The sequence below is a fragment of the Diorhabda sublineata genome, chromosome 6, assembly GCF_026230105.1.
Source record: "Diorhabda sublineata isolate icDioSubl1.1 chromosome 6, icDioSubl1.1, whole genome shotgun sequence".
Classification (NCBI taxonomy): Eukaryota; Metazoa; Arthropoda; class Insecta; order Coleoptera; family Chrysomelidae; genus Diorhabda; species Diorhabda sublineata.
In genome coordinates, this window is record NC_079479.1 from 32696725 (window position 1) to 33210061 (window position 513337).

Below are 513337 nucleotides of genomic sequence, written 5' to 3' on the forward strand. Positions count from 1 at the left end.
AATTGCTTCATTTCAGATTTCCACACGCAGTTTTACTAATTGTGGCTTGTCGCACGGTGTGAGCTACTTCTTCATGGAATACCACACACCTAAAGCACCTGTAAAGTGTTGTAAAGTTTTATCGTTTACCATAAATTAATTGTGGATATTCCGTGTGATTTTCTCTTATTGATTTTGCCGATTTACATTTATTAAAAAATAGCTCTAAGCTTATTCATAGTAGATTATGATATTAGATTTCGGTTAGGATCTGAATTATTAAAAATATTACACATTTTTTGTTACTTCTACGTATATCACCTTATTTTGAAATGACTCAAAAATAAAAATTCATAGAAACATACAAGCCTTTTCGACAAAATCGCGATGTTCCGTTAATTAAACTCATTCAATATATTATTATTACCAAGTGACTAAATCTTCTTCCAATGCTACAAAATGATTTTCCAAAGAAAAGTTAGGTTAGGAAGGGTATCGATAGAAAAAAAAACGATGCATTTCCATACCGTAGTCGTAGTCGGTAATCTGCACTTTTAGACTATTTCCGGTGTGAACACCCTTTGTCCCAAAATAACTCCCTTTAAAAGGGGAGAACCACCGCAGATACGTAAACAAGACACTTTCGAGTTCATTGTCGCCTAAGGTGGGTGCGTCGACTCTCAGCATTTCTGAAGTAGTTAATTAATTCGACAGGAAAACTCATAGATTTTTTTTTCCAAACATAATTCACTTCCTAGATTATCTTTAGAGATAACATAATATCTATATGATATATGTATATAATACAGGATTATACAAAAACATATAAATTGAATCACAAAGCGAAAATTTGACACTACAGATAATAGCAGTGATAATTATAGAATTATGTTAAGTTTTAATTGAAAACTGATGGCGGAATGTTATTTTCTTGGTAAAGACAGGGAGTTGTTGATTCTTAAAGCTTCTTAAATTCTTTTAGTAGAAATATTGGTATTCGATAGTTTTCAAATTCATCGATACTTTTTAACGTATACAAATATTTCGTGGAATTGGAAACACGATCGACATAATTTAAAAGAAGGAAATAATTAAAGTAAATCAATTTATTTACAAAAGAGTAACAGATGTTTTCTGGTGTTTTCAGTTTACAAAAAGTATTGTAAACAGTTAGACTGAAAAGAGCAATGAGAAGTTGCAGAGATGAGACGATTTAGATACAGGTACATTAACACTAGTTGCTATTGGTTTAACTCATTGATGACAAATCAATAAACTTTGCAATTAATATTTTCTTTCCTCTTCCTTTAGTAATATAATAATCAATATAGCGTATTTAAGAGAACTCTCGAGGTTATTTTCGATACTAATACCTCCATATCGAGAAAACAAGAAAAGAATTACTTGGAAATGGAATGTCTAGTTGAGACATGATCCAAATATGTCAAAATATTTGCATATTTTGGCTCAAACTTCATATAAAGTCTAAGCCAAGTTATGCCAGGGGCCGGAAGCGGCCCGCGGGCCGTATCAATAAGGCCCGCGATCGCAATGTGTCACAGAAAGAAGAATCATGTTTTTTAGAGTTTTTAGACTTGATTCGATTCCTCTACGGATGTTTTAAATACTCGTACTCTCAAGTCTACGGATGTTTATAAGTAATTCAAGGGCAGCGCATGCATAGACAAGCGAGAGAGCAGCTCTTAGCAGCGAGAAAGTTTTAATAATTCAGTTCTTTTTTTTATTTTCAATCTGGCCCACGTACGAATTCAAAATTCAATATATTGCCCTCTGCAAAATTGAGTTTGGCACCTCTGGTTTAAGTGTTTTAGCAAGCAGACTTTTGAATGAATAGAAAAACAGGCGATGACGTAATAGCAAGGAAAATCCTGGAAGTACACGCGTTTTATACACATAGAAATGGTTAGGGCAAATGGAACCAGCAACATAAGTAAAACTAAAACATATAAAGGATGATTCTAATTATAAATCAATAACAAAAAGGATCTGAGCTTCTTTTTATGGATGCCATTTTTGAGTATACTTTGATTATGGCTAAAATGATATTACAAAATATCAACGAATTCAGTATTTAACTCATTTTCTAAATTCATCGCCAAATCCAAGAAAAAATATAAGTGTTGGTAAGCTCGTCACCAAGATTACCTACTCCACCTTCATTTAATCATTATAGTTAAATCGTACATTTTACTTTGAATAGTTTATTATTCAAGAGGTACATTCATATCATCTTCTTTTGGTACCAAGCCTGAATTCGAGCGTGAGCTAACTCCATGGCCATTTGGTTGAATTGGTCTTCATCTGTGGCTACTAAGAATAGTTGTTCTAGTTCCAGTCTGGTCGAATTTCTAGTATTTCGTAGCTACGATAGCTTTTTGCAACCTATTCATCTTCTCCCTTCAACCTTTTCGTGAATGATCAGGGGGAAGGATGTAATATTTGATATCCCGCATTACATGTCCGAAATAACTGACTTTTCTGATAACTCCTTGCACTTTATCTATGTCTTTACGAATCGGCAATGGTTATAAATATTTCTTTGAATGCAGACAACATTAGTAGTTGTAAGGGACAGTGGCAAATTTGTTGCTAAAGCTCTACATATGTTTGAATACCTTTCACTGATATTTGGAAATTTTCCCACGTTCACTTTCTATAACTGACAACGGCAATTTTCATTATGATTCACTTCGCTAGAAGGTAAAAACAGCAATAAATGAAAGCAAATTGACAAGAGACTGTTCATTTTAGATTGAGGTATATATGCTCAAAAATTGCTCTATTTAGTTGGAAAATATTATAACATGCATTTTTAGCATATCCTGTATTTCTTTCAACGTTTTCATTACTTCTTTTTGTGGATCGATTCAAACAAATAGCATCATGCTTAACGGTACTTTTTTCATGGTAAATAAATTTAACAAATATTTCTACAAGATTTATGTCATACAAATTATTGATTACTTTCTTATTTTTGAACGTCATTACGTTTCACTTCTTACCGTTAACATTTGGAAAAATATAAAAAAGAAGTGGCTTGTTTATATCGCCCATTTTCTTCTTTTCTACTAAAAAATTTGCAACATAACCTCTTTTTTATGCATATAGCAGAGATTTCCTATATTCGCAGCGCAGGAGTCGCAGTACAGTTTTAATAATAAATATATAAAATAAAAATATTGTAATTCAATGTTTTATACCTATAAGAGCAGACATAACGCGTTCTGAGGCGAATAAACAAAGAGTTTGGTTAGATTTACAGCGTCTTTAAAAAAAAAAAAGCAAAAACTAATTTCTTGACAGCAAGAACTGTCAAATTTGAACCTCTGTCCCTCTGAATATCAAAGTGCAGTGGAATTGTAAATCTACCATAACATTTACAAGACAATTCTACGTACGAGGGATGATCGAAAACAACTGCAACTCGTCTTAGTAGAAATAGCTTAATGCAACCAAATTTCGAAGAATGCTTTCATATTCTTGTCATAATTATGAAAACAATGAATACTCACTAGGTGCCATATCTGGAGAGTATGGGAGTTGACTTGATTGAACCTTCGCATTTATTTTTGGCGTTGTCGTGTGGGAAGACACTCAACTTGCCCGGGTTGTTTGCGTCCAATAGCCTCCAGTAACCTTGGTAGAGATAAGCACACAGTTTTGACTTGAAATTAAATATTTTTTGCACTAATACAGTCTTTTAAGTCTCGATACTAATATATATCATTTGTTTAGTTTAAACGTTACTTAGATACCCATATTTTCACCAAATTTAATTGTACCGCATGTAAAACCAACATCAGTCTGATCCGTTAAAGCACTAGATGCTTTAATAGACAAATAATTAAGTAAACTAATGGTTTTTATATAGAATTTCCATTCAGTAATTGCATCCTTTGAAACCTGATTATTTGGAGTAGACATTTATTCCAATTGTACTTATTTAATGGGAGAGAATCATTAATAAATAAATTGGAAAAAAAATATATGAAAAATTACTTTTCATATGTTGTTATTTCAATTGTAACCTTGCATATGTAAACTTGCCAGATAATTCGAGCAAACCTTAAAGTTAAAATAGTCGATTCTTTAATATAATAAATATATTAACTGATAATATACTTTCACCAAATTCCCATTTTGATCGTGTACATAGCAATAACCTCGTAAAAAACATTTTAATGTTGCTGTGGCGTCTTGAAGTTGTCGGTATATTTATTACTTACAATAGAGCACACTTCACCTGCTTTTGCAAATGTATCGAAAAGCATGGAAAATCGTCCCAAAGGTTTGTTGTCCGCCATAAAAAAACGTAATTCAATCATTTTTCTGCGAACGCGCATGTTGGTAAAGTATTGTTTATAAATCTAATTAAAAAAATAATCAACCACTCGGTCCATACGCATGAAAATATTCATAAATTTCTCATAAGAATATGTGACTGTTTCAACAAAGTTTTTGAATTTCAAATCACGAAATTATTAGCAAAACTAAAAATTGTAGTGAAATGAGATATGAAATTTTAAAACTCTTGCCCAGTGTTTCGAAACAAGACTCAATATCGTTTCAGAAAACCGAGACGTTTAGAAAAAAGTCGAGTTTTTGTCAAAATTTTTTAAATTCAATGTCTAGGTCAAAATGGAAGATCTCAAAAATCGTCCACTTTTGCAAATATTGGATTTCCTACGGTTTTAATTCCATTAACATCTATCAAAGTGTAGAGAATAAAATTTGGGTATAATTCTGATTCAATTAGAGTACGTTAGTTTACCGTTTTCGTGATAGATTAATCCATTTATCTAGATTCCAGAAATCGGAAATTACTAACAAATAATTGGATTGGTTGACTTCTAGTTTGAATTATACGAAACTGCTGTTACTTTTGACAAAAACATATCATATTTCATAGAAAAATATCTTTTTTTGTCGTGTTATCGGAAAATTATTATAACCAAACCTAAACCAAAAAAGAAACCTAACCTAATCGAAGCAGAAGTAAACTTAACCTAACCAAAAAATGGATTCGTTTCTCGGTCTTCATAACAACATCAGGAGACAGTTTTTAACTCGAATCTAAATGAAAATTGAATGAATAAAGACGTGAACCACCATGATTTATCACTTTTACTGTTTTCGCTTAGTTCAAAGTGAACTAATCCAATGATTGATATAATTGAAGTACTAACTTCCGTCTGGGATCTCATAAAATGGATTCTACAATCTCGAAACCGCTGGAATAACATTTATGATCCTAAATTCAAGTCTAAAATTTACTTTTGTTGTAAAGATTTTTCAAAACAAGTATATGAACACATTTATATTTGGTTAGAGAATTATTTAGAACCCCAAAAAAGGATTGGATGAATAGAATCGAATTTGAGCGGGGAATTTAGTTTTTTTCTTCTAAACATTACCTCTTTCTATAAATATGAAACAGTATACCTAATAATTATCAAAACACAGACAAATGCAGTTCGAAAGCGAATGCAAAAAAATATTAAAACATATAATTCATCACCATGGTATTTAAACTTGGTTGTAAAGACTTTTAACTATGTAACTTTAAATGTCTTCATATTTTGTTTTAAAACAAACAAATTTGTTGGCAATTTTATTTGCAGTTAACGTTTGGTTTTATGTTTGTTATGGAAATTTATTATGTACTTCAAAATGATCTAAATAAACGTGAAGTGTTGTACGCGGATCAGTTAAAACATCGATCACATCATCATATAATATCAGTTCCACAACATAATAGACAATCGTTCCCATGTTTTGCTACAAAACTTTGTTTTTGGTAAGAGAAGGAGCAAAAAGTTTGATTTGTTTTCTGTCTTCTAGTGTATCAACCCACGACATAAGCCTGAAATTAAATGTATAGCTTTTCAATCAAAATCCTGTGAGGGTGATTATAAAAATCAAATGCTGCGCAAGTATACATTCAAAAATCGTCGGCTGGTCAAATGGATCGTACTGGAAAGGCAGATTTCTAGTACTACTTCACTTTTTCCAAGCTTTTAGATTAAATGAAGACAATTTTTAATGTATCTAAAAAATTTTGCGTGGATAAATAAGGCAGCACTGTTCTTATATAATCTACGTCTAGGTTATTGCTATTTGTGTAAAACTTGGTCTAATCAAATATGGTACGTGAACAAATTTATGCTACATTAAGACTAAGACCGAGTTTCTTCACTTCCTAATAAAGTAGACCTCCGAGTAAATCGAGTTATTAGGCAGTCACAAGTGTCGAATAAAGAGTTTAGTAGAAACTTAACATCTAATATACATCAAAAATATTTGCAGTTTCACTACCCCATTTGGTTTTAATCCGAATTAACTGATAAGTATTTGTCACTTTATTATGTATTCAACAAATAATCTATTGTTGGCAACACTATGAAAGATGCTTATATAACAATCTCCGTGTATTGAATGAGGAAAGAAATAAGCAAAAAAACGTTTTTCTATAGACTTTTGTGATAACGATCTGTGCGTAATTATATTTGCACGTGTTTTGTGTTTAAGTAGTCGCTAGTTGGAGAAAGATGTGTTGGTCTGAAAATTATAGTTTATATTTAAAATAATTGATAGGAAACAAAAAAGAAAACGGTCAAAAAATTTTAATGATCAATTTTATGAGCTCGTTCTAAAATTTTCTGTTTTTCCTCGATCAATTTTTCATCAAACAAATCTTCTAAATCTTGGAAAGCATCCGTATTAAATATTTAATTATTTGTATGACGAATATTTCTAAAAATGAACTAACCACTTTTCATATATATTAAATCTTAAGTTTCTACTAAACTCTTTAATCGACACTTGTGACTGCCGAATAACTCGATTTACTCGGAGGTTTACTTTATTAGAAGATGAAGACACCGAATTTTTCGTTATTCGGTAAATAATAGTTAGTAGGAAGTGAAGAAACCCGGCCTTAGAAGATTTGTTTTATGAAGAATTTATTGAGGAACTACAGAAAATTTCAGAACAAGCTTATTAGGTTCCTCATAAACCTTAACAAAACACGTGCAATTATTCATTACATGGACGATTGCTATATAGGCATCTTTCATAACGTTATAACAGTAGACTATTTGTTAAATACATAATAAACTTGACAAATATTTATTAGTTAGTTCGGATTTAAACCATCTAGGGTGAAGAAACGATAAACATTTATTCCACAATTAAAAGTACCTACTAAAGTTATGTTGCTAATAATTATTTGGCACTTTATTAGAACATGCAGAAACCGGCCCTAAAACTATGGAATGTCAACTGTGAAAATGACAAAATTCCATGTAAAGTTTAGTACATGATCAAATAGGTTATCAGTATCAAATAATTTTCAAGATTTTCTTAATGAGAAGCTGCTAAAGAATGGGTTGTGAAGGGTTACAAATTACTTCTATGAAATAATCCACACTTCATCGAAAAGATTCTAAAAGACTATGAAGTTTTGTTATAAAAATCAGATTGCTTGCGAAATTAATACTATTTAGTGTAAAAGCAGTTAAAAGTTAATCATAGAGTTCTAACAAAGGTGTATATTTAAGATTCGTGATTTATTATAGGTTCTTTCTTCAAATCAAATGAAAACTAAATTGCACAGAACAAAGACAATTTATACACTGTTAATGTCACTTTTAAAATATGAAAAACAAAATTTTGGCATAATTGTTATTTCAAATTGATAATTATTTGGTATTTTGATAATAATTCTTAACATTATTACTTTTAAAAATATTTGCTTTTGATATCTATAAGCCTCAGCTCTGCATGTTCAAAGCACCTTGTTCAGTGAAAATATTTTTGATTTTTGATCCCTAATTTCTTTTTTACTATCCGCGTGTAGCACCAAAAATTCATTGGTGCCAAGTCGGATCTTGTGGGCTCGAAATTCTGCCTTTGGGAAGTGTGTTTCTAGATTCTTTAGTTTGTTATTCACTTTTGGAAGTTACCAAACATATTTTGTCTTGAAATTTAACTTTTCGAGTGCCTTTTTCTGATCGATAACAATCATTGCTATGATTCAGTACTTTTACCGATGAAAACATTTGTTGTTTTAACTTTCCACATATTTCTTTTACGCTTTTACGCTCCTTGCACTTTTGAATAGTTTCTGGCGAAACATCAATTTCATATTATACATTCACCAATCGAAAACTTCATTTTCTAGTAGTATATTTTCAGTAACAACATTTTATGCTTTCAAAATATTTAACGGTCTGTCGCTCTAACTTTTATTAAAATAGTTATTGTATATATCGGAAAAGACATAAAGCTTACGCGGTTCGTGGGTTTCTTTGAATTCCTTTATTTTTCTCGTACTTCAAAAGAAGATTCGATACTTTGAAATATCATAAACATTATGGTAAATTTTGTTACACCGTTACTATTTAGAAACGCATATAAAATTGTGAAATGTATGTAATCATGTCGTTAATACTTTCAAATAACATAAAGTAGTGAATTTTAGATTTGTTTTTAGAAACATAGCATTCAATAGAGAAAAAATTATACAATAATATCAATGAAATCATTACATTAAAATATCTTTAAAAATCTGTCATGATATCAAATTAATATCATTGTTATTGAAACGAAAAGAAAATCAGAATCCTGATGAGTCAGTGGCTGCATCGGGAAAAGTTGGTAGGAAGGCGGCGATCGCAGAGCAAGAGGTGGTCGTGGCCGTCGGCCAAAACGTCTCCGACGCCGTCGATAGCGTCTCGACGCATTCCTAGGATAAAATTAGACCGACTTAGTAACTGTTCTGGGCATTCCGAACCTTCGTGAAAATATTATGCTTGCACCTGCGGAGGTTTGGATTCATTTTATCACCATTTTGAAAACTCCTAGTAGCAATAAAATAATAACGTGACTATAAAATTGAAAATCGGTTGAGGCTAATGAACATCTAGAAGCTTTGATACAAATAAAAATTCAGTTAGTAATGTATTTTTTTTTAAATGCACTAAAAATACGAAACAAAATTACAATTTTACTTTGAAGAAGTTCATTCGTCACCAATGGAAAATAAATTATGGTGGATTAAGACGCAAATAATTTTTCTTATAATATTTCAATTCATTACGTATGCTAAAGTAAAATTTTAATAATACTTTTACTTTTGCAAATTTTTGAAAATGAAAGTTCAGAAACTTTTCTGATTTTCGTTTAGAGAAAAGTTAAAAATTGGCACTTTTTTTGATTCATACTATTTATTAGATGAGATTAAAGAGCATGAGGTTGAAGAACTTAAACTTTTTCAAGCACGTTTCATTCTTATGCGACGTTGTCGAATTTCACGTTTCATATTAAAAAAAGATTCTAATGAATAAATTATAGTATAATTTTACAGCATTGTTTTCCCTCAAACAAATTCGAGACCCTAGGCCAATAAATGTTTAAAAGAAGATATCAATAATTCAAATTATTCGCAGATGTTATTATACATGAAATTTTAAAAACAAATTTATACATTTTGCTCAAATATTTCAGTTAAGACATTAAATGTTTTGACTGCGAAATTATGAGACGAAACAAAAATGTCAAATATTTTAAAAGGAACGTGTAGGCCAGAAGTCGTCCTAAGGGCACGAGCTTTGCCCTTTTCCGGTTCCATACACGCGAGCAATGTGTCAAACATGCCACTAAATATATATTAATGATCGTTTAGCGCATCTGGTACAATATTATGGGTAAAAGTGGACGTAATATTCTACAATTTCCATTTTTGCATAATAGACTATGAGATTATAAAATCAGGTGTCAAGGCTTGTATATTGATCGTATTTTGTAAAAGTTTACTTACCTTGAATTGATAAAACATTGATGATTCAAGTTTGGACTAACATACTCTGAATTACTATTTCAAAAATCAGTTTCAAAATTATCCGACTAGGTAAATAAAATAGAAAAGCAAATAAAGAATATCAGATCGGCCTTGGCATTTATGAAAGCTTTGTCATAGTCAAAAATAAATAAATTATTGCTGTTAGCTTCTTGGTTATTAATCTAATCGATAACAACGTACCTCATTTCGGTAGAGAATTTAATATTTTTGTTAGCGATACAAACTTCTTCCAAATATTATAGCTTCCTAATTATTGTAAAGACGTCAGAAATACTTATTATGTCATCAAAACTTATCAATAACATTTAATATTTTTCTATTCCAAATTTTAAATATCGAATTGTTCTATCGAGTTTGACCCATTTGGGTTTTCTCAGTTTTGTTCTATTTATACTCCATAACATGCACTATAATCTGATTTTTCACCAATATACTAGCTCGAAAGGGCTTGAATCCTTTTAATTATATTCCACGTTAATATAGCAGCTGTATTGGTTCCATATTATACTGGTTCCGAAGAAGTTCTTCATGCTTCTTTACAAATCATCGTTTGCTACCATTTCCATTCTTCTATCCCTGTAGAGGCCGCTATTTCCCACATACCAAGAGACATGATGATAAAAAATGTCAATACATATAATCCTCTTTCTATATTCTTCAATCATCTCATTAATCGGTAACGTTATTTTCAGTTTTTATACAATAATTATTATTAAGGACTAACGATAATTGAAATGATTAAAATAAATAGAAACAAATATGAAAAACGAATTTACGAATATTCTTTAACATATTTCAGTTCGAATAATCAAATCTCGGATTGGATATTTGTTTTTAATTCTTCTCGAGTAGACTAAGCTGTTGATATTCTTATTTGAGTAGATGTCTAATGATATGTCTGAACGTATCTTCCCTTACTATTTTGAACTCTCGCCCCATGCCTTGCGAAATTCCATAATTGGGGAATCCCGTATTTATATTCCACTAATGGCTACCGGCTTATGTGGGTGTCTGGAAGGGATATGAAGCAAGTTTCACCTGGTTGAGCTCGCTATTACGGGGTGGATTAAAAGTGGTACATCTGTAACATTTAAAATAGGGATGCTTCGTAAATATAAATAGAAATAATTATTTTTTAAACGTCTATTCAAGAAGATAACATTTGCATTATAATTGTACCAAATTTTGACTCCCTATTCCGTGCATTTTGTAATACAAAAATACGAGATGCAAGACTTCCTGTTAATAAGTTACAGGGCGTTGATTTGTTTCACTATAAATAAAATATCTTTCTAACCTTATGTACTCGCTGTTTGTTGTTTGCACATATCTCGAAAGTTTATTAGAGACGTCATCGCTGTAAAAGTCGATATATAATTTGATAAACATTAATACAAGTTAAAATCATAGAAAATCTGTAACGTATCATATTATTCAATGGTATGGAAGCTTTAAAGGAACGTGAATAACTCCTAGAGAGCCTTCTTCATACAGCTCCAAGTTTGCTCTTAGTGATTTTTTTCTATTTAAGTATCTAGACCATCATCTGCGATAGAAAATCTGGATTACCTCATGGTCTAATGCCGAGGCAATAAAATTCTGTATAAAGTCATGCCGCCTGCGCCTGCCAATTCCGTGAAAACTCGTTTTTGAAGCAAACGCTGTATTCTAATATCCTTTGGCAACTGTTTTATCCACCATGGCGCTTCAACATAGTCATACTGAATCCAGCTCCAGATATTTCTCCCATATATCCATAGAATTTTCCCAAATGTGTACAGGTGGCATAGTACAGCGGCCTTGTCTGTAGGTTAAAAATCCTCTTTTCTGAGCGTCCCTGTAACTGTAAAGAAACATAATCTCTTATAAATTACGAACTTTTTGAGGACGTCATTTTCGTTATTGTTTTTCTGACATCCACTTCAAATATTGGTCATATTCTTTGTTTATGTATAACATGATTTGCGTTGCCATTTATTTTTCAATTTCATCGGTAATTTCAAAATCTTATTCCATTTTTAATTTGGTCCTTTAATAAGAAGAAACATTTTAATACTCAGTTTTTACAAAAAATAATAATGTCAAGGTTATGTCACAAGTTAGAACTTGAAATTGGTGAATCAAATAGTATAAAAAAATAAAACAAAAATTGTGTGTGTGTGTGTCAGCTCCGACGCACGATTGGAGTTTACTCCTTAAGTTCGATAGTATAACCAGACGCAAAAAGAGTTTATTTAACTTAAAAAAGATTGGTTGAATGCCAGAATATTTTGGGCTTCCTTCATTAAAGGTTTAGATTTTTTCCTAGTATAAAAAAAATTAGAAAATTTATAAATGCATAATTATAAAAATTAACCAACTTTAAGAAAATGTTTTTATAAACATTTTTTTAAATTATTATAATTAATTTTTTATTTAAAATATAATATTATCTTAATAATTAACAAAATTGTTATAAAAAGATAATTATGTCACTAAATCTTTTACATACAATAATACATGAAAATTATTTAAATAAGCTAAAAAATAACTTTTCGAAAGAAAATTATATAAAAACATTATAATTAAAAAATATTGTCGATTTTTCTGATAATATTATCGAATTATTGACTACAGTTGTTAATATTTAAAAATTATTTATAAAATAACGTGGAAGAATTTATCGACATCGACAAAAAAATTAATTTTTGGTTAGGTTAGAAATTTTCTATTTTATGTGGATGCGCTCGATAATTCATATTGGGTGGATTATCTAATTTTATGTGTTGTTTTCAAATATATATTTATATGAACTACATCGATAACTATTAAAATATTTAATAAATACAAATTGCACATGCTCATACACATAATACATGAATTATAACGTACCTTGCAACCACGTGTTTGTTAGATGTTCCGGCAATATCATCTACACCTCTTTCTGCCATAGTTATTTGAAAATACTTTCAGGTCACTTTAGCGGAACACAATGATAATAAAACTTCACAATGACAGCATTCATCGATAGATTTTACTCCTCACATTTTTCTAATACCGGGCCCCTTACATATGCAAATCGATTCTTAATGAGTAAACTTCAAAAACGAAAAACTGGTATGATATAAAAGTTTGTATGCACCACGGACACTAATAGATTTATATACCTATTATCAGATTGATTTCTTTTTATATGGAATGGCGAATGCCTTAGAAGCTAATCGCTTCCAATTCTACCTGTACTGATTGTTATTCGTAACAATTCAGGCGTTTTCGAACGCTTACAGTCAAATTTCGTTTATAAGAAATATTTAAACTCCCTGTAACTCATCAAGGACAATACTTATGACACCAAGAACGTGCCGTTTTATAATTGAAAACCGAATCTATCGGACGCCTTTGGAAACGCCCTTAATATTTTTTTAGGTGAAATTATTTCGAAAAAGTTAAGTTCGTGCAACTTGAGTTGAGGGTATTTTAAATTATTTATTTCGAAAAACGAAATAAATAGCATTGAATTTATATATTCACATAACTACAATTCGATTTCTTACATTTGCGTTTGCAGTAAAAGAAAAACTTAATTTCTATTTCGGTAACCACCTCCACATCCGTTGCAGCAAACATTTTCGATCTATTTTTGTACCAGTCTAGCATTGAACGTGAAAGCCATTTCCAGCTTTTCTTTGTTAAGATTTGATACCGTTATGGCTTTTGTGCATGTACACTATTTTGTATACGGGGGTAAAGATTTATTTAAATAAACCTTGAAAAATCACGAAACTTAATACTTGAAATTAACTTGTAATTCACAATCTCAAAACATTAGTTAATGAATCAATGAAGAAGAGAGAATAGAAAGACTAGATTTAGTAGTACTGTATCTGCAGGTGTTTAGAAACATTCAACTGACTCAACCAGGGGGTGTATTGGTGTATTGGCCTAGCTTTGGATAAGTTTACGATTGATTAGCAGTACAAGAAGACTTCGGATTAGTTTTAGCGTTTAATGAAACGAAAATTTAATAAGCAGTGATTAAATCTTCAATAAAATTGATTATAGTTGCTTTCCAAATTATCTAGTTGAGTGGGTTAAGTTTATAAAATTTATTCGCGGTTACTCAACTTTCATATACGAAAAATCGACTGCTGGAAATTGACTTCAATGAATGGCGGAAGCTTAAAAAAACAAAACGCAAGCACGTGTTGTGGTCCTGTTGAAGCAAGAACGTAGGACAGGATGTATATGTATATATTAAATAAAATACACTTTTTTTGCTCAGCACATGTTCATTCATAATACCTAGAGTTCATTCATATGTTTCTTAAAAATTATAACCGAGTATTAGGTCATAAAAAGTGCGGTTTACACATGATTTTCGACTGCTTACTTTTTTGTTATGATTCATAGAACGGTGTGTACATATATACGAGGGTTGTTTGTTGAAAAAACAAATGCTCATGATCAAAGCTAAATTCGTAGTCTTTTAAATTAGTTCTTCCTAAATATGTGTTTCTTTATCTGATGTTGGTAACCATTAACACGATCTTCTGATCGATCTGAACAGAAATACTTAACAGATACAGAAATAACCTGTATGTGATTAGGATTGTGTGACTCGCAGGTACAAGAGAAGTCTTCATTGACTATTATAAAGCATTCGATAAAGTCAAACGCGATAAGCTAATATCAATAATACAATCTATTCGCCTAGATGACAAAGATTCCCGAATGGTGTACACTATCTTTACTAGCTCTACAAATTAGAAAGTGGAATGGAATGACGATAGAAATAACAATATCACGTCGAGTAAAACAATTTTTTCTGTTTTTCATTTCCATTATCTTGTTCTACAGTGATTTTAATACTCGTTAAATTATTTTCCATAGCCCGGTCTTTATTTTTATTCTCCAATTTATTTTCTATATAAGTTTTTTGAATAATATTGCAGCGTTTGTTTTGCAAAGTTTGGTTTGCTCTCGTCCTATTTCTTTGTTGTGTTTCGTGGCCTCTTTCTTTTATTTCAATTTTTTCAGCTGTATTTGCCTTTCTGATTCTTTGTCTGTGAGATATATATTCTTTCGGTAATCGCAGTTTGCTTTTTGATCTCAGTATTTTAACATTTTCTTTTTAATTTCAAATTTTAAGCATATATGTCTTATTGCTCAATTATTTGGCTTGTCTGATTTTCCATTCTATTCTCAGTACCTCTCTCTTGAATTTCTCGTATTTATTTCTGACTTGTGGCTCATATCCTACAATTATTATATCATTTATCTTTTTTTTTCTTCCTAGATTTTCAACTTTTGTATCAAGTTTGTCTATTTGTTTTTTCATATGTTTCAATTCTTTCTATAGTTCCTCATTTTCCATTTTCTCGTTTGTTCCCTTTGGTTCTTTTTTGTTTGCTTTATGTATCCCATTAATTCTACAAACATATCTTGAATTTGTCTCTTTGTTTCTTTGGAAATGTTTTCTAGACTATCATCTTCTCTTTTTCATTTATTATCTTCAATCGTATCGGTTCCTGATTTCAGAAAATACTTAGTTATGTTCAAATATTGAAGAAATATTATATTTTCGTTATGTCGTAGGAAAAACAGGAAGGATGACACGTTTGAGACCACTTTGATATATGGTTTGAGTCTGTCTACAACATCCGATTTCTTAATCTGCGCATGACAGTTAATAACTGAAATATAGAAAAGACGTTTTATGAGTTTTTTTTTGCAAAAATACCACCACCAACGAATAAGAAAAACATTCCAACGTTTTGTTGTTGGCAAATATTTTTCGTGAGTCATTAAAGTTTTCCAAAATAAATATTCTAACCTAGCACAATCTACACTTCATGGAAACGTTTTCCTTGAATCATTTCGGAGACGGTGGTCAACAATAATTCACAATTCTTGTATTTTTGCCAAAATTTCCAACAGGTTTTCCTTGACGTTATTCTCTGTTGGGATCTTTGAACGATACTTAAAGCGATCATTGCCAGAGGCGTCATTGATTCTGGCAGGAAACGAGTTCAAATATGTATATTTTTAGATGGTATATAAACTCACTTGAAAAATATTTTTCGGGAAATCTTCATTTGATTTATACGCCGTTGGTTATTAGAAATATGTTGAAAATAGAATTCGATATTGAAATTTATACTATTGAACAATTAATTTATTAAAACAAAATAATAAAACTGATTCTACATGACGGAAAGTGACGTACAGGGAAGATATGTTTGAATTTTTTGTTAAAATCAGTTGCTATTATTGCATTACAAATACATCATGATTTGCTTATAGTGTACATTTATATAAAAACTTTAATAAGGTACGAAATTTACATACAAAATCTTTCACTACAACCTCTATATGCCACATCGAACTTTTATTTTCAATTTGAAACCAACGAAGATTCAAAATGATGGAAAATCTAATAAATCTTGCTATTTAATGTTCAAGGCTTTGGTATTTGTATTTGTGAGTGAAAAAATAATGTTTAAAAATATATGTTGATAGGTTATCTTAAAATGTACTTCTTTCGCGGGTACTTTTTTCTGGATAATCGTTTTTATAATTAAAATAAATCAATTAACCTCAAACTCCCGCAACGCTGTAATAAAATTACGCCAGCTCGTGCCAAAGTCGCATCGGGTCGGTTGGGAAACGCTCCTGCAGCCGGGAGAGCTTTTCAGACTCTCAGCGTATCCCTCCCCTACTACCTGAAACTTGGCACGCGTCAACATAAGTAAATATAGAACAGCTACTTAGTTCACTGAAAACCAGTAAGTCCTTAACCACCATCGCAAACACCCAAAAGCGTCGTCACGTCAAGTGTGCGCGTGTCAAATGACAAACAACAATTGTCAAAATTGAGGACTACCTGTTGTCCTAGCGTGAGGTACTTTTTGTAAGTTTGGTGTGTAAATTTGAACTTTTGGAAAATTCGAATCCAGGTGTGATTATCTTCTAAAGATGCCGCGAGCTTTTCTGATGAGTCATCGGAGGTATAATTATGAAGAAGATGTACAAAAAGGTAGGAATATGAATTTTCCATTAAAAATCTGATAAATGTGATTATTTTCCGAAAACTTTAATTTTTAGTTCAATTATGAATGGCAAACTATATTCTTATCGAAAATTGGCGGTCATATATATTGTATATCATTCTAAAAATAGATATTTTTTCAAATAAACAATTCTTATATTCAAAAACAAAAAAACTTTTATGGGACTCATATTTTGGCCCGTTACTTTTTTAGTAATTGTTTAAACAACGAGAAAATGACGTCCCCTAATGATTGTCTCAAGTAAATGAACCAAATCGGATGTGAATCTGCGCCAAAAAGAAAAAATTAAGCAGTGGATCAGCATAAGTTTCCATAAAATTCATTGTTTCACTAACTTTTACTTTGTAAAGTATTCTCTATATTGGGATTGAAATTACTTCAACGTATTTTGACTTGGATCAATCTTTTACAAATGAAAAATCAAAAATATTTCAAATATTTTCTATGAAACCTTCAATTTCATCAACCTCAATCAACAGTATTATCAGGTTATTTAATATTAACTTGTGAACATTGCCACTACACCAACGCTCACGATTACACTGTCTGACGCGCGTTTCGATAACCAAGTTATCGTCTTCAGAGACTGAATGTAAACAATTTAACTTCAGTCTCTGAGGACGTGAATTTGGTACTCGAAACATGCGCCATATAGTGTGAGAAATACGGAATTATTATATATTGGATAATAGTTACAGCATTAGTCTCGTTACTTAATTATGAGACCTCGTGGATTGACAATGACTTTTAATAATTCAAAAATAATCAAAAGAACGTTTTTGGGCGATCAATAAAACGAATAAATGATTAGTTTTTGTTTCCTTATGTTGAACATATTACACAGAAATAAAATGTTTAAAATAATAAATTAAATTCCTCAAAAACTTGTGGTACAAAAATTTTTGTTCAAATTAACATCGTATTTTTAACAATAACAAATGTCCCAATAGTTTCTATTAAAATATTTAACCATATATTTTTATAATATTGAATTTTTTCTTATTTGAAATAGTTCACGGCGTAGTAACTAACAACTTGAACTAAATGTAGTGGCCCGGGCTCCTCAGCTAGGTATAGTTTTCTGCAAATATCTATAATCTATTCTAAGCTATAATTGTTTTAGTTTACCACCCTCTATCATACAAATATCTAAGTTCGGCCTCCAACGTCATTTTGACGTACCAAATTAACCAATTTAGTGAGGAAATTGTTTTAGAATCTACAACTTTTTTCCTACTAAACCCACATAAGATCTAGAAATCGCACTCTGCATTGTTCATATAAAAACCACCTTTGATTTTCGATTTAAAATTAAAACAAAATTGAAAATACTTTTTCTTATTTCCAACTCATAAGTTAATGCAACTGACATAAAAAAGAACTTGTCTGTCATGAAAAGAAACAAACACTCTAACATTCACCATTTTATATAAGTGTAAGAGCATCCACCAAAGTATTATTCGAATTTTGGCGAATGCGTTACAGTATGTTGACATTTCGATCGTAAAACGTCAAAAGTAGTCACGGAAAATCCTATAAAAAAATTGTATCATTGAAAATTTTATTGTGCAATCTCGAGGTAGCATCCCTTACAATTATTTACAATATATGATGTACTAATTGTAATATCCAATAGATTAGCGATACAAATAATTCATATGAGCTTGAATCTTTTCATTTCTTGTCATCAATTTTAGTTTCCACCTACAGGTTTATCATTGTACCTCTATCAGTACCAGAACTTGCCTTTCAAATAGTATACAGGGCACTGATGTACTTTTTATTTAGTACCAACCATTTTCTACCACTGTATTTTCAAAATCATGGGATTTTAATTTTTATGTGTTAAAATATTCGAGAAAAAACTTTCTCATTTTCAAAACACAAATTTGCTAAATTCTTTTTGCACACTCTGTAATCTACTTTTGTAACAATATTGATTTTTTTCATTAAGAGCGACCGAGCTTATTTTTATCACTTGTAATTAATTTTTTTCACTGCATTTTGTTAAAATCTTGTCTACATGTTTCATGCTGAGCTCTAAATTATTTAGTACATTGCTCGTTTTTCATTCAAAATTTTAGCGCAGAAGTTGAAATTTCCTGGTGTCGCATTTTCTCTATTCCAGCACTAGATCCCTAATTAAATCCCTACACATTGAAAAATCCAATTGCTTTGCTTATTCCTTTACTTGTAGCTATTCCGAAGAGATTAATGGCGATTATAACATGTTTTTGAATAACTTCAAATGTTGGGATTGAACTACGTCTCAAGTGGGAATTGAATTGAAATAAAATTTTGTAAAATTAATTCCAAAAATATTCAACCGCGATCAATGAACAATTTATTGCCCGAACTATTCTGGTCAGTAAAAGTGTTTAATTTCGTACTAATGATTATTCTTCGTAGAATGACCAATTTCTTAGACATCTTGTGGAAAATTGTTTATTCACGCTAGAAATTTGGCACATTTATCGACCACATGTAGATTATAAGGAAGCACGAACAATGTCTGCCAAGTTTTGAGATTTAGAGCACAACTACTTGTCGGAAATTTCGGCAATTCGAATACATTCGGTTCATAAAATCGTCGGTACGCGAAAATAACTACTTGTTGCGATTTTGGCAATTTGCCGATACCACTATATGCAATCCTCCATATTCGTTACCGACGCAATGTATTAGGAAGCCATTGACGTCCTGAATTTTCTTACTATGAAATATAGAGAGTTTTCCATTCTCCATGACCTTATAATTTTCAAATAGAATTTATTATTATCTACAATAAACATATAACTATAATCATCGCTAATTCCACGAATCTGCTCTGCGTTCCTCAAACAAAATAACATGTAGCCCTATTTATTACAAATTGGGCCTCAATAGTTTTGGAAATCACTTTAGCACATGTAAAATCTTTAATCTTCCATATCATAACAAAACAAATCAAACAGGAGCACTGGCTGATACTGTGTTTCAAGAAAGAGGGTATTAGAAAGCTCTGAAGAGATCCAAAAAGATCTAAACCGGTCAGCGGATCACTATTTCCTCTCTCTTTGAAATACTGTATTCCAGATCAAAGGAGCAATGTGTATAAGTAAAAATAGATGATAAACTGGTCCCATACAGTATAATATCTAACACTAGTTCCGCTGGAAACCTCACATAAAAAAGAAATGATAAAAACTAGGTATTAGATACAAGAAAATGTATTGGTTAGTGGAAAGTCAATCCACTCTATCAATTTTTAGTAAAATACTTGTATATGAAGAAATCCTGAAACCGGGATTCAACTATGGGGATACGCCAGCGAAAGAAATACCCAAATAATCCAAAGATTTCAAAATAAAGTGCTAAGGAGCATAGTTGAAATAACGATCTTCATCGGGACCTAGATATAGACACATTAAGGCAATTATCCACCGAATTTGCAAAGAATCACGAACAGCGGCTCTTGAAACATATGAATATCGAGGCAATCCAACTCCTCGACTACACCAACTTAGGAAAAAGATTGAAGACAACGAAACCTTTAAAGTTAATTATCTAAGTACTTCGTATGAAAGCAGAGCAAAGGGCGGAATTTCACTTATTCTTGTTTGATAAATAATAATAATTGTAGATATAATAATTGAAGAAACTTCTACTGAGTGAGACCCTTAGATTACATATATTCTGTAATTTGTGTGTATTTTTATTTGTCTATTTGTTATTAGGACAAAGTCCAGAGCACAATGTCAGTACTGCCGAACCGATGACCGATATACATTCAACAGAAAACAGTTCAGAATGTCCAGATGAATTGTACAATTTAACGAAATTGGCCGAGGTGGCGGTGGCTACTGGTCAGATACTCGAACAAAGAAGACTCAATCCCCCTTCTGGTGCCGAAGATGAATCACCATCCTATGTATACACACATAAATTATTTGATAAATCTTCAAGAATACCAAGACCACATTTACCTAAGGTAATTTTGTACTTTTTGTACCAATTTCCAGCGTAATCTCCTTTTAGCTCCATACATTTTTCCCAGCGACGTTCAATAAGTTCGATACATTTTTTCAATAATAATGGTCAAGCTCAAAATAGCAATTAACTGCCGACATAACCTTTTCATTGATGGAAAATCTTTAAGCAACGAGACATTTTTTCAAGTCTGGGAACAGAAAATAATCCGAGGGGGCTAGATCTGGCGGATAGGGTGCATTAGGTATCAATAACCATCTCGTTTCCTTTTCTCATGTTTTAATTATGTTATTATCAAATCATGCCGTTGTATCATCTCAAGATAAAACCTATTTACTCACTAATTTTTCCTTATGGAACTCTATATATATATATATCAGGATACATTGTTTGCATTGTTTTCCTTCCAACAATCTAAAAAAAGAATTTGTAGATGTTTTACTCCCCTATTTAAACGCTATTTAATTTAATCTTTTCTGCTAGTCCTCAGACATTACTCTTACTATTGTTTTTTCCGTCATCATATTTTAAAAATCTGTTTCAAAGTTATGTGATTAGCATTATGTGATCCCCTTGAAATGATTTTTTCATAATTTTCTTTTAGAAAATTACGAATAACTTCACTGTATACTTATTTCATTTTCAGAATCAAGAAGAATCCGCCCCAACAATATTCGATCTTTCTTCCAAACCTCAACAGTACGACAGTCCTGTTTCTACTGAAACTCCACCACCTTCAGTATCATATTCTTCAACTTCCTCTACTTCTTCGACAGACCACCACGAACACGAGTGTGCAGAATGCGGTAAAAAATATAGCACCTCGAGTAATTTAGCGAGGCATCGACAGACCCATAGGAGTCCGGCCGATAAAAAAGCACGCAGGTGTCCACATTGTGATAAAATTTATGTCAGTATGCCCGCTTTTTCCATGCACGTCAGAACTCATAACCAAGGATGTAAGTGCCAGTACTGTGGAAAATGTTTCTCGAGACCTTGGTTACTACAAGGACATATTCGAACCCATACAGGTATTACCTAGATCCAATAAATTCCATCGTGAATATAGATACCGTTTGATTTGGTTTAAAATCGTAATCAATTTTATGGAGATGATAATAACAACGGCGATGATGATATCATAAAAAAAATAATAGTAGATATTCGTATAATAAATTTTACGTTTTTTGTTTTCAGGTGAGAAGCCGTTTAAATGTACTATTTGCAACAAGGCGTTCGCAGACAAATCTAATCTAAGGGCTCACATCCAAACTCATTCCAATACCAAACCTCACATTTGCGGACGATGCGGTAAAGCCTTCGCTCTAAAATCCTACCTTTACAAACACGAAGAATCATCTTGTATGAGGGTTAATGGAGTTCGACACAATTCGAGAGAAGCTACACCAGATAAAAATGTTGCTGCTTCCCCAACGCCCGTAATAGTTTCTCTAACGCAAAGAATTTCCGATTCCGTTATCAAAGGGACTGATAATATTATACGTTCACCGATGTTATACAGGTAAAGTTTTATTACAAATAAATACGAGTAGATTTTGATTGCTACGTCTTTGATAACCTTTCAAAACTCAGTTTATAATGTCACTTTGATGGAAAGATATCAGAAAGATTTAATTAATTATCAGTCGGATTATATTTTGTATTAGTACCGGAGGGATCGGACCATTGATTATCCGCGATTTTCTGATCCCAGCCTTTTGGAGTACTGATAGAAAGTACTCATGGTTTTTGGAAAAATCCTTGGAATTCCATCGATATTTTCCTGGGAAAATGAATTAACTTTGCGAGAAAATTGGTCCTACCAAACTTTGATAGCATGGAGATTTATAGTTATGTCGAAAACTAAGCAATGATATTTTTCTTTTTCTTGTTGATAATGAATTAAATTCTGAATTATAATTGTAGGTCAACGGTAATATCTCCGAATCCGGAACGGATCCTATACTCTACAATCAAGCACCCTTCGGTTATTTTGAATACAACAAGGTTTGGGGCAAATTTAGGTCTTCAAGATCAACCAATGGACTTTTCGGCGTCATCCAACAAAGATAAATCTTTCGGATCGAGCGGTGACAGAGCAAGTTACGCGTTAGGTCTAGCGATTGCTGTTTAAATTAATTTTTCGTTCAATTCCTTTTTGTTTTTGAGGGACCATAGATATTCCAGTGAAATATATATCTACACTAGCTATAATCGACCAAAAATGTTTGTATTTTTGGATAATTTTAATATGTTTGCAATAAAATTGTAATTTTGTGTGAGTCAGATTTGTAAATGGTGACTGTTTACCGGGTTACCGAATACGAGACGTGAGTGGCTTAAATTAAGACATTTATTTAGGTAGTTTCGACATGACAGTGACCAATATAAAAATTTCTTTAAACAAAGTTTAAAGTTCAAGGTTCTACGTTAAGGAGTTCACCAAAAAAAGCATATTTTGGAAATCAAATAAGAAGTTATTGAATCAAATATTGATTAAGAAAAGTTTCTTTTACATTTTAACATCTCAAGTATTATTTTCACTATCTTTTCTTGTCAATTTTCACATCATATTTTGTACAGAATAGAGATACAGATAAACAAACTCTTTTATTGCTTATTTGGCCGTTCGATACCAATTCATTTGTGATGAATATAGAAACAGATAATCAACAATTCATATAAAGTGCTACTAGTTCATTGAAAAAATACATTTCACCCCTTTCGTTTCTCAGAGCAGGCAATTTTATTGTTGAGATGCACGAGAGGGTGAACTAAGAGCTTAACTCTAAGTTTAAGGGGTTGAAATTCTCCTCTCGTGGTTGCAATCTTTCCTTAACTATCGAACCCCCTGAAAAATTTCTCAACAATATCTTTATATAAATTTTTATTTTATCATTCTACAAAAGAATGACTTCTGAAAAATTTTGTATATTGTGGTTCAACGAATATTTTTACTACGATTTTTCTCGTTTTTATGCATTCATGATGGTTTTAGAGCTCTCCAAAGTAGACCGTATTTATCAATATTCATAACAATCCAGTGTGATGGTTAGTTATAGAGATATAGCTTAAAATGTGTTTACACCCATTTTTCCAAGATAACGACCGCGAGACAAGGGTTGCAGTCCCACAAACTTGCTCATAGGCACTCCCCCAACACATCCCAATAATAAAATTACGTCCTACTAAAAACGCAAGGTAATGCCTAAATAATATTTCAATCGACTACAGAGAGAACTCAGTGGAACTATAGTGGAAAAGAAACGTAAGTTTAGTAGTAGATTTATTTATTTAGTAGTTCAATATTTTATTTTATACATGAGCTGAATGTAAATCGTTTCCCACACATTAATTAGGCATGTACCAATTCTGTTACTTAGTTTCTTTACTTTTTGAAATGCTCTTTCGAGCTGTGAAGGCGAGGCAGTGTAAAGATACCTTTTTGACCAATTTCTGCAACCTAATCCACTTCGGAGCAAAATTTATGGTTTCGAATCACTCAAATATCGTTTGCAGTTGAATAACTAGGCACAAAATTATTTTATCAGCTTTAAAATGTGCTCATGAGAAAACTCATTTCGTACAGATCTTCCTGTAACCAAAATATCACTCATAGTGCCTAGTCATATGCCTAGAGCTTCTTATAGCTATAGTTTTGTTATGTTGCCGAGTATTGATGTATTTTTGGAATTTTCTCATTGTGGATTGCCTCTAATGCAGCAGATACATTCATTAAATATCCTTTGGTTGAAGACTCCCAAGAATATCTTTGTCTGACTCAACTTCTGTATATTAGGCCAGGAACTTATTTGTTTCTTATCGATCCTCAGAACTCTAATGGCTGCTGGACGAGATGATATCCTCCTCTTTACGATAATTCCTTTCAAAATCAATCAAATTACAAAAACGATATATGGGAACGAGTTAACATGTACTCATAAAGAGGAAATTGAAACGATTAATCTAATAGCACTAGCCCTCATTGAACGAAAGAATTTAGAAAAACCGGTAACCTAATGTTAGATACTCACTAATGTTTTTTTATGATTATAATTTTGAAAATTCTACCGTGAATTTTATGTGCCAATATTTAAAATATGTACATAGTTAGAGCTGTTTTAAGTGGTGCTACTTTTGTTATTTTGCCCTTTTTGGCAGCTGTACTTAATTTTTTACTTTAACATTATTTCAATAGTTTTAATGTGAAATATTGAGATAGTTTCTTAGTTTGGAAAACCTGAGCAATATAATCCAAAAAAAATTTATAAAAAAATGCGCAAACTATTCTGCGAATTTCTGAAATAGATCAGTTTTTATATAAAATCATTCATGTCTTTCTTCAACAAATAATTAGTAATAAAAATGTCAAATAAAAAGAGAGAATAAACTTCAATTTCTAGAAAATAGGATATTGAAACTTCAGACGAATGATTTTATTAAAAAAATGTATTCCAAGTTTGATCTGTTCCAGGACGTTTTCTTTTGAATAACCTCGAGGAAAATGAATTCATTTACTATTTTAAACCCTTATTGCGTGGCAATTTTTTGAAATTGACATTTATTTATAATTATTTATATTCATTATAACATTATTTATTTGTGTATTTTTTTTTAAATTTGTAGACAATTCATCATTAGAAGTTCTCGAAATCTTTTAAATAACTTGTATTTAAAGCAATTAATTAACTCACCTTCCAATAAATACCTGCACGTCATCACAAAAAAAATCTAGAGAAAAATTATTGATGGATTCAAATCTGGTGATAAAAGAGGCGTGGGTTGAAGAGGCTGGATATTGTAGTTTAAAATCAATTTGTCAATAAGCGTATCAGCTTGATAAATTTTCAATTTAACTAGCGCTCTGTAACGAGTCTTGAGCTCTAGCAAACAATTTTACTTATAATTTCTTAAAAAAAAATACAATTACACTATAATATGATGAATTCTCTACAAAAATATTATATTTTGATCAAGTTATTTATATTTTTCGTAATACTATTAGCCGATAATCGTTTTTTACCGAAATATACGCGAAAAAATGTCTGGAATCATGTTGAAAATATGTACCGGGCATATTCAGCGGTAGACGAGAGTGAAACTAGTCTTTTGAGCGTTTTCACTAAAAAACTTTTAGGGTTCAGTGGAAGCGCGTTAAGTCACTAAAAGTTAAGTTTATTATTAATTTATTTTTTTTTTCATCTAACCGAACAGAAATAACTGAAACAATAATTTTAGAGTTTAGTTGTCGAAAGTCGTTCAAATTTTTCAATTATTTCAAGGTTTTCAATACAAATGATGAAGATATGATTATAATAAGTTAACGAAGGTGTATCTTGTTTAATAATTTAATGTTTGAAGATGATTTCATGCAATTGTTGGCCGCGGCTCCGCTTTAGATAGCTCATGCGCAAGGTAAACTCTCTTCAACATATCGGCCAGTATTTCTCGAATAAATGCTTTAATATTGGCTTCCAGTGCGTCACTCGTTTCCGGTTTATCCCTGTAGACATTAGCCCCAACATGTCCCCACAAGAAACAGTCTAATGGCGTTAAATCACACGATCTAGGCAGCCGATTGACCGGCCCCAAACGTGAGATGAACTGTTCACCGACGACGAATGTTACGCGTGCCGTTTGGCATGTGGCACCGTCTTGTTGAAACCACATGTCAGGCATGTCCAATTCTTCCATTTTGGGCAAAAAAAATCGTCAATCATCACACGGTAGCGCTCGCTATTCACAGTAACGCTCCGGCCATCGTCGGTTTTGAAGAAGTACGGCCCGATGATGCCACCGTCCCATAATCCACACGAAACAGTGACTTTTTCGGAATGTAGGTTTTTACGCATCTAGCAAAGTTTGTGAACACTCTAGCCGCTTAATTATCTTTCAACTTTTCCATGCGTCTACCTCTTCGTGCTGTGTTTGTTTTTCATCATTATTGTAAACGATCTAATGTTTTGTTGTCAACAGATCCACTCCAATTTTTGCTGATTTGATTCTACTTGTTGTATGTTCTACGTAAATTGTAACTTTAATGTTTCCGTACAGGTTTTCACACTTCATAATGCGAATTTCATCTCCCTACTTCACTATTTGTAATCCGGGCTGGTGGTCAAAATTATTTTCCGGCAATTTATGGTTTTTATTGCCATAAAGAAATAGAAAAAAATTTGAACGATCTTTTATTTGTATCGGCTAATGATATAAAATGCCTAGTCATTATTTTTTAGTTGAAATCACCAAGTGATGATTATTTTAATTTTGCTAATTTATTTCTAGTTTGAGGCCGAATGTTGCAATATTAATTTTAAGAAGTTTATATGTGTGAAAAATGTATTATTAGATTAGATTTTTGGGCGTTATCATGTCTGATTATATTTGTATTCATTCCTATTTTTGATCTTATGGTGTTTCATGTTGTAGATTTAATCTCAGAAACGTATTTTGTAGATTTGTGTACTTTTATACAATATATCTTTTTGACAAATTTTGTTTTAATACAACCTAAATATGTAATTTCAAAAATCTCTTGCTGAACACACTATTTTATGCTACCACTGCACTTAACCAAAATTAAATAATTTTATAAAAAGAATTGGACAAAATTAGAAAATTTTCATATTTTCAATGGACCCTAACAACCCTGCGGTATTTTAGATTTATTCCATTGTTTAAAATGGATGAAAATAGTGTTCAAAAACTCACTTGATGAACCGTGGAATGATATTAATAAGAATTTATGAAATTAGTTTATTGTCATCAGTGAAAGTGAGAAAAATTTTCGATAATCGAATCCAAAGATTTCATTATCCTAATGATCCAGGCAGAGATAATGATAACAAGTTATGAAATTATACTTAGGAACGTTGTATTCTTGAAAGTCTATACACTGCGTCCAGGTATGATCTAACCTTTGAACTAATGAATGAACTGTTTCGATAATTTCGCTGGTTGTTTCAATTTTTGGCCGTCCTGAAGGCTCGTCGACGGCCAAGCGGCCACGTTTGATTTCAGCTGCCGAAAATTTTACGATCCCAAATTAAGGAGCAGAGTCTCCGTATACAGTGTCTAATTCCTCGTTCATTTGCACAAGAGTATCGCTTTCAAAAACAAATATTTAATGGCCATTCATTCAATGGCAGATATTTGAGCGAAAATTCCCAAAACTTTGCGAAAAATTCGTGAACAACGGAAGACAGCGTCCAATCACTGCACTGCATACAGTTCATTTTAATTTGTATATCCTACTATATAGGAAAACTTTCGAAAAAAGAGTTGGGCAGGAAGGACGGGAGTACGACTCTCAAAATCAATTTTAAAAGGTACCGAATCGCAAATTTCCATTTCCCTTTTCAATTACATTGGAAAAACGTTCTTTTAGAATATTGAACTTTGTAAATCTAAAATGAAATGGCTGAAAACTTCGAATTTGATTACTTGATAAAAAGTTCGCCTATAGAAAGACTAGAAAAGTCCAATTTTATCATTTTTTTAATAAATGGTTATGTGAAAATATGGATATTTCATTATATTTTTTGCCTTTTCTCGTCTTGATTTGAATATCAGTTAAGGGGCGCCGTAGAAATTGTTCATTGTCAAACAAAAACTAAGCTGCTGAAATATTCAGGTTGAAGTCGAAAACGTTTCTGATGAACCTCGTAATTACATACTAAACAATTTCAATGGGACCTTACTGTAGAAAAAAATTTAAAGCAATGAAAAGTTGAAGAAAAATTGAAATATCATCATATCGACATACTTGCAAGGCATTTCGAAATAAATTCGTTTTTATATAATAAAATCCAACATAAACAAAATAAAATAATCCAAGTATGTTAACACTTTGATATCTTCTACAGGGGACACCATGTCAAGGGTCATTCGTAAACAGGAATAGATTCAACACATTTGTTGATAGACCGCTAACGCGGTCGCTACACTATAATGATTATGAAGTATTTTTGTGCGATTTTAGTGACTTTTTTCAATATTCCTCTCTATCATCAACTAATTCTTGAGGTAAATATGTTTAATTTATTTTCATTTAACGATAAACTCCGATTATATTTTTATTTAATTTTATAAATTTATTCTAATCTAGCAAATTTTGTAATTTATAAATGAATATATATAAGATACCTCGTGTTTATTCGTAAGTGTATATATACATAAATATTGTCAATATAGGTTATGATTATTATTATTTTCAAAAAAAATTCTCTCGATTAGATGGAGACGGTTTTTTCTTTCGTCGTAATATTGCTGGTACTTGGATAGTTTTCAAATGGTCAATAACAACCGATTGATTTCTTTAATGTCCTCAAATAACATCCGTTCAGATGGATTTTCAATTTAGGGAATAGGAAATGTCAGAATGACCACGTCAGATGAGTAAAGAGGCTATTAGACAAAGACTCGGTTAATGATATCGTGCACATCTCCAGTTCATCGGAGAAAATCTGATATAACCTCAAAATCAACTGTTCCCCTACAATTCTAATTTTTTAATCAGAGCAGTTCGGCAAAATAGCAGATAAACGGTCAGGTGCAATGTTTTTTTTCAAATTTCGACATCATAACTTGTCAGTAAATCATAAGTGTGTCTCTTCGTCTTTATAGTCGGAGAGCCGGCTGTATAGAAGACCTACGGATCAGATACGTTAGAGTAGAGAATAAATGGAGCTTGTAGATCCTTGATATTTCTATTCTACTCATCAGAAACTTTCGTTCGACATAAATAAAATAAATAAATAAAAACCGGAAGTGACTTCATAATTTTGTATGCGGGCAAAATCAAGCAGCTTCTGGACCTATGGCTTTATAGTTCATACCCTAAAAATGATTCATGTATCTGATCTAAAGGATTTTTATACAGCCGGCTCTCGGACTATTAGTTATTTTACGGATTTTTCTACTGCATTTAGGCAAAATAGAAAAACTCAGGATGACTCAGATGAGTAAGTAGATTGAGGAGTTGCTGGAAAGTTTTTATTTACCAAAGACCCGGTTATTGACGTAGTACAGATCTTTTTTACTTTCAATTTATTAGAGAAAATCTGATAAACTCTAATTCAACTATTCCAATATAGTTCTGGTCTTCAACCAACGCAGTTCGGCAAAGTAGTAGCGGATGAACGATCAAGTCCGTTGTCGTGAAGGAATATTTTATCCAACAAATGTTCTCGTTTTTTCTCAACACAACAATCAATCTATCGGTAAATCTCTGTATTTTTGTTTTTTTGTTTATGGTTATTTGTCTAAGTATGAGCTTTGCATCTGTTGTTCTCCTGTTTTCTCTAAATCCTTGTAAATTTTCTCTAGTTCGCTTCTTTTCTATTATTCTCGTATTTATATTATTGACTGTACTCAAGAGTATCATTCCTTTATAATTGTTGCAGGTTCTTCTCATATATTGGTATAATTATACAAATTTTCAAATCTTCCGACGCTTCTCCTGTGTCATTAATGCCTTCGTTATTTACGCCGCTGCTTTTACCATGTCTGTCGTCATTTGGTCAATCACCGGTGCTTTTCTTAACCTTAGTTACTTATTGTATTTATTTTGTACACATATCATCTAGGTTTTTGCTATTCCTACTCGTCCTTCAGTTGTCTCGTTTATATCCTTCACTTGTAAAAGATCCCCACTTTTTTATATCATCTTCGTTCGTTATAATATGTTTATCAGCGATTTCTTATTATTATTATTACTTATTTTTCTAACGTCCTAAAGGATAATTTAGGTTTCTTAAGTTTCTTAGCTTAACTTTCGTCTTCTATTCTTTCTTTTTTATATTTTTCGTAGTTTGATTATGCTTCAATTACTCTCCGATCACCAATTTTTTCTTTCGTGTTGTGTGCGGATTATTTTTCATATTTTTTGTATTGCGTTTAACCTAGCCTCACAATGGGGTTTTTCTTTTCTATTTATCTAGTTAACAACACCGCTTTGATATATCTGTTGGACCGTAAATTACCAAAGTGACTTCTAAGGCCCAGTCCACACTGCGATTTTTCACCGAGCGAATTTTAATCTCGCAATTTACATTCCGTCATCGGAGGGACTTCTAAGGCCCAGTCAGCACAGCGATTTTATTCGTAGTGCCTATTAGAAGTCACTCCGATGCCGGAATATTAATTGCGAGATTAAAATTCGCTCGGTGAAAAATCGCAGTGCGGACTGGGCCTTAGGAGTCACTCCGATGACGGAATTAAAATCGCGAGATTAAAATTCGCTCGGTGAAAAATCGCTGTGCGGACTGGGCCTTAGAAGTCACTCCGATGACGGAATATAAATCGCGAGATTAAAATTCGCGCGGTGAAAAATCGGAGTGCTGATTGGGTCTAAAACGATAGATTTTTGCATCAAAGAATAATATCGATACAAGAAACGCATATATTTATTATTATTATTATTGTAACCGCTTTTTCGAATTCAGTACAAAAAATGTCTTATCGGATATCTACATGATGTTTTTACGACTAGTTGACGGTTCAATGATACAGTCGCGTTCTATTTTACAATCATCAAACTATGTACACAATTGTATACCATGAATGAAAAAGTCGTTCAAATTAGATAAAAATATAATTAGCTATAAAACGTATATCGAATTATTTTGTTGAGTAATTCAATATCCCATAGAAAATAAATGGTAAAACATAAAAGGAGTCTCGTCGACAAATGTTTTTAAATGATACAGTGGTAGATGAAAGTGATACGACAAATGTAGAATCTTGTGTCATAACGTTTTTGACAAATATCTTTTCCATGTTTTCGGTTTGGAAAAATAAGAGCAGTACCGACCTAAAGATGGCGGTAGTTCCTTGAAAACACTGTATTAGAAAGCATATATTCGATTTTTTTCATTATTCCACTAGAATTTACCAAGATGTATGAAAATAATAAAAAAAATTGATTTTTCATACAATTTTTTCCTCGTATCTATTTATACTGATATAAAATCGTCAATAATGTAGATTGTTCGGTCTTTCTAACCAAAAGTCCGGCCAAATTGACTGGTCTGTCCGGCTATTAGGTTTGACGACCTGACAACCCTACACACACCCTAATAATTTGTATTCCTCGGCTGCTTGTGCTGGAATTCGATTATAATTATGTAACAAACTGATTAATTTCTTGTTTAGTTTGTTATAAATTCCTTTTGTTGCAGAATACAATCGTGAAACAAAATGGATCAACAGCCGAAACGTCAAACAAATCTAGATTATTGTACGACTATCAAACGGTAAGTGTGAATGAAATTTGAAGGAATACCATTAAAATCGCCAAATATGGAAACAAATAACCATTACAACAAAATGTTGACAACTGGTGAAGTTTTGTATAAGATAAATTTCGATTTCTTGTTAATTTTTTCACATCAAACACCATCATTTGACAGTTTTTTTGCGCGCGTTTCGATAATTAATTTATCATCTTCAGTGTTGTACTATAACGTTGTGTTTTTAGCATGCAGTCGCATACAAAGATCTTATAGAGTCGAAATGCATTTTGGAAATATTAACGGGAAGCGAAAGTGTTATCAGCAAATGGAATTCCAGCGGAAGAAGAGGGAGCATATCAAAAGATTTCCTGGACAACGAACTATTGTCGAAACGTCAGGTGAATTTTACATATTTCAAACACCTATTATTATTTAAAAAACATCAAATTAGAAGAAACTCAATTAGAGATGTTTTTTTTTTAGATATGGCGTTTGGCTGGTGACAGAATCACCGAATTTTGTAGAGGATTCCCAACGTATCTTATAAAAAACAGAGCAGACGGAAATCAAGATATTCTAAATGATATACCAAATTATATAGAAAAATCTAGAGCGAAAAGAGCTACAAGTCATTATTTCCAAGGACGTGTTAGAGGTCAAACGCAATCACAGTATCTTAATTTTGGAAAATCGGATCAACCTGGAAAAGCGGAAGCTGAAACATCATTGGAAGGGTCTAAAGCTGTTGTTAGTAAGTATATTTTTCCTATAAACATTTAATTAAAATTGATAAAAACTTTTTATCCCCAGGTGGAAATAACGGAATGGGACAAGCTCAAAGTCAAAGTCTTCCTTTTGATTGTGGTGACTGCTATGGTAAAGATCAAGAACAGGCGCTTAAAATATCAGGTTATCCATCTAGGCAGTACCCTGAACCAATTAATCAGAAACCAGATAATTCTGGTGTCAATTTTCCTGGTCAAATACCAATATCTGGACAAATTCCTAGTTCAGGTCATGTTGAAACAACTGGACAAGTTTCTAGTCCAGATCGAACTCAAGGATCTACTCAAACGGGACAATGGTCTACACCCGGATCAGAACAAATTTCCACGCCCCAAATTAGTAGTACTGGACCAACGGCAGGATTATCTAAGTTCGATCAAAGCCTAGGTGGTAGACCAGGTCAGACAGAAGGATGGTCAAAACAACCAAGCCAAGCTTCAAATCAAGTAACAAGTTGGCCCGGGCAAACAGGAGGAATCACTCCTACAGACCACAGAGGAGGTTGGACGGGGCAACAGCAACCAAATTCCAACGTTCAAGAACCATTGGGCGATGTTATTCAAACTGGGGGATGGCCTGAGCAAAATCAAAGACCAATTACTCAGTGGCCTGGACAAATTCAATCAGCGGGACAAGTAGGAGGTTGGCCTGGACAAATTCAACCACCTGGACAAGTAGGAAATTGGCCTGGACAAATTCAAAGACCAGGTCAAACAGGTAACTTACCTACTCAAATGCGTAGCCCCGGTCAATCAGAAAACTGGCCTGGACAAAGTCAAATACCACAGGGTCCTGTACAAAATACAGGACAAGGTACTTATCCTGTACTAACAGGTTCATGGCAGGAACAACAACCTATTAGTGTACAAACAAGTAGATTACCACAACAAGTTGGATGGCCAAGTCAAACTAGTTTACCAGGACAAATTACAGGTCAAATCCCAACGAACAGAGGTTCTTTTGGTGGAAAATTAGCCGGTGACTACCAAAGTAATCAACGGAATTATGGAAGATTTTCAGGTCAATTCTCTGGACAATACGAATCATACGGACCACGTGGACCTCCAGTTGGGCAAACTAATGTGTGGTCTGGACGCACCGAAACACCTTCACAAGGTTGGTCTGGTACGGGGCAGTTTGGTGCACCTAGCGAAAATACAAGGCAAGTTGGAGGTACCAGCCAGTATCCAGGAGCTAATGGACAGTACCCAGGTTGGCCAAGCACGGGACACGTTGTCGAACCTAGTCAGAACGTGAATTGGCCTGGAGTTAATGGACAAATTATCCCTGGTCAAGTTGGAAGTTGGACTGATCGGGTCGGAGGCTGGCCCGAACAAATGAATAGTCGTCCAGATCAGGATACAGGACTTGGTCAAATTACAAGTCCTCAACAAACCGGAGGTACAAGCCAAACCGGATATTGGCCGAGTGAAATTGGAGGTACTGCGCAAATTCCAATTCAGGGTCAAGTAGGACAAGCTGGAGAAACTGGACAAGTTGGTGATTGGCCTGGTAGAGTAGGAGGACCTGGTGTAGGGGGAACTGGCCAAGCGGGAAGCTGGCCCGGTCAGATTGTAGATACAAGTCAAAGTATTGGACCAACTCCAACAGGACAACGTGGAGGGCCTAGTCCAGTTGGTGGTTGGCCCAATTATATGCAGCCAGGAGCTGGTTCTGTTGGAGTTTGGCCGGGTTCGACCGGAGGTACAGGTCAAGTTAGAGGACCTGATCAAACTGGGGCTACTGGACGGGGTGGAACATCTGATCAAATTGGGAGTGGGCCAGGACAAATGGGGAGGCCAGGACAATATGAAGTTACTCGAGGTGGGGGCTGGCCTGGTCAGATGGAAGGTAGAACGCAAGCTGGAGGACCTGGACAATCCAGTATTCCTGTACAAGGACAGGGATCTACTCAAGGTGGAGGTTGGCCTGGACAAGTAGGATATGATCAATCTCGCAACAGACCTTATCAAGAGCAAGTGCCCATACAAAATGGAAGAACCAATCAAGGGGTTTGGCCAAGTCAGAGTGGAAGTATAGGACAGGTTGGAGAGGCAGGAGGAATTGGTCAAAATATTCCGGGTTTACTGGGTACCTCAAATGGAGCTGTTGGAGGACAAATATCTAATCCGATAGATGATTCGGACTCGCAGGTTCAAACTTCTGTTCAACAAACTGATAATGGAACTACCGCACAAGCCCAAGCACAAGGTACATTCGGAGGGGGAACTGCACAATCTCAGGTGTCAGGAACTTATTCGGGATCTGGATCATTTAGCGCATCGGCAGGATCTGATGATGGTAAGAGAGGAGCTCAAACACAAGTTTCTGGAAGTAAAGAGGGCGCTCAAAGTACTGCGCAGGGAAAAGGTGGTTTAGGACAATCTCAGTCACAAGTAAGTCTATCACTTGAAACAGGACAAACTAGTTCAAGTGCTCAGAGTGGTGGAATGAACCACGGAACGCAATCTCAAGTATTAGCTTCTGAAAAAGGAGGTCTAGCTGACGCCCAATCGAATGGACCGGGAAGCACATCTTCTCAAGCTCAAATTGGTTTTATACCATACGAAGAACAGGAGTCGGACGACACTGAACCTTTTAGAGGCGGCGGAGTGGCTGGTGCCCGGAGTGGAACATTTTCAGGAATGTCTCAATCTCAAGTTCAAGGGAAATTTAGATATGGAGTCAAATACAGTGGCGCTGCGCAAGCCGCTACTGGTGGGACTGGTTTCGGGAAAAATTACACAAGATCGGGACCTTTCAATCCTATAGAAATAGATTTTAATATAGCTAAAGAAAAACTCTCTCAGAAACAGACCGAACAAGTCGTTACATCGAAAAAACATGAAAATAACAAAACAGCTGTGACACCGATCGAAATAGAAACTACAACAATGAAACCAATATCCACGAAAAAATCGTCGCATAAACAAACAAATAACAAGGATTACAAAGATGAGGATGATGATTATTATGAAGATTACGACGACGAAACCGAGAAACCGAAGACTAGAAGTATAATAACGCAATCAGATCTCAACCAAAGACAGCACATTGTATTGGATCCCTTAGAAGACCTAGATCTTACCGTACACCAAAGCAAGGGAGTCATTCCAAGCGCAGATACAATCATCCAACCAGGAGAAACCGTTCCGGGTTATCCTGGATACAAAATACCTTTGGGATTCAGAGGCACATTGAAATCAATTGCAAACGGTCCAAATACATACGCCATAGGTAAACATTCGCAAGCTCAAAGTGCCACTCTCTCTCCGGGAACTGGGAAAATCATTTATAAAAAGCCTTTCTACGCAGTCACATCAAATACTCATTCAACGAACGGTCAGTACAGTTACGGTAGCGGTTACACATATCAACCCGCATATTCCCCAGTCAGCTACCAACTGAAAAGTGGAAAAATTTTACCAAATTTCATATCAGTTTCCAAATCAGAAACGGGTTCTAAGAATTTGGATACTGGAAAGAAAACTCCAAGCGTTTATTATAGTCAATCTTCCAGTTGTGGAATTTTCACAAATCAATGTATATTTAACGCCGGTCGAAAATTATGTTTTCCTAAAGCTAAGACAAATCCCGACGGCACAATTATGGGCTGCTAGAATCTATTTATATCTAGATTAAGTTACTGTAACAATCAAATGTACATACACGAATAATATTAATAACGTTTTTTTTTTCAAATTTCCTTATTTATCCTTTGCATCAAACCTCATTTCATATTTATTTCCTTATTTTGTTGCGCAACAATCGAGTGCTTCTTCTTCTTCTCTATTGGCCTTTTGTCTAACGACATACAGCCAGGATCTGCTTCATGTCCTTCAAAATAGGAATAGGTGACTACAAAGGGTAGCAGATATAGACCCTTCATGTCCTGTGGTGTATTCAAGACATTATACGGAGGATTACACCAGGAGAGTAGGATAAAGAAAGGATTTTTTTTGGAAATAGCAAAAAGTCAACTTTGAAAAGTTGCATAAACGCCTACTGTCCACTTAGAGTGTTATGCCGTTTCGTATCAAGTATTTAACAAAAAGCTCCACTGATTATGCTTAAATAGTTCTTAAAGTAATTCGTCGTTTGGAGATGATTTAATCGTGCAATCAAGAAACATGTGGTTCAAGTCTCCACAGTCACAGAAGGATCATTGGAGTGAGGTTAGGTCCAATTCTTCGAGCAATCTTCCTTATGGATCTCTTTGTCTAGTAAACAATCATTGAAATTTATAGAGTAATCATTGTATTCTTTCATTATTTCTAAAAATTTTTCATTGCAGCCTATTGACCCCTTAGAAATGTTGGATTTTAACCACTCCAGTTTTCCTATTTGTAGCATGGATACCCCTCTGTAGTTTCCAGTTTGTCTATATGTAGCTAAGCCTAGTCTTTTCAGTAAGTTTGGGGGATGCCTTATCCTCCAAAACGTTAGTTCCTCATTATATATTTGATAAAACGTGATCAACGATCTTGTTACAAGTCAGTTGTTTTTGCCGAGCCTTCCTTGCAAGCAAACCGTTGAAGGACGTGATACAAACACTTTTGGCCAAACTATGAATGGGATATGGCCCAGCGAGTCTTCTTCGTCTCGATTATCGGAGTCACCGGGTACCCAAATAAAGGACCATCAGCCACGTGTTACTGTAGGACTTTCTTACATTCTAGCACAAGCCTATGATATACCGTTTCGGTTTGAATGGCAGCTCTGCTGTTTGAGCAGATTGAGATTACTCTGTTTTTATGACGTCTGTTGAGTCTCGCGCGTCCACTTTCCCATAAAGAGAAAATTTGGTTTATTTTGGGAGTTCAAATGTTGATTTAGGAGAAACTAACTATGGGATATGCACTGTCAGCTTCTTCTTATGGGAAAATATGATGAGTGACGACATAATTAATGTTTTCGGGTAGTATCAGATCTCAAGTTTGTAAAATGGGATGAGAATAACATTTTATAGAAAATAAAATATATATTTTCAAATTTACATAATTATTTTCCATATTTATATAGGATAAAAAAAATAATAAATAACTTAAATGAACATTGTACAAATCTTGTTGCTCAATAGTTTAATATAATAGTTTGAATTCGGAATATCCTACAAAAACTCATGAATGTCATCGTCGCTACCTTCTAAATTCGTACTTCGATGAGTCAACAAACTGGATGAACTGCAGTTACGTAACCTAAAAGGAATAAAACCAAATTACAAATTATGAATATCCAACAGGTAATTAAATAAAACAGTAACCAATCAGCGGGATTGATATTAAATATCAATTCTTTGATGATGATAACAAATTTAGTTTCCGTTTTATAAAATGTTATTCCTGAGTTACCGAATACTTTCCTCTATACATTACATGTTAATATTCATTATTTAATAGACATATCTAAAAATATTATGTATATTTTATATATAAATACATATAATTCTCATCTACTCAGCGAAAAAAATCTATAGAAATTATTTTTTGAGTTTGCATGTCAATGTCCAATAAATAGATACAAATATTCACAAAAGTTCATTTGTCCAACATACAAATATAGTTTTATAAAATAGAAGGCAACTCTATAATACTGTTATGAAGTCATTTCCGCCCTGGAGCCAGTCCTGTTTGGATATAGTAGAATTCTAAAATTCGGCAAAGGCACCGCCTTCGATGAAATACCCAAATTTGTTTGATCTCCGTTTTTACAGCAAGCAGTTTATGTACATTGCTTCTTTCGAACTAATTTCTAGAAAGGTCTATTTATTTATTGGTGGGAACTTCTTACTGTAAAAATATTATCCAAACATCATAAAAGCCATAAAAATAATTTTTGGAATTACTAATTCTGTTTGTTATTTAATAAATTTGTTAAAAAAAATTATTCATAATAAATTCCTTATTAGATATTTCTGCAAACTACTTACTCACCTTCATGTATAATATTTTCATGCAACTTAATTAAGCATGATAAGATTAGAAAGCTTGATGGTTTCCATCCTTTACTTGACATAAGAAAAACTACAGCCATGCAACTAGATATTAAAAATAAAATTAAACTTTCACAAGACATAAAAATAGTTTTCAAGTTATAGAATAATTTGTTGATAAATCTTATCAATTTAAGGTTGCAATCAATCACAATTAATTTCTATTCAAAAAAGCCATTGTAATTAAAAGTTATATGAAAAAAATCTAAGAAATGAGAAATTTGAAAAAATATATAAAATGTTTGATGTTAATTATTAAATTATAAAAGAATGTTTTTACCTCTAAATGTTCTTGGGTTTAGATTTCTTCTGATTTAAAATTTTTTAAATTTCTTTGTACTTCAATTTCATACAAAGTGATTCAATTTAACAACATGATTACGATAATATAACAACATGATTATGAGGTGCTTATATCCAAATCTGCTTGAGCTTGAACCGGACCTTCTGGATAACCTTGGTATGGACAATTTTCGCAAGAGCGTTTGCCATGGATGACAGGAGAACCGAATAAATTGGTTTGTTGCATATTGTTAAATTGAATCATTATGTTGGAAATTAAAATACAAAATTTTTTTCATCTGTTTTTAAAAAATTATAAAAGAATCAGAAGAGACCTACAACCAAGATCATTTAGAAGCATAAACATATCAAAAGATCTAAGAAATAATTTTTCAAATTCTGTTTAATTCAATGCGGTTTTAAAATATTAACATTTTATTATATGGAAATAACTTTCACTATCAAAAACTAGAATTTATCTTTTTAATGAGCCGAACAAATATAGTTTGGAATATTGAAATCAACTTGAATGAAGTTAAAGTCAAAATTAAAACACAAAATTTATTTTTTTTTTTATAAAATTTGATAAAACCCTAATACTTACACAATCATTTTCATCGTATTGAGCCATTTCCTCACCACCATCTTCCTTTTCCATACTACAAAATCAGTACAGGAAAGTATTAGTATTCTACCAAGCATTAATAAAATAAATCCCATATATATAGCTACATACATTTTAAAAATCTACCATAAGGTATTTTTAATAAATATCCTAATCCCAAATGTTAATTATTTACTGATATTATTTTTGTTAGCTTGGTCAGAAATGTCTCATGAAAATAATGTTCAATTCCTGAACTCACATTTCCCAGTAGTGCTTACTTATCAACTTTATTTCACACTGGTTTCAATGTACATGATTTTATCAAAAAAAATTTAAGGGTACATTTGACTTGTACTATTAACATTAACAAAATATTGAAAAAAGCAGATTATCTGTTTCTGAAATAAATTTTATTTCAAACAAACTAGTACAAAAACATGTGAAGTGACCCATAAGTTTTTAATTAGTACCTATAACCAGTAATAACATCACAGAGTGAATCCCCAATTAGGGACACTTTCCCTATACCTAAACCATTGTTAACAAATGAAATAAATAAGTTTGTTGATTGATAAAAGCTTATGAATTGTACTAATAATTGACAAAGTGAGTTTTTTCACAAATTAATTTCAAAATATTGAAAGTTGTGACATTTTTTGAGAACCAATTTACATTAAGTTAATAAACTTCAAAGGATAGGTCAGGAACCTGTGGAGTGATCGATATGGTTTAACTAGTACCTCCCGTACAATTCATTGCAAAAGTGAGTTTTTCCTAAACCATCACCAAAATTTCTAGAAGCAACTGTAGATGACTAAATTTATATCATTCTATACTTAATAAGTGGTTAAAACATCTTAATACTTAAAATTAATACTAACCTTGAATGAAGATGTTGAAGCTGTAATTGAAAATTATCCACTTGTTCTTGTAATTCATCATTAGTTCTTTGGATTTTCCTAATATTATTCGTGGCACTGTCTAATTCATCTTCGGCTACTGCTAAATCTCTTTTCAGTTCTTCTACTCTAGTTCGAAGTTTTTTAACTTCATTCTCGTATTGTTCAGCTCTTCGAACAGCATGAGCTAGCTCAGTCATCTTATCTTGAACCATCTTTTTCAATTTGATTTGGGAATGTTTCAATTCGGTTATTTCCTAAATAAAAAAAAGATGTTTAGGTGAATAAGTAAATAATTTGATTTAGCCTGACATACTTTGTTTTTATCTAGTAATTCTTGTTGTAAGTGTCTAATTTCAACATCAGAATTAGTGATAGGCCGTCCTTTTCGTTCTAATCTTTCTTGCATGTCCCTTAATTCACTCCGAAGTTTCTTATTATCTCTTTCTATTGCTAGTTTTTCTGTTTCTAATCTTTCTCTTTTACCCCATTCTGCAGCATTTTCTGCTTGCAACCGTTCCAACTATAAAATAAAAATCAATTAACAATGTGTCTTTAAAATTAATCATAATATCTTTATTCACCTCTGCTCTCAAATCATTCAGTCTTTTATCCATTCCCTCCCTGGAGCTTGCCTCATCTTGTAAATCAGCTTTAATTAATTGCAATTCTTTTTGATGCTGATCTTGGAGTAATAAAATTTCTCGCATTGTATCTTGTTTGGCTTCTCTAATTTCATCACATTTGTCTTTTGCTTCCTGTAGTTCGCAATGAAGCCGCTCAATACTTTTATGTAGATGAGATTTTTCTCTACAAAAACACATGAAAAAACTAATCAAAGAATAGAAAATAAAGTACATGTACAGTGGTGGATTTACTAGTAGGCTAAGTGGGCTGTAACTTAGTGGCAGCAGATTTCATGGGGCAGCAAATTTTATTCAAAAATTGAATGAGTTGAAATCATTGGTTCTAACGGAAAAAGATAGTTTGGTGAAAAAATTTTTCAACTAAATCTTCTAGTCTTTGTATACAAGGGTTATATTATAATTATATCGAGTATCTCCTATTGTCAATTCTTCTAGTTTAATAAAATTAATTTAGAATGAAATTTCAAATAATCAAACGATCCATAGTATTGTTATTTACCTGTTCATTTTGTTACTATTTGTTTCATTATTTATTCAAATTCATTCAAAATTATTCAAAAATCAATTAATTATAAAAAAATATGATATAACATGATTTTACTCACTCTCTTTCTATCTGTAAAGTTTTTGTAGCTTCTTCCAACCTCAATTGCAGCATGGATAATTTTTGTAAAATATAATCTTCTTCATAATCATTGGAAAGTTTTTCTATTCCGTTAGGAGCTTCTGGTTCGACGGAATTTAATTTCTTATTAAGTTCTTTATATCTAGGTACAGCTCCTTGTAAAATATATTCTTCAAAAACTGAACTATCTAAATTTTGTTCAACTGTACTATCACATTCCGGATTTGATTGTGATGAAGTGACGCCGTTTTCTCTCTCTTTCATGGGTGAATTGTTACTAAACACAAAATCTTTAAGTGGATCATCACTCAAAGCTTCAAGGATCTGAGAATCGAATTGACCTGCATGTTTCAATAATAAAATATGGACTTTTTCAATTTCTTTTTTGAGCTGATCATTTTGTTTTTCCAATTCTTCTTTATCTCTTTTGCAGCTATTTGTTTCTTTTAATACTGCTTCTAGTTTTGCACGCATTTGTTTACATTCTTCTCTTGCTTTATTTCGTTCATTGCGAACTTTACTCCATTTTTCTCTCCAATTTGCGGTGCAATCAGACCACCATCTCATGGTTTTTTCCATTTGTGCGGCTCTACCTTTAGCTTCTTCAAGCTCTCTTTGTCGTAGTGCCTATTAGACAATAAATAATTTCATATAATTTATACCAACCCACAGTAAAAATTTACATACACCTTGTAGATCAATTAAGGTAACAGAACAAATTAATTTATAGATTTGTAGTTTTATTAAATCATATAGAATTAAATAGTTTGAAATAAAATGTACCTCATTAGCTTCCCATTCGGAAATATCGGCAATTCTGGAAGAAGTAATGGAGGCGGCATCATGATCTCTTGGGTGCTGACGCCTAGATGATGTCCCAGTTGTGTTAGTTTGAGCCATTTCAATAAATTTTCATTATTCTATTAACGCTTAATTAGACTTTGACGTGATTTTAATAATTTATTTGTTTACTTTTAACACAGCGTCTTGCAGTTGACACTAAATAATAGTGAAAAGTATTCTATTGACAGCTGTCAACTTGTAAAACATTCTAGGGACTATTTTCTCTGCATATCTAGTATGAATTTTTTATGTAATCATTTTAGAAATCTGAATTATTTAAGGACAAAAATAACAGATTCATTTGTACTAATTTAATATAAAATACTGTAGTGACCGAAAATGGTAAAGATATGTATAAATATCTACCAAGAAATAGTTTATGCTTCATTAACATTAGACATTATTTAAAAAGTATTATGGACTTTTTTTGATTTATAGAATTATTGAAACTTTTAGTTTTTGCTATTTTATGGATAGTACATAAGTTTTAATCTCTTTTTTAAACACAATACATCATAAAATATTTTATTGTTATTCATTTTCAACAAATATAAATTCTACGTTACAGTTTCGTTAAAAAAAAATAAACAGATTGTTGTAGTGTTTGTGAAATATATTCAAATTTATAAAATTTAAATACATTCCATAAACTAATGTTAATTATGAATGCACTACTCATTTTTAGCGCATTTTTACGAAAAATTTGCTATCTATGCGATATCTTTTCACATGAAGCATGGCGAGCTCGGACATTTTGTATTTAATTCCTCTACAGCTGTAGATGTAGATACCGAAATGAAAAAAACTTTGGGCATTATTAGGTAAAAAGAATTAAATTAACCAAAATTTGATCCCATTGGCCAAATGACATGAATTGACGTGCATCGACATTAATCGATGTCAATACACATCATAAGACATCGATAAACATCAAATGACAATAGACGTCAATTGGCTTTAATGGACGTCATTTCATGTCATTTGAAGTCATTTTTCATTTCATGAACCAATTATTATGAGAATTGTCAAGAAATAATGAGGACAAAATTATTGAATAAATGAAATTAAGTATTGATATTTCTTGTTTTATTTTTCATGGAAATTTCCTATTTTCCTAATTATGAATAGATCCAATTATTATTTTGTTTAACTTCGACCTACTTTTCTCAAGCTTTCTTCTTTTGTCTTCGTTGTCTTATATATACTGAAAAGTGTTGTTGCTTTATATTTATTCTTTTTCTATTTCTACGTTACTTCCTCTTGTATACATTAACGAATTACTAATTATTCTTGCAATTAATTTGATATTATGATTTCCGTCGATACTTCTATTATAATTTCTTGTCATATTCATTCTATTAACTGCCCTACTTTAGATATAATAATGGGTATTATGAACATATTATTATACTTTTAACCATTTCGTTTCCCAGAAATAAAAAACAAATATTGAATTATAAAAAACAAATTATATTTATAAGTTCACCTCCTCAATATAAAAGTACTATCTTATATCTCTGTTCTTATTTCTTCCTTTAAACTGTTACCACAGATAATTATGAGTATTATATAAATAAAACTACTCCATATTCGCGACCCAACTATCAGGAGATAATAAAACAAGGAACTTCGCAGTAACGGTAGTTTATAAATTGACTGTCACAGTTTTATTAATATTTTAGATGAACGTGTATTTGGCCTTCACCTTACCATGTTGTCACTACGCCTATGTTGTCTTCAACAGGTATCTTCTCCGTTTTAAAGTTCCTTAACGTTCGTTACGTGGAAACCTCCAATTTCTTGACTCAGTCGGTTTGGTTTCACGTTCAATGAACTTACTAAATTACGTTAAGTAAAAATAATGTTGCAGAACGGTAGTAAAAACTAAATAAACTAAATATAAAAAAAATAATAAAAAGGAAGATTTTGTTGTAATTCGTCTGTAATTAAAAAGTGTAGTTAAATATGCGATATACCGATAACGACTGTGGCATTGTTTCTTATCAAACATTACGTGGATTTGCAAATAAACTTAGTTCGTATTTGAATATGAGAAACAATGAGGTAAATAGGGCGAAGAAAAGTGTGGCGTGGGCTTACGTGTGTTGGTTTTTTGGTGGAATTCTAGGACTCCATCTGTTTTATTTGGAAAGGGATGCCCATGCCTTTCTTACGTGGAGTACTTTTGGAGGATACGGACTGGGGTGGTTAGCAGACATCACGAAAATACCAAGATATGTCAGAGATTGCAATGATGACCCGAAATTCTTGGGCGAACTCGGGGAAAGGATGAGAAAGAATCGAAAGGTAAAAAATATGCACTTCGTCCTTTTTTAAAATTGATATAAGTATATGTTAAGATTTACAATTTTCTTAGAAATAAATATAATAGTTAATTATACAGTAAACACCAACCAGTTTAGCTAGAAATATTTGTTGTGATAATTACTTCGATGAGTTTAAAAAACATTTATACATTTAGTAGTTTCAAAACTTGAAATATTCTTTATTCTGATAATGATTTGTCTCCAGTGGAATCAAAGTTAATACTAATTAGAAAATATCAAACCTTTTACGAAAAATCGACTAAAGCATTAGTGATATAATAATAAATGTAAATTTGGCGTGAGAAAATTGCTAAACTTTTAATTTTTTCATAGAAATATTTTTTTTATTACAAAAAAATAGAAACCTGAAGAACTGCATTGATAAAAATAATTTCAAATATATTACACAAAATATGGTGATACAGGAGTTTTGCAGGTGTCAATTAAGATAAGGCCTTAGACATAACAGTGGCGATTTTTTTAATCTCACGACAAACTTTCTTCCACTTGAATATATGCAACGTTGCCGCGTATAAAATTATTATTGTACTTTCAGATTTATTAAAAAGAATATTGATGACAATGAAGCCGTAGCATTAGAACACAATTTTGAGACTTTTTTGTCTATAATTTTTGGATCATATTATTCTTAGTGTTTGGAGCTTTGATTTATAGGGGGCTAAAAGAAATAAAAATTATGAAAACTTTTGTTTTCATATTTATATTACATAAATCCACCTTTACATAATTTATCTACAGGACATTATCCATGAATAAAAATTTCAATATTGAAGATATTCAAGGCTAAATTTGGAGAATATGATTTATATTATCTTAATTGACATTTAGAGCTCCAAATTATATCCATACAAGTTTGATATAGAAATAGTATTATAGTCTTTATAGCTCTAAATTAAATATTCTTTAAACTTGTTTGTTTTTGAGATACAAATTGATCAAGGATGAAGAAGAAACACTGTATTATTCTGTATGGGTCACTATATACTTAACTTTTGTAAAAGTGTGTAATTTTGATATAGTTTTGAACAGTAGTTGTAAATTAATGAATAGAAGAAGACTGCTGGTTTATTTTCAATGCACATTAGCGGAAATATAAGATGCAGTTGTAACTAGATGACTTTAATAGATTTTTTTCTTCTTCTTTTTTATTTTTTATCAAACTATATTCCTATTTCACATGAAGTTGATCCATTTCCAATTTTCCTTTCTTAAATTTATCATTAGTATAAATTTATAAATTGCATTACATGCTTCTGACGGTCTTCCTTCCAATATTAATGCAAATTATTCTGTAATGAATGTGATTATATTTCTTATATTTTTTCTTAATTCAATATATTTAATTGAAACTAAATATAGAATATGGAAAACGAAAAGCAGATAAATTCATAAATAAACTTACCTATTATCTAATCTACTTTGTATGTAGTAGTTAAATAAATCAACAAACGTTGTTATTTCATTAATTGTTCAAAATGATGTCCTTCAGCTTCGATACATTATAAAAAACGTTTTTTAATTTGGTTGTTAATCTCTACCAACAATTTTTTTTGTATAATCAAATGATGTTGTAATTAAATGGACTTTTTTTCAAATCCACATTACCTAATTACTTAACAAGTAATCAACATTTTTCAAAATATTTATGATTTAGAATAACGGGAGTTTTTTATTCCAGCCACCATTCTCGACAAGTAGATTCATATCTGCTGTTATGGTTGGTTATCTTTGGGGACAATTAGTTCTATTAGCCATTCCTGAAGATGAAGCTGGAGGGATTAACTGGAAACCACTCTTCCATTGGTTTATTCCATTAGGAGTTGCATTAGGTATAACTAACTAATATAAAAGAAAATTTTTATGTTTCTTTCTTTATTCACCCTGTATATTTGCTTATTTTAATCGGGTTATTAATTTTTTAACAAATTTGACTAATAATAACACTGGTAAACACTGTTTTTGTCACACGAACTTGGTGACGATTTTTATTTGTTTTGATGTACTCACATTCAAGAAAATTCACATCAAGTTATTTTTGTTACAGCTATATATTCTTTTTGGACCTCATTTATGTGTTTTTGTTTGAATAACTTGATTTAGATCACTGTATAACGATTGCGTTTAACTAAGTTACGTGTGTCACATTGTAAATATGCCGCGAAAGTGTTCTAATAACCTGGACAGTTTTTGTTATGCGCTGTTTAGACTATTTAATGAACTTCAAAAAACTTTCAATTTGTTTAGAAAACAAGCTGAGCTTTTGAGATCTAGATTAAACGACTAGAATTTACTTTCCCCTAGTACGAAAATTTCGTATTTCCGACAACGTGATGATGAAATATAACCTCACTTTTCTAAAGCAGATGATTTAGCGTATTATAATGAAATTTCTATAATGGTGAATTTATTGAATTTTGAGTATGATCCAAGTAACTGGCGATTGTTCATTGACTCATAAAAAATTAGCTTGAGAGCAGTGTTGCTATACAACGGAAACAAATGTCCTTCAGTGCTCGTTGCCCATGATTCTGATATGAAAGAGATTTACAAGATCCTTCTCACGACATACTTTTACCACTATTGCGTATAGCTATGCCCAAAGATGGCAGTTATTGAACAATTGAGAGAGAGCTGCACAATCGATCGGCTTTATGAGTCAATTCGTTGTTCTACGGCGTAGTACTAGGGGTTCTTGGCCTCTTAACAGAATTTACCTGGACCTCCGGGTTGGAAGCCATGGATAGAGGAGGGTTGGAGGTCGAAGCAACCTTAGTTTCTGTAGCCGTTAAGGCTTGAACGTCTCGGCAGTCTTGGTCTTTCTTGTAATTTTTTTCTCAGCCCCAATGACGAAAAAACGTTCAAGACTGACATTATTAAAAGTACCGTTCCGAGCTTCGATATCGGTAGAAAACGTTGCTTTGGGGGTGGCGGGTTCCAAGGTCCTTGTTTGCTCAGATGCCAAGGGGGAGAAAAGAATGAATTATCATGGCCAGTACTCTTGCAGAGCCTTTGAAAATACGCAGTTTCCCGCAGGCATTGTTCGCGATACGTGATTAGGGCTCAGGTACCATTCATCCTTTGACACGCTTCCACGTTGGAGTAAGCCCATAAAAATGAGCCATCCTTTGAACCGGTCTCCAATCTCATGCCCAGGTTCGAGGGAGACAGACAGACAGGGAGAAAGGCAGACGCTGGGCTCCCATACCAAAGTCAAAGTCGAATGGCTTCTAGAGTAGGATCGTAAATCTTTAAATTGATGCAAAGTCTTTGAAAAAAATTAGTATTGAGATGATGTATTATACATTAGACCTTCTCTGTATTTAAAATGTTTCAGGTGTCTGGGTGGTTGGAAACATAGGCAGGGAACAAGGTAAACCTTGGATTACTATAGGGGTATCTTACGCGACTTACATAAGCAGGTGGTATTTTATGGATGAAAGCACATGGCTTAGCATAATGGTATTTTGTTCTGGTTTGGCTTTCGACCAATTCTCGAAAGAATGGAGAAGGACGCCAAAAAAGAAAAGATCATTTGCTAGAAGAGTTACTGTTTTGTTTCTATGTGCAGTTGTATATTGTGCACTTTGGAGCTCATATTTTTATTTTAATGGAAAGATAACTGATTCCAATGGAGACGAGATTCCAGTTCATGAAGCGTTACATCATTTTTTCACTTCGCCTTGGTGGACAGATTTAAAACAATCCTTACATGATATATATGTTTACGCGCAACATCATGGATGGTAAGTTTAATGATTTGTGTTTTGTGTGTGATTTCAAAAACTAATTTATAGGATATTGTAAGAAAATTATTTTTTTAGGTACGAAATATGGAGACAAATAATTGATCTTTCCGATCCGCAGGGAGAACAAAACGCCTACAAAGTGTTAGGTGTAGGTCCAACTTCTAGTCAATCAGAAATAACTTTGAGATGGAGAGCCTTAAGCAGGGAGTTTCATCCAGATAAAGTAAAAGATCCCCAAAAACAAAAAGAAGCACAAGAAAAATTCATGGATATACAACAAGCATATGAAATTTTATCTAACATCAAAAATAAAAGGAAAAGAAGAAATAAAAAATCAGTTGATGATACATAGAATATATTTTTGGTATGGCTTTTTAGGTTTATTTTTTTTATGATATGTTTGTATTTTCTTCAAATATTTTAACAAATTAATAAAATCTGCACAAGTTAATTAGTGAATGAGTGATATAGGATTAGATCTTCCCCATGGCTAGTCCAAAAACCAGCTATTCGAGGGGGATATTTTCTTTTTCTGTCTTTATTAACAGATTTTTCAGCTCAAATTTTTTTCGTTTTGTGGTATATATAATTCGAGTACTACTACAATTTTAATCACTTAAACGCAACAGGTAGAAGTAGTGTAATTTCAAATTCGATTATAGGTGATTTCCTTAAAAGTATCATGACATTTTTCAAATTCCAAGAAATAGAATTCTGAGCAGAAAGATCGATTCAAGTCGCACTTCGCGGTCACAAATCATAAGCAAGTACCTAGTAAAGAAAATACCAGCTTAAATCCTTCAAAAAAATAAATTATTTGAAATTAACCTATCAATATGTAGTATTACCTCCCCTGGTCCTAATAACAGCTTCTAACCGGTTTTTCATGGATCTAATAAGTTCTTTACTCGATCTTGTTCAATGCTATTCCATTCTCTTTAGTGAACGCCGTTTTGGAGTCAAGATTTGGTGGCTGTTTACCCCGAACTTTTCTCTTAAGTTCTCTTCAAACTATACTGCATTAGAAGTGTTCGCCAATGAAAATGGCGTAGAAAACGACGTTATCCCCCAAAATTTGTTCTATGTACTCGTTAATCCACTGCTCCTCCGCCTATTACAATAAAAAAAACTGTGTTTTTGCTTCCATTGAAATACCCGCCCAAACCATCCAGAAACCTCTTCCAAAAGCCATGTTTTCTTTCATCACTACGCGAATCTTTCTCCAGGTCTTCTGTAGACGCATCCTCTTCTATAGCTACCAGCAGGTACACTTTGCTGAGAAGATAACAGGCTCCATTGTTTGTTAGTCCAAAGTAATCTCTAGCAAATCGTAGGAGTTAATTTGGAGTTTTTGGTTTCTCTGAACAATAGTGAGTGCCAGATTTCTCAACTATGTTCTAACTATGAATTGGTCTTCCTTCTCTCGTATGTGCACCTTTTTCTTCCTTTTATAAGGTTCAATTACCCCTAACTAGCACTATTGTAAACATTAAACAAACATAAAAATGGTGGTTATCGATCATAATATATTGTTGGACTGTGAAAGCAAAAAACATATTTTATCATCATTTTGAAGCTAATGCCATAAGTTTTCAAGATTTCACTAACAAAAATATAATTTCGTGTTCAGTTTTTTTATTTTTTGTTCAAGTGTATATTTTTGAAAATTACTGAAGTACTATATACAATCAGATATTATTTTATATTGGTGATTTACTAAAACACGTACTTGAACGATTTAATTTCATAGAAAAGACACTTGAGTCTATATAAATTCATTTTAATTGGAGGATACTAACTTTGCTCAAATTTATATTCATTTATTGATTTTCATGTATTGTTTTATTTCAATTATTGTTTGACCAATACTTATTTATATATTTTATTAAAATAATGGATTTACTATTATTATTTTTTTTATTTTATGAATACCTTATCAGTATAATTCCAATCCTACAGGTTAACTAACACATTCTCGATGCACAGCTGTGAAGAACTTCAAGTTGGATATTGATTAGAGCTTTGTTTCTAACACTCACTGTATATTTCGATGTTTAAAAGTTTCAAAAAATTACAACTAAACTGTCTGCATAATTGAAAAAGAAAAAGAAGAAAAGTACAAATAGTGATTTAGTAGAAGTATTTGTTTTACATAACCGGCTTGTATAAACTTAACCTTACAAATATGACGTCTCGGTATTTTCGCGAAATTTCAGGAGTTACAGTGACCCTTTGTATGGGAATGTAACTACATTATTTAGAGTCTTGCTGCCTTTGTTGGAGCATTTAGACGTGATTAGGTTAGGTTTTTGCGAAAATACCGAGAGATATAAATATGTGTAGGCACAGAACATACCAAGGGAAGAAACAAAGTAACTGTCAAAAATGTCAACTAGCTAATACCGAGATTCCATGTCATTGACTGAACATTGACAAAAGCCGAAGAAACATTTATAAAATAATTAAGAATACAGTTTCTTTAGAAAATGATATAAAAACTATCAGAATTAACAAAGTGAATAGTTTTTTTTAATGGAGAAAATATTATTTTTTATTCGAAGCCCTCCTATGAATAATGGATTTTTTGTCATTATTCGCACTAGATTTCGATGATGTGGAAATGTTAGATATCGATGAAGATGAAGACATATAAGATCTCGATGAGTTATCAGATGTAGAGGGAATACCATTTCTCACGTTGTAGTCAATTATTTCAGTACTCGTATTCCCATCATTTCTGACGAAAGTAATTTTTATTAAAGGAACGTTCAATGGACGTAAAATTGATTTTACTAACGGTGGTAAATATTCTCTAGATGGAAGAGCCGGTGATGTAGCGCAAAAAGCTGCCGCTGTTAATTGTTTCATCAATTTGGCACGTAAATTTTTGTCATGGGGTAGAGTCGAAGTTCTTCGAAAAATTTGTCTAAATTTCATTCCAAAACCTGAAAATATATACGAAACATAAACTTATGATATATTATTACAGAAATGTACCAACCTTCTTCTCTCGACGAATCACACGATATTTTCCTCGCGTTTCCTCTACAAAAAACCACTTCCATATTAATTTGACTATCCCAGTTACGAGAAGAATCGGGAAATTTAAGTAACTCTCTTATTTGACGAAGTATTACTTCGGCACACACTAATCTACTACAGTGCAATGCCCATTGATCAGCTCTCAAATTGCGACCAAAATCGCGCAAAGTCGGATCAGCACCTTAGACAATAAATCATTTCTACTTTATTATCACAATAAAAACTGCATAAAACATGATGAAATCTTATAATTTCGATTAATTTTGAGGAATAAAATAAACATTTTTCATTCACAACTCAGTTTTCTTTGTTTAATACAATTTTGTGGGTTTCTCATCAGGAAGCAACGAATAATGAAAAGAAAGACTCTATACCTCTAGGAACATCACTCATCATTTTTTACGTAGATTTGCTAGGAATGAACAAATACGCTCACGAGTATTTGGATAGAAACATTTCCTCATATAGCCGGCCTTGAATGTTCTGAAAGCTATCAACTACACATCCAAATTAGTGTGGAAATGTAAAAAAAAAACTCTAAAAATTCACAGATTCACACAGATTTCACAAAATAGTCGGCGACTAACGTCATTTTTCTTTTCGAAGGTGGTCCTGCATTATTTCGGCTCGTTGAGGAAGATGCCTTAACAGAATCTAAGTTCTAAAGTAGCTAAAAGTATCTAAACAACGCTTGGGTACATTGTACTAAGCTACCCGTTTTGTCGACTAAAAAATCACTCCACACTGACGTAACTTCTTCATCTTTTTTATGTTTGACATAAAAACTTTCCTTGGAGAATGACATTGTTTACTTCTTAAACGTAAACAAAATAGAAAAGAACATTTAAATCTATGTACAACATAAACATAACCTCTTAGATCAACAGAAAAAACATTCGCAGTTTTTCATCTATATTTAGTCATAGACATTAATGCATTGTTGTTTTTTCAATAAATTAATTGTTTATCACAAATTAACAATATAAATATCATTACTTATACGATCTGAAGCGTAATTTTTACACTATTTTACAAACATACTTAATCCGACACCGGTCGTTAGCAGAAACAAACGCAATCAGCTGTGTAAACAAGATGGCCGGCAAATTTTGACGTTTGACGTCAAATAAAAGTAAGTGCGTTTCGTTTCACGCACATTTTTATTGACTTTTATAAAAAATATATTAGTCCCGAAAATCGCCGGATTCAGGATTCATTGAATTTAATCTAAAATATGATTGGGATCCCGGGACCGAATCCTCTAATTGATAATAAAGGAAAGTAGGAGACAGCGTTGTATGAAAAATCAATCGTCGATACATATATGTCTCTTTATTATAGTTCTTTTGTTATTTTACCTGATAATAATAATAGTTGGGCAGATCTGCTTCTTCCATCTATAGCTGCACACATCAACGGTGTGAAACCCAATACATTTCTTCGATCAATAGTGAGTCTACCTCTAAAATAAACCAAGAACAAGTTCAGGAACTCCGTTCTCTCTGTAATGAGAATAGAAATGAAACGAGAAAACAAATACTAAACCCTAAACAACAAAAGAACTCACCATAACGAACAGCAAAATGTAAGGGTGTGTTTCCTTCGTTATCACCCAAATTAGGATTGATATTTTTTATTCGACTCAATTGATTCAAAACATCAGCTATACCACGCGAGGCCAGCCAAGTAAGTAAAGTCTGAAATAAAACGAACAAACCAATTGGACTTCAATACTGAGAATACGGTTGAATTATTCTGTTTTAAACCTAATTCATCAATTATCATCGTCATTTTCCTTTTTTCATTGGAGACAATGATTCGGAATTTTGAAGTATTGCTGAAACTTTTGAAACACCGACTGATGCAGTTAAATCTCTAAAGCATCCACTACACTATGTCATCAAATTGCTTCGGTTTTTTTTGCCTCGCAGTTCGTCACATGATTGCACGAGTGCGCGGACGAACACTTCGAACTTAAGTTAACTTCGACGAGCGATTATTATGTGTTAATTTTAGCACGCTTGTTAAGATAAATATCCATCTTAGTAGAAGCCAAAATAACGCAGAAAAAGTAAATCAAACAATAGTAGACTCGGTAAATTAAAGTAGTTAATGTTTAATTAAACAAATCGTGGCTTTATAATGAACTAGAATTAATTACCTACGAAATAAAATCAATAAGAAACTACAAGAAACATTTATTAGTTAACGTCATTTATTTCCACCGATTGGATTTAAAATAAAAGTTGTGTATACCGTTATACAAATAGTCAACCATGATTGACCCAGAAACGTGATAGAATACTACAATAAGGCCAATGACGGAGCTTAATCAAATTATAATAATAAATATAAGACAACAAAGAAAAGATATCTTCGCTCGACTTGTGGCCAATGAGGGCTGCCAAAACGAAGAGAGAGTATTTGACCGAGTCCGAAAAGTAGAAGAGGACGTCGGTTAAGAATAGTACAATGAAAATATAGAGATTTATTTCGAGTTCCCTGGAACTTTAATATTGATATTCATTTGAAAGCGCCAAGCCCCGATATGTTATTTATTTACATCAGTACTGATCTAAAGAAACAAACCATAAATTCAGATTTAATTGATCATTTATTTCAAATACGACATAATACAGAAGTAGGTCAGTGTAAGTATGTAAAACAAAGAAGTGTACGTCGGTTTTAGCAGGTGAAATATGTTTGTTGAATATTAATGTTGCTCGTACTTGATTGTAATAAATTTGTATCGAGATGATGTAATGGTTATTATTACTTTATTTAGTACATTTCGTACTCTCTATAAACAGATTAGTGAAATCGAACTACATACGATTTTTAATATATTTCTATGTCAAAAAATTACTGATTAAATCGGTCAATGAAACACAAAATCACCGTCAACAAAAATCAACTACTTTCAAACTAATTTATGATTTCTAAATACAAATGTACGTCTTGAAGTAAAATTTCTTCTTTATCGTCGTCATCTAATTCCTCATCATTATTTTCGTCGTCAAGATTAGTTATTTGCAAACCTAAAGGTTAAAGTTGAAGCATTGAGGTTAGGTCAGAAGCTGAAGAAGAATTTTCTATATTTGCAATGTTAATTCATCCTCTCTTTTCATTGTAAAATATAGTACTGAGTAATATAATATAGGTAAGTAAAACTTTGATCATAGAAACTATGGGAAACGATATATTTGCAAAAAACAAACGATTTTTATAACTTATGACCTTGAAGACGCGGAGTTTAAAAACAACTTTAGGTCTGTACGAGTTTGCAGTTTATTATGTCTTAAATCGAGTTGACCACTATTTTTGACTCATGATATCATAGGATTATGAGGCAGAACAATGAAATGAAAGTGGAATAAGCTCATTTCATATATATTCAAATGTATATCTACTACTAAGAACGTGCTAATATGCCCCTACTTAACCGACGAAGGTATAATCAAAACTGGCCGACTTGCACTAATAAAAAACTCGTTTCAGTCGATGCCCTTGTATATAATCTTGAGCTTATAGTAGTGCAGAACCAAGAAATCGTAAGATTAATGACAAAGGGGGTCTCATAAGTAATGAATTTTTGGTTATGAGAGGGAGACAAATAATGAAAGCAATCGGAATCTCTGAAACGAACAAAGTATATCAACGTCCGAAAAAAATAAAGACAATATTTTCTATAACCGATTTATCGAAGCCAGATCGGACAATCTACCTAAGGTAGATGCATTCATGGTTGCTACCTTCTTTGCTAATAATCAATTATTTACTTAAGCTGAAATACGTGCAGTAAAAACAGATTCGTAGGTGCAACTAATTAAAATTTCTTATAGTAACATCATTCTCACTTTTGTTTGCTTGAACTTTATTAAAACGTAGTCATAAAAATGATAGTTTTGAAGGTTATGTTTTGATTAAAACTTTCGATTTTAAAACATTTGTATCATCTTTCATCGCTGTTTACTTACTTTCTACGTCACACTCAGCCATGTGTCAACGTTTTGGCGCGTCATTTAAGTATTTGAATTCATTTTTTTATGAACTAATATACCGTTTAAAAAAAATTAGAAAATAATGTGTGATTAAGAACGATATACTAAACGTAGTTGGGTAATAAAAAAAATATTCAAGGACCCTATTGGTGAATAGTTGTCTCAACTTTATCGGTGCAATCCAGGTGTAGATCCTTGCGACTTTTGAATAGTTTCCAGGCTCTAAGGACATCAGTTAGATGATGAGTAATTTAAAGATGTCTACAGGAAGTAGAAACGCTGGTGATAGCATGTTATTCATTCAAACACAAACTATTTTGAATAATTTCACTCATCAATCCGAAGTAATCTCGATCTTTTTAATCCTTCTTTTCTTGTTTTTGCTGATAATACTGATAATACTTTTGTCGATGATATTTTCCATAAATTATTGTTTTTTTAGGTCTTAGAAACACCGTGAATGTCAAATAGATTTTAATGTACTAGATTGTAAGTATCTAATATAAAAATATTTACAACGTAAAAGTTTTACAAATATTTAAAACCATCCACACATTCTCCGCTTTTCACAAAGTTTTTTTAAAAATAGAATATATTACATATGAAATTTCACTAAGAGGCACTGTATAAGATGCATGCTTTTCGTCTGATAAGACAAATAAATAAAAAACCTAAAAATAAAATCACATTCGTTGATTGTATATATCCAAGTCTAATAATTATACATGTAGATATAAAGTAGTTCATTTTGAAAAATAGAAATTGTAACTGTTCATTTGAATACTAAAAGTCACTTATTGCAAAAACTTATCGTATCGAATGATTATATTATTGAAAAAGCACATGATAATGAAGGATATTTAAATTTGAAGCGTACAATATTTTCAAAAGAAATTTTGAGATCAATTTTATGCTATCTAGGGCCACTATTAGAATCTATCAATGCTAAATTTATTATTAAATCTTTCCATTACTGATAAAATCAGTTTTGATTAGCAATAAAAAGTTATTGCTATACATTTTGTGAATAACAAGACTTCTAATGTCACGTCCAGGCAAGCGCGAGTAATTAATATTGAACAGTTTGTTCTTTATTATTATATACAAGCATTATCTTGCTAATTTGATGGGATAATTAAAAAAAAAAATGCTATTAATGCCATCCACCGACGCCACCGGTATATGTCATTGAAAATTACGATAACACATACTCAGCATTTTTTATTGATAACAGAAAAATATGATTTTGTTAAAATTCTGCAAAAGTTTGTTCTCGATTAGAGAAAATAATCCCTAAAAGCTTTGTTTGCCCTCACGTCTCCCTAAAAGTTAAAACAAAATAAAACTCATATAAAGCTCTCGATTTTTACGAAAAAATCGGGTTATAACAGCCAAAAAAATAGATTTGGGTAAAAAATGTATATAATAGTTTTTGTAGAGCTTTTTACGAGCTTCATTTTTTGTTTAAACCTTTTTACTCTAAGATCGATGTTTTTGAATATATTTAGTAAAATTGTTATAACTTTGAGCGAGCTTTTTTATCTTTTATCTTTTCTAATCAAGGTTAAGTTTAATAATTAAACAAACGGAACTACAGCCCAAAAAAGTAGGAATTTCGTCTAAAAATTCATGACGCCATTCGAGAAACCAATTGTTCTGTGTCTTGTTCATAAAATGCTGCTCGAAGAAGTGAAAAAAAAAGAGAAGAAGAGAACGAGTTGCGGAGTAGCGCATTACGCAGGCCCAACCGCTACGTTCTGTGAATCACCACGCCTTGTCTCTTCCTTCAAGCTCGAGCCATTCAACTTGTAAAAGTTACGTTACGTCCGGGTTGACCATTTTCTTATCTACAAGCTAAAGTTAGGTTAGGATAGGTTGTATGGTGGTTATACAAACATTAGAGGCTATTTTATAATTAATAAATTGGTAATATGTATTTTAATTAATTTATAGATAAGAAAATGGTAAACCAGAATTCAATATTCAGATACTGATATTCCTCGGAAGTATAAAAAGTTTACGGAAGTATTTAGTACAACATTTCTGGGAACTTGTATGTAACTCATATTTCTATGTAGAAATTGATGATCGACAATTTTTTTTGAAATTTCGCTAGATAAATCACGCCTGACCATCCCGAAATTCCAGTTCCTGTGTCCAAAAAATATGTAAACAGACAGGAAAGATTTTTCGATTTCATATCCAGGTTAATTGACTTATGAATGAAATCTAGTGGAATGTAAGACATACTAATGATCTCCCTGACGACGTTGAATAAAACTTAGTATAAATTAGACGTAGGTCCAGAAATTTTTTTATTTTTTATAAACCAGGAGTATGCCAAAGTATTCGTTTGAATTGAATGCAAAGGACATTGTACGTTGTTGTCTATTCGTTGTACGTCAACGGAATGTAAGATTAGTCGCTGTCCGAGGCACTACAGTCTTCAGTAGAATCCGTAAACCACAATTTGGAGAGTTCTTCGTCGGAATTTGCTTCCACGCTCCACGCTTCCACACTTATTTTTATCGAAATCCATCTTCAACGTCAGAGCCAATGGTAACAGTGACTTTTTTCAAATGCAGTAGTTTTTATGTGAATTGGTATTGTCTCAAAACTAAAAACGTATGATGTAGATTCGGGCTCTATTATTTTGAGAACGATGTTGGACAGACCATCTCAGTTACTGACGAGATCTTAGCCAATAAGCGACAAATATCTTAACAGCCTTGAAAGCAAACAATAACCGTGCCATTGATCAAATTCACCTTCTCTTAGGTACTAAAGTCACTGAATTTCGAATGCGCACTTTTCAAAAAAGCCACACATTTGAATGATATAATATACAATGTTTTATATGTGCACAAACAGTTTATTTCCCGATTAAATATCAACACACACAAATGATAATCTAGACCATAGATTCTCAGACTTTCTTCTTCCTGGACCATTTTCAAATTAATACCGACTTCAATGAACCAAACCCGTCGAGCAATGTGAAGATCTAACAATGGACATTCACTTAAACCCCTGGATCTCAGCTTTTGAAACCAATGGTCTAGACTAGATACATTTTTGTACAAAACGCATCGGTTATTTTAAATAAAAACTTATTCCGCGAAGAAATATTTTATTTCACGTTGGAGAATGCCCTTTATATCATTTGAAACATATTTTCTTATAATCGAAATCAGAATATTTTGATAATAAAAATGTACAACTCACCCTGCCATTCCGATCCACGGCATTCACATCACGGAAACCAAATTTCAAATTGTAATCTATGAGTTCTCTTAACCAAGAAATATTCCCGACACGAGCCGCGTTTAATAAAACTGAAGTTTTTATAGGGCGACACGTCTGAGGTGAACTATCCGAAATATGACAACAAATCTCAGGATAATCATCTTTTATAATGGTTTCGTTGGTGTGTTTATTTATACGTCGTTCTTTCACAATACCATCATCGTTCTTTTGTCGTTCTGTCTCGTGAAGATTAGAATGATCTGTTAGAAGAAGACGATCTGCTTCGTGGGTTCTTCGCATTGATGATGAATTCAGCGTTCCACTGAAATAACTATATAAAATATGTATCAAATTTTGAACTACGTTTTTTTTAATATAACTCCACTATAAACAATTATTTTGTATTCATTATAAGTTTAAAGAGTGAATGAATACGAGGTATGATCAAAATATACGGCGAATTCATTTTTAAAGCTACAAATTTTATATCTGGTTTAAAAAAACTGATATAAAATGTCTATAGTACCAATGTAATAGTTTTAAATACTATTTCCAAATAGTATGGGAGGTTTAAAAATAAAAATGTATAATTTAAGAAGAAGGAATGATATTTATTCACACAGGGGATTAAAAATTGCTGTTGCAGTTGAATTATTGACTTAAATACTTCTCACAGTTGACAAAATATGATACTTATAATTCTTTTCATATACAAAGTGAATTTTATTTAGGTATAGGACGAGTTTATTAGAAATCGGAACCAAGAAGCAACAGTTAGATGTGGACAAACGACATCAGAACCGGTGTGTATAGAAAAGGGGGTACAACAAGGTTTTTTGTCGCCAATACTGTTTAATATGTACTCTGCACACATATTTAACCAAGCAATTATCATTGCAGACAATCCAGAAGCCCTTCAACGCCTAATCAACAAAGCTGTAGCATGGCCATAACAAGACTTTCAAACCCACAACTCAACACTAACAAATCTTGGTAGCTGGATAACCACAAATGTAGACCCTGACGTCGAAGTAAAATCACGTATAGAACAAGCTTGATCCATATTCCTAAAGGTGAAAAACCTTGAACTTAAACTTAAGATACCGTTTTTTAAAAGCGTACCTGTACTCAGTGGACATTAACATTAAAAGTGGATACCTTGAACAGACTCGAGGATTTCGAAAGTGGATCTTCCGTAGACTTGTAAAAATATCGTAGACTCAGCATATACCAAACGATGAAGGGCTTAGACGTATGGGAAAAGGAAGAGACTTACTTACAACAATAAAGAGAAGAAAGGCCGCTTATTTGGGCTACATAAACCGTGTGATATACTGAAATTAATAATAGAAGGAAAAATCGAAGGAAAACGTGGACCTGGTCACAAAAAACATTCACGGATTGGACCGGTATGAACACATCATCTTTAATTCGCACCACTCGGGGATAAGTATGCCGAAATTGTCGCCAGCCATCATTAAATGGAGATGGAGTCTGAAGGAGAAGATAAGACGTCACGATTATTATATTCGAAACAGCTTGTGAGGATTTCGTATTGTGATCGAATGATTCAATCATTTAGCATTAGAAAAATAAAGTTCAGCCTAGTAGAAATACCTCAAATTTCAAGAATTCATACGCAAAACTCAGAGTGTTTGTTTACCAAGATACAATAAAGGAAAAACAATAGGTTGCAGAAGGTTTTACTGAAAAATATAAAACCAAATCACCAACGATTATAGAAACAATTGAAATAACTAAAGTAACTTCCGAAAAAATTGTTATTGGAGGAGAACCTGATAATATTTCTGATCTAAACACTATTAAAAACCATTATTTTTCGATGTATAACAAAGTTTATTTGCTATGAATGTAATCTAGATAATCAGAGAATAACAAATCCTAAAGAAAACAACATTGATATTGTTCAATTATTATAAATTGTATTAAAGTATCTATTAGTCTTATTTTTCAATACTAACCTTCATTCAAATTTTAATTTCAAAGATAGGTACAAAATCCACAATACATTTTTTGCCCGTTACTTGAAATATGTGTGTTGTTTTGACAAAATATTTTAGGATCAAGTAGAAACACTTTTCCGACTCAAAAATTGGGTCACCGGTGCACCTCCGTAAGTTTGCTTAAGAAACCGAGAACTTTTTGAAAATTGACGGTTGAATTTGTTCCACATAACGTCTCGACCTTTCCCTCTATAGACCGTTCGTATACTGAAATGAGGATTAGTGAAGCGACTTAATGTTTTGTTTTCTGTGCTTTAGAGAAATGGAGTTCTGCATCTCTGGACAGTATTCAATTATAGAAAAGAATATATAATTAAATATACGCTGATTAAATACGATGTATAATCAAAAAGTACTTTAAATAATTATTTTCCTGCCTGTCATTCTGCAGCAGCAACATTTAATTAGGAAATGAGGAGCAAAATTTTCTCCGATAAAAAGAAAATTATGTTTGAAATTGTATACAATTGAGAGATCATCTTTAAATCAAATTTCATTGCCGATAATCAGCGCCCCCGTAAGGGCTACTGGCGACTGTGTGCAAAAAAGTTTTGGCGCTCCTTGAGGCATTTTGCATCATGTTTTTTCAATTTTTTTTAAAGTAGGTAGGTGCTATGGTAGTAGAAATATTTTCTGAGACTTTGATGTAGCAAATTTCTTGTTCATTTACTGATATTGCTAGCCCAGACAATCTTCCTTGAAGCATTGTCGATCTTCAACAATTTTTAGCTTTGAAAAATATCGCAAGAAGCTACAGGCGATGTCACGTTTAATAAGTCAAATAGAGAGTTTTTTTGATCAATAATTTTTAAGAAAAAACTAATTTTAAAGGCGGGTTTTTGGATAATTAGGGATTTCAACTCGGTGTTCATAGTCTAACAGTTTTGGTTTTACTTTTCTCCTCACCGTTGGTAACCGTGGAAAGTCTTTCGCTTATACAAAAATTTCTTGAAATGATTGCTGGAAGTTATCAACAAATTTTTTTAGGTAGTTGTTCGATGACAATATTTATATGAAATAAAAAGTCATACCAAATAAATTGAAAACGTTCAGACGTTAAGAAGGAACTCGCTTTATGTTTTGCATCAATGTGAAAGGAATTAATTATCTTCAGCTACTTTTATAAACCTTAATTAAATACAGTTTATGAGGCTTTATTGCATCAATTTTCCTGTCTCAGTTAGAGGCTTTAATCTTAACCCAGGGCCTTTTTTCTTACATCCCACCTTTTTGTGGATGACGGAAAAAATTATATAACTCTCGCATCAGAATAAAAAAGTTTATTTTAGAATATGACAAGAATTTGCATCAACAATACGTTTTTGAATCCCAACACACTCTCCCATTATATTTCATTTTCTCAAAATTTCTGCCATAAATGTAAGTATTTCTGTTTTTTTTTGCAATTTTTGTATAGATTGTACAATTGGAACATTTACGAAAAAACGGCAGATGAAAAATGGGCCACATCCTGGCAATTCCTGATAAAAAAAATATTCGAAAATAAGCACGTTTTGGAGACAATTCCGAAAGAAACGTTCCAAAAAAGACTACTGTAAAGAATTCAACTTTAAGAGGAGTAATTATCCTTTTTTATTGAAAAAAATTGAAATTTTTCAACGGTTATTTATGTTTTAGACATATATCCCTTGATTGGATTGGTCTCATAGCTAATTGAAATTTTAAAAATCTAGCGGCAGTTATAGCTTATGTTAAATGTTTATTTCGAAATTTTGTTTTATACTTTTTCATTATAAATGTTCATAATTCATCTAAGTTGTGGTTTTTTAAAAAATAAATACCTTCCAGTAGGATGGATCCTTTTTCTGACACCCGGAGAACCGGTCACAAGAACGGAAGTACAATTTTTCAAACAAGTTTCGTATCTAGCATAAAATTCTTGTTTGTTTTTTTCACCGACCACATTATGAATTGCCTTACAAGAAGATGTTACTATTCCATCAGTGTTTTCATAAGATAGAACGTCATGATCCTTTCTGCGAAGAGATTCCGTAGCGCTTTGTGTCCTGGAAAAGGTTGGTTTAACCATTGATGCCGCGCCAAATGTGACTCGTCGGGTCTGTAAATCATTTGGAATCATAAAAATCTAGTTAAAAAATAGAAATAACTTCATGTTTAGATTTTACGTGGTATCGAAATTCCAAGTAATCCAAGATACTGTTAAGTGCTATATCAATTTTAAAGAACTTTTTCAGTCGGTGTCTTAAATGGTTTGAAATTTGAATTATAAATGAGATTGACAGTCTTTGTGTAAACCTAACCTAACCTAACCTAACCTAACTTAACCTAACTTAACCTAACCTAACCTAACACAATAATAATCACATGAGAAACCACTAAATTTGAAAAAATGAACTAAAACTAAAGAAAACTATACAATTGGAACGATAGAATAATAACCTCGAAATGCGAGATTATTAAACATTCCGGATTGGTTGATTTTAAGTGAAAATACTCTATTTTTCAAAATAACAGGGATGAATAGATAAACTAACTATTATTGAGGGGGCAATAATTGCTTAATATTTACTTAACGCTTCAATTCAATGCAATTTATAATAATTGTCATAATTCCTTGATATACAAGGTGGTTACACAAATAATCACGAATCTATATCACTTGATATCAACAGAAAATAAACCGAATTTTTATTTTAATTTTGAAGTATTAAAACACGTCAAATACTTTTCAAATTTAAAACTCACTTTAAATGGATGTGTATTTTTAAGATCTCAAGTAACAATAAAACTTTTAAATGTTTGAAAATCATTTTTTTACTACCAATTCAAATTGGCAGTGACAGAATTGAATCGCTAGAAAATGATATGACAATTTAGTAATTCAAAAGAATTTTGTTTAAAGGAGTAAAATCGACCAAACTTACCGATTTGTGATTTGAATTAGTACTGCCATTATCGTTTTTGCTTTTCTTTAATGAAGTTGTTTTCGTTATCTTGGAAGTATCAACTTTACGATTATGAGTGACGTTACCTTCAATCTTCACATCAGTCGACTTAAATTGAAGTTCCGAAACTTTTTTGTGCGCTCCTTTTGACTCTATATCTGTCTATAAAATTATCATTTATAAATGTGATGAATTTTTTATAATGGTTACTGAGAAAAAACTCTTTGCGTAAATTGTTTCACGAAAATTTTCAGAAGACCAAAGAGAAAATGATTCTACACCCTTGATTGCAATGTTATGGGTGATGAAAGTATTTTCTAATCCGAAACCGAAACGAGATCCAGAGTTAATAGTGACTATTACCAAATTCTAGACCAAAAAATTTTGCATCAGTAAGTAGCAAATGATAAAAATCACAGCGAATTGTATTAGATAATGACATGGACCATTCAACTGTTCTTAGAAAGCTGAAGAAGGAAAATTGGCGTCCCTACAAAGTAAATTTAGTACAGGAACTTATGGAAGATGATTTTGATAGACGAATTTAATTTTTTATGAAGCTATATATCATGTTAATCGTCAAACTCTTCGTTACTGGGCTACGGAAAATCCACATTGGATGCAAGAGTACTGTGATCAATTCCCAGACGAAGTTATTGTTTGGGAGGGAATAATAGATAACTTTTTCGAAGAGAAAGGTTCTCGATATTTAGAATTTCTTTCTTCAAAACTTCTTGCTCCCCGAAATGAACCGGTTGGTTCCACACTATGCGGTCTTGGTGCGCAAGTACTTGAACAACGTCTTTCCAAATCGGTGGATAGGTCACCTGATTTGACTCCTCTTGATTTCTTTTTATGGAGATACTGTGTCATATTTATCGCCTACTTTTGTGGTTGCTTTTAATTGTTATAATTTCTCAATAATATTTCTATTTAAATATCTCAAGTGTGTTTCACAATTCATATGATTTTCAACCCTAAAAAACTCAAGTGGTAAGTAATTTAATGTTGTATTTTGTTTAATTTCAATAATTTTGTCCATTCAAATAATCTAAAAATCAAACTTTTTATATTAACCTCTCAAATTAATGCGAAATGTATCAATGTTTGACCTTTATATTATAGCGTCTCGCAAACACTATAATTAATAATAGGAGGCACTTTTGGCTGTGTATATAACGAAGGAAATGACAATGGAACACGTAAAACGAAATAATAGTATGAAAAAGTGAAAATGGCTCTTGAAGCGCGTTAAAAGCAGCGCCTGGTACAAGAATCTTGTTGTTAGAAATTCACCTGCATTTTCTTTTTTTTCCAGCATACTCAGAGCTGGCTTTAAAGTAGAAACGATTTTTGTATAAATGTAAAGGTTAAAAATACAAAATAAACGATAACGAGAAATATAAACTTATAAAGAAACGACGGTCCTGTAATCTATATTCATGATATTGTCGAAAGATTACTGTTCAATTTTTTCATGACAAAAAATCATTAAATCGTTTTACAAGCACCTATATATAATTGAATATTCAATTTGATACGATGAACGAATTAGAATCATTTCAATATCCACTTTCACTTATCTAAACAATAACAAAAATTTCTTTTTAATCAATTGTGGAATATCATTTCGAAAATTGATGTTTTATAAATTTCTTGTTTGTTATTTTTGCGTCAATACAGCCAAATCTGAAGACAGGAAATGATGTAGTTTTGGCTGTAGACGCACTTGATCTTGTTTAACCTCAAGAAGATACCACACCCTAGTAGTTGACTTTTTCTTTTGTATCAAATAGACTTTCTTCCAGTTTCTCTAACTCCAAAAGTCCAAAAATGTGGAGTTCCACAGCCACTCAGCAAAACTTTTATCACTGGATGTCATTGTGGCGTCTTGAACTTAACTTACTGTTAGTATATCCCACCACGTCATTGTGAGTCCAATGTGGCATCTCATTGAACTTAACCTACTGTTAGTATATCCCACCACTTTGTTTGTGTTTGTTAGCCGAGCGGACTAAGTAGTCAACCTACAGATTCGCTAGCCGAGGGCTCAAATCCCGTTCACGCTGTTTTTTTTTGCATTTTTTTTAGAAGTTATCACTGCAAACTTTACTATACTACATGCATCAGTATTAAAGTCGATTTATTACCTTGACTTTCCGTTTGTCGTTGCCGTTCGCAGGTGACGTTTACTGTTAGACGTTTGTAGCAAATTTTAGAGCCTATTCATAAACTTGACGTTGGTGCCGTTAACCTAAAAAAATTATCTTTCTTTTTGACATGTGTACTGCTTTTTCTTTTCGTGATACGTTTGTGTTTTTGTTTGTAATACGGTAGTTATGAACGATGTTATGGAAAATAACGAAGAGTTTTTTTATTGGGAGTATTAGAAGGCCTTATAGTGTGTACAATGGAGATAACCAAATTGAAAAAGAAAAAGAATACGAGAAAGTTCAATGTGAGACAAATAGAGGTCGAAAATCTAGCGCTCCAACGTGTCATACGTCAAAATCACGTGACAAACGCAAACGGATGTAATTGGTTCTTTTCTATTGCTACGAAATTCGTGACAGACAGGCAGACAGATCAGCAAACGGCAACTATGAATGGTCTTATACGTTTCAATTTTTTTTTATTTTGTAACAGCAAACGGCAACGGAAAGTCAAGTTTATGAATCGGTCTTTACTTTAGAATTTAACACCTTAAATTTTATTGTGTTGTTCGAGAAGAATTTTAGATACGTGCATCATCTGTTGTAGATTTACAAAACTAATGACTAGAACTCGAAAAAAAATTTTATTTTTGACAATAAATTAAAGTAAAAAATGGAAAATAAATATAAATTGACGGACTTTAAAAGCGTGTTTTTTAGTTTTCTTTAAATTATTATCTAATTTTAGTAGAAAAATGCATAATTATAATCTTAAAGGCATGCAGTTTATTACATGCAACTTTTATCAATATAATTGTTCTGCAAAAGTATTATATAATATCCAAAATAACATATGACTCTTATATAGAAATATTTATGGAGTTACATTTATTACTGTCATGTAAATAAAATATAATTTTCGAAATAATAAATTTCAGAGTCACGTCAAGTTTTCCGAAAGTTGAGTTGTAATCATATAATTTTCAGCACGTCGTTAACACGATTAAATTTTATTTAAAGTAAGTGATAAATGTATTAATTGAATATTAAAATAATTTTATAAAATATTTAGAAACAGATTATATTTAGAAATAGAAATATGAATTTCAAATTTTACAATTTCAAACATTCGTGCTTTTGGTTCGAATTCTTTTATAGCCTCTTTACAAAACCAACAGAAATACAAATACATTTAAATCAACAAAAATTTTCTAAATTTGATTTTTTTTCAATTAGAGTAGAAATTGCTTTTACCACTATGGAGAAGTACTACTTTCAAACTAATCTAATCGTTGCAGTTCTTCGTACAGTCCAACTATCTTTCTAAATCATTGGTTTCCAAAACTTTTTTGATTCATGTACCCTCATATGAAATATAAGAAATAGGCAGGTAGGTATTTACTTTTCTGGCACTGGCAATTACTAATATCAACTCACTTTTCTTTATGAAATTCCGGAATCAAATTAATTTGGACGTCTGTACAAGCGTTGCGGACGGGACGGCGGCCGGCGCGGCAATTCGCGACGCCTTGAATTGAATTTGGAATAAGCTAGTTTTCACAAGTTACAGTCGCTGAGCTTATTCAAATATTATCTGCCTATATTGATAGGAGAAGTCAAGCCAACATTTTAGTTCTTCACTATCAAAATTGTCGACCTGTCGATCGAGATTCGACCCCCGTCGAATTTCACGTGGACCCCCGGTGGTCCACTTGAACGATTTGGGAATCGCGGAATCGTTTATTTCTTTGGTATTCACTTCATGATCTATCGGAATAGACAAGTAATTACCACCATTTAGTGATTTTAAACTTCAAGTCTGATTGCCGCAGTTCTTCGAACTATAGAAAATCGTTTTCTTTATCGAAATATGTTGAAGATTGTTTACTTCGAGTATATAACAACGAACTCTATCTAGTGTTTATTGTTGACAAATTATAAATGCTTCAGAAACGATCAGAATATTCGTGTTGTTTGACATTTTATTACAAACCTCAACATTTTGGAATTAATTAAGAAATAAATCTTCGTTTAGACTGGGTTAGATAATTTTTAAAATCAGAAAAGAATAGTAGTAGGATAAAACCCATTGGAAAAAGAAGATAATATAACAAAAATTATTTACGAGCGATTAGATTTCGAGAAGTGGAAAAGGGTGGGTTTTTCAGAGTAAAAAACGGTTTATACCGATTTGGAGTAAAGCTATAAACAGTTTAATAACAAATTTATAGATTATAACTTTTGTATATACACTTTTTTCACATAACTTTTACGAAATTCGGTGAAAACTTAACTTTTTATGTCCCGCACACTGTTTTTTTATTCAAAATATTTAGGTTCCACCTTATTTTGAAGTAATATCGAAAAAGTACTCTAACTTTCAATTGAAAATTTTCACATCAAAGTATTGACTTTTTAAAAAAAGTCGGTGGATTTTTTATTTGTCGTAATCTCTACTTTCTGATGGTATGAAAAATATACATAACTATGGTAAGTTTTCTCAGAACATTGCAAATAAAAAGAAAAAAAGCTCGAATTCGAAAAAACTAGTGCGTGAAGAAACATACTTTAAACAGTAGTACGTAAAAAATGTATTATTAAGGTCTCCGTAGTGTAGCGGCTAGGCAACGAGACTCACAGGCGGCAGGTCCCAGGTTCAAGTCTCGCTGATGCCGAAGGGTTCACACATTTAATAACACAAATTTGTCAGTTCTAATCTTCATTAGAATATTCTAAATATTAATAAAAATATAAAATATTTTATAAGGAAAATTACCATTGAACTTATGTATTTCGTGTGTTAAAGTCTTTTTTCGATTCATGTGATTGTCGCATTCGTCAAAAAAAAGCACACTTGTTACGTAATCGACTATTTAAGTAATCAAAAAATAAAATATGAATGGGGAGAAATCACTAGAAAGATATGGAATCATTGTTCTGCTTTCTAAAATTATCAATAAATTCGATAACTCACCCTAATATTCATTTTGGAAGAAAACGGTTAAAATAAAACTAATGTATCTTCAATATCATCTGTCAGTTCAATTCGAAAATGATCTGTTTCGAGAGTTATAAAGTACTGACTATATTTTTAGTCTAATTAAGTGCGTGGCGACAACGCCTATTTTGTAATATTCATCATATCCCCTGGTAATTTGCGTAGACCATTTAATTAATTCATCGAAAACTTATCTAGATAATGAATAACCACGTAAAATATGATTTTTATGTACATAATGTATTTCTATATTAATTCCAAGTTAACTAATAGTAAATTACATAAATACATTAATTAAATGATGAAACAAGTCAATTTTATCATATCTGACATTTCTTAATCCACTTTCTTAAGTTTCTCTGGCTTCTTATTCAAAATACCATACGTGCTGCATAATAATAAAAGGCATTTGGATGATAAACAATCGTTTCGAAAATAAATCCGGAAGGTTTAAATCGTCGAATCTTGGAGGTCATTAAATAAAACCTCTTCTTCCAATACGTTGCCTATAGTCTATTCGTTTGGAGTAAATAGAAACAAAAATAACGTTAATCTTCATAAACCATAATCATTTTCCGTATTTAAATGTATAAATACGATCCATGATTCGATTTATCTACTTTCAATACATTTGTATTCGATTCATATAGAATCGATTATGTTTTCGTAACTATTGTGTCATATGTCAATCATATAATGCCGGCAATAAATTTGGTAAAATATACATCACAAAGAGTAGAAAAAGAAAGCAGAAAACTTGAAAAAATGTCCAGCTGTATCAAAGAAATAATTTTAAAGATAGAGAAAGCGACATCTAAGTGGAAGCTTGTTAATCTCCTCTTTTGACTCTCGAAACTTCAACGTCAAGGCGATCCAATCAGAATAGAATAGAGAGAGATGGAAAGCGGTATAACGATGTTCTTTTTCTCTCTGCCACTTAAATGGCGCTGGTGTAGGCAAATAGTATGGTATGAACGTAAGCAATTAATTGAAGTATGAAATAAACAATTTAATATCATTTTTGACTCGAGCAGTTCATTATTAAAAATTTTAACGACTTTCGTTGTACAGAATAATGTAATAAATATAACTTGATGATACTGTGGCGCCACTCTTTGTTTTATTTTAACGGACCCTTTTCATATATACAGATTGTCCTTCTTCTCGGTATCCTCCATACATGTAAGTATTTAAAAATAACAGCGATTATATTATTAATTAAACTGTTTAATTTTATTTTAAGACCTCATAGTATTTGATACGGTTGTTGAAGATTATCCACTAGACAAGTTATATTAAAAGTAATAATTATAATAATAAAACTGACCTTGACTCTAAAATCTAACACATTCATAGGTTCTGTAACAACTCGCGAATGGTGGTAAACTGTTAGGCTCAAACCATTAAAAGTAGGCAAATGGGCGGGCGGCTAAACTCCAGAAATTACGTGCGCATTTCAAATTTGTTTATTAGCGAAACTTCGCAACTTCGTGCTTGTTCTCGCGCTGTTATCATTTTTAAGAGATATTAAATTGGATACGTGGATTTAACTTACGAGAAAGAGTGGTGTGGTTCAAGATAATAACAGTTACGGATTTTATTGTGTGATGAAACTGTTATCAATCTCGAAATATTCTAATATAAACTAGCACTAATTCGGGTTATTATATTAATTTTTTCACATAATTTGAAGCGATTTGACAAGAATTATTAGTCAAGAAAAAATAACTTATTAATTAATTGCGGAGAAGTTGAAGTTATTTGGCTGAACTTCCGAAAAACGCCAATGAAATTTTACAGGTGACGTCGATACTTTTGAAATTCTCGCGACCTACACCCAAAATATTGAATCCAGCTGGAGGCATATGAGAAGAAGAATATCGAGGGGCGGAATCAGAAATAACTTGGATCTGCATCTTTGTGAACTTCTCTGGAGACGGCGAGTCCGACAAAAAGATATGGATCCATTCGATGCAATCATTGTAGATATAAAATTTTTGTATCCTGGAAAGAATGATCGACATCCAATGAAAGAGGATGAGGAAAGTGACTAAATTTTTGTGGAATAAAAGTTAGGTTAGGTTGGAATAAGTTAGGTTAGATTAGGTTAGGTTAGGTAGGTTAGGTTAGATTAGGTTAGGTTAAATTAGGTTCGGTTAGGTTAGGTCCGGTGCGTTTTCTATCGTATTTCTATTTTTCTTTCCTTTTTCGTGGCACGAATAGGCCTTTTCTTAGTCCTTATTCAATTGTGACCGTTTCCTATCATTTTTACCTTCCAATTCCTCTTGGCGTTTTTTGGAAGTTTATCTAAAAAATTATATTTACTCATACAAATAAAACGATTTGCATTGTTTTCTCGGCTAAGGAAATTATAAGAAACCTTGTTTCAAACCATTATAAGTTCGATAATATCTTTGAACTATATTTGATGAAGTGATGCATTTATTGAATTGTATTTAATTGTGGAATAGCAGCAGTTATTTTGGTAATTATCTAGATTAGGTTACATCCCTCCGATTTACTTAAAAATTTAGTATGTTATAGAGAAAATTCTACTGAAAAATTTGATGTTTACATGTAGGGCGCGGAAATCATCCCTTTACATAGTTTTTAATCTTTGAAGTTCCAGAAAAAGATAAATAATTTATACATCATAGTTTTGCTGCGCATGTCTAACCTAACTTAACCTAACAAAACCACTAATTTTAACTAAGAATATTTATAGAATATCAATCAATAAACAGCAATACACAAAAATTCATAAAATTTTATCTTTTTCATGGTCAAACACGAATAAAAAAACAAATGTTGATAGATTTACTAACGATAGTATTATCTAAACCAGGGATGGGGAAACTACGGCCCGCGGGCCATCTCCGGCCCGCAAAGCGTTGAAATCCGGCCCGCGACCAGCAAACAAAAATCGGGCATTACACGTCGGGCATAAAACCCGTATGTCCGACTATCGTCGAACGCATTACCCATTTGTGGCAACACCAGCAAATTGGAATTTTATCTAGGACACAATACCCAAATATAGTTTCCCGCGCCCAGAAAATAATGGCTATGTTTGGTACAAGCTATTTGTGCGAACAAACGTTTTCAATAATGAAAAAATTTTCTTCGTAATAGGCTTTCAGATGAGCTGCTGATGAGCCGGATTATGATGAAGTCAGGCAGAAACAAAAACAGTTCCACATATCACAGGTTCCCACAAAGACCAGCGCTCCTCAACCTTCTACTTCGCAGCTTATTAAATGTTATTATTTAATATTGCACAATAAATTAGTATTTGAGAAAAATTATAGCCTTATCTTGATTTTACTAAATAATGTAATGCCTCAACTTTGCCCGCCATATATTTCGTTAGCAAAAATTGGCACGCGAAGAAAAAAGTTTCCCCATCTCTGATCTAAACAAACTAGACTAAATTCTCTGCAAATTTTATGATACATTTTGTGATACATCATCATTAGGTAATAAAGACATGCGAAGCTAAACTATGATGTATAAATTATTATTCTTTTTCAAGAACTTCAAAGTTGAAAAACTATGTGAAGGAATGATTTCCACGCCCTACATATATATCAAATTTTTTAGCATAATTTTCTCTATAACATACTAAAATACTAACGAAATCGGAGGGGTGTGACCTAATCTAGATAATTACCGTTATTTTTAACAACCATCGGTAATCAACATCCAAAACTAATAAACAAAATTATATGAATCTTGTTATTTCATATAAGAAGAACCCTCCCAAAAAGATTTGAGGTTAGGTATAGGAAGTTTAGCTCTGAGTTCAGAGAATTAAGTTATAACTAGAAAATAGGCAACACTGCACTTCGTGCGCATTTGTTTAACGAAAGATTCTCTCTTCAGTTGTATATCAGGCCTGAAGTCGATTACAATTTATTTAATTACCACACTTATTTAATTACCACTATAGTAACAAAAATGTTTATTGTAGAGTTTTGAATACAACTTATTCACATCCACAATTTGCGATCAAAGTTCTCGTTGGTCTCAAAAAATACCGCAAAATCGTAATTGTATGCTAAAATATTTCTTCGAATTCTGAGAAAAAAACGGCGCATCCTACAATGTTCTATCTATCTCGAGTACCAGAGAATTATTATTAAAGCTTCATATTGCAATTTAATTTTTTTCTAAATTAGGATGACTCCTAATAAACTTTCTTTTTGACATTCGATAATCTAACTTCTGATCAAATTGTAAACCTAAATGTTTAGTTTCGCGAACTATTTATTGTACTGTTAGTTGGTGATTGTAATCTGTCTTGGCTTTGGTTGTTCAACGTCTAGTATAGTTTCACTCTTTGAATGGTAAATAAAACTCTTCATAAAAACACTTTATCATTTTTTATTGGTTTTATACACAATGAAACTATTTAACACTATCAATAGACAAACAAATTAGGTATATCTACATAAAAAAACAGGTATTCAAGATTTTCCACCATAATAAAATAAATGAATTTTGCTTAATAATATACGAGGACTGGGTATTAAATAACGAAACTGCGCGTTTAGATGGCGCCCTAAAAAACTAGTATCTAGATATCTTGTCTATCTACGTCACAAAACACGTTTCCGTCACTATTATAATATTTGTGTTTGAAACAAAATTTTTTTCTCGTAGCGACTAAAAACAGAAGTGACGTATCAATCTCAAATAACTCCTTAAATTGAAAAAAACTCCGACTGAGTGCTATAAATTGCTGCAAGAGGCCTATGGGGACAATCCCTATCTCGTGCGCGTGTTTTTGAATGATGTAAGCACTTTAGTGATGCTCGAAACAGCACTGAAGATGACCAGCGCCCAGGTCGCCCTTTAACTATTTCAACTCCCGAAACAGTGAACAGAATCAACCAAATTTTGCGTGCAGATAGTCGAATGATCATCCGGATGATTTCCAAGGCTGTAAACGCCGATAAAGAATCGGTTAGAAAAACTGTACACGAGGAATTACACATGAAAAAAGTCTGTGCGAAGCTGGCGCCCAAAAATCTGACTCCTGGCCAAAACCTCTTGCGTCAACGGGTCTGCTCAGATTTCCTTGAAAGGTTAGAGATGTTATAAAAAGATGCGCTATGACAGGAGCTCGATTTGGGTCGATGGGAAGCGATAAAGCAAAAAACGACAGGACCTCGCCAAAGAAGACTTCCAGCACTGCTTCGATCAATGGAAAAAACGTATGGAAAGGTGTGTGGCGAGGGGAGGGAGTATATTGTAGGGAAGCATTCGAATGTAGAATAATTTTTCGTAACCACTCTCGTTATTTAATAGCCAGACCTCGTATTTTATCGATATCTTTGGACGGTAATTTTGAATTGTGGTAAACACTAAGTCATGTAAATTCTTCCAATTCGTAAAGCAATCAAACCTGTTTTCAGATCTCCTTTTTCTTTATAATGGTATTCACACTATAAGAAAAATTTCATAAAACCGAAATTACCATATAATATTGAAAAATTTTATGGAAAATACTGGAATACCTGTACATACAAAAGCAGAAAATCCATTACGTGTCTTATTACAATACACGATAAAATCCAGTATCTTATTTGAATATAACTGATTTATATTATATTTAATTATATAAAACAGTAAACGTTCAATAACAGTTTTTATAACAAATGTAAACCCCAATATTAACCGCTATAACTATCACATAATTTCCAAAAACTACCCACATCTAAAAATCTCGTTATTTACTGTGATTTATATTAGTTATTTCAGAACATAACCTCAAAAGTAAAAATCCAATGAAATCAATTGATTTTAAGTCATATGATTGAAGACAACATATCCCACGGGATGTTTATCTCGTTGCCATGGATACATATTTGATTAATTTTCATTTTGACGTTTGAAATATTTGATATTTCAAAATGTCACGATTTGATTGTAACGCTGACGATAATATTAATGAAATTATCGAATCAAACAGTAAAAAATGTGTATGGAAAATGTTTATTGGCAATGATAGAAAATATCAATTAGATGAAAATAGAAGGGCCGAAGAATTGACGTTTACGATAAAGGATTGGGTTGAGAAAAAAGATGGTACAGAGTTTGAAGAAAATGTTAAAAAGATTATGAAGAAATGGAAGTTATTATAAACCCATTCAAAAATGTTGTATTTCAGCAAGCGCGAGCTGCCCGCGTTTCTATCCGACGAAAATTGCAATCAGATTCCTGTAAAAGGAAACAAAGTTCGACATTATGGAATGAAAATACCCCTGAAGGGCTGCAACGGAAATTCTATCACATATCTTGACGAGGAGGGGAAGCTGCTGCTTGCTTGACTGACTTTTTTGTGTCAAATCAAACAACGATGGATATATAACAAATCGAGATGAATATATTTAAATCGATATGTTGTACTAAATCGATTCAGTAAATCGATTGAAAATCAACTTTTGATTTTTTCACTTTTGATAAAAACCACCAAATTATTAACAATTAGCTGAAGGTACTCGTAACGCAATATTATGTGTTGCCAGTTGAAGGGCTAATTATTCACAAATTCGCGAGATGGTTGTGTTTAGTTTTCGTGATATATATGAGTATCGTTGTATCATCTGTTCCTCGTTTCCATTGCCAGCAACATCGCAAGTGATGAACAGAACTCGAATCCCAGTAGAAAACTATAAAATCCCTGATTTTACTAAGAAGAGATCGCAGAGATTGTTTATCATGGTATTTTTCTTGTTTCTCATAAAATGAATTCATATATGTGACATCGATTTTCTTATGAATCGATTCATCAAATTGCGATTCGAATGAATTTAAAAGTCGATCTTTCTTGGAAAGAATCGCCATCCCTAACCTGTATTCAGCAAGACTTGCCAAAGTTGTTTAAAGTGGATTGAAAGAAAATTTTCAATACAAAACAACAACAGCAACGTTTGTCCTGTCAGATTATTAAAAAAACTGATGTCAAAAGGGACTTAAATATTAAAATCAACAGATTATACTTAAGAATAAATCGTTATTGTTAATCCAAAAATGATCACTGGAATACGATTCAGAATTGGACAAAATAGTTTACCGAAACGATTGACTTGAATACCAAGGAAAAAAAACACTAATCACTCCAATCTGTAGTTAGTCGATTGGCCAAAAGTGGTGTACAAGGGGTCACAACAACGACAACTCAATAAAACCCTACTTAATATTGACGAAGAACATATTAATCAAATTATTAACAGCACTAGCTTTTCCCCGCGGCTTCGCTCGCATCGAATCTATAAAATAAGTATCAGAAATCATTATAATAGAAAAGAACGAACTCTGTAGCTATATTAGAACCTGAGATACAGATCTTTGAATGTAGAAAAATTGCCAAAAACTTACAAAAATCCATAACTCCACATTGAATGTCCGCGCCTAGCTCCTCTCAAACTCAATCGATTTAAGTGTAACTCAAAAGAAAGAGGGTGTTTCAGCGAGTGTTCTTAAATCAAAACGAAGTCTCTATCTTGAATAGAACTTGAGATATTGAGGATAGAACGTGTGTATGTGAAAAACTCCCATAAGTAATGTACTGGGGGAAATCGCATTTGAGTATAACTTGAGAATGGTGAAAATTAGATGAAATCCGATGGTTGATGGCTGATCTGTGCATCAATACCTTTCATTGAAAAAAAAAATCAAGCAAATCGGTTGGGTAGAACGCCTGAACGGACTCGGAATGGAAATCATCAATTTTTTTAATATATAAGATGGTATTGGAAATACAGCTTCATCAGTTATAGAAACTAACACGTCTGGATCTTCAGTTAACTTTTTTAATTGTTCTTTGCACCTTTAAATAAATTGTCTTTGTTCTGTATTTTTTTATAATTAGCAAAGAACGAGTTGATGAATTTTCTGCTTATATTAAATATCGACATGGCAGTGTTTGATTAAAATCGTTCAGTGACAAGTTTAGAGTTGAAAAAAATTGAAATAGTTTGTTATTAACTTAGGTATAATCAAAATAAAATAAAAATCCGTGACCCCAAACATATCACCGAAACTCCACGTTATTTTGTATAACAATTTATTCAGTACATATAGTAAAAGTCTTAATCGTTAAGCGTGGTAAATAAATTTATACAGCGAGAAAAGATAATTGGGGATACACAAATTTGATCATTTGATCTCGAATGGAAGCGATGAAACTAACCTAACCATTAAATATGTTTTATAAGCCAGTAAGAAACTTGAAATATAAATTAGTTCAGCGAAAGACAGAATATAGATATAATAACATGATTTACTTTTAGTCATATTTTGGATTGGCTATACTGGAGGCAGTGTTGCCACAATTTAAAAACTGAATGTAAAAATTGAACTAGAAAATGTACTAGATTGTACCAACTTCAAACAAATTTAATAAAATTATAGAAAGATGTATAAACATAAGTTTAAATTAAATTTTTTTTTCCAAAAATGTTATAGACTGTGTCAATTATTATTTTAAGGATGAAAAATTTATATAAAGTTTACCGATAAAATTAGCAATGCAGTACAAAAATCTCCCGATCTAAATACAAAATCAACTTCGCTCTGTTTTCTAATTATTGTTACAATCTAGTACAATTTCTAGTTTATTTTATTAAACGAAAATATAAAATAACTTTATATTTGCGAACGCAGGGAAAATGTATTAGAAAAAAGGAAAAATGTACTAGCGTATAAAATACACTAAAATGTACTAAAATTGTACTAGCTCTGGCAATACTGAGTGGAGGTTATACAGTTCCTCTCTTTTCTTAAACTGTTCATTAAAAAATAGTAAATCAAGGTACCATTGGAAAGAGAATTACAAGACACAGAAAAAAGATACAAACAACAGAAATGATTTTCTTCCGAAGCTAAAATGGTTCGGATATGTGATGAATGAGGCAAAGATTACAAAAAAAAATTAATAAATGTTATGAGTTTCAATTTGTTTACTAAGTGTAATGATTCTCTTATTAACTATAATTCTGTGGTCAACAGAAAAAGAAGAATTTGACTTATGTTTTTGACTTTAGTAGATCCTAGAATTAAATAACGTGTGTATTAGTTTGTAGAAATAAATCCATGACAATCTTGGTCATCACTTGTAAAAATGTTTTAGTAGGAATATAAATAGAAATCCGTTACACAATTTAATCAAGTCTTATAAATAAAATTCAGAACAGTAAGGGTGAGAAACAGAGGAAACCCAAGGAAGATATGGATGGACGAAATCAACAAATCGATTGAGAAAGTCTCGATGAAAAAAGAAATCAACCCCAGGTCTTACACTCGTAAGGGTAAATAAATTAATAATTAAGGGAGTAATTAAGTGAATAAATTAATTAGCTGCTTTAATCTCTTATTCAGTAATGGTAATATATCCTCCGTAGAATTATTATTAACTGCAAATAATTTTTGATTATTCTTTTCTTGCTGTAAACTACGAGGTTATTGTTATTATAAAATTTCGGTCACATTTTTCATTACTAAAACAATTTCATTTGAATTAACTGGGTTTTCTTTCACATATCCAAAAAAATTTATTGTGAAGAGATTTTCTTTTATAAATTTCTGTATTTATTTAATTACGTGTTGAAGATGAATTCAAAACATTATACACTACATTTTTATTGGAAAAAATACTTTCAATTTTCGAATGAATCTGTTCCAAATGAGATCCATTGGTTCAAATACGAACCAATCTGCTTATTCCACAAAATAAATGACCAAAATTTTAATATATCTTCTATACCAATATATCTATTTTTTAAATAAATTTTTAGAATCAATTTCGGCTATAATATTATCCTAATAAGTATATATACATACGTATTTTAATTACTCAAAGGATTGGTAACAATTATCAAAGGCAGCAAAGTCCCATCAATTCCTGTTCACAATGTTAATGTTAAAATATTTTTACAGTATATTCAATGGTTTCCACGGTGATTGTCTAATAGAAATTCATTCGAGATTTAATCTATTTCCATTGGAAAATTCACAAACAACTTCTTTGTATCTCCAAATTCTTTCAATAACTAGAAAAGGAGCTGATGGTTTTGCAAAATGTTTAATCTGTAGCATATCTTACACTGGAAGTGCTAATATTAAGGCATAAACTATATTCACTTAAATTAACGATCTTGTTTTAATTACCAACTTAAATTAGAATTTCAAATTGTTATTGCATTTAATGACACATAAAAGCAAAAAAAGCCCAGCAACATCTTTACTTGGATATTATTGGCCTATTTCGGTGTCAAAAAGTAGTACATTTTAGTAAAAAAAGTGCATGAATTTGGTGAAAACGTTTATTTCCTTCCCAGAATGAACAACCACATTTGTTTTAAAATTTGAGGGACCCAAATCTATATAAAATATAAAATTTCGTTTTAATATCTTAAGTTCCAGTTTCATGTTTATGCGCGATGCTGAATTAAAGCGTCAAAATGTAGTCACGTGATATAATTTCGACTAGAGCACCATCTTGAATTAATGCAATGTCAAATTTAAAAACGTCAACCTCTAAACACCCTGTTAATAGTTGGTTAAACTATAAACATAATGTGTGCAAATATAAATTATCATTTAAAAAACTTCTATGAACATTCTACATTTTTAAGTTAAATACACGATTTAAAAACCTAAAGATGCTTAGTTTTGACGTTGATTTAATGAGGGAGAGATGACGCTCAAGTCAAAATTGTACTATGTGACATCATTTGATGCCATAAACCAACACTAAACTACATTATGCGCAAAAGTGAGGTTAAGCTCATTACCTATTTACTTGAAATATAACGTCAATCACTTAATTGACAGTTGTACGTGTAAACAGAATTAATATTAAAGTAGTAATTGGAATTGTACTATTGAAAGAAAGTCAAAAGTTAGAAAGATATACATATCTTGACTTTTTTACTAAAATGTACATGTATGATATATACCATATGCCGATAATATTCTAGTTTAAATTGGTAAAATATGTTTAATCTCATATATAAAAAACGAAAAACTATTCGTAATAAGCTCGTTATATTAAAACAGACTGAATTTTTTTATAAACTCTATTAAATTGTTTGCAGGATATTACGATTAAAAATTGTTTAAATGTCTATAAAATAATGAACCTACCAAATATGTTTTCAGATTTATTGTCATATGAGTTTCGCATAATCTTAACCTAACAAAATAAGTTTTTGTAATTAGATGATGAAACATGGATTAAAATTTTCCTAGATACATATATAGCACTTAGAACACGATTTGACCCGGAATTTTGGTCATCGATATTCTGGATATCCTGGAAACGTCGCAATTTTAATTCTGCATAATATATTAGGTGGTATTAAAACAGACATGTAATGTTCTGATAATTTGAACGAGTCAAGGACTAATAGATTTATAATAGTAAATTCTTAAAAATATGTGAAATCTCACTGAAAATAAATTGTTGTAGATGTTGTAAAAATATTGGGATTGAAGAATATCTTCAATTTTTCCGTTTTTCAAAACTGGGCAAATTGGAAACTTGTCAAGGGATAAAAAAAGGGTCTGACAAGGTCTGCAACCAAAGCTATTATAGAAAATTAAAAAGCATCTTCCTTTATATTATTTCAAGTTGCTGAGATCCTAACAAAGGGATTCGCTTATTACAGCAGAAACATCGCTATTTGCAGTTGACACAGACATCCTAGCAACTCATGAAAATCCTGTGGAGACATTTAACACACAACAGAATCACCTAGATCAATTGAAAGTTTGGCGGCTGCACAAATGGAAAATCAAGATCAATGAGTCCAAATCTGCACCGTAGTATATATCAAACCAAACTATACGTGAATATCTAAATGTACTAAAATTAAGGATGTAATTAAAGAAAAAAGCCACAGAAATAGCCGTCAGACCTAATCATGTCAACACATTAACCTAAAGAGATTGTTTTTTTTTTCACAATATATTTTTACTTTTAGTAGTTTGTAACACGAAAATTGTGATATCCTGCATATACCGTATACTTATGTGCTAATTTCCAAAGCGAAGCTGTAGAAGAAATCAAAAAGTAGTACATGATTTTCAAGAAATATTTGGTATTCAAATAAAATATAATTCTCAATAGTCATTTTCCAGAAATTTTAATTGTACCAATAGAAAAAATTTGGCAATTAATGATGAAAATGAAAAAATGATCTTCACCATGCAACAATTTCTTTTTGAATATTTAACTGGGAGGGATTGGACTAGTGTTTGTCCGATTATCTGTTTCCTGCCTTTTGGAGTACTGAAAGAATGAAATTAAGATTCCTGGGAATATCTCCTTGAATTTCTATTAATATTTTTTTTGCAATAAGTTCTGCCGCAATTTTCTGATTTCTGTCATGGAATGATAGTTTATAATCGATATTATTATAAACATTTTTTTTGTAAAACGCTAATGTTAAGTTAGGGAGATCCATTTGGATATCTTCTTTGTTCTAGAGTTTCATTCTTTCATTTATATTCAGTTCGAAGGGCCAGAAAGTATCATTGTTAGTTTGCTATAATTCCAAGCACATATTCACCATTCAATTTGTTTATTTAAAATAATTCATACCAAATTGGAGAAACTTTAAATTATTATTGCTTTTATTTGACCCATGTTTAGCTCAACACCCTATTGACAAAAGTTCTTCTGCATATATTGAAATATAATTTTTTTAAAACATAATTTCTACTAAAAATTTGATTGGGATTAAAACAAAATAAAAAAAATACTTCGATTGTTTATTATCGTTTACATAGAAAAAAAATAACATATTCTCTAAAATCTAATATTTTATCTATACAGGATGTATAAAAATGTATTAGCTTAACAAAAATTTTAGTTGTAGGATTCAGAGATTTAATTGCATGTCATTATTTGAAACTTCGATTTTTGTACATCCTGTATGGTAAAAAATATTGTCTTTAAATAAAAAAATCAAAATAAATGGGATGATAATAATAAAGGTAACTCTAAATCACAACAATAGGAACTAAAAATCCTAACAAAAGCTTTTAAAGATAATTTAAATATTTATAATGTAATTTTTTTCGAGTTTATGAAAATTGAATCAAAAATTTTGACAAAAATTCTACAACTATTTATTAATAATTTTGTATAGGGTAAATCACAATTAGCTGTAACTATAGGTAATATTTTTTCAAAAATTTGTATAAGGGAGTTTTCCAAAGACCTCGTTACAGTTAAAATATTTCCAATTCTTTTCCAGTGGAAATGAATCTGTTTCTTTGAAAACCCTGTAAAACATTTTTCCAATATCATAACTTTATTTGAAGTATCATATGTCTAGAATTCAAATGACGATTCTATTTTTTGGCTTCTTGCTTACAATTTTTGCTTGTCTAAATCAAGTTTTTGTAAAATTTTGAAAAAACTAAAACTCGTTCCTAATCAGTTTTTTTTTTAAATATTTCCAAATATTTACGTGTTTTCAGTCAAGATATTTTGAGTTTATTAAAATTTTTAAAACAATTAAAGTAACAGTATAACAACAACTCAGAGAACTATATTTTTTTTTCGTGGTTAAACTTGACTTTGGGTCTCTTTTTATAAAAAATCTTTCATTCACAAATACTTTTGCAGCTGTCTCATCACTGTAATTATGTTGAAGGGGGGTTGAAAGAATTTCTCAATCTTTCGAATAGCATGTCGCAATCTGCCTTATGATTTTAGGACTCCCTTTTAAATAAAATCATCATTTCAACATTTAAAAAGATAAGTGAAAAATAGATTTATATTAAATTAATTTTTCTGAAAACTTCAGTATACAAATTTTCATAAAAATACTTTCTAAAAAACATGTCGGCCTACTTCATCGTGATATATCTTGTTTTTAATTATTTATTTACTTATTTATCAAATTAAAACTCTGGAATATGATCAATGAGGCACAATTTTTTCAAAAATGTTTTGGATGAAGAAACGCAGTTTGTCATATAGAAAATGGCACTTTTATTATCATAGGTCTTAATATATCTGTCAAATTCGACAGTGGAGAAGTCTCTAACGAATACTCTGAGAAGCAATATTAATAAGACACTCTAGACGTGTTAAAAAATCGACAACAACAGCGTTTGTATATTCTAGCTTATCACGCTAAAATATTCAAACCTATACTATTTTTATACTACATTGGTCCGCAAATTAAATGGATTCTTCTACAACTTCCAAAATAACTAGTCAATCGTACTATAAAATCATTTAGAATATTTTAAATGTTAACAATTATTTATTAAAAAATTATTTCAAACCCGTCTACATCAAAATCTGGAAGTTATAAATTATTTTTTCTTTGTAGAATCAAAAAAGAAGCTAATAACTGCCTATATAGTCAAATTAAATGGATTTTCGTGATGATTTATCTTGATTTTAGGTCTCTTTTTAAAAAAATCATTTTAAAGTAACAAGTAAAAATTGACTCACTTCGTCTTGTCAAGTCATATTTTTATAAAGACCATAGAAGGTCGAAACGTCAATTTTTACTTGTTACTTTAAAATAATTTTTTTAAATAAAGACCTAAAATCCAGATAAATCATCACGAAAATTATAAAAAAGTTCTTAGGAGTAGAAAATTAAAGAAAATAAAACAAATTTCGAAATATAACAAAATTATTAACAATGTTTCCGTTGTATAGGCAACTTGGAAACAAATTTCGTCGATAACTTTAGATCCTACTTATAGGCAACCTTTTATACAACTTAAGGGATCACAGGTCAACCAAAATATCTCCCCGATTCTTTTTTTTTAATGTCATAATGGTAATCGTTAGAGAGAGTGAGAGAGAAAAGAAATATTTTTAAAGAGCAATTATATTTGAATTTATTGATTCAAAGGTGCAATCTTTTATTGTATGAAGTTGGCCTTCTGATGCTATAAAAATGAACTTAGACGTGAGGTTTGTTCTTGGGATCTGCACTAGTAGAACTAGTTCAGTAAGTGTACACTAAAGCATTCTTTGTAGCAGAACCAGCGCTAGTGCCGCTGTTCTTAGTAGCAGTACAAGAAAACTAGTTCACCCAGTTTACTGTATGGCTTGCACTGGGTCTAAGAGTCAGTTCAGCCAGTGCAGTGCAATAAGTGAAATCTGAAAGTCCTAAATCATTTTCCATTATTGTTAATACTACACGTAAAAAACCTCAAATACAACAATCAACCAATGTTCTCTGCACTATATCGTATCAGGAACAAACCTGTTTAATTTTTTAATCGTTTAAGGAACTGGCATCAGGGGTCAACTTCACACAACAAATGGATCCAACTTTGCACAATAAATTTAAATCGTTTTTATATAAAACTAATTTTTCTTTCCCTTTCTTATCCTCACTAACAATTATCATTGGCGAACGTAATGGAGAAACCACGTGGACAGAATATCAGATGTCCGAATACATCCCGACCACCTACAAGATGGTATGAGAGCTGATCTTCATCATCCCAACTGCAGTCCTAACGTACGATTAGAAGAAGAAGGTCTTTCTTTTCCCCTATTTTCTGATCTGCATGGATAAGTAAATATAAAGTTAGGCTTTAGACTGTCTTCACTGTAAGCTAACCGGAGTCTAAGGTTGCTATCAGACAGCCGAAGAAAATAAAATCTTCAAATATTTTGATGTAGAAACCGTTTGAAACAATTTTCATAATTTATATACTAATGGAAAGTAAAAACATGGGGATTTATACCCACATACAGAAGAAAATCTGTATCCATTGCAATCTATTATCGAAGCTTAAGTGGTAAAACGAAAAATTGAAATCTTTGAATTCCATTAGATCAAAATCAGTGAGAGTGTGGTAGAGGGTATAGGTGAGTTGTAGTGGGTGGCTGGAGAAGAGTGGGGGTATGCGAAAAAATGTCAGGGAACTCTCATTTGTATCTTACTGTAACAAAATGTATGTAATGAAGTGTACTGCAACTGTTGAGCGTATAAATCCCTTTAAAAATCTCATAACATTCTTATTAAATCTACAATCTAGAAATAAAAAATCGTTTTAAATGAGTTAACAGTAACATAACAATATAATTATAACAAATCATTGAACCCACGAAGCCGGTACCCATAATGGTTCGGATTCTAACCGATTTGCTGCACTTACTAGTTGACTAAACGCAACGGCTAAATCGGCGTTAACGATGGTTTCATCGAAAAAATGATCGTATAAAAATTCTATTCTTGCGGCTGATTTTATTATATCATTAAATTCATCATCCTGAAACGCATTAAAATTTTCATAGTACTACATATTTTAACACACACATTTATATATATATATATATATATATATATATATATATATATATATATATATATATATATATATATATATATATAATCTCAAGCCCGAACGAGGGTTGTTGAACCACTCTGTTGAGACGTAATAACGTCGAAACTAGTCAGTGGTTACAAACCCCTCTTTACAACTGCGAGCATTTGGGGAGGGACAAAAAGATCGATTGACATCACGCTCTTCAGAGGAGATGTAATTGAATATTCGTTGAGGTATTAGCCAGGTAAGTTGTTGTTTTCTCCTTTGAAGAATATATTTTCGAAATTATTTCAGAGATGAATAATAGGAATCATTTATTTTGATATATTTATACATCATCAGTATTGTATTTTGAAGAGGATCGAATGAAAAAATTGAGGTGAAATAGTTTTCGGTACTCATGCGCCGATTACTTCTGAAGAAGTCATTGTGTTGACCCTGTATATTTCTCACAAATAAGCAAAATAAACTCACCGTAAAACCTCTCGAATTATTAATATCAAATGTTGATCTAGCACGAAAAGCACTCCTCGTTTCTTTCAGAGTTTCCAAGTTCGGTGGTTTTATATAAATTATGTACGGTTTCAATTGAGGTGTTCTCAACATTTTCAGTGCTTGGTAATGAGGATTTAATATACACACTTTTCCAGCGTTAATAATTGCTTTGACGCTTTCCGTCGAAGTGCCGTAAAGGTTACCTTTATATTCACCGAATTCGATGAATTTACCTTCTTCGATATCTTTTTCCATTATTTCTCTGGATACGAAGAAATACTCCTTACCGTCTTCCTCGCCGGGTCTCATCGTTCTTGTGGTAACTGGTAAAAAAATTAGTTAAAAATTCGAATTTTGATACGAGGCTTAAATAATATCAACAATAATATAGATTTTTTCAATCACTCCACTCTATTGAACTATTTTTACTTATTTTTGTCGGTGTTCGTGACAGGTTTTTAAATTTTGCGCTACCTTTTTTTATTTCGCGGTATCTTTTCGTTTCGAAAAAATTTAGATTTTAATCAGTAAGGAATCTACAGATCCAAATTATAAGTATAAACCCTTTATTGATGAATATAAATAGACCCTTTGTTCAATTTTATGAGGAAATACTCGTTGGGATGATTAAAATGGATGTGTTGTAGTATTATTTTCCGATGTGTAATTTGGGTTGGATAATTTTAGAAGATTAAATCTATTGTACTGTTTTTTCTTATTTTTGTAGGTGTTTAGGTCCGGTACTTAAATTTTGCGTTACCTTTCTTTATTTTTGGCGGTACCTTTTTGTCAACTTATTGCCCTTTTAAGAGACAGATATAAGACAGACAAAACGGTAGTATTATATTTTTCTTCACCAACACTTTAGTTTATTCTACATTATTAACTAATTTATTGACAATAATCGAAGTAACTTACAAGGCGTCGGCGTTCTGTATTTGTTAACATTTGTATCAATGAGTCGTCTTTTCAATTCATTTCTTCCTATACCCGGAGCTCCGATAAGTACTATAGGTCTGTACATCCCAGGTCTGGGATACAATTTAGCTACTTCTTCGTATGTAGCAATCTCTTCTCGATCGAAATCGTCGTTTTCAGCTATATCATATATAATCTTTTTAGTTTTAGGTTTAGATGTACAACGAGGGGATTTCGGAAACTGACTGCAGGTTAGTACAGGCAAAGCTGAAACAGAGCAAAGCCCTACGGCTACCAAAAATGAGAATGGTTAGTAATGTTTATGAATGATGTAGCATGCATGGAAGGCTCTAGCACCACCGATTACCGTTTAGAAATGGATAATTGAAAATATTTGCACTAAACAGTTTTTAATATACAATTTTATTTATTAAACTGAACTGAACTCACAGTAATCGAAGAAATTTAAGATTATCAATAAGTATAGGTACATATTGTTGTTTCTGGGATTAGTTTTGAGTATTATCAAAATTGTGATAGTATTCAAAATCTATATAGAATTGTATATATGTAAACTATACCACTCTAATATAATTTTGTCTTGTATGTAATTAGAAGGGTGCACAAAATTCCTAACGGTAAACGACAAGTTCATGCAAGTTTGAATGTAACTGGAAATATGAATGAAACGTGCTATGAGATAAAAGCAATTTGAAATTTGCATGCAATACTTCGGAAGCTTTGTCATTTTTGTGTGTATTTCATTTTATTTATAATAAATTCATTTAAAAGATCAAAAACCTCGTAGGACTCTATTTTCTACAAATGTCATGTCGAACAACTTATCATTGGATTCCTTGGTCTTAAAATTACATGTAGTCCACACTGCAGATGCTCTAAGGTAATAATTTTCATAGAAATATGCTCATTGGCGAGAGAATTGTAAAGTTTGTCTATTTTAAGCAGCTGAATTTCTAATTTTTCAAAGTAATCTACATAAATGTATGGAATAACCCCTTTTTGTTTAGGTTAGGTCATTGAGAAACATTTTCCGCACTTCGGAGGATTGTTTGCATTCTAACGTTTCATTTAATTTATCCATTGATTTTGGAAGAAATATGAACGAATCCACATATTTTAAACGAATGATGCTTTACTGTAATCTAATTTAAAATCATAGTTACACCCCCTTTAGTTGATCCCTAAGACAGATTCGTTAACAGGAACCTAATTATAAAAAAACTCCATTTAAACAAAAATAATTCCCTTGGATAGAGTAAATTCGCTTTAAGGTTAGTAATTTTAGATACCAGTACCATTCACCAGGAAACGTTTTTGTTTGGATAGAGGTGTTAATGGTATTTGTTCGTTAATTGAAAGAACCATTCAAGCCATTTTTGTTGATTGTTCATTTTCGCACATCATTGAAGGTTACTATTGGTTGTTCCATATTGATGTCTCTTTATCAAGTCATTAATATCCCAAATGATTGAAATAATTTTTTTACAAGCATTAATAAGCGAAGAGAACAGTAAAAGCAACAAACACAAGTTTTCAAGGTTCTCGTTACTAACCATCTTCGCCATTTTTAACAGCTTGAGTACGGTCGTGGATTATTCGACGTTCCTGAAGAGCTCTACTGGGTATAAGACCGGCTCTCATATTTCTGTCGCCTTCTTTTCTAGCTTGCCACCTAAAATTGGGAACAAAAATTCTTTAAGGATTTTCAAAACTATTTCAAGATACATTACAAATAATTTTTGTTTGAGAAACTATTAATAATTAATTTGATAAAATTTTGTGGTAATAGATGTATCAGAGTTACCTAAAAGATAATTATGTAATTTTTAATAGATGTTTTTAAAATTACCAAGATTTTTTATGAAAAATTTGAATGTTGTTTATTACTTACCAGTAGGCATCGTCTTGAGAGACAATATGCAAAACATCACCTTTAACAAAATCCAAACCTGCTTCTTTACAAGGAATATATGGATCGGTTGATGAGTCGTAGTTAAAATGAGCTCGAACTCGAACTTTACTTTCCCTAATTCCAGATTTTGAATCTGCAGGTATTAATTTGAAAGTAATTGTACCTTCTGAGTTTTGCTGGAAATTGAAAAATGTTTTCAAATTGTATAATTGAAAATAGGAAATATTTTGATAAATAACAATAAAATTGATTCTCAAAATTATAAATAAAATGAGAAATACAAAGAGCATAATGCATTTTTACACATACATAAATCAAGTTGCTATACTTTTCACTTTTAAAACTTTGTTTTTGACTATTGGTAGGATGTGATAGGCCAATTTAAAACTCATACGAATTATAGTAGCCTTGGTATTAAATTTAAACAAATGTATTGGATTATTGGCCGTAAAGCTGAATTGACTTTGGAAACCAAACTGCTGTTGTACAAGGTTATACTTAGACCAAGCAATTCCAACTTAGAAATACTGCAGCGGTTTTAAAATAAAGTGTTACGAGCTACAGTAAATGCCCCGTGGTATGTTACATCAGCATCTATAGAGAAGGACCTTCAAGTACCTTCAGTAAAGAAACTAAAGACTAAAACGCTTTAAATCTGATGATTTGGTAAATTAATTGTAATTTCTGTTGTATTAGAAAGTTAGAGTCCTTAGATATAGTACATTAATATATATCTTAAAGGGGTATCTTCACTGCAAGATACTCCTGCATGTCTATTGAAATCAATTGAATTATTTAATATCCTACTTTGGTTAGATTGCAATTATAACTGGAGTTTATAAAAAACATATTAGTCTACAAGTTTAAAAAACTAAAAGCACTTAAACCATGGAACTAATAGGAACACAAAATATATAAGGGAATTAATGAAATATATATTTATATGATAACTTTGAGGTTATTGGGAACTTCTAATTGAAATATTATAACCTTCAAATTAATTGAGATACTTGAATTTGTTAGAACCATACTAATCCTTTCTAATAAGGAATTATATATAAATAATCAGTTGAATTATTCTGAAATTGTATTTATTTATGTAGTGTCCTGTATATATCCAAGAAAGCAAAACTAACAACTGGTTTTAGAAAAAAATCTAAACAGTATAAGCCAAGCGCCAGAGCAAAAAAGTTCTAAAAAACGGATTTTTTTTTGGAATGTTTAGGGGTGTCTCCTGAATGTAAATCCAAGTAGGAGTCATGGGCGGCGCCCGCGTCAGCTGCCATCTTGAAAAACACGTTTTATCGAATACCTCGCAAACCGCGCCTCCTAAGACAAAAATAGCGGAGACCATTTTTATAGATAATAATTTTTTGCCATCTTTTTCATTTGAAACTTTTTTTGTATAACGCATAGGTTTTTAATTATAGCGCTCAAAACTTTTTACAATATGGCTTTGGCTAAATATTTATATGGTGGTAACAGAAATTTGAGGATTTAAGTTATGCTAAACTATCAACCTTCAAAATTGGACATAGATTTTGTCTAAGCCTTAAAAATTTACAATTTAATATCTTAATTGAATATAAGGCTTGGATAAAGAATAATATTATTCGTAAAGAAGTTTACAGTTTATCTGAAGACCAGGAACTTTAATTGGAAATGACCAAATTTATGTAATTGTAACCGGCCATGCATTTATCATACATTTGCTTACCAAAATTTGCAAAACATCATTTGGAGTTTTCCCTTCAACACTAATATTATTAACTTCAACAACTTCATCTCCCGGATGAATTAATCCTGATCTATCGGCTGCTCCACCATGCATAACTCTTGCTATCACAATTTTTCCCGTAGACTCGTCAGTTTTAATAGTAGCTCCCTAAATTAAAAACTTGTATGTAATCAAAACGAAAAAAAGGAGGCCCAACAGTTTTAAAGAAAAGTGACAGAAAAGCAGAACATTCAATTAGATTTACATTTTTTTACAATTATATACATACACGCAGATGGCATAAGAAGTAGAGTTGAAATATAGATCAGATTATCACTGAACGATTTCTTTTGTAATATTTTTTTGTTTATATGCGATTCAAAATATATTAAATCAAACAGTATAACCAGTACTGATTTGGAAAATGTTTCGTTTCTAAACATCCATCTTTTTATAAAAAAATAGAATTAGAAACTAGGGCTCCATCACAACTTCATTTTATATGAAAATTCTAAGCTCCTGTGACAAACTAGTTGCCACCAAAAATTATAGAAAAAGAAAATGAAAGTAATATTTAAAAGTTGTTCAAGTTATCTAATGATTATTACTAACAGTTATTTGTATAAAACAAGTTAAAATAAATCTGAATTTTTATGACATTGGTCGGTTGATGTCGATTGTCAATTAATGTCTTTTGATATCTATTAACATCGATTGATACCAGTTGGCGTCAATTTATATCAATAGAAGTCTATTGTGTCGTCTATTGAAATCGATTATCAATTGATGTTGATTGATGACAATTTATTTCAAATTATGTATATTTTAGTCAATTAATATCGATTAATGTCCATTGAAATCGATTGTCATCTGAAGCTGATAGATGTCAATTCATATCTATGTTTGTCAATTGATGTCGATCGATGTCCATTGTTGTTGACTGTCAATTGATTTTGATTGATGTCGATCGATGTCCATTGTTGTTGACTGTCAATTGATTTCCTATTGGCGTAAATTCATGTCAATTGAGGTCAAATTGTGTCTATCTTTGAGGTCGATTGACAACTGATGCTGATTGATGTCAATTCATTTGTCGATTGTTGTTGCAAAATAATATGAGGAGTAAAGTTTCATTTCCCGTGTTTTTTTGCACACATCATATTTTATGGAAAGATCAATATATAAGAACTTTAGTTCAATATCAGTGTATTAGGATTAAATTGTGCTTGAGATAAAGTGCATTAAGAGGAAGGGGGAGAAATAGCTACTCAGTGATACTTACAACAACAGGTTCAGCACTTTGTGCCCCGGCCTTTGCAAGAAAGAAAGAAAATTTTCATATCCATTTAATCGCATAATTTCAACTAAATTTTAACAACTTTTAGTTGAGAATGATTCATTGCATATAATGTGAAAAAACTATCATAAACATTATTTAAAAAATAGTAGTAATTTGTGAAATTTATCAATTGTAACTAGAAAGTACTCCACTTTTTTTCAGATGATATGTAATAAATTACGAGTCCAACTTAAAGTTGTTGTATAATTGTTGAAAATTATTTATAATTATTCAATATTTTCGAGCTTTGTTTTTGATAATAATGAAGTAGTTTCCAAATGGACAGTTTGCCTAAACACATGAAGAAAATTAATAATTTTATATTAGATTTATTTTTTGGCTTGTTTGTTAATACATAAAACATTTAACCATGTCTTTTTGCCCATGAAAATAAAATTTTCTAACTGGAAAAAAGTATATAAAAGGAATTTTTAATAAATTATTTCTATTTAGAAACTAATTCAACTTTCATAAATATAATTTCAGTTTTTAATATTTAACGAAAAGCAAAAAAGCATCTTATCTGTTTAAAACAATTCTATTGCTTACCAAAGGTTCACTACTTTTAACCAACTGTACAATTTTGATAGTTTCTTCATCATCTTCAACTTCTCGAGGTATTTCTGGTAAATGAGGATAATAGTCTTTTTGAGCTACAGAATCATGAGAATATAGAACTCCCTATAAATTGAAATGTTTTGTACTCAGTGAATATTTTGATTTAAATCATTTAGTCTATAATATATACCTGAATATGTGGTTTTTGTAACAGATAAAATAGTTCCTTGCAATCAGGGGACATGTATGGTCTCTGGGCTATTTCCTCTAATATCTCAGTAAGAATATCCAAAGATGTTGACAACAAAGGAAAAAATCTATCACTAGAACCATTGCTGATTATTGTATTATGTACATTCACCAAAGCATGTAGTTCCTTTGACTGTAACAAATTACTCAGGAATCCCAGTTCTTCTTCTGTTGAAGGTAAATTTGTCGCTTGTTGGAGGGATGTTAATAAACGAGTGAGTGCTGCAAATTAGTAATAATAAAAAAAAACTTTATTGTAGTTTATATTCTTAATACAGGTAGATAACACACCTCTATATAATAAATTATGGTTATAAAGTTATTTGAATAAGTTAGAAACAAAACAAATATTCTACATAACTGGTACAATTATGATTTAATTCTTAATTCAAAATGATTTAGAGGTTTAACAATATAATGTTAAAATTCAATTAATATAAAAATATTTAAAAATAGTTATACAATACCTGGATCCCATTTTTCTTTTGTACCATTTGCCATTACACCAGCAATTACTCTATAAATAAATTTAGAAATTTGAATTTGCAGAAAATTGATATAGATCTAATTATAGCTCTCTTTAAGGTGAATGCACTCACTAATCAATCAAATGACTGATTGAAGAATTATTTCTATTATTTTTTATACGGTATAAATTTTATGATACAAATTTGTTAATTCAGCAAATACTGTGATGATATTTTAACAATATTCATGACTCGTAAATTAAAACTCTATTTAGTAGATTATTTAGGTCTCACCTACACACACTGTTGACTTTATTTGAAGCATAACTAAACAAACTTATAATATTAATCAATAATTATTATAGTTTAATTCAAAACTATACTTATATTAATAAACCATTGTAAAACTATTTACAACAATTTACGGTATTAACAAATATTGACAACTTCAACTTCATGAATGACATTTGACATTAAGGTCGATTTACACGCATGTAGTAACTGGCGCAAGTCTCATTGGTATATTGACATTCTGTAACACACTAAAGCTGAAGCAACGTATGAACACGTTGATGCCAATAGCACATTTGAGCACTAAAAATCTAGTATTTCGGTTTTTTAATAAAACTAGAGGAGCATTCATCGAAAGGGAAGCTTCTAAGCTCATATATAGAGCAAAAAACTCTCGAATCTTAGGTGTGACCCATTTAAAAACAATTAAATGCGCAGTTCAGCTCTACAAAAAGTTCAGATAAAGAAGAATGTTGAATTTAAAGACTCATGCGAGTAGCATCATTCCAGCCGTTTGCTTACAAATGATTAGTATTGTATGTGAGTGAAACTGACACCAGTTACAGGATACGTATAAATCGGCCTTAAGAAAATTAGATGTATGAAAATACTAGTCAAGTGGATTAACAAAAAATTATAGTTATAGTAGCAGTTTAAGTTGCTTTTAAAAAATTAAGGGAAACTAAATCCACTACAGGCTTAAGGTGGTGCTAATAAAGCATGTCAGGATTTAAAATCCTGTGTTCGTGGATCACAGATTTCTAATTCCGAAAGTGTTCTAATTATATACAATATATCCTCGGACATGGGTGAGGATTTTTAATCTGGCGCATGTGCATTCATCCTTTTTGTGATATTTACCACAAAATAAGCTCTAACCTCTTTAGTTTTCTACGTAATTGTATTTAAACAACGTGGTAGTTGACTTTAAACTTACAATTATCAAGAATGAACCTTCGGCCAGTTAATTATATACATTTTATTCTTCTAACTAGTTTTGAATTCAAATTATAATTTTAGAAGTTCATAAATCATTCGTGGAGGAATTTATCCTCAGAACATATTCTGAATAAAGTATGCGCATTTGACATGCCCAGAAGAAATTCAGAATACATTGGAATGTGTCCAAATTACTCACCACGAACGGAGATTTAATTCTTTGTTTTGCCCAATTTTGCAAATATCTTTTATGCAGAATCTTTTCCATTATTTCGTGAAATATAATGTTAAAAGTAAGCATTATTTGATTAATGGAAAATATTTTGAAAATGGTTGAGGGAGGAAATCATTTTATTTAAATAAAAAACTACATTCATTTAAAATTTATTTTAATTCACCATACAGACATGAAATAATGATGTGCAATGATGTAAATAATTAAAAATTAGACAATCAATAAATAAAATTGTAATACAAAGTAAACTGTAAGTTGAATCACCAACATAACAACTTAACAGTGTATAAACTGAACCATTGCATGTAATCTCAGACTGTTCTACAAGTAGCACAACGTCATTGAATAAGTATTGCGTACTAATTAAAAGAGACTATTCTCCATATCTTTATTTGTTATGCTATGTTATATCTGACCTAACATCGAACTATATTATAGTATACATTAAAATAAAGCTGAATTTTGGGTGAATACATGTCTAAATATGCCAATCTCACGTTTTATTTTCCGGCTTATAATATTCATATAAATGTAATTTTTACAGAGATATGAAAAAAGAACATGCCATTTAGGGTTATACCATACCAAAAATATCAAAATGCATAATTTTGTTATCAATTTAGTATCTCGGATGACATAAGTGGTCAAGATTTGGAAGGCACTTACTACATTTTTTTTAGAACACATTAAGCCTAGTTTTAAACAAATATCTCACTACCAAAATATTACAAACCATTAATAATGTTACTATGCAGAATATAAACATTTATATAGCCGATTTTTATCTATATATCAGTAGGGCTCCACATTACTAGATGGATATATGAATGTGAATGTTATTAGCGATGAAAAACCAATTTATAGTTCAGTTTGAGGCCACCTCAGAGACTATACCAGGCATTCTATATATAAGTAGTGTTAATCAAGGTTACTAGAATAATAGAAGGTTTGCGACATGCGCATGTTTTTGTAAACAAACGATCAGCTGCTAGAGCACCAGCTACGTCATTATGTTCGAGTTATGAGGTGTGTTATCTCTTGCTGATCTGGCTATACAAACAAATATATTTCTAACTAACGAATTCACAGCTGTGAACAATCGGTGACGTCACTTGTCTACTGCGCATCTTGTTATTGTCATAAACCTTCTATTATTCCAGTAACCTTTGTGTTAATCATCTGGTCTGACCAAACTCTGCCAGAAACTTCTTTAACCTGATGTTGAAATTATTCTATCACTTTTAGTCCTTGGAATAAATAATCAGAATTATTAAATGAAATGTATCTTTTACTAGATATTAATATTTAGTTCCTTAATTTATTTGAGTTAGAACAAAGTACTTCTATTGTATACTGTATATACTAGTTTTCTGATATTTTGTCTGTCCTTTACTTTTTTTTTTGAATATTTTCAATCATAATATGTTCATTTCATTTATGATTAAAAATTTGAATGTATTAAATGAGATATTTTGCATAGATAACATTATCAAAGTTTGGATTACACTTAAAAGTTAAAATAAATATTCAATAGATCCAAAAGACTCCGCAATATCCAAAAGGAATAAATATGTCAAAGGCCACTTTTTGAAAATATTATCACGTCTCAAGATGCATAAAGTCAAATAAGTGTGGTAGACCCTCAAATGGCAGGAAGGCATTATAATTTTTCATTTAAATCGTAATATTTTTTTACATATATAGATTTATATAAATTTTGTACATTATTTAATCTATGTCCTATCTCTAAACAAATCACAAAAATATTTTTGTTGGCTTGTGAACTTTCTAAGAACTAATATGAAGGAATAAAAGTTTGTGATTTTCTTTCTAAACCAGCATTTCTACATCTTTCTGCTTCACAATTTGCATCAGCCTAAATGAAAAAGTTAAAAGACAAAATCCGTTTAAAAATTTCTTACAAAAAAGGAATTTCACTGAAACATTTTTACATTGAAGAAGAAACAAGAATCTCAATCTATTGGACCATAATCTATACTAGGAGGGACAAAAAACAAAAGTGAAAGTCTACAAGGCATCTGATGAAGCAATTCTGCAAACATTGAGATGAAGGAAGAAGAAAGGATTACAATAAGAAGCAGCAAACAATTGATGAATACATTCACAATGAAAGATAAGAAGAAGAAATGCTAAGAATGAACAGAAACAAAGGGATGTAATAGAAAAGAATGATTAACTTAGGTGATTATCAAAAGAAAACTTTTGAATAGAGATTGAAGAAACCTTTTGATTCAAATAAACAGAATATAATAAACCTGTCAATGGAAATATATTTTTTGAAGATAAAATAAAATGTTATAGAAAAAAGTATATGAGGTACGAACGGTAACATTGTGGTAAAATTGTTTTAAAAAACTACATTTGGAAGGTAAGAAATATTTTTTTATTAAATATCAATACTAAACGTTTCATATTTCTATACATTTCCATTGAATTAAAACCTTGAGTGAATAAAAAAATGAGGTTAATGTAGAAACACTGGTATACCATAATGTATGTGCTACTTAAAGTGAACTTTTTGTGGCGCAGCACTTTTCAAATTCAGTTTTGCACTACATTTTGTACATACACAACACCTAGTTTTTCTACTTTTTGTTACTACATCGTAACATATATAATACATTTGGCATTGCTACAGTTCAAATAATAGCTTCTTACCATTTCCAAACTATATTCAGTAAACATAAGGAATATCTTTGTTAATTATTAGTTAACTAACTAATGATTAATTTGAGTTGATTGAGTTTTAAAGTTGTGATCTATCTAAAGTGTGAAATGGAAACATGAAAAACTTAGAATATCCTAATAACGTAGGTGTCTACTTTTGATATACAAAAGAAAATAAAAGCCATGGTAAACGCTAATAACTATGAAAAAATATGATATTATATAAATTGATCAAAGTACAACAAATAAGTTTACATGTTCGAAAAATTTAAACTATAAATTAAATTGGAAAGCAACTCACTGCTAAATTTCATCAACAATGGTTTTAGGAAGCATCTATTTAATCCTGTCGCTGTTGTATAAAAAGTGTATAAAAAACACTTCTGCTGCTATAGATACTTCTAGAAATTTCTCTAATTATAATGTAAATTTTTTTTCTCAAAATTTGTATATGCCAAATACAAAAAACGATGCAAGTAGTCAGTTTATCAATATTTAACCTACTGAAATGGTTAGTTTTTGAGTTTGACTTTATTTTTTTCTAATATGCAGAACAGCGTTACATGGCCGAGCACTGGCGCAATTACCTATTGTTGAAATCAACATTGGTAAATGTTTTCAAATCTCATATAACATTTCTCTAAAAAGTAATGGATTTTGTTTTTAAAAAATAAATTACACAAATATAAAAGATAATTTTTGTAGAATTTGCAAAACATTTTCTGAATATTTCCTTATATTTACAGAATAATCGAATGACTCAATATTTAGATCTTTTTATAGTATCTGTATTGTAGTTTATAATATAAAATTTTGATTTTGTCGCTGTATTAGCTATACTATACAAATAGCTAAAAATATTACTACTAACTTTCATTTTAGCAGATTTTGTGATAGCAAATTTGTGAAAACAGTAAGTAAGAGATGTAAATAGCAGATCTTTAGTAAATAGTATAGTACATATAAACATTTTTTAAGTAATTTAATCAGTTCAGAGCAAAATTGAATTAAAGAAAGTTGACAAACTGTTACGTCTGTAAAAACTTTGCTTGGAAACCTAATATGGTGATAATTAAAAGGCTTTGAAACCCGATAGCAGCTTCGCCCTCGACGTTTTTGAAAGGAGTGAATGCTATTTTGTTTTCTGGGGCGTAATTCCCAATCAAAACTTTTATAGAACAAAACTAAATAGCTTAGTATCTACCTAACCTCCAACAGTACTTGAAATCGGGGTAATACTTAAATTATTTGATTCATTTTCCAATTCTTCACACACTACCACTACACTTATTAAGATATTATAGTTCTGTGCCAGATTGTGTAAATAGAGCTTAGTTTGTGCAGCCAAAATTAAAATTAAACTTTCAACTTCTTAGTTTAATTCCTTAATTTTGTGAGGTTATGAGCACGTAAGGTCAATCTGTATTGGTGGTATTGTTTTGTTTACAATATCTTTGTGTTTTGGTTAAGAAAATATTATCCACGTTTATGAGCCGATTTTCGCCGTAGTTTTTTATTTTTAAAACTGATATCCAAAAAGTAGGAAAAAGCCAGCAATGTCCTTTAGATAATGGAACATTAATAGTATTAGGAGCTTTCAAAAAGCTGACAAAAAGGACACATGTCTGTAATTTCCATCAGTTTACCAGTTATTTATAATTATCCTTAATTTACTGGATAAACCAAAAAATTAACAAGAAAATTTAGTTTTAAATTTTGACTGCTTAAACCAAGCTTAAGAAGAGTTCAGCTCAGTATACTTAACCTAACTTTCAGTTGCCAAGTGGTGAATAATAAATAAGAAAGCAAGTTTAATTAGTTTTCTATTTGCTAGTTCTAATAAAGTTGAAATAAATCATGTTATTTATTGCTCCCACTCCCAAACCCCAACAAACATAATCGTAGCTAACACTCCCAATTACTGAGTTTACCTTCTGTCTCTGAAGACGATAGCTCGGTTATCGAAACGTGAGTCAGACAATAATTGTTGTGTTTTAATATGACTTTCACCAACGGTTCCAGAAATTTAAATTTAGTTGAGGTAGATTTGATAGTTTGATCGACAGATGATGAGATTTTTGAAAACAGCTGCAGAAAATTTGTATCTGTTGAAAATGTGAAGTTAGTAGTAAAAAATAATTCTGGTCATTCGGTTGATTAGAAGCTAAAATGGCGATAAATTAACAAAGCGGTAGGTACATTCCTTATTATTATATGGCTTAAATATCTATACAGTTGTAGTAATTACAATATTTACTAAATAAATAAAAATAATTTAAGGAGACCAGTTGAATTATGAAATACTGATAATCACTGACCTTTTATTTTTTTTTAAATGAATGTATTGTAAAAAATTAATATTTAAATAACTCTAAGCATCCAAAAAATTAGGATTTATTATTGCACTGAGAAAATACAGTGACTGTTCTATGGGATTAGTTATGTTTTGAAGGGAAATATAACTTAGTATACTCTCCATATATGGATTTATGTAATTAATACACAGATATTTTATATTTACTATTCATTATTTACTTAGTTTTGTACATACTTTATTTAAATGACTACGAATCGGCTTTGATGTACATTATTTGTAAAAGGTAATTATATGTAAGTCATGGCATAAACTCTAACATTGTAAAAACGATAATCACTTGGTGTTTCATGACATTTAATTCATTGTAGAACTTGATGTCACAACATAAACAAATCAAATTAGGGATTAAAATCTTTATAATAAATTCAGGATCTATGTAGTCATTGAATCTAAACAACAGGAACTAATTGAAAAAGAATTTTTACGTTAAAAAATATTGGAGAATACCGCTGCTTTCAATTTATAAATATAATTTATGAAAATGTTATGAGATGGATTGTTTTGACTGGTTATCATTAACCTCTTTTGATTTTGATAATTATAGATGTATTCCCTTATGTATCTTACACCAATCCTTTAGTTTCTTTTTTTTTTCCGTCCAAAATTTGATATTGAAAGAAAATAATTGACATCTAAATACAAATAATGATAATTAGACAAATATCTTTTATTTCAGTGTATCTTTTCTCATATTACTTTATCAAAATTGATATTAATACTTTTTTTCTACTTTTTCTTATGTGTGGCGACTAGAAATTAGTAATTGGCACTGGAACTGTACTGAAATGGACCAGGGCAGGCCAGTTCTTGAGTGTATAGAATTAGTTCGATCGGATACAAAGAACGACATAGTGCAGAGAACAGTGGAGCATTTGTTGTTTGTTGTATTTGAGGTTATTATGCTACTAAGAACAGCGACACTAGCGCTGGTTCTGCTACAAAGAACGCTTTAGTGTACACTTCCTGAACTAGTTCTGCCAGTGCAGCTATCAAGAGCAAATTTAATGATTGAGCCTAGTGAAATAAATTTTAATGTAACGTGTGGTAGTATTATGTGTTGCCTAACTGGTGGGTGATATAATTTTTCATACCTCATATGGCGCAAAGTGTCTATGATACCTTAAAACCATTACCGATACTTGTTATTTGGCTAGTTTTCTAAAAATATCTAGTACTGATAATTTGATTTAGTTTTCGTTACACACCCAAATATAATCAAATGTCAAAAATCTGTCTTTGAGAATAAATATACATATTATTTTTAACAGTGTAAACAGATGAAATGGATCATATCTTGTGAATTAACATTAAAGTACATCAAGGTCGATTTGGTAGTTATCTTGAAGCACACGTAATGGTTATTAATCTTTTTGTTAGGATATGAACAATAAACATCGTGCATGAATCCCAAAAAACAGATTGTCGTGAAGCGAATGAGGGAATGTCTTGATAAAATTACTTTCCCAATTAATGTAATTTAGAGAAATTCCACTTTATTTTGTTGATTCTATTTTTCTTGCTATTCGAATTTTATATTAGAAAGAATTCTAAAAAGGTTGAGCTTCTGTTTAATAAAACAAATAATTAAATACGAATTTGATATTTTACGTATAAATGAAATCGAAACGACTTTTGAACCCTTATTTTATTAAGTGTACTCAATTGAATTGGAGATACCTAACCTAACCAAAACATTGATTAATCTTGAATGTAAAAAATTGGTAAACAATGATTAAATTGAAAACAATATAAGTGAAAATAGTAACTTGTAATTAGATTGAACATTAAATTCGTGCAAGCCCAACTTTTCAAAAATTAATTTCATAAGATTACTAAGGATTTTACTATGAAAAGGCACGTTGGTATTGATAGATGCCACAAAAATGGTATTTACGAATGTTATAAAATCTTTGAGTATTGCTAGTATACACCTTTCAATATTCTTTAATATAGTTAAAAAAATAAGAAAAAACTAATAGGTTATTTTTGACAGAGAAAAAATAATTTAAGAATAGGACAAATAAAAGTATTGGTAGATGGATATGGTCTTAAAAAATAAATTTATTTATTCATAATATTATAAATTTATAAAACAAAATGTATTTGGATTGAATGAAAGTTATTCAATAAAATTATTAATGTGGGATCATAAAAAATATTAGAAATTTAATGAGTAATAGGAATTGAAAAATTGGTAGATGTATGAACAAATCTATATCAAAGAAATATGTAAAAACAATAAAATGTAGAAACTGAAAATATTGAAGGATCCTGATCAAGTAGCAGTAATATAAGTTGGAGGGTTTGAAAATTATTTATAAAAGGGACGTTTTTCGATACAGATATATTTAGAGAAGGAGATTTCATATTGTCTCAATAGTATACAGTACTGTTTAAAAGTATGTCTGTCTATTGTATTGCAAGTTATTATTTTGTATAAACCACAGCTATATCATATAATAGTTGGAAAGCTAGTGAAACAGACCACAGATTTAACACAACTAGCTACATAATTCATATAGTAGTAGTATAGTTTATAGTATTTTTACAGGAAAAAATGAGGATAGATGATGAGAGATAATGAAAAGTGTAAAGTATTGGCATTGAAAAATAAAACCAGTGTATTTGTACTTAACAAATATCAAAACAATGAGTACCTCTGGTCAACTCATGTGAACGCTATAAGCCAATGAGAGCGTAGCAAAAACTAGCTCTATTAAGGGCTTTATCTCTAATTCATTGTTTCCCGACTCCAGCCTTGTTCTTACTTATATTTTTTTGAGAGAATTATATTTAGACTTTATTATTTAAAAAAAGTAGTGATATCAATTTTTCAGTACCCGTCAAAAATTCTTCTGAGTTGGTCTGTTACCATACCACTCCCACTTGAATGATCCGCTAAATTACGTTTATTATTAACAATAAACTATTTGTTGTTATTTAATGCTATGTACTATTTTTTAATACAGTTACTACCGCACGCAATAACTGGTCAGACATAATGGGTGGCGCTAAAAGAACGAATGAATTTGAGTTGAGTTGTGGGTGTGGGATGAGGGAACTTTCTCTTGTTCAATCATGGGAAAAAGTATGGTAGCAAAACCAAAATTTTGAATGAGAAAAGAAGTTTCAGAACCTCCAGCTTAAGAAATCATGCAGTTTTGATGTAGAAAATATTTGTTTCTGAAATTTTATGAGTTATGATATACCAAAACTAGTTATAAGATGAAAAAGAATTACTTCTCAAACTAATTAATTCTTGCTAACGATAAACCTAAACCTTAGAAGAAATTTAATGCTGACGCTCGACGCGATCACGTGGTATGATTATAGTATAACGCCATCTTGAATAGATGTAGGGTAACATGAAAACGTCCTTAAGTGTCAAAGAAAAAATTATATAAAGTGATCAGTTTAGTTTGTTGATGTATATGATATATTTCTCATTCATTTTCTGTACATAATCAATAATAATAAGTAACATAAATTGTTAATACCTTTTAATTCAGAATGACTGGAACTGATAAATATCAAAAGTGGATTAATTAGTATCAATAATTGATTCACCAAACCTTAAATTAGTAAATCAAGCGAATTAACTTTACAGCCTACAAAAAAAGTTTCTAGATCATTCATATTACAACATAAGCATAACATATGTTGAGTATGTCGAAATATATTGTGGGAAACGTTGTAAAATGGAATGAATAGAAAACATCTTCTGCTTTAAGGTAGAGCTACCGTTGTTCCACTGTGCTGTGATTGGTGGAATAATTTAAGAGAAAAGAGGAATAGAACAGTGGAAGGAATACGCTACAAGAAATTAGAGGGAACATCTTCAACATTGTGAATATATTGTTGATAATTCAACTATACAGTACTTTTTCAAATATTGCAATACTAATTATAACGATTGTGCAGTTTATTATTACTTTGTCTATGAGTGAAGCTAAAAAATATTTAGGTTTGATATTTGACGTTTAGATTGCAGATGGCGTTCTAGTGTAATTTCGTGACATGTGTATTAAAGCAAACTATTATACCACAGCAGATGTCATTTGTATTTAACGCAACGTGTGTTATTTGATATAGCTAGGAATATACATCGAATTCATAAACAAAATAAATATCGAGAGGGTTCAAAAAATCATTAATTTTGAAAAATGTGTATCATATCGCCGATTTCGAATAAAAAATTTATCAAAAAACAACATAACAAAGTGGGTACTATGATTATTCCAACGTATTAAAATAAATTTATTCTAATTTTGAATTTAGAACAATAGTATACATATACACAACAGTCTTTTTGTATAGAAACTGGCCGAAACTTTGGCTTCTAGATAAATTATATAAAATTGTCCAAAATATACTACATACTAAAATTTTCATTTTTTTAACAATATAAATAAATCGATGGGTTCTTTAAGTCCCTTCAGAACTAATAATAATTTATCACATTACAATTGTAATATTGTGTTGATTCATTCGCCCCGACATTCTGCTAAGGGTTCCATTTTGATCGTCGTCATAGTATCTTTAGGATGTGATGTGGAAGAATGCATTGGCTTGACCAAATCGTCAATATCTTCTTGGAAGAGATTTTCCGGTCTAGGTGAAGTAAATGATCTAGTTGGTTTATATGTCATACCGGAGACACCTGCAAAAGAAAATAACTACTTAGATCATACAGAGTAATACTTTGGTCAGTATTATCGACCAATACTACTTTCAATAATGTGGCGTCTGTGCTAGGAAATATTTAGATATACTAACCTATACCAACGTCCATATTACTTCCTATATTCATATTAATTGATGGTTCCATCGAACTGGATACCGTTAAACCCAATGGTGATGAAATAGGACTTTCCATTGCCGATTCTGCAGGACTTATCCGCAAATCTTGAATGCTACCTGCTGGACTACTCATATTTCTCATCGACGCTAAATGACTTAGACTCTGAAATGTAAACCACAAATAAATTAACTTGTTATAATTAAGATTAGGCAGGAGTATTTAGTAAAATTGAAGAAAAAACTAATAACAAGTATCTGTTATCACTTACCATCGGTGGAGCACCGTTACTAGGAGGCATTGACATGCTACCACAATGACCGGCCAATGCAAGTGAATTAACCAGACTAGCTACGGGATTTGTGTCATGTGCCGTACTCTGACTATGTGCTGCTGCTACCATGCTACACATTTGTTGTCTCAAGCCTTGAGCTACGGCCGCAACAGCTGCTGCAGCTGCTGCTCCAGGCGAAACGTTAGGATCAGAACCATTACTACAAGAATTCTGATTTGGGTAGCTGGAAATGGTCACACCATCCTGAAAAGACAATTTCATACATTAGGCTACTACTTTTATAGTCGAATATATCCTGATATAAAAATTAGAAAAAAATGATTAGCGAACTTACATGTAACCTAGGATATGTTGTCATATGTGGTTCTTCTTTGATTTGATGTGAATCTCTAAAAACTACAGCTCTGATAACTCCGCGTATGTGTTCATCGGGCCAAACTCCTAACAATATTCGTTGGGGTCGTCCTCTACCTTTCGGTCTTAAATCTAGAAAACCAACAATTTTTTGAAATGAATACAAAATAAAAACATACGTTTGGGGGGTAAATATATGATTATGTTTTTGGCGGACTAAATCTGAAGAAGTAAATAGATAAATTATATTCAGATATTAATGAGCAAATACAAGACCAAGACCAAGCCAGTCTTGGTCTTGGTCTAGGTCCAAGACCAAGTCTTAGACCAAGCCGGTCTTTGTCTTGGTCTAGGTCTTGCTTCAAGAGGCTTGCAGGTGTTGCATTTTATAATTGATCCTCAAGAGTATATTTAAATAAATCCATCTCATAAAAGCAGTTTGAAATCTACACCAATGGCGCCCGTGCATGTGGAATGTGTATTTTTGGAATGGTAGGTTACGATCTTTCCTTCGAATAAATACGGAGCTCTCCATAAAAATTGTAACAAAAAAGAAGAAGTTCTTATAAAAACAAAACGTAAGGGAATCTTACCCAACCGTAGAGGTAAATGAATGTAAATGACACGAATAAATAAAGTTTTATATACCCATAAATGTCTTGTTTTATTTAAATTAGTAAAACTGATGTTGCCAAGTCAGGCAATAGAAATGTGGAGCATCTCTGCAACTTTACCCTACACGTTGTCTCTCCATCAACAGAGGAAGATATCAATAGTGATTATTGATCGGTTTAATAAGTAAATTTCAAATAATAGTTTTAAATTGAACATTACCAAAAAGGATAACTTTACTTACCTGATCCACCATCAGCGGAAGGTCCTAACATATTATGTACTCGATTAGCATACAGAACAAATGTGGGATATGGGATGTCGTACTTTCTAGCTGCTTGCGATAGAGATAATCCTTCTTTAAGCACGGAAAATATGGCTTCTGCCATCGTTTCAGGTCTCCACGATTTCAATGGTCCTCGTTCGCGGAAGCGCAAATTATGTACAAGACTTTGATTGGTATTCCAGCATTTTTGCCACATGGATTGTAACTGGTATTGGTAACTATCTGCTGAAAGATAAAAGAAAATCGGAATATTAGATTTTGAATACTGCCACGAATATTTTTACATAATATAATGTAGTAATACATAGTTTTCCGTGAAAATATTTCCTTCAAATGATTTTCGGTATTTTAAATATGAAAATATCAACAGTTGTTCATTTCAATATTAATTATTATGTCGGTTAAATATTTATTCAAAAAAGTATTTTGATGTAAAAATTAATTATAAGTAAATAAATAATTAACAGTGAATTTGATTCAGTTTGCGTGACTACATTTTTTTATTTCTATTTATCATAATTGTTTAATAGTATGGTACAAATTCACCAGCTGCATATACTACTAAAATACCAAGAAACCTAACCTAAAAGAAACACTCAACTCAGGAATGTCAACTGCCCTACACGGATCAAGAGTTTTCTCATGAAATTTATTATGTAATGTTTTGTTCTTATGTCAACCTCTGTCGAGGTACAAAACTGAAATAAAAAAAATCGTAATAAAGTAAAATATTTGTTGAAACATTTTTCGCGTAAGCTTCGCACGACTTTATGTCAAATTTGACTGTTGAACGAATCTATAGTTCATGTTTTATTCGATTTTCATAATTCACACATAAATCTATGAAAAATTATTTATATTTTTGTTAAAATCAGTCACATGTTATAGTTAAATCATTATTTACTCCGATTATCGTTGAACTTACTATGATTTGATTGTTTTCATATTTAAAATGTAAAAGCAAAGTCCGTTCGAATACTAGAAAAACGTATTTTGAAACTTGAAGTTGTGAGAAAAACGTTTATTTTACGACTACAAGGTGTGATACAACGTTAAATCCGTCATTTCTATAAGCCTTTTTCAGATATGGCTACCACCTGATCTATCGATGCCAAAATGTTTCCCTTCAACCACGGTTTTAATTTTCGGAACGAGCCAGAAGTTGCACAGCGCTAAATCTGGTAAGGACCATTTTTAATACCAGGATAACTTTTAGAGTGGACAACTCACAAATCAAAAAACTTTCCATAGAATGAATTTAATTGGTAGATTTCGTAGTAATTCGAAGTAATTCTAAACTCACAAGATAAAATAAGTTCTTGCCTCAACACATGAATGTATGAGATGTAATAGTACTTTATGTTCACACCTCGTACACCCGAACTTATATTTGAACCTTTTTATTATATTCTGTGATTAAGTTCACTCTGGGGATGCAAAACTTTACTAAATAGCGGATTTTGATTATTAGAAAGTAAAACAAGATATCAATTTAAATTATTATGTTCGCCATAAAGACACATTCTGAAGAAAATTATCATAAATTGTAATTATCTATTGAGCATTGCCCTAAAAGCAGGGCCGGATTAAGCTAGGGGCTTGGGGGGGCTATAGGCCCGGGCCCCAGGTCTAACAGGGCCCCATCATTTGGAAATAATTCTGTATTTTTTGATGTGTTGATACCACAAATCTAACGTATTGATATTATTTTGTGAATTTTTCCGGGTTTTCGAATTCCTTAAGGGGGCCCCGTCATTATTTTAGCCCCGGGCCTTATAAATCTTAATCTGGCCTTGCCTAAAAGAAGTTACCGTTGGAATGGAGATTGATGTACCTTTTTCATTTCACAATAATATAATTTCAACAAATTCGTTTCAAATTGGTGTATAGAAATAGTCAACACAATCCCTCGATATATCGTTATTAGATTTCTTCTCGTGGATTGAAAATATTATAAATATAAAACTAAATCTCTAGACTTACAATTTGTTATTAGATCCACGTGATTTATAAATATTCACACGGCATTGTTTCATTTGTAAATAATACCTTAAGTATTGACATAAACAATCAAATAGAGGTCAATGACGCGAAGATAAATCTATTTCAATATTTGCTGAAAGTGTTAATGAAACAGTATACAAAAGGATGTATTTAGAAAGTTTTGTTACTGATTCAACATACATATCTCTTCTAGCTACACTGAAAACTCAAATTTAGCGAGCCGCAAATTTATTTTTGGAATTTCGATGTTATTCAAGTCATAGTTGGATTGCGAGCACTTGACATTTCTCGCTTTTTGGCTATTATACAATTTGCATGTTTTTCCATATTATGCAATTCTTGCTATTACATCTTTGCAGCTACTATTCAAAACTAACCCATTCACAATATTTTATGATCATTATTTCAAAATTAAAACTATATATATACCTAACAGTAGTAAAAATTGCTGTTTGATTTGTCATAGTTAATCTGACCAACATGGTTATTGATAATAGATTTCTACATGGAGCTGCAGTTTCTATGCTATAAAGTGCAAGGATCATTAAGCTGAGCTCATTTGTTCAGATTTTTGGATACATTGTTCTAAGTCAAGCGGACTTCAGAGCCATTTTTTCTTACTTGTTGATCATTTTTATCTCTTATTAGCTGCTGGTTTTGCTTATATGCCAAGGATCGATTTGCTATATTTAGCTTGTGCTTTGTTTATTGAAAGTATAGTTGTTATGACTAAAAAAAAAGAACGGTACATATTGAAGCCTTTAAAAATCTAGAATCTTCCAGAATAAACTATCCCTTGCCAACAAGAAGTCTTCCATTTAGATCGATATGTTATTGATGTTAGCTTGAAAAATGAGAGGCTTAAGTGGTGTTGGCTCAAGTATTAATGCAAACGGCGTAGCTACCGCCATCTATTAACAATGTTTGGGAAATCCAACCCCCCTTGTTCTATACAAGAATTTTATACAGCTAATTTATTTTCTAAATTTGTTAATCTTAGGATAGAGACAGTTTAAAATTTGATCTACATATAAGTAATACAGTTGAACATCGTAAATACGGACTTCTAAAACGCGGAATATCTAAAATCCGTTCGTATCGTATCTCTGACGTAGTTTGTAAATAGTTGACGCATGCGCAGTGCTCGGAGATCCGAGAGTGTGATTATTCTATGGTTCGTTGCTTGTTGTGCACGTGAGGTTACAGTTAGTTTAAAATTTGCTTTTTTTGTGACTAGATAATCGTCATTTCGTTAAGAAAAATACTAATTCGAGATGTAAGAAAACAAAACAAATCAGTCTTACAATTGCATAAATCTCTATTTGTATTATGACGTAATGCGATATGATTTCTCGTTAGCACGATAGATGGCGCCACCATAAATTCATTCGATTGTTCGTATGAACTAAAATACGGAACAATCTATAATCCGGAACCAATCCTTTCCCAGCGATTCCGGATTTACAATGTTGTACTCTATCTAAAATATTTTTATAAGAAATAATATCGAAATACTATGAGATACAAGATATTATTTATAGGTAAGTTTTGAGTTCATGTTTGAATGCCTTCATTTTCAACAGGTAGAAATCTTAATGAAAGGAATCTTGCAAATAATTGTAGTAATTATTTCTTCGCATATATTTATAATCTGATATATTATGAAAAACTTGAAACACCAGTTTACTAACTCTAATATATTTCGAGCGAGAGATTTTTTTCAATATTTCAATAAATTAAAATTTCTATCAAACGTTAATTTAAATATTTCGAATTTTGAATTAGATGAAATTGATGTTTTTTGAAAGATATTACAAAATTTATCACACTGAAATTGTTAACTAATTGATTCCCAATCGATGAATACGTAAGTATTCGAAGGATAGGAATATATTAGAATTAGTACACTTTGGTTGCTTAATTTTGCTCATTCGCACTAACTCACTGTTAGTTTCAAACTATAGATACTATCAGTAAACAGGTATGTTTAGAATAAGGATTTTACAAAGTTAGGTATCGTTCAATCTCAAGCTGATCTGAACCGAAGGAATTATTACACTCATAGAACAGTCTGATACAGTCTAAGTCATGCTTTTAAACTTTTATAGCGCAGATATAACCGTTGAAAATTTTCAATCGGAAAATACGTATAATCAAGAAAATTTAGAAAGTAAAAAAATTTTTGGGTTGTCATTGAAAAATTCTGTGGGCAAATAGTTGACTTCCAAATCACTATTTTCCAAATACACACAGTATAAGATCGTTCAATTGGTGTTTCAATTTCTTGAATTTTATCACTCGCTCAATCGCTTTACCCTGTATAGATATTTAGTACTTTATGATATAATACTCCAGATCTCCGTTCATTTCTCTTTCCCGCTATCGCTTTCATTACTTTAATCTCAGTTTTGATCTAGACATCTACTTTTATATTTTTATTTAAAATAATTGTATTAATTTAAGGCCGATTCATAAGCTTGACTTTCCGTTTGCCGTTGCCGTTCGCTGGTGACGTTTGCCAGTTGACGTTCTTAACAAATTCTACACCCTATTCATAAACTTGACGTTGCTCCCGTTAACCTAAAAATTTTGTTATTTTTTGACGTGTATATTGCTTTCTGTTTTTCTTTGTAATCCGGTATTTATGGACGATATTATGGAAAACCAAATGACATCCACAGATAAACAAACAGACAGAGAAATAACCTCCAACATCACGCTCTAACGTCATAAACGTCATATGTCAAAAGCACGTGACAAAAGCAAACAGATGTGATTGGCTCTTTTCTACTGCTACGACAGTTGCTACGAAGGACCGACGGGAAAAGATAAAATTCCTTTATGTTGAAAATCTCCAACGACAGACCGATCTATGAATGATCTTAAACATTTCAATGTTTTTAATTATGTAACAGCAAATGTTAATGGCAACGGCAATCGGAAAGTCCAATTCATGAATCGGCCTTGATTATTTCTTCTATTGGTCTAATGCAATGTTTTCCAACCTTTTTTGTACCAAGCCACTCCCAAGTCCTTCTAAAACTGTCCCCCTATTAAGAAACTTGAAGTAAAAGTTTTAGGAAGAAATTGTTAACGAAACACAGTAAGTAAATTATCAAAACATATAATGAAAAACTAAAATTCAAATTCGAAATTATTTTACTGACGATTTTTTCTATAAACATTTAATATTTTAAATTTAGTGAGATCTTTGCGATTGATGCTGCGCAGGGATTTTATGCTGGATTCCAATTTGGTTTACTTCAGTCTCAAGTCTCCTCGTTCTGTTATATCCAGACGATTTGTTTTTTTACCATTAAATTCTTGATACTGCATATTGATATATAATATTGGCTGCAACGGACCTCAGATTCTTCACGAGTCGCCTCTACTTTCCTTCTTCTTCAATTGAAGCTCTTTAATCCGCTCGCGTTGTTTAGCGAGATTTTTGAGCATCCGGGGATCCACTCAGAGTCCACCGTCAACCACAGGGTTGAAAAAACCCATTTGATCCCGTCAAACTAATTTAGAATATTTATTGACCGCAATTATTTCAAAATTTGCTTTTTTTATTCCAATTTTGATATCTAGCATTGCATCTAAGAGATTCAAATTGGTGTCGAGTCCATTTTCGAATTGCCCCCCTGTGTGGCGTGAGACCAACGTTGGGAAACACGGGTCTTTTCTTTTTTTTCATTTCTTGTCTAGCTTGTTCATCTCTTTTATGTTATTATTGACTTCTATTCCTTTTAAAACTTATTTAGTATCGATTTTTTTTATTTATAGTGTTTGTTTATCTTTGATGTTGTATGTAGATAATTCTTCTGATATCTTGTTGAGGGATACATAAATAGTAGTACCGACCTTGTTTAAAACTACTTTTTTTTATTTATAAGTCCTATTGTTATAATAATCTAACCATTGTTAACAAATAATACGCATGAAATTAGAAAAAAAAACTTTACGATCAATTGTGATTTGAAAATGGTATGTTTATTAAATATATTTATAGTTTCATTAAATGATATAATAACGTTTTCGAAAATTATTATAATCTATGACGCACATCAAACGTTATACATTTTGTTAATTAATCAATTAAAAATGATTAATTAATTCCAATTGGGTGGGATTAAATAATATGAGACAATTAAAGTTAATAGTTCTTTATTAAGTAACTTTTATAAACAACGCAAAAGTTCTTATAAACAAAACATGGAAAATATCTTAAAAATAAACTTAACTATATCAGTTCCTTAAATGAAAATGATCATTCGTTATTGAAAATATCGTGTTTTATGGCAATATTATTGCTATTAGATTATTGATAATATTCCAATATAAATATTTAGCTCAGTTAAAGCGTTGAAATGTATTGCTTGGAGAGCATGGACATAACCTCAATTACTAAGTTCTGAACGAATTTTTGCCGAAAAGAAAATTCTAATGTAAAATATTGTTTGAGATTTCTCCTATGCTTCATAATTGTGCAAAAACGCAATTTCTTGGGTAATTATTTCTCTTAATCCCCACAGCTCCGATGACACATAGATTCAAAGGTTAGAAAATTGAAATTTTGATATCTTGCAAACAAACAATGTGAAAATATTGTTGAGGTCGGGGCGGAGAAAATTTTAGGTTAGGTTAGGTTAGGTTTTACGTATTCAGAAAGAATAAATGCATTTTCTAACGAAAAGTTGACAATAATTAAGAAAAAGTAATAATTAAATATGCTTTTTTATTATGTCTAAACCTTACTATTCTATAATTAATTCATATTCGTGAAAATATTGTTAGGGGCAGTGGCGGGGAAGGGTGTGTTAAAAATTTGAAACCAGCGTTCAAATTTGGTGTAATTTTTTAACACTGGTGACATTAAGTATCGTTTCTTCGCCCAAATTTTCAAGGTAATCTGAGCTGTGAGGGTTAAACGATACAATTACCATTTTTTGTTATAATCGAAGTTATATTATACAGCAAGTAATTTTTCTTGTTGTAATGCCATTTCAACCTAATATCTATTTTCTTTTAAAACTCTTGGTTTATACAGAAATCCTTTTTTAACAACTATTCCACCTTTTGAACTTAAATTATTTTATTGAGCTTATTGTTTCAAGGTATTGAGTAGGTTTGGATTCAATTTAAAAAAACGACATTACTTTCTGGTTCCACTTTGTACAATCTGTAAAAAATATTCTATACATAACGTATTTTTTGAGTACATAACCTCAAATCTGGAAAAATCAAATCATTCTTTTCACAGTTTTAGTCTATTAAGAACATATACTTCTATATGGACAGTTTCTATAAGTGGAAGATGTTCCGACTAATGAAGACAGAATGATAACGCTTTCTCTATCCTCCGAGGTTTCAGCTCCGGTTCTGCGCATTCTCAAGCATGCGCAGCATGAACGAGATATCAGGAAGTGTGACAAGGGGATAGGAGTGGGACTAAATTTCGTGTCGTTACATTTCAATATCTAGTATAATATAAATTTTGAAACACGAACTTTCAACTATTACATTACATTACATCTTTAATTGTTTCATTTAATGTTTTCATTGAATAATTTCCTCATGTAATTTGCAAAATAGGTGACACGTCAAACTAGTGAGGGATGGAGTCTCGCCAATGTGACGGGCTGTGATAAATACGAGGGAGGTGCAAAAAATCATGAAATTCGTGGGACATACCTTCACGTTTAAACTGTCCATATGGAAGTATCACATATATGATCGATATGGAGCGAAGTTAATTACGCTTGATGATAGGTTATTATTATATTATTAAAACATAACCTTATCCTGAATGCGAATAAACGAATAACGGAAATGTATTTACCAACTAAACCATTCAAAATTTTCAATCTGTATCGAGAAATAACATTTACTTTCTTTTAATATATTTATTTGTCTATTATGATTCGGTTGAAAAAAATGAAAAGGAAGAAAAAGTTTTTGGACGCATGATATACCTGGGTCCTTCACAAAATACGATGATTTTAACAGCCGTTTTAATACAAATATTCACAATATATCACGTGTTGGTCATATTGTCATTATTCATAAAAATTACTACGAAGATAATGACAGTCGATGATATTAAAATCTAACAATAAAAATAAAATGTCGCATGACGAAAAGTAAAATAACATAACATGCATGCAATAACAACAGTAGTAATATAATAATTATTATAAATACAGTTTCAGATATGCACAACTATTGTATTATTGAAAATATTCACGATATATACCGTGTGAAACAAAATACTTTCATAGGTATTTTATAGTGTGGATCAAACATTAGAAAAAGGCCAAATCAACTCTAGTAAAATCAAATGTAAACAGATTGTACTACGAGCAAATTTCATTTAGTAAACTTTTATTTTTCTAACTGAATACAAATATCGTCTGGGACTGAAATTATGGTCAAGTACAATATAAAAATAACACACATCGCTTGACTACAATTTTAGTCCCAGACGATGAATACATAAGTATTCGGAAGCTCGGAAATATATTAGAGTTAGTACACTTTGATGTTAAATTTTGCCACAATCCCACTACGAAAACTTAAGAAACAAATATTCAATAAGGAGAAGTGTTTAATCAAGCTGCTGCGTATAGTAATTGAGGAATCTTATCCAATTTTCAAAATGAGCTGATGTCCATTTAAATCGTAGTCACATTGGGGTAACAAAATGCTTTTAGCGGTATTTATGTCCAGATTTATTAACTATGTGGTTTTTCGACCTGATTATTTTCAGTTTTATTGTGGATTGTTAAAGAGTGAGAAATTTCTTTCCGAAAACGTGGCTTTATATGCTGCGCCACAGTAATATATTGTGGTAATCGTCCATATTTGTGAGATGTTTTGGCTTGTGGCTAATTATTACTCAAAAATATTATCAACAATTACGTTTTTTGAATGAGTATAGTCCACAATTTTTCCTAAGATGTAACTATATCACGTTTTATTAATATAATGACATGCTGAGAAAAATATTTTTAGTATTCTTTAGGTTTGTTCCAGAAGACTGTATATATATCAAAGGGGTCCACGAAGTTTTAAATTTATGGACCAATTTATCTCAATATTTATGCCAAGGGAGATTAGGAAAAATTTGTTAGTTAACAATTGAATAACTTTTTGAAAGATGGTGATAAAACTTTTTTTCAACGGGGCTCGATTGTTTCAAGTGTTAAGAAGATACTAGAATTTTTCAAATTTTTAAAATGATATGAAAAAATTATTTTATCTGATGAATCTTTTCAGCATCAATTTAAAATAAGTAATGGAAATAGAGATCCGGGATTAGGGACTTTTTATCGGAAATTTCCTTCTCTACAACGAGATTTTTTCAAAAAAGTTAATAACATAAAACATTTTTTTTCATCTTATTTTGTTAATAACAATTGCAATGTTTACCTGTACCAAAATATATTTCTAGAGGTGTTTCCGAATCCAAGGAGATATCACTCATACTTTTGGAACCTTATCACTAGATAGACATGTACCGGATTTCGAAATATCCCAGCGTACTGCTGGAACAAACTTTTCATTAATTAGGTACAACTATTTCTACTATGGAAGATCAATTTGGTATATTGAGATGAGGAAGAATTGTGTTTATATTAGTCATGTGATGAAAGCAAGGATTATTCTGCAAAAAAAAACAAATTTCAGCTCGTTGCTCGATGAATAAAATGTGAAATAAACTGAATGTACGTTACTAAAATATTAATATTTTGAATAAAATATACAATATAAACCATTTTTTTCATTTGCTACCAGTTTTTGATGACTTTAATAGTCACAATTCAAATTACTAGTTCGTCAAAAAAAATCAAGAGATTATGAGAGTTTCTTTTTGATTTATGACAAATGTACAAAATTCTTCGAATTTGTACATTATTTGTAAAAAGATTTCCTGATAATCATGAAATCGTAAAAAGAACAATAGAAAATGTTGTTTGAAAGCTTAAATTCTGAACCGTTGATCCCATTGTTTATAAAAACTATTTAGATACCTTTGTCGGGCGGTTAATTTTTATGGCAAATAGACAAACTTGAGACAATTTCTTACATTAACGTGAGTAGTTAGATCAAAATTACATTCAAAAATGACATATAGAACTGAATTTTCTTAGAAATATTAAGGGTAATGCAACATTACCACGCGTTATTTATGTAACGCATCCTTGATAGATAATACCAGACGTATTAATGCAGCTACATTTATCAAATAGACTATCATTTATTCAATCTGTTTCATCAAATCACGATGTATCGATATACTTTTAAACAACACGTGTAAATAATAAAATTATTAGATTAAAATCTGATTGGGAAAAGATTTTTTTTGGGTAATTATACACTTTCACGGTCACCTGGTTTTTTGGCTCTAGAAAATCGATGGATTTTAATGATCTTGGTCTCAAAATGTTCCATTTTACGGCGGATTTATAAAAAAAATTAGTAGAAATAGCTGGAATGAAAATTTCTCATAGTTTTACTGTTTTAAATCGTAAAAAAAACGGTTTTGCAAAATAATCCTTTACAAAAAATTATGGTAATTATACACTTTCGCGGTCACCTGGTTTTTTGGTTAGGTTAGGTTAGGTTAGTTTAGGTTAGGTTAGGTTAGGTTAGGTTAGGTTAGGTTAGGTTAGGTTGGCTGTAGAAAATCGAAAAATGGATGGATTTTAATGATCTTGGTCTCAAAATGTTCCATTTTACGGCGGATTTATAAAAAAAATACGAAAATAAAAAAAAATAAATATTTTTTACAGTTTCATGACTTTAAATGACTTTCTACATATAATCCTTCGTAACTATTTCTGACATCGTGGAATCAAGTTCGTATATTTTTTTCGCAATTTACATAAAAAAATGAATATTTTGAAATAAAAGTTTTTCTACTATTTAAGGTTTAAAACTATTAAAAACCGCAAATTCAGCCACTACCCCCGTGTTTTTCATAAATTCGTCGTAAAATGGAACATTTTGAGACCAAAATTATAAAATTTATCTATTTTTCGATTTTTAATGGTTCAAAAACTATAAACATTGAAGAATATAGTACGAAACTATTCACGAAAATTGATTGTTTTTCATCGATTTCATTTTAAGCTATAAAAACTGAAAAAATCATTCTTTTTGGATTTTTTTAAATTGTTAATTAATTTATGTAGAATACAAAAAAATATAAGAACTTTATCTGATAATGAGATAATTTTTTGTAAAGGATTATTTTGCAAAACCGTATTTTTACGATTTAAAACAGTAAAACTATGAGAAATTTTCATTCCAGCTATTTCTACTAATTTTTTTTATAAATCCGCCGTAAAATGGAACATTTTGAGACCAAGATCATTAAAATCCATCCATTTTTCGATTTTCTAGAACCTAAAAACCAGGTGACCGTGAAAGTGTATAATTATCTTTTTACGTAATCGTCCTACCAAAAGACTTCAGTTGTTGAATTTGAGTCCATTGGTTCAGTAATCAATCATCAATACCTGGACGAAAGGGAAGATCTGTCCTAAACATCATGGCAGTCGGTAATAATGACTTTTACCTGGATCCTTGGAAAATTCAACTGACTAAACAGCAGAATGCAAGACATAGTCTAATACGTATGATATAGCGTATAACTCTAATCCATTTCGCCACTCGGTACATAATATTCATTTATTCCTATTTATAACCCTCAATCATGATTTTTGAGTTGGCGGAAGAATCCCCCAAAAAAGTAACAATTATAATATTAGCGAATGAAAACGTAACAAAATAGAAATGGAATTTTATTTACATAATAACGTATTTTTCATTTTTATTGTGCTTTGACGTTTGTACAGATATTTTCATTTTAATTTGAATTAACATTCAAATCAAATTGAAGCGCGATAGTTAAGTCCTTGTTACATAAAAGGAACATAACCTTACAATCTACATTCGTCGTTTATTAGTTACTAGAAAACAACTAATTGAATTCAATATGGTGGTCAGAGGACAAATCAAGCGTTGTCTGTATCGTAAGAATGGGTGATAAATTCACATTTGTAAATTAGCTAACTGGCGCAGTCAGTAGGATCAATTCGCAGACACTATGAGTTGCATTTTTTCTACAATTATCACCACCTATTCAATTTAGTCTCGTTCTCTTAATACTACATTTAATTTTTTTGTACTTTGTTTTTTTGCATCGATACTGTAGGCGTTTCACATACTTTTAAATAAAAAGAGATTTCTATTCATTTTCGTTATCATAATCTTTGTTTGTCTTCTGATCACCATTTAACATGGTCATGGTATAGAGTTCGCTGCTTGAAAATATTTTGGAACTATAAATTTAAAAATAATATCATGAATAATAAGTATGATTGTCATAAAATTAATTGTACTTGTAATTATTGTAATCTAATTCGAAAAGCAAATTACCAGACTATAGGCAATTGCTATCCAAGGAATGTACATATCAAAGTAGCAACACTATAATATACAGAGTGATTACTTTTGAATTTATTGTTATTATGTTCAGGCATTAAAAAAATTATATGGCGAGAACTGACATTTGATAAAACGCTAGAAAAGTAGTGTGCGGATGTCAGTTATTCGAAATTCGACCAACATTAAAAGTTAAATCAAAAATATAGGTTTCCAACATTGTATTTGAATAACGCTACATACAGAGAAGTTAACGGAAAAATGGAAACGTTTGGAAACTATAATTTTTATCAAAGAATGTACTGAATCTAAAAGCTAATAGCTAATACTAATCATCTGGATAGATAGGATGAAAAATCATATTATAAAAGAACCAGGATTTCATGTGGTAGAACGTAAGAGAGATTTGGAGAGAATATATCAAAAGAATCCCAGAAAACAGATGGGCAAAATTGACTAAAAAACAGAAACTATACATAGAGAAATCATTGAGTAGATTATCAAAAAGATCGTATGAGAACTGGAGCTCAGCGTGTAAAGAAGAGCTCAGGAGAAGGTTAAATCTACGAAAGCGCATAATTCCATCTTCCAATACAGATCTTATCTTGTGAGTAGACAACTTCTTGGAAATGCCAATACAACTCCAGCAATACCGATTATGTTGATGTAGAAAGAAATACCAGCGTCTAAACAACTGAAAACCTGATATGTATTTCGTACTATTGAACACCTTTCCAAAAATAGCATTTTAGTCTAACGTCCTTTTTCTGGAAACCCAAAAGGAAACTGCACTATCCCGGTCAGTGCTACTAATAGTCTAACAAAATCTTCTTTACCTCCTACGCTATATGGAAAACTCACATCGTTATTAGTTTCCCCAGGTCCTGGTGAGATCGTTTAGCAGTCGAAAGGCCGGCGATAGAGAAGAATACTGCTGCAGCTGTATTCGCCATTCTAAATAATCTAATAATATAGAAATTATACGTATCCGTGGGAAATAATCTTATTTAAAAGAAATCCTACATTGAAATTTTATAACCTAATAAAAAAACCAAACTACAAGGAACACTTTTTTCTCTATCGTTCATTATTCCTTTTTTTTCCGTAAATTATTTTGATAATTTCATTGAAAATCAGTTCTAACCACAAAACTTCTTTTATGAAAGTTTGCCTTTAGTTAAAAAATTTTCAACACACAGCTAATTGTGAGTTTGACTGTTAATAAATGATATCCCATGTTTAAATATATAATAACACAACAAAACATTCGGAAAACTCGCTAAAATAAGAGCAAAAAGCATTGAGAATATCACTTATTCATCGGAACAAATTATTCCGAATAAACGTTTCTAAAAAATATTGATAATCAAATCCAAATTCATTGATATCTTAAAAAATAGGAATGTATATGTATTGGTCGACGAAACTTTGAACCCACCAAAATCAAACTTAGATTAATCAGATTCATCACAGTCAAATCAGTATAAAAGTTCTTGTATTCCATAAGGCACTATCGGAATGGAAATAATTGGATGTCTATCTAATAATGGTAATGTTGCTTCTGGTAAACGAAATAAGAGAAAAAAACACATGTGAGTAAAATTTAGTTGGTAAACCTCATTCTAAAAACAGTGATTTTCAACTACTGCAAGTCAAAACTTTTAGCAAAACCACGAATTTAAACTTTTTTATCGAAACTTATTGAAGTTGATATCTGATAAAGCAGCAAAGCTTCAATTGCAGTAGATCCTCCACCGGGCTCTTTCTTAATGATCATATGATATAAATACTCATTAGATTTTCTCTTATTTCGTTTGTAATAGGTGTAAAAACATTCCATAGCATTCATGATATCGAAACTGGATTGTGAAAAACAAACAATGCAGAATGTTGTAAAATGTCAATATGTTTTGGATAACGATAATTCAATCAAATTTGCTGTTTTTGTTTTTGTGGTTTGGACATATAAATCCAAATTAAGTGCCCAGTTTTGGTATTATTATCAGAAACTATTATCTATAGTATGATTCATAGGATTAAGAAGGTTTCTTTTTTGCAGAATTATTCCATCCACAGTACAAATACAGATACACCAGATTTTAGTATAGACATGGGTATTAACTATTATTAATTAAATATTCTGTGATTTGATATTTAGCTGCTCAAACTGATACAAGTTTGATTCTGGTAAATTTTTGAGAAACGTTTAATACGAAATCATTAACAATTATTATATGGATTGATGGTTAATATCTACATTGAGCTATTTATTCCCGGCATTCCATTATTTTCGTAGTATAGCGAAACTATACTGTGCTTTTTACAAAAAGCCCACCACCACCTAAATCCAGAAAGACCTGTGAATATAAATTCTGGATCTCTAATGCGCCGCAAACGTTGTACAAAATCTAAAACATTCTTCAAGGACTTCTTAGTTCTTCTGTTGTAAGGCGAAACTGAAACATCGCAACAAAATTCTAGTACCGCCATTTCTTCGTGATGAGTAAGACCTGCTTCTTCGAGGACTGCCATTCTCTTGGACTTACCTAAAATGTTGTCGTAAAGTGTACCTTTAGGGATACCGTACCTTGACGAAGCTTGAGTAAAACGCATTTTTTGAGTAACCACAGCGTCTATGGCTTCTTTTAGTTGATCTTGAGTCCATGTTGGTGTTTTTAACTTTAGCAAAGTCGGATAATCTGATTAACAAAAATAAAACGTGCTACATTAAAAACTAAATTTGTGTTTTCGTCTGATGTTACAGTAACTACTATTACATCATTATGACATACTTTTGAAGTTAAATAATAACAAAAATAGTTGTTTCAATAATTACGATAACATCAGGTTTCGAAAATCAAAAACAGTTAGGAAGAAACTATAACACGAAAAATTAATAAAAAAAAATTAAAAATGCGTGTAAATTAAATCAAAAAATTATAAAAACTATATGAATAATTCACAAATATCACAAACATTAATTAAAATGTAGTAAAAGCTTGAGTTTTGTAAAGAATCTACTAGAGACGCTGTTAAACTTAATAGTTTGAAGATAAATTGATATTAGCTTTAATTATATTCAAAAAGAACCAAATTTCGAAGCAAACCGTCTTATTGCATATATTAAACAATTTACAAAGCCTTTCCTGAACCATTAATGGACCCATACCATTCTGGACTACTCCAACTGAAATTACAAGCCTTGAATACTACGAAGACTACGATATTAAATGACCAGAATATAATATTTTGAAGAATAATAGCAACGGAAGAAGTAAAGAAAAAGTTACCCATGTCGGAATCAGAATAGCCACATCGGGCTTCGTGAAGATGCAGTCCATCAACTCACGAATGCTCATGAAAAAGTTTCACAGTTTCTATTTGCTTTTTAAGTTTTACGCTCTTTTTGTGTTTCCCTCTGTTTGTTTAAATATTCCATTTTTTTCTATAATCTAGTTCAATGTCTTCTAAACTATCTTATATATTGATAGGCGTTGGCTAGTGCCATATTAAACCATAAAATTTTGTTTAGAAACAAAAAGAGAATCAGCTTTAGAAATAGAGAGAAAATACGGAAAAATTCCTACTAATTTTAATATTGTTTTGTGCAAATTGTATGAATAAAGTCCCTATCCCACATTTTGTTTCGAAAACTATTAAAAAAACAAAATGTAAACGAAACACTTCGGACTCAGTGACGACACGAACATAACCTATAATCACGAAACACTTCGGACTTAGTGACGACACGAACATAACCTATAATCACGAAACACTTCTTAGTTGATGTGACTTAATTTCTGTTCTGTGTTAAAAATGTAGTTCGTGTGTTTTTGCTCATTCTTGTGAGTTTTTCAGAAGAATTTCTGGGCCATTCCTCGTCTTTAACTGACTTATTTCCACTTTTTAATTGCTTATATCACTTGTAAACAATCTTATATATTTCAGATTTGACAGATTCCATAATTTCGTAACATTGACACTTTCTTTGAACTTGAAACAAAGCTAGTGACAAACCAGAGAGAATTATTCTTAACACAGGATGTGAAACTGCACGTCCCGTACTTGTATTTTCTTCTCCATTTGAAACATTCTTCATAATTGTTCAGTATTGTTAGATCTTTCGACGATTATTAGCGTCATTGTGTACTTTACAATCGCTTCATTAGATGGTAGATGAAATATTTACAGTGTTTGTTAACTAACAAAAATGTTAACAATTATTTTATAGACATTGGGTGATTAGTAAATGTTGGGCAAACCGTTCTTTTCATTTCGAAATTTACTATTTAACTATATTGTGTATTGTTTTGTTTATATTTTAATATCGAAAAATTAGTTTCATGCAACTAAGAAAAATATTTTTTTGCCAATTTGTAATGGATTGTAGACTTACCTATTTTATATTCAGTACGAAACTCAAGCTTTCACCAACGTAAACATGTCTTATATATTTTTAAAACGTAAGCTTTTCTCATGCTTCAACAATTGGGCAATAAACCACTTACTGATGTGTAATAATTTGAAGAAGATGCGATTTTTCAGCCATTTCGACACCGTAGACTTCGTACTACGAACGACAATGCATATAAACATATTTGGAAATGTATCAGTATAATAGTTTCCAAAAAGAATTTTCAACAATAAGTTGGAGATAATATTTATAATATAAAAGTAAGTAATTAAGAAACAATATTAATTTCAAATTTACTTGTTAACATTCTTGTCTGTTCTTACGAAATGCACTCAATCAAACTAAGTTTTAATCGAGATAAAACATAATGGCGAAAAAAACTATTTCATTCAAATTAAACATACCATTAAACGAAATATTTTATTAAAAATAATACTGTATAGTTCCGAACCCTTCCGGAATGGATTTTATCTGTTCAATATTCTAAATATCAGTAATTCAAACAAGAGATTCAAATAAAGAGCCTGTGATCGCATGGTGTTAAATCTGGTGATGAGTGAGGCACATTTTTGAGGTCTCTTTTCGTACCAGGACTGTGACAATCACGAAGATATATTTGGTAGTTTTTTCAAGTTGAAACAAAACTTTTAGGAACTGTTTCACTGTTAAGACTATATCACTAAAGCGATTATAGTAGCAAACTGACAACGTGGAATGCATCAAACTTGTCTTAACACATAAAACTATGTTTACATGCTTGGCAAGCCTCGATAAATATTCACAAAACATGTAAGCGGCGTGTTTAGCTTGGCTTACATAAACTTGTGGACAATCCAGGCTACTTTTGTCTTACATTTCAAAGGAAGCTTGTGGTAAGAGCTTACGACGTATTTTCATGTCGTGTCGCTTACGAGTTATGGTCTATTCTCGAGTCATATCAAAGTGAACCACAAAGATAAAAAGAAAGTAGCCGACGCTTGGTCTCGACTTGGTCAAGCTTATAAAACGTCAGTTAAAGAGCTACAGCTAACAAAGAAATATTAATGACAACGTTTAGTAAACATTTTCGCTTTGTTTTTGTATCAAAAAATGTCAAGCCAGATGCGTTTATGAAGTTTTGGAGATTTTGTTTGTTAGCCAAGCTTGGGCACACGTGTAAACGTATCTAAGGCAATCATTAACCGTATCTCTGGTAGACCTTGTTGCTGATTAACGATTATCCGTCTTCGGTTGGATGTTGAATTGAGTTATTAAAAACTCTGATGTAAATTACGATAATTTTCTACATCTTATACTTTAAAATTGATGTTTTGTTTTTCTATTTTAGTTCACTCTGCGTACATTTTAAACCTTCACTCATACTATGCAGTATTTTATGTTTTCAACAATCAAGAGTTACGTCATATACCTAAAATATAGTAGTATAGTTTGTTGAAAATATCACAGAGTTATTTATTGCAGAAACTCTGGCATCTCGAGGAAAACAGCAGAATAAAAACTATTAACAACGAGGCAACATCCATAAAGCGAACGAGAAAAGTTATCTAATAACTAATTTCTCAATTTCTTTTCGCAATAACTATACAGATTCGAGGAAAAATTAATTCTTATTTCAAAAATACTAACAAACTATAAAGTGTTGATCGATGTATAACTATTAGATGTGATTTTTGGTGACGAGAAACTATTTTAAGGGAGGAAAATATATGTTCTCAGTGATTCCCCGTTTATTTTTAAATAAAATAACAATCTACGAATTGTATAATATAATAAAACAGTTTTCCTTAAACCTGGAAATTGGTAATACAAGACATAAGTCTCAATTTCAAGTTTAATAAAGAAATTGTAGCGTTGCACTAATTTAAATTTGGCGCGTCTAACTTGAGTGTTTATCTATGAATTGGGGATACCCCGATATTGGTTTGAGTTTCATTTAGACTATATTATAAAACAATACAAATCATTTTCTTTTACTACTTAGACTGAGTATTCGAATCGAATATTTGATTGTAATATATGTGTTGACGCCAGGTCTAGTAGACTAAGTTTAGAGATACAGCCTTTATTACAACTGTATTTTATCTTGGCTTAAAAACAATGCTTAAAACATTCAGAATACATTTTTAATTACTATGAGTAATTTTAATCAACAATCTATTGGAAGGAATGTACTTAAAAGTTAACAGCTATTGTTCGACGGATGGTACTTTTAGGAAAGGTTATGGAAAACGTGATTTGTGGAGACCTCTATCTTCTAGACCGGGGACTTATCGAATGACGGTATACGTGAGCACAAAGAATAAAACTCAATTAAATAAATAACAATACAAAAGGTATATAAATTATTTAACAGGAAAATGCGCCGGGCTTCATTTCGAATGCATGACTAAATGTTGGAATATTTATAAATCATTGGGAAACAAAATCAACCTTAACTTATCAATTATTCAAAGTAATATAAATTATTTACAAGTGTATCTGTTTTAAGGTGAAAAATCGTATTTAGTAGCGAGCAATATAATGTGGTTGTATAATTCAATTATACCAGGAAAAAGATATTTTTATATTTGAAAATCAAGGGCGAATTTAGAGAATTTGATCAATATCATATGCACCACCGGTCATAAATTTTTATCCACCCTATAATTTGCGCGGTACACATCAAACAAAAACAATACATACAAGAACATTTATAGATTTCGAAAAATAATCGGCGTCTATTCGGTTCTCAAGATATTCTCAAGATATGAAGCTGAAGTAGGGCACTGCTTTCTGACTTCCCTGTCCAATTTGTCCCACAACAACTCAAACGGGTTGAGGTTGAGCGACAGTGACGGCAAAATCATTATTTTCGGTACATTCTTCCTTTCCAATACTCTTTGCATAGCTTCGAGGAACGCTTAGGATCGCTGTCTTACTAGATGATAAATTTTCTGGCAATCAGACCCTATATAGTCTTCTTTATTCAAAATCCCTCAATTATTACCAAGTCTCCAATCGCTTTTCCCCAAAACATCTCTAAACCTTCACCGAGCCTTTGCGTATTTTAGAGTCGGGATTACCATGGATCTAATATCTCTCATCTTAGACCCTATGACATAAACATCTCTCCCACTCTTCATGCGTCAACTTTTCGTGTTCTGTACGCTAATGCAACCTTTTAATTTTATTTTGACGTGTTAAAAGAGGTCTCTTCCGAAAAGATCAGCTTCTTTCAATATCTTTTTCACTGTAGAAGTACTCAAAGGCAGATTGTTAGATTCATTGATCTGAGCTGCTACCTCTGGGCCCGTGAGTCCTCGGTCACGTTTACTGATCGATAAAATGCGTTTATCTTTAGCAGTTGTACTTTTTCGAAGCCTAGCTGAACGTTTTCTATCTTCAAAGCTCCTGGTATTTTTTATGTTGTAGTCTACAGTACGTCGAAGTTACTTTGGCCTAGACAATGAAGATTAATGCAAGAGTTTCAACCGATAATTTCTTGGTTTTACCCCTTATAACTAACTCGATAATTTTTGTCATAATTGACATATAAAAGACACTTTTCTATAGAGAAAAATAGTTTTTAAAAAAAATTTCAAATACTTAATTTTTCAAACCAAAATTATTTAAGAAAATCTCTGGAAAATTCGGCCGAAAAGTGTCACTGATTAGGTTAGATTGAGTTAGGTTTCATTTTGTGACTTCGGTGTTATTTAAACTTGTTGAATTTGTATATTTTTGAAAATATAAGTTTATATATACCTAGCTACCGGTGGTATACTTTTTTATACAATCTTTCTCACTCAATTGGAATATATTCATAATATCTAATACAGTTTTTTTGTTTTTAAATATCAACTTGAAAATCTGGCCGAATTCTTACTAACAAATATTGGATCCCAAATTTTTCTGGCCGAATTTACTACACGAAAAGGTTCTTTCTTGAAATGTTTTGAAATGTATTTACCTATATTGTCATTTTACTGAATGAAGGATTTTTATTTTTGATCATTTTTTATAAAAAATACATTTAAACTTTCGACATTACTAAATGATGTATTTTTCTAAAAATTTGATTAAAACTGTAGTAACCACCTACATAGATTTCTAAATTGACCTCCCGCCGATCAATTAATACTAGAAAATAACGTGTTTATAACAATAGAGATCGATGAGGTCTAGAATGGAGATAATCGAATAAAAATGGGTGCCTGATGCGATGCTGGTACTTTATATTAATTATATTTATTATAATAACACTAATTCAATTAACTATTGAAAAAATATCATTAGTACCCACTCCCTATCGGTATATAATAATTTTTTTTGATCATCTCAAGAATGATTAATGTTTTTCATTCCAATGATAACAATACAATTGAATGCAATTTGATGAATTCTTATTAGTACTTTTGTACTATTTTTCGACTTTTTCGTCCCTTCATACTCTTTTAAATGTTGCTTGAGATAATTTTCCTAATTTCCCATTTCATAATCTCGTTTTTTTGGTTGATCCTTACCTTCCAACTTTTAGTCATCCTCTGTTACATCTCAACACTATTATATTGGTTTCTATTGGCTACGAGGGTTGTTTGAAACATTTATTTATCTATATAGTTTTCTCAAAAAAATCGAACAAATCTCCCTTTTAAATTAGGAAATTACGAAAAATTTTCTCCAAAAGGAGAGAGAGAGGAAGAAAGTTGATTGTTGTTTAAATGATGACATTATTTATGCGAGGAAAGGGATATTGGTCCTTATAGAAAAGATTCCTCTGCAGAGCTGGACTTGAGGTGGATTATGTTAAGAAGAAATAAATAGATAGAAACGCACGATAAACAAACGGATCTTCGGAAAATGCAGCTAGTTTGGCAGCGGGTACAGCTACAGCTGTATTTTCACCATTTGACTGGTGAACCGATTTGGTGGGATTTGTCTACTTAATGGAGAATTGTCGACGAATGCGAGGTAGATTTTGGGAAGGTCTTCATAATAGGCTTATAGCTCATTTAGACGGCTCGGAATGGGAGTGATGTCAATATTAATATTAACAGTATTACTGGAGCTGATCTGGCACTTGGTTGATCTGAGGTTTTTCCACTCTGCCCAGAGTACCGTTCAGATCGGTATTCTAATTGAGAATATGAATGAATGTCACGTCCAAATAAACGGCTTTCTTGTGCATCTCAACACGCTCTGGGTATTGGGATGCTTGAGGACGATAGCATGGGTTTTTTGAGAATTCACCCTCCATTTCTTGCACCAATACGACAAATGACTCAAAGATTTTGGGATCGGATTATTGAGGTAATTTTCTCCTGAAAATTGTCAGAGACACGGGAAAAACTTTGGTGTTATCTCTGGGATCACAAATTAACTTGAAAAGAGAGTTTTTAACAACTAGACTAGTTTGTTTTTGGAAAAAACTGTCTCGACCGACAAAGGACGATTAGTTCTCGTCAAAAAAAGTCTCTAACTACAAATGACGGATTGGGTTTTGATAAAAGGCAATCCCTAATGACAAATTACAGTGATTTGTAGTAGAAATCAGTCTCCTAAGACATATATTAGTTTGTTTTTGTATATCAAAGGTTTTTTACAGAATAAAATGGTTAATAAATTGTATTAAATGTATATGAAGTATTAATATATTTATAAAAATTAAGAAGAATACTAATTAATACTTATTTTTTTATCTATGACGTATAATTTAAGCTCTTTGTACTCATCGTAAATATAATTATATATTATTATTTATAATAATGTCGTTGTAATCAGGCTTCATGAAAGGAAATATTATAAGTTGCCGTTATTTATTTAGTTAACTCGTTTATTAATTATATCAGTATAGCAGCTAAAGAAACAATTTCAAAACACAGTTACAGTTTTTAACTATAAGAAGAAGATATTCATAGTGAAGAACAAAGAATTGAAAATTTTTACAGCTAAATTTCTAAACAATATGAACAAGCGCCTAGTATATAAAGTTGATCTGTACACTTAAGGGTTCAAATATGTCATATTTTAAATTAAAATTCAATTCCTCAACTTTATATTTAATCAATCACTTTGGCAACGAAAAATTGTACTTGATTATAAATAGTTCTAGATGATGTAACATAAAAGTTCCAATAAATCCTCATCATTATTGTATACTTGGGGTTTCGAATGTGTCATATTGTAAATAAAAATTGTACAACTAAGATGGCAATAAATAGATAAATTTTAAAAAATTGCTCAGTTTTGCAAACCTTTGGATAATGTAAACAGATAATAAGGCGAACGAAACAAAGACTAAACTCTTGTGAATTAAAGAATATGGAGCTTTGAATGATTCAGATGCATCTAAATATTTTTAATCATAATTGAAGCGATAAACAGAATTATTTTCGCAAATAGAGCAAAATGAAATTGTTCTATCCACACAAATAATGATTCCGAAAACAAAAACATGTCTAAAATCAATCTCAGAAGACTGCTAGGAACGGAAAACTTTCGAACGCATTATTTGAAGTAAAGGAAATTGTTTTTCTTGTAGTACGATTCCGAAACGAACCTCCAGAGTCAACAATGGCTATTAGGTAGATACTAAAGCTCGCTTAGGCAAATCGATAGTGAAAAAGATACTTATCTGCCTATCTGGCAGCCGCAGAGTGGTTTATAAGGAGTTCGTTCTAGATAGACTAGATTAATTTAAAAAAGGGTTAACAGATTGCGCTCAGACACCCCTTACAATTGGTTGCTGCATCACGGCAATGCGACCCGTCATTGCGCGTGGTTTGTAACGCAGATTTCAACTTTCAGAAATATTCCGATGCCCACTCGTTTACCCTATACGCCAGATCTATCGTACCCAAGATAAAAAACGTGGCAATAAAAATGATTGAGCGCTGAGACATCGGAGATTCCATTCAAAGATTGTCGTTGTCGTTGTCGTTTTTGTTTTTTCTCGGCTATCTTATCAATACTTCAAGCATGTTTAAATCGTGAGAATAAGGTTGTTAGTTTTGGATTGAATAATATGAATTATAAAGTTATTATCATCGATTAAAACACTCGTCCTTATTTCGAATCTTGATTGTAATAATAATTGATAAAATCAATTTGTTCTAAAATGAATTTTGTAATTAAGCTCCCGCACTACGTTTCAAACTATTGCCATATGATAAAAATTTAATATTTACTTATTAAATATGAAAACAAAACGAGTCTCATCCTATATTTACTCTAACAAATTACGTGGTTCATATAGGCATGCAATATTTTGTATTCAAATAATTTTTATTTGCTCAGTTTGCTTAATCCATGTTATTAAATTAATTAATATCATCGCGTTCTTTGTTGTATGGAAAGAACTGAAGCTATTTCTTTCAAAACTGAGTTATTTCTATATAACATTCAGAAATTATTATAATTGTAATGTGAAATAGAAAATTTTAACAATTACGTATCCTCTTCCACATATTTTTTCTATGCTTTTTTTCTCCATGGCAAGTTCTTCCATACTTACGAAATCTAAATATATTTTTGGTCATTTTGACTGAATTCTGCGTCTATTTTCCTATTTCATGCATTTAATTTGATTTATTTACATTTTTTGATTCTTCGTCCTATAACGTTTTGCGCACAATTTATGTATTTAGTATCCTGCCGTTTCCATCCTTTCTTCATCAGAATTAATTTTATTCTCTTCTTCTTTTATCTGCATTTCATTATTTGGATTGTGCTTATACCTTTTACTAATACTTTTCCTTGGAAAATTCCTTCTCGGATCTATGTCTGTTATAAACCATTGTTTTTCTTCGTGGATGTTCTTACTGAGTAGATGTACGAAGAATTGAATCAATATTACAGTACTGAAGACACTGTTTACACCACCACTACACCAACACTCACAATTACACTGTCTGACGCGCGTTTCGATAACCAAGTTATCGTCTTCAGTGTTATTGCGAGTGTTGGTGTAGTGGTTGTGTAAACAGTGGGTTCAGTATGAATATCACCAACGTTTTCAGAAATTTCAATTAAATTCCAATGAGGGCGGGATCAGTCAATAATAAGACGCGAAACGACCAAATTTATGCGGCCAAAGACGATAACTACCTACCTACCAAGGTCATGTTTCCTTTTCAATTATTGTAAGCACTTGTGAACTGATTTTCTTTGTTAAAATTTTATTCCAATGAAGTGTTATTCCTTTATCCAGCTTTTTACAAAAACGAAAACTCTACACAACTAATAAATCCACTACATGAAAGTTGTCTATTCGGATCAAAAGTTCTCTGGATATTCAAACATTCCGTGTATGGATGAAATTACATTATTCCTACTATTCCCCATCTTTTTTTCCTTACATACCTATCAATTTTATCATTTCCGTTGTTGTTTCATCCTCCCTCAACCTTCTATTTTTTTCTATTACATTTCAACTTTCTTTTTGGTTGTTTCTTCTGTTTCTTTATATGCTAATTCAATTCATTAAAGTATTTCCTATCAATGTTTTCATCTGTTGTGTTTATTTTCTCATATTCTTTTATGTTGTTTCAGACGGTTTTATCAGTCAGTTTATTCTCTTTATTCTTTCAACTAAAAGGAGATTCATCTGCCATATTTTACAATTTTTTTGAATTCTATTTAAATGTGGCACAAACTGTAGGATTAAACAAAGCCTTTCGTACTTTTTTGGTAACATCTTAATAAACTTTAATTAATTTTTATATACCTAAATTCCACAACAAGTATAATATATTATTCAAGTGTTTCGGTTTAAATCCTGAAAATTTAGGATTAGTATATTCTTTGCAACATCTTGACACTTATTAATAAATGTATCACCTTGTAGGTATATTATATTGATATAGTTTCACGGAAAACTTTATTTAAACATCATAGTATTGGTGAATTATCGAACCAAACTTAACGAGTACCTGACAAATCACAACTGTATTATCAGTTGCAATGAAACTTACCGGCGATAGACGATGTGGAAGCACCAAGCCAAGCATGCGAGGATTCCAATAACTTTGCCTGAAATAGAAAATTCAATATTAAAAAATTTATAAAAAATAACTAAATAGTGACATAATTATTTCTTCAGAAGTATTTGTATCCATCAATAACATTATTTCTTTACATGGCCTCCCAAATCAAATTATTTGTAAACAATTTTGTGGTTATTTAAAACGAATTAAAGGAAGAAAATGACCCAACTTAATTTCCTTTCAGCTCCATACACTTTCTCCAGCGAAGAATCGTCAAGCTCCTCAAAATAGTCATTAACTTCCGACATCACCACTTCATTGCTAGAAAATCTTCGACTACCGAACCATTTTTTTCAAGTCTGGGAACAGAAAATAATCCGAGGGGGATAAATCTGGCAAATAGAATGCATGAGGTAGCAATTCAAACTTTAAATATTTAATTTTGGCCATCGCAATAAAGGGATGGGTGAGCTGGTGCTTTATCTTTATGAAACAACACTTTCTTCTTTTATCCATGGTTATGTAACGGCAAAAATTCGATATTATTTCTGTGAAACATTGCCAAACACTCGATGGAAACGTCTTCATCCAGCTTGAACGCAGCACCCATCTTACCCACAACTTTCTCATGTCTTCGCAGGTCGTACAGTCTCGTTTGAAATCTGCTACTCAATATTTTACTGCGCACTGATACCAGCATAATAAGTAGACCTTTCACTATCAAAAGAAAAAAAATGGAGCTAATTAAGTCTAGAGAAATCTTTTTCTCTTAATGCAAGCAGAAGAAGTTATTGCTACTCAGCAGAAACCAATAATTCTGTATCTGTTACTGATTCTCCAAGTAAGTATGTTACGATATTAAAAGTATTAGTTTTCTATTGTATAAATGTGAATTGAAAATACACAACACGATACTAAATTCTGGCATGAATCAGTAAATTAATCTGTTGATCACAACAAAATAAAATTACTGCTGCAGTGCTAGCTAAAGTATATTAAATGTTGTCAATCGGACCAAATAGGGTGTTTACTATTTAGTGTCGTCACTCGCAGCTGATTGGCGCATCATCTGTTTTTGATCACGTGTTGAATTTAATGAATTTCTATTATTAAAATAGTCATGTTTCTAAGAAATAATGAAAAAAAGCCGTGAGCAGCAGAGCTCCATAACGAAAGTCGAATTTTTCGTCGAATGACGAATTTAACTAATACACAAACAAATCTTTCCATAAAATGAATTTCTTGGAAATGATATCAATTCTCAATCTTATTTCTTTATATGGAAAATTTGCTATTCCTCAATAACTTTTCATTTCACAAGTTAACTCTCTCTCTCTCGAATGAAAATTCATAATTTCAATAGACCCGGTGGTCTCGAACCCTCTTGTTCAATTCCAATTGACAACAAAGAAAAAATTGTCATAGTGACAAGAAATTTCGAAAATGGGAAGTAAAAAAAATCACCCTAGCAACGATCATACTCGAACTATTTATTAAATAGGAGGCGGTCCAATTCAACAATTACAACGATCAAAATGATTTCGAGTGTTTTGTACTGGAAGAACTGAAGAAGAAAACTTTAAACTTGAGAAAGACAATTCTCTAGTTAAACTTTTTTTGGCCAAAAAATAAGAAAATATAACAAAAATGATCATAAAATGGAGAGGGGTGGAGATGGAAAGTTTAGACCTTAGACAGAAAATCATCTCGCAACTAATTGAACCTACATGTGAAATTTCATTTTTCAATCGCTTTTCGTTTGACCTGCAGAGGTGAGCAAAGGTCAAAAACCACTTTTTTTGCACTGCGACCCCTCGAAATATTCATTTGTTTTCAACCAAACTCTAATAACATCAATCCGCCGCCAAAAAAGCCATGTATGCTAATTTTGAACCAAATCGGACCCATAGCAATTGCTCGAGAGACGAAAATAAGAATTGTAACTTAAACAGATATATAAATATGTATATAAACTACAGACATTCGAAAAACCATCATAATCGTGTTCAGGAGGTCTCAAAACATGGGAAAAATGTGTGCCCCCCATTTTTCTTCTAGTCATGCCTTTCCTTGAAAAATTCGACTAAAAATGTTTGTATTGGGAATTTTTGTGACTGAGATTATAAATTTATTTTTGAACAATGTCAAATACGTTATCGTGGAACATTATAAGTAATTGTTACTTTAAAAATGAAGCTGAGGGACGCGAAAAATAAACGACTTGTATATCAGTTAAAAGAGAAAATGATATGCGAAAAAAATAGTGGAAAGAATGATTGTGTACCAAAGTTATCCTTGTTTAGAAGCTTACGATATCTTCGACATCTTAAACATCAATGCTACTTATGTTTAACCTACTATTAACAGACCAGTCTAGTTCACAAGCTCAAAATATGGCAAATGTTGTGTAGAGAAAATCAATTTTTTTTAAGGCTTGATAACAAGGAACCATGAGAGAAAGCCGGACTCAAATGGAATACCGATCAATATGAAATGCTGTTTAAAAACACAATTACCGTTAAATTTTTGGAAGAATCGATTTGCATATATAAGGGGCCCGGTATGAGAAAAATGTGAGGAGTAAAATCTATCGATGAATGACCTCGTTACGTTTTTGGTGCGCACCCTATGATGCGCAACTTTCTAATTTGTCAGTGTCAACATATTTATATTGCTGTCATTGTGAAGTTTTATTATCATTGTGTTCCGCTAAAGTGAACTGAAAGTATTTTCAAATAACTATGGCAGAAAGAGGTGTAGATGATATTGCCGGAACATCTAACAAACACGTGGTTGCAAGGTACGTTATAATTCATTTATTATATGTATGAGCATAGTGCAATTTGTATTTATTAAATATTCTAATAATTATCGATGTAGTTCATATAAATATATATTTGAAAACAACACATAAAATTAGATAATCAACCCAATATGAATTATCGAGATTATTGTAAAAAGTTTAATGTAAAATATTTCGTCGATTAGTTATAATAAATGTATATGAAATGAATAAATTGAATAAATATATATTTATATATGTATATTATTTTTATTAATTAACGAATTTACCCTTTTATACAGTATCAATCTTTTTTAAGTTAAATAAACTCTTTTTGCGTCTGGTTAGACTATCGAACTTAAGGAGTAAACTCCAGTCGTGCGTCGGAGCTGACACACACAATTTTTTTTTCTTTGTGTTATTATATTCGCATATAAAATTTATTTAAATTTATTTTGTTTTCCTGCAATTAGATTATCAGATATGCAAATGTTTCACCTTTCTTGACATCACAAGTTGCGTAAAGAAATAAAAAGTATAATATATATCATTATAAAACTATAAATAGGTATTGTTTTCAAATCTGAATAATACTTGACACTTTACCTCTCGAATGAATATTCAAATATACGCGTTTACATTATATTACAGTACAATTTATAACATAAAAAAATTATTGAACGTTTTTAAAACTGCATAGATATACTAGGAGTAATTGTCAATAACCGTAATTATCTGATAGATAAATTTAATACATCTTCAATGGATATTTTGCAATTATAAAAAAGGGACACGAGAAACAACTTTTTTTTGTGTATCGTTAGTTTCTCATTATTATTTATTCAGGAGGTGTTTGAGATGCGATTGCGAAATTATTTATTATATACTGTTTTTTTAGTATAATCAAATTCATCTCTATTCACTTCTTTTTTCTATCTTGACATCATCTACCTCGTTTACTAGCTTCCATGGTCTTTTACCATATGTCTCATTTATGGTAAATATTTCTTTAACTGTATGTCGCGAATAATTCTATTTTTCTTTTGGAGATTTTGAAACTCTTTTTTCTCATATTCCAATGTCTCCTTTTTTTCTTCCTTACGGTCTATACTTCAGTTTTTATTATTACTTAATATCACAAAGTATCGAGACACTTAATATTTACTTCTACTTCAAATTACTAATCTAGTTTCAGTTTGCTTGATAATGCTTCATGATCCTTTGATTCTTAGGATTGAGTTTAGAGTTGCAATAAATTTTCTTATTTGTAATTATTATCTTTATTACCTTTTTCATAATCGATTGTCATTTAGAAACTGCCCTGAGTTACTTAAAGCTACTAAACTGCCTTCTAATGACTGCATTAATTCTGTACATTCATTCTAAGAGTATTTTCTTTGTTAATCAATCCGATTTCTTCTCTAATTTTGGAGCAACTTATTACAAATTATAGTATTCACTATATACGAGTGCCGTTTTTTTTTCAACCTCCGATAGGCTATAAATAAAAGATAAGTTCATATAAAACAATAATTTTATTACTAAAAGATTGGTACACTACTACAGACCTTGAAACTTCTGGAATTTCCGTAGATAAAGAAGAAATGGTAAATCTGCAGTTTCCTCAACCATTCTGTCAATTCGTTGAACCAGGTCTTCTGAAACGACAGATTTACGTCCTTGGCCCCTTTCACCATGCACATCATTACGGCCATCTTCAAACTTTCGCAACCATCACTCATGAAGTTTTCCCCATACACACGACTAATTCTCCAATGGATTTCTGCAGCATTATGGCCTTCAGCAATTCACACTGCGGGAGCATCAATAATGGCGAGCGTGTTTACGTGGCGGTAGCACAACGCCGACTGACGCCTGAATGTCAACTTTCATCTGATGACGTACGGTTATGGTTTCCTCTAAATTAAATTATGGACGCCGCCGTTAAAAATATTTCTTTATAACTTACTCATTTTGGTCTTCCCTTATTGTTCATTTGGCACTTCCTTCGGGGTTCTGTTGCTTGCTTTCGCGGTCTCCATTAGACATTTAGTTGTCGACAGTAATTTTTGATGATAATTAACCGCCATTATATGCTGTTATTGTCATTAAACGACATATGACTTCTTCTTTAACGATTTTGTCAATTTATCAAACCCTTTACTACGATATTTTTGTATAAAAATCCCCACAATAAGTGGAGGGTAGCGAATTTATAAATTCCCTAGAGGTAAGATGGTTAATAGGAAGTACCTAGTTATGGAGAAATGAATTTGGTATATCCTCTTTTGTCGAGACATATGGTGACACATGACACATAATTTTTGGTTTCATTGAGTCAACAAGGCGAATAAAAGTGAACTGTGGGGCGTAGTTTAATGAAATATGCGAAGCGAGACTGAATACCCTTCATTTTCGCCGAACTGATAATTTATTTTAATAATATTTGAATTCGTACTATCCGTAGCCTTAAGGATTTCCGGTAAGTGCCGTTGGGTTTAACTCGATATACTAAATATTGTAATTATTTTTCCTGCTTGACGAAGATTTAATCAAACTGATCGTTATTTTTTGAACTACATTATGTCGAAAAAAGGATCGTGAGATTTTTAAGATGATATATTATTACAATAAAAAGAAAAATTATATAAATCCATTCTGTTATCGTTATTATTGGAAACTCTAAAATAAATGCATCGCCTCAATGCTTCGGGACACCAGTTTTATAAATATATTCAACACATTTCGAAATCATCATTTTTATAACGACGTCCCGTATAATAAACCGCATACCTTTTAAAAAGTTTATTAAATATTTTTATCGTTACATTAACATAATGCATTCAGCAAACAAAATCAGATAATGTTGACATAAAGATTCTCATAAAAAAAACTCCTCAAACGAAGATATAAATATCAGTTTGCGAACCGCCTTCCATCTTCATATTAACATTTATTGTTGTTTGTTGTAAACGATGAAATTGTAACCGACATTCCGAGTGTTGTTTACGATCGTTCGGTCTGATATTGATGAAGACAATCCCTTAAATTTGACATCTATGTAACACAGCCTTTCAATAAATAAATACATCACAGATGATAATAAAGTATTTTTAACAAGCTAGACAGGCCACCGTTTGTGAATGGCCTTTATGTGGGAGCCTTCATAAACTATGTTATTTTGTTGAAAATGCCGATACGAGGAACAAACGATAAGATGTGACAAAACAAAAATATATTACCATGTATTTGATAGGGTTTATAACAAAAAAATTTGTAATAAATTAACATTTTCCGGTTTAGTATTAATATTAATGTAGTTTAGCAACATACTGAAGGATCAACTTAAAATTAGTAGTATTCAGATACCATTAAATGCATTCATCAAAATTTTTTCCTTACAATGTTAATTTGAGTGAAAAAAATCAAGAAATATTGTCCGGCTAACCCTCGACTAGGTAAACCTGACTGGAAACCTCGAGAGAAATAAATGTTTTAATGTTGTGTAAGTGAAAAAACAAAGTACAAAGTTAGTGTATAGTTGAGAAATTGTCTGCCTATAGTAAAGATATTTAATACATAAAATAATATATAAAAGAAACATATCTAAAATAACAAAGTGAGTAATTTAGTGTTGAAATCACATTTAATTTTAGTTATCCTGATTCGGAATTTATGTTTTATTGCGCTAATGAAACTAAGCATCCTTCTTATCTGCATGACATTTCATTTCGCTAACATAGGACAGATATCACAATACTTGAAAAATAGATTGGGGAATCATCAATTCATTTACGAGGTCGCTGAAGACGAATTTTAAATTCTGTTTTTCTAGAAGATTAAATGGAAATTGAACGAAAAATTCTTAAAAATGTATTTTATAATTTTTGATATTAAGCTTAAGTAATTATGATTTATTTTTTTTTTAAAGTAATTCAACTGATTATAGAACTTAATAGCAGCGCAGTCGGTCTTGGGGCTCAATTATGAAATCTTAGTTTTCTTATTGGAAATTAAAATCTGAAACTTCCTCACATACTAAATTTTGATACTAAATTTTTACGATTGGAAATACTCAGAATTCGATGTGGTACATATCTAAACATTCACTACTCATTTAATAATTATTTTATTATCATTTTTATAAATTTTATACTTGATTATCATTTTACTCGTTTTTCTTAATTGTTTTGGAAAACAAAAAATTTCAAATTTGTATTCATCGCCATCAGAAAGTTGTTTTAGAGACTAGTATCTACTCCGTGATTATTTCCATCTATTTCCGGTTGGGGTTGTTTCACACTTCGAGATAATGTGGATAGAGGTTTCTAGAGTCTTCAGGTGTTTATTAAGGCGACAGTGCCCTGATAGAGTATTTGTCTTCCTCAGCCCTCGTAGGTTGTCCCAATAATTGGATTTTCTCCTATCCAACTTCTTTTCCAATGATTCTTGTATTGTTCTGTAGCTGATACCACTAAAGGGTTCGGGTCCTATGAAAGGCTTGTCAGCTATTTCATTTCCGTTCGCTCCGGTGTGTCCCGGAATCCATTTATTTTTCTTGTCTAGTTCGTTTAAGGCAATCCCAGTTTGAATTTTATTATATTGGAACTTAGAGCTCTAATGGCTGCTTGACCATCGAACTGAATGATGATCTCCTGTTTGCGATAGTTCCTCTCTATATTGAACCGAACACATTTAACAATTGCACAAATTTTTGCTTGAAAAATACTTGGTGTATTGCCCAGACTTTTAAAGTGTTTGGTTCTAGGCCCGTACACTTCTATTCCAGTTCCATCTGCTGTTTTTGATCCATCCGTATACCATTTCTGTACGTTTCTTGTATGGTATGTTGATCCCACTTGCTTTTAGAGTTTATTATTGGGGTGAAGTTTTTCTTAAAGCTAAACTTTTTCGATGCAAAGTCCTGAGGCATGTCCCAGAGTTGGTCATTATTTAAAAACGGGTTTTTTGGGACATTCTAAGTGATGTTTTCACTGCCACGCTTTCCAGAACTATATGGAGAGGTGGGAGATTTAGAATACCTTCTAGTGCAGCTGTTGAGCAAGTTTTCATGGCACCAGTTGCACATAAGCAAACCAGTCTTTGTACCTTTGACAGATTGTTCCTTGTGGTATTCAGACTACTTCCAGTACCCCAAACAACTGTACATCTTTGGGTTACAACCCCGATTCCTCCCAGCGAAGTATCTGCACACCATCAGGGCTTTCGTGGTTTTGGTGATTATCTCTTTTTCATATTCAAGTGTAACATTTGAAAAAAACCAAACAAAAAACGAAGAATTTTGTTTGTAGATCGTAGAAAAGTCGTTTGCGTTTACCTTCCCCCGTATCGTAGTTTTCTTTACGTGCAAAAAGGAAAATGAATGTGGAAAATACTAGGAAATCACGAGCCTTTCTGAATTTATCAAAATCATACATTAAACTTCTTTATTTCAAATAAAGCGATATATTTTCTTCTTATCTATCTGGCCTGTGGAAGAACTATTCATTTCTAAAGTGCTTTTACTTCCGAAGTAGCAGAAAATCATTATATATTATATAATATATATATATATATATATATATATATATATATATATATATATATATATATATATATATATATATATATATATATATATATATATATACACCTTTTGTGGCAGCGACTTGATTTATAGAAGTTATAATCTCGATAAAAGTAAATTATAATAGTGAATTTCTGTGCATGTGGACTAACATATATTATGACAAAATGTATCATTACGAAAATAGATTCACGACTACTGGTTGTAGCTGACAGTAATACAGAGATGCCTGACGGCTACAAAGATTATTATACCTTAAACACAAAGTTGGAATATCTTAATTACATTTAAAAGGCAGATTCAATACTTGCTAATATGTGATATTTCTCTTCAGGAAAACTCTTTCTTCCTGTCGAGTTAAATGAACAAGAATTAATTTTTCAAATAGTAGCAATTATTTTGATATGAATATGTTCGATGTATTTAAGAAAATAGCCAATTAGTTTATTTGTTCCATTTCTTTAATGTGTGTAAAAAGGAACTTTCTCAACAGTTCAGAAATTCTTAGTAAAATATAAAATAAGAATGTTGATGAAACGTGTTGATTTTCAAATGGTAGATGATCTATTGCTTCACATATATGTCAACAAAAAAAACACAAAAATTATTTTTCAGCGTAATCTTTTGGTTTCAAAGACTTTTCCCAGCGATGTTCAATCAGCCAGATACCTTTTTTATAATAAGAATCGTCAAGTTCCTCAAAATAGCCATTATCTTGACTACCCAGTCATTTTTTCAAGTCGGGGAACAAAATTTTGGCCATTGCAATAACTGATATGTGAGCTGGTGCGTTGTCTTGATGAAACAACACTTTCTTCTTTGTCAAACGCGGTTGTTTTCACTCGATTTCTTCGCTCAAACGTTGCAATAAGTTCGCCGTTAATAGATTTTCATTTTTCAAAAGAATTATCTTACGCACATCCCAAGAAATCGACGCCATAACCTCGCCTGGAGATGGAACGGTCTTTGCCTTCTTTGGAGCCGGTTCTTCCTTTTCAGTCCATTGTTTTGATTGATCTTTGTTTCGGGTTCGAGTGATAAACTCACGATTCATCCATGTTTATAAAACGCCGCAGAAATTTGTCAAACACTCGTTTTTGTTCCATTCTGAGCAAACACAGCTTTCTAATGTCCAAATTTCCAGTTAATATGCGATGTACCACACTTTTTGACATGCCTTATCCATACGGCTGGTCTTCGATGACCAACTTTTTCCATGTTTACAAATTCACTGAAAACGTTCACTATTGATGGCTACGAAACAAATACTAAACAACGTGGCATCTTCAGACTTGAAACATACGCTGTATAGACTGTGAACTTCTTAAACCATCCACGTATGTTGTTAATATCTGATGACTTAACACACCTGTTGCATATTATCATGATCAGGTGTGTTATAAACAAAAAAAAGTGAGTTTAACTTCGAGTATCTCGAAGGCTAATGACAAACTTGCTACAAAGAAATTAAATATTTACATAGGAAGTGTTTAAAGTTGAGAATCTTTTCTCACGAAGTAAATTATCATCAACTTCTATATCTTTTTATGTTTACTAAAAGATATATCAAAATGACAATTTTTTAAAATTGCAATGGTAAAAATCGATACGAATATTAAGAATTTACTATACTCGACAACGCACTGATCCAAAAAATATCTGTGCATAATTTGGATCCATCTTGTGAACTAATTAGAATGTTATATAACTCTAGATACTTTCACTATTTAGTTTATTATTCTTATTACTAGGAAATGTCTAAAACGATACAATAAATTTTACCAAATAACTTTCTTTTATCAAAAAAAGTCAAAGTAACCTCAATACCTCGAAGTTTGTATTTCCTGTATAAGAGGAGTTGACAAATACGTGCGGTTTAAATATTTTTCGGACAACTCTTGTACATTCTAATGTTATCCGCTTTCCTGCATTTTTTAACGATTACATTCTTGCTTTGCAAATACTTTCCAGGCTGAAAGACACACATATAGGAAACCCACCACCACTCTTTTATAATAACTTCTGTTCTCTTTCCGCGGAGCGCATCCATTTAAAAAAATACATTTCAACTGACACAAGATATACTTGATGGTTACTAATTCCCACCGTTTTAAAACACACAATGCACCACACGTTTCGTTTCAATTTTCATTGTTTCGTATAGAAAAACATTTGTTTAAATAAAAGAATGGAATAATATAATGATAGTAGTTGTATGGAAACCATGATCAAGATCTGATTGTTCGGAAAGTAATCCTGATCCCGTTCACGGATATTGAATAAGGTAAACAAGCATTTGGTTTTTATTTCAATTCTACTTCGATCATCAACTCTCTAAATGGTGATTTCGCCTTTCTATCTCAGTATATTAGTGGGTAAATAAGATCAGATTCCCGGTTGCTATCACTATAATCACTTTAACAATTAATATCTGCGATAAATATGTAAAAATGAGCCTCCATTAATCCTGGATCGGAAAGATCTAACAAGTATGCACAGATGATGACGTTTCACTAAAATTTACAAACATTTCATTCGGTTTTTACACTGATTGACTTAATGATGGGTTTAAAGGGAGCTTGCCCAACGATTATTCAATGCATCATACAAAAAATTCGCGTAAATAAGTTAGTTACTTTGTATGTTTTTAAAACTGAAAAATCCTGAACAATTCGTGTTAGTGGTGATGGTGAAAATCAACGTCAGCGATGATTACATCGACAAAAACATGAATAACAAGTTAGAATGGACGTAATTAACAAAAATACCAAAGGAATTACTAATCATATATCGACGGGCACAGAAAATTCATTTATCACTGTAGAACGCTACGTTCATAGTGCAAGAATCATCCTCCTGGATGGCTAATTCCTTAAATTGCACTTTCAGCTTCTGAAACTTTCTTTTCCATACTTGCATGAAAAGCTACCTCTTCCTGTTTACTTTCTTTTATTTTCTTTTGCTTTTGTAATTTGTTTTTTATCAAACCACACGTTTTAATTTATTTCTTATTTAATCCCGAGCCAGATTATGATGTGTATGGCTGTTTGATGGGAGTTCTTCATGACTTCATATCTTTGATTTGCTTGGACTTCATATATTTTATCTCTAACTGGTTTTATCTTTAGTATTTATCTATATGTTTTATTTCTTTTTTTTTTATTTTCTATTATCCCGAGGAATCTCCAATATTTTCAAATATCAGATTCCGATGTTTACATTGAAAGAAAATTGTTGTTTCACAAATATTATCATATTAATAACAATAAAGAGTGCCAAAAAACCCTTTTTATACGAATAATTTCTATAATTTTTCAACGACAATAAAGTAAATCGAGTTTAATATGACATACGTCCATTTGAAACTACACAATAATCGTTCGTGAGGTATTGAGTCATGGCTTTTGCAATGTACACGGTACGGCTGTCTTATTAAAAATAATATAAAAGCGTAATTACCCGAGAAGGATATTGGCCGACCGCTTCGACCAATCGAATGTAGATATGTCGCAAAAAAAGTTCGTAGTAATGCACTTGTTGAATGTTGCATGACTTCTGGGTGGCTCTGTATAATTTACGACCTTTATGACGGTTTCCTCCATGATTGCGCTTGTATTGCATCCGATGAACAGAAAACCGTGATCTCGTTATTCTTACAAATGTACAGGGGCATCGTTATCTCGGATTCGAAACCGATTTTGCGTTTCTTTATTGTAAAATATGAGAGAAATGAAAGAAAAAAATAGTTTCTACATTAGTAATTTCGGTTTTCCCAATTTAAACATGTTAAAACTAAAAGTACATAGTCTCTAATTCTATGAAGATTCACCTTTTGTTATTGAGATATTATTGCCGTGCCTACTTGGTACGTTAGACAAAGGACAATTGTCGGAGCCCGTCGCATAATGTGACTTTTTTTATAATCTATCAATTAAAAAACTAAAATAATTTATAATGTAATGTAATCTCTGTGTATATATAAATTTTATTACAAGACAATCCTAAAGGCGCGTCCACACTGAAGCAACATTTTCTAAGATACAACAAAAAGTTGTTGCAACATAAAATGTTTATATTTGTTGGAATATGTTGTGTTGCATAAAATTGGTGTTGCGATTCAACATTAGTTATAGTATGTTGCATAAATCCGTTTTCAGCGGTAAAGATCGAAGGATAATATGAAACAAAGTGAAACATTGTACTTTTTAAATTGAATTGACAATTATAGACAACATCCATGTTTTTGGAATACTGAAAATGTTAAATATAAATGCAGAGAATCAAAAAATGATGCATGGAATGTAGTTTGTTCAGCTGTAGGGTGCTTATCTCAGGAATAGGCAAAAAGAAAAATCCGTAACTCAGTTTTATAATGAGCGAAAAAAATATCGCAGCCTTTTTACAGTTTGCATCTGCTTTTCTAATCATTGGTGCAATTTTTTGCAGCAAGAGTTCTAATAAAACGCGAGTGTGTAGACAGAATATTGTACTCAACTGAATTTGAGATTTGTCACTAGTGAGGACAGTTTGTTTTATGTCAATGTTTAATGAATTTAAACATTTAGGAACTTGTTGTAATGTAAAATTGCTACAAGTTGCCACATGTTGCTCCAGTGTGGAGGAACTTGGTGGTATTGAACTCCTATCAAATTCTGCATTTAGTCCAGACTTTACACCGTCAGATGGTAGAATTTAAATACAAACATGTTAAAAATGTAACGTTGACTGGAAAAAATAGAATACGATGGATTGTACTTCCAATATTAAGGCTTTTGATGTATGATTATTAAATAACCGCCATTATTTATGAGACCCTCTATATATTTTCAGTATAGCAGTTCAAATAAAATGAAAAATACGAAAAGAAGAAGAGAAAAATATAAGGATCAAATCAAAACCGAACTTTACGGAAAATGGTCGGTGAATTTCACGAGTTACACGAAATCAGCTCTAATTTATAAAGAATTCATCAACAATCAAGTTAATTTTCCAGTATCGTTATTTATTTAACAAAACCATTAGCATTTTCTTAGTATCTTCTCATTTTCAAAAAAAAGCTCCATAAATAATGTCCGAAGGTCTGCAAGAATATACCATAGTTGCAACACTTATCCGGGGACAAGTTTAAAAATTCAACGTTCTACATAGAATATCTTCAAAGGATCTGCCACCCCTTATTTATTTTTCGCCCCCGTACCGCGCGGCGCAGCCGGTGACGTCACATACACCCTTCTTACTCCATCAAATATTAATTTCTATTAATATTTGATTATATTTGTTCCCATGCATTATAGAAACGTCCACTAACAATGTTTTTATTATGTATACCACGTACGTGTATCTGCTTACTAATTCATCGTTTCCATGTAATTTGAATGTTTCTCGTTTTCAGGGCATTAATTACATATGCAGGCCTGGTGTAACGTACTTTTCAGATATTTATAAGGATCTTCTTAAACTATTGTTTGGTTAATTGTTTGAACATATTTTTTCGGGGCGCTTTCTACGAGGGCTGACTCCCTAGCTCCGTTCCTGATCCAATTATAATAACAAAAAGGCCCATCTGAGCGACTGTGTGCATCTACACGATTAGCATGGTCTTTCATGCTGTAAGTAGGAAGTTTTTCTACGTTGATCAACCTTGATATTTCCATTTCTCGCTATGCATGAAATGACAGTTCATATCTAAAAGAGTTTGGTGAAAAAAACAAATCCTGATTAACGTTACAGAAAGAAAAGTATTATAAAGATGAAAATATTGACGCATTCAACTATGAAAAAGAACCAATCAATAAATAACCAATCATTGATTGATTGCACATCTGTATTTTTAGAAATACGACAAAAAAACCAAAATCTACTATGCAGCAAATAGTAAAACCAACAACTGGACCTCAATTTTCACCATCAAAATTGCAGCTTCAGTGATTCTGTAGATAAATTCAAGTCACATAAACCAATCAGATATCTAGTATACATATCGTAGAGCTGTAAACTACCCTACAGGGTATTTCCTGGTGAGGTCAAATAAAGAAGATAGGGGTGTGATTTAATTGACTCCAGATCAGCATTGTGTGCTATAAAAGAGATTCATCTCGTAAAAATGAAATGTTCTATTTTATGTCACATCAAAACTACAAGTTAATTCAATAAAAGATAAAATATACGTATCCTGGCAGGAACGCTTAACAATCTTCAAGTTCATCCTACCTTATCCTCACCTCCAAACTATATTTTTAATTGCACAACTCCGAAATTTTATTCAGCAAGTATATTTAGAATGAAGACTAGTCCATATTGCCAAGTTGGGTATCTTACAATCATCAGTCTGTCCCTGTGATGATTATTCTTATGGTGATCTTAATCACGTTTTCTTTGGATGCAGCAATTACAGTCACTTGTTAAACAGAACTGCTCATTACCTTTAAACTCAGCTTTTAAGCAAAAATAACCGTCATACTTTAGATCTATTGGTGAATTTAATCAAGGATGTTAAAATTGGTAATCATTAAAAACTTCTGTGTCCGATGGACTTGCTTCCAAGCCACATTTCTTTCACAAATACAAACACAGACACACTCACACACACAGTGATAGAAGACTAAAAGAAATTGGCCAACAGTTTTTCTCAAAATAAACAAAGAGAACAAAAACAGGTCGTTGTAGAAATCGCAATCACAATACTCCATAAATTTAATGCATTAGCTTCATGAATTTATATTGTATGGAAATTATTATAGATAGAAAAAGGAAATATCGGAATGACCCGTTCTAAATAAGGAAAGAACAAGCAATGGGTGTTGAAATCAGGGAACGCGGTACTACCTAAACGAGTACATCCAATCAGTATCTTAGTGATTGGATGTAAGGAAATAATCAACAAAGCACTAGACTTTCATGTTTTTTGACATGGGAATTGCGAAGAAAAGTTTCGTAAGAAGGGAAAAACTGAAAGAATCACTACAAGTAAAAAGTATCTGATGAGATTAGGTCTAGCAGAACTTGACGAGAAGCTTCTATGGGAATGAAATTCACCAAGTCATCATCAAGTTCTAGTACGCCTCGTCGTGGTAGGCATAGGTGGGGGAAAAGTTATAGAAGCATGTAGCTTTCTTGAGTATAACACAGACACTGGAGTTTATAAAATCCTGGAACTGATTAATGAGGTGTAGATATTGGAATCAGTTTTAATAGGGTTACAATAGGGTTTAAATTGCAGCGCAATGAATTAGGCATTAGGTTTACTGGGTTTAATAATAATGTATTGGGTCCGGAAGCATTGTGGAAGTTCCGGAATTATGAAATTGAACAATTTTTCTAACAGCGATAAAACTTACTACCGAAAACATTAATTTTAGTACAAATATTGATTGTATTTGTTATGCTGAATTTTTTTCCACATTTACAAGCTATTTGTACTACTTAATTAGTTTGTTTATTTGTATTTTTTTTATTCCTAACTTTGTATTAGGTATCAAGAGAAAACCTACCGGATTATTTTCCGAAAAAACATTTCTTGAATTTGATTCGTGCTTAACATTAGTTGGGAACTGTTTACAGCCATTAAAATCTTCTCTTACCTGTAACAATAAAAAAATATAATTTGTATGTATGTTTTTCATTAATATTCAAAACAACAGTTGCAAAAGTTACCAAAAATGCTACCGAAATCAAAATGTTTTAAAAGCGTAAGCATAAAGCTTTTAGGAAAGGAAGTTGCACTGCTATCCACTTAGAAACGCGGAACACGACCTTTACTTACCTATTCCACGTTCAGTTAAGGGCTCAATATTTCACAATGCAAAAAAATGCCCAATCACTTGCCAATTGAAATCAAATCGATATCATATTTTCCCGCATTTCGCTATAATTTGAGGTCATATTTACTGGAAAGAACGATTTCTATTCTAATAATAATATTTAATTTTGAGAATGCTGCATACTGGTTTAATTTTGCTATTGCCTATTACTGTATATTGAAATTTTATTTTATTTGTATTTTTTTTTAGTTATTTTTATGTTTGTTTTTTAGTTTTTACAAGCTTTTATTTACAAATTGTAACAATTTTTTGACAAAAAAGCATTTCGCCCCCTCAATTTGACTCAAAACTCTGGTACCTATTTCGAATCAGAAAAATTTTCTTTCCAGCGAAGTTTCTTATGCATCGAAAATAGTGACTAAGGCTTATCAAGCATAGTTGAAATTCCACATTTCTCATTATAATGAGACAAGCAGAAATTCATCTTTCAAAAACAGAATAAATTAAATTATATTTATAACTCAACATCCGAGTAAGTTATTCTTAATGGTTAATTGAATTTAATAAAGATTTTGCAGTTACAGATGCCTAAAATAAATCATAAAAAAATGTTGCATAACCACCAAATAATAAATCATACGTGAATTAAAACGTTCACAAATCACACGACTTGGTCGCGTTTCACCCACACGATTTTCACACCTTTTTGTAATAACTTCGACTCGCTATTCACGTGTCTAAACACATTTCGACGTTTCGGCGCTCTATTTTTCACCTTAACAATTTAATTAAGAGCAGACGAAACAAAATTTATATGACAAACAGATTATTTGTATGAGACGACATGTCAGTTTCGTTTGAGCAAACAACTGTTTTCCAAATTCCTATCTTTGATTTCGTTTGAGGAGTAGAAGCAGCAAACTCAAAATCAGCTATTGTCTATTTTAAAATGTCGACCGTGAAGTAATCAAATGCTTTTGTCGTAAGTTTCTACGTGATTTGTTTGATTTTGAATTTTGAATTGTTACTTAGAACGAACGTACCTACTATAATTATGATTTTTTTTCGAGTATACAGTGTAGGTAAGCGATGAATGCAGCAAGATTTTGACTAAAGCTCTTTTAAAAGCTTAAAAAGTACTACTTATGTTTGTCAAACTTAAACGTGTTTCAAATTTATTTTAGAAATTGCTTGAAAGCATAAACGTAGGGTACCGCGAATACAAGCGCTGATTCAGCTCCAACAACATCGTTTATGCCAATTGCGAGCCATCTAAATGATCTATAAACCACATAGGTGATCTGTAACATCGAATCAAGCAACGTCTTTCGCATCCCGTGGACTATTAGATGACTCCTTCCTTCAAAAACCAAGTAATAATATAGCCGTAGCTTCGCGTCTGGTTAATATACCATTAAAACTCTTTGGCTAGTCAAAACAGTAAGTTTTATTGTATCAGTGAGACCAGTGTTTATATTTGTCAGTTGCATAGATTTTCTTAAACATATCTGACACGAAGACAGAATATTATTTCTCGAACGGCAAATTTTTAGGGAGTATCTTCTTCAAGTGTTTACCAAAATAAAACATTGACCCCGTATAATATAATCAACTGTATCTGTATCAATCGATGATTGTTTCAATATCTACTATACTATTCTGAATCACAATTTTCGACTGGGCACGAATATTAGATGTATTTATTTTTTCGATTTCTACTGGTTTTTAAACGGTTGAGCGAGATAAAATTCTGGATTTGGCATTATTACCATTTTTTGTTAAAGGGAAGACTGAAGATGATAAAGGTTTGGTTCATGCTCAAATTACTCTTCTACTAAATGTAACACACACGCTATATAGGTTTTTAGAAAGTAATTTTTAAATAGTATAATAAAACTGAACAATAAAACAAAATAGATGAATAGACATACGGATTTTTTTAAATGTAATTAATGCGGATAACTTGGAAAAACAAGCTTACCGATTAATGTACACATGTAACAAATTAAATTAAACAATAGCAAGCTTTATGATTTTTCTTTAACAACGATCCAACTGTAACCGCAACTGCATCCAAATTCCAAAAATAACTTTTATTTCTTTAATAAATAGAACATTTGAATATCGTTAATCAGACCGTATAAATATTTACGTGTAATACATTATATGAAACATAATAAAATTTATTATGTTTTCCTTTGATTATTTTAAAGAATTTTTATTGTAACATCAAAATTTTCTCTTCAGATATTTATTAAATAAATCACGTACGTTTAATAATACCTGAACTAACTGCTGGTTTCTCTAAACATTAATAAATTTATTAACTTTAAAACAAGGTTTGACATTCTATTTTAGTTGGTTTAATAGACTTTTACACGTCGTATTTAAACACTCAAACTGTACAGATATATTTTTTTTATTATTTTACAAATTGTTTCTCACTTAAGAGAATGTATGTTTACAAAAATTAGCCAATGTCTTCACAATTTCTTAATATCGTGTCTTTTACTGAAGATGAAGACTTCTCTTTACCCCTTCTTTGATTTTACAAAAATTTAGCGCTTGTATATGCTCCACCGCACCGTTTAGAACATTGCTCCATATATGTCTTGAGACACTCTGGTGATAGATCTGGAATTAGCAACTATTCGCAAATCTTAATTCGTACGTTTTGTATCCTTGAGATATCCTTGAAGAAATAATGTCGAAAGTTGAAATATATTCTAGAGATAAAAAATGAAACTGGTTTAAAGAAAACCGAAAAGGTCCACAACTGTGGTCTAAGTTGCCGGGATGTTGCCATTGATTGTGGTGTATGTATGTAGGGATTTGGGGTCTCGTATACACTGCGACCCAAAGTATCTATTGTGTCCCACTTTCTTGCAGCGGTACTGGAGAAGAACCCAGTGTTTACAGCTGATCCATCAATCCCACTCCTTTTAACAAGTCTAGAATGTGGGATGACTTTATTAATTGCCAGAGATTTTCGTCTTCCATTTCATGCGCTCCCAAGAAAGTCGATAGAGATGCAACAAAACCTACACGCCGCATTATCTGCTAGAACCAGGGTCTTCAGGTGTTTGTTGAGGCGACAGTGCCCCGATAGAACTTCTGTTAGTATTCGTAGATTACGTTGATACATTCTGCAGATCTTTTCTGATTATAGTTTCCAAGAAGAATCTTTGCCTGTCTCAGCCTTTGAAGGTGGTTCCAATAATCCTATCTACCTTCTTCTCCAGTCCTTTTTCCATTGTTCTGTAGATAATACCTGTAGCTTTCCCTTCGCTTCGATGTGTCTTGAAATCCATTGAATTCAATGAAATATTTTTCTTTTAAAGTGTAGATATAAACGTTGACCATTAAGATCTCGGGACTGATATTTTATAAATCTCTTCGAGTTATATAGGAAGTGGATAACAAATAAATTTCTTTGAAAGTACTTTCAGAAGTGAAAATTATCATTTTGAACAGACCAGTACGTAGTCTAGAATAAAAAATTGTAGAATATGTTTGAGACTCTTTATAAATGATATCTTAATCTTAAAATGAACCACTACTTAACCTGCAACCCCTGTAACTATGGAATGATATACTTTAGATCAAGAAAGTAAAAGCTCTTGTAGATTCTGTGTATTATTTTTTATTAATAATTATTATACCGTTGATAAGATGCGAAGTAACTGAAATTTGAATTATAATCATAAAATTCACGATAAAATTAGTTAAAAATTACGAATTGGTCATAGTCATGGCGATTATACACCTGAAAACGTGGTTGAATCATTTCGTTTGTTCGGTTTGTTGCGATAATAACCATTGGATTTTAGTAAACGTCTAAATAATTTCGGATTGAAAATTTCAAAAACATAAATAAGCAAAGGAATTGATTCTTTAACGCCTCTGGACACGTTGAGAACGCCTTTGAAGTAATTTTCATCATCGTGTTTACTGATACCACTCGATTCATCTAAAATAATCGATTATTTTCAAAGAGTTTGCGATATTATTCGCATTTCTAATATCAATGCGATATTCTTTTGATAGTATGTGAAGTATCTGTATATTTTTTGAAAATCGTTGAAAATTTACGTCCAGAAAAACCAAAATTAAATGAACATACGTTGAACATTTATTACATATTTTACTTTCTGGTTGCACGTGAATCAAGTAACTTCGTGAAATATTTATCACGATTGCAAAAGACTGGAAATAGTACAAAATGAAATAGATTTATAAATGTTTTATTGTAATTGAATGCACGTGTGTTCTATTTAAACTTTTAATAAAATTATTACCAGCATTAAAGCTTCAGTCTTTGTAATATAATAAGTTAATTATAATGGGAAGTTTAGTAATTGTAATTTAAATAATATAGAGCATTTGTAATTGAAGTTCTAAGTGCACGTAGATAGAAAATGGAGCGGATTTAGCGGAATGGAATGGAAATGTAGACGGGTGTGGCAATGTACGTTGTACTTTACGACAAGATGTGAATATTTGATCAAATCGAACTAATGGAAATATCAAACCTTCTAAGAGAATAAGAAACATATTTAACACTTTTATTCATTCATAATTACGTTTAACAAAACATGGAATAAAAGTTAGTTTTGTTCATTAAAAAAAATGTATACCACCCAAATGAAAATGGATCGGTTGCTTTACGTGTCAAGAAATTTCACGAAAGGACTGTTGAATTGATATAAAATTTCCTAAATGTTATTTTGTATTAAGAAAAAACGAATGAAAATATTTATTCATACTATGATTCTGATAGTCCAGTCATTTAAGATAGTTCACCTAGGAAAATCGAGATACCCAGCTATAAAGTCGTTTAAATTTATTCATTTGACATCCTAAAACTCCTCTCAAAACTCACATATAATTCGATGTGAGCAACTTTAAAAATCGAGGGTCAAAAGTAAAAAAAATCGATTTTTTGCACATTTTTTGCAAATAACTCGTTTCCTATGGGTTCTACGCTATTTGGATTTATTATCAATATTATAGAGCATTAAATTCTCTACAACTTTTGTTCCAAAAATTTTTTCAAACGGTGAATCGTTTCTGAGCTAGAGGGCAGAATCTCATTTGAAATCAACAGGTAGTCCCGATCAAAATATCTTATAAAGTTTATAAATTATTGCTAAACATACAAATATAAATAATTTTCATTATTTATCAACAATTACATTATATTTAAATATTTTTTTCAGTAATCAACTTATCTATGAATTCAAAAATACTTGTAATTCATATCTGTCATTGAATAATCACAAAGAGACATACTTTAATTACATTTTAATTTCTTGCCTATCATTTCCTATACTATAAATAAGATTTGAATTACAATTTCATTAAAATTTTTCTATTTACGATTTTGAAACTACACGGGCAGGTAAGTGCTATTAAATGAATTTATACTTGATTTGAAATAAATAATTAAGCAAAAAATATTTAAATATAATGTAATTTAGATAAAAAATGGAAAGAAATATTTCAAACGGGATTCTAACCGCGCCTTCTATCTCAGAAACTATTCACCGCAAGTAAAAGTTTTTGAAACAAAAGTTTTAGAGGATTTAATATTGATAATAAATAAAAACATCATCAAACCCAGTTATTTGCAAAAAACGTACAAAATATCGATTTTTTTGACCGATTTTTAAAATTGCTCACATCGAATTATATGTGAGTTTTGAGAGGAGTTTTAGGATGTCAAATGAACTAGTTTTAACGACTTTATAGCTGGGTATCTCGATTCATCCGAAATTCTTGCCTAAACTTACCTAAAATGACTGAACTATGAAATTGTTGGCGTTAATGAATTCAGACCGTGAAGATGAACATCTCTAGAAATAATGAACTAACTTATTTTATCACAAAACAATTATAGAATATGTATAGACAAAATTCAAGATAAATTTATAATATCAAAAATTCAGTACCTCCACAAACTTTCACTGGTAAGTGAAATATAATGATAATTTGGGGGCTAAATTGATCGGCATGTGATTTAATTTTTATCTTTTTCTTCTTTAGGACTGATCAAAAATGATACAAGTATTTAAAAGGAAACTGAGTGCTAGAAACAGGGCCGGATTAAGATTTATGAGGCCCGGGGCTAAAATAATGACGGGGCCCACTTAAGGAATTCGGAAACTCGGAAAAATTCACAAAATAATATAAATACGTTAGATTTGTGGTATCAACACATCAAAAAATACAGAATTATTTCCAAATAATGGGCCCCTCTTGGACTTGGAGCCCGGGGCTATAGCCCCCCCCAAGCCCCTAGCCTAATCCGGCCCTGGCTAAAAAATACAAAAACTAATTAATATGTTTTACAATCAACGAAGAAACGGTATTTATTTCTGCAGCAGTTCTATGTGGAAACTAAATACAATGGATTTGAGATTGTATTTGGGGATCCAACGTTGTTATATTTCAAAATAATTTACCAGGAATCACTTTGTTTGTAGCAGCAATCAAATTCGCTCCAAATCAAGTTTGAATTTGATCAGCTCGATTTTAGTATTTACTGGAGGTAATTTAAAGATCAAAAGTCTCAGAACATCTATAAATCGATCATATAAAGCCATATGCATTCTTTTCATAGAAAATCTGTATTATGGATTCTAGTTCAAAGTAAGCCAATGAACACTTTTAGTTCGAGTAGAAAAATGGATTCTTTTATTATTTTCTCGTGTGATAGATGGAATTATTCACAAGGATTCAAACCTACCATCTTTCTGTATTCTGACTAATTCCTAATAATAACAAATAAAGACCGAATTAGGTCAAAACGTTAGATAAATTTTGATTCATATTTAAGTAGGATTCATATTTTTTTACCATCCTTGTATACGACTGAAAAATTTGATCTCTGTTGGTTGTATTGTAAATTTTGAAGCAGACAAAACTTTTTTTCTAAAATTAATACCAAAAAAATTCAGTCCATTCACTATTGACGTAATTCGACGTTCGTAACGTGTGCTTTATTCCGAAGTCATGTCGTTCATTACATATTTACGTTGTCGTTTATAATTACAGTTTATTACGGTAATTACCGGTCGGTACAGCTATTGGGTGTCAAAGTCACGTGATATGTGAGTTGAAATAAACGTTCAGACGATGTTCCCCACCTCGCCGTACGTATCCCTACCCTTCTTAAGGTGCGTACCGCACCTACTGCGATTAAGTACCCGCCTAAGATTATGTAAATTATCGCAAGTTGAGATAATTGTTTGGTATAATAATGACAGCCTTACATTAATTTATGGCGGTGGTAAAATGTTCGAGTTTATCGAATTCATTCGATATAAATGTCGATGTGAATGACATATTACTAATTCGATCGCTCTATGTGTGTGTGTAAATATGAATTATTTATAAAATGAACGTACGGTTTTTTTTTTAGTTAAACAGTAAACCAACAAATACTTCTTATTTTTTCTCATTAGATTATCAAGATACTAAATAAATTATACAATTAATACAAGCAACATGTAAACACGAGAAGTAAATAGATCAGTACAGTTGACTACTCGATATATAAAAAATGCGACAGAACTATCTTTGGAAATTACAAAAAAATCTTCCCCAAGTAGATGTACCACAAGTATGTGTGGTTTTAAAAGCAGAATCTGCAATTCTACATTTGGTTTAACGTAATAATACTAATTATCAACAGAAATACCAATGTGGTGCTTATGCAGACGATATTAACTAGACAAGAAATAAAAATACAAGTGTCTTAGTAAGTGTAGAAGAAGAAATGTATGGTAATAGAAAGGAACTCGCAAATACCATCAAGCAATAAAACTGGACAATATAAAAGAATAGTTAAACCAATTTGAATGTTTGTGGAAACTAATAACAAGTAAAAAACAGAAAACCAAGAGGTATAAAAAAGACTTGTAAAGGGAATCAACGCAGCAAAAACCATAGAAGTAGAGTTAAATTAAGATAAGCAAAAACTGCAGTTTATAAAACAGGTATTCGTCCATCACTCCTCATACTAACCTGAGCTATGAATATTATCGGAAGAAGTTGCAAATAAAGTGGAATATAGGAAAGGATAACATTTTTGGAGAGATTTCATCTGATGAAAGAGGAACTATTAATTGAACACGTATTGGACTGACATAGAGTTAGACGGAGTACGTCTTCCAAATGAACAATTACAGAATACAGAAAAAAGTTGTTAAGAGCAAGATTATAATGGAAAACAAAGGAGGAAAACTAAAGAAGAAATGGATAGAATAGATTGAGGAAGATATAAAAAAATTGGTATGGAAAGATGAGAGAAGAATCACAAGACAAGATAAAATGGAGGAGTTTGATAAAGAAAATTGAGCTAAAAATCTAAAAAAGGTGCTCGGTTTGCACTGTATTTATAAATTTTAATTAGGTGGTGGCTCTTAAACGAAACTTTACCAATCTTTCGCTAAATTTCGTCAAATCGGTATAACGGCCAGAAAACAGTCGCTCGCATTTCATAATTTGCTTTTTCTGCGCGAATTTCATGTTTTTCGATGTTTGCCAGCAATTATATCTCTTTTAACGTTTTTTGGTGCAATTTTCGATTCCTGCGAGGAAATTACCAATGTAATTTCACAAAAATTTTCACTATTACGCAAAATTTGATATATATTTCGAGTTACGTCGAATGAAAAACTTAATATAACATAGTTAGTACATAATATTCACAAAATTACATTTAGAAGCGAACTGAAATTTTTGTAGAAGTTTCTGATATAAAAACTTCAATTTCTTCATCTATTTCTTCATTAGACCATAATCAAAACGAAATATATTGATAAACTAATTTTGACTACAATTTTTTTGGGATTTATTTGTTTTCTGCGTCATATGTAGTTTTGGAGGATATGGTATCCAAAATTAATCATAAATGTAGACTGTTCATATTATAACAACACCAAGTTATCATCTTCAGGGGCTGATTACAACTTGTCTTTTTTTTGATTGAAATCTTGAAAATACTACAGAATCGTTCGCTTCCTATTATTAGTTCAAATTCTCCTCAAGAAATTCATAGCTCGAAATGCTGAAAACTGTTTCTATTTTTTCAGGGTGTTAAATATCTAATTGCTTCGATTATTTTATTAATTAACCCGAAGGTCATCAAATTCATTTGTTATATGACTCATATTTCGGTCATCTTTTATGCTGACATTAGTTATCTCAATCAATTCCTCCTAGAAAAAATCTACGTATGTAACCAGTCCTAGTTTTAGAAGTTTTGAATATGGAAATCAATTAAAATCATCATTCTCTTAATAATGCTATCAATTTAGAAATTTTTATTATATTATTGTTGATGATGTTTCAATTGCTTCTCGAACATCAATTTAAAAAAATAATAAAGTCTGTCATTCTATTAATATCCTGTTCAAATTTGTGCGCCAATTGAAGATTTCATTTAAATTTGTATTATTTGACAAAAAACGTTCTATACACGACAGAAAAATCATTTCGTATAGATAACCATAGGACAGAATTAAAAAAAAAAGTAACTCGAGCGCATTTTACCAGACAGAAATAAAAACTAAATTGGCACATTTGTTATATGCAAAAATTTCAATTCCAGACTGAATATTGATCAGAACTGGTACTTTTTTTCATTATTTCATTTATAAAACTTCACTCTACTAATCTGATAGCAAACGATAAATAAAAAATTATTCGTTCTATCATTCTTCGTTCGACAACAAATCAGTTAATCTTTTGATATTGACAGTCGATGGAAATGCCCTTTTTTTAACTGTATGCCTGACTGGCTAAATATTAATACAGATATATTTTTTTCTCTTGTTTAGATAAACTTATATATACTGTGTTCCCGGATAGGTCAAAGGTCTTTACTTGCTCAAAATTCAATAGAAGTAAATCTGTAAATACTTAAAACATTCTTGTTGTATTGAAAATATGATATTTTGGTATCTTTATTCCCAACTAGTTCTGGAAAGAGTATAAAAACTGCTTGTGTTTTTACTTTCAACAATTATAAAGCAATATTTTTATAATTTGATCTGCTGTGATGGAATATTCATTGTCCTAACCAAAAAAAATGTACAAATAGCAGGATAATATTCTATATTGTATAATAAACTTAATCCAGAATGGATTTCTCAAGAAACCGGTACTGCTACGTCTTCATCGTACACGATGGACTTGCTAGTTATCATTCCGGGTGTCCGGCTTCTTCTTTTCTTTATGTAGCCCAGTGCCATGCAATTTTTCTGTTTAGTCGTTTATGTTGATGTGTTTCTAGCAGTTCCTAGGAGTAAATTTGAAACAGACTTACTACTACTAACAACGATATTAAAGATAAAGATAAAAATCATTATAATGTCTTCTAGGAAAGGTAATCACACACGTCTTCATTGATTTCTCGACGTATGTGTGGTAAACAGAGTTGAATTGTTACCATCCAACTTCATCGTTTCAGTTATTGATAAGTAATAACAATAATTTTGTTATAATAAAATAGATGTGACACAAAATTACTACATAAAGTATTATACATATATACATTATAATAAAATAAGTTGTGCTACAAGTTTCTCTAACTGAAGATCCTTATTACGTTTGTAGTTCGTCTTCTTTTTTATTAATCTTCTCTTGTCCAATGATGCTTGAACTTTGTATTATTTGTCTATTACATTTCAATGTTTAAGCTTCAACATCAACTTTTTTATTAATATTTGATTGTACCAACTGCACTTACTCTCTCTAATATAATTTTTCGTATAAAAATTCTTACAAGAACGTTGAAATGATGTACGTTTTAAGACGCAATACATAACAAGTCGAATTATCACACAAATGAGTTTTGTGAAAGACAACTTGAAGTTGTGACGCCATTCAGTTGAATTTCGAATTAAAATCCATTTATAATGAGAATTTCTAATAGTATTTTATTTTGTTCAACATGCCTTATATGTAATAAAATAAAATGGAACGGTATTATTAAGCTGTCGACTTTGTAAACCGTACAAATTAACATTGTATGTAATGATATTCTCTAGAGAAATGGATTTTTTACAATAAGATAAACGACATAGTTTACGAAAGACAATTTATGACGCTTGACGTTTTAAATATAAGGTTTTATATATTAAAAAATATATAAAAATAAAACTTTTTATATGTTTGCCGTGACAAATCATCCTGATTTTGATAGAAAATCAATATTTGAAACTGATTTTATATCAAAAGAGACCTAAAATTGAGACGATTATATAGGTAGTGTACTAACTTTAATATATTTCCAAGCTATCGAATACTGATGAATTCATCGTTTCAGTATTAATTAGTTAAGAATAACGGCGTTTTGATTTTCGTTTTTCCTCTTAAAAGGCATTATATTTTAATATTGATTTTTGAAACCGGTTAATTTGATGTATTTTAAAAGATAAAACGAAATTTAAAACGCCGTTATTCTTAACTAATTAATACTGAAACGATGAATACATATTCGAAAGCTCAGAAATATATTTAGGTTAGTACACTTTGATGTTTAATTTTGCTACAATTCCACTACGAAAACTCTTATAGTCTAGTTGGTAAAGACTTTGTTCTAAGGAGGCGATCAAAGTCCTTATCTACTTGAATGTACTGTACCATTGAATTATTTTATAGAAATGACAAAAAAATAATATGAAATTTAGACAGCAAATAGTAATAAAACATAAGAAAGTATAGGAAATATCTCGAGACTGCAGATCCGAAATAACTTATAACTATCAAATTAACACAGAACAAGGAAGGGAAAAAATGGCCAAAAAAGAATTGGATGGTAAAGGGTCTTTCTAAGTTCATGCTAAAAAATTCAGAACATACTAAAATTTATACAGGGTGATTCATTAAGAATGTCCAATCTCTGAAATGTAGATTCTAGACCTCAAAATATGATGATTCTGCTCAACATGCCTTAAGCAAATATTGCTAGTTTCCGAGATACGAGGTGTTCAGAGTTTAAATTTTTAATTTTGATTTTCGCAATAATTTTTTTTTGGCATGAGGATCATAATTTGCACTCTAATTTAACATCGCTAATAGAGGGCGCTAGTTACACCTGTTTGTGTTAATTAAATCAAAGAAAACTTTTTTTGGGCTAAACTTACAACTAAAATAATAAAAAAATATTAAAAAGCGTTAAATTCTACAAAAAAAGTTACTCATCTTTGATTCGTGTAACTCAATCGGTTATCGAGTTATTTGCTTCTAAAAAGTTCAATAAATTTTAATTTTTTCATAAAAAAATTTTTTTTTAAATATGTAACGATAATAAATTTGTAAACAAAAATAAAAAACTTCAGAGCAAATGCTCAAAATGCCTACCATTTACTTCAATACACTTTATGATCCGCTTTCAGTAAATGGTGGACATTTCGAGCATTAGCAATGTTAAATTAGAGTGCAAATTATGATTCCTCATGCCAAAAGACGTAAAATTGCCAATTTTCAAAAAGAAATTGTGAAAACATAAAAAATTATTGAGCAAATCACAATTTAAATTTAAGCTTTGAACATATCTCGGCAACTAGCAATATTTGCATAAGGCATGTTGAGAGCAGTTCAGAGATTGGACATTCTCAATGATTCACCCTGTATAAAATATATGGATACGAATAGATTTTTGGAATTTGAAAGAATATCGAAGGTGGTGTTGAAGAAAAAACCGATGGGGAAAAAAGAAAAAAAAAGAGATGGTAAAACGATTCAACCACCATAAATATTACTAACGGAAAAAACACGAAGAAGATATTTGAAGTTTAATGAAGAATATAATAAATCATAATTTTTTGATGTATTTTTCTTTTCATTACTTATTCTAACTTCATACTCAATGAAATAAATTAAGTTTCTCTGCTACATATGATAAAGGTAGGTGTATAACATACTGAAATCAGTTTTCTTGTTTATCGATTGATTATTGGTTTAAATTATCGTTTTTCAAATGACATAGACCATACTTTAATCGAGAAAATAGTAGAAACAACAAATGTTTCGCCTAGATTGGGTCCTGATAAACTGATTGATCTACGTCAATTTAATGACAAAGCATTGCTAAAATCTATGAAGGATGCTGTAAATTGAACGATCTAGCTAAAAATCATAACGTATTTGAATGGATTGACATTTGACTTCACTACATCTAGATCTTAACATTCGGTGGTAAGGGGCAGTAACTAGTATGAACTATGGTAAACAAGACTTTTTTTTCTCACGCCCATCGTTACTGAAATATAGTATATCAAGAACTATTCGTACTATTGGAAAGTTTTCTTATCAGTAGACCAGCCTATTACTAGGTATTTAGCTTTATTAAAAATTAATTTTGGAAAGAAATTTAATAATTTGAAAATTCGTATGATGCCGTGAATTCTTAAATCCCTAATTATACTAATAACTATACAATCTATACAGCTATCACAAAATTTAAAAGGATTACAATTTATCACACGTCATTATTTAATTATTGGAGTTTACTCCTTAAGAATCGATTTGCATATATAAGGGGACCGGTATGAGAAAAATGTGAGGAGTAAAATCTATCGATGAATGACCTCGTTACGTTTTTGGTGCGCACCTTATGATGCGCAACTTTCTAATTTGTCAGTGTCGACATACTTATATTGCTGTTTTTATTATAAATATCAATAATTAATATTGTTATTGTGAAGTTTTAATTTTTATCATTGTGTTCCGCTAAAGTGAACTGAAAATATTTTCAAATAACTATGGCAGAAAGAGGTGTAGATGACATTGCCGGAATATCAAACAAACACGTGGTTGCAAGGTACGTTATAATTCATGTATTATATGTACGAGCATGTGCAATTTGTATTTATTAAATATTTCAATAATTATCGATGTAGTTCATATAAATATATATTTGAAAACAACACATAAAATTCGATATTCAACCCAATATGAATTATCGAGATTATTGACTATTGTAAAAAGTTTAATGTACAATATTTCGTCGATTAGTTATAATAAATGTATATGAAATGAATAAATTGAATAAATATATATTTATATATGTATATTATTTTCATTAATTAACAAATTTACCCTTTTATACAGTATCAATCTTTTTTAAGTTAAATAAACTCTTTTTGCGTCTGGTTAGACTATCGAACTTAAGGAGTAAACTCCAGTCGTGCGTCGGAGCTGACACACACAATTTTTTATATATAGAAGGTGAGTTAAATTTGATAATTATTCGATTTAAAAGAAATATTGTAATATGCCATTGGGCGTTTTTTTTAAATATGTGAAATATTCCAATGTTCACGTATTGTAGCTCAGTAGTCACTTCTATTTTCACTCTAACATTCCAGTTTTTCAAAAAATTCATTTGTTATCGACCTACCTCCGAAATCATCTACAATTAAAGTCAATTTTAGTTAATTTGTGGTGGTATTATTGTTTATATTCGCTGGAATATCTCTTTAACTTTCCTTTTATATTATTGTGGTCACAAAAATTCCAGTTTTTATTAATTTAATTTTGTTTTAAACAAACTTTGTATAATAGTTCTATTCTCCAAATAAATATTCATTTATGTGAAAACTATTATACAAAATTTGCTTAAAACAAAAGTAAATTAATAATGAGAGCTAAAATTTTTGTGAGCGCAATAATCAAAAAGCTAAAAAGATATTTGAAAAACGAACCAACCGGATATAAATAATAATACCACCATAAATTAACTAAAATTTACTTTGATTTAAGCACTTGAGTTTAGATAGGTAGAGGATGATTTCGAATACATTCGGAGATTAAATTGAATTTCTCGAATTGAGTGAGAGGTCGATAACAAATTAATTTCTTCAAAAACTGGATTGTTAGAATTAAAATAGAAGTGACTACTGGGCTACAAGACGTGAACAAAGAAATATTCAAAATATTTGAAGAAAAATGTAAAAAGTCGAATGGTATGTTACATTATAAGAATCAATAAGATACAAGATTGTAAGTGGCGTCTCAAATTGTACGCCCTCTATTTTCAAAACGGTTTGATATATAAAAAAAAAGAACATGAATGAAATTGTAGAGAATTTGATGCTGTACAACTTTCATAATAAATGAAAACACTATGAGATCCAGAGATATGTTTCAAAAACTTATTTTTGCGATCATGTTTTTGAATATCTATTGAGGTTGACTTATGAGACAATTTTTGTGTAACTAAGATAAGGGTTGCTATAAAAATTTTAACACGGTGAGCATAGAAGTGCAGCATATGTTATTGTATAGTTTTTCGGTTACGAATCGTGACGTTTCCAATTTACAAACTACATATTACAGGAGCGCATTATTCAGAAACTCAACATAAAAATCCCATTTGAACTGCAACAATAACCAAGAGTATGTATACGTAAAATAATCGGTCCAGAGCCTGACTCTATATCGCTCCCGATCTGCTTTATTTACCATTATTAAAACAATAAATTCGCAGCAACGTCACATTCCGTATTTTTATTATTTTTGTTGCCGACAAGTGATCTGCATTATGAACCACGTTCCCATTATAAATATCTAAAATAAACTGTTTTAATCTAGAATAAACGCAGTAAAATACGTCGACTTTACGCCCGGCGAGCCAAAAATTGCCGTCATAAATATGGCTATATTAATTTTATATTATGTTGCGAGAATTTCATTTAGCGTTTTTCCATTCTGAATAATCGCTATTCGGCTTTCTACCAGCAATGCAACAAATTTTAAGCCTTATTTATTGCATAACGTACGAGAATTCACGGGGTAAGGGCAACGTCATACGTTATTGGCACTCGACTCGCTTACGTGCATGATTTTACATCTTTTTATACTCCTCTATACTCTTCTGTATACATACACTCTACATTCCCACACAGTAAAATTCATGGGAAAACATAAAATCTTCAAGTAGACATTTTATTTTGAAATGTGAATATACTCAAACCTGAAAGTTTCATTGTTTCAACATTTCTATACACTTTTTCAAACGATAACGTCCTTGTCTGATGAAAATATCTCCCCTGCAAGTAAAACTTGCGGTTATGAAACAAGAAAAAGTCTCTGGGTGCCAGATCTGGTGAATACGATAGGTGGTTAACGAATTCGTGAGTTTTAGTCATGTTGATTACCGAAGTGTGAGAAGGTGCGCTGACCTGATGGAAATGCACTTTCTAATTCTTCAAATAGTGCGCTTTTTTGCAGTTTTGAGGTTATGAGACAAGAAAAAGTCTCTGGGCGCCATATCTGGTGAATACGATAGGTGGTTAACGAATTCGTGAGTTTTAGTCATGTTGATTACCGAAGTGTGAGAAGGTGCGCTGACCTGATGGAAATGCACTTTCTAATTCTTCAAATAGTGCGCTTTTTTGCAGTTTTGAGGTTATGAGACAAGAAAAAGTCTCTGGGCGCCAGATCTGGTGAATACGATAGGTGGTTAACGAATTCGTGAGTTTTAGTCATGTTGATTACCGAAGTGTGAGAAGGTGCGCTGACCTGATGGAAATGCACTTTCTAATTCTTCAAATAGTGCGCTTTTTTGCAGTTTTGAGGTTATGAGACAAGAAAAAGTCTCTGGGCGCCAGATCTGGTGAATACGATAGGTGGTTAACGAATTCGTGAGTTTTAGTCATGTTGATTACCGAAGTGTGAGAAGGTGCGCTGACCTGATGGAAATGCACTTTCTAATTCTTCAAATAGTGCGCTTTTTTGCAGTTTTGAGGTTATGAGACAAGAAAAAGTCTCTGGGCGCCATATCTGGTGAATACGATAGGTGGTTAACGAATTCGTGAGTTTTAGTCATGTTGATTACCGAAGTGTGAGAAGGTGCGCTGACCTGATGGAAATGCACTTTCTAATTCTTCAAATAGTGCGCTTTTTTGCAGTTTTGAGGTTATGAGACAAGAAAAAGTCTCTGGGCGCCAGATCTGGTGAATACGATAGGTGGTTAACGAATTCGTGAGTTTTAGTCATGTTGATTACCGAAGTGTGAGAAGGTGCGTTGACCTGATGGAAATGCACTTTCTAATTCTTCAAATAGTGCGCTTTTTTGCAGTTTTGAGGTTATGAGACAAGAAAAAGTCTCTGGGCGCCAGATCTGGTGAATACGATAGGTGGTTAACGAATTCGTGAGTTTTAGTCATGTTGATTACCGAAGTGTGAGAAGGTGCGTTGACCTGATGGAAATGCACTTTCTAATTCTTCAAATAGTGCGCTTTTTTGCAGTTTTGAGGTTATGAGACAAGAAAAAGTCTCTGGGCGCCAGATCTGGTGAATACGATAGGTGGTTAACGAATTCGTGAGTTTTAGTCATGTTGATTACCGAAGTGTGAGAAGGTGCGTTGACCTGATGGAAATGCACTTTTTTATTCTTCAAATAGTGCGCTTTTTTGCAGTTTCACACTTTACCTTATCATACTGGTATTGTTTTACTTTTTTGAGGATGCACGTAATCCCAACACTGTCTTCATTATAGTGGTTACATCCAGGTTACATTTATAGTTATGAATTCGATTCATTTTGCTTGAACCGTATCAATAAGGCCTGTAAAATATTAATCGAATATTCTTAAGGTCCAAAGTGAACAATATGGAAGTATAGTGTGGCCGATACGTCATATTTAGCTCGAAAAGATCAAACGGGTCGAGGTAACTCGATGATTTGCCAAGCACCTCGATTTAGATTTCTCACAAGAGCTTTTACATTTCCAGACACTTCCAAGTGCTTTATAAAGATGTGCCTATTGCTATGAGTGAATTTGAATGCTGTTGCATATCTTTAAAGCCTTGAAAGATAGCGAAAAATTAACCAGTATAGATACAGCATAAAGAGGATATGTTATGGAATTCCAGCTTGAATCTTGAGGAATAAAAAGCTTAAAAGTCGATCACATAAAATGGAATATAATGGAAAGAATTATCAAGCTTATGTGACGAATGATTTTTTACAGTGTACATGAGTTTTTTTATCTCTCATTTAAATTTACTACAAGTTTTTGTAACTCTTTTACGACCTCATTACATTGAATTTCAACTTCGCTTTAACTTGTAACAACTTTTTATTAATTTCATCCTAAAAAGTTTTTTGTTCAAATTTGTTATGTTTGTAATTCGGATCAAATTTTTTTCAATTCACATTAAGGAAATATTAAAATCGTATTAATAATTTCAAATGTATATTTGATGTAGATTTGAGATTTACAAGGCGTACAACAAATTTTTCTTCGGAATTTAACACGTTGAAACTCAACCAAAATTGATAAACTTTCTCCAGGGTGTGGATCCGAGGAAATAAATAATAAAAAGTGCAAATATGAAAGGAAATTACTAGCAAAGAGGGCGAAAAGGAATAAAAATATTAAAATGAAAGGATAAGCCTGTTGATGTTTTCTGATTAGACAATAACCATTGACAGACGATCAGGAATGGTTGCAAAGCCTTAAGCCGAAGTCCACTATAACAAAGGCAAATCTTCTATAGACCTGTCTTGAACAAATGATCAAATTACAACACTTCTTTGAGAAGGACGTTGAAGTGGTATAGGAAAGTTTTTATTGAACTGTTATTTGGTACAGAAATACTGAGTGTAGCAAAGAAGTTACTGACGAAAGTAAATACGGATGATGCCAGTCGAGAGACGCCAAAACAAAACAAAAAACCCATTGCTTAGTGAAAAAAGAAGGTCCAAGTCACAAGGTGCGAAGAGATTGTGAAGGGTCCAGTAAAAAATCATAAATTTTAAAAACTGAATAAATAATGTGGTCCTTTGGTATATACTGAGAATCTAGTCATTCTCTAATATGTTATCGAAGCCTCAGTTCGACGGAGGAACCGACTATTTCCATTTTTGTGATCTATTTAGATTATGTCTTTATAGAAAGAATATCTAATAAGCTTTTTTGTTTATATACGGAAAGCTATAAACTTCCAGAAGTCGAAAAATCTAGAAAGTACTTTTTTATATATAAAGCGAGTGTCCAGCATCCATAGTCAGTCAATAATTAATTCATCACAACAGTAACAAGTTAATTAAATGGTGTATTTGATTAAGTTAGATGGGGTCATTATCACAGGATGTGGAGGGTAAAAATGGTGGTTAAAGTTGAGACGACAATATGTAAAATCAAAAGAATTTCATTTATGGTAGATTTTTTGTTATTTTTGATGTTTTTACTTCGAAATTTTGTTTTCCAGAAAAAAATCTGATAAAAAAAGATTCGGTTAACGTTTGGTATTCCATTTAAACATTTGGGGTAGGTAGTTTACGTATTCTTATTCAATAATCACTTGTATTAAATTCAAGAGGGTGCTATTTGGCAAAAGGTGTACTTTACAATTAAGAATCTCGGTCTTTTGAACATTGTAAAGAGCGTCAATTTGCTAACCGTAAAGAGTTTTTGGAAAATCAAAAATTTAGACAGAATAATGAAGTGCATTCCTATTTATTAGAAAATATATGTTTCGTTTACGAAAATTTTAAGCAGAAAAACTATTAGGTATATCAATAAAGTAAGTTCCGTTCGGTTCTATAAAAGAACGTGTATAGATACAGAAAAAATGTTTTTAGTATAAAAATCTACAACAGTCGAACAAATTTTTTAAAAAGTTTTTGTATGGCTTCTTCGTAGAAGTTTGTCCGTATGTTCTTTGAGCTAGTCATCATCGGTGTTAACCACCAAGGACGGATTTTAGGTGTAAGCGATGCAATGGTCTCGAAGTAGGCATATGCACCAGTTGTTTGAATCAGAGGTGAAAAATTATTGAGCAAACTTACATTGTGGATATACCTCGTAATTTAATCAATGGATTTTTGATTCCGTTCTTTATAACCTTGACCCGTATCAATTTCTTTAATTTATATGGTGTACTCTACAGCGTCTAGACTACAACATTTTAGACAGCGCATATTATAAAAGAAAAAATTAAAAAAATTGTTTTCGCGTTAAACGTTTGAGCTTTTCATTTCCAGTGAAATGTACATTTTTTCCAAACTATCCTTGTAGTAATCTGTACAAAAAAAAAGAGTTAATGTTACTCCTTCTAAATTTCCTCAACGTATTCCTGTTGATATCCTCAAATAGCTTCGCATAATCAATCGATCGATGCATACCTCCAATTATTGACCCCTCATTCTCCGCTACATCAGAAATTTTGGTATTGTTTGTTTACATGCGACAGAATCTGGTCAATCAGCAGTTGAAGGAGTGAGAATAGGGGGTAAAACAGCCAACGTCTGTTGCCTCGGGGGACCCGCAGGTCGATATCACATTGTTAATTATGTAGGATATCGACCAGCCGACGGAGATGTAGCCACTGCAGTCAACTCCAATGTAATAGAATTAAGTTCTCTAGTACAGCCAGATTATTAACCTTGCCGTTCTCTCTCTATTCTACCCCCGTGTCTATTACAGATGCTTTTGTTTGTTCAGCCTAGTTGAGGTGTATCGGTTCCTGCTTATATTTGATTAAAATTTATGGAATCTGGGACGGAATTTTATTTTATATGAAATATATTGCTAATCGAAACAAGTGTCTCAATAATGCCACTATGAAGATTCTGTATATTATTTTCCTACAAGCAGTGGCGGCTCGTCGTAAAAAAATTGTAGGTGTCTTGTCTAACGGCTTCTTCGATGATTGTTGGAACAGTTTCCACGTAAGATGAATATGAATCACAAAACACCACCACCGTCTTTTGTCTGAAGAAAATTTACAGTGTGTCAATGTTTAAAAATATTGTGAATACCTTAAACTTAAATTTAATACTGACAGTAACATAACCATGTTGAGAGATTGTTTTCTAAACTAAGGAATGCTTCAGGACTCGCTAATTTATAAATACAACTATGCCACAATTATGAAAAAGTATCGTTATCATCATATTTGCGGAATGTTAGTTCAAATGCGCCACACTTTTCAATACAACTAATTATTATTGACAATATATCTATTATTCGATAAATATTCATAATGTCTCTTTATATTCAATCAATAAGAAGAATCTCGCAATTATAGAAATGGTTTTTGGAGGTTTCGAACCTTTATAAATGTTAAACTTGAGTGATCTAAACCTCTAATTCTGTCCAAGCTCTATTATTACCAAAAAGTAAGCACTAAAAACAATATAAATATTTTGATTAAATCTTCTTGTATATGGTGTACAAAATTACACAATCTTTTATAGCATATTATTATCAGGTCTAATCGTTTTAAAGAGTTAAACAGTTCAAACTGTCGTCAAAAAATTTGATTACATCGTACAGATGAAAAATAATACGGAAACGACGATTCTACTATTCGATTTTACTCAGGTAGTACGAATATAAGAAATTTTCTTTATTGATTATATTTATTCATGATTATCGTAACATTTCGAAATATTTTTATATAATATACATCCAATAACTTATCTTTTGTTCAACAAAATTTATTACGTTAAAAGTTGTAGTATTTAATTCGAATTTCAAATCAGACTTCAATCCATTTGGCATCACTGCCTTGTGAATATATCCTGGAAAGTGTTGTTAAAATTGTTGAAAAAGATAATTTTCTAAACATCGACTCTGTGTTATTCAATACAAATTTTAAAAACATCCTCTACATCTCTATTATACAGTTATAGTCCAGTAAAATAAGAAAGGAAAATATGTGAAAAACTCGGATGAACTTCAATGTATGGAAGAGGCTCATAATTTTTGTTTTCTTGTCTTAAAAATTGTTTATTATGGTTAATAATCAAAACTTACTACAAATTCCAATAATTATTTTCACGACAAATAAACTTATGTATTTGACATTTGCGCTAGCTAAATTATCTATGGCAGAAATCTATTTTACAACTAAAAACAGTTTTTCTTTAAAATTACACACACTACAGAAATGGAAAGTCATGTTAACACGGGGTAGAGCTTTTTTTACAAAACTATACTTCAATTGCTTCACAAGAATTGTATTGCTTTTATTAGTTTTGAAGCTATGCAAAATGGCTTATAGAAAAGTTACGCAAATCGCTCGATCGTGCGCTTACTGAAATCTGAAATTAGTAACTTCAAAATGACATAGGATGAAAACTCTTTTTTCGATTTAGGGAAGCCATTATGAAGACCTAGCAAAATCGTTTCTAACTAAAATTGTTTACTGGAGTTTAATCCTTAAGAATCGATTTGCATATATAAGGGGCCCGGTATGAGAAAAATGTGAGGAGTAAAATCTATCGATGAATGACCTCGTTACGTTTTTGGTGCGTACCCTATGATGCGCAACTTTCTAATTTATCAGTGTCGACATACTTATATTGCTGTCATTGTGAAGTTTTATTATCATTGTGTTCCGCTAAAGTGAACTGAAAGTATTTTCAAATAACTATGGCAGAAAGAGGTGTAGATGATATTGCCGGAACATCTAACAAACACGAGGTTGCAAGGTACGTTATAATTCATGTATTATATGTATGAGCATGTGCAATTTGTATTTATTAAATATTTCAATAATTATCGATGTAGTTCATATAAATATATATTTGAAAACAACACATAAAATTAGATAATCAACCCAATATGAATTATCGAGATTATTGATTATTGTAAAAAGTTCAATGTAAAATATTTCGTATATTAGTTATAATAAATGTATATGAAATGAATAAATTGAATAAATATATATTTATATATGTATATTATTTTTATTAATTAACAAATTTACCCTTTTTTAAGTTAAATAAACTCTTTTTGCGTCTGGTTAGACTATCGAACTTAAGGAGTAAACTCCAGTCGTGCGTCGGAGCTGACACACACAATTTTTTTTATCTAATTGTTTAATCAATTATTTATCTTGACAAAAAATGATATTTGTTTATATATCTTCATAATAATAATAGAAGTTAATTATTAACAATAAGTTGAAAATTGTTTCGATGGTACCACCAGCGACAGCAGTGGCTTGGGAATTATAAAAATGCAACGAAATGGGAGTGAAAATGGCAAAAAAGTAGATAATGACAACTAATAAAAACGACATACTTCTTATGAAGCTATTGAAGACAAATATCCCATGTCGATAAGGCCTCCCAATAATTAATTTCTAACAAATTACTATATACTACAAGGGACGAAAGTTGCTTTAATATTCGGAATCGCAGGAACTCTGCGAAGGGTGGAATTATATAAAATGAAGTGTAACGATTTTAATAATACCTGAAATGTTTTAATTATCACAGTACCTGATACAAAAACTCTTGTTGAACGTCGATTTACTTTTATTGGTAAAATATCTGACAATAGATGATTAACATTTATAAAAAATATAAAAACCAACGACTAACCCGAAAAACTACACTGGAAATACATTTCGACGCTCCTCGGCTTTTCTATGAGTGGATTCCGGTGGTGATATAATTCAACTAAAGAAGTACGATGGGTGGAAATCCAACACAGTTGCGGAGGGTTACGTAGACGACTCAATAAAAAACAAAATGGATTTCGCAGTGAAAATTTTAACGGGAACGACTTCAAGCAACATTGTAGATGTTCACGATCCTACCAACAATCCAATAAGTGCTAATACGACTGTAGAAGATGTTATTTCTTTGAAATCGTTAAATGTTGCCAATTCAAGTATCAATAGTAATGTAATTTGTTCTTCATTTTAAATTAATAATGCTCACAGTTGTACTTTTAATAATATTATTACAAAATCAAAAATTGATAAAAATTTTGTCGAATTGTCGGACGTAGAAACATTTTTGAATCAAAGTCGTGAGCAAAGTAACTTTTTTTCACTTTACTATTATTGTTTGTCCTCTTTCAGATTGAGGTTAGAAATTCCGTTATAATTTTCAACAATTTGTTAAGATGGAATGGTATCGATGTAGAGATGAAGGAGTCAGCATATTATTTCAAATTTGCAACATTAAAATAGAAGTGTTGGCATATTTAGAGCTTTTCATATAAATTATGTTATGTTAATGAGACGCGACAAAGAAAATAACGTACCTAAACAATTGAAACCAACAGTTCTGGGAATTATTAAAGGAAGCCAAGCGAAGAAAGTTAAATCCTTGTTAAAACAGAAACCAAATGTTTTTATGTATTTTTTCATTTAGATATCTGATATATGTGACAAAAAGAATTTCGTCGGCTAAAGAACAAGCGAAGAATCGAATGAAGCAGTCTGGCAACAACACGGCGGATGTGAATACACCACATTATATATACATAATACCCTAAATATTTGTTTCTCATATATATTACACATTTGATCTCAAAGTGTTAAAAATAAACCTAATAAACAGTGTTTATTTATTCTAGAAATAAGTCTAAAACATTAACAAATGCCATTCCGTATAATTTGTTTTATATTTAGTACGTTAATTATAGTTTTTACAATTTTGATGAAAAATAAACAATCCTACTTATATAAAATTGGATAAATTTAATTACATACCGCCGAAAATGAAACTTGGCACAAACATAATTTTCGAATGATGTTTGTTTACATTGTCTAATTTCAAAATTGGTTTTCTTAAAATTTTATAATCAAAATATATTAATATATATTTACTTTATTTTTAATTTATCGGTCGTAAATAATAAACGACGTTCAATAATTTTTAGAACAAATATTATTTGATAGTAAAGCCCGAGAGATTATCCAGAGAAACCGTTTCATTATAAATGAAACAGATTTCTGAAGTGCTTCAACTTTATCGATAAATTTCATTCATTATTATTATTATTATTCGATAAGTTTTTACTAAATTTTTTCACAAAACATGTTCATGTAATAGATAAAGTACAAGAGTGGATCCGAAAATAACTGGAAAAATATTTTCAAAATACAAAGTTACCTTCATAATCCCGTCGCTAATATTACATTTGTCCAACCAGTAATATGTTCAAATTTTGCGTATCTTTTCGGAAAAAAGTTTCAAAACTTCAAGCACAGTTGTCAAACAACTGACTGGACCGTTCTTGTGATGTGGACTTTGATTTTTTTAGATTCATAAAACCACTAACTAGTCTGGCATCTTTTTCCTTCAGGCGTATTAAAAATAAGAAAAATAAACCCAAAATACAAGCGATAGCAACAATAAAAAGCTGACAAAAATATTTATTATAATAGGAAACTGGCTAATTCCCGTAATGTTTCTGAAGAAACAATGTCTACTTTAATTGATAACCTCAATAATTACTTTGTAAATGTAGCCAAAAATTTATCAAGTTCTATAACTCCTACTCATGATCCGCTTTCATATCTTCCTGATGCTAATTTGAACTTACACAGTTTCTTCTTTATCCCCGTAGTTTTAGCAGAGCTTCGCAGTACAATTTATGATATCAAAAATAAATACTCATCTTTAGAGCTTGTGGTGGACAATTCCTTGAAATGAGTGTTACATCTTGCTGCCTTATCTAAAAAATTGAGTTCCTCGTGTTTTGCGCTGAGATCAGTTTCCAAAGAACTGAACTTATCCACCATATTAACAGTCTAATATGGCCTGATTGAGTCGCATCTCCGATATGCCATTCCCACGTTTAGAATTAGTTAAGGGCTCAATATTTTACAATGCAAAAAAATGCACAATCACTTGCCAATTGAAATCAAATCGATATCATCTTTTCCCGCATTCCGCAATAATTTGAGGGCATATTTACTGGAAAGTGCTTTCTACTCCGTAATAATAATATTAATAATAATAATAGTAAATTAATTTTTTATATTAATATTTAGAAACTGTCGTCGTTATTTTCTTAAAACATCTTCAATATTATGGAATTGATATTATCTTTTGCTTCTAGATCATGAAATAAAATAAAAATGAGTATGGAGCAACGTAACCATGCTATTCATAGCCAAAAACTGTTCAACGGAGATGGTTGTATGCCAGTCTTGTGTCTACCACCAATCGGGTGTTTTTTTGACAAAAGTTTCTTAGCATTCCCAAATGAAAGGTTTTATTAACAATCTAACCTCCATGAACTTTGCTTTTAACATCATCAAAGTAAATCAGCATTGTTGTATAATGTGCTTGATGACATCTAACGTCTTCTGGGTCAACAGCAGTATTAACCTTTGACATGAAATATCAATCACTTGAAAGCTGTTGTTTAAGAGCAAGACACGATTCAACCTGATTTAGTTTTCATTGTTAGTCAAAGCACGATAAACAAACTAAAGAGAAATCCTCTTCATTTCAAGAAAACTCATTACTCACTGATAATTGTACCTCTAAAGTCTTTGAGTACGTGATTTTTTTAACGGTTTTGTCAATTCGAACAGTCGACGAGCTTCCAACACCAACAAGGTTTGTTATCCATATTTGACAATTTTTGAAAGCACGCATTTGAGTTCTTTCCAAACGTGAAATATGTAAGCTCTTTTCAAGATTCAGGAGCATTTTTATTGAGTAGAAAACAAAATTTTACTGCTGCACGTCGTTCGTTTGAACTTGGCAACATAAAAAATGAAACAGCAAACTAGTCAATACAGACTTCTCCCTGTATGTTTGATAAGCCTTTTTAGATTGTAGATTTTTCACATATGAATCTATTTTCTCATTACAACTTTATATTTTCAATAGAGCTTTCGTAGCTTGGTTTAAAAACGATTATTTTTTCAAAGTGAGAAGGTGACGCAAAATTTGAATTAATAATTTCTGGACTACTTTTTAAGAAATGGCTCTAAAATCTGGCATTATCTGTATATGGCCCAGCTTTTCGTATTTCGTTATTTGTTCTTCTCAACTATATTTCTCCCTTCTTTTTACCCCCCAGTATCCTCCTGAGTATTTTCTATATATCTAGCTTCCCTTCCTCTACTTTTTTAAGAATCAATGTTTCGCATCCGTCTTCATCTTCGTCATCGTTGGTTCTAGATCATATACATAACTTTGATACTATTATTGATGATATTATTATTACAAAATCTCTAAACGTAAATTTCCTATTCCTATTCTTTTTCTAAACAAGTGTAGAACTATTATTTTCGTCATCTAAATCAAAAATTCGGTACAAACACTTATAAACGACAATAACATAATAACAGTGACAGCAACGGACAAAACTTATGCCATAGTCTCGAAATACACCGAACTCCAACCCAGTTGTTTTATGTCTAGACAGTTTCTCCAAAGTTTCCAAAAGCTCTCGCTTCTTCTCGTACAACGAGCGACATTTGACATGTAAATTACTGAATTGACAATAAAAATAATCTCATCGTGTGATAAAATGTCGCGAAATCAGTGATATTGAAAACTGAGAATAATTAAGACATATTTGGATGCATCAGAAAATGTTCAATGAAAAGTATTTATTAATAAAATATAAATCGTATACCAGATATACAACAGCATAGAAAATGTAAGGTATTAATAGAATTGAAATATTGAAATAAACTAAACAATACCGGAAAGTTTTCATAACAAAAGTTTGAATGGTATTTTTAGTGTAGTGGTCTTAGGTAGTAAAGGCTTTCGTAATGACAAGCAATACACATAATATATCGTCTGAATGAATAGCCGAAGTAGCTACCGTTTAACGTAAATGTCACTGTAAATTTATTGTAAGCTCGTAACTATTCTGAATTCATGATGGTAATTTAAATAATAAGTTGATATTTCGTGCTTTTTATATAAATAAACTAGTAGAAAGAGAAAAGGAAACTGAGAAGAAAAATTAGCGTCAATGAAAAAGGTTATTTGTTTAAATTTTCAGCGTTTTTAATCTGCTAATTTCAAAATTCAACATACTGTGGAGGTATTCATTATGCAATGTAATTTGTGCAGTAGCCGAAAACCATGTGCGACGAGAAATAAGAACAAATTTCTCGTTAAATTTAAAAAAATTCCGACTGAGTGCTATAAATTGTTGCGAGAGGCCTATGGGGACAATTCTCTATCTCGTGCGCGTGTTTTTGAGTGGTGTAAGCGCTTTAGTGAGGCTAAAAAGAGCACTGAAGATGACCAGCGCTCAGGTCACCCTGTGACTGTTTCAACTTTCGAAACATTGACCAAAATCAACCAAATCGTGCGCGCAGATCGTCGAATCAGCATCCGGATGATTGCCGAGGCTGTTAACGCCGATACAGAAATGGTTAGAAAAAATTGTACACGAGACAAAAGTCTGTGCGATGCTGGTGCCTAAAAATCTGACCCCTGACCAAAAGCTCTTACTTTAACGGGTCTGCTCAGATTTCCTTGAAAGGTTAGAGATGTTATAAAAAGATCCGCTATGACAGGAGCTCGATTTGGGTCAATGGGAAGCGATAAAACAAAAAACGGCAGAGCTGCTAAAGGCACTAACCAAAGAAGACTTCCAGTACTGCTTCGATAAATGGAAAAAACCGTATGAAAATGTATGTGGCGAGGGGAAGGAATTATATTGAAGGGGAGCATTAGAAAGTAGAATAATTTTTATAATAAAACCCTTTTCCGTAACCAGTCTCGTTATTTAATAGCCAGACATCGTATTTCTCAAAACTTCGCACTGGTAAAATTATCGATTTGGTCCCATTTTTATTGCGTGCAAGCTGCAATTCTGTCCATCGGGCTCCAAAAGCAAGGTAGCACCAGATATCATTATTTCCAAGTATTCACTAACCACTTTTTTCTTGTTTATATCACTCAACCATGCATTACTCGCGATAATCACATCTGGTGTTACTTAGATTTTTCAGTCTCATGGAGAGAAAAGAGCACCAAGGTGATGGTGGGACAAACCCTGTAATGGATGAAGAAACATTTGAAAAAATATAAGATAACTAAGAAATCGTTACCGGGAGACGTAATATCAGAAACGGATTTGTTGCAAGTGCGAGATCAGGCAGGAAATAATAACAAACTAATCTGCGCATGCTTTTGATGAAGAAATATTCTTCTTGCATTATATTGCATCGTATCAAGCGGCTTTTAGACTCAGGGACGGCCATAATACAGTGGTAAGAGCTTAATGTCAAACGACGTGCATTATTAAACTATGAAGTATTTTTACTTTGAAAAAAATGCCTGCAATTTCTTGCACGTTGTCATGGAATTGGTGTCAATAATAAGGCTTTATTCCATTTTGCTCTTATCCCCAAGGTCTAGTTCCACTGATTTCGTCTTTCTGTTTGTTTGAATCTTTTCATCTCAAATTATTATGTTAATATAAAAAAATAAAGTTGACAAAATTATGACAAACTGTTGAGTTTGTGTCTTAAGAAGTATAATATCGTTAGAGTAACTTATTTTTTGTTTCTGTTCTATTTTTTACATAGAAATGGTAATAATTTACGAGATAGTGGACTAATTGCGTATATTTTGTTGATTGTTTGTGTGAATTTGAAGGTGTTTTCATTTCAAATAAACATCAACGTTTTACATAAATTCATCACCGCTTAATAATAAGTGTTTAGCAATACAATTTGATTTTTCATTTGAAATGTTGAGCGATTTTTATCAAGTTTTTTGTTTGTGTTTAGTTACATTTCATTAAATATTTATAAAAATGTAAATTCGTCACAATTTCAAACGGAATAAATACTATTTCAATCCAGAATAAACACTATTAACATTATTGTAATTAAATTCTCAAAGCATTAACATATCAATAAATTATAATAAATGAAAGAAACAATGGCCGGTTTTATATTTCGTTATTATTAACATACAATGACGTTAGTGATTTTAATTAATATTAATAATGGTAATTCATACCCTTCTTGTATACTGTTGTTGTTAAAGAATAATCCTCTATTGAATATTAAAGAAAAAAATTAAAGGTATATTATACTTTTTATCTGACCTCTGCCTTTTCCATCTATCAATCATTCCTCTCACTTTGATCCCCTTGAATAATCAAAAATACAATTCAAAAAATAAAAGTATTTGGTTGTAAATCGAAGTAATTGAAAACAGTATAGAAGAAATCGTCCCAAACAATTTCAATTTTAGTATGACAAAGAAGAGGGTGTAACGCCCGAAGAGATAATTTCTGTTTTCAGTGGTTATATCTCCGGAAAAATTTGATTTGTCCTGATGTTTTTGAGAAGTATGTGAAATCTGATTTTAAGCCGTTAATTTTGATACTATAGACTACTTGTTTTTACAGTAAAAACTACTTGATGTATTTGCAAGCTTTATTAACTATAAAAAAGCTTTTGATAGCGTGTCACACCAACAAAATGGTCAACATCCTAAAATCAACCGGGATCTCTGCACAAGATGTAAAGATCATAACCGGACTTTACTGACACCAAACAGCAACAATCAAAATCGAAGGGTCTACATCAGAAAAGATAGAAATAAGAAAAGGCGTGCGATAAGGATGTGTATTCATTCTCCCCTACTGTTTAACCTCTCTAACTATAACTGCAGGCACAAAGATCAATGGAAACATTATAAACAATCTTCGTTACGCAGATGATACCGTGGTAATGGCCAATAGCCTACCAGAACTTCAATATCTTATGGACGTTATTGTAGAATACAGTCAGCAATTCGGTCTTTATATGAATACGTCCAAGACCAAACTATTGGTATTCTCAAAAATACAAAGAAACGTAACCCTAAGATAGACAGATCATTGAACAAGGTGTAATCTCGAAAATACCTGGGCACGCTCGTTAACCAGCAATACGATCCAAAACTCGAAATGAGATCAAGAATTGAGAAAGCGCGGAAAACTCTGAACAGCATGCGGACACTGCAAACCGCAACCTCAACGATATCCAGAAGAATTTACAAACCTAGTGCTTGATGGAGAATAGAAACCTGAGCAAGTATTAAGTGCAGTCTAAACTGCCTGTTTTGGAAGAGAATCCCAAACAAAACATTCATTTCTAAAAGCGAAAAGTCTGCTCCTGAATTCACCGCTGCTATGTTTTAATGTATCTGGAAATTGTGTCATTAAGTCACTGATACTTTACAGATCGTTTAATCATCGATTTAAAAAGTCAAAGCAAAGACAACCTGCCAATGTTTTGGCGCGCTAATAAAAAAGCGGATTTTTTGTGACTGGTTCCGGTATTGTTTTGTTAAATTATCTTTATCTGATGAAACCCTTTTCGGTGATTGCAATTGCTTAAGTTTACGAAATGCACTTTTCTGACTATTTTCTGTTTCCAAACTTTCCACTTTAATTGTAAGAATAGAGATTTCTATCAGACGAGGAAGTTTTCACAAACGTTAACGCAAATTTTGAGAAAAAAAATGGTACCTTTAATTTGAAAGGGATTAAAAAATTAGAGGATCTTTGGACTAAGTAGGAAAATTTTCACACAAATAAACGGCTGATTTATCTCGTCATTGAAAGTGTATAAAAATTAGTCCAAAGACTAAGTTGTATGTTATCTAAGCAAGGATATCCGTTTCAATTTTATATTGACGAGTGCGCCAAATTTTTTTGAAAAAAATCGAGTTCAAAGAGTCCATTATATCTCTGAAGGATAAATAAAATTACTGTTTTGTAATTGCTCATTAATCTATGTGCAAAATTTCGAATCACACCGAAGATTTGAAGTAGGTAAAAACCATATGAAAAGTATAGTTGCAAATGGTAAAGTGTAATTTTTTTATATGAATTAATATCCCTTTTCAAGCGATTATGATATTGTACATTGTAGCTTTCCAACGATAATGACAATAGAAAATATCCGCAGAGCGGAATTACTCAAAGCCTTCTTTAATCCGTTAATTACACCGACAACTAACCGCCAATGATGCCATTCAATTCGGAAATTACGAATTAATTTTAATTATACTGCTTTTAAACATATTTGCCGTGTTTATGGCTTGTGTATACTCAATTCAGCCGATCGATAAACTAATTCAACTTAAAACAACAAACTTCTTTTTCCGATGCAGTCAATTTTCGATTTCTTTCAAAATCATTGGCGTCCTCCAAGGTAGACAGAAAATCTAAATATTTTAGTACATTTTTTTATTGAAATATATCTTTTCCGTTATCGATTCAGAGATTTAATTTACTTGTAGTGCACGTTTCCAAACACGCATACGGTCTTTGTTAATTAAATTAACTAACTTTTTTCATTGCTGCAATATAATACTTTTTTTTGTTTCGAAACTCCTGCTCGTTTATTGGAGGAATGGTTTATTGGGTGTTCATTAACAGGGTAATGAAAAACATTAAACAATATAACACCCAGCTAGCGAGTTTATGAAAGAAAAGCAGTTTTGAAATGTTCTTTATAAATTGTGAAACAAAATTAAAAATTGTTTTTATAAGAGACCAGACTTGAATTTATATTATTATGTTTTTTATAGAAAAAAATTAATATTCAAAATAGAATAAATGATGAAGGAACAAACATTAAATTGGAAAATCTAATAAAATAAACAGCTACTATAATCAAGAACATCTAGAAACCTAAACAATAATCAAAATATAGTGGAAAATATGAAAATTCTTGGGGGAATAAGACATTATATGCCAATTTCATATATTTTGAACGTTTAATTTTTATTTTATAATCATATAAATGTGTTGAATTCAATTGTACCCGTTTCAGCTTGATTCACGAGTATATTCAAATGAACATTTTCCATGCCTTTTTTTCGCAAAATGAGTCGGATCTTGACCGTTGGATTAACGATGTTTAAACATCCCTCACGTGGAAAGGGAGAAGCAAAGACGGTTTCATCGACGGGAAAAGTATTAGCGACCGTTTTTTAGGACTGTCTTGGGATTGTAATCATCGAAAGGTAGAAAAATGACTAAATGCATCCTTACTTGATAAGGTAAAGGAAAAAATTGCAAAACAACAACAGCATTTGAAGAAACAAAAGTACTTTTCCTTCAGAACAACGCAAATTCTCCCACATCAGTGATCGTCAAAACTGAGATCAAGAATTGTATCTCGAAGTGATTGAACACCTAGCGTATTCACCAGATTTAGCTCCCAGTGATCTATAAATTTTAAGCTACTGTAGAATCTAGTTCCAGCACTTTCTCATGTCTCATCGAAAAAAGTTTAGAAAAAGAAGAGGTCAATGGTGATGACATCATTTCTACGTATTCTTCATGGACATAGGAGAAGAAGCTTCAGAAATTATTTTGAGCTATCAAATATAATATATATCTATCTATGATAGAAAATCAATGATCTCTTGAGTTTTTAATTAATCAGGAATGAGAATGAACAGGCCGAAATAATATGTTTCAACATGATCTTTAAAAACATCAATCAATTGAAACAAACAATGAAAAAATTATATTAAAGCCTTTTTAGACATTCGAGAATATGTTATAAACTATATAATTTAAGTAACCATAGAAAACAAAATCTAAAGTTAACGTGGTGGTTATAGTCCCATTTCCCGGGAAAACTATTATACAAATTTACAATAACTTTCCAAATACCTCATTGTTTGGTTTCAAAAGAATATCTGTGATTCTGGTAAAGTATTTGGGCGAAAATCTTTGTCTTTGTCTTGTTATTGTTCCTAGGAATCACTCAACTTGTTATATAAACTGGCATCAACCTCAAATCAACTATGATAATAATATTTTTTCTGGCAAACAAAATTCATCATCACTTTATACTGAGATTTGAGCGACAAAATTCAACGACCTTCCAATGTTGTGATTGACAATTCAACACAAATAACTCCTTCCAGAGCTTCCTTTTTCATGTCTTTTTGGAACTGAGTTGATTGAAAAGCCTTCAGTAGAAAAATTTCTTCAATTTCTACGACGGTTAGTCTTTACCGGATTATGGCTTTAACTCAAATATGTACAGGTGGAAAAAGGACATCTTCTGGATTCACCATTATAATGTAAATTCCTTTCTCTATCACAGTATTTAGTGTACTCTAATACCCTTCAAATCATTTATAACACCTCAAATGATACATTCATTTTCTGCATTTTTGATAAAGTTGATGGGAGCCAATCAAAACCAAAACGGATATTGCAGAAGATTCTGTTGCAACAAATGAAGATGTCGATCAGGTTCCTGGTCAATATAATATAAAAGATTCATTTAAAATAATTAACAGCCCTTGTAAATTCAAAAGAATGACAACAGAAAATGAAAAAATAAATGACAAAGTGTGAAAGACGATGTTTCGAATTTTAAATCGGGAGCCCGTGTTTATTGAGGGATTTTTAGATATGTGCAGCTATTTACACTTTGAAGAGATCAAAGGAAGAATGGCTAAAGCAAAGCCAAAGGATCGGTCGGGTACGTGCCAACGTCTGGCGGACCGATTGTCGTGTATAAACGGAATCGCTGGAGAGCATTTACGGTTACGACCGGTAGCTGAGTGCTAATGTTTAGTAAATTATTCAGAGAGAGAGAGAGAGAGAATACCGTACACGCTACAAACAGAAATGCATTAGAGTGCACTCCTGATCCCTGACTGATTGATAGATTAATTAACTTATAGAGCTATCGACTCCTAGGGCTTCTCTTTATCAAAGATTCAGCCGGTTACGATGGAATTTACTCACTTTTAGATGCAAAAATCGCGTACAGCTTTAATATTGGATTTTTACCACCGAGATACTACTTGAAAAGGCTACAGAGAAAAAAAACCGTGTTGTAGAGTGACGTCGCGAAAGAACACTGTTCTCGAACGGTTTAATTAAAGTTTATTCCGATATGTTTTTCGATGATGTGATGGAGATGACTCACGGTTCATTGACTTGCACTTCAAATTCATTTATAAAACCAATAATAAGCGAGGTTTTCTGATGGCAATACTTACGTTTTCAATCATATCTTTATAAATGCAAATTATGTATAAATATCATTGAATGAATAAATTTTTAAAATTTCATGTCAAGTTAAATAAATTGAATCTGTTTTTTGCATTGCTAGAAAATTTATTGATGATTTTTTATTATTGAAATTGTACATTAATTCTCAATAATATGTATCTCCATTCGTTGATTGAATTATAAACTGATTTTTTTTGTATACGATTGCTACGTTTGCTAATCTACCTGACTTTGCGATTTTGCATGTAATAAATCGAAAGATTGTGAGGTTTCGATTGTTGTTCACTAAAAAATAGATTCATATCTAATATCAACATTTTTGTTAGTCAGTATTATTATTTATTGTGAACCATTCTTTTCGCAGTTGAACAAAAATTGATTGAGTGTCAAAGAAAGATATTTAAGGAACGTTAAACCTAAAAATATGATTTATATATACAGTGCTTTTCAGATAAAAGTATCCACCTTTAATAACTTTTGTAATACTGGTATTTAGAAAAAATCCAAAAACACGTCAATTTATGTTGGAAGGGGCAAGCATTATGGCTTATTTAAACTTACTGGAAAAGCCACCCCCTCACCCCTAGCAGCATCCCCTTTATTTTTTTAAATTACTTTTCATATTTTTTATGTAAAATTTGGATACTCCTCTTTGAGCTGATTTCAAAAATGTATAATACTTGTAGGTTAAAGTGGTTAGTTCATGAGATAAAAAATTTTTCTTTTAAGAGCACAAATTTTACTTATTATTTACTTTCACCTTATTTGCCTGTACTAAAATGGGTTGTACAACAGTTCAAACTCTTTAATCTTTTTAACTGTGCTATTTATTCTACTTAAAAAATCCAAACAACAATAAACTCTACTTTTTATTAAAGTTTGACATTGTCAACTAGAATTTGTAATCACTATTGATAGTGCAATTTGATACATTATTTATTTTGTTTCTCTGAAATGGTTTACTCTTTGCAAGAAAGAATTGAAATTGTAGGTTTATACTACCAAAATAATAATTGTGCAAGAGCTGCTGCTAGAATATTTAACGAATTACATGACGGAAGACATGCAACTCATAAGTATGTAATTCAACTGATGGAGAAATTTACCACAACAACAACAATACCGAACAACAATAACGAAGCAATCCAAGTGGCAATTTTAGGGCAAGTCAGCTTAGAGGCTCAACAACCCCAATCGTTGTCAACAATAAGTAGAGCGATCGGTATTTCATCTTCTACAGTTTTCTGAGTTCTACATAAATTCAAGTACCACCCATACAAAGTTAAGTTGGTGCACGAGTTGAATGAAGATGATTTTGATCGTCGTCTAGAGTTTTGCGAATCAATGACGCAAATTATCAATAACAATCCACAATTGTTAAACAATATTTGCTTTTCTGATGAATGCTCATGGTCATTAAATGGCTTAGTAAGTAGGCATAATTGTAGATATTGGGCTGAAAGTGATCCACATATTATGCGTGAATTCCATACACAACATCCCCAAAAGTTAAACGTTTGGTGTGGTATCCTAGGTGACCAAATTGTCGGACCTTTCTTCATCAACGGAAATTTAAATGGTGAATCATATCTTGAGTTACTCAGGGAAGGGGTTGACCCACGTATTACAACAATAATAGAAAATGATGATAACCTTTCCGAAGATTTACTGGTATTTCAACAAGACGGAGCTCCCCCAGACTATGCTGTGCCTGTCCGACAATTTTTAAACGAAACATTCCCCGCTCGTTGGATAGGTAGAAGGGGGCAGATGATGGAGTGGCCACCTAGGTCACCGAATTTAACACCCCTAGATTTCTTTTTATGGGGGTATTTAAAAACAAAAGTTTATGCTACCCAACCAGAATCTCTGGATGATTTACGAGAGAGGATAGAAAATGAATGTCGACAATTAAATCCAGCCATATTAAGCAATGTCAGAGAGGCATTTCAAAATAGATTATACCATTGTATGGAAGTGAATAGTACTCATTCTGAACAGTTATTGTAACTTCATAATAAATAGCACAGTTAAAAAGATTAAAGAGTTTAAACTGTTGTACAACCCATTTTAGTACAGTAATCAATTAAATTATTTGTAGTTTTATTATAATTTACGTTTTACTTAAATTATTTAGATCTTTTTTATCATTTTTTTGATATTTCAATTATGTCTTTTATGACTTATTAAAATATCATATTTATTGAAATAATTCGATAATTGTTGGGAAAGTCCTTGTAGATATTATAAGGAAAAATGTTTTATGTTTTGATGTTTCGTTTCAGTTTTGTTTTTAAATTGATTGCAGTATCTGTTTATCCTTTTCTTGAATATGTTGTTTATCATCTTTTCCGGATAATTATTTTCTTTCAATGCAATTTTTGCTTTTTGAATAACTAAGCATCTAAATTCAGGATCTGATAGTTGGATAGATCTATCAGCCAAACTTATTATCACTGATCTTTTTTGTGACACGAATTAAAGTTTAAATATCTTGAGGACCAAGTTGGTTTATATAATGTGACATCAAGAAAATTGATTCTATTATTTTGCTCAACCTCGATTTTGAATTGAAGTTTTTCATGATAAGAATTGATTTTTTATTTATGTTTTCAATTTGATTCTTTGATACATCAGTAATGCAATCATCTACATATCGGAAAAAGAATGGAATATTCATATCAAGTGTGCTTAGAACCGTTTCCTCAAGATCTTCCATTACCAATTGTGCCATAACCCTTGAAATGGAAGCTCCCATAGCACAACCATAAATTTGTTTGTATATTTCATTTTCATATTTGAAATATGTTGTTGTGAGTGTGAGTTTTGTAGCTTTTATAAATTCGTCCTGAGGTATTTCTATATATTCTTCAATTTTATCCCATTTTTTCATTAAAATACATTTTTTACAATGATAATAGGAATATTTGTATATAAAGAAACCACATCTAACGAATTACATACATATTCATTAGGAATTTTGATACTTTTAATTTTTTTTATTGAAATCCCATGTGTTTTAGATATAGTATTTGTTTTGATATAAATCTTTTTCAAAATAATTAGATAATGGGGTGAGAGGATTTTGAATACTTGAAACAATCGATCGAAGGGGAATGTCAGGTTTGTGGTGTTTTAGTAAACCATATATTTTAGGGGGTAAGGTATTGTGAATTTTCAATTTTTTTGCGTCTGACGGCGAATTAAAAAATTATTCTTCCCAAGATCGGATTAGATCATTATTTTGTTTTTGATAAGAATGCGTAGGATCTTGTTTAATTTATTTGTAAGTTGTCTTATCGTTTAATAATTTCATCATTTTATTATTATAATCTTTTATTTATGAATCCTTTGGTTTTAGTTATATTTTGAGGTTTGATATTGTTTTGTTGTCTTTTGTTTTTCAATTTATTTTTGAAATTAGTGATAATATTACAAGTATCAGATCTTATTTTATTTTGAATTTCGTTATTTAGATGATTGGTGTTGCATTCAATATTACATAAGATATTTGTCACAGGCAATTCTTTGTCACTAGAAATATTTTGTGCAAAATTGGGACCTGAAGATAAAACTTCTTTTACTTCATCTGGTAAACATCTCAGTATTTAGAAAATAGACTAAGAGGTCATCAATACGATAAAAAAATAGAAATGCAATAACGAACCATGAAATATCAAAAAAAACGAATCTAATACAAGAAAAAGAGAATTTTTAGAAATGGTTCACATTCATAAGAACTAAAATGCTATAAATCTAAATAATTTAAGTAAAATTATAACTCTATTTTGTATATTCTAATAAATTTAATATATTTGAGATGTAGAAACGAAGGAAAAATTAATTTTTCTTATTGGAACAAAGTTCTAAGTTGATTTTATCCTTTTTTTGATATTCATGATGAAGTTGATCTATAGATCAATGTAAATGCGTAACTTGACAGTGTCAATATCATATTTTGATAAAGACTCAAAAGTCAAAAGTCAAAACGTCCAATTTTATCATTCTTTTAAAAATTATCGAAAAAACTAGTTTTGAATCAGAAGCTACCTAAAGTCAAGAACATTTAGATGCATTAATATATCAAAAGGTCTAAAAAATAAGAAATTGAAGAATGAGAGCGGAAATCATCCCTTTAGGTACTTTTTTGCGTTTAAAGAATCAAATAATTGTAATGGTTTTTCAGTGATTGTAATATTTAACTACTAAACCTAACCTAACCTAACAAAAAATTGATGAGTTTTTTCATTAAATGTCTCAGATGTATCCTATCGAAATTGATGATTATTTGAAATAATGAATCGAGATCAACGTTTTCACAAACTATTAAATTGCATATATACATATTATTATTCTCATGTGAGAAGTTGGTCTAAAGTTTTAACACCTACACCCCCGACTCCTACCACCTATTTAAACTATCGATTTTTAAATTTTAACTGATCCTTATAGGACAAAATGGGCTACTTTATACAATTGTTAGATACATATCTAACTATTTTATGTCAGAGTTTTATTTTCACGTCTTCTACGCACTGCTCAAGTCTCGGAACGCCCAGTAGAATGTTTTTCGGCTTTTTAAGGGTATTTTTTTTTCCTAATAATAACTCTCTTGTAATATTCTTATGAAACATGAGGTAATTTCCGATTTTTTCAACTAAAATAATTTATACAAATGATCATTTAGTGATATAACAGATGTTTATATATGTTCGTAAATTGTTGTCACCATAATTTGACATAACTAAACCAACCATGTTATACGAATTTTACCCAAATATTTTGATATCTATACGAGAAGTAATTAATTGACTTCATTGGATAAACAAGACGATCGAACAAAAAAATTCTTGTCATTGGTTAATATAATTTAATGATGTCAATGTTTGATCAAGTAATTATATAAACAAATTACAATCTAATGAATTATTTCCATGCCCAAGAGAAGCATTATATTACAGAAATCGATGAAACAAATTATCTAAATTAATAATGACATTTCTATTTCCTATTTCTCCATGCGGAAATTGGTTTATTTTTCAGGGTCATATCTGAAAAGATATTACCGCAAATAAACTGAATCTGTTACTTTATACACTCTTTTTCATCTATAAACTATTTTTATTGATCATATGTGTTAGATACAGAACTAATAGACAGAATAAATATCATATAACATCATTCAATAAGTCGTGTGACTGACACACAGATAGCGTTGCTATCGTCAAATCCATATGACGTTTATGAAGTACAAGATGTCAAAAGACTACGTATCAAATTTCATGACATTTCGATAAGGCAGAAAAAAGTTATAGCCATTTAAGAGATGCTACTTTTGTTATTTTCAAAACAATGAATTCAAAACAATTTCGTTTGTTAATTTTTCATTGCTTCTTGATGAAAAAAGTACTATACAAGCTGTGCAATGGCTTTAAAAGAGTTATCCGGACTCTCCTCCATCGAAAAGAACAATTTTTTATTGGTTTGCTGAATTTAAACGTGGTCGTACAGACACCGATTATGGTGAACGTTCTAGTAGTCCAATTGAGGTGGTTACTCCAGAAAACATCAAAAAAGTCCACTAAGTGGTTGACTCTAATCGTAAATTGGAATTGCGTGAGATAGTTGAGGCCGTGAAGATATCAGAATGCAGTGTTTTTACAATTATACATGACCATGCATCATTAGAAAGCTTTTTTAAAGTAGGTGCTACGTTTACTCTCGGGCAATCAAAAACAACAACGTCTTGATGATCCTAAGCAGTATTCTGCCATGTTTCACGTATTAAATCATGACACAAGGCACAACAGTCAGCTGGGAAGGTTATGGCTTCAGTATTTTGGAATGCGCATGGTATATTGTTCATTGACTCTCTCCAAAAGGGAAAGATAATCAATAGCGAATTCTACGTAGAGTTGTTGGATCGTTTGAATGCGAAAATCAAGGAAAAACGACCTCGTATCGAAGAAGAAAACACTATTTCACCAAGACAATGCACCGATTCACAAGTCGATGGTTAAACTGAACGAATTATACTTCGAACAGCTTCCTCATCCACTATATAGCCCCCACTGACTACCTAGGTATCTAGAAGTTAGAGAAAGAAATCGATTTTTCTTAGTCACTCAACTTATTCAGTGATTGTTAGATAGGTCTGGTATTTCAACTCTCGTTTTTGATAAAACTAATCATCGAAATTTGTAGTAAATTCATTCAATCATTCATAATCATATTCATGAAATACAAATACGTATGGTTCTCTCATCAATCTCTTATATAATCAAAGTAAATTTTATAAACTATAAAGCTTCTTAGTTAGCACAAAAAGCACGTCTCTTCTACACTCTCGACCTAATTACAAGACGAAGATAGAGCATGTGATATAGCACTTAATCCAATTATAAGTATGTTTTAATGCAGCATCACCAAAAAAAAAAATATATTTTCATTCTCCTCTTTAATATTTTATATAGTGCCGAAAAGTTGCAAGTTTCGTAACTAAAGCATAAATAAAAGGTTAAACGTATTGAATAGCAAGCAAAAGACTTCAAAACTAAATTTTATGAAAGTCTTTTTGTTTTCTAGAATTTTTGAGAAATTCGTTTTGGGTATATAATCGAGTTTGTTTCGCTGAGTTAGTTTATAATAAATAGTGAACGGAACGAAATAGAAAAGTATTCGTTGAAAAACAGTTTAAATAAATTAGAAAATAAGAAAAACTTTTATTAGTCGTGAAACGTTATGAGTGGCACTCTATATCTTTTTGTTTATGCGTAATAAAACAGTTTATTTCATAGATATACGTGTTGTCTTTATTTGATCCGACTAGTTTAATACTGAATTATGATTATTAATTCACGAACTTACGAAATTGTGACTATAACAAAACAAAATTGAACAAACTTGTCCTAAAAAAGATTATTCCGTTGTTTACACCGTTATTCCAGGAAGGTATTCAGTTATAATTTATAATAAATTTTAATCAAATCGAATTGAATTAACCTGAACATAAAAATAGCAACATTAGTTCGATTAAATGCATCCAATAACTAGGTTTGTAGTGAACAAAGTTAGTTCTTTATTTAGCAGAGGCTGTAATACATGACGAAAGGGTGTAGATTTACGTGGGTGGAAAATAAAACCACGTGTTGATTTAATTGTCTATGCGTTCATTCAAACTGAACGTGCTTTGATATTTATTCAATATCGAATTCGTACACTACATTTAATTGATGATTGTGCAAAGCGGTAATATTATTGAAAATATATCAGATTTCAACTTTGCTTTTCTATAAAATATGGATGAAAAATACCCTCTATAATAATTTCGACAACTAATATTCGTCTGATCGGTTCCATTCGTTTTTCAGGATATTCCCTTACTTCCCTGTCCAATTTTCCTTACAAAAATTCAACTGGTTTGAGTTTGGGTCGTTGTGACGACCAAAGCTCTGGCAAGAAGGTACTATATTTTCCGTTCTTCAAAATTCTTTAAATTATGACTAGGTCTCCAATCACCATTCCTCCAAAATATCCCCAAACCATCACCGAACTTTCGCCGTGTCTTACAGTTAGGATTATACATAACTTCCGTTCTTCGTTTGACCTGCGGTCAAACATTCTTTTTCCTTTTAGATTCTGCTGTGTTTTTTCTTAGACTCAAAAACTCCAAACTTTCACATATCACTCCCATTCTGCACGCGTCCAATTTTTATATTTTCAACCCTATGCAACTATGATGTCTTAAATGAGGTTTTTTTACTGATACCCTTCCAAAAATCCACCTTGTCCCAATTTCTTTTTCACTGGAGAAGTACTCGAAGGCAGACAAACTTTTTTTAATAATAATCAATTGATGTAAGGCATTTTTGTTTTATCTACCTCATTGTGTACAAAGAAAACACTCAAGTTTGAAATGAGGTGGTATTTGCTGGGAAAAGTGGATGTCATTATTATTTATTACCAATTTCATTTATGTTAGTACATATGGATCCGAATGGATTGTTCAAGTAGATAAATTCATTATAAATAACATTGTACAATCGTCAACATAAGAATAATTAGCGATTTACTAGTACAGAACGTGATTTTCAGTATTTAATGATAAATTGCCCGCATTATTAAATTTCCTACATCATCGTCAGCAACAGCAGCAGCTCTAATAATCCATCAATTAATTTTGATACAACCCGATTATATTATATGTATATAATTTTAATCAGCGAAGGGAGTAAATCACTTTAAATAATGTGGTATATTAATAACGCGTAATATAAGCTACAATTTAATGGGTTTTCTGCTTATATTATTCCCCAAAAATAATATTTCATTCTAATTACACTAGGCATTATATTTATGAGCAAAATAAACTTGTTTATGAAATCTGACTGGCGCCTCGTAACGTAGGGTCAAAATACCGATACATTTTCCTATTAAACTCAGAGAATTCTTGTAAATATATAAATACGAATTTTCGTTTCGGGATTTTACATCTTTATTAAGTGATGTTTATTTTGTGTGCTCGTATGATATTCGAGAGCGCACATTCGCGCACAAACTAACGATTCTAATTTTTCAACTGTCTTACACTACTTTGTTTCAAATCATTTTTAGACGACGCCATCTGAAAGTTGTTCGTTCTGTATTCATTTACATACCGAAAGTCGCGTTTTGAGTGTTCCATGTAGTGAAAGTGACAGTTCCGTTCTGCAAAACACTTTCGGGACGCTCTGGAGTAGACAACTTCAATGTTGACAGTTGACAGTTTCACTTCGATGATTTTGCTTAACTTTCTTTCACCACAAATACGAATCAATGAACACATTCTATCGAAATGTCGAAGAAATCTAGTTTATGGATCGATGTGCGTTAGTGAGAACACTCAACTTTAGTTAGTCAGAGTACTGTTTGAAAAATTTCTGCAATTTCTTATTTCCTAGACCTTTTGATATATGATTGTTTCTAAATGATCTTGATTTTCGAGCTCTCTGTTTTAAAATTAGTTTTTTTTAATATTTTGACTCACTTCAGTCTTCATCAAAATATAAATAACAAACTATCAGATCCTCTAGGATCCTCAACATCGATGCAATAAATATTATTTAAACCTTGATGTTAAAAATATTTTAGATTGTAAAATTCAATCTGTAGATTAATTCTTTTTTCCATTATCCTTGCACTACTGGATATATACGGAAAAGGCAGTTAATATTACAGTGCATAACGGAACTAAAGCGTCATGGTGAGGACAACAACGAAACGAAAATGGATTCAACAACCCAACGAATTATTCTGTCATTACCTAGTGGATTTTGACTTTCGTTACCTCGGCTTCTAATATTAATATTGGAAAATTTTCAAGTGATACTGTTTATGCCAAAATAGTGCTTTTAGTTGAAAGAAATTTACAGATGTGTTCCGTATTTGGAATCATTATCTTCTAAATAACATTTGCTGATCTATATCTGAGAAAGAACCGCCGTTAAACCTGAAGAATTTTTCGAAAATTCAAATCAACCTTAAGAATTTTGGAAATTCCTACTTTTTCCAGAGGAATACGAAGAAAGTCTCAACATTATACAATCAGAAATATAATTCACCCTTCAGCGAACCTATGGTGTGAATTATCTTTTATTTGTAGTATTTAATTACTTCCTTGAGATAATTGTTTATTTATACGTAAAGGATTTTTTGTAATTGAAATTACTGACGTTGATCCGGATAAAAGCACGGCTATACTGATTTGTTTATAGTAGTAGAAGCACTGCAATCTTAACATAACATAACGTAGTAACAGTACCATTAACTTCGTTAATTATCAGTCATGATATGAAGGAATTAATCAGCTGCACTTGATTATTCCTATGCATAAGAAGGATCCTAATGAAATTTTTTTCTGCGCCTGATTGAGTGACATTTTTCAATTCAATGTAACAGAGAAATATCAATAGATTTTGTCAGGTATTTTTTTAAAATATAATACCAACTCCACTACTAAACTGTGACTAAATTATCTCTCTAAATTGAAAAAATGCTCGGTGAATCTCCCTGCTTGTTATGCTAAATATCTAGGTGTTAAAAACCATGAGGATTAGTCGTCAGATTAACTGATATAACCATAATAATCGTTTTTTTTTTCGTGTTGAAACAAAAATTTGTTTTCCTCTGTAGATATATGTATCGTTTTCATTCATCAGCATTTAAAACTTCGCAATGGTACGTCTCGAGTATTATTATATTCTATAATAATAACAATAGTCGTAAACGCCGCGACGAATAACAATAATCATAACAATAACCATTCGTAAGACATGTATATACGACTCTGGAGAATTTCATTAGTTTAATCACGTGCCGGGAGTTGCGCTTCCATCGCGACCACTTACCAGAGAGATTTTATATTTAAACTAATGCCGGATAATGGAGAATAATAAACTATCAAGAAGTATAATTACTGTGAAAAGTGTTAAATTCAAAATCCGATACAAAATTACTTCTGCAATAAATTCATTATTCCCTGCACTTTTTTTTTCAATTTTTAGTGTACTTTTAACTTAATTCGTTAAAAAGCTGCTAGTATTCAATTTGATATTAATTGTTCACCCCATCTAAATACCAGATTCCTTAAGTGATATCAGTTAGGGAACAATGGCAAAACCAATTATTATTGGGACCAACTACAGAGACAGGAAAAGACTTTCCTGGAAAACTATAACCAAAGAAGATCTGCTGATTGCATCAATCTAAGTAAGAACAATCTAGGAATACTAACAGGAGTACTATCGGGACTCTGTCACCTCAACAAACACCTGAAGACGCTAGATTTAGCAGATAATGCGGCGCGCAGGTTTTGTTGCATCTCTATCCACATTCTCTCGAAGGAACTCCAGAGCACTACACCTCGAAGCGTATGAAATAGAAGACGATGTAAACACTCCAGTATACATACACATAGTTAAATATAAACTTTATCTGAGGCGGACTACCAAGTACTATCCAGTGAAAATAAGTTTACAATGTATAACCATGAAAAAATTGTGTTATTCATGATCTAAAGCGAATTGAGTTAGCTAACAAAGTCAGAGTAAACTTCTAGTAAAGAATGGCTGTTAGAATGTCGGGTGAAGTTTTTTCTTCCCATTTTCAATAGTAGAATACAGTTGGCAACGTCTTATCTACCAATCATTGGATAATTTCTGGAATCCACTGGAAAATAACCAACACAACATCGTCGCTACCACTACAACAACATTTTCAATAACATTGTCAGAAATGAATTTCGATCAGCATCTTCTCCAAATTCCCAAAGTCCAGATATATGTATACTTTTGTATATGCAGATACATAAACCAGCTGTTGAGGCGAATTGCCTATTTGCATTTCTTTGTATTGCAGCCTTGGTTGCAGCCACATTTCGTATACCTTCGATTTTATGTCACCTCAAACCTCTTGATTAGGGATTAGGTGTCCTAACGGACATGGTCACGCCATAAAAATCGTTAAATTCGACTACCGACTTCACAAATTTATCCAGTGGTGTTTGATGAATAATAGTATGGTCAACTTTATCTAACTCTTTCGGACACAATTAAATTTTACCGGCATATCTAGCTAATAATAGGCTTCACCTTAACACTTATTTCAATGGTGCAGAATTATTTGCTAGTTGAAGATGCAAGCGTAGGTCTAAGACAGATGTAATGTTCATGTTTTACAGATCAAGGTAAAACCCAGCGAAAAATGTATTCACATTACCATTGTCCATAATTAAATACAAATATTTTTTGTGAGGAGGTTCTATAGGAAGAGGAATGAGGAATAGAAATTAGGCTTTGAACTACAAATAACTTTCCTTTTATTGTGAATTATCTAATATACAAAAATTTCTAAAGATTCAAGAGACATACTATTTACTACCTTCATTTTAAAAATTTCATTTTGGCCTGTGCTTAAAAGTATTTAAACACCGCTTCCTTGGGGTTCTTAAATTTAATTTTGAGGACAGTGTCATCTGAATGCTAGCTTATCTCTATTATCTATCTATCATATATATATCTCAATTAATTCGTTATTGTAATTTGAAAAAATGTAGCATCAAAATAGTCGTATAAAAGGTTCACACAAATATATCTGTTATATTGTTTGTTATTATTTTAATGCCGATATTCACATCGCTTAAAACGTATTTGAAAATCATGAGGTAACCTAAATAACACTGGAACGATCGTTGAAAATAATTGGAAATATTACAAAGAGGAGTAATTTCGTCGATAAACAAAAGCAATTAATCAAACCATTAATGTTATTTGCTATTCCGCAATCGGAGGCCAAAATAACAGGGAAAATTGAAAATAACAGGTGTCGATAGGATCATCCACATGAATGTACAAATATGTCTACTTTTAAACAGACATTTAGCGATTGGTTAATTATTAGTTGTATTTAATATTATTTATTCATTCATTTGATATCGACTCGTCTTTGGACACATCATGTTTATAAAAAAAAATTGAGAAAAGAAATGTCCAACGTTATCAATTTCATTCTTTTAATAGAAAAACGAATGGATGATATTTGAGAGATACCAATTAGCAACATATAAGTACTTAATCATGTAGAGTTCTGAATTTGTCAATCATTGAAAATACCTACACAAATCAATTGCAAGCCTAATTGATAAGCCCCGTTAATCACAACAGGTGAAAATTAGACGACATACTCGCACACGCATATCGAGTACACGCTGTATAATTAAAAGGTTAATTAAAGCCTTTGGAATTTGTAACCCTTCCGTTGTTTTTTTAACAACCCCAGTAGCGTTACAACCACGACTTTCATAACAATCTAATAAAATAATGAATAATAAAATTTTTCGTTACGTTTAGACAACAATTTAATCTAGTAAATTGCAAAAAATTTGTTTATGGTGATAATATCGTTCTTTGAGACCGTTTAGAAACGAGTTCAAGGAAAGAATGATTCAGTTGAGGAAGAGAAACGTCGAGAAGTCCTTCAACCTCGAAAACTTGTACGAGTCTATCGCTTTCTATCTGTTCACTAACCCACCAAATTTTCAACCATGAAATTGGTTTTGAAAGATGTACGTAAAAGAAAACATCATTCTAGATATTGGAAAAGCCATGAAATCTAGTGGTGAATTCAAGATCTATGCATTTTTTGAATTTGTATTCAGTATGCGATAGAAATTGAGCACTAGAAAATGGTGAAGAGCTGTGATGAAAAATAGCAGTTTTGGAAAACTATAGCAAAAATTTCACTCAATCCTTTACAAAGAGAAAACTGTAGACTGATCAAAATATAGGGGATGTCTCTCAATATTCGAAATATAGCCCATCGTATTCTATGCTTGTAATCCAAGGTTCGGCAAGCTCTTTGAGACCTGGTAACACAATTCTTTGAGCTTAGAAAAATTCCACTATATATCTCGGCATTGATATCCCGATCATATTTACTGAAAACTTGTATTGGACCAATCAGCTGCAGTTATAATTGATAACAAACTTTCAAAGGCCCAGATAACCCTTAGAGATGTTAGGCAGGAATGTGTCATCTCCTCATTCCTATTCAACAATAGACGATATGCTGATAATAGCAGATAACATAAATGATCTCCAAAGACTCCTGGACATAGTTGGACTATAGAGTCGGCTAATGGGAATCAATATCAACATAAAAAAGGTAAAATTCCTAGTAATCAACCGCAAATTAGATAAGTTCCAAAATATAAATCTTTCATACAATAGCGAAGAGGTTGAACAAAGTTCAACTATCTGGAAACTTGGCCGGACAGAAAAGACATGGAGCTAAACCTCAAAATAAGATTAACGAATGATGATCCGTGCTACTGTACGGTATGGAAGACTGGACACTGAAGGTTAACACCATGAACAGATTGGAGGCATTTGAGATGTGGATCTATTGGAGAATTTTCAGAGTTCCATGGTCGGTAAGAGAAACCAACGAAGAAATTCTGAGGAGAGGAGGTGGAGCGTGGTGCTTCAACACTTGATGGAAGAAAAGATAGAGGGAAGGAGATTGGGCAAAACGAGAATTTCGAGGCTCCACAATATTGAAAATAGGACGGGGATAAGAATCACAGGAGAATTAATTCATACAGCAAGAGACAGGATTAAATGGGCAGAAGTGATTGCAAACATCCATTAATGGATAGGAGAAGGAAAAGAAGAAGAAGTCTTGATAAAAACGGACCACTTGTCTAAATTGAGGCGTAGGAATTTTCAAATATGAACATTGACATTACGTAGCTTCAGCGACCTTTTTTAAATTAGACTGTAACAACTACATTAAATTTGGAGACAATTTTTCTAATATTGAATTAAATCCTTGATGATTATAAGTATCAACTTTTGCTTGAATATAAATTGCTTGTAGAACTGATTCACAGTTTGAACTGATTTTGTCTAATATTTTTTTTTATTTAATATATGGTCCAAGATTCTTTCTGGGCGAAATTTTCCGAAAATGTTTTTCATCATATTTATTTTAACTTTGTTTTCTCTTACCCTGAAGTTTTTTCTGCATAATTATAGGAGAAATAAATTGAAACTGGAATTTGTGCAAACATTTTTATTGCTCAAAACCTAATTTTTTGTCAAAATTTAACCAATCTGCACTCAAAACTTGTATTATGTTATTTTTTACAAAGTTAAAAACTCATAAAAATCTACGATAATCAGTGAACAGAATTAAATATAAAGTTAGTAAATATATGTTTAAATAAAATGCATATCAGATAAAAATGATACATCACTGATCGATGTAAAGATTTGTTATTAGATCGAAAGAGAAACAATTAATCTTCTCGACATAAATTTGACAATGGTTCGGTCATTCCGGAAGACGAGACAACCAATTTCAGGAAACATAGATCAGCCATTGCAGGAAGCTATGACATTGTTCCGTTATCGACATGCAGCTACACCAAACTCCTGATTCCTGTCGGTTTTCATGAAGCTTGCGTGTGTGTTCAGGGCAGTATTTAAGGGACACGGAACCTACGTGTAAGTAAGAATACAATGAAATACGTAAACCTTTATAATCCTAAAGACAGAACTTATTCATGATGTTGTAATAACTATTATTATTCTAGGACTATTTAACAATTGTTTATTGATCAAATATCAACGATACATATAGTCTAAATATCTCCCCATTTTTCGAATTTCGTTTTCTCCTTTATTAATAGTATTTATAATATTTGATGAGTTTTTTCCGTTTGTTCGTCTGTCTGAAATGACGATATCTCTGGGTTTTTTTGCATTTGATTCCTGTAACTGTAGGTAACTGTAGGAAAAAATTAGACCAGGACAAATTTGACGTTTCCACCTATTGCGATCTTCATAAAAACATTATTTGACATTGACAAAAATGCCTAAGAAAGAAGAAATCTAAGAAAAAAGAATTTAGTTCCTGTGAAAGCTGATTAAATTGTAATATTTGTTTATTTAAAAACCTAATTCAACGGTATATTACCTCGCGCCGAGAATTCGACGAATTTTTGCCTTATTTGACATCTTTTGAGGATCTTCTTTCCCAACTACTTCTTCTTTTTCCTCGGCGTTCCACTTGTACTTTGGCATTCGATTGCAATGAATTTTTTTCAAAATCTTTGTTTTTACGAATGATTTATAAGAAAAAAAATATGTGAAATATCACTCTTGAAGATTTTATACGGTTTTATGATGTTATACCCCATATCGGAGCCCTTGCTGCACTTTTCCAATAGTTAATTCTTGTATCCCGTTTTTACTATTACGAACTCGTCCACTGATATAAACCATGAAGTCTGTCCTATTCTGATATGTTAATCTAAGATAAAATGTAGTGAGTACGCCGGTTATTCGTTTTTTTGTGGCGTTTATGTTTTTTGATCTGTTTTTTTTTTGTTTGTTTACAAAATATAGATTTCCAGGATTTCAAGGAGACTAACATTCTAGAATGTGATGATACTATATTAAACGAGGCTCCAGTAGCCGTGAGAGTCAACAATTTGACGTCATTGTGACAAGTTATCTAAACAGTGTATTTAAATAAATGTCCCTTCGGGTACGTTATTGAAAATTTTTGGATAATTTTCCATTTATTTCGTTGTCCTTCCTCATATATTTGAATTTTTGCTAAAACGGCAAGCAGTTCTTTACTAATAAAAGTGATTTAATTTGTGAAAACAGTCATTAATTATGCGAAAATTAGATATCCATACTAAGAAATAAGCAAATATGTGTATTTTGACAGAAACTGCTAGAAACATCAACATTTTTTTGTTCTGTAGAAATTGGAAATTTCGTTAAAATCAATTCCTATTTTTTCCATTATCAAAGCTTATTTGAAACATTGAAGATATAAAAAACAACCGGATATCCCAATTTCTAATAAATATTGTAAATAAAAACTGATAATTTCATGTCGAATCATTGATGTGTATTGACGATTTCAGAATTCAGTATTATATTTATAATTGAACCGCAAATTTGGAGCTAAATCTGGCCCTGGCGCTGGAAATACAACGGGCATGTAATAATCATATTATTTCGGAAGACAGGCTACGATGAAGCATATCTCTGTTCCATAATGTCAGTATCAATGCCTACAGTTAGAATGATAATACTATGGTCAAATTGTTGTATTTGTTTGATTTGCGGTAAACCGTTGAAAGGGATGAAATATAACTACGTATTCACGAAAATTTGTTGCAATAGGATATTACAAAGACACAATAGATACGTCTCGATATAGTATACTAACATACGAATATATATAAACTATAGTTACTAGTGATTTAGCTGAAACTATGCGATTCACGTGATGGTTATTTTCGAAACGGAAATGGGAAGAAACTAACCTTTTGAAGTGAACCCGATTTAGAAAAATCACAGGATAGGGAACCAAGAAACATCTCTTTGGCATAAAAAGTAAGTTAGTTGATAAATAATGAAGGAGTTATCATTTCCGAAAGAACTATCCTATCAACAAACCGCGTTTTATCGAAACCATGGGGAAAAAGTGACTTCAACGAGCTAAACTACACTAAAAAATGACTGGAGACAAAAATAAAGTACGATTATGCAAAATTGAGTAAATCAATATTACTATAGTGATTCAAGGTTTAAATTATGGTCGATAAAAGCTGGTTCTACGGTGCCCTATTGAACAATTCCATCTAGAAAGAAACTTAAATATCATATCAGTATCATGATTGTTGTGAAGTTCATATTAAGTTATAGTTTTATTTTATTTTAGAAAGTTTTACTTACGAATCGAGTTTATAATACCCGCGCATAACTAAAGTATTTTAAATAAACATTTTTTCGTATTTTTTCCTATGCAATTCAAATTCTGCAATTCTGCTCAGGCCTTTTTAATCTCTTTCTGGGAACTCTTCGTTTGTAACCATTATTTAATAACCTCGAGTCAGTCTTCGAAAGACAGTCAGCCTTCGTCAACTATAAAGTTCTTCAAGTTTATATTATAATTATTGAACTATTAACTCAATATTAATTTATATATGAAGGCATGAAGCACCTATATATTGTGGAAGGTACCATGAGACAGAGCAAGCTCGTTCGTTGCCAGAGATCAAAGAATTATTCTCTGATAAAGTAAAATACATCTTAATTCATCATTCGACAGCAGAAAATATATTTCTCTGATACAAAGTAGCTTACTAAACGGGATATCGCCATGGAATTGATCACCATCAAGCGACAGTTGGAAGGAACTTATCTAAATGTGATAACTGATGATTCAACAGGTTACTGAATCAGATGAGTAAGATCATAGCTGAAATTATTCTGAAAAGAAGCACAAAAACCTAGCTGGATTGTGAGGATCAGTACATACATATAAGTACTTCAGAATAATATAACTTTTTTTTACAATGGAACATCCAGGGTACGGCACAAAAGACAATTATGCCAGCAAATCAAAATCGAAGGAAAACGAAGTATAAAGTGTCCAGAATCAATTAAAACCTATTTAAAAAACTGGACAACGTTGAAATAAATATAAATTACATGCAACAGACAATTATCTGGCTTCATAATGAATCAACATCAGTTAGACTAAACACAAATAGCAAAAATATTACGACACAGAAACAAACATAACCAGTCAAGCATCTATTAATAATGCAGTAGGAAAAAGAAAAAGAGAAAGACCTGTACGAACATGAAGAAGAACTATCAAGAAACAACTTTTACAGATAGACTTAGAAGATAGTGACTTTATCGAACCAGCACAGCTGCTGCTCCACTTGGAGCTGAAAGACGATGATGACGATAGAGCGATAATTGATTGAAAGTCCCTTCAAATAATGGAGGTCCAACAACTTGCAAGGTTTCGAAAAACTGTGATTTTATTAGACTTTTGTTGCTCTATATTTTACTTTCGTACACTTTTGTTGCGCAAAATGTAATTAATATTATGAACAACCACCAGCTCTCAATGAATTATTTATATTTGGCAATACACTGTATAATGAGTAGGAAATTTCTATTCTCAGCTAGTATCAAGTGCCGAAAGCATCTCGTGGCATTTTTGAAATCACTACTTTCGAAATCAATTGTGGGAATCCGGCAACAAATTTGTTTTTATTTTGTTGGCATGCGTTGTTTTTATAACAAAAACAAATATCTAAATTTTTGACTGGAGAGTAAGTACAAACATTCTTGTATAAATAAAATACTATTCAAATAGCTACTACAATAAATAAAACTATTAACAATGAAATATGATTGTTCTGTCAATAAACAACATACTGCTACATTTCAGTAGGTACTTTTTCAATTCTCGAATAGTTGGTAGGTTGGAAATCGTGAGCGATACCACCCACCACGAATGCAACAATCCAAATGTCTACGTAGCATCGGTCTGCCGTTAAGTCCGACAGTGGCACGTATTTAGCTTGGATACGCATTTATCAAGGATAATCTGACGAGACGCTCGGTCATTTATGTCTAAATTGACAATAACGACATGTTGAAAGAATATATTTCGATGGTGTAATCATCGACTACCATTCGATCGTAAATATAGTGCCCCTTGTATAGTAAATATTGAGACGTGCGCTATCCGTATATGATTCTTCTCGGCGCTGCGGTCTAAGCGAACCGCAAAAGGAGATGTTAACGATAGATTATGAGTAATACGGTAGAACGAACTAACAGGTTCATAACACATAAAAATCAAAATTTATTTTTTTACTTTTTACTATTTAACTTTTTACACTTAAAGTGCATCACGAGAAGGTTAGGTTAGGTTGATATATACAAATATCAAATAAAAATAAATTTTTCCAACCTCAATATCGATATCTCGAAAACGAAGCGAGATATCTAAAAAATTTTCATTTTCGACTTATTTACAAAATGAATAGTCAAATCCAGGCGCCACGGAAATCGTACTCGTGCCAGAAATAAGTTCTAAAAAAATTGTCTAACCTCAAACCTTATTTTGAAATCAAAAATACCCTACCTAACCTAACCCAAAAGTGTTAAGATCAACTAAAAAGCGTCAAGTTAAGTTAAACATAAATTTTACATCTTTACTGTCACTTTGTATTATCTCTAAAGGCAGAATCATTTGGGACGTTATGTTCGGAAAATAATAAATTCGGTCGAATGTTTGATGTGTACTGCATCATGAATATATTCAAGAAATCAATTGATCCAATTATAATTTATGGTCAATTTCACAAATCGCCCTGTAAATTAATAAAGAAGAGGAGTTAACCCTTTTAACTAGTCACCCTTAGAGGCTCTACCTATGGTAGAAATATGTAAAGTATTTGGATCAACGATTTAACCTGCTTCTCAACTGAGGAGAAAATTCTTTCGAGTGTCAAACTTCGTACTGTTTCTACAACAACTATCATGAACCATTATTCATCCAATTTCAACGTTTTTATACAGAGTGTTCCAGGACTCGATGCAAAAAATTCGTTTCTGAGTTATAGGCGAAATCAGAACTATCTACATATCACATAAACAATAAATTTCATCGAATTAAACAAAGAGTATCTTTTTGTTGAAAAATCGATTGAAAAATTTATCGTATATTGTACAGGTTGTCCATGTAAAAGTTACGGATTTTTTACACACTATAAGTATTCATCCATTAATAGCTCACATATTATGGAAAATAAGCATTTTCAAAAAATCATATCTACCAAAATAATGGGTGCATTGAGTTGAAATTCTAGAGAAGGCTTAATTTAGATAAGGTTCAACTAGAAAAAAATCAGCAACTCGCTAACTCAACCATTATCGAAAATACGTATCAACAAATATTGATATGAAGCATACCCATTTTCAAAAAATCATATCTACTAAAATAATGGATGCATTGAGTTCAAATTCTAGATAAGTCTTAATTCAGGTAAGATTCAACTGGAAAAAAATCAGCAACTCGCTAGCTCAACCATTATCGCTAATACGTATTAACAAATATCGATATGAAACATATCCATTTTCAAAAAATCTTATCTACCAAAATAATGGGTGCATTGAGTTCAAATTCTAGATAAGTCTTAATTCAGGTAAGCTTCAACTGGAAAAAAATCAGCAACTCGCTAGTTCAACCATTATCGAAAATACGTATCAACAAATATCGATATGAAACATACCCATTTTCAAAAAATCATATCTACCAAAATAATGGGTGCATTGAGTTCAAATTCTAGATAAGTCTTAATTCAGGTAAGATTCAACTGAAAAAAAATCAGCAACTCGCTAGCTCAACCATTATCGAAAATACGTATCAACAAATATTGATATGAAGCATACCCATTTTCAAAAAATCATATCTACTAAAATAATGGATGCATTGAGTTCAAATTCTAGATAAGTCTTAATTCAGGTAAGATTCAACTGGAAAAAAATCAGCAACTCGCTAGCTCAACCATTATCGAAAATACGTATCAACAAATATTGATATGAAGCATACCCATTTTCAAAAAATCATATCTACTAAAATAATGGATGCATTGAGTTCAAATTCTAGATAAGTCTTAATTCAGGTAAGATTCAACTGGAAAAAAATCAGCAACTCGCTAGCTCAACCATTATCGCTAATACGTATTAACAAATATCGATATGAAACATATCCATTTTCAAAAAATCTTATCTACCAAAATAATGGGTGCATTGAGTTCAAATTCTAGATAAGTCTTAACTCAGGTAAGCTTCAACTGGAAAAAAATCAGCAACTCGCTAGTTCGACCATTATCGAAAATACGTATCAACAAATATCGATATGAAACATACCCATTTTCAAAAAATCATATCTACCAAAATAATGGGTGCATTGAGTTCAAATTCTAGATAAGTCTTAATTCAGGTAAGATTCAACTGAAAAAAAATCAGCAACTCGCTAGCTCAACCATTATCGAAAATACGTATCAACAAATATTGATATGAAGCATACCCATTTTCAAAAAATCATATCTACTAAAATAATGGATGCATTGAGTTCAAATTCTAGATAAGTCTTAATTCAGGTAAGATTCAACTGGAAAAAAATCAGCAACTCGCTAGCTCAACCATTATCGCTAATACGTATTAACAAATATCGATATGAAACATATCCATTTTCAAAAAATCTTATCTACCAAAATAATGGGTGCATTGAGTTCAAATTCTAGATAAGTCTTAATTCAGGTAAGCTTCAACTGGAAAAAAATCAGCAACTCGCTAGTTCAACCATTATCGAAAATACGTATCAACAAATATCGATATGAAACATACCCATTTTCAAAAAATCATATCTACCAAAATAATGGGTGCATTGAGTTCAAATTCTAGATAAGTCTTAATTCAGGTAAGATTCAACTGGAAAAAAATCAGCAACTCGCTAGCTCAACCATTATCGAAAATACGTATCAACAAATATTGATATGAAGCATACCCATTTTCAAAAAATCATATCTACTAAAATAATGGATGCATTGAGTTCAAATTCTAGATAAGTCTTAATTCAGGTAAGATTCAACTGGAAAAAAATCAGCAACTCGCTAGCTCAACCATTATCGCTAATACGTATTAACAAATATCGATATGAAACATATCCATTTTCAAAAAATCTTATCTACCAAAATAATGGGTGCATTGAGTTCAAATTCTAGATAAGTCTTAATTCAGGTAAGCTTCAACTGGAAAAAAATCAGCAACTCGCTAGCTCAACCATTATCGATAATACGTATCAACAAATATCGATATGAAACTTACGCATTTTCACAAAATCATATCTACCAAAATAATGGGTGCATTGAGTTGAAATTCTAGAGAAGTCTTAATTTAGGTAAGATTCAACTGGAAAAAAATCAGCAACTCGCTAGTTCAACCATTATCGAAAATACGTATCAACATATATCGATATGAAACATACGCATTTTCAAAAAATCATATATACCAAAATAATGGGTGCATTGAGTTGAAATTCTAGAGAAGGCTTAATTTAGATGAGATTCAACTGGAAAAAAATCAGCAACTCGCTAGTTCAACCATTATCGAAAATACGTATCAACAAATATCGATATGAAACATACCCATTTTCAAAAAATCATATCTACCAAAATAATGGGTGCATTGAGTTCAAATTCTAGAGAAGGCTTAATTCAGGTAAGATTCAACTGGAAAAAAATTAGCGACTCGCTTAGCTCAACCATTATCGATAATACGTATCAACAAATATCGATATGAAACATTCCCATTTTCAAAAAATCATATCTACCAAAATAATGGGTGTATTGAGTTGTAGTTATAGATAATTCTTAATTTAGATAAGATTCAACTGGAAAAAAATCAGCAACTCGCTAGCTCAACCATTATCGATAATACGTATCAACAAATATCGATATGAAACTTACGCATTTTCACAAAATCATATCTACCAAAATAATGGGTGCATTGAGTTCAAATTCTAGATAAGTCTTAATTCAGGTAAGATTCAACTGGAAAAAAATCAGCAACTCCCTAGTTCAACCATTATCGAAAATACGTATCAACAAATATCGATATGAAACATACCCATTTTCAAAAAATCATATCTACCAAAATAATGGGTGCATTGAGTTGAAATTCTAGAGAAGGCTTAATTTAGATGAGATTCAACTGGAAAAAAATCAGCAACTCGCTAGTTCAACCATTATCGAAAATACGTATCAACAAATATCGATATGAAACATACCCATTTTCAAAAAATCATATCTACCAAAATAATGGGTGTATTGAGTTGTAGTTATAGATAATTCTTAATTTAGATAAGATTCAACTGGAAAAAAATCAGCAACTCGCTAGCTCAACCATTATCGATAATACGTATCAACAAATATCGATATGAAACTTACGCATTTTCACAAAATCATATCTACCGAAATAATGGGTGCATTGGGTTGAAATTCTAGATAAGTCTTAATTCAGGTAAGATTCAACTGGAAAAAAATCAGCAACTCGCTAGCTCAACCATTATCGATAATACGTATCAACAAATATCGATATGAAACATACCCATTTTCAAAAAATCATATCTACCAAAATAATGGGTGCATTGAGTTCAAATTCTAGAGAAGGCTTAATTCAGGTAAGATTCAACTGGAAAAAAATTAGCGACTCGCTTAGCTCAACCATTATCGATAATACGTATCAACAAATATCGATATGAAACATTCCCATTTTCAAAAAATCATATCTACCAAAATAATGGGTGTATTGAGTTGTAGTTATAGATAATTCTTAATTTAGATAAGATTCAACTGGAAAAAAATCAGCAACTCGCTAGCTCAACCATTATCGATAATACGTATCAACAAATATCGATATGAAACTTACGCATTTTCACAAAATCATATCTACCAAAATAATGGGTGCATTGAGTTCAAATTCTAGATAAGTCTTAATTCAGGTAAGATTCAACTGGAAAAAAATCAGCAACTCCCTAGTTCAACCATTATCGAAAATACGTATCAACAAATATCGATATGAAACATACCCATTTTCAAAAAATCATATCTACCAAAATAATGGGTGCATTGAGTTGAAATTCTAGAGAAGGCTTAATTTAGATGAGATTCAACTGGAAAAAAATCAGCAACTCGCTAGTTCAACCATTATCGAAAATACGTATCAACAAATATCGATATGAAACATACCCATTTTCAAAAAATCATATCTACCAAAATAATGGGTGTATTGAGTTGTAGTTATAGATAATTCTTAATTTAGATAAGATTCAACTGGAAAAAAATCAGCAACTCGCTAGCTCAACCATTATCGATAATACGTATCAACAAATATCGATATGAAACTTACGCATTTTCACAAAATCATATCTACCGAAATAATGGGTGCATTGGGTTGAAATTCTAGAGAAGTCTTAATTTAGGTAAGATTCAACTGGAAAAAAATCAGCAACTCGCTAGTTCAACCATTATCGAAAATACGTATCAACATATATCGATATGAAACATACGCATTTTCAAAAAATCATATATACCAAAATAATGGGTGCATTGAGTTCAAATTCTAGATAAGTCTTAATTCAGGTAAGATTCAACTGGAAAAAAATCAGCAACTCGCTAGTTCAACCATTATCGAAAATACGTATCAACAAATATCGATATGAAACATACCCATTTTCAAAAAATCATATCTACCAAAATAATGGGTGCATTGAGTTGAAATTCTAGAGAAGGCTTAATTTAGATGAGATTCAACTGGAAAAAAATCAGCAACTCGCTAGTTCAACCATTATCGAAAATACGTATCAACAAATATTGATATGAAGCATACCCATTTTCAAAAAATCATATCTACTAAAATAATGGATGCATTGAGTTCAAATTCTAGATAAGTCTTAATTCAGGTAAGATTCAACTGGAAAAAAATCAGCAACTCGCTAGCTCAACCATTATCGCTAATACGTATCAACAAATATCGATATGAAACATACCCATTTTCAAAAAATCATATCTACCAAAATAATGGGTGCATTGAGTTCAAATTCTAGATAAGTCTTAATTCAGGTAAGATTCAACTGGAAAAAAATCAGCAACTCGCTAGTTCAACCATTATCGAAAATACGTATCAACAAATATCGATATGAAACATACCCATTTTCAAAAAATCATATCTACCAAAATAATGGGTGCATTGAGTTCAAATTCTAGATAAGTCTTAATTCAGGTAAGATTCAACTGGAAAAAAATTAGCGACTCGCTTAGCTCAACCATTATCGATAATACGTATCAACAAATATCGATATGAAACATTCCCATTTTCAAAAAATCATATCTACCAAAATAATGGGTGTATTGAGTTGTAGTTATAGATAATTCTTAATTTAGATAAGATTCAACTGGAAAAAAATCAGCAACTCGCTAGCTCAACCATTATCGATAATACGTATCAACAAATATCGATATGAAACTTACGCATTTTCACAAAATCATATCTACCAAAATAATGGGTGCATTGAGTTCAAATTCTAGATAAGTCTTAATTCAGGTAAGATTCAACTGGAAAAAAATCAGCAACTCCCTAGTTCAACCATTATCGAAAATACGTATCAACAAATATCGATATGAAACATACCCATTTTCAAAAAATCATATCTACCAAAATAATGGGTGCATTGAGTTGAAATTCTAGAGAAGGCTTAATTTAGATGAGATTCAACTGGAAAAAAATCAGCAACTCGCTAGTTCAACCATTATCGAAAATACGTATCAACAAATATCGATATGAAACATACCCATTTTCAAAAAATCATATCTACCAAAATAATGGGTGCATTGAGTTCAAATTCTAGATAAGTCTTAATTCAGGTAAGATTCAACTGGAAAAAAATTAGCGACTCGCTTAGCTCAACCATTATCGATAATACGTATCAACAAATATCGATATGAAACATTCCCATTTTCAAAAAATCATATCTACCAAAATAATGGGTGTATTGAGTTGTAGTTATAGATAATTCTTAATTTAGATAAGATTCAACTGGAAAAAAATCAGCAACTCGCTAGCTCAACCATTATCGATAATACGTATCAACAAATATCGATATGAAACTTACGCATTTTCACAAAATCATATCTACCAAAATAATGGGTGCATTGAGTTCAAATTCTAGATAAGTCTTAATTCAGGTAAGATTCAACTGGAAAAAAATCAGCAACTCCCTAGTTCAACCATTATCGAAAATACGTATCAACAAATATCGATATGAAACATACCCATTTTCAAAAAATCATATCTACCAAAATAATGGGTGCATTGAGTTGAAATTCTAGAGAAGGCTTAATTTAGATGAGATTCAACTGGAAAAAAATCAGCAACTCGCTAGTTCAACCATTATCGAAAATACGTATCAACAAATATTGATATGAAGCATACCCATTTTCAAAAAATCATATCTACTAAAATAATGGATGCATTGAGTTCAAATTCTAGATAAGTCTTAATTCAGGTAAGATTCAACTGAAAAAAAATCAGCAACTCGCTAGCTCAACCATTATCGATAATACGTATCAACAAATATCGATATGAAACTTACGCATTTTCACAAAATCATATCTACCAAAATAATGGGTGCATTGAGTTGAAATTCTAGAGAAGTCTTAATTTAGATGAGATTCAACTGGAAAAAAATCAGCAACTCGCTAGTTCAACCATTATCGAAAATACGTATCAACATATATCGATATGAAACATACGCATTTTCAAAAAATCATATATACCAAAATAATGGGTGCATTGAGTTCAAATTCTAGATAAGTCTTAATTCAGGTAAGATTCAACTGAAAAAAAATCAGCAACTCGCTAGCTCAACCATTATCGATAATACGTATCAACAAATATCGATATGAAACTTACGCATTTTCACAAAATCATATCTACCAAAATAATGGGTGCATTGAGTTGAAATTCTAGAGAAGTCTTAATTTAGGTAAGATTCAACTGGAAAAAAATCAGCAACTCGCTAGTTCAACCATTATCGAAAATACGTATCAACAAATATCGATATGAAACTTACGCATTTTCAAAAAATCATATCTACCAAAATAATGGGTGCATTGAGTTGAAATTCTAGAGAAGGCTTAATTTAGATGAGATTCAACTGGAAAAAAATCAGCAACTCGCTAGTTCAACCATTATCGAAAATACGTATCAACAAATATCGATATGAAACATACCCATTTTCAAAAAATCATATCTACCAAAATAATGGGTGCATTGAGTTCAAATTCTAGATAAGTCTTAATTCAGGTAAGATTCAACTGGAAAAAAATTATCGACTCGCTTAGCTCAACCATTATCGATAATACGTATCAACAAATATCGATATGAAACATACCCATTTTCAAAAAATCATATCTACCAAAATAATGGGTGTATTGAGTTGTAGTTATAGATAATTCTTAATTTAGATAAGATTCAACTGGAAAAAAATCAGCAACTCGCTAGCTCAACCACTATCGATAATACGTATCAACAAATATCGATATACTCCGTCACTATTTATTAATACATATCATTTGAATATATAACGAATTTTAAATGAAATAATTTGAATATTTTTCGATGAAACTGAAGATAAAGGATCTTCAAAAAATAAAATCGAATCGAATAGAGCGCGATATCAACCGAGAAATAAACAAAAAATTATCTTGTAAATCTGTTTTTATCTAGATGCGAAATTGGCGTAACAATGACCGATCGAACCGAAACCGGAAGAAGCATCTTCAAAAGATCAGAAAATAGAGATAAGCGATACCGTTTATATATTTAAACTGTTCTCAAATACGAATCGTTGCATAAATTAACTTCAAAACAGAAAGGTACAAGAAGTACGATACAGGAAACTATAAAACAATTTAATAACATATTTAAGTGCTGTTGCTGAAATATAAAACAATGGGAAGTATTATTTGTTCTGAGTCAGGTGGTCGCGCCATTTTATATATACGGAAAAAAATAATAAACGTTGTGTGTATATCACTGGTATTTATTAGGTATTGTTCGTGGGAGTATAACGAATCGTTTTTTTTTTCCCGATAAAGGATGTTGATATAATTATTAATAACACTCTCTAATTCACTATAATAACCAGCTACTATCGGTTGAAAATACATTGTTCTTTGTTTCTACTGGGAATATTTATCTCTTCTTCATCTACTACTGGCTTTATTTTAGTGACAGTACGTTGAAATATCATTTCCTATATTAATTATAGGGCACCAGTATATGTTACTGTTTTAAATAAATAATTAGGTTAATTAATACGGATGAAATTTGAAAATGGTCCGACACTTAGGTTGATAATTCAGCAGACCTTCTCTGGTTATAGTTTCCTTGAAAAATCTCAGCTCCTCTAGCTTGTTTCAATAATTCTATTGTTCTGTAGCTGATACCACAGAAGGGTTCAGGCCCCATGAAGGGCTTTTCTGCTCCCGGTGTGCCTCGGAATCCATAGCAGGGTTTATTTTTCTTGTCTAGCTCGTTTAATCCCAAGCCAGTTTGAATTGTATGCTCAAATCTTCTAGATTGAACTGGACTAAATTTCTGCTTGAAAATTGCTTGTGTTACTCAGGCTTTCAGATATTTTTGGGCCCGTTCACTCCAATTCCAGTTTGGTATGCTTCTTTAGATCCATCCGTATACCATTTAATGGCATTTCTGTGCTTTTCTTGATGATATTTTGATCCCATTTACTTCTAAAGCTTAGTATTGAGGTAAATTTTTTCTCAAAGCTAAACTTTTTCGATACATCATCCCGAGACTTGTCTCAGGTTAAGTACTTAGCATGCAATATTTTTATATTAATTCGATATACTTGTCTGAACATTTTTTCGACTTATGAAACAAGAAAAAGTCTCACGGGGCCAAATCTGGAGAATACAATGACAGAAAATCCAGAGCTGGAATTTTAGACATAGAATCGATTGAAACAATCGAAATAACTCTACACGATTATGTAAAACAGATGATAAACCTCTCATTAACACTTCTGTCTTCTGTTTTATTAATTTTTACTTTTGTCAAGGATAATAGATATTTGTGCTGTGACTTATTTTAATTTCAAACATCAACATCGATGATGAATATATGCAAAAACATAATGGAGCAAGAATGCAGATGGTAGTTTGCAATTAAATCATTAAAATACTGTCTTATAGTAGCTGCACAATAAAATTTAAAGAAATCTTCGGTAAAACGAGATCCGGAGAGGGAACGCCTCCTTCCAAAGATAAAATATAAAAGGCGTACAAAGCAAGTGATCAAATCCCAACATTTATTCCGGTTAATTGGAACGCAAATTATATGGAACACAATAAATTAGATACCTAAGTATTATTTAATTACATATGTTGAGTTGTTACTTTGTATAAACTAGATTTTCTGGCATCCTATTACTAATTATAATTAAATTTAATTGCAGCGTGTGTTTTTGATAAGATCAGGTGGCGGAGTACGAGAGTTTGTCTATCAGTAAAAGCGAAACGTGTATTTAATAGATGTAGATTGAAGATTACGGATAGGTAAATAAAAACTAACCAGGTGACCTGCGGAAACATAATTTATTATAGTAGATTTAGAGATAAGTTGTGTAAAATATTAGATTAGAAAATTAATAACTCAAAATTATTTTTGAAATTTTGAAAATGACTTTCAAATAACTATAGACGTATAAACTACCTTTAACCTCAAAATCTTGAAATATTTCGAGTCTATCATCGACCATGGCCTATGTCACCAACGATGGACTGAAGCTACAGAAAAATATGGGGAATCCAGAGCAATCGCACTGCACCATATCGCTTTTAATGAGTTTAGCATGCCAACCAACTCTTTCTTCTGATCTTGAAAACATTCTGGAGTGGAATAAAAGCAATCTGATTGAGTTTAATGCAGCAAAGACCCAGCTCACATTCGTTCATTTTTGGGGAATTGCTCATAGATTTGGTGCTCGTCTCCAAAGTATACCCTAAGGATGCTCGACCCAATACAGTAAAGATCAATTCGACGTATAGACGATCCAGAGTTGACCAGAAACTCGGACAGCTTAGAGCATAGAAAAGAAGTGAGATTGGGATCACTCTGATTTTCTGAGCTGTCCAATATAATCACATCTAGAACAGTATGTGCAAGATCTACTCGATGAGTAGATATAGCGTGTTTATCAAACACTACAATCTACAGAAGTTGAAGATCAATATCCACAGGCTACCCACACAGCAAGCACTACTCGAGTGATTCGTTTTTACATAAAAAAAAAATGTTTCACAACTTTATCGATTTGGTGTCATTTTTACTGCATGTCACTTGCACTCCTAGGAAGAAATTTAATTACTTAAGTATTAATAACCAAATAAACGTTAGATAAATTATCAGATTGATTAGAGTGTGGAAAATTAATCTTTTCGTCTTTTGTGGTGAATTACGTACAAGTCTTACATCCGATTATGAGGAAAGCGATAAAATATAATAACAAGCAGGCTATTAAGAAAAAAAAAGCGAATATTTGAATCAATTACAAGATATACCTTATTTCGATAAAAGGATTGAGGATATAGGATGTAGTGAATTTGAACAGATCAGTTGATGAAAATTCCTAAGGTCCTTCTCACACATACATAATTTTTGTGTAAAGAGAGAAAGAAATGCTTCATTGTCAAATAATTGTGGATAAAGCTTGTAAAAAACTAACACAAATAACTAAATAAAATCACAAATAAAATATTACATTACATTCAAACCTTGTTGAACAGATAATCTACTATTTATTAGTGAACCGTCACAGAGCCGTTTATGTGTGAAAAGGGCCTAATATTAGTTCTCCATCAAACACACAAAACACATCGAGAAACCTTTTCAGAATTGATGAAGATTGATACGTTTTAGTACCAAAATAATACACAATAGACGTGTATTAAAATCTTAACAAAGTTCGATTAATGAATATTTATATCACACAAGTGAACCGTTTCCGTTCGTATTTCTCAATAATCTCCATATAATCCGCATTCTTAACGTAGCAAATAATATTGTTTTATCACAAATGAACCATAGTTTGATTTATAACAATGAACAATCTAAAAATATCTTTCATTATTATACTGTTGTGGGTACAAGCAGTTGACGATGTTCTCGTCCAACTAGTCATGTTTGAATAGATCGTACAAATCATGATTTAGCAGTAATCGTGATTCAATACTTCGAATCGGTAAACTTTCTATCGAATTATATGGAAATGATATTGTCATAAAATCGAGACAACAAAAACATGAACGGTAGATAACGAAATTGATCATAAAAATACTATGGGGGAATATTGTTTAATGCATGTAATCGAATATACGTCGAGTTTGAAACGGCGTGTCATTAAAAGTTAAATTTAATAATCTATTTTAATACGTTATTTTTATGTAGGATACGGTACTACTAGAAATTTTATTTTGTCGTAATTAAAAAATTCAACCGTGATGCAATTATGTCCTATAATGAACAATTTCAAATATTTTGCACAATTTCGCACTCTTCCATCACAGTAATCTACGGGCCATGTGCGCTGATGCCAGCTTGAAGATTTTTGTCGTAAATTAAGGGAAACATTGAGAAAATATTCACAATCAAACTTTTTCGTTATACACTTTAAAAGTTATTTTAATTTATATTTGAAATAAGGGAAAAATTCATAATATCGGTATCACTAACTGTATTTTTTTAAGTATTTGGTGTTGAAGATTCTGAATTTAAGTAATTAAATTTCATGCGTTAATAACATGGTCGAAAATATTTCTTTTTTCGTAATAACTACTCAAACACTAGAAATATTAAAAAAGGTATCTGTTGAATTATGAATCTATGATGGAACCGCCCCAACATTTTTCAAAATGATTGGCCCAAATATGACGTAGATATTCACCAAATATTCGTGGATTTTAGACAGTTCATACGTTTAGTGAAAGCCACAATAAGTAAGACACTAATATATCTGGTATTAACCGGATTCCATACGAACAGAATGATCCAGAACATTACAAGAGTATCAGATTTCATATACCTGGGTGTACCTAACCACTGATGTGTGTAGTTCATACCATAAAGATGAAAATTCACACTGCAAAGCCACTGATATAACAATTTGATATGGTTTATTTCAATCCCGTTTGCTATTGATAATTTCAATAGAATCTAACATTGATTGGCTCCTTAGAAGGAAATTCTGATCAAAAAAAGCGAATTTTCACTAAAATTCGGGCAGGAACGTCTGCTAGTGCCTAATGTTTAAAAAAGTCTTGCTTCATTATGCATACATTCCAAAATTTCAAACCAAAAGTTACAAAAAACTTTTACAATATCATTTAGTACAAAATTACTAATTTTTATTATATCAACTAGTTGTATCTACTGCAAAAACTTGGTAAGAGTCCTATCAATGAATTGATTTCATTTTGAAAAACATTTTCAGACCATTATGTATACAGGGTGTTACAGAAACGAGGGGTAGTCGTATGAGAGATTCAAGATGTGATCTTACAAAAGTAAACAATAAAGTCATACAAATACTCGAAATGAAAGTTAGAATATTCGCTATTTGTATATTAATGCTATTGAAATAGTTTATTTAAAGAATAAAATAATAGAAATAAGAGATTTTTGGTATAGACCAAGCTAAAAATGGAGTTTATACGCTTCAAATATTTACATGAAACTTCTGACCAAACACTAGACGTTGACAATTTGTATAGAGTGTAGTAAATCTAGATAATATGAAAACGGTAGCTCGTTCAACCTCTCTTCGGTCTGAGTAAACCCGGTCAACGCGCATTAATTATATACCATTGACGTTAATTAGTTATGGCGACACTATGTGTGTATTTATATAATTATTATATTGTACTCGGCTTGGTACTCGACCATACACGACCATCATAATTTAATTAAGGCAATATATATTCGATTTCATGCAAATACGGTAATGGCAGTGTTTTCTGTTATGGAAGAATTATGGGGAGGAGGTGTGGCGAATCGACCATTACAACCATAATTGTTTAGCCGAAAAACTTCAATCAAAAGTCATCCAAAGAGTTGAATATACAATATAAAATAAATTGCATTTAATATATTTTGTGCACTTATTTTTGAATAACTGGATATTCCTTTATTTTGCAATCGATTAGAATAGAAAATTACGATGAATTATCTTATTAAAAACAATGTACAAATATGAGATAAGAATGAATCTTCTTCAAAGTAATGCAATGAGAGTATTCCTTGCAATGCCTTCACGATAATTTCTGACTTTTTTGTATGGTTTGGCTTCACTATAACTTAAAGTTTATTTCATTCTGTGAGAGTTAATGGATTTCTTTCTGTTCAATCTCTGTCTATATCAATTTCAAACTGAATGTTATCAGCCACATCGTCCTAATTTCAGTTATTGATTGGTAACAACAATTCGGTGATGAAAACTATTGCACAACATAACATTGATTGTACGACAGGAATCATTTCTTAAAGAATTTATTACTAACGTCTGAAATTTTCTTCAAGAGCAATACAATCATTCTAACGATTCTCTAACTTCTCGATGTCGTGTTTGTACAAGTATTTGTCTTTTGCCTCATAATCAATTTTAGTTTCAGCGATTTCTTCTTCATTTGAGTAGAATTTCTTATCGACAACCATTTTTTTTTGAGATAAGCGAATAGCCAGTAGTCACTGGGGCAGATCTGGACTATAAGGTGGATGAAGAAGATATTCGAGGTGTAATTCGTTCAAGTTAACCATCGTTGTCATCAATTTGTGAATCTAAGCGTTGTCTTAGTGAAACAGTGGTTGTTTCTTCGACATATGAGGCCCTTTTTACTTAATTTTTGCATTCAAACTATCCAACAACTCTATTTAGTATTCGCTATTAATTGTCTCTTCCTTTTGGATGAACAATATTCCGAACGCATCCAAAAATACTAAAGCCATAACCTTCCGCTGACTGTTATGCCTCTGGACGTGGTATACGAGCTGCAATACATTCAGATGATGATCAAAACGTTTGTTTTGTATTCGCTAAAGATTTTATATAGTCACATAGCCAAAAAGATAGTGTTTGATTGGAAAATAAGAAACGAGCAACATTGAGAAGGGAGAAAACAGTTGATACAGACCATCGCAAGGTAATTTTGTTACAGAATAAAAACTTTTGGTTGGTCCAATAAATCAACTCCATTATTGTGTGGCCGAAGAAATCGATGATTGGAGTGAACTTCAAATGGATTACACAGATTCATAGCCAGAGATTTTTTGGACCAAGAAGAACGTGAAAACAATTTCTTTATCGTTAAGATAGCCTCACATGACTGGGCTCTGGGTCTAGATTTCCGTTCGGCAATTAACGGGAAGATTATTACAAAGTAAATAATGAATATATAATGCAATTAGGAGCCATTTAACCATCTTAAGCACAACCCAAAAATAAAATGAAATTAGCTGTTGATAAAGCAGTTGTCACAACAATCGTTTTATTCAAAATTTTTCACATAAATATTGAAAATTGGCGAGAATTTGATTAGAAAATTCTACCGAAACAAGAAAAACAAAAACAGTTGAATGGAGAGCGAGAGATAAAGAAGTAGTCACTAAATATAAGTCTGAGAATAAGTGACAAGAATATTGGTTTTTCTTTAGAGCATGGATAAATAAGAATCTTCAATTGTTTGGAATACTCTTTTTCCAAATGTTAATAGGGGTTCCAATAGAAAAAAAACTACTATTTTCATTGTTGATTCACAAATGTCAAGTTTTATTTTGGAACTGTTGAAAATAAAAATAAAATTTCAAAGATATACAATTATTAGATTACTAATTATTTGGATAATGAGATCATCTTGAAATTAAGATTGTAATGTTTACACTGGTTAAATATTGCATTAGAAATATTTAATTATTTTTTCATAATTCAAGTATTGCGTTAGCAAACGTTTCACAATTGTAAATATTAAATTTAAGTTCGACTAAAAATATTTTCCGAAAAACTTTTTATTAACTACTACAAAATGAACATTCCAAAATTTCATTTTGAATTATATTTGTGAGTAATATAATCTACTTGTTTCCTGAGTTAAAAAAGTTCTATCGAAAATCAGTCCTGTGGATAAATAAAATGTACTTACTAATTTTGTAAAAAGTGAAGTACTGAACTTACCTAGAAAAGAAAAAAAAATAAGAATAAGTATACGTATAATTGTTATAAATTGTGACAAATGAATATTTTTATCAACAGAAAAAAAAAACATGTCGAGCGATTTTACCAAATTTTATGTTTCCAGCCAAATTAATGATAGAAATATTTGTCCCTCAAGGAAGTGGAATATTTTTTTTGCAGTATAAATTTAAGACTTGACAAAATTGTTTCCGTATTGACATTAAGGCATTTTTTCGGATTCCGAAATTGATTTTTCTATTTTTTTTTATCATTTTTTTTTAATCTCAGCTTACAGGATAAATAACAAAATGGCGTAACATACGTACTATACTTGATATATTTATAAGGAACAAGCGTATTCATCGTCGAGAAGAATGCTATTAATATGACAAAGCATCAGAATTTGACAAACAGAAATCGTAGAAAATAAATTTAAATATTCACATAATTTATTTTTTCTATTTTGCACCTATACCATAGTCAGTATGATACAACAACAAGTGTCATACTGAGTTCCAATACGATATGCAAAATTTGAAATTTTAATGTTGGCAATAGTGACCTGTCAATGTTAAATGTCAAGTAAAAGAACCAAGTTATTCATGGCGTCTGTCACGTTACGTAATTCTGGAGGTGTGCCATTGAATTCTTCACCAATTTTCTTGTAAACTTTCGATTATTTTAAATATAACGTGCCGGTTCGACGCCTGTCTATTTTGATCATAATTTTTCAACTGATGGTATACGTCGAAGTCGTATCAAAATTTTTAAATTTGGTTTTTGTTGTGGTGATGCAAGTTCATTCTATTTTCTATTTCTGACTTCTTCATTTTAGATGTGTACAATATAGAACTAATATATGAATGGAATTTTAACATAATATAAAGAATTATGCCTTTAGTATGAACAATTTGTGACGTGTTCGGAACATTTATAATTATAAGGTGAAATAAAAGATCAAGATAACATTTTACACGTGAATTACGGTCTATATTTGTTTTAACATTCATATTTAAAATGTTGAATTCAAATGTTCTTGGAAACGTAATGGAAAATACACAGCTATTATTATAACTATCTGACATTAATTATTTATATGAAAGCTATTAACGAATAGGCATATTTGCAGATGTTTGACCTCCTTATAATGTAATTAGAATGTGTATTTACCGAATATGTATATTATTAGAAACAATGACGCTATATAAAGAAATAGGTCAATGGATAAAAATATTTATTCTAATTTCTGTATTCAATTAACTACAAATGGGTAATGTGAAGTGGTAGTTTGAGTTTTGAGAAGAGGAACTAGTCAACAGACACATTTATATCATCTATCGGCTAAAAACCTTTGCTTAGATGTGCTAATTTTGAGTTTCATTAAAAAATATCAGTTCTCTCAATTGAAAGTAATTAATTAGAGAATTTTGAGAAGAAAAACAGTTGATATGCTCAATTATGTCATCCATTTACTAAAAACCTGTGCTTAGAGGTGCAAAATTTTGAGAAATAGATATCAGTCGTCTTTTTAAAGCTTTTCATACATTAAAAATGACAACTACGAAGCGCTAATTTTAGTTTTAAGAACAAGACAAAGTCGACAGGCTCATTTATATCGTCTGTACACTGAAAATAGGTGCTCAGAGATACTCATTCTTAGATTTGTAAATAATCTGCTTCTTCATTCATTAGAAATGAGTATAAGGTTGTGAGTTTTGAAAAGAAAAACCAGTCGATAACCAGTCAACTTGAAATAGTTGTTTTTAATAATAAAATAGTTTGATTTTTGGAAAAAGAAAAGAAAAAATAATTGTGCTCTTTTTTTTCATCTAGTCAACTAAAAACGCGTACACGTCGATTGTTTTTTGTCTGCTGAGAAGACTAGTACGAGATTTTGTGTTTTGGAGAGACGTGATCGTTTATATAATCTTTTCAATGAAATCGAATGCTTAGAGGTAATAATTTTGACTTTTGTCGAAATCAAACAACTTTATATACTTTATAAACTGAAAATATGTCCTACGAGGGTGTAATCTGAATTTCGAGAAGAGAAAACACTCATTTATCTCATCTTTTCAATGGAACCGAGAAAATAATTTTGTGTTTTGTGGAAAAATCAAATTCATTTTGCTATTCTTAGATTCAAAAACAAATAACGTGCTTATTGAAATTGCACCTCCAGATACAAAACTTGAATGTTATTGAATATTATAATATATTGAGAATTTTCCATATTTCAATCCACGATAAAGAAACTTATTCGCCCTTCATTTTATGTAATGAATGTCGTAATTTGAAATTTCACAGCTAGGGAAAACATAATTTCAACTTGTATCAACTAACATGCAAATATATTGATTAATGTTTTTGTTCATAATGGTAAATGAGTGTTAACCCTTTATTTCAGTACCAATACGTACCAACTTATATAAAGATTATATCTCAAAACATTCGACTGTAATAACACATGCTGTTTGATATATCATGCGGCGTTTAATGAGTTTTCACTAATTGAACTTATTTCAGTGGTTTGAATATGATAGAAGTGATTGCTCGGTTACTGCCGTCACATTCATACATTTAGTCTTATTACTACACTAATAATTGGAGAGTCAAAATATCCAAAATACTCTCATCAACGAAATATAGAAATTGATTAGATTAATCCATAGACTATCAACAAAAATGAAGAATCTAAAGAAGAACTGAAACATCTTCGAAAATACCCTTCGGTAAAAAGTTACAGAAACCTTCAAAGATTGGGGTGGTTTTGGTATACTAAAAATATGCCGGAGAATAGATTAGCAAAAAGGATAATTGATGAAGAAGAAGTAGATACAATGAATTGCAGTGCAAAAGTAGTGGATCACAACCTGTAGAAAAGAATGTGAAAGCAGTTGAAGACGCAAAAGAATGTACCTTAAACACCTGTAGCTTTATAAATATTGAAATTAGTTTTTTGACGGGTACAAAATTTGACGTTTCGACCAATTTCGGCGAAGCTGGTACAAATTATACTAAAGTCAAAACTCTCAGAAGCAAACGCACCCAGAAAAGCCTTAGTCTGCTTAATTTACTAATATCAATAATGAATCCTCAACTTCTTTAGTTTCAGATCCAATCAGATAGATCAGACGATAAGGCCGGGCACAAGTTGAGACGCAGTGAACACGTTCAGGGCAGTACTGCGCAAAGAAAGGCAACTGTGTGGCGCAGTTGCATATTGAGACACAGTTTTCGTTACTAGTTCACTGCTGGACGTGTTTTCTCCTCTTCAATTTTTTCCTAACATGTGAGTCGAATTCTGATGAGGAGTTCTTAACAATACTTCTACTGCACCAGAAGTCAAGTTCGAAGCGGTCCAGAAGTGAATTTATGAAGACAAACTCACGGGGAATTTGCGCTGACGAGGGAGCTCTCGAATGAACATTTTAATGATTGTTTCCGTCTTAGCCGAGCTGAGTTCGATGAAGTTCACAATATGATTAAACATATAATTTACTCCGAGGGATGCAATGCTCAACCAGCAATTGGAATTACAGAAAAACTGACTATTTTCTTCGCGATATTCCATTTTCCACGAGTTACAGGAGTTTGCTGTCCTGCACGTGTTTTAACTTGCGCCCGGTCTAATATTTGACTCAAACTAGTACAGAGGACAATGGAAACTGTAGTATCGGAAAAATTGATAGTATGAATCACTAAAAAACTTAGTACATAGTAGTAAAATTGAAAAAAGAACTTTGAATTAGAAAAAATTGGCGGGAACTGCTCAAAACGATTAGACTTGACTAACAAGCAACGACGTATGATGTTTTTGTTTCATCAGAGATATATAATATAATAAAGAGGCGAAATAAGCATTTTAAACAAAATTTTTACCTACAAATCTATATATTATTTATTGATTTGATGCTGTTGAGATCCGGTTAGCGCGACTAATTGTTTCAAAGTGATACTCTGAACGAATAATATGCGATGTTCGACCAGAAGCACCGATATTCATTACTTTTCCAATCGATATTCTCATTACACGTACCATTGAAGGTACTTCATTTGCAATAAGACGCAATAATATTTCGAAGGCAGATAATACAATTTGATAAAAGCTGAATATAAATGAATCGTTATAACCATTAACGACAAAATAAATTGTAAATGGTTACCAGGCTAGTTCGTTCAGTACAACAGAGAATATCAAATTAATAATCCAATTTCCATTACGGTCCAAATAAATAATAAATAAACTATTAAAGTTTAAGACTCCGTCTATTAGAGATTAAATCAGTCATAAATGTATGAATTGTGATAACTACGATTGCAGATTCGATCTGTGGAATTTATTTATCGGTAGCCGGGAAATAAAATCAATTTTATGACGAAGTTTGCAGGTTCTGTTGTTGTATTCTACAAACACCTGTGCTTTTGGTTTTAATTACTGATTTCAAAAGTTACGAGGCTCGACAGAACAGAAACGAGAATATGCGTGAAGCGTTAAATAGAAAATTACAGTGCAGTACGGACTCGTTTAGGTAAAATGTCTCCTACACGAGATTAAAATCCGTTTAGTAATTTGAAATTATCTTTTTACGTGGGTACAAATATTTAACTAAATCCACCCTTTCTTTTAAAAATTATTTCAAGTATTTTCTCCTACACAATGTAAATTCCGTTCTGATTCATCAGATCTGCTGCTGCTGCCAATATATTCTGCAATGTTTACAGACAAAAGGCCATGAGTGATTCAATGATTAGAATATGGGTCAGTCTGTTCAATTTTTGACGTGACAAGTACACGATGTGGACACCTGTCTTTGGTTAATGATGAACTGGTTCACGCAATTGAAGAGAAGTTTTAGCAAAATTTTAAATTTACAATTCATGAAATTGTTGAAAACTTCTGAACAACATGGAATACAAAAAACAAATGGATGGATAATGTATTTCAGGTTTTTATACACTGCAATGAAGACGGTGACGAGTTTCTTTGTTGGAGGAAAAACTAAATGGTATTCAATGGAATGGTTTTACACTTCTCATCACCAAGAAAATCTTGACGTCGTGAAAACTTTAGTGCACCGTTTTTGGAGACATTTTGCTTATCTATTTCTGATTAAGACCATTAAGAAATTGCGCCACGCTATACAGAATAAGCATCAATTTTTCATAATGCCCTCACTGTAAATGTGAGAAAAGAACTCCTACAGGACTTTGGGACGTATTGGATCATCCTCCAGATAGCCCGGGCCTCGCTCTTAGCGACCTTCATCTCTTCTTACATATAAAATCTTTCCTTTGTGGTCAACACAACATCAACATGGTTCAAAACTCAAGCGACAACCTTCTACGAAGATGGCATACAAAAACTTGTGCCACGCTATGACAAGTGCCTACAAAATTCTGGAAGTAGAAAATTAGTTCAACAATTGTAGATCTTCGTACAATAAATGTTCTGTATCTTCAACAATTTTTTTATATTGATAACATCTTTTTGGTGATATGCCAGGAGGCAATTGTGTGTTCTGGGGTATTCACAATAACGATTGCTGCTTTCATATCTTTTTAATAGTTTTCCTAGTGGTACCTGGTACCCTTTTTGCTCATCTGCTTTCTAATATTCTACCTGAGTTACTAGTTCTTCTTTGATATCCAGATTTCTCATTCTATCTCTTAATATTAATTGTTCTTAGCGTTTTCATTTACGTTGTTGTCTTTATTTTTTTTTTTGGCTTTTAATTCCGTTGCATACGTGAAAATATGTCGTATGATGTTTTGTAGATTATTATCTTGGTATATGCTGCTATAATGACAATTTATTCGCTGTATTTTTTATATAAGTTAAAAACTTTACTCGAGTTTTTCCCAAATTCACATATTTTTTTGCTGCTTAATCAATTCGACGCATTTTCATCTATGTTTATCACTATTTATGCTAGTAACTTTGAATATATTTTTTTCCTTTTAATAGAATTCTGTCATGGTGTTGTATTTCGAATATTTAACATCTTCTTGAATCTCTGAGCTCCAGCTCACATACCATCTGTTTGGTGGTTTGTTTGTTTTTTTGTCCTTGATGCTTTTATCGTGTTTGTTCCATCTTCTATTTAGTAGGCGCTATAGATATCTTCATCCTCTGGCACTAGTCCAGCAACCACATAACACTTTTAATGATTATACAACCTGTGTTGAATTTGTTGACGTTTTTGTTTCTTTTCATGATACTATTGAATAGTGTAGTGTCTCCCTGTTTTATCATATTCATCATCTGTACTTCCTTGGACAGTTTCGAACTGATTTTAATCCTTGTTATATAATTTCGGTGTTCAGTGCTTCAATAATATTTCAATATTTATGTTTTATCAATGGTCAAGAAAACATATCAGCATGGGCTTGTTGATATGAATATTGATGTCTTCTGTCTGAATCCGTGTTGTTTTCCCGACGTTGGATTCTCATAACTACGATTTTAGCGAGAAGTTTCAACACTTTGTTTATTATGTTCCCCAATTATTTTGTTTATAATTGATATTTTAGGAAAAGACACATATTTGATAGAGATATTGTCCGCCAATGGAAAATATTAAACAAAATTTAATGAGAAAGTCCAAATGAAAACTTATTGTTAATTAAATTAGACTTTATAGCCACTATATTCGGTTCGAACCAATATATTATGTTTTGTAATTGGTTTCGAATTCATACAATTGGATTATTTCTGTTTCGTTTATAAAAATGATATTTGCTTTTACGACTGAATTAATTGTATCAAGTGAAACCAACTTTAGGGTAAACATTCATGTATAGAAATCCTTTAATAATTCGAAATTAATTTACATTCATAATTATTAATCTTCCTTATGCCCCATGTGTTTCATTAATAATTAATGGAAAAATAAGGAAACTACGAAAATTTCCATTAATATCAACATTAACAAAAACATCATTTACTATAACTGATTATAAGAAATGATAAATTTACTCACTGGGACACAATCAATATCAAAGAATCTTCACAGAGAAAGTTTTTGTTTTACTTATTCTTAATTGTAAATTTTGATAGCAAAAAGTTACAAAGTTTGTTGGTCCTTCCCAGATCAAATCATCGAAGATCAAAGTTACCAAAACCCTATTTTTATATTGTTATATATATTCTTTTACATGTATCTTTTCACTCAGCGCAATGCGCTTATTAATATTAATTGTTCTATGCCACTAAAACCAAAATATGATGCAAGATCTCGATCGTACTATGCACAACCGTTCTTGGAAATGATTGACCATACATCAAAAAATTGTTCGAGGACAAACGAACCTAACTTACCAAAATACACAAAAAGAAACATTTTTTAGAATATTCCACTAATCTACAATCCAGAATAAAAAAAATTGCAATAGTTTATATTGGGCAAACATCACAATATTTATGAGATAGATTAAATCACGTATTCAACAAATGTCTAATGATGGTCACTGACAATATAAAATGAAATTTCACAAAGAGTAGTCATTCGATATTCGAAAGACAATAAAAACTTTCAAGATGACTTGTGAGTTTCTCGAGAATTGGAAACAATATGTACGTGTTATTATCATGATTATGGTCCGCCCAATTTTATTGACAAAGGATCTCCATTCCCTTCTGTTTTTTGTTATTTCTGTCGCCTTTGTCCATGTTAATTTTATCTGTTTCAGTTCTTTCATAACTCGTAGGCATTTGTTGATGAATGTTTGAGTTTTCTAGAACATCTTTCTATTATATTTCGTCCCCATATAACGGAACAGATGTACTTATTGGGAAACGTCAAAAGCTCCCAATATTTCCTATCTTGAGCAATAGATTAACATCTCGAAATTATGCTTTTTTTTTCAAATAAATGTTAGAATTTCATACTATATCATCCCATTTATTGTGAGCGTTCGTGTTTGTATACAACAGCTACTTTGTCATTCCGTTTAACAACTAAAAACTTTAATGCAGGAAGTGATAAAAAGAGTTGAAAGTTTTGATCCCTCTTACTTCAAAGCTCTCTCTTATATAGTCGAAAACAATCCTTTAATAACTTAGCTTCAATCTTAAAGCCGTTACTACAATATGACAGTGCCGTAGGACACGTTCAAAAAATTCATGAACTATTATTATATCATTATGAAAGTTCTCATTTTCTCGCACTCAATGAAAAAGTCTTTTCTTGTTACAAGGACCAGATAGTTTTTTGGCTGCCATCAATAATATTGTCAAGAATTTCTTGTCTTTGTGTGAACCTTTTGGTAAATCATATGATACATTCAATCTTATAATTTACTAATGTAAATATATTAATTAAAGCATAATAATGAAATATTTTGTATAGAAGAAATAAATTAGTCACTTTTAATATTGATTCATTTTGAATTATTCATTGTCTGGACGTGATGAATGTCCAGGTGTAAGAAAAGTCGTATGGTGTTTAGTCACCAACGAATACCAATCGTACGAGTTAAATCGACGAATGACGACAATATCTGATAGATATACAAAGCTTTAAGTAATCGACTCGATTTTTCAAACGTAGAAACCAATAGGAAACGTATAATATCTTTAATAATTTATATCCTAACCGAAATTCGGCATCAACAATTACTGTAATTTTGTAAAAAGTTTAATCTAAGAATCGATATATAAAACTCATATTTCTATAAACATTATCAAAATGATGTCCAGCAAAAAATTGGTAGATTATAGAGTAAAAGAATAGAGAATCTGATAGTTCATCAACAAGGACTAAATGATTACTGAATCGGATTATCAGGATAAAACAATCCTACGAGAGAATAGAATTGGAAATCTGTCACAAAGCCCAAGGTAATCTCAATCTAGGAGGATGGTTCCAGCAGTAACTGGCCCTACAAAGAAAACAAAAAATTTTGGAAAAAAATATATTTATTTTTCAACTTTATCTCCTTATAGTTTTCTAAGCGATGTTAGATACTCTTTTTATAATAAAAATAGTCAAGCTCCTCAAAATAGCAATTAACTGTTGATATAACCTTTTCATTGTAAGAAAATCTTTGATCAACAAGCAATTTTTTAAAGTCTGGGAACAGAAAATAACCCGAGGTGCTAAATCTGGCGAATAGGGTATATGAGGTAGCAATTCAAACTTTAATTTATTAACTTTGGCTATTGCAATAACGGATGTGTGAGCTAGTGAATTGTCTAAATGAAACAACACTTTCTTCATAGCCAAATTCGGCCGTTTTTGCTTGATTTCATTGCAATAAGTTCGCCGTTGGTATTTTTTCGTTTTTCAACATAGTCAATGCAATTTATCCCACGCGTATCCCAAAAAATCTACGCCATGACCTTGCCTGCAGATGGAACGGTCTTTGCCTTCTTTAGATCCGGTTCATTCTATTGTTTTGATTGTTTTTTTTACGGGTCTGAAATGATAGACCCACGTTTCATCCATGGTTATGAAGCGGCACAAAAATTCGGCTTTATTTCTGTGAAACACTCTATGGAAACATCTATTAAATGCCTACTACGTCTGCTAGCTCACGCACTTTCAATCGACGATTACCCAGTTTCGCTTTGGGGATTTCTAACTTATCAAAATTCCACAGAAAGAACTACTAATCTACAATCCAGAACAACAAAATTAGCAATATGTTATATTGGACAAACATCACAATATTTGAGAGATAGATTAAACTACGCCACCAGCACTATCAAATGACAGAATGGAAAGAACCCTGCGAATTATATATTTTTTCTCATTTTAGCTTAACTTGCCTCAACCACTCAGAATTTTATAAAAAAATACAGATGTGATGATGTATTTAAATAAAGAAACTGTCTATAAAAGCATAAATGTTGCTGGTGATGAAGAGGTTTTGGTTTTATCTATGAAGTTAAAAGTTTGTCGTTGAATAAGTTAGTATAAAATTTCCGTCATAATAATCCTACAGTCCCAGTGAATCGAGAGTTTTCACGTAGAAAAAAAAACAAAAGAAAAATATTTATTTCAACTACGAGAGATAAACCGAAACCATATTTCAGATACACTGCATTTTTACCTCGAATTGTGTATTTATATTTTTTTCACTTTATTTTCATCTATTGTATATGGAAACAGCTTTTCAATTTAGAGGAAACAACGGACAATATATATCTGCAGGTGTGAAAACAAGCATTTCCATTTGCTTGAAAATGAAGCAAACCAACGTTGAAATATTTATTTATCCACTTAGCTTCGTTCACCGCTGCTGTAAGCTTTTCACTTTACTTTAATCCGGAGTTTTTTCAATCATAAGGTTGCGCAAAATTATGAAAATCTAAATCTACGGTAAATTTTCTATAATCTAGATTCACTGGTTTGATTGTTGGATAAAAAACAAAAAAACGCTATAGCAATATGTAAAATGTCTTGAATACTTTTATCAACAGCCTTTTAAAACTTTAATCTTCTACAGAAATTACAAAATTACATTGGACTAACGCTAAGTCTAGTTTAGGTAAGGTTGGTACAGACAATTTAATCACCCTTCCATCTCTTTCATTTTATAGTTTATTTTAAAAGCATTTTTCCTTGGTCAAATCTTTCTGGATATCAAGCTATCACTTCTGCCTATCTATTTGTTCAAATTGTTGTTTTTCTGCACATGCAGTCTTATTTATTTCGTTTTTTTTTCTACGTGGAGGATATTGCATCCAGATTTCAGTTAGTACTACTTCTAGATGTTCATTAGCTTTGGACAAAGGTATATTTTGAAAAACACATAAAACCATTATTAATCAAGCAAAAACATTTCCATAATAGTGTAAGTTTCCTTAGAACGATAATTCGAAGATTGCATCGATTAAATAATTAATAATTTTTATTTTGCATACATTTTCTTTGATGTAAAGTCCCTTTTTTTGTCTGTATGCACTTTATTGCAAATTATTTGTATTCGTTACTGATATTTTTGTTCCTAATTACCCCTATATATATTAACTTTGTAAATATTATTATATCAAAAACTCCTGAAACTGAAAAATTGCGCTACCCTAAAGAATGTAATATTACAACCCGGGAAAGTGCGCCCTTCAGCCCTTGAGTTACATCCTACACGCCGTGTAAGTCTGCACTTTCACGTTCACTCTTTGGACAAAAAAAAACTAAAACTGACGTTTATAAGGGATTAGTTGCGAAACGTCCTCGGACACTGTCAAGCTTATTAGAATGAAGTATTGAGTTAAATAACTTAGACTGTCATTTTATGACGGTAACGTAAATCTATTTAATGTTAGTTTTATGAGGTGCTTAAAATTTTTTCTTATTGATGTTTTTAGTTAATGTCTCTCGATATTAATTTTTTTTACTACTGGAAACAGCAACTTTAAACAGTGGTACTATTTAACCAGTCAAGATATTATGTGGTTTAGATATAGAGCTTTATCGCCCTCAACAGATTGAACTTTTTTTCAATATTTAGTTGAAGGTTTCTGCACAAACTAGGTTTGACTTAAAACCAAACGTTCATTTGTTTAATACTCAACGATTTAGATCCTTGTTAGTAGAACTGATCATTCTTATAAACTGAAGTAGCACAGATTATTATTGGATGAAACGTCGAATATCAAATACGACAAATCTAGGATTGCTGAGCTCTAGCTAACATTTTAGTGACCAACTGCAACTAAAGTTGAAAATTTTTCAGTTTTCAGAGAAATTTTAATGTTGAAAGGTTGAAAGCAAACAATGGACAGGTGGTTTAGTAACTGATGGTGACAGTTTTGAGTAACCTCGCTTTTTTTGTCATCTACCTTCTTGATTCCATTATGGGAAAAAAGTTATTTTCTTTCTAACAACTATTATTTTCATATTCATGAATCCTTTTTTTCACTATGGTTAAAAAATAGAGTTATGTTGAAATATGAAAAACTGGAAAACTTTTTAGTATTTTACCATTTCTTTATTATTCACAGTCGAATTCAATTTTACAATATAACTTGAAAAAACAAAAACATTACGTGGAAATAAAGTAAATTATAAAAAACTACCTCTACAAGATATAAACATTTTTTTTAGAAGTATGGGGTGTTTGTCAAATTATTTCCAATAAGAAAGTGAATATGAACTGAAGAAATGACAATAAAGTCGTTTCAGTTTCGACAAATTGTGTTCTAGTGTCCTAAAATCTGCGAATCGATATTACAAAAAAGAATCTCGATTCAATTGACTTATTATACGGAAGGAATCGATTTGATCGATTCATACCCGCATATAGAATTGGAACGAAGTCCAAAAAAAAGGTGGTCTCGTTATTTCTGAAGGATAAATCTTTCCAAGAATGAGCATTGCATAAGCGGTTAGGTTCTAGCCTTTCCTTTCACAATTCCAGAGATAATATATTCTGTACATTCTTCAAAATGATGGTCATGAACCACAGGGAAAGATGAGTTTATTTGTGAGAAGTAAATTGTGTGTATCACGTGAAAATCTACTAATTTACTTATTTGAAAAATGTAATGTTTCACTTCACCCAATTTTTTTTGTGTACCATCAACTATAAAATATAAATGTTTGACGTTTGGAAAAAATTGAGGTCACTTAAGAAATTGCGAATAATTTTAACGTTAATATTGATAAGAATGAAAATTCAAATTTCCCTTGCCTGTTTTCCAGTTTACTGTTGATTCCTTGTGTAAACCTAACGATTGCAAAGTGTAGTGATTTAACAGGCCCATAATACCTTTAGATCCGATTGTTGTGGCAAGAATTGTTGCGCTGTTACAAGATGGTCGGGGCCAACGTGAAACTGCAAGAATTGTTGGTGCTAGCCTTTGTGGTGTGCAAAGGGTGTATCAGCTCTTTCTGGAGACTAGCCTGATCACTATAAGACCAGGGTCTGGGCGTAAAAGAGTTACCACTCAACGAGATGACCATTTTTTGGTGTCCACAAGTTTGCAGAATAGGCAGCTACTGCAGTTTCACTGCGAAATCAGTTGGAAGAAGTGAGAAAAGTCAACGTTAGTGAATGGACCGTTAGAAGAAGACTTCATGCTGCTGGACTGTCATGCAGAAGAATGGCTACAGATCCCCCGATACAACTCCAGCATCGGACTGCAAGATTGACATTTGCCAGAGATCACGTTCGTTGGAATGATGATGACTGGAGCTGGGTATTGTTCTCAGATGAATCGCGTTTTTGCCTTACTGGGTCAGATGGACGTCGACGAGTGTGAAGAAGACCTGGAAAGATATGCTGAAGTTTGCATTGACGAGCGTCTTCCATTTGGCGGTGGGTCAGTTATGATTTGGGCGGGAAACACTGCACAAGCTCGTGCAGAGTTGGTCTTCATAGAAAAGGGCTCCCTAACCTCTCACAGGTACATTACGGAGGTGCTAGAAGACCATGTTATACCTTTCATGATGACTATGGGGTAACTTAGTATTTTATGCAAGATAATGCGAGACCACATACAGCCAGAATTGTCAGGGAGTATCTGGATGAGGTAGAAATTAGGCGGTTTGAGTGGCAAGATCGCAGCCCAGACTTGAACCCCATAGAACATGTCTGGGACGAGTTGGGACGACTGATCCGCAGACACACGCCAGCATCAAGAACTGCCCAGGAGCTGAGAAGATTGATGCTGCAGGAAAGGGATAACATCAACCAGAATGTGATCCAAAGTATGCCGCGCCGACTTCAAGCAGTCATCAATGCAAGAGGAGGGAATACACGTTATTAGTGTCAAGTTTTTTATTTTGTTCCTTACATATCTTCCATAACAACAAAATGTTGACTTTCGCCCAAAATGTTGATTTTTTGCTTTTTCAGAATAAATCACTAAATCTCTTCTTTAGTATAGAGTATCATATCAGTTTACAAAAGCACATGCAATGATGTACAGTTTGCGAATTCTATCTGAAAACGTAAAATTTCAAAGAACATGGAAATTTTGAGGTGACCTTAAGTTTTTGCTCGCCAGTGTATATTGATGTCATTATCCTAATTTAAATCCTGAATTATTTGATAGAAATTACTCCTTAACTGACCAAAAGCAACTTTAGTTGCTTGGGCGTAACTTTAAGAGATTATGATTTGTTTGTTCAAGACTATGTTAAAACTATATCAATTAAAAAAAGTTTTGGGCATTAATAGGTGAATGTTCTTCCTAGTGGTATTTGGTTTCTTGCACTTTTTGCTCATCGGTTTTCAGGCATTCCATCGAGATGATCTCTCCAACCTTGTTGATGTTCTGTAACACATCTCACCACATTCAAAATAGTTAATTCTAATATTTCTAATTTTCTCAATTGTTTTAAACCTTTCCATTCCCGTTTTTCTTATTACTCTTTATGTTATTGAGGTTTCAGCTCTTATTTGTACTATATTCTACTTGATATTGCTACTTCCAGATCATTGAATTTCATTTTTAGTTGTATTATATTATTGTCTACAGCTAGTTCTTTGGCTATGATCAGTATTTGAGCCTTGTTGAGTAGTTTAAACTACATTTTTCTACCGTTGTCTTCAACCTATAAATTCATACATCTTCATTATCTTCCATTTTAATCAATCCCTCATTCTATAACTTGCTGTGATCTTATGGAACATTTCAATTATTCTGTCCATGATATTATGAGGCTAATTTATTTAATTCGCATATGAAAAGAAAAGCATAATACAAACATTTACCCATTTATATGGAAGTGGTCTATTACTACCGATATATTTTGATAGCAGATTTCAGTCAACCAATAAAATCTCTATAAAAACAAACTCGGTCGATTTCCTTCAATGTTATAAATGTTATATATAGATATCGTACCTGCTGTTTGTATAAAATACTTTGTATATTTGAAACTCTCACATTTACTACTGGTAATTTAGTTTAAATCCGTCAGTAAAATTTAATGTCATATTATACTTTATTGATAGTTAAATACGGAAGATATAAACGTTCCCCTTGTACAATGTTTATAGAAAAATATGTAATGTCGAACTTTAAAAATACGATCCGCTATACACACATTGTTTTAAATTTTGCGCCAATGGAAATAACACATTTCTCAAATATATATTGATCGCCTATAATCATAAAATTTGTTGTTAAAGAAGATTCTTGAATCTCACACAGTTCCAGCATCTTTCTCTCTTTTTATACCAAATAATATATTGTGAGACTACACAAAGTTAATAGTTTCTTAATCTAAAAATCTGCAGAATTTTGGTATTGTCGTTGCAAAGTCTTATTTCAAAAATTTGTTGGTTTCGATAAAAATGATCGTACTTCTTCTAAAAAATCGTGTTTCTGTTCGTTGCAAATACCAAAAAGTATTCAGCTATTAGTTTGATTCACTTGTTTTATTCCACCTTCCTAATCCATGGACGAAGAAGTTCGAATAACACTAAGCAGCACCGTCTAGTCTAAGACGCTGTCGAGAATTTCGCGCAAGGTATCCAGGCTTTCTGACCGTCTTCCAAATGTGTGAATTAATCGAAATCGATTCGGAGAGTGTCTCGAGATCCGATTCAGGAAAATAATTCATTCACACTAATTGAGAAACTGAAGTGGTTAACAATATGAACAGAGTTGATCTCTCGATATACATTTGGATATTCTCACCTCTGTGTATCAGTACTTCACCTTCGGTTCTATTATCAAATACTCTAAATTCAGATTCCCTCGCGTCATTTACACTTAACCTCCATTGAAATTTGTATAAATTATCCTCAAAATCTAAGAAGAAATTGTTTATTAAACTCTTCCCATTAATCACCTCTCAACTCAATTCCAGCCGTCATTGTACTAGCAACTCTTCCTTTTTGATCCGACAAGGAGGACAAATTTCAGTGCAGAACGAGCTTTTCTCAATTCAACAACATATGTACGTTGCAGTATATACACATACATACAAATCTGTCCAAACAAAAAACCAAAAAAAAGATCTTAAATATCATTAAAATCTTTCGATCTCTTTTCTACTATCATCAAACGTGAATAGTTGTGGTGTGAATCGATATCGAAAATAAAACCTTGAGATCAGGATATTTAGAACAAAAAAATACAGACAAACTCCTATGAATTTCGTATTTTTTAGTCTTGGAACAGATAGAAATGAAAATTCTCAATGTTTGTTTAAAAGTGAAGATGCAACGAATTTTTTGAGAAAACAGTTCACCAGCTGATTCCTGGACTAAGTAGATATCATTTTCATGAACAATAAAATAAAATCCAGAATGTTCTGCAGTTTTATGTGCAAATTAGGAAGCTTATCTAGATGGTTGTCACGATGTAAAGTAAAAAACTAACTGACGTTACCTAATTTTGATTAAGTATTATATTTTATTGTTAATTGAGTTATTAAAAGTTTTTTAACGTTTATATGCCAACAAAGCCTTTGGAATGAAATTGAAAATAGCAATCTTATTAAGCATTCAAAATATTGCGATAACATTTTTATAAAGCCATTTTATAAAGATTTTTTTCGATCTATACTGCATCTCCTCTCAATCATGAAGAGAGAGAGATTCATTGAATTATTTGTGAATGGAATAAAGAAAATTGTTCATGTGAAGTGAGGAATTTTTCAGGTTTCACCCTTATACAGGAAAAGTTTCTCTCTGCAGGGCTAGAGTCATGATAGAATTAGGAGGATGAAGTGATATGGACTAAAATAGCATGAAAAGATCAAAAACAGACTTGGAAAAACAAACAGCTGAGGCTGACTGCCATTTGGATGCAGATGACCAGCAAAACAGGTGATCGACAAAGAAGGATTTCGAAAAAACAAAAATAATGAAAAAGAAAGTAAGGTAGTCTTCAGAGAAATTTTCTCTTGGATTATAAGAAAAGGGGCCGTCTAATTGTGATCCATTATCGACATAAATGTTGTTACTAGTATTGGCAGTACCTGAGAATGGATTCCTTTTAAAGAAATGGTTGGGTAAAGTACGGTAGGTGATTGTCCTACTTTATAAGAGAGAGATGGTTCATTGGTAGATTCGGCATTAATCTTTATATACGGGTAGACTATAAAAACGTGATTCAAGATTACATATTTTGAAAATTGCAAAAATTTATCTATCTATACACGGAAAATTTCTACATAAAATATAAGGTAACGGCCCTGGGAAGAGCAGGGAGCACTTCTGCCTCTCCAATTTAAATAATTGAATACATGAATTCGTGATAAGCCACCATGCATAGTGCATGAAGCAAATTTGATAATAAATAAAACTAAATAACGCCGATATATACGAAACGGATGCCATAAATATTTATGATATTTAAAATAATAAACAAGTCTTGAGATGGACTACATAAGGAAAATAAGTGTATCTTGAATTGTTTACGGTTTGGTTTGTTTCGCTCTTGCGAGATCGCTTTTGTCTGTAACTACCGTTATAAATTTAACAGTTTAAATGCGACATGTATGTCCCTTATCTTGCGATACAAGTTGGAAAATGGGGATGTTGACATATACGTTATGATTCACAACATAAAAACAATTTTACGACACTTAAACATTCTAAGAACCTAATTTTTCTTAAATTAGAAGAAATTAATTCAAATTGGATACACCACTTATAATTACATCTTGTTCCAATCAATTAGAAAGTACAATGGAGGCCAAAACAAAATTTACTTAATCCCACATCGCACATTGAATAAATATTCAAAGTGCTCATAAGTTTGGTCTGGTTTGATGGCGGTCCATTTTAGTTCATCCAAAATTCGACTGTAGCCTTTTTCCTTTTCCAATTGGACTTACCTGAATGGAATGTTCTACTAAACACAATAACTGCAAAAAAGCAAGATAAAACCCACGTGTAGTTTCGTTATTGTTTTCAACTTATTGATTAACGCAGCAAACGCTTTAAACAGAGCACCAATAGATTTGCGAGATATAAGACTACATGGATAGATATATATGAGTATGCATAGGGATTTATGTTGTTAAAAGGACGAAAAGATTAAAGCTCTAACTCTCTAAATTATTTTACACTCATCAGACAAATCACGCAATCTAAGGGTCACTTTAGTTTTCTTATATTATCATTTATTTTATTAAATGATTCACCAGCTTGTATAAGCGAACTACTTTAGTCTGCTCAATGATAATAATTTCTTTTAGCACTAGTGACGGCCTACGATGACTAGCGATAACTTTCAGCTCACAAAATTCTACTAGACGCTCTGGGAATTAAGGTTAGAGAGATAGAAGCTGCTATGGGCATACGAAAAGGGCACATTTCCCATATACTGATTGGAGAATTATCCATCCGTAAGCTAATCTCGTTTTGGGTGCCGCGTTTTCTCACTTTGGACGAAAAGCGCATTCGAATGAACATTTCCCACTTCACTATATTCCTGAATGAATGATGAGTACCGTTGTTTGGAGTAGTCAAGTGAAAACTGCATCATTGCTTGATCATCAAGGGAGAAATTGTAAAAAGATTCCATCAGGACAATGCACCTACTCGCATTTCAGTGATCGTCATGGCTACAATTCACGATTTGCACTTCGAATTAGTTAACCACCAACTGTATTCACCGAAACTACGCCAAACGACTTTTCCTATTTCCAAATCTAGAAGATTCACTTGCAGAAGAGAGATTTTCATCAAACGAGGACGTTGTCGCGAAAATAAACGCGCATTTTGAAGAGAAATACGGCAACTAATATTTGGAAGACTTGTAAAACTAAAACTATTTGTGTAAAGAGATTATGTGGAACAATAAATATGATTATAGAGTAGGACACTTTTCACACAAGCCTCGTATTATAAGAAAGTCGCCATTTTCCTTTGGGGGACAAATATTGCGTTATTTACATTAAAATTATTATTAGTAGTTGTTTCTTTGGCTACGGATATTGATTTCAACAAAAAAAAAGCGCTCAAAAAAGCAATTCTTTATACACAAAGAAAATGAAATGTTTGTCCACCACGACAATATGGCCGACATGTCAAATGACGTATGAGGTATAACGAGATAGATCGTGCTACAAAAAATATGAGCATGCGTCAAACGCCAGCAATCGACAGCTGTAACCTTAATTCACCAAAACGAAAATGTTTCATCACCAGTTCGTTATTTAATGAAAAAACCTCGTATATTTAGTGTATATGTCGATCAATAATATACTATATTTCGATAAACACTATTAAAAATTCGATTGATGAAATTTATGGAATAGGTTTATTGGGAAGAAATTATTATTGCAAGACACTTTTTATTCCGATCGAGTTCAGATTGTGAATAGAATACAGAAAATATATGTATAATAAAAAACACTCAAGATTCCGTTCAATTTATTATTAATAACCGATAACTTCGTAAACAATACTTATAGTATACAATGTTGCATTTAATTGCAAATTTCATCTAAACGGTTTCATCGAAATTAAACACGATTATGCCTTTCCATTCGGCGCTTGCCAAGGCAAACATTTCTTTTAAAAGGAGGAGGTGAATATCACGATCGTTATTCATCTATGTCAGTTATATACGGTCGTAAAGTGATTAGATCACTGGAACGGAATCAGTAGTTGCTTAATGGGATTATAGGTAGTAAATAGTATTGATTATTATTGTCACTATTATAGTGATTTAAAATTCTTGATTATTATTGGCTGGTCAACTGAATCTATATTTGGTTATTTTAAATAAATAAAATAATCAAATCGAAAGTAATTGGATGAAATTACCATTTGTATGTGAAAATTGATATAACAAGTTTTTTGGGTAAACAACTTTTTCCAAAAACTCAAAATACCATTTCGAGACCAAAACACATGTACACAGACCTGATTATGATGTAAATTCTTAAATTTTGTTTTCGAAATCATAGAACCACTGTTGTTGACAGCTGTCATATTATATGATAACTGTTATTGAAGTCCAAGGTTAGTAGAGGATAGGTTGCCTAGTAACTTGTTCGATCTACGCGTGACGTCATCTGTTGACATCCAATTAACAATATTCTTGCTTCATTTTATGGTTATTCAAAATGCCTCTCTTGAAAAAATATATTTAAGTGACTAATTTAACACGTCACACTATTGATATCTTTCTTAAAACAAAAGTACTTTTTTCTGTTTATTAAACTAATATAATGAATAAAAACAGTTTTTACTAGTCTATTTCAACTAGGTTGATAATTTTTTTTCTACCTTAATCATCATCATCCCAACTACATTTAAATAAAAATAATAAATTAGAATTAAAACTAAGACATAACTACAACGAACACAGAATATGGCAGTTGCCAAAGTCAGAATAGTTGATAGCTGCAGAAGACAGTTGTTGTTCCATGTCACAGCACTAAGGGCTATATTTTTAAATTTGGAAAACATAAAGTGAAGAGCTGAAGGCAAAGAAAACATTTTTTGTAATATATAAAGTCAAATAGTGAATTGAACAAATCTGCTTAAAGATAATGGAAAAAACGCCCTCTTGACTAATGCAAAGTTTCGATAAAAGTTGTCATTTATATTATAATCTAAAAATGTATCTCTTTCTACTCAATATACCATTTAGATATCAGACACATGTAGAGTTATCTAATACTAATGTAAATTCTTTTATTTTGACTACAAAAACATAGAAACACTGTTGATGACAGCTATCATGTTCTGTGATAACTTTAATTAGGTCAGAGAACACAGAACGTGACAGTTGTCAAAGACAAAACATCATAGCTGTCGAGGACACTTATTGTTCCATGTTGAAGCGCCAAAGTCGATGATTTCAAATTTAAAATACAAGACTTAAAGAGAGAAACAATTTTTTCGTTTTTAATTAATAAAAATATGATATTAATTGAAAAAAATAGCTGTCTGCTCACATTCTCTACATAATACATAACCTAAAGAAACCTTCACAACCGAGTAAGTTCTTTTACTATTAATCAAATATGACGTTTTGATAGTAATAACCGAAAATTTCGTTAGAAAAAAAAATTCTATATTGAGAAATTCTAATAAACTTCTGAAATGCTAGGCGTATTTTCCAACTAAAGTGATATAGTCTGGAAAATTGATGTCCGTCGATTCGATTTTCGGTCGATTTCACTTTAGCGCCATAACACGTCGCAATATGTCGACGGGAAGATAATTCCGGTTAAAATAATCGAGTAAAATTCAAATCAAGTCGTTCGAAGAGTCATTTTAGAGGCTATTTCAAATCATTTTGAACGCTGTATAGCAAAAATAAGTCCGGTACCGTGTATTTCTAATGTTTAATTTCCGAATAAGAAAGAATCAAATCGTATTTGGTAAAAATGAACAACAAATATTATTTTCCTTATCATGTGAAAGCTATAGAAAAGGTTATTATATATAAATTTAATCAAAAGACAGCAGGTGGATCCAAATTGGAAAAGTGATTTATTTTACAAATGTTTGTTGTGCTTTTTCTACGAATATTCATTTAAACAAAAAGTCAAGTCAAGTTTTCACTTTTAAACTAGCGATTAGGCAACACAAAATACACTTTATTGCACACAGAACTGTAATTTCACCCAGAAACGTCAAAAACACCTGATCCATGTCGAAATGGTCGCCGTGGGGCAATAATCGATTTTCTCGTATGTTCCCGTATTAGCTTTCCATTGCTTTTTTTATGGGTAGTGAGATGTTTTCTTCTTTTTTAGTTTTCTAAAAGGGAATGTTTGTATCTGTTTCTGTTGAACTAATACAACTGAAACTGAATATATTTTTCAGCTTTTAAGCAATTTACAAAATTTAGAACACTTTTATTTATTTTTTGTTTAAATTACGGGAGTTTTTTACACTTTAACTTCCACCATTGAATCAGTGACAGCTGAAAGTTACAAAGACAAAAGTCTTTAGGCGAATTTAAGCCGTTTCCATCATTTTCCATCATATTCACAATACGGCACAATCGTTTCAGGGAGAAAATTTTGTACTTCATCAAGTAGCAAATATTTAAGAAGTCATAACTTACGGCAAAAGCATTTGTTTATCCCACGGCGGCCATTTGTAAATGTATATCACTCGATTCTGCCAATATGTTAGTTTGTTCGATTCTAGTTTCGCCTTAGTCACGGAGAAATTAATTTTCTTAGCAACGATTATCTATGTAATATGACTTTAAGATATCCTGGGAAAGAGTTTAAAAGAAAAATATACTCAACTGAGTATTGGAAAATAGCATAAGTTACATGAGTCAGAAGTAAAAATTGATACTATGAGATTGCAGGTACAATTAAATAAATTCGTCAGCAAGCAAGGGACGACAAAGGATTTTTGTGAAAAGTGGAGTCAGTATTAGACAAATAAAAACTGCCAATACCGAGGAGAACAATCAGAAACTTCAGAATTACTAGAAACTAATCAAAGTAGAGCTAATATTGGAAGATATGTCTATCCACCAGATGGAACGAGTTCTTATCAAAGAAAAATTTGGATGAATAACAGCCCGTTGGTTATCCAAACGTTCAATCTATGACTGGAAACATTCAATTGTATCCTTTGTAAATCATTTGTTAAAATAATTTGCACTGACCTGTACGGTCTTTTCCAAGCTCTCGTCTACTGAAGCGCCTGTTAGAACGAACAAGTTTAAACTGACTAATTTTACTTTTAAAAACCTCATACCATTCATGAATACTTTTCAAAAGTATTCCCATAAACTGATTATAAGATTGGCTTCTTTAGTACTGAACTTAAAACAATTACTGTTAATACGTTGTTCAAAATCTATGTCCCATGAAAGTTTTAACAAATCTCACTAAAAAAGCTTCAGTAGCAAACTTACAAACTTAGAGGGATTCAAGTTCAGTTGACATAGATGGTACTATGAACATTTTTGTTTATTTAAACCTGGTGAGTTATTAATGTAGGGGGATTATATAATAACATAAAACTGACAAAGGAAAAATTTAGTTATGAAAATAAAGAAGGTGATTGACGTAATGAAATCAAAATATGAACATTTTTGTCGTTTTTATTTAAAAATCAATAAGAATGTTTATAAAAAATGAGCTCAATTTTTAAAACTTTACAATTAAAAAAAGTTTCCTCATCTAATATCCCCATTTTAATGTACACCATAATTTTACGCCAAGAACTGGAGATTTTTGCAAGAATAAATTATGTTTACTGCTTTACTAAAAATATTCATTTCGTTACGCTTAAAAATAAAAAATATTTTTCTCATTTCAAACGTTCTTTACGTCTCGTACTAAATGAAATCTAATTAAAAAAGTAATCTTACAAAATAATAAATAATATAGTTTGTTTCTCGCCTCTTTGTTTTGTTCTTATATTTTTTCTTATTTGCGTAACAATCCATTTTCACTCACAATCCCTACTAATTAACTCAAATATATAGAAGTTCATTACAAAATGGATCCAAAACGACGAATTAAAAAGAGCACTAGTCGGAATATATTTTTATTGTATTGTAATATTATTAATACCTTACAATAGGAAAATTTTCAAATGCTCTTAATTAATTTGAAAAGCGCTGCAGCTATATATCCATCTTTCATTCGGGCTTACATTGATTTCCTTTGTTTTTTAGTTAATTTAATTAGAAAATGCTATCGTAACGTTTTTTCTAATTACTCCGATTATTATTACACACCTTTTTGTTACATCAGCAGAAATCTACATAATATTTTTAAACTTCTAACAGTACCCCAAGCACAACCTAACCTAAGCACTTTAGCACGACGATAGCCCGTCGTATTTCTCCAGAGAATTTGTACTGTTCTCATAAAATTTCATTTTCTATTTATATTACTTATTCTAGGGACGAAATAAATGCCTTATTTTTGTTACTGCTTAAGACAAAATAAATGAGAGCCACGGCATATACACAAAAAATTTTCATTAAGGTTTATGTTTAATATGCTTTCGTTCTTAAGTTCAAAACAAAGAAAAACGAAGAAAGGACTGCAATAAATAAGAGCATAGCGAAATGAAGTAAAAACGTGAGATCATTTATTCAGTTAATAAGATCTAGAGCATCCAAAAACAATAATACCATCGATAGTAATATAGAAAAACAAAAGTGGAAGTGATTATGTGGTGAGAAAAATCTGATATGCAAAAAAGATCATAGATGAAGGGAAAGGAAATTAAAGGAGAAGGGAGGAGCGGATATTTGGATATTAAAGAGGTAGAACCCAATTTGGAGTGCAACCAATGTAGAAGAATTGTGAAAACAGTTTAGCATATAAGAAGATGATCCCAGAAGTATCTGGCCAGATCTAGAGAAGACAGTGGTTGCTTGAAAAATACCGCAATCTATACAACGTTGTTTAGTATTTGTTTGGCAGCCATGAATAGTGAACGACGTTTTCAGTAAATTTGTGAACATGAAAAAAATTGGTAATAGTTATATAATACTTCTTCATTTTCACGGAGGATTAACAACAGATAATTCCATCGAGTGTGTGGCAATGTGTTGTAGAAATAAAACCGAAGCTAATTCCTTTATCTTTGCTGTATTCAAGGAGGTTAGATTTTCGAACTTACAGATTCCTTATCCGAGGCTAAACCGTTGGATCTCTGAGCACTTTGTTTTTTTTTTACCCAAGTAGGTACCCTCTTCTTTTACCCGGGCTTGGGACCGGCTATGAAATAACTGAGCTACTCAGTCCACCCAGCGATATCATAGGCAGAGGCAAGGAGCCGCAGAAGAGAATGGAGAGACCATGTTGACAGAATGCCAAATGAACGGTTAGCAAAAATTGCAAAGGAAAAGAAACCAGACACAACTCGACCTCCTGGACCTATAAGGTGGTATGAAAGCTGGTCGTCAGCATCCCAACTACTCCTGGCAAACCCTTGATAAAAATACAGGACCTAGTCCTAACGTAAGAAGAAGAAGAAGAAGAAGATTCCTTATCCACAGGATTTATAGTTGTATCCAAAAAATACATTACATTGTTGTCTTTGCTTACTTGTTGGTGGCTATAAGGCTGGGAGAATGATGAAGATTCGATAGAAAAAAACACGCAAAATTCTTGAGCAGCATTTCTTGAATTCATGAATAGGGTACATACCTTAGTAAACTTTATGTAACGACGGTCAAGTGTTAAATCTGTTTAAGGTGTAAAAACCATTTTTGCAAATCGAAACATTGCGAAGAAGTAAATTAAAGTGAAGTCATAATATTCATATTTTTTCTTGTGTGGTAACCGTTCCAACATTTTCAGTCACCACTACCAGATATTTTGAAATAAAGAGATAAAAATATTGGAACAAAAAACGTTAAAATGATAAATTTTGGGATACTATCAATATAATCATTTTTTCATATACTTTTATTAATTCCTATAACAAATATGTCATTTGTAGTTGAACTAATAGGTAATTATCTTGTATTTAATTGAATTTGGGTATGAAAAATACCGTTTATTATTTAATAAATTGTCGATAATTGTTTCAATTACGTTCAATCATCCGCGAATATCAAATATTTGTAATATAGATTCTGTCGTTAATATTCTCTGAACGTGTGAATGCATATACAAAGAACTTGAAATGTATGGATCTTTTGATTCATTTTTCATAGCATATTAATAATGAACAGTGCAATATATGTCCTGTTTATGACAAGAGAAGTGCATATTTTTGCATTGAAGTTGTCGTTTTCAAACATGAATCATGCACGTTCAATACGGTTCGACACTTTGATAATGAAGCGACGTTTTTTTCCTGCGATTCGACATGTGCTCCATTTTTATCATCGTCGACTATAGTAATACGTTTACATATGTATGTACATGTATTTTTGTATATTTATTCTAGATGTATAACGATTTATGCTCACGTATATGATACAGTCCAATGCATGGACAAACATTTTCAGACACCATCTTTGCAATACTAAAAAAAAAAAGCTGAAAGCATAGTAATTCATTCGTTATCACGCGTTCCATTAATTTTCACTTATGAATGTATGAATAAAAAAAAGCACGTGTGTTGAACATCTACTTTGCTATTTTTCACAATTTTCAGGAAAGAATATTTCTCTCGGTTTTATAATTCTAGGAAACGTGATAATGTGGGAAAAATCAGTTCGAAAACTAACGAAACGTATTTCTAGGGATTAGAGATCTTTTTGGAGGTTTTACAATTTTTTTGAACTGATTCTTCTAGATTGGACACACAATAACATGATTCCACTACGCTCCAAATATCTGTCAAAATTTTACAAAAATACTTTCAACTCAACGACTACCTAAGTAACATCCTTGGACGAATAAATAAAAAAAATGGATGTTTGATGCATGTTTGAATATAATTGAAGCCAACTTACAGTTAACTTCAGTATTGTCAAAATTTCACAGTTTATTATTTATTATCTGAATGCATTGTACGTGTCACAAATAATGTTCTTAAAAATCAATAAGAATCTGGCCTTAGACCTCACTAAGTTTGGTGAATAATGAATATTACTAAAGAATTTTGAATAGATTTGTCGAAGTGAAATATATTTGAGTGTTTAAATATTGTTTAAGTGATTAGTGCTAAGACAATGGGTAAATCGAGTTATGTTTATAAAAAAGTGGATTATTTAAATCCAAACCGTTCATTCCATAGGTGAGTATCAGTGGCGTAACTCAACCTTATTTGTTAATAAATCGATTAACTTCTTACAATATAAAATTGTAGATTTTGTACGAATGTAGAGCAAAGACAAAAGTGGCTAGATGTATTGAAAATATAGGAAAAAGATTTACCCAAAGAAGCTTATATTTGTTGCTCTCATTTCAAAGCAGAGAATTTTTAATGGAAAGGAAATCGTGAGAACTTTTTTTTGAAAAAGAATGTAATACCTTTACCATACTTTCAATCAGGTAGCAGTACAGATGATGAGGTATCTTCCAGTAAGAGGTATTAATTTAAGTAATTGATAAGAAAATTATCTTATTTGTTTTCAGGCAAAAAGTTATGTTAAATTTGGATATTAAACCGGAACTTCTTGGCAAAATTAGTATTTATTGTCTGACCACTGACCACTTGGAATTGTTTTTTGGTGCTATTAGAAGTAGAGGTGGATTCAACAAAAATCCTACTTGAAAATACCTTTAAGAGACTTCTAATTCACCAAGAAGTAACAGCAGAAGATTCAGGGAATATTATTAGATTGGATTCTACTAGCATTGTAATAGCCAAGGACCTAGTAAGACTGATAATATTCAAACAGATGTAGAATTTGAAAACCAATTGAAGCAAAATATTGAAAAATTTCAGTATTCAAACTCGGAATCATGAAATTTGACCGATTACGTTTTAGATGTAGTTAGTTATATATTGCAGGATTTGTTGTAAAATCTTAAAGACAAATTATTAATTGCAAACACTGCTTATCTTTGCTAGAATCAGGGAAACCTTCATCTACATTGCAAGTGCAAAAAGAAGGTATGTAAGAAGAAGGTAGGTAATATTTTCGATTTTTCAATAAAAATATAAAGAATTTGGAATTGATTTTAATTTCGAAAACAGTAGCTAACTTGCCTAGTACCATTTCAAATGAATTTAATGATCATCTATATGATGAAAATCCCATAGAAAATCACGAAATTAAATTGATTATCTTTAAAAAGTACTTTATGGTGGGAATTCATCACGAAACGAATAAAAAAATAGGAAAAATGCCACGAATTCGTCAACACTAGTAACGTGTTTGTTTAATTTTGTATTTCAATTTTGTTTATAGTTATTCCATATTACAATCGCCTACAAATATTTGTTACTTTTAATTTTAAATTAAACTATTGTCAGACATCCAATATTATCCATTTGCCTTGAGAAAATAGATTATTATTAGATATTATTTTTAAAACTACCTTAATACATATATTTTGAAATATTTTCTTTGAAACTAACTATATTGTATTCATGTGTTTGAATTATTTTTTTTAATTTTAATTTTTTACATTTCGTACGCTACGCCTATGTTCGAATAATGTCATATGTGCGGGATAACATAAACAAACTGTCCCAAGTTGTCTTATGATTCTAGGTCCATCTTTTATTATTCGACCATGGTAACATTATAAATAGCCACAGAAATTATGTTTTATAATAAATCGAAATCGGGATTTTGTAGTTTTGATTCGCAGTTTATCCATTTTTAACTTGGAATCAACAATAGATTCTGGAATTACATAAGTATGTAAAGACTCATCTCTGATTCTGATGAAATATCACACAGAGGAAATATTGACCAATTTACGTGCGGCGGAAACGTCTACATTAGAAAGATAAGTTCGAATTTGTAGTCTTTCATTGAGGGAAGAGGATGATGGGCCTAAATTGCGGGAAGGTCCAATATAGAAATGGGATTTTCTTTGCTAAAGACGCTGCGAGAAACTGATATGGTACTTTACGGAGTGGTAGAAGGGGTATATGCATTCAATCTAACCTGTCCTAACCTAACATAAATCAAACTAACCTAAGCAGCCCAACCTAACCTATCCTAACATAACCTAGAGAGAGGGAAAGGTTTGTTGGGTTCTTTTGTTTTGGATGAGGACATGATTTATGAAAGTATAGTAATGTACACTCGAATAGAATAAACAAACCGCGGGTACAGCTGTAGTTGCATTTATACTGAACCTAATGTAAGAATTGAAGTTTCTTGAAGATCTAACAGATATGTTTCTTCGTAGTTAACACAAATTGAGCAAGACGAAGAAAGAGAAGAAGAAGGACGGGTCTATTCGTCTGGACTAACTTTAGTACGATTATTTCGAATATTAATGTCATTGAAAATGGATATGGTAATATTCTAGTTCTCTGAAGTTATGAATGCACTAATGCACCATTATGTACAGAATACTCTCGAAGTTCCAACGTGAATCCTAAATTGGTCCACCATTAGTGGACGGTTCTAACGTAGCAAACTATAAGATACGAGGTTGATTAAATGAAATGCATTATCCTAAAATGTTTGTTCGAACAATTTGTGCTAAATAGATTTCAGCGAACTACAGTTTACAAAATGGTGAAATTCGGGTGAAAATAGTTAAGCGGCTTCTACCGCGTTATTATTTAGAAAATGATATACAAGGTATGCAATAAAATAACAAAGATATGGCAATTATACAATGGCGAAATCGCTCCTATTTTTGGTAGTAAACGAAAAAATCACAAGATCTCAAATTAGAATTCTTGGTCGTTGGTAATCCTTTCAACAAACTCAAAATTTCTCAATTGTCCATTTGTTCAGGTTTGAAATGTTAACGCACAAATCTTCGGTAAAAATTTGATGTATATTGTTTTAGTGTGATGTTGCATGTTCCACATTTTCGGCGGTTTTGGAATTTCGGCGTTTTTTCTAATGAAAATGATGTGTGCCATCAAAAAATGTTTGATTTTAATAACCACTGTTTAGGTCATTAGGCTTATTTTACTTTAGAAAAATGTTATAGCTGTACGGATTTGGCATTAAGATAAAGAAAGTAAGAGACAAACCGATCTTACAACGTCCCAACATTCTTAGATCGTCCACAGTGTTGCCAGTGTTAAAACGTTTCGCACACATTTCGAAAATTTGAGTCTTATTTTGGGTAAATAGATTTTTGTTGTTGCTGATAAGAATATTTGGAAAATCATAGATATAATCGCCCATACTATTATTAGGAGATGGAAAATTTAATATAATGCAATATTTAATATATAATATAAGAGAAATACTGGAGGCCTCTCTATTGCCGTCTCCGTCTTTCTCTATATCTCCAGAGAAATTAATTTCTCCGTAATCCAAGACGGGCAGTAATTAAGTGGGGTGGGGTTTTCCGGCGCCTCCTTTTGGAATCCCAACGATCTATCATTGAGTTTACACCATATTCCTTAGATCCTCTAGTAATTAGAAGCAATGGCATTCTTTCTTCTTGGAAATAATCTCGATAAGAATTTTAATGACGTGTTAGACCACCTAGTGCCGCTCAAGATATGAAATATCTTCAATACGATTTTAGGATATGAAAGTCAGATGAGTTCGATTGTTAATTGAATTCAGACTAATTTCTCGATTTGATAAATGTACGAGGTATGTTTAAAAAATATGAAAGCAATGACAAGCCCGAACCTTTTCCGGCTACTATAATCGCTTCAAAGATATGAAATTGGCACGTGGATCTTGAAGAAAACATGTAGATTAAGTTTTATTTCTAGTTCAACAAAAAAACACATTGTTAAATCTTTCTTTACAGTAATTTTAAAAATTGTTAGTTAGTTGAGGACGAGGAACCATAGGGGCGTCCTCCGACCTCAAAAACATGAGAAACTGGACAAATTTCTTCGTTCAAACTACGATTGATGTTGCGAAAGATAAAAATTTAAAAATGAGCCAACGGCTTTGTTTTTAAACATGTTATTATCATTATTCGTATTAATCACTGGATTTGGCACCAATTTATGACTTTGAGAAACCAAACCAGGAGCTGAAGCCATTATTAAAGTACAGCTGGTGCAAATGGGTCTGGCGGTAGAACACATCAGATAACCATAGGCGGGTCTTATCCGTATCCTTCTTACAAGGTTGTTTGGAGAGGCCTGCGAAGTTATTTGGTCGAAGGTGATGTATAAAGTGTAAGGTAGTGCTCAAACTCTGCTGCCTTGTTATTCTGGTTTTGGTGTGAGTTAAAGCACCAGATGATAGTAACTGTTATTTTTTGGAACGTGAGAGATTGGTATGGGTCATGTATAGATTGGATAGTAGGGTTATCGGTACATATATGATGAAATTGAAGCGGTTGAGTCTTTACCAATTGCAATCTGCTTATAAGTTCACCTGTATGAACGCTGCAAGTTGGTGGAATTAGAGATGATTTGATTGGAAATTGTGACGTTATAACTGCGCAACCTACTCCTGTTTCATTCTTGGAAGCATCCGTATATAAAATTGAATCATATTTGCTACTAGTTGTTATTTCTTTGAAAGCATTTTCGATTTATTGTTTGGTTGTTGAGTGTTTGTTTGTTTGTTTGAGGCAGCATAAGAAAGAAGTAATTGCTATCGTCGGATCCAAAGTGGAGGCTCATTATCTTCTTAGTTAAGGTTTACTATAGGGCTAGATCGAAAAGTACCTAGACAAAGACGTAAAGCTGTATTTTGTACCGAGTTTAAAAGATCAAGGTCAGATTTGGTGGCAGGAGACAACCATAATATAGATTATTGCATTACTGAGTTAATAGTTCAATTTAAAATTTAAATTAAATAAAATCACTCTGATTAAAATAAATAAAAAGTCGAAAACCAAGTGATATACTGAACAGATTCAAAATTCATATTATAAATGTCATCCCTTAATCAAGGGATCTCTGTACGATGGTAATATGGCGGTGTCGTCCAAGAATGTGACTGCAGTCGTCAAGAGGAGGTGAAATAGTCATATAAAAAAACTATTTATTTGTTTATAACAACGATAATAGTTTGTCATTTATTTTACCACAATAAATCGTAAATTTTGTGAACGTCCCTGGTATAGACTTAAGGGAGCGCGACAAACTATTTCATTATTAAAAGCGATCTTTGCATTAACATCAACTTCAATTTTGATAATCAATTAAGTGTAGAATATTTACCCCAAAACTTTCGCGACTAGAACGGGTGGGTGTTAATAATACATTACAAAGTAATAATAAATTACGTCGACGGAGGCAAACATTAAGTGTTAAAGTTTCGCCCAAGATCTATATAATATCAGACAAAATGACACTTTACTTATCTGTAGAACATGGGACACGTTTAAACGAGTCATTAAACTCTCGGTTAGGAGCTCGTTAACGTTTTAATTGTTTCGTTGAGCGATCCGAAGTCGTTGCAGATGCCGCTTGCACTCGTAGATACTAAGTAGATTTATAATACTCAGAGTACTAGTTTGGGTAATTTTCTTACTGCACTTTATTAAAACTAATGCAATACACATTATATATTGCCGTTCGAAAGTTTTTTCCAGTGTAAAAGTTATACGAGGGCAAGCTAGCAGACGTACTCGTTGTAAGCATTTCAAAAAGTGCAGTGCATCGCATTTTAACTGAAAATTTGGACATGAGCATCTGCAAGCAAGGTTTTTCGGTTTTTTGGGATGCGTCTGGGATAATTTTCATTGACTATCTCAAAAAAAAAACTATCCACGGAGATAATTGAGATAATATAGTAACTTCGGAAACTGTTTACGAGGGGTACGAGACATTTAAAATTGAAAAATAAGTCAGTTAACAAACAACTTGTATAGATATATCCGATGATTTAATTCTCTATATATATGCGGATATTTCATCAAAATGTTATAAAATTTTTAATAATATACAAAGAGAAAAGGTTGTTCGATTCGGGAAAGCCATTTTCCTGAAAAATCCCTCTAATCCCGGGTCAAAACGTGCGAATGGAGCGTCAATTTTAATATTTTAATAACCTAAAGTGTAACCGCAGATTACCGGGGCAAATAACACTGAATTATTAAAAAGTAAATAATTCTTTTAGCGAATATTAAAAGTATTAGATCGGATGAGCGAAGTTATTCTACCAAAGAGGTGAATTCCGTTTAATATTTATTTCACATTTATCAAATTGAAGGTTTCCACAGGGAATTGAACTTCGTTCGGTGCGCTCCGTATAAATTTGTATTCTATATTTTAAATTAGAATATATACGCAGACGAGGGCACATATTTCATGTAAAAACGTATCTTGGAAAGTTAGAAAGATGTACTGGTATTTGAGAAATTTGCATATTATGGTGAAACTTCGGAATATATCTTTAAATATTAGTAGAAAGTTTTGAACGGCAATACGTAATGTGTTTTGCGTTAGTTTAGGAAAAGTGCACTTTTAAAATTATACGAAACTTTACATATACATCACTTAATTTAACTAACCAACATTTTTCCTTTAGGAAAATTGCGAATGATACTACACGGACTATTTCTTGATTTTTTACCATTCCCACACTAGAGGACTCCTAATATTGTTTTCCGTCATACGCTTTCGATGCGAATGGAAGCGGCAGGAGTGCTAACTATCCACACTCTCCATTTATCTAGTTGCTCGCTATAAAATAGACATGATTTAAGCTACTTTATGTACCTAAGTAGTTACGATGATTTGCGTTTAGATCAACTAGTCAAAAAGGGGATACTTGTAGTCGCCTTTAGTGTTCAGCTTAATATTTTGGATTCCAAATGTTGGAAGTTGGAATTTTTGTAAGTATTACACTCACAATTACATTGTCTAACGCTTCAGTTTCTACTGAATGTGAACAGTTCCTGAAGACGATAACTTGGTTATCGAAACGCGCGTTAGACAGTATTTGTTTTGGAAACCTAGTCTTTTATGGTGATTATTACAAAAGCGCTGTCATATCTACTCGAAATAAAGAGTTCGAATGTGAAATTCAATTTTAAGTTTGATAAGGTAGAAAAATTTTTATTCGAAAATATTGTACCGTAATCCACTTATACAGAAAGGATTAATAAATTCTGATCAAAAACAGCAATATGCAACAACCAACAAACTCAAACTGAAATAAAAACGTATATTCTTGTCAAAGAACAAAAAAAAAACTATTTCGATGCGAGCGAAAATAAAAATGGACACTTTTTAATATGCTATAGTCATCGATTTTTCACATTTCACTTGGTAATCCTAATTTCAATTTTTCACATTTTTTGTTGTTAATATGGAAGTAATAAAGTTTCTAACAGAGACGGAAAACAAATACTGATGTTATTAGTATTCATGTTGAAAAAAATACAATAGCATGAGAGAAAATATTTTGATCAATAGAAAATTTCACAAATATTTGTATTAACACCAACAAATCTACTTTGTGAAACTCATGCTAAACTGGATACGACTGAAAGACGTTCTGGAGCTAAAAACACCAATAACAATAATAAAAATAGATAATTAAATTTCGGAAATACCAATAGCGGATGGTGTGGTATCCTTTGCTCAATTATCCTCAACTTAGAGCTAGAGAATACCCTATAGATAAGCAAGCTGTTAAAAATATCTTCTCCGACGACGAGGCTATTTTCCTAGCTAAGAATAAGATGGTAACCAAGAAATGGAAGCGTTGCAAATAGGCTTTATAAGATAAGACAGTCACGAGCTTCAAGCACTTTACCATTAGAAACTCAACAGAAAAATTGAAGAGCCAGGTGACAAAGGCAACTAAACTATAGGGTGCCTTAAGAGACATCATCGGGAGAAATAAACTAATTAATTCAAGATCAAAGTAAGAAGAAAAATTTACCGAATGGAAGATGTTGTTAGATGTGTCAAAAGCAGAAGAAGAGGTCATGTGGACAGAAAAGATGATTATAGGTGGACCTCAAGCTAGACAATCCAAGTGATGGTATGACTTGTAGCTCCTAAAATGGACCAAGTCCTTAACCACGGTTTATTTATGAAATGAAGAAAACTTATAGTATTACTTGTTATTAAAAATAAAGTTCATCCAATATATATTTACGGTTTTTGGGCTGTTCGCTAACAGTACAATTGATTACAGCCTTTAAAAATGGATGGATGAATTAATTTTTGAGAGAATCGGGTTTGGAAGATCAGCATTGATAAAAAAAGAAGAGATAGTTTGTTACGAACAGAACTACGGAATTTTCAAATGGAAAACGATTACTCCATTTAAAAACAATTAAATAATAAAGGTCGCACTTTGATAAACGTTTGGCAAATCGGATTAAACATCCTATGAGAGAGATCAGGAAATTTATCGTTCTTAATATTTCGAAATATGTAATAATCATAATGCAAATATAAATCGTGGATCAAATCGCGATAAAAACTTTTTTTTTACAAACGCACAAGTTAACTCGGAAATTATAATTTGATCCACCTCTGTTCGTTGATAGATGGAGATGAAAGCGTGGAAATGTGTGGAGAATCGTGCATGCAAAAGGGATAATGCTAATTGTATTGTCGACCGCGAGAATCTGCTGATGCAAGATGAAATTTCTGTTATCAGATATATTGTTTTGTTACAATTTTTCATGGGGTTGTGAACTAAAGAAAATCTATTGTTGAGCTGTCATCTACGAGTAAATTGAAAAAAATGTACTAAGCTAGAAGCTTTTTAACTTTTTCAATCGCATACTTATTTAACATTTCAATTGTCCTCAATTTTGAAAATTGGATACGTAGTAAAAATTTCAGAAGAATGTGTATTCAACAAAGTCAATATTTGGCGAGCTTCCTAGCTCACTGAAATATTGAGATCTACGGATTTAATTGAGATTCATTAGTTTTTATCCAAAATGAAAGTGTATTATGTTTAAGTAGACTCGTTCAGAAGGCTGTTAGTTTATAGAGAATCAAACAATGTCCAGAAAAGGGAAAGCCGGATTCAAAGAAGGCATAGCAAGATCATGGCTTCGGTTTTTTGGGATGCACGTGGGATAATTTTAATTGATTATCATGAAAAAGGAAAAACTATCAACGGCGAGTATCATGCGAACTTATTGCAACATTTGAGCGATGATATCAAGCAAAAACGGCTAAGAAGAAAGTGTTGTTTCATCAAGACAATGCACCAGATTTGAGATGAATATATTTTTTTCCAATATTTTAGTGGCGTGTTCTTTGTTGGGCCAGGTATTTCCGAGACTATCTTCCATATTTCGCGTACCAATATACAAAGAATATAATCTATTATGGTATCTTCTGTTAAAAAGGTAATTTAATGTGTAAAATCTCAACGATTTCGTCCATGAAAACTTTCTAACTGCTATATTGAAGAAGATAATAACCAATTCATTCTTTTTGTTTTTCAATATGATGTTATATTTGCAAATTAAGACTTACGTGCAATAATTTCATGACTTATTACTATAAATCTCTTATGTAAATTAATACTAAAAGTCTCGTCAGTAATAATATTAAAACCGTGTCTTGATGTTTCACTTGACATTTCTATTATGGAGATTTGATGCAATTAATCAAGAATAATACATAAAGTATTGCCTGTAATTACCATTATGATTGCCGTGATAAGATCTAGACTGTTCTATACAATTTAGTCACATCAATTTTGGATACTGTAGGCCAGTAACTGTAACATATTAATTTATAATAATTACTATTTCTCCGGGGCAACGTTTCAATGACTTCCTTTTTGTTTTTTGCCATAATTAATTATACATGGTCCATAACTTGTGGTAAGACTCAATAAACAACCAGTGTGTTGATAAATTAGTTGTTTTGGAAATATTTTAAACGGCAAATACGGTTGAGACAAAAAAATGAAGAAGAAATTACGTTCAATACTAATAGGCTGGGGCCGTTACCTTTTTGAGATGAAAAAATTAGTAGCAGACAACCGCCGGATGGAATATAAAATTGTGGTCATAGACAATGAAAAAAATTAGAAAATGAGTTTAAAGGAAATAGTGAAATGGGGTGTTATTCAAGGGATGAAATACGTTTTTCGTTATTTGTCGCGAAACGAGACTTTCTAGAGAGAAATGAAAAAATCTAAAACTCTGATTTAATACATTTTTCGACATAACCTCAAAGTTTGCGAGAACATAACGAAAAATCGATTTTTCTGTTTTTTATGAATATTTTTTTACAATTTTTCCGAAAAAACACTCATATCTTTGTCGAATAACATTTATGTTAGACTGTGTATAATATTTTTATAAATGAATAAAATAAATGACGTTGAATGAAGGTCATCACGGAAAGGTACGGAAAACTTTATGAAACTTAACATTTACGTGGATATTAAAAGTACTTTATTAATTTTCATGAGCCACAATTAAATTTCGAAAACTTTACAATCCTATCAAATTATTCTAAACGCATATGATAACATAAAATACAACACAACATAAAATTTATTTATATTGGCTAAGAATTCTTTACTTGTAGCTTATAAAAAGAAATAATTGTTAAAATCTATCTATCAATTTTATTCTTTTTTTGTTGTGCTTCGTTTTCTTTATAAATTGAACTCTCAAATTGTGTATTATCCTCAAATTCGTTGGTATTCTTAGGTACATCAACTTCGTTGTTATTATTCTCTGCTGGCCTTCATCAATATCTTCTGTTTAAGCCATTTGAATATTTCTCAGTGCATTGGTACATTTTAAGCATTTGGTTATCGCATCTTCATTGCGAAGTATAGCTAACGCTTTTTAACGACTTTTGGGGAGGAGAGGTCCTTGAAAAGAGAAGTCGGAACTGTCAAGAGATGTATTTTGGTAAGAGTTCTCCTACATTTTCGTTTCAGCCCCAGTGCTTTTCTTTGCTGTTGTCCTGATCTTTATTAAAATTATTACCCAGCCAAGTTTGCAATTAGTAGGAGTGTTGTGCAGCTGCTTCTTCAGTTGGAGGGAGTTTTCGACCTTTTGAAGTGGATTTTTTGATAGCTTGCTGATACAGCTCAAATAGTAATTGATTTAATAAATTTTACATTTTCACACTTTTTTTAATACTAGCTGTAATTTGAGATCCAAAATTTCAAAATTTGTTCCAATACGTAACAATCAAATTTAGCTTTGTTGCCAACTTTATTTATTTTATACCAAAGTAAGTTTTTTCATCAAAATGTTATAAATATTAACATAAATATACTTAAAAATTGAGAGCAATGAAAAAAACCATCGAGATTCGAATTGTTTTTTCGGTTTTTAACAACTTCAAGCTGCTAAATAACAGAAAACCAATCAAGTTGAAAAAAATCGTTTTTTCGTCATTGTCTCACAAAGTTTGAGGTTATGTCAAAAAATATATGAAAAAGAAGTTTTAGATTTTATTGTCTACAGCTTTTGTATGAAACACTTTTCTTTAGGAGGTCTCGTTTCGCCACAAATAACGAAGAACGGTTTTCATCCCTTAAATAGCACCCCATTACACTACTTCCCTGCATCTCCAAAGTTCCAAAGGTTTTTTCTGATTCTTAATGACCTTAACTATATATTCCAGCCGGGCGTTGCCTGCTACTGATTTTGTTTTTTTTCAACCATAAAAAATCCATAACAGCCCCAGCCTATAAGTGAAATTAGAATGTGACGCTATATGTATATTGAAAATATCTGATTCTTTTATTATGTTATTGGATGTTCTTAAAATAAAATACAACGCATATACTATATATAATTTCTTCTCGAGTTTTTTTGCTTATTATTTTCGCAATACATCATAAAAATCTAAGTGTTTTCCGTAAAGTTTAAAAGCCTGTTTCAAAGCTTTGAAGACAATTATTATGCTATATTATATTGTTTCTTTTAGTACATGCACGGTTTTTACCGAGCAGTACACGATTGCTCTAAATTAGCCTCGTCAACTCAAGAATTGCAGGGGAAAGTGGGACATAAATTTAATGAATAAATTTATTGGAAAGTGTATTTGAACTTCACACGGACGAACTGAAAAATCGCATTTGTGGTAGATTTAGATCAAAATTATTGATTCATGGAAAGAACAGTGGTAATCTGTAAAATGGGGTACTAAAAATTTCTGTATTAACGGAAACTTGGTGGTCCAATAAGCCTCAGATCTGACTGGAATACAATTTGTGAAACGTGTGTTTCAAATCGGTGAATACCACATTGTTTAGTATTTGATTGGCAGTTATGAATAGTGGAGAGAAATTGATCATAGTACAATATGAAAAATGTTAGTCCAACTAATATAAAACTTGATTCTACTTTTCTATTCACAACAATAAAATATTGGGTAGCAGAGTTTGAACGAGACCATGCGACCATATCATCGGAAAAAATCCACAAAGCGTTGCTGGAAGTTACCAAAAAAATACCAACATGATATGGATTAGGCCTACTGGGGATATCACGATAAAAAACTTGCCTCTTTCTTTACCTCATGGTGAAACGGAAAAGAGTATTTTTGCCGACTATACTTTACGTCGCTCGTACGCGAAAACTTTTGATTTTAGAAAAGAAAAAGTTATGACATGAATTATAGGAAATTTTTTCTGCAATCATTTTGTATAGATATGTTTTTCTGTAAAATGCGTCGGAAACGAGTTATTATCAAAAAAATATGACGTGTTAAAGTTGAAATTAGGTAAGAGCACGTCAAAATCTATAAAATTGACAGTTTTCAAAACTCTCTGAAAACTTTCCAAGTAAAAATACCCCATGACTATAATAAACAAAGGTAAAAAAATGAAAATAGGGCATTGAAAAAGGTGAATCAGCTTCAAAGACAAGACCATCTGCAGTCGTTTTATTTGGGAAGAGCGTTATCTTGAAAAAACGTATGAATTTGAAAATAATGTTTCCTTGGGTACCTTCCGGAAGACCCTCTACAAGAAATACTTGTCTTGAAATCTAGTTCACACGTTTTCGCGTTAAGAATATTTCATCTATTGTTTAATCAATAATAAGTATGTTAATATAATAAATAAACTTTTCTTGATCTAGTAGATTTATTGTTGAAGTTATTTATCACGTATTCCATTTATCTGATCGTAAATGGTCGAGATAAATTCTGTTTGTTGTGTTATTAATCGTACTAAACATTTTTATTTACGAATATGAGTTAATATCTTTTCATATGATGTATATAATTTGAAGGAAAGTTTTTTATATAAATGCTATTCCATTTTAATGTATTTTTTTACCTTTTACAACTTAATTAATGTGTAATTATTTCGTAAACTACTCACGCAACAAAATAACATTGATATTTTTTTATTGTTCATGTAACTAGACATCAACAGTATGATAACGTTTTATTTGATTTATCAACGAATCTATTATAATATTTTGATGTGAAGATTATATCAGAAGAAGTTAAATACATCTATCAAAGTACAATGCCATTTTCTTTTTAACTATACTAAATAATAGCTGTTTGTTTGTATGGTTAAATTAAAATATACAACGACAATTCCAGATTAAGACCCAGGTGGTTATTGGATGCGAAAGCTGTAGAAGTCAAGAGGAAGATGGCGAAGAAAAGACATCGTCAACCAGCAAACTCCAGCATTATACTGCAGCGATCAGTATTTGGTTGTTTATATGTTTGAAAGCTATTTAAAACTGAAATATACAACTACAACTCCAAATTAAGACCCAGGAGGTTATTGGATGTGAAAGCTGTAGAAGCCGAGAGATAGATGGCGAAGAAAAGACATCGTCAACCACCAAACTCTAGGATTATACTGTAGCGATCAGTATTTGGTTGTTTATATGTTGGAAAGCTATTTAAAACTGAAATATACAACTACAATTCCAGATTGAGACTCAGGTGGTTATTGGATGTGGAAGCTGTAGAAGTCAAGAGGAAGATGGCGAAGAAAAGACATTGTCAACCACCAAACTCTAGCATTATACTGTAGCGATCAGTATTTGGTTGTTTATATGGTTGAGAGCTATTTAAAACTAGAATATAGAACTACAATTCCCGATTTAGACCCAGGTGGTTATTGGATGTGAAAGCTGTAGAAGCCGAGAGGTAGATGGCGAAGAAAAGACATCGTCAACCAGCAAACTCTAGGATTATACTGCAGCGATCAGTATTTGTTTGTTTATATATTTGAAAGCTATTTAAAACTGAAATATAGAACTACAATTCCAGATTGAGACTCAGGTGGTTATTGGATGTGGAAGCTGTAGAAGTCAAGAGGAAGATGGCGAAGAAAAGACATCGTCAACCAGCAAACTCTAGCATTATACTGTAGCGATCAGTATTTGGTTGTTTATATGTTTGAAAGCTATTTAAAACTGAAATATACAACTACAATTCCAGATTGAGACTCAGGTGGTTATTGGATGTGGAAGCTGTAGAAGTCAAGAGGAAGATGGCGAAGAAAAGACATCGTCAACCAGCAAACTCTAGCATTATACTGTAGCGATCAGTATTTGGTTGTTTATATGTTTGAAAGCTATTTAAAACTGAAATATACAACTACAATTCCAGATTGAGACTCAGGTGGTTATTGGATGTGGAAGCTGTAGAAGTCAAGAGGAAGATGGCGAAGAAAAGACATCGTCAACCAGCAAACTCTAGCATTATACTGTAGCGATCAGTATTTGGTTGTTTATATGTTTGAAAGCTATTTAAAACTGAAATATACAACTACAATTCCAGATTGAGACTCAGGTGGTTATTGGATGTGGAAGCTGTAGAAGTCGAGAGGAAGATGGCGAAGAAAAGACATCGTCAACCAGCAAACTCTAGCATTATACTGTAGCGATCAGTATTTGGTTGTTTATATGGTTGAAAGCTATTTAAAACTGAAATATACAACTACAATTCCAGATTGAGACTCAGGTGGTTATTGGATGTGGAAGCTGTAGAAGTCAAGAGGAAGATGGCGAAGAAAAGACATCGTCAACCAGCAAACTCTAGCATTATACTGTAGCGATCAGTATTTGGTTGTTTATATGTTTGAAAGCTATTTAAAACTGAAATATAGAACTACAATTCCAGATTGAGACTCAGGTGGTTATTGGATGTGGAAGCTGTAGAAGTCAAGAGGAAGATGGCGAAGAAAAGACATCGTCAACCAGCAAACTCTAGCATTATACTGTAGCGATCAGTATTTGGTTGTTTATATGTTTGAAAGCTATTTAAAACTGAAATATACAACTACAATTCCAGATTGAGACTCAGGTGGTTATTGGATGTGGAAGCTGTAGAAGTCAAGAGGAAGATGGCGAAGAAAAGACATCGTCAACCAGCAAACTCTAGCATTATACTGTAGCGATCAGTATTTGGTTGTTTATATGGTTGAGAGCTATTTAAAACTGAAATATACAACTACAATTCCAGATTGAGACTCAGGTAGTTATTGGATGTGGAAGCTGTAGAAGTCAAGAGAAAGATGGCGAAGAAAAGACATTGTCAACCAGCAAACTCTAGCATTATACTGTAGCGATCAGTATTTGGTTGTTTATATGTTTGAAAGCTATTTAAAACTGAAATATACAACTACAATTCCAGATTGAGACTCAGGTGGTTATTGGATGTGGGAGCTGTAGAAGTCAAGAGAAAGATGGCGAAGAAAAGACATTGTCAACCAGCAAACTCTAGCATTATACTGTAGCGATCAGTATTTGGTTGTTTATATGTTTGAAAGCTATTTAAAACTGAAATATACAACTACAATTCCAGATTGAGACTCAGGTGGTTATTGGATGTGGGAGCTGTAGAAGTCAAGAGGAAGATGGCGAAGAAAAGACATCGTCAACCAGCAAACTCTAGCATTATACTGTAGCAATCAGTATTTGTTTGTTTATATGTTTGAAAGCTATTTAAAACTGAAATATACAACTACAATTCCAGATTGAGACTCAGGTGGTTATTGGATGTGGAAGCTGTAGAAGTCAAGAGGAAGATGGCGAAGAAAAGACATCGTCAACCAGCAAACTCTAGCATTATACTGTAGCGATCAGTATTTGGTTGTTTATATGGTTGAGAGCTATTTAAAACTGAAATATACAACTACAATTCCAGATTGAGACTCAGGTAGTTATTGGATGTGGAAGCTGTAGAAGTCAAGAGAAAGATGGCGAAGAAAAGACATTGTCAACCAGCAAACTCTAGCATTATACTGTAGCGATCAGTATTTGGTTGTTTATATGTTTGAAAGCTATTTAAAACTGAAATATACAACTACAATTCCAGATTGAGACTCAGGTGGTTATTGGATGTGGGAGCTGTAGAAGTCAAGAGAAAGATGGCGAAGAAAAGACATTGTCAACCAGCAAACTCTAGCATTATACTGTAGCGATCAGTATTTGGTTGTTTATATGTTTGAAAGCTATTTAAAACTGAAATATACAACTACAATTCCAGATTGAGACTCAGGTGGTTATTGGATGTGGGAGCTGTAGAAGTCAAGAGGAAGATGGCGAAGAAAAGACATCGTCAACCAGCAAACTCTAGCATTATACTGTAGCAATCAGTATTTGTTTGTTTATATGTTTGAAAGCTATTTAAAACTGAAATATACAACTACAATTCCAGATTGAGACTCAGGTGGTTATTGGATGTGGAAGCTGTAGAAGTCAAGAGGAAGATGGCGAAGAAAAGACATTGTCAACCACCAAACTCTAGCATTATACTGTAGCGATCAGTATTTGGTTGTTTATATGGTTGAGAGCTATTTAAAACTAGAATATAGAACTACAATTCCCGATTTAGACCCAGGTGGTTATTGGATGTGAAAGCTGTAGAAGCCGAGAGGTAGATGGCGAAGAAAAGACATCGTCAACCAGCAAACTCTAGGATTATACTGCAGCGATCAGTATTTGGTTGTTTATATATTTGAAAGCTATTTAAAACTGAAATATAGAACTACAATTCCAGATTGAGACTCAGGTGGTTATTGGATGTGAAAGCTGTAGAAGCCGAGAGATAGATGGCGAAGAAAAGACATCGTCAACCACTAAACTCTAGGATTATACTGTAGCGATCAGTATTTGGTTGTTTATATGTTTGAAAGCTATTTAAAACTGAAATATACAACTACAACTCCAGATTAAGACCCAGGTGGTTATTAGATTTGAAAGCTGTAGTAGCCGAGAAGAAGATGGCGAAGAAAAGACATCGTCTAACACCAAACAATGTAGGATTGTACTGTAGCGATCAATCAAATAAAATGAGTAAAAACCTTGAATAAAATCGAAAGATCTCTCACTCTGTGTGTGAAAGAAAAAGGCTTGAAATCAAGCCGTTATACACAGAATTTTTTTAATGATCATATTACCAAATACCAAATTTTAAATGTGTGTGATTTGAAATGAGTGAGGTTTAAAGATAGGCAGTGGGTTTGTGTAAAAAATGTCTGTGATAGTAGTAAAAATGTTTTTTAAATGTAATGAATGCATTCAAAATATACTAATTTTGAGACTGTATACTTGAAGGTAAGGATAAGGTAGAATTGATTTAGAAATAGCTCTTACTTGAAAATAGTGTAGTGTTTTTTGAATGTCTTCACCAGGGGACGTATATTTTTTTTCTAGACTACGGCAATTCAACGACAAAAATTAGTTGTCTTATACATAGATTTTTAGTATGAGTTACATTGAACTTGAAGTTATTCAAATTTACTATAAAATGACTGAGCCAACATAAAATTATTAACCTTAACTGTAATTGCTCTTATTATAATTTCACGACTGGAAACATTTCTCGAATAATTATTTTTGAATTGCTTTTATTTGATTTCTCGATGATTTTTCAATTTAAGGGATGATGTCAAACATAGATAAATCTTAGGAGTAAGAATTAAACAGTTTATCAAGTCCCTTCATTCCCACAACTTTAATCGAACAAAATCATCACATTTTGATTGAAGGAACTATTTGAATCAAGATGAGTTGTACGCCCACCAGATGGATCAAGATACGGGCGTATTGCTGGTCATGTTCCTTTCAATTTTTATTGTTGTGTAACATAAAAAAAAGCAGAATATGAATTCTATCCCTTATTGGTAATTGCGGGGAAAAAATTCCGTTTTAATATAGCTTTCATTTTAATTCTAAGCGAGTGATATAGTAAAAAATAAAATTTAGTGTTTATGTTTAAATTAATAATTTATTATTTCAGCATATCTGGGTAGTAAACTATTTAGATAGAAGTCGGCAAACAAGCGTTAACAATTAACCAATAAACACCGATAAATCCGTGTATTTGTAAAGAGCGCGTAAACCTTGATTGGTCGATGAAAACATTTTGATGGGGTGCCGGATAATATAAAATTTTATCGGATGCTATTTGCAATGTCAATCGGCCGTTTAAATAAACGAACGTTGAATTATTGAATAAATAATATCCATTAAGTTATTATTAGGTTGTCAAAGAGCAGCCAGGCGTTTAAATCAATTAATGGATATCAATTCCGCACATCCGATATTGTGTTTATAAAAAATTGAAATAGTTAACTGGTCATTAAAAACATGATTAACATCCTTTTATCATAAATTGACCAATAAGGTGATATTTTGGGAGTATTCACAAAGATTTGTGTTTTAATGGGTGGCAACTTATTTTCGGAACCATAAGAAGGACGAAGGTGAAAAAAATTAATAAAGAAGGAACGAGTAGGTAGAATAGATGATTTGAATAAAAAGGAGCTGATGATCGGACACATAGATATTTACATATTTTTGAATGCATTTTGAAATCTGTGGAAGGAAACCAGAAATTTTCAAAGCTGGAAGAATAATATTATCATAACACAACGGTGTTGAGATTAAATACTATATAAAAAAGAGAATAGACAGACTACCAAATATCGTACTTAGTAGTTCTTTGAGTGGGTAGAGAAACAAAAAAAGATTGGAAAATAATTATAAACTCAACAAATGTGAGAAATTATTTTTATAAAACAAATGATCGCGGTAATATAAACAATTATCAATAATCTCATTCTATTCTGTATTAATAAATATTGAAAGTAATAAAATATCATTATTAATAAGCCCAATTGAATGTTACCCCAATTTCCCCCGGAAAAACCTCAAATGCATTGTGAGAGTAATATAGCAGGATATTTTGCTTACGGGTTGAAGTGCGTATGTACAGCGAAAGAGCCCTTTTCTCCCGTCTACTAGTCCAAGTGAGTTCCGCTTCACTCAAACAGGAACGGCCCTGTTGTATATTTCAAGATAAGTACACGAGACGGTTTTTTAAAAATATGTTAACATCGATCGATCAAATAGAAAGCTCTCTCTCAATATTTTTAATTTCATCCGACTTTTCCAACCGAAAGTAACAATCTTATTTTTTCTTATAAGGCATATTTCATATCTAGTTACAACTTGGAGCTTTCGCTTAGTCTTTTCCTCATTCAATCATAGCTTCGCTGCTTTTGATATTTCTATAAAAGCTCTGCACGTCATTTTCCATATCATCTACATAAACTAGCAGCTGTATTGTTTTCGTTGTTAGCATTTCTTCCGTTGTGTAAATAGAAGATCTTCCCGTTTCCTCCCACATTTGTTTTAAATCTGTCTGTTTTTTTTTCTGTTTTACACCAATTTTTGTTTGAGCATTCGCAAATCATAGGTTCCCGCGGCAGAACATGTCAATATAAAAAATAGACATCAACCGATGACAAGGAAAAGTATTTAAATTAACAAGTTTGTTAACGTTTGCCGTGGTATCATTTATAACAACAATGAACGCAAAGAAAATATTCTACTAGAGGTAGCTCAGATGTCTGCTGAACAATTGTAGCAATAAGACGTTTAGGATGTTGGAATAGCCAATTTGATAATTTACCTGGATATGATGTATCATTTTCATCCATATTAAACCCGATTGGATACATTCTTATGGCAATTCCTGGAGCAATTAATTGATAATATCTTAAGAGTATTAAAAACAACCATAAGAAAATTATATATATTAAATGGTCATCATTTTCAAAATTTTTCGAAAGATAAGATAAATTTGTAATGAAAAAACCTGGTAATTCATGAGCGACACGTGCATCATTGTTAAATTGAAGGAAAAAAACCCATATATTGTGACATATCAGAAACGCAAACAAGCACTCGATTTGAACTACAACAGTTAAAAGTAAATAATGTAGTAAATTCTGAATATTTTATGCGGCCATCACGAGAATCCACCATTGCATAATGCATATTGAATCTTGTCAAAACCAAATAGAACCTAGCACAATTCATGAATTAGTTTGTTAATTTATCTCCGAATGATCATTGAAATATGATCGTTATAGATATCACATTTTGGGAATTAATAGCAACATTCATAAGTTATTGCAACTGAAAGATAAAGTTTTCGGATACTTTTGAATTTATTCATATGAAATAATTTGATTTGGGAATGGGATCGGTTGAACTTAACATACAGAATGATCTACAGAAAACCATTCAACTGGATCTATAGTATTTTCACAATACAGACATCGAAATTAGTTTTTTATTTTCATTTTTTAAAGACAGTTAATGTAATGTCTGCATAGGGCAGACATCTCAGTATTTACGAGTAGGAAATAGACTAAGGGATCTTTAATACGACAAAAGAAATTGAGCGAACAACAAATTGTCAAAAAAAAAATAAATTTTTAGAAATGATTCATTGTCTTAACACAACAGACGATAGCCAGAGATTACCAGCAGCTTGGAAACATCTTCTTCATTCAGTTTGCCCCAATACCACTCCGGTAAACAATAACATTTCATCTAAAACCGATCTCCAGATATTTATTACCCCTCTCGCTAATAATATATTTCCCATCGACTCTGATAGGTCTTCTATAATTACAATTTTCATTTCCTCGGTGCAATTCCAAGAGCAGACCTTGGAATCAACCAAGAAAATGGGTGATTCGTTGTGTAGATTAGGCAAATCGAGACCACGGAATCTGATCACTAAGACCAATGAACGAATAACCACCCTATTCTCATCAATCTCTTGATAACCGAAGACATCCATCCATGTTGTGTCGCAACACGTTCTGAGCCTTTAATATTTACTAGAATCCGGTGGAGATGATTTGGGAGAGTCTATTTGAATCGAACTTGAAAGAAAATATTAGCCATTAGATAATCAAATTTTGATAATGCGATTAATGTGGAATCGTGGAAATCGTGGAAATACACGAGAAATGAGAAATATCTTGCTAGTCCAAACTGGATGCAGCTCTCCCAAGTTAGAGAAGCGTTTAGAAAGAAAAGAACGTCTGAGACTGAATAGATGAAGATCGAATATTTTCAAGCCTATCAAACTTCATACATTTACAGTAGATCCTCTAGACTCTAGGACATAGTAGCAGTGGCATTTCTCCAGCGTGGAGGTGCGGATTTTGTTGGAGCGAGACGTTTTCTAATAATCCGAGATGTTTCAAATTTTAAGGGAAAAAAATGATATAAATTCCTGCCCATAAATATATTTTGTGAGCTCGTCAGTTGAGTAACGGCAATTGAGTCCATAGCATTTTTAAAAAAGGAGCTTTTGACCGAAAAACAAAAATTAAAAAACGTTTGTATTAGTATTTAATATAACAATCATAATTTCACAAAACTGTAACTTATCTAGGTCATCTTCATTTATTTTCTTTACCAAATATATCTGTTTTATGAGGATGAAATGTACGATGGTTAATGTTCTTGTATTGTTGTAAAATCTAAATCAATACGACCTAAAACGGCTATTTCAGTTCTTAAACTATTTTCATATTACTTTTTCGATTAGCTACATTTCAGATATTAAATTCCAAATCTATGATTCAACTGTATTATAAAGTTATGTAAATGTTTTGAGATAGTTTTGAGGGTAATACACGAAACAAGGATTCTAATAAATACAGAAATGCATACCGAGATTGGAACATTTTCGTTCGAGTATTAAATTTCATGGTATTAAATATTAAATTTGATATCTAGTGACAAAGTTGCTTTATATCATCACTTTAATAATATGACATTGCCGCTTACGACCAGATGAATTAACGAACAATACCGAAACTGTAATAAACGAGTCAACTATATATATACGTCATAATAAATGCGGGCGTTAAAGTTTTAGTTAACTCAGAATTTGATGGTGTAGTAAACACAGTTTAAAACGAGAATTATGATATAGAGGTTAGAATAAAAACGTTGAGGTCGGTTAATATGTGAATAATAGATTTATAGCTTGAAGACAATTTCTAAATTGTGACAGAAACTGAATTATCAAAAGGTATTTTAAGGAATTGTCTTTTTAAGTTGGAATTTCTGGAACCGTTGGTGATATTCATACTAAACACACTCTGTATACCAACACTCACAATTACAATGTCCGACGCGCGTTTCGATAACCAAGTTATCGTCTTCAGCGAATGAAGGTAAACTGTTTACCTTCAGTCCTGAGAAAACTAAGCATGTTTGTCACGGAAATAATCGTATCAATTAACAAACGAAACTTTGAACGATGAAAAACATTTATCTATACTTTATATACCTTCTTATTTTGATGTTGAAATAAAGATCATGAATTTATGAATGAATTACATAGTTTTGTGGTAGTTCGGCAAAGAGACAATATATTTTCAATTAGAAGGAAAATGGTATTTTTCAAGTTGGAAATCTAGTTTGGTCAGACTAATACATCCATGAAATATAAGAAAACAGTTGAAAAGTATTTTAATTTATGTCTGTAAAGAAACATTTATTCAGAAAGTTATACAACGAGTCTGGGCGAATATCGTGAATAAAATATTAAACATAATAAAAGTTTAATATCTCCGCAACGAAATATTTTCCCGGTTAGTATCAGAAAAGAATAATTCTGGAAATTAGAAATCTACCTTTATTGTGCTCGCGAAACATTTCATAGAAATATTTTATTGCTTTTGTTATGCTCCTATAAAACTTTCTGGCGGTGGCGTCAGTCTATCAGTCAACAAAAAAAAAATAATACATTGTTGGTAGTTTTTCATTTTATAATGTATCCTGGTGTAATATACAAACAGAAACCGTGATCATAAATTCGGTATACTACTATTCTGATTACCGACCAATAATAGCAAACATTCTATATGCAAGCGCATAAAAAACTTCGCTAGAATAGATTCCGGCTTCTGCCTAACCTTACAGATCGAATTTATTATTCTAATAAAAAACAGAAACATTTCAAAAAACGTGTGCGTCGAATTTCAACCTAAATTTCATAACCCTCTTGATGATAAATACATTACTCGATATTTTCAGAAAAACCATCAAATGTATGAAATAAAAAGGCCATAGAGGTCAATTTTAAGTTATGAAATCGCTTGGTAACCGGGATAAAAAGTTGAGGTTAGGTTTCTCAAGGCAACATCGACTGATTGATTGTGATTCATTCGGAAGCCTATAGCTCATTTTGTCACCCTTTATTTTCTATAATTTGGAAGCTAACTAATCTTCCTCCCATCTTTTTTCTCTTATAACTTTAAGAATTTCCATCCCAGAAGCTGCTCAATCATCGGTTTTTTTCCGTTTAATATTCAAATGTTTTTGCATTTCTATTTTGCATTCCCGCTTTTCTTAATATTTTCATTTATTAACGTAGAAGAGTGGGAAAACGTTTCAAACGCCTATCATCAGAACGTTTTTACTTCCTCCTGGAAAACTTACAAAAGGTTTGGTTAGGTTAGGTCAAGTTTAAAACGGAAAATAGTAAGTCGTAGTAGGATATAATACTCCATTATCCTTTGTGGGTATCGGGCACAGTTGCTAACCGTCCCGTATTTCCCGGGACAGTCCCGATTTCCATTCGCTTGTCCCGTATCCCGTCTTGTCAGCCACCGGGATACGGATTATACCAGGTTGGGAGTTAATAATATAACAGGAAAATTGATGCTTTACTACCTTACTACCAAATCGGAATCACTTTCAACAATCTGTCATCAGCCGAAATACGATGACAAGAACTTGTCAAACATGTAACAACTAGGTGGTTGTCATTAGACCCAGCCCTTGAGAAGATTTTTAAATTTTAATTTGCTCTTGTTTCATATTTTTCCCAAATACGTTGAAACAATTGCTGGGCTAAGAAGATTTTGATCAAGATCAACTAGAAACATTTGATCACTCGGAACCGTTGTACAACTTTTTCCGATTTCCAAATTTTTCGTGATAACAGTTGCCACGATTTATTCAAGCATACACAAATGTATTGTTATTTTTTTGATATAATTATATAAATAGTTTGATCCGTGAAATAATGAAATCTTAGGAGTTGCTGATATGGCAGATGTCGATTGAACACCTCATGGTATAATCGAGCATATTCGCGTGGTATGAACAAAATCACGAACAGCAGAAATCAGGCATCTCTGTGCCGGCCAGTCGGTGGGCCCGTGCGTGAAATGTACTCCACTCATGCGTCCATTCATCGGTGTTCGCTACTGCGATTTTATCTAGTTACTTGTTCATGTTAATGTTCACACTAGTTTGGGTAATTTGGGGTGTTTAACGCCGACACGGGTTTATTTTTGATGCGATTTAACAGACCACAGTTTTTCAACGAGTTTTGTGTACCTAGTGTCGGCGAACCAGTTGTTCGACTCGTGTATAAATGAATAATGGGATTTCGAGTAGCGTGAGAAATTATGTGAACGTAATGATGAAACATTATTTCTATCGATGGTAATAAGAGACAACTTTTAAATTTACAATTGAAATTAAACAAAAAACAGTTGTTCATATTTCAAAATTTAAAAATTAATAAAAACACATACAAAATCGCGACCACGATGAAGATACAATATGGTGGAAGTCAAGAGGATGGAAATAAGTGGAAGTTCTACATCAAAAAATATATTTAAAAACGAAAATTATCAGATATGAGTAGATATTAAAAAAGTTGTTACTTAAAGCAATGAAAAAAAATAGAAAATAATCATCTAAAAACTGAACCTTTTCGTTCAACATCAACTGCTGCAAATCACAACACAACAAAAGAGGTTGAAGATGCTCTGCATCGAGAATCTGAAGGTAGCTAAATCTTGATTTGATTCAAACAATTTGAAGCAAAAAATAACACAAAAACTGTACAACGAAGTACCAAAGGGGAATCTGTGAAATTGTTAGAAATTACATAAGATCCTGGTATCAATTCACTATGATTTAAAAATTTCATCACAACCTTTTCCAATGAAACAAATGCGCTCCTCTATTGGCAATATTGAGTATGCGGAAGATTTGATCCACAGTTATCTGACTTATGTCCAAAGGGTATGGAATGTCATGCCATTGCTTTGCATGTTTATATTTGAAACACTTTTCTGTATTTATAGGAGTGTACGAGATGAGGCAGCTCATTCTAACGTTCACCAGGGATTCAGGTAGACTCAATGTACCGTTTTTTAGGCTACATAATGTTACATTTCAATATAATTACATTGAAACATTATCTCGCAATGCGTTCAGTTACATTTTGTATACGTAAACGCCTTACATAGACATACACACGTAGTGGATTTTATTACTTGAAAGCAATAAAACTCCCTATAACTCCAATAATGACGTCTAGAAACACCTATATTGTAAAATACGTTCGGTATCAATAAAAAAATTTATTTGATAATAAAATGTGTTAAAATAAAAATATAAATGTCGTTTTCTAACAGTGTTGCAATCAACTGATACTCTTAAATGGATAATTTCAAGGTCAAACTATTGAAATACTAGTGGAAATCGATTGATATTACTTAATACGAATACCGCCACCCGATGGTGGTAATCTTGAAAAATAACCATAGAAAAGTGACGTCAATAGAGTAAATTTCAGGAATATTCTATAATATTTTATAAAATAGGCAGCCTAGCATAACGTGGGTCCAGGTAAAAATCTTGTTAAATTTTGAAAACATTTTTGTAGAGAGGTTTAAATAGCTCAAGATGCGTATTCGTGGTTCAGTATTTTAGACAAATTACGTAACATGTGTGACTCATAAACTGAACTTTAACACAAAAAGTATTACAATAAATAATATAAACAATGAACATTGTTCAAACTATTCGTGATTCTACATTGTGTTAATTTAGCAACTGAACATCTTAAATAATCGTTTCAAACGGATTTCGAATGATAAATTTCCTAAAATCTACATCATATATAACGTATCGACCAAAAAGTTTACTACAGGAGTTGGATAGTTTTACAAAAATTCTCGAATCAGTCAAGTGATGCGATTGACATTTGATTGGTTGTTAATTTTTCTTCAAAAACGTTCAGCCAACAGAAATGACACCAAATTTGTCTATAAGTTGGTTCAGAAACGACATTAAAATGGTGGTCGTTCTTCTGACAGACAGAGAATGGCTGCTGCAGATTCTGCAATCAAGAAATAGAGAAAGCAAAGCACCTACTCTGCAAATGTCTTGCCCATTTAGGTACCTCGAAGGAGTAGTAGTTGGGAAGTAGGACAACAAATCTACATCAAAATAGTTTCCTTGAAGAGGAGCCAACGTATTTTGTAGACAGAATGAGATGCAGAATCCCGCATAGAAGATAGATATAGGTGTGAAGTGGCTGTAAAACCAAAACCACTTCTTAATAATCTACTAGAAGAGCTTTATCTCCATATACCGGTGATCAGGACATACTTCTCCATGAGAAATGGAACTAAACAATCAAAATTATCACTGTTCTTTTTTTGCTATAAGTTAACCTCTTCATTGTTGTAAAAACTCTATGAATAACTGTCTTTCTTCCCTATCTTTTTCAGAAACTCCTTTTTTTAACTTACAAACTGTTCCTATTAAGAACATTCATTACTGATCGATTCTGAACTATTTAATCTGCTTTTCCATCTATCTTTCTAAGATAAATAGAGGAGGAAGTTCGAACTTTCTTTAGTGAGGTCTAAGATCTTGTTATTTTCGTCTCCAGCTACTTATTTCTGTCAGTGTGTAAGGGAGTTGAGTAGCTTTTACAAGTCATAAGTAAACTATATTCTCTTCATATTAATCTGTATCTTTATAAGCTGGACGAATGTTCCAGATTTTGTGTTGCTTCTTTTTGTCGGAGAGAAATATGTTATATATGTTGCAGCAATTGTATTTTTTCTTTGTCATAAACTAACCAAAAAATCCTATAGAATAGCATCAATGTACATATCGATACATCTCCATGACAAAAACACATCAGTCATAGATACGAACTGACTGTTGTACACATTCGCGTGTGTATATATATATAGACACAAATGATATTCGATGCCAAATGAAGACGAAGTGGTTGAAGGGAAACAGAAATGGCGGCGGCGTCGCAATTCGTCCGTCGAATTAATCAAAGTTTAAGCTCCATAATAATGTGCATACTGGCTGTACGTCAGCATTATTCCTATTTTACAGCAAAACTCAATCAGGGACTAATATATTAGAGCTGTAAATTGGCAATCAATGTTTCCATGCATATGTATGTGTATGGCGGTGTGGTGTGGAGAGAGTAGTACAGGTAGACCCCGCTCTCTCGCGCTATGTAATAACAACGCTAGATTGCGTCGTATATTAAGCAACATCCAATATAGATAGGACAGTTTTAAAATCAAATTTTCTCTATCTATCATGTGTAGGTTTATAATTTCCAGCATTAATACAATGCACAGGATGTTAATCTGCAATAACCGTTCGCGCTTTGGGATTTGTCCCCACAGCTCGCTGCGATTCCGATTTCAAATCGCTACACTCCATCTATCTAATTTAAGGTTTATAGTTTATTACCGGATACCGATCGAAAAACGGGAATTTATACGCTAACGAAGTTTGCATGAAAAATCAAAGAAATATTTTGAATTACTTTCCACGGGGATTTTATCCAACTCTAAACAAAAAAAAAACCGATCGACTACTTCATGTACGGAGAGAAAAAACCAATATCCTCTAAAGAATAGAAGAAAAATCTTTCAAGATTATTTTTGAATAGCAGAAAAAATGTTTATTGTATTCTCCAGATCTTTCAAATATATTTCCTATCTGCGCTGACTTCCTAAGTATCAGTCTTTTCCACAACACATTGTATGGGTTCATTGAAACTGCTGACTTTCTTGTTCCATATTGTGTGGGTTCATTGTAATTGCCGACTTTCTTGTTCCACATTGTATGGGTTCATTGAAACTACTGACTTTCTTGTTCCATATTGTATGGATTCATTGCAACTACTGACTTCCTCGTTCCACATTGTGTAGGTTCATTGTAACTGCTGACTTTCTTGTTCCACTTTGTATGTGTTCATTGTAACTCCTTACTTTCTTGTTCCATATTGTATGGATTCATTGTAACTGCTGACTTTTTTGTTCCATATTGTGTGGGTTCATTGCAACTACTGACTTCCTCGTTCCACATTGTGTGGGTTCATTGTAACTGCTGACTTTCTTGTTCCACTTTGTATGTGTTCATTGTAACTCCTTACTTTCTTGTTCCATATTGTATGGATTCATTGTAACTGCTGACTTTTTTGTACCATATTGTGTGGGTTCATTGCAACTACTGACTTCCTCGTTCCACATTGTGTGGGTTCATTGTAACTGCTGACTTTCTTGTTCCACTTTGTATGTGTTCATTGTAACTCCTTACTTTCTTGTTCCATATTGTATGGATTCATTGTAACTGCTGACTTTTTTGTTCCATATTGTGTGGGTTCATTGCAACTACTGACTTCCTCGTTCCACATTGTGTGGGTTCATTGTAACTGCTGACTTTCTTGTTCCACTTTGTATGTGTTCATTGTAACTCCTTACTTTCTTGTTCCACATTGTGTGGGTTCATTGTAATTGCCGACTTTCTTGTTCCACATTGTATGGATTCATTGTAACTGCTGACTTTTTTGTTCCATATTGTGTGGATTCATTGCAACTACTGACTTCCTCGTTCCACATTGTGTGGGTTCATTGTAACTGCTGACTTTCTTGTTCCACATTGTGTGGGTTCATTGTAATTGCCGACTTTCTTGTTCCACTTTGTATGTGTTCATTGTAACTCCTTACTTTCTTGTTCCATATTGTATGGATTCATTGTAACTGCTGACTTTTTTGTTCCATATTGTGTGGATTCATTGCAACTACTGACTTCCTCGTTCCACATTGTGTGGGTTCATTGTAACTGCTGACTTTCTTGTTCCACTTTGTATGTGTTCATTGTAACTCCTTACTTTCTTGTTCCACATTGTGTGGGTTCATTGTAATTGCCGACTTTCTTGTTCCACATTGTATGGATTCATTGTAACTTCTGACTTTTTTGTTCCATATTGTGTGGATTCATTGCAACTACTGACTTCCTCGTTCCACATTGTGTGGGTTCATTGTAACTGCTGACTTTCTTGTTCCACTTTGTATGTGTTCATTGTAACTCCTTACTTTCTTGTTCCACATTGTGTGGGTTCATTGTAATTGCCGACTTTCTTGTTCCACATTGTATGGATTCATTGTAACTGCTGACTTTTTTGTTCCATATTGTGTGGATTCATTGCAACTACTGACTTCCTCGTTCCACATTGTGTGGGTTCATTGTAACTGCTGACTTTCTTGTTCCACATTGTGTGGGTTCATTGTAATTGCCGACTTTCTTGTTCCACATTGTATGGATTCATTGTAACTGCTGACTTTTTTGTTCCATATTGTGTGGATTCATTGCAACTACTGACTTCCCCGTTCCACATTGTGTGGGTTCATTGTAACTGCTGACTTTCTTGTTCCACATTGTACGGGTTCATTGAAACTGCTGACCTTCTTATTCCACATTGTACATTGTAAAATAGCATCAAGTCTATACTAAAATTGAAAGAACATGCCGAGTGCTTAGTGGGCAATACAAGGAAGGCAAGATTGGAAGTATCTATTGTCAAGAATTATGGAAAATACTCAAAGCTGAATATCAGTCTTTACAAGCTGTGCATGTTCCTTGGTACAGCAGATCTACCGAGAGTTGGACTAGGAAAATATCAAGCTCAGGAAATGATTATACCAATACTAAGGCAATAACTGAAGCACTATCTAGAGTCAGAGTAACAAGAAGATGGTTTTCCATTAAACTCGTGTAAGTAGAAATAAAAATCGGCAATATGGAAGACTGATCATCTTATCAAAGCTTTTATAGGAATAAAATGTCCTTTTAGAGGTGATTTTGAAAGGGCCGACTGTTTTTTAATGGCAATAGTTTTAATATTCGGTAAAGTAACGAAATTCAAAATAGAAGAGCTGAAATTTTGCCTTTTAGTATTTTCACTTATTACACAATATCTCATGGATCAGTTTTAGATATCAAAGAACGATTTTTTGACAAACAATTTGGTAAATATTAGTAAATAACAAAAAATAATTTTATTGAGATATCAATATAATAGGTTAATAAAAAGTAATTGTTTCATATATTGATCGTTTCTTCACTAAAATTTGTTTGTCAAACGCAATTAAAACTTTTAACGCCGAAGGGCTTACATATTAGATTTCTTTGGTAGAGTTTGGATCAAGATATGCGCTAAAGATTCTCGAAAGTGACTCCATAGAAGTGTAGAACGTAAATTAATTACAAGTTGAAAACTGGTAATTGCCAAATTAAAACGAATAATCAAATCGGTTTCCTCTTTTCTTTCTGTATATACCTATTTAGTAGTCGTTATAAATAAAGTTTTTTTTTTAAATATTTTTAAAGATATTGCGATAAAAAGTGACTTTCTTATAATTGGTTGTTAATCCGTTAACTTGAAAAAAGATACGACCGTTTATGACGCAAATATTCTGTCAACGGGAACAAAATTACCAGCATTGGAATTGAATTGAATACTCTACATTTGTGATTAAATCGTAGATACGACCAAGTCGAAAATTAGCTGTTTGTAGTTAATATGACCAAGTAACTAATAAGAGTGAACCGAACTACCAAAAAAATTGCTTGTTAATAAAGTTTGTCGCTCGCAAAACATGACGAAGTCTCCTTGGTATTTATGAAAGTCATTATCCAAATTCACACAAGAGCACAAAAAACTGGAGCTAACCGTTAGGATAAAAATAAATCTTCTTCAAATACAATTATGATGATGCTGCCTATAATTCTTTTTGAGTGTATGGTAGAAGCAGATCAGTTGATCTTGATTGATCTTCTTCAAATGCATGCACAGTATTATCAACGCTATACTGATTGGAGATTTGGTATCAGTTTAAGTTTACTCTTAGAGCTAATCCTCACTAAAATGCAAGTCACAGTTTGTTCATTATATCCGTAGTAAAGAATGGCCCTTAGTGATAAAGTGGAGCCCGTGATAGGCCGAGCAGTGCGCACTGAAATAGTTGTAGCAGTTCCAAAAGATCTGAATCAATCAATTCTTTACCGTGCCTAGTAAGTCGGAAAGTTTGTAGCGCCAATCAGGAGAATCAGCACTTGTATACATCGATATACTATGTTGTAGAAATATTTTGAAAATTGGTGAATTTTTGTTTTGCAGATTGTGCCACTTGTTCGAAATCGTAAAGCCCGTTTGAATGGTATAAGAAATAGTATATTTTTTATAATTTTTGAACTTATATTTAAAAAAAAACAACCCTATATAGAATACAAACTAAAGAAGATAAATCAAAACTGGAAGAATTCGATTCAAATTTGATTGATAAGCATATAATAATTTGCGTTAATTCAAAATAACTTTTTCTTTCTAAATTTTATTATACGAAAATCAATATAGGAAAGCGATAAGTCATAAGTGTTAGTGCGAATAATTCTCAAATTGGAAAATAATTATTCATTCAACATTGGCGATAATTTCAGATTACAACTGGACAATAATTGCGAGTATTGCAAAGTGTTATACTAACAACCACAACACGGTTTCCATTCGTGTTGTACAAAGCACAATTAAAAACAAATAATTTATTATTATTAACCGCCAATCAAACAATGAATTTTCGCGTAATTTTATCAATGAATCATATATTTCAATCAATTTTTCACTTTTCGTACATTTTATAATTTATTAAAATATACAAGCTTTATATAAACTGAAATTGTTTTGGAATTTTCATCATTTCAAATCAAATATTAGTCACAGGTATTTATTTACTTATAATAAACATGTTAAACAAAAATAACTATTGAATATAAACTTCTAAAAGACTCAATTAGTGATGTCAGCAATATTGTTAGTGTTTTCAACTAAATATTACATTCAAACTTGGGACCTGGATAAGTGAGAAACCTCCGTAATCTGAATTCATGCTGAGGTTGCAACACTTTGGCACTGAATTACCTCTGTTAGTTGGACGGAAACTATTATATAAAAAAAGAACACAAGATGGGAGGGTTTAAAAGAAGAAACCGTATAGTTTTTAAAGAAATTTGTGAAGAAAATACCGCCGTTGATGTTAACAAATGTAGTCCATTGATTGAAGACTTCCAGTTCTTTTACGCGATTATTCTGTTGATAATATTTTTAAAGCAGACGAAGCAGTTTTATTTTGTAAGTGTCTACCCGATTAAACTTTTACCTGTAATGGCGAAAAATTTAAAAAAAAAACGCGTGTCTTGCAAAGAAAATCTTACTCTTCCAAGAAAATGTCAATGGAAACCAAAGGATTTTTCTAGGAATCGTAAATGCAAGAATCAGAAGATCGCGGACTATCACTGGTCCAAGCCTCCACGATACACAATTTCAAACAACAAAAGAAATTGTTCAACATGTCGATAAATCTATAGAAGACAATCGTTGTCCACAATATTCATCAGGCGATGAGGCTTGCTAGAAAAGATTCTCCCAAGGATTTTTATAGGAATCGTAAGTACTTTCTATACTCGTTCAGTACCTCCAAATACAAGAATCAGAAGATCGTGGACATTCACTGGTCCAAGCTTTCTCGGTACACAATTTCAAACAACAAAAGAAATTGTTACACATGTTGATAAATCTATAGAAGACAATCGATGTCCACAATATTCATCAGGCGATGAGGCTTGCTAGAAAAGATTCTCCCAAGGATTTTTATAGGAATCGTAAGTACTTTCTATACTCGTTCAGTACCTCCAAATACAAGAATCAGAAGATCGTGGACATTCACTGGTCCAAGCTTTCTCGGTACACAATTTCAAACAACAAAAGAAATTGTTACACATGTTGAAAAATCTATAGAAGACAATCGATGTCCACAATATTCATCAGGCGATGAGGCTTGCTAGAAAAGATTCTCCCAAGGATTTTTATAGGAATCGTAAGTACTTTCTATACTCGTTCAGTACCTCCAAATACAAGAATCAGAAGATCGTGAACATTCACTGGTCCAAGCTTTCTCGGTACACAATTTCAAACAACAAAAGAAATTGTTACACATGTTGAAAAATCTATAGAAGACAATCGTTGTCCACAATATTCATCAGGCGATGAGGCTTGCTAGAAAAGATTCTCCCAAGGATTTTTATAGGAATCGTAAGTACTTTCTATACTCGTTCAGTACCTCCAAATACAAGAATCAGAAGATCGTGGACATTCACTGGTCCAAGCTTTCTCGGTACACAATTTCAAACAACAAAAGAAATTGTTACACATGTTGAAAAATCTATAGAAGACAATCGATGTCCACAATATTCATCAGGCGATGAGGCTTGCTAGAAAAGATTCTCCCAAGGATTTTTATAGGAATCGTAAGTACTTTCTATACTCGTTCAGTACCTCCAAATACAAGAATCAGAAGATCGTGGACATTCACTGGTCCAAGCTTTCTCGGTACACAATTTCAAACAACAAAAGAAATTGTTACACATGTTGAAAAATCTATAGAAGACAATCGATGTCCACAATATTCATCAGGCGATGAGGCTTGCTAGAAAAGATTCTCCCAAGGATTTTTATAGGAATCGTAAGTACTTTCTATACTCTTTCAGTATCTTCAAATACAAGAATCAGAAGATCGTGGACATTCACTGGTCCAAGCTTTCTCGGTACACAATTTCAAACAACAAAAGAAATTGTTACACATGTTGAAAAATCTATAGAAGACAATCGATGTCCACAATATTCATCAGGCGATGAGGCTTGCTAGAAAAGATTCTCCCAAGGATTTTTATAGGAATCGTAAGTACTTTCTATACTCTTTCAGTATCTTCAAATACAAGAATCAGAAGATCGTGGACATTCACTGGTCCAAGCTTTCTCGGTACACAATTTCAAACAACAAAAGAAATTGTTACACATGTTGATAAATCTATAGAAGACAATCGATGTCCACAATATCCATCAGGCGGTGAGGCTTGCTAGGAAAGATTCTCCCAAGGATTTTTATAGGAATCGTAAGTACTTTCTATACTCGTTCAGTATCTCCAAATACAAGAATCAGAAGATCGTGGACATTCACTGGTCCAAGCCTCCTCGATACACAATTTCAAACAACAAAAGAAATTGTTACACATGTTGATAAATTTATAGAAGACAATCGATGTCTACAATATTCATCAGGCGATGAGGCTTGCTAGAAAAGATTCTCCCAAGGATTTTTATAGGAATCGTAAGTACTTTCTATACTCTTTCAGTATCTTCAAATACAAGAATCAGAAGATCGTGGACATTCACTGGTCCAAGCTTTCTCGGTACACAATTTCAAACAACAAAAGAAATTGTTACACATGTTGAAAAATCTATAGAAGACAATCGATGTCCACAATATTCATCAGGCGATGAGGCTTGCTAGAAAAGATTCTCCCAAGGATTTTTATAGGAATCGTAAGTACTTTCTATACTCGTTCAGTACCTCCAAATACAAGAATCAGAAGATCGTGAACATTCACTGGTCCAAGCTTCCTCGGTACACAATTTCAAACAACAAAAGAAATTGTTACACATGTTGATAAATCTATAGAAGACAATCGATGTCCACAATATTCATCAGGCAATGAGGCTTGCTAGAAAAGATTCTCCCAAGGATTTTTATAGGAATCGTAAGTACTTTCTATACTCGTTCAGTACCTCCAAATACAAGAATCAGAAGATCGTGGACATTCACTGGTCCAAGCTTTCTCGGTACACAATTTCAAACAACAAAAGAAATTGTTACACATGTTGAAAAATCTATAGAAGACAATCGATGTCCACAATATTCATCAGGCGATGAGGCTTGCTAGAAAAGATTCTCCCAAGGATTTTTATAGGAATCGTAAGTACTTTCTATACTCGTTCAGTACCTCCAAATACAAGAATCAGAAGATCGTGAACATTCACTGGTCCAAGCTTTCTCGGTACACAATTTCAAACAACAAAAGAAATTGTTACACATGTTGAAAAATCTATAGAAGACAATCGTTGTCCACAATATTCATCAGGCGATGAGGCTTGCTAGAAAAGATTCTCCCAAGGATTTTTATAGGAATCGTAAGTACTTTCTATACTCGTTCAGTACCTCCAAATACAAGAATCAGAAGATCGTGGACATTCACTGGTCCAAGCTTTCTCGGTACACAATTTCAAACAACAAAAGAAATTGTTACACATGTTGAAAAATCTATAGAAGACAATCGATGTCCACAATATTCATCAGGCGATGAGGCTTGCTAGAAAAGATTCTCCCAAGGATTTTTATAGGAATCGTAAGTACTTTCTATACTCGTTCAGTACCTCCAAATACAAGAATCAGAAGATCGTGGACATTCACTGGTCCAAGCTTTCTCGGTACACAATTTCAAACAACAAAAGAAATTGTTACACATGTTGAAAAATCTATAGAAGACAATCGATGTCCACAATATTCATCAGGCGATGAGGCTTGCTAGAAAAGATTCTCCCAAGGATTTTTATAGGAATCGTAAGTACTTTCTATACTCGTTCAGTACCTCCAAATACAAGAATCAGAAGATCGTGGACATTCACTGGTCCAAGCTTTCTCGGTACACAATTTCAAACAACAAAAGAAATTGTTACACATGTTGATAAATCTATAGAAGACAATCTATATCCATAATATTCATCAGGCGATGAGGCTTGCTGTGAAAGATTGGGTTTATATGAATAAAACTACTATAGCAAACTTGTATGAGTGGCACTCAAGTCGTTTTGTTAGAAGATTCCACATGAATTAATTTTTCGTTTTATCACAACTTATTATTAAGACAGATATCCTTCTACATTCTACTTTAGATGATATTTAAATATTTAATTGAATATTGAAATTAATTCAAGCTGCATTTAAACTTGAATTTGTTTCATACGTTGTTTGAAAATTGTTTATATTGACCATAAACGATTCATGTACAATTATTCTTAGAAAATCTTCAATATTCTTAACTTCGGTGTTAATAAAATTCAGATCATTCAAAACCAAATCTATAAATATCCGGAATTTATTTCTGAAAAGTGATTATCGAATGAGACGTGTCACTAAATTTTGTTCGATTTAAATAGAGCTCAATTTCTCAATAAAACCGGCAATTGTAACAAATAATCATATTACAAACAGCGAGCCGTCAAAATTGGCAACCGTACAATATTAAAATGGCCTTTTCAACTAAAACATCGTCGAAAATCAAACAGCGGTCAACACTTCGCGGTAGTATTTCATAATTAATGCACAATGATTGCATTATATCGATTGATCAAGCGATTGTGGGTCTGATGATCGTATTATAGAGAGTGCTAAAAAGACTGCTAATCTCTACTAGTGAAACAGCTATGATTGATACAGCTAAAAACACGTTGTTCAATACGGTTAGTACAATAAGCTACGAATTGATGTCAGATAACCCTCAAAAATTACCAACCATCAACTATATAATGCTTGGAATGTATGTATGTTGTTTATATATATTTGGTAAGTAGTTGGTACTGCTTTTTCAACATAAATAATATTAATACTTCGCATAAGTAGAGACGGTTGATATAATTTGTGTACTACATAACACGGTTTATTTTACTCGCATTGAAGCCCATTGAAAAAGTATCAGAGATCATAACGAAATAAATGAATCGATATGATAACTATATTTTATTGCTTGGTTGGGATTATCGATTTTTGAATATTACTACATGCAATGAAATTCCAAAAACTTAAGGCCGCTTGACATGATGCAATGCAATGCAAGACGCAATATACATTGATGCAGATTTTATCGATTTTAGAAAGAAATGAGTTTTGAATCTGCTGATATTACGTTTTATTTTCGTTAGGAGTGTTTTTAAATATCATCTATTTTCAATTAATTTTTCTCGTCTAATTCTCTAGCTAAAGTGTCTATCAGACTCCAAAAGCAAGGCACCTGTAGATAAAATTATTGCCAGTGTTGCACCGACCACTTCTTTCTTGTTTACTTTACTTAGCTTTGTTATTTTCATGTTTAAACTGTCCACAAAATATCAAATAAAGTTTAAGGTAAGGAAATTGTTTACACGTTTACTTTTGGAATTTAGATTAGTGGCAACCAGAATGCAATGGTAAGAGAATTGTATATTCGTCTATATAATTCATCTTGCAAGGCATTACATGCAATTTCTTGCATGTAATGCCCGTTAAAAAGCTAGATTTTGGGACTTTTAGAGGCTGTACAAGGACAATACAATAAGTTCGAATTCTTGTAATGAATTTGAAAAATAATACTTCAATAAGAACTTGCGAAACAGATGTCAAACGGTACTTAAACTAACAGATTATTTTGTAAAATTTCTTGTTTTCCCATTTTAATCGAAATGCGGTAATTTTTGTACAAAACTTCATTAAGCATGACCTCAAAAGTTATAAAAAACTGAAATGCTACAAGACATGTGTGAAAATTTCGGTAATAGGAGCCCCCCGAATATGGTTTTCATTATTAATTTAACGAATTTTGTAATGCCTACACGTAACGAATTTCATTTCATGTTTTTCCCTCGATTTTATTCGACAAAAGTTATAGTATTTTCCATTTCCTACGGTTAGTTATGATAGATCAATATTAAACAAAAAAAAACAAACATCGAATTCCGTACATAACCATTATGTTCTTTATTTAATCAACTACTCGTGAAATTATATAGATTACAGTTTCATTATATAGTTTTTTATAGAAATATTAGCAAGGTTATCATCATACGCCACTGTTTAGTACAAAGAGGAAGCTGTAATTTAATTTGTTATAATCACAATTGATATCTCAAATTATAAAATGCATTTGATGCATTTTTTTCTTAACATCAAGGTTTTTTATAACGGCAATTGCGATATACACACACCCACTAGAATGTTAATTACGGATATTAATCAAATAACAAAGGAAATGCAAACTTATTGTTAATTATACAATAAAACAATTTTTTTATAGATCAAAACAATTCAAACGGTCTAATTTGCTCTAATAGAAATAGGATAAGATAAACAATTACTATATCGCATACGAGTACTGTTCAAAAAGTATTAAATGCAGTTACTTCACAGATTAAATGCCTTAATGTTTCAACAATTATGAACCAAATAACTCTTTAATTGTATTTTTTTACGGTCGTGGTGAATAGGGTATAATTTGGGGGAGAGTGGATATATTTTCACTCTCGAATAGTCTTATCTCATACAAGATATCTAATATGGAACTCTAGCTTGAATTTTCACGTTTTACGAGCTCTATCTGTCGTTTCCTCCATTCCAGAAGCGTAACTTATTCAAGAATTCTAACATTCAGATTTATTTTTATACAAAAAGTTTATTTGTGTACAATATAGCTTCCAATAATAATTCAAAAAATCATAATCAGTATTTTTAGCTATTAATACTACGAATTGTTGCTACGAATCGTTTGAATAACTTCAAAATTTTTCTGTTTAATGTTTAATGACCTCAGACTACTCTACAAATGTACTAGGGTGATCCCAGAAGTACTTGGCCTGACCTAGAGCCGGCGGTAGTTGCTTAAAAAATTTTTCCAAATTGAAGACGCCACGTTGTTTAGTGTTTGTTTGGCAGCCATCAATAGTGAACGTATTACTGTACGATCTGCGAAGACCAGCATCGTAGTGATCGACCAACGACTTCAGAAATGTTGAAAAAAATCCATCCACGCGGTACTGGATGATCTGGTACTTGAAGTGCGCGTGCTACCAGACATAGTAGGCATTTAAAAAAGGGCGGTACATCGCTGAAACACCAACTTATTGAACATCGCTGGGAAGAGTGTTTGGAGCTAAAGGGAGATTACGTTGAAAAATAAATAATATTTTTTTGTTTTCTCTGTTGGGTTAGATACATCTGGGACCATCCTAGTATTTGTGAAAAAAAAAACAAGTAAATCAATTCGTAAAGACCCAACCTAACTTGATTTTGTTTACGTTGATGTACGATGGGGTACCCAAAAATAACCGGAATTATTTTTTAAATGTTATATATTTACAAAACAACCTTATCCCCTTCAAAATACTCTCCATTACAAGTAATACATTTGTCCCAGCGGTGCTTCCACTGTTCGAAACATTGTTTGAAGATGGTTGCAAGCTCCTGTCTCGTTCTTTTCTTGTTGTCTTCAAATCACCGTCCTTTCATGCCCCTTTTCATGCGTGGAAACAAAAAAAGTCGCACGGAGCCAGGTGAGGCGAGTAAGGTGCGTGGGGCAGCGGAACCATGTTATTTTTAACCAAAAACTGGCTGAGTGTTTGCTGAACCAAGCTCCAAGATATTCCACTGATTTCAGACAGTTGATCAATTGTCTGTGCGCACAAGTTCTCGAATTCTTTCAACATTTTCATCGATTCGGGAAGTTGATGAACGTCCAGGGCGAGATTTGTCATCAATCAACATTAAAACAGTTTCAGCAGCGTTTTTACCGAGTAGAAAACAAAATTTCACAGCGGCACGTTGCGCACTTAAATTTGCCATCAGAATAAAACGAAGCAGCAGTGAAACAGCACTAGCAAAAACGGTCACTAGTGACGAATAGAACGTGGCAGGTCAACGGCCCGCGCGGCACTGAACTGGCGACGAGTTGCGCTAGGCAGAAATCAGTGCTACAAAAGCTCCACCCATGGCAATGCTATTCCGGTTACTTTTGGGTACCGCCTCGTATGATGTATATACACTACGACCCCAAGATCTTCTGACCCCAAGATCTTCTTTGTCCTCATTTCCTGCTGGGGCACTGTGGATACTCAATGTTTATATCCGATCTATTAATCCCTGAGTAAGGATGTGAAATGAATAGCTACCAAAGATCTTCATCATTTCTTCGGAACAAGTTTCTGTACGTAGCAGGATCTGCCTATTTTGCTATGTCTATCGTCTTTAGATGTCCTCTGAGGCGTCAATACCTCGACAAGCCTTGTTAATATTTGTTATTTGTTCTTACTTAGATTTTTTTCCTGTAGACAATTTCAGTAATTGTTTGCATTGATACTTTGGCATATTATCATAATATATCCGTCAAAAGAGTAAACTTTGTAAGCCAATCCACAATTACTTTTTCACCTATGGGGACGAAAGGAAATGTGAGACTGCACATAGTTCGTGTGGCTACGTGTAATGGACGTGGAACTTAGCGGATACACACCTTGGAGTATGAATAGGTTTCAACCAGATTTACAACCCAACCTAACCATAACCTAACCTAACCAGATTTATCGATCATTTTGATTCATTTCTTCAACTCGTTCAGTGAGGATTTTTGACGTTATTTTTTTGATTTACGTAATGGAGTCGATTCTATTGTGAATATTAGATCACATTTTTTGACCATTCAGGTGAGCACACTAGACTAATTTTTTTCAACGTGTTACTATTTAAATTGTTCCAAATCTATGCAGCTCTGTGACAAGTTACCATTCACTTTGAAGAAAAAACATTTCTTTTCATTATATAGTTTGCAAATGCATCGATTTTTAAAATTTCCAATTCAAGATTTAGTTATAGTTATATACCGCATTTTCTAAATAATAAAAGTAGTGATCTTATTAGAATTATAGTCTTAAGTATTCAATGTTCTTTTGTTGTTTTTTATTTGTTAATTAAAATTCGTGCCGTATAATAATAATTAGTAATAACAACCAATAATTCGATGATAATTATAGGAATTATTCAAAAAGCATATCAATTTACAATAGAAAATAATACTGGGATTAAAAATAAATCAAATATTGTTATAACGGTGTTCCGATAGAATAGAACTGACAATCCGTGCCATATATTCAATGTGAGTATTCTGTCCTTTTGTGTTGCTGACATGTTTTGCTATCTACAATGCTCAGGTATGCGATTAGCATTATGTGTTTCTATTATATTATTGAACAATTCTGTAGGACCCACTCAGAGCGGCTCCGCGTTAAATTATTCCCACTACTACTACTACTACTGTGTTGTTTGTACTCGTATTAATATTAATTTAGTTATAATGCGAACTAATATCAGCAATATATACCAAGAATATACATTCTAAATGAAAACGAGCCATTCCTATATATTATACATTACCAGGAGTGAAGTTTCTATTGTTAATGATAAATTTGATTGGTTTGTTACAAGATTCCTATAAACATCGAGCATTTCATGCATGTTCCATGAAATAATTTGATAATTTTATCAATAATATATCTTTATGTGGCGCAATTGTTAATGTAAAAGTAATAAAAAAAATTTCTGTTCTAAAAGTTGTATCAGATACTGATACACATACGTTTGTATTTGGTTATAGATGTTATCATCACAAAACAGTACTGGATGATCATTAACTGAAAGTGCACGAGCTAGCAGACTTAATAGTTCTTTCAAAAAGTGCGATACATATTAACTGAAAAAGCTGTGTGCAAGATGGGTACCGCTTTTGCTCATAATGGAACAAAAACAGCGTTGCGAAGATGTTTCCATCGACTGTTTGACAATGTTTCAAAAAAACAATCAAAACAAATGGACTGAAAAAGGAGAAACAGCTCCAAAGAAGGCAAAGAACGTTCCAGCTGCAGGCAAGGTCATGGGATAGGTTTTTTGGGATACGCGTTTCGTCAAGACAATGCACCAGCTCACACATCCAGATTTAGCCACCTCGCATTATTTTCCATTTGAAGACTCGTTGGTCAAACATTTTCCAACAATGAAGAGGTGATGTATGCAATTGATGGCTATTTTGATGAACTTGACGATTCTTATTGTAAAAAGGGTATCGAACTTATTGAAGATCGTCGGGAAAACTGTATGTAGCTAAAAGGAGAGAATACTTTTTTGTCAAAAATTTTGTTGAGCCAGGTAAGAAAGTATATAAAAGAAAATCCCCCTTTTATCTATTCAATAAAATAGTTATTTAATAGCCGTTATGCTGGGCTTCCCCAGATGTTTTCCACATGATTCTTTATTGTGTTGCTGGCATCCAGTGTATAGCCCTGCTACTCTCTTAATATCGTCTGGAATCTTACCATTTCTTCTCTCATACAACATGTTGTCCATATGGTCCATTTTTTTTTGTTTTGCTTTCCAGCATGACCTACCCACTGCCAATAGATTAAAACACAAAAAATGTGGAAAACAAGAAACCCGTAAAGCTTATTAAGATCGTATGATATTGAAAAGGAGAATGTCTTTGATATTTTAGGTCAAATATAGTACTACAACTGCCTCCTTATTATTGTATTATCAACCAATTATCAGTTGAAATCTAGAGTTAAATGTGGAAATATTTTACCAACGTTAATCATGGTAGAATTGGTAATTGATATTTCAACTAAAATTGGAGATTCCTAATCTAAATAACAACGACACTAATACCGAAATAATCAATAAAATATTTTTATATATGAAACGATTTTATATTAATTATGATATCAATGAATACATCAGAAAAATGGAATATTTTCAATTTCCACTTACGAACCAGTTGATATTCGTTTCAATATTTGCAATTCACTTATTTCAGGAATTTTTATCGATAAAACGGAAATCAAATCTGAGGTGAATATAGTGAAATATTTTATATATAAATATACATCGAAGAAATATAAATTAATAAAAAAAATGTAATCGATAAAATTAAAAAACAATTAGTGAGATTCAGCATCGAAATTGATTCAAAATAGCTCCGATGAATAGAGAGGCTTCCAATGAATAAGAAATAAAATCGAATAATAAAAAGAACCCCTCTTCCGAGATAAAATAAAATTTAAAAAAAGAGAAACGACAAAAGAACATTTCCATCCATTTTGGTTATATAAATGTAAAGTCTCGAGCAAGAAATTCAAATGTGTAAATTAGATTATTTCAGTTCTTTTATCGAAAAGCTGTAACAATATAAAAAGTACAAAAGCTCCGAAAGAGTTGCGGAGTTAGAAGAGAAGAGACTGAGACAGAAATACGAGGGAGAAGAATAGTGAGAGAATCAGCCTTGAGGGCATTGGCCGCTTTCGAAAGAAATATTTACTTGAGAACTTTCGTTTTCCTTTTCCCAAAGTTAACAAAATCAAATATTACCCGCGTAGTTGAAGGTGGAAATATCGATACTGAATTTTGGTTTTCATTATTTTTTTTTTATTTAAAACGGTGATTTATTGAAATTTGATTTAATTTCGAAAATCTAATATAATTATTTTTATATTAGTTCGTGTTTCAATAATTTGAGAGGTCTTCTTCAGGCCGTTAGGCCAGTGGTCGGCAAATTAAAATTAAGAAAGTTTTTCTAAAAGTTAAAAGATAGTTTAGGAAGAGGAAGTTAGAAGAAGTAATAACATTCGAGAAGAAACTATCCATTTTGCTCAGGATCTTTAAAGAAAACATTGTTCACTTTCTCTATTGATAACCGACATTTTAAAACAAAAATTGCGCATACGAGGGAAGCATTTTTCAGCAGGTTTGAAGGGTATGAAATCAGCAGAGCTGCAAATTGTTTTCTCTATTTAAAATTGACATTGGTGGCTTTGAAATACAATTGGTAGATTTTAAAACAAGAAGATATGGCATACGAACGTCTTTGTGTTGAATTGGAAATATTGGAGAAGATAAAATGAGATCTTAGTTCACAACACAAATGATTTGCTTTGAATGATCTGGAGGAGGAAGACATGATTATTTAAAACGCTTGGAATATTATTCCTGGCACTTATAATAAGCTGAAAAAACTCGCGTTTTCTTTCCTTCACCTTTTTGTTCTTTATATAAATGCAATTCATCATTTTCAAGCATGAACATTATTAACAGTGAACTGAAAAATCGTCGTATTGAATTTGGAATCATGCTATTAAAAACAATAACTTACAAACCTCACTTACTCAAACTTTCCAAGGATACAATCAGATTGTTCTCTCTTGAAATTTTCAGATTTTGACTCTTTGGCTAATAAGAATTGTCTGAAATAGCCACAAAAAAACAAACAATGTTGGAATTTTTTGAGAACTCGATTTTCCCTCACCTCCAAATGGGGACTAATTCCAAAAATTTTGACACGAACCAAGGGCCTAGGGCATTATTCATTGCATACTTTCCAGGATTATCAGGATAGCATATAACTTCCTTTTTTCAACGATCAGATAATGTAAAAAAAAATCCGTTTTCAAGGACAGATGACAATACGATAATTTCATGAATTTTCATCATTTTTTGCCAGATAGTATGAAACGGGATAACTCTAAACTTTTTATCACTTTAAATGATCGAAAAAGTGCAAATTTGGTAAGGACTGATAACAGTACATTGATTTAAAAATTTTGTCTTGAAGTTTTTTTTGTTTTAAAGATTGCCCTCCAGCGTGTTTTCGCGTTTATTGTAGACTATAATTTATTCAGCACTAATAGAAGTTGTGCATTTAACAGAAAGTCAGTTTTTCTTGAAAACTACAACAAATTTTTCTTTTCGGCCTATAAAAAGAGAAGACATTTTGTTCCACAATCATTTTTTCTCTATCTCATAGTTTCTTTAGGAATCCACGCACTTAATAGTTCTCGTCTAAAAATCTAAGTGAGGTTAGAAAAGAGGAAAAAGTCGCGGGGGATGAGATCTGCTGAATACTGTAAATGATCAACCAATTCAGATCACTTCGTTAAATTTAACCATGCTGATCACCGAAGTGTGAGAAGGTGAGTTCTCCACATGGAAAAGCTCTATATTTTTCTTCAAATGTGGTCGCTTTTATCAATTAAATTTTAGGGTTGATTTTGATATTATTTAAAGAAAAACCGTTTTTTTAGCAAAGACACAAGAACTGTGTCAGTTATGTATAGTATATTTTACAATAATTGTATTCATAACAATATTATCAAATCAATTACCAAATTTTCGAGACCCTGACGAAAATTGATGGCCTCTAAGTTAGTTCAATTAATTTTCATATTATATTAAGCGTGACTCTACTACATTGAGCAAAACTAATTCTTCTAGACTTACGACACCGGCCCTATTAAAATGAATCAAGATACGCAATCAATAGTAATAAACTAATTTACATACCAGGCCGTCGGCTGGCAAAGCGGTTGCCGTCAGTAAAAAAAACCATTGTATACGTACCTGCAAAAAAAATGGAATTAGTTAGGTGTTTTATTCATGACAAATGTATTACATTCTGACACAACATTTGCATTATTTTTTCTTGAGTCATCGTTGCTTTATCAAATGGAAAACAGTTACTTTAACAAGTTTAAGTACAAAGTATGTGAAACTAAAAAATTGCTTAGAAACATTTCTATTTGTTCTCTAAATTTGTTAATAGCTTGGTGACTGTGTTCAAATTACAGGTGAATAAGTAAAGATAGTAGGTTTAGCACTGTTCCAACCCGCGGTTTGTCTGCTTATTTTGTTAGCAATTCTTATTTGATATTCCTCAAATTGTCATTAGTCGAAAGAAGAAGTTTCATGGAATGAAAACGGATATCAAAAAACTCATGGATGTTGAAGGTATTGAAGCCACACTCATTCTACCAGAATGAAAAATGTGTGGTCCCTGGAAACTGTTTTTTAAACAACGTTTCCCTAAGGTTTTTCTTGTTTTCATAAACTGCTTAACTTATCTCTACAAGTGTATATGCGAAAGTGCTGTTTATGCTGGAAAACAAATTAAAAAAAAATCGGAAAGTGCTTCACTGATATCGAGCATGAGATTTTGCCTTACTGAACTTGGTAAACTTGCACCAATACAAAGAAGTACTAATCATTATGTTGATTTCTCGACTAAAAGATGAAGTGGTATATCTTTTTCATCCCCTCTCGACTGTCAGAATATTGAAATTTTTATTCTTCTTTTATTCATTTTTCCACTCTTTTCAGTCCTGTAACTTCCTTTGCTTCCTCCTTCCTACATCTTCTATCAAATTTTCTTTCTTTTCTTATGTATTTTCGCTTCTATAAATTTGCTTATTAGGCTTTGTGCAGCTATATTAGTTCAAACATCTTTCAAAAATTGTATTGTTTGAGCTTTTTTGGTATTATCTTATTTCTTATTCAGTCCATCCTCCTTTCACTATCTATTTTTATTTATTCGAACCCACGTTTCATCCATGGTTATGAAACATTTTCACGTCGCTGATTTTGTTCCATTGTGAGCGGCACCCAGCTTGTGCACAGCTTTCTCATATCTAAATTTTCAGGTAATATGTGTTGTACAACACTTTTTGGAATGCTTACTAAGTCTGCTAGCTCACGCACTGTCAGTCGACGATATTCCAGTACCGCTTGGTGCATTTTTTTCAACATTTCTGGACCACTACGATGCTGGTCTTTTCCCATGTTTACAAATTCACTGAAAACGTTCACTATTGATGGCTGCCAAACAAATATTAAACAACGTGGGTCTTCAAATTTGAAACAGATGTATAGATTATGTACTTTCCAATTCAGTGGTATTCTTCAAGCAACTACCGCCATCTCTAGGTCACGCCAGGTACTTCTGGGATCGTCCTCGGAATTATGATGTTTTATTAGTTTGACCATTGTAAATTTTTGTATTAAGTTCATAAATACTTTTTTCTATTTCTCTGTCTGGCAATGGTAATGTAGATTGAGCTTGAAATAAATGTTTTTAACAAATATACTGACTTTTATTTTGTTATAAACTTATATTGAGCAACTGATAATCCGAAATGTAGAGAAAGCTTGATTTATATTGAAATTATATGTATTTATTTAATACATTAGTTCAAAAAATGTTTTTGAAAAGTAGTTTTGATAAAAAGTCTCATAAATGTTGTAGTATTGATAATGAATAATTAAAAAAATACTGAAAATTTATTCTTGAACTCACAGGATAAAATGAAAACTTTGATATTTGAAAAATTATTTTTTCGGAAATAGAGATGTAGTGGAAAATTAAATCATTAAAACGATTAGAGTAGATTATTTCACGAAAAAATGTTCTAAATGGTTTAAAGAAATATCGAATGAAAATTTCGAAATTTCTAATAATATTAAGAACAAATGAAACAGAAAACTGCGAAAAGCTTTAGTTGACAACACCGAATTTCTTGTTACATAAAAGGAGAATAAAATAAGGTTATTTTCTATAGTTTAAAGGGGAATCTCGCTTTCACAGTGCGAATTATCGGAAAATTTTATCGAGTTCATATTCCGTTGGAGACGAATAGTACGGGGGATTGATACGTAATTTAAAAATTCGCAAGGTTGGTGTGTTTAGATGTGTTTTATTGACATTACTAGTCCGTTTCTTAGTACATTTTCAAATAATAAGTTATTACCCATATAAAAATGAATTTTTTAACATACTTTTCTTCTAATACGTCAGTTAAGTAAATGTAATTCTTTTTCTTTCTATCTAAACTGCAATATCTGGTAATACGTATGTAATTATATAATTAATTGCGCATGCTATATAAATATTATCAGTCTGTTTCGTTATTCACGCCTGCCGAAGCATTCAGACAAAGTATCTCGAACAAATCAGTAACTTTAAAGTGTTTGTACAAAAATATCATTCACTAAAAACTAAATTTAAATGTAATATTTGAATTAACAGCAAAGTCTTTCAAGTATAGAGAGAATTTGAGGGGTTTAAGTACCTCGATCTCAAATAAAAATTGTGTCCCAGCTCTGCAGAGGAGTAACTCCTATATCAGGGCCAACTCCAACAAACTTTCCTTCTATAAAAAAATTTTTCTTATCCCATCCAAAAATACTCGATCTCTCTCGCTCCCTCACTCAAACAATCAAAAAAATACATCGTATATAGCTATGATAGATACGAAATATCGCAACGAATAGCCATTAAATGCGAGTTGCATGCACTATTTCTTCTACGACCAATATTTTTATTGTATTATTAGTTTGGTTATGCTCAAATGGTTTCGAAATTACCATGGATGAAAGTGGGCCCATAACTTCACATCCGAAACAAAAGTACAGTCAAAACAATGGATCCGAAGAGGGAGAATCGGTTCCAAGGAAGGCAAAGACCTTTTCATTAACAGGCAAAGTCATAACTCGAGCAGAAACGGCCGCATTTCGATTTGCATTTGCCAAAATTAATGAATTAAAGTTTAAATTGCTACCTCATGCACTCAGATTTAACCCATTCAGATTTCTTTTTCGAGACTCTGTGATTAAAGATTTTCCAAAAATGAAGAGGGCAGTTAATGGCTATTTTGAGGAGCTTGACGATTCTTATTACAAAAAGGGTATCGAACTTATTGAACATCGCAATTTTTGTGATTTCTTTGTTGGATCCGGTACTTCTGCGACCATCCTTGCATTTTCATTTTCATACCTCAAGGAAAGTAAAATAACTTTACAATTACACATAAATCGTCTCTACTATTCGCGACAGATATTTAAAGAGGATGGACCAGTTTCGAGAAAGCAACGTTTCTTCGCTTTCGGGATACCGTATTCTAGCTCGAATCACGATTCAGGACCACAGGACAAGCAAAGCATTGTAGTTACTTCCTTCGTTTTACCACGTTGCCATTATTCTAACGATACTAATTTATTTGATGAATGCAAGCCTAACACAATTCCAAAAATGTTTTTTTTTTTCAAATTTGTATAAAAGTAGACGCAAAAACAAGAGTTTGATTTGAGATTACATTTAATTTGCTAATACTAGCATTTATTATTTAAATTGATTATGAAATATTACAGAGTTTAAGTAAACGAAAAGGAGTTTTAATGATCAACATATTCTCGATTGTTTGAAATGTACATCTATTGAGAAAAAATTATTTTTCATCCTTGAATAACAGCACAGTTAGACTATTGTATGTGCTGGTTGAAATATGACAACGCTGTTAGAAAATCCACTACGCTTTAGATCGAGTTTTACTTTCAATGCTAGACGGTTTTCACGGATTATCGAGCTTAAATGTTGAAAGTGTTATTTGTGTTTTTCGATGTTACTACAATCACTTTTATTACGTTTATCTCTCAGAGATTTATAAAAATAATACTTTAACAGTAATGTAATAGATAATAGATTGTTTCTTTCTAAAAATGTGTTCCTAGCCTTAAAAATTTTGCCCTGGGATTGAGAATCAATTAAAATTGATTTATCAAGTTGACTATCATCTCTGAAAAATCTTTAATCACGTATTCTGGCACAGAAAATAAATAAACTTCAGTTTCGTTGCTGAATCGTCCTCTATCTATCTACATTCGAAAAGAGTTTAAATCAAAGTAAAACAAACTTTTTTTTCTTTGCATCAAAAATTAGTGTGGATTCTGTTATTGGAAATTTGTATTTGATAGTAACACTCAAAAATATTTTTTCCAATTATTGATTGGTAAATTTATGGGAAGCTAACTGAATGGAAGACCCATGACAATTTTTTCGTCCTTATGGAGAATTATTTTGTAGGATGAGAGCTCATAATAAATATATGATATTAAAGTTAAAAGAGTGTGGTACACACCGCCTTTTCGTTGTATTTTTATTTTATATTCGATATTCGTCGTTCAACAACCTATCCGCACATAAAGTTGAGCTATTAAAGATACAAGTTTATAATCTTTTTCCATTTTATATTGCTTCTAATAGCGGTGGCTGCTTCGTCTGCCGCTAGCTCACATTTTGGAAAGTTTTATAACTTCGAATTTTGCTAATATCAAATAAACTTGAATGCTTTCCATAAAAGTTGCAGTACGGATATTATTTCAAGATATTTATTTTTTATTTTTGAAACATTTTAAAATTGAAATTCATTTTATTTGAAAAAGGAAATAAAACACAAAGAGCTTTTCCATAATATCAAGAAAATTATCTTATAACCTAAAATATGTCCAAATTTCACTAGATCTATTTGGTTGGTTTCGACATCTAATAAATCCTACGTTGTTGGCTGGGTTGGGATTTCAAATAGTGAAAAACTGGAAATATTTTTGTAACGAATTCGAGAAAAGTTAAATGAAGAATGGACGTTTCAAAGTTATTATCTCGAAAAGACATGCAAATTAGAAATATTATCAGGGTAAGGACAAACCCTAAAATAACATAAAGACTGTACTCCAATCTACTTTTCAAGATAATTTCCACCATATTATTCAAGGATTTTAGCTGTCTATCTTGAAAACTATTCCAATATAATTGTTTCGAGATCATCATCGTTAATATGATGAAGGTCTTCCTGACGTCGCGCCTTTTCTCTTCAAAAACATTGCAAAGTTTAGCACTGAACGTCGAGCTCGTCCTGAAATCGCTCAGGATGATAAACCTCTTCCTTTCAGTACATCTACAGTGAAAAAAAGATTGAGAAAAGACGGCTTCTTGGATGGTACCAGTGCAGAAACCTCTTTTAAGATTAAATCAAGTGGTTGCAGTGAGCTAAAAACCAAATTGGACCAATGAAGAGTGGAAGAGAGTTTTTTGGAGTGCAGGTTTGAGGTTTTTGGATCTAAGAAAAGGACGTTTGTGCGTAGGTCAAAGCAAAAATGGAGATTATTGCGCTCGACGGCAATTCGTTTAGTTTTTTACTTCTGACAAAGGGTAGGAATTCTACTGCGATGAATATAGAACATTTTTATGCCTTAAGCACGAAAAATAAAATAATAGGATTTACTTCAAAGTCGCCTAGACTCTCAATTGATGGAGACATTCGTACAAAAGCATACGCACCTATAATACACATTTAGGTAAAGCTTATAGAGTGCCTATTATATACAGTAGATGTACAAAAGCTCGAAATCCTTGTTAGGTAGTATCTAGAATAATTTCTGGAAGAACTGATCCTCGTACTTAGTTTTTCTATCCATATAACGATTTCATATATTGTTCAGTATTTTCAGGATGATATATACTTAACTTTCTCACGTTTTCTCTAATGATAAAAGTATTAAAATAATCTATCTATCGGTATTAAGGAAAATTTCGTCAGATGACATCGGAAACAAAGCGGAAACTAATAATATCATCATCGAAACTTGCTGATATATAACCTATTTATGGGATCATTCTGTATAACCGGAAGGTTAGAGAAATGCCATTACACATTTCAGAATGAAAACGATCATTTACAACTTCAATGTCTATACCGTATCTCACCATTTATCAAATGTATTTATATATTTATACCAGAGTTAGAAGCGGCGTCGGCACTCCCTTCGTCGACCTATTATTAATGTGATACCAATCTTTAATGAAAATTATGAAACGTTCCATCCATATTTAATTTGAAACTAATTAGAGAGAATGAACAAGAAATAGTAGATGAGAGTGAGACGGAAATATTCACAAACGGCACAATATCATCAACAGAGTTACTTTCAACTTTGACTATTATCACGATATCGCGCTAATCAATTGAAATTAATAGAAACTTATCGCCCGAGAGAGTATAAACGAGAGAGAAAAAAAGAGAATAAAAGATAGAGAGAGAGAGAGAGAGCTAAGTGAAACAAAAATAAATTCCGTACTATTGGTGCATCGACGTATTGATTAAATACTACAATCGATATCTTAAGGTCAATTTCATTATATTTATTATACTGATATTGCTTAATTATATATTCATTTTCAGATATCTGATTATTCATCTATTAGTCCAGTCACGTTAGGGACTACACCTCGGAATTTTAAGTACTTTCATCCTAAATTTACAAACGTAGTACTTGCGAAGAAAATATATAATAAGCTACAACTTTATATAAACAACAAAAAGTTATTCAAGAAGTATCAAATATATTTGAAAAAAACGACAGAACACACAAATCCGACACAGAAAAACGGAAGACTTACAAATATCGGAGATACTATATGCAGATGAAACAGGAATGATCGAGGAAGATGGCAATATCCTAATTCAAACTTAACAATAAACAACAGTCTACAGATAATATGAAAATAGACGATGATGATAAAACGAATGAAAGAAATCAAATAAGAAAAATCAAAAATAGAACGGTCCAAAGTTTCAACTGCCTTTGCATTGTACTAACATAAGATGGAATAGACGATGATGATAAAAATGGAAATGGAATGGAAAAAATGAAATTGGAAGAATCAAAAATGGAGCAGTCCAAAGTTTCAAATATCTTGACAAGGTACTAACAAAAGATAAAATAGACGATGATGATAAAAGTGAAAATGGAATGGGGAAAAAATCAAATTAGAAATATCAAAAATAGAACGGTCCAAAGATTCAACTGCCTTAGCATTGTACTAACATAAGATGGAATAGACGATGATGATAAAAATGGAAATGGAATGGAAAAAATAAAATTGGAAGAATCAAAAATGGAGCAGTCCAAAGTTTCAAATATCTTGGCAAGGTACTAACATAAGATAAAATAGACGATGATGATAAAAGTGAAAATGGAATGGGGAAAAAATCAAATTAGAAATATCAAAAATAGAACGGTCCAAAGTTTCAACTGCCTTTGCATTGTACTAACATAAGTTGGAATAGACGATGATGATAAAAATGGAAATGGAATGGAAAAAATCAAATTAGAAAATTCAAAAATAGAGCAGTCCAAAGTTTCAAATACTTTGGCAAGGTACTAACATAAGATAAAATAGACGATGATGATAAAAATGGAAATGGAATGGAAAAAATGAAATTGGAAGAATCAAAAATGGAGCAGTCCAAAGTTTCAAATATCTTGGCACGGTATTAACATAAGATAAAATAGACGATGATGATAAAAGTGAAAATGGAATGGAAAAATCAAATAAGAAAAATCAAAAATAGAACGGTCCAAAGTTTCAACTGCCTTTGCATTGTACTAACATAAGTTGGAATAGACGATGATGATAAAAATGGAAATGGAATGGAAAAAATCAAATTAGAAAATTCAAAAATAGAGCAGTCCAAAGTTTCAAATACTTTGACAAGGTACTAACATAAGATAAAATAGACGATGATGATAAAAATGGAAATGAAATGGAAAAAATGAAATTGGAAGAATCAAAAATGGAGCAGTCCAAAGTTTCAAATATCTTGGCAAGGTATTAACATAAGATAAAATAGACGATGATGATAAAAGTGAAAATGGAATGGAAAAATCAAATGAGAAAAATCAAAAATAGAACGGTCCAAAGTTTCAACTGCCTTTGCATTGTACTAACATAAGTTGGAATAGACGATGATGATAAAAATGGAAATGGAATGGAAAAAATCAAATTAGAAAATTCAAAAATAGAGCAGTCCAAAGTTTCAAATACTTTGACAAGGTACTAACATAAGATAAAATAGACGATGATGATAAAAATGGAAATGGAATGGAAAAAATGAAATTGGAAGAATCAAAAATGGAGCAGTCCAAAGTTTCAAATATCTTGGCAAAGTACTAACATAAGATGAAATACTGGAGATACAAGAGATAAACGACTGGAATTATACAACGCAATTAAGGCACAATTAATACGATTAATACGGAGAGAGACCAAGGAAGAACTGGATAGAAGAAATGGGAAAGTAGGAAATGAAAAAAAAGACACAAGATAGGAAATAATGGAAACAATGACTCAACTCAAACAAGCCTTACTTCTTAAATTGTAGAAAGGCTTTAGTTTAAGTACGTAAGTTATCAAAGAATGTGGAAGATTGGGAGAAGAACAAAATGCAAAAGTCATAGAAAAAAAAATTCAGGTAGAACAGAAATTAGATCTAGCAAATCTAGAGGAATTAATAAAAGTATATTCAAACTGCAGTTGGGACGTTGTTATCAACTATGTGCATAGCTTTGATGACTATTGAAACTATAGATAAAAATGTAGGTAAAAGTTAAGAAAATATTGAAGTATAAAAACAGTTTAAGCTATTTTGGTCATGGATAAGATGTGACCAGAGTTAAAGAAACGAAAAACGACAGGATATAATAAAAAGTAGATTAAGCAAAAAATGGCTGGATAGAACAGGTAGAGAGAATAGAAAGACAACTCTTTATTAAATGAAAATACTTGCCGAAGACATGAAAACATGTAATATGATACATAGGATAAGGATAACAAGAAGGTTGAGTTATTTCACACTAAATTGGATTATATTTACTGTCCCAGATATAAAATCGACTAATGAATAACGAGAAAGACAAACGTCTAAATCAATGTTACAACTATGCAACATATTAGTTAGATACGAGTGTATCACTTAAATTGACGTATTGAAATTAATTTAGGTCGCCAATAATCAGAATGGCTGATGAGGGAGAAAAAATGAAATTAAAAAATAAAAAGAATTAAAATCGTTTCGGTATGGATTCATTAAAGAGAAAAATATGTTTCGTGATCGAATTGATGAACTGGAATTAATAGAAAATTATTAAAAAGGTTTCGAGGTGCGACTACGAAGTATCAAAAAAGTATTTCATATCGTGTGAATTTTTTATAGAAAATTCCCAGTCACGAACACGGCTGATCATTTCGTGGCAGCCGAATAGTTAAAAATTTAATGATTGATAATGGACTGATTTTGGTAATAACTGAAATCGTTTATCTCGAGTCTTCTTTTTAAGGTATTTTGGTTTAAACGAATAAGTTACCAATTATATTTGATTTCTTAAATACTCTTTGCTGAATATTAGAAATTCTTCAACTTTTTTTAGTAAACAACGGAAACGTGAGTCAAAATGCATCTTTTAAACTTATTCTGTTTGTGATTCAACTGTGAGAAAGTATCGTTTAAAATTTCTAGTATTAACAAAATATTTCCAATCCTCAAAAATAACAGAATATCAATAAATCGCTTCCTCATATTTGTTCTTAATCATGGCTCTAGGTTCTCACTCCACCTAACGCGATCGTCTAATGTTCTTTCTCGGTCTCAGGGCCGGATTAAGCTAGGGGCTTGGGGGGCTATAGCCCCGGGCCCCAGGTCCAAGAGGGCCCCATCATTTGGAAATAATTCTGTATTTTTTGATGTGTTGATACAACAAATCTAACGTATTTATATTATTTTGTGAATTTTTCCGGGTTTTCGAATTCCTTAAAGGGGCCCCGTCATTATTTTAGCCCCGGGCCTTATAAATCTTAATCCGGCCCTACTCGGTCTAGAAGTGTTTTTCCCTAGATCCACCTGGGAATTTTCTTTCTATCGTCTTCAAGAGCTCTATCGTTTTCGATGTTACTGGCTTGGTTTCTGATTCATAGATTATTATAGATCTGATTGTATGCTTTGTGAATTCGTGTTTTCTGTCTTAGGTGTTTTTCTCTCCATACTACTTATTTCTTACCTCGTCTTCTACGTTTCCATCACTGGTTACGTCAATTCCAAGATATTTGAGTTTCATTCATTTCATTAACTACCTAAGTTACTTCACACAAAGGATTCTTCTAAATTTAGTGGTGATTAAAGTCAGGAATTTGAGATAATTATACTTATACAAAGTTGAAACAGTACATACCAATTATTATCAGCTCAATCTGAATGTAATTGTCTACAATTGACTCTAATACAAACGTTTGTACGTTTTATATTATTGACATTCATGTTTTAAAAACAAATTTCCAGCCCTTCCATGTATTACCAACCTAAAAGATGATACCAATATCAAATATAAAACTTTATGTTACTATTTCAACCTAGCTACAACTTGTGTGAAAATTCAGACACTTGTTGAAAGTAGCGAGATTCTACTAGTGTACGAAGTTGCATGGAATTTTATTATTATTAGTTCAACGTTTCATGTTCCAAGACGAAGTATCCATGAAATTTATTTTGATATGCTACTTTGGTTATTATTACCCAATCTAATAAGTCATAAAAAAATGAAAACACAAAGGATATTATTACCAAAAGTGCAATTTTTCATATATCTTATGACACAACTAAATTTGTATCTTCCAAGGAGTTGCAATAATAATTTGGAGTACGAGTATGTAGATAATGATAAATACTTGTCACAAATTGGTCATAATCAAGTTTTTTGACAAAGAAACAACTCTAAATACCTGGTCAATTTAGTATCCAGGTCCTTCGGGTTAAAAAAGATAGTTCTAGAAAACAAAAAAACAGTCCAAGTGGGATCATAAGTTCCTCATGGTTCCGTATTAGGCCCAACTCAGTGAAATATCTTCTAAAACAATTTCCTTAGTTTGAAACTGATAAGAAATTCTGCAACCATTGCATTCGCCGAAGAGGTCAAGGAGAATTCGAAGAGATTCAAACATATTGAGTATATAAGGCATACAAAGAAGAGAATTCTCCGGAAGGTGGGTGGCCCAAACAGCTGCAAAGAGGCGATCATTTGCAGCGTTATCCACAACCTGATTTTGTATGGTGCACCAAGAACCAAGATATTCTAAAGCAACATATTTTTGAATGTAGCGTCAACCTAATAATTACAAACAAAAGAAAGGAAAAAGCGTAGCCAGCGAAAGAACTCATAAAACGTGGAAAGTAGGATGAGGAAACGAAAATACGAAAGTGCATTGGACAAAATGTCTAAAAGGTAATATACGTGAATGGGTGTACAGCGAACACCGCACAACTGACTACTTCATAAACCAAGTTTTGTTGGTACGTAGAGTGTTAGAGATTTTGGAAAACGACACAGAAAATTGCATGTATTGCCAATTAATAGACACTGTGGAAGATACTGTTTTCAATTACAGCAAATAACAGTGGAATAGGAAAGATAGTAGATCTGGGTCTCTAGCTGGTTTCAAATAAAGACCTTTATCGTTAGATGTTCAATAATAGTTTCGTTCACGATATTATCAAGTTGCTCTGGCGAAAAGGATTTTGCCTGTTCAACTACAAGTTTCTTTGATAATCATCATTCGTAGAGTATGTTGTACAACCCTCGTAGAAAGACGATGCTTTATATTTAGTACAAAGTCCATTGAAATACGTCAAAAATACAGATTTATAAGGTACTTAAGTAAAATACTCCATGTGAATTTAGCAATATCTAGATAACGTGGTATAAATGGCATTTTAATAATTTCACCGAGATGCCACCTTTCTCAAACTCCACTAAAGTTCTTATCTAGAATCTGAAATAATACATTTTTGCATTTGGATTTTAATTTTATCATTTCAATAGGAGAAAATAATTAAAACGGTTCCTGAGGGAAAATGTTATTGCGGCCAACGTAGACGTAGGAATAAAATCTAATAAATAAATATCTGAGCATTTCAATTTACTTTAATTCGTTTGAAATTGAGGAAAAGTATCTTTTAGAGGAGGCCGGGTAGGATGGGTTAAATTATATTATATTTTTTTGGATGAGCAACAAGCCGAGCTACAGAGCTTTTTGATTTAATTTAATCTCCGAAGAAATATTAGTTTGTTCGACCGACAATAAGAAAAATAAAAAAGTAGAAATATCGAAGAACGTTTCTGAGTAGGAAATTACTCTTTGCTATACTACATAATTGTATCTAGAGATAAATGAATCAAAGTTCTAACCTCAAAATTTGCTTCAACAAAATTTCACGATTATGAAAAAGTTTATTGTATCAGAAATATCTTTGCTTATGTGCAGAGATTCTGGCTACAACTTCAGCCATTTTGGACCTTTAGTTTGTGTTTAAAATCGTATAAGTGAGTCGTTCTAGAAATTTTTCTGAAGATGGAAAAAATTGTGACTCGAGCTGTCGTTAACACGTTGAGCCCCAGTGCGATCCATAGGGCCGCAGCTTTCCTCATAGCCCAGAGCAGATCTATGGACCACTCGGCGTATTTTATTTCAAATCTTCAGATCCCAAGAAAAAACATGTGTTTTACAGTTTGGTTGAACAGTCCTGAGTCTTTGAAACATTACCCTACATTTGGTCCACATCTGTTGCGATAGCTATCCACAATTCGGATTGGTCATAAATCAAACTACTCTTACTAATCCTTGAGAAAGACCTCAACTATAAGAGAGTCACTCAATATTACACATATTTCTAAATGTTTCAACGCAAAATAAAGATAGCATATAAATAAATTTGATCTCACCCAAAAGCATTTATATGTTTTTGAAACACATTTTACATTTTTGTACACAAAAGCAAACAAAATTTTGTTTCTCCATACTCCATACATTCAAAGAAATACAATGAAAAGATATATTTACAATAAAAAGTTCAAAAAATGATGCTTTTTGTGTGCGGGCCATTGGGAAAAGTTTTAATAATAAACTTTCCCTCGGGCCCAGAATGGACCGCACACAAAAAATATTTTTTCGCACTCTTTGTTTCAAATAATTTTTTTCATTTTTCCTACGATCCACACCCAATATGAAATGTAAAAACACAAAAAAATTTGGGTTTATCAATTTTGGTTAGGGCTCAACGTGTTAATTGTTTGCTTTCGAAAGACAATAAGCAAATGAGAGTTAGAGGTAGAAGAAGAGGTAGAGGTAGAGTTAGAGTTAGAGGTACATGTAGAGGTAAAGTTAATATCGCATATTTAGGAGGTTTACACGACTTGGAGGTAAGTCAGTTTTTCCAAAAGAAAGTTTTACGATGATAACAATAATTGGATATCTATAGTGACTGATTGGTACGTTAAGTGTTCAGTGCTCAACTCATAAATCAAGTGCGATAGGATCTGGAAGATAAACATCACCATGTTTGCTACTAAAGGAATACCCGGTGAGCACTGAACAGCAAATGGCAGGAAGTGGAGAGAGTCAGATGTCCTTGAGCGCCACAAAATAGTATTTTCGAAAAGACAAATTCGAATGTCTTCAAAAGTGAACGCAAAGAAACGAATAAGATACGTTTTGATTACGTAGATCAGTGACAACACATTTTTATTGTAAAATTTTTGAAGTCAAGTATACTTTGAATGAAATGTATATGTGAAAAGTACCAATTTATCATTTTCTATAATTTACTTTTTAACGCACTTTATTTTGTTAGTTGGTCTATTTAAATGGAATGTTCTAATCAATTTTGACTAAATTCTTATCAATTTATTGACTTGAAAAGTACGCATATTTCTCATCCAAGATTATAATATATGATTTAATAAAAAAATTGGTCAAATATCAATTATTATTACCAAAATCAATCGATTTAATGTTAATATGTAACAAAATTTTATAGAAATTCGTTGGTTCAAATCTAACTAGGAAATGTGCAAACGGTGTTACTAATTTCAGAAAATTTTAGTGCATATGAAATAGAATGTCGTCTTAATTTTCCAATTTTAAATTATCACATAGTACTGTTTCTGGCACCACTCGACCCCACGTCATATCCGTAGATTGCGTGTTTACCACAAAGTCGGACCCTGTAACGACTACTGAAAAAGCTTTCAGCTAAAGCTGTAATCATCCTGGCAATATATTTAAAATATTTTCATTTCAAATGTATTGGGTAGACGCTAGAAACGCCGTTCCTCTTTGTTTTAATAATATAAATAGAACGCCTTTGAATTATCGATTTAGTCATGCACTTTCATGTTTTCAATTTGATTAAAATTATTTACTGTTATTACCTTTCCAATAAACGAGTCAACTAAAAATACCGAAAACAATTTTCTATCGGGCATATATAACAAATAGAAATAAATTACACATGCATTCCGTGCGAATGCATTCGATCTAAATTTACACAGATGATTCATTATTTCTCAGGAAAATCTTTTGAAATTTTTATTTGATTCATCGTTTTTTCTTTTAAAAGTTTTTGTGTTATATTTGAAACAATTAGTGATTTCCAATAAGCGTTTTTCATAATTACATTTTATCGGTTCGTTCAGTTAGCTCCCGTTTCGCGGTTTTCACTATTTTCCAACTAATAACAATAAAATAGGTGAAAATATTGTTAATACTAACACAAAATTTGAAATTGCTCGATTCAATTATTGTATACCGATTACTGAATGTTTTGCTGAAAAACCACGTTCGATTATCAATATTAAAAAGGATGTAACATGCCATTCGGAATTTCTTTTTTCACGTATTGTGGCACAGTAGCCACTTCTGATTCGAATGTTAGAATAAATGAATCAGAAGTGACTACTGTGCCACCATACGTGAACAAAGAAATTTTCCAAAGATTAAGTGTAAAAATTTGTTCCTCATCGTTATAATCTTGTATCTTTAGGCATCGGCATGAAAAATAAAGTGTTTGAATCACAATTTGATCGGAGAGAGTCAGATCAGGTGTGTGTAATGAATGAAGCAATAAATCCTTAATTTTTGTGCCGAAAATGTCTAAATAATAAATAATTTCGTAACACGAAAACTTTATGCACTTTCTTGGGAGCTTTTTCTTTAGATAGAACGTTACGACTGTATTTCTATTTTGAACTGGAGTTTCATCTTTTGTGATATTTCGGCGAAAAAACTCAGTTGAATTATGTTTGAATACTTATATCCAAATATTTAGTTGAATTTCTAAAGCGGGCAAGCTTTTAATCAGCATTAAACAATCGCCACACCCGCCTTGCAGATACTTTTAATCGATGAAGAAAAAGGACACGGATTTAATTGAACATTTTTGGAGTAGTTGCTGAAACTCTACTATATCCTGTCTCTAAATCGTTCATTATTTGTTTCAGTTCGTAAAACCTCGTAAACACCACTCCCATAGCTTCAAAGATTTCTAGCTTATAAAATATGGAAAATATACAATTGACAAACTGAATGTTTCGATATTTCATATATTCAGTAGGAAACTATTTGAATCAAGGTTTCCGTTTTATAGCGTTCAACACTCCACGCCAGTTCGTCACCATAAAATTCTATTTTAGTTCATAACAAGCCAGGAAACGTAATGGATTGGTTTTTCCATAGATGCGTCTCGGGTATTTAGTGTCATCGATGTTCTTATGAACAGTTTCAAAACCAGAGATTCACGGATCTTGGCAGAAACTAATGTTAGTAGCATCATTATCTTCTGAAAATTCACCTTCGTCTTATTTTGGTCGAGTTTATGAAAACGCAATTATTTTTCGCGAGATTCCTTGATACGTAAAAGTTAAATCAGAATTCTAGGATAATGTTCGTCTCACGAAATTAAGTTGAAATATTACCTATCTTATTGTACTTACAAGATTTTTATTGCTTTGTTACAAACGAGAGGAATAAACATTGAAATTTAAATTTTCATTCTTCGCCATTATAATTTGCATGCTATTATTCTCCGCCTAGAATAAAACATGCATTATGAATGTTTATTTATAAATTATGTAAAAGAAGACTTTAAAGCTTAAGTATATTGTAATATATTGGATGAAATATTACGCGCCGCGACGACCTCGACGTCCGATGTCGTCGTCTTTTTATAGACAACATTTCCGTACAAGATGAAGGTCATTACTTCATTTTGCCGGTATGGTTTTACTCAACTTGGAATCCTTTTGCCTTTTATATGAAAATTTATAGTAGTTAGGCCGTTTTTTGGTTTAGCATTTTGAAAGGTAATTTAGATACCTATTCAGATTATTACTTCTACGTCTCGTTAGCGAATTTGTCATTGAAAAGAAAAAGTCTGCGGAAAATTCTGTTTCGAGATGATACACTATTGATAAAACCATTTCTACAAATAAATATGGTGAGTTAAAACTCACCATACATTAGTTAGGGGATGTTTCTTTTCATACAGTTTGTTAATACGAAGAAACGTTGATTCAAGATCAGCCACTATTTTCTAGTTTCTCATTACTTCACGTCCATGTGTGTGTTGATTGTGATATAAAGCGGTAAACAAAATAAACGCCCTAGACGTTCATAAATGTCAAATGTCAATTTGAGAAACTGTTTATACGCGTTCTTGACGTCGAAGTTAACCAACTTTCTACTTTTCACGCGCTAATCGTCGCTGAAATTCAAAAACATAACCTCACTTTTCTAGTGTCACTGTCCAAATTTCCTTATCTACATGAACTTTCAAGGTTATGTTAACGAGCGAACCAGCGTCATATTCGCGTTCATTCTGTGCACCGCTTAAAAACTACTTGTTGATCAATAATATCGCGGATGGATTTTGAAAATTTTATGGTGAAGGTGTCGATTTGTCTTTAGCCTCGGCATAGGCTTAAGTATCGACGATAACCCCTTCAGCTTTCTATCCAGCGAGCATCCTCTTGATGTAGGAGATTAGAAAAAAGTCTCTAGGTGCTAAATCTGGAGAATACGATGGATACGGAAGCAATTGGAAACTATATTCATGGAATTTTGCAATTCTTTAGAGTGATTTATGTTACGGTATATTGTCTAAATGAAACAGCACTTTCTTCTTCACAAAATGAGATAATTTTTCTGCCATTTCGTCCTTTGAACGTTCCAATATCGATACGTGTTAATCGCTGTTCATGGTATATCTCTTTCCAATATTATACGATGTGTCCTTGTCAGCCAACGCGACTTGTGCGTCTCTATACGCTTTGGAGTTGCCGTTAAATAGGTTTACTGCCTATTGCACTCAGGTGTGAAATAATAGATCCATGTTTCATTCATTATCACATTTGACAAATATTAATTGATATTTCCAGGCTCAGAGCTTTCGCGTCCCGAAATATTTCCTCACGATATATCCAATACGTTCGTTTAGGACATCTGCCATCTCAATTGGCTTTACTTTACGTTTATGAAGCCAAGCTCTGGCTTCAATAGTATTTTTTACCAAAAAGCAATGAATTACAATCCATATTTTCGGAACCAACAAATGTTGCTTGCCTCAAAATGCTATAACGCACAAATTAATAGTCAAAGGGCTGCCAAATTTATACACTCGTCTTTTAGAGATTAGGATTAAATGAAAATCAAATGGATTAATACTGGTAGCGCAATCTATGTGACAGCGTTGGTGAGGAAACGGATTAAAGTTGTCAAATTACCTCAGTCCGTGCTTAACCTTCGAAAAACTTCGATTTTAGTGACAATAATTTGACAATGATGCCAACTACTCGCTGTCACCTGTCTTGTCTATCGACTGTTTGTTGTTGTAGCTTAATTTATAAAAAGTTGGCAAAGGATCTGAGTAGTATTCATCACGTATAAGTTGAAAAAGTAGTATTTGAAAATAAATCAGTGAACCCTTTTGCTAAGAAATAAAATTATAAGTCTTTTATGAATGGACCTTAGCTGGCAAATATCAGTTTTATGTAGTTGAAAAGTTATTTTTAACAATTGAAACATAGTTGAATATTTAGACGTCCATTATTGTTTCTACTGATAGCTTTCCAACTATCTGAAAGAAAGTGAGTGTCCTGCATTAATTAAATCGATTCATTTTGATATAATTTTTCTAATTGAGGATTATTAATAACCTCTAATGAGTACATGACAATGCTAATGAATATTAAAAACATCCTGTGTATTTCACATACAATCAATTTTAATTTGATTTTCAACGATGTACAATTTCTCTAATTTATAAGTTATCGTATCAAAAATATTCAAATCATATTAGATTTATTCCTAGATTGAACAATACAAACCACAAGAGACTAACTAAAATTTTTATAATTAAAAAAAATCGTCAATAAAACCGTCTCGTCAAATCAGAAAAATAATAAAAGGCGTCGCCTCCATAATGTAATGTTGATAATATAAAAGCGTTAATTCTAGAGCACGTTTTCCACAAATAAAACGCTGTCACAACTTTCTGTGTTGTCCGTATACGTTGTTAGGTGTATTTAATTGTACGGAAAATTTGAGTTATATTATACTGTAATTAAAATACAAAGCACTCATCAAATATGCAAATTGCATTGAAATTTTCAACGCTTAAACTTTTTTAATATGCATATTGCCGTGAGTCGTTTTCAATGTACATGAAACACTTTCTTTTTATACATTTGTTACACAAATTAATTTGATGGAAAGAAAAAAATGTGTGTGATTATATTGTTTGAGAATCCACGTCAATCATACTTAAATACCTACTGGTGGTACTACTAAACATAAAGATAAAACTTCAAGAACTAGCATTTTAGTAGTTGGACTTGATTTCCCACAATCTTATTGATATAGAAATCTGCTCAAGTACTCAAAATAAAGATAAAACTTCAATAATTAGCAATTCGGTAATTGAACACTTAATTTCCACAATCTTAATAATATAGAAATCTGCCCAAGTACTAAAAACAAAGATAAAACTTCAATAATTAGCAATTTGGTAGTTGAACACTGAATTCCCACAATCTTAATAATATAGAAATCTGCCCAAGTACTCAAAATAAAGATAAAACTTGAATAATTAGCAATTTGGTAATTGAACACTGAATTCCTACAATCTTAATAATATAGAAATCTGCCCAAGTACTCAAAATAAAGATAAAACTTCAAGAATTAGCAATTTGGTAGTTAAACATTGAATTTCCATGATCTTATTGATATAGAAATCTGCTCAAGTACTCAAAATAAAGATAAAACTTCAATAATTAGCAATTCGGTAATTGAACACTTAATTCCCACAATCTTAATAATATTGAAATCTGCCCAAGTACTCAAAATAAAGATAAAACTTTAATAATTAGCAATTTGGTAATTGAACACTGAATTCCCACAATCTTAATAATATAGAAATCTGCCCAAGTACTAAAAATAAAGATAAAACTTCAAGAATTAGCATTTTAGTAGTTGGACATGATTTCCCACAATCTTATTGATATAGAGATCTGCCCAAGTACTCAAAATAAAGATAAAACTTCAATAATTAGCAATTTGGTAGTTGAACACTGAATTCCCACAATCTTAATAATATAGAAATCTGCCCAAGTACTCAAAATAAAGATAAAACTTGAATAATTAGCAATTTGGTAATTGAACACTGAATTCCTACAATCTTAATAATATAGAAATCTGCCCAAGTACTCAAAATAAAGATAAAACTTCAATAATTAGCAATTTGGTAGTTAAACATTGAATTTCCATGATCTTATTGATATAGAAATCTGCTCAAGTACTCAAAATAAAGATAAAACTTCAATAATTAGCAATTCGGTAATTGAACACTTAATTCCCACAATCTTAATAATATTGAAATCTGCCCAAGTACTCAAAATAAAGATAAAACTTTAATAATTAGCAATTTGGTAATTAAACATTGAATTTCCATGATCTTATTGATATAGAAATCTGCTCAAGTACTCAAAATAAAGATAAAACTTCAATAATTAGCAATTCGGTAATTGAACACTTAATTCCCACAATCTTAATAATATTGAAATCTGCCCAAGTACTCAAAATAAAGATAAAACTTTAATAATTAGCAATTTGGTAATTGAACACTGAATTCCCACAATCTTAATAATATAGAAATCTGCCCAAGTACTAAAAATAAAGATAAAACTTCAAGAATTAGCATTTTAGTAGTTGGACATGATTTCCCACAATCTTATTGATATAGAGATCTGCCCAAGTACTCAAAATAAAGATAAAACTTCAATAATTAGCAATTTGGTAGTTGAACACTGAATTCCCACAATCTTAATAATATAGAAATCTGCCCAAGTACTCAAAATAAAGATAAAACTTTAATAATTAGCAATTTGGTAATTAAACATTGAATTTCCATGATCTTATTGATATAGAAATCTGCCCAAGTACTCAAAATAAAGATAAAACTTCAATAATTAGCAATTTGGTAGTTAAACATTGAATTTCCATGATCTTATTGATATAGAAATCTGCTCAAGTACTCAAAATAAAGATAAAACTTCAATAATTAGCAATTCGGTAATTGAACACTTAATTCCCACAATCTTAATAATATTGAAATCTGCCCAAGTACTCAAAATAAAGATAAAACTTTAATAATTAGCAATTTGGTAATTAAACATTGAATTTCCATGATCTTATTGATATAGAAATCTGCCCAAGTACTCAAAATAAAGATAAAACTTCAATAATTAGCAATTTGGTAGTTAAACATTGAATTTCCATGATCTTATTGATATAGAAATCTGCTCAAGTACTCAAAATAAAGATAAAACTTCAATAATTAGCAATTCGGTAATTGAACACTTAATTCCCACAATCTTAATAATATAGAAATCTGCCCAAGTACTCAAAATAAAGATAAAACTTGAATAATTAGCAATTTGGTAATTAAACATTGAATTTCCATGATCTTATTGATATAGAAATCTGCTCAAGTACTCAAAATAAAGATAAAACTTCAATAATTAGCAATTCGGTAATTGAACACTTAATTCCCACAATCTTAATAATATTGAAATCTGCCCAAGTACTCAAAATAAAGATAAAACTTTAATAATTAGCAATTTGGTAATTAAACATTGAATTTCCATGATCTTATTGATATAGAAATCTGCCCAAGTACTCAAAATAAAGATAAAACTTCAATAATTAGCAATTTGGTAGTTAAACATTGAATTTCCATGATCTTATTGATATAGAAATCTGCCCAAGTACTCAAAATAAAGATAAAACTTCAATAATTAGCAATTCGGTAATTGAACACTTAATTCCCACAATCTTAATAATATAGAAATCTGCCCAAGTACTCAAAATAAAGATAAAACTTGAATAATTAGCAATTTGGTAATTGAACACTGAATTCCTACAATCTTAATAATATAGAAATCTGCCCAAGTACTCAAAATAAAGATAAAACTTCAATAATTAGCAATTTGGTAGTTAAACATTGAATTTCCATGATCTTATTGATATAGAAATCTGCTCAAGTACTCAAAATAAAGATAAAACTTCAATAATTAGCAATTCGGTAATTGAACACTTAATTCCCACAATCTTAATAATATTGAAATCTGCCCAAGTACTCAAAATAAAGATAAAACTTTAATAATTAGCAATTTGGTAATTGAACACTGAATTCCCACAATCTTAATAATATAGAAATCTGCCCAAGTACTCAAAATAAAGATAAAACTTGAATAATTAGCAATTTGGTAATTGAACACTGAATTCCTACAATCTTAATAATATAGAAATCTGCCCAAGTACTCAAAATAAAGATAAAACTTCAATAATTAGCAATTTGGTAGTTAAACATTGAATTTCCATGATCTTATTGATATAGAAATCTGCTCAAGTACTCAAAATAAAGATAAAACTTCAATAATTAGCAATTCGGTAATTGAACACTTAATTCCCACAATCTTAATAATATTGAAATCTGCCCAACTACTCAAAATAAAGATAAAACTTGAATAATTAGCAATTTGGTAGTTAAACATTGAATTTCCATGATCTTATTGATATAGAAATCTGCTCAAGTACTCAAAATAAAGATAAAACTTCAAGAATTAGCATTTTAGTAGTTGGACATGATTTCCCACAATCTTAATAATATTGAAATCTGCCCAACTACTCAAAATAAAGATAAAACTTGAATAATTAGCAATTTGGTAGTTAAACATTGAATTTCCATGATCTTATTGATATAGAAATCTGCCCAAGTACTCAAAATAAAGATAAAACTTCAATAATTAGCAATTTGGTAGTTAAACATTGAATTTCCATGATCTTATTGATATAGAAATCTGCTCAAGTACTCAAAATAAAGATAAAACTTCAATAATTAGCAATTCGGTAATTGAACACTGAATTCCCACAATCTTAATAATATAGAAATCTGCCCAAGTACTAAAAATAAAGATAAAACTTGAAGAATTAGCATTTTAGTAGTTGGACATGATTTCCCACAATCTTATTGATATAGAAATCTGCCCAAGTACTCAAAATAAAGATAAAACTTCAATAATTAGCAATTTGGTAGTTGAACACTGAATTCCCACAATCTTAATAATATAGAAATCTGCCCAAGTACTCAAAATAAAGATAAAACTTGAATAATTAGCAATTTGGTAATTGAACACTGAATTCCTACAATCTTAATAATATAGAAATCTGCCCAAGTACTCAAAATAAAGATAAAACTTGAATAATTAGCAATTTGGTAATTGAACACTGAATTCCTACAATCTTAATAATATAGAAATCTGCCCAAGTACTCAAAATAAAGATAAAACTTCTATAATTAGCAATTTGGTAGTTAAACATTGAATTTCCATGATCTTATTGATATAGAAATCTGCTCAAGTACTCAAAATAAAGATAAAACTTCAAGAATTAGCATTTTAGTAGTTGGACATGATTTCCCACAATCTTATTGATATAGAGATCTGCCCAAGTACTCAAAATAAAGATAAAACTTCAATAATTAGCAATTTGGTAGTTGAACACTGAATTCCCACAATCTTAATAATATAGAAATCTGCCCAAGTACTCAAAATAAAGATAAAACTTCAATAATTAGCAATTTGGTAGTTGAACACTGAATTCCCAGAATCTTAATAATATAGAAATCTGCCCAAGTACTCAAAATAAAGATAAAACTTCAATAATTAGCAATTCAGTAATTGAACACTGAATTCCCACAATCTTAATAATATAGAAATCTGCCCAAGTACTCAAAATAAAGATAAAACTTCAATAATTAGCAATTTGGTAGTTGAACACTGAATTCCCACAATCTTAATAATATAGAAATCTGCCCAAGTACTCAAAATAAAGATAAAACTTCAATAATTAGCAATTTGGTAGTTGAACACTGAATTCCCAGAATCTTAATAATATAGAAATCTGCCCAAGTACTCAAAATAAAGATAAAACTTCAATAATTAGCAATTCAGTAATTGAACACTGAATTCCCACAATCTTAATAATATAGAAATCTGCTCAAGTACTCAAAATAAAGATAAAACTTCAATAATTAGCAATTTGGTAGTTGAACATTGAATTTCCTTGATCTTATTGATATAGAAATCTGCCCAAGTACGGTAGAATACCAAATTAAAACCTAATAATTTTTGTCCTGAACTCCTCTAGTCTTCTATTTAGTTTTGGATGATTCAGAAAAACTTATTTGCATTTGCTACAATTAAAACTAATAAACCAGCTTTTAAAAATTAGTAGCAATTTATGATGATTTGTTGGAAAGCATAAAGATGACGATGGGATTAACGATTTTATATTTATGTTGACGAATGATGAACTTGTTGACGAATTCACCGCATATATAGATGTAGAAAACTATATTCCATGAAACTTCGCTCCAAATGCTGTAGAAGCAGTTTTCTTTAGTATCTAGACTTTGATTACTCAATTTTGATAACATTTTGACTTTGCATATTACAACTTCTTTCATTTCCCTGTCTACATCGAATAGAATAGAACAGAAACGATTATTAAGAGATCTATTGAAGTAAGTAACATCTGTATTGAAAATTTTGAAAAAAAAAATATCATCCATATCAAATTCAGTTACTTAAAGAACTGAATGATTATGATTCGTAGACAAGAATGTGATATATTTAAATACCTCAGATACCAAGAGATGTTTTCTTCGATGACGGGATAAAATGGTCAAAGAGCACAATCAGCATCGAGAGATGATAATGGAACGGTCAAGTTACTAGCCTGCTTATCTTAAGGATGCAACGGTAGCTTGTAGGTAGTCCTTTCGTATGAATTTGTCATTCCTTCACCGTGATGACGACCTTGTTATCACAGATTGAAACTTGCAGTAGCGTACTAATCTTTTTTATTATTTATTGTAACATTTCCCGTTCGAGAAGAAAACTTTGTAATTTCGTTATCTGTTTTCAAGACTTTGTCAAAAAATCGATCAATGAATTTGCATTCCAAGTTTTGGTCCAATCTAGATACATTATTACTGGTGAGGAATGGGTTCGCTACCTAAAACAAACCAACAGACCAGTAGAAGCATTTTACACACAGTTGGGGGCAAATATTGACTGTGTTCATTGATTTTTTTAATAAGAATAGTTACATATTGAAACGACTGCAACACACAGTCAAAAACTGTTATATCTTTGGGCAAGCAGTGTCATTTTCGAATCTTTTGCAGCAATATTCAACAGAGCAACAAGTTGTAGTAGCTCCCTGCAACTATACTACTCAAGAAACATCGGTTCGATGGAAAAGAGATGCTTGAAATAAATGCGAACAATGCACTAAAGGCAATTCCGGAAAATGACCTCCAGGACTTGGAGGATGATAAAGAAATCAGAGATATTGAATTAGACTAGACGAACCTCACATATAGATATAGATTATATACAATGAAGCTACAAAAAGCAGTGGGTGAGAAATACTTGCTTTGGTTAGATTGAAAGTAACTTTTGTCAGTCAAAGATCATTTTAAAATTGATCCTGTTAGTGAATATTTTGAGTTTTATATCCTCTTCCTATTTTGGGATAAATGTCAGGAATTTCACTCTAGGTACGATTTTGAAATTTGATTTAAGCTTCAATGTGAGAGTTTTCGTGTTTTTATGGAAAGCTGTGGAGGCATTTTAGATATAAGTTTTTGTAGACCTTCCTATAGAAAAGAAATTAAAAATTCTAATAAACTAAATTGATTGCGCTCCGTTCTTTCCGTTCGGAGCACAAAGACTTTGCTAAAAATTATTTTTAATTAAGTTAATTACAGTTGATTTATAGTTAGCGATAAAAATATTAAATTAAATTAAAGACAGCCATAAAAAATATAGCGAGCGCTATATTGAATTATAACCGTTAATTATATAAAAAAATATGACTTTGCCGAGTTTTCTTTTGCAATATCTACAGAGGGCAATCTAATTTTTCAAATGTTATTATCGCTATTTATACATGGAGAATATTGAAATTGATTTCGATCTAATCCGAGAGCATTATTTATAACAAAAGAAAAGGATGAATCAAGTAAGGGATATCTACTACTAATAAAACTAGTTTTCGGCGGTTTAACTAAAGTATAAAAACCAAATACAAACATGTCAAAAAGCAATATTCCCTTATTGTTGCCTTAAGCACTTACTCGAACCACATGTTTACACTTTTTTGTGCTGGGTGTTGCCAGAACGATCGTTTTTTATTAGAATCACACTACTTGGAAGTAAGTTATTTAGTTAACGATGCTGGTGGTTATATTCACCTTTAAGCAACCGTTTAAAAAAAATTAACAAATGGTAAAACAGCAACCACCGAAGCGAATTAATAATTGGTAATAAAGGGTGAAAATAATAAACATGGATACAAAAAAACTATACAGAAAACACAACGTACTTGGCATGCATTGAAAGGTTTAAGTACCTTAAGCACCTTATAAATTGGGACATAAAAACCCCAGGAAAATATTTTTTTTTGGGAAGAGTTTATGTATTTTGGAAATAGAATAATGAGATGTCGGATCTTGTACAAAATATCTTCTAGGTATAGGTGCAGAGTAGCTGAAAACAATCTACAATCTATTTGGCACGAAATAAATACTTCAGATGTCAAATGACTGGAATGGAATGATTCGAAGGTAATTTAATATAAGTTTAACTTCGTTTTTAGTGAGATTTATTTAAGCTTTCTTCAACTGAGAGGTTTATACTCAAGCTACTACTACTTACTATGTCTATTTTTTGCAAGTATAAAACCGCATCAAATAATGTTAAACAGTATGCTAGGATTTCAGGATTTTCTCTTTGCATTCGTTTAATGTTTATTATGGTGCTTTTGTTTACAGTTGAGATTTAAAAAAATGAGTTGAGTGGAAGCGACTGCATTTATTTGAAGTTTCGGTGATAGTCTCCGGATTAAAAATCCCCCTGGTATATATCGGATTATAGGCATTAATTATAAAAATTAAAAGTTTTTTCGACGTCAGCGTTTGTTGGCGTCGTCGGCGTCATGGCGCCGAGGACGGAGAGATTTTCGAAGGGCGGAATTCGGAAAGTGTAATTAATTTTTCAGATGGATGTAAAAATATCGGGCCGATGGATTTTTCCAATTGCAAATATGAATCTAAAAAATACATTTGATATTGATATGAGAAGGAGGGTGGCCAGGGGAGGGAAAGAGAGATACAGAGGGTGACCTGCTCTCGTGAGAGGACTTCAGAGGGTTGATTCGAGAGGGGTTACACAACGCAACACATAAACCACTCACATTGGCGTCGTACGCAAATTTGATTAGAAAAAAATTATATCTACTAATTAATCCACGCAAAACTTTCTAAATTATCGGCGTATTTTCACATAAAAACACCAAAAAATTAGGAATCACAGTAACAAATATTATTTAGGTGTAAACTGAATATAGAGAGATTATTGGATATACATCTGATGTTTAAGCAGATACACAAAAGAAATACAAAGAATTAATGACAACGCACCACAAAGCTGAAGATTCTAACAATGAAGAAGTTTAATTGAGTACAAAATTCAAGCAAGAAAACAACTCTAGAAGATGTATGTGTTCGTAAAAACACAAAATGAAAGCATATAAAATGAATAGAGTTGAAATGGTGAACACTACCACGATCACAGACAGACACGCGTCTGGATAACCAAGTTATCGTCTTCAGAGACTGGAGTTAAAAAATAAACTTCATCCAAAAACAATTTTTTTGGAGCCTATCAACATTGTTGAAATCTTTCTTCTCAGACTTTTGACAGAAAAGAGATTTTATCTTCAGTCTCTGAAGACGATAACTTGGTTATCGAACAACGGTTCCAAAAAGAATTAGATAAGAAAAAAATATACCCAAAAAGAATTGATGAAGGACTCCTACATAAAATTGATCAATTTAAGGACTAGACAATGGAACGAACGTGGAAAGACAAGTAGAAAATCCAAGAGGCAAATCAAAATATGAATAGAAAGAAAAGTGGAAGAGATAATGATGATAACATCCCCATTCTACTCAAATGGAGAAGCTCTAACTAACTACATAACTAGATAGGATTTTTTTGGGATTGACTTTGAGTTTTATAGAACTGATTTTGATTACTTAGTATCCTTAAAAAAATAAAAACAAATTATGTTCCAATTAAGATTGATTTTATGGATAATAGTTTTTTTTTTAAATTCATTATGTATTTACTCCAGAAAGTATATTTTACGTCACTCTATTTCGTGATGATTTCTTTTATCCTGTTATCATTTTATCAATTCTTTGTTGTCTTTTCCGAATTTACTAGTGAAGTATAAACCTCAAACGTCGTTTAAACTACAGATACCGATTTTTTCACGTTTTATAGATAGCGTTTACTGACAAACTTGGGTTAAACGTTACCAGCGATCTGGGGGTAGTTTAAACTTCAGTTTAAGATGAAACGGAGGATCCGAATCTAACTTTCTCAAATTGTTTATATTTTTACAATATTACAAAGAGTTTTGGTAGAATGATTGAAGATTTGATAAGCTCGACTTTCAAGTTGCCTTATCACTTTTTTAAATTGGACTGTTTCTTCGTATTTTTTAACCAAAAGCACTAATTCATGGATATTTCACGATTTTTTTGTTCTTTGTTCATTTTTGTTTATGCTTTCTTAAACAATACAAGTATGAAACAAATATCGGAAAAAAATTGGTTATATTTGTGACAACAGACAGGAAAATGTCTGTTTAACTGTGACCTGTATAATATTGTTTAATCTTGGACCAAACTAGAGTTCAAAACGTAGTTTAAACTCAAGTTTTATCTCCAGTTTTACATTAGGTTGTAAAATAGGGTGAAAGTTTGATGGTTAATTCGGATCGTTGATTTTTAAAACGAAACGCGAGTAAAAATAAATGAAAATAATAATAAAAAGCGCCACCGATATTCACCCCGCTGCGCCTTTTTGACGTAATTGTAAAAATCTGGATGAAATGTTACAGAAAAAATGAACATGAAAATTTAATCTGGACCGCATGTTATGCTGCTGACTGGCGTATTCTATTCGTACCAAATAATATGTCGAAATCCCCGCATACTCAATGATAACCGAACTTATACAAATCTGATTTCGCATATTAAACAAGAGTTGGCGGTGTGCATATTATTAAATTAGCAATCAGAGTAGAGGGTCTACTGCAAACTGACTCAATGAGGATTGCGCAACAGCGGCGTCTCTAAATATTATTCAAGCAACATTGTATATACCGAAAATCTCACTACCATATGTATACATTGATTTTTTTATATCACGAAATACAGTTTACATTTCAATAATCATTTTATGATGGTTTAACTAATGACACGGATTGAATTTTATATTAAACTATAATCTGGTAGATAACCTTACTAACTAAGATGATTTCCAGTCATTTAAGCTCAGATTTCTACTCTTTTTAAGCGCTACTTAACAAACCTTTCTATAATAATCATACAAACTTTCTCTTGAGGTCTCGGTACAGGAGAACACATTAAAATCCTTTTTATCAATTTTTTCAAACACAGATTTTTGTAATTAAAACACTATAACTCAAAAACTAATTGATACGCGTGTGTTTTGAAGGTTAGGTCTAACTGAAAAACGGATGAATTTAATATTAGTAGCGCAATCTAACGCAGAAAATCTTGTGAGTCCTCCTAATATCGGTATAATAGGTATTTTCCGTATTGAATCGTTTTTTTTTTCAGTATTAAACTGAAATAAATGTCTTGGACAATTATGAAAAGAAAATTTAAAATGAAAGATATTTAGTGGATCACATTGTATTTAAGATATAGATTGAAGACTTCAGTTGATACTTATTATCCAGTTTTATCTTTCAATTTTCAATTAGATTGCGGATTTCCTCGTTCGCCAATAGCAACGGATTTAATTTACATGCAAAATTCTAAATGAGCATTCATTAATTTTATTACAACGTATGTATAACAGTAATAGTGAAGCTGCTTTTTCGATTTCTGTAAAATTATGCACAATCGACGAAGTTGGTCGTGCGCGTTTCAACGATAATTTCGAAATGAATCAAATATGCAAATAATAGATCTTGGATAAATTCATGTTTTATTTATGAAACCAATATTTACTTTACTTGATTATTTTCACAAGAGATGTGATGGGCGAAAAAATAACGAGGGGGAAACATGAAACGAACATCTACATTAGTTTATAATAATCAGAGATCAGCGAAGCTCGCAAATGTCCATAATCAAAAAGCAACAAAAAATATATGCATCCAATTAATTCTAGTCTTTCAGAACCATTTTTTGTTCAGCATATTATCATCTGTATAAAGTAGATTTTTTCTTTTGATTTGGATGCAAGTCATTCAATAGATTACATTGGAAAGTTCAGCTCTCTCATTTTATCTTTCGGAAATAATACAATTTTAAAGAAAAAACTTGGGATTGTACTCAAAATCACTGAAAGAAAATTATATTATAGACAAAACTGCTGTAGAAACACATTATTATAATTAGAACCGCTGGAAAGTGGTATATTTTGGCTACAACTGCACAAAAATGCTATATTGTAGCTGAAATTCTCGAAAATAGTTATTTCCTACTACCGTAAGTACTTTAGACACACTTTCGAGTTCGTAAATCTTTACTTTATACACTAGTGCCTAAATAAATATACTTTAAGCAGTAGCGCGTAAAAAAAATTGTTATTAAGGTCTTCGTGTTGGCTAGATTCCAAGTCTCTCAGGTCCCAGGTTCAAGTCAATCTTCACGTCGCTGTTTTTGTTCCATTGTGAGCGGTACCCATCTTGAGTACAGCTTTCTCATATCCAAATTTTCAGGTAATATGCGATATACCACATTTTTTTATGCTTAATATCTCTGGTATCTCGCGCACATTCCGTAGACGATCTTCCAGTACCGTTTTGTGGATTTCCTTCAACATTTCCGGAGTTGTCACCTCATTTGGTCTCATCCAAAGTAGAATCTAATTGAGCTTTTATATTGTTTGTGCTAATGCCTTCCAAACAAAAGTATTGATGACCAATTTTATCCGTGTTTACAAATTTACTTAAGGGGCACACATAGTGTGAAATATTCTAGAAAAATAACATACTAAAATTTTAAATCGATATCTTAAATATTCTTTGAGTTACAATCATTTAAAAAATTAAATGATGCGATCGCTATCAAATTTTTTTGCATCTTCTCTACATAGTTCTCCATACGATGATCCTTCAGTTTTTTGATCTGATCAAAAATCGAATTTTGGAAGACCAAAAACGACCAAAATTTTGGGTAAAATTTAGCTTTTTTTCAACATACCGCCATTTTGTCAATTTTTGATTTTTTTGTTCACCCGAGGGTCATCGTACAGACAATATGTTTTAGTTTAACAAGAATTATTTTTTGTTACGTTTTATCAACGGAGAAGGCTGCAATCACTCCAGCAGTGGAGGACCTTTTTTTGGCGCCGCCGGAGATGACGTGTCATTTCAAAAATAATCAATATTTTGCTTCAAAAATTTGTCTGTGTATTCTCAAATCACGTATAAATATACCTTCAAAATTTTAAAACGTGGCGTCTTCAAATTTGAAAAATTTGCTCTATAGATTGTGTACTTTTTATTTCAGGGTATTTTTCAAGTAACTACCGCCATCTCTAAGTCAAGCCAGGTACTTCTGGGATCATTCTCATAAATACAGAAGCTATCGATACACTTATAGAAAAAAACAAATCGTAATCAAAAAAAAATCACTGAATATAGTGGGAAAAGGTAATTACTACTTTTCCTTGCAGATGTAGATATAATTAACTATATTTAATTAACATATAATCAAAACTACCTAAAAAGTAGTAGAAATAATAATAAAAAACGTTTTGTGTATGAGTAATTTGGGAATATTATGTGGAATGGTAGAAAAATATTTTTGATTACCGCTTGTTAATGAAACTTCACGCAATACAAACATTTCGCATGTTTTTAACATTACCCATCCCAATAAAAAACTCAGATAAGGAATCTTCTTAACAGAAATAATCCAAACTAACGGAATTCCAGATATATAAACGTAACATACGTGATCACTGATAGAGTAAATAGTCCAGGGAACAAACTATGAGTTGGGTTTCAAAGTTTTAATTAATAACTCGAATTTTAGTAATTGCGATTCGAAAATACAGTGAATTTTATGCTAATAAGAATATAATGCCCATGGATGCAGTTCTTCAGTGGATTTCTGTCTGTTTACTTCGATCGGTTTTCTCAATGTCAAGAAAAACTCAAAACATTTTTCTTTTAGCACATTTTATATCATTAGGAAAAACCAGAAGTCGCATGTTGGTAAATCTGGCGAGAAAGAAAGATTTGGACGCACAGAAATCAAAAACGAACGGTGATAAAAAAAATATGTCATTGGTCCATGAGAAGAAAAAAGAATAGACCAAGAACAATAATCCACGAAGAGTAAATTTTCCAAAACATATGATTATAAAAAATAAGAACGAAATAATTTTATTTTTTCATTATTGCCTGGTCTAATGACGAAACTAGAATAACCCGATTTTTCACAACGAGAAATAATTACAACCATCACGCAATTTAACTAATAATTACTAATTGTTGTTGCTTCCACCCTAACAACTAACCCTTTCCTTCAATTTATTGCTTTCCAAGAATGTATGTTTGCTTTGGACAGGTAAACTACTCTACTACGAAGTGAATGCATTTATTTGGCATATATATGCAATGATTATTTTATAAATAGTAATTAATGAATATGTATGAACGTCGTCTTTATAGATATTTAAAAGCTGCTGGGTTAAGTTCCGCCGCAGAACTTGGATAGTTCTTTATATATAAATTATCATTTTAATAACTTCTGCAAATACACTGCTCAAACAGAACAACATCAACCACGGAATATTATTTTAAGTATTATTATTAAATAATATCAAGTAAAGAAGTGTGCTTTAAAAACAAATGAAAAAATCATATATTTGGAAATTTGTTCATACATTTTGTTAGCAGACAAAAAATGATTCGACATAAGGTTTCTATAAGAAAATTTTGATTTGAAAGTGTCCTCAAATCCTCAATTGTCCTTGAGCTTTCAAGAACCAATAATTTACACATAGAGGCGAAGCTAGTCTTAAAGCCACATGGACATGCAGCATACGACTTTGTGGGCTATACCAGTTCATTCAATGTTGAAATAATTTACACATAGAGGCGAAGCTAGTCTTAAAGCCACATGGACATGCAGCATACGACTTTGTGGGCTATACCAGTTCATTCAATGTTGAAATAATTTACACATAGAGGCGAAGCTAGTCTTAAAGCCACATGGACATGCAGCATACGACTTTGTGGGCTATACCAGTTCATTCAATGTTGAAATAATTTAAAGATTCTGAAACAAGGAGAAGGAGAAACAATGGAGACTCCGAGTACTTTAAACTAGCTGCTGGATAGACTAAAAAGAGTGGAACCTTTTGAACTAGGGTAGTCGTTAAAAGACAGAGCATAGTGCGTGTTCTGTAGTAACCAATAAAGAACAAAACTGAGAAAACCCCAGTAGGTCTAAAGGTGGAAAAGAATTCATTTTCAACAACATCAATTTATCAATAAAACAATCAGCAAACTACTCATTTTTAAGAATATGGAGCTAAAAGTTTTAGAAAACTCGACTATTCTTTTAAAATAAGATAACGTTCTTTTGTATTAATACATATTAAAAGTCTTTTAGTAGCATTCAAATTTTCGAGTTTTAGGTAGGTATTTAATTTATTTGCATTTCAATTAACCCTAAAAGAGCAATTCCCCCGGCCCCAAAGCTTCAAGTTTTAAGTTTATCAATTGCTTTAGTATTTCATTGTCCAATACTTTCGGCAAGAACTTGAATGAGTGATTGAAATGCATATTTGCATTGTTCAAGATTTTTGTTCAGATGACTCAACGCTCAACTATAACATTGATTTCTCGTTACTTTTATCATTCACAGTTTTCTAAACTAAAAATATATTCGGAGGTGAGCGATACCATCAACACATAGTATATGAGAATAAATCAAACGAAAATCTTGGAACAAATATATATCGAAATGAAATTCTAGTGTCTGCGATACGAACATATGTTTAATTAATTAGAAATTTTAACTTAAAATTAATTAAATTCGGGAGAATAACTCGTCGTTACACGGAAATTAATTAACTTGGTCATGATCGGTCATGCAATAAAATTATATATTTCTAGTTATATTTGCGGTCCAATTAATACGAAGCTCTCAAAGCTCACAATTTGTAGGTAGATACGAACGATTTCAGTTACAATAATTTCCACGAATAAATAAGTTTGAAACTAGGGGATTACTACAATGTAATTAAAATTCAATTTTCATTATACATAAAAATGTTTGCCTGGCCGGCCCTCTCGAGCTATGGAATTTTAAAAATTCGGCGAATTCGCGCGACGTCTTTCTTTTTTTAAAATGGCGAAAGCGCCTTTGATGTTTCCTTTTAGAACTTTTTTTTATAGCGGGTGGTTTATTTGTTCATGAAACTTGTTTTAGTACTTTTCGGATCTCGCTACGGCTTCTGTAAGTTCTTTTTAGTTACCCTGACAAAATACAGCACGAGGGTAGGTTCAAACGTTTCACATTTATCGTATTATAATTATCCACTGTTTACACAAAAATGTAGTATATGCTATTACCAATTATATCTGCAACGACTGCTATTTTTTAAACTAGAAACGTTTATCAATCTGGTATTAATAACAAAAACTATCAACGAAAACATTCATACGAAAAACTAGTATCTTACTTTTCTTGTAAAGAAATCAGTTTCGTAAAACGAACTGCGATTTATTCTAGTGTTTAATTATGCATGAAATTGAGAAAATTTAGGTTAAGTTCTTCGCCGCTAGCAAACAATATCTTATATCTTCATTCCAATTACATATTGTATAATTAATAAATGTTGATGTTATCATGCAAATGAGATTTTAAGTAACAAGGAGGACGTGAAAATAAATTTGTACCTGCATAATATCCTTCGTTTACGGAATATAAATTGGTTGGAGAATAAACAACATTGCAGTTGTTGAAAACATTCGATAAATTGAAAATTTGTTTATAAATATCGAGATGATATTCAAACATTATCGCCAATTTCATTATCATATGTTTTTGTTCATATTTCAGTGGATACATTTTCTAAATTTCGTGTTTGATTCATGCAACGCACAGATTTAGCCTTGCAATCCACAAAGAAAGGATAAACAACAGATATCAACAATATTTCATTCCTAATACCTCATAATTTTGTAAGAATTGAATATTATATAGCCTTAGTACATCAGCAAACGACAGTTCTAAGTTCAGCGCAGATCGGATATGAAAATACCAGCCGGTTTTTCCAGGTGGAAACACTTCAAGTGGTACGCGCGTCAAAACTTGGAGTTTGAGCCTCAAATAAGTTTTGCAGGCCGAAAAAGTGGCGTAAAATTCGTGTGGAAAACCCTTACAGGTGCGGTCGTGAAAATTTTTTATCGCAAAATGATATTAAGTTATAATAAGATGTTATTTGATTCGATCTTCTTATTGGTGGACGCTAAAAATGGAATGCATAAAATGAATTTTTATTTGTTGATCATAAAGCTCAATCATACCCCTTTGATTTAAAAATTGCATACAAGAAGTATCACAATCGATTACGAATGAAATGCGTGTTTTAGGTGAGTAAATACGTAAATGAATTTTTACACTGAGAGAAGTGAACGCCGAAATCTTGTCTCAACGTTTCTTGAGATACCATAAGTCGATAATCATTATTGTCAATTTTATCAAAATGTACAATTTTTGCGAGAAATTTTTTAAATACTTTGATTATAATCGGTTGATAATTGGCCCAGTAAATGAATTTTAGAAAAACGAAAATAAGTAAACGCTATAAAAAATGATTATATTTCAGGGAGTTTCATCGTATCCTGATGATTTTTAAAAATTTTTGGTAGCGCAAAGATACATTTTGAATGGAGTTATCAAAAATAATTTTCCACTAAGCCAAATGCGGAAATTTTCATTTAAAACCTTATGAACCTAGCCTAACCACTTTTATGGGGTTTTCACATGAATTTTCCAGCACATTCGATCACTTCTCGAGAGGTTTTTCCTGTCTGTAAAACTTCTTGCGCTATTACACGCTCTCATTTGAAGTTCAAACTTCAAGTTACAAAAGATTTGACTGTGGTTTTTCCGCCCATTTTTCGTCCAGCAAAACCGGCTGGTATTTTCATATCCGACCTACGCTGACCTTAAGAACTGTTTCATGATGTTCTTTAGGTTCACAAGTTCAAACGGCGCGCAACTTATCGACCCTATTTTTTGTAGTTTGTCTATTATGCTTTAGAAACGTTTACAAAGTATTTAGAAACTTCCAAAATAGTTCCGCCCCAATATCAAAACAAAATATTTATTAACGTTTACTTTTTGATATTTATGACCTTTATACTTTGGCGAATCATCATTAAAATTTGAGAGGTAGATTTGCGTATATTACTCAGTATATTCAAAAGTTTTCTTGCAATTAAATTCGGTTTTTTTATTATACAATAAAGTTACAGCATCTACAATCTGCTTTCGTTGACTTTCCTATTTAAGAATTGAGATTATTGTGATGATCCAGTTCTTAGCGTTCGTGCTTTTATCTCTTACGTTTCTTCATGTTATTTACGATCTTCTTTATTAGAGTCAATGTATGAAACACAATATCAGGTCGTAAAGCATCACAAAATATCCTAAACTAGGTTCTAATGCTTCAAGTTACAGCGATCGTTTCTTCAAAGATATATATCTACCCATTGATCGTTTTTATGGATGTATTGGCAGTCGTCAACATTAAATTATGGTAATAAGACCAGGTGATGGAGTTGAGAACGGTCAAATACATGAATTTGTATGGATAATGAGAGGTTAGGTTCGGACAAAATATATCGTATAAAATATAACAAAGACGACAGACGTAGATTAAAAGTCAAAATATAAATTATTGATATACTTATTATGATAAAAAATAAAAATAATATAAATGATTGCTAGAAAATAACAAAATTATATGTTTAATTGTATCCCGACGTGGAAATAATTGTATATTGGTTCATCCGACAGACTTTTAGATTGCATGCTATAGGGGCACCATTAGAGTACGAATGAGGAGCTTAATTGATAAAATTCAACTCTATAAAAGATTACAGTCAGGTTCAACAACAATTATTTAACATCCACATAGTTATTACTGACCATCACTCAATGGTTGATTTTGTTATATTTGCTCCCCTTCGTACAAATTATTGTGCAATAGATATATATTTCTCTCTCCGTGTAATAATAATGTTATTATGAGCAATCAATCATTCCGATATGTTAACTTGTAAATAAAACAAAAATAAACGCAAATTATATACCTACTCTTTTCACTTCGTAATAAATGACCTCAATTAATCTCTAAAATATTCCCACTGTTACTATTTTTCGTTTATTTTTTTTATTTGAACTTAAAGGAGGTTAGCCGATGAAAAACACCCAATACTTTTCGATGGAAAATCTTTTCTACACTAATAAAAATGAATGAATCAAATTAATCAATTTTCTAGGTATCAAATGTTGAGGTAAAGCATTAAATAATCTTATTTCGCGCAGAAAAGAATGAAATTTTGTGTAATATTCAATAATTTTTACATGCACATAACTATCGACAAGGAATTTATTTGCCAGAAGTGTTTGAAAAAATTAGAAAAGCCAATCGTAGAAGATGAATCATTCTCCACCACGACCATTCAAACGAAAACGTTTTTTAATAGTGAAAACAAGGAATTATTCGCCGTAATTTCTTGTTTGGAAGCCAATGGATCAAAAATCTACAGCGGAAGAAGCGGTTAGATGCGTTGAAATCACATATTCTGGAGGTACCTAAATCAGAATGGAGAATATTTTGAAAAACAATAAAGCCATATTCAATTATAAATATTTGTTTCTATTTGTCTATTTCAAAACTTAACTAGCAGCCCTCGTATCAACGTAAAAGGCTCAAATTCCGATCCCAGACTAGTAATTTCTATGGGGCATAAATTATTCTATTCGCAAAATTCATATAAATAAAAGAAAGCACTTAATTACCACTAGAAACAATGTCCTCTCTTTGTAAATCATTTTGTTATAAAATTGAGTAATGAACGCCTCTCCTTTGATCAATATATTCATTGCCTTAAATAAATATCATTAATTTTTGTATATATTATTTAGTCTATATCGAAATTTGTTTATCACACACAGCTTTCATTTCCTGCAGTAAAAAAGGACTCGATTAAAAAAATCTATCCTACAACTTTAGATTACAACGCAAATGGCCATAACACAATATAAATGTAAATACAACCAAGCTCTATATGTAAATAACAAACACATGGCAGATTTTTTTTTCGTTTTCTGTTGATGTAATTATTCTGATTTTTTTTTTTTTTTTAATTATTCACCGCCATTTCATCTGCGATACATTGTAATAAACAAAAGCATCTATAAGGCTCCTAACAACAACAAAAATATGGAAACAATTAGTTCAATTACACAAGAAGAGAGCGGGAAGATCATGTAGACATGATTCTAAAATAGAAACGTCCAAACACACCTCGACCGCCTGGATAACCACCTTGTCTTCATCATTCGAACTATTCTTAGAAAGTTCTTGAAGAAACAACAGAATGTAGTCCTGTCGTATTGAATTTTGGATCACATGATGAATAAATTGCCTTACGCATCCTTTGTATTTAATTTGTTTATTATTTATTGCACAAAATATAGAAGTTAATTACATAATATACAATCTATACAGCATATGTTTCAAGTTTGAAGACTCCAACCAATAAAAAAACTGAATTAGATTCTACTCTGATTGGGACTGCTTCTTCGTTATCAAAATTATGAAAGTGCCCGATATTGCAGACTTAGTAAGCATTTCAAAAAGTGCGTACGTCGCTTATTGACTGGAAATTTGGACATGAGAAAGCTGTGCGCAAGATGGGTGTGAGGTGGCTCACAATGAACCAAATCAGCGTCGTGAAGATCGAGTGTTTGGAATGTTTCATATTCATGGAGGGAACGTGGGTCCATCACTTCACACCCGAAATAAAAGAACAATCAAAACAACGGACTGAAAAAGGAGAACCGGCTACAAAGAAGGCAAATTCCATTCCATTTGCAAGCAAGGTCATGGCGTTGGGAAAAACTAACAACAGCGAGTATTATGCGAACTCATTGCAACGTTTGGACGAAGAAATCAAGTAAAAACGGGCGCATTTGTTGGTGTTTCATTAAGAACCAGCTCACACATCCGTTATTACAATGGCCAAAAAACTTAGAATGTCAATGATGGTGTAGCCGAAAATTTACTAAGTAATAAGCTGAGAAACTTTCGAATTCTAAGAGGAATATCTTCGCAATCATTCAAGATAATGTAAGAAGTTATAGTGAAGAGTGAGGGCTGCTCTTTTAACATTATTTAAAAGTGATGAGTAAAATATATCAGGGTCGGTGAATCGTTAAATAATATTAGATCACTGTTGGTTTTGAAAAAGAGATTGTCTACCAAAAATTTATAAAAGAAAAGCTAATAAAAGGCATTTTATTGAAATATAGCATTCGCTTTTGAGATTTTTCTCTCTATTTACTCCGATTTATCATTATTTTTCCGATATTAAAAACATATTAGTTATTTTCATTCATGGTTTTTAACGTTTCTAATGCAAACGAGTGTGAATTTTACGAAATCATTGATAGTAAATTTTTATGAAAAATAAGTATATCGTTCGGGTAATTACAATATCAAGTGAAGCAATTTCCCTTTTCCTTTAAATTTTCCATAGACTAATTACAAGAAGGTTCCATAAATCACGTCAATTTGTCGGCTTATTTGTCACGACCAATATCGGGGGTTTTAGCCGATATGAAAAACCGTTACTTGTTAATATTAACGTCAAACACTTGTCCACCGTTGCCATCGATATAACATAATCCGAGGCGATGCTTTCCGTGCTTTTGTCTGAGCGTTTGCTGAGGCGATCAGGACAAAGCGCCTGATGCCGCTCTCTCGACAACTGCTCCCGGCTTTTACGGTGTATTTTACTGCTTAACTTTGTGTACTATGTATACCCCGACCCTTTTCATCATCCCTTCTCCCTTGTGGCATTGTTTGTCTGTCTCGCTCTCATCTTTTCGGTCGACACTGACGAATCCAGGAAACACAATTAATGACAAATCAAAATATATCTCAAATAATTCTAGGAAAGTATTTGTAATTTCATACAGGAGTGAAGTTTCAATTATATCAAAAAATACATTTGGTGCAATCCAAATGCGATGTGGCAACTAAACTGTACGATGAATCAAGTGAAAATGAGTCTAATTTGATTTTGTTGTTAACACTTTTCTATTGTATATATAAATACGATATTCAATTGTTAATTATTATCATTTACACTATGATATTAACCAATATTTCACTCCTGAATATGGATTTTTTATATTCCATCAATAATTGTACATTCCGGATTTTATCAGAATGTTTAAGTTAGGAATTCATCATCTACTTTAGAAGATGCTACGTTAAAGAAGTTAGGGTGGAATAAAAATAAACCAAAATCTCAACACATTAAAGTGTCTGAATATCGAAGGGGAAACTCAGAGAAAAATGGTTAAGAGGCAGGTATAATAGTAAAATCTAGAACGCAGTATCGTCATCTCTTTTAATAAGTTTTGTTACTAGAGGAGTTCTGCTTGTCAAAAAAAAAAGAGTCTAGAAACTTCCGTACATCGCCAATCCCTCTCGTATCATCGTAATCCAATTCGTTGATGATTAATTTGCCCACTGTATAAAAAAGTGTCTGCGGAATTGCGCAAACACAAACCCAAGCCGAGTTTTAATTGCAAATCGGGGGCTGTCAGTATTCAAGTTGAGAATTATATCAGAGTTTGATTGGAAACAGTCAAGGAAAGGGTGCGTTTGATATATCGTGATGGCAGTAAGACATATTAATAGTTATTAGTCAAGTCTTAGCGAGCGAGGGCATGTTACATTACTATTGATTACGAATCGTACTAACAGACACGCGAAACACCCCAACAAACTATTTTATGCCAAATATAAACGAACACACCGGTTTCATAGATAGATCTTGTATATTTACAACAATGATTCTCTAATCTATAGGCAGTTACACAATCTTAAGTATCATTAATTTCTGGCTCTTAATAAATATACCAAGTTATCAAGTAGTAAAGTCAGGATTCATTGTTACCTGCAGACAATAATGTAAAAACTTCCACCAAAATTTCGATAAATGGACAGAAACTTCTGTATACAAATTTTTGGAAAGCAAAATATTAACCAGGAGAATAGTATATAGGCTTGGAACAAATACCCTGAGTGATTGGATAAAGCCTTTACCACCTTTTGAATAAAAAGAAAATTTCTCGTTGTATACGTTGAACCGATACAATATGAACAAGATCTTAGCTAGACACTGAGAAGCGACGAAAACTAAAATGGCGAAAAGAAAAACAGGTAGACCAAGACCCAACGTGGGATAAAGTTATAACAGAATTATTGAATGAACGAGGAATAAACTGGAAAGAAGCAAAGTACCTAGCTGATAATAGGAATGAATGAAGGAAATTTGCGCAAACATAAGTGATAAAAGGGCAGAATCGACTACAATAGGGATAGATGAAGGGAAGATAATACTGGGAAACTATGTCCAGAAGAGATAGGAAAAATGCAATAGCCAAAAAAAATTTAAACAAAGAATTTTAACGGACACTTCGAGAAACTTGACTTGGTAGATTCTAATTCACATCCTTGCTAAATACAAAATCTCAGAACTCGATACCTACTCTAACTGAACCCTTCGATTTTTCATGATAAAGGAACAGAAACATTTTTAAAAACAGTCCTCAAAAAGTTACTGTAGGAAAGAGCACGATAGATCTTTCAGGTTATTGAACACGCTAGTTTTGTAAAAAACGTTTCCATGGAACCTGAGAAGAAACAAGAAATCGATTTATCTATTGATCTAATAATTATTGTAAAAGTTGTTCAAATGAAAATGAAAAAACTGTTGTAGCATCATATAAACTTCAGGCTTTGAATCATAATATTATCTCACTAGGAAGACATCATATTTGGGAAAATATTAGGCGGTATTGATCAAATTCACTCCAAAACTATTTAATTCAATCTATATACAAAGGTGATTAGTAAATTTACGAATACCTGAATTTTCGATAATCTGATTAATTCGGCAGGCCTCGGCGACGTGAGAGGATGGCTATGTTGAAAAAGAAAAATGATTGTGGAAGAAATGCCTTCGTTGAATCGGAAACTTTTCAAACAACCCTCGTAAATCTGATTAATGACCACAATATAAAAAAAAATAATTTATACTTTGAAAACTCGTTTGTATGGAAAAAATCTAGAAATAAAATTCTGTCATCCTCGTGGATATTTGACATGGATTTTTTTATCTCTAATAAATAATTACGAAAAATCGATGCCATATTTCATGTACGATTTGAACGTTATCGAAAAGACAGATTACGAATTACTTCTCGCAGATAGTATTTTGTTACGTGTCGGCGACCACACAGTCCGTTACTAAAAAAAAAGGCGTAATCGCAAATACAGATCGAAAAGATCCATTATTCCATCTCTCATTAATCAAACTGGTCCATGCGTAAATTTAAAAATCTCGTTAACGAAATAACTCTTGCGCTGTATTTATTGTGAATATAAATTCTGTATGGATGGATGGAAGGGTTGCTTTATGTTTTTTTTTCAATTCAAGAGAAGCGAAATTTATATTAGTGACGTTATAAATTGTAAATAGAAAAATCTCATTTCGGTGGCAAGTATTTTACTTGTTAGTTTAGATAACGAGACTAACGATAGTACAGAAGAACGCGTGCGCCAAGCGTCAACTCTTAGACAGCCTCTCGTTACTGTAAACAAATCTGTATAGCCGTTACCTTTACTAGCGTCTTGTTTCACAGGAAAAATGTTGAGTATAACGATGGAACAACTAATTGTTGTGAAACTCCACATGAAACTTCGACAAATATCAATCGAAACTCATAATTTATTAGAAGAAATGTAAGGCAGGTAATAATTAGTACGTGCACGTGATTTAAATGCCAAGATGGCCGAGAAGACATCCTAGATGATTCTATTTTCAAGAAATTGGAATCAAATTTTATACTGATATCTTGAATTCTATTCGTGAAGGGTCTAAGCTCATTGAGAGGGATAATGGTTGAAAACAATAGAAACAAGATTCTAGTCTCTGAAAATGGTTCCAGAGTTTCGAATGGAGCATTGTAGGGACAAGTTCCCAAGAAATTTTGCTAGATTTGATAACGTTATTCAATCCCTTTCTTTCATGACTTGTATAATGTCTCGCTGTGATATGGCTGAGCCTACTAATCACAAAAACCGTCTCAATATTGTTATTACAAATAGAAGTGGTTTAGCTTCTGTTTTCTTTTGTTTTTTAACAAGAAATATTCTCAACTCACAATCAAAATCACCCAACTATAATAAAAGCTACCACATTGAACTATCTGTAGCTTTTCTGGGGCTTTATTTGTAAATTCAAAACATACCCAAATCAACCAACTAGAATACAAGCTTCGAGACTGAATTATCTATAGCTTCTCTATTTTAATTTGGCACGATTTCTCTAATATTACTACCTCTAGAAGATATTTTGCAGAAGAGACGATAATGCGTGAAATATATTCTAAAATTGTGAAAGTACCGACAAGATAAGAAGCGAGAAGTGTTATTTTGATATTGAAAGAAAAATGCCTTTTTTGAGATAAATGATCGGATGTTTATTTCATTATAAAGAGGAAGGTATGCCGTTAATAATGGAACACAACATCAGCCAAATGGCCGCCACGACTGCGCTTACAGGACCATATCCTTTTCATGAAATTTTTCGGAACCAAATTGCAAAGCGGCTGCCCTATGTCCTCGATAGCTTCACGAATTCCATCTTTGAGGTCTTGAATCGATGCTGGACTGTTGGCGTAGACCTTATCTTTCACGTGGCCTCAAAAGAAAAAGTCCCAAGGTGTTAAATCACAAGATCTCGGTGGCCAATTGTGATCACCTCTTCGAGAGATAACACGGTCTGGAATTTTTCCCGTAAAAGATCGATGGTTTCGTTGCTTGTGTGGCACGTAGCGCCGTCTTGCTGAAAATAAACGTTGTCCAAATCAATACCATCCAATTCCGGCCATAAAAAATCATTAATCATCTCTCGGTAGCGCAATCCATTCACCGTAACTGTTGCTCCGGCCTCATTTTCGAAAAAGTAAGGTCCAATGACACCGCCAGACCATAAACCGCACCAAACAGTCACGCGTTGAGGATGGAGAGGATTTTCAACAATAACTCTTGGGTTTTCTGAGCCCCAGATTCGACAATTTTGGTTATTGACGTAACCACCAAGGTGGAAATGGGCCTCATCAGTTAATCATTTTCATGCATTTCAAGGACCCAATCAGCAAAGACACGACGTTGTTGATGATCGGCCGGCTTTAGTTCTTGTATTAACTGAACTTTATAGGCCTTAAGACCCAAGTCTTTATGCAACTTTATGCGTTTGTGGAATGGCTAATTCCAAAGAACGACGAGGAATGGACAAACCTGGGTTTTCTTCAACAATTTGAACTACAACAGCAATAATCTCAGTTGTTCTTGAGCAACGTGCACGGGTTTTATTCTTCACATCACTAACTTGTCCCAACAGCTCAAATTTTTCCACCAATTTCTGTATTGCGGTCCGAGAAGGTACTTCACGTCGACCCAAAAATGTTTTAGTTTTACGAACCGTCTCTGCCAAACTTTCACCATTTTTATAGTGAATTTTAATAATTTCAATGCATTGTTGAAGCGTGTATCGTTCCATTTTCATTAATAAAGTAGTTTCTACTTGTCAAATTTCAAAAAATGACAGCTTCAAAAGTGACATTTACCGAAATAGCGGGCTGTTCAAAATAACACCTCTTATTGGAAAACCCTTTATTTCAACAAAAATGACGTGAAATAATTTTGTGTTGTTGATTTTTCTTCAAACATACTACTCACAAATTAGATTATGTGTCTTTCCTAGTAGTTGTATGGGTTTTTTGTAGTCCATATAGATACTTGGTACTCGGTCAGGATTCCGTATATCACGCCTTAGAATTAATAAACCAATTTAAAAACAGGTAGCCGCCTATTTCAAAGTTAAAAAAGTTTATTAACTTAAGTGAATTATGGTTTTTAATTTTTATGCATGAATTTCGGTTGAATCGATGCTTCTAAGAGTCTTGATGACATTTTTTTGGCGTTCCATTAAAAGTTCGTAAGTATATTGTAACAAATTATAATTTTGTAACTATATATTTCATTAAAAATTCTAGATCCAAAGTCACTATTCAATTACCTGATAAAAGTAATCCGAAAAAAGGATGCCTGAATTATAAATGTCACATTGAAATAAAAGCTGATTATGAAATATAAGTTTTTCACTGTTTAATTCTTCGAGTAGTTTGGATTTTTCTATATGTAATTCGTGGAAGTCGAATAAACTTTCGAATATGCGTTATTAGAAAATAGAACTGACCGCAGATAATTTTTTATTATTCATATTTCTTCAAACACTTCTCAATTTCTCTTTTTCGTTTTTAATAAATTAGTTAATTAATACAACTATTATTTCGAATGAAATTTGATTTGAATATGACAACCAACCAAAATTTCCACCCTGTAAAGGAGAATACAATTTTCCCTCCCTGCGGATTCCAAAAGGGGTATAATCAAATTATTACAACGCATAAATAACACATTAAATATTTAATTTGATTTATTAACACGACATTAGGTAAGTGGATTGGATTCTATAATTTAATTAAGATGGGATGTATGTGTTAATCAACTCATTATTTTTTCTTTTTCGTGATATCTATCGGAAAAATTGCGTGTAAATAATAGTTTATTACAAATGGGATTGTCGCCAATTTTAAATCATCACGAAAAAGAATTTTCAATTCACCCAAGTTACTTATTCCAGATATGAAACTATGAACATTTTAAAAATATTTTAGAATTAATTATTGGATCTTGATAATAGACGAAATATCACGAAACTTAAGTATATCTTAAATAATTGTCCCATCTAGTAGAATATCGTTAAGAAACTTTGTAATGATCTAATTTCCACAACAAAACGATTCTTCAAGTTGCAAGTGTTTATAAATTCACCCCACCGATACAAAAATTATAAATAAATAAAAAAAAATATTACAAAACAAAAAAACAGATTGATTTCTGAAATATTGTTAGCGGCTTCTTTGGCATGGTAATCTGCAGTTAATTTCAACATGAAATGAAAGACAAATGTGACTGTTACATCATAAGCAAAGATATTATGGTGGATGTCATGTAGGGTTTTGGTTTATTGAGTTGTTTTAATTTAGTGCATGGAAAAAGATAATATGGCGATTTGTTTATGGGAAGATATATTGGAAAACTGTTCAAGTATTGCAACCTGATGGTACGATTCTGTTGTTGTTCTCTTGTTAGAATCAGTCGGAACAACAATCAACTTCCGAAAATTTAAACGTCAATTTGACGACGGTCTAATGGCATAAGACAAATTCGAGGGCGATGAACGATGGCCACGGAAATCTTACATAATTAGGGATGTGTTGGAAAGTTCTCCAATGAAGTACTACACGGTCAGTTTACTTGAAATTTAAAGTTAATTACATCTGTGATGAAGACAACCATTAAAGAGATATTGTAGGTATTACCTGAGATTTTCTGGATATAGTTTAGAACCAAAAAAGAAAAAATCCCCACTTTGATGGAACGCTTTTTTTTATAATAAATTATTCTGTAATTTTTGGAACTTACGACGGCAGCGTATGCGTTTATATTTTGGAAATTATACAAAATAGAAATCCCGTTAGACTAGAACCGGTAACGGATATTTCTCCAGCATGTTCGAAACGTACCTCGAAGGTAATTGAATATTAACTAAGAAGACGACGGGCGTGCTACTAATAAATTGTATCTAATCTACATTTACATATCTCTATTGTCATAGGATAGCAAGACTAGGATAGTTTAATTAGTTCATAAGTTTGTAGGTTTCCTCGATTTCAGAATTTCCAACTCCCTCTCTAACGTTCCACATCCTTCTCTTTCGCTCACTTTCCAAGTTTATCCAATCAATAGAAACAACCAAGTTTAGTAAAGTTTAACGTTTGTTAAATAAACAATGTGCACCTATACCATGCAATAACAACGGAACAGGTTATTTATCTTATACTCATGTAAGGGGGCAACTTTCAGCAATTCTCACACTTCGCGTATTTGATATTTATGTTATCCATTTCGTTGTTGTTTGTTCTAAAGATATTGTTGGTGCAAGATATTGGTGATGAACAAATTCACCGGAATACAGCAAAACTATTGAGATGGGACTACATTCACTCATAAATATTATCTACAGAGTAATCAAAATATATTTTCTAAAGGACAATATACACAAGTGAAACCTTGATAATGAAGAAAAAGATACAGCGTTGAATATTATCGGAGCTGATGAAACAACTACGGAAAATAGGTGTAAGACCAGCATGGATAGAAGATCACCACAAGAAAAGTGACAGAACCAAAAACACGTTAAAAAAGATGGAAAAAGGAGCAGAAATACTTGGCTACAAGTTGCACAATAAGGAGACAGGATTCCGCAAATGAATAATCGGAAATGGGTAGGGTATTGCTAAATGAATAAATAGAGAATTCCAATACTCTAATGGGCATAAAGAGATCTAGAAAAGGACGTAAAGTGTATGCTTGCTGTTTCAATTAGCACCACATTCAACTTGACGTTTTCCATTACGAGTTTTGGGACTTTCATGAGACAAAAACACAATGACGGTTTTCCTTTATTAACAAAATACATGGAAATGGAAATAATTCTGTATCTGCCCGGTTGACAATCATGATAATAACACTCTAATTTGACGTTTTCAAGGTCGCAGAATCCATTTAGGTACTCGATGTCGGAAATGGTTGATTTCAGAATTGTATTGAAAAAATAACGGTAGTTCCCTTTGAATATACCACAAATTTTATAGGAAAACATTATTAGAAATTAGAATCATCAACCAATTAAGATAACTTAACCTAATCGAGGCTAAAGTAAAAGGAACCTAACTTAAAAAGGAACAGGATTTGTTCCTCGATTTGCTTAATAACTTCAAGATAATTTCCGATTCGAATGTAACTAAAAGTTCAGTAAATAAAAAAAAACGTCAACATCAATTTTTTCTGTTACTCCTTATCTTAAAACAGCACCTCTAAAGTGAAATTTCTCGATAACTTTTCAATATCTGGGACCTCGATAAATGGATTCGAAAATACTTGACTAACGTGTTTGCAATAATTTCTTGAAGCGGATAGATAGCGGAAATGACCTCAAAATTTGACAATTCTTGTTTCAAGGAGAAGAAAAATTGTGATTTATGATGATTAACATAATTATATTATATTAGTAGTATAGCAGTCAGTATGAGGAACATGAATAGTTTGAAAACGAGTTTTGTTGTGATAGCACAAAGCTTAAGAAGAATTTTTCGTGCCCGTTGGTGAATGGATTCATTCATTGACAAAGATCAGGCTTTGATCAGTGCATTTCTTTGAGTTAACGAACACCAAAGAAAGTTAAAATAACTTTGGACATATAAACGACTGCGATATTCCCATATTTAGCCTTATGCAACTATTTTCTTTTTCCAAACGGCTATTTCGAGAGGAAATGTTTGATTTAATGATGCGTTTCTATTCATCATTTGGTTTTTTTATTCTATATGACTACAGAAGAGCCAATTAATAATTCCACAAATAAATTATTTTTTTTAATTGGCCTATTACAAGTAGTTTCTGTTTCCAAAAGATTATTTGAGGAAAATACGTTATTGGAAAGGGAAACTGTTTATAAGATGCTGTCATTTCTCGTTTGATTATTTTACATCATCATCGAGACCAATTAACAATTTGACACATAAATAATGACTTTTTATAATGACTTAAGGCGGTTATTTCATCGTTTCGATTATTCTGTTTTTTTAAATAACAGGGGTATGTAAGATGTAATCTACTATTGTACACACATCGTTGATATAATGCAAAATACATTAATAATACGTGGCGTCTTTCCATTTCAAAGATTCTATATAAAGAAAAAACGTATTCATAATATGCCCTCATTTTGATCACGGTTCAAGGCTAAATATACACCGAACGTCAAATTATTCATACAATAATAGTAAATATGTATTATTACAATCAGATGGGTAGATATAAATCGTTCCAGTAATAACTCAGTAGGTGTGAAAACATTAGGATCTTCATTAATATACCTTAGGTCATTAAACTTTGTCTCTTGTCATGCCGAGTGAGTTATACGAAATTTGTGTTTTCTCCGTGAATAAAATTAACGAAATTACGGGCCTGCAAAGCGCAACGTTCTTATCTCAGTTATTTCATAATATATACTCTTCATCTAGTTAATAAGAGGACTTATCTTTTTCATTTCGAATCACTATTAGATTAATGACTGTTACTCATTCGGAAATCATCGTCATGAGTAATAGGAATTGATTAATTTACCACTGTATCTAAGTTTCATTGAAGTGCTTTTCAAAATGTTTAATAGTTCAATATTTGAGATAGAAAGAGCGAGGTGTAGGAGATGGTTCAAGTGAGCCCGAATTGCTAATATAGAGAAGAAAAACATCAGGTTACCATTCCCTATCTCTGTTTCATCTACTCTGACCAGATCTTGAATAAAATTCCAATCAGAAGCTAGTTGCGACCTTGGTCCAGGAAGTATCTGGCCTAACAAAGAAAACACAAAAATTTTAGGGAAAAAATATATTTATTTTTCAACGTAATCTCCTTTTAGCTCCATACACTTTTCCTAGCGATTAATTCAATATAGCAGGAATCGTCAGGCTTCTCAAAATTGCAAATAACTGTCTGTTCGTTATTGTAAAATCACATTTTTTCAAGTCTAGGAACAGAAAATGATTCGAAAGGACTAAATCTGGCGAATAGGGTGCATGAGGTAGCAATTCAAACTTTAGTTTATTAATTTTGGCCAGCCAGAGCTGGTGCATTGTCTTGAAGAAACAACACTTTCTTCTAAACCAAATGCGGCCGCTTTTACATGATAGGTTTTCCTTTTTCGAGATACTAAATGAAAATTATCTCATGCGTATCTCAAAAAAACCTTCTTTTCGGGAATTAACCGGTTAAAACTAGAATTTTCCAACGTTGTTTTGATAAAACCACTCGTTTATTCAGTGCCGTTCAGTAGCTTGAGGTGACAAGATAACAGCTGATTTAGATAAACGTTCTAGTTTTAACGAAAAGCATAAATACCCAAATTCTTGCTGTATGAATTCTGCACAACATAGTGAGTCTGTAGTAGTAGCAAAAGGAAGCAAATCTAAATCGGCACTACATTATCGACGATTAAGAAGGTTTGATATTTGTTTAGTTGGTGGTATTGAAAAGTTTATGTGGCTGATGGCGAAACAAATATAAGGTATTTGTAAATATCGAGCAGATCTTCGATATTCTCCACTTTGAGATAGGACATGGAGAAAAACATCAAAGTTAACAAGAAATATGAAAATATAACCCAGGAAGTTATAATGGTTTATTAAAGACTTTGTATTGCATCTAAAAAAGCAAATGTGGCCACACCTTTGGTATTTCTAGAACAGAATAGAACAATTTGTCTAAAGCGACTGGGTAAGTAGTTCTAAAAGTTACCTTCAGGTTCTTAATAGTATGCACGGGCTTTGTATATAACAAATATAAATAACCAAAATTATTTTAAGACTTTATATGTGGATAGATCATCCAATAATAACTAATTTGATATTAATTGAATCCTAAGGACATTAATAAAATGAATGAAGCTCCTTGAATCAACTGAAAAATAACGTGACAAATACAACTCCTTCAGAAACAACTATAATAAGCAAGTGAATAAAGAAATTCGTTGAATTTTTTAGTTAACAAATTATTGTTATTCAATGGAGTAATTTACAAATTGTTTAAATGTCTCTCTGACACAACCATATCAAAATCCAGCGTGAAACATAAAACAACACTCAATTAAAACATGTGGGTAGTTAACAATGGATTAAATTTAGGTTAGATCATTGCAATTTATTCCATATTATATCTTGTAGGACAGTCGTTGAGCACGAAATATATTATAAGAATATAGTACTTTTCTTTTTATAAAAATTCATTGGTATAAATGGAAAGTTTTGATTGAATTTTTGATGAGGATCATTTCTTCAAAACAAATTGCACTTTCGACTCCAATAATGCAAAATATCTAAACTACACTCATGAAAGTATTGAGTATTTTGTATGAAGACCTAATTCCAACAAATGTTCATTGTTTACTCTGGTACTACATACAACACTGACTGACAACAAGACTTCCCCTCAGAACTGGTTAAAAATTCTTGGAAAAGTACGGGTGTAGTAATCCCAAGACACCATAGCTAGGGGAGTAAATCCTTTTTACAAAACCCGTATCTAAGGTGTGATTTGACCGTGTCAATGGATTAGTGGCTCTACGATATTGACTCGTAAACTTAGCTAACTTTCGAAAACTAGACGCCCTTTGGTCGTAGTCGAGCTTGATGAACTGGAATTCTTGCTTTTTCCCTCAACTTCTTCTGCTTTACCAAATTTCAGTCGCTTCCTGAGGAAGGAGATTTGGTGATTTTACTGCCGGTTGACTAACGGAATGTGCTGATTTCTGATTGTTTACTTCCATGCTCATTTCCACAAATATTTCAATGGTAAAAATTTTCAGATATACACCAGCACTATTCTAGTACATAAATTTGATATACTTGAAAAAGTTGTTCTAGATGTTGATAAAATACTTTATCTGAAGACTCAAATTTTGAAATATTTGTAAGTGGAATCTTGTTTTCTCCAATGGTTTGTTCAAAGGCTACAATGACTGAATTTTTTTGTTTGTCGTGAGAGGAGATGATGTTTCTCACAAGAGCAATTTCTAGCAGTTTTTACAGCATCATCCATATATTAATTGGAGAGTTTTAAGTTTCAGGTTTTCCACTTTCTGCCAAATACTTCTAACAAATCATTCTCCATACTTAAAGCTTGGGTTTCTATATCTTTTTCTCAAACTGTAGTTATTGTTATTTTTTCAAAACTAGCTTGTTGTCGATCATGATCTATTTTTCGTTAATTTTCCTCATATACTGTGATATCTTCTCCTATTCCAAAGAAGTTATGTTGGTTATATTATAAACTTTTGAATTCCTTAGGTTTCTGTTGGGTAAATTATTGTTTTTTCCTTCTGTCTTGTTATAACAACGTAATGAACACACTGTTTACACTACACCAAGACTCATATTTACACTGTTTAACAAGCGTTTCGATAACCTTTACCTTCAGTTTCTGAAGACGATAACTTGGTTATCGAAACGCACGTCGGACATTGTAATTGTGAGTGTTGGTGTAGTTTTAGTGTAAACAGTGTGTTCAGTATGATAACGAGGTAATTCTATAATATTTACAATAGCATTTTATGTTAAAAACTACTTGAAATTAGTTTCTTTCAATTTTCAGTAGTAGTTGAATAATTTGCTATTTTTTTTCTAAATCATTCTGAATTTCCATTGTTGCAAACTTCAGTACAAAGTTCATTTTACCTACTACAACATATTAAATTTCAAGTGGTACCGAAGCTGATACAAAAGCAACAACGTTTAAATGGTATTTATTTCAATTGAAAACAAATATTTCACAGTGAATTTAATTAATCTTTTATACAGACAAATTTTATAAACGTTATATTAATCAACCAAACGCTGGTCTATCGTTGTGTGGCCGTGTAAAATGTAAATATTAAACAATTGATATAATCGTCGTGACTCAATATGGAATGAATGAGCTAAATTGAGTGGAGGACATTTTGAAATAAGTGAAATACACTGAAACTAAAAAAATAACCTGATGAATTCGAAATATGTACAAGATTCAAATTTGATTGTCTCCTAAATGTTTAAATAGATGTTTTGATTGGGAAGAAACGTCAAAAATTCATATTCAGGTTGCGAAAAATTTACTTCTGTACCAAGTTATAGGGTCTCAAAGTAGGGGCCGAAAATTTTATAAAAAATTGATTCCTTCGCAACTTTTAAAGTTAAAAGTACAAAATTTAGTATGAAACTGTTAAGTGCCTTATGTAATGGTAACTAAAGGGAGATCAAACAATTCTGGATGGTTAATTAGGAATAAACTAAACTCAAATTTTGAATTTAAACATTCAAATATTGATGAGGACATAATTTTTTCTTTATTTATATTATTGTCTGAAAGAATATATTTCCGTGAAACGGAAATCATGTATAGAAAAGTTTTGTTTTCAAAAAATCGACTGAATATTTATCATTTTATATATTCCATGAAACATCACGAGAATTAATAATTTTTTCACGTGAAAAATGATACGGTTTCGTTCAAATTTACTTCATTTATAAGTAACAAATTCTTCATAAAGAGGTTAAACGGATAATGACTAGTTGTCGTTTAAAAGTTGGTTTTCATTGAATTTGCACCAAACCCGTAATAATTTATTTATTTTTAATTACAGACTACAGATATTTGAGTCGATTCAAATAAATGCTAAAAGCTCATTAGAAATTATTCACGAACAATGAAATGACATACTTTATTGAGTGGAAATATCGTTAAAAAGGTATTTAATTGATTTTATTTATATAGATATATCAATTTTATATGTAAACCCAACCTAACCTAACCAAACAAATTTTAATAAAATCTAATTTCAATGTACAAGTGTTAGAGTACAATATTCCAACGAACCCACTGTATTTATTTTTAATATAAATAAGGAATCATCAAATATAAGAATATGTCCTGTGTAAGGATTTCATATAAAATAATCAGGGGAAAAGTAACATCTTGAACCGAAAGAAAAAGATCGGTATTTGAATTTCCAAATGAAATGAGACTGATTTTTAGAACGGAATATTCTTGTAGAGATCCAAGTCAATAAACTGAAGTACTTTGGTCAAATATCCATTGAAAACGTATAATATTGATAAATGAAGTTTAAGGTACATCTCGAGGGATCAAAATTGAGTTTGTCTTATCGGAAAAAAAAGAGAAAATAATCATTGAAACAGAAAATTATTTTAAATGGACTTTTTATAATTCAATAGTTCAAAAATACCTTTTGAAGTCGACGTGGCCATATGTATACACCACGAAAATAGACGTTTTTCCGATTCTAAATTCAGTTCCTTATATTCCTTATATTCCAAATCGTAACCCAATGAGAATTATTTGGGAACCAGTTTTCAGATGATACATTATTGTGTGAGTATTCAAAACTGAGTTTGTTAAATGCAACACAATTCAAGCTTTTGTCTTTGCCATATTCCTTTTTAGATCCTTCTACTTATTTCCTCATTTATTTCTTCCAATCACTTTGATCTGGACCTTCTTTATCTTCTATCTCCTGGATCCTGCTGTTTCATTCTTTTGATTATATCTTTCCCTTTGAGTTCCTCATTTATTTCAAATTTCACGCGTTATCTGCATTCATTTCAATCAATCATATTGTTAATATTACCCTTCATTCCAATCCTCCATTAGTATAGGTCTATCAATATTCATTTTGATCTTCTTATTTAGGATTTTGCTTTTCAAAACCATTTCGACACCTAATTGTATTAAATACTCTATTAGTTGTTATTATTCTAATTATTTTTTTCATTTTACTATACTACATTATCATTTATCATTCGAGATATTTCAGTTTTGTACTTCAAATTCGTTATCCTGTTTCTTCATTGTTCCTGTTTGAGCTGCTTGCCGTACCTCATAATTTTCATACAATATATAATCTTAACCTCATTTTTTCTCCTTCTACGGTCAGTTTTTTCAACATACGTTCCATAAGGTGTCCCTTTTTAGTAATTGGGCCTATGTCGCGTCGTCGTTATTATTTGATCCTGTTAGATGTCAATGCTTTCAAATTATGGTATAATTTTGGGTCTGTTTTATTTTTCGAAAAGCAATTCTTAAAAATAGTAAATTTTTTCCACTTTCCGTTAATAATAATAATATTTGTAATCTTTTCATAGTGTCCAAAATAATATAGGAATTGAAATATATAATAATGCAATGATCTAAATTGATTTATTCGAGCTTTAACAATAATTCTGATCTCGTCAACAGTATATTAGTTTTCACCATGTATTTGGACCATTATTTAAAGGACAAATTTGTATGTTTGTATCCTTTTGTTGCTGCGATATTGGAGAACCCAGTGTTAACAGCTGATCCATCAATCCCACTTCTTTTTTCATTGCCAGAAATCTTCGTCTTCTATGTCTGTTTATAAACGACATCGTCTATCTAGACATCAGTGGTAAAATCTGTCTATTTGCAGACGACACTAGGAGCAACCCTGATCTCACAGCCCTTCATAGGACCATATCTAGCGACATCATCACCCTTAAATCTTGGTGTGATTCTCTGTGTCAACGTTTCTAAAACCAAAGTTTTATCATATAATAATAACACCACCACTGACACTGTTGAATCTGTAAAATTCTTGTTGTGGACAATTCCTTGAAATGGGAGTTACATATAACCGCCCTATCTAATAAATTAAGTTCCTCCTGAGATCAGTTTCCAAAGTATTGAATTTATCCACCTCTTAACAGTCTATTATGCCCTTATTGAGTCGCATCTCCGATAAAATCTTCCTTGCGTGTGGTGCGGCTCAATTTGCGCTTCAAGAGAATGTGAATGGAGTTTTCGTCCTCTGTGCAATAAAACCTGCACGACTCATTATATGCTAGGTGTTCTTACTTGGGTTGATATATTCAGCAGATCTACTCTGGTTATAGTTTCCCAGAAGAGTCTTTGCTTGTACTTAACAATTGACTTATTCTATTATATTAAATAATTTCAATATTTCTAATATCCATTTCTTTTCTTTCTACATAAAACGCTATTATATGCATTTCTAGTCTATTATTATGATTTTTTTTTAATTAAATATGTTGCTTTTTAAAATACCACGTTATTCAGTATCATATCGACGTAAATATATTACACGTTAGTAATATTAAAAATAATAATTAACGACTTGAAATATGAATTTAATGCAAATTTACCGGTATAACATACATGCAAGGGGGTTGCTCGGCTGTTATTAAAGAAATGTGATGAACTTCTAATTATATGTTCGTTGTTAATAAATAACGTGAGTCGGGTTGAGTATAAAGACTTTCGAATAGAAAGAAATTGTAATGAATATTTATGGTTTTTGCACCTCATTGTTTATAAGAGAACCATTTCCTTTTCTTTAGCTATATTAAATATATACTGTACATAAGTTAACTACAAATTTTGGTTCAATAAAATATTGGAATAGATATTCAAAGACAGTTCGCTTAATAAAAATTATCTAGCACATCACATCCTTCAGAAGAAATACAAACATTCCAACGATTCTCTAACTTTTCGACGCTCGATGTCTTTTGTCTCGAAATGGGTTTCAGTTTCAGCAATAGATTCTTCATTTAAGCTTAATTTCTTACTGGCGAGCATTTTTTAGGATCAGTAGACACTGGGGGCCAGATCTGGATTGTACGGTGGATGAGGAAGCAATTCGAAGAGTAATTCGTTCAATTTAACCATAGTTGCCATCAACTTGTGAATCGGTGCATTGTATTGGTGAAACAGTAGTTGTTTCTTCGGCATATGAGGCCGTTTTTACTTGATTTTTGCATTCAAACAATCCAACAAATCCATGTAGCTGACTGTTGTGCCTTCGTTCGTAGTTCACCGGCTGCAGTCCACTCAGATGACCATCGTTTTAATGGATCATAATTTATTAAGTAGGAACATGGCTAAAGATTGCTCTAAAATCTAGATCATCAACACTTTGTTTGTATTGATCGGCTGTGGGTAAACGTGGCAACTACTTGAACACAGCTTTCTCATCAACAAATGTTCAGTCATAATTTTAAACACGCAGCCTTCTGGTATCTTCACGGCCTCAGCTACCCCACACAATTTCAATTTATGATCAAATTTAACCAATTTGTGGACTTTCTTGTTGTTTTTTGAAGTAACCTCCTCAATTGGACGACCAGAATGTCCACCATCATCGGTGTCTGTACGAACACGTTTACATTCAGCAAACCAATAACAAATGGTTCTTTTCGATGGGGCAAAGTCCGGATAACTCTTTTAAAGCAATTGCAGAGCTTGTATAGTATTTTTTCATCAAGAAGCAATGATAAATTAACACACAACCAAACAAAACTTACATATTAAACAACAACAAGGCCCATCAAGACTTATGATATAGAGATAATGAGGAGACAAAGAAAGGGATACTGAGATTGAGAATAGAGAAAGCGCTGATGGAAAGAAATGTAGGAAAGATGATGAAAAATCAGAAGACTAGACTAGAGAGCTAGATCGGAAGCTGCGAGAAAAATGATGGCGGAGTGAACGCAATTAAGACCGAGGTCAAGATAGTTGGATAAGATGGAGTTATTTAAAGCTTTTTGGGGGTGAAAAAATAGAAAAAAGAATTATGGAGAGGCAGAAATAAGGTGAACGTGTAAGATGTAGTCTGAAACTCCTTGAAAAGATCTCAAAGTTCTAAATTCCGCATTAAGGACATCGTGCCTTTATATTTCTAGAGATTCCAGAGCGTGTCCAATAAAATCTTTTATTAATTAAAATATACATAATATAATAAATTAATCAATTTGACTGTGCTTTTTAGTTCTGGTTAGTTATTATTAAATTCGTTCTATTTCTGGATCATTATCGTTCGTGATTCAAAAAAGGATGAGTGTTTCATAAAAAGGGCGTTCGTAAGTATTATAATTAATTAACCTCGTTCTACTTTTGATTTTTGAAGCGAAGAAAAACTTATACATAATTCAAATTGACTAACAAATACAAGGAAAACTGTTATCGATCCTCATCAATGATGTATTCCACATAATGTAATTAAAGATGTATTTATACAAACGTTAACACGTAAGCGTAAGGAATTAATCTTTTATGTAGACTAATATCGCTTCGTTTTCTTTTGACATGCATTTCCGTAGTATATGAGTTATAGCAAAAGAGGAAGGGGGAAGGACGACGAACCAGTGCGGGCGGGAGCTCTACAACCACAATCTAATCGAAAATTTTGAACCATCAAGATGTTCAGAACCATCGTTTGGAACTGTATTCATTCCAAGTTTTGGTTAGTTTCGTTTGAGGTTAGAAAATCTTCAGATTAATATTGCTTTATGTACAAAAGAGTGACAAATCTATGTCCCAAGCTAACGTTTCGACTATTGGACTCGTGACATTTTAGGCACGATTTTTATAAGAATGTGCAGTGGAGTCTAAGATAATTTCCATTCCAAGGAATAGTGTAACTACCTACTCTATTTTAATTCACATTTTGTAGTTTATTCTGGCGATATTTGTATACAAGGGTAATACAAAAAGATTCAGCAGATGAATCAATGTTTAATTTTTTCCAACATCGTTAATAAATTTTTCCAACTACTAAACAGTTTCGTTGATTTGAATTATATTCAAATTTTCGACGTTATATCATAAACTAACGCCGCGTGTACTGTCTGAACATCCTGGTGCGAACGAAGGAAACTCATTTTAATTACAAAGATTAAAAAAATCGCTTAGAGTACGATGAAAGACACAAAAGCGTGCATGATGAACGACTGCTATATGCAAATCTATGAATAATTCTTACCTATGTGTTGCTAGATAACTATTATAAATATGGGCGTCTGTGCGGCCGTCATGTAAATTATACCCCGACCCGGGAACTAATATATTTTAGTGTTTTAACACTTTAAGCGTCGACCTGCCCGCAGTCGCTGTTTATATAGTGATATATCATGACTAATTAGTGACTTAAGCTGTCAGATTTCGTTACGTATCGGCAATCTCGGCTGTAACCACGCCTCCTTTCACTGAATATGACGTCTTAAGTGCTCACTATTTATTACTGGAAAATTTCGTGTTGTTCCCCCGTATATTATCGTCTATTTAATTTTATTTCATGTTATCTACATTTTCTCGATTTGATTTATATCTAGAGACTCGATCTCAACAATATTTTATTCTTATTTTCTCTTATACAGTTTGTCCTCTAATCCCCTATTTGAAAGTTCGTTTTCATAGAAAAAATTCTTTTAATTTAGCTTGAGACCTTTCCGTTTAAGCTAAAGCCTTTTCCTTCACTAATTTTGTGTTTATATCTTGAAGGAAACGTTCTATTTTTAATTAAGTTTCATAGTTTATCGTTGTTATTCGTATTGGTGATGTTGGATGATCAGAAAGGTGTCTGTTGTTGATTGGACATCAAATTGTTTTAGTACAAATAAACGCATCAATCCATAATCGTGATACAAACTAAATCGATTTCGGACTAAATATATACGTTGCAGCAGATTAAAAACATCCATTTCATGTACGAAGTTCTAAATGTTGAGTAAACGATATTACGGAATTCCGAAGTGTTCAAGAAATTAACATCGTGCAGAGTTTAGGTGTATAACTAGTATAATATCCATAATTATTATATAAAATGTTGCTCAGTGGTTTTTAGTATACAATATGATATTTATAATAGAGACGGTCTTATTAAACTGAAAACTCCAAAATTTAGTAAACGGTAGTATAGATGATTTAGTGAAGAGGCGAAAAAAAAGTAAATATATTCCATATAAACGGAATGAATAGTTGGAAAACTTGACGACTATTACCCTTTATGGAAAAACGAAATTTATAAGGTTAATATATCCAAAATGCCATTAAAAAATAAGGAATTCTCATGTCCCGGATTTTTAGAAAATATATTTACTGTCAATTCTGATAGAAAACAATACCTGAGACCCTCCCTTTGGAGATAAGAGCGCTACCACAAGTTGTGGATAGTGGAAGTACAGAGAAGGAATTCGTTCTTAAGAGTGAGTTCTTAAAACATTGCCAGTTAATAAATTGAGCTTCTAGTCGTATTCTAGAGGGAACCCATCTTCGCAGCACCAGATATCGACGGTGAGCCACTTGGTTGCCGGAGGATTATAGAAAGCATCAAGTTGGGACATAATCAATAGATCAGGCAAAGGTAAAGATCGGACGACAAAAAATAAAACAAGATTTAATCAATCCAGAAAATCACTGGGCATTGTACTGTTGACCCAAGAATTCTGAAATGGGGAGTGATAATGGACGACTATTACAAATTGTCTAATGAAGAAGAAGAAAAATGACACATACAGAATGCTGTGAAACACTGCAGAAGTTACGATTGGTCAATCAGATTGTTTAACGAGATTCTAAAGCGTCCGGGGTTTCCCGCAGAGCCTAACAAATGTCGCAGGACAGGAATTTTTTATCTCGTCAAGCCAAATTATACGTTATGATTGAATTTAGTACCAAAATTCAGCATTGCATTTAAATGTTTCAAAACGCAAGCGAGTTAAGCTCGTACAGAGTCCAATTTTCGAATTATCCCACAATAACATTTGAATTTCCCCCCTGTGGAGCCCCACGTTGGAAAACACTGCTCTAGCTAGATGGCCGTGTAGCCGTTGAGCACTTAGGCCTTCGGATAGGCCCGTCGTGCCTCAATTGAAGTTACCAAAGTGAGATTTCCTTTGAGAAGCCGATCGGGCGCTTTGGCTTGAACCCTTTTATGTCGTTAGGCAAGTTGTGGGGTTTGGCCAGGTATTAAAACTTCGTGTAGGGCACTCACAGATAACGTGGTCTGCAGTTTCGTCCTCCTCCATGAACCAGCGGCACTCCGGATCATCCGTGATGCCCATAAGGGCCTTCGCTTGTGTCATGTCAGGCGTCTTTATCCATCTCTGCCAAACGCGCCTTGCGATAAGGCTGTTAAGAGATGATACATAGTTATAAGGCAGTATTTGACAACTGATTACTGAGCTATACAACATGTCAACATTCTTGCAGGTAGCTAATTTCGATTCGAAGTTTCACTGATTCTTTTTTTGTTTTTCAGGAAATTATTAGTATATGTACAATTAGAGATGTTGTAAACTTTTTTGTGGGCATATTTTATGACCAAACTATATATCTGTGTAGATAGTGAAGTTCTCAGTTTTGCAAATTTGTGTTAAAACGGCAGTTTCCGAGTTGTGCGATCCCTGGTAGTAAGGGAAGTAAGTTTTGCGACGGTGCCGATAATGTTAATTGGAGACTTTCCCGATAACTAATGGCCATCGACCGATCATCTATCCTGCCTTGTCAGTAGACTAATTGTAGTTATTGGTTGCAACTATGCCCAATTCCAGTGAAATATGCGGCGCTCCAGTTGCTTGTCACAACAATAATTTAACTAAATCAATTCCGGAACGGCAAGTTTTTCTTTACTAAAGTTTACGCCATTAAACATAACGATGGAAATTAAAGGAGGGGTCACACGATGGGTCGGTCGCCGCCAACTAAATCAGCTAATTGTAATTAGCACAATGAATCGTTATTGATGTCTCACAGGAATTCACTAACGATTGATTATTGGTAGAATTCGGAACCAACATTGCAGAACGTTTGATATACATTAAGCACAAAGAACAATCGCCAAATTAATTAATAACCTATTGGCGATGAAATACACAGCAATCAGTTAAACAAAATTTCATTATGATCCGTCACTAGACCTGAATACGCGCCCCTATTGCATCTAAAGATAATTTAAATAACGGTGAACGAGAGAAGGGGCATAAATTTGCAGCCATCAACCGTACGAGGAAAACGTTTAGCAGACATTATAGGTGCCATCATACATTTTATTATCGGTTGTTATACATACCAGTAATTTATCTCATTAAAAATGTTAAAGCACGTTCTCATCGCTTATAACGCATCAATTGATTTTGCTCAATTGTTTCAAATATTAATAATTTTATTAGGAGAATAGCTTTATTTAAAACTATCATTTAATCTATGGGTTACTGAGAGGAAATTGATGAGTAATCACATTTTCATTTGTTAAAGGAATTCCTAAGAAACATCAACCAAAAAATGCCAAAACCTTACAGGCTATTATTAATTTCTTCCGACCAAAGTAAGTCATCAAATGTCAATATATTCAACATGAATTTGTCATAGTTAATTCCACGAAATTTGAAGATGTAGAAGAATACGATTGAATAAATGTACCAGTCATCAATAAATACATTTTTCGAAGTTTAAACAAAATATTTTTTACCTTGACCACCTGATGCCACATAACTCTTCTTATTTTTGAATTATGAATGCCACGACCAAACAAATTGTTATGTTTTCAAGTCCCAAAGATTCTGACCTTTACTTGGATCATTCATGTCGTTGATCATCTGCAACAATTTGTGTAAGCGAAGAAACTAGGAGGGTAGTTAACGCGGGCTACATCGACGATAACATAATTAACAAGTTATAACGAGGAAGAGCAATTCTTGGAAGTAATTAACAACAAGAGACAGAGTAAGAAATACAGATGTCAAAGAGCAATGCGGGATACAAGACATTGTGAGATGGGGAAAACAGCGTACAACCAGTGGTACAACCATGTAAGACGGATGGACGAGAACAGATTTCCGAGAATAGTCCTAGAAAACAACCCGCCCGGCTCAAGGCCTCCCGGGAGACCACCTAAAAGGTGGAAATATAGTTGGCAATCCACCTCTCAGGAAAAGATGCAGAGGCAGCTTCAGAATTAACAGATCGACAGACTGTTAACGACTATACAAAGAGCGAGTTGGAAATTTATTATAAACAAAGTCGAATAAGCTTGAAACAGGTAAAAAAATAAGCAAAAACTAAATATGTAAGTCAAATACCTTGTTTCTAGTATAACTAATGCTAAACAAAAAACGTACAGTTCCAATGACACTGAAATTATTTATAAATTTCCGGTTAGTTGGAGAGAAGATACAAGGGTGGACTCATAAGTATGCGAAACAATACCCAAAAATTTGGCCAACTGAGCCATTTTTTTGTCAAGTTTTAAACGAGAAAATACTCGGAGAAGACCAAATCTGGAGATCGCGGTGCATGAAGTAGCACAATTCATTTATTAATATAATTAGTTTGCCTAATAGTTTGAAGATAGTGAATAAAACGTTTTTGCTCACAGATGAAACGATCTTTAGCTTTTTTGGATCCGTTCCAAGCTTTCAAGTCAACTCTTTTAATTGTTCCTCTGTTCCAGTTGTGAAATGAGGACCAATACTGATAGAATTGAGCGAAAACTAAATATTTCTTGTACAACATCTTTACCGTTTTTAATGTACAAATTATCGTGACTTTTTGAAATACCTACTAGAAGCTAACTTAATACTCTCGGTTAAAAATCATTTAGTATCATTTAATACCATTTATGATCATCTCTACCTAATTTGGTCGACTGTTATAACTCAAATGGTAGAGTTAAAACTATATAAGAAGGAGTAAACTCACCTGGTCCAGTTCAGCTTTTTAAATTGAAATATCGTATTAACAACACACTACGAACAATTTTCTCCATTTTAAAAAATTCAATTATTGGTTGCTAGTGAAGGAAATACTTAACAACGTCAGAATACTTGTGGGACCAGCGAGGTATAGAAGAAAGCAAATTGAGGATATGTTTCTTGAAAGTCGGAGAGTTTTCACTTGAATAGAAGAAGGAATCAATTTTCCAAATCATCTCAGTTACACAAAACGATCCATATAGAACAATCTATTCAATTCATCTGTAAAAACAATTTAGCGATTCCATATTTGCAACAAGTATTACCGACAATTTATTTCGAATATTTGAACGCGTTTAACGACCGCCGTCGCCGGCGTCGCTAACGTTTAATATCAGTAAAACCGAAAATATCAAACCAACCCGAATCGCTGTCATATCGTGGCTTCCAGGATTTCGCACCACAAACTACCTACTAAAAAGGTGTGAAATTATAGTGACAATAGTACGCGAGAGATTTGTAGATGTAGTGATAATTTATCGCAGCTAGATTTTAATTTCACATTATAGTTGTGTAAATTGCTGTAACTCATTAATTTCTATGTACATAAAATTTCTCATATAATAGATGATAAATTTAAATGGAAAAATTATACGAAAATAAATATCCTTTTTGTATTGTCGGAATAATAAATATTTTACCGTAATTTATTTGAAAACGATTTATGATTTAAGCAATTTTCATTTCATATTTGTATAGGTTAAACTCTTCTTCATGTCGCTGTCTTCTCTTAACATTTCCAAGTCATATCGTTTGTAGTAAGACAAGCAGTCACAAGTTTGAGCTCGTTTTGGTTTGTGAGTCTTCTAGAATCGCCTTAGTAAGACTGTCTTCGCAAATATGTCCAAATGTTCCAAATTTTGAAACAAATACTTTGAAACTTACGTATTGTTAAAATCCTTTTTATTTTGATTATATCAACGCATTATGAGTGATTGTTTTCTGTAAATATTAGGACCATAGTCCCTAAATTCCAGTACTTGCTTTTTCAATTTCTTTCATATTTATTTTTTTCAACGACTTACCCGTATACAAGTTATTCGAAATTCCTTTAAAAAAAATAGGAACCATATAAACAGCGATGGAAATAACAATAAGAAATAAAACACGAAAATAAACACTTCATGTCAACGGTCGTGTTAACGAATTTCAGATCAGTAAAAAAACCTTAAGACATTCTTTGGTTTTCATAGGACCAATAATAGTGAGAAATGTGCTGATTCATTTCCAGATGACGTGCTGTGTCACGTAATATCTAACTGAAAGATCTACGTACTTTTTATTTGAAAATATATGTAGATAAAGAAAACGAAATACCATACATAACTCTAGTAATATAAAAAGCCTTCGCTCAAATAGTGTCGTAAGTCGAAAAATTCCAAAATCTCTTTTATTGTACTAAAAAACTTATCTCAAATAATGTCATGTAGATACTTTTTGTAAGTTTTTGAATCATCGTCCGAAAAGTGAAAAATAAAGTTAGAATTGATTTCTCGATAGTTTTTTTTCGACTTATGACACTATTTGAGTGTATGTGCGATATATTAGTCTGACAATTCTCTACACTGAGGAATTACACCAACCAAACCGATTAAGTGAGAATTGTAAAGCCTGTTGAGAAAGTTGTTGGGTTCCGTTGTAAATTTGGAGTCCCTTTTCTTTGTGGTAATTATCATAGAAGTGAAAGCTCACTTGTGTTTACTGACTGGGTACAAATGATACACTTAAATGAGATGGGAAGAAGTTAAAAGAACCAAAAGAAATGTAATAAGATAATAACAAATAGTAAAACATAATAGAGACGACAAAGAAATAAATGCTAGTCAATCAAATATAATGCCAAAAAAGTCAGTTTTCTCTAATCGTTTTATTAGGTATATTCCACCGTACTATTGGACTATTTTCACGAATAACCTGCTCAAAATTGTGTAATCTTACTTTCCCTGCTGGCGATGATGCCAGATATTTCCAAATATCCTAAACTAAAAGAAAAAATGACGGATTTAGTCCCAAAAAATCTTGACAGCGGAGTTGTAAATAAATTCCACCTTGAAAGTCCCGATGATACATATTTAATGATGATAGTGGGAATTGCTGGAGCGTGCTGAATGGCACTTAAATTTACTGTGAGTGAAATTGACGATGAGAAGTTTTTTTATTCCAAAATAGTTCCAAATTACATGCGATATCCAAATGGAAGGTGCTTAAACCAGCCTATAGAAAGGAAAATTGAAAAATGTCTCGACATTGGAAGCTTTATTTGTATACTGGACACTCCGTTGGAAGAATCACTTTATTAGCGAATAGTGAAGTTGATTTCTTAGCTCTCAGTCAACATGGCGGTTAAAAATCTGTAACTATTGCGGAAGGTTAAGTAGCGGATAAAAAGGAAGTTGTAAAATGAATTTTATACAATATAACGAAGCCAGAAGTCTTCTACAGTACTCCAAAAGTAAAAGCAAACTTGGGGGGTCAGAACATTTTATCCCAATTAGGAAAAAAAACAAGAAAACAATCAAATTATGTAAACAACATTCATAATCCTAAGTACCTGTAATTTTCATATAACTTAATACTAAGATAATTTTTATAAACCATTGTTAGGTTGAGATTGTTGAAATAAAAGATTAGATATTTCTTATACGAAAGGGAATAGAAATAAAAGTCAATCCTACCACAAAGATTCTGAAATGGTGGGATTTCTAGGGCAATAAAATAACATCTAATATTCGAAAAGTGAATAAACTCGTCCTATATGTCCATAAAAAAGTAGGACGGTGTTAAGTTTGCATGGATTCACACAGAAAAAAAGTTAAAGTTGGGTAAAGTATATAGAAGAGTCAAATATCAGCGTCGCTTTATATATATATATATATATATATATATATATATATATATATATATATACGATGATGCATAATTCTCGAGTGCATTCGAGAATTGCATTTCTTCATTGTTATGTGCATGTGAAGGGCCGGATGAAATGCTGGTTTCTCTGTGTGGGAATACTAATCAAATCCGATTTGTTTGAACGGGCAAAACGTAAAAAGGTTTTTATAATGAAGTGCTTTCTACACGTCCTGTCGGATTTTTGTTCGGCTCTTAGTTATTTTATGGAATATGGCATGCAAGTCGCTAGCACCGTTAATCCAATCATGTGTTCAAATTTTGTTATTGTAAACGTTCATTTCATAAAAGCCATTTAGGTGTTTTTATCTTTTTTTTTTTTCAGAAGAAAAACAAATTCGAAACATCGCATTGTACCCTGAAACTGTATCGACGTTTTTATTCGATAAAAATGCTGGAAAAAATGCAAAATGTAGCGACACAGAGGACACATATTGCGCTTCCAGTTCAAGTTGAAACCAAAGCGAACGAGGGGTGGTCGATATGCGGTATAAAAGTGGAAATAAAAATCGTTTGATTTACATACGTACAATTATCAAAAATTAGAATTTTCTACAAACAAAAAAGGGGGAATTTTTTATCAGCAGCCGTCACAGAAATCATATTTCCAGCATGTTTCATTTTGTATGGAAATCAACTATTTTCGCGAATATTTCCAAAATTAATTTTGTACCATCTTGGATATCTATATCTTCGATAACAATAAGACAAGTCTTCAATGGAACATATACATTCATTTGCATTCTTAAAGAATATAATTTCTGAATTTCACGCTTTTGCATTAAAAAAATTGCCGGAACGTGTAATTTTTTAACGCAATTATTAAATTGTATTATCAAAACAGTGAGCTGCAAACCGCCTTCTTTCTCATGTCAATTCGATTCCCCGATAAACTATCCCACTTTTATTTCTTGATATTCGTTCAACAAAATCCGTTTTTGTGTCTAATTAAAATGAATGTAGCATTATTATTAGTGATGAAAGTTTAAACTGCACACCAGAAGATGTTGTTGAATCGGCAACTGCAGCGACTAGAATCTTCTCCCTGAGAAACCCAGAGAACAGTTTTTAAAGGAATATAATTCTTTTATGAAGTGGCGTACTAAAAAAGGCATAAACAACTTCATAGAAAGAGTGTAACTAGCTTTGAAACTAAATCCAAAATGTGGAAGTCTTCGATACTTTACTTTGATGGACTTATTCAAAATTGGAAAGCACCCTATGGTAAATAACGATGTAGACAATATTCGAAACTCATTGCATATTTGAAAAATAAATCAGTTGGCTATAGACCCAAAAAAATCTAAAACATTTGCCTGTGAAGAAGTTTCTGTTGCAAGCTCCAAAAAATTTTTTCTACGCCCATGTCTGTGAACGTCAAAAATCGCACTGTCAACATTCCTTGTAAATGACATTTAACAATGACATTCACGTAATGAGATCTCATAACATACACGTGAGTTTTGAAAAGAAAACTTAAACTTTTTGGTTCAATTAACTTGCAATAAAATTTTTATTCACGTAAGACTTTATTTGGTCTATTTACACAAATTTAGCCAATTAAAAAACATAAAAAGAGTGATGCCCCTAAATGTAGGCAGCACATTATGCAATTTCTTTAAAAATAGGACACGTTTTCTTAAGTAGCATGCTATAAATGGGCGTAGGATAAGTATAGTACGTTACACGAGTTTCAAGCCTATTACAAAATAAAAATTGAAAAGTTTTGTCAAAGTTTTTTTAAACTATGGACATAGAAAAAATTGTGTATGAATCTCGTGAGCAAAGTAACTTTTTTCCACTGGTAGGAATTGCTTGGTATTACTTTACTCACTTGTTGTATAAATAACTATTTTAAAAATCGTGGTAAAGACCAAGAATAAATAATTTACGATGACAAAATTATTAAGTATTGTATTTTCTTCCGGCGTTGCGAGAAAGTTCGATTGCAATAAAAATATGATACGAATATCAGTGTTGCCTTCATTGTTAATTTACGTCCTAATTAGGGACGAGTTAATGTCGTTTATAAAATATTACGATAACGTCATCGCCATAAAGCTGCTTTTTGTAATTATCTCTAGAAAATTAATTATAATGGACAACGCTAGTAGTTTAACATTTGAATTTATGTAAAATAAAACGTATAAAATCCAGTTAACATCCTTGTTATTAATAATTAATTCAAATATTTAATTGAAACATATTATATTATTTATGTAAGGTATCAATAATTTGATATCAATAATAAGAATAAATATTTTATAATTTTAACTTCACATACGTACTTCATCGAGTTTTGAATGTTTTTAAACCATGAAGTTTTCACATTTAAATCCAAATAACTATATACTGTTGACATAACCTAAAAAACGGTTTTTGATCACTTGGAGGCACGTCGTTCGACTGTATTTTTGTTTCTGATATATAATAGTGGACCTTCTTTCATCTACTATGATATAACGTCACCAAAAGTGTTGAAAAGTGTAATGAGAAACAACGTGCTTGTGCAAGGTCTCGTCAAAATTGTAATAAGTCCAAGGGGCGCGTCGCTATGGCAAAACCAAATCTACCATGTCCAAGGTTCTAGCAAGATATCGCAAAACTGGTAAAATTTTATATAATTATAGAATGTGTATAAATACAGTAGCTGATCGAAAGCAGTACCCGGATAGAAATTAGAGTGGAATTATAGAAATAATACATCTAAACTTCACTAAGTCGAAGTTGGATCCGCCCCAAAGGATAACTCCAATTAGGACCTTGAGAGAACTTCATTCGAAAATTCCCAACGAAGAAAACGTTCGTCATGATCAGGATCCACGTTGATCCCAATTAGGAAAGCCCAATCTTAACAAAGCATACCTAAAAGAAGAAAAAACTACCAATATCTCTAATGAGATATCAAAAAATAAGTTGCAATCGATTCAAACAGTATATTCTGTGAGGTACATCTCTTGGAAATTGAAAAATCTGGGTTTATACGTATACGTACATTGTATTGGTAGCGTTGGCGACTTGGAGGAGCATAAGAAATCTTCCACAATGACGTGATAACTTTGATTAACTCCATACAATCCAATTTTGTAACGTTACAGCAAGCTTGTAGATTTCATCTTGATGATATTGACGAGAACAATGGTCATAGTAAATCCAGATTTTTCCTTTTTCCCGATTCCGTTTTATTGTTTTGGGCTCGTTTCTCATTTTTGGATTGTAATTATTTTCGAATTCAAGAAGCCACTCACAATTTATTTACCTTATAAAGTGAGTTTAGAAGACGGTCCGACAGATTCGGTTGAGTAAACAGTTATTTCCTTGGGAAGAGCCCACTCTTGTTCTTAATTTGATTTACGTATATTATTGCCCACATTCAGGGTCACCCTTAAAAGGTGGTAGGCTACTTTTATGTATTTTGGTTAGAGGTGGACATTTCCAGCATATATTATGAATCGCATTATATTTTACATGATTTTCCACTCAATTTATTAAAAAAATTATGAATTATGGTAAATGGTATATAATTTCATTTCATAAAACTTTATTTTGAGAAAAAGTTGTTGCTAATTGCAATATCCGTAGCTATTCATTTAAGAATGCAAGAGTAGAAAAACAAAATAAAAATTCAATTTTAGTCATCACCTTATAAAGGATTCGAGTCCAATCCAATCACCTGAATTTTGTCTCATGAATTTAGAAACATACTGTATTTCATATAGATGTAGGAAATAGTGATTTGTGCCGAATCGGTATTGCCCAATTAGAGTCGGATAGGTATTTGTGGGATTTCCCAATCAGTGGTACAGAATTTGTTCTACTAAAAACTTTCTGGTCGAGTATTGCTCCATATAGAGCCCTCTCTAAATCATGAACTATCACAGGTAATTAACCTTCAACATCAAAATTGCAGAGAGGATTGTCTATCTAGTGATCCACGTAGTAAAGTTTCTCTAAGAAGTAGATATCCATATTTTGGAATGGCCATCGTGAAGTGAGTTACAGAACAGTTATTTTTGGAAATATATTGATGCATTTTTGAAGTTATAAACCTTTCTATAGATTTCCCGTTCTCGTTTTGTAGTGTTTCGTCATCGCAATGATATATATATTAAATGCAATTCCTATCGCTTTTAATAACCATATTGAGTATTATGATACCCATAAGCGATCACATATAATCGACATTATAAAATTTAATTGATGTTGTAGTTTAAAGAAGGGATATAAAATATCTTCTCGGAATATCGAACTAACCATGTTGTAGTTGGGTAAACATTTAGGAGATCGATAATATTCATAAATCATACTACAAAGTTATTGAACAAGCCATTCTTTATTGAAGACAACAAACATAAGCTAAACGATTCCTTTGGTTAAACATTGCCGTTGTAAAATACTAATTAAATATAAATTATTATAAACCATTATATACAACGTAAAGAGATATGAATATTGCATCGTACAAAGCTACAAGCTTCCTAGTATACATGCATCGAGCTTCCCAATAAAATTTTCCGAAACTTGTGTTTAATATAAACAATTTATTTCTAACTATCAGTTTAAATTCTCATTTTACGATAACTTATTATAAACCGTTCTATTGGGTTTCCATTCCTGCTTATTAAAATTAAAATCTATCAGTATTAAAACAAGAAATGTGTATCAATAGAATTTTTAACGATTATTTGTTAATTGTGACAGCCGTATCACAAATAATATGTCTTGAAACGGTAGACTTGCCAGGTACGCAGATCCACGATCGAGGAGGGTCTCCAAAGGCTCTTTAATCACACGTTCATGAAGAATTTTCAATTAATAGAGACTGTAAATTCAGCTAAAGATCTTGCGCAAACAGCAATGCATTGGATTAGATTTCAAAAAGTTTAATTCTATCTTCAAAATCAAAACATTTCCCACAGAGTCCTGGAGATAATGCTCAAGAATACAGCCAGATGTAGTGGCGAAGAAGTCGATTGAGATCTATTAATTTATGATAAGATTGTAAATATACAGGATTTTTTAAAATATGTGTTTTTCTAATCAAATCAAAAATGTTTCCAGTTCGAGGCTGAACGTTAACCTTTTCCTTTCGAAACGTATATCTCCGCGTTCTTGGTTTAATACTGATGGCATTCCATTCTAATAATCAGAGTACTCAAAAAGAGAAGTGGGAATCCATTGGAACAGTTTTTATAATTTGATGGTGTCGTTCTATTGAAATTTTCACTGATAAGAATAAGATTTTTACCCGATACTGTATATCAGTATTAGATATTTTTAAACAGCGCCTGACTTTGACGTTTTGAATTTTCGTTACCCAATAATTGTCAGTTTAAATAATGAAATAATTGTCAGTTTTAAAGTGTCACATTTAGATAGTTCTTTCACTAGAATTTTATCTATTACATTAAACGGGATTGCTACCACACCGTCACGTTTAGTGTCTACAACTACCTGGTATTTGTTTGGAAATGACATCTTATTTCCAAAATGATAGATTCCCGTCGTAGTTGCTCATGGAATTGGATAATGGTTGGTTCACATGCGGCGTTCTCGGCGCCCTAGTGACTCCACAAATAATTGCTGACCACCAACTGGATTCCGAATGTTGAATCGCAGAAATTATTGAGCAGATTGACATAATGGTATATTTAATATTCAAATTTCAGAAATACACGATTCGAATAATGAAGAGTGTTGTTCGCGGTATTCGAGTCAGACATTAAGCGATATCAGATTTTAAGTAATTATACAGTGAGTCGTAATAATTTTGACTGACGCTATTTGGGTAATAAAAGTATCTTTGCGTGTCGGGTTTGGTTATGAGTGTAGTTTGAGATTTTTTATTGGTTTTTTAGATTGATTGACACAGTTCACACGGCTGTAACTTCTGCTAGTTCACTTTGGACGACTAATAGTATTGTATCCCACATTTTGACAGGCATTTATTAAAAACAAAGTGAATAAATAAATATCTAAAAAGCTTAAAGCACCTTGTTTGGATTCGACATTAGGTAGCTGGCGTAAATATTAACTTTGTTGAGAATTCCAAATTTATCTAAGAAGATGGTCTACACCTCGTTAAGAGGAGTTTCCGAAATTACGGAGTACATGTTGTACTTTGTATTTCCTTTTTCCTTTTCCCAAAAAATGCGAATCTGTACCGCGTGCTATTTTCCGCCATTTCGACATCTTAAGTAACGGATTCTCATTGTATGTTTGATTTTTGTAAGAGTTGAGTTACTTGGTTAACCACCCTTTCGCCAGAAAACTCATAGAGTAATTAGAATTAGCTTTGGTGTTGATCTCTTGGACTACTATTTTTTTTATCACCATTGTCTAGTTTTGCCAGTAATTACTTCCTGGACTATAAAAGGAATCAAGCCTCAACTGCCTTCGATAACTAGATATCCAGAGCTAACGCTATTTTTTAAGCCAACGCCAAATTAGACGAACTAAGAAAACAGATGATCTGTGTTAAAATGACGGCCGTGGGGTAAACAATCGACTCATATGTATCCATGTTAGCTTTCCTTGATTTTTCCGGTATTTTGGTAGTTTTGTACAGTTTTTTTTTGTTTTATGGTATTAACAATACTCCAGAGATACTTTTCAGGAGAATAAAGTCTAAAATCCACCAACCACGAAGAATAGCACGCTAAAAGCATTTGTTTACCACACGGCGGTCATTTTTAAATGGACATCAGCTGATTTTAACAATTCGTTAGATTGCTCAATTATACATTATATATACCGTTGAGAATATCAATAAAAAATATTAATCTTAGCCCTTGTTATAATGATTATTACTTCTCGCATAAAAATAATGAACAAAGAATTAAAGGTTTTCTTCATTTTCTCCTAGAATCATTGGTAGCTAAATGTCGCCGCTCACGACGATTTTGACAGCAGTCAGATGTCAGATGTCTATTGACAGTTATGAGGCGCGAAATTCAAAAAGTTAATACGCTCATATGATATTGTAGCAAAAGCTTTTTGTACGATAATACGCTATGAGTAGAAAAACATTTACTTGCCAATTCCAAGCAGTATAATGTCGCTTAAACGTGTAGAATTTATGTCGTTGGTGTGTTACATTGTAATAATAGCGTCGGTTTTTATTACCAGAAGGATATAAAAGTTGTTTAATTAAATTTCGTTTAACGTTGCATAGCCTATATTTTATAGTTTAATGCGAACTCGAGAGATATCCCTGCATGACGCAGAAATTAAATACAAGTCTCAGATACATATATACAGTCATAAACATAGAAAAATAAGTATATAAATCATGACAAAATCATTTTGAAACACAAATTAACAATTCTTATTGGTAATATTTGCCCCAAGAATTTTCCAAATTGTCAGCATACATTTTCCACTTTTAAGAAATTGTAATAACGCGTTTCTTAAGGACCAAATGCTAAAACACTCTACCCGACATTCCGAAATATGAACAGAGAAAATTTTGGTGGATACACCCGATATAGACTGGACTGTTTTGCTTTGTTTACAAAAAAAACCTGAATATTGATTAGCCTTTCGCTGCTCGCTTTATAATATTCGAATATTGGGAATGCGCTTTTTGAAATTTCTCTGTAACTAACGAACGAACGACACAAAAAAAAGATTTTATACAAACGAGCGAATCTAACGACAAAACGATCCGGAGACTTTCGGATCGCTCCTACCATCGTTAACTGTTAGTCGAGGCACATGAGGTTGACATGGCCGATATGGAATTATTGCTCGGCACAAGAGCCTAATGGACTATGTTCAGAAACGAAGTAATCACATTAACGACCATAATTACTAACCCCTTTGAGAACGGAAATGCATCCATATCCTGTTGTGCATAGCAGCGGCAATGGCGGCGGCTGCTGCGGCCTTTTTTAGGTATCTCCTCCCAGAACGCCCTCAATTTAATGTTTCTAACTCGATTTATTTATTGTCAAATTGCCTTAATGCTGTTGTTTCACGACAAATTGCAGAAAGCGCTTCTAGAAAGTAAGATTTTTAAGTCCAAAGTCTAAACAAAAACAACGGACGACATTCTTAAATATTGATGTTGAGTTATCGTTTGCCAAAGAAATAAATCGAATGCATAAAACTTTTACAAACATAAATAAAATATTAATTTGTATATAACTGCATTTGACGTTTGATAAAAATACGAAGTACTAAATTTAGATCCAATTTCCAATAACAACTACCAGTCCATTTTACCAACATTTTTCTTAGTATAGACGGTTTGATAATTGGAGAATCTTATTATCGTCTAAAGGTTAATTCTCTTCTTCTTTGTCGAATAAAAAGTTCCCATTTTACGAGCATTATTTGGCCAAGAAAACTTTTTCCGTTTCCCGAACGAAATTGGAATTTCAGCTGCATAGGAAATGCCATTCTGATAAATCGAAACAATGTGAAATTTCAATGGTTTCTTCATTTACGAAAACACTGAAATAATTAACAATATAAATGTCAAGTTGTACGGATCAGCAAAAAAATTATTATTGAAAACGTTTTCTCTGTAAAAGATTTTTATGTGCTGAATCCCAATCCTACTTCAGTCCTTTGCTACTTTTCTACATTCGATCTTTTCTACCTCATCTGTATCCCACTTTATTCAATTTTTGGACGTCCTCCTTCTTCTTCTTCTTCTTCTTTTCAGCACCATTTTAACAAATCTCTATCGTGGAAATTTGTTTGTAGCACTAACCATCTTGCTTTTTCTAGTACTGTATATAATTTTCTGCTAATTGAGTCGTAAGCCTGTTTAAAATGAATAAAAATATAAGGTCCCATATTTTTTGCGAAAATTATATTGTATGTCAGTTTAAGCGTAAATATTTTGTCTTTGATAACCATAGTAAATGGTTTAGAGAAGCCAAAAGTTCTATATTTCGAAGTAATATTATAAAATTCTTCTCAATAAATTTGTATTTTAAGTTTTATAATTACAAGAATCTCTCCCCAACAAATAAAAAATTATTTGAAAGGAAAACTTCGAAGAAAAGGGCACGCGTTCTTTTTTTGAAAAAAAAATTTTACAACAAGACAAAAGACTATAAAAGAAAAGAAAAATCAAAAAAGAAATATTTAATTTAAATGAAACATCGATCAACGAGGGATCAAATAAATTTTGACAAGATGAAATTGTCGAAGATAAGTGATTACCATGATGACATAAGTGCTGATGTCTTTAAAGAATGGTTCGATAGATCCTCTTTATCAGAGTTTTTTGTTGCTTTTAGACTTGCCCACAACCAAATGGTTCAAAGAAGACTTACAGTTCGGAGGAAAGTGGTAAAACATCATATCCAATTCGAGCTTACCAAAGAAATATAAGGATTTTGTCAATTTATAAAAAACTTATGTACAAACTCGTTATTTTCTTGATTGTATACTAATATTCGTATGTTATAGAGACGATGACTGCTGTCGAATATAAATTAAAACTGTTTAAAATTATATTATGGAATACTCGTCGCATGTATGCAATTTCGATCCCCCCAATCAACTAATTGTCGTAAATTGAATATAAAATTCGAAAATTGAATGTAAAATTTCACTTAATGTTTGTTTTACTTTTCTACTTTACTCGCATCACTTGAAATTTTTGACGCTTGAATGTATTCATGCTTTATTTTCATCGGTTGTGAATGTAAAATTGTCAAAATTAATAGTGAGGATTCGTTGGAATCCCAATCAATTTTATGTAAATAAAACACCATTTCGATAGTGTGAATCAGTAGGATTTAATATAAAATCATTATGTTAATTATACATTTATATTTAGATCAAAAATCGAAATTATTACGAAATGGGATTGTCAGAAAAAAATCAAATTAATTTTGATATTTAACGGGTGAAGCTTGAGAAAATTTTCTAAATATTTCGTGACTATGAACGCGTCATGATTGTGTTTTCACTATAGTCGTGCTTTTGAATTGTAAAATTATGGGAAAAATTGTCTAATTTACGATATTGCAAAATACTCTGTGCTGCCATTATAACACATCACTCAATAAGTCGTGTGACTAACTAAGAAAAACACATTTTTCAGTGTCAGTCATTGCTTCTCGAGCATTTTTTTGAGATCAGCTAATAGCCAGTAATCACTGTAGACCAGATCTGGACTATACGGTGGATGAGGAGGCAATTTAAAGTGCAATTCGTTCAATTTAACCGCTAGTGCCAACGACTTGTCAACCGCTGCATTGTTTTGGTGAAAAAGTGGTTGTTGCTTCGACATATGAGGCCCTTTTTACTTAATTTTTGCATTCAAACTGTCCAACAACTCTATTTAGTATTCGCTATTGATTTTCTCTTCCTTTTGGATGAACAATATTCCGTACGCATCCAAAAATACTGAAGCCATAACCTTCCCAGCTGACTGTTATGCCTCTGAACGTGGCTGCAGTCCACTCAGATGATGGTCGTTTTGATTCTGTAGTGAAGTGATGGATCCATGTTTCATCCATTGTCACAAATCGACGCAAACAATCTGTTTTATTACGTGTAAATATGCTCTGGATCATCAACACGACGTATTTGCTCGATTGTGAGTAAACGCGGCACCTACTTGGAAAAAAGCTCTCTCTCATTAGATATAATCAATTTGTGGACTTTTTGAGGTTATCTGGAGTAACCACCTCAATTGGACGACCACTTTGGAAGCTATTGCTGAGCTTGCACAGTTTTTTTCATCAAGAAGCAATGATAAATCAACACACGAAATTTTTTTGAATTCATAGTTTTGAAAATAACAAAAGTAGCTCCACATATTCTTTCGAAAGTTGGTACTTCACAAACGTCATATGGATTTGGCAATGGCAGCGCCATCTGTGGGTCAGTCACACGATTTATAGAGTGATGTTAAATCTTACGGCAAATATTTTAATTTCTTCATTTTGGTGAAAGTTGAAGACTGAAAATAATAGCTGAACCGCCTAGGATAGTATTGAACAAGTTTAATGGTGTTGGGTTACAAATATAGTATATATACACATTTACCAACAACACCGACGGCCAAACTTGCTTTTATTGATTGCACCCGAGTTTGTATTAAATTAGATCAATTTGTCAAAATCCTTTTGGACGTTTCATAATTTGCTGCCGTTAGGGCGCCGACGGCGTGAAACAAGAACAAAAGTTAGATCCATTTTAGTAAATTACTTGATACAAGATACTTCCCCAAGATACCAAACCGACTGTAATTAATATTAGTGTTACGTCGTCCTTATTATATAATCTATCGTTCATGATTAATTTTATTTCATATCAAATAATACTTTGAAGAAATTACCAACACTTATAATTCTGCTGAATGTGTTCTAATTATAAATAATAACAGTGAGAATAGATGAAGTAATGAAATCTGCATAAAGAGGAAGTTACATGTATAAACAACTCGTTTATTGATCTAATATATAATTTAGTATACGAATGAATCCGAAAAGTACAGATACCAAGCGAAATGATGTACATTACTGAACATCATCTTCACCATCATAATCATATTATTCTGTTGGTTAAAACTAACGTATTTGGTTCTTCAAGATTCTAGTCAAATATCTGTGTCCAACAGTTAAAATCATAAGTATTTGTGGACCTCCACTGACTAAATGCTAGTGTCAGGCCACCACCTTGATTTGATATTCCATATATTATCTTGTTTGGTCCACAAAATAGTGATTGAATCAATCAGTTTGATTGCCATCCCCTAATTTCGTTGGTGGACGGAAGATAATGAATTATATAAACAATCTGAAAACTATCCTGAATCTAAAACGTCTTAGACGCGATTCGAAATCTGCTACGGATGTATACATTAATCTTTGATAACCCTGTGAATCAATACAACTCCAATATCACAAGATAATTTCACAATATACTCCTAAGGTTTCTCAAATGTTCTCTTCCATTTGTGAATAGCGCGAAGCCATCCACAATCTATATTCAATGGTTTGAATCTTTATAAAAATATATTTCAATTTTTGTAAATATCTTATGTTTCGACCACCGGATGATTGCGAAACGCTTTTTTGGCAATTTCTTTCCGCAAACCTCGAAGATCAAAAAAATCATCATCATAACAATACGTTTAGCGTTCATTTTTTTGTTGATGAACATTGAGAGGAATTTAGGGTTCCAGAAATACAAAATTTATTTGAGCAAATGATATATTTCTAAAAAATACGAAAAATATAATTTACAGTGTTGATTCTTGGAATATTATACAGGGTGTACCACGACTAGTTGAAATTATATTTATATGACGAAATACTTATAGTAAAATCATAAAAACTTCTACGTTTGGATTTTCGGATACGATCTTTTTGATTAAATTATTTTCAAAGATGATAGAACCGGATGTCGACTGTAGCTTTGTTATTTTAAATGTAGCACCCTGTATATTAGTACATCTTTGAAATCTACGTAAAATTTTAGTATACTTTTGTCTAAAAACTTTTTTCGAAAAATGCATACTTTTTGAGTTACTATTTTTTCTGTAGAAAATTTGACCCTTGCAGACCCTAATAAATTATTTTTTTATGAGGATACCCTCAAACATACGAAAGTAGTTTCTATTCGGTTGCTTTTAGCAAGGTCAGACGTATTTGAATCTATGTTGAAAAATTTTCAATTCTATACAGGGTGTGTATAAAAAGTGTTCAAAGTGCAACTTCATAAATATCAAATTTCTTCATTTTTTTAAATAGAACCACCCGGTTTTTTCTATTTTAATGCATTCATGGGTAAAAAATAAGGAAAATTCATATACTTTCCTATACCTAAATCCTATACCGTTATCCAGATATTAAATGTTTTCTGTAAATTTTTAGAGATGCAGGTGTGGTCTAAATTTTATTTTAACCCGTTGATACAAGCACCGAGTAATGAAAAAGTATTTTTCTTTATCTTGTCAAGGTCTGTAAAAAAATCAAATTAAATTGTATTTACTAATCCCATTTCAATTTAAATTATTATTGTATTTTTTAATTTTTTAAGTGTACTTTTAGTAGGCTTTTTAATAAATGACACTTATTTAACTTTTATTAGTCAATTGTTGATTCTTTCGAAAGATTATGTAAATTTGCTTTTAATACATGGAGAATGTGACAAACTTCTCATATACAGATATTAACTAACTCGTCGTGGGACACCCTGTATAGGTATACGATAAAAATATATTTTTTTTGTTATTATAACTTCTAAGGAACGGTTTAGAAAAAATAATAAAAGACTTTTATTAATCAATAATCAAAAACTTTCTTTAAGTATTTTTTTGTCTTTATGCAAGCAGATCTGTCATAATAGTTTGTACTATTTCGTAATATTTCTTAATTTGTAATTAGAATTCTTCAAATATATCAATGAATAACTTGAACAACTTGAATCAAAACGTTTTATATACACTACTATTCTAACAACCAGTATCACAACCAAAATAAACACACTCGGCAACACCGCTTCTAACGTTACGATGATCAGCTGTGAGTTTTCTCCTGTCTATTCTCTACAGCTAAAATAAATCGTGGGAGGCGAGATCTGACCTTGTTGCGTCGTACTCGTAGTCGCTGTCGCCATATCGTCGTCGTAACCGCCAAGGCATTCTAGACGACAAACTTCCAATACCCCAATGCAAAACGAGTTGGCCATGCTTGTTTGATCACAACAGCTTTTGATTTTTATGCCAGTAGAATTCGCAAGAGATAAATTTATGAAATTTGATTATTTGTTTGACGAATATCTTATTCATTGATTGTTAGTTGGAAATTCAGGAAATGTTTGTAGTTGAGATTATGTAATAGTAAGGAATGTTGAGAATGAGAAGCAGTTTAAAGTACGAAACTGTTCATAGAAACCACAAATTAGTAAAGTTATTCTAGAAAAAAAAATATATATAAAAATAGAAAATAAATTTGAATAAAATATTAAGTGGGTAGAAGGTTTTAAAAGAATAAGTTAGCGGCGAATTTATTGCAACGTTTGAGCGAAGAAGTCAAGCAAAAACGGCCGCATTTGGCTAAGAAGAAAGTTTTGTTATACGCCAAATTGAGCCCCCTTGGATTATTTTATGTTCCCAAACTTGAGAAAATAGTTTGAAGGTCAAAGATTTGAGATGCTTGATGATTCTAATTATAAAACGGGTATCGAAGTTATTGAAGATGAACTTTTTAAGAAATGGCGAGATCTCAAAAAAATTAGAACTGTAGGTGATGACATTCTTCTAGATTATTCTGTGGGAACAGCCAAGAAAGCTTCCACGTTATGTAGTCGGTTCTAAATGATGTTGTTTAGCTATAAAAAAAAATTTTTAGCAATACCAAAAATCCAAAAACTATTCCGACGCTTCGGACGAACAATATTCGCCAGACCTGGCTGTCTCGGATTATTTTCTGGGCGTGGACTTGAAAAAATGGCTCGGTGGTCAAAGATTTTCCAACAATGAAGAGGTGATGTCCGTAATTAATGGCTAATTTTTGTGTTTTCTTTGTTGGACCAGGTATTTCTGAGACCATCTTCTAAGTTTAAAATAAGTGGAAGCTGAGTAGGGTGGAATACTATATATTTAGTTACTTGGTGGGAAAACAGTATTTTGATGATTTTTGATGAACGGTTCAATATAATTTCTTATTCCATCGAAAAAATTGAAACAATTAACAAGCCATATTGTTTTCATTTTGACAGCATGTCAACAGTTGTTGATTTAAATAAGAAGCAGAGAAATCTAACCTCGAAAGAAGTTGCAGCTTGATTAGAAAAAATGTAACTACTTTGTTTATTGATTAAACTATAATTTGTATTATTTTGTTATGGATTGAACTACCAAGTAATTTAATAATTTGCGAACAAATATTGTTTGGTGAATTGTTGATATATCATGCTTCCCAAATATTTTGTGTTTTTTTGTGTACTGTTATTTGAATTTAGTATACGTTAAAACTGACGAGAATGTTACTATTTTTGTTTTTGAAATTTTGAATCCAATATTCGAACTAAATTTCTAAAGCTGTATGTAGGTAAATGTGTTGGTTTAAATTATTCACCATAGCAAATTAACAATTGTATACGCCGATTGCTTTGCACTAGGGCTCTCCCCGTGGCACTGTGCATTCTCCACTATACAATACCTCTGAGTAGGTATTGTTTGCACATCTATGGTTTATGTATGACCCCTAGTTTCTATTTTATTCATTCATCATTCATGCTGTTAAAGTGACGTTGCTTGTAACTTGTTAGTTAATCGGTGGAAACCGTATCCAAGGTCATTCACTCTTATATCAATTTTTGCATTTTTTTTTGAACGCACTATATTTACAGTCACAATTTTTCTTCTACACCAATTACGTATATTTTTTAAAACAGATCGAGTTGCAATTTCAATTTTTTTATTCAATTTTGTGCTGTATATGCTCATTTGAAAAAAAAATGGAAATTATATAGACAAACACCATTCTTTATTGTCATGATCAAAATAGAGGAAAGTTCATTGTGCTGCAGGACAGGACGTAGGCTGAAGGGAGAGGGACGTTATTCGCCTCAACTTCACCGCCGCCAGATTCTTGGAGGCATTGCCCGCCGCAAACTTAGAGAGTTGGGAACTTACATCATTTTAAGTTCTTTTTCGGAACGTATACATCAGAAACTTCAAGATATTTATTTTGGTTTCGTCCGCGTGAATTGGACCTGAAGGTACGAAAGTTACTCCAAAAAAAGTGTGATTTGTGGGTGAAAAAGCCACAAATAAATTAAATAATCAAATTGAGTAAAAATGAGGATTTACCATCCGAAAGGCGGGCAAACTGAAGTTGATTTTAACATACATTTATTGTTAATTTGTCCTAATTTTGAGAAAGTTTTTCGAGTGAAGCTTTTCGTATATCTTTTTATGTTTTAAAGATATTTTCGTGGTGTTTTTCAATTATTTTCAACCCCAACACGAAATTCAACAATTCAACAAATTTAAAGCTCATTATATTTGACTATAATAATTAAAATATAAACAATAAAAGAATAAGATACGTTTTTTATTGATACCAGCAATTCCATTTGGTTATTTTTCAGTTTCTAAACGATTTCAATAATTACAAAATTAACTATATTAAAGTAAAATTATCAACATCAAGTACTGTGGAAAGTGGATAAACAAATATTCAACAATTTAATTCATATAAATACGTTTAATTTGGAATAATTTTATATTTAAGTAACGTTTTACATTCAGAAACTCCCAACTCTTCATCGTCCCAGTTGCCCGTCGCTTCTTGCCGAATTATATAAATCAATTTCTGGGAGAGAGAGCAAGCACAAGCAAACTGACGATTTTCAATTGTTATATATCCTACAACTCACTCTCTGCCGACTCTCTATATCCTTTTCTCCACTCTCGGGAGTTTCGAGTTCAACCGTTTTCAAGGTCTTTGATTATCCGTCCATATGACAAAATCAGAATAACGAGAAAGAAAAGTCCCGAACTCTTTTAATGTTTTTTCGGTGTGAAGGTCAACTGGCGTTTTGTATGCGCCCCGTGGTTTCGTATTACAATTATTACTTTAGGATTTGGACAATTCTTCTCCCAAAGAAGTGAGTTAAATGTTTAATATGTTATTCTTGATCCACTGAAAGTTTCTAATATAGTAAATCGAAGACCACGAATCACCACTTCATACTCTATTCTTGGTAATATGGTAGAACTAATACAACAGCTGGCATAACACAACGTCCATCTTACCAATATGCTCCAGTTGAAGAGGAGCTAAATATGAGTGAAGGGACACCATGTGATCGGTGAGTAGTAATGGAAGCACGAATAGGAATGAACAAAGAAAAGCCGAGAATTGATGTATATGCTTCATACAATAAACCAATTTTTAAAAATACGGTTCTTACTTCAGTTTCTTATAAAAATTCCAATTGTTCAAACTGTTTTATATGATATTTTCAATTCAAACAAGCACCTGGATTTACATCTTTTATTCATTTCGGACATTTAGTAATTCGAAGAAAAATTACCAGAACTATCTATTGGAATTATGAAGTTTCAGTGATCTACAAAAACATTCCTATCATGCCGACGTATATAATGGATAACTGATGCAATTGTATGAGATTTTATCTAGATTCAGTTACCCAAAGCGGGTTTCAAAGAGCTTGAGTTGCGTTGTGTTGAAACCTTAGAAGATGATTGGTTCCGATTCGAATTCTAAGTATTATTAAATAAACCAACATCTCTGAAACGCAATTTGGTTTTCGTAGCACACTAGGTACAAGGAAAGCCATCTTCAGCCAACAGATTTTTATCCAGAGATGCAGAGATATGAACAAAGACGTACACCTGTGCTTTATCGACTTCTCCAAGGCTTTCGATAACGTCAAGCACATCCAAGGTTCTCGGAAATAGTGGCATTGATGGAAAAGATTATGTTCTTAGAAAACTTCTTCCTTGATTGGAATCAACCGAAGTGTGTTTAAGGTAATGTGAATTGATGTAAGGAAAAGGTTTTTGTAGATGTTTTCATGTGTTGAAACGATTAATTTAGAAGTATAGAGACATTTATTATATCTACTCCTACGCCTGCAGTCGTTTTTGTTATCTACGAAGATGTATGAAGATTATATGCTTGTCTTGTATTTAATGGAAATGGAATGTTTAGAAATTGATTCTTATACGGTGTCATTTTAATTAAAACTAATTTTTGTGAGGTAACAATAAGAGATTAATAGTTATTTGAATTCATATTAAAATTATGAAACGTTATAATAAAAGTTTCGGCGTCATTTGAATTACGTTGTCGGAAAACCGATAACCCAATCAGATTTAACAAGGAATAACCAATAACGCTACCAGATATTTATTATTTGAAGCAGGGCAATGGGTATCGCCATTTCCCTCCGACACACATCGGGCCATAAAGTTGACAAAACCAGACTATAGTAAATCCGAACTAATCACAACGCAATAGTCAATATCTTGAAATTAACGAACCGAGCCAACAAACACATACATATAGAATGTAACGGGAGAACACATGCGACCGTTATAGCCGCTTCAGCAATGGCGGATCATACATAAATAATTAATTGATTAGCAGGTATCGTTGTGATCTAATAATGTTACTAACTAATCAGCTAAACAAATAGATAGCGGCCGACCATAATTCACAGCATCATGAGAGTAAACTCTCGTGATCAATAGGTATTGAATACGCTATGCAAATAGGTAGATGCTGGCCCCCATGGAGACCCATGTCGAACGATGATGGCGCCGCCTCGTCTACAGAACCACGACTCCGCTTGGGGCACTACACCCAAGAGCTCTTCTCTTTCGGTTCTCTCACTCACATCTCATCTATTGCAATAGCCACCCATCGACAATAACATTACAACGTATAGAACGAACGAGGCTCTTATAGTTCGAGAGCCGTACTCGTTTTAAACATAATTAAACTACATTTGTATATATGCGGATTCCAGAACGTGTCATCATTACTTTGTAATTATATTTTTAAATTTAAGAGATTCGGAAAGCTTTTAGGAGATTTGGAATTGGTTTAAAATTTGATTAAAAATATTTGTTGATTCTATAGATTAGCGTTTTAGGGTGAAGTATGTCAGTAAACAAAATTGCACAATTTGAAGTAGGGAAAACCTTGAAACTTGAAGCTTAACATTCCCCAAAAGTGACGATTTAGGGCGACAGAATCTTCAAAAGGTATAAATGGAGTGTACACGGCGATTCAATGATTATTTACTCTGCAGAATGAATATGAAAATAGTAAAAGATTTTTCTACCACATTTACTTTATTTTGAAGGTTTCTCAACAAGGAGAGTTTATACGTGGTTAAAGAAATCTTTCCATTGATCTTGCGTGTGGCCTCCCCGCAGCACAGACCAATCTCCAACTGATTTCTTTTTTGGAGTTTCCTAAAAAGTCGAATGTACGTAAAGAATAAACCAAAATCTTCAATTAGAGAAAAAAATGTTTTCGAAAATCTAATGACATGATTTCAGGAGTGCGACGATGGGTACATGAACTAGATTTTTGAGATATGTTCTTTATTTTGTTTGTAGAGAGTCTTTTTTCATGGAAAATTTTAATACTGATGTTATTGACGCATTTTTTTTGTATCCCCGTTTTTTTCGCGGAAAAACTTATTAAAGCACCGATGTTAAACTGAAATATTTACATCGATTCATTTCCAGACAGAAAAGGGGCAAAAAAAGCAACGACGGATCAATCAGGAAACGCAATACATTTCGAAAAAAAGCAATGTGTGTAAATAATTCCCGTATTTTCATAAATATTTCAGGATTTATCGTAGTTCCCTACTCGTCACAAACGCAATTCTAAAAAATATCCCGTTCTCTCTTTAAAACTCACACACATACATCTATATATATATATATATATACACACACACACATACACACACACATACAGATTGAATTAACTTCGGTTCCATCTCTCACGCTCCCACTCTCTAAAAATTTGGCCGCCGGAGTCACTTTGAAATATTGATGGTTATGTTAAATTATTCAATTTGATGACCTAACCTTTCAGGGTTATTTTATACTTCAAACACATAAAAAAAGTCCGATTGAAAAGCTGGTATGTACAGAAAAAAATACTGCGATATGTTGCTTTCATCAATATCCATCACAACGAATATCTAAATCAAAGACCACCTCAGCTATCATATAAAATCATTCGGGAGAATGATATTTTCCTCCTACCTCAATATTTTTTTTTATAGTTTTTACGAAAAATAATTTTACTGTTATTGATTCTTGAGAACATTGAAGCTTTCGTATCGATGTGATCTATCAAGTGTAAAATGACAGAAATTATGTGATAGACATAAGAAAAAATTATTAATACTAGTAACCTTGGAGACGGTCTGGCAACGTTGTCTTTCCTTCCACTTTCTCACTTAGCACATTATTCTTGACATTGTCAACAGTAAAATTGTGGGTTACAAACATCGGAATTTGGAGCAAAGTTGAGCCATTAATTTTTATATTGAAGAAGTGTTTTAGAGATATTTAAACAGTTCTAAGACAACAATTGCTAACCAGGAGCAAAAGTTTCCGCTATTTTAAAGCAATGTAAAAACTGATGAAAAAATTGAATGTTTGAGGGCTACACAATAAAATATTACTAATAATTTAAAATTAAACCATTCCAGCGTACATCAAATTCTGACAAACAAAAATGTTGCCGAAGAATCTCAATTAAACAGAAGTACAATTGACAAAAAATGTATTTTGATCTTGTGTAGAGGACTGCCAATGACCAGGAATTCCTCAGTAATCGCAGGTGACGAATTAGTGTGATTCTGAGACAAAATGTATTCTCCTCGACGAATTTGTTCGATCAAAACAAACTGTTTAGTGTAGTTTGTATGAGACCGGACATTTGCATTAGTTAATTTTTGTTACGTTTCATTTCTCCCGTAATTAAAGCGTCATTATTATCATCATCATTTAGTATCATGTTTCATCCAGTGCTAGACATAAGCCTCTCTTAACCTAGAACAATTTGTCCTATCTTGGACATCTTGGATCCAGTTAGAAGACATCCCGCTTCTGCATGCTTCATCACTGGAACGCCATTCTAGTATTATCTTCGTAAATGTTTCGAATTTGTTTTGGCTAAACACCTTTCGGTATATCTGACTTTGATTACATATCTCAGCTTGGTAAATGCAGCACAAGTCAGTCCTATCCTTCATGTTGAGTTCACAGGTACGATTGTTTCTTCCCACTCGAATCTCATATCCTAGATCCTTATGGAACGTTACGGTTTCGATTTCTTTTCCTTCTAACATTGGGTTATTAATTTTTCATCAATTGGGTCTTGGCTATACTTTATGTATCCTACACCTATTAATGATTTTATCACCTGGAATCTGCTTGTTCTCTAGTTGTATATAGGTCAAGTTTGTTAGTCATAATTTAACGTTATTTTTGGAAAACAATCTTGAAACTATGACTAATTAAACACCAAACTGTGGAGGACCAAAAATAGGAACAAAGTTAACAAATTTCTTTTCTCATACACCTCGTATGTTTACTAAACTGCAGATCTCAAATAATGAGACCATTATCTACGTGTATGAATGTATGTAATGGAGTTTAACAAAATTGGGTTTATGTGAAAAGTTAAATTCTACCAAAAGTACAAAATCGAGGAAAAGCGAAGTAAATAAATTTGTCTGCATGAATTTAATATCTCTCAGGTTCTTGTATAAAATAATTGTTTGGAAAGCATATGTATAAAAAGTCAAATTTTGAAAATTTGATCTGTGAACATATTTTCTATAGATTAACATGATCCAGAGTCAAATTCCGAAAGTAATTCTATCGCTGATGTCAAGATTTGCATGAAACGTATTTTCTCGTGAATCAACGTCTAGTGTGGAAAACCACAAATGAAACAAGGAAGCAAAAGATGCATTTTCTAATTATTTTTCTGTACCCTTTCGATATTCGTAGTTAGAACGCCAGTGGTGTGAAGTAGCAAGAGATGAAGAGAAGTGCTCGAAACACGCAATGCTCTCTAATATTATTATACATACATTCTCGGGCTAATATGCAATGCAGCACATTTATTACATTAGTAGGCTGTGTCTGGATTGTTCCACATATATGCAGGGTTTGGTGTGGTTACAGATAACTAGGAAGCGATAGAGGGGCATAAAATCATTCCCCTTTCCATAACTCTTCATTACTACTGTTTTCTCTACAATTTCACAAGCTTCGATCGTGATGTGCCTAGTATACTTTCTTTTATTTCTCGATAGAATCACAACAAACATTTGCTCTATTTCAGGAGTTATCTAGGAGAGCAAATGAGAGCTATTACATGGTCTAATCCGACAAAGTTTTTCTAAAATTTGACCAAAATATTTAGAATTGCAAAAGGTACAATGGATTATCTCTTTTTCTTAGACAATCCTCATTGTCTTCGAGTAGACATTACTATAAAAAATGATGAAAATCTTCGATAGATAAAAAAATTACAAGAAAATGATTCTATCGATACTCATACCCAATTTCATAGTAACCTGAATATTTGACATACAAATTAGGGAGTTTGTGATATGAAATGATAAATTTTAATATTGCGTTGAAGATTCACGATTAATTTTTTTTTAAATGCGTCTCTATAAACTTGTAATCAGATCACCATTATTCTCATGGGGTATCTCATTACATATCATCTCTGTTTCATGTTTAGTATTTATTATGAAAACTGTCAATACATTTGTCTATGATGATTTCCTATTATGTACTCAATTATTAGTTTTTAAAACATGTTTCGAAAAAATTGGAAATTATTTCAATGTGACGTCACTATTTGTTTACGTGAGAATATAATTTTTTAAACCGATCCGTCAACGTCAAAACGTCATCGAAATAGACATAACCTCAATTCCAAATCAAAGCTTTATGACTTTTGCTTTTGCCCCTTTTTGCTTTCTTGAGGTTGTCCACACAAAAAATATGGAAAATATCGTTTTCAGAAAAATAGTGGTTGATGGAAGTGGTGATATCGTCCAAAATGGTAAGGGTGAAATTCAGTGTGAAGTTTTTAATGACAAAGGTTGGTTGATTGGTAGATCTGTACCTACTCCTCATCTTATACAGATAAAGTCATCCTTAAGGTATCGTGGAATACAGTTTTCATATTAGTCTATTGGTCTAATGAGGCTTTCTCGAAAAATATGGGGGCTTAGAAGTACCAACAAATTTGGAGTCAGATTATCATTTTCCTCAATAAAACGATGTACCAAACTAGTCCTTACAATTATTGAAGGCCTGTTAATTATTAACAGTAATAATTGCTAGATTTGCTCCATATTAATTTGAAATAAAATAATTTTTGTCATTGAAGGCAAGGAATTGAAATAAATAATAACAAATCTACATAACCTAAACATTTTATGTCCTTTTTTTTTTTCGATTTAATGCGCATGTATCTATTTTAAAACGAGGATCAGTTTTGTTTCAAAATATTTTGAACCATCACTTCAACGCAAGAATGCTTGGTTCCAAAATTATTTAAGCCCGGTTAAACCAATTTAACCGCGAAAAAACAGCTCTAGTCCCTAAAAAGGCCAGTAATTTTGTTTCTCCAGTTTCATACTTCTCCAAATACTGTTAAATGTCTTTGTTAATGTTACGTGACTATAAATTTTATGGAATTATTTAAAGTATATAGAAATAGGGATTTTTTAATTGAATATTTCATTTTACATACAAAAACAAAACCATTTCTAAAACAGAGAGATATGTTTCGGAGCAGCAATCATATGTATATCTATTTGAAAATAAACAATGGGGTTATTAGCAACGAAATGTTAGATGATTCCACTGAAAAAAAATACTTGGTTCATGGTAATTATCATAAAATAGAGATTCAAATGAGTTAGATATAGCAAGAACAATTTACTACCTTGTAGTACATTCTTCTAGACGGTTACTGTCCGAATTTTAGTAGGATACGACTTGTAGTTTTGTTACATAAATATAAATACCAATATCAATTATTGAATTCTAGTTTTTAAAAAAGAAATCGCGTCACACGAAGAGTTTCCAAGTAGTCGGTTTTTGATGAGCCACATCTACGTGTCCGTAGAAGGAGGATAACGGGTCAAAAGCCAACAATCTCGTAATATCATATTGCCTATTGAAGGTAAGCAAGAAGCATGAAGTTTTTGGAATCAGAAAATGCGAGACCATATTAAAGCAGTTTGAGCTTAATCCAAATGAGTTGCTACGTCTTTTTGTAATATCGAAACAATCTAAACAGTGGGATTGCACCGGCGAGACAGTTCCAAAGAAGGCAAAGATTATGACCACTGTTTACTGAAATTCACAAAGTGTAATCTACTTCGTTTATCTAGACGATTTGCGACCCCATTTGGCGGATACATGAATAGGTATTCCGTTTATCATATTCTCCAGATTTGTACGACTTCTTTCAGTATTCGAACTTGAATATTCTGTTTGAATCGAATGAGAAGATCATCACCACCTAGAGGCCTTCTTTGTCAATCACAAGAAAACGTATTTTTCGGATAGATTGAAAGAAAGTGGGACGTCGCTGGATTAACTGTATCAAACTAAAAATAATTTATATTGAAAAATAAATCGCTACCTTTCCAAATTTTCGTTATCACAGGGGGTAGCTCATAAGAAATATTGATTTTGATACGTGAAAACTCCCTTTTCTAAATACGTAACTTGTTAAAAGATGAAGTATTGTCACTTGCAATGAAAAAATAATTTATATAAACAAACCAAACATGGAAAATCAGTAGTTATTCGATGAAAAATTACCAGAGCTCGTCGGAAAGAGAGATCGATTCGAAGTCATCGTCAGCCAACAGGTTTTTATCCAGAGATGCAGAGATGCGAACAAAGACGTACTCCTGTGCTTTATCGACTTCTCCAAGGCTTTCGATAACGTCAAACACGTCCAAGGATCTCGGAAATAATGGCATTGATGGAAAAGATTATATTATTGTTTTGTTCTTAGACAACTTCTTCCTTGATTGGAACCAACCGAGGTGTGTTTAAGGTAATGTGAACTGATGTAAGGAAAAGGTTTTTGTAGATGTTTTCATGTGTTGAAACGATTAATTTAGAAGTGTGGAGTCATTTATTATATCTACTTCTACGCCTGCAGTCGTTTTTGTTATTTAATTTTGTTTATATTAAAGACATAGTTACGTAATGTTCGAAATGTGCAAATGCACAATACACAAAATGAGTAACGTTCATGAATAAAACATGGCACAATTGAAAATATTAAGAGTGAGAGTTCATTTGTCATATTTGCTATTCCCTTAATTCAGCCTTTTATGTTAATGACAAAGAGTTTGAACAAACCCAAGTGTCTTATAAATTAAGAAAGCTACATACGTATGTTTCATTTTAATAAAATGCCTCCTCGCCAGTGTACGGATACGGAATATTCATTAATATTAATCATTCTTCCGTTTGTCCTTTTTAGAAAATTAATGTCATACCGCTATCTGATTTCTTATAAACAGTCCCTTTCGACAGAATCATAATATAATGTTGAACTTTTCTAATGTCATACATACCACATGTGAAAAGCATCAAAACACGGAAACCAAAATATCTAATTACTTAAATAATATGAATGCATTATCTACGTAGCTTTGTTAATTAGTTGATTAATTATATGATTAATCAATTGATTGGTTTGCTGGGTAGGAATAATTAGTTTTAATTGAAATCCCAAGTCATTAACATCGGGCTAGTGTTTATTCCTAATACACCATTTTCATGTCACGTAATATCGTCAGTCGATGCGGTCAAGTCTGAATTCGTTCGACAAGCCCAGTTAATTTTATACAGGGTATTAAATAAAAACCACATTGGCACTAAGTAACATCAAGAGAATCAATCATCTATAGTCACAATACTTGTTATATTAAAAAGAAAGTAAACGGAGAGGATGAAAAAGTACAAAATATTATTACAGTGACAAATTTGGTGTTGTTAGACAATTCAACCGAAGAAAAACAAAAATTTTGAAATAAATTGAACTATGGATATATGAATAATGAAAAATGAGAAATAAAAGTTAAAAACATTGTTAAAATAAAGAATGACAACGATGAAATTACAACAGGATTATTAAGAACCTAAAAAATGTTCGAAAAAATTATAAATGAAGCTTGTAACATAAAAAAGGAATAGGAAATTGAATTAATAACCACTACATACAAGAAAGAAAATCAAAAACATTGATATAACTACACTAAAAAAAAGGTCTCAAGATTATATCTTTATAATTATTTAACATTCAGGAAATTTTAAAGGAGCGTTTGACACAGTCCATAGAAAGAAAGTATGGGTGTGAAAAGACAGATAATAAAATGATTTTGAAAATATTCACCTTTAAGAGAATTTAACAGAAGCCTGGAACCGAAGTTTCTAATCAAATTTGTAAGAAAATGTGGAAATCATCTAACGATGAAAATTCTCCCGTGTACTCTCTGGTTTTAATCTTGGGAATCACTGGAAATAATCGTAATGGTTTAAGGAGTTTTTGCTAATATTACAACATATGGAAACATTTGAATGAAGGAGAGTACAAAGTAATTGACACAAGAAGAAAGAAATTGTGGGTAATTGGAAATAAAAAATAAAATAGAGAAGACTTAATGAACCTTTAGTAGATCAACATAAAGTTTATTTACTCTCCTGGGGTTTATAAAAATTTTTGTTGAACGTTTATCGTTGGGTTTTAAATACGATAACATTTTTCAAAGCCATAATTTTGATACTACACTTTGAAGAATGGAGAAAAGAGCAATGGACCTGCAAATATGTATGTTGAAAAACTTCCATATTCCCATTGAGAATTTTGTTCCGACTATTGACTAGCGGACTATTATTGGACCCTTAAAAGAGTTTTTTGAAAACCCACCCCCAGATCGTTCATATTATAAATTAGAAGTTTTAAATCCTTCCTTTCTTAAAAGTTGTGGTTGGTAGGAAAGAACCAAGTAGATATTAGGATTCGGTACAGCTCAATAGAACTAAAAAATCCGAAAAAATTTCGTTGAAACATGAATTTTTTCAAAATGCAGTACAGTGTTACTTATTAATGTTTGTAAATATTGAAAAACTCATGATTTTTCCATAATTATACGAGGATGTATTGATATTTAGTTAGCCTAGACCAGTTCCATGCATAAACAAAATATTGCGTTACCATAGCATCGAACAATAACTTATTAGAAGTGTCAGTGTAAAATTTGATGTCAAAAAAGTAAAGCAGAGTTACACAATAAAATAAAAGAAAAAACATGTCCACCGTGAAATTGTGAAAATCGAAAAATTGGAGTTTCGAGCAATTATCAAGTACCTGTATTTAAAAGGGTTAAGAGGTAAGCAGATTTACAAAGATATCATTAATACCCTTGGTGATCAATGTCCTTCGTATGAGACCGTGAAAAATTGGACTGCAAGCTTCAAAAGAGGTAAATTTTCCATTGAAGATGATGACCGATTCGGAAGGCCAGTTTCTGGTTTAGTTCACGTCAATATGGACGTGAAAAAAATTGCTGCAAAATGGATCCCCAAATATTTGAATGTAGACCAAAAGCATGCAAGGGTAGAATCATCGCGTTCGATCTGTGCTCGATTTGAAAATGATGTTGACTTCCTAAACCGAATTATTACTATGGATGAGACTTGGGTACATTTCGACGATCCAGAAACAAAGCAACAATCGATGGAATGGCGACACTCTGGATTCTCAAGACCTAAGAAGTTTCGTGTCCAAAAATCCAAAAATCCAAAAAAGTTCTTGCTTCAGTTTTTTGGGATTACCAAGGAGTAATCATGATTTATTTTTTGACAAGGGTAGAACTATAACTGGAAATTACTATTCGATATTACTGACTACTCTACGGGGAAAAATTGAAGAGAAAAGATGCGGAAAGCTATCCAAAGGTGTTTTGTTTTTGCAGAACAACGCCCCTGCACACAAATCTCATGTTGCCATGCATAAAATTCGAGATTTAGGGTTTGAATTACTTCATCAGATTTGGCTCCGTCCGACTATCATCTCTTTCCTCAACTGAATAAAAGTTTAAAAGGTCGTAAATTTTCTTCCAGCTAGGAGATAATAAAAGCTGTGGAGGTCTGGATTGCAAAGCAAGAAAAAACATTTTTTTGGAAGGTCTAGAGACGTTGCAAGTTGGCTGTAATAAATTTATCCAATTAAGAGGAGAATATGTTGAGTAATAAAATATTTTGACATTGAAATTTTGTTTGATTCTATAGTAGGCTAAGAATTTTTCAATATATCCTCGTAATATTGTTTGTAGTTATATCAATTTCGATAGTAAGAACGTCAAATCCATTGTTGCCAATTGTACATACACTACAGTATAATCAATTTATCACATTGTTCGTTGAACAATTTTTTTCATATCTTTTTTATCTACTTGAAATATTTCGAAAAAGTAGCCTTTTGGTTGGTTGATTCTTTGAATAAAATTTTTTTGTTGTACGAGCTGAAACGTATATTTTACGATTGTGAACTCTTTCATAAAGCTACATGACGTCCATCAATTTAACAGCATCCATATCCATAATACCTATACGAGAGTGGTAAATTTTGGTACAAGTGTATGGCGCATGTACGCACAGTAAATCATTTTTTAGAATGATGAAAGGAATTATAAAATACCCTTTCCATAACAATCGAAGCAATAAATCACGGGGAAAATGGGACGGCACATTTTAAAAGGTCTTTACATTTTTTCATGTTTGCGAGCATTTCGTTGCGCTGCATACTTTTTGTATCGATTTTATATTATTAAAAAAAAAGGAATAAAACATTTAAAAATCGCGCATCCAATACACTGAACACATCCGTTGAAATAAATTTACGGGGCATTATTTTCCCGCTCGAGGTTTCGGCTTTTTTTTTTAAATTAGCTCATACTGCGTGTATAGAAATGGAATTTAATAATAAATCTATCTCATATGTCATGTCCTATATATGAATTTTTTTAATGCCACCAAAGAATAATTATAGGGATATACGAAAAAAAAAGACGCAATGTTATAAATATTAGCAAAAATGTAAACGTCACTTAGAACTCATTTTTCATTTATAAATGATTCAGCATTAAATTGACATTCTATACGAGGTACGTTCATTCTAATACAGTAAAAAGGTGGAATTTTATTAAGGAATTATTATTTCAAAGGATCATATACGAGGAATCTATATTTCTAGTGTTTTCGTCCAATATTACTTCACATAATTCAACTATTAAATATGCACTTATGACCTCCAACAATTGAAGAAGTTTTCACTTATAATCTACCTAAAGAGAGCTTGAATTACAATTATTTTCAATTGATAATTACTGATATTTGAATTCCAAATAAATAACGATATAATTTTTTTTAAATTTTAGTTCTACGAATACTTACTAGTCTGTTGTGTATTATTTTGATGAAAATAAATCATATGATTACATTTTATAATTTTTCAGAAGATTTGAAAAGTTTTTTCTATCATTTAACCAAAAAATGCGCCCCTTGGTCAACAATTACTCGCTCCATAGCGACCATTTTGGAAACCTCTAAATATTTTCCACTGTTTCTTCGCTACTTTAATAAGAAATTTCCCATCGCTAAGCCTCTAATAGTTTACAAAATCTATTTCGCATTATTATTTGGCCACCCTCTAAAAAAGGATATAATTTTCGTATTATTAAATTTTCTGGAGTTTGAATATTAATAGAGTTGAGGATGGAACAACAAAAGAAGATATAAGAAATAGAGTGCCACAAGGAACAAAAAATACACAAAGTCTGAAAAATGACAAAATACAAAATCATATTAGAGCCCATTTTAATGAATGGATACGAGTGCTGGAGGAGGTAATAATAGAGGTTGTGGAAAAGGATTACTCGAGAACATCTAGGATATCTAGAACAGAGTATCTAAGAAATGAAGATATACGACGAAGAGCAGGTCGAGTATACACGATTTCAAAGAGAATACGGACTAAATAACTGCTCTGGTACGGACTTGTGACGAAATTGGAGGACAACATGCGGCCGAAAGAAGCATTGATGTATCAAACGTAAAATAAAAGAAGACGAGGAAGACCTCCAAGGACCTGGAAGGAAAGAATTGAACAGGGAACGAAGAAGGATGAAAATTGCTTGCTCTTCCAGACAATATCAAGGAATATAGGAGAGATAATAACATTGGGATGCTACGAACACAGAGAAAATCGAGAAAAAAAGAATAAAAGGATGACCAAACATTAAAGAAAAATTAGTTATACGCGAATTTAAAGATGATGAATATTAAGAAAACGAAGAAGTAAAATTGTAATAAAAAATATTTCAATGTAGATAAATGGTGAGTCTACAATGTATCGACAAGACACCCCATTGAAGAAAGTAAACTGCTTTTACCCCCGAGAATTGATCTAGCGATCTCAATGTTGGAAGACCCTCGCGCTTTTTTAAAACTACGCAGTAAATGTTTATATAAAATACTACTGCGTCATCTGTAAATGAACTGTAAAAACTGTACTAGATTGAGCCATTAAAAGATGATTTATTTGATTTGATTTGATATTGACATCAAGCAAATATGCGAAATTGCATAATTGTAAACGTTCATCGAGATAAAGATAGATTTTGTTGATAAATTATCTTTAGGTCTCTATCTATTAAAACTTCGGTTAAAATCATATAATATTCACAAAATGATTGTTACGCTGTTTACATAGGGCAGACATCTCAGTATTTAGAAAATAGACTGAAAGAACACGATCAAAAACTAAAGCTGCTTTAAGTAACCACGAAATATATAAAAAAAAAGCAAAATTCAGTTCTAGAGATTGAAAAATTCTTTAAGTGAAATCAAATACACGGAAAAGAGAATTTTGAGAAATGGTTCACATTCATAAGAATGAAAAAGCTATCAATGATAAAAAAGACCTAAATGATTGTAGTTCTATATATATATATTATAAATACAACTGGGAAAAATTTAATAGATGGCTGCTAAATATTTTTGAGATGTGAAAAAGCAAAGAAAAATTAATTTTTCGTGCTAAAACATTTTGATTTTGATATTCATGATTCACTAGAGCTAAAATCAAGATAATTTATCAACAAAATCGTAAAAAAAAAGATCTAAGAAATAAGAAATTAAAGAGAAATAGAGATGGATTGAATCAAGTGTTTTCATTCGATACATACGAAATTTAGTAAATAATACGTTTTCAGATCCGAGAAGTATTCTGTGCCCCTTTTTATAATATTTTTCTTGTCGATGTTTTATTCATAAATATTTTCAACTGCAAGCTTCGAAGTATCGGTTTCTAATAAGAATGTTACAAATTATGATTTACTCTTGAGTATTTTAAAAAAAACTGACATCACATTCGGTGGTTTTGAGTTTTATTAACGTGATTAAGTCTACATCACCAATCAGATCGCCATAAGTTATTATCTTTACTTTAATATAATTTTAGCAGTTTCCCTCGTATTGGAAAGACAAGTTAAACAACATGGAAAGTTCGAAAACTTGAAGTAATTTGAACGAAATGAAAGAAAAATGCGATATCACTGCCGAATAATTTATCAGGAGAGGTGGTAGTGGCACCGATTCGAAACGAAAATATAAATGTATTACACGTATGAAAATACATATATATATATATATATATATATATATATATATATATATATATATGAACGAGATGGATCAATAGGAGAGGGTGTACGCAAAATATAAAAACAACCAACGACCCTCGAGTGGTGAAAAGTGAGGGTGGTAGAAGGGAAGAGTGGCGAGCGGATCTTTCTCATCGTTTCTCTGACATTGCCCCCTCGCGCCCAACCCCTCGGTACGTACAGTGACAAACAACTGCCGTTTTTACCCCTTGTACTCTACATGTTCTCGCGAACACTTTGATTGTTGTCGTCAACGCATACTCTGAACCTGCCGCCGTCACCACCACCGACGATGAAAGTACACAGAGATGGTTCAGCTCAAAAGGTGAAACACATCTAACAATAATTAATACTGTTCAATTATATATCAGCTAATTGGTAATTTTATTAGCTTTTTTACATTAAAATTAATCTAATATCTTGATAATATTATTATGTACCATCTTAAAGTATGAGATAGTAAGAAAATATCATAGATTAAGAAATATCATATAATTTTGAAAAATGTAGAAATCCAATACGAAGTTTTCAGATTATGAATAACAAAGTAATTTGACACTAGAAAGTATTGATGATTTATTCAAAAAATAATTTGTAATTGTGGATTTTCATTGCAATTTATATACCGAAGAACTTACCCTAAGTAAAATGTACATCTGATAAATTATGGTACATACCTGAAACAAATAAATAACCAATTAGTATACTGAAATACGAATGGTATTCTAGAAAATTGACATAGATAAAAACTATTCCTTTGGAGAGATGAGGAACTCAGTTACATCAATGTATTTTTACGATTTTTCAAGAAATGGACTCCCTCACATATTTATATTTCTTAATTTGCTCTGTTGTTCAACGTTGATTACTCGGGCCCAAGTTGTTCCTGCTAAATTCCGTATATCACGGTTCCTTCTTAGTTTAGTTTCTTTTCTTGGTCTTTCGACGTTTAACATGTTGTAATTTTTGTGCTCCATCTATTTCCAGTCCTTCTTGTTGAATGCTCATTGCCATTTAAGAACTGATTATGCAGTTGACGTATTTTATCTGGGTCTTCATTCGTATCTATTCTAATCTCTTACTATCTTTTTTTGTTATACCTAACATATTGCCTTCCATTGATCTTTGTGCAGCCTATGGTTTCTTTGCAATTTCGGTGTTGAGTATCCAAGTCTCGTATACGCATAGCAATTCAAATTGTCATCCAAGACGGGCTGAACTCCGGGTAACCCGACCTCGGCCATCCTATAGTCAGCCAGGCTTGGCAAAACTCTGAATAACTATATAATATCTTATCCAGATATCTTAACATTAGAGTTGTTGACCCAGGGTTGTAGACCACTTTTGGGTTTATCTAGGCAACCAGGTCTGATCCAGGCTTGCAAACCAAGCGAGGGACATTGTTATCATCCCAGATTCCCACCAAGTCTGAGCCAATAATGGCTTCCAAGGTAGGATCAGAGTTGTACATACTTGGCCCAAGTCTGTACCTAGACTGCACCCATCGTAAAATCCTATATGGGTTCCTCGTATTTGCTAGGGAAAGTTTCTGTATATGGTTCACCACTTGGGGCTTTTATTGTTGCTTTGGGATATCGAAGGCCTACTCTATAATTTTGTATACAAGGTGTAGCATGTTTTAGAAGGTACCTCAAACAATATTTAATTATCGTCTTATTTTCAAGAAATTATTAGGAAAATAACATTGACATCGATGAGTTTAATTTTATTATAAAGTGTTTTTCATTCAATATTCTACATATATACATCATTCATAAGTAGAGAAGTGCCTGAAGCAGACCCTGAAGAATTACGTTTGCTTTCATCATGGGATTTTTTACTCGTGTTTGTCACACTAGACTCAATGTACAAAGATCCATAGTTAATGTGACGTCGACTTGAACAGAAAAAATAAGAAGCTTTAATAAGTCTTTCTAGCATTTCAAAACGTTGACTTATTCATATTATAATTATTAATATACAATTATACTTTACCTTATACAAAATCTCAGCAGCGTTTTAACATTATACGTTAGGTGAAAAAATAATTAAAGAAACCGAGGAGAAGTAACTGAAGAATATTATTTTGAAAGTGCTCTGTCCAATGTCAGAACCGTTATTTATTATATGTATTCTATGTTCAATAAAACTCGTGATTGTGTATAAAAGTACATATGAAAAAGCTGTCAATAAGTTAGGGATGCGATTGCTTAATGCTGATTACAAGTTCGTTGAAAATTGTTAGTATATCTTGGTAATATTTTGAAAACATATCAGTCTTTGACTTATAAGAAGTTGAAATAGATTATATTCTTGAAATAATATACTAAAAAACATCGCGATAAAAATGTCCTCGTTAATAAAGTTAAAAATAAAACTCGTTTCAAAAACGAGAATGATGTTAACAAAATGTTTGATCACCGCCATGCAACCATTAATTCCTATTCATAAAAATATAAGGGAGAAATGGCGGCGTTGCCGATTCATTTTTATATAATAATCGATAACAAAAGGGTTAGTTTTAGAAGGGACTGCGAATCATTAATTTTATTAATATCAGCTCACCATATATCCCTTTTTGAACAACGGACCCCTTTTATTTTTATTTGAAGTCATTGTTCGATTCGTTTAAAAATGGATACTGATTAATCTAAGCAATTCCCTATAGAATAATGTTTGATTAACATACATATTCAAGCATGGGAAAATAAATTATTTCGGGATCGAGTACGAACACGAACCTATCTTTTTAAACTTTCTAGGTCAACGCGAGAACTAAAAATCTTTCCTAATTTCCAAAATTCAAACACTACAACAGGGTTATCGAAAAATTTCCTAAATAGTAGTATGTAAAAAAAAATTTGACATATAATAAAGATGCGATGAATGATTACATAAAAAAAGTAGTGGTGGTTCAAAAAATTACAGAAAATTGGTAACCGAAAACACGGAAAAAATTTAGATGGTGAATTCTAAAGGTCCAGACGATGAACCAACTGGAGACACAACGAAAAGCAAATCTAAAGGACTGTAAGAAGCAACAGTCGTGACTTACATTCAGACTGGAGCGACATAAGAAGGGTGAACTTTTTCGCTCGGTTGAGGAATGTAGAGCGGAGAGAGCGGAAAACGCACTTGGAAGAAGAGGTAATAATATCAAAGAAATAGATTACAGTATGAGGAAACCTGATTCCAAAACAATCCCTTGGAATTCTATCAAAAATAATACCATAACCTACTTAACGTATAGATTTGTCTTATTTCAAAATAAAACTTTTATGTCATACATGTCGTTTTAGTGAAAATAGCTAAAAACATTCGTCTGGTTAAAGCAGGATGTTATACAGTAAAATAAATGAAAAATGTTAATTAAGATGAATCTTTGAACTGGAGAGATATCAAAGGAAATCATGGACTAATTAAATGATATATAATTAGAAATAGAATATAGGAGAAAATGAGTTGAATTCACAATTGATATAGTCGAGACGATTATTTCTTATAACGTCTTATTTTGTGTATACAGAGTATTAGAGTGACAGAATAGATGTAGCAGGACGATGAACCCACAGGATAATCAGGAGCATGGGGAACTGTGAACAAAGGAAACGTAAACTATTATCTGACGCAAACTCTTTTGTTAAATGAGTATTCCCTGGACTTTTCAGGAAAGTGTAGAAATTAGGTTAGGTTAGATTAACAGGTTGATCTCCACTTTTCAGCCGAGATCCACTCGGAGGCCTTAGGCCCCTTGTGATGCCCTTGCCCCATTTCACTCCCCTTCCCTATCTCTTCCGTTACCAGTTCCTTGCCCCCTTCCCTTTTCCAGTTTGCAATGAAGTGATTCAGGTCCTTAAGACCCAGCTCCGCTGCTTCTTCCAGACAGTCCAATGCTTCACTCCTCATGCATTGTAGTCGTTTCGACGCCAATGCTGTGAAGTAGCACATTAGGTGTTCTATTGTTTCTTCCTTTCTTCCTCTTCACTGCATTCTGCCCAGAGATCTTCAGTTCTGAATCTAGAGCCTATTTCCCATAGCATAATAGTTCTGTTGTCGTGCTCTTCTGTAGCACCGGCCACAAGGAGCGTGAGATGACACAGCAATTTGATCGGTGGTAGTGGCAAGTCCACCGCTTCGTCCCCGCTCCTGGTCGTTCCCAATTTGGTTTTAATTAATCAACAATTATTTTTTATTTTTTAGCTTTATTAATTATAAAAGCGTTTTTTTTTTCATGTTGTATTTCTATCTATAAGTTGTTTGGGTATTAGATTGAATACAGAAAACTTCAGGCAGAAGTAATGGCAGTAGGTATGAAGAAAGTTTCTGAAGAAGCCGCCATACTATAATTTAAGAAGTAATGATGTGTAATTTCGAAGAAATCTCGAGAGTATAGGTAATGTTTTCGATTGGAAATAGCAATGCAAATTAAATAATGATTTATAATTCAATAAGCAGGAAAAATAGCGTTGCAACCGACGAACGATCGGGCGGATGCAAACGACTTCACAGAATTGGTCTCTACCGAAGCGAAATGCAGTACAATATGTTATTTATTGATTATACATTAAAAGGCAACAAAAAGTATAAAAATAAGCACATTGTAGAGTCGTTTTGCCAATCAGAGGCTCCGAAATTTCATACAAAAATAACTAAAAAGCTCGTCGTCCACTGGGGTACGAACATACAAAGAGAAAAAAACGCGACTGTACACATTTTCCTATACTCATATTTCAAATGGCCATTTTTATTTGTCTGTCAAACTTTTTCCGCATGCCTGAAAAATGTTTAATTATTTTTGCGTTTCATATCGAGAAATGTGGGCAAGCACATCTATATCGCCGATATTTCATTTAAAAAATGTGTCCAAACGAGAACCGGCCATCATATATTTATATTCTCGGCGGACCGCCATTGTTTCAGTTGCAGACAAAAATTCGATGTGATTTTTAAATTTAATGAAACAAAACGAACCCATCAAATATGCAAAATATCATATCGTATTTTTTTCTCTTGTAATTTTTAAAAACGCTTCTCTTTCATTTCGCCAGAACAGGCTTTTTTTTTAAATTAACATTTCAGATTAACGCAATAATTGCGAGCATAAATTCTGTATAAACTGTACGAACATATGCGCTAATCACAGTTTCCAAAATTGTACGAATTTTTTAATTATTTTTATTTTTATTTAATTTAATTTATTCCTATAGTCCAGTGATCACAGCTTATTACCCACGAAAATTAAATTTTCAAAATTCCGAATTTTGCAAATAACTCGAAATCTATGCCAAATTTCGGTAAAAGTGAAGGGACCAAAATTGTAGACTAAGAAATTTTCTACAAAAAAGATTCCCTGTGATTTTTCCCTAAGAGCTGTCATTTCTTTGTAAAATGCGCTCACACTTCCGGGTCGCATCTTACTAAAAAATTTTCGCGCCACGTAGATTCTGAAGCCGAAGAAGAAACTTCTGTACCTCCTCGAAAACTCAACATTTCGGGACGAAAAAAAGTGCATGTTACTCGTCAGAGTCCTTACTTTTCAACAGCATCTGCACAAAACTTCAAACAACACGAACGGGATTGTATTTTGCTGGTTGCCCGGGTGAATTTAAAGCACATGTGTCTGTGACTCTGCTTCACCCAGCAGCGAACCCTTACTTGAGGTCGTCAATGCGACCAATTATACCTTTGAATTCACTCTGTGATTGGAAAAATGAGAAAACTAAAGCATACATTTTGTAGCCGAGTTGTCGAGCTTCAATTTCCTTCTCAAATAAGTTCGTAAAATCTTCGGTTTCCCATCAAAGATTTGAAAACTTTCCAAGAGCTCCAAAACGACATTTTTTTCTTAAATTTTTTTGCGATTTTCGAGGGTTTGGTTTTAACGCATCATACGGGGGGAAACTAAAGATAATCGTGATATATAGATATCCATTACAAAAAAGAAACCTCTTTCTACTGGGAGAGTTTCTTCAATACATCAGCTGAAGATTCTACAGGTGTAGAGTCGGAGCAAAACAGACAGACAGCAAAAGATATCTTATTAGTGCACGTTTAAAGTTTAAAAGTTAAGTGTTGAATGAAAATTGTGAAAAAAAATGTCAACACAAACACTCTAGATGGAAAAAATACCTTCCATAGCATGGAAGGAATTTAACTAGTAAGTACAATACAGTAACACGAAATTCGCTTTTTGTAAGAGTAATTTTGAGATTAGTAAAAAAAAATCACAGGGAAATTGTAGGAAATTTTTTGAACTACATTTTTGATCCCTTCACTTTTTCCCAAATTCGGCATAGATTCCGAGTTATTTGTAAAAGCGCCAAAGAGCACCCTCAGAACTACCTAAATCCAGAAAATCTGCAACATAACTAGACGTTTTTGTTTTTCTTTACGCTGGATTCGAAGTATCTTTGTATCCGCCAAGAATAAAGTTCATTACAATATACTTAATTAATATAATTAGCAATACAGCGTTTCCCAAAGTGTGGGTACAGTTTTTCCAATATCAATTGCAGATTATAAAAACTTATGTAAAAACCTTTGCCGACAATTTTGATTGATCTACCATAGGCGTAGATATTTCATTTTATAAATTATATAATATAATAACTTTTTAAAGATAGATAAAGTTTGACGTTTCGACTTTTCTTTAAGTCTTTATCGAAATATGGTCAAATTTTAATTAAAATCACCAAGCCACGCCAATACTTATCGCAGACTTTCTGGCAGGAATATTTCGTAGAAATTGTTTACATACGACTTCGACCAATAGAAATGCATTTATGTTTACAATTCGATGTTTTAATGTGTAAACAGTGGAGATGATGAGTCCACGTGGACTGACGGTTTGTTAGATGTTTACAGAATTTGATACGGGGAGTAAAAATGATTTTATTGTGTACGAGATTCTATCATTCTTTTCAAAAAGCTTTGAAAGTGAAGATCTATATGAGTTTACCGGTAAATATCTTTCATTTCGAGGTTCACTCTTAATTTTTGCAGTAGACTGTACCAAAATGGGTACTTCAAAATATAATAAAAATGTTTGGGGTAACCCTTCAATATAATGACTATGCGGCGCACTCTATTTAGTAGTGACATTTGTGGTAATTCTTTTGAAAAGTATTCCGATATACATACATATGTTCAATAGTTGGGGAATTATTTTCGGTAGGGCGGTTATTGTTAAATTTCATAAATCGACTGTATTAAAGGGCACGCCACTCTGGATGGTTATCGGAAAGCATTTCAGTGGTCACATTAACAGGAAAATTGTAATCAAACTTATCAAAAAATATCAAGTTATTAACGTTTTTATAAATTAACTATTTTTTGTTTCAAATTCCATGCTCAATCCTCACAAATGGTAACAAAGAATGCAACAGGATCAGGTGTGTATTTAAAAGAACTGAGTATCTAAAAGTCGTACGGACTAAAAACTGAATGTAATAACCTTCAAGCACTAGAAGCCACCAGTGTGTTGAGGAAACAACCAGAATCACAACAATCTGCACAGTTAGTAGCCAGGAAGCCTTAGAAATAATAGCAAAACAACAAAATCAAAAGTGGTAATGACTAGAACTAAAATAAGCCTCCGATGTATACCTGGACACTATTACGTAGAAGGGAGCTTTAAAGCAAATCAGCTTGAGACAAGACAAGGTCAAACAGAAAAAGATATCATCAGCTATATGGCCGCGGATTAATGAGAAAACAAAAAAAAAGTTGGAAATAATTACGAAACAATGAATCTAGAAGACACTAAACTACAAAGAAAAGAACAAGAGACGATGAAGCATATGCTATACTGGTGATTTGTCTTAATGGAAAAACGACGTCACAAAGTAAGAAACTTTATGCTGCGTCGGAAATGCTTAAAAATAAGCTATAAAAAGATGGGAGGCTAGTTATTTACTTAACTAATGAAGGAAAGCGGAAAGTGAAGGGTAACCTAGCCTATAATTTCAAATCAGTTTCCTCTCTGGTGACGTCCGATGCAAGGACAGGCTCTAGAAATGTTTATTGTTGCGTTTTATGTTTTCGAGAGTAAAATGTTATCTGTGGCTAATTTCTGAAACACTTTTTGAACAATTTTTCGATAAATCGACGAAACTAATTTTTAAATCGTTTAAAGCAACCTACCCACCGTATGTATAAAGGTAGTAGTCTTCATGTAATTGAATGGAAACTATTCCTATGACGCGACTGGGGCCGCGCGACGGAGGCGCCTCTAGTGAAGCGGCTCGACTGGACTGCTCCCAGTTTTTCTGCAGGGCTGATAGGCTGCTTCACTTTATTGCAGGAGATTTTCGTTAAATCACTTTGGATCAACGATAATATATAATCGAACTGGCCTCTATTTAAACGAAAAAACTTCCTAAACATTGAATCGTCCTGTAAAAGATGTCTCTTAATTAAAATGCTCTGAAAGCCCTCTTCGAATCTTGAAAGATAGAGTGGATTTGGCTTTTCGTTCTGCTTTAAATGTAATAACAAAATTTCTTCTTCATCCTCCTCTTGCAATAGAATATAACTCAACACTGATGCGTCTGCCATGAGGTCCAACTTTTAACTGCTCTAGTCGCTGCTAAGGAATGAGCCTGTCGGCTACATCCGCGACGATTCTAGCCGCCAGAACCGCGAGGCTGCAGTCGCGTGGCTGGAGTCCCACCTTAAGAGTTTTAGTAGCATTTTGAGGTAGCCCACATTTTGTCTTCAGTTTTTTGCCTTTTCAAGAACAATTCTCAAGAAGGCAGACATCTTAACAATAAATATAAGTATCTTCCGCCTAAAGCTCATTTATACTTCAAGATGAAGTATCAAATATCATGTTTGACAAATAATATATATTATAAACGCAGAAAAATGAAGTAAATAGTTAAAATAATAACAGAATCTTTAAAAAGCGTGCTATTCTTACAAAATGTAGATTTGGAAATGATCGTTCTTCGCTGTTAATATAACCACTCATCAAATATGTTTTAGGAAACCATGTAAGTATATGATAACTCTACGAAGATAGTCCCAGAAGTACCTATCAATACTTTTATTTGAAATGCATTAGCCCAACCAACATAAAAGCCGAACTGGATTTACTCCAAGTGAGACTGCTTCTGTTAAAATTACTATACTTCTATCGATTATTTTTAAATTTGTTCTTCACGAAACTGGTCTATCATTGTATTAGCAACTGGCCATCGAGATTTAACATTTTTCTATCTAGGATAAGTTTTTCTGAACGAATTTAACGTCGATAATACTACAAAAAAGTGATTTGTAGTGGTCTCTACGCGTTAATCCGGAGACTAGTTGATAGCTTCAATCATTAATGAAGAAAATGAATGAAATACCTTCGGACAATATAATACGATTGTCATTTACGTTTATTATTTCTATTTTAATATGATTCACAGTAAACTGTGACGACCGTGGGTTCTCGTGACCACTTGTCCGTTTACCTAATACAATAATAACAAATAATGTGTTGTTCGGTTTAATTAATAAATTATCATATAAATAATACACAATTGTTGCGGAAGGAGAAAAACCACATCCGGCTAATTAATACTAAATAATCCCTGGATAATAACAACAGTGTGCAAATATAATAAAACATTATAATAAAATCATTATCGAGCTCATTATCATTGTTATTACAAATAACATAACTACATCATTTTATGCAATTATCAGTAACACCAGTCCGTAACGGTATGTCCCAAATTTATATGTGATACCTGTTATTAGTAATTGTTCGTGACAAAGACAATACAGGGTGAGCGATCGAAAGAATAACCAAAATAGAGTACCTAATATATCCATCATTGAAAATAGAAACGATAAAACTAAGTGATGAAGATCTAGAATCAGAAAGATCCGTAAAAAATCATCAAAAAGGACTCAATTCACCAAACAGTTGCGAAATAATAAGCCTAATTATTTCTCATGAAGACGAAATAATGTTCGTCCAATTATGTTAAATGTATTTTTCTAATTTTTGTCGAAGATGAGAAGCATCCATATTAAAGATCCCAAAAACATTGTAACCGGTTTGAAACCACCATATATTCTTCCATGTTTTATTCAAAAGGCTTAAGGTATCAACCTCTCATCTCCTTGGGTATTTATTTTTCACATTATATAGAGTTAGAAGATATAGAGATTTCGCATGCAATGCAACCTGCAAGATCTGTTGTGTCCCGCCTTTGCACGCGATAGAGTGAACGTGTATACTAGATGTAGTCCTCAAAGTGTTATTAAATGATGTTATTTGAGAATGTTAGTTCTGCACATTCGATCTCGGTCAACCCAATACCCTATTTTGCGGTTATAACTTCGAAGAACAGTCCTGGATATAGACTCTCACATCCAAGTGCTCGGTTCTCCAAATTGTTTGTTATTTCGTTGTATGCTTCTGTCTATTGGCACTTGGAGAACATTGTTTTCTTTTCCTAGTTCATTTTTAGATCTAAGAAGCTTCATATTCAAAAGAATTCAAGGTCAAAATTAACACCACGATGATCTCCTGGGTCTCCAATTATCTCATAAACTGTGTTAATGCGAGAAGTACTGAGCACAAAGGTTGCTAAGATAAAATTTATGGTGTTGAGTCTATAAAATTTTCAATTTCTACATGTTACATAAGAGTAATTACATAGATGAAGGCAAAGAAAACAATGCAAGGAAAATAGGCAATGTCTTAAACAGAGTAATGCCTGTCGTGACATTTTAACTACAATTAAATGCGATGAACTCGTTAATGTCTTCAGAGGAAATCGTTAACGGATTCTACAACTTATAATGAATGTCAGAATAAAGGAACTTAGGAGGAAAATCTTCTGGTTGAGGAATATGCGAGAATGGAAAGGCATACATAGCATTGAGTTGCCGAAAACAGGAAACACCCCGTCATTGTGATTTTTAACATCAAGGGGACCTAACAAGGTACAATAAAAAGTTCATTTAGACATTCCCTAACTACCTTTAACTTGATTATCTTCGAACTACTTGCTTTTATGATTATTTTTCTAATAGTTTCTTTCCAAAGTAAATTGTAAACACCTTCCAAATTGCTAGATCTACAGTCTGGAAGTTGTTAGGATTGGTTCCTATCGATTGATTGATGAAGATGTAGTATATAATAAGATACAGGAAAAATATAACATAATATTTGGCAGCTAAGTTGTGAAACTAATTATTGAAACATGTTTGTTGTATGTCAGGGGTAGATTCAATAATACCGCCAGTTATTACGAACTTATTCAATTTTTTTGCATATTGAATCTTTCAGATCTTGGTCTACATATTCTTCATCTTGTATACTATAGTTTTGATCACAATCTTTGTTGTCCACAATTTTATTTTAACACGCAGCATCTGTTAGTAATTTTTACTATTCAATTATTAAATTTTACTTGTTATATTGTTTAAAATTTAATCACAATATAAATTCAATATAACATTGAAATGTTGATACAATGAAGTAGATTTCGAGTTGTTGATAATGATTCATAGGCATTATTTGTTGTAAAATGAATTCGGTAGACGCAGAGACCAAGGCGCGGTACACCCAGTGGGTGTAATAATCAATGAAACCGTTAATTATGCCCATGACACGGTTATGGCAGCTGGAAGATTAATTGTAATGGAAAGCAACCGGCGTGTCTTTTGGTAAATGTATATCTAAATTCAAGTATTTCGCAATCCTATAATTATACTGTTTGTAATATTTAAATTATAACTCGGTTGAAAAGAAATGTGCAGTACAGTATTCAAAAAAATGATTCAGTGTTAATAGTATTAATCATAGCGGTAGTTTCTAGTCGTGCTATGTGAAATATGTAAGATAATACTAATAAACCTTTTTAATTTTTTGTTTTTTGAGAAGGAAGCATGATTTTAAATCGAAACCAGAACGAACTGTTGACTGGATAAAAGAATAAAACAAAATACTGTAGTTAAAGAAGCTTTCGGAAACTATGGACTGGTCTACTTGATCATGATCTGATTGTTCGTAGTCATATATGATCCTTTCTACCCTATTACGTACCCCATACAAGGTTGTCTACTTTTAATTCTCATGAGGAGCGTAATTGATAAATTTTTATATCTTTCGGCATTTCAGCATTAAAATACGAAAATCGAAAGTTTGTCGGCCATTTGGTTCACCAAGTTACGGAAAAACCGCAGAAAACGAAAAGAAAACCAGCGTATTGCGTTGATGTAGATTCATACTAGGGTTGGAAAGAACAGCATACCGTGTGTTAAATTCATCCAATGCAACAATAAAACTTTATTAATAAAAATCTCGTTCACAGCAATTGTCGGTATTTAGTCTTCATGAAATTCACTGGGAACTGTAATAATTTTTTAATATGAAATATGAGTCTCCGGTACATCGCTGATCGCTATAATAATAATCATTTCTTTAAAACTTCTAAATTGTTTTATTAGCCACTTGGTATGTATTGCTTAAGCTATGAAAACGAAAATCGATATTTCCTTCTTGCACCTAAACAACTCGACACCCAAGCATTCACACTTTTCGTTGCCAGTAATTTTATTCAAAAAGTTGCATGCAGAAAATTGGTAACTCATTTAAATAATATTTCAGCATGTTTACAATAGAATAAATATATGTTTATCTTAAATCACGTGTCGTGAACCGATGAAAATTGCTGTAAAAATCTGTATATAAATGAGATTATAAAATATGATAAGACAAAAATTTATTAACTCTTCATGGACGGATATTATCACTAGATATGCGATTCGGACGTTTTATTATTTGACTAAAGAAAGTAATAATTTTAAAAAACGTCATTTCAAAAGTTTCGAATTAAAGTTGAATATCCGAGGGCTTCTATCGGTACTTTGAGCTGCTAAACTGGCACCTCAAACCTCCGGACTTGAGATCGGCAACAGCGAAGTTAGGCTATTCAGTCTGCTCAAAGTACTGGTACAGGCAGACGCAAATTAAAATTAGAAGGTCAAAAAAATAATAGGTAATGATATACAAGTACCTTGGAATTGAGATAACTAGTTATGGAGACGAAGTAAGAGGACAAGTAGCTAGAGCAAATAATGTCACGGCATGACTTCAAAATGTAGTATAGCGGAACAAACACATGAGATAAAAAACAAAGGCACGATTTACGAAGTGATAATCAAACCTATACATCAGAAAGAAGATCAGAGATATGAAAATTTTCAGGCGGACCTCGGAAAAAACACTATTAGACCGAGAAAGAAGCGAAAATATCTGACAATGGAACGAAGTCGAATGACTGGTAAAAATATAAAGGGATAAATCTCCAATTGGAACATGGAGAAGAGGTCGACCACGAAAGAGGTTGATAAGAAGAGATATCGATGAAGAAACAGGCGTTAGACCTATTATAGATAAATGTAGAAGAAGCAAATGAAAGTAGGAAACAGAATCTGTTATCAATAATTGTATTTATTATATCTTCAACCTTTTGATACGTACATATATTTCTATATCGTCTGGATTTTAGGTCTCTAGCTATAAATTATCTTCTTCTGAATATTATTGCATCTTAAATCAGTGCTGTACGGTGAATGGGTTATCAATTTGACCATCTGGTTGGTTGAAAATTCAATTGCCTGATCAGCACTATCACAATGTCTTCTATGATGTTCTTCAATATATTTCTTTAATTTCTTAAACCTCTTTGATTCTGCTGATAAATTATCTTGATTTCCTATGTGTATAGTCCATAGCCGCAGCAGAGTTTTTTCCAATTTTACAAAAATATTGTATCTTCTTCGAATGTTGTTCAAGGTAATTAAAATTAAAACCAAAATAGAGAAATTGTATCTTACACATACATAAACGTTTCTAAATCTCTTCAAAATAACTTAGAAGCTCTAGAAGATATACTGTCAACCAAATTAATTAACAAATTTGGTTCTAAATGGACCCAGATAACATTGGTTTACAACATATCTATTGCCAAAGAAATTTGAGCTTCTTTTATCAGTTCTTATATAGAGGATGTATTCAGGAGTGTAGACTTTGAAAAATGACGTACCAGAGACCAAAAATAATCATTTTTGCCATATTGGAACGCCAAATTCTATCTATTATCTGTTATTTTAGAACGCCTAAACTGTTTTTGTCTCAACGCATACCCTTTTCTCACCAGATCTAATACAAGTGCGTTTATTGAAAATAAAAAAAATGTACTCATACCATTCCTGATATAAAAAAGGCCAAGATAAAGGAGATGAAAGCCCCAAGTCATAGTTCAACATTGGGATAAGTAATTTGTTAATCAATATTATAATATAAAATGGTTTATAAATTAATGAATTATATTAAAGATAACTTTACAAATTTTACACTCGGCAATGTAAATGTAGAAATGTATCTTTCGCTTTGGCACCGATAATGTCGTTCTAGTCGAAATATTCGATATTCGAATTCGGCAATCAAACGTTCGCGATAACGCTTATTAGCGAAACGTTTTGAATATTTTCGTGGTTTAGAGCTTTATGACCGGGAAATATCAGCACAATCAGTGTTAGTGATAAAACAACCATCAACTATCAGTAAACTGATCAGCGAGCTGCGAAATCATCGGTTTTACTGGGGCAGTTCGCATGACATTCAATCGTAAATACACATTTTAACGCAAAACCTATGCCGGTTTCAACGTGAACATTTACATTTGTTATATTTAGATATAGTTGTGCCGTTTTATGACTTAATTTTGCGTAGCGACACACTTTACTGCTCGATTTGGATAACAAAAGCAGAAATAAATACAATTTATCCCTACCTAATAGTATAAATCAATAAATCAGTGTTTGAAAAAAAAAATGAATTTGTATCTTTAGTTGAGTAAAGTGTATAGTACAGGTAAAATAGGATTAAGACCGAAATTAAATATGGCGCTTCTGATTTTCGAGATTTTCACAGATTTTCCGTCTTAACAAAATTACCGGCACCGTTTTCGAAATTTTGTACCACAAAAAAATTTTTAAGCGTGAATAACTCGAAAACTAAGAGGAGTTCGAAAATACTGACCAATCAAAAAATGTAGAGAACACAATTTTCTACAAAAAAGCTCTACAGTTATTTTTTCGTTGGAGTTACTATTTATGAGTAAATCTCCCTCAACGCTCAAAGCCGGAGCATTTTCGTTCCAGGAGCACATGGAAATTGCTGTAACTCTTGGAAAACTACGTCTTTTTCAAAAAATCAAAATGCATCATGATGGTTAAGATCTCTATTTTCTACTCGGATAAACTAGCATCATTTTCGATTTGGGAAATTTTCGAAAATCTTGCGAAATGAAGAGATGTATTGGCCCATAAGCACTTGAAGTTTCAATGGATATATTTCCATATATTTGCCATATAAACAAGCAAATCCAAAATGAAGTAGATTGTACCTAAATAAGCTAAATCAATGCTGCTTTCCGTATTCTCAAAAGCATAACAACAACACAAGATATTTTTCAGTCTCTGAAGACGATAAGGTGGTTATCGAAACGATTTTGAGAGTTTAAAAGTTTCGAGAAACATGATTCATATTGGAGTAGTCTGAGATACCCTGTAGAGAAAAAAACATTCGTTTCTATAAAATGTACCACTACTGAATTATATATGAAATAAACCATTCTGTAAAGTGGACTTTTGTCTAGGTTAGCGGCTCGTGAAATAATAGTATTTTATTTTGAATGGTACCAAGAACGTTGATGAAATTATATAGTAAATTTGAAATATAAAAAAACAGTGTATTGTATCCACAGCAATACAATGTAAAGATAATATCCATAATTAAGCGATAATTGTATGAAATTAATTTTTTATTGGACATAAGACTCAATTTTTTTAGCAAAAAATCAATTTAATGATCAAAATACTGTTAAACTGTTCATAACCTCATTTAAGCAGTCAAGTTTAGTTGTTTTCGTCTGTATTTTCAATTCTTCAGGTCAAGTTGCTAGTTAGAGAATGTGGGTGCGAGAATGGTTCCAAAAGTACCTGGTCCAACAAAGAAAACACAAAAATTTTGGGAAAAAATATATTTATTTTTTTAACAAACACTTTTCCCAGCGATGTTCAATAAGTTCGATATCCTTTCGATATGAAAAGAATCGTGAAGCTCAAAATAGCCATTGGAACTTTATTTCAGTTAATATTGACCATTGCAATTACGAATATGTGAGCATTAAGTTGATAAAACAACACTTTCTGCTCAGCCAAATGCGACCGTTTTTGCTTAATTTTTTCACTTACACGTTGCAATAATATTCGTCGTTGATAGTTTTTCCTTTTTCAAGATAGTCACGATTATCCCACGCGCATCCCAAGAAACCAACGCCATCCAATATTTTACTGTTGACAAAGATGGAGCAGTCTCTCCCAGAGTAGAATCTAGTTCAGCTTTTGTATTGATTGGGCCGAGGCTTATGGAATAAAAGTATTGAATCACATAACGAAGACCAATTTTTTCCATGTTTTTCGAATTCTCTGGAAACGTTCACTATTCATGGCTGCCAAACAAATACTAAACAACGTGGCGTCTTCAAATTTGAAACATATGTTGTATAGATTTTGTACTTTCTAATACAGTGGCATTTTTCAAGCAACCACTGTCTTCTCTTTGTCAAATCAGGACCATCTTCGTCTTACTGGTTAGACGAAAGAAAGATCTGGAAGACTTAGATCATTAAATAGCGTCTTTAGATTCAACCTAATATCCTACGTCGGAGACTACAGGCATTTAAAAGGAATTTCATTAGTAAACTTTATAGGTAAGCCTAGATCAGCTCAGTTTGGTTTTGTGTATTTGAATTCCCAGAAATCGAAGAACAATCCTTCAAACGACGGACATTGTTTTCAATGGAAATATTACTGAGCAGATTTACGTACAAGTTACAATATTATACGTTTCTTCCATGCATTCTTGAACGAACTTTCCTTCTTTTAAATGATAATACTCGTGGGTATCTTGATATCTTGTCTATGCAAGTCCCAAAAGACGTTTCCGTCACTTGGTTTGAAACGAACGTGTTTTTTTCTCGTGCTAAGTAAACTAAGTTTCACGAAAAACAGAAGCAACGTATCAATCTCAAATTTCTAATTTAATTGAAAAAAACTCCGAATGTGTACTATAAATTGTTGCAAGAGGCCTATGGGGACAATTCTCTATCTCGTCCGCGTGTTTTTGAGTGGTATAAGCGTTTTAGTAAGTGCCGAGAGACCACTGAAGATGACCAGCGCCCTTTGACTGTTTCAACTCCGGAAACAGTGACCAAAATCAACCAAATTATGCAGATCGTCGAATGAGAATCCGGATGATTGCTGAGTCTGTTATCGCCGATAAAGAAACGATTAGAAAAATTTTACACATGACAAAAGTCTGTAAGAAGTTGATGCCAAAAAATCTGACTCCTGACCAAAAGCTCTTGCGTCAACGGGTCTGCTCAGATTTCCTTGGAAGGTTAGAAAGGTTAGGAAAAGATCTGCATTGAAATGGACCCGATGTGAGTCGATGGAAACGGTAAAGCAAAAAACGGCAGAACTCCTAAAGGCTCTCTAAATTGGAAAAACGTATGGAAAGATATGTGGCGAGAGGAGCCGGACCTTGTAGACAAAAACTCTTCGGATTACCACATTAGGCTCCTAATTGTTTTAATTTGAATAATGTATTTTGAGTCTTATTGTGTCTCCAATAAACTTTTGTGTTAATCTGTAATATTTAATTAAAATTAATTATAACAATTCATCTTTAATAAGACGATGAACAAAATTTATCCAGAGTGGTGCATGAATATCCCAATTTCGGATTTTAATCCCACAAGTTTCCAATACGTTATTCAAATTTAATGTGCAACTACATATACTAAAATTATAAACAGTAAACCAACCAAACTCCAGGACGTCGAAACAATAACGTGTATGTAACAATAATGTGTATCCTAATAACAATTCTGTAGTGAGAAGAGCGACGATATTATTAGCCATTGACTTAGCGAGGATTTCTCCTCATTGTTTCAGTTATTATTGTGTTCTGTCATTGCACCGCCCGAGAGCTTTTGTACAATTCCAACACAAGAAATATGCCGATGGAATGTCCCACTATATGTGTATCAGAATGTTGTTTGGTAATATTTGTTTGGCCATTCCATTTGGGTCGTGTAGATGTGTTCACTGTTTTGTATATATATATATATATATATACGTATATGTGGCCGCAATACCGCAACCACTGCGATGGATATTAATCATTGCGGTTAGTAATCATATTTCTATATTTATATGTTGAAATTTCGATCTAATATTGATTTATTAATTATCTTCTTCAATTAATACATATATTTATATTAAGTTTAATAGTCCGGTCAATCTCAACGATTCGACGAGAATGAGTTCATATAAATTATTTTATAGGTTAGAATTCGAGTTAACTTTGAGGTCGCCGTCTAGCAAAGACTCTTCCACGAGGAATAGGACTGTCTATCTAACCAAATCTGTGTTTTCCGACATGTTAACCTCACTTCATTAGTTCAATGAAGAATTGATAGTAGATTGTAGTCTCAATTATCCCGTCTAAACCGGCAGCACCAAGGTCGGAAAATGATTCAAACGACGTTGAAAATTAGTTAATTATATCGAAAACTTTTCAAATACATAGCTGAATTAAAACAGAACTGAATTAAACAAACTAAAACAACTAAAAGAAAAATCATAACATATATTTTACAATACGTAGATAATGTAGATAATCACCGACTGTACAATGCTGTGAACAATGTAACCAAACTTAGGCAAAGCTCCATAGAAGATGTTAAAGTTAGTTCTAGACTAAACTTAATATGACCATTGTTGTACGTTTGCTGTGATTTGTAACTTCACAAAATTGGATTATGAGAAGTTGATGAAAATAGACCGTTCTATTCCTTATGAAGGAGTGATCGTTTGGAAGATGCCTACCACGTAGCTGCATCCGTTGGTAAACTACAGATACCATCACGGCACCATCACACCAAGTCGTCGAAATTCATCTACCTGTTAAGAATCCCGCCGACTTTTAAATGTATTTTTTTGGTACTAAAAGCTTTTGAGCTGCTAACATAAATCGCCAAATTAGTGATGTTTGTGGACAAAATATTCTGTAAGAGGAAATGGGTTAGGGTCTACAATATGGCCGCATAAACCAACACGATGAGGAAACTTAGACATAGTAATTCTAGAATGTCTATTCTACGAATGTTGTCTTCCAATATTAGACCAAGATACAAAGAAAGTTACGTGAATGTGAATATTTGAGTACTATGTACACCGTGACCCCAAAAACTTCTTTCTTGATGCGGGTATCTCAGTGTTTATGTCTTTAATTGCCAAAGATCTCTTCGTCTTCTATTTCAACGCACTCAGGTGTCTCACATTTCGAGAGAATGTGGATAGATGTTTGGTACTCTCTGCAATAGAATCTACACGCCGCATTATCTGCTAGCGTCTTCAGGTGTTTATTGGATTTTGCTCAATTGGTTGATTCTTCAAAGTACAATTTGAGACCTGCTCCATTGCACAAATAGAATAAGAAACTGTGTAAAGTACAGCATGAAGTACGGAGAACATCAATGGAAAGTGTGCAGCGACTTCAAAGTCATAGGTTTGTTATTGGATGCACTAGGTGGTTATACCAAATATTCTTGTTTCCTTTATAAGTAGGTTTACGGAGTTAGGAAGCATGATTTTATAAGAAATGTTTGGTCTATTGGAAAAAAGTCAAATATAAGTCGTTGGTACTTGGAAAAAAACTTTTTTCTTCTCCCTTTAAAGATTAAACTAGGACTTTGAACTTTGTAAAGGCGCTAAAGAAATTGATGCATTCTGGTCTTGAAAGAACATTCTTATTGTTATTTATGACTAACAATTAAGTATATAAAGAATAATTAATAGATTTCAACGTGTAAACTAGTGACATCGAATATTTTCTTTTGGATTTCAATAGTTCGAGCGAAACTATTAAAACTTTTCGTACTTCAATGTCTCAGGTAAGTATCAGTCGAGATCGTTTAACTTTTGAATCAGGTCAAGTGAAATTTTCGAATATATATACCTATTTATACTAGATATTAAATTAGGACGAGTCATAAGTTATTTTAATGCAAAAAATTTATGTATATGAATTCATATAATTACTGCGTGTTTGTGACATGCCCAAAGGAGCGAATGAATCAAATTTTATTAGTGGACGCGTTGAAAAGACATCTAAGAGATCATTAAATTGGCCGCAATTCAACTACAGTGTCATTAGTGGAACTGAGAAGTCACTTTAAAACATATTCGAAGTTGTTATGATTCGAGTAAAATAATACTTTAGATCGAATGCCAATATTTTCGAGATAAATTTACGGTTTCCGTTAAATCAGTGTAATTTTCAATTTATAACTTTGAAGAATATGACAAAAATTGAGAAACTAGCGCAATACGCGGTTCTCCAAATTTTGGAAACGTTCTGTAACTAATTTCGCGATCAATTACGAAATATTTATGATTTTATGAGATTAAACTATTTGAAGCAACTGTTAATTGCCATTAAATTTGTATTCAGTTTTGACCACACAATTAATAATAATATGATGTTGTCAGCTGTTAATCCTCAGGGTGTTCACACTATTCTTTCAAACCCTTTGCTGAATTGGGCAGAACATTCGCAAAGTAGATGCTCTGCTGACCCTTAGCTTGTTCGCAGAACCTTCAGTTTTGGTGTTTATTTTCAAAACATTTCAGAAATATTGAAGAAAATCCACAAAACGTCAAAATAGATAGTCAACTGAAAGTGCGCTGGCTAGCAGACTTGTAGGCATTTCAAAAAGTGTGTTACATCGCATACTAACTGAAAATTTGGACATGAGTAAGCTGTGCGTTATGAAGATGTTTCCATCGAGTGTTTGTCAATGTTTCACAGAAATAAAGCCAAATTATTAAGCCGTTACATAACCACGGATAAAACGTGGGTCCATCACTCCGCACCCAAAACCAAAGAACAATCAGAACAAGGATTTAAAAGGGAGAACCGGCTCCAAAGAAGGCAAAGATCGTTTAATCTGCAAGCAAGGCCTTGGCTTCGTTTTTTGGGAAGCGCGTGGGATAATTTTCATTGACTATCTTGAAAAAGTAAAAACTATCAACGACGAGTATTAAGCGAATTTATTTCTACTTTTGAGTGAATAAATCAAGCAAAAACGCGCATTAGGCTGAGAAGAAAGTGGCTGTTTCTTCAAGACAACCAAAATTAATGAATGTCGGCAGTTACTTTTGAGGAGCGCGACAAATCTTTTCATAAAAAGGATATCGATCTAATTGAACATCGCTGGGAAAAGTGTATGAAGCTAAAACGAGATTTTGTTGAAAAATAAGTATATACTTTTCCGATATTTTGCGTTTTCGTTGTTGGACCAGGTGTTTCTGGAATTTCAAGCCCATCAGTTGGCTTAAAGCCAGAAGTGACTACACGACTTCGATGATAAGATAATTCCATTTCATTTTCTTATAATTTTCATTTGGAATTATTAGGTAAAGATGATTCCTTGCAGATTGTCACCGATCATGTCTAAGATTAATGAACTATTTCCCAATCTCTCGATAATAACTTCAAAGAGAAAACACAAAACTTTCTCAAACTTTTCTAGCTTATACGGTAACGAATAATTGATAACGTACCGGCGATACAGAATATCTAACAAAGTTCGATTGCCATCATGTATATTTAAGCACGAACATCCTCATTAGTGAGAAAAGTAGAATTTTTCTCACTTGTTCTACAATATAACATGTTTCGGAGATTTTCAACGCTTTTAACAAAAAATCTTTATACGAAAAATATAAAAATGTCGTAGGGGGAGTTTGAAATCAAAGTTAAAAAACGTTGCAATAGATTGAAAGTAGTCTAAAGGTTTCGCATTTATTATTTTTAACTTATTATGCATTGGTTCTAGTAAATAAATACAATGGAAGTAGCTTAGATTATGGATGCCAGTTCGACTAACCGCGCTCTAATATATTCTAAGATCTAAGCAACTTGAACGTGATCTTTGAAGTGCCGGTTTCCGCCTACGTGATTCTTGTAACCGTCTCAAACCCCAAGTGCGAGTTCGTCCAGCTCTAGGTGCTGAAGATTGGAAGAAGCCTGAGTATTCATCTGAAACGCCAAACGGGGTTGGAAAGGCAGAGCTCGAAGCGTACAGCAAATCTGCAGCTCTTACCGACGATGTTCTCCAGCAAACTGCAGGTAGGCTGTGAGCTTAGGAAGCATTGGACATCCTGGTGGAGCAGTTTGACAGCTTATTTCTTAAGCTTCATTGTGATTGTTGTACATTGGTGACGCTATATAAAGATACACGAAATCTACAAGTTTTATTAGAAGAATCATTTATCAATATATGAATTTTTAGGTTGTGTTCCGTTTAGTTTCGTTCCGTATGTTAAGACCAATCGATTTTTACGAAGATTAACAAAGCATTTCAGTATAAATCTTACTGTATTAATGAGCATTTCAGTTTGATTTGTATCAATTATTTCCGCTTCTCTTAAAGAGAGGTTATAATGAATTGAATTCAATGTTCTCTATTTATTCTGAATTATAGATTTAATTTCAACTCATTCGAGTCTTCCTTCAAATAATTGAAGTTGATATTGATTATTTAATTAATTAAAATATCTTTCGGTGATACATTATAAATAATTGTGCGTCGTTGTGGTCACCCCATTTATATTCCAAAACAGATAATCCGATCGTATTTAGTATGTGTATTATCAAATGTCAGCCGATCGAAAGGGTTATACGGTAGATATAATTCAGGGATATACAAAGAATATTTGTCTTTCTCCATTTTCACAATTACAAATTTGAAAGATTGATTACATTAGTAGAATTGAAGACCTTGACAAAACAATTTAATTGAATCGGATCGTAGGGAAAACGATGGAGATGGAGGGAGAGATTCTCATCAGTCGAGGTTAAAGCCTCGATGAACTAAGTGCATAGATTTCAACGGAGAATTTGCTGACAATGGTTATGGAAAAATGTCTTGTTAGAATAGAAAATTCACAGACCTCCCTCATAGATGCTGATCCTGACAAATGTATTAAGTGTTTAGATCCTTCATAACAAAGCCAATTGATCAATTACATGGAACTGAAACTTTTTGATCTTTGGAGACAGAAAAGGGTTTTATATCTCTCCAAATATATCACCATGAAGTAGCCCGAGGTCAGGTTTACATCACAAAGAAGGGCTCGTATGTGTTTGGTGAAATATAAGATGATTTACTTATTTTGAAGTGCTGCAACTTGGATAAACTGTTAATGCAGATGAATAATTGGATGAAAAATACAATATTTATCATCACAGGCCGTAAAATATAAACATTAATTTAAAAAAATGACAGTAAGGACAGTGAAATTACGTATTCATGAAAAAATGTTTCTAAAATATGTAATGTAGTTATTATTGAATACTGAGGATACTAGAAGATTTAGGATGTATTTGATTATTAAATATTTTAAATAGAATTTCGTTGGTAAAAGTGGTTTTGTTGAAATATCAACATTTATAGAGCAAATTTTCGATTAAGTTTTTATTTTCATTTCCAGTCTACAACTCTCCGTAGATTATGAAAATTGTGATAACATCGTACTTTTTTCGGGAATTATACACTTTCACGGTCACCTGGTTTTTTGGCTCTAGAAAATCGAAAAATGGATGAATTTTAATGATCTTGGTCTCAAAATGTTCCATTTTACAGCGGATTTATAAAAAAAATTAGTAGAAATAGCTGGAATGAAAATTTCTCGTAGTTTTACTGTTTTAAATCATAAAAAAAAAACGGTTTTGCAAAATAATCCTTTACAAAAAATTATCTCATTATCAGATAAAGTTCTTATATTTTTTTTTGTATTCTACATAAATTAATAAACAATTTAAAAAAAATCCAAAAAGAATGATTTTTTCAGTTTTTATAGCTTAAAATGAGAACGATGAAAAACAATCAATTTTCGTGAATAGTTTCGTACTATATTCTTCAATTTTAATAGTTTTCGAACCATTAAAAATCGAAAAATAGATAAATTTTATAATTTTTGTCTGAAAATGTTCCATTTTACGACGAATTTATGAAAAACACGGGGGCAGTGGCTGAATTTGCGGTTTTTAATAGTTTTAAACCTTAAATAGTAGAAAGCCTTTTATTTTTTTCAAAATATTCATTTTTTTATGTAATTTGCGAAAAAAAATATACGAACTTGATTCCACGACGTCAGAAACAGTTACGAAGGATTATATGTAGAAAGTCATTTTTTTTGCATTTAAAGTCATGAAACTGTAAAAAATGTTTATTTTTTTTTAATTTTCGTATTTTTTTTATAAATCCGCCGTAAAATGGAACATTTTGAGACCAAGATCATTAAAATCCATCCGTTTTTCGATTTTCTAGAGCCAACCCAACCTAACCTAACCTAACCAAAAAACCAGGTGACCGCGAAAGTGTATAATTACCCTTTTTTTTAATAGAATACATTTTAGGCTGTAAAATACCGAAAAATTGACTTTTTTGTAATTTTTTTTTTCAAAATATTCATTTTTTTATGTAAATTGCGAAAAAAAAATATACGAACTTGATTCCACGACGTCAGAAACAGTTACGAAGGATTATATGAAGAAAGTAATTTTTTTTGCATTTAAAGTCATGAAACTGTAAAAAATATTTATTTTTTTTAATTTTCGTATTTTTTTTCATAAATCCGCCGTAAAATGGAACATTTTGAGACCAAGATCATTAAAATCCATCGATTTTTCGATTTTATAGAGCCAAAAAACCAGTTGATCGCGAAAGTGTACAATTACCCTTTTTTCAAACTATTTATAATTCAACTCATTCAAAATTTATTTTGGTTCAATTGTGTTTGTTTCCAACCGATTTTTGCCTTCCGAAATATATTAGAACGATTTGGGGATAGTGATAATTTCATACCAAATTCATTCATATTTCAAGTAAATATGTTGAGTACGCCACTGTGGAAACAACAGACGCTGCTACAGTAATTATTTTTATTATTTTAATATCCCGAGAAGAAAATGGGTTCACGGTCGTTATCATTAAATATGATAACTTTTATACCGAGTCCATTTGTTCATGATTGCTGTGTAATAATATACATTTTAATACATGTAAGTATCTAAATTACATATTGTTTTTATTTACTCGTCTTCGTTTTTTAATGTTATAAAATTAAAGCCACACACTTACTATACAGATAGCAGCAACTTGTTTTTATTTTGTGAACTGTAAAACCAGAAATATAAACATTAATCAGCCTCTCTTTCGATTTGAAACATTAAGTAAATTTCTTTTATATCGCATACAGAACTTATATTCATTAAGTCATGACTTTAGTAATTATTTCAAACGGAACACACGAGCGCAACAAAAATAAGGAGAATATGGGGTTATCCGGCGTTTGTTCTCCTACACTCATGTGATTATTTTTATCGTGTTAAAAAAAAATTCTTTCCGAAGTTTTGAAATCTTGAAATTTTAAAGTGGAATGACATTCACATGACAAAATAAGAATATAAAACACAAAATAAATAGAGTGAGTTTACTACTTTGGAACTTCTGTGACAGCTAAAAAGAAGAAGAAAAAAGAGAAGAAGAACTTTGTTACCAAATTTGTGAAATGCAAGAATAAAACTTCAAATGATATAGAGTGGAAAAAAGAAACTAATATTGTTAATTTTGACTCTCCTTAGAAGAATGAAGTTTTGAAAAATGTGATGCAGATACTTCATCGTTTAGGAATGGCGATGTAGTAAAAGTGTGAAGCTGATGTTTGAGGTTAAGGTAGGGCACTCCTAGGTATACAAAAGTTTTGTTGTTCGAGGATTTATCAAGTTAAATTAAGAGATAAGTAAAATAGTATCGATGCAGTGAATTTATTAATATGATTCAAAGAGAAATTAAGTGTAGTGTTAAAAACATAACCTCCATAGTTGGAAATTGATTCCCTAGTAAAACAAGCGAATGTTTCGAGAGTGCAACGAATCGGGAACAGACAGAAAAGAGGTAGATGCAGAAAAAATAATAATAACCGACGTACGAAACAAACTTAGATGGTATAGAGGATAGGAAAAGGACATAAAGATATGAGACTACATACAACAATAGAAACTAGAAATCGGAAAGCAGAAAACACAAAGGATGATAAAAAATGTTATAAGGAAAATAAATGAGAAGTGAAGAATAAAGAAGCGGTTTAAGATGTTTAAGTGGCGCTTATAGCTTTTCGATTTAATTGCCAAATCTCTTTAGGCATTTATCGAAAGCAGCCTTTATAATATCGATCTAATTGAACCACGACTCGTCAAATATTTTCATATCAGTCCTAGCTCTGGACTTCCAATATCTTCTATATAAGTAAAAAGTATTCTTTCTTCACCACAAACCTTCATCTGCGAACTTTGACCACCTAGCGATATACTAGCTGTTCAACAAGTAGCGCTCAGTATCCATACTGGAGAACTAATATTGTAACCGTATAGTACCTAGATGGAGCTCTTTCTCATGAAGTGGTTTTCGACCTAAGTCGAAGGATATATAACTGGTGTAATCAACTGATATTAAATTGGGCGCCATTAGATTTTGGTGGAACGTAAATCACAAGAGAAAAGCTGAAAAACTAACTCTAGACTTATATATGTTACAGATCTTTCGAATTTATGTTTTTTCATCTTTTTATTGTAAAAAATGTAATGAAATTCATTTTATTTCGTTGAAAACACATTTTTATTTATTATTTAATAATATATTCTTGTGAACTCAATAGAATAGTTGGGAGTTGCTCCTACAAATAGCCACAGCGAAAAGGTTAAAAATAGTTTTAAAAGGGGTTATTCCTCAGAGTTTATTAGTTAGGAAATGAATTTCAAAATTCCAGCCAAATTTCAGTTTACCTTCAGTCTCTGAAGAGGTTAACCTGGTGATCGAAACGCGCGTCATACAGTATAATTGTTATTTCAGAAGTTTCAACTTGGTTATGAAAATTTGAACAGTTTCTTTTAGTGATTCGTCATAACTAAAAAACTGTTTGTATCGTCTCTCTTTATCAATATAAGTTTATTTTTTCGGCACTTTCAATTTTTAAAATGAACAAAAACGAAACGAATCTCATTTTATGTGAAAGTCGCAGACGTGTCATTATTGTATTAAGTTTATGGCTGCTCCAGATAATTACATCGGAGTTCGTTATTTTATCCTTATAAAATTTGGCTATATCAAATTCCCAGACGTGAAATTATAGTTCATAATAACATTCCGAAGCCAGTAATAGTGAAAGACCACCGATTCTATATATAGATATAGTAGATTATCTTTATTACCCCCTGTTTTTGCAGTGTCGCTTTCGCCACTTTTTGTTTTAAAAGAAAAAACTCCGTTTGGAAGTAATTTTTAACAACTTTTAATCACGTATTGGGCGAGTTAAAAGTATCTAAAACCAGAATGATTTAAGTAGAAAATAATTTTTTAATGCAACTCAACACCAATAACTGATTATCGACTTCTAATGAAACAGCAAAAAATGTAGGACAAATAAAAGAAGCCTTAAACCCAAGTACTAAAGATGTTCAAAGCATAACATCAATAGTTTAAGTGAATGACCAAAATATTCCAAGTAAGAAGTTGTTCACTTTGATGACATACAACAAAGAACTCGATTGTAATTTATTATTATTATATTTATTTATCTAAATGCTACAAGGTAGTTATTGAGCTTGGAGCCCCTCAATCTCTGACAAGGGGAAACAAATCTCACGTGTTGACAACTACTCTAAACTGTAATTAAAAGAAGCATGATTCCGATCACATGGCAGCGGACATACCAAAAGGAGGTTAAGACATAAATTGAAAAACACTTGAAATGTTTTGGGCTAGTTATGAGGCTTGATATTTGGGTACCTTGCGAATTGAAAGGAATTCATTTAACACAAAGATCAACATTTGCGATATACACCTTAATTCGACCTTTTCTGGAAAAGAATAATCCTTGGTGATAATAAATGGGTCCTGTACAGTAACAGTTCGAAACTGGATGAAGCAATCAAAGAAAAACGTACAGAATTGTCAAATAGGAAAGGTTTAGTGTTCCACCATGATAATGCAAGGCCTCGTACATCTTTGGCAACTCCTAGGAAACTATTGGAGCTTGGCTGGGAAGTGATATCACATCACCCATACAGCCCCCCATTTATTTCAAAGTTTGCAGAATTCTATGACTGTTCAAACTTTCACAAATGACCTTCAATTGCATTTGGTTCATATTTTGTGATCGTGGAATCATGAAGCTAAAAGAAAGATGGTCCATTGAGCAAAATGGAAAATATATAATTGATTGAAAACTATTATTTATTTAAAAAAAAGTGTTTTAATTTATAATACAAAAACGAAATTAATTTTTTGCCAATGCATATTTTAAGTAAAATTTCGGTTTATCTGGTTTGCGAAATCGTATTTTGAAGTGATTCTAATGCATTAAAAGAGTTAATTTCATGTCCCCATCCAGTTCATCTCATATAAATACAGGGTAGTATGAAATTATTGATCCTTGAAAATTCTGTTCATAAACATATTTTGCTATTCTTTCACGTATTTCCCTGTTTGTTTTTTTCGAGAAATATTCATTCCATCCATAGAAATTAAACAAACGCAGGGAGAATAATTGCTAAAAAATACAAAAAAGATCATAAAAAATACGTATGCAATTTTTTGCGATGAATCCATTATTGAAGAGCTGCCGTTTCGAAAAGTGTGTAGCATTTAATAATAACATGTCTATTTACAAAAAAAGCAATTGCTTTTTCTGGCACAAAATTCAAACGGATACTGAACAAATTCAATAAAACATATTTCTGAACGCGAGATACATTCGTGGTTTTTTTTATCCAATCTAAAACACTGTTCTTGCTGTCTTTATAAAAACAAAATTTGGATGAATGATAATTTATTTTACTTTATTATGTTTATTTTATTTGGAAAGCCTTTGTTTGATGAAAGCTCTCGTAAAAATTGGGTTTTATTATTACAAACAATATTCGAGTCCAATTAAATGTATATAAATATTTTTTTCGATCATATTTGTTTAATTTTTTCGGTTCATACAAATTAGAAAACTGATAATGTCTATCCTACTTTTTAACCCAAGGATTATGTAATAATAAATATAATCAGTAAACGTGTAAATGCTATTGAATTTTAGAAAATTTCCAAAGGAACTGACGGATATTGAACAGAACTAAAAAATCGTTAAAAATATGGAACTGCGGTAATCTCCAAACTTAATTGGTATCTACAAGGTCTGAATAAACCAACTCTTATCACCAGCTAGACGGCCATGCTTAGGATCAATTTTTGACCGCCTCAAATAATCTTCAACGATTCACATTCGATGTTGTTTTTGCTCTGAAATGTTTTTTGAAACCATTTTTGTGCAGAGCTTTCTCATCGCGAAATCTTAAGTTAAAATATGCCTGACGACAGTTTATTGTTAATTCGTTCGGTTCAAACGACAATTATCTTGTTCCACATTGATTCAAAATGTCGAGTTGAAAGTATAAACATCGTTCTTCATTGCTATGGAGCCCATATTACATTCGAAATATCTACCACATCCGGTGTGGGCCGGTAATTCGAGTGCAAATATATTAGATGACAATGGAAGTGATTGAATTCAAATCGATTTCTTGTGATTCTTCTTCACTTCAAAAAAATACACCACATTTAGTTAACCAAGCCGAATTGAATCATCTTATAAGAGATTTAAAAACATCAAGATCTAAAGCGGAGCTTCTTGGTTTGTGCTTACAACAATGGAACTTATTACTGCCAAATACAACAAAAGTTACGTTTTTCAGAAATAAAACAAAGTTTACTCAGAATTTTTCAGAAGAGCAGGTGAGTATTGTTATTATACTGATATCCCGAGACTTTTTAAAGCAATTAATCTAGAGAAACTGAGACTGAAGGTAAACAATCTCTGAAGACGATAACTTGGTTATCGAAACGCGCGTCAGACAATGTAATTGTGTTGGTGTAGTGGTGATATAAACAGTGTATTCAGTAAGGGAAACGCCCTCCTTATAATCCCGATTTGACGTCATGCGACTATTATTCATTTGGTCCATTCAAAGAGGTACTTAGCGGACTGCGATTCAAAAGAAATGCGGATGTAGAATCAATCATGCGCGGATTGTCGAAAAATTGGTCACAAGTTATAGATAAAAGCTTGTAAAAACTAAGAAACAAACGTACAAATAAATAAATGAAGATACAAACACACTCAAGGCATCCAAAAGCTTCTGGAGAGGTGACATAAGTATGTACATTGAGGCGAAGACTATTTAGAAAAACTGTAAAAAATTTTGGCTCTGTAAATTTTACAAAATTCGGGTTTATATTTGAACCACCCTCATAGTAAGACAGCAAATTTAGGCGTGGAAAAACCCAAATTGGTATTTAACATGTAGGAGCCAATGTGTGGTAATTAAGAGAATGAACTTTGTTATGACATTTTTAAGAGCAGATGGAGAACACCACAATTGGTCTGTCAAGGTTTCAATGCACATATTAGTCATTCCATCTTGATCTAATCTAATCTAATACAATGTTTTTAGGTAATTTATTATTGTTAATTCTAGGGTACCAAAAAATAAACAATCTACAGATATCAGCAGAATTATTTTTTAAAATGTTGTCTGGTATACTTGATTAAATATTTTGATGGAGTGAAATTGCTATTTTAAGATTTTATGTCGGCTGTAAAAAGTGTCTTGCTACTGAGTTTACCATAAATTAAAAAAAATGAGAACAGATAAAATTATAATATTTGCAGAGGTTGAAATAACATGAGTGAAATGATCAATTTTCGAGTTTTGCGGAAATAGCTTTAACGTTGTATCGAGAGTATTGGAATATGTCTAAAACAGACATTTGTCAGTTTTATTTAATGTCAAGCTACTGCTTCTCTATGAAGATTCGAAAGTTTTGGCTTTTACATTATTTTATATTTGTCTAAAGTAAAAACTAGAGAAGGTATCTACAAAAATTTCATATTCTAGGAGTGAAAATTTAATTTTTTGAAAACTGATTTCTGTTCTACGCTTTTGAGCTAAGATAATAGCTAGGCAGTGGCGTACGCACTAAGAGGTTTGTTTAATACATAAATATATTCCTAGTTTCACATAAATATTGAAAGTTAATGATAGAAACGTTCATTTCGTTATGATTTTTTGCATCCTTGGGACAAAATTGATAAGTCCTCATTAAATTGTAGTTAATTGGACGTAATTACTTGCTTAAAATTAGAAAAAATGTTTACCTTTACTTATTTTTCGTAAACCAAAATAAAAAAACGTGATCAGTTTCAATAAATACTATCCAGAATCTACAAAATTCATTTTCTTTCACTTTTCATCTAATCATTCTTCAAATTTTTTGATTTTTTAGGTGTTATTTCTACTTTTTTATGTAGTCGAAAAAAACTTTCACAAAACTCACGTCATAATTGATGTTTTATACGATAAAAAAGGAACAGAGCTAAATCATAAGCTGTGAACATAATGGAAAATGAATTAATAAAAACATAATTGTTATAATGTATTTCATACGCAATTAATGACTTAATTTTAAATTATCCAGTGATGTAATTTTTGTATTACACTGACGAAGGTTATATAAAATAGAATATTGTCTTAAATTATACAAGACTACATCCTTTTTTAGAATAATTGACTAATTATGTATAAAGAGTAAAGTTGCGCTCTCATAATTCTTGAACATAGACAATGATATAAAAACTGTTTCATATCAAACAGAAATTAGACATTTTTCCTGAATACCGACAAAATAAACTAAAAAATATTTATTTGTGATTATAGATTTTCCACGGTTCAACAAAACTGACAACTATGTGAAGTTTATGGTGCTGATTGCTTAACAGAAAGCACGTGCTAGAATTTGATATAAACAAATCCGTTATGGAGACTTTTCCCTCAAAGATTAGCAACGTCGGCCTACTGAAGTTGATGATGACCAAATTGAAGTTATATAACTGTTAGAGAGATTACGAAGAGGCTACATGTATCGCACACATAAATTGAAAAACTCTTGGGTTCGTTAAAAAGCTTGGTATTTGGGTACGTCACGAATTGAAAGAAATTCATTTAGCACAAATGCCATATGCACCTTAATCGAGTTGAATCCGACCCTTTCATGAAAAGAATCTTCACTGGTGATGGAAATTTTTTTTAGGTGTTTCCAAGGAACCAATTCTGATGTTAACTGTCAATAATCGATGAAACTGGTTGAAGTAATCAAAGAAAAACGTACAGAATTATCAAATAGGAGAGGTTTAGTGTTCCACCATGATAATGCAAGGCCTCACACATCTTTGGCAATTCGTGGAAAATTATTGAAGTTGGGTTGGGTTAGGCAGCCGTGATCTGGAACCATCTGATTACCATTACCAAACAAATGATGATGACCTTCAATTTTATGAGCGCGGAATGATGAAGTTGAAAGAAAGATGGTAAAAGGTCATTGAGCTAAATAGAAAATATATAATGGATTCTTTCTTTTATTTCATACTACAAAACCGAAATTACTTTGTCACCAACCAATAATACATAATTTTGGTATCAATAATAAAAAAAAATGAAAATGACTGATTTTTGCTTTATTTATATAACTATTTAAATTAGTTTTCTTTATAATAGACCAACACAGGAATTCCCTAATATGTTTTTATCCGAAAATCCTCGAAAACGTTGACCTTCACGCACAATTTTTCACAACCATGACTTCCAAGCAGATTTTTCATCAACAGAGAGAAGGTTTTCAAACTAATAATCATTCATAATTTTACGGATTTGTGGGCCAGCTAAAATATACCCTCTTCCAGTTTTCCATCTGTAATTTTTGTAAATACTGGAAAGTATCACTGTTTTTGTCGAAAGTTTTCCCAATTTGATGTGGAAAGTGGGTAGAACGATATTATTGGGAGCAACAAACAGCTCGTGTCCAATTCTCATTCCGTATAGACCATCCTTTTCTTTTTTATTTATAGATAGATAAAAACTGTCGTGTAGTATGAGTCTATTCAATCTATACAATTTTATTTTTTCGTACAAATTGGAGTACGCAGCTTATAAATGCTAAATAAAATCCTATGGATGACGTGCAGCTTTAATTCCATAAAATTAACTACAGGATTATTTTAATACACATTAAGTATTAAATTATGTGTCATAAATTCAAATGGCAACAATGGTTATATATAACTGAAGGCGCGGAGGCGAGAGAATGAGACAGAGTGAGAGCGCAATATAATACCGAGCAGGGTTGTGAATATTTTTGTTAAGAACAGGTTTTATCTCAGACACCATGGACGTTATTTATTTTTGAATAATATAAACATATACATATATTTATATAGAAATGTTTCTTTGTAGCGAAGAGAATATTACAAGAACTGCAGAATCATAATTCATCAGAGGATAAGTCTGGTGGGCAGAGATGGACTTGACAAACAATCAAATCGAATCAAAAATTCATACAAAAACGAACAGATTTGTATATTTTTAGTCTTGGCAACACTGTATGTGATTTACTATCATTGATATGTCTATCCTAACATAATCTTAACAACATTACAGTGAGATTAGTGTCGTTAGAAGTTAATTTAAAAATATATTCCTTAGTGAAAATTGGTATTCTTTCTCCAGCTCCAAAAGAGCTTCAATTTATGGTAGCTACTAACTATTTACATGGCCAAGCTATTTGAGTACGCGGCTGTTGGTAAATTCTTTTCAATACGCTTTGATATATCCCACCACTTTTATTGCGTTAAGGCGTCAACATCCAGATTCGTCGGTCGCGGGTTCAAATCCTCTTCACGTCATAATTAAATAGTTATTTGTATGACAAGGACTGAAAGTGTTACAAAAAAGTAGTATTTTAACAGCGGCGTACACAACATTTTTTAGACGACGTATAAGATCCAAAACTTTTTCAATTACACTGAGAAGAAGAAAATAAATAATAGAGAATTATAAACATTTTATTTTTAGAACAATATAATGTACTAAATGATATTTGCAATGTCAATATTAATTTATTAATTATTTGCAAAAAGTAATGTTGATTGCACGTCCAGGACAATTATTAATATTTATTGGATTGGATGCAGATGGAGTATGTATATCTCTACTAGATGTTGATGGAATTTCTGTAGATGTGTTTGTGATTTCGATACAATTTGTTGATTGATTCGTAATTGTGGTGGAAAAAAGTATTCTGTTAGCAATTTCAATCTTGTTTGTTATTGAGTCATCGATATAAGCTTTGAGGTTATGGAAAATCATCGAAGTAAATATGTCAACTGTCAACATCGAAGTGGCTAGAGTCACAGGAAGTTAAAGTTGTGTACTCCAGAGCGTCCCGAAAGTGTTTTGCAGAACGGAACTGTCACTTTTACTACATGGAACGCTCATGGGGTCGTTTAAAAAATTGTTTTTTTTTTGTTTGGTGTACTTCAAAAGAGAATTTTTTTTAGTTGTTTTAAGCTATATTTATTGAAATTCAGTCCCGAACTGTATTTGACGATAAGTTACCCGTGGGTATGAATGCAATGCAGTGGTTTACAAAACCTGAGAAAACTATGTCATATTAGCATATTTTTTTATAAATTTACAACAGACAGCTTCAAATGAACAAAAAGTCTCGAATGTTAATTTTTCAAACCGTATCAACAACAAAAAGTCTAAATATAACAAGTAATGAAAAACATTAGATATTCATCGATTTAAAAAAGGCTTTTAACCTTAACAAATAAACACAAAACATTATAATTCTTTTCCCATTGTGTGGTATATTAGTTTATAGGAAAGACGGTAAAAGTTTTGCTTTGTTTTTAATGGGTATTCTAAATACCATACATTAAACAAAGATTACGGCCGTATCGGTACATTTTTATGAATAATCGTTGTAGCGTTTATTTAATATTTATATTTTATGAAAGCAACGGTTGCGTAATTAAATTAATTCAATGTCTTTTCATCGAAATATATAAATCATCATCATGCAATCGTTAACGGTGAGAAGTGGAATGGCGCCTAGTAATGGCTTCAAATGTAATAAAGTTCAACGTTCGTGCAGGCAAAAAAGAAGGTACATTACTTGCGATATTGGCTTAATGTGAGAAAAACACAAATTCAAAATTCTATAGACCAGTCAATGAAGTTTAAAACGTGATAACAAAATTTTATTCTGGCTATGCATATTTCTGACAAAAATACAAAAAATCAAGAAGTGGAAAGCGTAGTCCATCTACTGCTAATACGCATGGTCAATTTTTCGCGACACTTTTTCAACTAGGAATTGTTTCAATCAAAACTGACCACTGTCATCATGACACTTGATGGAGGGCCAAATGAAAACTCGCGATATAAAAAACTTATACGGCTTAAGTGACATGATTCCGTTGCGTGGTTTTCAGCTACCAACACCTTTGGTGTTGTGTGCATATACAAGATTGGAACGCAGAATGAATCCTCTTAGACGGGAACTGACTAGTTTGATCGTTTTGGGTTTCATTTGGATTAGAGAAGGATCCTTTTTAGAGTTTGCTAACGGATGGGATTCAATGGAATTTGATGACTTTCATGCAAAATATTTTAAACCAACTACCAATACCAATAGTTTTTGCCATAGGATAAAATTGGAACTATCAAATCTAAAACGTGTGGTCATACTGATATAAATGTTAGATTTATGTTAGATTTTTAACAGCGACTTCTCGACTTGGTAACCAGCTGATGTGCATTATCTAAAGGTTAGACCAGGGATTCCCAAACCATTTTAGGCAAGAGACACCTTTTCCTAACTGAACTGATACCTCAGACCCCCGTAATTACTTTACTAAAATGAAGATAAAAAAATGAAAAATTCAGAGCGATGCATGAATCTGGTGACTTTCTACCAATCTAGCTAAATTCGGTTCAATATTGGTGAGTTGCAGCCTTAAATCGCCACGTTCGTTGATTTTCAAACGGTACCTATGTTTTGTCAAAATGTTTGAAGCCACACTGAAGCCTTTTTCGACGAGGTAAGTTGATGGAAAATTCAAATGTTCGACAATGCAAGATACTGTGATTTAATGTTGCGTTGCAACCAGAATATCTGATAGCCCTGGTTGAACTTCTCCTTAAACTCCTCGTCTGTGCTGATGGTAATAAACTCTTCTTGTATTATCACATTGGTTCCTTCCATGGCTGTGATATTGTATGGATTTATTATCCATTGAGGAATTTGTAAATTGCCCTTTCGATTCGCTTTTTTAGAAGCTCTGTACGGCTTTTTTGGCCCGAGAAACCTACTGCATTATCATTCCGACGAAATTGAAAACGCAAATCCATTTTTAACATAAGTGCAAGCGTGTCCTATAGTCAAATATCCGGTGGATTTTTGGACTTCAACTTTATCATAAATTCGTTCGGGTTGCGTGCAGTGCAAGTCAAAACATGCCTGAAATAGTTATACGCTTGAACACATTATATTGGTTTTTAACTAGTTAAGTTATTTATTGTTATCGATTGTTAAATTTTTTTAAAAGTACAAGAATGATACTTCCTACTAAAATATTAGTCATTCTCATAACAAATCGCTACCCCTAGAACAAGTTATACAATATCTAAAAACGATTTTTAGACGTCCTTGACCCCCTAAAACAATTTTCGTTTATGTGGACCGTTTGGAAACCGATATCGACATTAAGGCGTCAATATCGATTGGGAATCTCTGGTTTAGATCATCAAGATGTATAATAACGATGTACGCATTCCAAAATCGGATAAAAGTAAGCAGTTCAGCAATTCATATGTATACCAACAACTGAGAAGAAGTTTGTTTTTCTTTTTCACATGAATAGTATGTGCGTTGAAGTTCTCTACTAATCTGAGCCTATTTTTTTAATCTCATGTCATTTATTACATAACAATTATCCTTAGGGTGTCTCTGATTGGTCGGGCTTACCTAACCTAACCTAACCTAACCTAATCGTATAACTAATTCTATGGCTGTGAATTATTTTCGAAATTAATTTACAATCACCAAAACACTGTTTACATTCGACAAAAAACGAATTAACGTGCTAGGTGTGTTCCGTTTCACAATTTGACTATACAACATCGATAGATTATGTTCATAATTTTTCTATAGTTCACAATCTCGCGAGATAGATGATAACATTAGTATAGCATTCTTCTAGGTCTAACTCTTCTTCTGTGGCTTTTAATTTTTGGATGATCACACATGATTATTGCTACTTGAACCAAACGATCAAGTTCCAGTTTGTCTATGATCGTTCTAGCATTATTATTTCTCGTGAATATTTATTGATGAAACTAATATTATTGACATTTGACTGGTCTAAATAAAACGTTGTACTTGGTTCGCTAACTCCAAATAAACGGTGCGGCCTTTTGTAATATTATGTATTAAACATAATTTGCATCAGATCTTAACAACTTCCATATAATAATACCGCTTTTTATTGCGTTTTTAAAAATTGCCAATGAAATTCGAGTTTATGAATATAACATGCGAAATCAAGTATATACTCTTGATACGACCGTATTTGTTTTCTCGTATAATAATCAATTACCCGCATAATTTTTGAGTTAAAAATTCAGGACATGCGCAGTTTAACCTCCTCGTACATAGTAGTTTATTGTAATATGGGTTTTTTTCTTTCACATGAACGATGCAAATGATATAGAGCGAAAAAGTACTTCATCAAAAATGTATTAATGGAAATCTAAATCGACATCCAGAAAAAAGTTTACCATACATAAAAAATAAGTGAAAATAACTATAATTTTTTTTTACAATCTACCAACTAGAGCAGTCAACGCACCATGAAAAATATCTTGAAGTCATTGGTCAGCTAAGAAAAAGGACCTCAAGGACTAGATGACATTACATATGATCTAATAAACGACAGACTTATAACACTCTTATTATTATCAAATTCTGATCAATCTTGTGAGACTAGATACATTGAAGACGCAAACAAAAAACGTATAAAGCTGGAGGACTGGCTAACAAATATAATTAGATAGAAAGAGGTATTAAGCAGGAGGATACTCTCTCAAAGACTCTATTCAACATCGCTATAGACGGAAAGAAGAAGATTTCAAGTATCAAGGCAAGCAAGACAAATAATAAAAGCATGGAAGTACCGGAGATAATCAGTGCGGAAAATAGAGTGTAAAGTTTCTGAGGAGTAAACAGTTGAGTAGCCGAAACCATGTGCCTGTCGTTGAATGACGAATATTAAAGAGATAAATCTTAAGAAAGATACCAGGATCTATCCAGACCGATGAGGGATACTTAAGAAGGTTAAAAAATCTCGAGATTAATAACAAGGTGAAAAAATGACAATGATAAAGATCCAATGGATCAAATGGTTTAATTACGAAAGGTAACAGAGTGGAAGCCAGTCAAGAAGTCGAACCAAAGATTAATAGTTATGCAGGATACTACATCGGTTGGGGTGAGGAGCTGAAGACAAATCGTGGAAGGATGCAATAAGCTTAGTGTCCGAAAGTGGATATTATCCGCAATTGATGAAAATATAGTCTTTATTAAGTATGGGATAAAACATGCGCAAGTGTTTTTAGTTTCAGGAAATTTGCTTTAATACTTCCAAAAGTTTTCCGAATAGAAAACTGATGAAGCTACTAGATTTTATTCGAAATTTGGACTTTTTCTTGTAATTTCTGATAGGTATTTGTTATTTGTCATCTTTTATTAGGGTGGATTCAAATTTTTTCTGTTGTAGTGTAGATTCAATTTGATATCTATCTGGGGCATTAGATGTTTAAAGAAGTGTACACTACACATTGTGTTGTTGGAGGAATGTTTTTCTATGTCCTGATGTCCTGATGTTTGTGTTTCAAGGGGTTCCAGTGTTTTTGGCGTTGGGGCCAAATATTGAAAACGCCAAGAATATTTAGTGGATTTCAAAAGAATATACGCACTTGCTAGATTGTAGAAATGGCTTTAGACATAATCAAATTCAACTGGTGGGCATACCAATGAACGAAATTTTTTTAATCAATGCTTGGACATCTGTGCTTGTTGGCCGCTGCTTTATCATAACTTTGTGTTTTCAGTAATAAGATCTTTAACGGTTGAAAGTGTTTCTGCATCATCGCAGATATTCCAACTGGCAATTAATTTACAAATATGGTACGAATTTTCAACTTCTCGAATATTTTCGTCTTGAAATGTAAATTTGAGCCTTTCCATAAAGCAGGATAACTAGGAAATGGTGTGATACTAAACTAGGTTCACCGAACGACAAATCCGGATTATTCGCGGTATAAAAATTCGTACGAGCAATACTGATCCATGCCAATGTAGCGTCGGTCGATATAATTTATTAATTTACCCAATTCTATTTATGTGTATGTATGTGTGTATGTTGCAATGCATTGCGGCTTGCACGCCGTTCCGAACTCAGCTATACAATTTATGCGTTCGCTTATGATCCGAAAGCCGTGTGTATAAGTCTATCGGCAAGAAATGAATTATCAACGACATAAATATAAATGAATTCTATATTTCAACTGTACCTGACAATAAATTGGCGAAAGCCAAGGAGAAATATTATACGTCGTACCGATAGATATCTATTTTTGAAAAATGGATTCTCGAAATCTTAAATAAATCTGTAAAATATTGTATAGAATGGATTTGATTCGAAGAAGGTGTATTCCAAATAAATAGTTATGTCTATTAAATTGTATGTTATATTCATGTAGATTTCTATATTGAAATTTACAAAAACAACGCATCTAATTGGTGGTATGAAACTGCCAAAAGCCGTTGTCAATTAACATTCACGACTTGGTAGCAATTCAAACTTTAATTCATAATTTTGGTAAGTACATTGCATTGTCTTGATGAACCAATTTTATTCTTAGCCAAATGCGGCCATTTTTGCTTGATTTGTTCGCTCAAACGATGCTATAAGTTTGCATAATACTCGCCGTTGACAGTTTTTCCTTCCTCAAGGTAGTCATTGAAAACAACCGACGCCTACAGAATAACAAACAACGTGGCGTCTTCAAATTTGAATTTTATACTGTATAGACTACATAAACAACTACCGCCATCTCTTGGTCAGGCCAGTTACTTCTGGGACCGTCCTCGTAATAAAAAAGTCAATACAGTTCAACAAGTCCATGTTTATATGTATTATTGACCTTAATAAAGCCTTCGATATAATACGATTGAGGGAAGTATTTAAGAGTCTAGATAGATACTAACAAAACCAGAACGAAAGTGTTAAAATAAATACAGATTATGACCGAGATACAACAGGGTTCAGTTCTACTCTATTCAAAGAACTCAGGAGGAGTATAAATTTGGAATCAAACATTATATTACTATAAAAAGAAAGTACTTCTAGTTGATTACAATTGGTGTGATATTCATTGCTTCTATTTTTATTTGATTGATCTACGTTTGGTTTAAACTTTACAACTAGATCTCCCCGTATAAAAGCGCAACTATTATTAAACCACTGCTCACCTGGTCAAGAATTATGGAACTATTAATCATTTAAGTTCGCTCGAGGCTTAGCTGTTTCGATCTTTTTTTCGAATCGCTTATTATATTTGTCTGGTCTTGACAAAATAATGCCTACATACGCGATTTATGTCCAGTCAGTTTCAACATATTCCTATCATTATATTATTATATTAGAGAATTTTGTTATAAATCATCTACAAAGTAAAAGTTGTTTTTTTTACTTCGTGTGTGAGAAATTAAAATCGTACTGTTAAAACAAGATACAGACACTATTAAAAGTCTTGTACCTCCCTGGTATTTTTATTTTTTAAGCAAACGCTACAAAAAAAGGACGAAAAATTTATCAGTAACGATAATTTGTTATTTAGAACATTAAATATTTTGAAGAAACAACCAGCTGGTATCGAAATGTCCGTTCTCGATTTACTATTGAAAGACAAAATCGATACCAGCTCGAAGAAATCGATTTATGATCTCCCTGGCTCTAAGCTATCAATATTTTGTAAATGTCAACGTACTTGGAGTCTTTCTTCATTGGGTAAAGGAGACAATAAAATAGTTGAGAAATTAATTCGAATCTACGACTTGAAGATGAAGCAAACATGGGCAACTTTTTTTACCAACTGCAATTAATGGACCAACTTCGAAATTGGTTCTTAAATTGATATTCTGCAATAGGCTCCGAGTGAATGTGAATAATTACAGCAACTTCATTCATTTGTAAACAAGAATAACCACATGGCGTATTGACCATAGAAGCTGAGGTCAGAATTGCTTATTTTCAAGAATTTAAGATGCTAATAAAAAATTTACTACCGGTTGTTGGATTACTCAAAGCAGGCTCAACGCAGACGAATGTCGCAAATCGACTGAATGTGTTCCATAATATCAATTCAAGGATAGACGTCGAACTGGAGAACCCAGAGGAACAATCGCCATTCATAATCGATACTTGGGATTAACAACTTTTCAATGTTTTTGTGTCGAGTTCTAAAATATTTCATTTCATTATTGTATCAGTATTTTATTTAATTTTCAGAATTCTAAGATAAGAATCAAGGATTTTTTGGCATTAAATATTCAACAAACATACTTTCTTAAGAGATTTAAGAGACTTCATTCATATAGATCTGTTTCAAACAGATTCGTTTATCATAGATTCGATATATATTTGAATTCGCTTCATGAAGAATCGATTCATTCGATAGGAGTCTAGATATTCACTGTACGCCATTGATTCTATCAAATTATATAACTTTTGTCTCATATGGATCAAAATGGTGGGATCTTCTAAGTAAATTCGATTCGTAAAGATTCATGTCATGAAAAATCGATTAATAGATATTCGTTTAACATAGATTCGATATATATTTGAATTCGTTTCATGAAGAATCGATTCATTCGATAGGAGTCTAGATATTCACAGTACGCCATTGATTCTATCAAATTATATAACTTTTGTCTCATATGGATCAAAATGGTGGGATCTTCTAAGTAAATTCGATTCGTAAAGATTCATGTCATGAAAAATCGATTAATAGATATTCGTTTAACATAGATTCGATATATATTTGAATTCGTTTCATGAAGAATCGATTCATTCGATACGAGTCTAGATATTCACTGGATCATATTCATATGGATCAAAATGGTGGGATCTTCTAAGTAAATTCGATTCGTAAAGATTCATGTCATGAAAAATCGATTAATAGATATTCGTTTAACATAGATTCGATATATATTTGAATTCGTTTCATGAAGAATCGATTCATTCGATAGGAGTCTAGATATTCACTGTACGCCATTGATTCTATCAAATTATATAACTTTTGTCTCATATGGATCAAAATGGTGGGATCTTCTAAGTAAATTCGATTCGTAAAGATTCATGTCATGAAAAATCGATTAATAGATATTCGTTTAACATAGATTCGATATATATTTGAATTCGTTTCATGAAGAATCGATTCATTCGATACGAGTCTAGATATTCACTGGATCATATTCATATGGATCAAAATGGTGGGATCTTCTAAGTAAATTCGATTCGTAAAGATTCATGTCATGAAAAATCGATTAATAGATATTCGTTTAACATAGATTCGATATATATTTGAATTCGTTTCATGAAGAATCGATTCATTCGATAGGAGTCTAGATATTCACTGTACGCCATTGATTCTATCAAATTATATAACTTTTGTCTCATATGGATCAAAATGGTGGGATCTTCTAAGTAAATTCGATTCGTAAAGATTCATGTCATGAAAAATCGATTAATAGATATTCGTTTAACATAGATTCGATATATATTTGAATTCGTTTCATGAAGAATCGATTTATTCGATACGAGTCTAGATATTCACTGAATCATATTCATAAGGATCAAAATGGTGGGATCTTATAAGTAAATTCGATTCGTAAAGATTCATGTCATGAAAAATCGATTAATAGATATTCGTTTAACATAGATTCGATATATATTTGAATTCGTTTCATGAAGAATCGATTCATTCGATAGGAGTCTAGATATTCACTGTACGCCATTGATTCTATCAAATTATATAACTTTTGTCTCATATGGATCAAAATGGTGGGATCTTCTAAGTAAATTCGATTCGTAAAGATTCATGTCATGAAAAATCGATTAATAGATATTCGTTTAACATAGATTCGATATATATTTGAATTCGTTTCATGAAGAATCGATTCATTCGATACGAGTCTAGATATTCACTGAATCATATTCATAAGGATCAAAATGGTGGGATCTTCTAAGTAAATTCGATTCGTAAAGATTCATGTCATGAAAAATCGATTAATAGATATTCGTTTAACATAGATTCGATATATATTTGAATTCGTTTCATGAAGAATCGATTCATTCGATACGAGTCTAGATATTCACTGGATCATATTCATATGGATCAAAATGGTGGGATCTTCTAAGTAAATTCGATTCGTAAAGATTCATGTCATGAAAAATCGATTAATAGATATTCGTTTAACATAGATTCGATATATATTTGAATTCGTTTCATGAAGAATCGATTCATTCGATAGGAGTCTAGATATTCACTGTACGCCATTGATTCTATCAAATTATATAACTTTTGTCTCATATGGATCAAAATGGTGGGATCTTCTAAGTAAATTCGATTCGTAAAGATTCATGTCATGAAAAATCGATTAATAGATATTCGTTTAACATAGATTCGATATATATTTGAATTCGTTTCATGAAGAATCGATTTATTCGATACGAGTCTAGATATTCACTGAATCATATTCATAAGGATCAAAATGGTGGGATCTTATAAGTAAATTCGATTCGTAAAGATTCATGTCATGAAAAATCGATTAATAGATATTCGTTTAACATAGATTCGATATATATTTGAATTCGTTTCATGAAGAATCGATTCATTCGATAGGAGTCTAGATATTCACTGTACGCCATTGATTCTATCAAATTATATAACTTTTGTCTCATATGGATCAAAATGGTGGGATCTTCTAAGTAAATTCGATTCGTAAAGATTCATGTCATGAAAAATCGATTAATAGATATTCGTTTAACATAGATTCGATATATATTTGAATTCGTTTCATGAAGAATCGATTCATTCGATACGAGTCTAGATATTCACTGAATCATATTCATAAGGATCAAAATGGTGGGATCTTATAAGTAAATTCGATTCGTAAAGATTCATTTCATGAAAAATCGATTAAAACATATTCGTTTATAATTGATTCGATCCAAATATATTCATATAGAGTGCAAATAAATTTGTCTCATTAAGACTTCACTTACATAGATCTGTTTCAAACAGATTCGTTTATCATAGATTCGATATATACTTAAATTCGTTTCATGAAGAATCGAATCATTCGATAGGAATCTAGATATTCCCTAGATCATATTCATATGGATCAAAATGGTGGGATCATTTAAGTAAATTCGATTCGTAAAGATTCATGTCATGAAAAATCGATTAATAGATATTCGTTTAACATAGATTCGATATATATTTGAATTCGTTTCATGAAGAATCGATTCATTCGATAGGAGTCTAGATATTCACTGGATCATATTCATAAGGATCAAAATGGTGGGATCTTATAAGTAAATTCAATTCGTAAAGATTCATTTCATGAAAAATCGATTAAAACATATTCGTTTATAATTGATTCGATCCCAATATATTCATATAGAGTGCAAATAAATTTGTCTCATTAAGACTTCATTCACATAGATCTGTTTCAAACAGATTCGATTATCATAGATTCGATATATACTTAAATTCGTTTCATGAAGAATCGATTCATTCGATAGGAGTCTAGATATTCACTGAATCATATTCATAAGGATCAAAATGGTGGGATCTTATAAGTAAATTCGATTCGTAAAGATTCATTTCATGAAAAATCGATTAAAACATATTCGTTTATAATTGATTCGATCCAAATATATTCATATAGAGTGCAAATAAATTTGTCTCATTAAGACTTCATTCACATAGATAGATATGTTTCAAACAGATTCGTTTATCATAGATTCGATATATATTTGAATTCGCTAAATAAAGAATCGATTCATTCGATAGAAGTCTAGATATTCACTGAATCATATTCATAAGGATCAAAATGGTGGGATCTTATAAGTAAATTCAATTCGTAAAGATTCATTTCATGAAAAATCGATTAAAACATATTCGTTTATAATTGATTCGATCCCAATATATTCATATAGAGTGCAAATAAATTTGTCTCATTAAGACTTCATTCACATAGATAGATATGTTTCAAACAGATTCGTTTATCATAGATTCGATATATATTTGAATTCGTTTCATGAAGAATCGATTCATTCGATAGGAGTCTAGATATCGACTGTACGTCATTGATTCTATCAAATTATATATTTATATAATTATATAATAATTGAAGGAAGTTAAAAACGTATTGAGGTTGTTTTGGGGTTATTTGGAGGAGCGAGGACTTTTTACGAGATCTGATTTAACTGAGCTATAATATTCGAGAGCTTTATTTAAAGAAAAACTACAGTTTAAGTAAAACGTTATTCCCTAGATGAACACTGCCATTTTCGTAGCGAAATAACAATAATATCATACCTACACAACTTTAATATGCCACCATCTCAAGTTGTCAAATAAATCTAAATTTTTCACCGGCGATGAAGTATAATAAGACTTTATGATATAAATTCCTTTCGGGGAATGAGTTATTTCAGGGCTGCTATATATCTGCGTGACTCATTTAAAATTCAACGCCAAGAAAAACTAATTTAATATGAATAAGTAATTTCAAATAAATATAAAAGCCCCGTGATGTTCGAGCCGGAGGCGCGGGGGTATTAACTAATAAAATATTCTATTATTTTTTATTCGACTTTATAAAATATTGAAGAGAAAGTATTTTTTTTTTTTCGGAGTGGTTGATACATTATTTATAATCGAATTCATTGTTCGTGGACAGAACGAGAGAAACCATTTATTATTTAAGGGACGTAGTCGAAAAATGTTAAAAGCTACTAAGGGTGTTTAAACACTTTAATTTTCTTACAATTTACCAGTTAGGGGTAGGCGCAGAATCACATTTATAATAAAATTATCTCACAAATTAGATACTCACATATTCATGAGAAAAAAATCGAAATAACGTGAATAAATAATTACCACATAAGTAGTGATTATTTCTGCGGCAGAATCTACTTTTTTGGTATAGATTTTCGTTTCAGATACCACTCCATGGAATCTCTTTTGGATGTTATATCACAGTAAGTGTCCTTAGTTTCGCGGCAAAGCTCTTAAAACAATTTCTTCCAGTAATCTAACGTTTCCTAGAGCAGTAGGAAAGAAGACTGGTCTCAAGTTGCTTGACAACACAACGCATTAGCAGGTATGGACGAGCGATAGCAAGTAGAATGATTTAGAATTCACGAAAGTAACATTTGGCCTATTCCAATGCAACCTTTCTAAATTTATTGATGTCCTCTATATTACAGATTACATTCTCCAACTTCTTCTGTAAATTCTTAGTTGCCTAGTACTGAGAGCTGCATATTTTGTAATGACATATGCTTCGCAATTTCTTCCTCTCATAAACAGAATCATCATACAATCCTATCATTTTAGATTTGTGACTGTTTTAGAACTACAAAGATTGATGTTCTTAGTTTGTTCCTTCTTCCCTTGCTATTAAATGGAAATTGCGTCTCTTAGATATCCGGATCCAGAAAAAAGACCAAGATATGCAGTCCGTGACTTAGCTTGTCTAATGCCAGGTGTTTCCATCTATCTCCGTTAAGTCTATTTTACGCGCAGACTATTCAAAGAAGAATGGGATTTTATCCCACTGATGGTTTTGTTAGTCCCAATTTAACGATCGAATTAACCTTCCCCAGAAGAAATGTAACCGTTCGAAGTATTCAAATTGTTTCTGTTCAGTAATCACTTAACTTGTGGTAAAAATTTCTTTTGACTGACTGTAAAGTGAAAAAATATTTTCACAAACGATTTTTGTAACAAAATAAACATTTAATTACGTATCTCGTCACTTTACCAATATGTTGGTAATGGTAAACTATAAAAACTGTATATTACTTGAAAAAAATTCAATACGATACATATATATATATATATATACGATGAAATCGGGCTAGAGCATTATGAAAATAAAAAGGGAAAGAGTTTAAAATCCGTTTGAAAAAATTATTCTGATGGAAACGTGAATTAATTTAGTCAAAAATGTAGCAGGAATACGCGTATGCACATAAAATCCTCATCTTTTCTAAACTATGTTTCAACATAATTAAAATCATATTTTTTTTGGATTGCAATAAATGAATTGTCGGTGATTTTTTGAAACTTTGTATAGTCCATTCAATTAGCAAGCGAAACGAAATAACTGACTGAAAGCAATAACAAAAAGATATCTAAAATGACAGTAAACTAGACTATTATGCTACAATCTCATGAAATGTAGTTTTAGAAAAGAATTTCTTATTCAAAACAGAATAATAACTACGTGGATCTTCTAATTTTTTTTATTAGGTCACTAAATAATAAACTGACACAACAAACTAAGACAAGAAAAATCCTAATATTCAAAAGATTATGTGGATAAAGAAATATGGAATTAAATCGACAAAAAAAATTAAAGCCGACAATAAGGGTAATCCAAAACTCTTCTTTGAGGTATTGAAAACATCAATCAAGGGAAATTCGAGCAATATAAAGCTTATACAAGAAATTATTACGTTAAGTTTTTTTTTTGGTCGAGGCAAAACTGTTTTGCATGCTAAAGTTGGAATTTCTGGGACTGTTGGTGATCAGCTACACCAACAGTTACAATTGCAATGCCTAAAGCGCGTTTTGATATAGAAAAATATCGTCTTCAGATACTGAAGGTAAACTGATTAAATGATCTGTATAACTAACTCTAAAAGCTTGTTTATCAGTGATTTTGAAATGTTGATAACTTCAATTTGCTATTTATCCGTCTTCAATGTACAAATGCTTTGATAGTTGAGTCTGGGTCTGCGCGCTAAAATAGGAGGATGGACCTAATATAAAAATTTTGAAAAAAAATCATTTTTCAACGTAATCTTCTTTTACATCCATTCTTTTTGAGAAGCGTCAAGCTCAAAATAGCCATTAACTGCCATCACCTCTTCATTGTTGGAAAATCTTTGATCACCGAGTCTGGGAACAGAAAATAATTCGAGGGGACTAAAGCTGGCGAATAGGGTGCACGAGGTAGCTTTAATTCGTAATTTTGGCCAATACAATAACAGATGTGGGAGTGGGTGCATTGTCTAGCCTTTATTCCTAGCCATATGCGACCTTTTGCTTGATTTCTTCGCTCAAACGCTGCAATAGGTTCGTGTAATACTCGCCGTTGATAGTTTTTCCTTTTTCAACACGAAAATTATACCACGCTCATCTGATAAACCGCATGACTTTGCCTGCAGGTGGAAAGGTTTTGGTGGTTTTGAAACGGCTTTATTTCTTTGAAACATTGCCAATCACATGATGGAAATATCTTCACGACGCTGTTACTATGTCTGCAAGCTCGCGCACTTTCAATCGATCATTATCCAGTACCGTTTTGTGGATTCCCTTCAACATTTCTGGAATCATCACCTCATTTGGTCAACCACTGCGATGCTGGTCTTCGCAGGTCGTACGACCTCGTATAAACTGTGCTACCTCATAGTTTACAGTTGGAGCAGTCTTATACAGAGCAGAATCTAACTACCAGCATCTTTAGGTCAGTCAGGTACTTAATAGTTCGTCCATTTTCTTACTCTCTAGCAAAAATTTCAACGATCGTGGCGTTTCTAATTAGGGTATTTTGATAAAATTATCTTTCATCTTTAACAAGTAAACTAAATCTGATACCTCTCGATAGTGCAAAATCGAAGCCGTTTCGTTAGTTACAAAGAAATAGAAACAACAAAGGAACTGATAAAAGTTTGTTAAAAATAATTATTTAAACCCCCAAAAAACATAGTATGGTGCTGCTTACATAAATCGGTTTCGTCGTTATGAATTACACGAACTTTCTATTTCATTCAAACTGATTTTATCGAAACTTGTTAAGAACAACTGCTATTAAAAATAATAATAGGTAGTATTATTTGGTAATAATAAAATCAGTTGTTTTACCTACAGGAGCCAGTATGTTAACACATAAAATAAAACACATTTTAGAAGAAAAAAAAATTCGGGCTTCGTATTTGGTCGTCCATTTAGTAGAATAGAAAAATAATCTTTAATATTTTCTCAAACAGGTTTCGGTACATAAGTTAATAGCTTGGAGTAACAAATATTCTGTTTTATGTATTTATAAAACAAATAACCGACGAAAAATTGAAGGCGTATTCTAGTTAGCTATTTACTTTTTCATTGAAAAGATGTATTTTGACAGACACACCTACAAAGGATGATAAAATTCAAAGACGTACCAATACAGAAGGATTTATGAAAATTACTGAAGAAATCACCAGAATGTTGATTCTATTCATCCCCATAATCAGTGGGGATGTGTTTCTCGAGTATGTCGTTTTTTGTATTAAACAACGGACAGAAAATTTATATAGAGTTTAAATTATAACTAATTCCATTTGTAGTGACATGTGTTTAGCAATTTCCTCCTCCCATCGACTAGATCATAAGAACCCCATCAATATTAGATTCGTAACTTTTTTAGACTTATAAAGGTTGACAGTTTGAACCTTTTAACGTCACTAGGTAATGTGTAAGGTTTTCCCATGGGATTTAATCTAGTTCGTTTAACTACAAGACGACGAGGTCTGTACCAGACCTTACATTTATTTTTATTGATCTTTATAGCCTTTATTTCTTTTGGTAACGCTTATTTGGGACCTTGACAGGTCCCGGAATTTTAAAATATCAATATTCCTAATTCGTCGCAGATATTTCTCTAGCTTGTTATTCGGCGTATAGAAGATGTAGATGTGGCTGATACGAGAGTCATTCTGTATAATTTGAGATGCCTAGAGCTAGAAGATATGACAACACTGCATTTTCAAATATCGCTAACCTTAAGAAACAACTTTTGGTGTTGGATCCGTAACAGTAAAATATTTATAAGAAAAAATTTTTACTCGTTGGGTGCTACTTAATAGTAAGAGAAATTTATTACCATTTTATAATATGTCTATCTACCTGGAGAACAAAAAACATAGTTTTGTCAAGAAACTCGACTGCTTCTGAATGTTTCCATTTTTGTATTTCTGATTTCATTTCAGAATTCAATTCTGTTCGTTATTCCATTATAGAAACTCCAGTTTCAACTCTCCTTCAATTTTGAATAAGAATCGCCAACCTATAATCCTGATTTTGTCTAGATTAAACTTTAACTTTTACTTTTTATGTGTTGCAACTATTAACTAATTAAATGCTTGTGTGAAGAGTTATCTTTTAAACACTATCTTTGATTGTTCTTTTCTTTATGTGTTGTTCTATATACAGGGTATTTCGAAATGTATCTGTTTTATTGAACCCTAAAAAAGTTACGAGAGTGCGACATTGGAAAAGTTGATTGTTATTTCTAATCATACACCTTCTCGGAAAACAAAAATATATATTTAGGTTTTTATTATTTATTTTTTCGGTGCAAGTGTAGCTTGGTGTCAGCATTCACTGTTTGCCTTGGTCGCATATATAAATATATGTTATTACAGACAAGATACGCGTTTCTTATTTATGGACAGTGTTGACATATCTCATTTGTTGCCAGCCCACACACAACCAGTCGTCTTAATGTTTAAATTGTACGCATTCCTTATAAAATAAAGGGTTCACGGAACTGAAAAAAAAATTCATGTTTATATATTTATTTTGGGCAAACAGAAGACATCTTGCTAGACATGAGAAACCGATGACGTTCAAATGAGTTGTTTTGTGATCTTTCACTCCTTCAATATAAACATTCGCTTTAAACAAAAATCGGATACTACTAGATTTTTATTCAAAATAATTTCCTCATGAACCCTCATGAATTTTGTTATAAAGCATAATAAATATAAAAAAACTGCGTTCAATTTTGTCCAAATTAAATATTTCCGGAGTGGAGAACATACTTTATGTAATTTTTTCAATTTTTTTGCAGCTTTTTATTTACTGAACTCGATTGTACAAGGAGAGTTTTACGGAAATATGACTGAGATTCAGTTCAATTCCAAAACTTTTTGATTAGTCCTCGTATCCTTCTCGTGTTGATATGTGAAAAAAAAAATACGTGTACATCGACATTTACATTATTTTAATCATTTAGCTTCGTCGCTTGTTTGTAGGTGAATCTGTAATCTCGCAATACAATTTTGCGCCTTAAATCCGGTTCCAACTTGAATCAATTAGATAAAATAATTTATTTTGATTAGAAAATTTCACCTTGGCCCCAATTATCAATTAAATTGAGTGCTATACATACTTTTGAAGCTTTATATTCGAGCTCTCTCACATTTGACGGTTTAGAGCCATGGATCCGTTATAGTGTTTTGGGATATCTACTTTATCACTAGATCAAGTATTTGAAGGTCAAAACTTGAAGAAATCGTGTTTCAAAATCGTCATGTCTGCATCCAGAAGATATCAGATGCTATCAAGATCTCCTATGGATCGACTCAACAAATTTTGATTGATGTGTTGAGTGCCAACGAGTAGAAGTCGTAAAAGAGATTCTTAACAACTTGTGTGACATGTTAAGGTTAGATCACCCTCAGAAAGGTTCGATCATCTTCTATTTACCATTACTCAAAGCTCTAAACAGTCTCATGCAGTGTACCAAAATTGATATTTTACAAAGAAATGAAAATTTTTCGGAATTTCAGGCCGTATAACTCGTTTGGATTACAACTTTGTATTGGTGTAAACTGACCCCAATGATAATATTATGGGATCTCTGATAATGCTCTTCTCTAAGTCGGTTCTTATGCAAGACATTCTAAAGCTACTAGAATGCAAAATATCGAAATTATACCTAAAGATGAACTGTTTCCAAGACATCAATTTGGATTCAGAGAACAACACAATCCGACAGTGTCATTTACGACAGTTAGATTAGTAAACAATATCAAGCAAGCAATAAAACAAAAGGAATCATGTGTTTCAGCATTTTTAGACATACAACAGGTATGGTAACAAGGACTACTGTTCAAAATAAAACAAAAATTACCCCATCGTATGCTCCTTTTACTTAAATTTCAACTATGTAATAGATATATCAAAGTCCAAACCTTCTTAACCAATTATCAACCCATAAAATGTACCTTATGTATACTGCTGATTTTCCAACTACAGACGATACTCTAATCGCTACTGTCACAGATGATACTGTAATAATGTCTTCAGATACAGACCCTAAGAGCATCAGAAAAGCTACAATACTACCTAAATGTTCTACAAGAATGACTAACATCATTACAAAGCGAGGTGTCGTTAAGGATTCCAGTGAAAACAGAAGTCAAATACCTCAGACTACACTTAGACCAAAAGAAACACATACAAGTTTAAAAAAACACAACTACAGCTAAAACTTCAAAATAAGAACTGGCTAATCAGCAGACGATCGCAGTTAATAATGGAAAATAAGATACTTATGTACAAAATCATCATAAAACCAATATGGACATATGGCATAGAGCTATGGGGTTGCAGTAATCCGTCGAACACCAAGATACTGCATACTTTTCAATATAAAATACTTCGCATAATAGCTAATGCTCTATGGTTTATAAGCAACTACATATTACACACAGACCTCGGGATTCCAACTATTAATAAAGTTATTCGGCGATAAGAAACAAAAACCGCAACGAAAACCATCAAAATCCACTAATATCCAAGCTCTACACTGATCCAATGGAACAGAGAAGATTGAAAAGACGTTGGCCAGAAGACCTCATACAGTGATCTACGGAGACCCATTTTTCTGAGTAGATTGTAAATTTGCAATTAAATTAAAAGAAAAACAAAAATTTCGAGTTTAAGTTCCATCTTAATGCTCCGTATATATTAATAAAACTCATAATAAGGCTAGAATGTCGATTTGCTCGTTGTAATTGAAGTAATAATCCGCCTACGGTAAATATATTAATATAAATAAAATATAACAAGTACCATCCTGTCGAATGTTAGTATGTACTACAATGTACAATATAATATATATAACGACCTCGCCTTGCTCGGTCTTGGTAACTTATTTCGCCAACCATCAGCGAAACTTTTCGACATCGCCGTTGTCGGCGGGTATATGCACCATTCGACTTTAATAAACTCAATCTTACATTTGCAGATGAAATACAACATAATGACGTGCATTTTATTCTTTTTTTTCTCTAGACGTTCATGTATGTGTATAAACATTCAATCGTCTCCCGAGGTCAAATAAGGTCGAATTAAAATTGGAATTACGGAGTGTAATAATATACAGTGTGTCACAAAATACCCAAAAAAACTTTCCAATTGTCAAACAACATACGATTTGTATTTTCATATGTATAATTGCTAGACGCGTAATGGACGATACTATGTTTTCATACTAATCTGAAAACAACGAAAAAAAGAAGAAGAATATTAAGTTATTATGTATTTACAAAAAAATTCATTATACCATAATTATTGACCCTTCAGACCAGCTCTCTTCCAATTTGGCAGCTGTCTAAAGTTCAGTTAACTAACAAGGTACACTTTTACTTAAGTTGAACTCAAATTAATTACTGAATTCTATGTCACTGACAATGACATTAGGTGTCAACGTTGATTTACGCAGGAAAATGTTTAGGTTAGGTTAGGTTAGGTTAGGAAAAGTGTACGCTTTTTGTTTCACAACCTGTATAATCATAAAAATGTTACAAATCAAAAGTCTACACTCGAAAAATATCTCATTAGACATAGAATATATTAAATCGTATTTTTTTCGAGAGACAGGTCCACGTTTATTACCACCTAAAAGAGACTATAAAATAATCAACATTCGTGAGTGGAGTCAGGTAAATTTTTATAATGGATTTAATAACTATTATTTTCGTGCCGATGCCACTGTGGACGGGTTCGAAAAATGCATTACAATGACGTCCATCATCTACAAGTTTTTTATTGTGAACGAAACTATTTTTGTCGACAGACAATTATTAAAATATTTAACAAAGTTTTAGCTGGTTCTGTTTTGTGTGTTGATTAATCGAAATGCTTGTATAATAAATAACGTCTTCTGATGCCTTCTCCATCATTGATTTCTTCATTTTTGCTACTCATTCAGCTCCTCATAGGTCTTGATTATCACACGACTAACCACGTAATTCCCAAAGTGATCCAGGTGAATCGCCAAGGGTCCACGGAAGACTTGACACAATTAAGTGAAGATGATCCAGATATCGCTTGGATGTGGAATTCCCGTGAAAGAAACGAGGACCAATAAATTCGTCATTGACGATTTGTACCCAAACATTTTCTTTATTTAAAAACTTTATTACAAACTACCGTTTTGTTGTAAGGCAATTTCTGGTTTAGTTGCTTGAGGGTTTCTTTCTAAACACAATGTGCACTACACATTCAATTATGACTATCAAGTCTAGTCTACCTACGAAACCTAACATCATTATAATTTCTATCCTTTTTCTTTTTGTTAAAAGAGTAATTATACTAAAATTGGTGTGACGCCAATCATAACACTACCACTGACAAGCAGTTGTTTTATTGAATTAATTGAAAAAAATGGTTAAAACAGATGTTCTTAAGTTGTTTTAATTCATTAGTTATGTAAATGTTTTTTTGTTGTATGTGAAAATCCAGTGTGGCGTATTTTTGCGTTTTTTTAATGAAGTTTGTATATTACTGTATATATTTTTCGTTTTTGAATAATTTTTTTCTTCGATGAGGAACGCATTTTTAGATTCATTTTAATTAAAACGAACCTCTTATTTTAATTATATTTATCTATAATTTAGTTTTAAATAAAAAATATTTCACGTTAATATAAATTGATTAACACAGACTATCAAAAATCATAATATATTGCCCTGCCCCTTTCCGCTCCCAAATACTATATTAAAACGTATTAAAATATTTAAATGTGTTAATTTATATTTAAATAAATTTTCAACCTCCATCTCCTCGACAATGGTTCGATAAATGAAAGTCATTATAAGAGGAATTTTGTACCTGCATTTGTTAAAAGATTTAATGAACCGATGTATATATATATATCGATATTACCATTTGTCATAAATAATTAACTTTAGGTTGAGATTATTAAACCACCAAAAAAATTATATTTATGATATTTTTATAATAGTTCACTGTCAGGGCTTATAACGCGAACAAAAATTTAAGCAGTTTATAGCACATCAAACTAAAAACTTAAAATAATTATTATAAAATTCTTCTCGAACAACATAACAAAAAAAACGGGATTTGAACCGGCCAATCCGGAGATTGGAACTCGGCCCGCTAATCTAACGAACGCAATTAATGTAGTGGGATATACTAACAGTAATAATACTCTTAGTCTAAAGTAGAGTTACAAACAAGTTCACAAACCCAGATACAGGTGAAGCTAATAAAAGCGTGTTACTGTTCTGTATATTATTTATTAAATAACTGTCTAGTGTCTATTATAGAGCAGCTAGTTATTTTAACAATTGCACGCTGCTGGAGATGACAGAATCCTTTGCTATCATTTGCTTTTACCGCATGTTTTGCTCCTCCTAGAATTACTGTACCTCTTATTGACGACAGTAGAACAGGGGTCAAAACAACACTGAGCAGCTCAACGTCGTTTTCGTACTGATTTTAAAGTTAATCGCAATCAACCAGTGCGTAGTGTAAACCCAATAAAGTTGTAAACATTTTGGTAAATGGAAACAACGATCAGAGATCAGTTCAAAGTTCTGGGAATCTTGACCGCTTGAGAGTTGGTGTAAGAAGTTCGCGAAGGTCAGCCCGACGGCAGAGAAAATTCCGATAGATCTGTCCGAAGGATCTGATGAGTGTACTGGAGTGATTAAAGCCATCATCAACAACCTTTATATTTAGCCAAGGTAACAGTTTGGTGTGTCATGTCCTCATCGGAGTCTAATTTGAAAATGGTTTAGATCATAATTGTAGAAGTGGAAATATTACCAGTCTTTTGATATTCATAACGTCAATATATTTATTATTTATAATTATTTTTGATTACATATAAATTTGAATAACGATATAAAATAACTTGTTTTTATATAACTAATTTTATTAACAGTGGAGCCAAGTCGAGACCAAAGTCTATTACTATTTTTATTTTACCATTAATTAAGTTTTACAATTTTTAAGCGGCTATTAAAATTGATGATAAAATTGATAATTGGTTAAGACTGGAAAATATTGACAAAATTATTAAAAAATGTTTTCTGTCACTTAATTTGGTATATAACAATGAAAGAAATGCATTAGTTTCGAACTAAAAATTATATTCTAGTGAGACCCCTATAAAGTTTAAAGACATTAAGCCATATTGAGAGCGACTGAACAAAAAATATACGAGAAAGTAGATACAAATCATTAGGATATTTTTCAGATAATCTTTTTAACATTCTATTATAGCTATGGATAAATCCCCATACCAAAATTAATTTTAAGGTGAAACAGTTTTACTTTCAGTCTCTGAAGACGATAACTTGATTATCGAAACGCGCGTCAGACAGTGTAATTGGTTGTAGTTGTAGTGTAAACAGTGTATTCAGTATTAATATCGCCAACGGTTCCAGAAATTCCAACTTAGTTTGGAAATTAGTTACTAAATATAGTGAGGAGTCGTAAATGTAAATCTATCGTGTGATAGAGGCTTAATACCATTAGCAACGGACAGTGTAGAAGTCATAAAAGTTCAGTAGTACTAATAATAATTGTAGTGAGTATTCTCATCAAGTTTTTAGCAAAATCTTGTCTTAAAGCTTTGATTTCACCCTACTTGAAATCTTCAAACAGATTTCTACTTAATAATCCATTAAATTGTTAACATGTTATGAAGGAAATTTCATTTTCAACTCACAACGACTATAATTACTTTAGTTAAAAATAACCAACTCGGAAATTTTCTCTTTAAACCATTTAAATAATTATACGTAAAAATTAAGCTTCTGTCAACGTGGGCCCGCAAGCGAAAATAAACGTGGCAGCGTTGGAAACAAACATTAAGCAGGTGTGGAGTGAAGTGTTTAGAATACAACGTTGTTGCTCGAGGGTGGGTTTGATTAGCGGTTTTACGATCCCTATTGTGTTGTTGTTTTGTCTCTTCGTTGCCTCTGAAAGTATAAGGTTCACCACAACGTTCCTCTTATTTCACTTTATATTCAGACTAATAATTTTAGTTCATCTTTCATTATTGCTGTCGATAAACAAACCCAATAATGAAAAAGTCACTAGATATAACTACTCATCCAAATAATACAGGACGAAACAATTTGCCGAAGATAATTCTGATCACGGATAGGAATTCTTTGGATAGATGTCGAAATATTTAGTCTGTATAGAATATAATGTGGAGTCCAAATGACTAATGCTGTTTAAAAATCATATCCAAACCAGTTTTACATTAATAAACTGAAAATGGTTACGAAAAAAATAAATTAATTTCTTAACAAAACTACTACAGCCTTAGAACTGCTACTAAACATGCCTCCTGTTGACCTTATAGTGAACAAAGATGCATTTAGCAACTAATACAGACAGAAATATTAAAGAATATGAAAAGATCCGAAGGATTTTAAAATTGATAAATCTAGAAAGCAGTGACAAACCAATGGATCAAATTGATAGCATGTTGAACACGGACAACCTATTCGAATTGGTGATCAATAACCGTCAATCATCTTCTAGTTGGGCATTTGTGGACCAAAACACAAGCTTTTCATGTCACTAGAATAATCATCAACGATGTTCAATAAGTTCGACGCCCGAATCGTCAAGCTCCTCAAAATAGTCATTAACTGCAGACATTATCTCTTCATTATTGGAAAATATTTGACGTCGAGCCATTTTTTCAAGTCCTGGAACAGAAAATAGTCCAAAGGTGCTAAATCTGGCGAACAGGATGCATGAGGTAGCAATTCAAAGTTTAATGCATTAATTTTATAGCTAGATGTGAGCTGGTGCATTGTTTTGATCAAACAACACTTTCTTCGCTCAAACGTTGCAATTCGTTCCTTTTTCAATGGAACTTATCCCCAAAAAACGGAGCCATGACCTTGCCTGCAGATGGAACGGCCTTTGCGTTCTTTAGAGTCGATTCTCCCTTTTCACTCGATAGAAACATCTTCACGACGCTGTTTTTGGTCCATTGTGAGCAAAAGCGGTACCCATCTTGCACACAGCTTTTTCAGTTAATATGTACCGCACTTATTGAAAAGCCTACCAGGTTTGCTAGCTCGCACACTTCCAGTCCAGTACCGCTTTGTGGATTTTTCTCAATATTACTGGAGTCGTCACCTCATTTGGTCGATCACTGCGACGCTGGTGTTCGTACGGCCTCGTTTAAACTCCGCTAGACAATATTTTACTGATGATAACGAAGGAGCAGTCTGAGCAAAAGTAGAATCTAGTTTAGCTTTTATGTTGGTTGGGCTAATGTCTTCAAACTTGAAACATATGCTTATATATGGTGTACTTTCTGCTACAGTGGTTTTTTTCAAGCAACTAACGCCATCTCTAAGTCATGCCAAATACTTTTGAGACCATCCTCGTAATAAAATATTAGAAATATAGACATTTATAGATGATTTAGCAGAAGACTAAATTAATATTTAAATATTTAAAACTCATATGATTTGTTCGATAGCTGTAAAATAATTTATGTATTATCTGAGCCAGAGCTTTGGGCACTGATAATTTTATCCAACTGTTGCATTCAAAAAGTTATTAATAAAGGATTGTTAGGAAAAAAAGTTGGAAATTCAACGACAACTGATCAAAATATCTGCAAAATTAATGTCACTTTCGAAATAATGAATTGCATATTAATCTTTATTCATTTCGTCCAAATACACACATTTAAAATAATCGACAGCGATTGACCATTGATATATAAAATGATGCATAATTCAATGCAAGCAATGGAGTGAACTCCAAAAATAATAATATACATTTAATTGGGAAATATGCGCCAATTGACTAAACAATTTAAATAAGCGGGCCGGTTAAACCGTTAAAAACAATCACTTTATGCTTTTATAATCCATTGATTTATTTATTACTATCGATAAATTCCATAAGTTTAAAGTAAAGGCTATTAATTTGACGAATCACATACATTTCGTGTTTTATTTTTGTTATTAGTAATTATCATTACTATCTATAATTTAACTATTGTTAATAAAAACACATTTAATAATGATTTTCTATTATATTGAATTAAGTACGACCCTGGTACTGTAATACTTCTAAATGGACAGTTCCCACTAAGTGGAACAAATAGTGTATCGTTCTCTTTCTCCTCTGAGCGCTTCAGTTAGTTCTGCGCATCTTTGGCGCGCATGGAGCATGCGCAGTATACATAAAGTGTCCCGGACGAGATGGAAAATGAATACTGTCCTTATAGGAATATTACATATAAGGTTTACTTGAATATTTGCAGTTTACAGATTTTAGAAATTTGATTTGTATTTCTGCAACTTATGTTTGCGGTACAAAACGAAGAAAACCGTTGGCACTTTTTGAATCTTTTCGTACCCCGACCGTACCTCGTCCTTAATTAACTAATTTTTACTTTTAAATCAATTTTATCACACTATTGATAGATTTCAACGTATTCAGTTATAAACATTGATTTTTGATATTGATCTTGATCCTTTCATAGGATATTAACTTAAAGTATGTTGAATATTGTAGATTTCAACGACCATTTTCATTTTTCACAAGTTTTTGGTTAGAAAAATCTATACTGATGAAGATAAAACAAAAAATCAGAACTCATATTTGATTTATACATTCGACCATCATGAATTTTTAATGCATGATTACGTCAAGTCCCTGTATATGTTTTTTTATTTTTTCTCTATTTCGAACAACTTTCAAAAAAATATATTAATCAATATATATATTTATAGATGATTATGTTACTGCGAGTTACGTAAATATACTTTAAGAAATTGTAGTTTTAATATTAAGCATGATAACTTTGTGCAAATAATTTTGAATTCTTTTGACAATTCGAGTAGAACTATAAAATACGGATATAAAAGCAAAAGCCAGCGTGTAGAAATTTATGAAAGGATCACTTCCCACATGACATAAAACGCATAACAGAATGTGCTAGTGAAAGCTTCTAGTTGAGATTCTAAACTAAACGAACTCAAGTTAGGCAGGTCAGTGTCGTCGTCTGGCTCTGTGTCTAGATCAAAGTTCACAAATTTTTAGTACGGACGCTTCGCGGACATTTATAAAGGATCAAATAGTTACATACTATTTATGACTTTTATACAACTTTTATGAGGTAATGTAATATCATAATCAAAATAATAGAAATTAATTTATTTTATTGATACAGAAACAAACATGATTAAAACAGAATCAAATAAAAAAAAATTCAACACGCTTTTATCAGACAATTTTTGAGCACAACAATTTGAAATTTTACACGCTTATAAGGACCGACAACAATATAATAATTTGATAAATTCATGCTATGATCTTGATCATTACCACCAGGATCTATTAGCATAAAATGATGGTTTTTGTTAACCCTTGTTAACAGTGACTAAGAAAATGAGTCGCTTTCTTCAGATGACACACTATCAAACACCGAAATTTACACATTTAAAATGTTAAACACAAAATAATAAAATCCAAATAAGTACTGAAGGGTGAAAAATATAGGGTGTTTAGGACTTGATTCAAAAAAATTCGGAAGTGTGTAGAAGACGTGAAAATATTGCTATGACGTAAAAAAAATTCTCATACGACTCTTCGTTTCTGAGTTATAGGCGTTTAAAGTTGAGTAATCAAAACCTATATTTAAGTGTAATTTCTAAATTATACCTTCGAGCATTACAAATTTTTTATGGATTATTTCGTATGTCTATGTAGTGTGTTTGGACGGAATAAATAATTCTACACTACTACCTGGAGGGCAGGGGTGGCTCATGCACAAAGGTTAACAATCCGGAACTTTTACAGGGAAAACTTGTACAATTTTTCAATCGATTTTTTAACAAAGAGGTACTCTTTGTCTAATTCGATAAAATTTATGGTTTACGAAATATGTAGACTTTAAGATAGTTGTACATGATAAGAAATGCGTTCGAAATAAAGAGATATTCTCAAGAAAATTATCATAAATTGTAATTATGTATTGAAATTACTTATAGGAGGTATTAGAACCCAATTAAAAATGTCTAACTGAACTGCATACTGTCAAACATCGTGATATTTACTTAAGGAAAAAATTGAAATGCAGAAAAGATGAAAATCATCGCACAATTCAAACAAACAAACAATTCAACATTGATTTTATGTTGATGTGTGGGCAAGAATAGTGGGTCATAATTTAGAAGGTCCATATTTTTAATGATAAACTGAATGGTCAGTTATACTCAGAAATTCTCCAAATTTCCCTCCCATGTTATGTGATAATTCTCTAAACGTTCCCAAATATATGTGGTTCATGCGCGATGGGGCCCTTCCCATTTCCCAAATGATGTGAAAAATCATCTTAGTAACATTTTTCCACTCACAATTACACTGTCTGCCGCGCGTTTCGATAGCCAAGTTATCATCTTCAGAGACTGAAGGTAAAACAGCGTATTCAGTAGAAATATCGCAATGGATTCATTTTTTGGGGATATCTTAAAAGCTTGGTAAACAAAATGTACGAAATGATCGATAGAATAAACTAGTGCAAGGTGCCTACTTCGAAAATTTATTATAGTTTTTTTTGTTTTTATTTAATAATTTGTAGTCTAACCAACGAAATTTGTCTACATTTCAATTTTTTCTTTACATAACTCGATGTTCGACAGTATGCAGTTCAATTAGAAAGGTTTGATTGCTTTTTAATACCTGCTGTAAGTATTTTCAATAAATAATGACAATTTGTGATAATTTTCATCAGAATGTCTCTTTATGTACAACGATCTAAAAATCTACATACCTCCTAATCCATAAATTTTATCGAGTTAAATATATAGTATCTTTTTGTTGAAAAATCGATTGAAAAATTCATTTTTGCTATTTTTAGATTGTACAGGTTGTCCCTGTAAAAGTTACGAATTGTTAACTATAAAATTCTACATTTAAATTATTTTTTTTCTATATTTTTTTTTCATTTTACAGCTAATCCATTAAATATGTTGTTTTCGAAATATATTTCCAGGACTAGATGCTAAAAATTCGGAAATGAGTAGACAACATGAAAGAATAATGTCTCATACGTTTCTGAGTTATGGGAATTAGAAGTTGTGGAAACAGAATTTGTATCTAAGTATATCTTGTAACTTATACATTCACGTTTTGTGTTCGAAGGCGCCATACTAATACAAAGAATCTACGGAGCTACTCCTCCCGCTGTGGCTCGATATTTCTGTCACTTATTTCATTGATTATACAGTTGGCTCTGTTTTCGTTGAGTGATGGCCCAGTCTAGCTGGTTTTTGGGAGTAATAATGTGTTAGGTTCACGGTCGAAGGAAAGAGGCTTAAGTCCATCGACAAGACGATTTTATAAATGCCATAACCTACACGGTGAAACTATGAATACGTTAAATATAAAATGACTTTAACGTATGCGTAATGAATCTAAGTAATTGCAATTGCTGTGCCATCATAAAAACGCTATTTTATAGTACGGCATTATTTTATTTAAAACAACTACGAAAAATGTTTGAAAGTTTTCGGACGGAATAGCAATAATGATAATTGTTTGTAACATTGTTTCATTCGCGGCTATACACATTATCTTGTCTAGGAAAAAATGTTGCATTTATATTCCTAGCATTCGAGCTGCAAAATATAAACTTCGTTACATTAAAACTGTTTAATATACACATAAAGTAAATCGCGAACGCTGCTCGACTGCACTATAGTGGCGCTCTAATGGTTATGGTGACAATGACTATCATCCATCTAAACAGTGACGTGCACATATTTTCAGGGATACTGCTCATGATTGGATCGTTTCAAATAAAAAATCTCGTACAGGGTGTTTCTATATTTGACCCACAACGCTCTACCACAGAAATACCTCGATAAATGATTCATTTTGATATAGGAATACGAACAATTACGGGGCCTAGTTGGTATTCAAAGTTTTAAATCAAAATCAAAAATTTGCCAAAAATTAATAACGCCTTTGTTACAAATTTGGTGACCAATAAAAATTTAAGCAGCGGTGGTAACCATTTATTGAGATCTCTCTGTGCTAGAGGGTTGTCGGTCGTATTGGAGTTCATTTCTTTTACACCCTTTATCACCCCATATTACAAACAATGTTGGGATAAATGGTATTAAATTTTTTTAAATATTCAGTCTATAAAGCCCCTTGTCAAACTTCTTCTTCGTGTGCCGTGACTATTATCGATCGATTTCATTTTGTCTATCATAGCTGAATTGTCGATTTCCCGAAGCATTAACGAATATTTCTCGTTTAATTGAAAAAAAAACTCCGATTGAGTGCTATAAATTATTGCAAGAGATCTATGGGGACAATTCTCTATCTCGTGCGCGTCTTTTTGAGCGGTGTGAGCGTTTTATTGACAGCCGAGAGAGTACTGAAGATGACCAGCACCCAGGTCGCCTGGTGACTGTTTCAATAATGACCAAAATCAACCAAATTGTGCCTACAGATCGTCGAATGAGCATTGCCGAGGCTGTAAACGCCTGTAAACTCCTGACCAGAAGCTCTAACGTCAACAGGTTTGCTCAGATTTCCTTGCAAGGTTAGAAAAATATCTGCTCTAAAGGGGGCCTGATTTGAGTCCTAAAGGCACTCACCAAAGAAGACTTCCAGCACTGCTTCGATCAAATATGTTGAAGAGGAATGTAGAATAATTTTATAATACAGCTCTTTTTCGTAACCAGTTAATTTTCGCAAAGGTCATAGCAGTAATTTGAAAGAAATGAAAAGACGTTTCAAAAGAAACATAAAATATATAAGAAAATCTATGAGGCTTTCCTTTTTTCATCAATCTTTTGTTTATTAGATATAATAGCATCAACTACATCTCGTTAATGATTAGATACAGTTGTCAGTTTGCCAGATGTTTGAACTATTGATCGAAATTGCGTGTTGGGTTACTCCGAAAATGATGTGCTAGTTAATTTATACATATTTATATTAAAAAAAAAAAAACTACAAGGAGAACATGTGTTGTATACATATTAATTAGTAGCGATGCAATATTATATATAATTTAACCCGAAAGAAATATTTAATGTATTATATAGACCCTAGATGTATTATTAGAATTAAAAACGGAATTAACTTCATTAAATTTTTGGGAAATGTTGAAAATAACGATGCCGAAGCGGAAATAAATATACTAAATTATGTAAATATAAGGATTTGGAGACAGTTGATATAATTATTTTTGACAAAATTGACGAAATAATGTCCGAAACAAAAAACAGAGAAATATTATGTATTACAATATATAACCAAAGATTTTAATAAAAAAAAAAAAAGGAAAATTAGTTCAAAAGGATATGAGAAATATACAAAACATCACAAGTAAGAACAATCCACGAAAACAAAAAGGAGTCCTGTCGTCTCAACAAACATCTGAAGACGCTAGACCTACCAGATAATGTTGCTTAGAGGACGAAACTTTTATCCACATATTTTCGAAGTGTGAAACAGTAACGAACTCCAGAGCACTAGACCTGGGTGCGTATGAAATAGAAAACGAAGATATCTAGCAATTAAAACCATCGCACATTCTAGACTTTTAAAAGGAGTGGGATTAACGTATAAGCTGTAAACACTGGGTTCTCAAATCTTGCGGCAAGAAAAGGGGACACAATAGATCGTAGTGTATACGATACCCCAAAATCCATACATACATCATTAGTTCTATTTACTGACGTATCAAAAAATGATGATAATCATTCAGTAGGCTCGTCAGTGGTTGGGGTAACTGACACACCAAAGTTCAGGCTACCAGAAGAGTGTAGGATCTAATTTACATAATGAGTTATGTAATCAAAACTATACAAAGATATAACAAAACAAATCCAATAATTTTTCCAACAACTATCTACGCTAGGAATGAAATTAACATCACTGGATATCGAAATAACTCAAATATATATCTACAGTGATAATTACAGCTTTATCTATAAGTTAATTAAGAAAAAGATGCAAAATAACATCAAAAAACTGAGTAGACAATTCGTAGATCGACTAGAGTAAATTAAAATATCGAGACTCAGACCCGTATTCAGACTGACCGTTGCCCAGAATTCCAAGAACAGTCAGACTTCAATAAAGTGAACAAAATTCTAAGAGCTCTAAAACAAATACAAAGTACAAAACCGTATAATGTATAATGAATAATTAAGATTAAAAGAAATAGATTTTTAAGCAGCCAATCCAATAAAACTGTTAATTATATTTCGAGAAAATGATGAGGATGTTTGTAGCAGTACTTTTCGAATTCCTATCAAAAACAAAATTAGTCAATTTTGGCTAGAAGGCATGCAAATTTATTCAAAATTCATGATGCCATATCCCCTCAAATATAAGGACTAGTAAATTATTAATGTTCTCATTTCCTTAGATGTATTTTCTTTTTATCAAAATTGTAGAAGATTTTTTAAAGAAAAAACGACGAAGGCACCTCTCTGAGAACTAAAACTAATTTCAACATAATCCAAATTTGAGAATGAGATTTATAAAATAAATTGATGGTTTTGAAGAAACTTTTTACCATCATGCGTATTCTTACAATTCGCAATTTACAGTTTAAGTCGGATAATGGATCATTATATGGAAGAAGAAATCATACAGGTATACAACAAATATTTAACGAAAATTTTACCACGAGAAGAAGAAGAAACACTGCACTCAACGTCCATAGACCTGAGAGCAGCATTCGACTTAATCCAAAGAAACGTGTTGAAGATAATGAATAACAAAAAAAATTACAACTATCACGAAAAGCGTGTATAAAGGAGTAAAAGGGAAAGTACAACCTCAGAAGGATTTATGATATTGTCCATATAACCATGGATGAAATAATGAAACATGTGAAGAAGAAACGGAAGAGACATCGTAATTATTACAGAAAATCACAGATGGAAGCAAATTTGAATAGAAAAGATAGAAAAACCGCAAATGGAAACATAGAAAATTCAAAACAAAGATAATGAACGAAATAGTAATAACAGAAAACGATAAAATAGAAGTTGAGATCACAAAAAGAATAAAAAAAAAGCAACAAATATTACAATACTGATATATAGAAGTAAAACGTGGGAGATGGAATACTTTCGAAAAATCGGATGGATAGAATAAGAACTGAAATTATAAGAAACAACTTACAACGAGAAACAATCAAAGAAAAAAAAGATAAGGGAATTTTAAACTGGTTTGTACATCTAACAACAAAATACATTAACAAAACAAATATGGAATTATAGGGAGAAAAAGAAGGAACAATTAGCAGATATACGAAACCAAAGGCAAAAGACAATAAATCAAATGATGATGCTGGCAAAGAACGGGAAAACTCGGGAAAATTCGTTACGGATTATCGATAAATTTGGAGTGAAAATTAATTTGGCGTACCACTGACAGATTCCAGACGATTATTTATCATACAAGAATCTTAGAAATATGCAGTACAAGCCATTTAAAAATAATCTTTTATTGTGAATACCTTGAACAAAATGGGAATATTTAGAAATAAATATCCATCTCATTACACTGAAAGAAATCTTATTAGACCCAACAATTCAATTTAACCTTCATTATGACAAACTGGAGATATATAATTATTTACATTATTTAGTTTGGTAATTACTTTTACGTTTTTTTTATTATTTAACTTCATACCAGTTTCCATGTACATACCCAACGATAATTATATATTTTCACTACTCACTTAAAATACAAGTTATGTTTACAACTTATTGTATTTACAAGATTATCTCTAATATCAGTATTTACCATTGTGACGCATAAGTTGTTAGTTTTTTCAAAATTACAGTCTACATAATATAAATAATATTTCGATGATATTAAGTAGGTTATTCTGCTTTCCCCATAAACTAAAAATTTGCCTATATGTTTATGCAGTAATCGTTCTGGTCAATACTGACTGTATCGAGAATAATCTCAACTCAAAATTAAGTGATTGAGTGGAAGAATAAATAGCAAATAGATGCGTTAATTCGACGATTTATAATCATTTCTTACGAAGTATGGTAAAACGTATGTTGAAGTTTTTAATAGAAACAATGTTTTCAATATCACAAATAATACCAAAACGTAGAAGTCGCATAGTGCTGAATACGGTGAAGAAGGTGGACGTTGATAAACACAGAGACTTTAAGTTGCCATGAGCTCGCTAATCAATAGCCTAATTACTTAGGTTTTCTTCAATTCATTGTTTTTTCAATAATTTAAGAATATTGATGCGAACCAGGTCTCTAAAATCTAAAGTTTGGCAGTTGCGAGTGTACAATTTACATTATTTTCTTTAAATACGACGGCAATTTCTTTATATTTATAGAATGTTGTAGCAGTTTTCACAGAATCAATTTCTATGGAGATTTTTTTGATTTTTTACATTTTAAAAACCGAATTATCGAGAAATCCGCTGTACATAAATAGGCGCTAGTTTATCAGCAACGAGTCAATGAATAATTGTATCATTGTACAAGAAATGGTTAATTAAGTGTAAGTGTATAAATAAATTGAGTAAGAAATACCTTGTGGGAGACTAGGTGACCTAAAAATAACAGAACTAGAAGCAGAATCGGAGAATTCCGAATTGGAAACGTCCGGTAAGAAGAGTGAATAGGTAGAAAGACTAAAAGTGGCTATGGTAAATGATGGTTTTGATCCTGGAACATTTCTTTACAAATACGAGGTTTCCACCTTCAACTCGTCGATTTTAACTGTCAAGAATCATATTTCCACCAAGAACGGCGATATTTCGAACATGAAAAGCGATATTTCTGCCGATAATTTTTCATTGAAAATTGAAATTCACGCCGTAAATTGTACCCCCGCATCCGCCAAATTTAAGATTCTATTAATAAAATAGAACAGAATCTGTTTCACGATTTACGTAATTAAACGAAGAGAATGAGGTAAATAATATGATAAAATGAGAAAAAACTGACATTTGATGAGAAGTAACTAACAAAAAAATAAAGACTCAAGAAAATGTATTGTCCATATAGAGGAAATAAAAGTGAATGGCGGTAATGAAAGTACTCAACCAGGAAAGAAGAAGTATGTGGAATATGGTATGAACAAGACATTGAGTCTGAATCTCACGCCTAAAGGATGAAACTTCCTTATTTTGTTGGTTTATAATCGATGTTTTTTATTATTAATGACTTTTCAATCTTATTACCCGATACAGAGATGTTTGTCTTATATTACTGACATTGACAACTTCGTATACGTTTTACATTTTGATTTTCGGTATTTCTGTTTACTGGTTATCGGAATTCGTAATATTTTTTTATTGTAGAATGATTTTCTGGCTTTTGAAAACGCAAGTCGAGAAGTATAATGTTGTAGTAATGAACAACTTTTGAGTTTCTCCTGTATTCTATTCGAAGTTTATACACTCGAGGATAAAAATGATTTTTATTACTTAAGGTTCTTTCAACTTCAAATTTTCGAATCTACAAATAAAATAAAGTCAAACAAAGAATGTTTTGTGAAGTTATTGCTTCCATTAAAATATCTTTTCAAAATTCTTTAGGGCTTATTGAAAAAAAAACGCATATTTAATTGAAAAAATAAAATACTCAAGCCGCCACTCTGTTTGGTACATTTTTATTTTTTACAATCGTAAATTTAGATTTTTATCTCTTGGTGTTTTTCTCGGCAATGTTCCGAAATTATTAATTGCCGACATCTGCAATTCGCATTCATATATATTTATATTGTCTGAATAGAGTTTTATTTTTCAAGTTCCCTGACCCTAATATGAATTTATCATCATTGAATCAATGCCAAATCAGATGCAACTTATTTTAATATAACGAATCAATAATAACAATAATCGCAATAACATTTTAACGTTCAATAATGGAAAGTTTATAATATACTGAGTCTTTTCTACTTGGTTCATTCAGTATATTCACTGAATCAACATTTTCCGCAGATATATTTTACTCGATATAAATTCTTATAGGAATTACTGAGAATATGATTGGATTGGCATCCACAGCCTGAGTCGAAGCATTCTATGGAAAATAAATAACAAACCAAAGAAAAAATATATTTTATTTCGATGGAAAATGCGATATACAATAAATAAGTTTGGGCAATATGGGACTGTAACTAGTCGAAAACCGGTTTAAATCCACCAACGTGAAATGCTGATGTTTTTTGAGAATGGTTCGAACAAATGATAAACGTTCTTCAAAATTTGAAATGATTGCTCACAAGCAACTGGTTAAAAACATATTTACATTAACTAAATTCAAAAAATATCAATTTCCATCCCGGTTCTGTGATAAAAGAACTGTTATCTTTGTACGAAGAGAAATTCCAAAAATATAGTCAAATTCCAGTGCTTAGATCTCCATGATAGTATTGCTAATACAATCGTATGAAGTTTCGAGAAAAAATAATTCTGGAAAAATGCAGTTAATTATACCATTAAAGAAGAAAAAATATAGGGAAGTTGGACATAGTGAATGATTATTTGTTGCAACAGTTAATCTTTTGATTCCGATTGTGATTTTGATATGTATGATATAATGTCGAAAATTTTCAAATGTTTAGAAGTTATAAGCAGGTTGATCATGTGAAAATTTAAGTGTACACCCTATATATCTATTATATTTACACAAATGTTATTTCATACGAAAATACTACAGAAAAATTTGATACGGGATTACGGATGATTATTATTTTATTACTCTCTCATTCACAAAAGTAGAATCCAACAGATTTGTGAGGATTAAGATGGGATTTCTGGAACTGTTGATGATATTCATACTCAACACTCTAAGTTATCGTCTTTAGAGACCTTCTTCAGACAGTATAATTGCGAGTGGTGGTATAAACAGTGCATTTGGAGAGGTAGTGAAAGAATATTTCAAGACATGTGATTGTCCAGCACACTGCGTTGGTACTGCCTTCGAATAACAGAAAAAAAAACGAATTGTTTAAGAATTTTGCAGGGTTCCCAACTTCCCCCTAAATTTAGGGAGTGTATTTGATATATAACATTGTAAAGAATAAGTTGCGTTACAGAATATCGATTGATAAGTTACAAAATATGATTATGGTTGGATCCACGCTGCAACGGAATGGTGGATCATGCACAAAATTCAACCATCCGTATATAAAGGTTCAATTAGTCTGTTGGACTCGGAGCAAAAATGAATTCTAGTTTTTAAACATTTATTTTATATATATTTTTGGTTCTTAGAAATATTCATTTAAAAGGACTATTATATTTTAATTTATTGCTTTTAAGTTTTTAGAAAACACATTCAAGACACATTGGTGCAGTTTGAATAAAAGGCCCGTATAGGCTTGATTTTATTACCTCAGGTACTTTAGTTGTATCCTTATACCAAAAGTACAACCAAGCACTATGGTCTTTGTTTAAGAAAACATGTGTTTTACTTAGTATAGAGTCTAGTGTTGCACCTTGAAATGAAATATATTTTTAAATAGTTAGTCTGCGACTAAACTCTGTCCTGTGACGACTCTTCCCGCAAAGTGATTACAAAAATAAAAGATTCATAGTGAATCAATATATATATATATATGAAAATCACCGAGTATTTATTTCAAGATAAAATATATAAATCCTATACATATCTTCCTATATAATCGATGTCAATATTTGTGATTTTAAAAAAATCAGAATCAGAAAAAGTTTTCGATAATTTCTGGATAAAGAATTTTAAAAAATGATGTAGCCGAAAGAAATTATTGATTGATTGTTTGAAATTTTTTATCTATTTAATATTTTATTATGTCTAATGTTAATTATTTAAAAATATTTAATCATTAAATGTTTTTCGGGAGGAATATTTAGTGATCGTGGGGATTTTTGATTAGAGCTTTAGGGAGATAAATTTTTAAGAGTTGGGAACACTGGGTCTTCGTCGTATGTTTTTATTTTGTTTGGTCATCAACACGTTGTCTCAACAAGCAGTTGTTTTGAGAGATCTAAAAAAACTTCAATTCTTTTGGAATGAATAAACGTAATTTCGGGCATTTCCAAACTATTTTTTTCTGTTCGGTTGGTGATAAACATGAAGTTGATATTCTGTGAAGAGAAACAACTTCTCTTCAAATTTCAACAAGAATGATATATTGTATAGCATTTGCGTGTAAGTTGTATGTAATTGTACATATTAGTTGATACTTTAGTTTATTTATAAGATGCTAGTTCTCGAAATGCGAAGATTTTTTTTTGTTTTTATTTAGTTTAGTCTAGTTATTGAATTTTATCAAAATGTCATAGCCTAATGACCATTTTTCATTTTTTCGGTCCTTGAAATATAGACTTATGGCTCTTTTACATTGTATTCGAGGAAAAAATTACTTTTTTTCAAGCAAAACATCAAATTCATCGTCATATTCGGAATATTCTTAGTGTCGCGCTTCCTCGGAGTAATTTGACTTTTCTTCCGATTGACCACTTTTGAAATTTGACATTTTTACCAAAAAAAAAAAATGAATGTAATCATCTTTCAATTTTCAATTTACGATAAATTATATAAACGAGTTTCACCCTGTAATGCGTACATAGAAAGGGATCCTTATTAAATATGATGCACCGAGAGAATCATCTCTTACACATGCGAAACACGTGTTCAAAGTAAAAATAAACCCTCAGCACGTGAATGGAGAGCCGCCGGCGTCGAGCGCAACGTTGCCACATCTCGACGGGAAACGAAAAACGAAAAACAAATATAATGACTTACCCTTTCCTCCTCGCGTATCATCTCTGCTATGCCTGGCTTGATCTCCATATCATCGACTGCCGAAGAAGTTGGTTGAGGTGGAAGCGGCAAAGTAAGTTGTAGTGGTTCGGCGGCGGCGGCGACGGCAGAAGCGGCGGACGACGCTGAAGGCGTCGGTAACGGAGTCGCGGCTGAAGGTGCCGGTGACATCTCCACTGATGGTGGAGGTTCCGGTACTTCAGCGCTCGCACTTTCAGCTGGGCTACTCAGGCTGCTTCGTTCACCTGATGGTCTGCGTCTTCTTTTTGCTCTAGAAACGTCACTTTCCAAATCCTGCGGCCTATTATCCCAATCTATCGGTGGTCTATTTATAGATGTTGTAGGCGATGGTTTGATCGAAGATGGTCTGGTGGTCAATTCCCCTGCGGGAGCTACAACGTCTTGTTCGCCATTTACATCGGCTAGACCACGAATTTTTAATGATTCCGCTACTTTCAGTAGAGGACCAATCTGTTCTTGCGAAACATTAATTTCACCCTTGTACATAAATTCGACAGCGGCCTTCAATTCCGGCCATTTAATATCCCTCATTATAACGATGGGATGTTGACAGGGATTCTCGAAAAATAACGATTGGAAATAAGGGCTGCAAGCCGACAATACCATTTTGTGGGCTTTGACGGAATGTCCATCGCAGGCCAACGTAACATCCACAAACGATTCACTTTGAAGTAGTTGATCGAAGACGTTGGTCAAGTTGGATTGATAATTGTTCCAACGGAGACAAAACTGCTGGGGAGAATTGGTTGTATGCTGCATTGTCACCTGGAAGTTTTAAAACACAGTTCACAATAAATACACGCACATCGCAGTCCTGAGAGCACACGAAACGTCCAAAAAGAGCGAGCAGAACAGAAAAAAAGAGCACGTGTGTGTATTTGTATACACACCGATAAAACGACGAAAATTCAACAACAACGGTCGACGTAAACAACGGCTGTTATCGCGACTACTGTAGCGGCAAAACTGAGGATCGAGTATCCCAACTGACAGGAGGGTCTGGGCGGCCTCTGTCGCGCACGCCTTACCCCCACCGAAGCGCAAGACCGCCCTCACCCCACCCATCCACCCACAATACCTCGTGGCCACCGTGCGGCAATCTCCGCCGCGGCACCCTAATTACAGGCAAAACACATTCGACACCTGAACCCCTGCCACAATCTAGGCTCGTTACTTTTACTTACTTACCACACGTTAAAATATTATTGCGGCCATTACTTAAAAACAATTTCGATTATTGGTAACGAACGTTTTGTCCTCTACTATTAGTCTATTACATTAATTAATATTTCTGCTTGTCACTTTTATTTAAACGCGAGATCATGATTAAGCTACAAAAACAATTGTTTAAAAAGGTCGATAAGTCAAAATCACGCAATCATGACAATAAGGAAAATAATTATCTAACGACCTAATAACAATTTTTTCGTTTTCGTTTGACCAATTTTAGTTGCTTCGTAAAATAAGACAAATAATTATAAATATCTTTAATTTCTTATTTCTGAGACCTTTTGATATGTTTATGTATCTAAATGTTGACGTTTTCTTTCAGTCTTTATCAAAATATGATATTGACAATGACAATTTTTATCTATATTTTAAAAATTATTAAAAAAATCAACATGCGCTACATGCGCGACGTCCGAGAACAAATTTTACCGATGGGAACGTCAGCGTTGTTGAAAAAATCATTTTGGGAGACCGAAGCGATATGGCTGAAGAATTGGGCATCGGCGTAGGGGTAGTATTGAGCAAATAATTTATGAACAGCAACCGCAAAATTTCAACCAAATAGATGCCAAGATTCCTGAATTTTAAGTAGAAATTCACACGCTGGGAAGTTTGCATTTATTGGAATATTCACCACAGACGAGACATGGGTACACCAGTATATTCCGGAGTGTAAACGCGCGTCTATGGGGTAGAGGAATGAAGACCAAGGCGCGCCAAATAAAGTTACAAAAGTCATAATTTAAAGCTGGGAATTGGTACAAGGATTCAAATAATCCTGCTAAGCATTAAACAATAGTCGATAAGGACTAAGGAATATCGAGATTCACACAACCTAAAAAGCAGAGAAATAAGGAAAATTCTAAAATAAAATTAAGCCAATTCCGCACGATGTTTCGAATACTTTCGAATTTATCAACTTGAAAAGCATGCTGTACTATCGAATCCAAATGATGATGAATTTAGTCACTACTACGAAATCAAAGAAGAAAAAACAGTCGGTGATGGCAACGTATTGATCTGGAGCAACAGATCATGCATTTTTACAGTTAAATTTTGAAGTAGTAACTTGGCACAGGACATTATTACTAAACCAGCAGCCGTGGGTATGTTTCCCAACATACTACACAGCAATCCAGGTTTTGAATCAAACTAATTCGATTTACATATTTGCCACACCGTGTAGTATACCAATTTACCTAATCCACTATCCTATCTGGTTAAATCAAACGTTCGAGTAAACTTTGGAGTTAATCTTCTCATCTCATAGTGCCCGCTTCAGAAGAATTCTATTTAGTTATCTCTTGTTAAAAACTTGGATAGGGCGCGCCCGGCGCGCCCGCCAAAAATTAGAATTTATATTTGTAAACACAAAGTGTTAAACAGAAATTCTAGTCAAGTGACATACAGTAAATAAGCGACTCTAATCTGTAAAATTTTTCGTTAACTATCATTAATCCGATCATGATCTAAAAGTTCGGAAACTAATCCCAATCACGTTCATTGATGTTCGGAAACTGATCGAGTTAATCGGATCGTAATCATATGATATGATCCTTTCTACCCCGCTAGACCAGCGGTTAATTGCGATCAGCTAACGGGTTGTGGGTAATTCTCACGAAATCTCCAAATTACCTATCAATAAATTAATAAAAAATATTTAAATTAGTTAAATTTTATTTACCCTAAAATTTCCGTCGAAAATTGAACGCGACGTTAAGAAACTGTGATCTAAAACTGATTCTGAGTTAAGATCCGCAATCAGCTGATATGTGATCTATCAAAACCCAGATTATAGTTTCCGAAAAGTCCTTTAGTGAGGCAGGATAAGGAGGAGATTAGAAGCAGCTATTGGCAGAAGAGGAGAATCCGCCAAACATGGATGTATTAATAAAAGTTTGATTCCACAGAAGACAATAATTGATGAAAATAGAGGACTATTGAATAATATGGGCCTAGATGACCTCTTTGTATGACGATTTATTGAATAATAAAACACTTTTTCCGAAGATACTGTCTGTCAAAATCAATTCAGCGACACATCTATTTATTAAAATGATAATTTATCACTACAATCACTCGATCAAGTTCCATTAACAACTAAAATAAGTTTTTGGTTCTAACTGTTACATTGGAACCGATTAAGCCTCCTAAATCACCGAATCTGAATCTGATCAACAGAGAAAATGTTTTAGTGCGTTTTTACAGTTAAATTTTGAAGTAATAACTTGGCGCAGGACATTACTACTAAACCAGCACCTGTGGGTATATTTTCAGCGTAATTATCCTCCATTTTGTTAATTATTTCCAGAATACTACACAAGCAATTCAGGTTTTGAATCAAACTAATTCGATTTAAATATTTGCCACACCGTGTAGTAGATTAATTTAACTAGTTTTTGGTTCTAACTGTTACATTGGAACCGATTAAGCCTCCTAAATCACCGAATCTGAATCTGATCAACAGATAAAATCTTTAAGAGCGTTTTTACAGTTAAATTTTGAAGTAATAACTTGGCGCAGGACATTACTACTAAACCAGCACCTGTGGGTATATTTTCAGCGTAATTATCCTCCATTTTGTTAATTATTTCCAGCATACTACACAAGCAATTCAGGTTTTGAATCAAACTAATTCGATTTAAATATTTGCCACACCGTGTAGTAGATTAATTTAACTAGTTTTTGGTTCTAACTGTTACATTGGTACCGATTAAGCCTCCTAAATCACCGAATCTGAATCTGATCAACAGAGAAAATCTTTAAGAGCGTTTTTACAGTTAAATTTTGAAGTAATAACTTGGCGCAGGACATTACTACTAAACCAGCACCTGTGGGTATATTTTCAGCGTAATTATCCTCCATTTTGTTAATTATTTCCAGCATACTACACAAGCAATTCAGGTTTTGAATCAAACTAATTCGATTTAAATATTTGCCACACCGTGTAGTAGATTAATTTAACTAGTTTTTGGTTCTAACTGTTACATTGGAACCGATTAAGCCTCCTAAATCACCGAATCTGAATCTGATCAACAGATAAAATCTTTAAGTGCGTTTTTACAGTTAAATTTTGAAGTAATAACTTGGCGCAGGACATTACTACTAAACCAGCACCTGTGGGTATATTTTCAGCGTAATTATCCTCCATTTTGTTAATTATTTCCAGCATACTACACAAGCAATTCAGGTTTTGAATCAAACTAATTCGATTTAAATATTTGCCACACTGTGTAGTAGATCAATTTAACTAGTTTTTGGTTCTAACTGTTACATTGGTACCGATTAAGCCTCCTAAATCACCGAATCTGAATCTGATCAACAGATAAAATCTTTAAGTGCGTTTTTACAGTTAAATTTTGAAGTAATAACTTGGCGCAGGACATTACTACTAAACCAGCAGCTGAGGGTATATTTTCAGCGTAATTATCCTCCATTTTGTTAATTATTTCCAGCATACTACACAGCAAACCAGGTTTTCAATCAAACTAATTCGATTTAAATATTTGCCACACCGTGTAGTAGATCAATTTAACTAGTTTTTGGTTCTAACTGTTACATTGGAACCGATTAAGCCTCCTAAATCACCAAATCTGAATCTGATCAACAGATAAAATGTTTTAGTGCGTTTTTACACTTAAATTTTGAAGTAATAACTTGGCGCAGGACATTACTACTAAACCAGCACCTGTGGGTATATTTTCAGCGTAATTATCCTCCATTTTGTTAATTATTTCCAGCATACTACACAGCAATCCAGGTTTTTAATCAAACTAATTCGATTTAAATATTTGCCACACCGTGTAGTAGATCAATTTAACTAGTTTTTGGTTCTAACTGTTACATTGGAACCGATTAAGCCTCCTAAATCACCGAATCTGAATCTGATCAACAGATAAAATCTTTAAGAGCGTTTTTACAGTTAAATTTTGAAGTAATAACTTGGCGCAGGACATTACTACTAAACCAGCACCTGTGGGTATATTTTCAGCGTAATTATCCTCCATTTTGTTAATTATTTCCAGCATACTACACAAGCAATTCAGGTTTTGAATCAAACTAATTCGATTTAAATATTTGCCACACCGTGTAGTAGATTAATTTAACTAGTTTTTGGTTCTAACTGTTACATTGGAACCGATTAAGCCTTCTAAATCACCGAATCTGAATCTGATCAACAGATAAAATCTTTAAGTGCGTTTTTACAGTTAAATTTTGAAGTAATAACTTGGCGCAGGACATTACTACTAAACCAGCACCTGTGGGTATATTTTCAGCGTAATTATCCTCCATTTTGTTAATTATTTCCAGCATACTACACAAGCAATTCAGGTTTTGAATCAAACTAATTCGATTTAAATATTTGCCACACCGTGTAGTAGATTAATTTAACTAGTTTTTGGTTCTAACTGTTACATTGGTACCGATTAAGCCTCCTAAATCACCGAATCTGAATCTGATCAACAGAGAAAATGTTTTAGTGCGTTTTTACACTTAAATTTTGAAGTAATAACTTGGCGCAGGACATTACTACTAAACCAGCAGCTGTGGGTATATTTTCAGCGTAATTATCCTCCATTTTGTTAATTATTTCCAGCATACTACACAAGCAATTCAGGTTTTGAATCAAACTAATTCGATTTAAATATTTGCCACACTGTGTAGTAGATCAATTTAACTAGTTTTTGGTTCTAACTGTTACATTGGTACCGATTAAGCCTCCTAAATCACCGAATCTGAATCTGATCAACAGAGAAAATGTTTTAGTGCGTTTTTACACTTAAATTTTGAAGTAATAACTTGGCGCAGGACATTACTACTAAACCAGCAGCTGTGGGTATATTTTCAGCGTAATTATCCTCCATTTTGTTAATTATTTCCATCATACTACACAAGCAATTCAGGTTTTGAATCAAACTAATTCGATTTAAATATTTGCCACACCGTGTAGTAGATTAATTTAACTAGTTTTTGGTTCTAACTGTTACATTGGAACCGATTAAGCCTCCTAAATCACCGAATCTGAATCTGATCAACAGATAAAATCTTTAAGTGCGTTTTTACAGTTAAATTTTGAAGTAATAACTTGGCGCAGGACATTACTACTAAACCAGCAGCTGAGGGTATATTTTCAGCGTAATTATCCTCCATTTTGTTAATTATTTCCAGCATACTACACAGCAAACCAGGTTTTCAATCAAACTAATTCGATTTAAATATTTGCCACACCGTGTAGTAGATCAATTTAACTAGTTTTTGGTTCTAACTGTTACATTGGAACCGATTAAGCCTCCTAAATCACCAAATCTGAATCTGATCAACAGATAAAATGTTTTAGTGCGTTTTTACACTTAAATTTTGAAGTAATAACTTGGCGCAGGACATTACTACTAAACCAGCAGCTGTGGGTATATTTTCAGCGTAATTATCCTCCATTTTGTTAATTATTTCCAGCATACTACACAGCAATCCAGGTTTTTAATCAAACTAATTCGATTTAAATATTTGCCACACCGTGTAGTAGATCAATTTAACTAGTTTTTGGTTCTAACTGTTACATTGGAATTCTTTATGATCCTGTTTACATTGATTTGATACTCAAAGATAAAGTTGTCTTTAGAGACTGTCTGACAGACGGTCACTTGTCTGCAGAGACTGTATTTAACAAAAGCAAATCGTCGTTTGTCTTTATGGACTATCTTTTACGGAAACAAACGACAGAAACCTGTTTTTTTTTGGCTATTTGGTGATAATCTTTGGCACCGGCCAACTTTCAGTGAAGAAGTGTTTGGTACGCTATAAATTTTATCATTAATAGAGGGAGATGAATCAAGAATACCATAGAACTCTGAGAAAAGTGACATCCTAGAAAACCAAGGCATTATTTGTATCATCAAAGCTTGAACAATAATTCAATGTTAGTAAGTTGGAATGTATACAAGAGGGAGGCCACAAACGAGGCGGTTGAATAGGATCACGGATCCAAATCAAGGGCCCGAATGTTATGGAGGTTCTTTATTGAGAAAGCCAATACCTACACGGGGCTGTAGTGCCGCGTGGTAAGGTAGTGCGCGTGATTTTGACCAATAACTTTGTGTTTAGTTAAATCAGGAAAAAATGTAAAATTTCACGTAAGGAATATAATGAATATTCAAAAAATCCTCAATATTTATGCAAAAAACTAAAAGAAAACTTCTTCAAATTACATATTTAACCCAATAACAATTTTCGGAATTGCTATGTATGAAAAACTGACAAAAACTTGGGTTGGTTATTTATTTAATTAAACCTTAAACGTCTACATGACTGGAAGAAAGTCATTTCGTAGCTACTGACTAATTCTGCACTGTATCTTCACTCAAACAACGGTATCGAACCTCAAAAACTTCGTTTACAAGAACGGTTTCAATAAACTCCTTAATCCAGCCACAACGCACAACTATTTTGAAAAAATATAATATACAATGAGAAATACCCACAGGGAAGGGAAACGCGGACTTGTAACTGTTCCTTGCAAAGTTCTTCGGTAGACGATTGCCAACTCGAACCTCACTACAAGCAATAATAATGTCCTTAACTCGAATATAGGGTTGCCTATAAGTAGGATCCAGAATGTACATTCATCTGATGACTTTTCGAGTTGCACTTATAAAGGAAACAGAGTGGAACTTTGGAGAAAGTCCTTTTCAAAAAGAAACCGTCATTTGTCTTTAGAGACTATATCTTTGGTTTTGGCTGCAATTAAATTTGGAGACACGATGTCTTTAAGTTTAAAGGGCAAAAGGGTCGTATATAAAAGGCGTTACTAATATGTGAATAGTATATATCGGGTATGTATGAGTGTTTCGTTGATATAGGGCGTTCAAGGAGATCTGTAGAAGCAAGAAGACGAAGCGCAAGGAGGGAGACCATCAGTCGAGGTGCACACTTACACAAACAAGCAGAATGTACCCACCCTAATACACCAAGATCGTCAATTAATGGTTCGAATAATAGCGAACAAATTAAATTCCAAACGCGCAAACTTTCCGGTAGATTTTACCACAAGAAAGTTTTGTGTATAAATAGTTTCTTTATTTCAGAAAGAATGTATAGAACAGACAGGATCCTACGTTAGTAGATCACATTATAACAAGGTGATACAAGATAAGACCCCGAAACGAAGCTCCAGAATCAATAGTGATTATCTTCAAATGATCCAAGACCAAAAGTTGATCATCGTGGTTTAAATTTACAAATGAATGATTCTGACTATTATGCTTGCTATTGAATAGTTCAACTAGAATTAGTGGGAGCCACCGCAGTCGCCTGGGTGTTCTTACAAAAAACATGAGGGAACATGTCAACAGGGTATTGAAACTATGGTATCTTAGAACATTCTAGTCTATGAAATATCTGCCCGTGATAATTTCAAGCGGATTAAAAAATGTCTTTACGATCAATCTCTATAAATTATTGATTCAGCGTCAAATTATGAAATCAGATTGGATTTAATATCAGCTTTCAAAGTTTTCTCCTTTAATAAACTATAAGGTAATAAATTTGGCAAATGTTAGCTAAAAACGCAACCCCAACCGAGGTGGAAGTAAAATGTAGAGATAACCCGGAATTACTTGAAGTCAAGTACTAGGTAAATGTATATTTTATCGAGCAAAGCAATCTAGCAAATTCAATTTGTTCAGGATTAGTTTTAGATAGAGCAAGTAGCATTTGGTATTAGTTTCAAGATTTACAGGCATCGGTAATTTTAGCATTGTATGAAGAGAAATAGTTTTCGATACGTCTGAAGACATATTTCAACGAATTATCTAATAAATTATTCCTCTAAATACTATTTTATAATATACGAGATGATTTAATAATTATCTATAGAAATGAACAATTAACTAGAAAGAATATTCGAAATACTGAGTCTATATTCATCAAAGAAATGCTTTCTTAATTATTTGTATAACGAAAACGAATTCAATAGCTTCGATTATTATTGGAAATTGCTGTACTTTATCTTTTGGATTACTCGGTACCTTATTGTTTGCTATTTTTGACGCCGTGTTTTAACACCACGACAAACTGTATTTAAGATTTGCCAAAAACAGAAAGAAATGTAAATTTATTTTTTCGCGAGCGATATATTTTACAAAACAATATGGCAACAGTGTCACCATACGAGTCATAAAGTCTGAAACGGCGTGCTCTAGGCTTGTGCTGGACTTGTAAGAAAAATTGGAATCGGCAAATCCACCAATGAGCCTACTTGCAAGACAACGTCTGCATAGATGTATAAATACCTGTCATGAGACATTTTCCCGCTTGAAATTTCATGAATTTACTACACTTTTATGATGATATTACAAGTATAATGAAACCAAGTTATTTTTTAAGTATAGTAACATTATGAATATACTTATTGTAATCATTTACCTAATAAAAATATAGTATCTACTCATTTGTATACATTTTTATTACTTATTTTAATTATTTTTCATATTCACGCAACGATGTCAGACTTAAAACAAAAATAATTCGGAAATATAAAACAGTGAGGTTATATTGAAAATAACGATCATAAATAAAATATAGAAATTGAACTTATCTTTGAATTATAAACAGAAATTGTTTTTGGAGTTATCTGTGATAAGCTAAACGAAAAATATTTTCAAAAACTACCCATTTCGTAACGATATAAAACATAAAAAATTTATCTTAATGTTATTTAATAACGTAACGCATGTTATAAAATCACGCCATCACCCATCTCGTTTACAACATTATACTAGAGTTATCGCCACTGTCCGATGTTTGCGCACGCAGCGACGCTAGGAGCCAAGACGCCACACGAACTCAACAGGCTCATGCCGTACCGCCGAGTCTTAGGTAGAAATGGCAAATACAACTCACAAAAACAACATAAACTTACTAAATACTCACCTAGTTTTATATAGTATTCACAAAACACTAAATATAATTTGATATTTAACAATTTTTTTTTATTTATTCACTCTGTTTACGAAATTATTTGACGAAACATGACAGATTATCAACGAGACGTGCTGTTACTATATGATAGAGAGACGGTTTCAGGCGGTGTTGCCAGTTGTAGGATTTAAATCGAAGGTGGTTATTACATTAAATTTTCTAAACAAGATTTTTTTATTTATTAATCTTATTTATGCGGAAATACTTAAAATTAAATTTAATAATTGAGTTTGCGAATATTTTACTGGGCTAATTATTGTAGAAATACAAATATAATTTTTTGTGGACAAAGTACTCAATGACATATATTCTAAAAGAGGTAGTAAAGAATGAAATTAACACTTTTTACAAAATGTAGTTATAACGAATTTATTAACGCAAATATAGTGAACAACTTTATAACAACAAGTATAATTGAGAACAAAATAGATACGAAAGTATATATGCTAATTGATTTATTTTAACTTTCAAACATACATAATTTTTAAAAATCACTGTATATGTTACAACAATTACATACAGATTATGAAAGAATAGCCAAGGGCATTTCATATAATAGAATACAGATGATAAATTATAAAGAAACTATGCTGCTGTAATAAGCTAATTTTCAGTTTCATTGTCGTATAATGTTGAAAAACATTTTTTAATAGTATCACGTGACAAAATATAAAAATTCTGTAAATTGAAAATATTGGTGATAATTCGATGCAGTCAAGTTGAGTATATAGTAGAAAACTAGGCAACGCTGCACCCGTCGGAATCTTGCTCGTCGGTACGCCCGAAGCGTCTCGACAGCGATCGTCGACAACAAGTGGTCGTTCATGCTAAGGCGTCTTCTTTGTTGTATTTGGCTCAGCGTAGTTCTTTGATTGATTCAAGTATGAGACGTATTTCATAATATGAGTTTCAAAAATTTATTAATTATGTACTTCCTGTATCACTTGAACTACCTATTAATATTTTCATAATATAACGACTTAGAAATTCAACATTATAGGTATGATATCTTAGATACGAAAGAATAGTAAATAATAATGCAGAAATTAGATGAATGTAGAAAAAGAATAGGACGTTGGTAGGTCTTCGGACTTTGCTGGATCCCACATTATTGGAAATACGTGGCACCAAACTTGCTCAAATATTGATGAAAAACGTATGTATGTTCATAAAATCGTCCACTCCAAAATTATAGCAGCATTGAGCTGAATTTCTAGATAGATATTTGTGAAGGTCAGAGGTATCTAGAAAAAATTCGGGACTTGGCTAGATGCCACAGTATTGGAAATACGTGGCAACAAACTTGCTCAAATATTGATGAAAAACGTATGTATGTTCATAAAATCGTCCACTCCAAAATTATAGAAGCATTGAGCTGAATTTCTAGATAGATGTTTGTGAAGGTCAGAGGTATCTAGAAAAAATTCGGGACTTGGCTAGATGCCACAGTATTGGAAATACGTGGCAACAAACTTGCTCAAATATTGATGAAAAACGTATGTATGTTCATAAAATCGTCCACTCCAAAATTATAAAAGCATTGAGCTGAATTTCTAGATAGATGTTTGTGAAGGTCAAAAGTATGTAGAAAAAATTCGGGACTTGGCTAGATGACACAGTATTGGAAATACGTGGCAACAAACTTGCTCAAATATTGATGAAAAACATATGAATGTTTATAAAATAGCCCACGCCTTAATTATAGCAGCATTGAGCTGAATTTCTGGATAGATGTTTGTGAAGGTCAAATATATCTAGAAAAAATTTGGGACATTGCTAGATGCCACAGTATTGGAAATACGTGGCAGCAAACTTGCTCAAATTTTGATGAAAAACATATGAATGTTTATAAAATAGCCCACGCCTTAATTATAGCAGCATTGAGCTGAATTTCTGAATAGATGTTTGTGAAGGTCAGAGGTATCTAGAAAAAATTCGGGACTTGGCTAGATGCCACAGTATTGGAAATACGTGGCAGCAAACTTGCTCAAATTTTGATGAAAAACATATGAATGTTTATAAAATAGCCCACGCCTTAATTATAGCAGCATTGAGCTGAATTTCTGAATAGATGTTTGTGAAGGTCAAATGTATGAAAAAAAATTCGGGACTTTGCTAGATGCCACAATATTGGAAATACGTGGCAACAAACTTGCTCAAATATTGATGAAAAACGTATGTGTGTTCATAAAATCACCCACTCCAAAATTATAACAGCATTGAGCTGAATTTCTAGATAGATATTTGTGAAGGTCAGAGGTATCTAGAAAAAATTCGGGACATTGCTAGATGCCACAGTATTGGAAATACGTGGCAACAAACTTGCTCAAATATTGATGAAAAACATATGAATGTTTATAAAATAGCCCACGCCTTAATTATAGCAGCATTGAGCTGAATTTCTGGATAGATGTTTGTGAAGGTCAAATGTATGAAGAAAAAATTCGGGACTTTGCTAGATGCCACAGTATTGGAAATACTTGGCAGCAAACTCGCTCAAATTTTGATGAAAAACATATGAATGTTTATAAAATCATCCACTCCAAAATTATAGCAGCATTGAGCTGAATTTCTAGATAGATATTTGTGAAGGCCAGATGTATGTGAAAAAAAATCGAGACTTTGATGGATCCCAGAATATTGGAAATACGTGGTACCAAACTTGCTCAAATATTGATGAAAAACGTATGTATGTTCATAAAATCATTCACTCCAAAATTATAAAAGCATTGAGCTGAATTTCTTGATAGATGTTTGTGAAGGTCAAATATATCTAGAAAAAATTTGGGACATTGCTAGATGCCACAGTATTGGAAAGACGTGGCACCAAACTTGTTTTGTATAAAAAATTATTGATAAAAAAATATGGTTTTTATCCTAGCTGGAAAATTTAAAATAGACAGTGTGTCTCATATGTAAAATTTCCTGTGTCTCAATTTAAACTTATTATTATCAATCAACTTCCATTTTTATTATTAACATCACATTAAAATATTTTATCTGAAAATTTAGAATCCCGTTAGAATAAAAAAAAATTATTGACCGCTTGGAAGAAATTCTATCTTGTCGATATACAACGCAATACTGTTATGTCAGCAAATCTTGAAACCAACATGGACATATGGTATTTAGCTTTGGGGATGCGCCGGGTCAAAGTAACTTATTTATAATACAGACTTCAGAGCAAAGTATTAATGAATATATTCAACGCTCCTCAGTGGCGGCACTACACGTGGACGTCAGCGATATCTGGTTTGTGAAAAAACACTCAAAATGACAAACTTGTAGCCTCACTGATTTTTTTCACGATTGTGTCATCTTCAACTGACAGAACGCTTAATGTAGATTATTTGTATTGACTCATTGTGTGTCTCAAGAAGGGTTCAATCTGTTTTAACTTTGAGAAGCTTCTTTCAGTGGAAACTGTACTGACTGGAACTGTGAGCAAGGTTTTTCGAGTGCCTAGACTACCGTCCATCGGTAGTCGCGAACCTAGCGTTGCCACTGCAGACATTCAGCGGGATTAAAAAATGAACAGAATGTTACCAAATGAGGAAAAAGTCATGTGGATGCTGAGGCTATCCAGCTCCAGAACAACAACGATTTAGTAAGAAGAAATCCTTTGAGTTAGTGTCAAAAAAAGAGTATACTGCTAGAAGGAAATCAGAACTGGTGAGTAGAATTTACTGATTAAAGGAAAACAACTAGCGGTGATAGAAAAAAGATCGAAAAGATGGAGGAGACATGAATATGAAAATTTTGCTGGTGAAAATGTTTATATTCTGATTTTAAGGTCCTAAAATCAAGTCACTCCACGGTATAAAGAATCCCATGTCCTATTTTGAGTATTAATATGGGAATGACATAACCTTAAAGCTCGAATTATTTTTACTTGTGTATTATTTAGAGAAATGTCGTTATTGAACAATTTTACTGACGATACTTCATCGTCTAATTTGTTTCGCAAACTTTTATTATAATCTTAAAAACTTTTCTTATTTCAATTTTATGAAAGAGACCTACTTTCCCTATTTCATACTACATTGATATTATGTTTCATCATAAAGTTTTAAGAACGACACGGGGGAGTGTTACAAAATGTAATGTTTCAGTATTTTTCATGATTTTTAAGGTAAATATTTGCCGTCACGTAAAAAATTAGGAAACTCCTTTGGTATAAGCATCTGTATCAAAATTTAATATTTTAACCGAAGATGTTGACTTTTTGATTCTAATTAAAAACACTTGATCATACATATAATTATTTCATGTACAAATAATTGTCTTAATTTATGTATGAGCCTCACAAACCATACAGATAAATTATACTACACTTAACTGGATTGCCACTTCACCCTTCGACCACCTTAGTACTTATTAAGATCGAAATCGATCAATATAGAAACAAGATCACTTTTTAAACAATAATTCATTGCACCAAATTGATTATACCTGACAAGAAATGTCAAAAATAATCCAATTATTAAGCTCTAATTCAATTAAAAAGTTAATTCGTGAAGATTTGCAACTCCTTTGAAATTTTATACAACTTGGGGGTAAGTCTGATGATTTTTAAGGTCAATCGATCACGTGAAGGATTTTATTTCATTATTAACAGTCTTCTACAAATAATTTCGAACGAGGATTTTTCTTTTCCCTTCTACCTTTTGTATCCAATGTTTCAATTTTTTACTATATTCTTTCGTACCTCTCCATTCCTATTCATCCCCTATTTGCTTATTTCTATATTTATTTAAGTCTACTTCCTCTCTGAAGATGGGTCCATATTAGTTCCTTTCATTCCATTTCAATTATGTTTCATTTGGCCTCCTCCTTCTTCCTCAATGTCCAATTTTATCTAAAGATCGAGAATAACAGGTTAAACCCTATTACATTCGAGTTGCTTTGCTCGAGAGGTGTTTGCAATAAAAGGATGGCTGTTGATCTTGAATTTCTGTAGGTCGAAGTTTTCGCGAAAGACGTTCTTTGGTATCTGATTCCACAAGCTTGCACTCCTCCAAAAGAAGGAGTTTTGTTCTCATCGGGATTATGTTGCATCTGACGAGGTAGTGTAGGTAAAACAGAGTCAACTCAGGAAACTTTTTTCTATGCCCTAAGCTATGGAGGATTCGGATGAAGTCAGCTCTATAGAGTCCTGCATCCTCAGGATATGTTTGAGAACCAAGATGTGCGAGCAATACACCAAAGATGAACGAATCTGGGCTATGTAGAGCATTAGAGGTTCTTGATGTTTCTTGAAGTTTTAGTGAAGCTGCCTCAGCTAATTTGCGATGATGTACCAATTTGGCAATTACAGTTCCAATCTTCTTTGCAACAACAGCAGCCTGGGTCTTTGCTGCGTTGAAATGAATCAAATTACTTCACTTCTAAGTAAATATCTTTATGTCCAAAGGTGGTTTTGTTGTCTTGTGTAGTACAGTCTCGTTGATTAATTCTTCCTATTTCCGCAAATATCCTCCTTACCTCTTTTATATAGTTTATATGTATATTCTATTCTTCCCAGTGTTTCGTTTTTGCATTTTATTACAATTTATTACAATTCAAAAATAATCAAAAATGTATAAACACAGAAATGCCCCTCTTGATATGAGAATCAACTCGATTCACTAATTTTTAAAGAAATTCTCTTTGGGACACTGTGTAAGGAAAATTTGCCAAATTACGAGACTAAAAAAGATGAGAAACTAAACTGAAATCAGTTTTTCAAACTAACTAACAAATTACATTCACTGCAGTATTTTCTGATTTCCGATAAGCTATAAATAATGAGGTTACATTTTCCGACTGGTTCTCATTTGGCAAGGGCCCTTCAAAATTAGACTGAAACGGAATAAGAGACCGAGAGAAATACATATCTGAGTTATTGCATTTGTAATTTAGCATTTAGTGAAACCAGGGCATTTTCAGTTTTTATTTATCTTAGAGCGGCTGGCTATTAGGATCGAAATTACGTACGGGGAATTGAAAAGAGAATGTTCGATAAACAAAAAATTTTATTCCATTATTTATAGTGATACAACCAATAGTTTGTAAGCATGATATGGAAAAAAAACTAAACCATATAGAGCTCTGTAATTTCTCTCAAAATCAAGGTATCGAAATAAGGAAGTAAACATTCTTTTCTACAAAGGGTGTTCTAAATAAAAATCTATTTCCCATTCACTAGATTATGAGCGTTTTCGTAGTGAGATTGTGGCAAAATTAAACACCAAGTGTACTAACTCTAATATATTTCCGGGTTTTCCAATACTTCATCGTCTAGGAATTAATTATTTAAGAATTGCGGTGTAGCATATATTCATATTTATTTTAAAGAAAGCAACATATTTTTTATTGCATTTAGTTATGTCATTTAATAATTAATCATAATTGTGCACCAATATTCAGTATTTCGATATCAAGAGACAAATTTTTATCTATACCTCGTACGTATTCAGCCGGCCATTAGTTTCAAAATTAAAATATACATCACTTGCGAATACTCGAAACAATAACAAACGGCGTTGCGTTTCTTACAATATTAAACTATAAAATTTATGATGGGTTATAAAGAATGGGGCTACATTCGCCATTAGCACGGAAACTTTCTTTTTTATTGCTGCCCACAGTGTTGAATGTTAGACATTTTGATTTTTCTGGGTGTAAATTACAACTAATTTCTTCCTTTCCAGAAAGTCCTAAATTATCCACTGTTTGGTTAAAGTATATATAGCGTAGTTACGAAAATTATAATATCCAATATCCAGAACAAAATGATTTACCTTACAATTAATAAATAATTTTTGAAGTTAATTCTATTATTTTATCGATTAAAAATTCGTATTATAATGCGATTGCTGGTGAAGTCCCTAACCGGTTATATCTGCCCAGAGGTGTGTGCAGAATTGGTATGCGGTTTGAATAGTTTCAGAGTGTCATTAGTTCATTTTTATATTGGTTTCATGTAGCTGGTATTCCTTTAGCTTGCTTAAAGGATATTCTTCCTAAGAAACGTGCTTTAACCAATTGCTTTCAACGCTTCTATGACTGTTAAAGATGCTATGACAAATGGTGTGGGAAAATCAAATGTTCCCAACATTTCGAAACTCTCGATAAAGAAAATAAAACTCCAATGGAAGACAACTCCATGAACTGATGACATTTTAATAACATGTAGCAATCTAAACCTAAAAAAGAGAAGCATAGACCTTTGAAGGGATTTTCTGGTTATATCTTTGAATGAGTAGCTCAATTGGTTGGAAAGTTTGTAATATTGACGATTGAATAAAACGGATTTTCTTGCTGAATTCTTTCATATAGATTGTACGACTTTTCCATTAAACATGACTTTGCCATTTGTCACAATTCAGAAGAATAAAAGTACTCGAACGTCCTGGTGGTTCACCTAACGTAATTCAATACACTTAAGATATATCCTCAAGAGACGTTTAGGGGGCGTTCAAGCATTACGTAATGCAATTTCGTAACATTTTTTTATTTTAATAAAAAATTAGGCAGGTAGAATCCTCGGAAATTGGTAACCCTTTTCGTTTATGTTTTAAGGAGAATCCCTGGATTGTATTATACGTTACTTTTATTTTTTGAGTTGGAGACGCTTTCGTTTATTTTTCGGGGAATCCCTCGACTGTGTGTACGTAATTTTCATTTTATTATCGACGATCGATGTCAGTATTCATTAAACTTTACATAGAAGTACTGTTGTCAGTGTTGTTAAATGGTAAATGAATATTGTAAAGTCCTCGAAAACAATTGATTAGTTCTTGGCATATAAAAGTTGTTATACTAACTTGCCAGCTCAATTGTGTCAAAAAAATTGCAACGAAATTTGGAAAAAGGTTAAAGAACAACTAAAAAACAAAGAAAAGTTTGTTGAACATATAAACGAGGTTATAAAAGAGTTGAAGGTGAAGTGCACGAAGAAGAAAGCAACGATGCTTAGTTATTTTACACAAGTAACGTATATATAATCGAAAATCTTGAAAAATTGCGTTAAGTAATACTTGGAACGCTCCCTTAGCTGGATTTAGATAGATTGCACTACAGAAAAAAAATTGTAATAAGTGTGGTTCCTGAATGATATTCTAACCAAGAAATCTGATCGTTTATAATTTGAGCACATTTTTCGTTACATTCTCACACATTTCCCGCGGTATTTCATTAATTTCATCACGAATAGTTTGTTTGAGTTGCTCCAGCGTTTCTGGTTTGTTTGTATAAACTTTGCTTTCCAGATATCGCCACAAAAAGAAGTCCGGAGCAGTAAAATCAGGCGACCGTGAAGCCAATCGATATCATTTCTTGAAATAAGTTGTTGTGGGAAGAGGTCTCGCAGTAATTCCGTTGTAATCCTGGTTGTATACGATGTGGCACCGTCTTATTAATACCACATGTTAATCAAGCTTAAAACATTTAGTCGTGGCGTTAAAAAGTTTTCAATCAAATCACGATATCGCTCCTCATTGACAGTTACCGTTCAGTTTTAAAGAAGTAAGGTCCAATGATTCCTGACCAAATTGCACACCAGACTGTCACTTTTAATGGATGCAAAGGTGACTGATGAATAAATTTGAGGGTTTTCCATTACCCAGAACCGACTATTCTGTTTATTCACATATTCATTCAAATGAAAATGTGCCTATTCCCTCATGATATGATTTTTTTAATGAAAATCGGGGTTGTCATGGGCGAGCTGTATCATTGGCATTTGTACGGCGGCTTCTGAAAGAAGTTCTTGTGTCAACTGAATCTTAAATGGAAACAAATGCAAATCATTGTCCAAAATTTTGGCTAAAGTTGTTCTTTGAAGACCAAGCTCCTGAGCACGGCGTCTCGAATTGAGGTTGATGGATTGTTTCGAACACTAAATAGCGTAAAGCTTTCTTATCGTCACAGTAATCGATGATTGATTTTGATAAAATGTTTTAACGATTAAAACACGTCGGTTTACCGATTATTTTTCCACGTCTCTACCTCACGACTGCCACAAATGAACTGTCAACACTAATGTTTACCAAAATTGCGGCAAAACAAAGTAGTATACCTTCCCGGCGAACACCAGTTTTAAAAAATAATAATTCACTTCCCGACTATTGCGAATCCTTTCAATTAACAAGTAATTGTTCGGATCTGTTTCTAAAATTTAAACAGGCGAATCAAATTTCTTGAATAAGACAACTGGGCAATACTTCCTCAAGAAGATAGAGACCTATAAATATTTCCTTGTGCATTGTAAATAACCCTAAACGCGCAGACTACAAACTTATGAATTATTTCACTTCATTTATGCAATATTAAAGATGCAATTTGAATAGAGTTCGCTCTTCTATGCCAATCCGTTCAGTAAATAATTCAATTGTTTGAGAATGGCCTGAGAAATGGTGCCTTGAATGTATTGTTTAATATTAACACAGCTCCTCAAAGTACACTCTAAAGACGCTAATTTTATATCGTCCTATGGATCTTTACAACGGCTCTTATTATTTTTTCAGTATCCGTATTTAAATTAGAGAATATAAGATATTCGATAATATAACGGTTCAGTAACAGCGGAAAATTACTTATTTTCTTCTAAGATCGATAGCATTACAAATTTCTTGTTAACAGTGATATTAGACAGACGGAATTATCAGTTTTTATATTTTCTATAACATAATCATTTAAATTGCCAGGTGTTTGTCGACTTTAAATTCAACAATGGAATCAACTCACACAAACAAAAACCTCGTAAGCTTTTATTTTTTAAATGGGACTAAGAGATGGGGAAAGGTTGGAAAAAGTATATAGAGGTTAAAGGAGACTATATAATCCAATTTGATCCCGGTTGTTTCGGGTTGTTACATTCAAATTGTGCACGTAATCGGCATCGGTAACATTTGTTTCTTAAATTGGTACTTTTTTGATCTCCCGTGTAAAGTTTGAAGGCCTTAATATCTCAACTATCGTATGATTGTCAACTGTTTGGAAAAACAAAGTTGAGCAGCGAGTTTGTTTCAATTTTTCTGTTTCCAACGAAAATATTGAGAAATCGAACGCACGTATTTGATTGGCACAAAGCATTCAGCTAAATGCTTTGCTTTTTAACTAATACTTTCTCGCATAAGATATAAAACATTTTCAAAAGTATTTATGAAAATAATAAATTTATAAAATGAAGTAGCTACGCCTATGGTAGATCAATCAAAATTGTCGGCAAGGGTTTTTACATAAGTTTTTATAATTTGCAATTCATATACGTGCATTGCGATCTTCACCTTCCTGGGCGGTACGATTAGATTGATAATTAATTTGATTCGTTGCATTCTTCTACCTAAAATTTGTCCGCCGCCTTATAAGAGACACGTAGAGTATAAATGAGTCACAAACACACTTTTTTAATTTTATAGAAATTTGTGGTTTTCAGATTTAGTAATATCATTGATGCATTTCAAAAAGACGTTTACATTTCAAGTGACATTTTACCACAGACAATAATTGTCGTGTTTGACTAATGACATCATCGTATAAATATTGACATTGACATTGACATTGACATTGATTGATTGATACTAATACTTTTTCTATTATAGAAAATAGAAAAATGTTATTTTTAGATTTTTTAAGGCAATTTTCTAAATTTCTATTTACAAATAAATTCATTTTGATTTACCGAAGTTTTAATTACCTTTACATTATTATTATCTACGTTTACGTTATTAAGAAGATGAATATTGAAGTGTGTGTACAAGTAAAATTAAAAATGAAACAGATTTCGCGATCTCCTCGTTTTTTTTGGCTCTAGAAAATCGAAAAATCTTTTGATTTCGACGAATTTTTTTTTAAATCTTCGTTTTTTATGGCGGATTTACGAAAAAAAATATAGGAATAAAAAAAATGAAGAGTTATATTGGTTTCAGGGCTTTAAATGTTCATGAAAATGCACTAATTCACGTATAATTGTTGATAACATTTTTCCAAATATTCAAAGGAAGTTGTTATATTTTTTTTCATAATCTCCACAAAAAAACGAACAAATTGGAAAAAGAATTATAAAAAAATGGTGATTTATCATGGTTTAACAATTAAAAATAATAACAATTTCTCTAAAAATTGACCGTTTCTCACATTTAATCTTTTGTACATTTTTTTATAGTAAAATTTTCACCATTAAAAAAATGATATCTCACTAAGGTTGACTGTTAGAGATAAAAAATGAATAAACAAACATTTCTCAATTTTTTTTGTGTATATTAACAAAAAAAATATATGAACTGCGTTTGATGCTTTGTAAAAAAGTTATGAACGATTATGTGCGAAGAACTGCGTTTATTATCACATTTAAAATCATAAAACTATGAAATCTTAATATTTTTTTTTCATAAATCGCCTTAAAAACGAAGATTTTAAAAAAAAATCATCGAAATCGGATGATTTTCTACAGCAAAAAAATTAGGGGACTGCGAAAGTATAAAATTACCGATTTTGTAATTGCAGACAAATAAAAAGTTTGAGGAAGCCACGCAAAATCTGTTATCGGGAAAATCTAGACTCATAAGTTTTATTCAATGACAACGTTTTTTAGTGATGTGTAAGGATATAATTTAAGTAGATTTGTCATAATTAATATTATTGGACGGCAACTTTGACATTTATGATTATTTTTACTAGTTTTTCATTCCATATATGACCATTCATGTTTTTGTTTTTCTCTTCACGAGAAGAGACCTAAAATCAAGACAATTTAGCAATGAAAACATATAAAAGGGTCTGAGAAATAAGTAACTAAGGAAATTGATATTGTTTCATCTACATAATATTGATTATACGTAATAAATAAATAATATTTTAGTAGTTGGAAAAATCGAAATGTTAAAGGTTTATGAATTTTTAATGAAATCGTAAACGTATAAATTGACAAGAGGATTTTTCTGCCATACAAATATGAGGTTGTACGAACAATTTTTAAAAAAAATCTACTGAAACTTTTATTAATGCTTTGAAAATTACTGACATTAAATTGAAGGACATGCAACATTTGTGTACAAGTAATTTTTAAAAGTTGTAAGGAATTTATACAACTCATATTCATAGTGATTTCGTGACACTTTATATTGGAATATTACGGAAAAACTGAGAAATACGAGGGCTTGTTAACTTTTCCAATAAACCTCGGGTTTATAACGGAAAATTTTTTCGCCATACAACTTTTCTCAACCTAACCCGCATTACTTTCATTGGTGTTCGGAAACTGACTAATTAGGTCCTAGTCATATGTTATAATCCTCTCAATAGTTCTTCCAATATCAATTGCAGATTATAAAAATCCTTGCCGACAATTTTGTTTGATCTACCATAGGCGTAGATACCTCATTTTATAAATCTATTATTTTTATAAATACTTTTAAAACGTTTAAACGTTATTTTTCATTTCTTAATTTTCTTAATTTTGGAAGAACTATAAAAGAATTTTCTATAACGATATTTCAATTGATTACAGTGATTACAAATCTGTTGATATTGGACCTATGAACTCAGTTTGTCAATATTATAAGGCATTGAAATATAAAAATGAAGCCAATGGATTGTGTTTCAGATTTCATCTTACTAGCAGACCCAGCGTCTCGAATAATAGAATAAGTATTGAAAAAACTAAAAAAGTAAAGAATTTACTGTTGGGTGGTACTAAATTCGACGGGTCAGTTAGTTTAAAAACAGAAACATCTGTGTATCAAGCTCCCGCATTTTTGTTATATGAAATTCCAATCCTTGAATAAACAAACGACATAATTGCGCGTCTGGAAGATACCGGTTACCTGGATTGCTTGAATTTTTACTTAATACTGATCCCATCCTGATATTTCAGGTGTATCTAAGGTTTGTTGAAGATGAAACAATTTGTGTGCTCCCTTTTCCACTGCTATTTCGATTCTTCCATATTCTGTCTCTTCTGTTTTATCTACTGCAATCTTATTCCTGATTTTTTCCCTGTCATTTTAATTTCTTCTGTGCAGTTTTGTACGTGCTTCTTTCCGTTTCGATCATTCTCATAATCTGTTCCAAATGATCTAAATTATACTTCTTCGATCTTGTTTTAAATCCTTATTTTGTCTGTGTTGTGTAAATAATCTTCTAGCTGCTCCGTTTCTTTATCATTTATCCCTTCTTCCAGTCTTCCTTCTTGTGTTAATGTCAAGATATGTAAATCTTTTGACCTGCTCAACAACTACTCAAATGAAATTTAAATACGTTAAAAATCAATCTCCTTCAAAAAGAAATCTTTTTAACCAGTTTTAAGCCATTAAAAATTTAGCATTTACCAGTCAGGATCGTACCAATCTTCAAAAACCTGTTACAATATACAATTAGGTATTAAGCATCAACTTAATTCGATCTTTTAGTACTTCATGAATTGATTATGGTGCTTGTTTCATGGTTCATATTGTGTGTACATTCAAAAGTCAGTTTAAAAGAGATTCTTATGAAATATATCTACCGACTATATATATATATATATATATATATATATATATATATATATAAAATTGAATGTGGATTACAAGCTGCACCAAAACGATACACCATCATAAATTATTTAAATATATAAATAAAATGTCTACAGACGAACTAAAAATAAAACTGTGAAACGACAGGACATTGCACTTATATTTTTATATTCTGTAGGGGTTAAATATTTATTGACTGTATAAAAAATATGCATATAATTGGACAACTTTGTACTTGTATTTTAAAATTCACTAGAATCGATTTTTATAGATATAAGTGTGTGAAAACATCCTAATTGAGATTTGAATCAACCGAATAATCATTTTGTAATCTACTATTTGCTTTTTTTACGTTCTCTAAACTATTTCGTAGATTTTTGTAATAATTTCACGTTGTTTGGAAGAGCTGGAATATCTCGATCTTAATAATCGATTCAACCACGACAGTCATCGATTCAATCAACCATATTATAAGTCTAAGGCGCGTTCCATTTTATTTTATTTTAGTAGTGTTCAATTGGAAAGGAAACTGAGAGAGGTACTCACCCAATTAATAAAGTTCGAGAACCAGACTTAGTACCTATCATCACTTAGAGTATTTAGACCCTGCGTCTCAGAATTCAAAGTTCAAGAAAAAGCATTGAAAGAATTCTTTCGGGATTTGTTTACTATGTTTTATTTTCAACAATTTAATAAAGAAACGACACTGTTTTCAAAATTTAGTATAAGGATAAAAGTACAATTGTTATTACGTCGATATATTAATATATAATGAGTACTAAGAGACGCTGAACGGGATTAGTGGTATTACTTTTTCATGGATAGTTGGTTGCACCATTTCTTAAGTAAACTTGAAACCTCAGTGTGATAAATTATTTACGTTATAGTTTGATGTCGATGCGATTTTACCCATAGACTTTGAAATAATTAACCCAATATTGATTTTAAGTTGATTTAAAAATACGATTTTCAAGAAGATGAACAACGAATCTTTATCACTCATATTTATTAATTAAACTAAACTTGTTTGCGCCCACTATTGTCATCAATTAAGCTCAAGAAATGACGTTGCTCTTCATCTAGTTTCTTTAAGCGTAATTAACCTGGTTCTAAGGGAACCCTGCATAAGTTAGGAACAGATGGTCCTTCGCTTCCTTTATAGCTTTTCGCGGGGTATAATTTGTCTAATGGGGGCAAATTTTTATGAACAATTTCTTACCTTTCAGATGGTATAGTCATGTCACATGAGGTGCTATCATCAAGTATCTGAGATCTAGTGATTTATATCGATTATATCTCTTGAGGCTGATTAGAAGCATCGATTGTTATTTTCTGTTGGTTTTCTTGGGTTTATTCACCAATTTCGTTCTCTAAATTCGATATTCTCCTCAACCCACTGTCTTATTGTAAATTTTTTTCACAAGCTCATGTTTTAAGTCACTTAAATAACATAAAAAAAATATTGTATCATCATTCTCCTCATTATAACTATCTGTAGTTCTATTTCATTCATCGAATGTAAAATATTATACAAAGAACTAATTTTCTCGAGTAAATATTCAGAAATTCTAGTACTGAGTTTATTATTTAAAACAGTGATATTCCAGACAATGGAATTATAATCAGATTAGATACAAATAGCTCTAGATTGTTGTATTTTCCCGGTATAATAGTTACATTTTATGTACACCATTTCGAGAAATATATCTCGAGTTATTGAAATTTACATAAAAGAGGTATTTAAATTCGAAATTAGAATAGTAATAAAGTAATAAAATAGCTTTTAAAGTTATTGTATACATCTACAACGGCTGAAGTAACCAACCCTATTTACATATTTATTTAGATAGAATTTAATACTGTAAACCGTCATCTACGCATGACTGGTGAAGTGTGAAAATGTTCAAACGAGGATTCCTGTCGTTATTTGTAAATTACGTTCTGTTACAAAACCAGTTCGTTTCAATTAAGATAAATAACGCATCGATCAATATGTCCTCGGTCTAATAGTTGGAAGTTCTAAGTTGTCAAATTGCATTGACACTAATTAAGACAATTTTCAACGCTTTTCCAGCCTTTCATTCTCATTTTTTTACAACGATTTTGAAATTTCGAGGATATACTAGGCCATTGGTTCCCAAACTTTTTTGTTCCAAAGACCATTTCAAAAATGTTTCTAGATTATTACCAATTTCCAAAAAGCGCGAATTAGATCTATCTATAAAAACTTGTGTTGTGGCGTGTGTGTTCAATTGATTCAGCTGTACTCTACGGTGACTCACAGCACAAGACCCAATCAATTCACACTAATTTTATTAAGAAACTATCTTGTGTTGTAGATATTTATTCAAATATATAAATTAATACACTATTATTTATTATTGCTATAAATAAAAACTCGATTTTAGTCACCACCTTTTAATGGTGATATTTTGAAAAGGATTGAGCTAAACATCGCTTAAAGCGTAATTATTTCATTGATGCTATACAATGACGTCACTTGTACTTGTCCTCTCTAGCGAGAAAAAGCCTACAATGAGGCCAGGAAATGTATACTTTGGATAGAGGTAGGCAGCTCTTTATACTGAGGATCGTAGGCTATAATTCAGGGCAATAGTGATGATAATCCTTCGATGATTGATTTGGAGTCATGAACCTCAAATAAATGATATAAAATATTGCATAACTCGATTTGGTGAACAAATGGATGTAAGAAAACTGGTACTGTATCGCATGAATACAATGTACAATAATTGTTTTGATCGATAAATACTGGTAACAATAGGAATAGATAAAGTAGCGACGATGCAGTTTACGTTTACGGCTAGCTAGTACAGCGATGCTGTTTAACCATTATAATTAAACAAAACATAGTTTCCAGATGACGACGTACAACGATGCACATTCTAACGTAAATACTAATACAACATTCGAACACGTGCAAATAGTTTGTGTATGAAATGACATTCAGGGCCGTTTCAGTGAATAAAACAAATTGGGAATAGAACTCAGTTTTGGAAATTGAAGTAGTTTAAACTCAAACGGCACATCGATTGCGATCATCGAGATCCTCGGAATGAGAAATTTCCTCACCTTCGAATTTTCTTTTGAGTATCGCCGCGTGAATCACAATGTCCATCAATTTACTCATCACCAAACGGGTTCCGTTGAGCTCTATCAAGATAGCAGCCAAATATTTGGAAAAATTATAATGTGATTCGAAAGGATTTTCAATGCTCGTTCTGAAAATCCAAACCCCAAATTTTCTCGTTGATTCGATAAAAAGATATTAATTAAAACCGTAGTTGCAAATTCAGATTAGAAAATATTTTTTATTTCCCGCTCAAAGTTTCCTCTGGGAAAAATAAAAATACCTATCAAATGCTTCTAATTTTCCCGTTTCAAAAATATTTTCCTTTTTGTCTAAGGTATCAGGGAAACCTGAAAAAAAAAATTAACTAATTTTTACGGATTATTCATTGCGCACGGCCCTGTGAGTTGGCTGTACGCATCCGCAGAATTTGATGAATCGCAAAGTCTCCGTGGAATGGATTTTCAGAACAAGCATTGGAAATCCTTTCGAATCATATATTTTTTTAAATGTTTCCAAATATTTGGCTGCTAATTTGATGGATCAGTTCAGTTGCACGGTTTTAATTTGGTTTGTGTTTCGAGAGATGTTTAGTACGAAACCAAACCAAACCAAATTTCGGATTAAATCATCTTTAAATTTCTTTATTCTTCAAATTTCTTTATTCGGTTTAATCGTCAGGGAGCAACGAATAAAATGGTTCATGTTGCGAAATTAATAGTGGAAGACTTCAGTGTTCCACAATATTTGTAAACAACAACAAACGCTGTTAAATTCAAACCAACACTAGTCGTTTCGTGGACTGCGTCGCTTTGCTTTGCCCAATAAATGGTTATTACAAGTACCACGAATACGTACACTAATCCAAGGTTACTAGAATAAAAGAAGGTTTGTGACAATAACAAGATGCGCAATAGACAAATGACGTCACCGGTTCTTCACAGCTGTGAGAACGGCAACAAATCTCAATAAATTCGTTAGTTAGAAATATATTCGTTAATATAGCCAGATCAGCAAGAGGTAACACACATCCTCATAACTAGAACATAATGTTAGTGAGGTTCTGTTTGACATAAAAATAAAGGATCCGTCACGGGAAACGGACGTTTTTTGAGTTGGTATTACGTATCCGGTAGGAGTTGGAGAGGGGAGCCGAGGCCAGCACGTCACTCGTCTGACGTTGCAATTTATGCTTGTTTATTTTTCAGTTGCCATCATGCCTTTGTGGAACGTAGAGCATCGCGAAAGTTTAACGTTCCTCGGCATGGAGACATACCGAGCCAAAACACCATTTTGCGATGAACAACTATAAATTGCAAGGTCAGACGAGTGACGTGCTGGCCTCGGTTCCCCTCTCAAACTCCTACCGGATGCGTAATACCAAAAAACGTCCGTTTTCAGTGGCGGACCCATAAACAAATAAAAAATGTAAACATAATGACGTAGCTGGTGCTCTAGCAGCTGAACGTTTGTTTACAAAAACATGCGCATGTCACAAACCTTCTATTATTCTAGAAAAGATTATATACTTGATAGATCTGTCACTCTGTATAAAAATTTGAGGACAAAGTTCGATCCTAGCGACATCTCTCCGACTGGCTGTGTACCAAAAAAAATATTTCTATAATCAGAGATTTGATCCAAGGTTCATATCCATGCTAATATCGCGGGAAATTTGAAAATAACTCGAGTAGTTGTCGCAACAAATTGTGAATGAAATAAAAGGATTATGCAAAATACTTTCATTTTGCTAACATTTCAAATTCAAATATTGTTGTTTACAAGAAAATATAAATACCTGAAATTAAAATGCTGTTTAAATGAAGTATTTTGTAAAATATTTTGGTTTCATTTACAATTTATGTGACAACCAGGTCTGATCATCTACATTTCACAATTAAATGGTTTATATAAGATATAGGTAGATGGAATATTGAAACACATGATAGTTATTATAATTTTTATTTTGTTTTTGACATTTTATAACTATATCCACAAACAAAAAATTTGACTTCACACTTTAGCAGGTTTAGGACTGTAAACAGTGAGATGTTGGCGTGTTTAAAAAATGTTTCTGTTTGTACATGGTACATACAATGGTATATAAAAAACTGGTTTTATAACATTTCCATAATCCTTATGATCTGAACAAAATATCGAGGAAATGTCTGTCAAATCCTCAAAACGAAATATTTGTTTCTTTATTCCTAACGAATTGATTAACTGGGGTAATCTTTCGAAGATTTTATCAGAAATACTTTTAAAAATATCACAGAATTTTGCTGAAGGCGCACATAAAACATTTTTTATGTTTCCTAGAATATATTAATGAATTTGCCTTAATTAATTCGTTTGACAATATTATATTTTTACACAAGTGGCATTTGAGACTTTCAAATAATTTATTCGCTACTGAACTTGCGACATAAGGAGTGACAAGATCTAATCCTGTATATTTTGAGCTTCTATTGAATGGTTTATAAATTGGGACATTGACTATTGGAGGAAATAGCAATTCTTTTCCTCTGCATAACTTTTCACTAGGATTCACAAGAGGTTTATTGTCACAATAAATATAAGTACTTACCAGGTAAATGTAGAGTTGGCACTGAAAGTTTTTTTATCTGCCATTGGGGCATTCTACAAATTAGTTCAAAATGAATATCACATATTCTATGTGATGATAATACTGTATCTGCAAACATCAGGGCCGGATTAAGATTTATAATGCCCGGGGCTAAAATAATGACGGGGCCCCCTTAAGGAATTCGAAAACCCGGGAAAATTCACAAAATAATATCAATACGTTAGATTTGTGGTATCAACACATCAAAAAATACAGAATTATTTCCAAATGATGGGGCCCTCTTGAACCTGGGCCCCGGGGCTATAGCCCCCCCAAGCCCCTAGCTTAATCCGGCCCTGGCAAGCATTAACTTGAGCTTATTTATTCTTTGTAATCAAATTCTGCAAATGTCTTCATTCGTAGGAATAGAATGTCCATAAAAAAGTAAAATAAGGATAAAACCATTCAACAAAATGATTTCTTAAATACAAATTAATGAAGTTGGGAAGAAAACAGTTATTCTCGGATAGATATGAACTTGATTTCAATTTAAATATTTTTATCTTGATAAATAGTAAATATTACACGACAGCACAATTCGCAACAAATAATAACTTTTAAATGCACAAAAATGCAAATAGCCATTTATTCATTCAATAATCTTGGTTGTTTCTCGATGCATGATTGCAACTTAGTTTCAAAACCAAGATTGACCAACACTCAAAAATTAATGACATCAAAAAGTAAGCTTTTAGATGTGAGCCAGTAACAAAGATGGCGTTGAAAATGGTCCTGAACTTCTCCTATTTCAGTGCACAGGACCTGTATTCTAGTAACCTTGCGCTAACCAAGAAAAAGTATCTTTCTTTCTATATAAGTTCCATTTTTTCAATGTTTATTTAGAAGTTCTCGTGATATTTTCGAATATTCTCTTTAATCCCTCTCTAAAGATAATCTAGTATGTATTATATCATTTTCCATAGGCACAATTATGATTTTCTATGGTCAATTTAAGAATTACAGAAATTTTATACAATTAAAAACAGACGAATTTTACTCTTGTTAACTCTTTTGAGTCGAGTTATTCTCGTAAATAAAAAAAATGTGAGCATAAAATATTAAGTTCTTTATACATTTACACTCTCGGATGTGGTCCACGTACGTATAGTCCGTAAGCTGATTTAATATTATCCAATGCGGTTCATATGTATGGTTAGGTTAGGTTAGGTTAGGTTAGGTTAGGTTAGGTTAGGTTAGGTTAGGTTAGTCCGTAAGCTGTTTTAATATTATCCAATGCCGTTCATATGTATGGAATAAATTCAAGTCTTGTGGCACCTTGTTGGAAAGGGATTTTAGACCTCTGTTCAGCAATATGAAGCTTTTCAAATTTGGTGTATTCATAACTGAGAGAATTAAGTCATTTAGATGTTTGTTTAAAGTTACCAAAAGACGTCGGAATCTAGAAGGCTGCTGTCATTTTAACGTTTGAAATTACCAAAAGACGTCGGAATCTAGAAGGTTGCTGTCATTTTGACGTTTAAAGTTACCAAAAGACGTCGGAATCTAGAAGGCTGCTGTCATTTAGATATTTAAAGTTACTAAAAGATGTCAGTATAATATTTGTGCTCGTATTGAATTTAATTATGGCTCATTTGTACTAGACTCAAGACTTTTTAACCATGATTGGTCGTGGTAGTAAAACAAGAACTCAAAAAGAGTTTGTGTGTGAAATTTTTAATAATAGATACCTTGAATATAAAATAAATTTTTTGGTTTTCGTTATTTTTATCAAAAAAAATTGCCTGAAATAACTTTAAGTATTGTCGCAAGCATATTTTTTTACGGAAAAGATTTCTGATGAATTAGATTTGTAGTTCTTTGAGAATACTAAAAAAAATAGATATAGTAAGGCTCCTTAGTGAAATAATATCTAAAAAAGATACTTGTAGCCTATTATCACAGGTACAAGTTATAAAATTACTCAAATACCTGTCCAATTTTATTATCTCGTCTTTATGAAGAAATTTTATTATATTATATATTTTAGCGAAATTACCAATCATTGTATTGATGTATTGTATTAATCATGTGCTTTTGTAGCGTTAGAACTGAATAATTGAGAAGTTACAAAAAAATAAAGCGACAAAGTATCTAAAATAACTAAAGTTAAAACGATCTTTCAAATGTTTCTAATGATTCCAAATATATCGAAAATTATCTTCATTTTTCGATTCTTTTACAAAAATTGAGATCAATTTTAATTGTTTTAGAAGAAAAAAGAAATTATTTTATTCTTATTGAATTCTGTTTTTGAAAAAACGAATCCTTATTGGTTGACGTTGGTCCTAATAAATGTTTGCCTTTTCCTTTTGTTGCTGAAGGAGGAATAACTGTCTAAATTTATGATTTATAACATTCTCATTTTTTCACTGGTTTATTAATTTCTTTTTTGTTTTAAGCAAGAGGGAAAAATTTTTGTATAATTGCGCACGTACTAACACGTACCAGCTTTTATTTGCTTTTACGGCAATTTATTCTGTGTTCTTTGAGCTCTGTCGAATTATAAAGCCACATATGTCCAGCATTTCTATGTTACAGAATTATAAGTAAATGCGATTTTCAAAATTGAGAATTTTCAACAAGAGAAAACGATTGTGAAACCTTTGATGTTTTCAATGTTTCTCCTCTAACAAGATTTATTTTCATAATATACTCTATATTTTTTTATGGAGAGGAAGAAAATAGAAATAGAATCAAATCATCTCCAAATTTTGTCTCCTTAGACCTTTTTATATGTTTGTTTCTCTTACTAAGTCCTTTTGATTTTAGGTGAAAAATTGTTTCATAAAACAACTAAAAATTTAAGTTTGAATTTCTGGTAATATTTATACTGTTTGTTTACACCAACACCAACACTCAGAATTAAACTGTCTGACGCGCTTTTCGATAACCAAGTTAAGGTTGATACACACATATCCGTGCCGTGACGGGACGTGACGTACCGCACCGTGACTTTCAGTGGAAAAAAATATCGCCTGACCAAATTCTTAGTAAAGAAAAGTTCAAACATGAACACCGTCCCGATAAGATAGAAAGCCCTATTTCCGAAGAACAAAATGTTACAGGAAAAAAGGAAAACCAATTTCTTCACCTGCATCAAAATTTGGATACTTTAAAAGGATTTTGATTTATTAAGAAAAACTGGATTTAGGGCTACTAATACACAGTCACAAAAAGCCTTAACTCACCATATGGGAGTTGGGGCTTTTTATGATTATAATTATAATTTTTACAAACCCTAAAATAAATAATAGATTTACATAAAACAACGTTTAAAAACCGTATAATACCATTAAATAAAAAGGACACACATTAAAAGATTTGCAATAATTTTATTAACATAAAATCAGTTTACATATATGAAGATCGTGCTTTTCAGTCTTTCATGAGTCAGCGTTTACCAAATCTGGCACTTCTGACTCTTGGATGCTCAACCAAAATCCACGCCGGTTAGATAGCGTAAGCGGGCACAGTTTTTCAACTAGTTCTTTTTTCTTTGCTTTATTGAATCCTCTTACTTTGCCAAGCTTACACTTCTACACATATTTGATAAAATACAAAAGACTTGTATCTCCTCTTTTAGCAGTTACTTTAACAACATCTGTGAGATGAGGTATGGAGTTGACAACGTCACCTCGACACTTAAGTTTTTGTATTGATGTGAAATCCTTCCATGCAAAAAGATCCCCAACACCAAGTTGGTTTGGTGTTTACTTTTCCTGAGTTTGATTGTTGAACACTTAACAAAATAGAACTGAACTGCTGCAGCTACGCTTAGTGTGTACAATATAGAGAAACAATGGAGTTGTTTGATGACTCAGCCGGTAGGTTGTGCCAAAAACAGTCAGTCACATTGACATCTTTGATGAAAGAAGGCTCAAGCTACAGGAAACCATGCAACTGTGTCTTACGAAAGATGGCCCTAATTCCATGGTAGCACGGTTAACTTGAAGAGTAAAGGCACTAAATACAACTCTTTGTGGATTTAGGGTGTTTTTAGTATTTGTTTGTTACATAGGGCCTTTTTTTCTTAAAAATAACCTCAAACTGGTGTTAGCGCCAATATAAATTTCAATATAACTCATCACTGTAATGGATTTAGAGCTTTCTAATGTTATAAAAAGGTGTATTTTTTTTATACAGATTCGAAAAAGCTATAGAAAAGAATTTAGAAAAAAGTTGGAGTTAGGACTTTTTTAACTTATCAGGGCAGAACAGCAACGGGACTCTTCGCTACTCTCAGTACCCTTCCGGTATCCACTGTGGAAATAAGTCCTCGTACACTTTAAATGAATATTTTCTGTGTTTTTGTAGTTAAAAACGTGGGTTTTTCTACGAAATAATAAATTGGTCTTCTGCTTCCCTTACCAAACAAATGCTTTGCTCAAATAGGCGTAATTTTCATCTGTAGACTGGACTTTTAAGCATATGCCATATCTCAACATATTAAGCTACAATTACACTAGGATGCTAGCATCCGGGATGCTGGCATCCCACAAAATGTGGGATGCCAGTAGTCAATATGGCCCCAACGAATGCAGAGATGTTGATGCTGATGTTACTAATTAAGAAAAGAAGGCGTCATGCAAAAAGGAAGTTTAGTGTGGACCTTTTTTTAGCTGTCCGTCGTGTTAAAAGCCTGTATTTTACATTGTTTGATGAACTGTGCAATAGTGAAACAAGATTTTTTAATTACTTTAGAATGTCACTACCTTCTTTCAAAGAGCTTCTAGGCTACATCCAAAGCTACATCTCTAAACAAGATACAAGATCCCTCAGACCAATTTCACCCGAAGAGAAACTAGTCATAACTCTGATCAAACTGTGTGGGCGCGCATATGTCAAATAGAACGCCTGCTCGGATGCTAGCAGCCTAGTATAATGCGCCGCATTTGAACCAATGCCCCACAACCGATGTTGTGCATCCCGGGATGCAAAAAGCGACCGGCTGCTCGCATTTCAGCATCCCAGCCGGGATGCACAAAATCGAGCCACCGGGTGGCTGTTTTAGCATCCCTAGTCTAATCGCTCCCATTTGATTTAATGCCCCGCTAGCCTCCTAGATGCCAGCATCCCTGCTGCATAGAGGAGGAAGAAACTGCAGATCACGTGATCTATGATGGCCCAATATTCTTATAGGCACGCTTGAAACACTTGATTAAGCCTCACAACTTACCTAGTGATGTCAAAAGATTCAAGTCAAAACGTCTGATCGGCTTTTTAAAGTTCATAGGCATTTGATAATTTCTAGTGGGCACAGGTGGCTACCAGAAGTGTTTAACGATTGGAGGAAGAGGATTTTTAATTTTAATTTTTCAAAAATAAAACTGACTTTTATTTTCGCGTGTAAAAATGTTTTAAAAATTATAGAACGTAGGCCCTTTCTGTCCTTATTTTAAAAAATACCATTTACCTTCAGAAATATTGCGATTTTTAGAAATAGTTAGTCAATAGTTAATCAACGATTGATTAACTACTAGACGTTATCTTGCAACTGATTGCAAATGATTTGCAAACAATATGAAGTGTTATTACCTATGAAAGACTTGAGAAATTCTTAGTATCAGCAACAAACAGAGCTAGAGTCTTACCTTCTGAAATATTCACAGCTCCATCAGAAATTTATAGGCAGTGCGCACTGTATTAAAATTAATTATTTAATATTAAACTCGGTAATTTTTTGTTAGGCTCGGTCTTCATTTTGTAATATTTTATAGATTTTATGTCTCTGTATAATAACATCGAGAGAATTATGCATAAGGGCGTAATTGAATTTGTGTGAGCTTTCGAATTCTTTTGTTGAGGAATATACGAGTGAAACGGATAATTACATTTTCTACCCCTGTCTGAATCGATTAATTTTTGATAAGCGAAATGTATTAAACTACGTATTTTTTTCGTTTGTTAATTTTTTTGCTAATTAATTCCATTTTGTAGCCATATTTTCCCCAAATACAGCGTAAATTCCGGTGCTCCAGAATTTCAGTCACAGAAATTGTTTTCAAATGAACTGTTTTATGTCGCAAATTCATATCTTTTGCAGGCATATCAGCCAGAATGTTATACCTCTACAAAAAATAAGTTGTCGTAAAGAAAAAGCTTTGAATGGGACTCTTCATTTGAAATTTCTTGACCTTCTTGGTGGTTCCGAAAGAGAATAGAAAAAGAAAAAAAGGACAAATGGATTGAAATTTGAAACTTCTTCACTCGAAAAGTGTCTAAGTTACCCTATAGTTTGGAAAATGTCACTATAGCTTATTTTTAGTATGATATACTTGATCCAATGATGATCCAACTTCTTCAAACTGTATTGAAATTGAGTTTCTTAAAGGTTTACAAAAGAGAATATAATGTTGGTGGTAACCTCGACATTCGATTCAAATTTTTTTCCGCTGAGTGTCTTTTTCATGTTTGATAAAGAAAAGAAAGGAAAACCTGGAGAATACGGTGAACATGACAGCAATTTGTAAACGAATTCGACCAAATCGGCCGTGGCGTTCGTTATAGTGGTTGTAAAACACTTTTTCTTCGAAACCGGAACATTAACTCGCTCTAGTACAGCTCTGTAAACGTTTCGCCCTTCTCCAGTTATTTCAGAAGCCTAGTTAAACCTAGAAAACGATTACCAACATCCTTTCAATTTTCCTTAGAGTGGTCTTCGTCTTTGTTGCAACAAATTCGGCAACTGAAGTCCTTTGTTTCGACTATATCTGGATCTCTGGTGTCTATCAATAGATCCGACGAAGTAGAAACTTCTTTGAATTGCGCTACATGCTCAAAATTTCATACAGGATATGACTTATGCAATTTTTCGAAATACCTATTATTTCAACTATCTGGTCCACCTTTAATTAGCGGTTTACCAATACGACATCGTGGATTTTTGTGACGTTAGGTTTCAAAATAAGATAACGAGTCAGTTTCAACTGAAATTTCGTTAGTAGCCGTTTACAAGAATATACTATAGTACTATACAATCGTTATTTGCGATACTGGCGCCATAAGACGTTGTGTCTAATTAGTGCCTTGTCATATTGTAGATTTGACAACGTCTAATTAATTACTGTTACTCGATGTTTTACTGAGACTATATGTTGTCGAATGAAATGGAGTTTCATTGTAATTAGGGCTTTTTATTTGTCTAATAGACTTATAAATAAAAGAAAATTGAGCGTTAAAAAATTCACAATGTTCAAACATCAAAGAAATGGAAGAATAAAATGAATCCTATTATCTAGAAAGTTTGCTTTTGTGAATCGTTATTTATTTATAGTGACGACACACGAACCACCTAACTTAACGAATAGAAATTGACGTCAACATTGGAGTAGTGCTTGTTTTAAAATGTCATCATTTAAAAATAATGAAGTCTTGAATTATTTCTCATCTAATCGAAACTTAAAATGTTCGAAAAGTAACATAAAAGTTTCACATTTATTCTAGAATAACATAGTTGTCAATGTGTTAAAAAAGTTTTTCAAGAATTACTGTATATGATCATTCAAATTGGAATTTCTAGAATACTACACCCATAAATCGATCGGTGTAATGTTTTCTAGTATGTAGTACCCGAAAGAGATTTATTGCAATATACAAAGGAATACAGGCCAAATGTGGCCCTCGGGCCAGTCTAATTCGGCCCGCAGCACAGGGTTTTGAATAAACCTTCAAAAAAACCGCCTGGTTGCCGTTCACGATTATTTTGCCGACTAGTAGGTACAGAGAGGATGAGAAATGAAGGAAAGTACCGATGAAAAATTTAAGAGCTATTAGAAAAACGTCAAATGTCTTCATGTAGAATTTGAACGAAGATTCAAAAACTTTTAAATTATCGAATACCACCTGGATATTTTTAGAATGCCTTTTAATGAGAATCAATCAAACCAGAATTGAAAATCGAGCTGATGGAGTTGTAATGTAACTCTGAATTGGAGCAATAATTTCCTAAAATTACAAATTCCCAAACCTGATGCATTTTCCTACAGATGTTTTCAACTATGAAGCTTTAGAAATCGATTGACTGAATACAACTTAGCTTCAATGTTGCGAATCAGCACATGCCAATATCTACCAGATTACGAACAACATTTAGAGGCTCAATTTCAACCGTCACATACTCCATCATTCCAGTTTTCAACATCGATTTATCGAAACAATCCATGGAAAATGGAAACTCAGTGGTTAGAGCACAATTATCAGAACCCTTCACGGAATAAAATGGTAGAACTATATGGTATTGAACTCCAACCCCAATTTTTTGCATCTTTGGTTTTACTAAGGTATCAGAAGGTTGGGTTGAAACCAAAGAATACGATTGGCTACATTTCGAATATAAAGACTTTCTTTTTGTATAATTATTTAATAAACAAAATTATTTCCTTTGTTTAAAACCATTTAATTTGTTCGTATGTATCAACCGTTATCAAAAATGTTTGCAGTTGATTAATTCGAAGAATATATAACATAAAATGAATTTGTGTTTGATAATTTAAACAAAATATAAGCGAATATCAATATCTAGCTAATTTATGAAAGTGCCACAAATTTAGTTGCAATTATGCGGCACAGACATCTATGTTGTGTATTTTGTATCAATTAATAATACAGCCGATAGGTGGATCATCATGTTATATTCAAATAATGGCCGTATCGGTGTTTGTCAACTCCAATTGTCCAACGCCAACATTGATAAATAATATATGCGCTGTGTGCTAGTCAGAATTAGATTTATTGAACAGATTCTTGTTGGAGGACGCCGACAACTATATTAATAAGATTCCAACTATCTATCGTATATTTTTTTTATAAAATAACAGGATTATTGAAAGCATCTTCTTCATTTGAAGATTTGAAAATATTTTTTGTTCAATTAATATTTAGATAAACACAAAGAAACTCAATCCAAGTAAAAAATAATAGTCATAAATGATATAGCAGACAGTAAATATAATGCTTATATGGACCGACAACTAATTTTGTTCTACCAATGGGATAAAAACCTTCCATACAAACGTCATTCAAACATATTTGTTCTATCAGATAGCTAAGCACATCTCCAAGCAGTTAAAGTTTGTATAGCTACTACGAACTGCACGGGAATGATCAAACTGATTATTTTGCGAAGATAAGGACTACAACCTTTCTAGGGTTTACCCAAAAGTCATCAAACCATGATCATAGAAAGTAAAAAATCAAAAGAACATCAGGAACATGTAGTATACCCAAGGTTTGAAACGTTCGAAGAGATTTCTTCATTTTTGTACTAACTGGAAACATAAAATTCTTTCATTGAGCAAATATGGGCTAAGGACGATTACTGATATGGTAGCTGGAAAGTCTTCGGTGAGTTACCAATTGAAGAGCATCAACAACAAGAAGAAGTGGCCGCAAAGTCCTAAGATAGGTCGTTGCTACCTGAAAGTACATCGGATTTCACGTCCTAGCTAGTCTGATCTAATTTAATATTGTGTAGAGCAAATATATCTAATAATCCTGCTTTATTACTTGAGATATATTTAATTGATTTAACACAATAATTACGGATGTTATAGAACAAAATAAATTTGATTTAATTAACTTCACTACGTGAATGATAAAGTTTCTATTTTTTTATTTTCTACATAATACTTATTATTAAATCCAATTTTGTATTATCTGAAATTTTATGATATACTGAGTGGGTGGAATAATGATATCAGCTGGGAATACCACTAAAACTTTTAGAAATCATAAATTTATTTCAGTTACTTCCGATCTGGACGTCAGTTTACATTAGTTTAGTTTTCAAAAACAATTTCTACAAAACTTGAATATGTTTGTCAAATTTTTAGCAATATTCTGCACAGTTTTTGTGATAGTTTATGGACAAGACGAAGCCGTATCTATGGGTATGTAAAGCTTCTCTCAATCAAATTCTTTTTCATAAACAAATAACTTGATAACTGATCGAGTTAACACGTTAACTGCGGAGGCGATTTCCATATTACATATTTTTTCAAATATAAATATCAAAATCGATCGTATTGTTTTTATTTATTATGTATGACGAAAACTATGGTGTGGACAAAAACTTTATTGTGTCCATTTATCTAATGTCAATGTAATCAGAGCATTATTCATGTCAATAATTTTTTTTTCAAAAATTCTTATTTAGATTCAGTTGGATATGTTTGGAAATACGATAAACCACCAGAAACAAATTTATATCATCATGATAACAAGAGCTTCTACATTGGTAATGTCTTTAAGGTATGTAAAACGTTTATATACCGGGCGAGGCCAAGCTTATTCTTTTATTTAATCAAATATATACTGTAGCTTTATAAATTTTGATTTAAAGATAAATAAAAGTCAGAAAATTGAGGAAACGTTACACGATTTAATTTTTATTTCAATAAATATTTTAGATGTTATTCACATTTTCTCATTAGAAAATCGTTTTTTATTGCAGGGAAACTTTTTACATTCGGAACAATTTTGTAGATATCATGGCATGTCATTAGCCACGATCGAATCTCAAGAGGAAAATGATTTTTTGGAAAGCAAGTTGATCGAAAGAGGTAAAATAAGTTTATATTTCAGAATCCATCAATGTTCATTGTTTAAATGATATTTTCTAAACAAATTTTGATTTACTTTTAATTTTGAGATGAAACAGAGCGTTCTATTTTGCATTATTGTCATAGATAATAGAATTTATAATAAATATATTAACGATTTTTCCTTCCATCCTTCAGATAAAGTTTCAAATGTAAAATAGCTTAGATAGCTCGATGCAAAATTGATCATACGGGGGTGGTTCCAGAAGTACCTGGCCTAACCTACAGAAGACAGTGGTTGCTTGAAAAACATCACTGTATTTGAAAGGACACAATCTCTAAAGCCTATTTTGCAAGTTTAAAGCCACCACGTTGTTTAGTATTTGTTTGGCAGCCATCAATAGTGAATTTGTAAACATAAACATGAACAAAATTGGTCATCGTTATGTGATATAATACTTGAAAGGACTTAGACCAACCAATATAAAAACTGAACTAGATTCTAATCAGGGCGAGACTGCTTCTTCGTTATTAACATAGAAATATTCGGCAGCAGAGCTTAAACGGAACCATCAAGTGTTTGGCAATGTTTCACTGAAATAGAGTCGAATTTTGCACCGTTTTCTAATCAAAGATGAAATGTGGGTCGATGACTGTCTACTGCTTCGTTTGAGCAAAGAAATCACCGCAATCGCTTAAGAAGAAAGAGTTGTTTCATCAAGATAATGCACCAGCTCACACATCTGTTATTGCAATGGCCAAAATTATGAATAAAAATTTGAATTGCTACCTCACGCACACTATTCACCAGATTTAGTCTCCTTTAATTATTTTTCTGTTCACAAACTTGGTGGTCAAAGATTTTCCAGCATTGAAGAGGTGATCTTGGTAGTTAATGGCTATTTTGAGAAGCTTGTCCATTATTATTAAAAAAAAGGGTATCGAACTTATTGCTTTTTTTTGTTCTCTTTGTTGGGTCAGGTATTTCTGGGACCAGTCTCGCTTATTACTTTATTATACTTAACTGACAAATCAGTTATTGAGTAAAGTTGAAATTAATTGTCACGACTACTGATAAAGTTAAAATGTGTAGGAGTCGAAGGTGTATGGCTTTTCACATCTGGTACTCGGCTACCAAATAACGTATGGGTTTGGTTAGCAACAGGTAAAAATATAGCATGGACAAACTGGAAAACCGGAGAGCCAAATAATGTTAATTCGAAAGAAGAATGCATTGCCGTGAATCTTATGAATAAGCAGATGGAATGGTACGATATAAATTGCTGGACTGAACAATATTTTGTTTGTCAAAAAACAAGCCCTCTAAAATGTATCGAATGATGAAAACATTGAACGTTGTTTTGATTTGTCTAGTTCAGTTAGTTTCTTTAAACCAACTATTTGTGGGTATACTTTCCATTTACAAATAAAATTTTAAAAATTTATCTATTGTATATTGTTTAGTACCTACCTAATGTTAGAATGCAATTTAAATGATTTAATTTTTGGATTTTCTAACTTTACAAAATGGATTGGGTACTAAATTCCTGGTAATAAGTACTCTAAATGAATCCCTCACGTATTTGTATTATGTATTCGGACTACCTTTTCGTTTACCTGAAATATCTCCGTCCCGAGTTGGCGCATCCTTATCTGAACGTCACAAGTTGTAGTACATCCGGATATATACCTAAATATCTTCAGTTTGAACTTTTTTTTTTCTCTAAATCCGCTTTTAAATGGAATTTTGTTGAGTTTACCACAATTTCCATTGAAAAGGATCACTTATTTATTATCGTTTGAGTTTCTTTTGCCATACGATTGAACTATAATTTATTATTGACCATACCATTATTATACGGGAATTATATTCCATATTACTCACCATAGTAGGAGATTTTCTGGATTTGTTTCTTCCAAAGAATTCTACGTATCATAGTAATGTTGACTTCATGGAACCACGTTGTCTACGTATTTCTTTTATAACTACCTCTGATTTATTTGACTTTACCATGAATTAATCAAAACTCTCTTTATATCACAATTGTTTGGAAATTAGAATGTATCAGAATGTATCAGAGTGTATCAGAATGTATCAGAATGTATCAGAATGTATCAGAATGTATCAGAATGTATCAGAATGTATCAGAATGTATCAGAATGTATCAGAATGTATCAGAGTGTATCAGAATGTATCAAAATGTATCAGAATGTATCAGAATGTATCAGAGCGTATCAGAATATATCAGAATGTATCAGAATGTATCAGAATGTATCAGAGTGTATCAGAATGTATCAGAATGTATCAGAATGTTTCAGAATGTATCAGAATGTATCAGAATATATCAGAATATATCAGAATGTATCAGAATGTATCAGAGTGTATCAGATGAGATTCGAAAGTTGATGTTAAAAATATTTGATGATGATGATGAGATTCATCTATGAAAATATAATAAATTTATTGTGTTTTTTGTAGAAAACAGTATAATAGAATCAGAAATAATCGGTATAAATTAAAATTTACGTAAGACAGGTAATCTATTATTGTTTAGCTAATGGAAATCTAGATTTGTCTGTAATATTACTGCATTTGTTAATCCACAAAATGTCCAAAGGTGTTGAGGTTGTGTTCAATATACTGAAGAGTAATATTAAAAAAGTTCTTGGCATCTGAGAGTGAAATCATACGGTGTCGTCTTTCTTTTTAACACTTTCTTTATTATTATTTTTACCAAAACAAAGACAATAACTTGGCCGTCGATTATTATACACAACCAATCAAAAGTTTTTATCATCAATGTTTAACAAGGAAACTGCTTGTTTTACATTAATTTACTAAAAAAACTTTTTTGTAGTAACTTTATTTAAGAATACGTTGCTAAATTTTGTCATTTTTGATAATTGATGGGGTTTGAGTAAAAAATGCGATTACAGTTAAAAAAATCAATAGTCGTAACTATACAGCCCTTAATAATAGGGAGTCAAACTTTCACTAAATTTTTTTTTATCATCATGAATGATATTTACACAGTGTCGTTAAAAAAATTGTCGTTCTTTTTAGCCCAGTATAGTGTTTTTTTATACTAAATAAATACTATATATTAATAATTACTGTATTTTTTATTGCATAAAATAAAAAAACGTTATATGCATAATCTAACACTTATATTTGAGTTTATGATGAAATTCCGTATTTTTATGATATTTATAAACAGATACTGACATTAAACAAGTTTGGTAATGATTTTGTGTACTTTTGATGTCGTTTTCAACGTATAATATTAATTTTAACATTGTAGTAGTACCTTCTCGTTTATTATATCTTCTACATCAATTATATCATCAAAATTAATGAATTTATTATACATAAAACTTGTATGTACTATAGCTTTGTTAAGTATTGACCCTGACTTTGACTGAACATAAAAAAATATTATAATTTATTCAAGTAATTTTCAGTCGGAGGCCACTTTAAAATTTCTTACATTTTTTTCATGTAGTTACTCTATAAAATTGCTAGTAGTATGTAACGAAACTATTATTTCCATAAATTTCCCGAGCTGAATAACAAAAATTCATGAAGTCAATCACGGTATAATCGCCCATTAAAATTATCAAAAATAACATGCCTCAATTGTAGAAAAGGCCACGCGGCATTCCGATCGAAAATAATTTCTCGAATTGTGCACAACATGTAATTTGCCCTTATGGCGAACGCAAATCATTTCATTTGGAATAAAGACTAATTCGTCGATAAATGCCCATAAAAAATTATTACATATCCAGTAGCGTATCCCAAAACAATATAAAAAATTATACATTTAGTGAATAGAGTGTCTTCGCAAAAATCTTTATCTATCAGTGACAAGTCTCAACAAGATTTATACTAAGTAGTACAGCAGTCATGTCGAAAATATTGTTATCTCCTTGACAAAATTAGAAAGTTAACGAAATTTTTGAAAAATAAGTGTTTTTGGATCGTAAGGTACACTTCTACGGTAACGGACATGAGAAAGAAATTTGACGTATTTTGAAATGCCTCCATCTTCGGAATTATACGGTCAAAAAAGTAATGTGAATAGTGAAATTTGAAGGGAGTTTAATGCTCATTTCGAAAATTGAATAAAAAAACCCTTACGACGCATAGTTTTTGAGATATAGGCCAAAAATCGAAAGACGTCAGAAAAAATCGCGGTATTTTGGCCACCCCGATCGAGCACAGGCTTTTTTGTCAAAGAAACTCGGATTCCCTTGGTATCCTCGAACAATATCCCTACATTTCTAATCTATAACTTCGCAATTTTATACAGGATAACTGCTAAACTGTTGAGAGCTCCATTTCTTGAGAAATCGCATTTTGTTGATGTTTCGATTTTTCCTTATAACTTGTAAACTATTCGTTCTACAGCGTTGCGGTTGTGCTTAAATTGAAGCTAAATAACTGCTCTACAACTTCATTTTCATGACTACCTCATGGGATCAATAGTTTAGCCAATATTTCGTGCAAAAGACGGCCAAAACATAAATTTTCAAATTTTTGAAAAAAATTGGCAAATTTTGAAAAGCTGTATTTCGGGATCTATTAAATCTACCAAAGCTGCGATTGGTCTTAAACGATAGAGTTTCTCGTTTACTTTAAAAAGATTTATAATATTATTTTCGGTAGAATGCATCGTTTGGGAGTTATAAGCCAAAAACTGGAACAAACCGAAAAAATCATGGTTTTTCGCCCACCCCCACTCGAGCACAGGCTAGATTTATTCGAAAACTTGGATTTAGCTTCCTTATACATCCCCAAACAATCCCCCAAAATTTCATTGACTTTCTAATTTTGTCCAGGCAAAAGTACATGTCTCCTGTACTAAAGTTTTGTCTTTCCTTTTGATTGACTTTTAGAAAGCATTACTAAGGAAGTTGCGTCAAAAAATTATCGAAAAAACGGTTCCAGTCCTCACTGGCTAGCTTTCCAAGGCTACGTTACAAGATTGAACACCCACCATACACTCCTGATCTGACACGGGGCAGAAAAAAACGACAATGAAATCCAACGGGCAATGTACGGACATTTTGAAAAGATGCTTCTAATTTTTATAGTGGTATAGGAGCTTTAGTCAGGATCGAAAAATTCGAATGAATTCTAACCAAATTCAAATACGAATTTGATTAATTAAGTTATATAGGATATAATGAATAAGTATTCACATAAAGGCTCCAAATTATGTGGTCTCCAACTGTCTAAAAATAAGTCAAATCACAACAATTCTAGACGTTATTTCTGAAAAAGATCGATTCGAATCACAACGTGATGAATCGATTCGTAAAAAAACGATGTCTAAAAGATCGATTTTTAAATATCGATTTTTTTGTATCTACAATGTAAATATGAATCGATTTTATGATAAATATGGAAAATACCATAATAAACAATCTCAGGGGACACTTATCAGTAAAATGAGAAATTTTGTAGTTAAGGGAATTTGTTGATAACTTATCAAATATCAGATCAGTTGGTATAAGAGTAGACAATTATTTTCTAAAAATTTGTTACATTGAAAAGTTAAGAAAATAGATAATATAGCTCAAAGTATCCAACGCTTGACATCTAAGCTTTTTAAAATAAGTTTACTGGGATCCGAGCAATTTCGCAACACAACTTGCGATGTTGCCGGCTGCAGGAATTGATAAAAAAACGATCAAAAGGAACATATGATCTCATGATACTCATAGAAATCACGACTGTTGACTGAACATGGTTATAGAGTTCCTGCCAGCAGGGCCGGATTAAGATTTATAAGGCCCGGGGCTAAAATAATGACGGGGCCCCTCAAGGAATTCGGAAACCCGGAAAAATTCATAAAATAATATCAATACGTTAGATTTGTGGTATCAACATATCAAAATATACAGAATGATGAGGCCCTCTTGGACCTGGGGCCCGGGGCTATAGCCCCCCCAAGCCTCTAGCTTAATCCGGCCCTGCTTGCCAGTAAAATATAGAATCAATTTTTAGGTGCAGTACCATCCGAGTTAAATAATGTTTAAATCGTCGTTTAAGCCATTTCCAGTGCACTAGTATGACATGTAGAGCAGCTTTTTTACACAGCCATTTCGCGAGTTTTCGAGTAATTAATCCGATTTATTTGATCTAAGGAATCGATCAGATCTATCTCGGCGCTGTAGTAGTTTCATTCTTTTTTTTTTTTTCGTTTAAATGAAATTTTTTGATCTTATCCGTATTCGCTACAAAAATTTATTCTTTATGCAATTCGCTTTATTGAAAATGATCTTTTTCGATTGACGTATAGTACAATAAATTATATTTTGGTCTGCCACTGTAAATAGTATTCGATCGTGAGTTGATATACAGTAAATCTTAATACATAATTAGACAAATCTACAGTAGCGGGAGCCTAAAGCTCGAAGAAAGGCTTTAGAAAAATGCATAATTGCTCCGGTGTATAAGCTGGTAATCAAACAGTGATATTTTATGCAGATATCAATCCAAATGCAGTGGTCTATCTGAACGCATGATCTTTCTTATGTATTCTTTGCCTACAGCCATCACGGCACATTCACTTGATTGCCATTGCCTTTCTTTGGGAAAATATCATTTCAAATAATAATTTTGTCTTACGTTTACGGCGAATTACTGGTTGATTCACTTGATGATGGCTTATTGTGCTGTGAGATGATTAAAAAACAAATTACATTTAAATAATCGGACGAATAATCACTCCATGCAAAAACGCATTTTTCAAAATATAATTTTAAATTATACATTTGTTATAAACTTTTCTTATTGATACAAATTCTGTTTAGATAACTAGTAGACTTTTTTGCTTGTACGGCATCTATTTGTTATTGTAAATTCCTTTAAATTCTTACACCTTTCTCTTCTAGTTTACATTTGTTCTATAAAAATTAATGAGAAATCAATTAAATTATTTGAAGTTTTATTAGAATTTACAAAATAAATTTAACCTAATTTAGTTAGGTCTTTTCTATCATTTATAGCTTTTTCTTGATGATCTTTTAGTCTAATTTCTAAATACTGAGATGTCTGCCCTATGTAGATGGCATCACAATTAGTACAAGGCACTTGATATATAATAATAGATCTTCTTCTTCTTCTTCTAGTGAAATATTTGGATAATGTATGATATCCTTTATGACTTATTTTTTTTTGGAAAGTCCTTGTTCATATAGTAAGGAAAATGTTTTTTGTTTTGATGTTTCGTTTCTGTTTTGCTTTTTAATTGATTGTAGTATCTGTTTATCATTTTCTTGAAGTTGAAATTGAAGCTCCCATAGCACAACCATCAATTTCCTTTCTATATATCTATCCCACAATAATAACGTTCATAAACTGATTGACAACGACTTCATTCCAATTTATATTAAATGTATTATTCGTATTTTTACAAACAGCAAATATTTAGATTATTAATTAACAGTCTGTCTGTACATCTAGCTATTCAATCAACATCCTCTTTGGACTTCTCCTATCAACTGTTTTTTTTTATCTGTCTGCCTTAATTTCCTCACGCCCCCGTACCAACTCTTCACCATCGATAGAAAATAAAAATGTCACAATTTAATTATCAAAAAGGAAAATTGCTACAAATAAGATTTCGCCTCCCATTTCCGAAAATAATCAACCGCCGAATATTTTGAAGCATCGCGGGCGCAACAGCGGTCGTCGATTGTCGACGCCCTCTGGCGGTAAAATACGTCTCTTGTGGGGGTGAGATATTCAATCGTGTTAAAATCGTAACCGGAAAAGCCGAAGAAAAAGTGACATGTGCGTCTGGGGGGTTCGACTCTAAACGACGATATCTAAAGAACCAGTGTCGGACATTGTTTCAATAATGGAACTTATTTGATTCAGAAACAAAACGTTACAAAAATATATTTAAGGAGTATCGACTATCAGACATAAATATACTTTCTAATTTATTTAAGGCATTTTTGATTTTTTAGTTTACTTTATTTTACACAAATTTTCTTAGACCTCCCAACTTTGCTTCATTGTTTGTTTGTTTGTCTCAAAACACATTGTTACAACGTTTTTACCTGGAGATGATCTAGCGATCAGACGTATGATATTCATTAACAAAATAGTGACGAATATAATTGATTATCCAGAATTGTTAGGTCTTCTTAGAACAGATACTTATAGGGTTTCCACTCGGCCTCTTCATCATACTTCCCAGTTGCTAGAATTAATGTTTTTACCTTTGATCCTGCAGATTCAGTAGCAGCAGCTACACACCTAAATAGAGGCATCAATATTAGCATCTCTAAATATTCCATGGAGCATAATATGAATGGAAATAAGATAAAAATTTTGCTGTTTCATTCTTAAAATTGAACAATTGGGTATTCAAACAATCTGCTAACTAATTCTAGATTTAGACTTTACCTTTAAAGAACATTTAAAGATAATTTTGCAGAAAAGCTATGCTAAGATGAAACTCTTGTTTATTAATAGGTCAATTCTTAATTTTAAGACGAGGAAAAAGCTTTGCGAATCTCTATTTTTATCTTGTCTTGATATGGTATCAAAAAATTGTGAGCAATATGTACAAAACGTGTGTTTGTACATATTGCTTTGTAGATATTGAAAGGTTACGACTAACAATCTATTTATTATTAATTTTTATATTTTATTTTAAATAATCATCATTATTACGTTTCACATTTGGGTAATTATACACTTTTACGGTTACCTGGTTTTTTGGCTCTAGAAAATCGAAAAATGGATGGATTTTAATGATCTTGGTCTCAAAATGTTCCATTTTACGGCGGATTTATAAAAAAAATAGTAGAAGTAGCTGGAATGAAAATTTCTCATAGTTTTACTGTTTTAAATAGTAAAAAAAACGGTTTTGCAAAATAATCCTTTGAATGATTTTTTCAGTTTCTATAGCTTAAAATGAAATCGATGAAAAACAATCAATTTTCGTGAATAGTTTCGTACTATATTCTATATAATCCGCCGTAAAATGAAACATTTTGAGACCAAGATCATTAAAATCCATCCATTTTTCGATTTTCTAGAGCCAACCTAACCTAACCTAACCTAACCTAACCTAATCTAACCTAACCTACCCTAACCTAACCTAACCAAAAAACAAGGTGACAAAATTTTTTGTAAAGAATTATTTTGCAAAATCGTTTTCTTTACGATTTAAAACAGTAAAACTATGAGAAATTTTCATTCCAGCTATTTCTACTAATTTTTTTATAAATCCGCCGAAAAATAGAACATTTTGAGACCAAGATCATTAAAATCCATCCATTTTTCGATTTTATAGAGCCAAAAAACGTAAAAGTGTATAATTACCCACATTTGTGTACATTTCACTGGTTAACTCTACAGGATTGTAAAAAAAATCTTTCGAATATTTATAAACATTTTATATACTTAGACACTCTTCAACAAAATGTAAAATATACGATAACTGTGTTTTGTAATGCATATCAATTTTCAAATTACTTTTTATACCGAATTAACATCTTTTTATGTTTTTCTGGAACAACATTGATCTTATCTTCATAAAATGTTTCTTGCAATGGATATTAACATATAATCTAAATAATAAAAACTGTCAAAATTAACTTTTCGATTTTTATCATGAATTGTAATCAATAGCAAAAAGAGAAAAATTTTTTATTGGTATGGATACCAAAACGCAACTATTAACAGCAGTTACATAAAAAGTTGAAATATCTGAAGGTGATTTCCTACAAGTTTTGTTTGGTAGTTGATAGAATAGTTTATTTTATCGATAATTTTGAAAAATCGATTTATTTTGGACATATTAAGTATGAAAGAAAGAGAGAAATGTTGAAAACTGAGTAGAGGAAAAGCACTTCTAAGTTAATGAAAAAAAAATATAGAAAATACATTTCCAATATAAGAAGCTAGAATAATAGAAAAGTTTGTAAACTGGAACATAACGTTTTTCAGATGGAACCAAGCAGATTTCTGGAAGATTGGAAGCTTGGAGTAAGCTGGAAAACACTAATACAGAACTTTCTAGAAATATTTCCATACCTAACTAAACCTTATCAGTCAAAGATGATGATACATGTAAAAGTGAACAACTTCGCTCAACAGTACTGCTAGGAACAAATTGAACCGGGACCTATAAAGTCAAGCCACTTATCATTGGGAAATACTACAACCAAATATCAATAATCTGCCAATAGATTGACTCAAAAGTCTGGATAAAGTACTTTCCTCCAAATACTACTTTGGAACTACGGACAAAGACATCATTCATAGCTTAAAAATGCACTGTTGTAAAGAAGTTATCAGACAGTGTCTTATTGTTGTTGAATGCCAAACAATTGATGTTTTACAAGCCACGTGGTGATCACCAAAGCTTGTAATCTGATTACTGAAAGTACCATTGCAAACTGCTTCAAGAAAAGTGGTTTTAACATAACGTGCGAAGATGAATAAGACGATTTACCACTCGCAAAACTTGATAAGACCTAGCTTGAAGAGTTCAAAAAGAATTGTACTTTTAATAGACTGAGCTAGATGATTCCGTTACCTTTGATCTATGGAGATCTAACTGATGCTGACATCATTACATCTGTAATGTCGATAACTAATGCAGAAGTGTATGAAAATGAAAAAGAAAAGGTTGAAATTGATGAACCTGATTTCAGTCTCTGAAGACGATAATTTGGTTATCGAAACGCGCGTCAGACAGTATAATTGTGAGTGTTGGTCTAGTGTATTCAGTAATTTTGTAGAAATTGAATAAAATTATTTTCATTTTTGAAAATAAATAAATTCTAAATACTAAAATTACGTTTCCGGAATCGATTATTTTTCGCCTTGTATATTCTACCTCCGCTACGATTGGTTTTTTAATCTAATATCGAAGGGTGTGACGTTCCAATCTAAACCTAAGAACATGTCGCGTTTTTCGCGGTTTTACAACTCTTGTAACGCCAATGTAATAAATAACTAAATCAACCAACCATCGAATATATCAATTTAAAGACAACAAATAAGAGAGGTCCCACCCACCGCAAATCTCGCGGTTCGAGGGGGCTTTCGACTTTTGAGTACCCGCATTGGCTCACACTTATACCACTTTCCAGTTTCGCTTTCGCACCCTCTTTACAGCATCTGTCGATGTCGTTCAAATATCAGTCTTTAGCTTCGGGGATAACATTCACGCAAACTTCATACGACAAATAATTATATTTCTCGTAACAATTTATGATAAATATAGAAATAATTGGTCTAGATATTATCTAAAACACATTCAAAGCGTACATGTAAATTTACAATTCTAATACTCGAAATTACTTGTTCTAATCTCAATACAATAAATTTTGTAAAAATAATCATTTTCCCCCAAACAAAATTTGACGTTTTTTTTTACTTTTTGACACTTCTATGTCTCTGGGGAGGTCATTAATTTGTCTAAAAATGTCATTTGGAAATGTTCAAGGTTAACATTCGGGTTTTCATTCAGACAACACCGTGCAAATGAATTTTCCAAGAAATCAAGAGACAAACTGTCCACACTACAAGGGCAAATATTACAAAAACATTTATTAAAAAAGAAGAAAAACTTTTATATTTTTCACTCCTTATAATTCAATATTTTAAAAATGAAACGTATACATTTGGAACCAAGATGTTGAGGATCTTTGAGATTAGAAACTTCTTTACAAACTCAGAGAAAGTGTCCAAATTTTATGAGAAAACAAAAGACATTAATACATATATTGAAAACTGTCGAATTGAAATTCGATTCCAGAAATAAAACGCACTGAAAAAGTTTTACTCTTTAGTGCGATTTCAGAAGCTGAGGTTTTTTCTTTTGTTGGAAAGCTCGTTGAGAAACTTCAATGATTGAACTGTTTACTCAACGATATTTATCAAAAAAACTCAATTTTAGCAATCCCTATCATCACAACGACGAATTTTCACATTGCGCCATTATTCCAGAAGGTCTCAAGAATGGTTAGACTAAAACAACATCAATTATGTACCCCAAAAGAAAATAAACCCCATAGAGCATAATAACTATATATTTTTAAAAAAATTTAGCATCTTTTCATAAAAACAGACGTTCACAAATTGCCAACACTAGTTTATCCTAACCAATTCAATAGCTGATAGTTGCTTTTTATTTAGTTTAGTTCACATTCCATTATAAAAAGACTTACGCCAGCGCAACGCTTGAAAAATTGTCTATCAAAATAATGATTTCGTTCGTCAAAATTATCGTGCGCTTCGTCCATTTTATGACTTGCATAATCGTCCTGGTGCATTTCCTTGAGACGCTCTGAAGAAGCCGTCGCTGCTGCTCATGGAAAATATTGAAGAAGATTCAAATCAATCAATTCGTCTCCGTTCTCAGTAACTGGGGTTATGTTTTTCCTATTTATAAAAGATTTCACGAAAAGTTGGGCTGAAGTGAATTGCCTCACACAGCGCGCTTGAATTGATTTATAAATTTTGATTAAATGATAATTTCTTGCATTGGTACTATCTATGGTCAAAGTAGATCGTTTGATTTAACCCCATTGGATTGATTCCTTTGTGGTTATGTGAAGTCACTTGTCTACGTCAATTGAACACCTGGAAGTCAACATTCGAATATTTTTTAACAAAATACGGCCACGTGTAAAGAGAAAAGTCTGTGAAAATTTATACCTCAGATGGTGTCTTAACATGCACTTTCTGGATGTGAAAGGGATTAAGAAGTTGCTCCTATAGAATCTTATGAATAGTTTTCGTTGTTACGTTGATTAGTAGTGACGCTAGTTTTGGAATCTGCAACTACATCAAATGCATTTTGCTCTAAAGCTGGTGATCGTATAGTTCCTTGTTGACTTTCGCCATTTTTTTGTGAGAACACTTCCTAAAATATTATTATATGAAAAATAATGGAAACTAGTTAACTTAATTTATGTAGACAGACCTGTTTCCCGTAAAGTGCAATCAGAAATTCTACAATCGGGTATAATCTACCCGAAAAGCGTTTAATATGCAACCTCCAGACTTCTGACGAGTTACCAGAAACCAAACCATACATCAAATGTCTGTCGACATTCTACCATATTGAAATTTTAAATACGATGTGATAATTATTGATTATTGTAAGATAGTTCTCACATGAAATATTAATTTCTTGTCAAATTTCCATTAACCCAGAAAAGATCTATGTCCACCAAAACGTCCGCTAAAACTTTATATTTCTTTCTGTATGTATAAGAATTCTCAAGTGCTTAAATTCATTAGAACAATTTACAATGTATTTTTTGAATAATTTCCGACTTCATTTTGATTTAGTAGCATAATCCAGAAGCATTTTATTTTCTGTAGTATTACATTACAGTATTTGACATCAACCAAAAACAAATCCCAAAAAAACTACTTGAAATGTATTTGAGCTTCGCTAAATTATAAAATAAACCAGATTTCGCCATCTATTGTGTATTATTGATAGTATGTTGAATCGATTTATAGAAAATCTGCGGCAGTTTTATTAGTTTCTTCCTCTCGTTTACAGATGGGGACACAAACAATATGTTTAAAACAATTTTCATTACTTAAATAATAGAAATAGAAAACGGTTTATCTATGGAATA

General features: G+C 32.0%; 8 protein-coding genes and 1 long non-coding RNA gene across 17 annotated transcripts; 5 read left to right on the forward strand and 4 right to left on the reverse strand.

The window, feature by feature from the left end:
* Positions 1-16628: 16628 nt before the first annotated feature.
* Positions 16629-27322, forward strand: LOC130445204 (protein snail homolog Sna-like). The gene is made up of 5 exons (XM_056780748.1): positions 16629-16877; positions 20628-20881; positions 21527-21911; positions 22078-22402; positions 22807-27322. Exons 1-5 carry the CDS (start codon positions 16817-16819, stop codon positions 23012-23014), a joined length of 1233 nt encoding a protein of 410 aa, XP_056636726.1. The 5' UTR covers positions 16629-16816; the 3' UTR covers positions 23015-27322.
* Positions 27323-28787: 1465 nt separating this feature from the next.
* LOC130445104 (hornerin) lies at positions 28788-36583 on the forward strand. Its single transcript, XM_056780615.1, has 5 exons — positions 28788-28905; positions 32061-32135; positions 32360-32512; positions 32598-32865; positions 32925-36583. The coding sequence occupies exons 1-5, from the start codon at positions 28831-28833 to the stop codon at positions 36518-36520; spliced, it is 4167 nt and encodes a 1388-aa protein (XP_056636593.1). The 5' UTR covers positions 28788-28830; the 3' UTR covers positions 36521-36583.
* A 1278-nt stretch (positions 36584-37861) lies between these two features.
* Positions 37862-42993, reverse strand: LOC130445042 (coiled-coil domain-containing protein 102A). Of its 3 annotated transcripts, XR_008910017.1 has the most exons (8): positions 42736-42992; positions 41933-42579; positions 41265-41490; positions 40997-41203; positions 40663-40937; positions 39779-39833; positions 38834-38937; positions 37960-38098 (listed from the first exon to the last, which is right to left on the reverse strand). XR_008910017.1 is itself a non-coding variant. In XM_056780525.1 (7 exons), the coding sequence occupies exons 1-7, from the start codon at positions 42850-42852 to the stop codon at positions 38090-38092; spliced, it is 1536 nt and encodes a 511-aa protein (XP_056636503.1). In that variant the 5' UTR covers positions 42853-42993; the 3' UTR covers positions 37862-38089. The 3 variants fall into 3 exon arrangements, 2 of the variants coding, with proteins under 2 accessions (XP_056636503.1, XP_056636502.1); XM_056780525.1 differs by lacking the exon at positions 38834-38937 and having other exon boundaries at positions 37862-38098; positions 42736-42993; XM_056780524.1 differs by lacking the exons at positions 38834-38937; positions 39779-39833 and having other exon boundaries at positions 37862-38098; positions 42736-42993.
* Positions 42994-43783: 790 nt separating this feature from the next.
* On the forward strand, positions 43784-50797 carry LOC130445044 (dnaJ homolog subfamily C member 22). The gene is made up of 4 exons (XM_056780528.1): positions 43784-45102; positions 46822-46972; positions 48478-48886; positions 48965-50797. The coding sequence occupies exons 1-4, from the start codon at positions 44761-44763 to the stop codon at positions 49239-49241; spliced, it is 1179 nt and encodes a 392-aa protein (XP_056636506.1). The 5' UTR covers positions 43784-44760; the 3' UTR covers positions 49242-50797.
* On the reverse strand, positions 50637-70662 carry LOC130445043 (uncharacterized). Its single transcript, XM_056780526.1, has 8 exons — positions 70608-70662; positions 64109-64291; positions 63005-63282; positions 59158-59500; positions 53499-53628; positions 53290-53433; positions 51891-52112; positions 50637-51834 (listed from the first exon to the last, which is right to left on the reverse strand). Exons 1-8 carry the CDS (start codon positions 70632-70634, stop codon positions 51434-51436), a joined length of 1728 nt encoding a protein of 575 aa, XP_056636504.1. The 5' UTR covers positions 70635-70662; the 3' UTR covers positions 50637-51433.
* A 7165-nt stretch (positions 70663-77827) lies between these two features.
* LOC130445644 (uncharacterized) lies at positions 77828-82834 on the forward strand. 2 transcript variants are annotated; one of them, XR_008910073.1, is made up of 3 exons: positions 77828-78594; positions 79223-80639; positions 80757-82834. It is a non-coding gene; the product is annotated as an uncharacterized LOC130445644 (long non-coding RNA). The 2 variants fall into 2 exon arrangements; XR_008910074.1 differs by having other exon boundaries at positions 80447-80639.
* A 1656-nt stretch (positions 82835-84490) lies between these two features.
* Positions 84491-93756, reverse strand: LOC130445006 (MAGUK p55 subfamily member 7). 4 transcript variants are annotated; one of them, XM_056780451.1, is made up of 10 exons: positions 93581-93756; positions 93283-93332; positions 92757-93037; positions 92558-92689; positions 90670-90837; positions 88932-89128; positions 88594-88712; positions 87020-87310; positions 86081-86424; positions 84491-85549 (listed from the first exon to the last, which is right to left on the reverse strand). In XM_056780451.1, the coding sequence occupies exons 2-10, from the start codon at positions 93314-93316 to the stop codon at positions 85373-85375; spliced, it is 1743 nt and encodes a 580-aa protein (XP_056636429.1). In that variant the 5' UTR covers positions 93317-93332; positions 93581-93756; the 3' UTR covers positions 84491-85372. The 4 variants fall into 4 exon arrangements, with proteins under 4 accessions (XP_056636429.1, XP_056636431.1, XP_056636430.1 ...); XM_056780453.1 differs by having other exon boundaries at positions 87020-87199; positions 93577-93752; XM_056780452.1 differs by having other exon boundaries at positions 87020-87286; positions 93577-93746.
* Positions 93757-94890: 1134 nt separating this feature from the next.
* LOC130445244 (protein bric-a-brac 1-like) lies at positions 94891-470043 on the reverse strand. Of its 3 annotated transcripts, XM_056780798.1 has the most exons (9): positions 469901-470043; positions 459704-460507; positions 147850-147939; positions 131979-132036; positions 106116-106379; positions 105240-105391; positions 104882-105148; positions 104589-104775; positions 102804-104472 (listed from the first exon to the last, which is right to left on the reverse strand). In XM_056780798.1, the coding sequence occupies exons 2-9, from the start codon at positions 460499-460501 to the stop codon at positions 104297-104299; spliced, it is 1992 nt and encodes a 663-aa protein (XP_056636776.1). In that variant the 5' UTR covers positions 460502-460507; positions 469901-470043; the 3' UTR covers positions 102804-104296. The 3 variants fall into 3 exon arrangements, with proteins under 3 accessions (XP_056636778.1, XP_056636777.1, XP_056636776.1); XM_056780800.1 differs by lacking the exons at positions 147850-147939; positions 469901-470043 and having other exon boundaries at positions 94891-104472; positions 459704-460710; XM_056780799.1 differs by lacking the exons at positions 147850-147939; positions 469901-470043 and having other exon boundaries at positions 94891-104472; positions 106116-106382; positions 459704-460710.
* Positions 470044-498904: 28861 nt separating this feature from the next.
* LOC130445338 (perlucin-like) lies at positions 498905-501147 on the forward strand. Its single transcript, XM_056780915.1, has 4 exons — positions 498905-499051; positions 499318-499412; positions 499615-499723; positions 500796-501147. Exons 1-4 carry the CDS (start codon positions 498976-498978, stop codon positions 501041-501043), a joined length of 528 nt encoding a protein of 175 aa, XP_056636893.1. The 5' UTR covers positions 498905-498975; the 3' UTR covers positions 501044-501147.
* Positions 501148-513337: the final 12190 nt, after the last annotated feature.

Bases quoted from the DNA above. Each gene is read 5' to 3' on its own strand.
- LOC130445204 (XM_056780748.1), top strand. From the start codon at position 16,817: ATGCCGCGAGCTTTTCTGATGAGTCATCGGAGGTATAATTATGAAGAA. The intron at 16,878-20,627 runs GTAGGAATATGA...ATTTGTTATTAG, and splicing joins TGAAGAAGATGTACAAAAAG to GACAAAGTCCAGAGCACAAT. The intron at 22,403-22,806 runs GTAAAGTTTTAT...TTATAATTGTAG, and splicing joins CGTTCACCGATGTTATACAG to GTCAACGGTAATATCTCCGA.
- LOC130445104 (XM_056780615.1), top strand. From the start codon at position 28,831: ATGATTATGAAGTATTTTTGTGCGATTTTAGTGACTTTTTTCAATATT. The intron at 28,906-32,060 runs GTAAATATGTTT...CTTTTGTTGCAG, and splicing joins ATCATCAACTAATTCTTGAG to AATACAATCGTGAAACAAAA. The intron at 32,866-32,924 runs GTAAGTATATTT...TTTTATCCCCAG, and splicing joins AGGGTCTAAAGCTGTTGTTA to GTGGAAATAACGGAATGGGA.
- LOC130445042 (XM_056780524.1), bottom strand. From the start codon at position 42,852: ATGGCTCAAACTAACACAACTGGGACATCATCTAGGCGTCAGCACCCA. The intron at 42,580-42,735 runs GTACATTTTATT...ATTGTCTAATAG, and splicing joins CCGAATGGGAAGCTAATGAG to GCACTACGACAAAGAGAGCT. The intron at 41,491-41,932 runs GTGAGTAAAATC...GTGTTTTTGTAG, and splicing joins ACTTTACAGATAGAAAGAGA to AGAAAAATCTCATCTACATA.
- LOC130445044 (XM_056780528.1), top strand. From the start codon at position 44,761: ATGCGATATACCGATAACGACTGTGGCATTGTTTCTTATCAAACATTA. The intron at 46,973-48,477 runs GTATAACTAACT...AAAATGTTTCAG, and splicing joins TCCATTAGGAGTTGCATTAG to GTGTCTGGGTGGTTGGAAAC. The intron at 48,887-48,964 runs GTAAGTTTAATG...TTATTTTTTTAG, and splicing joins TACGCGCAACATCATGGATG to GTACGAAATATGGAGACAAA.
- LOC130445043 (XM_056780526.1), bottom strand. From the start codon at position 70,634: ATGAATGTGTTAGATTTTAGAGTCAAG. The intron at 64,292-70,607 runs GTCAGTTTTATT...ATAATTTTATAG, and splicing joins TGTTAGATTTTAGAGTCAAG to ACAGATATAGAGTCAAAAGG. The intron at 59,501-63,004 runs GTATTTATTTTT...TAGTTATTTCAG, and splicing joins AGGATCCATCCTACTGGAAG to TGGAACGCTGAATTCATCAT.
- LOC130445006 (XM_056780451.1), bottom strand. From the start codon at position 93,316: ATGGCAAATGGTACAAAAGAAAAATGGGATCCAG. The intron at 93,038-93,282 runs GTATTGTATAAC...ACTAATTTGCAG, and splicing joins AAAAGAAAAATGGGATCCAG to CACTCACTCGTTTATTAACA. The intron at 86,425-87,019 runs GTAAGTTACTTC...TTTTTTTACCAG, and splicing joins ATACAGAACGCCGACGCCTT to TTACCACAAGAACGATGAGA.
- LOC130445244 (XM_056780798.1), bottom strand. From the start codon at position 460,501: ATGCAGCATACAACCAATTCTCCCCAGCAGTTTTGTCTCCGTTGGAAC. The intron at 104,776-104,881 runs GTAAGTGATAAC...TTTACATTTCAG, and splicing joins GTAACGGTGCTCCACCGATG to AGTCTAAGTCATTTAGCGTC. The intron at 104,473-104,588 runs GTTAGTATATCT...TTTCTTTTGCAG, and splicing joins TAATATGGACGTTGGTATAG to GTGTCTCCGGTATGACATAT.
- LOC130445338 (XM_056780915.1), top strand. From the start codon at position 498,976: ATGTTTGTCAAATTTTTAGCAATATTCTGCACAGTTTTTGTGATAGTT. The intron at 499,052-499,317 runs GTATGTAAAGCT...ATTCTTATTTAG, and splicing joins AGACGAAGCCGTATCTATGG to ATTCAGTTGGATATGTTTGG. The intron at 499,724-500,795 runs GTAAAATAAGTT...TAAAATGTGTAG, and splicing joins AAGCAAGTTGATCGAAAGAG to GAGTCGAAGGTGTATGGCTT.